Below are 576,716 nucleotides of genomic sequence, written 5' to 3'. Positions count from 1 at the left end.
AACTTCAAACCAATTTAAAACATGCAAGAGTGTCAGAAAAATGAAAGACTACTATAAACACCATGAACTTGTTTGAGGTCAATGGCAAACTACAGCTTGGCATTGCTGTGCCATGGATGTTGCTGGAGAATAAGGGAAGAGGAGGGCTGCATGGACTGTAAGGAAAAGACTTGTCATGATATATTGACCCTGCTGAAGAGCCAGTCAGACAGCTGTATAGCCTAGCAAAAACAAAGGCAAGTCTGCCCAACTGAGCCCTACAGCTACCTGTTTTCCATCATTAACTACACAATGAGCTAGGTCACTAAATCTACTGGAATGACAAACACTCCTAATAATTCAAGACTCTCAAGCTTCCAGATTTTCCCCCATTCACGCTGAGACAGAATAGAAGCTCCATAGATAGATCCTGGGGCCTTTACAGCAAGGACAAGTCAGTCCCGTCCTACACTGTCTATGGAATAGCATTGCCTCTTCACTAAGAAGATAGGGCTTCAGATCTATTACAGGTAGCGAAGTATTTGCTGGAGCCCTAGGTTTGCCTTCGCAGTGATGTAGAACTGTCCAGCTTGACAGCAACTCTTGCTCTACTTCAAAGCTCTCCAAGGAAGCTGAAGCATATCTGTTAAGCACACAGCAGCTTGTTAAGCATGGGTGATTTTAGCTGAAGTAGATTTTTCCTTGCGTTTTACTAAGATATATTTGTCAGTTGAGAAAAGGAAGGAGACTGCATCTTTCAAAAAGCTCATAAGGAGAAAATACTAAGCAACACAACTCAGAAAGGTTCAGATCTGTACTAACCAATAGTAAATGGTTTGACTGATTTGCCAACACTTTTTACACTCTATGAGCAGGCCCTTCACATGAATTGGTCAATGTAGTCTACACTAGTAGCCCTCACTAATTTTGAGCTAGTTCTCCCCTAAACTTCTACCCAGCCCAGCCTCCTGCACTATCTCGTGGACTTGGTCATATTCAGAAGCCATATGTGAACCCTGACATGATTACTTGCCAAAAATATTGCATAAAATTAGGTTATTTATTTTTATGAGAATCAAATACCTTACATTAGGGAAAGACTTCATATTGAAGAGTGAACAACAAACTGAAAGTCTCAACAATGCTTTACAAGTGGAAAAGTTCAATAATGTACAGGATACATGTATACTTGAACAGCCTGCAGCAGGCCACCCTTCCACGGAAAGGACATGTAACAGGGAAGAGAGGGAGACATGAAAAGTAAGGGCTGAGAAACAATCAGTAATCTGGAGATGATGATGAAAAGCTCCTCAAGCATGTTCTCTTGTGCTAGCAAAAAGTCTTTAATCAAGAGAGAAGACAAAGTATTGAGTAGGATCAAGTTCGCTAGTGGCATTAGTCCCAGTTCCGCAAGCGAAAGAGACTGAGATTTAACACAAATATCTTTCTAAGATGATATTGCAATAAGTAAACATATTATTTCTATTCCGTTTTTTGGTTTTTTTTTTTTCTTTTTTTCTTTTTTTTTTTTCCTCACCTTAGTCATTATTAACATCATTTACTTTGTCTACTTTGCATTTCATTAATATCTTTAACTTGACCTCAGGTAACATGACCTAACGTAGACTTGATATGAGTTAAAACTACCTAACAACATAGCACTCTAGCTTTCTGTGCTGACAGATCTTCAAATCAAATCAAATTCCAGTGAAAGCTATACATTAGGAAAGCTCTGGCAGAGTGGGGTGGCAGGCTGAAAACCTGAAAAGACCTGAGGGTGCACAGGTAACACCCCAAAATCATGAATTTGTTTTCAGCCTAAAGGGAGAAAACAATACCTTCACTACAAAAATGAATTCTCTCAACCCTAGACAGATACCTGAGCTTTAAAAGGCTGGCAAAGCAATCTACAGTTTTCACAATTGTTAGCTGTGAAGGTAAATTGTTCATTTTTAACTCACCCTCCTAATACGTGAGAAAATTAAAAACTGCTCTGCCATGACTAAGATTTTAATTGAAGTTCATTAGCTTGAATTAAAGTACATCCTTTCTTCTCTACTGCACCTATCACCACTCTCGGTGGCCGCAATGGAAAGATGCCATTCTATTTTGAGAGCATGTGTAAATCGGCTTCTCAAATTGCTCATCAGCAACATGCCAGGATTGCTAATCCCAACAACTTCAATGACAGGAAAGAAAGCCCAAGGCCAACCACTTCTGAAAATGCTGCCTGGTCCAAATATGAACATAACTGTTCGTTAGAATTAAGGTAAACTGGCACCTTTCACATTGCCCTCACCTCTTAAGAAGTGGCTTCTCATTTCGAACACCTTATGTTTTATTTCCCCCAACATCAGCAGTAATAATAGTGGTGAATCGTACCAAGGCCATCTGAGCTTGCTTTATTTAAACAGCAGCTACACAGAACACATTCACCACATAAAAGTTTTTTAGTTGAAACACATTAAGAATTATAATTGGATTTCAAGAGGAAAAATTTTAAAAACCTACTGATTTTAGAACAGTTTTGGCCTTGGAGTCTCCAGGTGATTATCACTGAACTCGCAGCAAACGAACCTCTCACGACTTTGTTCAATTTCCAATCCTATTTTCTACCTGCAGGTTTTCCCCCAGTGATTACTATGCTCAGAACACTACTGTGCTTCAGTCTAATGGCACTCTAGCTTAACAAAACTCTTCACAGTCATTAAGAGAAAATTATTGAATTAATTCAGGAACCGAAGAGCATACAGCTTAACTGATATAAAACCTCAAAAATACATGAGCCAGTGTCCATTTAGGAAAAAGGGAAGGTAAAAATGCATAACAAGAAATAGGCACAATACAGTTTTAATCGAACCAAAGCATATTAAGATGAAAACACTCTAATGAAGCACTTAATGACTATTTGAAATTATTTTAACAACTGATGACTTCAGAGAGTTTAAAAGATAATTTCCCATCAAAAAGCTTAATATAAAGTCACACCACATACCCATTAAGATTAAGAGCTCAGGTAGAGTAACTCTACATGACTACTTCACAGAAAAGGAAGATGCTTGCTTTCTAAGCAGAGATGGTGATGTTTCACACTGTGTTTGTTTATGCACACAGAATAAACAGAAGCATTCATAAGTGCTACACTGTGTTTGCATTTTCCCCTTACCCCTTTACCATCTGGTATGATTACGCATTTCTTTCCAGAAAGATAGAAAAGGCAAAAAACTAACAAAAGCAAAACAAAATTAAAGAGTGATATGATACCTCCATATAGAAGGCTACAGTATGCTTGAAATAATAATGAATTTTCGCAGATAAACTCATAACCTTTCATTCTGGCCTAAGTACTAGGTAGCAATATCCTATCTAGTACCTCCTCCTATATGTGTCTATTTCCCCCACATTTCTCCAGTAGCTAAAAAAAACTAGAATTAGGAGAGGTCAAAAGTCTGTCCACACTTATGTGGTCCATCAGGTTCTCTCCATAGGCACAATGGCACAAACAGAAAAAATCTGCCCAGCATTACAGTTCATCCTCAAACCCTACCTCAAATTTTCAGCTACTTAATTTACAGTTATATCAACTCCAGGTAGCTTTCAGTAGGAGCAAAGATCAAAGTTTGAGATCCTCAGCAGGAGACACTGCAAGTCCCAGCTATCTCCCAGTTAGCCCAAAAGAAGGACAACTTGTTCCTCAGGCCCAAATCTTGCATTTTTCTTGCACAGCAACCTATTCCCTTTTGTGTTTCCCCTAGAAGTCAGACAATCCTACTGGTATTCAAATATAAAGGCTCTCACTCTTCCTCTGGACTCTTCTGATGTTACAAAGGCTCTAAGCCACCTTCTTAGTCACTGTAAGGCTTGGAATTTTTCTCTCTGCTGTTAACTTTGCTCTGCTTAGGCAGGCATCCAAGAATATGGACTCTAGACATCATAGAGTTGGCCCTCAGCTAATATGTCTGCATTAGAATTGTTATGTTACTTCACAGTATGAGAAATGCTGCTCAACAATTCAGCTTTTCATCTAAACTAATCATGTACTAAAGTGGCAATTCTTATACCTGATTCTCAGCAAGACAATTCTTTTACAGATGTTTTCATAGCAAACTGATTTCCCTCATGTTTCACTGTAGCTACAGCCAGTACTGTTAATTTATTTTTCTTTCTACACAGCAATAAACTGTTGCACATTTTCCCTGAAAGGGAAAGAGATTACCAATTTATACTGCATAACAAAAAAGTCTGATACCAACCATTGATATAAATGAGAAAACATCACTGCAGAATCTTGATGGAGTCAACACAGCCTACTGCAAAATATCACTAGCTTACCAGGTGACAAAGGTATCTTCTATCTCGTCATTTATTTTTGCTATCTTCTAAGCAATATATTTGCACCATATAAATACTTAAACTGTACCTTTGGTTATGATGCTTAATGCTTCAGGCCTGCCAATTGCCTGGAATTCATGTCAAAAATTTCCAGGTTGTAGTAGCTATTCATAGCACAGTTCTATGAGAAGTAGAGTTTGGCACAGTTGCAGCTTGCAGACACCTACAGAGCTTGCACAAAAGAATACCCCTCGCAAGCACCAATACAGAAAGGCAAGGCTTCCAGATCCTGAAAATCAGCAGGAGGAGATGATCTTCCAGAAGACCTTTCACTTCAGGCATGCTTGACTGCTCTGAGGAGAATCGTGGAATGGTTTGGTTTGGAAAGGACTTTAAAGATCATCTAGTTCCAAACCCTCTGTCATGGACAGGGCTGGCACCCATGAGATCACGTTACCCAGGGTCCAATTCAGCCTGGTCTTGAAAAAAAAGTCTAAAAAAGTCTACAGCAACCTCTGTTTCAAGCTTGGATATCTCTAGTATCTCACAGAAGAGACACTGATTTAAACTGCACTTGCCGCTAAGACAGCGTGTCATCTCAACAGATGCTAGGCTATGTACATCCTGTGTGGAACTGCTATGCTAGAACAATACAGAGTGCCAAAGATATTAGGCCAAGTCCATGTATAATGCACGATTCACTTAAATAGTTGTAACGTGATGATGCAGGGTTAGTTCTCTGCATTTACAGGTTCGTTGTAGGCTTACAAGGAAACAGTCAAGCAGATAATGGAATTAACACTTACAGAGAAAGTACCTCCCAACAAGGAGGGCAGAAAGCAAGAAAACAATGCCTGCAGTCAGTTGAAGAGACCTGACTAACTGGTATGGAGACCCAAACTGCATAAACAGGGAGAACGCAACAGGCCGGCAAATTCCTGCTTAGGTCTAAGGGAACACTAATGCTTTCACAAGTTTCTAGGAGATAGTAAGCCTTAGAACAGATGGACGTCTATGTGTAAAATTGTTTTCTTGCAAGTTCCTCTCTGTCATCCTAACCCATTTCTCTAGTTATAGAGGTTTCACAATGCTTTGCTTCAACTATGCTCTCTAGTTTTATCGTCAACAGCAGTTTCAGCTCTCGAGAAAACCTGTGCGTTGTCCACTGGGCAGTCACTGCTGATCCACACAACATATTTCTCTAGGGAAGAACCCGCCACAAGACTTTTATACCCTTTGGTTACCCTCCAGTGTGTACCTCCAGTGTGCCTATACTCAGATAAGAGGCACATGTCACTGCTGTAGCTTGCTTGGTAGATAGCCAGAACACACAGAATAGGAAGGATGTGAGCTAGTTATCATTATTAGACAAGTTACAAATGTTTAAAGTACTTAATTGATAACATGTCAGAAAGACATTTATTTTTTTACAAAAACAAACAAAAAACAACACAATGTTTTGGAATATAATACAACAAAGACTGCTTCTTGCAGACTATCCCTTTTGATTATTTTCAGTAAGAAAGTAATAACAGTAAGAAAATAGCAGAGATGACAGAAGATTGAAGACAAAATATTAATCTGCTTACATTTACAGTTCTGTCAAACTATTTTAAGTGTAACAGAAAAGTCCATTGCCTCACAAATTTAACTTCCTACATAAATGATTTTTCAAATGACGTCTTACAACCAAAAATTTTGCATTCTATATACAATGATGAAATTGAAATTACTTTCACATGGACAAAAAGACAAGTTATTTTGTATAGTTACAAAAAATTCAGTGCCTGAAAGTCAGTAAAGCAAGCAGAGGCCTTAAAGTTGAATCCACCTGTAAAACACACAGCAAATTTGACTGAAATGTGACTCCTTAGGCCTTCCATTCAGTCCACTTTTTGTCAAAGTGATGTCAGCCACAGCCTCACACATACCCTTGGCTTTGTAGAATTAAAGAAATGCACATATCATAAAAAGTGTCCCCTTTGGGAATTAAATTCACTAAAACTGACATACCATGAAAGCAGCATGCAAAAAAAGCCTTTTGTTCTTCTAGTTTTTTAACACTAATGCTTCAAAACTGTTTTGTAAAGTTACTATTTGTATGCACTAAGTCAAAGAAGTTGACTGATCTCATTATAGCATGCTATTTTCTTGCTCCATGTCCCAGGCAGCAATGAAGCATAACTTCACAGTATCTGTTGTCCCAGATAACATCCCAACCCACAAGACAACTTAAACAAGATCTAAGAAAGGTTTTGGAGATGGATTTTCAATGTCTGTGAAGAAAGTGGCACATCTAGAGAAGAGAAAAACAGAACCAGTAGTTGCATGAATTGATGAGGCAGTTATTCATGCCAGGGAATCCACAAAAATGAGAGCAACAAGAAAGTAGGTTCCATTTATTCTGCTACTCAAAGCAAGTGGCCTGTCCCTCAGGAGCTGAGGTGAACTTAACGGGGTGAAGTTTTTGATGTCCATAAATAAAGCACTGCCTTCAAAGCATCATCTTTGCTTCTTTGGGTTTTTTTTTTTTGGGGGGGGGGGGGGGGGGGGGGGGGTGTATTTTGAGCTATTAATACATGTGGATGCAGCTCTTAAAAAAGCGGCTTCCACTTAGATACCTAGAAAACAGATGAAATCCCTTGAAGCTGAACTCCAGGGGAAACAAATATAAAAATTTGGCCCATTATGTCCTCATACAGATTCAGGACTTGGTGTTATCAGCATCACAAAACAGTATTGAATGAAAGAGAGAATCACTGTCTAGTGATTCCCCTGTTAAGGAGGCAAATTAAAGGAGAAAATAACAAGGTGAGCCACACCAGAGATTTAGCTGTAGAAGAAAGCAGAAGTTCCATGTTTCCTACCAGGAAGATGCAGGGATATCCCCGAACTCTATGTCTTTGTCTCCAAGTAGGGACATAGAGATCGTGTACCAGTATGTACCAGATCCATCACTGGATATTGTCATCACTGTGAGAATTGCTAGGGGCAATTAATTGTCCACAGAATACCTTAGAGATGAAAAATTGTATGCAAAAGAAGTAGATGAAATCCTCCAGATGCCTCTGCATTGTAACTAAGGTGAATTCCCATTGCAGTTAACAATTTGCCCAGATAACATCTTTTCTTTGTCAAAACTATGATAATTTACAGTTCACTGAGTTTTTATGATCCCATAGCAGAGTCAGAGGAGAAGTCTTACAGAACAGCGAGAAGCATTCAAGCAGCTACCAACAGCCTGGGAGAAAAGTTAACATGAAATCAAAAAATTCCTTCCTTTTGTTATTCTTCTGATCCATCACCATTTACACCGCCATTTCCCCAGCAGTGTTATTTCCAGTTGTTCAGTAAGCTGCGTAATCCTCCTGCAGTACTTGCCAAGGTCTTACTGCTAAATCTATTTTCTAAGAGTGTTCAGTAAAAATTAACAGGAAAAAAAGGTCCACAAACTTCACTAGAACCCTCTAGGTTTTAGAGAAACTAGACTTTGTTAAAGCTGACTCTACGTAAGGCAACAAGTAGGCTCAATATTAGGTGAAAGAAATAGAACATAACTCCAAAGTAATGCAGTAATCCCTCTAATAATAGATTTTTTTCCTGAAAAGGAGTAAGCTTGAGAACATTGAGTCCTCCTCCTTAGTTCATCAACACTAGTCCAAGAGTATATTGCTCTAGTGAACCCCTCTCTGCTCCTTGTATACTCAAAGTTTGTAGGATAATTGCCTTAATTTGCAGGGAAAAGCCTGAAGACACATTCTAAAGACCGAGAACTCAGATAGGAAATAAATACAAGAACGGTTCAGTGGGGAAAGAACTTCGAGTTGGTTAGCATTTTAGTATTTATGATGCTGAAGAACAGAGAAGAAAGAAATAAAAGGCTTGATGAAAACACCTGAAAGCCCTAATTAATAAATAAAAAAAACACATGCCTCCATAACATACCAAAAAGCCACAGGCATCTCCATCCTGACCCATATCGGTCAGAGATCTCTGTCAAAGCCTGGAGTTTGTCTGAGAGCACTGTCTTGAAGGAATAGTGTATAACAGCCAAATACTGTGTACTAGAGCTAGCAAAAGGTGAAGATGATGAGACTAGCTATGATTTCTATAAAAGAGCAACGTACTATTTTAAAAAAACATCTCACCTCTACTTATTAATCAATGTATGGGGTGTTTTTTTGTTGTTTTGGTGACTGGGTTTGGGGGCTTGTTTTTTTGTGTGTGCATGCTTTAAGGTAAACTGAATTACAGTCCAAGAAACAATTTGGACTGTGCAAGATACTGCCAGTACCTTTACTACCAACTGTTTTTCAGTACTTCTTTAACACTGAAAAAATCTTTAAGGCTACTCAGTGAGCTGGAGTTCATTATTTACTGTCCAGTCATGTTTGGCATTTAATGGATCCATCCTCAGTTCAAGTGCTCTTTTCTGAAGACTGTAGATGTTGTCAGCAGCTGAGATTTCAGAGCCATCTCAACCAGGACAACCCAACCACATTCAGTCTGGCAACTAAAAGGAGGAGTTCACTGTCCCTGAGCTCATTCACCAAATTTATTATTTAAAAAAAAAAAAAAAAAAAAAAAAAAAAACCTGATTTTCAGAAATACTAGCTCCACTGATGTAACTAGATTACATGGATTAGGCTAGTAAAAAAAGAAAAACAAAAAAACCACCTTATATTTCCAGTGTAAAAAACTTCTTTTTACTAAAAAATTAATAAGCTATTATACCATCTATCGCCCCAAGACGATATTTTACAAATCACATAAAATTCAGAAAATTAGGATATTATTGAAAATTTCTGTCCTGATCAACTTTGCTTTTGAAGGGATTCCAGTTTTGCTACAGAACTTTTATATTTTAACCTCAAAACCTGCTCACTAGCACTCAATACCTACCACATATCTATCATCTTGCATCAAAGAAACTCAGAATTCAATTTGGAAAGGACAAGCAAGAGTTAAAAATATGCACCATTTTTTGAGGAAAAAGTGTAAATTTTCTTTAAAGAAAGTGTAATTGCCAGGCATTGATAAATTGTGTAGGGAACACTATTGATGATTCATACCAGCAGAACTTGCTGCTAAATAAACTCTGACCTTGATACTCAAGAGACCCACTTAGAACATCCTGCAAGACAATGATATATTTCTCCCCAGTAACCTTTGTGAGCAGTCTGCCTCTTCAGCTTCTTGAAACAAGCTAGTTCCAATTAAAGAGGAGATGTGGAACTGTTTCATACATTTGTTTTAGTGACAGGATATGCAGGGGTTATGATGTCATTGTGCCAAGAATATTGGGCAAGAAAAAGTGGGTATAGGCTTTCTTCAAACTTCAAACAGGCATTGTTGCAACACCACAATGAGAGAAAGAAAAAAAAAGGAATCAGAAGAAGGGAGAAGGAGAGAAAATGATGTAGAAACGATGTAGCTCAGAGCTGAAAGGAGATAGGTGTGTTAACATTCCTGCTCAGTGCTCACTGTGCAGAAATAGACACATTATTTCATCATTCAACAGTTCCATTTCTCAACTGCAATGTGGAGTACAATATTTCTTCAATTTCCAGCCTTTTAGGTCATACCTTCCTCATGGCACACTCACATACAACTAAATTTGGGTTTAAATTGCCAGGGGGTAACTCTCAGTGAAGGAGTAATCACCAGAGAAGTCAACCATGAGATGGCAGAGCCTTCAAGGACAACTATCTGTATGAGAAGTCTGAAGTCCTTCCTGCTGAAGGGAAGAGAGGCACTGAGGAGAATAACAGAAGTACACCAGTAGATGTCAAAACTTTTCATCTCAGTCTCTTAATGTGAGTGAATCAAAATGTTGAACGGGAGCCATCAGGAAACTGAAGGAAAGATCTCACACTACTCGTCTATTGGTCATGCTTTACTGTTAGTGGCATTCTTTACCACTGAATATTGAAATCACATCCAAATAGCAGGTAGCAAAACTATTTGTGAATTTAATCACCAAACATGTTACTTGACTCATCCATGGCTTTCTATTGTAAACACTGTCAAACATGGCACACGTACCCAGAAAGTGCCTGAAAACCTTACATGTTTAATGTCACAAAATACTTAACTAGCACAAAGAGATCATTAATCATGTTTCTGACACAAGAAATGAAAGAATACCTCAGAGAAGTTCCTAAGAAACAGAGTACAAATAGCAAAGCAACATCCCCCGTGAGAAAAAAAAAAAAAGCATCATTTGTAGGGCTGCATCTCACTTCAACTGTAGACACTACAATTTTCTATTGACTTAGTGGAAGTTAAACTGAGTCTCAGGACTGAAGTGATATTTCCATAGAATACTCTTCATCTAAATAATAAGATTCATATCTAGGATATGTTTTACTCTAAATTATAGCAAATCTGCACAAATTTGCTTTTGTCCCCATGAACATTTTTCCTATTTCCTTCTCCCGTAACATTGCCTAAATTTTCTCTCCTCTTTCTTCTCCCCTACACACATAATCACAGTAGAATTGCAATTGCAGGCAGAAATCTGAGTTCACCTATGGAGCTCCCTCTTTCCCAAACAGAAAAAAAAAGGAAGATTGTGCTAAGACTAAACTAAAAGAAATGCTGTGCAATGAAAGTACATGTTCATAGCACCGAGTGACATGGGTAGGGGGCATAGTAGTGATGGATTGATGCTTGGACTTGATGATCTTTTCCAACCTCGATGACCCTATGATTCTAATATAAAAAAAATCCCAAAATTCTTTAAACAGAACTTCAAAACAAAACATCAATGGCACAGAAAAAAAACCACCTACAGACCTGAAGAACAGAGCAGGAAATGTTCAGAGCAGCACCAATATCCAGAGTCAATTTTCCTTCTCACCTGAAACATTAGTCTAAAAAAGTTGTATTGCATATATTTAAGGCCTTCCGTAAGAAGCACCTAAGAATCCAAGCCATGAAACAAGGTCTTCATCCTAGAGCTTCTGGCAATCTAGGCTTATGACTCAAATTTTAGCTGGGACAGACTTGTTCGATGTTGAGCAGGAATTGCACACAGCAAGTAGAAGACAGGTGCAAATGTAGTCATGGAAAGGAGCAGCCAAGAAAATGTGACAATTTGCTCAGAGGAAGGAAGGGACAAGACAAGAAGTGACAGTGATGGAACTGGATGTCCTGTAGGAGATGTTTCATAAAGGTAATATCAGAGAGAGATTAGTATGTTTGAAAGCAAAGTAAGAAGCCAGTGACTGATGCAGTGCAGCAGTGAAAAGATGAAGAAAGTGAACAGCTAGTGAGGACAGGGAACAAGCTGAGTCAAGGGATTCATTTTCAACCTGGTGTATACTGAAAGGAAGTCTCAAAACATTTATTTTTTTCCTGTGAGGGAAACTATTCTTCAATGAAAAGAAAAATAAGCCTGGTTTTGAACTTCCCCACAGTGGAAGACTTCAAACTTGCTTCTTCTTGTTTTTAAAGCCTGAGTGGCATCTATGTCTATTACCATCAGTTAATGATGACACAAATGAAACCAAAAATTAAAGAAAAAATCCTCTGAATTACAGCATTTCCTCTGAGTCACTGTTGCCTGCAACACTGCCTGCAAGTGGGAAGTTCTTGCCATATCCCCATTCTACATCATTAGTAACTCATTAGCATTTCTGTTTTGCCTCAGTTGCAGACAAATGGAAACAAGAAAAATTCAGCTCCTTCTCAGGGCTTTGGAAGTATATTCTAAGAGATGAAACTAATCAAAAACTTTTCTCCACTTATCAAGTTATTTGCTTTTAGACAGTCCTGCTGTTGCCATTAAAAATAAATAGCAATTTCAGATATTTGTAGTGGATCCCACTGTTACTGTACTTGTTTAAGTTAACTAAGTTAAATTATTTCTCCTATAAGCACTCAGCGATGAAAAGGACCATTTAAAAACACTGATTGCTTGTCTTGTAAGTAGAAATGCAGTATGCATAAACAAGAGCAAGCAGTAAATAAAAATTTATTTCTAACTCCACCCTTACTTTCATAGAAAAAGTAACCTCAGATAGTTGAATTCTGGGATCCTTTTTTAGAAGGATCTCTTCAGAAATGTTGTGCTTGTTAAAGAAAGGCACTGCAGGATGTTTCATTACACAATGAAGCTGGTAAATTCAAGTCCAAGCTATTAGCTTTGCTAGAAGAGGTGCGGTCCCAGTGATCTCTTCACACCTAAAAGCTGTTACTGCAGACACTAATGACAGAATGTTTTCTCCTGCCTTCCAGGTCTAATGCTATCTTTCTCAGAAGATTCAAATAAATTTACCTGATTTGTTACTAACTCTTGCTTTACAACCTGAAGTAGCAAGTATCCAGAGCAACTTTTATATGTTCAAAAGAAGTCCTACACTTAAAGAGGAGTACATATAATGCACAGAAACCTAATATTTGATATAGGTTTTGGGGGTAGATCTCTACGTACTTAAAGAGGTTATGCACTTTCCATTTCTCTTTAGTACAGGCTTCATTTCTTATATACTGAAAGACTTTGAATTCATGTGCATAAATCACAAACACAGAACCAAACCAAAACCAAACTTGAGTCTCTGGTTCTCAGCAGTCCAATTGAACCTTCACGTTTAAGATGCAAAGCTACAAGGCATCACTTTTTTTTCCCCCACTCAGCAAATATTACACTTCTATTTTTATAACAACAATGTTCTCCACTACCTACCATATATATAATCTCATAAAATATTAGTAACTATGCAAAATATTAGCCTGATCCACAGAATTTAATGGCAGTTCTTCTCACTTTGGAAAAGGTGCAGTAAAACCAAAATAATCTACTTTCAAATTAAAAATGCAATGCCAAGTATTTATGAGCAGAACAAACAATTTAATATGAAAATGAAGAAAGATCAAACTAACTGTTGGAAAAGTCACTGTGGCATAGGAAAGGGCACAAAGAAAAAGTGTTGGTAAAGTGAAAAAGGCAAAAAAATTTCTTACTGCAAATACAGCTAAACCTTTACTACACAGCCAAATCTGATAAAAAAAAAAATAGAAGCTTTCTTCAAAGGTAATATCAATGTTTAAATTCTTTAACAGAAAACAAATGAACAAAAAGCCACAAATGCCAATTTCCCATGAGACAGGGATTCCCCAGAGTCCCATCAGAAAACTATGGCAATTTGTGTTGGGTCTGGTTGTACAAGCTAGCTATCTTACACTACACTACTGACAAAAACTGGCTGCTGCTTCTGTTTTTCCTGCTGTTGCTCAGGTAAGCCAGTGCCACCTGTTATGCAGCCTTCTCCCAGGAGAAGGAAGCAGTTAAGACCTATCTTCCAGTACAGATTTCCAGCAACAACGTGATTCTGTAGGTGAGAAATTTGCTATAGGAAAATCATCTGCCTAGGAAAATGTCAAGAGTATGCCTAATGAACGTGGGGCAGAGACTAAAGATACATGTCCTTTAGAAAAACTTCAACCACACTGCAGGTGGACTTCAAAACCATTGCTCCTATGTGCATTAAAACCAAGATGTTTCACTAATTATGTCAGCTGAGTACAGTGATCAAAACACACCACACACCTAAACAAACATCTCAAATTAAATAGTTCAAAAAATAAAATTTACTAAGCTTTCCCCCACCTACAAGTTGAAGGGATCTATAGACCAGAAAATTTGAGTCACTATCTACAACTGTATTTTCAAAAAACTGCTGCAGATCAGCATGAACCAGATCCAGATAATCTGATTCCACAGATTCCAAAATACCTGCCTTGTATTGTTACTGCAGAAGAAATATCTGCAGTACATTCAGTTAAGGAACAAATGCCTCAATGGCAGCTTTAACATACACCCACAATACTCACTTCAGCTGCCTAGTATAAGAAATAAGTATTAAATAAATGTTACATTAATTCGTACGTATATTGTGGGTAAAAGAGTGACATACTGGTGTCTAAAAGTAGAGCTAAAACTATCTTTCAAGTCACATCTGTGTCTTTACAAAAAGCATTCAAGTTTGCTAACCCAGACCCAGCAGGCTGCAGAAGTAAAAATGACTTCAGATAATTGACAAGATACAAAGAAACTTCTACTTCGACAAAAGCTTAATTAGAGTTTCCTATCCAAAAGGATCAGCACAAAGCAGGAGATCTTAGAGCCATTGTGATACCGTGGAAAAACTTCAAAGGGGTGATTTTTATCATACCCTTCCACTGACATAACAGGAAGCATTCCAGTATATAATCTAACACTTCACAATAAAAATGTGACATCTTCAAGGCAGTGAATACCTTAGTATTTTTCAGTGGATGTGGAAGAGGGAATGTAGCAGAGCGCTGGGTCTCTTAATGTAACACAACATAAAATGATTATACTCAAAACAACAGGAATCTATAGAGATAAAAACAAATAGGCATGATGCAGTGAATTGCAGAGATTGCATTAAGAGCGTTGACATTACTGGTTGTAACAGTGAAACGTGTAAATCACGCCCTAGTTTATTTCCACTGAGGAGTCATCTAGTATAAGCAAATCATCTCTCACTGGACCTGAAAGTATTTTTCGTTTCCCAAAGCACTGCCTCAATCCTTCAAATCTCTTTAAGGGAAGATGAAAATTGGTACTGGGAAAGCTGGCCAAAACAGTACTGACAGCCTAGGAAATTTTAGCGGGCTGGGGGAAGTTTAGTGGACTTTAATTTACTTTTTAAATTTGTTTCAGTTGAATCAAACACGAACTTCTTCATTGCTCTCAGAAAAAGCAATTTCAGTTCCATATGAGCACACAGGCTGGACGTGAGGCTCTGCCCTAGCTGTATCAACCTCACAGAAGTCTGATATCAATTCTTAGAATTGACATACCTCCATGGAAGAAGCCTGAAGGCCTGGACGCAGAATTCAACAGCTCATATGAAGCAAGGTCTCTTCTTCTTACAAATTTACTTTCAGCCCAAGTCATAAAATGTAGAGAAGGCAGCATGGATAGCAATGACAAACAAGGACATTTATTTGCAATCTCAGACAGTTCTGAAGTGACTGTGTAGAAAACGGTCAGCCCCTTCTAACACTGGTTTTACATCCATGCTAATGAGGCCATACATACACATTTGGTAATGTTTTGCCCTAGAAAGATGGCAGGCAGTCCATGGAGACTAGTTTTCACTGCAGCTGGAGCTTTACAGTCTCTAGGAGTACTCAACCAGACAGATGCCTTCATTTATAAATTTTTTTCCTTCTGGGAGGGAATGTGGTAACAAAACCAGTGACATGAAAAATATGTAACTATGGAAACGCATCATTCATCAGTAGTCTCTGTAGCAGAAGACAGAATAAGTTCAGAGAAAAGCACCGGCAACTTGATCATAAGAAAAGCTACGTCTGGAGAGAAGGCAAAGTACAGTAAACAGCTGCTATGCTCCAGAGAGCCAACACAGGGAGAACTCAGTAGAGAAAAGTGTACCTACTTGCTGGAAGGAAGGCCAGAAACATAAAGCTTCATCCAAGCATGTCAACAGGGAGTCTTACAATACATAACAAAAATTCTTGGTGACGAGTCAGGTAACACAAGAGAAAACCTCAGGAGTATGGTTCCACTCTTGTATCATGCCAAAAGAGTATAAATACTAAATCAGGTTATGAAGTTAATTTGGAGCAACCTAACTTCTGACCACTTGCCTCATTAGGGAATAAACTTTAAATTCAAATAGTTAGCATCTCTCAAATGAGGGAATAGGAATTGCCTCAAGTGAGGCAATAAGAATTGCAATAATCCTTGTGTTAAAATGAGTCACATTATTCACAAAGCTGGTGGATGGAAATAAATTGCTGTAGTGACTAAAACAACGATAGAAAAAGAAAAGGAAAAAGTACATCTGGAAAAAAGAAGAGAGACGCTGATTTAGAACACTTAGTAGATTTCCTTTGTCAGCCATATTCTGTCCTGCCTAAAAGCATCTATTTTTTCTCATTACAGAAAGAAGAGGCAAGACTTCATAATTATTCATTAGATTCAAACATAAAATAAATTGATCTTTGCACATCTTATCACTTCAACATTAAACACACAGAGACATGCGGTTAAATCAATATTCTCAAAGGAGACAACAGTCTCTAATAGCTAGCTTTAATAATCATAATTTTGCAACCCACTGTGCTTTGAACACAGAAATGAATTAACTATGGCAAAGCCAAGTCCCCCCAGGAAGAAGGTCAACATCAGTATACCAGAGACTTTTTTCAGCTGTGGAAACTGAGGCTAAGGGTTTATTGGCAGCATTTACAAAAGGAGAAGGCACTTAAATCCCATGATCCCACTGGCTTTCAGTCAATACTTACAAGCCTAAATGCCTAATTAACTTCTGAAACAGCATTTATATTTATACATATATTACATGCTTACATATGTTATTTAATGGACCAATGTGAAATTCCTAGATTCAGGTAGTGACCCAGAGGGTAACAGTTTCATTAGCCACATAGTGCTACCAGAGTTGCTTTGCTATGTGTAATTTAGAAGCTTATCTAACTTGAGTTCGCACAAGTTCCTGACAACAGTACTTTTCTTTTGTCTTACTGGTACTGCAGTGTCATGGCCTGACCCCCCCACTATACTGAGCCTAGCCATGTTGGCTTAATAGCCAGGCCCTTCTCAACATCATCAGGAATAATGGTATCCCATTAGGATAATGGTAACAGCTATATAGCACATAAGCACATCTTGTCCCTTAAATATTTCATCAAAGGAAACACACCTTGAGTGAACAGCAACTAATTTCTGGAGATCTGTGTGTACTAAATGAGAACATATTGCAGATGTCTCTCTTGACTGACTGAGCCTCCTCAGGGCAATCAAAAGGAACATGTCTAGGTGTTGGGGAGTGATGAAATAGCTACATGTGGGTCAAGGGCCATCAAAAGTGACTTCAGGGCCCTGGTATGACGGCAGAAAGAATTGAATGCACAGATCATTTTTTCTTCCCTGCCTCCTATATTGGATAAGGATATGGAAACAAATCAAAGGATCTTATCTTTAAATATGTGGCTTCGTGGTTCATGCCACCATCAGAATTTTGCCTTTTTTTTTGACAGTGGAATAGCACTGGGCTTGTGGGCACCGGATGGGGTCCTTAGGGAAAAGCTAGCAGGTTCATTGGGAGGGCTTTAAACTAGGGTCTGAAGGGGGTGGTTGGGATAGCAAGTCTTCCCGATAAGGTGTAGGATAGCATAGCCAGATTAGAGGAACAAGCAGGGGCCCTCAACCTGATGCTCCAAGAGGTGCTGGCAATATTGACACGTATATAAAATCCTGTGACAATGAGGCAGCGGCTGCTGGGGCAACAGGAGAAGTCAGTGATGAAACTGAAAGGAAATACTTAAAAGGAATTAAGGAGACATCCTCTCAGAAAATGACAAGATTAGCTGCCCAGCTGAAGTGCCTCTGCACAAACGCACACAGCTTTGGAAAAAACAGGAGGAGCTGGAAGCCACTGTGATACTAGAAAACCATGATATGGTTGCCATTGCTGAAACCTGGTGGGATGATTTTCACAACTGGAGTACGGCTAGTGATGGCTATAAGCTGTTCAGAAGGGACAGGCAAGGAAGGAGGAAAGGGGACACTGTTATCTAAACCAAGAAAGAAGTAGAATGTGAAGTGACTACTCTTTAAGGACAGCTCAAGTTGAAAGACTACAGGTGGGAGTTAGAGACCAAGGCAACAAAGCGAACCTTGTGACTGGTATCTTCTTCAGCCTTCCTGATCAAGCCAAGCCTCTCAACGAAGTCTTCTACTTCCAGCTACAGGAGGCATTGGAATCACAAGTGCTCATCCTGCTGGGGGATCCACACATTTGCTGGCAAAGTATTGCAGCAATCTGTAGGCAATGCAGGAGAGTCTCAGAATGCACTAAGAATAACTTCTTGACTCATGTAATAGTCATTCCTGACAGGATGAAAGCAATACTGGACCTGTCACTCACCGATGCAAATGAACCTCTTTTTGACACCAGGATTGAAGGCTGCCTATGGTGCATGATCATGCTATGGCGAATTCATGCTCCTGAGGGATATGAGACAGTCAGAGAGTAAAATTAGGGTGCTAAATTTTGGGAAAGCTAATTTCCAATTCTTTGGGAAGCTAATCAACAAAACATCCTAGGAAAGATAGGAATCCCATCCTCATGGGAAGAGCTGGCAGACCTCTGTGAAAGCTCTTCTCAGGGCACAAGAGTTCTCCATCTCCAGGTGAAGGAAGTCAGGAAAGGAAGGCAAGAGACTGGCATGGTTGGCCTGCTGGTCACACTAAAAAGCAAGAAAAAAAAACGCACAGGCAAAGGAAATAGGGACAGGCACCCTAGGGAGAGTATAAGGAAGGTGCTTTGGCAACGTAGGGGTGGGGTCAGGAAAGCCAAGGCTCAACTTCAACTAAACTTGGAAAGCGATGCCAACGAGAACAAGAAAGGACAAAGAACTTCTACAAACACCAAAATAAGGAAAAGGAAAGTCCAGAAAGGTGTATCCCCCTTAACAAGTAACACAAGCAAGCAAGCTGTTAACAACAGAGAGGAAGGTGGCTGAGATACTCCAGAACTTCTGCTTCAGTCTTCTCTGATAACTGCTCATCACACAGTCCTTCAATGATTGGTTTGGAAGGAGGGGACTGAGGAAACAATGTTCCTCCCACTATGAGCAAAAATGAGGTTCATGACCAACTAAGGAATCTGAATATTCACAAGTCCATGGGTACCAATGAGATGCATCACATAGTCCCGAGTGAACTGGCTGATATAGTCGCCAAGCCACTCTTGATCATACTGAAACATCATGGCAATCAGGTGAAGTCTCTGGTGACAGGAAAAAAAGGTAACATCATACCCATTTTTAAAAAGGGTGAGAAGGAAGACTCCAAGGTTTTTCGACCTGTCAATCCCACCTCTGTTTTGGGAAAGATCATGAAGCAGATTGTTTTGGAAGCTACGCTGAGGCATGTAGATTTGTGGCTTTCTATGATTTTACTAACAGACAAGAGAAGAGCCACTGATGTTATCTATCTTGACTTCAGTAAGGCCTTTGACACAGTACCCCATACATCCTTCTCTCCAAATAGGAAACACATGGATTTGATGGGTGGACTGTTTAATGGACAAAGAATTAACTGAAGAATTAAATCCAGACAGTGGTGGTCAATGTCTCTGAGCCTGGATGGAGATTAGTGATGAGTGGTGTCCCATAGTTCTGGGACTGATATCTTCAATATCTTCATCAATGACATCTACAGTGGCATCAAGTGTATTCTCAAGTTTACAGATGACACTAAGCTGTGAGGTGCAGTCCACACATCCAGGGGATAAGATGCTATCCAGAGGGACCAGGACAGGCTTGTACAATAGGCCCAGGAGAAACTCCTAAGATTCAATAAAAACAAGTGAAAGGCCTTGCATCTGGCTCGAGGCACCTCCCATTATCATTGCAAGCTGGGGGATGAAAGGATTGAGAGCAGCCCCACCTAGAAGGACCTAGGTCCTTCTGGACAGTAAGCTGGAAATGAGCCAGCAACGTGTCCTTGCAGCCCAGAAAGCCAACCATATCCTGTGCTACATCAAAAGATGCCAACAGGTCAATACAGGTGATCCTGTCCCTCTACTCTGCACTGGTGAGGCCTCATCTGGAGTACTGTGTTCAGATGTGGAGACCTCAGTAATGGAGATCTGTTAGAGTGTTTCCAAAGGAGGGATGTAAAAAATCATCTAAGGGATGAAGCACTTCCCCTACAAGTATTGGTTCAGAGAGATGGGGCTGTTCAGCATGGAGAAGGCTTTGAGGTGACCTGATAATGTCCTTTCAGTATCTAAAGGATATAGGATAAAGGACACAGTATCTAAAGGAGCTACAGGACCAAAGGGGACCAACTCTTTAGCAAGGTTTGTTGATATAGGACAAGGGGTAATGGATTAAAACTAAAAAACAAACAAACAAACAAAGGTAGATTCAGATTGGATATAAAGCAGAGTCTTTAACAGTGAAATTAAGCAGGACAGGCTGCCTGAGATGTGTTGGAAGCCCTATCCCTGGAGACTTTCAAGACCAGACTAGACCAGGCTCTGAGCAACCTGATCTAGCTGTGTATGTCCCTGCTCTAGCAGGGGAATTGAACTAGACAACCTTTAAAGGTTCCTTTCAGCTCTAAGGATTCTATGACTCTAGGTGAGGTGTCACATTCCTAATCTCACAGTAGTCCCTTGGAGAAAGGTCTTGCTATGCACCTCCATTGATTAATAAACCAATTCCCTCCTATAGTCACACAAAGTAGGAACGCAGACTGTAAACTGAATTTCTTTCATTTTTTTTTTTTTTGTCACATCTCCACTTAAATTTTGCATTCAGGTCTGGAACTTCACTCACAGAGGCTAATCTACTATTGGTTTCTTGCCAGGCAATTCTGGCCTTATCTCCAGTTTTAATAACTACCAGTATGTAACATTTTCAGATCAGGATGTGAACAGATTTAATGATAATGACAATGGAGCAAGGAAATCCAAACAACAATCCCAGGATGGAAACAGCGTTACTGAAATGTTAAGCTTCTTTAAAGCCAACACAAGAAGAAGAAGAACAATAAAGGACAAAAAAGGCTGAGAAGACTGTAGAACTGAGCATTAACCATCTTAATGGAAAAAAAAATTCTACACCATTTTCCATAAAGATACATATATTAGCAAACAGAACACAACCCAAGAAAGTGACATCTGTGAAGATTTTCACTGTAGCAGAGGAAATCAAACTCCCTTGCTGATGAACTGGTGCTCAGTTGAACTCAGGGGACTATTGTATTACAATGCACAGGACCTCATCATTCTTCTCAGCATTATGTTTCTCTTGGGGCTACCTTCTTTCTTTGTCTTCTGTTTCTTTATTATGCCCCTTTGTACTACTCTAAGATGAGCAGGGGGGTTCCAGATGATACTATGCTCAAGTACAGCAGCAGGATACCGAAGAAAACAATTTCTAGGTTTCACAGAAACACAACACCAGAAAAGTAGGCAGAGTCACTCATAGTAGCATCCACAGGGAAAGCAAGCACTTGGCTTCCCTAGGGCTTGGTCCTGTGCTTGACAAGTTAGGACATGCCAGGCCATAGTGGCGGAGAAAGAATTAAAGGTCTGCACACAGTACCACTTTTAAGGTATCAGTACCACAACCAAAGTTTTCTAGGCTACTCTGTAAATGTCTATGTTGGTATAGCTTCTCTGAGATTCTGTACACGCTGAAACAAAATGCATGGAAAACCAGTTCAAAATTCATCTTCAAAAAACAGTGACATTACTACAAGGTAATGACTTACGTACTACAAGCTATTGGCACTGTTTGATACTTAACTCTTTCTGAGATCACATGTACTTGGAGAGAATGTCTTCCCTTATATGAGCATTTGAAGAATTAGACGAAATGCCAGGGTTGGCTGTGCCAAAAAATAGGGAAACTATATGAAGTGGAATATTTTATGGAAATATCTGCCCTGTAAAATCGAAGCTGAACAATATGGCTGCATGAGGAGAGGTTTGTGCTTGCAGAAAAAAGTAGTAGCCAAGAATAAAACAGTACTATCACATTTTCAAGTACAAATTATCAGTCATAATACATATCCTCTAAAATACCCATCTTCTAAGTGCAGGTTGATCCTGCATATGTCTGATTTTGTGATCCTTAATAGTGCTGATGAAGTTTTCCAGTACATCCTAAATATACATATGCATTCCCTTTCAGCTAAAATCACTGGAGATGTTCTGGCGCCTGGTAGCAAATAAAAACAGCAGTGAAAGATCTCACAGAAGGAACCTAATGCAATGCCAGGGACATTTGCAATAATCACATTTATGAAGGGAATGTGACACCACTTGTTCGATGTGACTGAGCTATTGCAGAGATTCATATTAGCTAATTAATCACTGGGATTGCTAAAGGGGAAGAATCCTTTCCAGACACATTAATAGATGTAGCAGGAATATGCCTGAGAAATTGTGCTTTCCTTCTGTGTGCACAAAAAAAAAAAAAGTGAGTTGAGAGGCTGGCACTTGCATTACTGAACAGCAAGTGGACGAACAGTGAAACACTGTTCTGCCAAAGCTGGAAAGCCCACTCTACCCTTAAATAGATAAAGCCTTTCTATGAGTTTCTTCTGCAAAAGCAGAGATCAAAGCTGAAAAATCATAGCAAATATCAGGCTCTGAGCTATAGTGACAGCTGGAATAATCTGTTCAATATTTAAAATATTTTAAAATTCGCTGCTATTTTTGGAGATTCTGATTTTTGTCGTCCTTAAGCAATATGAAAAGAAATATGCAGATCAACTTCCTATCATTAATGCAGATGAGATCTACTTTTATTGTTAATAACAATAAATTTGACAAGTACCTTCCAAAATCTTCCAGAGTACTCTTTTGAGTTTTAAGCCCTCCTCCTATAAAACTATATTCATATGTGAAATAGTAAGCTTACAAACAGCACTGCTGCAAACCGCAGGAACGCTAATGATCCAATTCCCATCACATTCCTATATGGAAAAATACAACCACTTTCTCCAATGACTAGAATTCCAGTAGGCAGGAAATTTGTGATGCAAAAGCAAGTGTACTTTAATGAATGCAGTAAAAAAAGAGCAGGAAAATATCAAAGAGAAAGGGAGAAATAACGCTTTCTAGGAAAGATAAATGCACAAGCAACAAGATGACTCAGTCCTGTATGTTTGTTCAAGCTGCGTAGAGACCCACAGCCTTCAAATAGTCTACACTGATTAGAACTAGTTCCAGAATCTCCCAAATTGAGACAGAAGTCTTTCTACTGTTTTCATTGCCTAATTATTCCATACTCAGATACCAACTGAAGCTGAGTTACTGGAATAAAAAGAAACCCACAACCAGTAAGTGTTGATATAGATGCAAGAAGTAGACCAAACTCAAAAGTGTTCCAATTAGGGTTGTGATAGAAATGTCTTATATCTTGATCCTAGCGGGACAACTCTGCTTAGTCCAACTAAACACAAAGGTTCTCAATATCTCAGTCACTCTCCTCCTTGGCTATTGCTGCCTATATGGACTTCCTTTGAGCTTCCCTTCTGGCAGTTCTTTCAGACCACAGGATTCATACATATTTCCTGAATTAAAATTTCCTCACGACATCCTGAACCAGGACTTCTTTTTCCACATACCCACTACTACTCTAAAACAACCTGTAGAGATTTTGATTAAGGGAACAAGAAATATGGCAATGTTCTTTCAAAATGTCTAAGCCTTGAGAAACAGCAATTGCGATTGCTTGATTACGTGGCAGCACAGTTATCACAATTACATTCTTTTGTTGCTAAATAAACTGACAAATCGGATTTTAAATACATCTCAAATTGGATATGGGGTGGGCAGAGGACTGGGGAGTCCCTATTCTGTTGTTTCTTCCTCCTCCTTCCCCTTCTGTTTGATCATCTTCTAGCAAAAAAAAAAAAAAAAAAAAAAAAAAGTACTATTGCCCATGTAAGGACATTAAACATAGGTTTGCTTATCATGGTTTAAGGCAGAATGAACATGCCAAAAGTATTTTACCTCAAGAGCAATTTGAGGAAGCATTCTGCTTCAGGGAAACACGTAACTATCCGAGAAAAGATCAGTATGTGCTTCAGAGGTTTTCAACAGCAAGGTTTTAAAGATATAATCCAGAAAAAATTTCCTGCCCATATCCAAGCGCTTGTCCTAATTTGCAAAAGATATTTTCTATTTCAGTATGCATTCCAGTCCACAGTAAGTTAAATGTGATCTTTCTGAAAAATTTCTTTGTTATTTCTTCCTCCAAAGAAATGCAGCCTTCCTCCATTCAGGCACACTCATGCACTGATATGGTTACTCAAGTGGAAAGATGTTGTTCAAGTTACTGATTTAACTCAGAGGAAGCAGGATCTCCCAATCTTGCATGAACTGCATCATCAGCTACCGGAAATTGAGTGGGCATCCCCTCCTTGATTTCAATCACAGACTGCTCTCAGAACACGAGGGGATTATTTTTCACAAGAATTAGCTGCAGTGGAAAACTTCACATAAGACTGACCCTTTCAACTGTCTTTATGTAAGAAGTGAATACATAGTAAAAGCCCATGTTTGCTGGAGTAGTCCTCCATCACCTTACTCCAGCAAAAGGCTACTACTTCAAGAACCACCAATTTCTTGGAGGGAAGAAGAGGGCTGTGTGTGTTGAAATGCACAAAGAGACATTTAATGGAGCATTCCATTTGGTTTCGGTCTGAAAAACTGTAAGGTAAGAACATGCATCTCCCCAAGCATAAACAGTGAAAAATTTTAAAGTGTGTTTGGAAATGGTTACAACTATGTTTCTGGTCCTTCTATGGTGGCAGTGATCAGGATAAAATAGCATCAGTGACACAAACAGCATGACGGAATTATGTAACAGATTCTGAAGCATTTTCAAAACAGCTTTGATACAACATTAAGAATCAGCAAGAAAAACTCTGCTTAATATTTCAACAGTTTAAAAGTTAAACATTTTTTTTTTTTCCTCTGATGCAGTACTGAGACAGAAAGAGGAGATGTGTTAAGTCTTTTGCCTATGATGCAGGATTATCACAGATTTGAAAAACATCCTTGCATACTCAAAGTGCCCAACAGCAGCAGAAGACTTGACTTGCAGCTATTTCCAAAACATTTCTTTATGTATTACTTTCCCTGTCATTCTCATAATGTAATTTGAGTGTAGGTTATTGAAGCAATTTTACAGAGCCTGAATGAGACTGAGAACCCATATCTAGCTCTGATATCTTCTGGGACTGGGACAGAACGATGGATAAATTTTTTTCCTTACACGTCTGCTGTTCTAGAGTGAGAAAAGCTTACTCTTTCACTTTGAGAATAATGTCAGAATAGTTAAAAGGGTAAGGCTTAATTTTAATATTCACTGCTCCCTTGGAAGAGGAGACAAGAAAGTTTACTTGAGGGATAATTTAGCCAATTCCCTGCTTAGCGATTGTGAAATTATAAGTTGATACATGCGAACGCGAGAACACTGCGGTTCCTTTAGAAGATGTTGTTTCTCTCTATAGTCACAGTGTCAAAACAGAGTAAACATTTAATTTACTTACGATGTCGCATACTCCTCTGAATATCTTCATACTCCTTTGTAGCTCAAGGCATACTTCCAGTTCACAAGTGATTCCTCCTTTTCTCCTTGTGTTCTATATTTGCAAAATCAAAGCAAAAAACATACTAAGAAAATGCACAGACTTCTAAAGAGATAATTAAGATCAAGTAGAAGATCTACATCAGTTCCTACAAACACCATGGAGATGAGAATAGTTCATTCTGGTTTTAGTATCTGCAGCTTCAACCACTGTGTGAAAGACAGTGAAGAAAGTACTCTGGCAAGTTATCTTTCAAGGAATGTTTTTTGTTTTATTTTGTTTTTTGCCCTCAGAATAGAATACTATAGCTCAGCAACACAGAAAGATCACTGAGTCCAACAGCCTAAAAACTTCACAGCTAATGAAAAGTTAAAGCACTAACTTGTTTTTTTATCTAAATGCCTCCTGAACATCTGACAGGCACAGGTCATCAACTTCCTTACTAGGAAGCTTGTTCCAGTGTTGGACCATCCTCAGAGCAACAAAATTCTTTTTAGCATCTCATCTGAAGCTCCCCTGTTGCAGCTTTGTGCTATTCTCCAGCATTCACTCATCAAATCCCAGGCACAGGAGACTGGTACCTTACCTTCCTCTTCCCCTCCTCACAAAGTTGTAGGGAACAATGACACTGCTTAATCTTCTTTATTCACTGGATTAGATAAACCAAGTCCCATTCCTATAACTACTACTGCTGAGTCAGTTTATCACCATATATATATATATATATATAATATATATATTATATATATATATATATATAAAATATATATAATATATATAATAATAATATATACATATTATATATTATAATAATATATAATATATAATATAATATATATTATAATAATATATATTATTATTATATTATATAATATATATAATATATATATTATATATATTATAATAATATATAATAATATATATAATATATATGTATTAACAGATATGAATGATTCTTTGAGTCCCCATATGGTAGTATGTCTGCTAATATGCTGATAGGGCAGTATGTCTGCTGATAGTGGTGTACTTTCTTTTATTGAATAGCTTTATTGGTTGATTATTACTCAGAATAATAATGGAATATTTAATGTTCATGTCAGTATAACATATATAGATTATATAACATATATAGATTATATAACATATATAGATTATATAACATATATAGATTATATAACATATATAGATTATATAACATATATAGATTATATAACATATATAGATTATATAACATATATAGATTATATAACATATATAGATTATATAACATATATAGATTATATAACATATATAGATTATATAACATATATAGATTATATAACATATAATATATATAAAACATTATATATAAAAATAAATATAAAAAAATAAAACATATAATTATATATAATATTATATATTATATGTTATACTGACATGAACCCCTTTTTCTCACAGTTGGAGAATTTTTCCAGAAGAATAATGTGAGCGACTGGGTCAAAAGCCTTACTGAAGTCCAAAAAGATTACCTCTACCACCTTTCCTTCATTCACTAAGCACACAACCTCATTGTTAAGGAGATCACATTACCAAGGATGGATTTTTCCCTTGATGAATCCAAGTTGCTTATGCCTGCTAAATGTTTTGTTCATTAAATGCCTATCAGTGTCGCTCAGGATAACCTTCTCCATAATTTTTCCAGGCACTGAGGTTTGGACTAACACATCTGTAGCTTCTTGAGTCTTCTCTCATATTTTTCTTGTAGATTGGCATAATGCTGGCAAGCTTCCAGCGAGTCTGAACCTCACTGCACTCCCAAAACTTATTCCCTTATTCCAAAGAATAAGTGCATGTTCATCTGCAATTTCATCTATATGACAGTGTCTACTTCAGAATGGCATTTTAAAGCAATTTGGTAAAATGTATCAAATCTTAAACTATTAAAATTGGCTTCCCATCAAGTCTTTCATGGCAAAGTGAGCTGATTAATGATTTTTTTCCATTATTATTTTGAGTAATAATCAACCAATAAAGCTATTCAATAAAAGAAAGTACACCACTATCAGCAGAACATACTGCCATATGGGGACTCAAAGAATCATTCATATCTGTTAAAAAAAATATCATGGCATCATAAAATTCTTAGAGCTGGAAGGAGCCTTTAAAGGTCATCTAGTCTAACTACTCTGCAAACAGAGACATTCACAGCTAGATTAGGTTGCTCAGAGCACCTTCATCCTAACCTTGAGCGCTTCCAGCAACAGGGCACACATCACACCTCTGGGCAACCTGTTTCAGTGCCTCACCAATCACTGTTAAAGTCTTTTTCCTTATACCCAATCTAAACCTACCCTCTTTAAGTTTGAAGTTTGTTTGTCACACCTGAAAAACTGTTTCTTATATTGGCACATACCTAATGAAGTAAATTAGCACTATTAGTGCAATGCATGCAGAATCCTAGTGAAATCACCATGGAACTGTGAATACTAGAACTGAGACCTAACTGCTGTAGAAAAGGATGCTTCTCTGAGAGTCCAAGTTCTATCAAGTATTAGGGAGCACAATTGTAAACATTTCCTTGCCAATTGCACAGGGCAGCTCAGCCCCATATTTTCAAATGCCTTTGTCACACTTTATTCTTGCACTCTATGAATCAAAATTATCAGTCACAAAATCATTAGATAATTTGGGTAATGACTGCTATATTACTAAGGTATCTTTAATAAAAGAAGTTATGTGAACATAACTTCTGAAAATCTGAAAATTTAATACAGTTTATGCAACTTTTGATGGCGCATTAAATCATCTAGTATTTGACTTTGGCACTAAGACTGATTCAACTGAAATTCAAAACTGAAACAACTGAATGCAGACAAGAGTGTCACCAAAAGCTGAAACATGCATACATTAAGAAATGTTAAGAAATAATTTAAAACATTATTTAGACCCAAAATTTAAAAAATAAGTTATATTCTTCCCATAAAACTGAGCTCTAGTAGAGTAAGAAACATTGCAGATTAAGATACTGGATAACACCAAGAGTTAAGAAGTGCTCCTTTTTTTCTTTTTTCTTCTTCTCATCTGGACATTTTCAAATATCTCCTATTTTCTACAAACTGTATTTCTTCCTTCTCGCCCAGCCTAGGTAATACAAAAGTAACAACAAAATATATAAGTTTTGCATTATTTGGCACCTCCTATAAGTCGTATCAATGCCTTTACCTGCCTGTATCATTTGAGTATTTGGAGGAAGCAAAGACCAGGCATCAGGTGTATTCTCAGCCACTGGCATGAGTACCTGGCACTTCACAAAAAAGAAGCCCACCCTGCACAGAAAGAGCAACATTTGCATAATGTCACCCTGCACGCTGCCTAACTTGGCTGGTGTCAAAGAAAAGACATTGAGTATTTCAGCACAAACTTAACGTGCACTGAGATCACATTGCTCCAGTTCCAGAGCCAGTTCCAGCTGGCTCCTAATAGGACTCATTGCTGGTCAGAGCTGAGCCATGTAATCACAGAATCATAGAATGGCTTAGGTCAGAAGGGACCCCAAGGGTAACCATGTTCCAAGCCCCCTGCTACAGACAGGGCCACCAGCCTCCAGATCTGGCACTAGACCATGTTGCTCAGCACTCCATCCAACCTGGTCTTGAATACTTCCAGGGACAGAGCATCCACATCCTCTCTGGGCAGCCTGTTCCAGCATCTCACCACTCCCTCTTTGAAGAACTTCCCCCAAACATCCAATCTAAGCCTAAAACTTAAGCTCTGAGTTTAAAACTGTTCCCCCTTCTCCTATCACTATCTATCTGAGTAAAAAGTTGATTCCCCTCCTTTTTATAACCTCTTTTTAAATACTGCAAGACTGCAATGAGGTTTCCTCACAGCCTTCTCTTCTTCAGGCTGAACAAGCCCATCTCCAACAGCCTGTCTTCATAGGGGAGGTTCTTCAGCCCTATGATCATCTTTGTAACCTTCCTCTGAACCCGCTGCAACAGCTCCACATCTTTCATGTACTGGGGATCCCAGACCTGGCTGAGTCATCAATCCAGATAAGGCCTCATGAGGGCAGAGTAGAGTGGTACAATCACCTTCCTGTCCCTGCTGGCCACCCCTTTTCTGATGAAGTCCAGGATACCATTTGTCTTCCAAGCTACAAGAACACACTGCCGACTCACATTGTTTTTCATCCACTGGGACCCACAGGTCCTTCTCTGCAGGGCTACTTGCAAGGAGTTCTTCTCCCAGCCTCTATATGCATTCAAGATTACCCTGACCCAAGTGCAAAACCCTACAGTTTGCTATGTCATTAGGTTCATATGAGCACTCTTTCTGAACTTGAGGTCCTGTAAAGAAAGGCCAAGCCCTCCTCAGAACGAAGGATTTCCTTACACTACATGACCCTATGCATTAAATGCCACAATGTTTAATGCAGCCAAATATGATCACCCACTTGAGCAAGGCCCATACCCTGAGAGATATTTTGATGCCAAGCAGTTGCTTATTTATCAGGTGTCTGATTATAAGAAATGCTCACTGTTTAACTAGAGGGGCTACATAGCTAAGAACTCTTCCTGATTTCACTAGGAGCTTCTGAATAATCAAGCTTTCCCTCCCTCAACAACATACTTTGTATTTCCCTCATAGGAAACTTAACTAAAAATGTCAGTGATCTCCTGCTACAAAAAAAAAAAAAAATCTTAGACATTCTAAATGCACTGTGAGAATCTATAATTATTTATTCATTTTCATTTTTTATTTTTAATGCTTTGATTTCTGAGAATCACCACAAGTTTTCTGGCATAATAATTATAAATACTTCATGACAGTGTATGGATATAGAAATTCTATTTGTAGTTTTGATGAGTCTGCAATGAAATGTTCATGCATTGTGTTTTTACTCATATGAGGACTTGGATGTCACAGTAATTTTAAAAAGAGAACTTCTGCTTTTCTCATTATTTATCATTCCCTTTCTCAGTTCAGTGTCATTTCCCAGCAGAAAATTCCACTGTTGGTTTTAATGTGACACATACACTTAAAAACTAGAAGGAAATGAGGAAGGTTCAGCCAGACAAAGGACATATTCGTGGCAAGAATGTGCACATAGGAAAGCTTATTGCAGAACTAGTAGCAGCAAGCAAATGACAAGGTGGAAGCTACCTGTAACCACTGACAAGTAAGGAAGGCTATACAACACAACACTGCGATGTAGTCCACTCTGTACACAATTTAGTTAAAAAAATATATAATTTCCAAGAACCAACTGCCATCACAAAGTCCTATACTTCAGTCTCCTCCACTCTTTTTGCGAGTCTCTAGAGGCTGTGAGACAGGGTTGCTCAATGCATGTCACATGAAACGCAAAACAAAGCACTCATGTTAGATGCAGTGCCTGAAAAAACTACTGTAAAGCTAGCAACATAGCAAGGCAGGTTTCCATTTCTCAATTTTGAGATGAAGCAGCATATGCTACACCTTGAACTGCAGTACATCACCTTTGCACAGCTCCCGCAAAGGGCATCCAACGATACTGAAAACAGAACTCACCTTAAAGTTGCACTAGACTAGAAAAATAGTGCATAACAGTGCAATTTAACAGTGCAATTAACGCAAAAGCAATAGGCAGATAATGTGAAGCAAATAACTTACAGAAAGTGAGAGGAAAAACAATACACAGCATGTAAATTCCTACTGATTTGTCACACGAATGTATACAGCAATTCTACAATGTAAAGCCTATAATTCAAGGCTAACAGAGACTCGGATTTTAACTCTGAACCGTCTCGTAGAGAAGTCACCTAACACAGAACAAGATGTTACTCAGCCAATGGAGCAGCACAGGAAGAAAGAAGCAGCCCTTTTTTTCTTTTTTTTTTAACAGAGATCAGACAGACCATGTTCAGCATGGTCAGAACATATATATACATACCAGTCCGTAAGTACAGCTTATTGTGATCTAGAGAGGTGACTCCCCCATGAACAAGGAAATTCATTTACTGACTTGAACATGTAATCACCCAATTGATTGCAACAGCAGACTCTTTATAGTCCACTGTCAAAGTTTTTAGATGAATTGGGAAGTTTCAGTGCAGTCTCCTTTCATTCCCTTACCACATTCTCATCAACCCATCATGCCACTAAGCAACCTTTGCAGATCATACAAAAGGTTTGAAGCAGGTAATCAGGAAGTATGAGGAAAACAGTCTTCTGAAGTAGAGGTATCAGAGGCATTGACAACAATGAAGTAAAAGGAAATGTTATCTTAAATAAGCACAGTGGTAAGAAGCATTTCAGTAAAAGAAAAAACCTTCAGTTTTATTTCAGCTCCTCGAACATCACATCAGTAATCCTGAAGAAGAGACTAAAGAGTATCTATAACCAGCTTTATCTTCGTACCCAGCTGAAGCGTTTATTACAATTGTGACCTAAACTTAAAAGTTCATACTGATATTTTACACAGCACTTGTGATTTGTTTATGAGGCTGGCATTTTCAATTCAAGTTCCATAAAATATGAAGACAGAAAGAGATAGCGTACCAACTAACTACAGAAATTTTCAAACAGTCCACATCAGCAACATAAATGAAAGGGCTCCTAAAGTTACCAGAGTTCAATTAGTTCAATTGCTCAAAAAAAAAAAAAAAAAACCAAAAACAAAAACAAAACACACCAAACAAACAACCCACAGTAACAAACAGGCTGATGAAATTACATCTCCTTCTTCCCTGAGCAGATCCACTGCTTAGCTTTGCATTTCAGGTTAACTCAGGAAAACACATCAGTCATTTTAAACTAAAATAATAAGAAGAGTTTCTACTTCAAAATCTTCATTAGCATACATTATATCCATTTCTAGCACAGTTGCAGTACTGACATTTTTAGATTTTCATGATTCTGAATGCCAAGCTCAGAAAGGAGTAAAAGCCACAATGAGATGATTCCTTTTGAAAACATTCTTTAAAAGTAAAAGAAATACTGATGAAAATGATGATAAAACAGCCAAATCATGATAAGACTAAGCATTATCATGCAGAATAGCAAAAGGAAAGATATATTTTAAAAGGCCTTTAAAATCACATAGTTCCAAACCAGACTAGTGAATTTCTTATGTGATGACTGCTTTCTGTCTGAGTCAGGAAAACCACACATGCAATCCCACACGCGTAAAAGGATGGAAAAATCAGAGGCACTTTTCCCTACAAAGAATTTGATTCATTGGACCTTTACATAATTCACAGCACTGAAAGTGCAGAGGATATCCAGAGAAATGTCATTCATTTTTCCATTGCCACATTTTTTAAAAGGCTGTTAAACAGGATTATATAAATAGACTCACACACTTATGCACGGACACAAGCCTCTGCAGCTACTGAGGCATATACATCCTTTCACATTTTTTATTTCACAAAAAATATAAAACCAGTACTGCCAAGTTATCAAATCACCACCACTGCCAATGAGCTTTTTCCATTTGATCATTAGTAAAACCAAAAGAAAGTAGTAATGGAGGGTGTGCTATTTTTATCTCTAAATAATACCTTCTACTTGATGCATTGTGTTGTGATACATCTCAGAGGAATTAAGCAGAGACTTGCAACTACACATGGTAATCTGATTAATGACATGTAGTATGATTTATGGGCTTTGCTTGAGTACACTGGGTCAGGCTGATTTTTTAATATACTCCTACAGATGTGAATGAGTACAACATTAAGTTCTGCCTGGGTCAAAAAATTTCCCATTGAGACTGAAATGACCAAACATTTTGTTTAATAAGGATTGTGTAAGAGTTCAGGATTAGATTTTTTTTTTTTTTTTTTTTTTTTTTTTTTTTAATGCAGCCCAAATGCCAACAGAATTTTCAGAAAAGCAGATACCACACATGTCAGATGCTTTAAAGTAACTGATAGCCCTGAAGCATACATGTAGGCAACTGAAGCCTACAGAAGATTCAGACATTTTCAGATCTGGTGGTTATACAGGGTTATTATCAGCCGGCACCAAAGACCACTGACACCAGCTTAATACGGCTGTGTCAAAACCATAGATTTTCACATCTGCATTGAGCAACAGTGCCAAAGAACATGTAAGCCACACAAAGACGCAATTCCCAATCATTCTGCATCAAGATCACCTTTCCAAGATACGTAGACAGAACTGCCATAGCCACAAGTTTCTTACATTTGTTTCACTGTAAAGCAAGTAATAGCAGAAGAAGAAACCACACAATCCAACAAACTTCCCCAATGGTACACCACTTTCAACAACTGCTTATTCAGCACACATAGAAGAACCTGACTGGATTGAAAGAAATGCTTTCTTATACCACAGGTTGTCTCAAATGATGCTAATTAATCAATTAGAAGCCATAACTTGTGCTTGTTGGTTTGTTTTTTGCCTTGAGATCTTGCCTAGATTTTTTTTTTTCTGTTGTTTTATTTTATAGTTCTGCAGAGCTGAATAAGAAGAAACTTTTCTTGTCTTCAAAATAGCTAAAACCGCAATGTTACTTATGAGTTTTCTATTGGCCCTAATACTGCTTCTTTTCATGTCAAACAATGAACAGAACTAGGCCATTACTAAGAACTTTGAAAATCTAGCACTCTAATGACTACTTGAATCATCCAGCTTCTTTCTCTTTAAAGTAGTTTCAGAAATAATACAAGAAAGTAAGCAAAAAAGACAGTACGAACACAGCAGCAAATTATTTGCTGGAATTCTGAAAGTTTACTACCAGACTCTACAATCAGACAGCAGAAGAAAACAAGGTTCTAAGAGGGAACTACAGAATTTAACTTACGTATTTTTTTCAATAAATGTGCTTTGGTCAATTGCAGATATTTCTACATTGAAGAGGCAAAATACTGCAATATCCTTGCATTATCTCTACATAGATAAACTTGCAAAAGGTTTTTATTACATCTCTTCTCCTTACATTTGGGTCTCTCTGATGGTAAAGACAATTCAATTCATTAGGCTTAATTATAAGGGATTGGAGTCAGAGATTAGTTTATTGCTAAGTATACATAGTAATTATTACTGATGTTAAGAAGAATATTTAATTACAGAAAGGCTTCTAGTGCATTGTTGCTTGTGGCACTGTCAACAGATTATCAAAATTGTGTCTTCAGGGTTCAGTGGCATCACAGGCATACAGGATTTTTTTTTAAGTTTGTTTCTGTCTATGCTTTTAGTTTTCCTTTGTTTTGTGGACCAATACAAGAAAGAAGGGAAGAGTCTTGTTTATCTCATTTTGTTGGGGAATATTAGTAGCCACTAAGACTCAAACAAATCTTCAAAACACACAGAGTTTTGTCCCAGGACTTAAGGCTCCAAAACGTCAAAACAGTGAACTCCCAAAGATGCTTAGAATTTTAAGTCAAGACTGATTCAAGGTTCTCCATTTTTTACTGTCAACACAATGCGGAGTTGTGATTTACAGCGTGAGGTAAAACCTCGCTAGGTAGTTTCATGTTCACATTGTAAATTACGGTTGTTCAGCCAACGGTCAGGCTGCATTTTTGTCTTTGCACCAATTCTGGATGCTTCTGTCTAGTTCTATTACAGGTGATCAGTTTAGTGCAGAAAATAACATCAGAGGAGTATGCAGGCTAGGAGACTAGGTAATCACATTATTGTATCATTGGTCACTTCTCACCCTTGAAAACAGGCCACATGACACCGGAACAACTGTATTTTTAGTTCCTTGCTGGTGAAATGCCACTGATCATCATTAAAAACAAACAAACAAACAAAAAAAAAAACCACCAAAACATTCCCCTCTCCTTCTTCCTTAACTTTTCAAATTGCAGTTAAGCTCTTTTTCCAGTTTATTCCCTATCATTAGTACAATTCATTGCTAAACTTATTTGGACTTTCTCCACTATCTTTCTGTCAAAAACCCAAGATACTAGATAATCAAAACAATCTCTCTATAAGCCCTGTCTTTTTTGGCTGACTGGTAAGAGCTATGATCTATTGCTGGCTGGAAGCACCTAGTTTAATTGAAGGATCAAGACACAGGGACAACTGAAAATTACGCCAGATACAAAAAGCAAGATCTGAAATATGTCAGCAAGATCAAAAACTTGAAGAGTTGGACAAACAGGAAGGTACTACGATGTCAGTGTTTTGCAGAGTAGCAACCCAAAATAAGACTTTCCATGCTGCTGAGCTACTGGAATGCTTCCAGTTTCAACAAATCCATTATGATATTTCCTATAATTCCTTTAGAACAAATGTGTCAGCACAAAGCTAACATGCCCTTATCTGACTGTAAGCAAAGTTGTTGGACTTTTCCTCTCCTTACATATACTAGATACATGAACTCAGGTGAATAGGGTCATTGTTATAACTTTCTAAAAAGAAATCCCTATCAATTCTGACAGGATTTATATATGTTAATATTCTGATACAAAACCAGAAGCGCATCGTTATTATATACTCACATGGGAATACAATTGCAAAATTGAGCACAAGGTTATTGATGTGTGTGTTCTCACAGCAGGTAATGCTGCAGCTCACTGCTCTGTAATATACTGCAGGAATCACTCAAAAACAAGAATGATACTTCAACTGTTCATCATAAACTCATTTGGCTGGTAATAAAATATTTGTCTGGAATGCATTACAACAAATGACAATCAGCTACTTGATGGCAAAAGCATTATATAGTTCTTACAGATAGCTTTCTCTATGAATAACTAAGAGATTGACTAATAAAGATTTCCAAATATGGAGAAGGAAAAGAACTTGTAATCAAATAGTTTTTAATATTTATGAAACATTAAAAGACAAGTTTCCATTTCGATCTTCCAAAAGACTTCAACGCTAAACAAAATCTCATTTTCTTTAAGATTCTTTAACTGCTTCTGGAAGTTGTGTTCTTGGTAGACCATTTGTTAAATAGCAACAACAAAAAAAAATATTGTTTGATGCAAGCATTTGAGGTATTTTATTTCTAAACTCTTCCCTCCCACTTACTGCTATCAACTACCTCAAAAATCTCTCTCTCCTGACAGGGGAGAAGAAACACTACAAACTACTGCATTCAGAAGTAGATGATATAAGAGAAAAACCCTAAATACCAGTAGCCACGGTCTATTTCCCATTCCCCGATGCCAAGGACATGAGTCTATTGAACTGTTTTTTACTGTAAATTAAACTACTTGGGAGCCTATGAAATGACCGAAATAATTCCTCTTGCCATTCACAGGAGACTGGCCTGTTCTTGCCACAGAAAGCTGAAATGGAAACTCAGAACAGCTACTCGACATTGGTTATAGTCAGCAACTGCTGTGGATGTTATAGTTATCATCTCTTAAATAGTTCTGCTTTTTTTTTTTTTTTTTTTAATTTTAAATTCATCCTTATCAAATATCTGCCAAATCAACAGCAGTATTACTCCAGGGCAAAGAAAACTGATTATAAAATGGCTTCCCGCAAGAAAGAAGAAGAAACAGGATTTTGGAGAGCAGATCCTTTCTGTATTTTATGGGAAGCTCAAAAGGAAGTAAGAGCCATACTTCTCACAGCTGTATCAAGGAATTCTCTCTGTATTTTATCACAAACCTACCCAAGCTTTGGAACCAGTATGCCTAGAGAGGAGAGCTTACAACCTTGTGGCATTCCAGTACAAGCTGGCATGCCTCAAAGACTGCAGAGGTACATTACAAACCACAGTTCTGTACATCTGTGTTTTCTAACACAGCTGGTATTAATAAAAGAACTAATAGATAACAACCATCTGTGAGAAGAGTAACACAATTCTATTACTGGTCTGTGATTCAAGGAAGGCCAAGTGGTCTAAGTACTTGGTTTTGATCAGGGTATTTCTTTTTGTGGACTACACAGCTAGTCTGCAAGTTAAGAATGATTTTTTTGGGGAGGGCATGCTCACATGACAGAGCAAGACAGCTCTACCAGATCTCTTTCCAGAATGCACTCTTTCTTCTAGCTCATCTACAATCACTGAAGTGAAGGCTTCCGTATCTGCTAACTTGTTTAACATGGCAAGTGCCATGGTAACAGTTTTAACAACTCTTTTTTCACTAGACCCGGAAACTACCTTAAAACATTTAAAGGGAAAACACTAAGCAGTTTTGAAGCTTCCTAATGACAGTAATGCCTTGCATTACCACGGTTACACTGAAGAAGGAAGCTGCATCCTACTATAAATTACAGTTTGTTCCATCATTAACAGCAGATCTGTGACTTTCAAATGCACACTATTCGCAGCCAACAAAACACAGTGCACCTAAGATGAGGAAGCCAGGTGGGATGATTACCATCTCCTTCATGTGATCTTTTTTCAAGTCACCATGCATGGCCCCACCTCTTAATTACCAAATCAAGCTCATGATATCTGTCAGAACCTTAGTAGCTATTTAACAAAGTTCAGAGAGTTCATCCACACGATAATGAAATTGTAGTATTGCTTAATTACCCTCCCCGCCAAAACAATGCGCCCTACCCTCAGCTTGTTTTTAGTTTTTATTTAGCAGAAGCAACTGTACATTTTGAATTAAGTTTTTTGCTATTGCTAAGATTTCTTTCCTTCTGCCAATGAATGAATAAAACTGATCAATTAAACTGGCAAAACAACTTGTACAGAGACAGCAGTCATCAAGACAGCCAGTATTTAACCTGCAGTTCCAGCACAGAGCAGAACACTCCATCTGAGTACATACACCAGAAGAAGAAAAAAAAAAAAGAAAAAAAAATGCAAAGAGGTGGGGAGGTCAAAATGTTTCCCAAAGAGGAAATGATATTTCAAGCCTTTGGATAGCCACTTACAAATGGGCAAGTACTCTCACATCCTGGCAACTTACACGTGGAAATATGCCTAATTACCTTACAGTACTTAGAGAGTGTAAATTGCATGCGTAGAGCATGCAGACTTTATGCAAATGCACATTCTCTGCTATAAAAATGCTCACTTTGTTCGTTGCTTATGTATAAAGGCGATAGCATCGCCCAATCAAAGGAAAAAAAGTGAGAGCAGTTCAAGGGGAGAATTATTTTTACTGTAAATTTCCAGAGGGAATTAACCAATTTTCTACATTATGATAGAATCAGCGTATTGTAGATTGAACCTGTAGATAATGTCAGAGCAGTAGAGGTGCTTTGCCGACTTGTATGTCGGCTGAATTTCAAATATAAAAGGCTGCCTCACTTCTGTTTGCTCTGCATTTTATTTTCCATTGGTATACGCATTATTAGAAGGCACTGTAGTTGCAATAAGCACTTCAGCCCAGCTGATGACAGAAGTGAAAATATCCCTCAAATCTCGTATGATTCAGTACTTGGCAACAGCTGACCTCCCTCCCATCAGCGCACAAGTGACAACGAATCATCAGGAAGGACATGAGATCACGGCCATATTCAAAGAACTTTCTGAGCATGGGTACATACTTCACTGCTTAAAATAATAATTCTGTTATTTCTATCCTACAACTTAGTCTTGAATATGATTAGTTTATACAGTAAAAAAAGTCGTCAGGAAACCAACAGGAAAATAAGGGTAAATAGAGAATATCTAGGAAAGTGTTCTAACTCCAAATCCCACTTTCCTACATTCAGTTCCTATATATATTTAATGCCTGCTGCAGTTTTCAGAAAAATGACATAATGCCCTCTCTGAATGTTATTTTTTGAAACGAGTAGATTTAGTGAAATAAGTATTAAAAACAGTTATCTAAGAGCAAGCATAAGTGAATAGAAGATATTATGGTACTGAGCTACTCCAGTAGGAAGCTATGACTTCAGTCTAGTAGATAAGTAAGCTTAACTGCAAAAATGGGATGCAAATTTCCCACACTTCTTACTGTTCTCAGTGGTACAGACCATTGCAGCTTCTTGCCTTGAAAACAAGAAATAGCACACTTTGCAGTTTCGTAGAACTGCAAATAACACGTTGCATCTAAGTCTTAAGAGGCTTCAAATAATAATAATCCCAAACTTAGGGTTAAATTCTATATAGAAGATACAGCCATTTAAAGAACACTTGGAACTTGTAGCCACAACTCCAGTATGAAACACACTAGGACTGATTTTTCCTTTAATCTTCTTGTACAAAACAGGTCCAAAAAAAGCCTTGAGAATTTGTCATTGACTACCCTGATCATTCAAATGGAAGCTATGCTTTCAACTTGTAATCACTGTATTTCAGTGCATTCATTAAGCCAGATATCTATGACCATATTTTTCAAAATTCTTGACTGGTATTGTTAGACCATGAACAAACTCATTTACTTTTCCTTGAAAAAAATAGAATACATCATCAAGTGCACTTATAAGAAATAGTTCAATTTTCAAGATCTCAATTAGCCTCCTTGCAGTTCTCCTCAATTTTCTCACTCCTACTTCAACTACAGACATGAAAATTAAAGACACATCCCATTAGCAGTCATGCCAGCAATAAACCACAGATTATATAAATACTGTACTACTACTGTGAATTGGTCTTTATGCATTCAGCATTCACATACATCTCTCTATTCATAATCACAATAGAAGATCCATCATTCAGAGTCATATCCACAGTCCATCACAGAGCTTAGCTCCCTTCCAGTAATAGCACCCTAGGATTGCGGTCACCTGGTCACCAACCACATTAATGCACAGAGCATCGTTTGACTTTTCACTGATCATTTCAGAGCACATAGTATTTGCACTTTTTAATAAACAGCATGGAGACTACACTGATTTTGACCTTCTTAAAAGTTTATTCACTACTTCTCTAGTCTTAATGATGTCTATCAACTTTATCAGTAGTGTTTCAAAGTGCCACAGTCAAAGCTAAGTCAAAGCTAACCATCCAGGTCCCCTGCCATACAAATTGATACTTCTGCTATGATCCTTAATTCACTGTTTTAGGTCAAAAGAGAGATGAGAAGCAGCCAGTGCAGGATTATTTAAGTCAGGTCTTCACATGATCAATCTGATCTTCTACTATGAAAAGATGATCCACATAATAGACAAGGGAAGGGCTATGGACATTTTATATAAAGAAAGCATTTGACCCCATTTCCCAAAATGATTTGGAGAAATGGCTGCTCACAATTGCTGTATACAGCCATGCTGCTGTAACCAACTATTCATTCTGAATAGAATTAAATCCAGTTGTCAGCTGGTCAGCAGTGGCATTTTCCAGAGCACGATATTGGAGACAGACTTGATTTATTTTTATCAGTGATCTGGATTAGGGAATCGCATGCACTCTCAGTGATTCCAGGCATCACAGCAAGTCAAGTAGGACTGTTGATCTGCATGATGGTAGGAAGGCTCTGCAGAGGGAGCTGGACAGGCCAGATCAATGGTCTGTACCCAATCACATGGTATTCAAGAAGTCTACACACCAATTGCTGTACTTCAGTCACAACAACCCCATATAGCAGTACAGGCTCAGAGAAAAGTGGCTGAAAAGTTATCCAGCAGAAAGGGACCAGGCAGTGCTGGTTGACAGCTGGGTGAACATAAGCCAGCAGTGTCCAAGTTGTCCAAGAAGGCCAATGGCGTACTGGTTTCCATCAGAAATGATGTAGCCAGAATTAGTCAGGAAGTGGTCACCCCTTTGTACACAGCCTCAGTGAAATCACATTTCAAATACTGTGCTTTGGGCCCCTAAATGCGAGGATCATAGCAGCTCAAGCACACGCAGAGAAGAGCAACAAATGTAGTGAATGGAGTAGAAAACACATACACGAGGAGCAACCTAGGGAATTTGGGATGTTTAGTTCCCGGTCCTGTTAAAGAGAAGTGAATGCCAACACTAAGGTAGAAAATTGAACAGGTACAGAATTGAGGCTTAAAAACACGAGTGAACAGAGCAGACCTATACTAGGCAGCAGTGAACGGAAAATATTCAGGAAAAAAAAATTCCAAGCCTGGAATCTTGGAAACATGTACTTTCCAGTGCACCATGGCACACCAAACTGTGGGAAAAAAAGCACTTGGTGGTATTGCCCAATGAAACCACATCTTTCAATTGGAACTTTCAGAGAGAATCCTTAACAAGACACCCTGTTTATTGCTGTACAGATCAAGTTCCAAACATGCTCGTCACCTCGCAGCTCCCTTGGTCCCCAAAGAGGAAGCTTTTTTCCCCACTGTTCTTAGCAGAAGCATCTACAAGCATTTTCAAAAACCTAACCCGTAATCTCAAAAACCCTTCAATTTGCAGGATCAAAAATAACTTTCACAATGAATACCTTTGCAGTCAAGAGAAGTGTAATTCACACCAGTGCTAGATAAATCATTTACTTGCGTACTTATTTTAAGCCTTAATGCCTCTAATAAGAGAGATCCTTATTGCTTTGCTATCAATGTTGGTGTGCAGTTTTAGTATCCAGAAGTAAATCAAAACAGTACACGTGCCAGTAAAAAAATGGAAAACAATTTTCTGCAAAACTGTACACCAATTGTTGACCAAGAGCTCACCATTGAAAAACAGGAGCAATTCTAATATTTCAGGGATTTGTGAAGTGCCCTGTCCTTGTAACAGGCATAGCAGAAGGTTCTTATAGCCTCACTGATCAGTAGGTATGATTAACAGGTAAGTAGTAAAAACTGGAAGAAAACAAATTATTCTGTATTCCCTTCAGTGTTCCACACACTAACAATAAACAAATCAACAGTGAACAGTGACAACAAAAAAGTTTCAGAAGGCATATTATTGCACAGCCAAGGTAATTAACATGTACACCCTCCATTATACAGGCAGATCCTCTCAGAACAGCTGTATTTCCAGAGCAGAAGTTCAAAATGCTGTAACAAAGCTCTCTAGATTGAGCATTCTGTAAGCTACATTACCTGCTTTATTTGCTAGCAGCAATGGACTCCGTGATTTCAAACTAAAAAAGAAGGCATGAATAGCCCCCTGATATGAGTCAAGTCCAAGAAGGAAGTCACGGTTTGCATGTGAGTAAAAACCTCCACAGCTGGTGGTCACGATAACAAATAATTCAGGAGATGTTAATGCCTATGTGTGCCAGAGGACACAAAGGTAAAAGACTATACTAGTAAAGATGCAATTGTTTTTCCTTCCTGGGGATACAACTGATTTTTCCCTTCTTTACATCAATTTCCTTCTAACTAGCCTTGAGTAACAGAGGATTGTTTTTTAGGACTATGCACAGCCTCACAGAGTCACAGTACTGAAAATCATCTTGAAAGATTGCCTAAGCCATTCCTGTCCTCTGCAGAAGCACGTCCAGGCTTTTTCTATTGAGTCTCTGCTACCTGACTGAGTCACCATACCAGGCATTCCAAGACTCTTAATACTCTTACTACTATGAAGTTTCACGTAACTCATCTAAATTTGACGATCCTTAGTGTTTCTTCCAACCCAAGCCATACTATGATTCTATGATTATCTAAACCATCTTTTTTGAAGTTTAGGCATATCACTATTAGTTCCTATCAGTAGAGCAGCCTTTTGTATACCTGCAAAGAGTCAGGGGTCTCCTTTGATTTTCCCTTTGCAGGAAAAACCTTTCCATTTACCAACAGCAGAACATTACTTCTTTACAGTAAGACAAACAAAACAGCACAAGTTCCACTAGCTAATATGTTCCAAGACAAACTGACAACATAAAAATAGACTGCAAGGGAAAGAACTTGGCAATTGAAGACATTCAAGTTGAGTAACCCATCAGGAATATTAGAGTTCTTATAAACAACATATAAGGAAGGGCTCAATCAAGCAAGCAAGTTCTCAGAATATTGGTTTTCACTTTCCCTTTCTAAGGGTCTTATTCACATAAGTCTAATGTTAAATGTACTTTCTCTATGTACTCAAGAACCTTATCACAGATTAGATATCAAATTGTCATTTCAGTAAGAATGCAAATTGTAAACTGATATTTGATCCCAGTCAGTATCAACTGCTTGTCTTTGAGCATCCTGATTATCCTCAAACACCTAGAAATATTATCTCAGATATGATCCGCATGTCCTAGTTTACAGAGCACTTCAAAAAATCCCAAGCCAATATTTACTCAGTAAGCTGTCTTTGTTTCTACTCATTTCCTTCTACAAATTCCAATATAGCTACTTTAAAAGCAAGTTTATATTTAAATTTTTCAAGCTGGAAAATATACAATGAAGGGGCAGCAATGGGGGGAGACAACAGATTGTTATTTCAAGAATCTAGTGCACAACATGCTGGGACCATGAATAAGCACGCTCATCCTTTCCTGCTTTTATTGTAAAAGGTCTCAGCGTTACTCTATGCAAATAAACTATAATTATTCTTGTAACCTACAGTGACCTCAGATGTCAGTATCTGGTGGAAAATCCACAGAGCAAATAGTTGTGATTTTTCTAACTTGACATATTCCTGTTTGCTAAGGATTTTTTTTTAATTGGAAACTTCTCTGGTGTGAGAGAGATGTTTTAATCAGGTATCAATCTCCAATTTAAAGATGTAAAGCAGAAAAAAAATGAATGGTGAAACTAAAATACTTCTACATGATAAATTCTCAACTATTACCGTTCAGGGAGAATTATGAGGAAAGATTTAGACACTTAGCTACCTTTTTTAAAATTAAGTAATACATCTTCTGAACATCTTGCTTTTTGTTATGACCTAGCAAAATTATCTATGGAATATGGTCTGCACATTGTTTCTTATCTTGTTATGTGAATAAGCAGAGCTATGATTTTAGACTGTCAGTTGGGCTTCCAAGAAAAATAAAATCATTACCTTCACAATTAACTCCGTAAAAAAACGGGTACATAGATTTTTGCCATGTTGCATAAGACAATCTTTCTTTGGTCAAGAAATCAATGTGTGACATTCTCAGCTCCTTTCCTACATCACTTTAAAATCACTCGGCAAAACTGTCTTCCCAGAGCAATTTGCAGCAAGAGTGTCACAGTCAATCCTAGAAGCTTGGGAAAATTCCACCAGCAGGGCCCTTGTCTTCATCAATCATGAAGCAGCATTCAGGATCTACTGTTCTCCTTGCTTGTTCTACATCGCCTCTGCCATCAGTAACTAAGCTTTGTTTTGCTGTTGGTGGTGAGACTTAACTTGATGTCTTCACATGGTATTTGAGCTTACGAAGCACCAAGATGGGTGAAGATAGACATCCACTCAGAGAGACAAGACAGCTCCTGCAGTCCTGTTTTCCAATTAAATTGTAAGACCATATTTTACTTGTTTGAAAAGTAGAACAGCGAAAACGTTAAATATGCTCCAACACGTATTCTGGAACAAAAAGAATCTGATTACTATAAAAACAAAGGGGCTGTAGAGCTCCCTGAGGATGTCATTCTGATAACACAGCTGTTGCTTTAAGGAAGCCAGACTTCCGTCATAAACTGAGATTCTCTAGGATTTTTTTTAATTCATTTTCTGTCTCACACAACAAGACTTCATGGGAGCGACCTGGAACTGACCAACAATAAAGCAAACAAAAACTAGTAGTCCTTGGTCAACAAAAGACCAAAGAAACCAAGAAAAATGCAGAAGCTTCAACTGGGCTGTTATTGTCCTGTCATACTCTTTTTGCATCTTTACACATTTCCCACAGCAGATGAACAAAGCTGGACCTTATATAAAGAAGAAACCATCCCAACTAATGAAGGCATGGTCGTACCACTCTCACTTAGGCTAAAACCAAGATAGATTAAATATAGTGTGACTGTACTTCAGTGCAGGTCCTTCCAAATCCTTTTGCCTTTCTCTCCTTCTACCTTTAATCCTTTTTATAGCACTTGTGTGGCAACAAGCTCAATGAGAGATGTAAGCATGGCTGAAGCATGCAAGTACCAATATGATACATAGTATGATAACATAAATAAGGAAAGCAGCAAGGAGAAAGCAAAGCACATCAGAAGAAATATTGCAACATGTTAAGAAGTCTGCTGGGTTTACAGCCACTGCAGATCTGCAAACCAGCCCTTTTCAATCGGACTGGGGACTCTGATAAAAGAAAGACATGGAGTTGTTGGAGCAAGTCCAGAGGATGGCTGCAAAGATGATCAGAAGGCTGGAGTGTATTTTCTATGAATACAGGCTGGGAGAGCTGGGCTTGTTCAACCTGAAGGCTCTTTGGAGACCTCACTGTGGCTTTCCAGTACTTAAAAGGAAGCTTATAAACAGGAGGGATAACAGACCTTTTGGATGGTCTGGTAGCAATAGGATAAGAGGAAGTGGCTTAAAAAATAAAAAAAAAAAATAAAAAAAAAAAAACCACAGGGAGAAGATTTAGGCTAGGTGTTAGGAGGAAATTCTTTACTCAGAGGATGGAGAGGCATTGGTACATGTTGCCCAGAAACATGTGTCTCATCACTCGAGATGTTCAAGGCGAGGCTGGATGGGGCCCTGGGCAGTCTGATCTAGCATTTGGCAACCCCACCCACAGCAGAAGAGGGTTGGAATCTTTAAGGTCTCTTCCTACTTGAGCCATTCTATGTTAATGATTATCTATATAAAAAATGAATTAAGTCTAGGTCTATGACTCCTCTCTCAAGCTCCCTTTCAGAGGCAGTATTTCCAAAACATCTAAATTAGGAACTTGGACAACTTAAAGTACACAGACTTTGGTAGAGTTAGGAAGCTTAAAAAGCTTAGATCCTTCTGAAAATCACACCGTATGTTTTGATCACTATGAACAATTTTCTGTGGTTAAATTGCCTCATCAAAAGTAGGACACTAACTGGCACTGTGGACAAAGCATTGCATGTATCAATCATTTCAAATTGCTGTGCTTATGTTTCTATTCAGTATGTGCAACTCTTCTCAGAGCAGAAGCCTCTGTTGATATGAACAAGGTAGTGCCAGGTAATCATAAATTTTTGTGAAAGAAGATAAACAGCTATCTAGGGATTTATGTTAATCCTGGTGAGATTCAGACATTGACACAACAGTGATCAGAGAATATTCTCCTGTCATTTGACTATTTGTTCCTAAGAAACATAGCAGCAACTCTGTTTGCAGATGTTTGCTTGATTTACTTAGATTTTGTCACCTGTGACGCACACTTACAGAAAGTTCTTATTTGGAATAATGAGCAGACGAAATAATTCAGTATGGAATAAACTGTAAATAGAGCTAGATTCTCAGGGTGACATATGAAAGCAAAAGGATAGAGAGAACAAGTTCCCATGAAACTAAGCAAATGCATTATTCAGTTACCTGTTATTTATTTTATCCACTGCCTTTCCTGCCTTTCCCCAGCAACTGCTGGGACAATCATTTCCTTTTGACACACACATCTGCTTCAAAGGACTTCAACCACCTGACTGCATTATACTACTGCAATCCCTCCTGCTTTGTACAGAAGAGGTAAACATTTCAGAAGCTCATGAACTGCTAAAGAACCCGAGTTACCAGATGGAAGTTGCCAGGATTTATGGACCCAAATGCCTTGAAAGATTTAGGTGGTTAGGCTTTTCTGCATCACTCAGAGTAACTACAGTTTACACATGCATAAAAGCCTTTCAAAATCAGATTAAGCATTTATCTTCAAACAACACTTGCAAACTAGGTCCATGCTCTGAACAAAAGTCTGAGCAGAGTATTTTTCCAACATTATTCTAATTGTTCTTCCTCGGTTGGATACTCACCGGAAAACTCAAGTAAGAATCTATTAGTTATAGCTTTCAAAATTATATCTTGTCAGAGGGCAAGCAAGAGAACCAAGGCACAACAAAGCATGACCTTATTATTCTCTGCAGTAGATATGTCCTTAAATTATCTAGAAAGCACACGACCAGAGCACCACTGACTACTTTTACTTGGTGCCAAATTTTAGGGACGAATTTCTCAATTTTCATTACTTAGCTTAATCCAGATACTACAGAAGATGATAAAACAAAGCCTCTCTCAAATATTATGTCTACAGTAAATACTTCAATTCTTCCTTTTGGACACTTACATTGTATTTTGACTCAGTGAATGGAATAAAACAATGTAACTCATTCTAGACGTAATATATCAGAAGTTCTGTCAGGCCTTGAAAGCATACCATAGTTCAGGTTACTGAGAGAATTTCTACCAATTGTAGTTGAAGGTGGAGACAAACTTAACTGAAATGTAAACTACTACATTTGTATTAGGTGATGGCATTAGAAGATTGAACCAGCTTGCCAAGACTTTCTCCAGGATTTTCTCTTCCTTATCTCACTATATACCCCTGCATTCTCATTTCAGTACAGGGGCTGGGGTCTTACTAAGTGATAAAATGCAGATCTACTTTGCAAGAACATCATACCTGTCTGTACTAGCAGAAAGATCCAGCCTGTTCTCCAGGATGTCAAGTCTGGGCACAGGTGAGGTAGTCAAAAAGTTTGCACTCAAGAAATAAGTCTTGTAATCTGGCAGGGATTATCTCACCTAACTTCAGTCAGCTATCCAGACTATGTCAGCTAAATAAGCCTGCCATTAGGAACTAAGGGAAGTATCACCAAAAGACAACTAATTTCATCCACTTTAGATGCATTTTGCTTTAGGACAGATCTTAATCAGTCCAGATAATTTGCTCAGATGATGTGCCTAACACATCAGAGATCAGAATCCCTCTTGGTGACTGAAAACTATTTCTGAAGTTCCCAAGGCATCAATTGGGACCATCCAGATTATTCTGCTTTCACCATGAAAGAAAACTCACAGATCTCTTCTCAGGGTAAAGAAGAAAGAAGCATCTTGTCACCTGTACTACACCTCTTTCCAATTTGTTCTTCAACAGCTGTAATACTAGACTGGGAGCAAAGCACACTCTTGAAGTGCTCTTATCCTGAAAACTGTTAAAATTCCCCACTTTGAAACCGTGTTGGAAATCAGCAGTTCCACTTACATTAATAGTATTTTTTCCATATACTTTCACGTGCAGTGGAATAGTCATCTCAGTACAAACATGGCGTGAGTTCTGTACCCTATTCTCTTCACCAAGATCCCAGCACGTCAGAGTATCATCACACCTAATTGTCTAGCCCTTCTTCCAACCTAAAACTTAGTGCACTTGGAAAACTAAACTCTTTGCTAGTAGCCTTCCCACATGCCAGAAGGCTGAGATGCATGCCTCCAGTTACCCACGCAGACTTCTCACCCATTCAAACCAAAGAAAGAGCCTTGGCAGAAGACCTCCTGAAAAGTGCATGCACGCTTCAGTGAGTATGCCTATTATGAATGATGCCTTTAGGAATTCCACATCCAATCAAAACTTCAGGGACTTTACAAAAAAAAAAAAAAAAAAAAATGTAAGAAGGAAACAAATACATGACCCAATAATAGGAGCTGTTCAGGCAGATTTCCACGTATCTGAGTTATTATTACACGTTAATGACTATTTATTACCCATTCAAAGTTGCAGTGCATTATTTGCACTTGTAATAATTTGCTTATAAAACATGGTGTACAAGCAAAAATTACATCCCACCAAGATCAATTCTGCTGTGTTTCAGGGCATCAGACTGAACCTGTGAAAAGGTTGCTGTAAAATAAACCTGACAACGCAAGAACAGGTCTTCCACATAAGGACAAATATACATTACAGAACAAATCAGTTCCATTCACACTTGAACGTGACAGCAAAATCATACACTGGTTTTGGTCTCTCCTTCCATTGTTTTAATACAGGTAATCATAGTAACAAAGCATTAACTGCTTTTCAAAGGTGTACACTGACACTACATACACTGCTGAAAGGCAGGAGAAGTGAACCTCAGGGGAAAAGGCAGTTTCAGCTGGACCAAGAGTTCAATGACATATTGAACAAGTTGCACCCCAGAATTCAAACCTTGTCATAAACACCTTCCACACTTACAGCTGGGTACCTCAGCAACATCCCCTCTACTGAGAGGTAACTGAAATAACTACACAATGTCTATAAAGCTATGTATAACACTGGAATATTAACCAGGCACATCACTTAAATGACAGTTCAGAAAGTTCAGCTTACTGTTCACTGATTTAGAGTTAAGAAACATGCTCCAATGACATCAGCCAACAGATGTCCAAATTTTGTAGTATTTAAACACAGTCATGTGGAGAGCTATAAGAATCTCACCGAGTCAGGAAGACAATGAAAGTAATTCTATTTTGACCCAGAAAGAAAAGATGATTTTACTAAAACAGCATTCAGACTAAGCTAATCTTGTGTCCTAGGTGCATGTCCTAACTGACAAGCCTAGCACTTCCATCATTTTAACTTCTCTCTGGGCCAGTAATGTAGTTGCTTTGTGTTTTTTTTTCACTGGACAGGTAGATGAGAAACTCAGACTGTATGGTCTTGGAAACACATTTGCAAGAGGATGGAGAAGAAAAAAAAAAAAAATCTAGCATTGGCACTGAAGCATGTAAACCAGAGCCCTAAGACCTAATTCCAACAGGGCAGAGAAACAGCCCAACTCATGAGCCAACTTGATGTTCAAGAATGAAAGAAGAGAATTTCCATCATGATCTGGGGCATAGTACCAAATTCCCAAAGAGTGAATTTAACCATTCTGAAAAAAAAAAAAAAAAAAAAAAAAAAAAAAAAAAAAATCAACATTTTTAATTGAACTTAATATTTGCAGCAATCATAAAAATAAAATGAAAGTCATTAATAGCAGCTAGATGCAATTCTGCATCAAGTCTGATCTCTTCTGAGCAATTACACTTATTCTGATAGGGTCAATTCTGTGGCAAGGGGCAAGATATTTTATGTTCTTTATTGTTAAGTAAACCACCAATCAAGTCAGAAAATGCAGAACACCTACATATATGAAAGGAATTGAGACACCCTCTGTATTTTTAAGTCTTTAACATAAACTGTAGAGAAAACTCATTGTTTTCTATGCATCTGAATCTTGTCAGTGAAGCTGTCTAAGAGCCAACAGAAAGATATGATGCTTATGGATGCCCTTCAAAAAGCCTTATGAAGGGCTAAAACACAGCAGGGAGAACCACCAGAAATGATCAAACAAATATTTAGTATCTGCTGCTGAGACAAGAAAAATACCCTTACTGAGATGGCAGTAGGACTTTGGGGCTCAACCATAAGTGTCAGGAAGCCACAACATCATTAGGAATAAACTTGAAAGAAATACGGTTTTCCTTCTGCACTGACACAATGAGCTTTTCACCTCCCTGTTTCTATCCGCATAGGTACACAGTCGCAGGTGGTTTTCCTTCCTAATCATTCTTGCAAAACACTTTTGCAGGATGATTTCCTTGGTATTGTCTGGCATTTGAACAGCACTTTTTCAGTTCCTTTTCACACGTTCAGTCTGTGTTATTAGATTAGGTAAGCACCTTTATGGAGAATTCTCTCAAGCCAATTTTTCCCTGGCTTTCCTCAGCACTTACAGGCATAACCTGTAACAAGGTAAAGGGTAAGGGAGTTACTGATTATAGCACTATCACCACAAATATCACCTTCATAACTAAGAGATGTTAGTATAAGCTGGTCAAAGGACAAAATTGACAGGATTGGTTCTAATATGCCCCAACATGCATGTGCATACAAGGACTGTTGAGTAAAAAGCATTTATCTGCAGAATTACCAGCTGTGCTGGAAACTAATAAAAATTGTTAGGCAACAGTCAAAAGAAGGATAAAGGAATCAGATCAAGACAATGAAGAAAATGAGACACCCAAAAAATAGGTGTTACATGCCTGCCCCTCTTTGCCTTTTGTTCCAACATTCTTTCGCAGGAAGCTGAGCATATACTGTCATTAGTCATCTGAAAACGCTCCTAAAACCTGAAGAAATACAGGTATCTTGGATTAAGAAGGAAGTTTGGAAATGACAGGCTCCTTAACCTGCTGACTTAGTTTACTTGGGTAAACACAAGTAAGTTACTGTTAAGTAAGCTACTATTCCACCTGCTTTCCCAGACTTCCTTCACTGAACACTTTCTGAACTCATTTAAAGCAGCACTTCTTTCTTGAGGAGCCTCTCACAACAAGGGATTGTGGCATCTCTCTAACCAATACACATAAAATTGGTATCATGACCATTACACAGATGAAGAGCTGTGGAAGCTAATCTAAGGTGGGAGGCCCATCATAATTACTACCACCTAAACTCAAACACAAATGACTTTTGATTTTACTCTTCAGAGCATGCAAGATCTTGCAACTCTTTATACACCCAAAGCACAGCTATTTTAACATCAAGTGTAAAAACTACTGATAACTAAGCCACTGTAATCCAGCTACTATACATGCTGAATTAATTTAAAAAAATCTATTGAATAATACTATGCTGCAGCTTTTTAATTACTGGGCAGAATCCAGACGCACGAAAAACATTGGTTGCAACATCCCTAAAACCAGAAGTAGTGCATCAGCTAAGCTCTGCTTTGAGTAAGGCCTATTTACTGTATTACCAGCAAATAAATGGGAGCCCAGTTTTCCATATACACACTGATACTAGATAAGGTTAATGCTTGCTCAATAGGCAGCTAACAGGTATGAAGGCTGTTTTTGTCTTAAGGGTCAGCCAGATCATCCAGAAACATTTGGTTACCTTTGCTTACCTTTCCACTCACAAACATTAACTCTGCAGCTATGTCAGTGTGTGAACCTACCAAGAGGTGGCACTGGAAGGACACCTTTTAGAAGAAGCCAAGCAAACTTCTGCCCCAGACAAAGGTGATGAGAATCACCTTGCACGTAGAAAATCCCAGAAAACACCTGTGATTCATCTGTTTCAACATGCAACTGAAGGCAGAACTTCCATGTCATTTGCAAGATCATCACATCAAAATTAGTTACACAAGAAAACCACAAACACATAAACTAAGGGATTAAGTGGTCTTTCACTATTATTTCGTTTTAGACACAAACACTAAGAAAATCTAGTTTCACACACACTCTAGTTTCAATCACATTCATTTCACTGATATATATATATATATATATATATGTGTGTGTGTGCTTGTGTATCATAAGATTGTTCTGCTATTTTTAAACACTGCTGATAATAAATTTAAAACAGCCAATAACAGGATACACAAACTCAGTTTAAAGCTGTTCTGACCTTGGAACTCCTGACAAATCAATTTGAGGCCACCAGTTTGCTTTCAGTGAATTTAAATCTACTACATGAAGTTCCACATCTCCCACAGGAAAAAAAAAAATATGTATATTAAAAAAAAAAAAAAAAAAAAAAACACAGAAAAAAGGATTACAAATCGTGGTTTTAGAAGGGTACCTGAACACTGCATATGGCAGGGCATTCATCCTTGCAGCACACACAAATTATCAACACGATGACTAAATTGAATTTTAGATACTTTATAATTTTTCAATGGTCTCTAGAGAAATACCTATCAACAATTCTGAATCAATTTATTAGAAATTTGTATTCTATGGGAAGTTTCAGAGCCAACTTTCTCCTGGCTGGTAAAGAACAAGTTTTCCACCAAAGGAAAGCAGCATTTCACACTCAGATTTTCTTTCCTTGCTTATACTCATTCCAATAAAACAATTTACCACAACAAGTTTATGCCCCAATCCTGAAAGAATTTATACACACTTTTTAGTTCCTTGTAAACAAGCTTCTGCAGATAATGACTCTACTCTTAAGTAAATCTAAGCGTATACAATTTGCATGACTGGAATCTAAAACCAGGTTACTCAAAAAATTGGCCATATACAGTTTAATCACATATAATATCAGATCCACATATGCAATATCTGATGCAATTTGAATAGCTCATTTTAAACAGTTTATTTCCGTATTAAGGTTGTGCATGCTGACTTGTGTGCAGTAGCCCAGTTGGACTTCTTCCCATATTACAAAATTGAAATAAAAATATGCATTTTAGCTGACATCCAATGCAAGGTTGGTCACTTGTTTGCAGTTTTTCCTTGTGATGCAACTATCTCTATGAATGCTTATTGAATATTGGGAGAAGTTTATTAAGTGACTGCAGAGTTTTGCAGCTCATCAGAAGAAATAATTACTACATAAAGTAATTTTAATACTAGCACATTAAAACTGCAATGGCAGATTCTGGACTCGATATAAATTCTTTATAATTTACACCTAAATTATACTTCCATGTGTGCCAAAGTGTGCTTAAGACTGTTTAATTCTCATTAGACAGTAACAGATTTGTTGCTGGGTTAATTTGTTAATTCTGTTTGGTTGGGTTTTGCTTGATTTTATTTAGCTTCCAATGGACATCCCAATAGTAAGACAAAAAAAATTAAAATGCAGTGTAAAAAAATTGTTTCCTAAGTATTTATACTTACTGCAAAAGCAGATGGAAACTCATTTCTTTTGCCTGCAGGAAAATAACAACAACAACGAAAGCAACAACTGAGAAACAAGTTCAACTCACCAATTTGTTCCAACAAAGCGTTATCTGAACCTGACACATTTCAATTGCTTACGTAATCAAATCATAAATGAATATCATACAGCATTCAAAATACCTCTAATGTTCCAAAAGAAAATGTATTCTTTATAGAGAAGGCTAACTCCCATCACTATGGTTCAAACTGATTACCACAAACTGTTTCTATAATTAGATACAACTAGTGTAATTCAAGGAAGAGAAAACTAATCTTTGAAACTTAGCACTAAGTAATCTTGTTGCCTTGCAGTCAGTTACCATGAAGGAAATGCACTGCCCTGATAATTTATTATTGTTTGAAACATCACACTCTTTAATTCTGAGGATGCATTTTTAATGTAGTGCCTCCCAAACAGATTTCAAAATAACAAACCTGCTGAGTTTTTGCTTAAGTAAAAAGTGCACAACTCCTCCATTATTACCACAAAAGAATGAACAAGAGGCAGACTAGCAGCCAGTTAAAGACTGCTGTGACAGTATAACCAATCAACATTACAGAGCTCTTATTCAAAATATGTATGTATAGATTGAAATGACAGGTGCTATGTATCTGAAATAATATTTGCTACCATTACAGCTAGCACATCTTTCTTAGGACCCTCAAGTTTGTTGCAAAATGTAGGTGACAGGATGCAAAATGTGTAGTAGTTCTACGAGAGCTACTTCCACCAACCTTCTAGATTCTTCTCTTGCGCTCATGGGATCATTTACATGATTAGACCTTAATTCACAAATAGCTCTTCCTTTCTACAGCAGGGTTCCACTACCTTCACACTAACCTCATGCTATGATCTCACTCACCCAACTGTTTAACAGGATACTACGAGCACATTTTAACTGCTGAGATTCTCACCACAGTCTCCTTTGCTCCATCCATAACAGCTCCCAGAAGAATACATGCCTTCTAGCCTCCAACAGATGAAGTATCAGGCACAGATATTTCTCATCAACTACTCAAGTTAAAGAAGTGGTGACCTCCTGTTAGTGGTATGGTAACAGCACCTGGGCCCTCTGAAAAACTGAAGGAGAATGTTTCGTCTTCCTCTAATCCCCCTTACAAACTTCTCAGAATTCTCTCCTCATACACTTAGCAATCCCAGAGCGATGTCAGGGGAAAAAAAAACAGCACAGAATGGCTGTTCCGCAGTGAGCGGCAGCTATTGCTGCTCTTTACTGCCTTCTAGGGGTCCTTATCTGATTACAGAACATAACCAAAAATGATGAAGATAATAGAAATACCTTAAATCACAGTTCTCTGAAGCAGCAGCAACTGAAATTTCTGCAGAATATCCATAGTAGTAGTACAGTTTATGCACCAAGCTCTGCATAAGCGTATGTCCTAAAGTGCAATTTAGTTTCAATCACTTTTAAGAGTTAAACTCACACATTAGCAACGTACCTTTTATCACGTGCATTACTAGAGGATAGTAAGAAACTGCTCCTTCCCACAAGCTAGGACTTAAGAGCACCTCTGTCTAATTGCTCACAATCAGAGGAAGGAAATAAAAATACTAGATAGCACTTGTTACTAGGTTAAGAACAGTCAACAAGGAGGCAGAAATAATGGGGAGAGGGCCTGTACTGTAGACCACCCTGGAGAATCCTAAGCAGGATCAGTCTAGAACTGCTAGCACTAATAGATTCAGAAAACTCAAAAAGCATAGCAATAAGTTATGACAGAATAAGAAAAATCTTGCTATGTAGTACAAGAAAAGCTTTGGTCTCTAAAACTAAGCTCTCCAGCTCAGGAACACTGCAAGCTTCAGTTACAATCTTCCAGACAACCTGCAGTGTGGTTGAACTCCCTACTAACCAATGAGCCCAAGGCACTACAGTTTCTGAAGGTGATCTGTGAGCTGAAGGCCTCACATGAACAAAGGCAGGCACACTAAACATTTAAACTTAGTTGATCTCAGCTTTCAAGCCATGAAATACAAGCCCAATATACAGCAACACTTCATACTGAGCATGACTCACCCACATATGAGTAAATAGTCAGACCACCCACTTGTATGAAAACCACCAAGTAGCATTATTAGCTAGAAAATTTGACAGCATAACTAATTTTAAACTCTTGATATCACACTGAAGTACTTCAGTGCCTGCTTTTAATCACTATTTACAAGAGAAGCAGCACTCTGAGGGGTGAGTTTGCAACCCTCATCTTAGTATAAGTACTGCATGCAGACCCCTCCCTCCCACACAAAGAAAAATGGAAGAGAAAGTCTTTTGTTACAAAGAAGATCATCACACAAACAATCTGAGTTCTTGTAAAGGCATGGTGCTCATGTTAAAAGGCAGTGCTATGGCACTGAGATAAACAGTTTCTTATTTCTACACAACTACACTCATTCTAATGGAATAGGAAAGAAACCCACCAAATTGATTTCTAATTTCCTCCTAAATGCCAAGTGCCAAAAAGTCAATTACTTTAAGGTGATCTCAGTTTGGCATTGGGTAAACCATACGATTACAATTCTTTCACCCACACGACCCAGTTCAAGGTTTAGGACATGATACTTTCTAACAGAGATAGCATTCCCTTTTTACCTTGAAAGTGTGAACACATGACTATTCAAAAAGTCACTGGGGTGGGTAGCAGCAATACTGTAATATTTTATGCAATCTTGGCCTTCAGCAGGTTTCCTCAACTGACTCGCAATTTTGTATGTTGTAGGCAAAAGCTCTGAGCAAACACCCCTGTCTGCTGTCAGGCCCAAATCTAAAGCCTGCTAGTTCAAGCATGAACCTCTGTTATGCTAAGCTTTAATCCAAGAGAGACCGACAAAAAAAGAAGGTGGGTGGGTCTGTGTGAGAACCACAGGAGAGAAATAAAGACTCAGCCTCCGGGGTGTACATTACTACTGGCAAAATGGACGTGAAAATCACGCATGCAGAAATCAACTACAAAGCTCAAAAACATACCCTTGGCCTTCTCCAATTTCTATGTATTTGAAAGTAGTTGTTCCTATTAATATATCAAGTATGTATTTTCAAAATATTTTCAAAAGAGAGCAGATAAATACAACACATTTCTGATTAAGATTTTTGTATCCATAAGGACAGAAGCATAACATTAAGCATCTCAGTACAACAGATCCAAGTACTGCTCCCCTGCAGTGGGAAGTCAGTCATTGCTGTCAGGACAAAGCTCTACTAGGGACACAGCCAGTATCTCCTGGAAGCCAAGATTTGGTTGCTCAACCTTTGTCAGCAGTTTTCGTCAGTGACCAAATTAATGATAACAAAGTAAGAAATATATGAACCTGCTACCACACAGGTAAATATGTAAGCAGTTAAATGGATACAAAATCCCAGTTGTCTTCCGTCACAGAAGAAAGACAACAACAGTTAGGCACAGAACAACACTGATCATGTATGTATCATTAGAAGAGATTACCACAAAGTCCATGCTAACACATTACTGCTAGTTTGTTGCATGAGTCAACTTGTGAAAAGATGCTTGCTCAGCTCCACGAGTCACAAAAAACAAGCTCTTTGAAGAACTCTACCTCAGTTTCAACTGTTTTGAGGGTAGTGCTGCCTTTCCCCCCAAAAAACCTCTCGATTCTGCTGCAAGAATAAGTTGGCATCACACACTGGTACATGGAATATAATCAGAACACTGTGCAATAAGAAAATATAATTAGAGCAGGGCATGGAAGAGAAACAGAGCTGTCCTCTGGGAGAAAGAAAGCAAACAGGCATCAAAGGAGAAAACGCTTTCAGTAAACTGAGTATTGTTATTGTTCCAATATTTCATTTGGTGATGTTACTGTCGAAATTCTTAGGAACTGCCACTTGTCAAATTTTAATGCACTTTACCAACAGTGTCAGTACATTAACCTTAATGTAACTGAAGGTCATCACACACAAAAAAAAACCTATCAAAAAAACAGATATTGCAATTAGCAATTAAATGCAAAGAAGAAAAGACAGATGTAGAGAAATTAGTATTACGCTTTTATTGCTCCCATGTTGATATTCAATAGTTAATGTTGAGTTTTAGTGGACACATCATTGGTTTGTTAATAGCAGCAGTTATAAAAGTCTTAATGAAGCTCCATGTGCACCCTGACCACGTGAAATAAAATCCCATAATCTTGTTTCAGCATCCTGAAAAAAAACAAAGCGTATTATATGCTGTTACTTTTAATTATTACTTGACTGTGGGATCATGTTCATGTTTTGTTTACTACTTCCCATCACTAGCTTTCCCTTCCAGTGTTTGGGCATCCTGAACTGATAAAAGCGAATGCATAACAGCTCTCAAATTTGGTGGTCAGAATTCTGCAACAATTCCCTTGCGTTCACCTTCTTTGTCTTCTGATAGTTTGCAATAAAAACTGCTCCCTAATTCAGTGCTTGTGTTTATGAGGTTGTAGCATTAGCTATATAGGCTCAGAGTACAATTCTGGTGATAACAACATATTAGGAAGCTAGCACCAAAGAAATCCAGAGCTTTCCATAGCCAACTTTTTACTATGTAACTCAGGAACAAACATTTTTTTTCCTGTCAGTCCCTCTCCGAGAGACAGTTCATTAAAAAAGCATCAGAAATTGCTTGCTCTTCTTGTGATGGATTTTGTGCTCATAAGAAGTGACAGATAATGTTGGTAGCTGCTGTTCAGTCTTTGGGATGCTCATCTGCCCAAGAAGCCATCCCAATTCCCAGTTCACCAGTCAGGTTTATAAATCGTAAAGCAGCAAGTTGTGTTAAATGGAAACACTACAGCATTCATTGCCACAAAACACCATCTCCAAGCCTTTGACACTGGTGATTTAATAGGTTCTTCTCCATGCTGTTATCACAGGGTTTTAAATAGGCCTACCTTACAGACTACCATCAAACAAAACACGGGGCACTTAACTGCCTGCTGTATGAAAACTGCCAGCATTCAAAGCACTTGTCATAATGCCATACAACAGTGACAAGCCAACATGCTGCCGTTAAGAAAAAGGCAATGCCTTCATCTCATTCCATTGGAAGAGCTGGCAATTGTACACAACCATCCAGTTACAGCATCAGCTATAGGAAGTAAAGATCACAGCTGAACTTTACAGGGCAGTCCATGGAATCTGATGGCACAGTAAAAGTAATCATATATTCACGCTGGAATAATTAATAGCAGAATATAAATGCCCTTATACCTAAATTCTTCCTTCTAAATCACCACTGACCTAACATCCTGTATCTTCCTCCTCTCACAAGTCTAACTAGTTTCAGAATATGTAACATGGCTGCATACTTTTCAAGAAGACAACTGCACATAGCCCACCTCAAAGTCATCTTGACAAAGCCTGACCCAGTTTTTACCAGTTTTGAGAAAAATTTCATTATTCTGCATACATAAACACCTATTTCCAAGGAAGAAATAATGCGGAAAACAGAGTGTCTCAGTTTCAAAAGTCTCTCCAATGGACTAATTCGGAGTCAAGGTAACCTCAAGAAACCTGAGATCCAGCAAACAGATTTCAGGGTCCTGTGTAGATTATGAAAGGAACCAAGAGCATAGTCAGTGTTTTCTTCATTCCTTTCCTGTAACAAAGAGTGAAAGGGAAAGAACCAGTTGAGTCCAGGCCATCAATGCCGGCTCCGAGATTGGAATTATGGATTTATCATCATGGAAGAGTCTTCAAGATGAGAGGTATGCTGGGGTCTGGCCTGCCTCAATGAGGGAAAAGTTTCTTGGCTCATACCCTGGCAAAAACTGATTGACAGGGGAGGGAAACAAGGATCAATGAGGGCACATTTCATGACACTGAGGTTAAGCCAAGAGGTGGTACACAGCACCATCTGAGCGTGGCAAGGCTAATGGGAGCATCCTCATTGTTCTGGGTGACAGTTTCAAGAGCACATCCGAAATGCTTATATACTGTCACACAGAGTATGAAGAACAAGCAGAATGAACTTTGGTCACTTTCCAGAGCTGTGATATTATTGTCAGTATTAGTAAGACTTGGTGGGAAGAGTCCCACAGCTGGAGTGCTGGGATGGAGGGCTATTGGCTACTCAGGAGGGAAAGCAGGGCCTGCGAGGTGGAGATGCTGAACTGTGTGCACAGAACAGATGCATATTTTGAGAAGTCTCGTGTTAAACTTGCCCTAGAGTTCGATGTCTGAACAAAGAGGAGCGTTCAGACCCACTCAAGAGAAAAGCTGCACCTTTGTTTGCACATCAGAATTGAAGTCTAGCAATGGATACACAAATACAGGATGTGTTAGCACCAGAAAGATATATCAGAACATGGGTAGTTATAAGTTAGGTCTTCACAGCAGTAGCTTATGGCCTCTATTAGTAAACCATTGTTACTCTCAGTTTATTTCTCAGGAAGCCAGGCACAAGATATAAAAGCTAGCTACTCTCCTTCAACCTCACCTGAGAATGCCACATAATAAGGTCTGGGTTTTTTTTTAATCTCTCAAAACTGAAGAGGAATTATGAAATGCTGTTGTTTTTTTTTGTTTGTTTGTTTGTTTTTTCCCCTCCTTTGCAGCTCGAACACTAGAATGCCAGCACCCACAAATTACTCTTCATTTATCCATTTAACAGCACAGCAAAATTTTGAGCTGATGCCACAAAGACTAGAAGCTGTAATCCAGTCTACTCCATAAAACCTAAAAGGTTTATCTTCAAAGTAGGCACTCAATTTATACAGAAATATGGAGTGTACTACTTCACACATCTACCCATCTGTCAGCCAGCCTAAAAGCTATACATAGCAGTATACTGCTGTGTTTTCTGAACTAAGATTATTTTGATGAACACAGTACTACTGAATGGCAGAATTGCCCACGAGCTCAAACAGGATGCATAACACTAAATCATATCTCATCCGTAGCACGAATCACGGAACTGGAAGGGAACTCATCAAGACACTGTACCTACCTCATAAACAGCAAATAGAAGTGTTTCATTTACTTGCTCAGAGTTTACTGCATTGTTGAAAACAAAAAGCAGTTTTTAGAAAGATTACACAGCTGAATATTGAAGAGGGTGCATTTCTGCCATGTTCCAGAATTGTCCTCTGCATGTAATGTAACTTTTTAGAAAAAGGAGGAACTGTTCCTTCCCTAAGGGTGCCTTAAAGTGCTATGTAGAGTGAGACTGATGAGAGACCAGAAGATCAAGCCTAGAGCTTGAATATGGTGCACAGTACAATTTCTCTTAAATCATAGAAATGATGAAAAGCAATTTGATTTTGTAAGAGGCTGTACCAGGTCTGTCTGGGATGGAGTTCATTTTCCCCACAGGAGCCCATATAGTGCTGTGCTTTGCACCTGTAGCTAGAGCAGCACTGATACTACACTGATGCTGATGCTATTGCTGAGCAGTGCTGGCACATCACTGCTTTCTCTCCAACTCCCCCGCTCCACCTCCTCTGAAAACCAGTAGGCTAGGGGTAGGCAAGAAGTAGGGAGTGATGCAGTCAGGAAACTGACTTACACTATATGGCATTATCCTCAGCCATAAACAAATTTATCTAAAAATAAATAAAGTAATATAAGATTCGAGTTCCACCAACTTTGAGTGTTTACAGTAAAGAAGCTTTTCCTAGTATCAAGCATAGATATTTATTGCTTCCATTTAGGTTAAATATGTCTTGGCTTAACCTCAAAAGGCGAAAAAAAATTTCATTGCCCTTTACTTGAAAGCACTTTGCACACTGGAGACTGAGCAAGCAGTTTCTTTTCTTAAAGGTAAAATTCAGTAACATTTGCAGCTTATCAGTCTTGTTAAAAATGGTAAACAGTCACTATGAGACTCTCAGATCAACCTACACCTTCTTGGAACACTTAGGATGCCTAAATCAGTAATCTAACTGGACCCCTACTTCTGCAAATAGAAAAATAAGCACCTCACTTGACTATTAATGTATCTCAGAACATTAACAATTATCTTTTCTGCAACAGCATTGCCTTGTTGCCTTTGCTACATACTCCACTACAACAGAAAAATAGTTCCCCTACAGCTACCTGAGATTCCAAGGGGTTGCTTGTGTCCAAACTGACACCAAATAACAGAACGCCTTTAGGGTCAGACCGTCTTTGAGGCCTTGAGTAACTGCTTTACCACTCACCATTTTGGAAGGCAAAAAACTAAACCAGAACACTCCAAAGAGAATTAAAAAAAAAACAACATGACAAATATTTACGCATTGCAACTGAAGGCAACATCCAGCAAGCAGTCCCTTAACTAATGATTAACACAACACCATTTCTTACTACTTGTCAACTCCAGTCTCCAGCAGATAGAATGCAGGGCTACCAGATAAGTTCACCCAACTGCCTCCTACATCTGCTATATGTCCAAGAAATTCATGGAAGCAGATCTCAGGAAACATGTTCAGTAATACAGAAATCTCTAAATACAGACCACTTAACAGTATGAGATGAAACTATGGCTTCATGACCTCCCTTGTTTACTATTTAAAGACTCCCTACACCTTAAGTCCCTTCTTCAATGTTGCAACAATTTTCTATGGGCTCAATTTGAGAACAGTCAGGTTAGTGTGACTGTTAGCTATTTCACACAGCTAGCTTCATTTATTCTGCTGAAAGCTAGTAAATTGGTCAGGAAGATGTCAAGTGTTGAAGAATTATCCACAACAGTTTCTCCTTATTTTGAAGAATGTATTACTCATTTGATCTAGGTTTTCAAGCCAATGAGATTTTTTCAAAATATCAACAAGAAACATCTACACTCCTCACTTTAAAAGATAAACACAAAACATGTAATACAAGTATTTGAACAAAATGGTGGCAGCTCTCAGAGAAAAAGTAGATTCATTAATCCTAAAATCTCTGCCCCATCACCCTTCTGAGCTAGACAGAATACTAGAAAACAGCTTCAATCCAAGTCCAGTCCAAACTCAGTCCAAACAGACTATTCCACTGAGAACATAGCAACTTGGAGCCTCCTCAAAGCAGGGACCAAAGGGATTCCGGTACTCTCAGAATCTCAGTTTCATCGCAGCCCAAAAGCCAGGATGCTCTGGAAAGACAGGCCGCTACAGATTGAAAGACCACCTTTCCTGCGCACTTGATGAAGTTGTGAACATCGCACAGCAGAAACACTGAAGAGAGAACAGGGGTCCACCTCTACAGCAAACCTTGGCCAAGATGCTGAAAAATAAGAGAACATCCTCAGTCAAAATTCACTCTCATCTTGCTGAACCAGTTAGCATGCACAAACAATATACTTTGGTGCATCTGTCCTGGGGAGCTGGAAAGGCGAAGAACTAATTCAAAAGGAAAAATTGACAGGGTCAAGCAGGTATGAAAACTGTAGTTTTCATAGTGACCAGTACCTTTAAAAACTTATGTGGAATAGCAGGTGACATAAGAAGTAAAGGTCTTCATATGCAGTCACTTTTCTACAAGAAAATATACAGTTGTTCACTCTTCAGCTACTCACTCATCACTCACTGAGTTACTCATGCAAAGCCCAAATAACATGCCTATAGAATCCTAAGAAATCCATGGCAAACTCATCCTTAAAGGCAGCTCAATTGCATGCCAATTTACTCAAACAGTATATGGAAGGTTCACATCCTGGAAGTCTTTTTATAAATCACTTCCAAGAGCAAAGCTGACTCTTGACCAGAATATTCTCTGCATGCTGCACCAGGAAGTGAATGTAGCTGAAGTGACAGCAGTCTCCTCTTCTGAAGCTACTGTAAATAAAATGCTTTCAGACAATTTCTTGTAGGTACAGATTGATTTAGAAGGTCTGATTTATACTGACAGAAATAGAAAGATCAGGCTGTAAGTACTGTGCATACCCTTCAAAATGGAAAACTAAATAGAGTTTTAGATTCAATGTGGTAGTTCTGGTGTGGATTTGGACACAATTCCCTTTTTAAATGAAAAAGATTACGTCAATATTTATCAGCATAAATCTGAATGTCACTCTGGCTTCCCGCAACTGATTAAATAGCAAAGATAGGGAAGAACAACTATAATGCACTATGACTCCTCATTATTATAATGTAGAGCATTTAAAGTCTAATTTGCCTCACAAAGGTAAGGCCTCCTCAACCCTATAGTATGGAAAATTAAGATGTAAAGCAGCAATCTGAGCAGAATAGGAAACATTGTCATAACGTGCAAGAGACTGTACCTGAGAGGAGTGGCCCTCTCCTGCTACACAAAGCAAATGGAAGCCTATTCTTGTGCGGATTAGTTACAAGGGAGGGATTAATTAGCTGATGGATTACTACATGTGAGCTCTAAGTACCATAGTGTATGACTTGCTAATGCCTACTACTGGTAGCAAGATTAAGAGAACTGGATCTGAAAGACCAGACAAGTTACTTAAAGCCTCACAGGTCTGTTTCTGTTGCTAGTTCTTTCCTGGATTCATGCATTCTGTCAGGTTGCAGGTGTCAGGTAAGAGACAGACTGCTGCAGGAGCTCCTAGACAGTAATAGTTGGAAGACAAGCAGATCTATCTCCATATGGAACAGACCTTCTTTCTGTGGTGATATCTAACAGGAGGCAAGTTACTATTTTCAACACTTGCTCAGGTCAGCAGGCAGTGGAATACAAGATCAGTTTATTTTACAACCTTTTATCTACTGAACATCTAACTGATAACGATTTTTAGGTCATTTCATCCCTGTATTGGTCTTAGGGAAATTAAGACTGAATGAAAGGTATTTTTTTATTCAGAAACTCACTGCCCTGCACCGCTGTCACGCAGAAGAGAAACATAACTGAGGGAAGAATAATTACCATCATAAAGAATCCTGTCCAAAATTTCCTGACACATTATAACTGGGTAAAAAGTTCATAAACTTTAACAGTGATAATTGCAACTAATGGAGAACTTCAAAACAGAAGCATTCCTTGAACTAACAAGAACAATCAAATCACTGCTATTAACAGGACATGAACACAGAGAAAAATGAAGACATTTCAACTGTTCATCATACGGTGCATGAATTCTTCAGTCCACAGGAGATGCAGAATATCAATCCTTATTTTATCCATAATTCCTTTATCAGAAGAGGTTTAATTAGTACTTGTGGCTGACTCCCAGGTAGGAGTGTCAGTCCCATTCCCTTAAAAATCCTAGTTTTACTTACTCAGAACCAAGAGCATCTTATGGATCACACAGATGTTTGCACACCTGAGCAGCATGATCTCACTCCAAGCTATGGAGTGTGACAAGATTCTGACTTGCAACAGAGCTTAACCAGAAATTTCTTTCAGGCTTAAAATAATCAGAAACTGGAACGCATGAACCGAAGCAGAAACATGCATCTCCACCTATGACCTGGAAATGCATTTCTTAGAGCTGTGGACGGTTGTACACGTAGGTAGAAGCTGCCAGCATCCTCCTACTCTTCACAATGCAAATTCTCCATTTTAGACACTATAATCTGCATTTTATGCACAGTGTTCTCAGTTTTCTTTCAGCTCATACAAGAGACATTTCATTTTTCCTGTCCATCTTCCTCTGTCACAAATGCCTACAGTTTCCACTTCCAGGGGTTCAATTAAATCCAATTCTGTGCCACAGTCTCTACAATGCATAAAGCAATTGAATACCATAAGAAAAAAGTTACTCTGAACCTACTCACATTATCAAAGGCCAGCTGACTGCCATTTGAAACTTTTTTTTTCCTCTCCCTCTAAAACTGATCACCAGCACAGACAAATGTCCTTCAGAATTCTTTCTTTTGTCATTAAAAGGCCATTATCAAAGGAGATCTAAACATGTTCTTTCTGCAGTTATGCTACAGACACTCAACTAACCCAAGAAATAGAAAACAGCACTCAAAACCTCTCAGGAAAATAAAAAAACAGAACACCAAGAACAACCCCATACACACCCTACAGCACCCACCACATCTGTATTCTTTGGCCATTCCAAACAAAATAGCTTATTTCCAACCTGTGAAGCCAGTCATGTGGAAAAAAAATTCAACTCTTTTACCATGAACTGGATTCCTCTCCTCCTTTTTAATAAAATGAATCAGAAACTAGGAGAAATCTATCTCTATGGAAATAGGTGTTCCTTCCCATCACTGCTATATACCAAACATTTCCCAGAGTTCTCATCAGTCTCAGAGCAGAGCCAATTCCCAGTGGACCCTGTTAGAAAGGAGGAGCTAGCAATTTCTTCTCTACTCCTCAGTTCAGAGTCAATACAAGAGACTCTATAATGTCTCCTAACTCCTTTTAACCCTCTGAGCACACACTTGGGCAAGATGACTGTTAACATCAGCAGTTTCACTAGAGAATCATAGAATGGCTTGGGCTGGAAGGAATGCAAACCCCCTCCCCCTCCCCTCCCCTCCCCTCCCTCCCCCTCCCTACCCCCCCCCCCCCCCCCCCCCCCCCCCCCCCCCCCCCCCCCCGTCGTTGAGGGCAGAGCTGCGAAACAGCAGACCAGTCTGTCTAGGGCCCCATCCAGCACTGAATGCTTCCAGGAATGGGGCATTCACAACTACACTGGACAACATATTCAGGCACCTCACCACTATCCAAGTAAAGAATTTCTACCTAACACATAACCCAAATTTCTCCTCTCTTAGATGAGAAGCCATTCCTCCTTGTCCTATCTGCTCCATCCTGCTCAGCGTCCTTCTGCATCCACTTCCCTTCCACTCAAAAACTCCCCTCAAATACTGGATGGATGCAATGAAGTCTCCAAAGAGTCTTTCTCCTCCAAGCTGAACAAGTCCAGCACCTTCAACTTTTCTTCATAAGAGAGGCACCCTCCAGTTCTCTAATCAGCCCCTTGGTCTTCCTTTCAACCCAAGAGTTCTTACATACTCTTAGAAACTCTAGAATGGACAGCCCTGTTGCCAATGCAATTTACAAAGAAAGATACATTATTTTTATTTAAATTCAAGGAAAAATTAGGGTTCTGGTTTTTACAGAATAAAACTTCGTGGAACTCCCACTACTAAGTTCATGTGCATTTTGAACATCCTCCCTGCTTAAAAACAAGCTGCCAAAAAATACAGCTTAGTGATTTCGAGTAGAGAAAAAGTCAGCATTTGTATAGATAGAAAAGAATAACAACAAAAGGTAGATGAGGAGCAAAGTTGAAAATCCAGTATTAACTAGTCACATAATGCCATTTTCAGAAGCTACATGAAAGTACACTAGAATGCTCCAGTCCTGCTTCCAACCGAAGAAATACGCTGAGAAAGGCACTAGTAAACAAATTAAGTAAGCCCAGTTAAGACAAGGAGTCAGAAATAGGCTTTTTGTTCTTTTTTTTTCCTCCCAGATAATTGAAAGAATTCAGTAAAGAATATATAGTCAGGGTGGATAGGACCAAATCCAGTGTAACAATGTAGGTCTCTTTCCAGCAAATTAGAGCAGTCACAACGTTCAAATGGACCTTTGGAAACAAATAGGAACTTTCAAACCATCTGCTATGTGACTCAACATGTTTTCTCACTCTGTATTAATACAGGCCACAGAACAGTCACATACACGTGCATCAGGCAGAATTCTCATTGCCTATTGAAATCCTCATCAACTAGAACTATGAAGACTAGGCATTACCTGCTCCTGTTTCTGTCAGATGCAAGTCATGATGATTCACCTACAACTGTGGATTAGTCACGGACATATAGGAGGACTCCAATGGATAACCAGAAGATCTGCACTGGAGGTTTCTGCCCTGTGTTTTTGATACTGTTTTCCCAGTTGCTCCATTCAAGTTATGGTTGACAGTGCAGCTCACAGCTGAATTAAGGTGAGATATCTAGAAATCAGGAGGAAGAATACGCCTGGATCATCATACACCTGCCCCATTTCAAGGACTCCTCAATAGCAGATATTAAATCTCCAGAAAGCCATTTACAAATGCTGCAAAGTGTTACACAATTCTCTCTTTCAACAGGAACAAAAGATGCTATTTTTTTGGCTCCTGCCTAGAACACTGCACTCTCACCCCCATTTTCAGAGAAATTCGAAAGGATGCATATTTCTCACATAAGACAAAAAAAAAAAAAAAAAAACCCACAGTCTTTGGGGACCCTCCCAGCAGCAACTGCTGAAATAACTCTGCATAAGAAGGACTCAAAGGGGCAAAGTGGCAGTTTAGCTTCAGTCCTCCAGTGGTGACTTCACAGTTAAAAATGTAAAACAATTACCAACATACCCAGGAATGCCTTAATATCATGTCCAAGCTTACCAGCTTGGACCAGACCTGAATCTCCTAAAACAAACAAATGCCAAACTCATCTGCATTTACTTCTGACTACCCAAGGTATGTACTTCAGTCTGAATTTGACATATCCCCAAGACTTTTCCTCTTAACGATTGCTTACTTATCTTTACCTTTAAAACAAATCCCTCCATCTCATTGTTTTTTGGTTGTCAAGTAGATATAACTGCCGGCATTACTTCGCTGCCTCCAGATGTGACCAGTAGAGTTGACAGAGCTGACACATAGCAATGACATACCTCTTCTGCATGAATCCAAGGAGAGCGTTTTAAACTACTGTTTTCATAATAGCTAAAGAATGCAGGCCATCTCCTTTCCAGGCTTACCGCTCAGATGCTCAAAATAAAGTCATTCTCCAATATAATTTCAATACAGACACCTTTGAATCTACCCCTTAGGAATTTCCTGTAGCAATCAAAGACCATAAATGAATCCACGTACACTGCTGAGCAAAATTCTTCTTGCCATTCCTATTAAGAACTATAGCTCAAAGTTGTAACAATGACATCATTAATTAGACATTCTGCACCTCAGCATAAAGGGATTCTCTTTGAACTGATATGTTCTGCCAAATATCTAGAAGGCTGGGCTTCTTTTTAACTTGAAGAATATCAGTCACTATCCAAGACTAGCTAGCATTAAGATCAGCCACCAGAAAAACTGAGAAAGATGACTACAAAGCTCCCTGGGCTTTCCATTCAGCATAATAATCCTTGTCCATTCTTCGTCACTTGTTCTTCGATTGTTTAAAACAGTTTCAAGCAGGGCTTCAGGTATCTACTGGATAAATAGATAAATTGGAGTTGGAGAGAACATAACACTAGATACAGAAATACAACTCAAATTAGCTGGGCTAGTATGATAAATTGTCTACGTGTGTCTTGTCAGAACACTTATTTTCAACACAGCAATTTATTTTCTCTTTAAGATATGCAACTCATATCATTTACATTTGAAATGCAAAATGGCATATGCTTTATATTCACTTGTAAATTGTTTCAGAAAAAAACATCCCAACTTCTAAACTAAACCCATGAGTTTTGTGAGGGGTTACACAGAATCACAGAATGGTTTGGGTTGCAAGAGACTCAAAGAACAAGTTCCAACCCCCTTCTACAGACAGATTTGCCAACCACTAGGATCAAGTACTACATAAAGTTGCCCATGGCCTCATCCAACCCACCTCCAGAGGTGGAGAAGACCTTGAGATGGATATCCACAGTCTCTTTGGGCAACCTGTTCCAGTACTTTACCACCCTCTCCGTGGAAAACCTCCCCCTGGTATCTAATATAAACCTTCCCTCCTTTATCTTAATATCATTCTCCCTTGTCCTATCACTATCTGACCATGTGAAGTTAATTTCTCTACTGTTTATGATTTCCCTTTAAGCACTGGAAGGCCACAATGGGGTCTCCCCAGATCCTTCTCTTCTGCAGACTGAGCAAGACCAGCTCCTACAGCCTGTCTTCTCATGAGAGGTACTCCAGCCTTTAGATCAGTTTCATTACTCCTCTCTGGACTCTTTCCAAAAGGTGTGTTGAGAGTCCCAGACCTGAACATACTATTCCAGATGGGGCCTTGAAAAGGCAGAGTAAAGAGAGACAATCACCTCCCTGTCCCTGTTGGCCATTCTCTTCCAATACAGCCCAGAATATTATCAGCCTTCTGGGCTGCAAACACACACTGCTGGCCCACATTAAGTATTTCATTTATCAAGATCCTTAAGTCCTTCTCAACAGAGCTATTCTCAATGAGTTCTTCTCCCAGCCTGTATAGATAGCTCCAATTGCCCCTACTCAAGTACAAAACATTACACTCTGCTTTGTTGAACCTCATTAGTTTCACATGGGCCCACCTCTCAAGTTTATCAAGGTCCTCTAGGTGGCATCCTTTCCTCTGTTGTATCAACTGCATGAATCAGATTGATGTCATTAGCAAACTTGCTGAGGATGCATTCAATCCCATCATCTATGTCACTAATAAAAGTGTTAAAGAGTACTGGTCCCAAGGACGCACCTCTTGGAGACACCGCTCATCACCAGTCTCTATCTGGCCATAGAGCCACTGACCACTAACCTCCCACTGCAACCTTCCAACCAATTCCTTATCCACCAAACAGCCCACCCTTCAAATCCTTATCTCTCTGATTCAGAGATGAAGGCGTGGTAGGAAACCACGTCAAAGCCCTTGGATTACAAAAAGCAAAAAATTAATCTACCCTGTATTTTAAGAGCTAGAAATTACAATTTCAACACAGATAACATTAGCTATCCACTGACATCTGCACATCACTCTAACAGGCTGGCAAGGTACCTGCAAAGAATCAAGAAAGCAGATCTCTGGAAATATCTGTTTTAATTTATGAAAATTACACTGTTGTTTTCACTAAGCTGTGGTCATGGCAAAATAGAAACAAGTGATTATCTAGTTGTCAAAAAAAAGATACAATAGATTTTTGTGCACAGGAGTTTTCCAAAGAAGCACTAATCCAATCATAAGCAGAAGAGAACAAAACAAGAAGAGGGAATGTAGTTAAACAGCATCAGCTAGCACCAGATCCACATTCCTTGAACTACAAAGACTTCACAGCTACATCTAAAACTTAAGCAGCAGGCAGCCAGCAGCTGCCAAAGAAAAGACTGAGTACTTGAGAGTAACACAAAAACATCTTCTACATTTGAAATACCAAAATAACTATGGGATCTTAATGATCTGCATCACTGGCAAGTGTATCACAATGAACTATGATCGAGATCCATATTGAGACACCACTGAAGTCCCTCTTGATAATACTTGAGAGAATGCTTTATCAAGAACTTCATCAAGCTTTATCAATAGCCACATGCAATTGCAAATTCAAAACTCTGGGGAAAAAAGAGAGAAGTCACATTAAAAGTAAAGAGACCAAGGTAAGAGGTGGTAGCCGCTCTAGTTCAGTTGGCTAGCTTGGACTTCAGGGGGCACCAGACAGTTACTGACTTCTTAAGCACTACTTAAGCCACTAAATCAAGAAGAGATAAGCCATTAACTTCATTGAGCCCAAGCATTACTCTAGACTGTTTTTAAACTGAATTGTTCTACATACTTAGTGGTTACTATGAACCTTTGACTTTCCTTGAAAAATACAGACACGTATATAATTTCCAATTCACTTGTTTATTTCCAAATCACTTTCCTTCCACCTGTTTCAGGGGGTTACGTTTGCAGGCCCTATGCCAAGTTCATCACTTTGCACATACTATGTATGTGAGGATATTTTACTTGAGTTTAGGGATAGAAACTGTCTCTTGCCTATGGATTTCATAACTAAGTTTTACTTCTGAAAAATGTACATTTTCCTTCCCATTTGGAAAGCTAAAGCCATATCATAGTCAAAATATAAACACGTTATAGTATCAGGTACACACAACTATAAATTGCAGAAGAACTGTGCTTCAGTAGCTTTCAGTCCACATTTCATTTAGTGTAAAATATCCAGTCTTTATGTTCTTTTTATATCTGACATGCCATGACACTGCTTGCTTAGGTGCCCAAAGAAATGTAAATAAAGCCATGAAACACACACTTCAATAATTACTGTGCTTGACCTTTGGCAAAGGATTCTCCTAAATTAAAACCTGCTTGAATAAGCAGATCTTGTATGAAGGCATCCAGTAGAACTAAAGATGTCTGTTATCAGAGACTCAAACACAGCCTTTATAGAGCTGCATTTGTTACCTCATAGTAGGGTTCTCATCCCTTCGGTCTATTTGAAAGTCCTCACACAATCTTACAGACAGCTTCAATGCTTGGCCTTTTCATTCTAGTCTGCCACAGTGAGTCAGTGCAGCTCACAATATGACTGCATGCTGACCCATCCTGATTCCACTTCAGGAAGACACTAAACAACACTCTGAGCCTTATTTCCAAGCCTGACTACACAGAGTCACTGCTACCTTAATCTCTGGAGACTAGGGGTCTGATCAGGACATTTATGAAAACCAAAAAATTAATCTTTTAGCTGGAACTGTAACAGATTCCTATCCACTGTCAACCAAGAAGAATCAAGTTCTAATCTTACCAACAGATCACATGGGCACTTGAGGAGCTCTGGAAGCCATGCTTTTCAGGTCTGCTAGAAAAGGGATGGAGACGCTGTATCTGATGTTGATTCACTGAACTCAGGAAGACTCTCCTGATTTCCACACATCAAACAGCAGCTTTGGGTATATGGACACTTTTCATCTGTCAGCAGGATCTTGGAAAAAAATAGCATTGTAGGCATCTACTACAGCATGCTACAATTGTTTCTTGTGAGCTGAAGAGTTGCTAAGCATTTTAAGTAGATAGCAATTACAATCCCATGACACCAGCAGTCCCTACTCAACTGTGAGGATGTAGAGATCTATTCTATGTGAGCAGAGTAGTTTCTTCCTCATAGGGAGAAAGAAGCTTGCTATACACATCAGGGGCACTAGCTCTCCTTGTGACCCTCAGAGCAATTGAATGTTCAGTCTTTGTGCCCAGCCAAGGCCAAAGAAGAAAACATGCATGCCCAACGACACAAGAAGAAAGAAGGGGAAGGGAAAGAAAAACATATAAGCTTCACAGAAGGCAAGACTTGGTTACAGACTGCTAATCGAGGATCACATCTTCATTTACTATCTTCCCCTCCTCAGGAAACACTTCATCTTTTTCTGCCTTCTACCTAGCTCTCATTTTCCCCTCACCTTGAAAAAATTAACACACTCATTCCCAAATCTTACTTCCATTCTGGTCTTGAAATCTCCTCTACAGAGCTGCAAAGATAAATAATAATAATATAAATATATATATTACAATTTGTATTGCATTATGCTGTGCTTTTGAATGAATGAAAATACAGGTAAACGCAATGCCACTTTTAACACTAATATTTCAATCAATACAGTAAAAAAAAAAAAAAAAAAAAAAATCAATCCTCCTGAAAAGAAAAAATAAGGACCTCCCCATGAATAAATGATCCTCTATGATGTCTAAAGAAATTAGAGACCAAATCAGCAGATCTAGCTTCAGGACAAATCTCAGCTCAACAGCCTTCACAGACAGAAAGGGACTTCACTAACTCAGACTCAGCTGCAAAGCACCTATTTGTATCTACAAGCTATCAATCATCCTGATGTTTTTGTTTCTACCATCAGTTAAGCCCGACCAGTACAATAAAAAGCTTGCTTTTTCTTTAGGCAGAAAGAAAGGAAAACGATCTCTGAAGGCCTGCAAGTCAGAAAACCACAGAGCATCTATGGTGAAGCCCCAGTGCACTGATGAATGGTCATTGCCCAGTAGAAAAGGAATGGATTTAAGTATGTGTATTAAATATGTTGTTAAACTTCAGCCCGACTGGTTGAAAACTACAAACGGAGAGTTGAATCCTTTTCAAACATGTTTGACACCTTCAGCACTGTTACCCCCGATCTTCAGTTACAACAATTACTTCAAGTGACTGAGCTTAGGATCCCACATACACAAAATTGTCTCTGGAAAGAGAGAGTACACTGGGGAAGACTTACTGAACAAGAGAGTGGAGCAACAAAGGGAAGATCTGGGGCATTAAAAAGCAATAGCACAGATGTTGTTACACACAATCCTGCCACCACCCAGCTGATTGTTACACAAAAATTTTATGTGCTCTACAATGGGTTTACTTTATAACCTTCTCTTTCTCCAAGTATTCTCATAGAGCAATCACAATCCCGTTAACATACCAGAACAGAACCCAGTTTCTTTCACAGAAGCCGCAGTCCAGAGAAGGATTTACTTTCTGTTTTCTGTTACCTCTTAGACTACTCTTTGTATTTCTTCAGAAATTTTAATTGGGACTATAATTAGCTCATACCTCCCTGCCTTCACATGCCTTTTCCCAGCTTCCTTTATGAAGTGCTAGATCCTAACAATATTAACATTCTCTTCTGGAACCTCTTGAGATCCTAGCAGTAATTTCATGCATCAATAATGTTTTACTGAAAATAAACAGACATAAAACATGGGTAACTTGGGAATAATCAAGAAATCGCACATGTCCTGACGTTCAGCCAAACTGCCTAGTGACCTCTGTAATTACGTCATTCATTTACATATCCCTATCCAGCCCAATTTCCTTCTTCGTGATGGAAAGCATACCTGTCTAGCTAAGCAGACTGAAAAGGTGTGACCGACAAAAGCAATGAAACCTAATGAGACAGAACCCAGATGCCATAAAGGTTTAGACTCATTGGATTGTTTTCTTGTAAGGGCTGACGATCAAATTCCAGATCTACAGCAGGAAACTGTTATTTATTCTGGCACAGCTCTCACATATACTTCTTAAAGAATTCATACCACCTCTTACATTTTCACCGTTACAGGCCAACATCTACCAGATCATTCTACACAGAACTACTGTCCAAAATAAGGGAACTACACGCTTTCAAAGCTCTGACATTCCCATACCCACAACCCTCCTTCGCAGCAGGCAAAATGGGAACCTTGGTCACATGCTAATGAATTGGCAAATGCCAGAAGAAGGATATATTAAAAACAATTAAAATAAAATCAGAGCTTAATCCTTTGAACACCAAGATACAATTAAAAGAAAAAGGCAATTTCAATCTGCATTACAGACAGCAATCTTTCCATCAGCAAAACATTCCTGCAGTCCCTTACAGTATAAACACCTGGTGCTTATTCTCAAGTTATGACATATCTGCACATGGAAAAGATAACTTTTTAGCCTCAAGAGCATCTGGCATTCCAAATTATATTCTTTATTCCAACAGGAACTAGAGGGTTTCAAACAACTAAAGGAGTGAAAGAGATTTCACAGGGAACCATAGAATCTCTGCTATTACTGAGTTTTCGGAACCTCATCTCGAGTACTGTGCACAGTTTGGAGCACCACAATATGAGGAGGACATCATAGGACTATTAGAGAACATCTAAATAAGGGTTTTGAAGATGGTAAAAGGTTCTTGACCTTGTTCTTACCAAAAAGGAACATCTGGTTGGGAGCAGCTTAGGATATAGCAATTGTGAGATGGTGAAGTTCAAGACCTTGCATGGAAAAAGCAAAGCAACAAGTAGGATTGCTACCCTAGACTTCAGGAAACCTAACTTTGACCTCTTCAAAGACTTCTGGAGTTATCTCATGGAACAGACCATTAAAAGGTAAGTGGGTCCATAAGATCTTAAGTTGATACTTAAGCATCACTTCCTCCAAGCTCACTGAATGCCTTCTCTTCTTTGCTCTTTATATAGGAATCCCAGACCATGGAGGTAAGAGTCTGGGCAAAGGAAGACTTCCTGTTGCTCAGAGGAGATTTAGTCGGAGAGCATCCAGCCAAAAATCAATGGACGCAAATCCATGAGCCCCAGTGGGATGCACCAGCATGTGCTGAGGGAGCTGGCAGAAGTGATCACTGAACTGCTCTCTTTCATCTTTGAAAGGTCTTGAGAAACATGAAAAGTACCTGAAGGCTGGAGGATAAACAGTGTCACTTGAGCCTTCAAAAAGGGCAAAAAGGATGATCCAGGAGGACAACGGGTTGGCCATAAGCCCTTAGTGTGCCCTTGTGGCCAAGAAGGCCACTGGTATCCTGGGGTGCACTAAAAAAAAGCAGGTCAAGGGAGGTGATTCTCTCACTCTACTCTGCCCTCATGAGGCCACATTTAGAATATTATGTCCAGTTCTGGGCTCCCAGGTTCAAAAAAAAAAAAAAAAAAAAAAAAGACATATGAGTTTCACTGCAGCTAAGGTTCATTGGTTTGTTTGACCCAGACAAGAGGAGACAGAGAGATCTTACCACACCCAGCAGCTTTCTCACAAGGGGGAGCAAAGGGAAGAACACAGAACTGGGTCAGGTGGATGATAGGAAGATTATTCATCAGGAGTTAGTTGGGCACAGGAACAGGCTCCCCTGGGCAGTGATCATGGCACCAAGCCTGCCAATTTAATTCTTGAGTAGACCTGCATAGAGTGAGGAGTTGGGCTCAACCTTTGTAGGCCCCTTGCAACTTGGGATATTCAATGAAACACGCACCAAAAAAACAAAAACAAAAAAAAATACACAAGTGTATCTTTCTCAGGTCATGGAAATAGAGTGCTTGGCCTTTGAGCTTCATTCTCAAAATGCTTTTTTTTGGTGCGATTTCAATTCAGGAGAAATTTTGAAAACAACTAGGAGGTGAATTGAATTTTAGAGTACACTTCTTTCTTCACTGAACTATCTCAGACGAGAAAGTTAAAAGGTTAATTTCCCAAGTATTAAGTGAAGTGTCTTGTGCTTACATTTTAGATGGTGTGTTTCAGCAGTGGCAACAGCAGGTCACCTCCACTGATGCAGATTTTTTTAATTTATTTTTAGAAGCACAGCCCCAAGGCCTTGATAACTTCTGGTGAAAAATGCATAGCTAATGGTAGTGACTATATTGAAAAATAGTGTATTGTAGCAGAGAATTCGCTCTATCAAACAGCATTAGCAAGCTCTTTGCATCTGCTGTAGTTTCCATGGAAATGAATAGGAAACATTACTTTCAGAGCAACCTATGCAAAAGGGAAGATAAATACTTCCCTTACTCCGGTTCAGCCAACAGGCAACTGGAAACAGTTTTTAATACTAATAGGCAGAGAACAGTAAAATGTTCTGAATTTCCAAGTTACAGTACTCTTAAAACAATTATTTTTTTTATTATTTTTTTTTTGCCTTAAACACCAGACTTGCAAATTTTCATTTTAGTGAACAGCACCTTTTTTGAATTAGTCATTAAACTAAAATGGATAAAGCAGTTCTGTGGTTTTCAGTTTTTAATAGTACACTGAAATCCACAGAATGATCACTTGTTCTCATTACATTTCAGTCTTCGATTACAGTACTACTGAGGGACAATCTTATTTTGAAATTACTTCTTAATGGGAATAAATCAATCTCATAGTTTATTGAATTCTCAAATTCCAATTGCACACATTGTACGTAAGCTGCGTTGAGATAACAAATTATAGTAAGTAAAATAAAACCTTAGAAACGTAATTATACAGTTTCAATAGTTGTTCTTGTTAGGGCTGTGGGAAATCCCTACGTGAATCTGAAATTTCACTCCGTTGTGTCACATTCAGCCCAAGAACCACTTGCCATGCCAAAGCTCTTTGATCCCAGATTCAGGGTGAAGTCCTGCCAGAGGCTAAGTGCTTCAGGAGGAAGTGTTAAAATATCCTCACCTTCACAGATTCATGCTCATTCTCATTTGCAAGATACTCTATTTCTCTTTTTAGACCTACCTGTATCATTAAATACTATCATTCTTGGTATTAAAGACAAATCTCTAATCCATCATTCCAGTGCCAAGACTGAGACACATCTGAGCTCCCATTCCTTGCTGAGCAGCAGATGTGAATGAAGCAGAAGCAGATAACTGATGGCTTATGTCACATCACATGTGAAGAGAGCCAAAGTGTACATCAGTAGCTAGATAACTGTGGCCCAACAGACAATGGGTTAAAGACAGACTCCAAAAGATGACAGTTCTCCCTGTCAGACTTTGCAATGACCCTGATCCAACTGTTTATCTTCTTTCCCCTTTCTATCATAACAGCTTAGACTGAAGCTTCTTTAGCAATGAAAAACATCTATTTACTTGGCATGAAGAGTAAGAGACCCTCATCTTAATTTGATCCTCTTGGCACCACTGTAATTACAAACAACAATAATCAGGGGAAATGATCAAATAACTAGCATGAAAAAACACTGAGATGCATCTTATAAATTATTCAAGCTGTCACAGTTATTAACAGCTTCCTAGATTATTGAAACTAAGCCAACAATAATGTTTTGTTTTAAATAATTTCCATCCATTACCATCATTCTTTAAGACAAAACTGCACTGATGTATTTAACCTCAATGAGGATTTCACCACTGCTAAGTGTTGCCCTTGGACAGAAAGCCTTGCGGGGAAATTCTTCCCTTGCAAGGATTTGCAGAGCCATAATAATATTTCTGTGTCCATATTAAATTTTATAGCTTTTTTTTTTATTACCCAATATAAATTCGGGGTTTCTGTTACTTCCATACAATCTTAAAATAATTCCAAGGTTGTGCTATCATCCCCAAACCATGGAAATTTGTAACCTTAATTCAAACACCGGAAATGTAACAATGTGCAACAAAAGAAACAATGTAATGCCAAGCGCAATTTTCTACTACAGTAAGCTGGAGAGTGGCTGAGCAGAAAATTCATCTTTTGTGTTTTGTTACGTATCAGCTGTGTGATGCATCAGTAGTCCATAAGCAGAGATCAGACCTCTATCAAATGCTTGAATGATAATTTCTCTCGTGAAGCCATTTCTGAAGAGTCAAAAGACAACAGTAATGGCTTTCTGAAGTCAATTGTTGAAGTTGAAGCAATTGTTGAAGAAGTAGAGGCAAAAAGGAAACTAGTTTCACTCGCATTCATTTTGTACTAAATATATCTAGACTCGGCTCCAGATTCTCTACGCTCCATTTTACTTAAGTGTTTCTAGAAGATGTCACTTCTGCACTGACAGAGAATGGTAAGAGAAAGCATCCATAATTCTCCTTAGCCAGAAACTAGGAGTGGAGAACTTACGTGTCCTTCTCATTATTAAGACTTTTCAAAAAGGCCAGGACACCACACAACATGCTTCATAATGACACTGTCTGGCAGCCTGCTTGTTAGATCTTAATTTTGTCACACCGTGTCTCATGACTTAATTCAGCAGACAGCTAAGCACCACCCCGCCATTTGCTCACTACCCCTCAGTAGGATGGGGGGGACAGAAACCAAAAACAGATTAAGACAGTAAATACAGGGATATTAGTAATAATATGTATACAAGACAAAAATGATGCAGACTTCCCTTGTAAAGCAGTTTAGAACACACTGATTAAAAAAAAATGGTACACGTTAAGTCACTGTATCATATCAGACTGTAACTCCACTTCACAGAAAAACAGCAGGGCTTACAGAGATAGGAGAGAATCTGCTATCAAGCACCAAGCCAGTAACACATAGCAGAGTAGTCCTGGTCTACAAAGATCAGTGAAGCTGCATACCCAAGTTACACATCTGACACAATTTTACAAAGTTACATACTCAAATTCGTTAGTTGCTACACTAAGGATGCCTCCGCAGTTCCAAGCAGCGTAGGTTTAGCTGACAGTAAAACATACTTGAGAAGGATCTCAGAGAATGCTTTCTCTGCCTCCATCCCAACACTGGAAAAATGCAATTATGTTGTTCTTCATTACCAAGAAAGAACTTAAGGAAAGCACCAAACCCTGACCATCCATCAACAGACAACATAAAAAGAGAAGAACAAACCAATGGCTTGTGGAAAAGATCTGCTCAAGGAAACAGCTGAGCAGAGCAGCCACAGTAGGAAAGGAGTCTGCAGTCTTGCATCAGAAAGGGTACTGCCTCATGAATTGTACAAGACAAGGCTCTGTGCTAATACTACTTCCTGTATAGCGAAACACAGTATAAACAACAAAACACAAAAACAAAACACCCTTGGCTTGTCAGCAAGTATGTTATTACCAGTACTGAAAATTATCAAAGCTTCAGAGCTGGCAACATTACTGTACTGACACTTGCACTACAGATATCCACCCAAGAAGTAGTACGTAATAACACTACCTTTTCACACTCAATAACAAAGCCGTATTTCAGAAACGCAACAGAATTACAGATCTTTTTTTTTTTCAGCCTTAGAACAGTTATCACTTTATGACATGAAAAGGCTAGCATCAAATCAGTAGCTCCAGACATTAAGTTTTCGTCTTTATCAAGTTTGGAAACCAGCAAGTTCTGCTGGATCTTCAACAATACGGCTCTCATTTTCTGAATACACAGGTAGGAATATCCAGTCAAGAAGGAGCATGTTCTGCTCCTGCGTGACTGCTGCTGCTGTCTAGAGACTGCAGTTCCACACTACAGAAGAAAACAAAGTTTTACACAGACAAATAATCAAGAAAATAAACAGTTTTACCGATTCTAGCCTGACTCCCTTTATGACAGAATCTCAGCTGCAGAATGAAGCTAATGCAATTAGAGCTAAGTGTTCCTCTAAGAAACCACTGAATGTAATGGCTGGAAAATTAACGCCTTACCTTCAGTTCAAGATCAAGACAGTGCACAGTTGAAGATGTATAGGAACTGATCCTGAGAAGCACAGTCAATAGGAAACTGCTATCAGATCTGCAAATGCTCCCTCTGCTAAGGCCAAGACAGGGATTCTCTGGCAAAAAAAAAAAAAAAAAAAAAAGCCACAAAACATTATCATGAAATCATGCCCAATAAGAACACATAGAAAGCAAGACATGATCAAGGCAAATTCATCCATAATCAGTAAGCTTTATAACTATTCATCATTTGATTAGGAAAGCATACCTGTACTTCTTTTTCTAATGGTTCCTCAGTTTATATAACACATACCTTATTCAGGAAGAAAAACATATATAGAATGAAAAGGAACAAGTGGCAGGAAAGAAAACATATATAGTAAATATAATAATTATACATTCATGATGGAAGGGTCTCTAGGAAGTTATTAAGCCAACTCCCACCTCAAGGAAAGCTCAGTCTTTCCTGATCAATATTGGCCTGACCTGCTATTAGTGACCAGCCACAGAGACTTCAAACCAGAAAGACTAATCCACTGTCTTTTCCTGTCAGGAAATGTTTTCCTGATGTTTAGCTTTTTCTGTCAAAAATGTAGTTATGTAAATTACCACAACATGCACGACAGATGTAGAGTGTTGTTGTTTGTTTTTTTTTTCCCCCTCCCCTTTAAAAAGGAAGCTTGTTTCAAATTTGTTATATTCTGAAAATCACCACTAATTTTAAGATGGGGAAATGATACATAGACCCATAAATACATCTCCTTGTCATTTCAGTGTAACAAAGCAGTCACCAAAATATTATTATTTTAGGGGGAAAACAAACCCTTTTATGAGTATGGTATTTTCTATGCTATTAATAGACATTAGTACATCCTGGTTTTTCCTCTTAAATCTCTTACAATAAATAGCACTATTTACTTTCCGGCCAGTGTAAGTTCAGTTACAAAATCTAATTTCATTAAACACAGATTTGTACAAGAATAAAAATGGAGCCATTTTATAAGTGTCCCACAAAGGAAGATTGCCGTTGTGCTTTTGACAACAAACACTCCAAAAAGATATATTTCAAGTAGAGAAAAAAAAAGAAAAAAAGAAAAAACACCACACTAAAAGACCATCCAGCATTTCACTGCTAATCAAAACTCCTCGACTCCTCTGCTAGTCAAAGAATTCTCAAAAAGTTTCTGAAGGGAAAACTCAAAATAATCCTGCTTGCACTTCCTTTACATGTCTTCTGTGCAGGACTTAAGCTATACCTCCTATGCTTTCCAGGTCACTGCAAACTCCGCATGAGCCCTGCGGTCCCTACAATGACACATGCCCATCTGACACAGCAGAAGCCGAATTTCACCGTCAGTCCCTGCGCTCTGCTGAGCCCTCTCTTTTCAACAACCCAAAGCTTTCTATCCTTCTCTGAAAATATCAACTCTCTTTGAAGAAACTAAGTCACGCATGCAAGAAAATATACATATGCATTTGTGTAAGTGAGCTCTGACTCAAGGGAAAGGAAATTAAGAATGGGGATTTTCTAGGAGGTTTACCATAGATCCGAACAGAAAAAGAGTTTTAAGCCAGTGCCCTTGTATTACACATATCACCAGAAATAATTGTAAAGTCTAGCAGTGCTAAAGTCAAAATAGCTCAGTAATGATCAAAAAAATAAGTTTAAAATAAACTACAGAAAAATCAGCTGTTCATGCTGTAAATTCTTCAGAGAGACTACTAAACCTGAAGGCAAGTATGCATTCCAAAGCCTCCTTAAAAAAAGTTAGAGCAGCAGATTCTGGGAATTTCTCACATGTTATCAAACGGCTAGCAGCATGTCTCAGAGTTAACTCATGACTACAAGGAAATGACAGCAAATCTCACACAGAAGCTTTTGCTCTTGCATCATCATCAAATCTATTCTGGTTCAAGTGCCAAGTCTGAGCCCAGGAGCTTTCATCGTTCAGATGAGGTCCTTCCTCCAAAAAGTAGATGCCTCGCCTATTTAACACAACCACAGAAGTGCTTAACACTAGAGCAATTCAGACCCCCAGCTTTCTGTTCTAACACGGCTTTTTACAAATCTCTCACCTGCATTTTAAATTGATAAAGCCCTTCCTTCTCTATGATACTCCACTGTGGCTCATGGGCATTCAAGATTAGTTTACAGTAAGTGGAAATTAAAGATAAGCTCTCAGTCAAAAATAGTGGTTCACAGTTCCACACACAGCTTGCAAACATACTCTGGAAATGGAAGACCCTAAATAACAGATGATATTGCAAAACGAGTGGATGCCACATGGTGAGATACAAAGCCGTCAAGGAAAGGCAACATTTCGTAAAAAGTAAATAAAAATGTAGTACCAAAAAGTGACTGTATTTATTTCATACCCCCATAGGATTTGGTTTCATTCCCAAATGTTGCTATACCAATAAATCCTCCTTCCCTTCGTAGTTACAGCAACACAAAGGATAGAGGAAATGACACATAAACAATCTGTGTGTTGACAAGAAGGCAATTCTGTAATATGTTTTTATTTATGGGCAACATTTAAGCAGATGGAAGACGCGTCAAAATGAGTTTCATCTACAACATGCAGACCATGAAGAAGTCTCTGCAGGAGTGGTGCATCTTCATGACTAGAACTGCATTACTACATCTAAAAGAAAAAAAAAAATACAGCACAGAAAAGGTCTCTGAAGTAAAAGGAGTACGGAGTGAGGCCTTTTCCAGAAGTGCACCTAACTGAAAAGCCTTCTCACTTTCTAAAGAAGAAACTGGCAGTTTGGGTGATCAGTAACACTGGAACCCTCACCAGTATCAAGCCCACAGCCTGGCTTTTAGAGACGGGCATCCTTCCCTCTTCCTCCCCCCTGTACACATAACAACTTTCACTTTTCCAACTGCAGGCCCTGCATCACAGCCACAATAGCAAATGTGGCCTTTACTATATGCACTAGCAGACTGCGGTTGTATTCATTACTCTGCTTTGTTTGTGAGATTCCAGAGCCTACAAGAGGGGGAAAGAACAGACTGACCTAACAAGCCAATGAGAAATTTCCACCCAAACTCTGACAACACAGTGCAAAGCTCCCCATGAATGCACTCACTTTTGTTGCATCGCTCTCCACCGCATTAGCTCATGCATGAAAAGGGGAAATAAATTAGCAAGGGAAAAAATATTTATGCCTCCTCCTCTCCCTCCCCACTATTTCATTTGATTCTAAATCAATTTGGAAGCCCTGCTGGCATCAGAGCCCTGAAGTGCTGACAGCCACAGGGAACTTATAATAACCAAGAGTCCAGCTCTCTATTTTCCTCTCTATTGGCAAGGCCCCTTAGTCATACCATGGGACACAAAAAGGAGCAAAGCAGTTTCAGAATCCCAGTCTTCTAATAACCAATTTCATTTCCTGATCAATGCTGAATTTTAAGAGTTTCCCACACATTAATGAGGCATCCCCACACAGTGCTTGGATAATAATCATCTCACCCCTGTATGGGAACTGCTGAGTCACGGCCTGAACCTCTGATTAATCACCTGAGGCGAGCCATGAGTCAGCCAGAGGAGCACAGGTGAAGGCAATTCACCTGTGCTGCCGGAAGGGGTGGAGCCAGGCTCCACCCCTCCTAGACCTATTTAAGAGCTGGCTACCAGAGGGGAAGGATCTCTTCTGGAGATCCCTTCTCTTGGTGTCTTCTGGTGAGCTCAGCCGAAGGGTAAGCTCTTCCGCTTATTCTCTTTGTGATCATTGTCTACCTTGCTTGATTCTCTCGATTATATTGTGATTACAACATCTTGATATCTGTTGATTAAACAACTATATTGCAATTATAGCATCTTGATTATACACACCCCCCTCCTCCCACACTCTCTGGCAATCTACCACCTTACCTCATCTGATCACATTTACCAAAGGTTTGGTTTGTAGCTTTATATTCCAGTTATATGTTGTGAATGTGCTTTTCTGTCTCCTTTTGCTAGTTATGGGCTCATTAGACTATCTTGATTGCATTTGGCGAGATGGAGGGGGCCTCAAAAAAGTCTACTCTTTCTGCAGGAATCAGCTGCAAAGAGAGTTTGGGACCCTGACTTAAGAAAAGGCTGTACCACATGCGCACCACCTGACTAGGTCTCAGAGAACCCACACAGGTATATCTCAAGAAACAAACCCATAAGAAACAAATGTTCATTAGCTCTGCCTCTAAGCCATTCCTTCTTTTTCTAGTCTTCCTTCAGTTTCATCCAAGTTCTGTGATACTAAGCACAAACTTAGCCTGCAATATTTTGCAATATTCCCCATCTGGCAAAGCAATTCATGCAGTGTTAGGAGGGTGTGGAAAGCAATGGCAGGAAGCCAATAGCATCATGCCTGCAACATGCAGCATCACAGAAGGACCTTGAATTCAAGTCAGGCTCCTCCTACCTCATGCAACAAACATCAGAACGTGCAATACAGCATTGCCAATAAAGTAAAGAAGCCTGTGGTGCACTCCTGCCCCAGCAACTCACTCTTGTTCCTGAAGCATGCTGCTATAAGCACGCTGCTATAAGCACCCACTTTCCCACAAGGCTGCTTGTAACAGGAAACAACGGGGCAAAAGAACAGGCCTGCCCATTGTGAATGAAACATTCACAGTAAACAGGATGGGGAACAAGCCACAATGAGCCATGATGGTTCTTGTAGCAATACAGGTGGCTCGAATGCAGAGCAAGTTTCAGTTTCACAATGTATTTCTGGAGGTGCTGTTTGCTGGAGGTGCATATTGCTGGAGCTCTGTTATGCCAGACAACACTATCCATGTGACTACAAAATCAACTACCAAGAAATACAGGCTTAAAATACAGCGTTTGTCAGTACTTGCGAGTTCAAGTTAAATCCAGCTGATAGATACAGCTGGGGGTTAAAAGCCAGTAGAAACGAAAACAGACTATTGCAGTAATTTAAAACGAACTATTTTGACCCTTCTTCTCAAAGTACTTTTCTCTCACCCGGAGTCTCCTTACTTCGCAAAATTCATTATTTTCTTTCACCTTCCACCAACTGAAACATTGTTTCACCTATTCTATAGGTTCCGATAGACAGGAGTGCCTAAAGTTTCAGCTTCACAAAAACAAAGAAACGCGCACACACAGCACCAGAAGAAGAGTTCTCCCCTTCAGATCAATAGCAAAAAGGGTAAGTTTCTGGGGAAAAAAAAAAAAAGAAATCTGAAACTCCCCGAGAGTTTCTTTTCTACGGCTCTTCACAGCTTTGCATAGTTAAACTGCAGATCAGGCTTGAAAGTTATGACCTATGCTTCATAAAAATGCAAGTTGCAGACTTTTGGATCTGAAGCCCGTGAAAGCTTTCTGTGGCTGAACAGAGCCGGCTGAGCACAGTACTGAGACTACAGATATGTACGTACCTATGTATTCATTCCGGTTGTTCTAACCTGTGTGTCTAAGATTAAAGAAAAAAACTGACTTACTTCTTCCATAGTTTTGCTCGCCCAAAGAAAGGAGAGCACAACTGACATCGCCGTGGTGAGAATACCGTAAAATATACCGCCTGCATTGGAAAAGGCGGATCGGTCCTCCCTCCCCCGGCTTCTGGAAGCACGCGCAACGACCGTTAGGAGCACGCGAGGCACCGACCTGCCCTTCACAAAGGGCCGGCAACTGCCGCGGGCTGGGAGGGGCCGGGAAGCTTCAAGAAGCAAGTTGCGTTTCTCTTCCCCAGTGTGAATGCCTACACAAGCCATCCAGATGCAAAAATTAAAGGGAGAAGAGGAGCTCTTGGCTCTTCCCAGCCACTCGTCCACGAGCCTAGCTGTTTCCTTCCTTTGTTTCAGATGCCATTGAGTGCCTTTCTGGCTAGTTACGCTAGAGCAGCTGCCTTAGCCTCCAAAATACATACACAGCTGTAACACAATGGAAAGTGCAGCATTGCCAGCAGAATAGCAAGGTCCCAGGCTGCAGCAAGAGAGGACTTGCTCAAATGCAGCAGACAGAGAAACAAAGGAAATAATCTGCTTACCTTCAGAAGGACTCGAGTACGCTTCCACTGCCAACCCTTAAATGAGGTCTGGGAAGGGGTGGATCCTGGCTCAATCCCTTCTGGTCACTCAGCTGCACTGCATGCACCTGTGCTCCCTTTGGGTTGGCCCTGCCTTCCCACCAGGTGCTCAATCACTCCTTCAAGCCATGACTCTGCATTTCTGCTGCAACAGCTCACTGGAAGCATTTGTGCCTTTGTTATACGTTAAGTCCTTGTTGGTCCATTTCTACTGCCTTCCTTATCCATGTCAATGTGGGTAACAGAACATTACACGTTTGCTGGGTCTTGCTATGCACGTGCTCATTTTACTACCAAGCACCAAAGCAAAACACCAAAAGGGTCCACACAAGTGACTTGCAGCACAGTTTCAACCACTGTCACCATGGATGGTAACAGCGAATTCAGTAGGTTCGCTGACCCTCAGCTGATTGCCCTGAGATCTGAGATCACAGGGCCAGAAGAGGCATCTGCATTTCTATAGGGTCATCCTAGGTCTTTCACAGATCCTCAGTCATCCTCTAAATCTTTCTCTTCTTACACTGACCTAGCCTGTGCTTCCTGACCCAATCTTACCTACAAAAACGAAACATAAATGTAATGAAAGAAAACTCACTAGAAGAGCTCCGGAAGCAGAAGAGAAAATAAAGATTTAAAGAACTAGAAATTCAAGGATGTAAAGAGAAAAAAAAAAAAAGATTGGTAAGAAATGGTGCAAGGAAAACAAAGCTGGGACGATCATGTATGGTTTTGTAATGAAATGGAAGAAGGAGATGAAAGGTGGATTGCCAGAAGCTCTGAACTGGTCTGCCTCTGCTGTTTATCTTAGTGATAACACTCTAACTGGTATCAACACTTAGGTCAGCGCTAAATAGATTAGGAACTCAGCACAGGGAGTGTGCAACACAGACGCGTGCAGAAATTGAGGGAAAGGGGCTCAGGATGAGAATAAAAAAGAGGAAGAATAGGATCCCACCTTGTTAGGAGTCATGTGTTCCTTTGTGACTATACATGCTCAGTAAAGTGCTGTTAGCTTTCTTCTTGGCCTTGGAGAGTGGGAAAGTCCATACGTATGCAACCATGACAACAGCACACAAATACAGATTGTTTGCACAGTCAAATATGCACCTTAATAACCAACAAAAGGCCAAAAAATAAAAGATAAAATAATCCTGTAAGTTTACAGCATGCAACTCTTCAGTCACTGGATCACCAGTATGAAGCTGGCCACCACTATCGATTTGGGAAAACCTCAGAGGTTAGTACACATTTTTAAGAACATCTTTGCCAATTTTGGTGCATCTAAAAAAAGTAAACAACACAGTAAGACTAAGCAGTAATTTCCCTCTGAGCTTTAAAACTATCAATGTTTTTTTGTATTAGCATTGTAGCTTCGGACTGAGTAACCCTTAACATCTGAAATACCTGCATTTATCCATTCACAACTATCTGCTGCCAGAAGAAGAGTGACAAATAACAGCCACTAATGCCACTCAGCTTCATTTGAATGCTGTTGGAAAACTAAGAGCCACCTTTCCAAGGTAGCGACACCACACTGACTGCATCCCCTCAGGCTATTAAAGAGCATCTGTGAAGCCTCGGACTCATAGTCCCAGTACTAATGTCTGCTCAAATCCAGCAGAACCCAGTGCATCAGGCTGTGAAAACAGTTTGGCATTAGGGAGAGGTCTATAAACCTGGTCAAATACGTATCAGAAAGAATTTCATGTGCAGTTCTGTTGGAACAACTTTGCTGTTCTGTCTGTAATGACTAATTATTACAAATATTTCTATTGTGTTAGCATCTAGAAGCTGCAGGCAAAATCAGTCCACAGTAAAATTTTATCACACTGAGACAGAATCCCTCCTACAAATCTCTCTAGTGGAAAGCCTGGCCTGTTTCAGCAGAGCCAGGATAAAATCCTGAGCCAAGCAGGTGGCAGAAAGCCACACAACACAGTCTCCAGGGGAGCTCAGAGCTGGACTCCAGATTTGCACTCTGATGCACCCCCTGGCAGACCACCTTCCTCTACAAGACATAGTTTGTATGTCAGTAGGCTGATGTTCAGCTTTACAGAAGGGAAGCACTGTGGCAATATAGGTAATTCTCATGGGCACATGCAGAGAGGTAGCTAATGCCATATACCTGAACAGTCTTTCACATCACAAGAGCTTCTCAGCAGGGCAGCTCCAGTGTCACTGTACATATCCTCCATTCTCTTGGTTTGTCTGAAAGCTGATGGACTAACAGAGCCCTGCGAGAGGACACTTACAGCTTGGAAGTGAGGAAAAGAAATAATCTTCAGGTCACCAGCTGCAAGAGATGCATCAAGCCTACCACTTCCCCACTTCTCAGAGAGCTGCAATCTGTGGCCACTGTGGCCACTTTAGATGTGTAACCTTCTGCTCCTGTTCTAAGCGGGGCTTGCCTTTACTGGGCCACACGCAAAGGCTGATGCATTGGCTTGTGTAACAGAACAATCATTTCAGCTGAAGCTGAAATTTAACTTTTACAGATCAAGACCTGTTGTCAGCTATCCACCACAAGATGCCTTAGTTTATAGCGTCTCTGAACAGTAAGGGTTACCAGGGCTTCCAGCCTTCTATATTATTACTATTAAAAATCGGTGCCCACTAAAAATCTACCATCAGTTTCTGTGCTTCTCAAGGGATTGGAAATTCATTCTCTATGGCAGTAATTACGTTTTTTTTTTTTCCTACCATTTTTATAATATGCAAACCAGAAAAGAGACTATGCACAAAATAGTTTGCACTTATAGTTTTTCAAGTCACAATGATTCATTCTCATGCTTTGTAATCCTTCTAGATAAAAAAAAAATGTGACATCCTTTTCTGTAAAGTAAAGTTAAGCACTTAGCGATCATTACTGACTACATGAAGGGCAGATTGCTGTTACTATGACAATACAGTGAAAAAATGAAAGGGTGACTCCTCAATCTGTTCATCCCCACTTCACATTTGAGGCACAAGCTTACTCAAAAGGATTGCATCTTTTGAAGAAAGAGAAGGGTTGAAGGGATATACAAGGCATTACTTGCAAGACCAGGAGATTAAAGTTCAGGAGCTCAAGGAGGGATTTTCAAAACAGCTTAGCTTTGGCATAACTATGCTTTTAACACATCAGTGATAAAACTTCCATTGTCTACAAAGTATGAAATGCTGCCATTTTCCTTGGTGAAAGAGAATAGGAGCACTGGATTTTAAAAATGCCAAGCAGCTTTGAAGTTGTTTGGTACAAAAAAATCCATGTTTTAGCACTTCTTACACATTTTAATCACAAAAGCTTGGAGTCTAACTATCACCTGTCTTAAGAAGACAGGACAGTGACTGCTATATATGTATAATAGCCTTTGACTGAGACCTCAAAACCCTGGGAGCCAGTGACCCTAAGTGGGGACTGTAGCAGTTCTCAGCAGCTTATCTTCTTCCTTTTCCCTCAGCTTCTCAAGGCTAGTGCCTGTTTCCACACTTCAGAAGAAATCTCTGAATGAGAACAAAATGTGATGCTACCCAAGTAGATGGCAAAAGACAAAACAGAGGCAGGTTAAGTGAACAACTTGGAAACAAATTTCTTATCTTCAGTGTCCCTGTGGAGTGTTTCTGCTTGCTTTCCAATTCCAGGGCTGAACAAACTGTACCCAGTGCTGAGTCTTTGGGAAAAAAATGGAGATCTTCAAGATGCAAAAAATACCACCAAAAAACAGTAAACCAAACCAATCATACAAACCAAAAATACTACACAACTGGGAAAAAAACAGCAAAGCACTGTCAGCAGCAAGTAGCCAACTGAATGGTTGGTAAAAGTCTTTTAATGGCCATGTGGTAGAGAGAAGATCAAATACAAATTGATTGGAACAAGACTCTTCTGTTCCCAGCTCTATGTTCTACTACACCAAGATGGGAAAAATCAACCAGAATAAAAAGATACAGCAACTGGGAATTTTCTGCTCCTGGAATACCGAGACATTTCTGCCACTTGCAAATAACTCTATGCTCAAGCAGCTCTAGCAGCTGCAGCAAGGCTTCTTTACTTGCACTCAGGTTCACACACACGGGTAGATTTCAAAAAGCACAGCCTAAGCAGATGGCTTTGATGCTCTGCAGCCTCAAAAACAGAGGCCACTACTGAAGATGATCCATAAGCTTGGGTCAAGCAATACCTGTGATCTGTTGTTGCCTAAAAGATTGCTTTTGCACAGCACAAAATCCTTAAGCAGAGGCCTCCTTTTCTTCCTCTCTGCAGTTTTTCCTCATGCCATTTCCAGCTTCAGCTCTTACTGTTTTTTATTTGTTTGTTTAAAATGAAATGAGCCTAAGGCTGTGCTTGGTTTCTGCATATTTCATTTGATCATGCTGTACTTCAAGTATTACAGCCCTTCAGTGATGTCAGGTCTCTGCAGCTCTGCTGGAGCTGTAACACACAGAGAGTATAGATTCATCACTTCATGTGTTTTCAAAGGAATTTTTCTCTTCTTTCACCAACAATTATGCAAGAAGCTCAAGCAGAACCTTCATATATTCTGCGGAGACCTTTAATTATAAGTTTCTAGGATGTATCTGGCTACTATATTGTACCATCCGAAGTCAAAGTAAGAGAACTTGGTGCCCCCTTAGCTCTGCCACTTATACAGTAAATTAACATTGGATGCCTACTCTACAGGAATGCACCATCTTTAACCATGAAGTATGCATGTTTCCAGACTTATTCACACAGGTCTCTTGTTCTCCTTATCCACAGCCTTGCTTAGATTTTCCAATTAATTAGACCTCATCTACATGTGATATGAGATCCTTTTAACTTTACCCTGGTGGGAAGAAAGAAGTTTACCTCACACTGCACAAACTCAGAGGACAAATTTGGCTTTGATACTTTCCTGTACAGAAAAAAAAAAGAAAGAGCCATTCCTGACATTAGTCGTCGTGAATCTACTGCTCAGGCTAAATCCTAATCCTGCCTTGCAGAGCATATGAACAAAAAGAACACAGCAAACCCTTGCTCTGGTGGTCCTCAGCTCTAGGTCTGGCTGGCAATGCCACATCCACTTTGCACATAAACTCCAGCAGCAAGCTGAAAATCCATCTACTTTAGAGAAGGGGAACTGAAGAAGGGCTTTAACGTTCAGGCCCAAGGGGATCAAGCAAAGTCTCACTTGTTTATTGCTACCTGAACACAGTTTTCAACCAAAAACAATCCTCGTATGGGTGCACTGTTACAAAATTTCAGACCATTACATTTGTGCTTCCCTGATATACTACAGAACATAGAATACAGGTATAGATTAATTGACTATGCTGGTTTAGGGAGCATCCAACATATAGCTGAAAATATCCTATGACAAAGCCAATTTCAAGAAACACAAGACAAAGGAAAGGCAAAGTGATGTGTTCAAGCAGTTCAACCCCAAAAGCAAAACTAGACTTGAATTCTCAAATCTCATAGTGGTGTCTTCCTACTGCATATTGTCATCTCCCCATATAAGCTCTGCTCCAGAAGTGATAACAACTTTGCCTCTTTCCTGGTGTTCAGAGCTTTCCTAGTATGATGCCCCATCTGAGGTGAGATTCTAACATAAGCAGAGGTCAGAAATACCTTCTTCCCATTCAGATAGTATTGGTAAGTTCAGGTAGTGCTTACAAACAGAACTGTCACAATAACAGATCAGGAAAAAAGCAAGTTCTGAATGAAGTTAATCTCAGGCTGCAGGCACATTTATCTCCTTTTAAGCTCAATAGCCCATACCTTTCACTCTGTAAAACATACAGAGCTAAAGCCTACAGCTGTTTCCTTCACTTAATCACTAGATCATACAGCTTGTGAAGAGGAATGAGTCAGCAAATCACAGACACAGCCAGCACCAAGAAACAAAAGTAGTTTTAACTGTCAAGGCAAACTTCCGTCGAGTTTCTGGTAGTTGCGATGAAGAAAGCTGCAGGGCTGGGAGGAGGGATGCAGCACCTGCAGTTTTCTAGCAAAACAATGGGACATTCAAAATACAGTGAAAACTGAGGAAAGACATAAAGAACTTTTTTTTTTTTTTTTTTTGGGGGGGGGGGGGGGGGGTGGAGAGGATCTGGGAACAAAACAAAACAAAGAGAAAAGCTGTTCTTCACCGTTAGAAAGTTTCAGCTCCAGTGAGAAGCTGCTTCAGCTTTGGAGGCAGCAGCAGTTAGTTCAACAGCAAGCTGTAGACAGGCTAATATTAAAGCACCACAGGTTAAGCTAAACTTCCAGGAGTTCTTCACAAGAGCATGAAAATACCTAGTATTGCCCTAGATGCCTATACCTAGCATGAAAATAACTAGTACCCACATACACTAAAGAAATCAAGGAAGGGTCTTCAAGTAATGACTGTAGGCTACAGAGATGAACTTAGGAAAGGCAAAACACCAAGAAACTACAGAAGAAACTTAAGAAAAACAAAAAACAACAACAATAACAAAAAAACAACAAAAGAAAATGCCCAGACACTGCAGGATACAGAAATGATACTATTACCCAACCTATCATTCAAACACACCTACATTTGTATCAAAAACAAATCTACATATGTATTTCAGTTACCTAGTGGCATCAGTTGAAAAGAAGAAAGCTTTGTTCATTATGATCATCTGAATCTACACAGGAAGCACAGAGATACTTAGGAAGCTGAATCTCATATTTTAGAGACCAAAGAGCTTTTTCCTTTTGAAAACTTTGGCCTCAGCTTTAGAACATATCATGTGCTTGGTGTGAGGTGGTGGGCATTCAATATTTTCTCCTGCTATTAGGATAACAAACACTTATTTGTGTGCTTTCAAACTAGCAACGCTTCTGAAACCACGCAATCCATCTCACCCAGTTCTATTGCTGAATTTCTAAAAGGATAGAGGGAAGGACAGCATGAGGTAAGCCCAGCGTTCCTAGATTTCACTAGAAATAGCAGCTGTATGGTGCTCTCTCTGAAGAGAGGAACATTCAGCTGTTTTGCATCATGCTTGACATCAGTTGACCACCAGTAAGATGACATGAAGTAATTAGTACAGTCAATGTTCTAGCTACATCATAAACTTTGCCATTTCTAGCATCACTTGGCAGTAAAAAGTCTGGAAGGAAACTTAACTTGTTTATATTGCAGGATAGCCTGAGAAGAGGTTAAAAAAACAGAACAGAACCAAACAGCATAGGAAATAGATTTTCATCACTTCTGCTATTTACAAAACTGTTTATTCCAAGTTGCACATCCACAAATAAGATTTCAGTGAAAGATTTGATGAGCTGTTTTATTTGGATAATTCTAGGCAAATAGTGTACTGCTAGAAGTACCCAATTCCTTACAGGCTCAATTCATTTGGTTGTGAGTTGAAATGACCTGAAATTAATTTCCTTTTTACATTATTGAAAATTTTTGTTTTGTATTTTAAGAGGAAATACTGCCAATATAGGGATGAGATTCTGCATCTTACAGGCATAACAAAAAGATGAGCTGTAGCCTCTGGGAACTGAGCACATCTGCAAACGTAGCATTCACAGTATTCCCCCCATCCACTCACCCACACTTTGCTCACAGCTCCACTGAGAAGCTTCCTGCATCCTCACAACCACCTCAAATAAAAACTTTTCTTCCGCCTTACACTCTTAATTCATTAATTTGTCTTATTTTGCTTCATGTGGTTTCTTCATTTCACTTCTGCCTCTACTTGTAAGGTGAGTTTCTTCCAAAAGTTTAGTATTAGGAGTGTTTCCTCAGGAATGGGAAATTTAATCTGCTCTTGCATAGGTTCCCAGAGCCTACTGCTCAAAACCTAGAAGCATTATTAAGAAAAACAAAACTCAGTTGGAAAGTTAGCTGTTTCATTAATAGGAATAAAAATAACATGGGTTTTGGCAGTATTAGAAGTGAACTGGGTCTAGAAAGCTTATCTATATAAAGAGTGGGAATGTTATGGAATTACATTGTTGCCATTGCTGAATCAAATTTCACACAATGTTGGCTGCTGCATCCAGAGATTAACTATTTTCTCATTTTATGTATTTTATGGAGACTCAAGCTGTACCTCTTAGGGGTTTTACTATGAAATACAAGAAACTTTTATTTCCAGTTTATTAGAAAACGTGAATAAATCTAGTTGCAACAATAAGCACAGGGAGAAATAATACTGGTTGGTGAGAGCTAGACATGGCTGAATTTCTGGATAAGAAGTAAAATATAAGTTATTCTTGATACCTGAGATAAAACTAAATTTCAGCACGATACCCTGTAGGTTAATCTGCAAGAACTGCCAGACTAAGCTTTCTCTGATTCAGTTACTGATGCTCATATGTAAAGTGGCATCTCATCGCATCTAGCTGTGGTTGAACAATATAAAATCCTGGGCTGGATCTGAACTTAGCCCCATAGACTTGAAATTCCTTTGGGAGTCCAAAACTACCTGATAAAGTCTCTAACTTTCCCTCAGGTCCAATTGTAGCCATCCGAACATACAGAAATTCAATTCCAGTGCAAGTCTATGTTACCTGAAGGCAGTGAAAGCAACTTTTTTTGTTTGGTTGATTGCAGCTTTTAGCACTCCAGAGATTTTGTGTTTGTCTGCATCTACGAGGTACACTTTAGCATACCTACTTCAGAGATGATAAATAGGGAAATAATTACTACTTACAAATTAAGATTGAATGATTTTGATTTTCTTCAGGGAGAAAAATACGACTATAAGAGAAAACCTGGTTACAAATGCTGTGATGTAAAAATAATCTCAGAGGGCACAATGTCCTTTCCCAGAGTAATTACCTCCCATTCTCATCTGGAGGGAAAAATAATTTATTTATGGTGCTTGATTAATAGGCTTCTACCATACATGCTATTTTGTATTATGAATACTTAGCAAAACTTTATGACAACTCTATTCTCAATGGTAAAACTCTCTTTGCCCATCCATGAAAAAACAGCCCCATTAGCTACCAGGTAAAGCATGGGAGACGTTATTAGTTTTTATGATAGAAAAACCCCTTCTCTCCACGAGTACATTTGATTTTTCAATTAAGATTTGAAATTTCTCATTGGAAACCATTGCTGCCAGTACTTTTTTAATTAAGCAGTATCCAGAATCCCATAATTTCTGTGCTCTGCACATTAAATCAACTGTGCACTTATGTATTTTGTTTATTTCATATTTTCACTTTATGGGCTGGTGCTTCAGAAGAATTAAAATGTGTGGAACACCACCATAAGAAAAGGCAGATGATGCTTTAAGGTTGGTACTCTAAACCAGAGCATGGAATTAATTTGATATCAACTCTGTCAAAAGAGGTCTGCATTTTATCTGTATGTATGAGATGGATGTATGCTATTTTATTACTAGATGAGACTACTGATTTTATTAGGATCATCCTGCAGGTTTTCAGAGAGGATTGCTCTTTTTCCAGGATTATTGTTCAGTGCCTTCTGGAAGCTGGTAGGGGGAGCTATTATCACAAAATGTCAAATGTCAATAATGCAGAGACGTATTTTTCAGACACATGTTGCAGGACAGAAGTAGACTCAACAAATTTGCTGCCCAGTCAGTACTGGGACATTCTGACATCCATTGCAGAGAAGGCAGTAGTGAGATTGCAATGATGAGAGGGAAGTTTTCCAGTGAAGTGGAGCAGGCTGAATTGATGTTCGGAAATCCTGACAAGTATTACATCTAATTAGTGTAGCTGTGCAAATGATGTAATGAGGCATTTGAAAATGAAACTAATAGCAGCTGGATAAAAGATTATTAATCAGCATGTCTGCCATCTATCAGAGACCCAAAAGAGGGATGCACAAGACACTTCTCTTGTAGTACACATCAGAAATATCCAGATATAGAAACACACACAGAGATAAGTTGGTACAAATAGATGTCAGAACAACCAGTTAAAAGGAGTAGATGAGCAGCTGCAGAGTGGAAAGCTGAAAACAGATAAGTCCTTATATCTCTGCTTTGCTTTGGACCATGCTGCTTGTGGCTAGGAAAGCCAGCTGCCACTTTGGCATCAGCCTGCCTGGTGTCCATCTTTACTTACTTTGGCTTGAGTATAATCTCTTATTTGCCTAAATAAATATTACCACAGGAGGTGATAAGGAAAACGCCTTGTCCTCTCTTTGTCCTTCTCCAACATATCACCATTGTCTTTTTGAAACGCTATTAAAAACACAGAGGGAGATTTTCACTTTCAGAGTTATGGTTTCAGGTTGTCTGCAATTTTGGGAAGAAATCTTAGACATAGCACATATTGATTTTTTTTTTGTTTTTAGGCTTCCATCACAGATTTGGGAGCTATACCACTTCTAGGTGGTACAGAAACGGTAGCATAATCTCATAACTCCCGAAGCTGAAATCAAACTTGAGCCTGACCACTGGGATGTAAGCATGTCTAAGGATTCATTTTTCAAGTATTATTTTACAGCAATTATTTTCACAATTAAAGACAGCAGAAAATAAAGGATGAACTTTGCTCATGAGTCAGCTCAGTGAGGGAAGTGTAATCTGCTGTTTTGTCAGAAATTTCAAAGCAGCAACAGTGTCTGTATTTACTCACTAACAGCAGGAGATGGCCAAAAGCTCAAACAACATCTCATTGCTCCATGAGTCCAAACAGATCCTAAGTTATTTGGTGAGGGAGGAAATATCTCTAGTCATATTAAAGAAATTAGACTAACTTCTATCAGAATTTGCTCAGTGGGCAATGACCAGACCGAGCAACAGTTATTTAAGGACTTCATTCGTACCTAATGATCACAGAGAATAACAGCCTTATTGTAAGAGGCAATCAGACACTTGTCTTATCTTTTCTGCACGTTTGTAGTTACCAAGAAAGGACCTGCTTTTGATCATTTTTCCTGTGCTGCCCTTTAAGTCATTTCATTAAAAGACCAGAGAGTTTCCTGGATTAATGGCCATTTGTCATTTCCCCAAATCAATTTTGCCTCCAGTCTGTTGAGACTTCACAAACAATTCCATAAATACTTTTCAGAATTACAGTAGTTAGGAAGGCTTGCTCAGAAGAGGCTTTGTCTTTAAAACAACAACAATAAAATACCAGAACATCTGCTGCTGCTTTTTTTTTTTTTTTTTAAAGTTGTATCTTAATTGAATTTTTCATTTTAAAAATGAAAGAAAAATATTGATTGACTTTAGATCTGTCTGCATCTCTGAGAAATCTTCATTAGTTTAACTTTTCTACTTGAATATTTCTGTTGAATCGTCTCCAGAGCCCGGGCTCAGCCCATCTGGTACTGTTGAGCTCTTTACTAGCTCTGTTTCATTTATCCGTCTCCAACAGCTGCTTTTCAGGTTCAATCCTGACCTGTGGACTTTTTTGGAAAAAGCACTGTATTTCAATAAAATCACTAAACTACTACCACACTAAAAAATCCTTCTTCGTAGGGAAGACTTTGCTACCTGTAGTTGTCTCAAAGAAGCACAGCCATTCTAGATGTACATGAACTAAATTCTTTCCTTCGTATTACCAAAGGGCTGAAGTTTAGCAGCCACGCCTTTCTTCAGCATTAGCAGTTATCTAGAGATGGTATTAAAGCCACCCTAGGAATTAGCATGAACTTCAGTATTCAACAGGGATATCTTCTTTTTTTTTTTTTTTTCAAACAAGAAATATTTTAGTTCTTCAGTGGCGCAAGATAAGGGAACCCCATTCCCATTCTATGCCAAGGCTGCTTCTTGCAACTCCAGAACAATTACTAAGAGGTACAAAAAATTTAACACAAACCTTTACACAGAGATTTCATACCATTTTAAACCAAGCAATACCTCCTCATCCAGTGGGTGTAATTTACTTCACTTTTACAGTGCTGGTACAGAGATAGAGACACTAAACATCCACTAACGGTCATTACGGTAATTAGGGTAACACAAGAAACCTCTCTGAGACTTCTATATGTTAATGCTACTTCTAACAAGTTGTAGTGGGACATCACAAGTTGCCTCACTAGTAGCCCTTTTTAGTGAGTCCATGCTACAGCTGAACGTACACATTCATCACATTCTATATGAATTGGCCCTGTTGAAAAATGAGGCTGTCAGACATTTGCACAGGGTCAGTCCCAGCAGTTTATAAGCCACAATACTGCGTTCTGGTCATCTCATTAGATACCTCCATCCAATACAACCCAATTTGTAAATGTTGTTGAATTGCTTTGATTTTTTAATCTTTTTTAATAGTAATTCACCTAAGTGACTCCCATCCAATTGACAGGTGGACGCAGGTCTCACTTCATTCAACTCAGGCACTTCTGTTCAATCAGCATTCCATTCTTTTCAATGAAACCTTCCAGAAATGGGCTGCCCAGGACCTTTGTGATGAAATTGTGGTAATAAATGACAGTCTTTTTGAAAGAAGTCTGAAATGCCTGAATGGCAAGACAGAAGACAGCAAAGAGGTGCCTTCATAAGAGCCCTCCTCAGACCCAAAGTTGTCAAGCTACCAAACTTCTCAATGAAACAATAAATACTACTTTACACAGATCCAAAAAAATAAGCGATTCAATGAAATGTTCCTCTCAGCTGAATGGGCATTTCCCAGGACTTGTTGATTTTATGACCTCATCTGTGCCCTTAGCTCTCAGCAAAACAGTGCTGAAAGCTCCTCATTTAAAGCAGGCCATAGCAAACAGAGATTTACCATCTATCCAAAGCTTGTATAAATTTACTGCGGGCAAAAGCTCAACAAAAGCTTATAAAAGTGGGACCTGTGGCTTCCAAATTAAGCCCATTTTCTCTAATTAGCCTCCTTTTTCACAGCTTTCCTTTTTCCTCCACTCAAAAAAAAAAAAAAAAAAAAAAAGAAAAAGAGCAATAGCAATACTATGGAGGCCATAAAAGCATAAAAGCCATCTGCTTTTACTGAGCAGGGACCTGACGAATTAAAATCTTGCTGGAAGAGAAGTAGAAACTTCTAGCTCAATTACAAAGCAGACAAGGGAAAGAAAGGGAAAGAAAGCACTCTGGTTGACTTGGAATGTAGTTGTCAGAAACCTTATACGTTTGCCTAGCATTAATTTCCATCTGGTTATATTCTGATAGAATCTATCCTCTCCTTGGACATTAATTCATTGTTTACAAGCCAGTTTCTCTGTTACTTCTTCCAACTTACATAGCAAAACTTAATTTCTTCAGATAGAAGTGGATGGTTCTAGTCATTAGCAACAGACTACAGAACAAAGAGTAAGTGCTCAAGCATTCTTCACTGGACTCAGCTTGAAATCTTGGCTCTGCAAAAGCTCAGTTCATCTAACCTAGTTTTAACTTCTGCCAGAGGCACAGGAAGAGGCACATACAGAGAACACAAGGTGAAAACCCACTGTTAACTTTGGCACTCCAGTTGAGTGCATCTGGTTGCAAGAGTACCTTATCTCACCCAACTTTACTGTTCATCATACAAGACAAAGGATACCTGCAGCAGCTTTCCATGGTAGCATGAAGAAAGCCAGAAAGCCATAGCCTGTGCCAAGCAACAGAACTAGCCCTCCCTCATTTTCAGCAACTTCACATTTCAACCAGTTCTGCCTTGCACTGTTTTTTTTACCTCAATAGACAGGTAAACGTGACTCAGAGCAGCAGTGTTTGATTGCATGTCTCTTCCCAGCAGCAGCTCTACTATCTGAAGAGATTCCGACCCTCACCTACCCTCTGGCTCTCCATCAGAGTGGCCACTTCTGCTCCCTGCTGTGGACTACCCACCTCCAGATCTTCCCACTCATGTAAGTACTCCACAACATTTTTCAGCCAGAGTAAAAAGTGTAGTTAAGCTCAGTTTGAATAACTGCTCTTTGCTAACCATGTTTCTCTTGGCTGAAGCAGAACTGAGGAAACAGGGGCATCCAGATGGGAGAAGGCAGTGTACAGGGTGGACAGTGGTCTCTGCAGCATTTGCAGCCCGAGGATGCTATCTAAACATGCCCTCATTTAACTTACATTTATCTGTCTCCACAAAGCAGTGAAAAATGACTGTGCATCCAAGCAGTTCTTTACCCTGACTTAATTGCAAGAAGAGAAAAATAAGTTGAACCACCAGGACTGGTAGCTGAATCACTCACAACTTAGCCTGCAGGAATGAGGCTGGGTAAGCAGAGAGGCTCTTTCTGCTCCTAATACACATTGATCTATTCACTGCCTGCTGAAAACCTTCAGGCTTTCATTCTGTACCAACAAACAGTGCAGTCATTTAGTTGTACCAGATATTTACCCCCTCCCTTCTCTCCTCACAGACATGAATACTGTTAGGAATGCAAAGAAAGTACATGTGAAAAATAAAGAGTCTCACAATCAGTGAAACCCAAACTGAGTTTAATAGAGCAGGCCTGGAAAATCTTCAATAACAAGTTATTCGTAAATGTATCATGTGGAGGCAATGTGCATGTAATACAAAACGTTGAGTTGGCTTGCTTGTTTGTTTTAGCAAAGCAAGTTGTTATCAAACTACTTTAAAATGTTTACACTGAAGATCAAATTTTCTCTGTTCATTGACTACAAAATATAGTTATCTTTTCACACAGAGAACTGGGTTTGTACTTGTATCCAAAGCTAGTCATGATCACCCAAAAATAATTCAGTGAAGCTGACTAACAGAACAGTAACAATCATTTCCTTCAGAAAAGGTGGAGAAATTAAGGGCTAATAAACTAAAGAAATTATAGATCAGAGAGGGCTTGAACAATCAACTAGTAGTTGCTAAGCCTAATTTAAATACTGGAAGAATATCACATTTCATCATCTTCGATCTTCAGATTTAAGAGCTTCTCAAGTTCCTCATTTATACCTGAAGTGTCACCAGCACATACATTAATGCTGACAAAATCAATTTACTACAGGGAAGGTGTTCATCTCCCTGTTTTCCCCAATTACATTAATTTTCCTCAGTGTTCTTTGTTTTTAGTAAAGAAATAAACAAGCACTTTGTGTTCATTAGTCTGAAGTTGTTCCACAATCATTTATGTGCATTTCGAAACTGTACTTATAAGCATCTCTTGCACTTAGTCTAAATGTGTTTTGAAATCCCTAGTATGCTTTTGCCTTTGTATGTTGCTCCTTCATATCTCACTACAATAAAATATAAAATGACCTAGCCTACATAAACATTTCCTAAGAGGGTGCTCAAATCTTCCAAAATATGAAGCCATCCAAATTTTAAATAATAATTAAAATTAAAAATAATTGAAAACTTTGTTAGAGGCTCCCAGGTATTAATGTTCAAGGAATGCCAACATCCTTTCCCATGCTCCCTCAGCCATGAAAAGAAACTCTGGGAAAGATTATTCACCATTTTTCCATCGTTCTAATGACTTTCTTCCACTTGTGTCTGGTGAGGAGAAACAGGAGGAATTTACTTTACAGCATGATTCTTTAGTATTTGACAGGGCACGTGCTCCAAAGAAAGCTCTGCCTGGGCCATAAGTCTCATGGAACCAAGATCATAAGGCATCCGGCACCTCACTCACCTGTATCTGAAATTGACTATTTGGCCAGATATTCTTGAAGAAGGACAGGAAGGAGTCAGTAATTTCACAGCAGGCTCATATCCTTAATGAACAGGCTTAAATAATAATTTTAAAAAGTATTTTTACAGATTGCTTCTCTTTAGGGAAAGATTTTTTCCTCTCCCCGCATAGGCATAGCCTCTTGATATGCAGCAATTAACTCTTCAGAGAACCTGTTAGATGGATCACACAAGTCCATCTCAACAGAACTTGTAAGAAAGGCAAAGAAAAATAAAAAATAGTGTCAATTCATCTCCAAGTTTCAACCTCTCTGACTAGAACTACTGTAGCACCTTAGAACAGCTGAAAAACTGAACTAAGTCCTTCACTGGTGTTAATTAGTTGCTCTCAGTTGATTTATACTTGCTGTCATCTGCCCCATTCTAGCTGTATTTTCAGTGCTGCTAAGAACATACATACCACTAGTAAAAAAAAACCTTTGGACATTTCCTCCTTTGTTTGGCTAGTGTATCTGCAGATACAAACTCCAATGTTTCTGTACCTGCACTCATCCCTGTCAGGCCAGAACTTCAGTCTCATTCCAGGAGGTAGAGGGAGGATTTCTACTGGTTCCTGCTCCCTTGTACCTCACAACTTTTGCCCAAACTGACTTTACCTCAGCAGGTGTTTCAAAACCTACAGGGGACTTCAAGAATGGGCACCTCTTCTACCCATGCCTCACACCAAGCAGCACTTTGAGCACAGCGCTGATAATAAAGCTTTAAGCTAGATGTCCTGTCCTGTTAGTCATGCCCATAAGTTGCTCTGGTTCAAAGCCTTGGTGCATTCTTATCTTCTCCAGGACTTCTTCACTGCTCCTTCTTTTCCATTGTAAAACACAGTTCTCTAAAATATTAATTCCTTGCTCAAGGCAGAGCTCAACTTGCTCCTTCCCTTCGTTGTGCAAGAGTTGTTAGGACCTTCCTTGATCACATAGATAGTCAGACGACAGCATACAGGGACATACCTGCACAGCTCCATGCAGATGGGCTGCCTGTGACTTCTGGACAAGTCCCAAGGAAGTGAGAGAATGCATAGGACACAGCTTTTTGCAATTTTTTAGTGACAGTAACAGTAGAAGCCAATTAAACAGGAAAAAAAATAATAGGATATTTTTGCTCTTAGTGGTTTGGAGCTTTGTTTTGTTGGGGTTTTTTTTGTTTGTTTTTTTTCAAACTGTAATACTCCTGCTTCCTTCTCCATTTTTATCTGTTTAGCCTTTATCCAAAGTTGTTTTACTCCTGCTGTTACAGGAACTGAAGCAAATTGTCTTCAGTGGATCTATCTACATGTCTGAAGATAGGCACAAAAAGAACTGCTCATAAAATCAGCACCCTAAAGAGATGAGATCATTTCACACATGCTGTTTGTTTCCTGTTATACTGGAGAATTTATAGTGGCTGCTGGCCACTATAAATACTGAACTGGTATGAGGTGTTTCTCGTATATTTTATCACAATGTTCACTGCTGCATTTTTGTCCTAAGAGTCATTTGCTTTGTCGTAATTGATTTTGGTGGCTTTTCATTTCTAATTAACTGTTGTTATGATGGAATGATGCAATCTTTGTTCACAAACCAGAGCTCAGAAATGAAATTTGGAACAGAGTAATAGCAGGGGGTTGGAGAAGAGCCCTACCTACCAAGAAAGCCTAACGGTGGACTGGAAATCCAGTTAGCCACAGTGCTGTTTGATGCGGTTCCCATTAGTGGTGTGAGTGAACACATTCAGTTTTCCCATGCTTGTGGTCAGAACCCCGCAAAAAAAATTTCTTCTTAAGACTTGCTAAAAAGCACATACCTCATGAAGAGCTCCTGAGTAATATGGCATAACTTGCATTTTTGCTGGTGGTTGCCCATCACCTGCTCTGCTACATGAAGGGTGAGGCCATGGATCTCTGCAGAAGCATGCTCTGTCATGGTCCCTCCGTCTGCACACAGGCACAAGCACAACAGAAAGAAAGATCAGACCAGGCTTGTAGAGAGAAAGAACATCCTGACTGCACCCTCAACAGTCTTGATTAACTTTTGGTTACTGAAGTCCAGGAACATATGCAAAAACACAGGTAGAAGTGAAAGCATTTGTCACCATTTATATGTCAGGCCAATGCACTCAGTTTCGCTTAACTGGAATGCCTGCTCTCATTTCTATGATTGCTTTTTTTCACCAGACAGCTGAGAACACTAATGATTTCTAAGATGGAATTCTTTTCAGTTAACTTCGATTCTGGGGGGGACTGAAAGTAGAACTCACAGAAATTATTCAAGAAAACATGAATCTTGACTCTTATTTTGCAGATACTTTTGAGAAAACTGTCATACAAGTCAGAAGATCTCTGTCAGCACAGGCTCGAGATGAAAAGACTATTATCTCAGCACTGAAATTCTCCCTTGCTTTTGCAGTACTGCTGTAGCTGCTACAGCACTGATACAAGGCATATTCTGTTTCTTTGCTTTGGTATTTCCACCTCGATCGGATAACATGAGATGTAAAAGCACCAATGTGTATCATTTGAAGAAGTAAAGTGAACATTATCACTCACAAATATTAGCTTGTTCTGCCCAGATTTTTCGTTTTCTTCATAGAGATGCCAAGCAGTGAAAACTTTTTTTTTTTCTTTTAATGAAACCATAAAATATCTGTATTTGACAATGATTTTGGTATGCTTTTGGCACTCCAGGACTCAGAAACTCCAGAAACTCCAGAAACTCCAGAAAAGAATCTAGTCTAGGTTTCACAAAATACCAAGGTCAGAATTCACACGGTGTCCCTGTCCTTCCAGGAGTCATTAAGGACAGTCTATGAAGATCAAAACAGGTTACTTGGGTACCTGATTTTTCTATCAAGAACATGATTACAACGTCCATTAAACAAAACAGAAAAAAGAGGCATTTATAAATTAAGTCTTTCTGGTTATAGGCAAAAAAACCCAAACAAACAGAAGAACAAAAAACCCAACTGTTTTCCAATAGAATATTCTAATACTTAAATTTCCACAGGGGAGAAAATATTCTCTGATGCGAAAACAAAATTTACTTTTTCAATCAGTCCTAGCAAGTATTTCTGGGCACAGCTATCATTTACTTCGAATGAAAGACATTACCAAAGTTCATATTCATTTAGTTTTAAAGATGTAAAGAAAGATAAGATAAAGGCAAACCTTCCTCAAATCACAGCTTCTATATCATTATTCATTTGTTCCTTCTATAGAATTGTCCAAGTGAAAGACAAAAAAAGCTTGGTTGTCTTTATCTGAAACAATAATGGAGTTACGAGGAAGAAGTAACATTAACAAACTGTTATAGCAATGTTTAGTGAGCTGTGTAAATGATATCTCTTCTAGTCCTGGGTTTAAAGAAGTGGCATACTTGTGGAGGAGGCACATCATAAATGCAGATACACGTTTTGTTTCGGACCTGAAAAAATGTTGCTTAATTAAGTAACATAACACAATTTTATCTTCGCTAAGAAGTTGATCCTCATTCTGTTCTGCTCTTTCCCATTTACTTTTGCCTTTTCAGTTCCTTAATAACAGATGGATGCACTGGTGTTAACAATATGCCCAGCAAGACCAATACTGAAGAGATCTATATGCTGCTATTAACATTAATAAGCAACATTGCCCCTGATGGACAAGCTATTATCTTTCTAAGCTTTAGTTGTCCCAGTCTGAATACTTATCTTTATCCAACTGGTAAAGTCAAGGTCCCACTCTATTGTTTTCTCCCACAGAGGGTGATTTATTTGATAATACGGTTTCAAACACAATTTCTTCCTAAATTATACTATCCATTCCATTATTTCTTTTCTATTATCTTGAAACTCTGAAAGACTAGGTAAAAAAATTAGGTGCCAAATTCACTGGAAGTTTAGAAACTCAGAATGACATCTCTAAATCCCTTTGATGAGATTCTGTGATGGCCTTCTGTCTTTCCAATTAGCTTGGAGTGGCGCAGTAGCGATAAAAAAGATGTGGTCAGTATTTGTCTTCTAGATATGTAAATAAAACTATCTGTATTTCATCTACACTTAATCATTGTTACAGTAGCAATGTAGGCTTTTTTATTTGATAAAGGTCATACATACTACCTTTCCATGCCACAGACACATTCTGCTTGTGCACAGTGTCATGATTAAACAAAAACTAAAATAGATGAGAACAGGTACTATTCAAAGATGCTCTTGGGAAAAGCGGTGACGTTTATCTTATTAGGACAGCCGAGTCTTTAATGCTGTGATACTGTCATAGCAACTCAAGGCTAAACCACTCTATAAATGTTAAATTTCTCAGAAAATGGAAATTCACGGTGTACTAGTTTCAGAATGTTACTTCTACCTGTCACTTAGATCCTGAACGTGTAGTCTCTGTACAGCAAAGGACATTTCCAATATGAAGATGTAGGTGTCAAGATTTTTCTTGTAGATATTTTTTAGATTTGTATGAAAAGCTCCCTTTCTCTCGCTCTGTGCTTTTGTTTTTTTTTCCTGAAAATTATGTAAACTACTTTCTTCACAGTATTGCCTTCAGTTCACTAGCAGAGATTTGGGGTCCAGTTCTGCTAATGCATACCTTAATTAACAACTATACCCACGTGGTGCTAGACAAAAAGAAACAAGAAACATCTCCCTGTTTCCCAAGGGAATAGCTATTTGAAGCCAACACTGTCTGTTGACCAAAACTCATCATCTGACAACAAGACCAAATGGCAAATTAATTTTGTCAGGCTGACACAGTAGCAAAGCACAGGCTGAAGCACCGGTCCAGACACTCAGCCTCCTTGGCCCCATTCACTCGACTTTGCTCAAGACAAGCAATTACAGAACAGGCACAAAACTAGTAAATTGGCTGCTCAGGACCTCTGCAAAAATACCTAAGGCACTATCTCAGAAACGGGAAAAAAGAGTAGTTCTACAGAAAATTCCATTTAGCCTTCATATGCACAGTTTCTCATAAGTGATCTCTGACTTTCTGACCTGTGCAAAAGCACCTGCCCAAAAGGCAGATCTTAAAAGACTTACAGCGGACGCATTTTTCACTAACACAACCCCTGGGTGTAGCTAGTTTGCTCATATTCACCCTGAAGCACCACGTCTATTTAGCTAGGTAGGGCTGAGCGGAATTCAGTTTCTTTGTTACCACCTTAAAAGCTCCGTAATAATGCCTTAGCATTTCTTCTACCACAGGGTGAGAGCCCTTCTCAACTTTCAGGCAACATCTTGCAGAAAGCCAAGAAGAGATCCCTGAGTTCTGCTTCTTGTAATAACTTGAAATCTTTGCTTTGCTTCAAACTCACAGCTTTCTCAAGAGCAGGGTCATTGTACTGAAACAGAAGAGAGCAAAGCTCCAAGCTATCAAGCAGAGTACAAGCAGATTATGAAGAAATGAAATTCATCAATACAGTGCCCTCTTGGTCAAAAGTTCACTAAGAAAGAAGGGAGCTGTGGGATGCACCCATCTCCTTTTAATTGGCTTGGAGCTGTTTCCTGACACGCTCAAGCAGGCATGGTGTCAATAGAAGTCATGCAAAAGCAGAAACTTTTAATTATTTTAAAATAGCCTGCTTTATCTTGGGGAACTGTGCTTAAGACTTGAACAGGAGAGAGAAAAAAAATGAAAAAAAGAGAATGAACTAATATTTGCTGGACTCATTTGCTGGATCTCAGAATTTACTTCAAAAACATTGGTGCCCAGAGTTTATTAATGCAAGAGTTGAACTGTTCAGCAACACAAAAGAAAAAATAAAAAAACATTTTTGCAAACATGAGTATTTGTAGCAGAAGCACTGTGCAAATATGTGGGATTTATTTAAATCCTTTTCTTAACTCAAAAAATTAAATCAGCCTGGGGAAGGAAGAAAAGCATCATGTGCAACCTACTGCAAAGCACAAAGCAGCTAGCTGTGTACTAAATATCTGGAACATCATGTAGAAGAACAAAATTAGATAGAAATACCTTAACCACAGTACAGGAAAAACGATGTTTGAAATATGGCCACAATGAAACTGACCACAACTTCATGACAAGGTTGTATAGCAAGTATGAAACCTTGTGTATGATGAGTTCATGTAAAGATGAGCATCTGTGGAGGAATATCCCCAAGCACCAGTAGAGGTTAGGGGCTGACCTACTGGTAAGCAGCCCTGAGGAGAAGGACCTGGATATCCCAGTGGCTATGAGTCAGAAGTGCCCTCGTGGCCAAGAAAGCCAATGGGATCCTAGGGTGCATTAAAAAGCGTGGCAGCAAATCGAAGTCAAAGGAAGAGATCTCCCCCCTCTACTCTGCCCTGGTGAGGGCACATCTAGAGTACTGTATCCAGTTCTGAGCTCCTCAGTTCAAGAAAGACAGGGATCCCCTGGAAAGAATCCAGCGAAGGGCCACAAAGAAGATAAGAAGCCTGGAGCATCTCCTGTATGAGGAAAAGCTGAGTGACTTGCGTTTGCTCAGTCTGCAGAAGAAAAGGCTGAGTGGAGTTCTTACTAACATATCTTAAGGGAGAGTAGCAGCAGGAGGGGCCCAGGTTCTTTTCTGTAGTGCCTAACAACAGGACAAGGAGCAACAGGTACAAACAGAAACACAGGAAATTCCATCTGCACGTGAGAACAGACTTCATTGTGAGCACAGGAAGAGGTTGCCTGGAGAGAAGGGAGTTGCAGAGCCTCCTCCTCTGAAGATATTCAGAACCTGCCTGGATGTGACCCTGGACAATGTGCTAGGTCACCCAGCTAAGAGCAGGTGAGTTAGACAAGGTGATCCCAAGTGGTGCCTTCCAACCTCAACCTGTAATCTCTAGGTCTTATCATGGACAAAAACGCACCACAAATACATAATGAAATGTTATAAAAAGCGAAAAACAACTTCAACTCTACTAAATTATTAGAAGTTCTTTCTAATGCTGGTTTAGCACTTCTCACAAATATTTTATCAATCCATCTTTCTTGGAATTGTGAAATAAAGCAACAACTGAAAACTTCCAGCTAAATCTAGCTACCGAGTTCCAACTCCTACAAATGCCCTAGTACCTCTAACCAGTGGAAGTTTAAAATGTGCCTACTGTTGACATAACTTATTTCCCACTGGTGTTACACGGCACTTTACTACCAAGTTCAAAAAGAGATTAATGATACTACGGCATGCTTTGAAAAATCCCAACCTACCTTTGTTTTCTGTCTTATGAAGCAAAAGGAAGATCAGAGGAAATATTTGTTGCTGATCTAATGTTGATTCATTACAATAAAAACTCTGACCACTTATGATTATCTGCCTGCCACGTTTTTGCAGGGCTGCTCTTGGTACCTGTATCCCCCGGGACTCAGTTTAGCACATCAAAGTGTCTGTCAGCACCAGTATTCCTTCATGGCACTAACAGGATCAGTTCAACAGTAACTCCCCTTGAACATGAATATACAGAGCTGCTGAAAATCATCCTAGCAAAAAAAAAAAAAAAGAAATTTATACAGAAGATGACAGTAACACAAGAAGAAAACAGGAAAAAAAAATTCCATGCTGGTGGTTATAACCTAACTAACACGGCAGAATCAACGAGCACTTGCTATGAAGTCCTTATATTTTTTTGTGTGACAAATATCCTCTTTCTAAAAATCAGAAGTTACCTGTAACGTTTTGCTTTTTGACAGCGCAACGTAGCCACAGTGAGGTCTCATTTCTGCCAGTGTTCCTGCATGGAGACATTCTGGCAACATAGGCAGTCCTGCAGTCCATGGGCAGCCTTATAATCCCAGAAATGTAGGTGGTGCTCTCCTCTCCTTATGGATTCTCTAGCCTGGCAATATACAGGGTTGTGATTTGTGCTGAGGCACCCAGATGTGTCTGGAGGTAAGTTCAGCAATGGACAAGCCCATGCTTACAGGTCACATGTCTGTTCCGAGTACAAGTGTGCTTTTAAAGATGACCTTGATGCCATGCACCCCTCACCTGATGTGTCAAGTGCAGGGCACACTTATGTGCTTGCAGAATTAGAGCCCTACTTGATTCAAAACATAACCATCCTGAAAGCTTAACTGCTTCATGCTATAAATAATTGCTTTTCTTTTTTCCCGGTGACTGTTTTTTTTGCATTTCTTTAAGCTTCTCATTTTAGAATAAACACAGACAGAAAAAATGCTTTAGAAGATGCCAAACTGTACATAAGGGAAAGGCATGTGGAAGGGTGCAAGCTATTTTTGAAAGGCTGACAGACTCATGCGATGTTTTTCTTCGTTTAATAATAAATAATCATAACATTCAAAGCACATATATAGAATTAACAAGCACACAATGGCACAAAGAAACGCTCAGGTTTTTGGCTGGTGAAACTCACTTGCACAAACCGTTTGGCAGAACTGACAGTTAGAAGGGAGGTGGGGATAAATATCCTTGGATCATATGAGCCTTTCATCTAACTCCTAATTACTGTAGATGCCTCTCATGATTCTCTTCTCTTGTTTTGACCCATTTCAGTCGATCCACTGCTGGAGTTTTGCAATAGGGATCATTGTCAGCAAGTCATCGTGAAAAAAGACCACTGACCGCAGCTAAGTGAGGACTTCCTAACCCAAGGGGGAACCCAGTACCTTCATCAAAGTGCGTCTGAGGCCAGGAGTCTGAGCAAGGAAGACAACCCAAAGATAGTCCAATGGTCAGTCACACCCAACACCCGTCAGAAGAGGGACGAGGCAAACAGACACTCAGAGGCAAGTCTAGATAAAAAGAAATCGTGGAGACCATGTAGATCAGAACACAAGCAGATGGCTTCTGGTCATTATCTGTAGCAGCAAAAGAACCTAGCCAGCAGGGCCAGACTGTGCTGCTCTGATTGAATTTTGACCCACAAAATTATGCTGCTGTTCCTCACAGTTTTGACTGAAGGCAAACATGCCACAACATACTCTTATGCTGGTCTCACATCTTCTCACAGCCTTTCCCATCTGGAAGAGCTTGACAGCAGCCAGGCTGCTGCTGCTCCCAGCTCACCTTCCTTCTTTTCTTCTCTTGGCTTTTTTCTTCCAACTCTGGAAATCAGTGAGGCCACTTGCTTCACTCCACACATACAGCCTCGCATTTTCCTGGGCAGCAAAACATGCTGGCATTCAAGTTGAGTTTGTTTTATTCAGCTGTTTCCCAGCCACACATGTATAAAAGCTGTTTTAATCTCTCACCTTTCATTCAGATGTCATACACGCCTCCACGTTTCTGGGTTGTACTTGCTTTATAACCTGCTGCTCAGTCAGAAAGCTGGCAGGTGTTTGCTGCATTCACATGGGAAATATTTCTCTTATCTTCAGCAAAATCATCTTGGAGATTTTTGTTTAGGTCACATCTTTTGTATGTTTTTAGATGTTATCTGGGCCTAGCCAAGAAACCCAGATTATTAGCATGTAGCTCACATTATGTAGGAGTAGAGTCAAAAAAGTGTGGGATACCTATGGGTGTGTCTCATCCTCACGAATACAAGAAGTGCAGCCTTCTGGGCTGGGTTTTTCAGTGAGGTGGAGGAGATGACAGCTAATGATAGCACTTACCTCAAACAACAAAGACCATTGGGTGTGGAAGGACAAGCTTTGGAGAGGCAACAAAATTCTGTCTCCAGAAATAAACGCTCAGAGTGATGTCATACTCTGACAGTATGGTGACTGCAGCTGGAAAGCATCGTGCTGCTCTTTAAATGTGAAAGACATTGTATAGTTGTATTTCATAATCATGCACACCTTACATCTTTAATATTGCCGGGAAGACTGTTTAAATATCTCAGTGTGAAGGGAGTATTTGCAATAATCCTGTCTCCTGAAGAGGCACAGCCCATAGAACTAAGGATGGTCTTTGCTGCCAATTCTCCTTTTAGCAAATGAATTCCCATCTGTGGGGGGCGGAGGCTGCACTGCAGAAATTTCAGAAAGGGATAATAAGACATTTCTCCACCAGAATTAGAATTAAATACAATTTGGCTTAAGCTCAGTCTAGTCTAACCTAACAAATACCAGCTCCTCAGATTTGTTAACTAGTTTGTCATAGTTTACACACACACCTCTATATATGCAGATAGTTCTTAGTCGTACTTTCCTTTTTTAAACATTTAAAATTACCGAGTACAGAAATAGTACACTGAAGTCCAGATTGTGCAATCAGTACCCTTTCCAGTAATGTTTTCCTCCTTGATTACCCATACTGATTTCATACTGTTAGCACTCACTGGTGTCTTCCATCAGTTTATGAAAAAATGTACGTGCATGATTGTACACTAGATTTAGATAACACATTGAATATAAAGCTGATCAGACAGCAAACCCATTTCTGTTTCATGGTAGCTTTGAAAGTTTTGAACCACAGTGCATAGAGAAACCAAACCCTATTTAGATGCTTTTTGTAAAAACTGAATCTCATGGTATCCCCCTCTGGCCCCATTCTGCTGACCACGGATCAGAAGCTAAACCTTTCCTGCCATAGCCTTATAGGCTACAGCATTCATCTAAACTGCACAAAGTGCTCTTTCTATTCCTCAGTCTGAACGAAGGCATGATTTTTCACCCTGTATGACTGCAGCACATAGAGTGCAAGAGTCTGAACTCAGCTTTTGAAAAATAAAAATAAAAAATAGAAAATAAATTAAAAAAAGAAAAATTTGAGGCTAGCGTGCTAAACTCCAGGAGTTTACAAAAACAGAAAGATGTAGGAATATCACTGAAAGCAACACACAGGCCAAAAGTGCTATGGTGTGACATGACATCACACGCTGATTGAGACTGGCTTTATGAGAAGTGTTCCTTCTGGTCTCTGTATGGTTTAGCTGAAGGCACCTCCTGTAAGTATCAAAGACTGTTCTTGAATTGCAGACCATATTTTGCCTTGCTACTAGTGAAATGAAATCATTTCTAGGACAGAGTGCAGACGCCATCTTTTCAGCTGCTGTAATTCAGCATAATACCATGCATTTAGACCAATCAAGTGTCCTACCTATGTTGTCCACCTGTTTTGCCTATTTACCTGTTTAGCCTGTTTTAGCCACAAGAAGAAAGGCATTTTGAAGATAAGGGTATACATCCTATATCAAATGTCAACACCCCACATATTGTTTGTGTCCCTTATGCGTTCATTTGGTGGTAGATGTGCAATGTATATATGGGACCAGACCCAAATTTGCCTGGACTCTTTGGTTCAGCATTTCAGTCAAAAGAAACTACACACCAAAACCTGCTGAAATTTGTTGAAGGAAAAGATTCTACATACTACAGGTGGAAAAACACAGTTTTCAGAATTTGTTCACCTTCTATGGATGAGAGTCCTTAGCATGCTGGAACAGGGAAGAGAGCTTGGAGGGACACGGTTTTACAAAGTCAGAGTAAATTATAAAGAAAATAGATCAAATCCCCTCACAGTTCACTGTTAAAGAAGAACCATACAGCATCTGCGTTGATGTCTGTAGCTGCATTACAATGAAGGACACAGGCTCTCAAACGTATTGCTGGCATGGCTTATCATCTCCTACCTCTCACCCTGATCCTTCTGCGTCAGTTAAGCAGTTTTCCATTGACTTTTTCTGTTCATTTTCAATGCTGTATGAGCTTTTGATGACATTGGCTGTTATGAGACTTCTAAAACTCAGATTTTCTTTAACACAAGGACAATTCGATTTTTTTCTATCTTTTCTTTTGCGCTTACCCTGAAATTGTGCAGCCTGCTTGAAAGGACTCAGGCCCCTAAAATGGAGAAGGATTTCTTTAGAGTTCTTTTTTCCTGTAGAACTCAGACAGCATGGGCAGGGGGGAAGAGGAATGCATTCCTGAATATGCACTGCTTCTGAAATTCATCTTCTCATTTACTTACACTGAAATGAGGATTTACTGCTAAAATCTTTTTATAATCTCGCTGATTGAAAAGTTTACACTTTAATCTCATTTTAATGGACTCTTCTGCCTGTGAAGAAACAGTAACCTTTCCTCCTAATTTAACCTTCATTTTACCTCCTTTACTTATCTTTTTCTTCTTTATTTCTTTCTTTTTTCCTCTTTACATTTAGCTAGTAGCTGGTTTCTTTTAAATGTCACCTGTTACGAGGAAGGTTGTTAACCTGTTACAGATCTCAGCTGGATCATTACATGCCCCCATCTGCTCTTGGTAATAGTGCAACTCTGGAATTGGTAATAAGTCATTACAGACTTCCCTTCCCTGATATTTGCTTCTTTCATGGTGCTGTTACAAAGCTTCTTTGAAGCTTTCAAGCAGTCCTGGTTTATACAGATGTGTTGAGCCACAAAAACAAAAGACAGTTTCCATAGAAATGTCCTGCAGCTCCTATATGTGACCAAGCCTACACTGAGTGGCGAAGAAAATCATCTCTTTCTAGCATTTGTGCAAAGCTGATTTAGTCAGAAAGAACAGACTGACTGCTCCATGAACATGAATATATATATATGTATAGACCTATGTATACATCTATCAAGAGCTACCTCACTCCTTCTCTTTAGGTTCATGCTAGCACAAAAGAAAAAAGAAAAAAGAAAACAACAACAACAAAAACTAAGGGATTCTGCAAGGCAGTTTTGCTTATGAGTGCAGAAGCTTGTACAGAGGTGACATTAGCAGTGAGAGTTAGCTGGTGCCCAGGGAGGGCAAGCAAGCACAGATCAGAGCTTGCATACTAGCTGCTCTGAAGGGCCACACCATTAAATCCCCCAGGTCATGGCATTTGCTGCCTTGTGAGATGCTTTCCCCTACAGTGCTTTAAGGTCACTGTCAGCAGACAGCAGGAATCACAGCTCCTTTAGCCCCAGGAATGATTCCCTTCCTATACATGATCTTGATGCATAACGTGATTTAAGGCCACTGCCTGCTTCTTCGCTGATTGCAGCATTTGACAAAAGTCTTAAAATTTTGTGTAATATCACCAGGATAAGTTTAGATGGTATTGCAGAGCAAATAAATACAATGGCAGAAAGCGTGATGAATAAATCTTACACATTTTTGTACCTGCCATCACTAAATATTTAAATTGTTGACAAGGAGAAATCAAAAGGCTTTGATTCAGAGATGTGAGGCAGCCATTAAGAACATGCTTAAATGGAAACACAGTCACACAATCACAGAGGTTGGAAGAATCTCTGGAGATCTCCCAGCCCAACCTCATACTAAAGCAGTTCCCTATGGCAGGTCACACAGAAAAGTGTTCAGGAGCGTCCTGCATATCTCCAGAGATGGAGACTCCACAGCTTCTGGGCAGCCTGTGCTAGAGCTCAGTCACCCTCACAGTAACGAATTTCTCCTCAGGCTCTTATGGAATTTGCTATACTCCAGCTTGTGCCCCTTGCCACTCATCCTGTCACTGTACATCACCAAAAAGAGCCTGGCCTCATTCACTTGACTCTCACCCACTAGATACTGATAAGCATTGATCAGATCCTCTTTCAGTCATCTTTTCCCCAGGATGAACAGCCCCAGCTCTCTCAGACTTTCTTCATACAGGAGATGCTCCAGGCTCTGGACACCTTTGTCTCCCTCTGTTGGACTCTCTCCTGCAGTTCTCTCTTCTTCTTGAACCTGGGAGCAGAGCTGGATACTGTGCTCCAGATGCAGGCTTAACAGCCAGGGCACAGTAGAGGGTGAGAATCACCTTAGTCGACCTGCTGGTCATGCTCATTTCAGTGCACCCCAGGACACCATTAGCTTTCTTGGCCACAAGGGCTCACTGCTGCCTCACAGCCAACCTGTTGCTCACCAGGACCCTCAGATCCTTCTCCGCAGGGCTGCTTCCTAGTAGGTCTGCCCTAATCTGTATTGATTCATGCATGCTTAATTGCCCTCCTGAACTTGGGCCTAAGTTTTTGCAGATTGAATCCAAGCTGATTAGTATTGACAACTATGCTAAATTTTCACTGGGACAGTAATAGCATGGTAAGGGAGTAGCATACACTCAACCCTTATTCAAACACTTCAGAAATTATTTTGATTCCAGAACTAATTAACTGGACTGTATCTTAATCATTCCTACTAGTATCATACAGAGTGTAAGCAAGATATCATATGGTTCCCTACCAGCCTAATATATTTCAATTTAGATGTAACTTAATAATTGCAGTACCAATTAGTTAAAATGTAAGTACAAAAAAAAAAAAAAACAAAAAAAAAAACACATTGGATGGAGACATCTTAATTTAAATATAATCCATTAAGTAAAAACTGCTATGCTAATTAGTGATAATGTTGCACAATTAGGAAATAAAATTTGATTGGTACACTGGAATTTAAACTCAATTACTAACTGCTATTCTAATTAGTAAATGCAATACGTTTCTTGCAGGGTTTTGTCAGGGGGAAGTGCACTTACAGTAGAGATGACAGCAGGGGGGAAACATACAAGGACAGTTGAGGCAAGCATTGCAGAGCAGAGGAGTTCAGCCAAACTCAAGCTCAATGCCCAGTTTCCGAACCAGCACTGACCTTGCAGGAGGAGTTCAGTTTCATCCAAAAAACTCAATGTGGAGGAGAATTTGCCATCACTTTCAGCTGGTCTGCTCCCATGGTTTAACATTTTCAGCATCTTGATTGTTTCCCTTTGGCTTCTACAGTTTTCTGTTCCCAGATATGGATTGGCAGGGCAAATTTCGATAAATCAGGGAAAAATAATTGTGGAAATCAGCTGCATTGGAGAGTTCCAGTTTGAATTAGGAAGTGTTTAGGACAGTTTTACATTGGACACTCTGTAACTAAGACAGATCTGCTCTCTTAGGAAGGGGAGAAAATTGGAGAAAGGAATTTGAAACCTAGCTAGATCAATAGCCTTCTCAAGAAAGATATTTCAAACATTTTTTTTTCAACATGGAAGGGGAGGGGGGAAAAAGAAAGGCATTGCCTGCTTCTTTTTCATGGGCTAACCACAATAGTCGCAGCACCTCTTTTCTGGAAAACAGTTCATTTAAACCCTCATTAGGCATGCATATTTAGCACGGTTCTTTATTGCATTACTTTGCACTAGTGACACTGAATTTTGCCTGCTATTTTTCCAGCCAGTCACTTACTGGCTTCAATGCTTTGCTGGCAATTTTAAATTTCTGTTTCTGAGACAGCATACTACTGCTGGGAAAATCCACTGCTTCGTAATTACTCTTTTTCAAATCACCTATGAGTGATCACCTATAACAAACCAGATGCTGATACTGATCACTAAAGGATATCCCTTTACTCTTCCTTTCATTGCTTACATTTTAACAGAGGAGAAACACTGTATAGGAATAATTCATTACAAATAATTAATATATAGGAATGGAACACATAAATTAACGAACCTTTTCCCTTATTGCTGATAGCTTTAAGAGACAGTGATTTGTCAAACAACTTTCAATATCCAGTGTTTTGTATTGATGGGATTCTCATTAATATTTTTGATGCTAAAAAGAGCTTTAATAATTTGTATGGTAATAATTTCCCTTCCTAAAAATCTACATAGACTTTTTTTTCCCACTGTATCAGATTTATCCAAATGTCTACTCGTTCCATTCTTAATTACAGTTTATACCAGATGCTCTCAGACTTCACTTCAAAAACATATGTTATATTTCCCATCTTCCACTCTCCTGGTATCACAGGCTATTTAAAGAGCACATGAAAGACACAGCTGGTAGGTCAGCACTTTCATACTCTAATTCCTTTACATCTCTTGTGAGAATTAGTTAGCCTTCACAACTTGTTAGTGCTCATTTTTTAATTTACTTGGAAACCTTTTCTATCAGTAATTTAATTTCAGATAGTTCATCACAAAAGCACCCCAGAAAGAGATGTTGCAATGTGGAAAAACTCCCTTGGTTCCATCAGAATTAATTTTTTTATGACTTTTTATTATATGGTCTGATCTTTCTTAGTGTCCCCAATTGTACCTCCATCATTTATTATCCCCACAAACTAGATGGCAGTATCCCTACTGCTGATATGTTTGTGAAGTGAAAAATATTACCTTGCATTTAGCAAGCAGCATCTTTTGGGACTCTTATTAGAACCTAATATTTAACTCTCCAGAATTTGCACAGATTTTTGTGGGTTTTTTTGGTGTTGAAAAGAATTTGTTTCCTTAAGTACTCTGCTTAACAAGAATCCCTTTAGTTTATTTTTTCCTGATGAATAACATGTTTACTCTGGATTTCTACTGTGCCGTTCTCAAAGTATTTATGCTGTAATCCAAGAATTTCACCCTTTCAGTGCTCCTTTTAAGTATTTACTCCTCTTTGCATTAGCTAGATGGCTGGAAAGTAAGCTTTCTCATTCAATTTTTGTTTTGTTTTGTTTTGTTTTCCCTTTGAAAGTTAAAAATCAGGAAATGCATTTTTTGTTCCTGGACATAGAAGTGGAGAAGTAAAACACCAGCATGCATCCCCCATGTGCGGTGTGGGGTTTCCACTGCCTTCATGAATGGAATATATACAATGAAATACACATGAATGGAGTACACAAATTCCAATCAGGAGCTTCATGGGAATGTCTGTGTTGGCTTTGAGGCAAGGACAGGGACTAGATAACCATAAATGGCTCCCTGCAATGCTTTTTTACTCTGCAATTTTATAGAACATAAGAGCGTTACAAACAACAGTAAGAAAAAAGGGCCACCTCCTAAGCTGAGGGATAAAGCTATTAGAAGACAAATGTATTTAAATAATTTGCAAATAAATTAAGGCTGACATTTAGAAAATGGTTCATAGCTATCAACAACAGATTTCCAGCCTGAATACAAGGTTAGAAAAACATTAATAATTTTCAACATGAGGATTCCTGCACCTGTAGGAAAGATTACAACACTTGCTTTCACCCATGGCAAGTCTCAATGTGCTGAGTAGACCTTCCCCAGGTCCTTCAGGATGCCTGTGCTCTTTTCTGTTGGATTAGAGAATCCTCCCTATGAATAACCTTCTGTGCTTGCTCCCCACCTTGAAAAGTGATTCAAGATGATATTCTCCCTAAGATTACCCAGCAAGGAGCTTAAGTTCCTCACCTAAAACTTGCTTGTCCAATTTTCCACTATGTGTTTTAAATAGGAGAATACATGAGTCCTTCAGTGGCAATGTTTCATACCCCAGTTAGGAAGCCTACCTGCATTTTGGCAAGGCAGTGTCAGATGGCTATACTGTCAGAGGTGGTCTATTAAATCCAGTGCTATATGAATTCAAGTAAACAAAGAACACAGTCCTTGGCTGTATATAGATCTACTTCCTTAGTATAAGGGATTGCTTGAGCCAGAAGAGGTACAATCACATGAAACTGTCCTTGATGGGGTTTTGCCCCGAAGAACTTGCCTAACCTCTTTTTGAAGTCAGGTATGTTTCCAGGTGAGGCCACAGTTTTGCCAATGGCTTTGGCAGCATAATTCTCCACTGTGAGGGGAAAAAGGGTTGCCTTTGTACCCAATCTGTTGCTTGATAATTCAAACTTATATTCCTAGCTTCCAAACTATAAATGTGATCAGCCTTCCCCCTCTTCACCACACTCACATTTCTTTAAGTTTCTCTTATTCATACCCCAGGCATCTCTTTTCTAAACCAAAGAGCCTTAGGCCACTTAGTCACCCTTTATATAAAGCCATTCCATACGTATGATAATCCTTATTGCCTTGTTTTGGACTTTGCCCAGCTCTACTAGATCATTTTTGAGCTAGACAAACTGGAATCGCACAAAGTGTTGCACAGTCAAGATGTAAAAACACCATGCATTTAAACAGTGGCCTGAGGGTATTTTCTGTTCTCTTTCCTTAATAATTTTTAGCATAACTACTAACAAGGACTGAGCAGATGTTGGAGCTCCAAGACCTCCTTCCTTACTGGCAGCACTCACTTCAGAGCCCATAACTACATGAGGAAAGATTAGAAGGTTTTTTACCCCATGCAGGGCTGTTGTTTCTAATGCTTTTTTCACATCTTGCAGAAAAAAAAAGGCTTTGAGTCACTCCAGTTGGCAAAATGTCACCTCCAGCACATAATTCCTGCACTGATATGTACCAGAAGCCATTCACAAATAAACAGCTACATCCATGCAGTGCCCCAGACATTACGCAAACCTGGATTCTAGATGTTTCCCTCTTGCAATACCCTCTCCAGTCTCCATTAAGAAGCTCACTTAAACATCTGCTTAATACTACTGTGGTTTAAGCACATAGTTACCATTACACACCTAGCAAATCCTTTCATCTTCAAGAACATTTCAGTATTCGCTTGAATTTAAGTATATACTTTGGTACTTTCTGAATTGAGATGCTACTTTGAACAAAAAATCTTTTTCAACAAATTAACTAAACAAATCTACGCTTCCTAAATCCTTTTACTTTGCTGGAAACGCATAGAGTGTGCACAACTTAAGAAACTAATTCATTGCTGAAATTATCCATCAGAATTATTTTAGAGTAGCAAGTGTAGATGCTACCTGATTTGTCCTGCACCTTCTTAAGAAATGAGAGCCACATGCAAGCCAGATTTTGAAAAACAAGAGGGGAAACTTTTGAAGATAAAGGCAACAGAGACTGACCACCAGACATATACACTGCCATTGCCAGATTTGAGTCAAGATAAACCAAGCTGAAAAACTTCTCTGACCTTGGTTTAATGCCACAGTAGCCCCTTGATGAGCATGCACATCAGATTAACAGCACTCACTATTTAAAAAAAAAATATGAAGAAGAAATTGTTGAGCGTTAGACTTACTAGACTGTAAGTTAGTATTAAAGTCACGATGCTGCCCTGCTGTTCTACCTGCCTTTTGTTCAGAGAAGCAAGAGACATTCAATTTGACCTTCTGTGCTCACTGGGGAAATATTTCTTTCCAGTTCTCTTCCACTGCCTAAGACTTAGAAAGCCATACTACATCTGGGGGAAAGCAGTGGGCACAAAGAGAATAAAAACCTCATGAAAGTGAAAGATATTGCTATGACTGCCAACCCACATGGAGTTACAGGGCTGTATGTAGACCTGCTTTACAAATTTTGCAAAATGCCTTCATTTCCAAGGCTTCAAAAGCCTTCTCCAGCTTTTTAGAACAGCCTCTACCATTTTACTGCATGTTTCTACAGACTCTAACAAAACGGGCTCTGGGTCCGTGACCTGAGCTCTGGGGTAAAAGCATGATCCCATGATCTGATCAGTAATCAACAGGTCCTCGCCAAGCTAGTGAAGGTTCTTGAGCTATGGAAAATAAGGAGGTAAGGGAACTCAGAGTCACATTGTGAATTAGTGTTTGAGAGAAGAACATTATCTTCCTGTTCTGTACAAATTATATTTAACCTCCATCCGTGAGCTGAAATTACAGCTTACCTCACACAATAAGCACTGTGTTCAAACTGAAGGGCTTGTACCATTAGGCCTCAGTGCAGAAGCAATGTTTATTCCTAGAAAACGATGGCAATATCCTCTAAGTTCCCTCTTGAGGTGACACACAAGGGCTGCTCTGAAAGCAGTACTTCCTATTTTATGATATGGCCCGACAACATCAGAGGCAGATGGTGGTGCAGCAGTACATATTGAACTTTCCCACCAATATTCCATTATATGGTGCTGCCATGTGACAGATGACAGCAGAGGGACAGTCTAACAGAATGGCATCTGATGTGGAAGCACAGACAAAGCAATGATGTGTCACTGAATTCCTCCATGTGGAAAAAACTGTACCCACTGATATTCACTGATGTTTGCCAGATGTTGATGGGAACCAAACAGTGGATGTGAGCACAGTGAGGCAGTGGGTGGTGTGTTGCAGCAGTGATGACAGTGACATGAAAGACAAGACACATTTCAGGTGGCCATGCAGGTATTTACAAGCACAGCATTTGTTCATCGTGGTGAAAATGCCTAACTACTGACGGTGACAGTTGAAAAACAGTGTTTTGCAGCAGAGAATTTGCTTTATCAATAGCATTATTGTGCTCTTCGTTTTTTCCATGGAAATAAACAGGAGGCATTACTTTCAGAGCAACATACATATTTTGATTAAGCATCCTAACAAGCCCCAGAGAAGAATCAGTCAATGTGCACTCACACCATGCACAAAGCACTACAAGAACATCTCAGCTAGTTTCAGCTGTCTAAAGTCTAACAGCTTTGCCACATCAGTCACCTGGACATGTTGCATCTAGGGGAGGCTCCTGGTTCCAGAAGGCCCCACTGTCCCTAGAGCCACCTGCTTCTCTGTGGGAGAAGCCAATTCATCCTGCACTAATATAGGCACATAAGCCAGGGACTTACATCACCTTTTGCTCATGCTTCTCTCAGCCCTTGATGACTCTCAAGGGTGCCCAGATACCCAGGACCAAGCCCAGGGCTAGGTGGCTAAAATAATTTAAGGTTAAAAACCTTGCAGGAAGCCTCTCCCGGCCCTGAGCAGCAAGCTGCCTAAATTGGGCAGATCCTCAGCAGTAAGCTGAGGCTGTCAAGCTTGCTCCTCTGTGCAAGACAAATGCCATTCTTGCTTAAAAACAGAGCTGGCACATAACTGCATTTCAGAGGAGATTTCTATCCTCATCCCCGCCGAGCTGCACAGGGGTGTTCTCATTTCAACATATGAGTGAGCTTGGCTTTGGCGTGTTCCGTGAAGAATACATTTGACATTTTAATTGATGTCATTTGTTAATTAAGAAGGATAAATGATGACAGGGAGAAGGGAGGAGATCTTATAAAGAATGAATAATAACCTCATTCAAAAGCAGGTAATGAGGTACTGAGTTAAAAATATGTAAGAGCTTGCAAAACTGTCTAAATGTTTTTCAGAAATCCAGTGCTGCCTGTCTTGTCTTTTCCTTATCGCAGAAATGTCAGGGAGACAGATTCATCAGCCACTCATGACGCATGCTCTTTGCTCAAGGATTTGCTGTTAGGGAAGGCACACAGCCCTTAGTAGAGCTCTTCAGCCTTGCTGTGATTAACTTCTTGCCCTTGCCTTTCTCTCTCCTGGCTATTACTCCAATGGCCACCATACAGAGGAACTGGGGACTGCATGAGAAGAAGGAGGGAAGTGGAGTCAGTGGCATGATGCTGAACACTGATCCCTTTTCAGATGCAGCAGCAGCTGTGTTCGGGGCCCCTTAACAGTGTCGAACAGAGCAGTTTCTGTTAGCTAGGATGGCGGCTCTGCAGAAAAACAGCCAGAAATGCCTCACGTCTCAATCCTGTGCAAACTCACAAGAGATAGGAGGAAAGGCTAGGCAGAGACTGAAGAGGAGAAAGAGGCAATTTGTGCCAGCTGCCATGGGAATAAAGATTGTCTCATCCAAACCCCCATAAAACCCCCAAACACTGCCTTCGCACCCATAAAGAGTCAGACTGCCCTTCCTCTCTAGCTTTACCGACTCTTTCCCACCCAGTTAAAACTGGCACTTCTGCCTCTCCCCCTTTCCCTCACATATCCAGGCTTGGCCCAGGGGTGCTCCCAAGCCATGAAGCATCAATCTCAGCTTCCTATCTTGCCCTCTTTCCTTTCTGCTCCTTGCACGCATCTGGAAAACCACAGATAACTATTTATCTCTCTGCACTGGTATAGCACTATAAGTTCTTGAATCTACCATGGGTTAGAAAGGCTACACTTGTGTGGGACCTATCGACCACAATCCACCACAAACATACAACTCATGCCTCTGAGGATAAAGGGTGAGTTTACAGGCCATCTCCACATCCAGACGCACAGGAGCGATGGTGTATTTTTGGATGAAAAAGGAATGCACCAAGAAGATTCCAAACCTGTGTTATAGCTCTTTTCAGCAGCCTGGATGACCACCAACAAGCCTCCTGCTTTCATCAAGCCTAAAGTTTCCCAGAGTACAAGATGAAAAGCAAGGATGAGCATTGCTGTGACCCTGCCTGGAGCTGGGTAGACAGTCCCAGTGCTTTGAAAGTAGCAGGGATTTCCACACACAGGTATACTGCAAAATTGCCAGAACAATTCATGTGAACTTCCATTTTAAATGAAAAAAAAAAAAAAAAAAAAAAAAAAAAAAAGTTTGAGGAAGGTATTAATCTCATCTCCAGACTAGCAGGCTGACTTTTTGTTTGTTTGTTTGTTTAAGTATTCATTTTAGGTTGTTTACTCAAAGTATTCATTTGTTTACCTTGTTGTTTTTCCACTCCCTGCATCTGTTCATTTGTTTAAGCATGAGTCTCCTCATTTTCCACTTCTGCTTCCTCTCATTACAGTGGAGCATCTGCTTAGCACTTAAAAAAATCAATCAAAAATAATCTTATACCGTGGAGCAGAAAGTTTTCACGAAGTACAACTGAAGAATGATTATTGTCTGCATAATCCCTTTGATTATTACTATTTGTTCAGATTCCAGCTTGACAACAACTCTAGATAACTTTGACAAACATTTTGTGAGGGGAGAATAAAAAGCTCAGGGAGAGGATGATCTAAAAGAATATCAATGAAGAATATCAAAGAATCAAAACTATTACTTTTCTCTTCCTCCCATAACTAACTTCAACATCCATCTTAAAAGCGGGATAGCTTGCAAACGTCTAGGTTCTTCTCCACTAGCTGGAAATCCTAAGGATGAGACTGGCTGCAACCTGACTGCAGGAACTCACCTGACCAGGTGACATTTTGAGGAAACTGTTCTGTTTATTAGAAGAAACACATAGGATCCCTGGGAAAAGATGCTGGAAGAGCATAACATAACTTGAGGCCAAGTGTCCTCTTGCTGACTGCAGGTGAGAGTGATTCATTAATGTAATCAGGTCACATTAAATTTATGTGAATATTGGGGAGTTTGGGATTAGCGAGCGACAGGCAGATGAACCTCTGTCAATAAGGACTTGTGCTTTTCTAGTAAGAGCCCAGCCTGCCTCCAGGTTCAGCTTACATCTGAGAGCTGATCCCATTGCCAGCACTAAATCACAGTAACTCACCCCATCCATGGCTCAGCTCAACCCTCCAGCTTATTCACTTTATTCTGCAGACACTGCTTTCAAGGAGTTCAGAGCAGTGACTCATTAGATATATCCCCAGGCAGGTTAGTTATTGTTATTCTAAAGTAACAAAAACATAATACTGTATTTGCTCCCTAAGATACAGTTACAGACTCCACTAAAACCTTATTTCCAAATGGCACTGACAGGTCATCTTCACAAATCATCCACATTTTTTTGTATTTTAGTGGCCTGTTTTGGGCCTTGGATGGCTCTGAGTAGGTCAGCATCTCCAGCAGGACTGCTTTCCTCCAGTGCAAGTCAAAGCAGGACAAACAAAAAAGAGCTTTAGGGCTGGGTTCAGGCACATGCGTGTTGGTGTCCCCTCTGCCACAGAGGGAAAAGTTTGCTGTGGACATGGGCATGAATCCTCATATTGCCAATGTGGAGATGGCATCACAAGCTCACATCTCCCATAGCGATTCACAGAAGGCTGTAGGGAGGTTTAGAAGACTTTGCTCTGAATTTATGATTGTCTCTCAAAAGATGTCTGCCCTAAGATGTGCCCAGTGGGCTTACAACAACAGAGCCTCACTAGGGCATACAACTGCACTGCTATGGCCCCCCAGCCCTTTGGGTCACCACAAGCACATCTCTGGGCCTGGCAGCTTCTGAGAGTTGCAACATACTCGTGTGGGCTTCAGCAAGGCCTCGACACACTTTAACATCAGTGCAAGGCATCATCAGGCAACACTGGTCTTAGCCTTATTTCTGCATCTGCATGCTTTCTTTTTTTTGTACCAAAGGGGACAGAAAAAGCAAAACTCCTTCAGTTTTGGCATACAGCCCAACACTACTTGGACACTGCGTTATTGGGAATCCCCAGTACCTACAGATACTCAGAGATTGACTATCAGGTGGAGAGAAAGGATAGATCTACTCCATGTGAACAGAGAGAAACTCTATTCCTACTCCTTGGATGTTTACTCAAACACTTTTTTTTCCTCTCACCAGACACAAAACAGGGAAAGAGTTTCTACAATACAAGATAATACCTACTACATAAAAGTACTCCCTCTAATTAGCAGAGATATTCAAGGGAGTGAGCAGAGATATTCAAGGGAGTGAGCAGAGGACAGCTTTTTTCTCCTGCCTTATTCTACTGTAAAGATATGCTATCATTTAGAGCAGCACTTAATTAAATACTAGAAATGAGGACACTTTGGAATTGAATAATTCTTTTCTCTAGTAATTCTTCCTAGTTTTCAAATACTGGTCAGGAAAAAAAATTCAGCCTTGTCATAGTCATCTGGTACTTAATTGGTTTTTTATTTTGCTCTATATTAAAGCATGAACTTTGAGGAAAAAATTAATTCATTGCTCTCCAGCGTGAACAGCTCACAATGAGTAATTGTGCAGAAAGAAAGAAAACAACTCAAAGTCTTTATACAGCCCAACATCTGATCTCAGCATCATCTATCATCCTTTACAAAACTCCAACTGACACAGGATGTACATCTTTTCTATGATAGCATTATAAGGCAAACTGAAGATAGGTTTTTCAAAGGCACTTGCTTCCCACTGTTCTCTTTCTTGATTCCCATTGAAGCCACTGCTAAAGTCTTTACTTCCTTCCCAGAGACCAGGGCAAGCCAAACACATTCACATACATGAAAATCAATAAATACTTGTTCATATCATCCTGATTGTGTTAGGCTCATGGTCTGGAGACCTAAAGGTCATTTGGACCAACCCAATTCACTGGGCTTACTCCTCCCTTCAAGTTGTCTCTTTAGCCTACAGCAAACCTTTTCTCATGGTGCTGTTCGCTGCCTTTCACTCCTTTTGGATTTGCCTCAGTGTAGAGGACTATAGAAAGGCAGCTAGGGCCTCCAACAGCGGGAGAAAAAAGCAATGGGACTGCTTTGGGCCGCACAGGGTACTGCCAGCTTCCTACAGTGAGGGCTTGTCAACCCGTGGGGCAATTCCTGCACTTTCTTTAACATCATGAACCAGATTCGGCAAAAAGCTATAACAGAACTTGTAACAGAACAGTGGGAGCTACAGCAGGGCTTAATACATTCCTGGTACATCAGGAAAATGTGCAGTAGGGGATGAAGAACAAGGAAAGGAGAAGGGAGAACAGGGCTCAGAAGGAAACTACAGAATCAGTGGAGACAAAACACACAAGGAGACTGCAGTCTTTTCATTAGCACTGAATAAGAGCAGTTTCAAACACATGAAACCCTTGCAGAGCCTTTTGCTGCACCATCTGTTTTGTCCAGCTAAATTCTCATATTAATCATCTCTACTCCTTGTGAGTAATTCCCTTAGGAAATATCTACAGAGAATGTTTAAATTTATTAGAACAACCACAGTTTATTAAGAGTCCATACCCAGTGTCTTCTGCCTTATACACCTGATAGTGCAAACAGAGAAATGGTGCTAAGTTGCAGAACAGTTTCCTCTCATCTCTATAAATCCCACCATCATTAGCAGCAGAAGTGGGTATTGCATTTGCTGTAACATCACAGCACATCCACTGCAATGTATCAAACCTGTCACATCTCTCCGGAGACCTTACATCAGAAGATTAAGGAAAAGAGCAGACATAGTTACAACCAGTCTAAGGAAAGTAAGTATGTAAATGAACAGGAGGTGTCTATGAAAGGGCTCAGCTGCTCTCCCATTAGCTACAGCAACATGTATGGGCCCGTACACTAAGAAAGAGTTACCAGTCAGCCTGGAGAAGCATCAGCCAGTTGATGATCCAGAGCTGACATCTCCTGAGAAGAGATGTTTGCAAACCCCTGCCAAAGCCTATCTAATCTGTACAAGTTGTCAGAAGAGCAGCTGTACTAGCCCATTAACTATTTCATTTACATAAATGTACCTTACTGGGATGTTGGCTACTGCATCAGACCCTGGAGCAAGGACAATGCAGGAATGTTGTCCATTGTACCCACTGTGCTCCAAGGGTGGTAACTTCTGGGGGCTGCTACGTCCCAAAGCCACCAGGGTCTGATGGACAGGGTCTTGCCCACTACATAACAAAGGCAAGAAGAACTGTTTCAACTCACACATGCCTTATCAGAGCTATGCCAGGCCTGGTTTACACAGGAAAGTTTACACATATGAAAGTTAAGAACAGCTGAATTTTCTATCTGAAACCAAAACAGATAATTACCACTGCAAAACTACTTTTTGCAAGCGTAACACACTCCATCCAGGCAACTGCTTTAATCTGTACTGACCAGTGACTCCTCAGTGAATTAGCTTACTTCTTGAAATGGACACCAGCCTTACTTGACTCATGCCTGCACTGGCAACCCAATGAAGCGTAAATAGGCCATCTAGGGTTTGCAGAAACTCGTGCCTGTGCAATTGGTTTCCATAATGACTCACACACACAGTCACCAAATATGGGAAAGCTTCCCAGTTGGATTTGCTTAGAGTACATACAGTTTTTCACCTGTAATGAATAACAACAAAAAAAAGCTTACCCTCCCCTTCTCCCCTCCCCCAGCATTCTCCCTCTCTGTTTTTTTCCTGAATTAACCATGCAGGGAAAAAGGGAAATCTGGCTAAGTGCCATGGCTAAAGGATAGAAATTGCACATGGAAAGAGCAGGGACATGCCAAAATGCCATATGGAGAGTAAACAAGCTGTAGTGACCTTCTCAGGATCTGACAAATATTCATGGGAAGAAAGCTCATGGAGATACAGCACTACTAATAATGAATCCACTATCATCTTGGCAAACTCCAGTGCTGCCTGCCTCTCACGCACCAGATGCCTGCCAGCTCACCAGTTTGGACCAGACCTAAACTTAGCTGCCTGGTGGGTTGCAGCCCCTTGCTAGTGCCTAGGACTAACGGCAAAAAGAGAGGGGGCAATGTTGTGGGAGATTTCTTTACCTCTAGGACTTTTATATAGAAGAAAGTGCCTTCAAAAATGATTCCAAAGGTGGAGGAAGAGAGTGGAGACATTTAGGGACACCTGGCAACCTGTGACTACACTACATTACAAGATTGAAGGGAATGTCTTGCAACAGCAGTGGAAAATCTTTTACACTGTACCTTAAAAAAAAAGATGACCTTGTTTTTTTCTTTTTAAGCCTGCAAAGCATGTTTGATGAGTACTTTCTAGGGATCAGGGAAGGCATGTGTTACCAAATTATTGACCTTGAACATGAAAGAAGTCATCTTATTAGAAACCAGCTATTCAGTCGTAGCAAGTTCCACTCGTTGAAGGATGACAGCCTTGAGTTTTCACTGTGCAATACATTTCAAAGGAAAAATGGGATCTCCACACAAAACACATAACTGAAAGACTAAACTACAGAAGATGAGATGATTCTTCCAAAGGACAATGATCTATTTAAAAGTAACAAGGATGTGGTGAATGGAAATGAATCAAATTAGATTGACATGAATACTTAGGAAAGTTAAACACGCATAAGCCTTAGCATCAGTGTCTTCAGCTTTAATCTCTTAAGAAGAAAGGCAAAAATGACAATGTTGTCATTGTTTGAAAGACAGCAACAATATCTTCATTTCAGTATTCTCTGCTTCTCTTTGAACTGTTTTCCTTTCTCCTACACACTTCAAATTTAACAGGTGTTTTAAAGTGTTTTAAAGATATTACTGCCTGGAGGTGAGATGGAAAACAGAAGAAAAGAAGACTTGTATAGCGACAGAGGGCAAAAACTGGACAACATATATAAAAACCATCCGATCCTCAATAAAAACAGATTTAGAAGCTCTAAAAGAAGAGAAATGAGCTTAAATGTTACAGAAAGCAGCTTCGATTGTTTACAGTAAGTATCTGAAGATGAACATTAAAGCTATTTAAAATACATCCCTTTATTTATCTTTACTTAGTATAGCTATAATTTTAACCACCTGCCTTATGCTTAATGCATTCATTCGGCATACACGGACCTACTTCTAATATCCCAAACCTTCAAACAAAATCCAGCTACTAAAAAATAAACAAACAAAAACAAACAATGAAACAACTCTACCACTCATGCACACAGAAAAAAAAAAATAACAAACAAAAAGCAACAGAGAAAGACATAAAAGCAGAAAAGATATTTTCATTACTCTCCTGCAAAGTTGATCCAACAAAATTGTATTTGTGAGTGATTTATGTGCGGAGAAAGTGGCATTAATGTGTGGGGAAACAATGATGAAGACTAAAGAGAATTAAAAGCAAAAATCTGTTCTAAACTACCAGGGAAGGAAGGCTGGAGGTGGGAGCAAAAAGATGTCAAGAAGATGATAGGAATGGATTGGGATGCATGATGTACCAGGAATGAACAGAAAGATGAGAGCAAGTAACTGTACAAAAAGGCAGTGTGATAACACAGTATTGTTGACCATGATGCTATTTTAACCCTCTCTCATAATCCAGGCAGTTTTCCTTTCGCAAGCAAGCACATGCACTGAGCCCCTGCAAGCATGCATCCATCCCACACATCTTAGCTGAGAGGCAATATCCACATCAGCAGTGGTCTTTCTCTTTGGGCCAGGACATCTGCAATTCTGGAGGGAGTGTCTTTCTCTATTTCCTTATTTTGTTCTACCCTCACATACCAATGGATCCTGAGTGCAGCGCTGTACACCATCTGGCCTCTGGGAATCAGGCTCACTTTGGTTTCAAGTACAATCCATCCTTCCATTCACTTTGGTATTCTTTGCTCAATGTCACAGCAAGAACAGCTTCCTGATTACCTTGCTACATGTTTATAATTAATTTCTCTCAGGAGGATTACAGCCAATATTGTTACCGAATGCATTTCCTAAGTATTGAATCAGCATTGGTTCCAAAAAATACATACAATTTATTTTCTCCCTAGGGAGTAGGTATTTGTAAGCAGCAGATTACTGGCATGCTGCAACCAGAAAGCAAAACATATTAGCAATTAATACAACATAGTGAATGAAAGCCTGCTCACTGCAGAAATCTCTCAATGGCAGAAACTCAGCAGTGCCCTTGTCATGAAACCTGCCTCAGGACCCAAAATACCAACCACAATTAAGATTAAGAACAGGGGATTTAAATTCTCTGTGGCAAAGTCTATCCTTTTATTTTGTCTCTGAGTGGCACTTAGCAGACAGCGGTTCTGCCCTGCAACACAGTCATCTCTCCGAAAGGAGTAGAGGAGTATTAAATACTCAGCTGCCCACAAACCCACTTCACTGATGCTTGCTAAAAGCACCTTTGCCAGCACAGGGCAAGTCTTAATGTCACAGCAAAACTTCCTCTCCCCTTATGTCTCAACACTGAGCTCTCCTTCACCTGTAGCACCCACACAAGAGCAAACCCCTACTCACAGATGATTTGAAAATCACTTTCTAATTGCCAGTGCAGGTGTACCTCAATTGCTATTCTAACAAAAAAAAACTGAGAAACCATCAGTGAGGGCTTTCAGCCCTTTCCAGTCACACCTGGTTAGTAGGGCTGAAAAGATCCATTCCTCTACCTTATTTACTCATCTGTAAAACCAGCACCAAAATAATTTGCAAGTGTTGGTAAAAGATTTTGCAAGTCACAGGAGAGAGAGAGCGAGAGAGAGAAAGGAAGAAAGGAAGGAAGGAAGGAAGAAAGGAAGGAAAGTTTGAAAAGTGTGATTTTCTTTCTCCTGCTGTAGCTTTTACAGTTGTTCTAAAGGGCAGGGCCAGTGGTAATTGGTGCCTGGGGGAAGCCTGAGCATTGCTGAGATCTCCCCCCCAGGTACCCTAGTTGATACAGCATCCCAGCTTTCATTTAAGGAAAGCATTTATACCTAGAAAGATCACTCAAATAATGTAAACTGCTGACCTGGAGTCCACAGGGGGCTGAAATAACTGTAGTAAGTGAGATAGGAACATTTTATCTCCCTCCAAAATAATGACAAGTTTTTAAAATTTAATTAATAACTTTGAAGTGTCACAGCCTTAATATTTTCACTACCATTTGCTTAAGTAAAACATCCAACTCCCACGCCCGCAATCTATGCTTGCCCCATTACCCTCAATGCACCATGCATTTGAAAGGGTGGCATGTTACAATTAAGTTTGCAAGTCCAGACCACAAAAAGAAAGTGCTTAGATGACATGGATAAGCGAGCTATTCTCCTCCAAATTAGACCAGCAGGGCTGATGACAGAAATGCCAATTAAAAAAAGCAACACTGAAACCCTTCCGTGACCCCAAAGTCCACATTGCTACATGCTTTCTTTCTCTTGATAGGTATGAACTTGGAATCTGGCACTCAGCAGAATCTGAGTCTTTTGGTCTTAATTGTGAGTGTACTTGCTGGAAGACACCACTGCATGCAAGACTTCAACTTCCTTGCTCATCTCCTTTGAGTTATTGGCCAGATGGACCCGCGGTCTGTCTCAAAAGGGCTATTCTTACACTGTTCCAGATATGCATGACAAAAATCACTAGGCTGCTGATGTTACTTGAAGTATTTTGCCAAAATGCTTCAAAGAAGGTTTTTTTGTTGCTGTTTTTGTTTTTTCCCCTTGCTTTAGTGAGCAGAACCAATTTTCCAATTCATGACGTCTTGGGTTACAGCACATGCATACACTTTGTAATAACTGGTAATGCCTGCAGCTCAGCAGAAATGTACAAATGTGTTTTTCATAGTATAACCTCCAAAGCAGAAGGAACTAGGAAGTCTGAAGAAAAATTTAAACAGAAACAGATTCGTTAATAAACAATTTGGCAGCTTGATTGAAAGTCTTAGCAAGATGAAATTCTGGGTTGTTTGTTAAGGCACAGCAAGAAGATCTTGTTTGTTTTTACCCATAACTGTAGCTCTGAATACATCCCTGCAGCACAGCACATTTAGAACTTGGATGTGATGCCGTAAACTGCTGGTGTCTGAAATGGTGAGCTGGTCCTCAGGGAATCGAGAGAACAGGACAAGAATGACACAATTACAAAAATAATGTTTTGGGTTCTCTGCATCTTTAGTCTTTGATGTTAACAGTTTGGAGTGATGTATTTTACTTTTCTTTCTGCACTGTAAAAGCAAATTCATGTCTGGGAATACCAGCCAAGAATCAAATCATGATTCTTCCAAGCTCCTGATTATGCTTGTTGCATACCTGGTTGAATACCTAGTTGCATACCTAGTAGAAATGTGGAGGGGAATCCCTAGGCAGAATGCAGGTTTTCAAAGGTTAACTCTGATCTCTGCTTCCCAAGTGATATGCTTTTTCTGCATCAGGTTCCTCTGACTTGGATGGATTATAATTTTTGTTTGTTTGTTTCTTCCCCCTCTAGCAAGCAGTTATGAGGCCAGGAGAATTAGTTATTTTTCAGGTATCTCAGGGAGAGGGAACATGTTCATTCTTGCTGTGACAAAGTCCAACCTCATTAACGTTCAGGTTGTAACACTCAGTTGATTCACACTCTCATGAGATCACATTTCTCCATACATCACTGGGGGAGGCACTGTATTGTATGAATTTGTAGATTATTCCATATACCAGCATCTAAAACGTGTTCTAATTAGTCTCTGCTTTAACAAGCAAATGAGTAAAAATTCAGCATACTAAAGATAGAGGGACCTTGGCCAGTTACAACCTATGTAACGAGCATGTAAATTTCCCCACATAGCCCTATCACATAGTCATAACTGCATAATCTGATTGCTAGAATCCAATTATTTTAGATACTTCCAGCAATCAATAGAGATTCATCCCCGTAAACCTGCATGACCTCTTTTCTCATTGAGGCATGATTACACACAAAATAGTCCTCCATTAACCTTTGACTTTGATAGAAATTTGTGATGGGATCAGACATGCAGATGGAAAGTTGCCAAGCAGCCTCAAAAAATCCGCTGGTGGAATGAACCCAACACTGTGGCCCTTTTAAGGAGCAGAAATTCACCTGACAAGGTGGATATTAAAAGATAAAAGAGGCTTTATTGATCTTTCATTTCTTACTACCATACTATTGTTAATTGCAAATGTCATGAGAAAAAGTATTCAGAGTAAGCAAAGTTTTTCAATATTAACCTCAGTAAGTGAATTAAGCAGCAATACTTTGCATAAAATTGGAGATAACGAATGGGTCAAAAAATGCCATTCATTATTGCTCTGGGCAATCAAGACTCTCAAATTATAAACCTCTGAAACTTACTGCAAGCCTGCTAATTGCTACCCATTACTGTGATAATCAGACTGACCCCCAGGGATAAGCAATACCAAAATCCTATTGGATTTCAGTGGCACTGGGGCAGCAGTGTCAACCAACAGGCCCATGCTTTGGAAAGCCCAGACAGCAACTCATCCTACATGCTTGAACAGTGCAATGCAATTTAAACCACTTCCAGAAGAGCAAGGGGTTAAAGCCATCCTGAGGCTATCCTACTAGAATCATGATAAATCTGGAGCAGTGTTAATTAACAACCACAAGAGAGTCTTTTCCTATTAGCAGTAAAAACATCCATGACCATTCACAGGCTGCATTTCACAACTAAACGAGTAACTGATATTGAGAGTTTCCAAGTTAACCTCTGAATAATTCCTTAGCATTGCAATGCTCGGACAAAACTCAGAATAATTCTCTTCCTACAAAGACAGGCATCAAGAGCAGCTGCACAGGAGACTGTGAAATAAAACTGAGAAGATGGGGAAGATATGAAGTCTGGAATAGCACATATAATCTTTACCCCTACTTTAGTAGGACTTGCTTTTACATCATGCAGAATTTGTCGTGCCTGGTTCAAAGATCCAGCAACCCCAGGAGACAGTCTCAACAAAAACCAGCAACAAAAGCTTTGAAAGAAGGCAGAAACACCCAGAATCTATGAAAGCATAAATAAATAGCTGTAATTCCCAGAATAAAGAGGAAAGTCACAGAATCAGAATCGTAGGGGTTGGAAGGGACCTCCAGAGATCATCGAGTCCAACCCCCCTGCCACAGCAGGTTCCCTACAGCAGGTCGCACAGGTAGGCATCCAGGCAGGTCTTGAACATCTCCAGAGAAGGAGACTCCACCACCTCCCTGGGCAGCCTGTTCCAGTGCTCCATCACCCTCACTGTAAAGTCAAATCTGCTACAATATATTGCAATACAAAAAGTTACCTGTTCATCATCCTACTAGTTCCTGGGTTAACAGTGCTAAACACCAACTTGCCTGTACTCTCTGAGGAGTACTGCAGAGCCTAGGGCTATCTGCAGCACAAGCGTGCTACCTCACCTTAGCAGAAGATAAACTCTGATCGATAATTACTGAAAGCAAATGATGTTGCTACAGCAGTGCTTGTAATGGTTGAAGTTCTTTCTCAGAGCTTTTGTCTTTACGGCCGTGAAGGAGGTGAAGGAAAAACAAGTGGATTTTATAATTAGCTTAGTGGTGACATCTGGAAAAGAACTTATGTGGCACACCTGGGGTGAGTCTGGATTGATTTTGTGCTTGGCTTGTCTATCAGAGATAGATGAAAACTGGCAATGTGTGTTCCAGTGAGTTTCAAATTTTGAAGATACCTACAAACAGTGACGTATTATGACATAAAATTAATAACAGACAGCTGTATGAAGGTAAACCATATGAAAAATGCTAACCTGTAAATTAATATATAGAGAGAGAGAACAGCAGGCACCTCATATTCGAGCACATATCTTACATTTTGGTTTGAGCTACAAACAAAATTATTTTCTTCATCTTGAACACGGACAGAATCCGTAAACTTCTGCTCCAAAATCAGCTTGACAGCTCACAGATATGCCATGAGCTTGCTTTGTCCTTTTCTCAGCATCCTGCCTGAGCATCACCCCTGTGCTGGGAAGCAATTGAGATCTATCATTCCCTCATTGCACAGATGGACATGAACTAGTCATCTGCTGTCAGGAAGCAATTCCTTCCACTGTACTTCACTTCCAGAGATTCAAAAGCCTGCCCATCTCCTTACTTCACCTTTTCATCTTAGCAACTTGTGAACTTGGAGTCAATTTGCACCTTAAGTCCTAAGAGCCAACACCTGACTACTTCCATCTGCTACTTGCAGCAGTGAGCCTACAAAGAGCATGTTGCTATGTTCTAACCAATGATTCTAAGCTCCTAAAATAATGGTCTGAGACCACTGGAGGTCTGGGATGTCCTGGAATAATTCATACCATCTCCAAGAGGACAGGAAAGAGGAAGATAATAAATCTCTGCCAGATCAGGAACACACTAAGCTTTTTCTCTGTGTCCTTTTAATTCAGCAGATATGTTGCTTCCTCAAAGCTCTTGGTTAAAGCATGCAATTGTATGCTTAAAACACACATATCCATGTTGTACTTGCAGCCTTTCTTAATAAAATTAGTGATGCTACTGACCTCAAAAATCACATCTAAAATTTCCTTTCTAGCAGAATTTTCAAAAGACAGTGGGATAATAATACTGGAATTCTGCTGTGAAATAACTGTACATTTTATATCCTTTATCTTCCTCTGGCCTGATCTTGTAGCTTCAATATATCGAAGTTCTCCGCAATTTGATGACATGAATGGATAAGCACCATTTCTATCCAGCTCCAGCCAGCTTGATCATTCAGCTTGTGAGCCAACGGCAACCTACATTTGTGACAGCCATTGGTGGGCTTTGGTTATGGAGTTATTCTTGCTGACGTTCAGAAAAGGTTTTGTTCCTTACAGGCATTTCAGTGAGCCATCTGGGAAATCAAAGAGCTGCTTTACATCTCTCAGTGCTGTTTTGGGTATGTGACTAACTCCCCTATTAATTTCTTATCTCCAGTGTCCCAGTTTCATCTCCCACTATTAAGTTGTTTCCCTGTCAGTCACTTGTGATTTAAAGAAAAAAAAAAACACTTTCAAAGTAGTATTTGCTCTTTTGAGATCAACCCTTTTACAATGGATCAAGTGGGGAAAGCAAGCACACAACGGCAGGAAGTATCAAGGGAAGAAGAGCTAAAAGAGCATGTTAAAAAGAAGTTGCTTATGTCATTCATTCACTTCTTCTTTTCCAGCAGGCAATCACACCGTGCTAGAGATTGGCAAAATTCTCATTAGGTAGCATAGCTCCTCAAAACAAACCCTGTGCAGGGTGGACATGACTCACAGAGGACTGCAAGGCAGTGCGAAACGTGTTGTTGCAACAGGATGCTTCATAATACAAGTAGAAGCACAAGTAGAAACTACGACAAAAGCACATACTGAAACCTTTACCGAGTTATCTATTCCTTCCCCCCAAAATTGCTGAGAAGTATGATAAATCCCTTCTGTGATAAATTCCTTCTGTGAAATCTGTGTTCCTTCCTCCCCACCTGCAGTGTCTGCAACGGTCTCTCTCCTATGCTCCCAATTCCTTGCTGCTTCTCTTGGAAAGGATAGCAGTTCATCCCATGCGGGCAAGAACAAAGATGCCTTAGAAATCTGTTCTTTCACACATACTTGTGATATTTTATTTCTCCCAGTTCTGCATGTTTGTTTGCATTTTGCAGCTTTCAACAATTTCAGAGGGCTGCATTCATAGTTTATTTTTATCTTGTTTCCATGGCTCATAAAGAAAGGCACAGTATCTCATCCTCCCAGGTAACACAGAAACAATTTTTTAATGTATTTTGCTTTAAAAAAATGCTTTGTTCTTTCCTTGCCCTTCATCCCACAGCCCAGCAGAAGTGCGTAGGCAATCAGACACAAGGATGGGGCAGCATGCCCAAGATTTACACTTACTCTGAGCTCTCTGCAGCCTCTGTTGCTGCGCAAAGGTGATGAACAGACCCAACTTAGCTATGTTATGTCACGCACAATTTGGCTTCATACCCATCTTTATTGACTTGCCTCCTTCCAGTCTCCATCAGCGTGGCTATACATGGGCACTGACTGAAGGGGTCATTTCCAATTTGCATCACTGTAAGGGAAAAGAGAATCAGACTCAAAATCCAAAAGGTGCCATGCTCTCTTCCAGAATGTATTAAGTGCAAAGCAATTTTATTAGCAAGTCAGTCACAAGAGTCTAACTGGTTTCCCTTTAAGTAGTTGTTTTAGTATGTTTTGGCCCACCTAAATATGTCACATAATTAGGAGAGTTGATCAACTGAAGTGCAGGCACAGGTGTTTCTGCTTGTTATTATCTGTGCTGCATGACATTTAGATCAGAAACAGCAAATACCTGTGCAGTGCAGCTTGCAACTGATCCAGCCTCACCATGGAGGAAAACATTCATCTCAAAAATAATGCACAAGAGCTGTGCCACCCTCTGCAGCATCCACTGCTGCCATAGGGACTCTCAGCACCTGGACAAAACCAGGTGCAACTGTTTATTTTTGTATGTTAGAAATTTGTTTCTTGGGTCCTTTCCCTGTAAACCTTCAGGGGAATCAATCCATTCCTTGCTGTAATTACCTCCTGATCCACCTCATTTGGGAGTAACTGACTGCACTTTTGCTCATGAGGTTGCAGAAATGCCACTGCTGTGCCTTCCCACCACTTCCAGAAGGTTGCATCCCAGACAACTTGGCCCCACCAGTTCCTTCTGCTTTCTTCTCAGCCTCTTGTGCTACAAACAAACAGGGCTTCCCTTGAGAACAGAGACAGAATTGCCCTTTATACTGCATTGTAAAAGTGATCCCGAAATTAAAAAGCAGAATCTATTTACATTTTAATCCCAACAGAGTGGAATGTCACATAGTTTTCCCTGACTTGGTGTTTTTTTAAATCCCCAAAGAAATTCCATTTAATCTTATGAAGTAATACTAAGTCATGTCTCATGACCTCTGACTCAAAGATATAAACTAAGGTCCCTTAAACCTGCTAATAGGGAAAAGCAGGTGCAGGAAGTGAGACCACTGTTGGAAATATTTTCCAATAATTCAATTTACTTGTTTACTTGATGACTCCCATTCATGCCCATGAGTTAATTCCCACTTGCTGATGCCCTTTTCTGGAGTGGAAAAACTCAGGTTCCAAAATTTTGTTTTATTTGTATAAATGCAGAGAATATTCCAAGTAGCACTCGAGGTCTCCAGTAACTGCATGTAACCCTTTTAGTGGGGTTTGCATTAGTTCCACAGAGGTTACATTACACTGTAGTACTAAATAGTTCAAATCACATCTGTGAAAAAGATCACAATCACCAAAAAAAGCCGTTGAGTGGATTGCAGGAGAACACTTGCTCAGGAAAGAATAGACTAAACCTTTGAAAACCGAGCCCTGATATTTTCTATTGGCATTGCAAATGTGACTGTAATTGGAAGCTGTCAGCTCTTGGATAGCAGTAGCAAATTAAGGTGATGAGCCAAGGTAAGCGAGGGAGAAGATAAAATAGAGACACACTTCACTGTCTGCTGATATACACAATCAGTCATATGTAAAAGCTGTACCACAGAGCACTATTTACAACAACACTAATTTATAAAAAGCTGCTAAAACTGTTCTAGGTAGCTATACGTTTGAAAAAAGTAAAAGAAGTATATAATAATAAAAAGGGTGGAAGTAGTGCAGAGCTTCAGAGTTTTCAAGTTCCTTTCTCCCCAGATTTAACAGTGCTGGATTTTCCCTGTGTCTCTGCACAGAGTGCACCAAAACTGTTTGTTCAATGCATTGTGCAGGCCCTACATTTTCTCTTTGCAATGTCAGCAAGAACTGCAAATGAAGTTACTACTCATTTTCCTTCATAACCTGTTTTAACTACAATCTCACATGTGTACAGAGGCATGTGGCTCTACACTAGCATATATCACACCAAGATCCTGGTTTTCTGGAGCATGTTTTGATGAGCCACAGCTCTGTAGAAATAAAACACCTGCTCATCCTGCTTCAAACATTTTCTCTCAGTACTTGGCCCAAAGGAAGTGTGTCCATTGCAATGGTAACTCCTATGGATAGATAATCTCCAATTTCTGCTGCAAGGGCAACATGAGTTGGTGACCTGAGTGGGCCAGTCACATTAGGAGAGATGGTTCCAGCTGTTTTGGCCAGGTCCAAGTGCTCCTGAAGCCAAATGCTCTGCTGGCAGTTTGGGCACAAACATGAACGCGATCATGTTAGTTCAGCACAGGTTTGCATTGTGGCAAGTGTTTATGGGAGGAATGAAGCAAGAAATCAGGCTTTAACAGGGGAATTTGACAGCCTGGGCATAAATGCTCTCCTCCTTGTACGATGGGACCTAATGTCTCACATGGTGTGATTTTTTTATGTCTGGAAAAGCCTCTGAACATGGTAAGGCTATAATACCTATGTAGAAAAGCTAGTCACAGATTTCATAACACAATAGAGCACAATTACAGCGTATATTTTACCAGTGACAGTAATTACTAATCACCTCATTTGCTGTTTCATAGTATAAGACCTGTATTCACCATCTTCTGTCCTCTCCTCCCTAAGACTGGCACAGGCCAGGGATGCAACTCTCACTTTACATACTGATACTCTGGTACACTTCTCCCTGCTCAAGTGGATTATGGCTAATTAAACATTTATATTACAGAAAGACCAGATAAAAAGCACTTAAAGGCTATTCCAGAGCTTGTATCAGCAATAAAATAAATACCTTTCTTCCAGGCCATATTTTAAACTCAGAGTGAAGAGTATTTCCTGCTCTATATTTTACTACGCTGCATGTATTTTCAGGCTTCCTTGTTTTAAAGAAATTTATTAAGTTCAGGAAGATGTCTAGCACCAAGTCAGCTTTGCCAGGGTGGTAATACACAGCTAATGATGCAAAGTTGTTTGCAGAAGCACGTGTCAGTGAAGGAGCTGTGCTTGCTTTCTCGCTGTGTTGTAATGCGTCAGCCAAAGATTTCTACCAGCCATGGCTTGGAGTGCCCCACTGTTCTACATGCTCTTAATTTGAGGAAGCAAATCTCCACTCTCCTCATTTGGAGGCTTCTTATCTCCTGCCCTCTAGGCCAGATGTACTGCAGGAAGGTTTCCACAAGATGTTTTGGCTGTGTGATGTATGTATATAAAGCCATGGGCTGAAAGCAACTCATCTCAAACACCTGCTGTTACTGCTTTTTATCACTATATGCCGATTTCCTGTTTAATATAAACTATATATTCCTTACCATGTTTAACTTTGAAGATGACAGTCTTCCCATTATAGCGTGTGCTGACAGTGAATTAAATCAATAAGTAAAATAAAGGAAAAACATCCTTTCAAATGCATAAAACTGCAGTAACTTCCACCAAAACTTACTCTTAAAATTCACAGTTTTAGACATCAAAAGTTACACCTATTTCTGACAGCTTTCCTTGATTTACTGACAGTATTTAAGAAGTCTGTATTTCATAGCATGAGATGCTGCTGAGCTGCATTTCAAAGCATTGTATGGGATCTTCCTGCTACCCATCCACAGAGACTCTAAAACTCTCAAGTTTTACCTAACATGGGACTGGGATGTCCACCCTGTTGGCTGTTGATCTGAAGATCACTGGGAAGTTTCATGGCATCTTCAGCAACAGCTCTTACAAACTACAATGCAGGACAGGAACTTACTAAGTAAAACAACAACAAAAAGAGCAATTCAAGCTACATAGTCCCTACAGCTTCTATATCCTTATGATTCTATGATCCCGCACCCAGGAGATCTGCCATGTGGATTCTGTAGCTAGGAATAACCAGTGATGTGGGTGTTTTTTCTTGTTGTGATTTTTGTTTCTTTAAACAATAAGGATCTTTGTATTCCCCTTGTGCTTCAGTAGTTTGGTGGAGCAAGGCTCATGTGCATCACTTCCCTGAAGCCATGCACTACTGCTACAGCAAAGGCTGTCAGGTTAGTGGGAATGACACAAAGTGGTGGAAATAGGTGCCTCTATTTACAGCGAAGAGAGAGTAGCTACAGCTTCTGAAATGCCTTTTTTTCTGGGTATAATTGCAACACTTGCCAGAGACTGCCTGCCTTGGTATGCGAGATGGTAGCTGCAATAGCAGGTAGGAGCATGCCATCTCTCCGGTGTTTCTCACAGCAAAAAGCAATTGCTCTATCCCTCCTTTGTGACCTCCTGTGGAGCTTCCTGCTGGGAAATATCATTAATGGAGCAGCTCTGCTGAGAGAGAAGCCAGCCCCTGTTTGCCTCCCTGGAACCTCAGGGCCAGACACTTCTGTCACTGCCTGCAACCACCCCACCCTGCCCTGTTTTCCCACCCAAACATCTTTACCTAAAGACAACAGACAGATCTCTTGCAGGCATTTAGATCCTATGCATGTCTGATGAAGTTGGGCTGTATGCTGGGAAAAATTCCTCTCTCTCCTTAGCCTCTAGGGAAATATCTAATCAGGTTTATTAAGCATTAACATATCTGCAAAGGAGAGAGGCAGTGGAAATCAGGCATCACCCCTTCACTGTCTCAAAGAAGCCTCGTTTAAAACACTGCAATGTCTAGCTGAGCCAGCATTAGCTGTGCATTAGGGGCCCATGAGGAATTATGAGAATGCTCTCCCTTGAGGCATTGGAGATCCCTGATTTTTTGATGCCTTCATTTTCTTCATTCAAAACCAAGTGTCTGGGATTTACAGTCTAATGACAACGAAGAAATCCCTAATGCAACACACAACTTGTGTTTGTTTGTCCTGAGCCAGCAAAGGGCTTTACCTGGATAAAAGACTGATTGGGACAGATAGACCATCTGTGTAGTCTATCTAAATACAAATATGAATCCATGGTGGTTGTTCTGTACACAGGAAATGTCTGAGCACACTGAAACCCCCATGCTGCCTGCATTGGTACCATGTCTATGACTCCAGAAGATTAGACTGCTTGTCATACACAGGATATCCAAACACTGGGACATGACAATGGCTGGAGTGCAAGGCTGGGTTTATTAGAAGCCTATCATGGGCAGATGCTCAGCAGACTTCAACAAATACTTTGCATTTCAGTTCTTTTCAAATGGAGCTCTGTAAACAGTGAATAGTCCCACTGTTAATGACTGGTTTGCTGTATTTATAGAAAGCCAGATGTTATTTAGCTATAGTGGGATTTAACAAGCAGCCTAAGAACTGAGGACTTTTTTCCCCTTTTTTCTTCTCTCTTTTTAGTCTTATTTATTATATTTTAGTTTTGATTTTCAGCAAGTGAACCATTAAAGTTTTGTTGCATCAACAGCCCCTAATAAAAGGGCATCTACTCAAGGCTTAGCAGCACAAGCACAAGGCAGGACAAGGGTGTGATATTTTTTTTCTAGAAAAGGTTACGTAATTTGGAAAAGACACCTGAGTCCAAATGGAAAGAAACACTCCAGCACTGCAGCAACTCTTTGTCCATCCATCTCTTGCCTCCTTTGAGCACAGACTGAATAGAGGGAGAGTTCCTGCAACACATAACTAACAACACTGAGCTCTCTTGTTGGCAAGGGCATTTTTTGACATTGCTAACATACTGATAATAATCAAAGAACTCTTCTTATCAATTTTAAATCTTTTTTTTTTGGTAAAAAATGTTGGTCCCCATAAGTTTTAGGTGCCTACTGCCTATGTCAGACTGTTTTCTTCCAAGCAGCTCAGGCCCAGATTAGAAGCAGAAGCCAGGAATGGACAAGAGAGTAGGGAAAAAGTGTATGGAAAAAGAATTGCTAAACAATTTGAAGGTCTGCTGCACTAGATTTCTTTGTCCCTTATATACAGACCTGAAAAACAGGTATTGCTTCTTTTTATGTCAGCATCTGGCTGAGTGCATGCAGAAATAAAGACTCCTTTCACAAACCCAGACTGATTTTTCTATTCCACCTGAGGAACGCTCTAGAAGATAACAGAATGAGGCTGACAAGGACACCTTTCTTTTGGGGTTGTGCTGAGTAAGGCTATGACCTGTACCTCAGCTCTGTGATACATGTGGCTTGCATTATCTACCTGTCAGTCTGGATTTAAAGAAAATACATGATCACATCTCTGATGGGACCTAGAAGCAAAAGCCATCATAGGCCATCTGTCCCCAGATAAGGGAAAAGGTTGACAACAGGAGCAGAGTTTGCCCTGCTTCCTTCAGTGCCTCAGTCTTTCTCCTATAATCTTTCAGGCTGTGGCATTGGGCCTTTGTTTTTCAGTACGTAGAGATCATTAGGATCTCCTCACACACCCCACAGAAGAAGAGGGTATCAGGCAGTGGCAGCCTCTTTAGGTTCAAAAGGTGCCACACCACTAAATGACATGCTTGGTCTGCAGGTGAAGGTGCTGGAAAACAGCTCAGAAATCAATAGAAGCCAAAGGAGGGCAATGGTATAAAATGGGAGTTGAGGAGCCTGCTGCCCAATTCAGCAGAACAGCATTTTCCTTGTCAGGCAGCAAGCCATCGTCTGACAGACTTATGTAGCAGAGATTAGCTGGTGCGTGCTCCCATTTGTGCAGTGCAGAGGAGCCACAAGCAGATGAACCTGTTGTTGTTAAGAGCCTGGTTTCCAATCTCAAAACCCTCTGTGCAAGCACCTACAGCTGCACTTAGACCTAAAATTGGCACTTGATACCCGCTGATAAAGGTGGAGCACCGACAGGCTTTCTAAATCACTAATCAATGAGCAGGTGTTTAATTACTGAATTAAGAACTTGATTTTGAAAATTGAACTCTAAGTGTCTGCATTTCTGTACCAGTTTTAATACCACCTTTGCAGTTATTCTAGAGGAAAAGAAGTGCATCTGCTTACACAGGACAGCTCCCACACTTTTTTTTTTTTTTTTTTATACACACCAATGCCCTTGCTGTGTCTCTGCCTCTCATCAGCTTCCCACCCCATTTTCCCCAGGCAAAGAACACAGTAAAGAGCAAATTAAGCCTGTCGTAGATTTAGTTCCTGAATCTCCCTAAACGTTCCTGAGCTTCCCAAACTTGAAAGTAGGGGGAGATGTGAGAAGGCTTGCTGTGGCTTACTATTTCAATGTGTCTTTGAGCAGCTCATTTTTGTTGAGACACTGAACAATTTTATTTTATTTTCTAATAATTCAAAGACAGGGTATTAGAAATGCTCATAGTTGAAATAAAAGCTAGAAGAGAAACAAGGCGCAAGATCACTAACAGCAAGAACCAGTAAGATCCAAAACACCAGAAAATACTGCAACTTCTTTCAAATTCTTATTATCAAGTCTCCAGCTTATCATGAAGATCAGGATATAGGTAAAGAAGATTGCCAGGTTCCCTGTAAGAGTAGCTGGATGAAATATTCTGCTCCTCTTCCTGTTGTGAAAGAGGGTCAGTGGAGAATACTAACTCCACTCTGGCTTTCAGATTCAACAGTTCAGCAGTCCCTTATGAAGGACAAAGGAGAATTGCCCAGACATGGTTAACAAGGAGCAAAGCCTATTTCACTAGCAAATAGCACAAAGCCTCTGACAATGCTCTGGAACAAAATTTGATGACACATCTATGGATATAGGTTTGCCCAGAAATAAACTGAAGATACACTGTTAATAGGAAGCTTTGAGAGGCACCTTCATTCAATTCATGTAACCCCATATCGAATATGTATGAAGCAGGAGAAGGCAGAGAAGTTTTAGAGAAGAAGGTGGTGATGTAGATGTGAGTTAGCATGCTACATAAACTACACATCTGAACATTATCTTGGGCAACAGAAAGATTTTTATAAATATATATTCTTATATTTCCTGTAAAAAGAACCAGGACAGCTCTGCTGCCAGAATAATCACATTCTAGGGGAAAACTAAAAGACTGAACGCTAGATATAAGAGTTCAAAAATTCCTGAGCATCTTCTCTGCACGCTCCCACACCAGCAGTTTTGTGCTTTGGATTTCAATCAGTACCCTAAGTGTTCAAGTTTTTGTTGTGTTTTGCATTCTAAGTACTGATATTGACTATCACTGTCCCATAATACCAACATCAACTGCTGAAAAACAGTACTATTCTATCTAATCATTTGCCTTTCCTCCCATGCACATAAGCCCAGTTTTGAAGTAAAGAGACAGACTTCAAAGGTTGTAGATTTGTTACCTCCACAGGCAGCTTAGTCCAGTGCACTTCAGGCCAGCAGTTAGAAAGATTCTCTTTGTGACTAACCTGAATTTTGCTTGTGGCATAATTCCTTCATTCTATGTCCACCATACAGTAGATCTCCAGGCTCTAATCTCCCTCAGTTCCTTAGGCAAGGTAGCTCATACCTTCAGAGAACTACTTCAGATTAATTGTGAGTAGTAACAGTTGGTCTGTGCTCTGAACTCACACGTATGGTACCACCAATAGCAGAGAGTCTTTTCCCACCAACCCACTGCTCTGACGGAGCACTTTGGGTTCTGTATTTTTCTATACTGCGACTTTTATTTGCCCTTTTAAAACAAAGATTTTAAGAGTATCTTTCCAGTGCCATTCTATCATGCTTTACTGTTTTGTACAATTGCTTTCTTAAGGAACTGTCAGTAAATCAACACCCTTCTTACAGGCAATTCTTTCCTCCATCAATAGATCTTCCACCAAGCCCCAAAGGAGATGCTTGCCCCTACAGTTCAGCTTATCCTTTCAGCACACCACTGCTCTCTTTTATTTTGAGACCGTATCCCTTTTTTCTGGAATGACTTCCTGAGATCTCATGAATGGAACAGCTCCCCCCCCCCCCCAACATACACACACACATTTCTTCATTCTCTTTTTCCTCAAAAGTATTGGCTGCATTGTTTCTGCACTGCTGCATGCTCTTGGCAGTAGCTCAACTCCCCAAGACAGACTTAAGAAAATGTTTGCCCCTTTGCTTTAAAGGTACCCAAAGACCGTAATAGCAATGGCAGTAGAGTGTAGTTTTTATATCATGGCTCCTTCCTACTTTAGCACTGTTATTTACAAATAGAAAGCATGTTGCATTTAGTAACATATTTCCATTTGTTAGAATAATTTCAGTATATATTTCAAGTTATTCTAGATCTTTATTGCTATTTATTTTCCAGCATTTTTTTCTATAAACTATAGATCTTCTCACTATTGTATCTCACTTTCTGTGCAGTATTTCTTGTTCAAATTTAGTTCAGTGTTACCATTTAACTTTTCTGAAAGTTTCAGAGCAGAGATATCATCTATTCTCTTTATTCCTTATACAGATACATCTCTTGCAGAGCAGCTTGGTGAAGACTCAGACAGTGGCTAATTCAGCCTTTTGGGCCTTCTGGAGCTTTGACGTGCCATCAGAGCAACGAGAAAACCCATGGATAATCGGTATTTGGTAAGGGATTTAATATCAAACTCAGATGGAATAAATGAAATCAAAAAAAAGATTGCATCAAACAGACAAATTGGAGAGATCATAGGGGGTTAATTGGCAACCTTTTCCTTTGATCGTGGTCCAAGCATCTCTAAGCCTAAAAGCCTGACATTTGGTTTGCTACCTTGTAAGGGCAAAGGGTATACTTGTTCATTAAAAAAATAGGTAAGGCACTATTTTTTAAAACACTGCTTGTATGCATGAACTTCTAAAACTTTTTTTTGTAGAAGTCTACTCAAAGGACTTTGAATTCAAGAAGGTTGGCCACAGATAAGGACCATTTAACAAATGATTGGGGTTGAATGTGACTTTCTTACATCAAAGTTCGTTAGATAGTAAAATATTAGCCAGTTTCATTTTCTTTGGTTCTTATTTTTAAACTTAACTGCTATAACACCATTGACAATAGGAATTTCTAAGCACAGTTGTGGCAGCACACACCTACACTCTGAGGACAGACTTCTAGAAAGAAAATCTGTATTCTGGCCCATCAGCAGCATTTCTGTGCTGCACTCTATGCAGTGTGATGGACTCTCTTTTAAATAACTATTGCACTGCTTAGTTCTCTTATGCTGCTTTTTACACTTGACAAACTACTCAATCAGTAGCACAGTTTCTTGCTATAGGAAAAATAGGATGTTTATGACAGTAGGACAGAATCTGACACACTGCTGCACATATCATCAGATCTAGGCCAGTGAATGAGATGTAAAGGAGCAGTGCAGAAGTATATTAGACATCCTACTATAGCTGCTTCAATTTGGAGATGCTTGGAAAAAGCAAATACACCTGTCAGGCTAAATAAAGGCAGATGCACACAATTTAATCCTCAGGTTTTAGAAATACGATGTTAGCCTGTGGCAGATCACATATTACAGGTTCCAGCAGTTCCCTAAGCCCAGCAGCTGGAGATAGCAAACTGGCAATCAGTGTATCTTGTTCCAGCAGTGTCTCCAATGTTTTACTCTGAGAACATTTTACTCTGTTACTCCTTAACAGAAGATGGGGTGAAGCCAGGCCAGACTTGCAACCAAAGCATCATTTTAATTATTATTTTATTTTTAATAGATAAGAAAAAAACCCACAAAAATAAGTGATATGTGCTTGTTTTTCCTGGACATTTTAGTTATGAATGTTTATCTGAACCACTGGAAGAAATGAAATTATATACTCAACAATAGTTACAGGAAATATATGAGCTAATTCTGTCCTCAGAGTACGAAATAGAGGAATTGAAGCACTGGCTTAGATGGTAAGTTCAACTAAGCCCTACTTTTGTATTACTGCTAACCTCCTCCCCTTTCCTTTTGCCTGTTCCAGAGATCACTTCGAAAAAAAATTCAATCACTACCTAGAAAATTCAGAGCAAGCTTCCAACTTTGATAACCGATTGTAAATAAACTTGTGCAGCGCATTTCCAAAATTGAACAATTCTAAATCTTTTCATCAAATATTTACAAAACAGCTCATATTAGGCTGAAGACAAATGCTCATTTTTTCTGTGAAAAACTCTCTCAGCACTTCCTAGGGGCCTGAACACATCTAACTCAGAGCAGAAGCCTTCTCATGATTTGCAGCACCCAAAGGCTAGCTGTACGGTACAGCCAGACAGCTAGACGAGCCTGGGGAACAGACTGAGCTTCTGCTGCTCATTTGAACTGAAGCACCCAAACCCTTTGACATTTTCTCATCATTAATTATTTTAGCATCAGTGTTAATTGCCTACACAACGCATGGAACTGACAGTACATCGAGGACTCAGCCTGTCTGCTCTGTAGCCAACTAGCTGGGGACACAACTCTTTGCTGTTCTCATTACTATTCTCATCAAGCCAGACATGAAATAAAAGCAGTGACTATTTTTCCTCCAACACAGTCTGTTGAGGGTGCGAGTCAGATCACATAGCTACCAACGAGAGAGAAAATGGGCTTAGCTGGCGTCACGATAGAAGTCCCCAGACAGCATTTTTCTCCTTTTAATTATTAGCTTCAAAAGATACATGCAGAGAAATTAAGGCAGGTTTAGAAGAGGCGGCATAATACCTTTATACACGCTCTTACCATGGGGAACAATTTGCAAAAATTAATACAAACTGGAGACAAAATACTCAACAGATGTAAAGCAAAACCATACTGAAATGAAACAACAACAAAAAAGAAAAAAAAAGAAAAGAAAAAGAAAGAAAGGAAAGGACAAAAGGTTTCTTCCTATTTCTGCTGCAAAAGTGCATCATTAACATCATGAATCACACCAAAGTTAGTTCAGGCTCAAACAGCTGGGGCTGCTCAGCAGTAACCCAGTGTGCCCCATTCCTGTAATTACAGCCCAAGCTGCTCCCCCCGTTCAGATGTGCATAACACACGTGCTCTGCTCAGAGAGATGATGGCATTTCAACTCCCAGCATGCGGAGGTAATCTCATGTTTTATGTCCCTCATGTGTCTCCCCTCTGATCCCAATTCACCTGTTTTTGTTTTGCTAAACTGGACAGGGTACAATTACATTTTGGTTATGTTGGCTGTATGAAAATGATGATGGCCAGGAGCAAGAGGTAGACAGAGGCACGGGGGAGAGTGGCATCCTTCATGATGCAGCTGGAGCAGGATGCACAAGCACAGCCTGCAAACCCTGTGCCAAGCCCTTCCCAACACAGTGCAGAAGATTAAGAAAGCGATACTTAAACTGCTCCCTTCAGCCAGGATTGCAGGAGGCAGCTCAGCTCTATCCAAACAACCAGCTCAATATTTTGCAGTGAACGCAAGGTTTCACTAAACTCCTTGGGATCTAGGAGGCCAAAACCTCACTAACATGCATGTATCCCAGAGACAGGGGAATAGAGTCCACAGAGGTAATCTTTACATGTCCCTTGGACTCACAAGAGGAATGCAGAGAAGCCTTATAGTGTCATCAGCTCCCTGCCACTAGGAGCAGGACATGCTGGTCCATGACACTTAGAAGTCACCAAAAGGACAAGCTTCACAGCCAGAGAAGTCAGCAAGCAGTCCTTCTGGACTCTGCTTAAACATAGTCCAACAAGCTATAGCAGCTAGTGCAGGAGCCTCTCAAAGGCTCATTTCCCTGCAGAAAGGCAATGACTCATTTAATCAGCTAGCAAACCACCAGCATGGATCCCATGCTCCACAGCACTTGAAGGAAATGTTTGTTTGTACCCGCAGCACACACCAAATATCCATAAACCACCTCTGCACCAGCCCTCTCCCAGTTTGAGTTTATTTTTGAGTCTTCATGATAGGATCACCTTGTTTCAGCCCTCATGTCCTCCTTAACACAGATGACAAAAAGCAAATGCAGATGCCACAAGGGCTGTCTTCCACCACACAGTGCTTTCATGAGCCAGATTCAGACTGCTGCAAGCTGGAAAAGCAAATACCAGACAGCTGCTACTCGTAGCATGAGGATGTAACTGAGGGACCACAAGGATCTAGCATACATGTGGTCTGAGTACACTGACACAAACATCTTGTGGCCATACAAATAAAGTTTTGGGATGACTTTGTGTCACTTGACCTATGTTACTAAATCAGGTTTCCTCAAAGTTTCCAGGTCATGGTGGCAGCTTCTATTAAATGGCCACCATTTACCCATGGTTTATCTTACTTGCTGCAGTTTGAGAGCAAGCTGGCAACAAAGTGTAGAGCCCCGATGCTTGAATTTCTTTGATCTCCCAACTATGAAGGTTCAACAAGGGGAAACCATCTCCCTTCTACCCAGGCTGGGATAGCTCTCCGTTCCAGCTCCCTATGTATTACTAGCAGAAGTTTTAGGCATACCTCTTGTCTTACCTTGGTTCTGAGTGTTTAGCACCACAATGTCACTTAGTTCTTCTGCCAACTGACTTGTGTCTTTTTGACAGCGAACAAAGAAGGTGATAATTTGAGATGTTTGCACCTAATTCGGCGCCTGTAACAGTGTTTATGTCACCGGGAGCCTGTGTCAGTGTGGTTCCTGTTCCTTCCCCTACAGTTGACAAAGGCTCCTTTGTTACATGCACACCTTCCCTAACAGCTCGCTCTTGGCAAATCTGAGCAACACTTTCATTGGAAAGAATATTTATGAGTTTTAGCAGAAAATGGTATCAGTGCTTCGCTCAGTCTTTAAGTTTTGCAGCACCTTCCAACCTAACACACACCAAAGGCAAACAAGAAGACTTTGCCCAACCAGCAGGACGGTCTGCCTCAATCTTAGGTAGGAAAAAAGTATAAAACATGCAAATTTTGTGTCTTACATAGAAGCCTCCTTTTCTCCCCCAGAAAAAGCAGGAAAACAACCCACAAACTCATACATGGACAGATCTGAACTAAGCAACTATTTTCTGCATGAGAATCATAGAATCATTACGGTTGGAAGAGAACACTAAGATCATCAAGTTCAACTATCAACCCATCGCCACCATGCCCACTGACCATGTCCTTCAGCACCACATCTCCCCATTTCTTGAACATCTCCAGGGACAGTGACTGCACTACCTCCTCAGACAGCATGTGCCAATACCTTGCCAGCTGTCCGCGTAAAAACAGCATTTACATGGTGTCATGTTCCCCAGCTGATTTAAAGAAAATGTAACCCTGTGTGTGGCAAGGCGTACACAGAATGTAGTTAGTGGGAATGAGTGGAATCACCACCACACTTTTCTCTGAAGGCTCTTAGTAGTCAAAAAGTGGTGGATGTCTTGGATCTCCAGGAGAATGAATCCACATCCTTGCTTGGTGGCAACCTCATATCAAATACTACATATCAAAAGCCTGCATGCTGTGACTTGTCCCCTTTTGGGAAACGCTGTTCCTGACAAGTAGCTCTCACTGTCTGAGAAAAAAAAAAAAAAAAAAGATATGGGCAGGTGGAGAAGGTGGTACAGAAAGGTAAAATGCCCTCTGAGGCATCCAAGAAACTGGTCATCGTGCCAAGTGATTTGTCGGTCTTCTGTACACCCTCATGCTGCTTGTCAGCAGGAACAAGCCATCTGGCTTTCCCTTTGCTCATGCTTTGCAATGCCAGGAAAGCTATATTTAGAGGGTAGGGACTTCAGCCCTGTCCAGCCAAACAGGTGATGGAAGGGTTTCTGGAGGCATCCCTGCCACATCAGGGGATGGAGGAGGAAAAGCAGACCAGATACACTGCATCTGTGACCTGCAGCCATGCCAGTGCTGCACCTGTGCCATCATGGAAAGGAAAGCAATGTGCCACCTGATGCAAAAGCAAACCACACTGTGAAGCACAGGGGGGAAAAAAAAGTGGCAAAATAGGACATCTGCTGTTGTATGCTCTATGCTCCTGCACCTTCTACACAATAATGGGGTTGCAGCATTACTTCAGGAGCAGTTCTGGGGAAGGATAATGAAGCAGGCTCCTGCCAAGCCAAACACGATGTGAACAAAAGGAGGCACGTATGTGGCAGAGTGCATCTGCAAGCCTCAGAGACTTGACAGTGAAATGCCTTTTCTTCTTCCTTGTTGTCTTCTAGTTACAGGGAAACAGCAACTGGAGAGGATTCTCCTGCAAGTTTTGTGCTGTCTTCACCGACAGCTAGAAAATATGTTGATTTTGAAACCCAAAGCCTACATAAAAAACAAAAACAAAATAAAACCAAAAACCTGAAAGTCTTTTTCTCCCTTTATATGCAGCAATCTCTTTACTTTCAAAAAGATATGCAATCAGAAAGGTCAGCAGGCACCAGTTCAAATGCTGAATTAGGGTCAGTGGCCCAGTACCTGCTGTGTCCACGAATGGAGGGAACACAGGGGACATAACCATGGCTCACCCTCACTACCTCATAGGGCCCAAGGCCATGGTCTCACCTGTGTCTCAACAGAGTAAATTGCTAGGTTTGCAGGCACTAGTGCTGAAACAAGAGTAAAGTGGATGCCCAATCCCCAGAAGCATTGGCCAGGTTGGATGGGGCCCTAGGTAGCCTAGTCTGGTGGGTGGTGATCAGCCCACAGCAGGGAGGGGGAACTGGGTTGGCTTTAAAGTCCCTTCTAATCCAAGCTGTTCTGTGACTCCATGACTTCACAGTATTAAAGGAGAGACAAGGAGCAGCAGCGCTTGCAATTCAACTCCATTATTTGGACCTAGGATTACCACAAACTGTTCCCCATACTATCCCTCTATCTTCCTGTTCTTCCTGTGGTGGTTTTCCTCTATCTACTTGGACTGTAACAGCTATGGGACAGGCTAATAGCCTCTGTACCGTCTCCTCGCCCAAGCATACTGACAGAAGACCGTCAAAATGGGCAAGCAGTATCCAGTCCACCAGACCCTGGGAGCAAGAGCGGCCATGTCTCAATGAGAGGAGCAATAAAATAAAACAATCTCCCTGGCTCTCATTATTTTTCATGCCGGCTCTGGCCATTAAAACCTATTAATGTAAAGCACATTAGCTTCAGAAGCCCAAACAACGCAGATGGCCAGCGGTCTCCCCACACTAATTCAGCCTTGTCTAATGCTTGCCAAAGAATTGTCATGTTCCCTTTTCTTTAATGCAAGAAAAAAAAAAAAAAAAAAAAAAAAAAAAAGAGAGAGAGAAAAGCAAAATGCAAACACATACCAAAATAATGAGTGCAAAGGGTTATTTATCTTTTTTAAGCACGTGAACCATCTTTTTGTCTCCCCTTTTAATCTCTCAAACTCATCTGACTGCAAAATTCTAAAGGCTACATTAGCCTCAACTGAGTAACTTTTATTATCGCTTCCCCTCCTCCCTTCAATCAGCAGATGTAACTTTCCTCTGGAGCAGCGAAGCTTTAAAAGCTTTCAAAGATAATTCCAAATAAGTGAACAGTCTGCCTTTTCATTTCCCTCTAGAGCCTCCCAGGGCAGCTCCTGAGAGCACCCAAAGTGTGACTGCAGAGTGCACCGAGCACCCCAGTGTACATATCTCATCTCTAATCCACAAGGGCTCACCCCAAGTTCTTGTTGTCCACAGACTCTGCCTAATGAGGGTTGCTGGCTTCCTAAAACACTTATTACTTTAATTACTTAATACATTAAGGCAGTTTATAGGATTTTCCTATTGAAAAATAAGGCTTTTTTTTTTTTTTTTTTTTTAAATAAAGGGATATTTAGATGATGAATGGATTATTATTATTATTATTTTTTAGAACAAGGTACCCATTATCACAAAATACCATTACAAATCTTAAGGTCAAAGGGCTTTTGAAATCTAACTAACAAACCTGCACCTCAGTGGCCCTTCTCACTGGGCCGCAAGCTAGCAGTTGCATTGTTCATTGCACACTTGGAAGTGCCTTTCTTCCAGAAAAGAGAAGCAAGTACAAAGAGGTCTCTGCTGATTTTTCTCCCCAAGCTATTTTCCTCCCCAAAAGTCCATTGCATCCAAAAAGTTGCACACACAAAAGAGAAGTAAAATACTACTTTTGCTGACATCTCTGGAAAGGTTCAAACTGTGATTATAGAGCTGAAATATTGCTAGCCCAAAAGTAGTTGGGAAAAATACATATAAATTGCAGTTCAGTGTTTTACAACAATTATATTTTAGCTTTTAAACCGACCTGAAATCCTGACAGATTTACTGCGGATTCAAATTAACATACCATGGCTGAATCTTACTGTTGCCTTAAGGTTTTATTCTAAGTCATATTTCCAACAGCAGCAACTAGACTTTTACTGTTGAATAATTATCACTAAGTAAAATAAACACCCTCTGAGGGTCAGACTTTAGCCTGAGGACACTGCCACTCAGCACCCATGGCTCCTACTACAGGGTAAAGGCAAAACGCATCACGTTGCACATGAGCTATAAAAGAACAAGCCCAAGGTGCTGGTAGTGCGGTGCACTGCTATTCATTTATTGTGTTCAAACGTTTGTCCATTCCCTTTTGTTTTCCTCTAAGCACCTTAATATCTCACCCAGCTGCAATAAGTGCTGCTTGTTTTCTTTTCCTCCATGTCCCTGTTTCTGACAAGAAAGTTTGGTTTAAGGATTTAGGTGCTTCTTTAGAATACAGACTAATACTTGGAGTTGGAGATAATCCCCCTGATAAAGACTTGCTGTAAGTGGTATTGAGATGTGATTCTATGACAACACTACTTACTTTCAAAAGGAAAAACAAACTGAAAACATCACAACTCTCATGCTAGAATTTGAAAGTCTGAGCTTATTCAGCACCTAGAGCAATTGGAAAGATCCAGATTTATGTTAATTTGAATAAACTCTCCTTCTCGATAGGGATCGAGACAGGTAGCAGATTGTACAGCCACGAGCTCAGCAGTACTCTGTGCATGCGACGTTTGGGTAGGCAGTGCCCCTGGCTGTGCTGCTCCTTGCAGGCAGGGGGTGACCATGCTTGGTGCCACAGCAGCTAACTCACCACAGCATGGCACCTTTCCCAAGGGAAAAAAATATCCTCTATGTAATTGAACACACAAGATGAATGGCACACTCATGGTTGCAGTTAATGTCACCAACAGGAGCCCTCACCCAGCATAGACACAGTGTAGGATAGCAAAATGCATTACACAAAGGCTGGCAGTCAGACACAAGATGCACTGAAGTTCTGGTTTGCACAGAAACTCTTGGCAAATTAGCTCATTTACTCCTCACAATATTTACACTCCCACAAACCCAAACTGAAATTGGCCGTTTTCAGGTCTCACTGCACACTCAAACCAAAATTCTCAGAAATCAGCTGTTATTCATTGTGATGGGTATGTTATGAATGAAGTGCGTTGGCTTTGATTTTGGGAAGGCAGGTTCAAATGCATTCAATTTATTAATACAACATTGCTACTGAAATTTGACAGATAGTAGTTCAAGCCTGCAATTAAAATAGGACTTTTTTCAGCTGTGAAGTCTTCCTCTGCCTTCACTGTTAAGATGCTTTACATCGTTACCTTGGGCCACTGCTGACAAAGAGAAATTTTTGAGTTAATTCAAGATGATTTCATTATAACCTTCTAGGGCTGTTGGTAGTTTATATGAAAGCTACCATACACATACATCAGCCAATTGTTACCATTTGTCAATTGGTACGTCCCAATATATCAGTATAGATGGGAGAAAAAAGTTATTATGTCCAATGTCCCTTGCTTACACAAGAAGTTCATGCTGAATTTGATGTTTCAAATCACACACTTGACAATTTTATTGTTGTCAGTGATAAGAGAAAAAGCTCAAATGAAACCAACGTCCTTTGCTGTCAAAGACAAGGGTATCTCATGTCTTGAATGCCATCACAGGCAGGAAATTGCCTGCACTGGTTTCAAAGAGATTTCTGGAAGAAGAAGGGAACAACTTCTTGACAAACCACACTCTTTTTGAAAATTGCCTGTCAATCAAGGAAACCAAATCTGTGATTAGATGTTAACTCTTTCAAGGGGCTCATTGACCTAACATTGCCCGTAGGGCATCCTCGGCTACATACTTCAGGGCAGTATTATTTGGAAGAGAACAGCTTACTCTGATTATCCAGGTTGTTGGAGCAATGCTATTGATTTGCAAAAAAAAAAAAAAAAAAAAAAAAAAAAAAAAAAAAAAAAAAAAATTAAAATAAATCTGTTTTAGCCACCACCTATTTATCATTCCTCAAACTGTATGTGTATATTGTCTTGAGCAGTGGCTCTGCAAATGCTAAAACAACACTGTTTGATTCATAAGCCTGGACAGAGGCAACCATGTTGGCCAGAGCTTGCAAGAGATGTGTGGAAATAGGGGATGAAGAAGTAAAGTAGAGAAGGCAAAACTTAATAGCACAAGTCTGGACAACAGGAGTGCTTATCTGGGAGGCTGAGTACTGGTATCTTCTCATAAGAAAAGAAGCAGAGAAAACAAAGACAACAAGAAGGATCCCAGCATGGGAGAATCAGCAGATGTGTGTCATGTTTGTGATTTGGAGAAGTACACATCAGCAACACCAACACCATCAGCACAGCCTTTCTGAAGATCTGCCTCTCCTCTTTAGGAACCCCACAAATCTTATCCCCACAGACATTGGTTTTGCTACTTTGTGCCTATGCAGTTCCTGCAATGACACTGAGAATTTGATAGGGGATGTCTCTGAGTACAACTGCAAAATGAACATAAGCACTAAAGCTGAAAGCTCTGGAATTACAGAAAAAAAAAAAGTAAAAAATGGACGTTCACAACAGCCCATCCCTTCCATCCATTGGCAAACAAGACTAACAAAACTTTGCATTAGGGAAGTATCGAGAAAGAAATTTTCCAAAATTGCACAGAATTAGAATAAAAAAATGCTATAATTAAAAGCCATGCAAGAAAACACCACACTGTACAAAGCAAAATGTGGAGATATTGGTGATGGTAGGATGTTAACAACGTCAAATGCCTGCATTAGAAATAGTGTGGCCAGCAGGAGCAGGGAGGTGATCATTCCCCTGTACTCAGCACTGGTGAGGCCGCACCTCGAGTATTGTGCTCAGTTTTGGGCCCCTCACTACAAGAAAGACATTGAGGCCCTGGAGCGTGTCCAGAGAAGGACAACGAAACTGGTGAGGGGTCTGGAGCACAAGTCTTATGAGGAGCAGCTGAGGGAGCTGGGATTGTTCAGTCTGGAGAAGAGGAGGCTCAGGGGAGACCTCATTGCACTCTACAACTTCCTGAAGGGAGGTGTGGTGTAAAAGGGTCTGGCCTCTTCTCCCAGGCAAATAGTAGGACCCGAGGAAATGGCAAGAAGTTATACCAGAGAAGGTTTAGGTTGGATATTAGGAGAAACTTTTTCTCTCAAAGGGTGGTCAGGCACTGGAATGGCTGCCCAGGGAGGTGGTGGAGTCGCCATCCCTGGCATTGTTCAAGAGGCGCCTGGATGAGGAGCTACGAGAGATGGTTTAGTGCTTGTGGCACTGATAGGAATGGGAGGGTGGTTGGACTGGATGATCTTGCAGGTCGTTTCCAACCTTGTGATTCTGTGTGTGTGATTCTGTATGTGAAATCAAAATCAGTGAGTCCTAGGATCAGACACTTAGAGATGCCCTCCAGAGATGCAACAATAACTACTGCAGGGTTATATAATCCCTTCCTACAGGATTTAAAATAATCCCTAACTATGAAATAAAATTAATATGAAGATCAGATTATTCACGTTCTGCCCACTCTTCTCTCTCCCAGGGCAGCTGGGTAAACTGTTCAGGAGACTTCAAATTGCTGGGAGGAAGCCCACTAAATCTTTCCCCAGCATGCTCTGGGGCTGATTGGAAATGGGATTTCAGCCCATGCATCATTTAGCTGCTTTTGCAATTTTTATCTCACTTGCTCTCCACTCCGAGACCACATCTGGCAATATCTACAGCCATTCTCCACACATGAAAATGTGATGAATACCAGGGATTGCCCAGGAGATCCATATTAAATCTAACAGCTTTATAATAGTCAATAACTTACCTGTCAGGTCAGGCTATTTTATTAAAGACCATACTAAAGGCTTTTCACTGTTATTACATTATTGAATATATAGGTGGCCCACACAACAGAAGAGGAAAATGTCACCTCTTTCAGATTATTAGCTAAATAAATACACATATTTATGGAGAAAATTTGCCTTAGTTAGCTGCTCATTTTCAAAACACCAAGACCTTCCTGACATCCACTTAAGCATATTTCCTCCCTTTCCCTTAGGGCAGGATTACTCTTGGCTAACTGTTGGCTGTGTGTTCCTCTGCAGCACCTCTGCCTGGTTGCAGTGGGAGAGGTGGGGATATGATCCAGCCCCAGTAGAGCAACATTAGGAGTCACAAGGGGACTTACATAACCAAGCTTCGCTACCAGGGGCTTTAATTTCTCTTTGCAGTAGTCATGTCAGCCCTCACCCTCAGGCATGAGCAAACCATGAGCCCCCCTGCTCCATTACTGTGAGAACCACCGGAGATGTTTCTCTCCACTGGGCTTTTGAAACAGAAGTGCTCTGTTGCGTTGGAGAGAAAACCTGAGCTCTGCGGGGCTCAAGTTTCCTCTGGCAAGTACACCCAAGCACTGGACAAACATCTGCAAACAATTCATGGGTCACATAAACACCGTGATATGCCACATTGTGTTCAAAAACAAAAGAACTTCTCACCACAAACACAGGATGAAGAAGCAGCGTCTTAAACCTCAGCTGATTTTGCAGTCAGAGAGCTTGGGCACCAGTCAGGTAGCACTGACGTACATGCTCCAGCTTCACCACAAGCAGGAGCAGATACTGCAACTTTTTAAGCCCATTTAGCAACATTTAGGCCCACTTACCTGTATAATATTCAGGGGAAATGAGAACCATCCCATAGTTCTCTTTGCTGTTAGTGCTCTTGACAGCATAAGCTGCTTCCCAGCGCTCACCAAAGAAGGACAAAACTTTACTTAGGGCTGGGGCTGAATGGCTGCTGTGGGCAGAGGCCCAAGTGGGGCCAGTATGGGCAATTAGGGGAGCTCTCCTGTGCACTTTGCAGAAATTTTGATGGCTAGGACTGGGAGAAAGATGGGATGGCTTTATTGCAAGCTGCAGCTGGGTTCTGTTAAATAATGCAAGCAATGGCACCAAATCATCTCCCTGCCTGTGACCTCAAAATGATAGTTCTTCCGGTCCATGTAATACTGAGCACAAAGCGGCACAGGTCTCATTTGGAAATGCAGGTGTTGAAACCAGGCAGGAATGCAAAAGGCAGTGGTACCCAAGCCAATAAAGAAAAGAGAAAGTACCCCTGACAGAGCTCCTCATGATGCTGCCACCTGCACACCCCATTGACTCATTGATGGTGAATGCACATTTTACCCTCCCTCATTCCTCTGGCAATGGCCCATGTGAAATTTCTTACTAATCAGCAAAAAGCCACAGGGAACTGATAAAGAACAGGGACCAGATATTAGTACTAGCAGAAGAAAGCCTGCAAGTCTTCTGTAGGCATACACATAAATTATTCCAAAAGTGACGCTTCCTACTTTTTTCCATGGAAGTCACAGCAGATACAAAGGGCACAATAATACTATTTGATAGAGCAAAGTATTCAGATACAAAATACTCTTTTTCAGCATGGCCGCCATTATTATCTGTGCATTTTTGCCAGTGATGAACAAGAGCCTGCATGCAGCGCTCATAAAAATCTATACCAGCGAAGGTGACCCACCATCAATGTCGCCTCTGTTGAAAAGTGCCACCCAGAGCCTCACTATGCATGCACCCACTGTTTGGCCTCCATTAGTGTTCATCACAGTCAACAGAAGTCAATGGGTGCAATTATTCCCATGTAGAGGAATTCAGTGACACACCTTTGCTCCACACACACTTCCGCATCAGACGCCATTTTATCAGACTGCTCCTCTGCTGCTGTCTGTTGCATGGCAACAAAATGGCGGGAAGGTTCAACCTCTACTGCTGTACCACCAACGCCTGCCTTTGAGATTGTGGGCCAACAACATCAGGCATTGCTTTTGGAGAAGCTCTCATACATCATTACAGAAGGTCATTTAGAGGACATAGCCATCATTTTTAGGCACAAGCACTACTTCTCCTCCGAGGCTTACCTCACACAACCAGAGCAGCGCTGCCCAGCTGCTTCTCCTGAGGACTGCTGGCTGCTACACTGCATAGGTGTGTGCCACAGAGGATAGGGTCAGTGCAGGATAAGGAGATAGCCTGGGCTGGGGAGGTGCAGGGGTCTGTAGGTAATTGCTGTTCTTACCTTACTTCAGAGAGTGTAGGACAGAGCTGACCTCTGGGCAGCAGTCCTAGCTGCTGCTGGGCCTGCCCCGCACCTGGGGAGCAGCGTGCTGGATCCTGCAGCAGGCCCAGAGAGGGAGAAGCGGTAAGATTTGATTTCCTCATTTGTATTCCTGCTCAGAAGCAAGAAGCAAATCTGTTCTTCTGCATTCACATCATGTCTCTAGCCAAGCCGCCGCATGCCCTTTGGATGGATTAATCTACCTGCTCGCAGCTTCGCTCTCCAATTCCCTCTGCCTCAGCTGCTACACAGTATTTGTCATAATGCCACAGGAGCTCTTGTCCAAACTCTTTCCAAGCACCGCTGGACGCAAGACACGAGTGCAAGGAGCTGTATGGCTGCTTTCCCCTTTTTGCCACCCAGACACGCTCCCTGCTTGCCCTAGGACAACCAGCACAGTCTGTTCATTCCTCCTCCAGCTTCAAGCCTCCAGCCAGCAATGCCAGACGAGCCACAGGAGCTTATGGGAAAATTACTATTTCAGTTCACCAGCAACTTCATTTCTCCTTGTTACAACAGTGTAATGGAGAGTAATTATTTCTGGAAAGCCTTTTCATACTCCATGGAGTATTAAATAGGCAATGCCGGATTCCTTTCGTTTAAATAGCTTCTTCTGTCAAGGTAAATCCTGTGCTTGGCCTCTCTTTGTCTCTTGCTCACTTTGCTGGCTTTAGCAGCTCAAGTCTCCCTAATTGACCAATTATGACCACTGTAACTAAATCAACCATCCTTCTAGAGATGGTTGCCTGCATTTATTTGTCTGGATTGGGAATACTGTAGATAACAGATTATTGAAACTACACTTTCCATACCACAGATATCATCAGACCTACTGGCAAAGAATGAGCTTTCAGATAAGTAGGAATGCTTAAGAGGGTCAATGAGGTTACAATTGACTTGGATCACTGCCCTCTCATACACCAGCTTTATTAAAACCCTATAGCGGAAACAGCAGCTTATCTTTTCTTCATCACAATTATTTTTAAAGCAGGGCTGCATAGTTTGTGGGTTGCAGCACCCAATATCCGTTACTAACAAGTCTGAGATTATCAAATGCTTGGGGCAATCAGACTGTGAAGTCAAAGGTCATGCTGGGAAAAAGATGGGGAGGACAGAAGTGCTCTTCTTCTGAAGTCTTTGCAAAGCACAATTGACACCCGAAATAGATCATTACTGGTCTGAAAGGAGCCAGCCTGTCCCAAGTCACAGAGCCCCGCAGCTGAGCCATTCCTCTTGGTGCTCAGACAGGGTTTCCACAGCCTGGAAGTATCTCCAGGAATAGCACAAAGCAATCCCCCGTTATGAGCATTTGCTACAGGAAAGGAGAGAGAAACTCTTTGACGTCTTCCTCGAGCTTAATTTTTGCTTACAACTCGCCTGGGAAATGGTGAAGCTATTTCACAGCTCCCCTAATGGCAGTGGAGCTTGTGTGGGGTCGGCCCTTAGGCATTTCAGATAACAGGAAACCAGATTGCTGAGAAGGAAGCATCCGGAATAACACCAGAATGAGCAAACAGCACCTGGTGATCATCATCAGGGTTCTTTAGTGCTGCACTGCTGCTCTCACACCTCATCTTTGCATGACAGGACTCTATGTGAAAGGCATGGGAACTGAGAGCTCTGGAATCCCAGCCTCATTTCTGCTCCTTGCTTGCCATTTGGCTTGGAGCAAGATATGCGTAACCTTACACATCCACTTTGGAAGGTATCATGAGGACTAATCAGGCCCAGATTTATAAATAATGGCTTCTGCATGCAGTATTATGAGGCTTACAGTCAGCACAATACTGGGCCTACAGAGCAAAGGCGAAACAGGTGTCCTGAGGACTGTTACGGCACAGGCTTCTAAGAAGACTGACAACTACCACACCTTCCAAATTAGCCTTCCACATAGAAATACATTCTAAGGATGGACCTGAAGAGTTCCCTGTGTTGCTTTACCCATAAACTTCCTTCGTATCCTCCATTTTTTTTTCTGGCTGGAGTCTCCTTCAAACAGTAGGGAAAAGGAGAAAAAGGTTGCAAATACTTATAACTTACTAATCCCCAGAAAGTGCAAAAATACATTTAGATCTTGTCCCAGTTTCATTCACCCTGAAAACCTACATTTGTCTTAACAATCAGAGTGGTGACAAAAGAATTTCCCCCTTTATAGGGCAAGCAGCATATTTTGATTAAGCACGCATTCATAGAATAAAATTTCTGTAATAAGCGTCTTCCTTTTTGACCACATATTATAAAAACTGTCACTTATAACTTACATGCATGTGCAATAGCTACATATTTAAAAAGAGAAAAAAAGCATTCATTTTTTACCCACATTTAGCCTGAAGAGGCTTCATAATTTATGACCTCAGTTTGTTGCTGCTGTGACTGAGTGCTGGAGAACGGGAAGCCTCCTAGCAGGGATCATGGGAATACAAAGGGAATTGGCACTTGCAAGGAGATGAGAAAGTCTTGGGCTTGTGGCCTCATTTTGACTGCTATCAATGCCAAGTGTAAAATAATAGCCTGATTCAGAGCTAAATGCCATCTAGATTTCCCGCTGAGTCCATTAATTCTCTTCTTTTATTGTGCTGGGAAATATTAAATACCTCATGCTAAAATCAGGGTTTCATGCAGGATATGTATTCCAATTAAGCAGCATCCTTTCCCAATTCAAGACACTGTATTGATTTCTTTGGGGGGATAGGGCGGAATTCTTCCCCCTACCTAAAAAAAAAAATAATTTATTCATTCTTTATCCAGTATTTCAAATCACAGATTCTTGGTCAAGCTGCTTCCCATCAGAGCCAGCGCATTAGCGAGGAGAATTGCTGCTCACAAAAAAATAAGTGAATATTGAACTTCCTTTGTCTGGTCAGATCCCCTTTCTACAATCTTCAAGGATTATCATCAACTATGAATTCCAAAGTGACACCTGCTAGAGACAGTCCAGCTAATTATTTGCAAGCTTCCCTGCTTCTGCTGAAGCTTTGGCAACTGGCCCATAAAGAATGACTCTGAGCTGTGTTTCTACAATAAAGTGCCTCTAGGAAAGGCACAAACTGTTTTTCCCAGCCAATGCAAAAGGCATTTGCCTCCCTATCACCACAAAAACAATATTAAGCAGCTGCTCAGCAATCTTTCTGAAGGCATTTCTGTCACTGGTCAGAAGAATTTAATAATGTCTAGATTTAATCCCAGAATGGAGACAGGGTGTACAGAGGCTGGGTATGAAGTCAAAGTTTTTTCAATACAAGGGAGCAGCTGGATGTATTCTGCCTAGAAGCATTTAGCGAGGGCCAAATGAGCAGACTGGACAGGACTCTGGCAAATTATACTTTAGAGTTCATTTTTTCATTTCTTGCTGGAATCACTCTCTCAAGGAACCTGGTAAAGAGTTCTCTATGCACCCTTTCATTTTTTTTTTTTTTTTTTTTTTTTTTTCTTTTTTTTTTTAAATTTGGAAAACACTCTTGAGAAATGCAATGAAAAGGAATAATTTGGCTGGAATTACAAGCAGCCCACCTGACACCCAGGAAGTTAAGCAAAAACACCTTTGTGGTACATACTATCAGCTCCTATAATGTTGGGCAGTGGAACAAGGGTCTGGAGTGTCAGTGGACTTCCTAGTAGACAGAATCTGGGCTGTGAAAGAGAGCAGCCTCACCACTCCAGGCTTTGTGGCCCTTACACAGAGGCAATACCCTCTGAAGGTCAGTGCACGTGGTGTTGTCTCCTACTTCTAAGCTGGATGCTTCCAGTGACTGGGATTTAGACAGCAACAACCCTTCATTTCTCTGCTCTTCCACCTCACCCTTCTCTGTTCATCTACGAAATGGTCATCTTTAGACCAAGATGGCAATCTTGGCTCTATTCTTCAGAAAATGTTTTTTGGCTAGTGGTGAAGGGTGCTTGGCGAGGCCTGCAGAAGCAAGTTGTCACAGTGAATGAAGCATTTGTAGTCGTTTGCATAAAGCTCAATCTCAGTAGTACCAGATGTTTATCCTGTGAAACATATATTCTCCCTGTTCCTATTTTATTATTTTGCCCTGTAAGTCTAGAGGAAAGATCGAGTTAAAGATCACAAAGCCTGCATAGAAAAGAGGTAAAAAGTCCCAAAAGTCCAATTGGAGGGAGCAGGCTGTAGAGAAACACTGAGTATTTAGATAAGGAAATAAAGTCAGAATTGCTGAACACTTGACCAAGATTCTTTTCACCACACCCCATACCCAGAGCACCCCCCCTCCAGACTCATGATGAGGCTGTCTGTGACCTTCAGTAGTGGAAGTACTTTCAGTCTGTACCTGTTGGCAAATAACAAAGCTCCTGCAAATACTAATCACTCCCAGCATTTGCCATCACCTCCCAGTTAACTGTCCTCACTCAAATAACTTTCCATCTCTCCAGCTTTTCCAACAACCCTGTCATGTCACCTTCCAGCAAGACGCAGCTTATCTTCCGCACAGAAAAGAAGCATCTACCAAGTTTGGTGGAACATCACTGTATGCTGTGAAGGTAATACTGGAAAAACATCTTTTCACTTAAATGAATATATGAATACACATTCCAGTGAGTTTCTATTTCTGAGTTTACTAACAAAATTTTACTAACAAAACAGTTGGCAAAACTGTCATTTTCAGCCTAGAAAGTGTTTGCTTCCTTCCACCCCTTATGCTGTAATAAATCCCCAGCTGGAAGCAACCCCAAACCTCATCCAGTCCAGTACAGCATTTCATACCCTTCTTCCCTGCAGCTGAAGTTTGTTGGCCAGACCGAACTTTCCTTTTGGCTCAGAAAAAGGCACCCTGCAATGGTTGCCCACACCTCCCATAGGCTACTTTAATGGGAAGGAGATGTGGTGCTGGGAAAGAACAAGGCACAAAAACCCACCGGTGGTACCACCAGAGGAAGACGCATCTTAATCCTCCCCAAAACTGCAGATCAATTCTAACAGCCACTATTTTATACCTTTTTCCTTGTTTTGAGGCTCTTAAAGCCTATCTTTGGTACCTTGACTTGACAGCAAGTGGAAAAGCTGTGTCAGAATCCAATCAGCCCTTGCACCAGAGATGCTGAGATCCAGCCTCAGCTGTCCTTAACATTCCTAATTAAAGAAATTACTTATTCTTGGAAGATTGACATAGCCTCCCCATCACCAAGAAATAAGCAAGATTATGGGTTGACTGTTAAAACTTTTTTTTCCCCTTTTTCTCTAAAATGAAAAAGTAATTTTCCATACTTTGCCTGGAAGTTCTGGCCAGAAGTTCAGCTCACAGAAGGTAACATAACTTTTCAATATTCATTGTAAGTGGGACATCCCACCAACTATTAAATGAATTGCTATAAACGAGTGATAAGGATAACACTTATTTTCATTAATGTGGGATTACAAATGAGGAATCTATACTTGTATTTTTTCCTTCTGATTTCAGCCATCTAAGTGCAGGGAGATTTATCAGAGATCACTGAGCTTTTGCAACAGTTCCTCTCCTCCCCCCAACCTTCACCCTATATAAGCCTGTGTTCAAGCCCATCCACAGATGATGGGCTCTAAAATCGCCCCGGCTCACCCTAATAATAAATTCAGTTTTCAAACTTATCTGAGCAGTAGGTGGCAGTGCTAGGACTGAAACCTGAAAGGGATAAGCTAGATGTAAATTTCATTCTCAGAAAGGACTGTTGGGATTATAATTGCTATAAGATATCCCATACATGTATTTTGCCCTAATAACCACGTATTGATTATAAATTGTTTCCATAATTGCATTTTTAATGCATGGAGCTTCTAAAAGGGATGTTGCGTGGCCGCAAGCAAACAGGCAGGCTGGTAGCAATTACATTTTGATTTGTGTATCACAACATACACCTTACAGTTAAGTTTTTTTTGGAGTGTGGTTGATTGTTTACCAGGTTACAGGGTAATGAAGAAGTTTCCTATTGTGGGAAGCATTTGATATATAGCCTGAGAGATATCCTTGCTGTTATTTAACAGGATTATGCAGAGTTCTTTTCTAGGTCTAATGTCTATTAGATATTGTTATAAAATGTGGTCACACATCATTTGAGTCATGAACATGCATACTACTCAGATGGACTGAAGTTGTTAAGTGAATGTACTTCATTTCTTAGAGAAAAATCTGTGGGAATGTACAAGTCCCACAATCATTGCCAGCAGAAAATGAGATGTCCAACTGGACTCCTTCCCAATTCTATCTTTCGTTCCAGTGAAACATCATCCCTCATGACTTAGATCTAGAATCATAGAATCATTAAGGCAGGAAAAGATAACCAAGATCACCAAGTCCAACCACCAGCTTACCCCCACCATGCCCTTCAGTGCCACAACTCCATGCTTCCTGAACACCTGCAGGGATGGTGACTCCACTGCCTCCCTGGGTAGCCTGTGTCACTGCATCACCACTCTTTCTCAAGAAATTCTTCTTAATACCCAACCTGACCCTCCCCGGTGCAGCTTAAGGCTGTTACCTCTCATTAGTAGCTCAGCTCTAAGCCTACAGGGAGGCATTTTCATCAATACAGGCAATTCTGGGGCAATCCCATCCATATCCATGTCCTTACTGATAGGCTCTACATCCCACAAGAACACCTCCTGCCTCAGCACAGCCTGAAGCAGAGAGCAAAGAGCTGGATTCAGAGATTTCACACCACAAATGCCCAGACCTGAGGACCCCAAAGGTAAATTTCTACATTCTTATGGCTGAGGAAGTTTGGAAACCACAGCTGTTGTTAAGGAAATCACTCTGGCATGTCTCACTTTAAGGATGCTCTTCCATTCCTTTGATTTCTGTGGGATTTGGGGCTGTGGGTCAGTCAACCAAGACCTCTGTTTGCACATAAAAACCTCAAAGCCCACATAGGAACATGCATCTGCTTTGACAAAACCTGCGTCAAAGCAGGAGACAGTACAACTGGCTTTTCCTGTGGCAGCTTTCTATATGAATATCAGTTTGTGCAAGTTCTTGGTAAACAACCATTTACTTGAAAGGATGGTTGAAATAAAAAAATTGAAGAAGCTGAGAGAGTATTTCCTTAGATTAAAAAAAAAAAAAAAAAAAAATGCAGAAACTTCTCTTCTCCAGCACAGTTCTGCCTGCATTCACAGCTGCAATTGACACGTGAAAGCAAGTAGTACAATTTAGGGCAAGCATTTCCAAAATAAGATATGCTCTTATAAACCTCATAAATTTTACACTGAACAAAAGGAATTAAAAGCAGTGCACTCACAGAAGCAGCGCATTCCAGCAGTTCTTCAGATGCTGCTTGCAGAGATCACTGGACAAGAAACCAAGAAGTGCTGTGACTGGGATTCATCCTGAGTGGATCAAGGTTTTAGATGGATATCCTATACTCACATCTTCATGGCAAGTACAGCTCTAAGTTTTGGGGCTGCAGGTCTCATACGTGCACCAATATTGTGACACAACTTCTGCTGCTCAAGGAAGCTAGGCATCCAAAACATACTTTATTTTTCCAGTCTGTGACCTTCGGAATTAGAAAATAGGCTTTTTTTTTTTTTTGTTATTCCCAGACCTGCTCAGAATAATAATTCTGCAGATATCATTCTAAGTACCTGCTTCTGTTGCCATGCCAGTGCATTATTAAAAATACCCACAGAAATGACTTTTGAAAGTAACTTACCATTTCCCCCCTTTTTTCCTTCAATCTCTTTTCACTTTGTTTTGGTTGAAAAGCAACAGTAGGAAGCCAGAGGTGGGAGGAAAGACATTTTTGTGACAAGACTGCAGAATATGCAGTAGCTCAGAGAAAAACACTTCTTGCCACTTGTTTCTATTCAATATATATATATATTTTAAAATGCTTTAAAGATAAACAAACATATAGACACTGCCAGAATAATTCACCTTTGTTGTCACTGTTGTTTTTAAGCAATAAAAATTGTCCCAGAATTTCATTTGAGAATCAGTTTGTGCTCTGACAGTACCTCATTTCCTGTGATCTTAAAAATCAAGATCTAAGTGCTCTGCTCTCCAATGGTATTTTTTGGGCTCTGAATTCCTCCTGCTTAAAGTAATAAAGAAACCAACACATTAAAGGGGCTGAGCATCACAGAAGGTGCAGATGTTGTTGTTTGTAAATAACAAAGCCTTACTTAAGAAAGACTTCAATGTAGACTAATCACTTCATTCAGCCTTTCTCTCTCCTACTCCTCTGGCAGTCCCAACATTTCCGTGGTATTTTAGGCAGAAAGTTTCCCTAAATGGTGCTTACTTAGTTCAGAGGGGATAAAACTACTTCTGGATCAACATTTGGGGTTGTTACGTGTGGAAATTGAACTGCATCTTCCGTGGCCATTTATCAGACTAAAAGTCAAACTCAGGACCAGTTTAGTTCAAGCTGAGATTCTCTCTACAAATGACTCCAGGTTCCTCTCCGTGCTTCAGAAGGCCATTTGAAACATAACACTACCCTAATGCCTGGGTCCACAGCCCCCAGGCACAAAAGGGTCCACTTTCACCAATTTCAGTGGGTTCGGATTAGCAGTCTGAGGAAAGGTGAATTTTTTAAACAAGATTTCCAGCGCTTGGTAGCTCCTACTGCAACTTGATAGAGGCCTCTGGAGACCCCAGCTGGCTCAGTCATTTATAAGTCATGACACTGAACTGGCTTCTAAAACATGAATTTGGGAGTCTATGTGTGTATGTATATCTCTGTGTAAACATACACTGAATACTAGACACAGCTTTAAGGTTAGCAGCATTTTAAATTCAAGGTGCCCATTTCATGGTGCTTCAGACACAAGAGAATGAGAGTTGGCCACTTTTCACTCAGTGTTTTACACTGTTGTGCCTCTCTTAGTTATAGCAGAGCAATTTCTGGTTTGTTTCTGGGAGGGAAGCAAAATGCTGGTTTGTCACCTCAGCTGGTATTTTCCTTACTGCCCCTAACATGATCTTGTAGAGCAATAAGAAGAGAGTGAACTGCTGAACATCTGGGGAAACAAATACAGCTATGGACTTGCAGTGTGATGGTACGCATTGGGATCTCATCTCTAGTTCTGATGAGCCCCTCAGGCACCCCCCTTCTCACCAGTCATTGTGACGCAGTGACTTCAACACACCTGCAGCATGGCTGGGGAAGCCCAGAAATGAGGAACCAGATGTTTCTGTATGTATGAGACTGATGGCTGTGAAATCTCTCAGTCTACCTGTCTAATCGCACAGGAACAACAGGAAAGCTTACATATTGCACTCTTGGCATGAGCACTAGGAAACTCAGACCGAAAGAGACATTATTCAACATCGCTCTGTCCCTAAGGCTCATCTTTTACCCCCTCCACCCTCCCAATGTTAGCTATTCAAAAGGAGCCAAGACACATGAACAGGATCTAACTCTTCAAAACAGATGTGCAAACACCTACTAGCAGTGCTAAGTACTTCTCTGAGAGGCTCTTTTAGGTCCTACTTGAACAGTTACAACAGTGGAGGGAGGCAAGGTTAAGGACCAGCATAGAGCAGCCAGGCCACAACCTGCTACTGGAAAATCAAGTTTTGAGACTGGAACACTCAAAGGTGCAAACCTCACTCACACAGATCTTGGGCACAAACCCTTTCTGCTTTACTTATACAAGCACTGAGAAGTGCTCATTTGAGCACTTTTTTTTTTTTTTTTTTTTTTTTTTTTTCTCCTACATAACAGCAATTTAAGAGCCTCACCACCACATTCGTGTAAGAGTGAAGATGCAGTTTGGTAGAAGATGAATAAGAAAATATGGAGGCCTTGTCTTATCAGTCTGCGTTGTTTCCTCCAATCCCTTCATCCATAATCCATAAGGCAACAATGCACCACCCTGCATCCATCACCTGCCAGCTCTCACAGCTCCTGCCCAGCCCACCTCATGATCCTGGCACCAGCCTCCCGTTCACAACAGTGGCCTCTTTTGTCACTTGTCAACTAATTAGGCCTTGCAGTCACATTACCAGCACGTACAGGCTGAAAACAATTATAGTTTTAAAACAAAAGAGGTACCAGATGTTGACTGCATCTTATCCAAAGGAATTTTATGGCAGCTTCAGCGCAATCCCAACAGAAGAGCATCTGTGAGTCTCCAAACTGAGAGATTTCACTAACTCCTCAGTAATCTTACATTTCCACTGAGGGCTGGATTTTTCTCATTTTCCCCCTAAGTGTGCAGCAGATCTCAGCCGAGCAGAATCACCGCCTGTGCCACATAGCAGCATCTCCTGGCAAACAGGACAATATGAAAAGTGTTGGTGTGTCCCTAATCCTCAGTACCAGCACATAAGCAAAGGACACTAATGAATTTTAGGACTGGCAAAGCACTGCATTTCTATGAATTGCATCTACATGCCCCAGTTCCTCTTGGATCTTACCTATGCAGTTTCCAGTATTTCATAGGCCACAGGAGACCACAAATATTTTTTTCAACATTGTTGTAGACACAGTCTTTGCAAGTAAAGGAAAGACAACATAGCTGCTGGGATTTGGCATGGTGCTGCTATGCATGCTGTGCTCTATTTCCAAAGAGGAAAAAAAAAAAAAACAGATGATCCTACAGAGGTGAGTTCCTGGAATGCACTGTACTATCCACTTAAGTTGGAATCTACACTGTGAAAAAACCTGGGCTGTGCCCACCCCTTGCCAGGGCCACACCACAGGTGGAGAACAACTGGCACCAAAGGCAACTTTTTTCTCAGCAAATGGCACTGTGGCAGATTCAGGCAGTACCCAGCTGTCTCCTGGAAAAAGCTTAGGTATAGCTTGGGGGCTGGCTTTCAGCACCTCATTTCACTTAAAAGATTCTTAGGTGCTGCAAGCTCGCCTCCTTTCCTTCTGAAGAGGGGGACAGCAGGGGAGCACCTTGCAGAACCCAAATTGCCTAGCAAAGGAAACACAAAGCAATACTTCCTTTCTTGGTTCCTGGCTCTATACATTCTCATTTCTTTTTTTCCTTTAAGTGACCTAGCACTGGACACATTTGCTACATCTTAAAAGATCACAGTTCTTACAACCATTTCTCTTCAGCTCTCAACACAATCTCTTCAGCTGGTAGAATTAGGGTGAGAAGAATTTGAGTTGCTGGTAAATGCACACCTGCTCCCTTGGAGACACTGAGATGTTTAAGGAGCCCTCATACATATCTTCTTTTACTGACAATAGAGAGAATTGAACTTGTGGGACAGGAGAGCAGTGGGCAGAGGTCCAGTAGATTAGCTCCAGTAGCTACTGCTCGTCAGGTGAGCCTCTCTATGATAAGTTAACGGAGAGAAAGCAAAGAACTGAAAACTGAGATCTAAATCCCACTCTCAGCTCAAGCCTCCAGATACTAGTTTTCCTGCTCTTCTCTCAAGTCTGCATGGGAGGTTATCCGATGTCCTCAGCTGAGCTCAGGTCCCCCTGCATGGACTCCAGCATGGAAGGCCACCATGCTGCAATCCCACTCACACTGTCAGATATATTTTTGAAGTCCATAAAAAGCCTAAGGACCATCCATTCCCCTCACACCACAGTCTCTGAGGTGGCACATGGGCTAATGGAGTTTACCTGTTTAAGAGGACAGGGATGGGCAGTCAGTGCTTCTGTCAGAGGCATTTTAAAAGGCACTTGGGCGGGGACAAATAGCTCACAGTTGTGATATGGTGTGGGGTGCTGCTAGATCTTACACCTCACTCACCTGCAGAAGCAGGCAAGCTGAAAGCTTCACTCTTCAGGGTAAAGCAAGAAAACGCATAGTAAAATTGACAGCAATAGTAATTTTAGTGGAATTGTGCATTACCAGCAGTGTTATTGCATCCACCGCCTTTATTAGGGTGTGTGCACAGTATGCAATAATGTAATTAGATTTCACAATGTGTAATAATTACTTTCATGCAACACAACAACTGCACATTAGGGAAGGAAATTGGTTCCCATTATGGAGCCAGAACAAACCTTGTGCTATCAGGTGTGTAGTATCAGCCCATCTGTCAGCTGCAGGCCCAGGCTGTGATGAGGACAGCCTGAAGGAAGGATTTCACCCTCTGCAGCTCCAGTGGTGCCTGACCACCTCCTGCCCCACAGCACTGCCACAGCCCTCACCAAACCACAAGGGATGATGGTGCACAGCACCAACAGAGAGCAAATGGTGACTACAAACACATCATGATGCCAGGATAAATCATTTCAGTGCCTCTCCAACAGGGCTCCTTTCAAAGGCCGCTTGCCCTGCCACCATTGCTAATGAGCACAAGCTGGCCCATTTATTTGCTAATGCACTTTCTGCAGCAAATCACAGCCTTGCTGCAAAGGTACAGAATACGAGAACCACAATTTTATCAGCAAGATTTTTGCTTGCAAACCCATTAGTATCTTCACTGAACAGCTCCTCCCCCCACACCTCATCCCTCAACCTTGCTAGGCCAGAGAATTGCTCTTTCACAGGTCTGCTCTTGTTGTTATTCCCTTAGCTTCAGTGAAATATATATGAGATGACTCAGAGTTTGAACTCCCGCTCCATGTTCCTAACACAAAGCTTCCATGTGTCTGGGGACCTCAGACAAGTATTTAATTTTAGATGAGATGTACCAGTGACATCACGCTTTTGATTCCTGTGCTGGGTGCATGCAGCAAGCACATGGAGCAGTAGCTTGGCCTCACCTCATTGAAAAAGCCACTTGGTATTCAGTGTAGGCAGAGCCATAGGCAACACTGGTGCAGATCAACAGGAGCACAGCACAGCACTTAACCCCATGCAGCCACAGTGACATGCTCTGGAGGATAAAAGAGCTCAGAAGGAGAAGGAGTTTTTCCAGGGCCATTTGACACAGCTGCTGCAGCCCCGGACACAAAGCTCTAATCAGAGCACATCAGCAGGTAGTTCACCTACCCCTACCCCACACTTCACAATGCAAGTAAGGATTTATACCTCTCACACATTGAGGATGTTGCATTGAGCCTCATTACTGGTGACTCTAGAACTCCATAGCAGCAGACATCAGCAAGCACGTCCAGTCTGAAGGGAACACACCACAACTTCATTTTTAGCTTTTCAGCTAAAGAAAGAGATATGCCTTCTTTTGATTTTGAAACATGACTAACTAAAAGCTCAGATGCATGGAGAGAAGATTGCAAAAAAAATACAGGCTCCTGCAGCACCACTTTTTAGATAAGACCATTTTAGGAACATTACACTGACAAATTTGCAGCCCTTCCTACAATTATATATCTCTCTGCACAGCAGGCATTATCCAGAAAGAACTGGAAGATATATTAGCATAGATAAACAGAGCACAAGGCAAAAAGTAAAATTGAGTTGCTCAAACAAGAGGCAAACTGCAGAACTTGCACATCAGCAGAGGGGTAACTTACCGAGGGGTCCAGCAGGTTCCTCCTCCCTTAAAAGCTGCAGTCACCTGAAGCATCATCCTACAGGATAGTCTGTAGCTCAGCTAAGGGTGGCACATGGTGCCAGCACCATCAGCTTAATTCCTTGGATCTGCACAGAGCGTCAATACACCCTGGGCTTGTTCCCAACCTGCTGCTGCTACAAGGTAAGGACAGAGCTACCAACAAGAAAGACGCAGAGCTGATGAAAACAGCCTTCAGCAAATACTTCTACCAGGTGGCAAAAGTCATCTTTATACAGAAGAATCCTAGGACATGCTGGGATTTTTTTTTTTCTTTTCTTTTTTTTTAAAGCCATTGCCAGCTGCATCTCCTAATTGCCTTCAATTGATGACTAACAAACCAGCTGCAAAGCCTGTCACAGCTGCAGTGCTATTGGTACGTTCCACAGCCCCAGGAACAAATCAGGCCCCGTGCAAATGAAGATACCAGTGGGTTTCATATTCATTCTAAAGCATAAAAGTCACAAAATCAGTTAATTTCTCACTCCTAATGCTAAAAGGCCAAGAGCTGCCTTCCATACAAGCATGAAGTAACCCTAATGTTTCAGTTTGTACTGATGGATTTTGATCAGTTTTGCATCACTCATGCTTACAGGTTGTCCAAGAATAGCAATTAAAAACTTAGTTTATGCTCCCAAAAGTTGTCCACTAGTCATCGGTGAAATGAGTTTCCTGGAGTTCCTGCTGTGTTTGCCCATTGCTGTATTTTCCAGGCACTTAGAGCCCCTCTGGTTTGCAGACTGCAGAACATGGGGAGGCACAGGGGTCCCATCATTACGGGAGTATAAACTGTGCTGTTTATGGGCAGCATCTGCCGAGTTGAACGCTGCCAAATAAAATGTACTGAAGTTCCTTGTCCATCACCTTTCTGGTATAATAGGTTAGGGAGTCCATGGGCCAACATGTGCTGGGTAATGAAGCAGTGCCTTTAAATACACCTGAGGCTCCCCCTCTTCAATTCTGCATATTGCCACCTGCTGCATTACCCGAAGTTAATTGGGTTACTCAGTTCTGGAATTAGGGTCTTCTCACAGAAGAAGTGTGCAGTGAATGCCTCATGCCCTAAGGGCAGCCAAACTGGCAGTGGGGCACCACAGCAATCATAGAATCACGAAGGTTGGAAAAGACCATCAAGACCATCCAGACCAACTCCACCATGCCTGCTAACCACATCCCTCAGTGCCCATCTCCACGGTTCTTGAACACCTCCAGGGAGGGTGACTGCACCACCTCCCTGGGAAGTCTGTGCCAGTGCCTTACTGCTTTGAGAATTTCTTCCTAATATCCAACCTGAATCTCCTCCGGCACAACTTAAGGCCATTCCTTCTTGTCCTATCAATGTCTCTAAGCTGTGGTGCACGATGATCACTTAGGCACAGTGCCACTCAAATCTCCTGTACGAGGGTCAAATGGGTTTTATGCAAAGTACTGCAGTTGCTAATTGCAATTACCAGAAAGCAAATACAAGAGAGCGTGTTGACTGCCGTTAAACAAAGGCACTTTGGAAATCTTGGATTTTCACTATAGATGGAAGTCTATAAATTTAAAAATAGACACCATGTTATCGTTTACAATTTCCATTTGCTAACAAATTCTGCTAAACAAAATCAGTGGCTAAGTAAACATTTATACATAAATAAAACAGTGAAGATCTCTTCAGTTACTGAGATGCTGCCGGCTCAGTCTCTTGAAAATAATACAGCAATGAATTCTGTTCTTGTAGTGCATGTCAATCCTACCTTGCCTCCAAGTCTTCGCCACTCATCCATGAACCCATCAACTCATTTTGGTCACAATGGCAATACAGACACATCACTAAAATAAGAGTTTGAAAGAGTTCCCAGGTTAACCCCTCTTGGTGCTCTCCATCCAACAGGAATGCAAAGCTGCAGCGCAAGCAGCTTGGATGAGGCATTTTAATAGTAAACACAAGGGCAGCTGTAATGAACTGGTGTAGATGGTAAAACCAGGTGCACTACTCATTTTAGACGGTACCCAATTCTTTTTCATAATGTACATTTTATTAATGCTCTCCGTGATAGTTTTTCATACTGTGTCATCAACAGGAGTACAGTAATTACAATGTATTAAGATTCATTCCATGCCTGAGGAGTAAGGAAGTCCACTGAAGTTATGCAAAGCAAGTGAAACGTAAATCACTGTTGACTTGGGGCTGGCTTGAACCAAATCTCTGCCTGGGGAGCAATATGACTTGGGGGTGCTAATGGGATGCACTGGCTTTGTCAATTAAATCTTGGATCCCTCCAGCTGTGGCTGGTTGCATTATCCCATGTCATGGTGGTTCATGTCTGCAGCTGCCAATCTGCATGCCATCAGGGTGGAGGGGCTGGATGGGATTTGTCATTTTTGTTAGAACTTGGGCTGGGCTCTGAGCTGTCACCATCAGTGACAAAGTATCAAAGTGCGCCCATTGGCACTGCTGGTTGTAGAATAACTCCTCTAGACATCACACTGGAAGCTTTGGGTGCAGGAGGACAAAGTTATCTGAGGAGAAAAACTCATAGGAAGGGCTGCAATGAGAAAAAAAGCAACCCAGCTGCTTTCTAGTGATCCACTGGGAAAAAAAAAAAAAACAAACCAAAACCAAACGAACAAACAAACAAACAAAAAACACTGAAAAAAAAACCCAGGGGATTTCTGCTTTCAATCACAGCCAGCTTTCATCCTATGCAGCACCCCCATATTTCCCCAGGCCAGGATTCAACTCTAAACTTTTGGGCTGTAGAATGCATAGGGTCATCTTCTTGTGCTGAAATCTTTCATAACTCTTGGGAGGTTTTTTTCTTTTCTTCTTAATTTACTGGCTAGTTCCCAGAACCTTTCTGGCACAAAGCAAGGGGTTGTTTTTCCTGATTTTCATAGAATCCTAGAACCATAGAATCATTAAGGTTGGAAAAGACCTCTAGGATCACCAAGTCCAACCACAAGTCCATTCCCATCATGCCCACTGACCACATCCCTCCGTGGTCATCTCCACATCTCCTGAACACCTCCAGGGATGGTGATTCCACCGCTACCCTGGGCAGCCTGTGCCAACATCTCATCACTCTTTCTGAGAAGAAACCTTTCCTATTTTTCTCTCTGGGGAAAAAAAAAAAAAGAAAAACAAAAAAAAAGTGACAGCCTCTTAGGGCTAGAGGAAGTTATTCTGGGTCATTTTTTCAGAATTTTTTTTTTTTTTTTTTTTTTTTTTTTTTTTTTTTTTCAGTCTGGTAAGCATTTTCCATCTGCTGCATGAATCTCTGCAGTTGGACTCAGAGTAAATAAGGAAGAAGAAGCCTTTGAGTTGTGCAGGGTGAAGATGAAACCTCATGGCTCCTCCACTTTTGCCATACTCTTCAAAACCCTGTGCTGAAGCACAGCCCTGCTTGCTGACTGGCACTGCAGGACTGAGCTGAAGAATTGGCCCAATGCCATTCACGATCTGGTGTATTTTTTTCTTTCTTTTTTTTTTTTTTTTTTCTTCTTAATTAACATTAAAAGACTCACGGGAACCACACCAACACGGCTTGTATCCCTCATGATGATGTTGCCCATCCCACCCACACCTGCACCAAGTTACCCAAGCCCTCAGTGGGTATAGCTCCATGGGGAGAACAAAGGCCAGAAAGTCCTCCCTGTTGGTAGGAGCGAAGGAGAAACTCCTACTGAGTCCTCTGCCCTCATCCTCCGGCTGCCTCCCATGCTGCCACAGTATGGCTGGGCTGCAGGACTCTTGCCAGGCTCTCCAGTCCATCTATCCCCAGCTGAGCTGAGGGAGAATCATGATCCGCGAGAAACTAAGGCTTATTTTTACAAAAAATATCTCTATTTACACATGACAATAAAATCCAAGCGACATTCCCCAGAAGCCTTTGCTAGGTACGTGTGCTGGTCGATCCCTATTTACAAGTGATGGCAATTCACCTTCTTCTGGCACCAAGGTCATTTCTTTGTATATTTTTTCCTTCCCTCTTTGACTCCCTGTATTTACAGCAGGGATTTGGTTGCAGTGGAGCGGGGTCCAGGAATTGAGGCAAGCACGCTCATGTCTGTGTTTTCCAGTCAAGAAGCCAACATTAGGAGCAGACAGAATTGCAAAATAATATTTTTTTTTGCCAGTTCTGCTCATCTTAAAAAAAGCAACAAACCAGCCAAGCAAGAAGGTATGGTCCTCAGTGCAGCAGAAAGCCTGGCCAGGCTGGTTTCTCTGTGAGGATGAGAGGGTTTGCTGAGGATTCTCTCGAGGCTGGTGGCTGGGCCTCTCCTGTTGGGCCCTCCCGTGGCAGGATGGGCAAACCGAGGCAGTGAGGAGCCAGGGTGGTGTGGTACAGATGCTAGATGACGCTGTCTTCCATGGTGACCCTCCTGAAGACTGGCTCCTGCTTGGGCATCCGGCCACTCTCTGTGGAGAACAAGGGGAGAGAGGTAAAGCCCAGAGCAACACCTCACAGCCAGCCAGGGGACAAGCCAGGTGGTAACCTCTGTGGTCACAGAATCATAGAATAGTTTGGGTTGGAAGGGACCACAAAGATCACTTGGTTCCAGGCTCCCGGCCGTGGGCTGGTTGCATCACCACCAGATCAGGCTGCCCAAGCCCCATCCAAAGTGGCCTTGAGCGCCTCCAAGGATCATCCACAGGGGGCATCCACAGCCTGTTTGGGCAGCTGTGCCAGTGCCTCACTGCCCTCTCAGTGAAAAATGCATGCTGCTTTTAGGAGCATCTGAAACCAACCAAAGGGTCTGGAGGATCAGCTGTGCCCAGGTGCAAGTTGCTCCCATGGTGAGCACAGCTCCAGAGCCACAGCTCTGAACTTGTACAAAGCTATGGGGCTTGCTGGACCAAATGGCAATTTTTAAGGGTTCCCCACTTTTCAATCAGTAGGAATCGCTGCAGAGTAAACAGATTTGTTTTGATATCAGACATTATCTGAAGGGCACTTCACAGGCTGTCTCTGAGAGCTCTACCGTACAGCTGTCTCTGCAATAATTGCAGCTCCAGGAGGAAAATGCCTGCTTGCAGGGGCACGGGTCAGGAAGGCAGCCACATGCTGCTTGAGGTGAAGCGGACACGTGCAAGAACACTAGGAATGATTCAGGTAACAGACTCCCTTAATGCCCAGGGAGAGGCTAAGGCAGGCCAGACATACTCTGGAAGAGAATTACAGCCTTTTTTTCAGGATAAATCACTCCATATCCTGTCCATCCAACGGCCAGCAAATCCCTGCTGCAGCAAAACTCATACAGAAAGTGCTACCAGGAAAGTGCCGGGGGTAGAAACAGAAACTATTCACATTAATCCCTCAGCTTGTCTATTTTTGCTGCTCCTTGAAAAGGACAAAATTTCTTCCTTTCCTTGTAGCTCATCACTTTGTTCCAGGCAGTGGGTTGCACTTTCTCCTTTCATTTCTACGTTGCTTTGTATCATAAACAGCTAAAAATGCTTGGGTGCATACTGTACTCTGGGGGGAAAGAATCCAAAATCCCACCTATTGGATATGAAGCACTCTTTAAAACCATACTATCCTTTCACCTGCATGTATGAATGACAGCAATCAGGAATCTGCCAAAATGGAGGCTGTGGGAAGGCAGAGCCCAGGTGCGTGCAGGACTGGGAAGGCACAGCATCAATGTACTACATCATTTATCTATCATGGAGAGCCTTGCTAACAGGACTGCCAACCTTGAAAAACATACAGCCCTTCCTTTCCAGACAGAAAACCAGAGGGAAAGCTCATTTTAACCTCCATAAACTTGGCCCAGCTAATGAAGTTGTTGACCCCTCATCCCCCAAAACCCATTTATTAGTGGAGGTTAACAGAGACTTGTGTCTGCTGAACGGCAAAGCCTTTGCTGCAACTAGGGCACAAAGCCTCTAAAGCACAGGCTTTTTGCATTGAGCTTTCCTGCCATAGGGACCTAAATTCTGCACGAGATGCCTTGGGGGGAGGTGGGACAAGACAGTATGAAAACAGCTTTATTATAACCATAATGTACCCATGGAGCATCAAGCTGCTGGAAATAACCTTTCTGAACTCGTAACAGTACATACACTTGGCTGTAAGCAGCAATGGAAGATACTGGGTTATCTGTATGTGTTCAGAGCAACGCAGCATTGCTTTTCTGCACCAGAACTCTATGTTTAATGTGCAGTCCTGCCAGCGTGAGTGAGCTATGCACGGCATCGAGGGAAGCCATAAATATTCAATGCTTTAAGACCAAAAAGAAAGAAAAAAGTAAAAGACAGCTGTAGGCTCTCACTGTATTCATTCTTGTCACCAGGACGCAACAATTTGCTCATTAAACAAAAGTGGATGCTTCTTCTCTTTGGGCATAAGATTACTTTTATGGGACAAGGGATTCAGGCCTCATCCATAAAGTGGCCATGCACACCAGCTGGGAGGCCGTGCAGCTCTGCTCCTGCATTTCAGTTGTTGCTTTGGGTTTAAGCAGCACTATCAAAAAGCAAGTGTTTGCTTCCAGCACATAATAACTGCTCTGGGTTTACCAATATATATATATTTTATTATCGAGGTTTTAGTTTGGGTTTTTACATGTGTACAGAGTATTTAAGGAGTAGAAACATAAGAAAAAAAGTGAGGGAGGGGGGAAATCAAAAAGACAGCAAATAGTTAGGAAGCTGAGTTGTTTTGTTGGCATTGTGCTGGAGGAGACTATCACCATCTGGAGTACCAAATACAACAAACAGTAACCACCTGTTAAGAGCTATTCTGGTGTAGAAGGGGAAGATTTCCAAGTTCTGGCTATGCTGAATAGTCTCAATATTTCAGCGTTAATCAGACCATCTCCCCTGAACTGGGAAAACATGCTACCAGCTGTATGACCCCACACATCCCCAAGACATGCTGACCCACTGAGTGCTCATACAGCCCTGGCTCAACGCCCAGCAGCAAAAACTGACTGCAAAAGCCATCCTGGGCCCGCAGCCCCACTTGCTTTTGCTTTTATCCCTGCTCAGAATGCTCACTGACAATGTGGCTGCTGCCTTCTCTGGGAGCATTAATCACTGATTTTATCTGTTTCCAGCTTTGTGCTGCAGGATGTTCTCAGCTCTGTTACCAGAGAACCTGTGCTGACACGATGCTTAGAGAATGTTCATGAGCTCAGACTATTTAAACCCTAAAATATTCATTGAACAAAATTTGCATAGAGTCTAGCTGAATGCTAGCAGGTAGCTAAAAATAAAGATCTTTTCAAACAGAGGGAGAAAATCAGAGTGAGACAGATGACCAAGACACTGCTCTTAGGCTCTCCTGAGACAGCTTTTAATAAGACGAGCTATGCTTTCATTCCTGTTGTGCAGGCAAGTCTGCAGGGTATTATATTCTTTATGAACTTTATGTCAAGATCAAGAGTGTGTGAGGGCAACAGGGACACGGGCAGGGACACAAGGACCATCATCACTCAGATTTCAGGGAATTAAATGCAATCACTACGAGGAAAAGAGTAGCACCATAGTAAGCAATATGTGGTATTTACGAAGCTGTAATGAACATCCTAAACTTCTAGCCTACATAGTCTTGTAGTCTTTCTTGTCATGTCTTGTCTCTCTTTCAGAAGCTTTGGGGAGATCTTTACAGTCTCATGCAGCTTCTCCCTTATGGCTTTTGCAGAAAATGAGCAGCACTGTCCTTCGGAGCCTAAGTGTCCTTAAGCAGTAGGAAACTTAGTGGTAGCCCAGCAAACTGGTGCATCATCCAGTAGCTATGGGCAATCTGGCATCTGATATGAGATTACACAAAGAAAGTAACCTTGCTTATGTGCAGGTTAGAAGGAGCATGGGAAAAAGAGATTTGCTACTTGCAAAATGTCCCAGGATGACGGGACATGGCATGCAACGCTCAGTCTTGTACTTCTCTGTTCCCCCTTCCAACATGCAAGCAAGACTTTTAGAAGAAAGGATGACTCAAGCTATGCACTGTCATTGCAAATTCTCACTCCATACTTGCCCAGCAACCAACATGTCCTTAAAGTAGTCCCATGTTTCCAACAGGGAAGGTCTGTAAATAAGATCAATTGTTCTGCAGGACCAAGCATTGCTTTTTTCCTCTATTCTGTTTTCCATGGAAAGTCGGATGCTTACTGCAGTCAAATGATGAAGCTTTAATATTCTAACTCTAAAGATATATTTTTTTTTCTTCTCCCTTTCTTTCTTTTAACAAATCTCTGAAAAAAAAGATCCCTCTGATACAGGGCTGTTTATCCACTTCAAACCATCCGGCAAAGTTGTGTGCCCCAATCATAGGTACGGATTTAATACCATAATTATTACTGCCTCTTCATCAAGCCATCATTTGTACCACACGCTATTCTCTTGCATCCCCCTGCCTTTGCTCAGCATTAAGAAATGCCTCAGTGGTTCTGCAGTTCTACCTCCCACTCCGACAGCATTTTAGGCTTCAAGGGCTTTAGCTGAGTTTCACGTGCTGCAGTCTGCACAAAAGACACCGCTATGTTGTCAGTCACATAACACATCTACTGAGTTACTTATCAATAAGCAGAAATCTTCACCATGCCAATAATCAACTATCTGATATGATAAACTGTTTCAAAGAGGAAAAAATGAAAAAAATTACCTCCATTTTGCTCCCTCCTTCCCCAAACCAAATGATAGTCTTAAAACATATTTAGCTTGATGTAATTAATGATATCTATTTCCCCTCTGTTTTGTGATTCAGCTGTTTCCAAATCTGTAAGAAGCACCAACAGTGAACCCTGTGGTGCCAGCTCAGTCTGGGGACGGAAATAATCAGCTTGAAAATAAACAGTGTTTTTTTGCAATCAAAGTGCTAATAGACATGGTAACTGGAGGACAGTAGCTCTTGCGAGAAGGGATGGAGAAGGGGGAAAAAGCCTGTTTCTTGCTGAATCAGAAATACATGGGAAGGGGCCAGGTGAGAATGGCCATTTAGATTGAAGAAAGCCAAAGATATTTAGTATCATACAGTCATCTCATACCAAATCCACTACTGGTTTGTTCTTGCAGTTTCAGGCACACTGCACTGATCACCTGCCTCCCATTTTATCATAGCAATATTGGCTACAGTGGATCTCACCCTTTGCAGGAGTTTAATCCCACCAAATCCTTGGAAAATCACTTTTTGGAGACTAATATGGTAGAAGAGCTTTAACTTTCTCCAAAACAGAGATACTTCAAGGCCTCACAGTCTCAATTGGACTGTGGCAATAATTGGTTTGGTGATGGGATCTAAACAGTTGTGTGCATGTATCTACCACTTGCCTCCCAGCTCAGTCCCTGCTGGCACAGAAAATAAAACCACACAAGGAGGCAGCGAGTTAGAAGCCAGTGGGGCAGCACTATCAAGAGCAAGGGCACAGCTGGTGGCTGTTTTGCTGTAATTCCCAAACTCCTGGTGGGAAAGGCCAAAATCTAGACCTGGCAAGAGGCACAGCCTGGTCAGAAATGAGATTTCCTTCCCAAGGCATTTTGGCCTGAGCTGTTGGCTGCAGCAACACCTCAGGTGGTTCAGGACAGCCATTGCAGAGACTCAGTTGCTCTGGAGGGACCTGAAGAGGGGCTGGGCCACTGGGAAGTACAGCGGGGTTTCTAGCACAGTGTTGCCCGGGCTGGCAATTGAACTTTTGGCGAAGGATAGCTCTGCATACACCTGGAGCAAGAAAATAAAAAGACAGCAAACAACAACTGAGGCCTAACGGGAATTTGTTTTACTCTTTGACATGCTACCAGTGGTATTTATCTCAGAAGAATCAGACTTAAAAAATAAAAAATAATTAAAAAATCATTACAATGATTAAAAAGACACACGAAATACTATGCTCAAATCATCTGCATGTCATTGTCTGGTTTATACAGTAGGCACAAAACAGACCTAGGATAACCTGCAAGAAACGTGGGCCAGCTTTGTTCTCAGCCAGATACAAGTGCTGCTAGCCTGATACTTCCACTTAGCTGTAGCTGGGTAATGTTTGTGCTTAAATTGCTCAGCCAGGCCTCCTCTCTTTGGCATTGCTCACCCATGCCCTAAAGGAGTTGGAAACTCATACTGAAGACAGAAATGGAGAAAGGAACAACAGAGAAGAGCGATTAATTGTACAGTACATACATACAGTGTCTTCTAAATTGTGATCAGTTGTTTATTGGTTGGCAAACAAGCTTCACTTTTACAACAAATATTAGTAATGAGGTCATTCAACTGCTGAGACCATACAAAATGATCATAAATTAAAAATAAAAATAAAAATAAAAGAAAAAAGAAAAAAAAGAAGAAATTATACTCCGTGCTGCTAATTTACCTCTGGAAAGCCTATGTTACTTGAAATCATGTCAAATAAATAAATTTCCTGTTAGGCAAAAGAATGAACAGAAGACTTTTTTTTTTTCTTTAAAAATCACTGCAAAAGTACTTTTTAGATCACTACGCATCAATCAAATTTCTTCTTAACCACTGCATTACAAGTGCCTAAACGGGGACCGGACGGGGCCGTGAAGGCCCTTAGCTCCTATGGGGAAATCACCGTCTCATGCAGAAGCCCCGCTACGACTACAAAAACCTCTTGGCTTCTAGATGCGAACCTACGGCCTGGGTGAGGGGCTGCTTGCCAAAGATGCTTCACAGGATTCTTGTTACGATCGGTTGTGCACTGTAAACATAAAGTTTGCCCTGCTCTATTCTGCAAAAAGTCTGCCGGCCATATGGCGGCTTGAGAAAGATACACGATGAGGAAAGAAAAGACTCTCTTGGTTGGAAAGAAACTGCCATCGCGTTTCTAAAAATGGTCCTTAGAAAGTGGTGATTGTTTTTCTGCCCAGTGAGACTTTTTACCAGGATGGGAGGGATGGAGGGGAGAGTCAAAAGGAAAGAAAAGAAAAACAGGAGTTATGAAAAACCTTGCTCCTACTGGTAGACAAACTTACAAGACCAGCACAACAGAAAAAGTTCTTATTTTTTTTCCACTACATTAACAGGGACGCAAGTTCTGGAGGAACAGAAAGCAGACTATATGTGCAATGCTAGTATCTGTACATTACATAGAAATTGTTTGATTCTCTTTTTCTGCCATTAGTTTTGATCGTCAGTTAATACAGCAAAACATAAAATATGCCTTTAGCATATAATTCTAGGATTCCCTTCCGTATCATTAATTTTTGTTTCGGTTGCTCCCACAGCGAAGGGCGCTGCGATCAAACCGAGTTGTGAGCGACCAAACCCCGCTGCAAGATCCGGATTTGTAACAGACAGTTTGCTAGCTTGTTTGTTTTGTGCAGCACTCCCACCTAGATGCGTCATCGCTACTAGTTTCAAATGCACATTTTTGGCCTTTTTTTTTTTTTCTTTGCATTTTTTTTTTCTTTCTTAAATCAGGTCCTCAGTATTAAGAGCAACACAGCATCAAGGATCGTTTAAACAAATACAGCATAACTTGAGAAGGCCACGAAGTGTGCCGTTATATGTCCTATCTCTTTCATTAACATAATGAAGTCTGTCTGAAGGGAGGGAGGATGGGAAGGAACTGGGGGGAGGGAGGGGGCAGCAGTTCCTGTTCTCTCCGGGCTGGCCTAAAAATTCCAGTAAAAAAAGTCTGAGAGTTTCATTTCGCTTAGAACAGCATGAAGATTTAGGAGTACACACAATATTACCACTGCTTGTATTAACTCAGAACAGTAAACCGAGCGTTACGGAGGGGCTGTGGGTGTCCGTTTGCTTCATTTTTGCTTAACCTTCTATAGACTAGTGACCAAATGAGCGGGTCCTTTCGCACTGCCGTCCGGGGAGGTTCCCTCTTTGTTCGGTGGGACTATAAAGCCGTCGCTGCTGCCTCGGCCTAGCTGGTAGTACGTGTGTAGCTGATGGACGTGGTTCCTGGAGCCGAGGTTGGGCATGCTCTTGTAGTAAACATCATCCGCGTCACCGCTTTTTGCCGGCGGGGGGTCGGTCTGGGTGCTGGCGGCAACGCTTTCCGCCACGGGCATGCCGGCCAGCGTGGGCATACTGGTGTACAGAGAATCCCTGTTGGGTGACTGGAGGTCGTCTGTGTGCTCGTTGGTCAGCAAGGGGAAAAAGCTCTCGCTGTTGTCCTGTGGGATGCGCCGCCGGCTGTAGAGATGGGGCTGGGGGCCGTCAGCCGAGTACACACGGGGGGGCAGCAGCGGGGCATCTGACTCCTCGTGGATGAGCTCCAGGCCCAGGCTCTCCTCGTGGGTGAAGGAGGTGGCGTCGTCCAGCACGATGGCGTCGTCCTCGCTCCCGCCGCCCACGCTGTTGACGAGTTTGTTCATCAGGTTTCGGCTCTGCTCGCTGGAGCGCTCGTGGTTGTTCAGGTAGGAGGGGATGTAGTTGGAGGTGAGTTCCTTCAGGATCTTCTTCTCGAGGGCGTTCTCAGTGTGGTTGTACCCGCGGTCGAGGATTTGCACGCAGTTGCTGAGGTACTCGCCGCTGGCGATGCTGTAGCTGTTGCCGTGATTACCATTCAGTGGTAGAGTATCCGTGACACTTGTATCCCTGGCATTGTTCAGAAGCCCCTCTGAAAAACATTACACAAGAGAGGGTGACTTGTACAAACAGGACACTCACGCGGGACGTGCACACTCACACCCTTCCTAGGCTGCCACAGGGCCAGGGAAAAGCGAGTGGCATGCCTTCTCACACTAGGGAGACTGCTTCATCCCAGGTGTGAGGGTGCAGCTCCACTTCGCTGCCTTAAGGCCTTGCCGCTGATTTAGGGTCTCGCTGCTGGAAAATGGAGGGCAACAGCTAGCAGGAGGGAATAACCTCTCCCTGCCAATATTTCCTCTCGCTGTTGTGCACTGCTGCTTCCAGAGGGTCTGGGATTTGCTCTGCATGTTCCCTGGGAGCTGAGCGATACATGAGCCTTAACTGGGCCAAAGTGCCCTTGCTGCAAGGCTTTGGCAATTCACCCCAGCTGAGGAGAAGTATTTGCTGTGCAGGTTAATCATCAGCTGAACTTCACTTGGGACTGCATCCTTACTAGCTTCGGAGGGGGGAAATAAATCTGCACTCCCTATCAGAGGAAAGGCATGAGTGCTCTGCTAAAGGCAAGATTTGTGATTAGCTCATGTGGCCAGCACAGGGCCACAAAGTGCTCCTGTCCAAAGCATTTTTGGAAGAAGACTAAGTATCCTACCCCTCATGGCACAAGGGCACAGCCAAAATGATTTACTTGATCTTGGTCAGGTGGGAGTTTCCTAATGCAATTGGTACAGGGGACAGCTGTAACAGGGTCTTGCACAGCCTTTAAAAATACTTTCCATCTCCCTTTCCAAGTGAAAGCAGAGATGGAAGGTAGAGCAAGTACCATCACTGCCACAGTATGGCAGACATGGTGGGACACACACTCGGGTTGTTGGGACATTCCTGAGCCTTTCCTGCCAACCTTCTTCACTGCCTGCTGTATTTGAACAGGCAGCCCAGGGAAATATATATGCCTGGCTTGCACAAAGAATGCACAGACAGCTGCATAAATGAGACCTCTGAATTTCAGCAATGAACTGTCCTGCTTGCTACTGTAGCACTGACTGCTGTCTCATTTTTACTGGCCTGTCAACACAGCCAGCACAAGGCTGGGGCTTGATGCCATCCTTACTGACTCTATGGGTTATGGTGGAGGAGGTAGGCAAGGGAGAAGTAACCCAGGCCACAGGCAGGTTAAGCTGTCACACACTGTTTTTTGTTTTTGTTTTGTTTTGTTTTGTTTTGTTTTTTTATCATGGCCAGCAAAGACAGACATGGGAAAGCACAAAATCCCATATCGACCTTTCAGCTAAGGGCTACGGGTGTTGCCGAAAAATCATAAGCAACTCCCAGCAAGCAGCAGTGGATTAGAGGAGCCATTAGCCGACAATTTAACAGTTGCTCTTACCATGCTTGGTACATGGCATGTGTACCTTCTGAAAATACAGGATTCGGTCTATATCTGCGATGTCGTAGTTGTTTGCATGACAACAGCTGGAAAGTGCTAGTGCAGGCTTTTTTCTGTCTTTTGAGTAAAATGCCCAAATGTATCTGTCGTCTTTTAGGTTTCTAAAGCTTGGAAGGTGATGCCGTATCCTGGGTTTCCAAACAAACAAGGGGGCTATGCAAAAAGTCAACTAGCTATCACAGACATAGAGCAAAGCCGCTTATTTTCATGTTGGAAGCTCTCCAAATGAGCCATGATGTTTGGGAAGAAATGGGAAGTGAGCATTTCAGGGGGAGGATCGTTTGCAATGGGTGACGGACACGACAGCATCTGTCTGATAGCTGAGTGCCGTATGCATTTAGGCACCAAGCAATGCTTCCGCTGCCAATGCATAGAGCCAGAGGCTGGGAGGGTTCAGAGGGAATTAAATGAAGGCATCACATGTGAAAACAGAGTGAGGTCTGCAATGAAACGAGCTGTATAAAAATACCATGACCTCGCAAATCAAAAGGTGAAGTTTAAAAGAATTGCACGCACAGCTAAATGAGAAACTAGTTTGGGTAAATGATATCACAAAAACGGGAAATAAAAAAGGAAAGCATCATCTAATCTTCACTATATATATATGTACACACACACATATATATATACACACACACATACGCACGCATACACAGATAAATACATATGTATATTCATATGCTTTAGATTCTTTTGATTTCAAAACTGTGAGATGAATTTCCTTTATTAACTACATCATCTATATGTGATGCAATAAAAGTGAACTAAAAAAAATTACATTTGATATGCAATGTTTAGCTTTACTCCCATACTTGTCTCTCTGTAGGGCTCTAAACGACAGCATGAAGAAAAGGAAAGAAAAAACAACAAGTAAGCTTACAGCGACAGTAGGAGAAACATGAGTAAAAAGCAAATTGATGATGTGCAGAAAAGAGAGTTAACGGAAATAATTTTCACTGCCCAGAGTACATGAATTTGTTACATGGTTTATTTCAGGTTAAAAATATTGACATTTTAGACAGAAAAGTATTTTACCCGCAATATCAATGCACTACAGTTTTATTGAAAATATAATCACATTTAAAACTTTATCCAATGCCATTATAAATGTTCAGCGTGCAATACATCAAGAAATAATCCCTGGAAATGTTAAGAGAAGTCTAAAGCTGGCAATGGTCATGCTTGAAAAGACAGGCACTGTCAATGTCATTTCCAGAGTCTTAAAATGAATGGCTTTACTTACTGTTAGTTCTAATAACCCCTGGCAGTTGAAACTGAAATCCATTTCCTTGCTAAACTGTTTTGCTGTCCATCCTTTGCAACAGCGCTTTGCAAGAGTATGACTTAGCTCATCATGGGGCTGTTGGCATTTAAAAAACTTTCGCAAGGAAGCGTTTCCTTTCTGTTCTTTTTATAACCAAACACATGGAAAATTACATGGAATTTGCAAGCAAATGTGAGAGAAATAGTAGTTCGAATAATGGCATCTCTAAATGAAGCTGTTGAGAAGGGTTAAAAAAAAAAGCAGAGCCAGAGATGAAGATGAAGAGCCATTGTTAAGTGTCAGCTTCTCACTTTGCATTGGTCTGTGGGACACTGTGATTTAAGCAGAGCTTGTTACGTGATTTCCTTCTTCTCTTAAACTTATCAATCACAAAAGCAGTTAGGCCATTTTGACACGCTTATGTATCCAAGAGACTGAGTGAGTACATATCCATCAGATGCAAAGGGTAGTGAGTGCTTCGCATGTGCCACGGGGTGCCAGGCTCCTCACCTACCATCTCCTCCTCCTTTTACACTCTGTCCTGTGAAGGAATTGGTTTTGTCACTAGTACATGGCCTCTGGCCTGTTGGGTTCTCATTCCCAGCTTCTTTGCAATGCTTTTTAGGGCTCCCAGCCCCTGCTGAGACAGGGCAGCTTCAGCTTGAACAGAGAAGGTATTTTAAAGCACGGAACTGGAGAGGAGGAAGGGGAGACCACCCCAGACTCCACATTTGTCGTCTTTATAGAGTCCTGTCTCTGTCAACGGCCAACAACAGATGTGGCAGATGAAGGTGCAAGAAAATCATGTGGAATGAGTTAGTAGGCCAATGTTAGCTAGCATGCCTTCCCTGCACTCCAATCCCAGCCCTTGTAGATGGTGACAGCATCTACTTTTACAATGTGTTATCATTACTTTAGCCAGGTTGCTGGTGCAGCGCCCTTAAAGTGCAGAGAATCCAAATGGGTTTTGCTAAGTTTCCTTTCCACTGCTGGTTCTCCTAATACGCACACTTTGTAATGGAATGCTTTGTCCTAAGATAATAGCCAGTTTGAAAAGCAAAAGCTATACCACTTTCTTTGATCATTAATTAACTTGCAGCCTCCTGAACATAATGGGTCGCATTCTTCTGCCTCTGAAGTCAAAAGCAAAGCTCCAGTGGCTCAAGTGGGATCAGTAATGGTCACACTTTCTTTAATATACTAGGGATGTAGGCTGGGCAACTTTCTCTGTCATCCATCTGGCTGTGTTGCCCTGAATAGCATGTTCAAATCAATAACACTATTTGTGGAATAATGTACTGTTAACTCCGGTAATTGTATCAGAATGCAGTCTCATTAACTAGAAGAACATAAGATTATCAAAATGCATGTAAAACCTTTTGTCACATTTCCGCTCAAATCACTTTTGTCCATTTGAGGCCCCCAGACCTGAACCTCAGGACTTGCCTTAAGTTAGATACTGACCCAGCGTTACCTGCTGCCACTTGATTTAAAAGTCCCTCAAATCTCAATATTATCACGCAAGAAGACATACAGAATATGAAAGCTTGTTTTGACATTTGTGATACACTAAAGATCTTAAAATTCAGAGCATTTCATGCTTAACAGTAGCCCCTTTTTAGAAGACATTAGTGGAAGCAAATTTATTGCACAATGTTAGCATAGCTTAAGAAATTTATGAACAACAGAAAGGTCAAACACATGTGCTTCCTTGTGGACTGAATGAAAATACCCTAGTGATATAGTTCAATATCTATGTCTGTTATAAACAATACACTGCTATTTAGCACAATGGGGGTTTTACTGCTTCCATTATAACCATCATTATTCTCCCTTCCTTAGGGATCCTTTATGGGAAATGGGCTCCTTCATTAAAGGGGAGAGGTGAAAGAGCGCTACCCCCCAAAAGAAATGGTAAAGCAGGATGGAGCTGGAAAGCTCCACACCTCAGCTGCTTTTCCATCCTGGTCAAACACCTCAGCCTGGCCTGGGCAGCAGCATCAGGACAGCAGCCTACAAATACTGCCCTGTCCCCACAGCTGGAGCAGAGACACACACACTGGTGACAAGAGAATGACCTCAGAGAGGGAGCCTCAGCTGAATACGACTGACTCTACCTGCTCACTTCTCGTGCACAGAACAATGTGTCAAGAGCTCTGAGCTTCCCTACGCCTTTTTCCATTCCTTCTTTCTTTTTACTTTGTAATAGAATATACAAAATGTATTAATGCAAAGAGCAAAACATTTTCTCCAACGTCTAAACTCTGCTCTTTGGAGCTGACCTATGCTCCTCTCTTCAGCTGTCATTTTTTCCTACAAATCAAGGGCATTTTTGCTTTGTTTGGCATTTTTTTCTTGTGCAACCTCCAGCAGACATACTGGTGTGCTGCTGACCACATTTCTCTCTGCCATTTCAAACAACAGCAGCTTTGGTGTCAAAGGCCATTTTAGCTTCACTTACCTTCAGAGGTGTTCCTGCTTCTGAAATGAATGGTTTAACAAGGAAATGTGCAGACAACAGAGAAATGGATACATCTGACAATACACACACACAAGACCAAAACAATACAAAAGCAAGGGGATTAAAAAAAAAAAAAATCAAAATCAAAACCACTGTGAAAGTTTTGAGTAGAAGTGATGAGTGTCTCTTAAAGTGAACTTGATTGCTCATGGAAAAAAGCCTACACAAAATGGAAAAATGCACTGAAATGAAAGAAAAGGGAGGATCGTTTCTGTGCCCAGTTCCAAAAAAACAAAGTGTTTGGGGGGGGGGAAGAGGGGAAGAAGAAAAAAAGAAAGAAATGGGCAAAAATAAGCCACAGAAAATGGAATTCTCACTAGAAAAATTAGAGAGAAACTCCAGCACACCTTGTGCGTTGTACATGCTGACAGAAGGGTTGTTATAGACCGCCGATTCCCCGAGCAATGTATTATAAGGGTTGTTAGTGCCATGAGGACGAAGCAGAGCATTGGTTATAAGATGATTAGCCATGGCTCCTGGAGCAGCCCGATAGGAAGACAGAGAAAAAACAAAAAAGGTCAATCAGGCAAATGTGGCATAAAAAAAAAGGAAAAAGAACATTCAGAATGACAACAGTTGAATTAGTCCTGATTAAAAGCAGCCAGCTAATTAGACTTGAGAACTGTAGGCCACTAAAGCAGCACAGATGTTACTGACAATGCACAAATCCAAACTGATGCAAAAGAAAATGGATCAGAAAGCAGATAAGCTACATTTATGGTGGTTCCCCAGTTGCTCGGAGTGTAAGCAAGGCTATGCCCACATGCTTGCTACAAATAAACAAAGAAAGATGGCAGCCTACACAATGGCGGGGAGGTGGGGGGAACTCTCCAAAAAGTGCCAAATGAAGAAGAAAAAACAAAAAAGACTAACATAAAACAGCACATTCAGTTCCCACTGTGGCCTAGGATCTCTCTTACTGGTCCCTTGAAATGTATTTGAAACTGAAATAGTATAATTAAAAAGAAACGACGGAAAATGCAACCTCTTCAAAGCCTCTCAGCACTTATTGGAGAGCTCTGCTCTGGCCACCAGTTTCTTGTATCTAAGAGTATGAGTTTACTGCAGCTCCTGCTCTCAGGGGCTGTCCAGTGCCTCCTGGCAGGCAGGTAATGAGAGCACCTCGGCCTGGCAGGTGTTGCACTTGGGACTGAAAGCAGACCATGGGGACATATGTTTGGAGAGTCCCTGTTTTCCAAGCAAACATCTTTTTGCCTTCCTTCCTGTCATTTCTGAGTACGCAGCCAGCAGTCAGCCTTCCCCTTAGGTTTGCCCCTTGGAGCTGCAGATTCTGGACTTCTGCTTTTCAGGATCATCACAGCTTAGCAGGTGGATGCCAAGACCCACCCTATTTCCCACCACAAGCATCAATCCCTGAAGCAAAGCCTCCCCCCTCCTCTTGTTGACCTGCGGGACTAAAAAACCATTAAACCCTTGTCCTGTTAAGTCTCCCCTGGGATCCAGAGAGGCAGCTGACTCAAAAACTCACCCCAAGACAATTCCCACTCTCATTGCAGGAATACTCAAGGGCATAAAGTAATTTTCATTTACTTCCTGGGCTAGAACACTAGAACAAATCCTTCCTACTAGGAAAACAATTCTTAAATGGGGCAATTCGAAGGCTATCAGCAGGCAAAGAGAAAGGGAAGGAGCACAAAAAACAGACCACCATCTTTTCCCCAGCCCAATCCTCTTCCAGGGCACCAGAACCTCCATCCCAGACCCCCACATCCCAGCTTGGCCCCTAGCTGGAGTGGTAGGGTTAACTGGCTTCACCAACACCTGCTGCCCAAACCCAAACAAGTGATTGGAAAGCAAATTCCTCAACACCAGCCACTCTTTTGGGGTCATCTATGTCACCTATGGGTTGCAGAGTCCACCATCTGCCTCTCTTGGGAGTAAAGAGTAAAGGTGGCCCTGTGGCGTGGTAGAGGCGGGCTTTGCAAGACGCTGATGTTCTGGGGTGCAAACTCTTCTCTGCAACTAATAACCTGGCTTCCTCCTTTTTTTTTTTTTTTTTTTTTTTTTTTATGCCATTGCTGATAATATACAAGCCCCAGGTCAGTTTCTCAGAAGCAAGCTCTGTGAAAGCTCACGCCAACAGAGCATTTCAAGAAAGCAAAATCTGTCCTGCCTCTCCTTTATGTTTCCCCAGCCCTTCCCGTACTGAGGCGAATGGCACTAGCGGGTCACTTGGCCTTTTGAGCACAGAACAAGGTAGAAGGTGGCGCTGTATGAGGGCTGCATGCCAGGGAGGCTCCTGCATGGATACATGCAGCTGCAAAAAATACTGGTTTCTCTCACCTGATGTTTTGGCTATACTGATGTAAAGCAAGATGAACTGTTGTGTTTGGAAATAAGGAAACAAAGCTGTCTCCTGTAAAAAAACATTATATGAACACTTAACTAAGCAACCTTGAATATAACTCATTGTCAAATGAGTCAGTCCTTTTGTTCTGGTGACGCGTTTATCCATTACTATCACATACTGGATGAAGACTGTAGGAACAACTTCTCTTCTTGCACTTGTTTTATACCAGTGTGACTACTAAGGACATTAAAGTAGCCTCCGCTTTTATACCACTTCCAAACAAGCTGGGCCGCAAAAGATTCAAAGAGAGACTCACGTTTATACAAGTAACAGGAAAGTCCAGAGTTAATGGCAGTCACAAATTCCGAAGTGATGTAATCCTTCCATTTGAGATTTACCCCAATTTCCAAGTTGGTTGCCATGAGATTTGATATGGAGAACAAGGCTGTACCTGCCCCATGGCTTTGAATGCTTTTGCTCAAGGTGTCTTTCAATGGCAACTACAGAAAGAAGCATCTCACGTGATGTGTTGCTGGCCTGATCTTGTCTAACACATCAGGTTCCCACAACAAAGACAGTGATGCTTTTCCCAGGTTTGTACCCCACCTGTTGCCATGCATGAGCTGATCCCGCTGCAGCTTGAGCTTGGAGCAGTGCACGGCAAGAGACAAAAAAGGACACATCTGTGTCAGTACACAGCACCTGGCTTGCCTACATGCACCACAGGGGCCCTCTGCTGCCCGGTGGGCTCTGAAACAAGCTAAATTCACATCAACCTGGTCCTTCTGGACTGTATGAACTAGATCGTTCCTGGAAACTTTTAAAGCAGATCAGTGATTCTGACTACAAACACTACAAAAAGTGGAAAACTCAGAATAAGTCAGTCATTTTCAATTGCAAATCTGTGTACAAGAGGCGGCTTTGTGTAACAAAACAGCCACCCATTTCTATATGCAGACACGAAACAAAAATACCACATCTTCTGCTTTCCTTTCCCTTTATTTGTGAGGGCGTTAAGATTTTTTAATTTACTGATCTAAATGTCACTTTTGAAGTCAGTTTTGAGTAATTCTCCTGGTGCAAAGCCAAAGTAAATCCACTGATATCTCTTTCTGATACCTTTCAATATTTTGGGCACTGAGCAGCAGGCTCCCATCAGGGTGGGCTGCCCACAGCAAACTTCACTCTTTGTGTGTGTCATGGAAAATACAACCTCTGGCATCTCAAAAAGAAAATTATATATGCCTTGTGTTCATTAATCTGGGGTCTTGTTTCTCCTTAGCTGCTTTAAAGCTGCAACATTCCCTGCCTCAAAGGATTGAGGGAGAAAAACTGCATTCAGGCTCCAGAGAGCTTGAAGTTAAAGCTTAAGATAAAACAATAATACAACAGCCGAATCCCCATTATTGAGTTTCTCCTTCCCAGGAGGGAGAAAGAAAAAGGTATCGCAAGCCATACATTTAAGTATCATCCTGCCATTTTCATAACACTTTATTATTGCTATAGCAACCACCAGGACTACTGGGAAAAGCAGATTAAGTCTGCAGATGAGGTATGAGAAGAAGAAGCAGGTGGGCTACCCATGAAAATGGCTATGGTAATAAACAGCTAGTGAAGTCCAACAAAGAAAGCCTGGGATCAAAACACATGCCTTCTGAAAATGCTAAGAGAAGATGCAAATAGGCCTATTTGGCACAACCTGTCATAGCCTTCCATGTCATGACACCAATTACTCCCAGCAAATCATGCAGCCCAGCATCATCCTTGCTCTGCAGCAGTTCAGTGGTAACATCCCCTAAACAAATTCCTCCTCTGCCATTTCCTGAAGTACCCAAGCCCAGCACACAGTCACCAAGCATGCTTTTCACTTTTTTATTTGCTTAGTTATGCTGCCTGGCTTCAGTTCAGCTGCGCTGCAACACCTTCAGTTCTGCTAGCCAAAGGTAATCTACTGAAAGCAAACTCACCTCATTCCCAAACCCACCTTGTGTTGTGTGCATATGGGCATACCTGCTCTTGGGAGTGGGAAAAAGATGAGGCTTCAAGGCCAAAGGCTCACATGGGAATTTCCTTTTTCACAGGGATGAGAAGTTCACAAACAGAGCCTGCGTTTAACAGCAGGAATTTGGTGCGTGAGCACAACAGAAAGCTGCACCTTGTTAAACAGGTACAATTTAAACACTCAACTAAAAGCAAAGGGCAAAAAGAAATATGACAAGCGTATGCCACTAGACTCTAGGTTGTATCATTCAGGAACAAAATTCAACTAATTTCTTGTAGGCAGCTGGCTGACAAAGCCATTTAAAGGCATTTAAACTAACTTGAATCATCTGCGTGGTCTGCTTAACAGAAGGGGAAACGTATCCAAGTACTCCTCCAGCCTTTCTGAAAATTAATGTCATGCAGCGTGGCCTAAGCAGGTTGCCAATGGCTTGGGCAGCACTGCTTTTTCAGGGTCATCTGCCCACATAGGTAAGGATACCCTCACATGTCTCTTCTGGCTTTGTATCTTTTCAGAGACTTGCCAAAACCAGCTCTTGCCTTGCTACATGCATTTTAGCAGGTTGGAAGCACACTGGGGAAGGGAAGATTTCCCCACTGCTGAGAAGGCATGCCAAGAGTGCAGTTTTGCAGAGAAAGTAGACTAAAGCATTTAATAAATGTAAGCTGGTGAACTAGCGAATCAATCAATTGAACATTTCAAAAATGCCCAGAGAAGCCCAGTATTTTCCAAATGAAATGTTTTTCTTTTTTGTTTCTCAAGACTGGTTTGTATGAAAGCTGACTTTGACTCTCTTATGATGTCATCTTTTCATTAGAGTAAAAACTAAAATAAATAGTTCAGAAAAGGCACATCTGAGTTGTAACAAAATATTTCATTGCCTCTGACCCGAGAGTCCAAAAATGTAATTGTTCTTGTTACTTTTTTGGTTGTTTCCTGAAAGGATGTAATGGTGTGCTTCTGGTCAACCTTAATCTTTATCTTCTTTTCCCCATTTGCCGTCCACACAACTCTCGCTGCTCCCATCCCACAGGATAGAGCAGGGAGCTGTGCCCCTGCCCACTTTGCCTCCTGAAAGCAGCCAACTTATCCTTCTGTCCAAAGACCGCATAAATCAAGACCGCTAGCTTCTCACACTTCATATATTGGACTTCAGACCACCCTGCAGAGAGAGTAAGGCCCAGTCCCCAGAGTTACTGCAGTGCCTTGGCTACCAGCGAGACTAGTTTATCCAGGGCACCAATGATGTGGTTAGAGATGAATCTTTTCCTAAGTGTCCATTTAAAAACAAAGAAACAAATAAAAACACACTGCCTTACTCTAATCATAGGAAGTAACTCACCTCCTTAACTTGAACATTACTGAAATAACCTTGCTGCACAGATCTGTTTGTAAATTCTTGCTAGCTCTGTACATCATTGAACATTAACTTATTCCATTTTACTCCCAGGCCAAGAAAATACATTCAAAGCAGGTTTGCATGAGTCAAAGCTCCAGTCATCTCTGTGACTTTTCTTATCAGCATTCAGTACTGCTCTTTACTGTGTTGCGGACAGATTTTTGAAGTATTTTAAAAAATCCTGGTCTTCTGCATGTTCTCTTGTAAGTTATTCAATTAATATAACTATGAAAAGTGAAATCACACACATTTGCTGAAGGACAACAGCTATCTTCAGCATTCTTCCTCGTTCCCTTCAACAAACGCTCTGACGTTCAGATTTATTGACCTGTGTTCTTATAATAGCCAACAGGATTTAGTTAATAAACTTCAATAAACCTCCCTATTAAATTTCTCTCAAATAGGTTTGTTGTCACTTGCAGCATCTAATCTATTCATTGAGAAGCTATTAATACTGACTGCAGTGAAATGGAATTTCAGCAAATGAGATTGTTAAGCTCTGGGCCATCTTCTGTGAAATGAAACATTCCATGCTTTTATGCAGACACAGGGCAGGGAAAATAGCTCTTTTTCCCTTTTTCCCTCCTTTCTCATGGAATGATTTCAGATGATAAGATTATAATCTGCAGGCCATGTTCAAAACATACTGCTAGTCCACATCAACTTATAAATGTTTGCCGTGGGACAGAGGCCATCGTTCCACTGATTCCTTCTCAGCTGCTTGAAGCAGAAGCACATTCCCCAGATGGGACATTTCTTTTTGCCACTGCTGCTCCTTCAAAGAGTTTATAGTTCTCTACACCTTGACTGCACAAAGGTGCATTATGGCTCTTTATACTTACTGCTCACCAGATGCAACTTCTTAATCAAGACATTTGGAATGCCATGCCTATGGTGGAAACTGGCCTGTACTTGCAAGAGTATAAGCAGTCATGCTTTCTTCCTTCCTCCACAGTCATCATGCTAAGACTGCTCTGCAGCAATACTCTGCTGGATCTGATAGTCCCCAAAGCCTGCTCTGATTTCAGAAATTGCTTTGCCCTTACTTTTCCTCTTTAAATCTGATCCACCTAATGACTGAACTTCCAATTATATGGCTGTCAATCCTAAAATCAAAGCCAGTTCATAATATCTCCCAAAGGAAGAATGCCACGTCACTCACTGAAATCACTGCTACAAATCTCAGCTAACTCTGTCCCAGGCAGCAGAGAGGCAAAATAAACCAGAAGACAATCAGCAATGGGATTCATTTCACACGTAGGCAGAAATAAATTTTTTAAGTTTTGATCCCTGATGCAGAAAATCATATTTTTCCTGGCATATGTAAGGCTGATTGAAAAAAAAAACAATCACAAACCATGAACAACTGAAAAAAGAAGTTGAGGCACTTGCTAGTCCAAAAGAATACTGCATTTTCCTTACAAATAGAAAATATTCATTTGCTTACAGCTACCCGGAATTCATCTCTACTTCATATAAGATTATCAGGATGATTCATTTTGAGGCCAGATGCTGACATTTAGTTAAACCAACAGCCACGTAGTAGGGCTGCAGAGATTTATGTCTTGCAAACAGAAATTCCTCCAGGTTGTCTCAGTGCATGTGGACAACTCCATCCAAATTTGTGATCTGTCTGGGAGTGGGACCCAGGCAGTGGTACTCGTGGGGTCAGGGAGAATCAGGGGTTGATATATATGCTCTGTAATGGTTGCAAAGAAGGAACATAGAAGCAGGGGACAAAACTAAAGACTTAAAACTAAGGCAGTTTCATCAGAAAAATGCCAGCGGCAGTGAGGTGGTAAAGAAACAGCCACAAACACTGGGCAAAATGGAAATTTTAGAGTCCTGACATAAATTAACCTTCTGAAATTCCTGTGCTATTCCCCTTGTTGTGAGCACTGGCACACACAGTATTTGCAGTACTGGAACGGTAAGTGCTCTTGAGCATCACCATCCCCAGAGAGAGAGCAGAAGCCACAGCACTTGAGAAACTGTGGCTAGATGAAATGCTAGAACAGAGCCTGCAGGCTTGCTCTGGATTAGTGGAGAGATGCCTCAAGGGACTCTCAACCTGCTTCTTGCCCTCTGACTTCCACCAAACATCCAAGGGGCACATAAGCACCTCAGAAAAACACTACTCTGCTCTCAAGAGGCAGCCTCAACTGAAAAGAAACAGAAATGGAACTGCTAATCATACCGCCAAGGCCGAAGGAGAGCGGGTTCACATTCTTGTTGCTGTTTGTGGCTAAATCGGCTGCCTCCAGGCTCCAGGACTGCTGCCTGAATCCCCTGCAACAAAGCCTAACCTTCCCAAGGCTGGGAGCTTTGCTAGTCGCTGGGAAGGGAAATGCTCAAAAATAGTCTGCTGGAGTCCCTTGGGCTGGTACAGCGGAACACACCTGCTGGCTCAGCAGTGGTGAGCAAGGCCAGTATCAAGCACAGACTGCAGAAATGCTAGGCGCTGGGGGAAAAGTGCCATGCCTTTGGTTTAAAGCAGTGATGATGATAAAGTGAGATTTGCACATTGGCAGATGATGGTCTCCAAGTGGTCACTGAGGCTGCAGCTTCTACCAGAGTCATCACAGGCTCAGCTTTGAAAAGTCCTCTACATTTCCCTCCAGAAGACCCTGCCAACCACTAAATATGTAGTGCAAAAAAAGAAAACAAATGGAAAGAAAGCAGTATTTATTCTCTAATACCTTTAAGCCTGAACAAGAGTCACTGGTATTGCTCAGAGCAAGCAAGAGCTGTTTAGCCAGACTGTGACATATCAGTGGATGGCGCCCTTTGAATATCCGATTGAGATGAGTAGAGGCATTCCTACCTCTCCCAGAGTTTAAGTGCTTTCTATTTGTTTTATACTCAATATAAATTCAACAGAAATCTGTCTGTCATGCCAGTCACACAAATCCATCAAGGAGAGAACAAGCATCTTGAGATAGACTGACACATGACAAGAAGAACGATCCTGCAATCCAAATTTCTACCCACCCTCTGCTTTCCCTAGGCACTGACAGCAAAGGGTCAGCTTTGCAAATGTGCTCAGATGAGCAAGTCATTCTTTAAAGTGTATGGAGAAATTTATCTTTATTTAAGCTCCTGAACAGGGGCTGACACAGCTCCGAAGCCAGAACTAGAAAAATGCTGAACTGGGTTAAGCCATTCCTGAGCAGTTTGTGTTGATTTTCCATTTTGCTCTTTCTTTCCCTCTGCTGGTCTCTTCTTTTAACCACACCATAAGTCAGACTGTTTTCACTGCTGTATTTCCAAATTATGCCCTAGCTACTACATGCCAATCCTACGCAGACAGCTAAACAGAAACATCTTCATCTCACCATACAGAAGGGGAAAATCTGGGGACAGTAACCCAAACTAGTTTCACTTCAGTGCCCCAGTGCAAACCTGCAGCTACCACCTTTTGGAGTGACAGACTCTGACCAAGGCAGAATGTCACCTTCTATTGTGTTTTATAAGGAAAAGCTTCCTAAAAATGCAGGCTGATATGGCCACCTGAAGATAATTTAAAACTTCCCCCCCCTAAAACACACACAGTCATCCCTGCTGAGTTAACAGTGCAGATATGGTTTCAGCATGGAAATCACAGCTTAATTATATTTTTGAGTGGGTGGTAGGAATTTGATGGGAGATTTCATTTAGGAAACAATCACGTCTTGGGTTAGAAATCAGGATATTAATGTTCTTCATTTTAATTTTCCTCTCTGACTCAGATTCCCACTGTTTGAATTTGAGCTCAATTTGTTCTGTTCATTATGAAGAAATCCACATGAATTTGACATTAAACTGATTATCTCTGAAAACAGTAGCAATAATTTCCCTTTTTCCTGTGTATGTTTCAGATTATGTCTTTGTGGTTGATATAAAAACGCAGGGGAGAAATAATAAAGCAAAGAGAAATCAAGTACTTATGCTGGAGCACTACTTACAATCTGAAACACACAATGACACTTAGGCATTTGGGAGGAAAAGGCAAGGGACGGGGACAAAAGAATACCCTAATTTCCATTTCCCATTTCAGAGCATTTGCATGGGAAAAAGAGGAGTGAGTATGGCTTTCCTAGCCAGGAAAAATAACAAGTGCACTAATATTGGGGATCCTGGAGCTTCACAATGACTTTTTCATGCTTGTTTTTCTTTTTCTTTTCTGGCCTTCATATACCCATCCAGAATCTAAGGTTTAGTAGAGGCTGCAAGTGTGCATCCACTCTAATAAACAGACTCCTAAGGCCAAAAGGAATAATTAAATATTTAAGACTTGCCACCTTGCAGCAGGAGTTGCCAGAGGTCCTGGATTCCGATCTTGCACCAGCTTATGGGATCTTGATGGCACTGACTCAACTTAGTGGCCTCCATAAGTCTCACGTGTGTTCCATATCCCCTGCTCGGCACTGGACTACAGTCCTTTCCTTCTGTCTATCTCCTACAATCTTGGACTGTGGTTGTAGCCCAACTTCCAGCCTTGTCTTTACGCCCATCCCCTGCTGCTCTGTGCTAGCCCCTGGACTTGGTTCATCCTCCCACCTTCTCGAGGGCTGTGGACAGACCCTGTTACCAGCATCCATTTCTGCCTAATGGGTTCAGGCTTTAGTGGACGGTGCCCTATGCCTTTTAGTTGGGTTCCTCTTGTTTCCCAGCTCTTCTCCCTCATGCAGCAGCTCTGTTCCATCTGCTTGCAGAGCTGCATTTCCCTGATGTTCCTGCAATCAGGGAAAATTGGAGCAACGTAGGCCACTAATAAAGCTCTCCTGGAGACCTCTGTGGATGGGGTTAGCAGGGGCTGTGAGCACTGCCTTCGGGATGAGAGAGCATAGAGCCAAAAGACAAGGGGTGCACATACTCATGTTTCTACAGGAAGATTGGCATTGGAGCATTAAGCTTTATTTTAAACTATTAAACCTGCTCCTTAGGTGCAACTTGCTGTTTAGTTTGAAAGCCAAGATTGAGGGCATTACAGTGAATGCAGAGCATTACAGTGGGGCCCAGCACAACAATAGTTTCTATTTACAAAGAAATGTGGTGGCTCTGTCTCTAGTCCATTTATTTTCCCAGAGGGAAAAGCCACCAAGATATTGTAAGTGCTTGCCACCAGTGAAGATACAGTTCCTCTTATCTGCTAACTTCAATGGATACATGCGGCTCCAACAGTACGTTTTCCTGTATGAAAACACTACCTCATACCATCAACAACGCTTTCCTTTTTCTCTGCTGTTCTCAAGCCTCACCTAAACAAGAAACACTCGTTCCTTTAACAGATAACTCATTTTTCCTCTAGAAGAAAATATCAAATCTCCAACTTGAAAACCTGAAGGGTAACAAAGTACCATAGGGTTCATGATGGTTTTTTTCTCTCTCAGCTGTCTCATATCCAGAGAGAGACAGTAATTATTGTTTTACCTCTCACCTAAGACATATATAAAAACAGGCTCGAGTTGCATTGCTGTTTTGCACTACAACTGCTTGTTTGCAAGGCTGTCTGAACTACTTGAATGCTTTTTGACAGTAATGCTCCCCAGGTGCAAACAGACCTGTTCCTCATGCTTAGAAGGAGGCCACTTAGATGTCCCCAGAGCTTGGGTCTATGCCATACCAGCAGTGTTCAAACAGTGTATTTGCAGTGGTCCCTTGCAATCTGTTCCTCTTTCCATCAGCACAGTGCTGAGTGACATTCCCTTTCCACCTGTGTGGACTGCACAGGTACATGACTAGATTTCAGAAGTACAAGTGTAACAGAACTGAAACAACAGTAATGACATTAATTGCTTTTAATCTCTGCTCTTTTTAGCAACTGTCTTTATCCCAACCACCAAAGAATCTCCTGTTACAACCAAGCAATTATCTACTGTCTTCTCCTGATGAACTTGCTGCTTTCTCTACCTTCTACTTTTCAGCCTTCAAGGAAACAATTCCACCCTACAGGTATCTCAATATAGCTTTTTGGTCCAGTTTTTCAGCATTTTGTCTGAGTGTCTGAATCAAGACCTCCTAAACCTCCCAAATGCTGTTTAGGCAAAGGAAGATATTTTTTTTTTCCATTCACAAAGTCATCAGCTTGGTTCAGGTTTTACCTCACTCACCTTTTGTAGCTCACTCCGAAACAGCTTGCAGTTATAAGTTCAACAGTACTACTATGCTCAACTCTTGCACTGTTTCTGACTTGGGCAGGCTGTCACCCAGATGTTCAGCAAACCACATCTGGGCTGCTAATTCAACACTTCTCTATAGCTCCAGCATTACTTTGCCATGTGGTACTTGTCTGAGCTGAGTACAGCTCTACAGACTTGGCTCAGGTGTAGCAAAGTTTAAATAACTCTGCATCAGACTTAGACTTGGGAGACCGAAGTCAGCTGGAAGCCATGGCATTCATACCACAGCTGCATCAATTCCTAGTCAGGCAAAGAGGATAACAGAACACAGACTTGGGGACTTTGCAAACACACTATTCCACAGTGAATTACAGTCTAGTCATGCCTAACGTAAATAAAGGCCAGTCCATGCTGTGTCACACATGAGACATAGCAGAAGAGAAATGCAGAGAAAAGCAGACAACACTGAAAGGATCACAAGCACAGGGAGATGAAGAAACTCCCAAAGTAATGTCTGCATTTTTTATCCTGCAGAGACTGGAGTCACAGATAAGCTGGAGAACCACTGAGATGAAGACACTGAAGCAGTAAGTCCGTCCCAAATTTTCAGTGCTGAGAGAAGCACAAGATGGATGTAAAATAGATGGAAGGAATACTCAGCCAGATCCATGGTGGGAAAAATGGCAAAGTTGCAGAGTTGGAGTGTGAGGACCAGGAAACCCCCTACATCTTGAAGCAGAGTAATTGTCTACAGGGCAGACTAGCATGTTCTTCTTCTGACAGTAGAAGTGGTAGAGTGATATAACCCCAAACACACAAAGCCATGATGAGCAGAAAGGGGGAATGGAACCTAAAACAGTTTGGACTAGTCTGTAACTGAAAGTTGCCTTCAGTAGATACTTGAAATGATCGTGTATGTCTTGACAGTCAAGAGTAAGTATTGGTTTCATTACAGAATGTGTTACATCAGTTGAGTTTGGGAATGTGCTGGAAATTCCCAGTAGGATGAATGAGAATAATATCATGCAAAACAATATCACGGCACATGGCATTTGCAGGGGAAGAAGGTAGCAGACGAAAGAGGCGCTGGAGCTGAAAAAAAGCTGCAAGGAATGTGACATCTGCTAAATCAGATAAAGATACTGCTATGTGTCTAAAGGAAGGACGTGCCGTACAAGCACAGTATTCCAGACTGACACCCATGATGTTCATGGAAGAAGGAGGCATATGAAGTGGGACAGCAAATGCTAATCATAATACAGGAAAAAGGACAGCAAGGGCAGACTTATCTGGGACATCAACAAGCAGTAGGGGGTTGTTAGTATTGTGAGTGTGACCAGGGAAAAAAGGTTTAGATGAAAAAGTACCCCAGTTAGAGGATGTGACACTGCTGTCTGCTTTCACAACAGGAGCACGAAAAGTCAGCACCAGCCTAGGAAATGCAGGAGTGAGGCAGGCCAGGAGTTGGAGGACAGGATGATTCTCAGGAGAAAGGATCATTTTCTCTCTGCTTTAGAAACTGGACTGTTGACTGAAGGTTCTGGGAAAAATACCTGTGCACAAAGAATGTATAATTTGGGATAATACAGTTTCATGTAGAAGGTATCTAGGCTGGGAGGGCTGGAGAGAGACTTCTGAAAGGGTATACAAGCCTGCTTTATCAACTTCAGGCCAGGAAAGATACCAACCATATAATTCAAGACTTGTACTTGATTCCTCTGAGGTTTAATTGCACACTTGTAAATAAAACATTAATGAAATGTCTCCTTTAAAGCTTGATATATATTAAAATATTAAGAGGAAGACAAGAACTGTGAAAACCACATTGCCCTACTGGTTTGTTCAGGCTTCAGCTCTCCTGAGGGAGAGACTGAAGAAACAATTTATACTTTATGCAAAGCCCTAGGACCATGAACACTTCTTTCCAGGCAGAATAAAAAGGATAAAGTGTGAAATATCTGGGGCACGCTGCAGCAGGATTTCTGTTGATGTCAGGTGTATTTTCCTAGCATAACTGACCACCTGCTGCTTCAGAGACACTGACTCCCAAATAAATGTTTTAACCTCCATTTTGCAGATCTACCAAAAAAACCCAAACCAACCCAATAAACAAAAACAATAAATTGCATGCCTGCTTGTGTGAAAAAGAGGAAGGGTGCCCCAGTGTAATTGCACAACTTATTCAGGATGCTTAAGCATCCCACCACAAAGCATCCCTTTGAAGACAGTTACCAGGCTATTTCTGCAGTCTGTGGAGATATGCAGGCCCTTTGGATGATTCATCTCATGTGATGGCACACAACAGAAATAGCTGGATGAAATCCACTTTGAAAATGCCTCCCCCAGCAGTTCATTTCCCAACTGACCTTTAAATAACAGGTACATCTACCAGTGGGCTCTTGCCACACAGGGATGGAGACTACACACTTAAAACTTCTTCACAGCTTTCCCAATTTACAGCCATACTCCCATCTTTGCACAAAAAGAGCCAAAACTGAAAAAGGAGACACCTTTTTTCTGCCAACAAGCCCAAGATGCTGTTTGCTAATGCATTTCCCTTTGTAGCCTCAGCTGCACTGGAAAACAAGGAAAATTCTGTGCTAACTAAAGGAGTGAACAGTTCATGTGTAACACATTCTGGACTGCTGCTGAGATGGATGGCAGAGGGAAATGGTGGTTCTCTCTGTAACCTTTGTACAACTGATCCCCCACTAAATTAGCCCCAAAGAAGCCTGCTTGTAGCAAAGATGGAGAGAGATCCAAGGGCAATGCACACAGTTAAATCAATATGAACAGAGGCATTTGCAGTAATGGCATCTTATGGCCATCTTTATCAACAAATCTCCAGTGCAAAATGAAACTACACTAGCAAAACACCTTTGTAGTGGGTCGAGAGATGAAAGTACACCTCCATGTTAACTATGCTGCCTTCCCCTTTGCACTGATTTGGGAATACATATATAATGTTAAGAAAATTGAATCATACACACTTAGCACCCCTGCACTCTGCAGTCAACACTACTAACAGCACAGTCAAAATTCTCAAAGCCTATCCTTACACTGTTACATAGGCAAAACTCATCCTAAAATCAGTGGGAAAAACGGGTGAATAAAGACTGGAAAAGAACCAAAGTCCCAATTCAACTCTCAGCTGATCTGTTCAGCGTGACCATCAGCAATGGAAACACTTCCCATTTTCACCATCATGATTACAGTTGGGCTCAATAATCCAAGTTTTGCCTCTTCTTAATTCCAGCATAAACTGGGTAGAGATGCAAAACAGAATTTAGCATCTAATTTCTCAAGGTTAAGCCATAAGGTAATCGTAGCAAACTGGAAACAAATCAGTCTCTGAGGTTTTTTTCCCTCCTCTTACTGCCATTTTCCCATAACTGACTGAAAGGACTTTTTTTTTAACTAAAGTTCTTATTTCCTCTAGTGCCAGGCACCACATTGTGTTTGGCATGCCTCTATTTCTGTATGTCTCTGATAGCCTTTCCTCCACAGATGTCTATATAAAGTTCACATTAGTCAGTTCTTCCAACTAGGTATGAACATCAATGCAGACGATTTTGTTCCAAGCACACAGCTTTTCTTACGTATGTGCTCTGCTGTTCATTTTTGCTTCCACAGAGACCACAGAATTGCTACGTACCCAGAGCAATCACAATGTCTGCGATGCTTAACACAGGCAGTATGCTCTCATAACGGCACATTTTCACTGTCAGCAATGAGGCCTGACACCACAGCAGCTTATGGCAGTTTGCTGGGGGAACATGGAGGTTTCTTTTTGACGACGGGGTTGGTTTTTTTTTTTTTTTTACCTTTTCCTAATTCCCTTCCAGAAATGACATTCCTTGAAAATGCATGTGTAAAAATAAATGAAGAAAAGAAAACAGGAAACAACCAGCACAAAACCTCCTCACAGTTAATACCGTAACATTTCTTGTGTAAATGATTAGGGTCTCGCACCATCTGAAGTGAGGAGAAAAAGGGGCAATATATTTGACTCATTACATCCATTACAAGAGTTAGAGATACAAAAAAGAAAAAAAAAAGGTTATAGTTACCTCTGTTGAGTGAAGCTGAACTGTTTATATCTCCAGTAATGAAGGAAGACTCGGACTGCTTTCGAACTGTGTCATTCCACATCCTACGAATCCGGCTCTGAAGAGGGATTGAACCACAGCAGGTAATGAATTTTTAGCAGCCGCAGATAGGTTTCTTTCTGCCTCACTAAAGATGGGCTACTGGGGTGCCTAGCTCAGGATGAGACTTGTTTCTATCCAGCTGTAAGCAAGCAGTTGCTGTTTGGTTATAACCATCTTGTGCATACCAAACACTGCCTGCCTAACTTTATAACACAAACGCCTCTCTCAAATAAGAAGTGCATAATAGGATTGCTCATTTTGCTTACCTCTTAATTAAAAAAAAGCAATAGAAATCACTTGTGAGAGGAACCCAAACCCATGCAAGCTCAAGATTTACCAATATTGCACCAAATAACTGAAAAATAACTTACACACAGAAGCATGCACATTTCCCATATTACCTAGGATAGTCTGTGTCAATTTTCTGCAAAGCATTGAACAGTTGCTTTGTTTCTTGGTGTCCCTGAATGCGTGGAAGTTTTTGTAGCTACTATCCATATTGGGGAATGTAGGCAAAAAAAAAAAAACAAAAAACAACAAAAAACACAGCAAATGAGTAATTTCTATTTTTCCCTACTGAAAAATCCGTAATGATTTTGCTATCAGTGTTATGGCTTCTGCTGGTGGGGAAACAATGTCCCAGACATGTTGGTCTTCTGTTTTGCTTCTCAGACATGAAGCAGAGCATTTACTTTTGTGGCTTTTACACCACTGCCTTGCTCTTTCCCCACTAGACCTTTCAAAAAAATCAAAAAGTCAGCTGTGCACGTCTTGTGAACATCCTGCTGCAGACCCACACCTCATCTCACACAGTATGTTGAATGTATTCCACAGCTACATGAAAGGACTGCTAGGCCATCTTGGAGATCCAGAATGCTGTTTGCCACTGTGGCAGACTATGTTTCTCCTAGTCAGTGAAAAGCCAGTGCTCCCCATAGCGGGGTCTTAGCCATGTGAGATCTTCCAGGGCTCACTTGGTCACAGCTTCTTCTCCAGTCATTAACCACGTACAAATGGCATCTCCTAAGCATGTATTAGTCCTCTACAAATTGAACCAGAACATAACATGCAGCCCATGGACTTATATAGCGGTTCTTTTTCACCTGGGCATTTAATCTATTGCATTCCTCTGACATGATCCATATGGATTAACTATTCTGTACCCTAAGTGCTTTTCAGAGGAAAAAACAAAAGAGATCTAATGAGTTGTGCTCCTCTTGGACTTTTCATAAGTCAGGAGTGAGATATATTCTACAGCGCAGATCTCCATCTACTCTCTTTCTCCCACAAGAGGTTTCTCCTGCCTCTGATAGGGCTCAAACACTTCCACTCTTTCCAAGAACAAGCTTGTAACAGAAAATAACCAACCACAGTACCTCAAGCACTCCCTGTGACAAGGGGACTGTCCTCAGGAGTCAGTGCAGTGCTGAGGCTGCCAAGGAGGAGGCCCACATAAATGTTACTGGATACAGTATCTTTGTATGCTATTGATTACTGTGGGATTTGATGGCCTACTGGGGAGAAGCTCCATATTCTATTGCTGTTATTTGCCCTGTATTACATTCACACCTAAGTAAATGCCAAAGTGGAGTTCTTGGATGACATTTTGGAAGACATTCAAAATAAATAACAATTTGCTCCAAGACATAAATCACAAACTGTGTTTTCCTGGGAGGTTGTAAACTGGTATTCGCTGCATGTGTTTCATAGTTTAATAGCTGAACTGTCACATATAATTACTTCCATTAGTAATACTGAATAAATTTGTATTTGGTTTCTATTGATTAAGAAGTAAGCTTCTTCATTCTCCATCCTTCCATAAATCTGTTCCTGTACATACAAGTTAGCTTGAAAATGACTAAAAGTACAAGCTACACAAAATATGAAACTTAGGTGACCAAAACATAACAAATCCTGTGACTAAATGAGATAATATGGCCCCAGTGGGTTACTTTAAGAGATAAGCAGAGGTAAATCAAGTGAGATAATGGAACTGATCAAACCACTGAATGTCAGAAACTAAGCCTTTTCACTATGAAGGCTATTGCAGCACTCTTGTAGTCTTTCTTTCTTTCTTTCTTTCTTTCTTTCTCTCCTTCTTTCTTTCTTTCTTTCTTTCTTTCTCTCCTTCTTTCTTTCTTTCTTTCTTTCTTTCTTTCTTTCTTTCTTTCTTTCTTTCTTTCTTTCTTTCTTTCTTTCTTTCTTTCTTTCTTTCTTTCTTTCTTTCTTTCGCAAGAAAAACAGTTATTTTATGATTTCTGTACGTGGTGATAGCAGTGAGATGGCAATTAAAGGACATGCTGGGTTGCAGTACAGCCAATAAAATGCTCCCAAGCTCCTGATCTCCATGGAGAGCAGGTAGGATAGCTCAGGTTATGAGCACTCACCTGCCTCTGAGTGGCAAATGTGGACTTTTTGTGCCCACTGCAATTATTCAGGAGGTTCTTGGAGAGGTACTAATTGCAAACAAATCCCAAGAGAAGCAACCATGTTGAATTCAGGTCTGGGAAATGGGGAAATCTCTGCAGCTGCAATGTAGGTAGCTTTATGGCAGCTTCTTGGACTCCTACCAAACTTGCTGGAGGGTGAGACACAGAGGAGAGCTTCTCACCCAACATGGAAATTGATGCAGAAGTGCCAAGTCTTGGGGCAAGGACAAGAAGCATGGGTTACCTGTGAGCCTGTGGAATATCTTCCAGGTGTCCGTGACCCCGAGGTTTTTCCTGAGCCAATAGAGCTCTCTGTACTTTTCCCACTACAGCAATGTGTGCGCAGGCATTTTCCGTACTCTTTACGTACCTAGCCAAGGAAACAGTAATGGTGGTTAGTGGGCAGCTCCTCCTCCAACCCACAGCCTTAGAATTGTCAACATGGCTGCTGATTTTTCCTTGGTGGTTCATTAAAATGATAGCTATTGTGGGAAATGAGCCTATTTTACACCTTGCAGCTGACTGCTCCTGCAGTGTTAGCTCACCATTTACGAGGGCGTAAGGGACTGCTTTTATCTGGCAAAGCTGCTCATTGACACCAGTCAGTTGTAGCTACCTCTGAGGCACATCAAAGGAGCACTGCAGAAACTACAGATACACTATTTATGACTGAAAATTAATATCCTCATAGATTTGATGTAAACTGGCATATTGGCTCATCAAGGTACTAAAAGTTATTGCTTCTGGCAGGGGACTAAAAAGAAAGATTCCAAAAGAAACATATAAGAGCTACTGATTTTTTTCAAAAAAAAAAAAAATATATATATATATATATATATTTCTTGCAGTTAAACTGAAATTTGAGGAAACTGTACAGCCAGTAGCCCTAGAGACTGTATTGTCAGTCTGTAGGGGCAGCTAGAGCCTGCTTCTCCATAGCACTGTGCCGGGCATGTTTTAAATGGGCACTGCAGGCAAACCTGGACACCTCTTCACCTGCAGGAAAGCAATGTCACCTTCATGGGAACTGTGCTAAGCTGTGCCAGGGCAGGAGCTGGGCTTTGGCTGAGCTTCATGTCTGCGTATGTGTGATTTTAATAGGCAACAACACCCGGAAAGTAAATGGGGCTAGGCTGAAAACGAACACGTTGCAGTGAAAAACCAAACGCAGGTCATGTTGCCCATTGATGAAAAAAAATAATAATAATACACACATGAACTAAAACACCAGTTGTGATTACTTGGAGCACACAGCTGCAAAATGTCTCTAGACCATCTACGAGCATTTGAAAACTCTGCAGAACAACTGTTTAAACAGCAAATTACAGCTTTTTCATTAGGCTTTTCCTTAAGAGCCTGAGACAAACACAATACCACGAGTGCCCAGTACGCTCGAGTGCCTAATCAATCCTTTGCTGAGGGAAAATAATTCAATTGCTTTAATTAGCCACCCACTGCTTGCCTCTCTGCAGCTTTCTGCTGATTTTCTAGCCCATGATAGATAGGATTTTTTTTTCCCCCTCTCAAACCATTCCTCTTTCAGCTCTCAGATCAGAGAGATGCACCCCCCCACAGCCAGCTACTGGTTGCACTCTCCTCTCCTCTATGCAGTTGTAAATCAGGAGCAACCCCAAAGGTATCAGTGGTGGTTTAAGAGCATAGACTGACTTGAGGCAGAATGGCAGAAGGGATTTGAATGCCTACTGAACACCCTAGGAGAGTACAGTGCCATGATGGGATGCTGTGCTGGAGAACCTGAGGCAGCTTAGTTACATTGACAGATTGGGACTCAGATGTATCCACATGTAAACTCTTCTATATGCTTATCTTGGATATAGAGTTTGGCCTGTGAAACCAAGATGTACATCAACAATTATCAGTAGGTTTGCACAGACCGAGAGAGATGTGCACTACTGAGTTCCAGTGGAGAATAAAATGGTTCTTAAAAATATTTATTACTGACTGTCAAAGTTTGTAAATTTGATCTACATATGCATGAGGAGATTTTTATTTCTCTTTTTCCAACTGGGGTTTACCTAAGTTATTCCACTGTTACCTCGCAATGTTAATTGGGGCATATTTCAAGTTCCACCAAGAAGTACTTACTGTGCATGGAAGATTTTCAAAAACCCACATTACAACCAAGCTATGCAAAAGCTAGCGAACTGTTGCAGAGCGTGGCTCCTTCTGCTCTTAAAAAAGTGGGAGAAGCAGCCCGTTACATACTTTCTCCAATATACACTACTACAAAAGGGGCTGTTTCCTGCAAGGACTGCAAATGAAGATGTATAGCCCCATTTTGCTGTGACACACAAGGACCCTCTGGATGCTTGTGGTGCTACTTACGCCTCACACTGGTGTAAGGAAAAGGAGAATCTGGCCAACAGCAGGCAGAGCCCTTTTGCAGGTTTGCTATCGCAAAGCCCTGCAAAGCACGAGTTGCCTTGTGCGCTGCCTCCAATGTGCTCACCGCTAGCACCCTGGCTGCTGAAATGCCATTGCCACATATCTTCGTTATCGCCTCACTCCCCTGCCAGTTTCCAATCTAAATACCACCCCTATTAGGCACACCGACACAAATCTGCTCGATCTGAATTCAGGGCACATGCGCCAACACTATGCTGTGGTTGTTAGGCAACAAAACACACTGTTACCACCGCTTGTGCCGCTGAGAACCGTCTGTCTTACCTTTTTCTGGAGGACACAATGGAAAATGAATATAAACATTCCCTGCAGAGAATTGAATATGGTGAAGAGATACGCCATGATGACTGTGCTTTCATTAATATACATGAGTCCAAATGCCCAGGTCAGTCCTAATAGGCAGAGCAGGGCTATCGCACCTATCACCCAGGACCTGTTAGAAGAAACAAAACAAAAAAAAAAAAGAAAAGGATTGGTCTTTCATCTATAAAATATGGCACATGTCTGCAAACAGGGAGAGCTTTCACCATGGTTTTAGCAAAAAGAAAACAGCACATCAAAGTGAGCTGTAGGGATTTTTGTCTTCAGTTGGATGCAGTTTACAAGTCTTGGAGCTTGAGTAAATATACGAAAATGGAAATGTTATGAGAATGGAAATTCATCATAACCAAAGCGTCTGCAGTGTTTCTGGCTTTTTTTCCCCATTTGTTTAATGTAAAAGCAGTGTTTATGTATATGACACAATGTAGATGCCATTTCTGTAAATGGCAGGAAAAAAAGAAAATAAACCAACCAAAACAACTATGAATGTCACTTTTTTAATGGCCACTGGTTTGCCTGGGGCAGGAGTGCTAGCTGGATTAGCTTCTTTACAACTACCACCAAGACACATTTACTGCTGCCCTTTAGCTGGTCTCCCATAAGACAGCCAGCCAAACTACAACAAGCAGGTACTTGCCAGATCAGCTCCTTGCAAGGACGCTCTCTGACACTGCTTCACACTGCTCCATGGTGAAGGAAAATACAGACATGCATATATGTGCCCACACACCATGTGTGCTCCAACAGCAAACTCTGTCCCAGCAAGCTTCTGCAAGGACAGACAGCATCTAACTGTCTTTCCACTGAGAGAAATGGTGCCTCTCTACTCCTCGGAGAGGCCAAGGACAACCAGAGGACCTGGGCCATGGGATTGCTGTTGCATATCATTTTTTCAGTTGGATTTTAGGCAGGCTGGGAGGGCAGGGGAAACATTCCACATTTCCCCGCTAAATAAAGTTAATCATGTGCTAAATTGACTTCTCAGAGGCTGATCTTCCAATATCAGAAAAAGAGGTAGTGTGGAAAGCAGCATGGGGGCAGACTGGGGACCGGCTCCTGCTCCTAACCACCAACCTCAGTTTCCAAGTTCTTATTTATCTTGACTTTATGAGAATGGCTGCCGCATAGGGGAGAGAACCAGCTACCAGCTGGGAGACACAGCTGCACAGCAAGCAGCACTGTGAGCATCCCTTTGACCTTTCCTTCACGATTCTTTCCTCTTCCCTAGAAACAAGCAGGTACTGCATCATAAAAATGAATGAAATAATACCAATCAGTGATGCCTACTTCTGCACCCCTTCCTCACCATTAACCCGTTGGTTCTCCAGAGCAGATAAGTCTGCAGCCAGCCAATATCTCTGTTTCTTTGACTGCCTGAAGCAGCTCTAGCTGCTACCAAAGGCTCATGGAACAATCTGCCTATGTTTTGGTTAACTGAGATGCTCCAGCCCCGCAGAAACATGAATGGGGTCTGGGAGTATCTGGGTTGCTCTCTCCTAGGCAGGGCATGGGGTAGGAGAGAGAAAGATGAAGCAGCAATAGCTCAGAGGAAAAAGCCCAGTGCAGGGCAGACTGACAGTCTCCCCTGTTAAGACTCCACAGCACCTGCAGCTGTGAATCCCCTTGCTTTTAGCAGGGCTTGTTGCAAACAGAAGCACACTGCTGTTCTATTAATGTTTACTGTTGTTTTTCTTTAGGTATTAGAATGAAAATACAGCAATATTCCTTCCACTGGAGTTTATAAAATATGTATTTTCTGAGCACATGACCAGAAGAGCTCCCCAAGGTAACTGCTTACTTAAGCAGTTCTTTAAAAATCACTATCATGTATCTATCAGACCAGAACAGTTCCTTTGAAGCATTTCCAGCCAATCCCGCTAATAAATATTTAGCATGATGCAAATTGAAAAGGCATTCTCAAAATCCTTTGGTAAGGTAGACACTAGATAACATTTACAGCATTCACCACTTGGTATATTTTTCTCCCTGAGATTCCACCATCAGTGAGAGCACATTATAATTGTAATGGTAAGCCAATTTTAAAAATACAAATCTTTTTATGTTATTAATTAAAAAAAAACCACACAAAAAAAAACCACAAAACAAAAAAACACCAAAAACAAATGAAGTGAAAAATACTGTTTTTTTTTTCCCTCTCCCTTCTCTTTCTCACCATGATCAAAAGGTTCCTCCAATTACAAAGACTTCTAAAAACAATCCACAGAATATCAGGAAACTATACTGCCCTGCACTGCAGCCAACTCTTGAACCCGATTAAAGAGCCTTAGGCTGCAGATGTGTGAAACAGTTATTGAGCAATGAGAGTGGAAATATGCTACCTTTAGTGATGGAAAGGAATCTTTGGGTTAGAAGACCCTCAACAGTGCAAACTGTACGAGATACAGGATTGTGCTTCAGAAAACAGACCTGGAGATAAAGAGGGCATGGAGATTACTTTGAATGGCTCCATCCCGTGCCCGCAGAAAAAAAGGAATCAAGAAATGAAAGAGGATATGGGAATGATGCTGCAGGAATGAACACAAAGGACTCTTCACCAGAAGAACAAACTGAAAGTCTACTGCAAAGTTGGTCAGCTTTTATTCTGTGTTACTGTGCTTTGCTTTTTGGTTGCAAGAGAGAAAGCACGGATGCCCTAAGGCATGTAATTTCTGAGCTTTTTTGGCTTGCTTTGCAGGATTTTTTTTTGGTGTGGCTCATTTGTGGTTTTTGTTTTTCTTTGTACAGACTTGCTGTTGGTTTTCCACAATTTCTCTTTTCCATAGTGCAATTTTGTAACAATAAAGAAACAAACATATAATGTTTTGGTATAATTGAAAATTAGCGACAATTGGGTACTCCACTGTGGAAGGAGATTATCCGCTGAATACAGATTAGTTTGCACTGCACCCATCAGCCAGAATGGGAATCACATGGGTTATCACTCATGCTCTTTTCTGAAAATTTTCTTCTGTATTTACATTACCACAAAGCACCCTCAGTGCTGGAGCACAGTGGACCAGAAGGTTGCTATTGGTATAACAAGTCTGTATTAAACACCATTTCTTCAGAATATTGAATATACTTGAATTCAAGTAACGCCCAATCAAAGAATATACAGCCAATATAGTAGCAATCGGTTGGCAATACATATGCAGAACATTAACTCTGCATGTTAGCTGTATGCCTGGCCATTTTTCTGCACAGTTTGCTCTTCTGCCTCAAATGTGAATGACAGAAGCTTTAATGATTTTTCAATATTGATCTGACAGCTGGTTCATGGGACCACACTGATAAATGAAATTTATCAGCCATTCAGGTCATTCTTACTTGATGAAGGGTCTGTTATCCTCATAGCTAAAGAATGCATAGACATAAAGACAAGAACACCAACATTAGAAATATAATGACATATAGAGAATATAGCTTGCTGCTCATCCCCCCTCCCTTCTCCCATCAGCCACCACCAAAACAAAAGCAAAGAGCATCAAGTGTCATTAGGTATGCTTGCTACATGTGAGCCAGTCTGACTCGCTGCCCTGTGACCGAGTAAGGCTTTGCACATGGAAGCAAGCATGACCAGCTGTGAGCTGCAGCCAGCCCCTCCTTGACTTGGCTCTGACACTGGTCATGCAACTGTCAATTGATTGAAATCTCTGATAAAAAGCCTGGCTCTCACTGAAAAAGACTGCCTTTGGAATTCCAGTATAGCTACACAGAAAGCTTGCACACATCCTTGAAGATAAAATCTCACTGCACTTTCAGTACTCTCCACCTGATACGTTGTAGTGTGTTACTGGAACCTCCTTACTGCTCTTTTTCATAAGCATAATTCCCAACATACTAGTCAGACTACAGCATTATCTTACTTTTGAGAGAATGGTTTCAAGATCTGCCAGTCCCAGCCTCAACCTGGCATGGTCACCCACAGTTTTTTTTGCCCCATTTTTGCCTCACCAAGTCTCTTCAGTGAACTGCAATAGCTTTTCTTCAAGGCTCTGTTTTATCTTCGTACAGGGGAGAAATGTGAAGTTGGTAAACTCAGGTTGCTTTTTAGCTTGAGGTTAACGCTGGGGAGAACTGTCAAAAACACCCAAGCAGTTTGAGCACCATTTCCAACCCATCTGGATGTGGTTGTGCCTAGGAAAGTGCCCAAAGCAAGTGGATGCTTGAACAAGTGAGATATTCAAACACCCAACTCCCAAGCACTTCAAATCCCTACATGCATGGCCTGTAAGACTTAGTCTCTTACATCTCTTACGAAATACACATCTTTCCTTTTCATTTTACCAACTGAAGTGTTGTAAGAAGCTTAACTCTTGTGTTAGCAACAATTCCAGTCTCAAAAAATTACTCCAGAGTGTTTTTTTCCAGGTAAAGTCTGTGAAATCTATCAGTGCTGCATTAATACTGTGTCATTATCTGCAGTACATAAAAACCATCTCTTAGACAAGAAAAAAGCCTTGGAACAGTCTTAGCTCAGAGGAAAATGTAGCTGCTTATTGAAAAACTGAGATTATATTTACAAACAGTGCACGCAAATAATAGCTGAAGCATAAATCCTTGGAAAACCTAAGCTAATGCAGTCAGAGAGGCTGGAGCTACCATGGGTTCTCCAGAACTGATTTGCATGAATTCTTCCCAATTCCTGGAAGTAACCAAGGGATTCAACCCAATTAATTTGAACTAAGCAGCTCTGATTCCTGGAAGCTGGCACCCACAAAAAGCAATTTGTCTCATATAAGAACTGGTACTTATAGCAGGTGAATCTTTGTCGCTCCCTGAAGAAACACATTTCTCTAATAATTACGGAGGAAATCTGAAGGATTGCTTAGGCGAGGGCTTTACTTTCAAATGCCTGAAATTAAAAAGCTGATCTTTAGTGACTGTATTATTTCTGTAACCCTGAAAATCCTACTTTACCCCCTTGTGTTTCTTTGCAATCTAGATGATGGATAGTGGATGGTCTACCAAACCATATCAATACAGAATCCATTTTCTAATCTTAAAAAAGCCCTGGCTTTACCTTGGGGAAAAGACTTCTTAGTGTTAATTACACATCATGTGAAATTCTTTCAAAATCTTATTTAAGTTAGATGTCTTTCAATTTCTGAAAGTACTTTCTGCTTTAATTATGAGAAAGGATTGTTTGTATTTTCTATTTTCTTTCTTTCTTTCTTTTTTTTTTTTTTTTTTAAGTTGCTCAGATTATCTACTTATATCCTTGTTTAGATGCTTAAGGAATTTAAAAGCTAATGCATCCTAAGCTGCTTCCAACAAACTAAAAAGACAGAAGCTTGGAAATCTGTTTCATTGCCTACCTTTAAAAACACAACATGTACCTTTTTGACACAAGGTGACCGAATTGCCAGAATATGTACAGGGGCAGAGAAAATCTGTGAATTATATTTTACAGTGCAACCCACTTCCATGTATGTAAATTAGCATTATCCTGGTTTATCAAGGCCTTTTTTTTCTTTTTTTTTTTTTTTTTTTCTTTTCCAGCAGGAACAGTAAGGCAAGAATTTACACACAGTCATCTTAAAATGCTTCTGAATCAACGATGACTACTATCAGAAAGCAGCTATCCAACTCTCCTTTAAAAAGAACATATGTTAATAAGAACAATATGTTCTTATTTTCAAAAGAGCTTTTTTAAATTTAACGAAGAATGGTATTTGAGCCAGATTTAAACAGCGCATTTAATAAAGACCAATGTAACTATTCAGACTTTCATACGCTACCATTTTACTCAACTCTTTATGATTTAACAAACTCTAATTTATCACTCTTTTGAGAAGTTGAAGTATTTTCCCATATCTGTTACCAGGAAAAGGCCAGAATGGAGTAAGCATGTGGACTTAGAGCTCAGGCCACAAAATACATGCTTTGGCTAGTGAGTAAAACATGCCAAAGTGATGGCATGGCACACAGAACCTTTAGTAGGTGTTATGAGTGATGAAACTCAAATAAAAATAGATGGATGATGTGCACCATCCGATGCATTCAGAAATGCCCACAGAATTCATTTAAGTATGGCACAAATAAAGTACAGACACAGATGTTTCCTGAAGGCAAGCACCAGTGTGACACAAAATAAAGCATACTATTGTCTCCCCTCTGTCTACCAATATGAGGCAATAGGGATGTTTGTTTTCTTTGCCTTTTTTTTTAAGTTTCAAGGATTAGAAAACATCGATTTATTGAACTCCTGAAAATCTACAGGAAGTAGCTGGAAAGTCCAGAACTCCCCTCATAAAGCAGACGGGTTCACTGCTAATTAGTGAAGGAGCGTCTTCATGTGGAGAAAAATCAATAGCAAGCAGTAGAAGAGTGCTTAAAGGATTTGTCTTCACATTTTGTGACAAAGTTACCACATAAGTGGCACAAAGCCAAATCTTTTTCTAATCACCCTCCTCAGGCCACTGATGTTCAGCACAACAACATTCAAGCAATAACTCCCAGGTCTTGTCTTCTAGCTGCTTTGCTTTGATGGCAGGCCCCCATTTCTCCCCAGCCCACTGGTGCTCATTTGTGGGTTCTTGTTTTGAACGCAGATTGGCTTGGCCATGTGCAAGGGGCTGTGTGCCTTTCCGCTTCCTTTGCAGAAGAAACCCCTAGCTTCACACCCTCCCTCAGCCCTGCATGATGCCCCAGCCCAGGTGGGGTAGCCTACGTCTGTCTTCACTCATCAAAGGCAGAAGTACCATTCTTATCCCTCTAAACTTGCCCAGGGAAGTAATGGCTCGCTTTCTGAGATTTGCTCTTAATTATTGCAATTGGAAAGAGCAATTCTGTTGAGCTCATCTAATTTTCTCCAAGTAATTAATTACCCTCTGAATTGCTTACCCTGTTTATTTCCTTTCTCCTAACTTTGCAAAGGTATGCCATGATTATTCAAAACATACTAATGTGTAACCACATATCTGATTGTTTCCACACCATACAGATTCTGCAAAGCCTTTAGACACATTTGTATTTCACAATCAGCACAGGCAGGGCTTGCTGACAAAATATTTAAAATGTATGGCCTTTTAAAACAATAATCATGATTTATGGGTTCACAGAAAGACCTGAGGTATTTAATATCTTCCAGAACACTCTCTCAAATCAATAACCACTGATGGATTTTTTTCTCAACTTCTTAAAGGATGACACCTGTCAGTGGAAAGATTAGTGCTTTACAATCACCATCCGACATTAACACAGCCATCACAAAAGCCATAGATAAAGAGGCAAAACCCAAAGCTAAAACAGTCAGATATTAACCAAACAGTGCTGCAAAAAACACTCATGGAGCACTGGAGAGCAACAAACAGAATCTGATGCTGCAATCAACATCAGTGGGCAAGAAAGGCACACAGATAGAAGTGCCATCTCTGATGTTTTTACAGCACAAGCAGGGTTTCTGTCTCTGGGGTGCACACAAACCCCACACCCTGACTAAATACAAATGTGCTATATCTTCGCTTGGCAGGAAGCTTGTAAGTACTTCATTCTGTGCAGTGTGCAGCATCTCCAAGTGGTTCTGCTGGGTTTGCTTTAGGCTGCCTGCTAAAAGTTTGCTCATGCAGAGATGTAGATGAAGATTACATAGAAGCAGCACTGTGCTAACCATGGGGACTATGAAGCACAGCACTTTCTGGACAAGGTCCAGGAAGTTGTGAAGCCAACCACTGGGCTGATGAATGCATCATACTAATGGACTGCAGCTCTTGCAGCTCTCAAAGCCATATGGGACACAAAGATCATAGCTTGAGCTCCTGAACTTTGTGTAGTGGGAGATTTCCCAAGGGAGAGAAAAACCTATGCCTCATTTTCAGAAGTATCCAGATCATTTGGCCATACTTACAAAAACCAAAAACAAAAAAACAACAACAAAAACTAGTCAAGTCTTGCAGTGACAGAGAACGCTGTGCTGTGCAGTGACAGAGAATGCTAGGCCCAAGCAGTGGCTCAGGATCTCTGGTTTTACCCTACTAACAGGTTTTTCTTTCCTGGACTGGAAATAAAAGGATGGTTCCTTTCTGAAAGGCATCTATGGTGTTGCTGTTTTCTCAGTCTGCTGTCCCAGAAGTTAAAGGAGTCCAAAACTGCGGCATGCAGCACAGCTGGCTGGGAAGGAAAAGTTTTCAACGTGTCATTCTTCGTAGCCCAGTCAAGATGTCTTGCTACTTTGTCAGCAGGGCCATATGAGAATTTTAGAAGAAAGTCTGCTCTTTACAGGCACTGCAATTTTATTTAATACTGAGTTACAGGTAATGCACCAGTCGGGATTTCAGGTCATGGGCTCACTGTGGATCCTGTAACCGTTTGCACTCACTAACTTGTGTTTCAAACTCTGTGCACCTTTCTACCACTCAAGTCAACATATGTACCCCATCACACCTGCACAGAGGTCAGCATGAGTGCACATCAGCCCCTCTCCCTGCTTACTGCCCAATCTGCTGCTTTGCAGAAGGAAGGGACCCCATCCCACTAGGTAACACAGACCTTCAGCTCTTACTTCAGTGGCAACTGAGGATGCTGAAGGTACAGGATTGGCCTTCTACATCCACTGTCATACCCAGGCTCTGGGCTGGGCAGGTTTCTAAGAGCTGGACCCGTATACTATGCTGCATACTCTGCGTGCTCCTAAGAAGCTACAAAGCCAGAAGTAAAGAAGGATTAAAGTGCTTCTGCTCTGCAAGTCCAGTCCCCCATGTGAATCTAATGCGATTAGATTCCAAACCCTTCAGCATCACAAACTATTTCCAAGTTGCAGTGTCTGAAAATCAAAGATCCAGAAGCCAGCAGATGAGTTGACCAAATCTCAGTACAAAAATACGAAATAATCCTTGCTGTCCCCCTACATTTATTTATTTATTTATTTTTAACATCTAAAAGCACAAAAGAAGCTCCTTTTAGCAAAAAGATATTAACACAGTAAATTATTTGTCTATATCAGTAAAGTGAGCACTTCCTGCTGCAGGAGAAGGCATCTTGCATTTTCAAAACCTAACTCATTCCTCACTGCACCAAATCCGGGATGTTTACTTTTTCTGCATTTCAATCAGCTGAGTAAATAAAATGAGATTGGTAACCCTCTGTTCCTGCCAGCACAATACTGCTGTGTTAAATCAAGGATTTCATTTAAACAGTTCAGCAGATGATTTTTGGAAGTTCTATTTAACCTTTATTTTAAATTTCATACCTAACTCCTCATGAATAGTTTTTTATGACTTAAGAAAGCCCACAGGATTTAAGAAACAAGCTAATCTGGAGGATGGAATTAGTCATGTCTCTTTAAATAAAATACATATGTTGAGAAGCAAGAAAATGAGCAGATAATCACACCCATACAACATATGGGGAGAGAAGGATATGGAAATGTTTGTGAAGCTGAAAAGGAGGCACATCATGAAACGGGCTTCTCATCTTTGTGCCTGATGCTGTAGTACGACTGACCCTACTTCCCAGAATGACAGACTTTGTCTACGGCACGTAATTTCCCTTGTCTCTCCCTGCCTGGGCCAGACTCCCTGAAAAAGCCCAGATTCGGCTCCGTAAAGTTTTATACAGCAATAACGAACGTTGAGCTTTTTCATTTGGCTCCTGCCTTTTGCTTTTAGATTGCACATTCTCATGTTTGTTTCTGTAAGCCTGTGACCAAGAGACTCCTATGGAAAAAGAAAGAGGAGTATGGTGCAAGTCTTGTTTAATTTGGGAGCTGAGGCTCCAAGAAATAAAAAAAGAAAGGTTTACCAACGCAAGGCTTGCTGTAAACTCCAAGTGGCATTGAAAGTGAAGTTCTTCATTGCTATTAGCTCTCCTTAGAACTCCATGATCTGAAAATCAGACCTGAATTGGATGCAAAGGGGTGCCCTTTGGGAAGACAAATGGCTGCTTAAGACACACTGCAATGCCTACAAGAAACATTGGTATCTTGCTGTCTGAACAAGCATCCTCAACCAGGATAGCACTGCAGGTTAACCTGCTTCCCGGTGCTTGAGGACACAGACAAATGGTATTTCCCCTCTCCTAGCACCTCTTCTTGAGCTTGGGTTTCAGTGATGGAGTCTATGATGGCCCCCAGAACTACTGTATTTCTTAGAGGGAAAATTATCAGATGAGAAATGCAGCTATTCGCTGTGGAATAAATCCAAGTGAGAGAAAATAATTACTGAAGTCAGCTGAGTCAAATTGGCTTTCTGCAATTCAAAAACTGAAGAGAACATACACTTTTTTATTTATCCATTAAATCAGCGCTGTGTGCCTTGAGCCTCAGCCCACGTGAAGCTCCCGTGCAGCCAGTGAGCCCAGGGGGGCTCATTTTGGTCATCTGGGGACTAAGGAGTGGAATTGATTTTCTGAAGTGCAGGACATTTCTGCATCATCCACGTTAATGGGATTTCAGCATGTGTTCCTGTGAATCCAGCCACAGTACCAAAAAACATTCCTTCCTGCGTGTTTGGAATAAAAATGTTTTGAAGGGAATCTTACATTTTTGCTGGAGTACATATCCTTTTGTTGAGGAAGAAGGGATGGGAGCATGTTTATACAAGAATGAAGAAAGCTGCAATAAAACCACAATGATCAGTGCCAGGATTAAACCCCTGCAAGGTGCCCCTAATTAATACCGCCTCTTCAGAAACAAAAGGAGCTCCCAGCTAAGAGCCTGATTATCCATGTCTGCAAGAAAGAGAACTGAATTTCTTGGATGACTTTTGGGTAGGTTTCAATTGCGCTGGATGAACCTTTCCAGCAAACCCAGGACTACAGCCTGACACACTTCTTTTTGAAAGGGTCCCACGAGCTGTGCTTTTCAAAGAGCACCCAGGTGGCCTTGGCATAAGCCAAGCTATGCCCTGGCTAAAGCAATAATGCACCTACATGGGACAAAAGAGGAATGAAAAAGCCCTCCAACTGACAAAGCCCTCCACTGCCTGCCTTCTTTTTAGTGGGTATGTAGCTTAGCAGCTAAAGCTTCCATGTCACTCTTCCAAAGCAAATAAAATCAAATCTCCCTGCCCACATAACTACAGTACAGAAGAATGTCAGCTGCGGGAAACATCAACACATCTCAGCACTGCAAGGTACACCACACAGCAATGAGAAGACAACAGATTTCAGTAGATCTGGTGAAGACCATGGCTGGATTACCATCAGTACAGCCCCTTCTTTCTTGTTCCTTTACTAATGCCCTGAGGTTTCTAATGAGAAAATAGCTGCAGATTGAGGCTGTCACCCAAGTGCTGTGCACTGTCACACAACACAAAGGTGTTTTAGGAGGTGGTTCATCTGAAATCCTACATTTTGCACAGAGATTGAGGCTTAAGCACTAGGCAACACCTGGGTGATTTGTCATGCTGGAGCATCTGACACAGGTCGGATGAAAGCCTGTTGTGTGGTGACTCTGTCCAGCAAGCAGCCAGTCTACATGCCTGACCACCCGGGAAGGGTTTGATGGATGGAAAACTTCAGAACCACGCTGGACTAACTCACATATAGATGTATTTTCCTTTGTCACATAAGATTTCTTACAGGAATGTGAATATAAAAAAGATGCAGTGTACTCCTGTCTCCGACAGTGTGAGACATTTCACACATCTAACATCCACCCGGCACGATAGAAAAGCATGAATCAGAGGCTCAGAGCTGCTCAATTCCAGAAATCCTTCTACACAGCAGCAATCTCCGGTAAAACAGCCTCACAGCTGCTCTAAAAGTATTCCAGCTGGTGTCATGCCTTCCTAAGGAACCATCTGCTAGCAAGAGTGCATCAATACCATACCGATATGCTGACAGTTTCCACCTTCTAGGCTAGAGATGCAAGTGGCATAGCGCTTGCCATCCAGAAGCTGGCATTGTCCCTGGCTTAGAAGAACCACTTTCCTTCAGCAGCATGCCTTCCCAGTAGGTTCAGAGGAACTGCAGCAATTAATCCTTCAATACAAAGCCTTGCTGGGTCCATTTGTTGACAGCTGATCAGTTTGTGCTCATGAGCAACCTCCTGCACCATTCCAGCAATACCCCATTTACGCTCTCAGATAGGCAGCGAGTGAGATACAAAAGATGCTGGCCAAGCTGCCAAAGACAAAATGATCTTTCCTGCCACACATCTCAGCTCACTTGTCCCTGCTGACGAGTCCTGATGAGATGAGAGCCACACTGGACCACCGTGACATCACTGTGTGGGCTGAAGGAAGAATCTCCCAGCCTAAAAATGGCCATTGGAAAAGGCGGGAATAAAAAAATCCTCTCCCACCCAGAATTTGGGGATGCAGGGTCAAATGCTACACATATCACCCATGCAAGCAGAATTCTGGCATCCTTCTCTGCACTGCTTCATACTGAAGTGATCTTTAAAAGGCAGTAAAGATCCTCAGCCAGGGCAAGCTCTTAACATTTCTGTTTAAATGTACTGAAGAGGAAATCAAACTCACCTTTTTCAAAAGATCCTGTTGACAGTACCTGTCATTAAATGGCAGCTATTCTGCCCTTCTGTTGTCAGCAGCTGGCACAGAAACTCTCGCAGCTCTGAACAGCATATACCCACGTACACAAGCTCACATCTTTTCCTCACCATGCAGGAATATTTGATGTGGAAATACAAGCCAAAGAAAGCTTCTCTCTCAGAAAGTGCAACCCCATTGTGAAAAACCACACACCTCAACAGCAGGACTAGGGCACAAACCTCACTCTTTCAGTGGGTGCAGCCTACTGAACTGGCTCAATACCAACCAGCCACACAGGGAGGATGCTCTCAGCATGGCAAAGGACCCACATACCAGCTGCAGCTCCTCAATGGATTTGCCCTTCTCCAAAGTGCTGGGTTAAGTTGGAAAAGATAATGTGGGTAAAAAGTAAACCAGCTATTTACTCTTTGAATCTCTCGCTGTGTAACTCTTGGGTACCCAGTGCTCCACTGAAGGAATGTCAGATTCTCCCATGCTGGCACAATAATACACAGATTGTTTCTGAAGGTTATGGAAGTTTATTTTTACAACTTTGCTCAGTGACTACAAATCTTTCAGCTATACAGCATCTGGTTCAGGCACTGCCCTTTGAATGGCTTTTCTGTTGGTGCAGTAATTAAAGGCATCCCAGGTGACACCTGATCCCTTATCAAGTTCATTAATTTAAGTGGAGTTATTTGGCTCTCTATTTTCTATACTTCATAATGTATTTCTAACCTTTAAAGTGACACAGGCAAGCACCAGATTGCAGGAGTGCTTATTAACAGCCTATTAAAATATTTTATGGCCTTTATTTTTACGTTGCCATAGGGAATCAAGTATTTTGCTGTTGTTGAACTGGTTTGGGATTTATGTTGCAACAGCTTCACCACAGCCTAACACAGAACAGCGCTAGGAAATGAACTGGGAGAACAAACTCCCATTCAGGTCCTCATGTGCCATAAAGCTGTCAAATGCACATCACAGCAAGGGGCCCTCCAATCCACGTCTTTGATTCTGTTTGTTTTTTAAATACAAGCTGACAAGACAAGATCCAGTGCTCTGGAACCATGCTGAGAGCCACCAAAGGCAGTATTCTTGTAGAGAAACATATTTGGGTATCTTTTTTTTTACCAACCCTGTAAACCCACAGAGGTAAGCTCAGAAAGGATCTCAGTGGTCACCTCTAAAACAACATTACTTGTTGTTTTTTATTCTAGAGCTGCTGTACCACATCCACATTTTGCAACAGCATTAGCACAGATTTAGGAAGATCACGATCTTACCTAGAAGACCATGATTGCACCTAAAGGACTTCTGGAGATGATGAGTCCCTTGCAACCCTAGAAAAGCTTTCATAAAGTGAATTTTCCCCTCTGTTAAAACTCAAGTATGTCTGATACAGAGAAAGCAGGTACCTTTGATTTAGAAACTTAACTCTTTTCTGCATAGGTACACATTGCAAATCAAATCACTTCTGAAAATCTTGTTTTGATAAACTTATTGGAGTGAGCCTCAGGATCCTCCTGAGTTTGCATAATGTTTCTCTCTCTTTTTTAAAAAACACAACAAGTTTCTTGTAACAAAGAAACATATTTGGAAGGGTATCAGCAACATACTTAGAGTACTTTAATTGCTTGTGTTTTCAAAACGTTTTAATGAAGTCAAATCACGAATAGACACTCCTCTGCCAAAGAGCCCATAAAATATTTTACAATGACATGATAATTGACATAACTGGTTGTATAAATTCCTGGCATTTTAAACAAAGATATTACAGATTAGCACAAACAAGAATACTCAGTAGGCAATTATTATCTCTGCTTTAATTATAAAGGCTTTGGAGGTTTTTTGTTGTTGTTTTGTTTTTTTCCCAATTTTTAATTTAAATGTCATTCTGAAAGGTTTTCTAGACAGATTTTGTGTGGGTAACCTTAGAAAGACTGTCTCGGCAAGCAATTCCATATCACTAATGCATGACGCGTAGTCAGTCATATAGCAAGTCTCTAGTGCTACTAAATGTACCATTCCTTTAACACCTCAACCAAGACCGTATGAAATGAATGAAAGACTACCATGCTGAGATTGGACCAGACATCCAGGAGGGCCTGCTCCTCCAATTTCACCTTACAGCTAAACGACGGCAGGAGAAACAGTGACACATCACAAAGCAGTCTGTCCCTAACCCTGGCAAGGACAAACACAGCAGATGAATACCCTGCAGGTCCCTGAGCTCACAAAATCACGGTCTTTCTCAGCTTTGCCTGCATGCATGCAAGGTTGAGCCTAAGAAACAAAAACTTCACCCTGTAGACTACTGCCATGGCATGCCAGTGGCACTGCAAGTTTTCGCTTTGTTTGGAAGTTTGCTTTTTGGGAAGTTTTCAAAGAGGGACTGACCTACTTTAAATCAAAGGGAATCTGCAATTGCAGCTCAACATTATCAACAATAACCTTGCTGAGAACCATCTTGCAATGCTACCATTCAGCCATTCCTAACAAGCTCCTTTCTTGCCTCTTCCCCACCTCCTGCCACAGAAGAGAATGGATACTAGCTTGCAGTGGTGTCACACAACACTGTGCTTTCTTAGGTGTGCAGTAAAGCGCTGACACCAACAGTTTCCTTCTGAAATTCATTAGATTGTTTTATTAATTAGCAGGCTCCCCATCTTATCACATGCTGCACCTGAAATCCCACTTGTATTTCTGAACCAAGTAATTAAAGGCAGAGGTACTTGAATAAACAAGCAGTGATGGAGAATAATATTCCATCAATGTAATGAGGCAGCTTGCTAGACAGTGAGATGCCCTGGCTCAGACATTATTATCTAAGTCCAAGGGTAAGCACACCTTGGTTGGCGATTGTGTCCTCTGCTATAGGCATCCCCAGGTAAACCCCAGTAACTTGGATGAAACTAATCAGATTCTGGGGAGAATTTGGGTCATTAAATCTGTCAGCGGCCAAAATAAACAGAAAAGAAGAAAGACTGCTGTACTCTGAGCATGGAGAAATAGTAATGATCAACAGTTTCAACACCTTCCCTGTAGAGACGGCAGTAATTACGTGGTAATTATCGGGTGCAATTTCCTCTTATGTAAAGGGACTAGGTTGCCTTCTTCAAGGATAGCAAATGTAACTTTGCTTCCTTCGTGCAAAATTGAATGGAAAATGCACTGACTGAACACTAACATGAGTTGAATCACTTTAAAGACAGTCTTTCAACAATAGCCACTTGTTGGTATCCATTAGAAACCGTTCTGCAGTGCTGTAATCCAGTACCTTATTATCACTGCTGTCAGCAGAGTTGGTTTCCTTGCATGCCATCATAGAGGAACAGGGGCATAAACAGCAAAGGAAGAAAGAAGCAGAGAGAAAGAAAAAAACCACAACCACTTACTTGATATTGTCAAGACATCCAGATTCAGGTTTCAGTATGGCAGTATGATGAAACATTTTATAGAGAGCAATCCCAAGGAAGATTACATTAAGCTGCAAAAAGAGGGAGGAAAGAAAAAGGCAACATGACATGGCAGAATGTGATAGGGAGAAATCAGACTTTTCTCTGTAACAGTTTCAGTTTCTGTAACAGATGAGTTGCTCTAGAAAATTAGCTCTCCCTACAGTTTAATACAGACTGAATAACAGAAAATTGCCAAGTATTTTATAAGGTGAGCCAGCCTGCAGGCTATGGAGCAGGGATGTCACAGCATTACAAAGCTGTGGAGCAGTGTATGTTACTGATATAGGGCTGGTTCCAACATCAACTGTAGTGCTTCAAATGACGTTACGGAAAATTAAAAACAATTCTCTAATGGCTCATCCATGTCTGAGAGGTACACGCTCGTGAAAAGTCTCTAAGTTTCTTGCTTAACCAGCCTCATTGAAAGCAAATCAAAAAGCAACTTCTTCTGTGAATTTACCATTTAAATAAGGTGTAGTGGAGGAGATGGGCAGGGAAATTATTCTTGTTGAAGATGCTTAGCACAGTACAAAGCAAAGCAAAAAGAGTCTGAGGTATTCAGTAAAAGACATGATGGTGTTTCAACACTTCAGTGTTAGCAGGGTCACCAGTTCCTGGAAAGGAGTTCCCAAAAGCCCAAGCCAGGGTTTTAGACATAATGAAAAAAGGAAGATATCTTTTTGTGAATGCATTGTTTGAGAGGAAAAACAAACACAACAGATTTGGCTGGTGGTGCAGCTCCCAGCTGGAGCTGGTGTGGAAGGCTGCTGAAATACTCTCCAGCAGCAGAAGAACCGGAGACAATGTCTGTATTGACATGAGCTCCTGGTTTGCTGTGTTAGCCAAACTCCAGTCTATTCAAAACAAAGGATGGTTTATTGAAGCCATATTGTAGTGATTAAAGTATCAGAAAACTCCAGCTGTCTCTAAAGTTGTGTTCTTTACCTTGTTGCTGTGGTAGCTGATATGATAGCAACATGCTAAGTGTAAAGTCACAGGAATTTCAACTTCTGCAGGGGAGGAGACCCTCTCCATAAAGCCTCTCTTCCAGTTTTGACTTTATTACATCCCCTTAACCTCAGATCTCCTTTTCTGCATGATCCATGCAAAGGTTTGCACGAGTTCCAAAGCAGGGACAGTAGGTGGCATCCATATACATACAATAGGTTGGTACTTCTGAGCATCTAACAGCACAAACCAAGCTGTCCACGCACCTGCTCCAAGGCAGTGCCCAGAGTATGTACTACATGCCCTCCCCTCCCTGATTTGATCGAGTATTTCACCACATAAAGAGCCTCCTGTAACGAGCCTCTAATTGCTTGTGCCAGGTGGGGTCACAGAAGAACATGCCTTTCTCAAACTAATCTGTGTAAATTAAAGATACAGACTAAAGGGACAGCAAAAGTTTTATTTCTTGACCTGAGAGATGGAGTAGTTAATTAGGAGTTCTTACCATAATTATCAAGGTCGCTGGTCCTATAAAGCTCCAAATGAAGTAGGTGTCAAGTCGGAGCCAACATCTGTAATGAAACACAGGGGAGAGAAGGCATTCAAGGACTGCACCCAGGATATACATCAAGAGTGAGCAAGTGACAGAGAAGAATGTGAGCTGCAAAATACGCCAGTGGGAGACAGGAAATATTACATTGCTTGTTCATTTAAATGCTGAATTATGTGCCCGATTTCTGACAGTGCTATTGATGGAATAAGATAATTACCTTTGGAGGAAGCAGGGGGAAAATGGCACAAGGCCTATCTGCTAGGGCTTTCTGTGTCCATCAAAAAATACCTTAAAACATTTTATTTTAAGGAAGGGCTCCGATGAGTAGCTATGGAGCCTCTTTTGCTTTAACCTCAGCTTTCCTCTCCAGATCTGATGCAACACAAGCTGTCTGTCAACAGCCAAGTGAGATGACATTTTTCCATCAAGCTGATCAGAGCAAATTTGTTGCAAACAGGAAGCATGATTTTGATAACAGAAGGCTGTGGTTTAATTAGGTTCAGCTTCCCCTTTAGAGCGTTTTATTTCCCTGATCCTCCAGAGTGTTTTGTTTCTACTAATGTTTCGAGCATTGCATATGGTCTGCGTGATCCCATGAAGTTGATTCATGGCCTAAAACTAAATTATTAATCGCTTAATTTCAACTGCGTTTAATACTCCCCCCATTTTTTTCAGGCCCCCGGGAAATTATATTTCCATTCCTAGTTCATTCCAGGCGACAGGAAGATAAAATGGAAGTGACTGGGTACAAGACAGATGAATATAAATTCTAAGAAAGTTTCACATGATGTTTAAAATAATAATATCTTGTCGTGTTTGCAACGCTGCAAATCACAGCTCCATTTATACACAGAGGACTAAGAAAGCGTAAAAACAGTCTTATAGTAAATGTCCGATGAAATTTCATAATTAGATAAGTGACAGGAACTGTATATATGAATTTATCATGGAGGAAAAGATGTCTCTCAAATGACAGCTCTATGCACTCATTGAATTCTTCCCCTTCCAATGGAATTTAAATAGGCAGAAAGGTCTGTGCCAGAAGCCCCACAGCAGAGATCAGCACAGTCTTCTGCTGAGAGAATAAAACATACCCTGAACCTCGGTGACCGAGAAAAGTCAAGATATGAATAAATTCAAGGCTGTAGATAAAGCTTCCCACTTCCCTCCCTGACTGTATAAATTTCAGGTCTCCACAGTCTCAAAGATGTACCAATATTTATGGTCATGCCAGTATTCATCACAAATTAAAATACAGGCAATTCTGTGACTGTCAATCTTGAATAAGCTCTGCAGCTTTTTACCAAAAAACTCAATGAGACTGCATCAATCATAAATATGCAAGGCAAACTGAGAGATCTTCAGAGTGACTGCACAGAAATCTTGTTTCTTCTACATCAGCGGAAGTTCAAGGTGATTTAGACACAGCTCATGATGGAGCAACATGAGTGACTTCAAACTATTGAAGCCTGATTTCCTATAGGAAAGATTTTATGTGATCATGACATGTGTGTATCACTCATAACAACACCTGAAATGTCAGCCAATTGCAAGTAGATTTGACAGAGGAATAGAAGTTTCAGAATAATGAAGTACCTGTAAAGAGTCCCTTGCCATCAAAAAGGGTATCTGCATAGCAGCAGCTCACACCTTTCAGGGCATGTAAGTATTAATACTTACCCCATCCTACCTGAAAAAAAAAAAAAAAAAAAAAAAAAAAAAAGCAACCAGTGCTTATGCCTCAGCTGCCTCAGTACAGATCAGGAGGCAAGCAGTCCCACAGTTTTTTCTCACTGAGATGCATGCTGAGTAGACTCTGTATGGCAGATGACTCTGAGGAGGTATGTTTTTCTTTTTAAATTACAATATTTTGAACTTTTTTTCAAGTTCATCATCCAAAACATCTCCCAGCCCCTGCTGCACAGGCATTGGGAATGTGGTGAACTGCAATTACCAAGCAACTTGGTTTTCTTTCAGCATGAAGTGCAAGCTGGTTTTCAGAAAGCCAAGGCAAGCAGAAAGGCATAAAGTGCCTCTCTTCATTCCTTAGAATTGAAGAATTGTAAAGGTTGGAAGAGACCACTAAGATCATCTACTCCAGCTGTCAGACATCACCACCATGCCCACTAACCATGACCATAAAGCATCATATTTTTAAGTCACGCTGGCCAGCCATGTGGTCGCATTTGATGTAGTTGGCTCTTATCATGCATAGATTGAGACATGGGTAAAATCTGCTTCTATTTGCTTAAATCTGAGTACTTTGGGAGAGACCCCAGAGCTCTGGGTTTCCCCACGGCTCCTAGGCTTGTCAACTCCTGGCAACAACAAGGAGATCAAAGATGATCCACTGAACTTCTGGCAGGGAGGTTGCTTTTGCACCTTTGCTTCCTTGCTATGTGAGTGACGACAGCTTCCTTATGTAGAGGTCTCCCACACCTCCAAGATTATTTTGTTCATCTGTCCCCATCATCCTGCTCATTAAGATATTGTCATATAGCTTGCTGAAAGCTGAAATACAGCAAGACAAGGGAAAAGCTGGGCCAGCCTGAGCAAAGCAGTACAAAGCAACTAGTTTTTCCTCAGTGAGCCAAATGAAGTTTCTTGCTTTCCCCTAAAAATTGGTCTCTTTGGTTGTAGCACACAATGCAGTGATGATGAAGGTGCCTGTGGATGGGGAGCAGTGCAGAAGCCAGGACCTTGATTTGTTCTGCAGGCAGGCAGAGGTCCTGCCCTCCAGCTATGTGGTGCAGATGCTAAGCAGAGCAGTTCCCTTCCCATGAGAGATGGTCTCATCTAAGCAAGAGCAAGACACAGCTTGCAAAAACCAGAAAAGGCTTTCTTGCCTCTTTGCATGCTTCAAATAAGGTGGTGTAATTTTTTATTTTAATATAAAAAATTGCCTTGTAATGAAACTTCACATGACACTCAGGCAGCTGAACTGAAAGCTGTAGGGTTACAGCTAACCTACATGAGGATTCTAGAAAGCCAGTCTTTTTGTGGTCATCGGCAAGCAATGCGGCTTCGAGCCCATTTAAGTCATACCTCATTAAAAATGCAAATTAAGAACGAAACATCCAAACACAGGCATCCCGCCAATTCTGTCGCAGAGATGTAAATTGCTAATCAAACAAGTACCACACTGAGCTTTTCTTTCCTTAAAGACAAAACCACGCACACAATGAGCCGCATAAATGAGCTCCTTGAAACAAGGAAGCAATCAGCCAACTCACTTCCAAAAGTTGCTAATCTTGGGCTGCCGGGTTACTTCTGACCCCCCATGCACAGCTGCACTGTGAACACGGACTTGCTTATTACAAGTTTATACTCTGCTGTCATTAAGCAAACAAGCTGCTTCAGGGCTCAGCACAATGCAGAGCAGATTATCCACACATCCATGGATGTGGGAAATGCTCAAAACCCCATTACTGTCTTGAAGAGTCACACCAGCATGTTCAGTGCTGTGCTTGTAATGAGCTCCGTGCCATCGCTTTTCTTTACTTTTTAATTTCCTTCCTTTCCACAATGACAAGTCACTATATCCACCTAAAGCTTTTCCCAAGTAATAAAGACTACAAAGAGTTTACTCTGTTTTCTGCATGAAGAGAAATCAAATACTAAACTATCCCTGGTGTGTATTAAATATAACCAATAAACAATCATTAGCTGCCATTGGACCATAAAATTTGAAGAGCCCTAACATACCATGTTGTTCATGGGAGTTCAGTAGTTCGTTTCACATGGCCATGCAGCCTCCTTGTCTGTGTGCGGTAATGGGATATGTATGCGCAGGACGTGCCTTCCAAGGGTGCAATATATGTTCTGCTTAATGCAGTCCAGCATCCACATTGCTCACACTTCCTCTACCAAATACCCAGAGCAAACATTGAAAATAAAACAAGTTCACAGAGCCATCCAAGACGTACTGTATTGTTAGAAGCTATTTTCCGGCAACATTAACATGCAAATAATGTTGGTGGCTGGCTGATGGAATTGGAGGCTGTGTACATATCCCAGGCTTTCATTTTGCTTTATGACAGCTGGATTGCTTGCCATGTATATCCTGCTTTATAGCATACCAAACTGTGTGGAGGGAGAGAAACTATAGAGACATTCCTGGCACAATGAATTTGATCACCAGTGGATGAATATACCTACAAGTACGTTTTACAGAATATATTGAGCCATTCAAAGCATAGCTGCTCTCCTCTGAGATTCGTAATAGGCATTGATATAAAACCCAGGATAGTATGGGAATATGGAATAGGTTCTGACAGTCAATTTGGGATGGCCTGCTACTTGAGCAAGTCTTCTCAAAGGGATGTTGCTAAAGTCCATTACTGAATTTTTAACACAAGTAATTTTTGCACACTAACAACTGCAAATGCCATTTTTCCTCTGCATTTCGCAGCGCTGCCCACCACAGTGCTTGACATCAGATCCAGGCAGGAGATGGATGGATTTGGTTAACACACAGGACAAGGCAAATGGTGTAGCTTTATAAAACTGTAATCCTAGTATCTTATTTTCTGTAGCAAAACTGGAGACACGGACATTTAAGACTCAGCAGCTGATTTGTTATAGCCATTAGACTGTGATGTTTGCTTTCAGTTATTTTTAAGACCTCAGATTTTCTTGCACTGCTGAAAATAACTGGCCAGTGTAAGAAATGTCTACTTAGAAGTTAACATAAGCATTGCTGGAATTGCTTGCGATCCCCCAACCACAGTGTTCGCAGTGGAGCTTCCTTCTTTGCACCTTTACTTTAGTCAGAAAGTCAGAATGACATGAGATGTAACACTGCAGTAATTTGGGCAAAAGGGACCATGGCTCAGCTTGCTCACAGAAACAGTCCAACCGGCCTGAATGGGATGGTCTTTTAATGCAATCACTGTGCCACTGCCTAGTTATAGCATCAAACTAATTAGCCCTAAATCCCTAATATGGATCATTTGAACTGCTCTTACACAAACAAAAACAAACAAATAAAAAAAGAACCAAGAAAAAAAGAAAAGAAAAGGAAAGGAAAAAAGACAATGCCAATTCTTGGCATAATTAAGTGTAAGACTGTAAATTCAGAGGGCAGCTACTCCAAAGCGTCAATATAAACACCAGGGCAGAAAATCACAAGCACCAACTGATAAAAAGAACCAGAGAGAGGAATAATTGCCTGCTTCTGGCTGCATAATCTGGGCACAATGGCTGGGTTTAGAAAGGAAAATCAAATCAAGAAATCCTACACGGGGTGTCTAAGCAAATCTTTCCGAGATGTATGAAGGGTGGCACCAAATGCCAGGTGAAAAACAAATAACACTAACAGCTCCATAAGTCCTGCTTAAACAAATGCAATAAATAATGGAGGAAGGCAAGTAATATATTCCAGAGGATGTTTTACAAAACCCGGCTAAACCAAGCAACTTCTTGCAATCAAATTATGTATGCCTGGCATATAGTTCACTACAAATTCTAATCAGTTCTACCCTTCTAATAACATTACACAGAAAAATACATCATCATCCATCAGCCAGATGGAGCATGATAGTTATACAAAACATATTGTATATTTTTTATTTTCCACTATGAGAATGTGATAAAATTGTGCACACTAGAATTAGAGATTAAAAATAAATATTTTAGGCTCTATAAATCTCTGTAAATATTTATTTGCAAAATATTGTATACATGTTTAATCATTAAAAATGCTACTTCATGCTATGGGGAGGGAAAGAGATTTTACTGGCACAGGCTTTTGACTGCTGCATTGTCAACACACAAAGAAGGTAAAGCTCTGTAGCTCATCTCCAGCAAATTTCAGCTTAACTTTCTGCTTGTACTACCTAAGTATAGAAATATTTGGGCTAGAGAAAGGCAGCATGTTCTACGGAGGCTGTTTATTCTTCTGTGCTACAAAAAGGAAAATTTGCACATGTAATGGGAGTGGAAATGTTTCAGCAATGCAATGCTGCTCTGGTGCTTTATAGGAGCTGTGGTTAGGTGCGACATGTGTTCCCATGCTACAGACAGGCTGCTGTATGCAGGTAACTGCCACTCATTTGTATGTGGTTTGTTCCTGCAGAGCATCAAGAGAGACTCTGCATAAATGGGGAGAGATGCAAATCAATCAAACGCCAAAGCAGCGCTACTGCCTCATGTCCAAAGGGATACCCTGGATTTGGGCAAATTCTTTTACTATAAGAAATTTTCAACAATGTGTTTGGTGCTAGTTTTCATCTCAAACCACCTTGAGAATTGCTCTGCTGCTACAAGTCCTGCAACAGTAACGCTGCAGAAGACACAGGCAAACAGCATTTTAAGGCAGCTGGGCAAGCAAACCTGTGCTTCATCTCCTCAGACACAATCTGAAAGTGCTGAACAACTAGGCTGCAAACCAGACTGGTGGAGAAAGCGGATGCAAGGGAGCATCTCAGCTGACCTTCTAGGGATCTGGACTCTCAGCCTAAAGTGGGCCCATAGGGGCCACTGTGAAGAGATGGGTCTCGGTCAAAACACTACAGCAAAAATAAATTTGCCTTCTGCCTCAGCAGAATGTTTCAACACCTGATTTAGTGGAGGATTATATATCATTCAAGACAGGATGTGAATAGCAGAGTTGATTGGGGCAAAAAACAGGAGGTGACTGATGGAAATACATCTACTACAGGAATTCCAGAAACTGTAATTGGATCTTCTGCTACCTTTTCTTTAACCCCTAGGCCTGTTAAGGTAGGTCACACTGCTGGGATAAATTGATAAAGTTCCTTGAAAATTTACTCCCCCTTGCCCTTATCTTCATGGACTATTTCCTTTCCACAAAGTATGATGCATATAAATTCAGGTTGCTATTTTCCCACTTTGTGGAAGGAGAATGATGCAAATATGCACCTGAGATGAAGCCTACCTGCTGGCACAGTAATAGATCATGAGCTGTCCCACTGCACTACAGACTTGTTTCTGCGAAGACTCAGGTTAGTGTATGCCAATAAGATTTTCAGGAGAACATTTTGCAGTTGGTTTTAACAAAGTATCAACTACTGCCACACTCTGACCCAAGCTATGCTAAAAACTATTTTAGAAACGCTTTAGAAACGCTTTTTGCTACGTGTGCCTTCAAACTGAACATTTTAAAATGATAATGGAAAGGCAGCCTGACAAGGCTTAATTTTAAGAAATTAAAAAAAAAAAAAAAAATCAATAAAAATGCACTGTGCTATTGTAACAAAGCTGGCAAAGAGAATCAAAGGTTGAATTTTCCCTGTTTTTTTATTAGATGGTGCTGTACGAACATCTAAATCGTGCTTTGATTCCAGTTTCAGCAACATTGAAAACATTTAAGAATATTCATAATGGTAAATGATGTAGCTGCTCTGATTCACCAAGAGCATAATGCACTCTACAGACACCATCTAGCTGAGCTTCCAAGCAAAATAATTTGATAGAACACTTAATAAAGAAGAAAAAAAGCAATGTTTCATCGTGCAAATGAGAAATACCCTTTGGTTAGAGAAGAAGGGTGACCTTGTTGATACAAAGCTGAGACTTGAAAGAGCTACCTCTGCTGATGTTATAAACGATGCGATGAAACTTTCCGCAACAGAATTTTCCAGGAAAACACCTTAGCAAATCTCAACATGGTGGGGAATTTCTGCTGTATGATCATGCGCTGCACTGGGACAGAGAGCCGTGCCTTTCAGCTGACAGCTGCCTGCACAGCATCCTTCACCTGCTGTGTCCCAGCCTCCTCACTTCCCTCCATCCTCCCCTCTCCCACCCTCCTGCCCAGGTCCAAGTAGAGCCAAGCCCCACTCACACTTTGTCTGTGCCATAGCTCCGGTAGTCCACCGCTGCTGACACAGCCACGATCAGTGCAGGCATGCCATAACCAACCAAATAGAAGTACTTCCTCCGGGAGTGTTCACTCTCAAAAACCTCCACCAGCATGATGTAGAGCTGCACACCTTCCAAGAACATCCAGGTGAAAGCCGCCAGGAAGAAGAAGTGCAGGAGGGCAGCAAAAACAGCACAAGCAATCTGCAGACAGATTTCAAGAGAGCCAGAGAAAGTGTTTCAACCACACAAACTTAATGTAACACTCAAGTTTACACAAAAACATGTTCTCACTGGGAGGTTTGATAAGAATGAAGGAGTTCTTGTTTCACCATCTCCAGTGTAACAACATTTTTTTCACTTTGGAAACATATATATGAACAATTTTTAAACACACAACTGTACATACAAATTATATTCAAAGATACAAAAGCAGGTATGTACATACTTTGGTAAACAAACACATACAGATGTATATAGTATAAGCAGCATAAGCACACTTGTACTACCTGCTGATTAAACATATGCACGCATACTATTTACAAACAACACCCCAACAGTCACTAAAATGAGAGCAGGCTTTTTCCATGTCTCCCATGATTTTCAAGTCAGACCCTCAATTTCAGTGTGACTCTCTGGCTGTTAACTCCAGGGTATGTGTGTTTGCGTGCACACAGATTTCTGTTTCTGACTGGTGCTGCGTTGACAGACAGTTATGCAGGCATACATGCACACAAGTGTGCAGGATGGATGACTTCAGTGCTCCAGTGCACTGCAGTTTATCCATAGATTCACAAAGGCTGTGTTTCTACTCCCAAAGTCTCTCCATAAACATTTTTGCCTAGGCGACTTTCCAAATGTCAACATGCCCTGTGAATATCCTTGGGTGCTGTGCACAGTCTGACATGCATCAGGGGCTTTCCAACACAGCAGTTATAGGCAGAGTATTATGGGAAGGGATATGAAAAACAGGAAATACCATGAGAATGCAGAATCCATCCCAGTGCTATGAAGAAGGCTTTTTCTTTTTTAAAGCAGAATACCAACATGCAATCTAGAATTAAATAAATGTGGAAAGGCATTGCTTAGGGAGTAGTTTTTTCCATCTGTCCAGAGATCTCAAGGCAGCTAATACAAGCAAGTATCTTGACCTCCTTTCAGTAACCAGAATCTGACTTCCAGTTGATAACTTCACCCTGCAACAGCTCAATAGGGCTTAAATAGCACTGGAATATATCCCACCCCATGGCAACATCCTGTATGCTGTGAGGTGAGAGCCCGCAGTGGGAACAGAAAGCGTTTTGCCTCTTACCGGCTGGTCAGTCCGGTTGATGCCAATGAGGAAGAGAAGCTCTGCTACAAAAAGGCTGATGCACAAGTTCTTGTGAATTGTGTTGCGGTCACTCTGTAGCCCACGGAAGAAGCAGAAGGTGAAGATGCAGATCAGGAGGCAGACAAGTGACAGCAGGATGCCCACCCAGGTGATAAAATCCAGAAGCAGGTCATGCACTGCATCGCTGTGCTGGAGATAAAACAATAAAAAGATCATCAGCCACATACTGCATAACTTCTAATCTATCCCAGGTAAACAGTGAGATTATCTGAGACCCTCAGACTCACCAAGTCGTGGCACAATTAACTAGTAACTAATGAAGGATATTAAGACTAAATGGACCTAGACTTGAATCCAGCAGCCTGAAACTCATACTGCAAAGTATCTGGCAAATTATGAGTGCCAAGACAAATTCAGACCTCAGAATATCCTAGAAATAATGATGCTGTTGCTGAAAACATTGAGACATCATAGCTAGTCTTGAGTGCAGCTCCACTTTTCACAAACATGGCAAAGAAGAGGATGTACTGTATAAAGAACCATCAAACATTGTGATTCAGGTGTAAAAATGTTTCATACACTACATTGTGGAGTTGACAACCACAAGTCTGTTAAAACCATTTAGCAGTGAAAAAAGACTCTTTACTCATCCACAGACATATATGAGCTTGAAGGTTTTGGACAGAAAGAGAACACTTAAATGTCTTGTCTTTCTTTTCAACGGGGAACAAGAAAGAACATTTTTTTTTTCAAGACCTGGAGCCATATGTTAAAACTCCAGGGAAGTCAAACTGAGCCCTGGAACACTCCTCAGGAGAAGAAAAAAAAAAAAGGAAAAAAGACATCTCTTTTCACATGACTTTTGTTTTAAATTCTAACAAAACAATGGTGTTAAGAAAGCGGGGCAAGTGAGTGTTTCCCTAGCTTGTAACACACCACAAACCATGCAAGCCTGGCCATTGCAGTTAATCCAGCAACAATGTTTTGCAAAGTGCAGCACAGGTGTGCTTTGGCTTGGCTGATAAACATCTCTGCTCCTGAACTGCTCCTGAACTTGCATTGCATTTGCTTAGCAGAAAAAAGAGGGCAGAGTTCTGAAACTCTAAGACTCTAATAGTGAGGGCATTCCACCACCTTACCAAGATTGTAAAACTCACCAGTAACTCCACAGGTTTCCACCAGATGTGGTGAAATTAGAGATATCACTACTTAGTAAAATGTAAATAAGAAACGAGAAATACATGGCAAGCCACAAAGTGGCTGCTCAGGACTAAGCAGTTAGAGTCAAAGAGCTGAGTAAAAGACTGCCTGGAAGTCTCCAGGGCCTTTTCACATTTCCCTCCACTTCTGGCATTTTGATGACTTAGGCATTATTTAGACTGGCAAATACAATAGTGTCACACTTCAAAAAGCCAGGACAAACTGGAAACATTTTCCTCCCTGTGGGATAAAAACCTATGACAGATGGAGGGAAAAAGGTGATAAATTTATCCATTTTCTTTGCCTGCCTGCCAATGATAAAGCCACATCAAATGTCAGGCCTTTCCTGATATACACTCTGCTATGTCAGCACCCGTGAGAAACAACTCAAATCTTTCAGCTCTTTGGCTTTATTAGCATGAGTGATAGGCATCAAATGATAATGAAAGATGGGGAGTGGATTTCCCCTCCATCTCTTCCATGCTGGAGGTTTTCTTTCGAAGGAGACTCTCTGAAGGAGGCAGAGAGATGAAGTCTCCTTTCCCCAAATGCTCCTTCAGAACTGTTTGAGCATTTCTGATATCACAGGAGCTAGGTGTATCAAGTACAGGACTGAGGCATGAAATCCTTGTGCGCTTAGTGCGCTTGACCATGATAGAAATGCCTGTTCCATGCAGCTCCTCTAGCACCCAGCAAACCAAGAAGACTAAGTGCACATTGTTTTCCTGGTGGCCACACATTCCTCTATCTGTGTCATTTCGGTTCATCCATTCCTCTAAATTCAGTACAAAAACATGCTAATGCAAACCTTGAGCCTTTCAAATCATTCTCTTTTTCATCTGAGTCTGCAGAGGAGCAGCAGATAAGGTCTCTCTGAACAGCCCTGCCAGCTCACCTAAGCAAAGGGACCTGCCAGGCAAAAGTGACAGAAGGCTCTGGGACTGGGAGAGCAGGACAATGCTGCTAACGCAGGTATATATGTAAGGAGACAACAACCATGAGGGCTTTGGAAGAGTGGGTGACATGAGCCCAGGGGCACAGACTCAAAAATTCCAAGGCACAGCTAGCCTAGCAAAAGGAACACTCAGGGTTTCTTCCCATATATGAGACTAAGTTTAGAGAAAGGCCGCTTTCCAGCCTCTTGTCCTCCAATTTGTACACATAACCAAACTTGCCCCCGCCCTGCTGCAGAATCTAGCACTTGGTCTTGTTCATGTGGCCCAGCCCCCTAGTTTGTCAGGATCTCTCTGCAAGGCCTCTCTATCCTCCAGGGAGTCAAAAGTTCCTCTCGGATAAGTGTCATCTACAAATATACTCAGTATACCTTCAAGTCCAGTATCCCAGTCAATGAGGAAAACATTATAGAGAACTGGCCTTAAAATTAATACTCTTCTTTCTAAGAAGAGACCAATCCCTGCCACTAGCCATAGAGAGTGTGCTAGTTGCAGGAATAATGTAGAAAGAGGAGGAATTGAGGTAATCACTCCTCAACACTCCGAGATTATCCTTGCTGTCACCTGTGACGGTGCATGACGTACATGGCAGCAATGTTTGGTTTCCCAATTGGCACGAGACTTTGCAGGGGTAAGTATAATAAATAGTACTCTGACATTTTGTGCCTGGGTTGCAATATCTAAGCTCATTCCCTCAACCACTGAGACACACAAAATAAGCACATCTTCTCTTTACCCTGCTCCTCCCCAGCACAGTTCAAGCACTCCCTGACCAAGGACAAAATAGCTTTGACATATACACTAATGATATCCTTGTAGAACCCAGCAAGCCCTAAGGTCCCTTAAGCATGTGAAACACATTCAAAACCACCAGAGTGCTGATAACAGTCAACTTGTTCTTCTCAATAATCTCCTGAAGATGCTGGCAACCAGAACCCATGGGATATCCCAGATGTCATGACAAGTATCAATTTCCTGACAGTATCAAACACCAACTTGCCCAAATGCATCATGACTGCCAAGACCTGTATATCAAGACTTTCATGGTCCCTTATGCAAACCACTGAGTGTTGTTACAGCTAAAGCCATGCTAGCTTTAAAGGTAAGTTGACACATGGATTATTTTCAGGATAGGAACAATTATGAAGCGAACTACACAATAACATCCAGGTGGATGTATTCCTTTGCATTCCAAAACTGCATTGCAGGCTTAAAAGCAGAAAAGTTTGCACTAACATTGTAAAAATGTACACGTAAAAATATTCTTTGTTACGTAAGTTTTACATCTGTAACTTAGGGAAGAACCCGACCCCAAATTCAGTGAAGGAAACGCTCCTTCACTCCTTGGCTTTGGAGTAAAGCCTTTCTTTTGCTCAGGTGGGCCAAGAGCTGGTGGAAAACAGTGCTGTCAGAAACCTGTGCAGGAGGAGCTGCAGGAACCCCAACAGCCACCACAGTGGATGAACAGGCAACCAAGCCATTATCCAGGCTGTGAAATCAATGAGCAGCTCTGGCAGCGCCGGCACAGCAGAACTGAGCTAATAAAAACAAATCCCAGGGAATGTCAGCTTATGACAGAATGGCTCTCCCCAAGATGAACAGCCATTTCCTCCCTTATTAAAAACATCAGTAGAAGAAAACAGCAGCCAAACCAAGCTGCCAGCAGCAAAGGACACATTCTTTTGCCTAATCTGTCCCTTCAGGAAAGGAAAGAGTAATATATTTGGAGATGAAGGAATAAACAAGCAGTAAATAACACAGTGTCATCGATTCACTCAGATATGACCACTCGGTGCCTGGTGAGAGCTGGCAGTGCAGGGCTGGGCAGAGACCCAATGGGACAGATCTGAACTCCTGCACACTGCTGCTTCTGCAACTTCTCAGATTTGCAGCTCTCCAAAGCTGTTTAGGCTCTCTCTGCCCTCTTCTCCCATCACTGGTGTCAAGAGAGGATTACTGCTATAGCCTAGCTGTAATGCTTCATGGCAAAGCACAAAGGACTTAACTTTACAAGCAAATGGTTTTGTAGGTATGCCAAAAGTGTCAGCTGGGCTTCCTGGACTGGGAGGAAACCCCAAGGTCTCCTGGACTTCTTAACAACACTGCTTGCTGTAGTTATGCAGGCACATTCCAATGGGGCTTTCCTTCCTCTGTGGCCAAGTGGGACATGTGCTGGGAAGGGGAGCCCACTGCTCTAGAAACCATCCTGTCCTTCCTTTCCAAAGATGCACCAAGGGAGGCAGCCAGTCCTGTTCTGCTGGAAAACAGTAACCACCTAGGTGTGCATCCCCTTTGTGCTCTGCAAAGGCAGCACAGCTCTGCCCTGCTTTCATGGGCACTGTCAGAACCTAATCCAGGAATAGAGCCTGATGCCCCTCAAAGCCTATGTGCAATGTCACTGGCTCCTCACTACTATCTTTTAAATAAGGCTCCAAATTCTAAGCGTTCATGCAAAGTGGTTTAGCTGCCAGAATAATGTGACACGGGCATACACAAAGGGAAATGGGTACAGATCTCATCTCACCATGCACTTTAAACCATGCTGTGGATACGGTGGGTGGGAAGAGCCCAGGTTTCCATCTCAGTGCTGACAGTGCTGCAGCTTTCCTGCGGCAAATCACACTGTGTTATGCAGGTGAGGAGAAGTGGTTTGGATCTGTAATAGCAACATCCTGGCCCTCTCCTGCTGGCTGGAGTTGGTAAAGTGGCACAGTTCTGCTTACTTATAAGGCATCTCTCCAGAAACAAGCCATAGTGGTGGTGCCAAGCTCACAGTGTAGATGTCTACACAGCCAAGCGGCTGGCTCGTTAACTTGATTTCCCAGAAAACCTGGTCACAGCATCATCAGCTCCTTCTGTCACACTGATGGCCTTACCCAGCCCAGTTCCAGGAGAGCAGGGATAGGGCTACACCATACCATAACCTTCCCTTCAGTCCTCATACATACAGCTACCTTCCAAGATAAGGAACAGCACAAGCTATGAGGCATCTCATTCCCCTTTGCCCCTGCTTATTCTTTAAAGAGCCAAAGCATAACCTTTTCCTCTCTTTCTTTATTCTATTCATCTCTTTCAAAAATGAGATTTAAACTGGATGTCAAAGAGGCAATCCAAATGGTTAAGATACACAGCAACTCTGAAAAAATATGATCAAGGCAACTACAGTCTCCCCAGTTTAAGGACTTTATTTAGGGGAGGTAGGACAAAATGGGCACAGAGACATAAGGACCAAATAGATGTCCACGTAGTCAGAAATGAATAATGTGTTTAAAAGTTGAAAATCCAACCAAGGAGGAGCTTGCTTTAAACACTACTCTTAGCGAGAAAGGAAGGGGATGGCAATAAACAGGACAAGGCACAGTGTTGGTGAATGAGAACTATTTCCATCCTAAATTTTAGGATAGAGGATCAACTAATCCTGCAGGGTGATGCTGTTCCTAATCTGTGGCAGCGTTTCTTACCATGGATCTAGTCACAGCTCATGGACCAAAGAACCAAGAAGGATGATATTAAGTAAATAAATACCCACTGAACTGGGAATGGAAAAGAAGCTATGGCTAATGAGTTGCTGTTGATATTAAGTAAATAAATACCCACTGAACTGGGAGGGGAAAAAGAAGCTATGGCTAATGAGTTGCTGTGCTTTCAAATTTCTGGCATCTGTAAGCAAAGAACTAAGAAACAAAACTAAATATGCTGCAGCTTCCAGCATTCAGTCTCAATCTTTTTGAAGGCAGGCTCTAATTTTTTTTCAGGCTGAACACTCTGAAGTTGTTACCTGAGCATATCTGGGCCAGCAGTTCAGGGAATGCACAGATGCAGACCAGCAAGAAGTGATGGCAGAACAAGGAATATTAAGACTGAGCTACAGCTCACTTCAAAATGGTGTGTGTCAAACCAAGAGTTGGGAACTCAAGGAACTTGTTGCAGTGATTTACAGTCCACCTAGACAAAAAGCTCAAGGATTACTGCCAGATATACCGCTCTGAATTGACCCTGTAGGCACAGATTACTTGACCTAATAGGCTTCCTATAGGTAATTTCTGTGATTCATAATAGGTCAGTCAGAGACTATGATAGATTCTCTTACCAACAGGGCTTGTGTAGTTTTCTAGGGGAGGCTACACGAATGTTAACAGCATTTTGCAGGTAAGACATTCATAACAGCAGAAGCATGCAATATATAACCAGATGTGCATTTTACATCCCCTTATTCTTGAAGTTCATTAGTATCACAGATTCCATTTCATAACACAAGCTCAAATACAGCTGTATTTTGAATTTTAAAATCCCACTGAAGACAAGTAGATTCAATAACTTTTCTGTTTAATTAAAACAGTTCTTATTTAATAACATTACAATAAGTTACCTTTTGCAATGTGTAATGTACTTCTTTTTGAGAATTCTTATAATGGTACAGAATGATTTGTCTTGCAAAATTCATCACATATTAGTTCCAGTAATTTAATTCTGTAGTTAAGTGTTTTTGAGATCCTGCACCCACTTCTGCTTTCATTCATTGCTGCTTAATCCCACAAGTGCTAATATACAGTTAAGCCAGCACTGCAATAACTTCAGCTTGCTCTTTATATCTGAAATGGCTGCATTGCTTTAGGCAATAGACCACTGTATTCTATTTAGATTTCATATATTTTTATTCCTTTCTCTCCTTGTCTTGCTTTATAGTTTTATTCCCCAAATAATTAGCATGATGTAATGTGTCATATAGAATAACATCTGAAAGCTACAGACTAATTGCTACTGTTAAAACACCTTTATTTTTTGCCCTTTTCCTTCCTCTTCAGTTATTTATATACTTAAAGAAGAGTAAGCTCTGGCACTCACTACACACTGATAAGCAACATTTATCTACCCTGAGGTACCCTTGCTTATTCTGTTTTGGGTGGTTTTTTTTGATTGCATTTTTCCACTAGCACTGAACTTGTTTTCTGGCTGCATATTTTCCCGTGGTACATTAAAGATGCAACTGCTATAATTATTATGATGCAAAACACAAGCTTATATGAAAAACATTTTGAAGAAAAAACATGCAGCAATTACATAGGAAGAATGACTTATTTAACTACTGGCTCTCCTCTCCTGGCATGAGCACTACAATGTTTTTATAGAATTTAAGGGCCGTAACGATCATTTCACTGATACAAACAATAGATAGACATTTAACACAGACCTCATCTACATTAAACGTACTTCATGATTTAACAAAATATCCACAAGACTGCAATAACAAAGGCCAAATGTACTTCCCAGCTGATGAAAAGAGTGATTTGCTTCCAAGTCTTAAATTTTCTATTCAACGAGAGGTTCTCATTTTCCCTGAAAAATTGTCCGGAAGGGTAATTTGGACCACTGTGGGTACTGAAGGTCAACCCTCACTGGGAGGATGCACCAACAGGTACACGCACATGGCTCTTCCCAGCAGTTCCAAGTCCTCCCTGCATGCATTGCAAGCTCTTGGGTTTGGGCACTGCTGTTTACCATACTTAAATACATTTGTCCCAGCCCTGGAAAAGAATATCTAGGGCAGGATTTTTCTAGACATGCCTTCTTCCACAGCCACCATGCACTGTAGCCCAAAGTCACTTCCAGGGAAGCTTCCAAGTATGCCCAAATCCCTATGTAAATAAAGGCAGGCTTTCAGTTTAGGCACATAAACAACTCTGGGCCCAACTAATTTTAACAGTCAGAAGGTATCTTCAAAGTAAAGTCTCCTCTTCTTAATTGGGAGTTCTATTAAGACTGGAACTGATCCCAGCAACTCCTTCTCTTGAAGCACACCAATAAATCCCTGACGCCCGTGGTCAGTCAATGACATTTTCTGCTCCTTTGGACAAAGACATATTGCTGTTTCGAGTTGAGAGCCACATGGCCATCAATCATTTGCTCAGGGGTGCTACCTCCGAGCTCCGCCTTGCCACATACGCTCTGCTAATAATTAAATCCCAGTCCATAACTCCCAGAGCAGCCACCAAGGTCTCCTCTGCAGAACACGCTCTTTTGCCATGCAACCAGGGAAGGAGATCATTCATGAGCAGAAGTGACACTTGTCAGATTGGTGCTGGCTTTTGATTAAGGAGCAGGACTCAGATGTCCATTTTCCATGACACGCAGTGTTCAGTCTCATTAGGTAGGGTGTTGAGGATACTCATTACAGCAAAGGAAGCTCCTCATGCTTCCAAAAATACACCAACCTTAACTCAGTAAATCACAGATACTAATTACAGAAGAAAACTGTTAATGTGGCAAAAATGTCAGAATATCATTAATAGTGCTTAGAACAGTTCAATTTAGGGATGCTAGTCCATTGTCCCCAACACCACTGTGAGAGATCCTGCATAAGCACACAGCATCCTTTCCCCAGGGATTGCCCTAGCTCAAAGACAACTAAAAGAATTCAGATGCACAAACTGCCTTTTTGTACAAGATGCAAGACAACAAAAAGATAATAGAGCATATCTGCAAGAGATGGCTGTAAGTGAATGGATGCAAACAATTCCCATTTATTTTTAAACCACTACCTCTCCAAAGCAGCAGGTTTTCAGCTAGAAAGTTTTTAAAACTCATTGCAGCAGGATAAGAAATGTGACACATTTTCCTACATTTGCACTGAGATAGCCAGATGGTCAGTTCCACCAGCAGACCAGAGGAATACGATAGGACAAGGAAGAGCAAGGTGACAAGCAGATTGAGAGAAGAGTTACAGATGTTTGCAGGGTACCCACTTGCCCTCACCCTCAGACTGGCATGATCACTAAAACAAACATGCCAGGAAGCTGTTCAGTTGCATCAGAATCAGCAAAGTGAAGCCAATTTTGATGTTAGAGCACTGACACTTTGGCTGCAGCCAAGCTATAAAACATGACCCAAAAGTCTTGAGAGCAAACATCCGGAAGCATCCACAGGCAGATAGCACACTGCCTTTGAACTCAGGAAGCTTCCAGCTGCAGGTCTTTCCAACCTGTTGGTTGAGCATGGGCAAGCAAGGGTCTTGCCTTCTTTTTCTGCAAGATGAGATAACACCAGTGCTAACAGTCTAATGAGGTTTATGTGAAATGCCATGCAGACAAGGCTGACCTAGCTGCAGTTTGAGAAGAGGCTTGTTCAGTGCTAACCTGTATCTGCACCATGCAGATCATGCTCATTCACATCAGTGGAGTGGAAAGCTATCTGCATTTCCCAGGTGCAGCCTCTGACTTCAGTGACTCAGGTATATCTGTTAACTCCAGGCAGGTGATAAGCAGCCAAAAGTACATTTCTTGTGAATATTCAAGCAATTATGAGAAACTGGCAAAAACATTCTAAGACTGCAGAATACTGTTAACCTGTAAACACACTCTCTGAATTGACCATTTATTTGGACAACTCCTATGATAATGCCATAGCCATTTAATGACACAGCTCCTTGACTGGTAGTGATTCCTACAGAATACAAAAGATACATAATCCTGCAGCAGCAAATCTATCCTGTTCCTCTCAGCTGGACCCAGCTGTTGTGGCAAATGAGCTGCCAGGTTCTCATTTCTTTTTTGTTGAGCATTGGTCATGCATGACAGTGCTTTAATATATACTTTATTTTAGCTCTTCAAATTCCTCTTCAGATTACTAAGTGAAACAAATGTATACAAAGGAATGATAGCCGCAGACTATTTAAGAAAAGGTATTTTATAACCATAACAGCTTTTGTGGTAATGCAGCCATAGAATTGACTGAAATGGTCTGCCCAAACAGAAGGATCTAGCTCAGAATGGTCAATTTAGCTGCAGTGCAAGGCACACAAAATGGAGACAGTGCAACAGAGAAAATCACAAGGCCAAAGTCCTTCAGGAATCAGGGCCTCCTTTCTACAGCAAGTGGAACTGTTTTCAACTAAAGACAGAAAAGACAGCTCAGGAAATGAAAGATAACTCAAACATTGTCTCATTCTTGAAAAATATCCCAAATGTGCACTCCTCTCCACACTACCACCATGAGGAATGTTTACTTTCAGGAACAAATTCATTAGCTACAATGGGGTTACTCATACGAGAAAGCAGTATTACACCAAAAAGGTGGTGCAAAGGAACTAACTGGTATGTACCAACCTTAGGGGATGCAAAATCAAGACAGGATGATATAATGAGTTTTGTTGTTTTTTTTTATGTGCAGCTTGATGTCACATTGTGAGACACAAATAATGTATCTTTCTCCCATAGTTGGTGGCTGGAAAAGAGTTCTGATTCTACACATACACCTCACAGATATGTGCAATGTATTTCCAGCTGCTGCAAGCAAGGCACTCAACTCACACCCAACAAGGCAGTCTTTGCTTGCTCCTGTTCCACCCTGCAGGTGCTTGCTGCTCCCTGCTGGTACAGCTAGGACCCTGAGAGCAAGGATCGAGCCAGGATATGTTATGGACCAGTTATGCAAAGGATGTGTGGAAGCAATGGCCAGTTTTGTCCACCAGTCATCTGCAGTTCTGAACTGCCCATGCCAGGAGATCAGTGCAGTCTTTGCACAGGTGTGACTGTCTACTTTTTCACTCCATAGCAGAAAGAAGATTTACATGAGATAGTTTCTACCATTAGAGTTACTGTGACACAGCAATTTCCCTGTTCAGCTGCCTTTTGCAGTAACAACGTATTGTAATATTGGCAACTGTTCAGTGCATTGGCAGCCTGTGAATCTGCAAAGCTTACCTTAACTTCCACATGTGCCATCAGGACTGCAAAGTTGGTTAGGTGATTGCAGGAGCATGTGGTGTGCGTCTTGTTAGTTGTCAGGAGGCGACATCCTTGGGTGGACCAATACCCTGTCATGGTACGCTTAGTATAGCTCCAGAATGAACAGTTTGGATTGAAATTTTCTTCTGACTGCTGCAGGGAAGCAATGAGCAAATGCAGTAAAATGATAGGGTTTCAGAGATATCTAAACACATTACCTTTCCTTTTTTTTTTCCCCCCAGAGGCACTTTGTAACTCTTACTCTTTAATTTTAGATAAACAATCAACAATGACTTCGAAGTCGAGTATTACTTGTCAGCATCAGAGAAAGTTAGGTTGTTGCTGCTCTCATTGCTAATACAAACCTAGTTCTTTGTTCTTGATTAATTTCAGACATAGACTAAATTCAGCTCTTCAAAACCAGATTGCTTCATTTGCATTGCAGAGCGGAGAAATTAATTGCTTTAAGCAATCAACTTTAGCAATGACTGTGCTTGGCTAACAGGAGTGCTAGCTGTCCTTTTTCACTGTAATTCCACTTCCCTCTAATATCCCCTGCCACCATGATAAAATAATATTATGGCCCATTCTAATATATTGTTAGTTTTTAATTACAGAATGACGTATGTCAGCAACTGAGCAATGGACATCAGCTCAAAGGAGACTTTCTTTACTTTTATTAATGCAATACAAAAGAGATATTCCCCATAAACAACTCAAAGCGCAGAGGAACAAATGTGTAATTCAAAATCTAATCAAGGACTGCTGGGGGCCTCAGATCACCAAACTTTTGTGGCACTTTATAATAGAGACAGAATTAAAAAAAAAAAAAAAATGGTTTTCAAACTTGCTCACCTTAATATGCTTGACAGTAAAGACCACGGGATCAGCTAGGTAAACCTTATTGCTGAACTCTTTGTTTATTGCTGCCGTGATGACAGGGGAGTTGACGATGACGGAGTGATTAGTAGACATCGCTTCAGTTCCTAATTTCATGCTAGCATTCTCCGTGGAGAGATAGGTGCCCAAGTTGTTGTACAGCACGAAAGCTACCCTGATTTCACCTAGGAGAGCAGTGTGAAGTTAGACATCTAGTTCAGTGCACTGGCTTTCATCTTTGATGACAAATTTCTTCTCTGAATGAACTTAAATTTTTTGGGGGGGAGAAAGCATGAATGAATCAAGATGTGGTGTATGAAAAATTCACCTTCTCCTGCCTATACCAGTGAGCATCATGAAATACACTGACTGGTCCAAGGATGAAAAGGCAAGAGCTGCCACTGCAAAACAAACTCTTTTAAGCAAACACACTGAAGTAGACGGACAGCAAAGGTGAGCTTATTTTTGGAATCAGTAGAAAAACTGACTACAGAGAAAAGAGGCCAGGCGACACATTTCCCACCTGACTTAACACTATTCTCCAGGCAACGCTTGGGAAACATTTCATTCTGGCCTGCCATAGAGTTGCAGTGTAAAACTATAATTTAGTCCAACACAACCCCCATTAATAAATCAGGACTACCTCAGAGAAATGTGAGGTCAATTCTGGGAGAGGAAATCCAAAACTTTCCAATACAATTCCAATCTCATATGAAGAGCAAAACAAAAACAGCAGAAATTTGTCAATCATATAACCCTCTTTCCATAAATACCCACCACTAGGGAACCTGCAACACACTACCAGTCAACTTTTTTTTTTTGTTTTGTTTTGTTTTGTTTTTTTAGCTGAGATCATCCTGTTCGCTTTCTGTTTTAATTCACAGACTTCAAATAAGAACCAAATGTGATTAGTTTGTCTTATAAATATTAGTTGTGGGGAATATTTTTTGTTTCACTTCAGCTTCTGCAGAAGGTGAAGCACTGATGACTCCAAAGGTCCCTTCCAAGCTTAATTTTTCTACGATCATTTCTTTCATAGCTGTTTGGAAACCTCTAGGTGAATGCCAAGCTGATAAAAATTGATGGGGCTCTCTCAATTTGACCAGAACTCAAGTGATATGCTTAGAAATAAAGACTTTTCCTTCCTTCTGCCAACACAATTCTCTTTCTCCACAAATCTTCTCCAAAGCTCACTGGTGAAATGCCTATCCCACTGGAATTTTGCTGCTCATCTTGGGTTTTACACCAACTCTAAAAGAAACACTGTTCTTTAAACCCTGCATTTAAAAGTATCAAAACCCATCAAGGAAGCCAATGGCAAAGCTCTCTTTCTGAGCCACTGAATCAAATTTTTGTCTCAGCAATTGTCTGAAATTTTGGCAGTTTTAATGCATCTAGTTCGGCTGTAATGCTGTCCTATTACTCTGTGTAGTGATCAAACTCTGCAATAGAGTGCTTTTCCCCTACATACAGCTTAATCTTGAAAAAACAGCCATTGCAAAATACACACTCCTTCCTTGCAGAGCAGTAAAGTGACTGAATGAAGTATAATCTTTAAAGGAACTCATAAACAGGACCATGTCAGTCCCATCAGTAGAAAGCATGGCAGTTTAAAGTTGGCCTATAGCGAGGCTGGAGAGATCAACAAATGTATCTGCTCAAATTTCTGATCTGGAAATAAATAACCAGACAGCTTGAAGACTATTCACACTCAGTATCATCTTAAATTTATGGTATATTAGTAGGTTCAAAACCTTCAGAGAGGAAGGCACTAAAGATGCAAACAGTTAATCAAGATTTTCTGCCATGTTGACACATTATTAAGATTTGCTGCTATTGTTTCTTTCCTTTCCTTTCAGAAACCTGCACAGTGCCCAAGTGTGAAGCAGGTTACTCACACAAGGCTCTTATTCCATGGGAAGGAAGGCTTCCACGGCAAATAACAGCAGTTAAAAGTACTTCTCTGGATGCAGCACTGTGCCCCAACAAACACGTCGTGTAGGGATCTGGTGTATTTCTACCACTATATGATGCTTTTGAAGGCTGTCAGTCACTTGGTAACATAATACATTCCTTGTGAACCAATGTAGCCTTCAGTCAAGGGCTTGGGCAACTAACATTAACATTAATGTAAATAGTAACAGTGATTAATACTAAACTTATAACTGGTTAAAATCAAAACAATAATTGCAAGCCATTCACAAACAATGCCTGAAGCACAACTGATTTAGAAGGCCAGCATGGCCAGAGGTGCTGTACCTACCATTCCGACCATTTTGTTTCAAGGTATTTGCCGAAAGTTGAATGGCACTCCCATGGCCCGTGTTCTGGGGAAACTTCAGATCTTCCAGATTGCCATCTGTGCTTAGTCTTGCAACTTCCAGCTCTGTTTGCAAGAGAGACCAACAGAAAGAAAAGTCACTACTGAAAATAATCACCTACACAATACTTGAAATTTAAAAAATGGTGTTCCAGACCATCTGAAAGTAGAGGAATCAAGTTACAAGGTTTCACACTAGACTCTTTCTTTTTAAATCTTTGCCCTGAAGAAGTTTCAGATTTAATTAAAAAATAAAAAATAAAAAATAAAATAAATCCAGTTCTCTGTGGAAGACAAAAGACAACTAGTTCTTGTAAAGAAGAACCTCAGGATATTAAGGGCAATGGTTAAAATGAAAATCTGAAAATGCTAGTTCTTTGCCACTGGCGATTGGTACTTTCTGTAAATGTTATCAGTTCTTGGGATCTGTATTCAAAGAAAAAGAAAGAAGAGTTGTTCTCATTTTACATATGCACAGTTGGGAGTTCTGCGCTTTCCATCATGCTTGTTTTTTAATTAAAATCAACAATCAGCCAAATAAAGACACAAATTTGTATGAAATGAAACACAATTGCATTTTGATGAACCATCTCCCTGTGAAACAATACTCTCAGTGTGCTAGCACAGATTTTGCACTTGAAGCCAGGAGTAATAAAGGCAGCTTAGGTTCTCTTTTCCCATGGGATTTCAAGGACAGGGAGCTATCTTATTCCCTTAGGCTCTTTTGGAAAGACTTCTAAGTTTTTCACACCAATGGCCAAGACACATCCAACACTGCTCTCCAGTTAACGTAGAGCCAAGACTGAAGTCAGGTTTCACAACCCTTACTCTCCCTCTGGTGCTCCCAGTATCTATGGGCTCATTCTCTTACGGATATTGTCGGTGTTTTCACGGACAATGTCAGTCTTCAGCAGGTTATCAGCCAGCACGAAGGCACTGTCCTCCACAGTGTCAAGCAATTTGGTGGCTGCACGTTGCTGTTCACTTGCATTCAGGTCCCTCCAGGCATTCAGAGCCTGCGGCTGCAGGAGGTTGTTCACCGTTTCCACCATGGCCTGCAAAGGAGAGGAACTGAGTAAGAAAGGGCTTGAGCAAACCTAGTGCACCTCTGAAACCTCTGACATACGCCCAGTTTTCTTCTCAACACACATAGGGACAGGACAGCATGTCATTCCCCACCCACTGGTGCAGCCTACAATGAAGCTAGTCATCATTTACTGCATTAGATGAGAGTGGGAGGAAATCTTGATTTCACTTGATTTTCAGCTTCCATGACCATCAGCTCAGATTAAGAAGGAATTAAGAGTCAGGGACGGTGGAAGGGGGATGTGGAAATCCCTAAAGAAACATGCAGGAAAATATACTTCAAAAGCTATCTGTGAAGTAAGTTGCTGCTATCTGTGCAATAAGATTCAGAAGCCAGGCTGGGACACTCACGGAAGTTCTCTAGTATCCATTTGCAATGGCTACGCTCTTTCCAGAGCGTTTCCCACCACATAATCTCTAACAGGCACTGAGACACAGAAACAGTTAAGTTACATCCCTTCATCCAGAGAACAAACAGGTGCCCATAGAGATGTAGATAAGACAATCCATTTCAAATGTCTCAATTTGGGAAAGAGTCAGCCATCCGGCAGGCCTGTCCCACAAAGAAACATTTCCACTGTCAGCTATCACTGACTGCAAAAACCAACCTTCCCTTTAAGATGAAGCTGCCACTCTTAATTTTCTGCATGCTGAAAGCATCAGGCATCAAGCATAGGCATCAAACCCATAGTACTGTTTTTCGAGACAGACAGTCCTGTGGGCTTTCTACATGATGCAAGCATCAAGGTCACTTTCATGGAAACACTTCAGTTTTTACTCCTGACTGTCTCTAAACCCACCCTCAAGATGATGTATGAATAGAGAGAGGATGCAGCATGGCTTGCTCTCTAGCAGAACCCTAAGGAAGAGAGTAACAATGGCAATACAAGGCACTGTGAATTTAGGGCATCCTGACTCCCCTTCACCAGTCATGGTCAGATACAAATGTGCAGAGGAAGAATAAAATCACACTGAACCAGAATAAAATTTTATTGTTGTATGCAGGTGACCTTCAGGAAGATTCAGCTACTGCAATGTTCACAGAAAAGTGAAGGCAGCTGAGCCTGCCACTCCTGGTGCTTTTGATTCCAGAAAAGACAAGTAACAGAGACAATGTCATGAGCATCTTCATCCTCAACGTCCTTCAGGTTTAAAAGTTTCTCATACCACTGCAGCTCCTATTGGAAGACTGAGCCAGAATTGGGCTGCTCTGACACTAAAAAGCCCATACTTTCCAATTTAATTCACGACAAAATAATTCATTTGTTCTTATGCCAAATCCCTCCTTTACCTTAAGTAAATCTTCCCCTACCTGGAGCTACTGCCTTGGTTAAGAGGCATTTTTCCTGAGCCTCATAGCTTGGTTTTCAAAGGGTAGAGCAGCCAATGCTTCCACCACTGAAGCAAACTGAAATGGCTGAAAATCTCTTCCTCTATCGCTACTGCAAAAAAATTTTTGCTGTGAAGCCTTTACAGTGCAAGACTGGGATCCCTTCCCCATTTGCTATTAAGTACAACTTATTAGCCATAAATCAATTTCTTAAATTGACTATTAAACACATACTCTTGAATAGTCTAAAAATCATCTTAACAAATGTGGTATGTATACAGGAAAAGATGGTTAACTTTAATTTAAAGAAATACTAAAAATCCATAGCAATTCAGCATGCTTTTCTGGTGTTTTAAAATCTTGAAGCCTGATTGCTGCAGCTCTTCATAAAATTCTGTGGTTTACTAAAGTAGCTTATCTCTTTGCAGACAGAAAGAAGGTGTTACTCTTTCACAGTGAGCAAAAACCTTGGCCATTTTGCTGCGCAGGTTCTACACAACATGGTCTTTTCTTGCAAAGATCTTACATTCCTGGAAAGCAGAATATTAGGATTTTTCTCCCCTTTCAATGTAACCATGCAGGCTACAATTTACCTTACATCCATTCAGCTCAGCTACTAATGTTGTTTTTAAATCTCTATTAAAACAACATGCTAGATACTTTTATCAATATCTGAATGGTGGAAATAGTCATTGCAGCAGATCTAGCTTCTGGCTCTGGATGGAAAGGTTATGTCTATTTGTCTAAACATGAAACAGATGCCAAGATATTTCTGTTATAGTGAAACACATGCTGCAAAGATTTTTCCTCAGAAAAGTAATATATATATAATTTTTTTTTAACAAATTATGTGTGCATACAAAGCCTGACAGAGAACCTCACGTAGGCCTTATGTGCCACCTTCTCACTTATGTGCACAGTGTTTTGTGCTCTCCATCCAAGTAGCATCTTCAAGTGACAAGCCTGAAAATAGCCACTTCATGTCACCCTGGATCCAGGGCCTGACTCTAAACCTCCAGAAGGATTTCCAAGGACTTCAGTTCAGGTCCCTAACACATATCTGAGCAAGTTGGTAGACTGTCATCATTGGCAATACATCCAAGATGAATTTAGTCCATTGCTTTTCCCAGAGGGTCAATCCCCTCACCTGCCTCAGTGCATTAATCAAGTGTTCCCCACATTATATTTCTGAGTGCAGCACTTCATTATGGCTGAGTGCTGTGGGCTGAAGCCAAGGAGATGAGGTGCTAATGAAATGTTTGCATTTTGGACAGGAGCTGAGGTAGGTGTTTAAATGAAACAAAACAGCTGTTAAAGCAACAGTGTCTCTTGAGAAACAGATGCCAACTGGGAAAAGTTGAATAGGAGAAAGGGAACTGCGGGAAAACAGGCACATGAGACACAGACTGGCCTGCGTCTTTGCATTTTGCTGAGATTTAGGTTGATTTGCCACCAGATTCAACGACTTTGTGAACTGATGAAGCTCTAGCAAAGAAGCAACAGTGCCAGTCTCCCAGTAAAGCCTCTCAGATACAAGCAGGATTAGCCCTGACAAAGGACCTTTGAAATAAAGAAGGCATGAGATAGGTGCTCCTGGGAGCAGATGACTTGATGAGTGTTACCTGAGATCCTTGGTGACCTTGATGAAGGCGGGGATTTTCAAAGGGAGCTAAGGAAGTTCTGATCTAGTTCTGCACATCTACCTCACTGAAGACCTTGCCTCTTTCCCATTCTAAAGCTTTTCTGCTGCTCTGGTTTTCTTCTTTTCCAAACACAGCTCAACAGGGTGAACAACTTTTGAGGGAACCATGGCATACTTGTGAGCTTCAGGTAAAACAAAAGTATGGGCTGCAGTATATGTCAGTTTCCCCTACAATACAGAAAAAAAGGGAAAAAAAACCTCACAAAACCCAATGCCAAGGTTGCTGGGGTTTAAAGAATGAAGAGCACAAGTATGCACACACGCAGGGAGAAGTATAAAAGCAACAGAAATTACACTGAGGGAGACCTTGAGAAGTGTGGAACAAATGAAGGAAGAAGAGCACTGCAGAATGGAGACAGGAAAGAAGACTTTTCATCTGTCTTTTTATCCTGGGATGTGTGGGTGTGGCTCTATGCTAAGATTTCAGGCTACCTATATATTAAATACTAAACTCCTTAAACACAAACTTGTGAAGAACAAGCATCCTGGGTCAGATGAAAGGTCGAATGTGTCTAATACACTATCTCCAACGTGACTGAAATTGGACAAATCAAGTATAGAAGACAAAATCCATGGTGGAGAACTTTTTTATTATTAGTTATATAGCACCAAAGAGTGTAATTTCAACATAAATAAATGTTATAAACAGCAGAGGGAATTTTTTTCCCCCCAAATAAGCACTTATAGCTCATGATTTTTCAATTTTGTCCTGAGGTGACAAAACAGAAACAAAATGTAAAACTTCCTTCTCAAACACTTATAAAACAGCATTAAAAGAAGTACTGTCGAAAGGTAAATAAGAGTCTTCAGTAACTATGCATTCCTAAAGGGGATCACGTATATCCCACTCATTTCCTTTGTGACAGCTGCTTCATCCTGTAAAACTAAAGTTTGCTTTTCCACCTTTTTTTATGTCCTGCCCCTCTAGAAATACTTGGCCAAAATACATGACTATGTGACACACAATTTAAACCTAGGAGGGACGATATACTCAGTGATACCACACCCACTGGCTTATCTCTCATCATATCAAACCCCAAAGCATTACCCTTTGACAAAAATAGATTCTGTAATGTAAAATCTGTCTTTACATGGGAATTGAACCTGGAAATCACCTAAAGATGGTAGTCCTACTAATCTTGTTGTCAAATTTAGGACTGGAGTTCATTGTGCCATGTTGTTTAAGCACAGCAACCCTAACCTTAGAAGAACAGCAGCCCTCTTCCAGTCAAGTCCTAAGAGTGCTCTGTTCTAAACCTTTATAGTTCACTTTGTCCTCTTGCTGAGCAGCCAACAGAGGAAAAAAAAAAAACAAGACACCAATGAACTGGTTGTTAGAGCACGTTTTCAAAGGTATGTGAGAAAATACCTCTTTATGCCAAATGAATACCAGCAGGCACCTCAGGGAACACTGGTTGAGTCCCTCTGCAGAGTAATTTTCAAATTCACAGTTCATCCTTCTTTGCAATACAGCACCTCCTTAAGAACAGGCTGAAAATGAACTATAAATTATTTTGCACGTAACTTATATCAAGGCCTCAGCTCCTATAGCAGCTCTGGCATTAAAGCACCACTTTTGCAAAGACATCTCTAATTAAAAGAAATGCATTTTATAACTTTTAAAGCCCAATCTCACACTGCTAACACTTGTCTTCCTTGACCTGAAGGGAATGTTTGATGCAGTGCACTTTCAAAAATTAGTACAGAAGGAGCTACGTCAACAAAGCCGTGCTTTGCACTGGTATACTAAAGTCAGAACTGATGTGTGAAACAAACACTGTTTGTAAAATTACCCCTGTGCAAAAGCTGCTTGTTGGCATAGTTTGCTGAGAAAAGCCTTCTCATGCTTTCTTAGAACAGTGGTGCTAAGGCCACAGGGAGCAACCACAAAGTTACAGCCTTAGACTGTGGTGCTTTGTCTGAAGTTCCGGTCTGATGCCTCTGGGTGCTACTCCAAAACAAGTGCATCACCATCTTTATTCAAAGCATGCACAAAACATTATTATCCCACTTTTTAATAGCAGCCTGAGGTTTTATGGTGAATTGGTGGAGGAAAAAAAGTATGAAACCCTTTCAGGTCTAAGGTGCACAGTGAATATGAAAAATACTTCAGACAGCAGATGTACTGAAATGTAGGCATGGTTCAATGATCACAATATTACACTCTTCTTTTTCCCTTTCTCTACTAGAAACCAGGAGTGCTTTAAAAGAGCTTACCTGCCTTCAAGAACAGCTAATTTTTCTCTGTATTCAAATGAAACACACAGTGCTAAAACAAACCCCCTTTTAAGATATCAATATTTGCAAACCTCCAAAGTAATTGAGTTAAAGGCACAATCGATGCCGCTGATGACAAATTCTGCTGGAATTTTGCAACTGTTGCCTCTGGCCAGAAAAAGCTCCAGTAAAAGAGGAACTCCCATTAACTCCGAATATACCTGGTGCAGCCTAAATGGACAGCCAGGTAAGAAGACCTGGATGAAAGCAGGTATTTGGGCACACAAGGAGAGCCAGCCTTGGCAAGGTTATCACACTGAAAAGGACCAGCTCAAGAAACGTTTGGCCTCAAAGTGACAAATAAATGGCACCCTGATCCCTCTGCAGCAAGAAATGCACATGCTGAAGCAGTCATCTGTTATGTGGGGAAAAGTAAGCGCACATGTTACTTCTTCAGCTCCCAAAACAAAGAAAATGTTGTCTTGGCTAAACAATAATATTACATCTTGTTTCTTAGCTGAAATGTGTATTCAAATATGTCTGACAAGGCTCTTTGCTCTCCAATGGTTCTTCTTCCTGTCATTTGTTCTTATAATTCCAAATTAAAATTAGTATCTAGTCAAAGAACAAGACCACAGCTTACAGGGAAGCCCAGCCAGTCTAAGGCTTTTTCCAAAACAATTTGGTCATCGTAAAACATCTGTTATTCACTGAAATGGATAAGCACATGTTTAAATTGAATCTAGCTTAACCATAACAAGAAGTTGAAAAAGAAACTAGTTTATTAGCATACATACTGCTGATCTTCACTTCTGCCTTCGGAAGTAACCCAGAGGCACCAGTCTACACCAACTACCAAAGTAGGTGACTGACAACCGATGGCATCAGTTTCAGTGAACTGAACCAAAACCCACAGTTACTACTCATGGTGAAGGCAAATGGAGATCTTCCTCTGACACTAAGGAGGAATTTCTAAAGTGATTCCATAGATTCAGGGGAAAAGCTGTTTCTGCTGCCAATGTAAGAACTATAGGAAATAGCCTCAATTTCAATGGTACTGGGAACTCAATGCACTGAGAATAAAGGTACTGACCTTTATTAAAATCAGGTCATCTACAAAACGCTTAAGTATGGAATTAATGGTCTTGCACGAGGCATGCAAGGTTTGCAATCTTGGCCTTGAACTACTAATAATCTCCTAATGAGAGCATAGAAGAAAAAAAAAGAAAAAAAAAAGGACATCTGAGAAATAAAAGAAGGTTACAAATTACAGGTTATGGCTTTGCTTTGCTTAGTATACGAGGAAGAATATTTTAAGGTCAGAAGGCCTTAAGTAGGACTGAAATAAAAGGAATTGATTGCCAAGAAGGAAATAACATACGATCTATTTCATCTAATGAGATCTTCCCTACAGAATAAGCTGAGAACTGCATTTATAAATCATCTGTATTTGCTGCCCTACTGTTTGGGATGTGGGACCATACTAGCAACTGCTAGGATAATCACACAGGAGAAGTGAGCAAAGATGTAGAAAGAAAGGAAAATGACTTGCAAACGATAAATGCTTGTTTGATGAAATATCCATAGCCTTCAAGGGAACTCCTAGGGCGTCTGCGAGATTCATCTTTTCTCCCACTGGTCCAAATCAAAGGGACATCTCCCACTGGTCTCTACAGCAATTCACACTGAGACTTTTTTCTGTGCCTCCAGGCTTAAGGGCTGACTCAGCCTTAAGCAGAAAGTGAGTATACAGTAACACAAAAACTATTAGATTTTTTTCCAGTTTTGCTGTTACATGTGAGAGCATTACTGCACATGAAGCTTAGTTGTAGGTAGAGGAATATATGGTCACATTCCAATATCCACATGAAAAATTTTGGACTCCAGTGACAAACCAAAGGCCGCTGCTTTGAACCTCCTCTCCCCTAACAGGCTCAATGCAGCAGAAACACACAGGGTGGGGATTTATATTTTTCCTCTTACTGACATAAATCAAGTGTGGGTCTATCAAGCTGTGAAGTATATTAAGTTCACAGGGTTTTTACAAAGGGCTGCCCAAGCGCTGAACCCTGCTGTGTGTCACACTTCTTTCAGATGTCCTTTTAATTACATTAAATGAAAGTCCGGAGCACTTTGATGCTTATAGCCAAACATCTAGATACCTTGAAAAAGCTGCTAAAAGTACTCCCCATAGCTATAGTTAATATACTACATTGTATGCACACTGCTAGCCAATTTATTCCAGCCACTTCAACAACGATACCTCTCCTGACAGGCTGTGCAGAATAGCATCAGGAGTCGAGTGAGGCACAAATCATTAGAGGACTCTGAAAGTTGTTTGACACGCACCGCAGAGCTCTTTGTCATACAGCCAATTAAGTGACCAAACAAGGAACTTGAAAATCCTCATTAATTTGCCCCTTTCTTTATAAATGGAGGTTAGAGTCTTTCTTGTTGCAGGCACAACAAGAACACAACTAAATGTGGCATAATTCAATTTATTCTCTGTCTCAAGAGCTTCTTTCGTTTAGTCTTCACAGAAGTTGAGGCCAGCTGGGCAAGCAAGCAAGCAAGAAGTGGGAAAAACAGAATTAATCCACTTTAAATACTACTGGCAAATTCCCAGACACACCTTTTATCTGCTAAGAGCTACTAAGTTTGTAAAGAAAAAAAAAATCTCCTCTTTTCCTCAGCTCGAAACTTAATGCCTTTGAACTTTTTAGGGGAAAGCCTTTCATTTTTGCTTAGTACAGCAATTCAAACAGCCTGTGTTAGAAGTATGAAGCATACAGAAAACTTCCAAGAGAACAAGCACAATTCTGATGGTAGCCACCTGCCATCTGCCACCTTGACTCTGCCAGGAGCTCAGTGCTGGCCTGGTTGTGGCTCTGATGATATCTGTACCCAGAAGTTTGTGGTCTTCCTGGTACCTCCACCAAAAAGAAGAAGAATGGGAACCTCCTGGGAAGTTTTTGATTTCTGCAATGTCTCTCAAATGCAGCACACAGTTATGTACAGGAAGGGGTTGCTGGTTGGCACTGCAGAGAAAGACATCAGTTTTGTGACGTCCCTAAGCTCCAGCCCAAATATCCAAGAAAACCAAGTAGGTGAGCTCAGACTGTAATCAAGTGCACATCTGTGCTTGAGAGGACTCCAGGTGGTTGGTCTCTGTGGTATGAGCCTTCATTAAGTTCTTGTTTCCACCTACTAAATCCTACAGCAAACTTCTATTTTTTTCCCATGTTAATAGGGCCTCATTTACTGTACTAAGTGTTCTTATTTTTCTTTTCTTTACTATCCTTCCTGTGTATCCAGAAGCCAGGGGAATTGATTTGATCTGGGAAACTACAGGCTAGGCAGCCTCACATCTGTCCCTGGAAAGGTGATGGAACAGCTTGTTCTAGTTGCCTTCTCTAAGCAAATGGAAGAGAAGAAGGTCATCAGTAATAGTCAGCATGGATTCACTAAGGGAAAATTGCACTTGACCAACCTCACAGCCTTCTATGATGGCATCACCAGATGTGTAGATGGGGGGAGAGCAGTGGATGTCATCTACCTTGACCTCAGCAAGGCTTTTGATACTGTCTCCCATTACATCCTGAAAATGAAGCTGAGAAAGTGTCAGACAGATGACTGGACAGTGAGGTCTGTTGAGAACTGGCTGACTGGCTGAGTTCAGAGGGTTGTGATCAGTGGGGCAGAGTCTGGGGGGTTGGACTCGATGATCTCTGGAGGTCCCTTCCAACCCCTACAATTCTGTGATTCTGTGATTCTGTGGTTGGAGACCTGTAACCAGTGGTGCTCCCCAGGGGTTGCTGCTGGGTCCAGTCTTGTTCAATATCTTCATCAATGACCTTGATGAGGAGATAGTGTCTACCCTCAGTAAGAATGCTGATGATACAAAGCTGGGAGGATTGGCTGACACACCTGAAGGCTGTGCTGCCATTCAGCAAGACCTGGACAAGCTGGAGAGATGAGCAGCAATAAATCAGATGAAGTTTAACAAGAGCAAGTGTAGAGTCTTGCACTTGGGAAGGAATAACCATGAGTATAGGTTGGGGTATGACCTGCTGGAGAGGAGCTCTGTGGAGAAGGACCCAGGGGATCTTAGTAGATGACAGGTTGACCATGAGCCAGCAGTGTTTCCTGGTAGCCAAGAAGACCAATGGGATCCTGGGGTACTTTAAAAGGAGCATGGCCAGCAGGCCAAGGAAGGTGATCCTCCTCCTTTACTCTGCCCTGGTTTGGCCTCACCTGGAGTACTGTATCCAGTTCTGGGCTCCCCAGTACAAAAAAGATAGGGAGAGAGTCCAGCAGAGGGCCACAAAGATGATAAAGGGTCTGGAACATCTCCCCTGTGAGGAAAGGCTGAGTGAACTGTTCAGCCCTGAGAAAAGAAGACTGAGAGGGGATCTTATTAATGTTTATAAATATCTTAAGTGTGGGAGTCAATTGGACATGGCCAACCTCTTTTCATCTGTTTGTAGGGACGGGACAAAGAGAAACAGCCATTAACTTGAGCACAGGAAGTTCTGCACCAATATGTGAAGGAACTTTTTCATGGTAAGGGTAACAGAGCACTAGAACAGACTGCCCAGGGAGGTTGACTGACCCCATGGAGTGTGGATTCTCCTTCTCTGGAGATATTCAAGACCCACCTGGATGCCAACCTATGCAACCTGCTGTAGGGAGCCTGCTTTGCAGGGAGACTGGACTTGATGACCTCTGCAGGTCCCTTCCAGCCCTTACAATTCTGTAATTCTGCGAATGTGCCCACAGCTTTGTAGGATGAGAAACTGAGAAACAGCACATTTGTGTCACTTGCTGATGAGCGTGGAAGAAATCTCTGACACCAATTCCAATTTCACAGTCCTCGAAAGACAAACGCTGAGTGTTTTCTACTACTCCAAAGCCTCAATGTAAGGAGAAAGATCTTTGTAAAAATGAACAAACACCAACTCTGAAAGAAATTCAGAGTTTATGTCACACACCAGTCATCAAATGAGGATACAGCCATCAAATGTGTCATCTGTTGTGACTCACTCTCTTGCACAATGATTTTGTCATTCCTTTCCCAAAATAGAGTGCCAAGGACAGTGTGCTGCATAAAGGTGGGCTTGATCATGCAGGGAGACACAGTTTCAAGAGGAATCTGTGCACAGATCATTCTCAGCCACCGAAAAGTCAGACACCTGGCCTAACGCTCCTTAGCCAACAGAACACCTTTCCAAGCTCGCTCCATGCATACTGGACATCCACCTCAGCAATATCACCTTCTCTAGAAGTCTCTTACTATTGCAAGTTAAAGCTCCTCTGGAAGTTTTTTAAATGTCACTGAGATGGGCAAATCCCCAGTCGGCTGTCCTGTCATTCTATTAACATGCATTATTACATCACCCATTAGTTTTTAGTTTAGATTGGTAGATTAGATTTAGTTTAGATTGGGTATTATTTTTTTGAGAGAAAAAACAGCATTTACCACATTTTCCACTGAAGGAAAGGCTTCTGTAAGCTCTGTCTTCAGTAAAAAAAAAAAAAATTCCTGAGCTTACAACTCAAGAAATATTGAAGCACTGTACAGACAAATCTAATTGATTATTTGTTTAAAATATGGTATTACCAAGAAAGATAAGGTGACAATCTGATACTGCATTCTCACAGTCTAATCTTTGACTAAATCACAAGATTACCAGTTTATTTAAATTATTAATTTACTATGGGCTCAAGAGGGCTTTACAACTCAACTGCCACAAGTTTGTCAGTCCCAATAAACCATTAAGACAGATACTAGTAATTATTATCTTCTCAAGTTACCCTCTCTTTTCTCAAATCCACCTTTTTTCAGTTGTACTTCTGATTTTTACAGTTAGTGGGCATCTCTCATATAAACTTTGCACTGTGTTTTCCTTTGTCTAATGAGGACTGAAGCTACACTTCAACACATACAACAGCCCCGTGTGTTGGTTTCAGTCATCGACACTCTTCATGACAAAGGGATTAGCACAAGGAGATCACGGCAAAAAGGCTGAAAACTCAATCTCTATGTCACTGGTGACATATTTCTAGGGACTTCCCACCTCCCATTAACTTCAAAAAGTCCAGGACTTCTCCATTTAAATTATTTTGACAGTTCAGACATTTCACTGCCTGTGAAGCATAAGTGGCATGTAACAGGAATATGTGCAGTCACAATCAGTTGTTATTACAGACGAACTCTCTCCCACAAGTTTTTTTTGTGACTTTAGCTACATGGTTTGCAAATGGAAACATACTGTATGAAAATATGTCTAGATACATTATTTTACCCCCATATAATACAAGGTAGAGTCGAAAGGTTCAATTAGATCATCCAATTCATTCTTCAAGTCCTCCATTACTAGACTGTCCTTTTCAATACATTTACCAGCTTTGTCCATATTTATACTAAACAGCTCAGGCAATGAGCTTTCATCAGCTTTTGTCTACTAAAGTGGTAGGCAAATGATTAATGTTTAAACACACCAGTAGCCTTTCCAAGTGAAAGGCAAGGAGTCCTTGAAATTAAGGGTAAGTTTAAGTTTGTGCACATATCAATGCCAAACTTTTGCGGAGTATATTATGTTCATTATACACTACTGTTTGAAAGAAGACAAAAAGACCAGGAACATGCATTAAGTCTGTAGAATGTTCCCGTGCAGCCAGGGAAAGGACAACTACAGATTGAGCAGTACCCAAGATCCCCGACAGGGTTGTATGAACCACAGTCAAGCCAGCCTAATCACATTTACACTCTCACCAGTGGACAAGACAGCTAGCTGGAGAGTAAGTAATGCATTGCAAACATTCCATAAAATTCTAGTTGCCTTCTCTGGGATCTTAAGAAAGGCCAGACCAGCCACAAATGTATCATTCCACAAGTCATCTTTATCCATTAATGTATAAGGAAGGAAATAGATGAGAGATGGCTTTCTGGCACAACCATATCCAAAGGAAATACAGACAGGCTAACAGCACAGAGGTGCACTGTTATATTTAATGCCCTAGAAATCTAAACCACCTAATCCCACATGCCAAATGAAGCATGTACTCACAAAATAAAGTCAATATGGCTAGGAAGCTTGACTTTGCAGAAATAGAGCAGGCATAGGCAGTCCCTTCCAGAAATGTGGGTTTCACTTTCACACTTGTTTTGCACACACATATGAATAATGACCAACCATCCATAAGTACAACACTGAAGTCCATAAGCACAAGACAGAAATTAGGGGGTAAAACATTCACATTTCTTAAAGCAGTATTAACTCACCTGTAGTATACAAACAGCTTTATATAAAAGTCACTGGAGCAAATGCTATAAAAGCCTAGGTGACAGGATAAATAATGTCATAAGCCAAGACCTCACTCTTGTAAAGACTAGAAGCAGTCTTTCCAAGACACTGGGTCTTGACTTTGTTCATGTAAAACACAATGCAAGCCTGCAAAATTCAGGCTGCAGCTGGGTGAACTTTATGGGACGTTATGTTCCTAATCCTATATTTAGTTTTCAGCACTCTCCTCCTTCTTACATCTCTCTGTAAGGACACTGAATTTCATTATGATTCTACCTCCTCCCTTATGCCAAGAGCCGCAATTTTGAATTGTTTCTAAATTTGCAAGTGCAAGAGGAGAAGAAGGAAAAGCAAGAATATGCATACAGCCATTATTTGAGTAACATGTTGCAAGTGAAACCCAACTGGTTTGGAAACATCTTTGCGAGCAGGACTTCAGCATTCTTTATGCATCCATATAGTTCTGCTTACTGCAATGGCTGAACGGGTCTTATCAGAGTTGTTTTTATTTTCTCCCACTTTTTTTTTTTTTTTTTCCTCCCAAGATTTTTGTTAAGTCTGTGGAACTGGGCAAGTGTGGAGGGAAAATGAATAACTGAAAGTCATATTATCCTGTAACCTTAACCTTAAAGCTTGCTGCCACAAAGACAGTAAAAATCAGATTGACAGACAAGAACCACTTCACAGTCATTCAGTCAAACAACTGGACGTGTATTAAAAACACAAGAAATACCTGGACATAGGCCCTGCAAGAGCGCTCCCTTTTCTGAAGCTGAGTCCATAAAGACAGCAGATTAAAGACGGAATAGAAAAAACAAGTTAGTGACAGAACAAGGGGAAAAATTGAAGAAAATGCCTACGTAAAAACCTTGTTTCTCTTTTAAACACCTCCTGAAACCAAACCAAACCAAAGGAAATATGTGAGTTAGGCAGCAGTGAAAGGCAGGAAGGATGGGATCCAGAAATACAGGTTAGTCCTTTTTCAGTAAAGCCCACACATGCAACTTTGCAAGAGCAGCTGTTAGACGGTGGGAGAAGTAAGGTGGAAGTACTTGAGAGACCACCTTTCCTTGGAAAGCACATGATATTCCCATGTCAAACAAGGCTTGAAAAGATGAGCTAACTGTTATTTATACGAGAGAGGTGTGGGCTCTGTGCATTTGGAGAGTGCTGATGGCATGTTGAGCTGCAGCAGGCTTTGGACAAGCACGGAGCAAGCTGTATGCAGGATAGTGGTGGGGACTCATCCTGACATGCCTGCACAATTCTCTGGTTCCAGGCAGAGCCTCTCATGGCCCAGCTTTGTGGTCGTGCCTAGAACTGCAGGAGAGTGCATTGCCCAGAGATTCTGAATGCATAAAGGGCCACCTAAGAGGTTGCAAAAGAATGAAATGTGGATCAGATTTAATATTCCCAGTTGAGGCCATTTTCTCCTCTTTAGATTAAATTGTTTCTTAAGGGCTAACCTTTCCAACTCTCTTTCACATTGAGTTGTCCTTTCCTTTGTAAGCACTGGGCCTAAACACTTCATATGCTGAATAGCTTTTCCATAAAGAATCCCACCTTTATAATAAGAGCCACATTTAAGACTATACTTTGATATGTACTTGCATGCCTCCTACCAGATAACTGCACTTCAGTGTGTTGTGAAATTCAAACAGGCACTTATTTATCTCAATGGAACTTAGCAGGCTGTCTGCAACAATGAGCAAACATGAGACTGCTCTGCAACAGTGCAACTAAAGTCTGGCTGCTCAAAGCCACTGTTTTTGCTGGGTTGTGTTTTGCAGATCTGCCTGGGTTGAAAATGGAGATGGAGAATCTCCAGGGAGATTAGGGGGTGACTTGTGCTCTCAACTCATGGCAGTGCCATCCCATTAGAACAGCTGAGAGCCAGATTTGTCCCTGAGAGTTCTGAGGCTCCGAAACAAACAAAATACACCGAGGTATTGTGCAATGCCTAATTTCAATTTCTAATTCATCAATTTGTAACAGTAGAAATCTTCCCCTGGGTAAACGTGGCCCTATGAAGACTTTACAGACAAATGGAGATCAAAGAAAGCCACGCTGGAAATTACAGAGCTATCCACTTGGGGGTCTCACCAGTCTGCAATACAACAATTATTACCTTAATTAAGCCTGATCCAGTGGAAAGCATGAAGCTTTTAGTGACAAGAAAGTGACTCCTGAAAGATGATGGCTTTTAAAAACTCTGATTATGCAAGTTTATTTCAATTCATTGTACATCAGCTTGTACAAAAAAAAAAAAAAAAAAAAAAAGACAAAAGCAAAAGAGCACAGGTGACTACTTTCAGATGGAGCATGAAGGCAAATCCCCAGCACATTTCCTTTAATGATTGAAAGAATATTTAATGGCTAGTGCTCACTTTATTTCTCCTTTCTGACCAAACAACACTAACTAAAACTCCTTGCAAATGTCTTTTTCCCCTTTTTTTTTTTTTTTTTGGAAATAGTCTTGATCAGCGAAGGGGAAAAAGGAGCAGTAACTCTGCTGCCTTTTGTTTGCCCAATACTACTTCCAAGCCAAATTCATGCATTCTTAAATGAACACAGAACAGTTGCTCTTCTAAAGAATTAAGTGGGGAATGAGAGCAAGTAAATTACCGAACCTGTCATTTGGATCACTGATTCGCGTCGCTGTTTTGCAGGACTCCACACGGCCCAGAATTTTAATGTGGAGTGCAATTGATTTGTATAAGCTGCTTGTGCAAAGCTGATGGTGGATGAAAAACCTGCAAAGGGAACCACAGGAGTGACAGCAGAGCTGAGTGGCTCTGCCTCACCGAACCTGTCAGTCCCCTTGGTTACTCCCACCCGTCACCAAGACACAGCCCCATTTTGTATCATCGGAGTGAACAGCAGGAGGTGGGATTTAAAAGATGAAAAATATGTGCTTGCAAAGCTGAAGTGACAAAATGTTGGGTGTGGCTAGGGCATATTCAGAAGAGCAAGCAGACTACAATCATGAAACCTGTTAGTATGTGACATTAATTGCTGGTTTTACCTCATATTGTCAGATATCACAATAATTTCAAACAAAACCATGGTTTGATTATAACAGAAATGTTATGCTGATGTAACAGTTAATACAATTATTTCTGACACGGTTATAAAATAGCCGGAAGCAGCATTAATTACAAGCATCAGGATAACCCAATTCACAGCACATGCAAAGCACATGATATGCAGGACGTCTTCAGTTCCCACGCAGCTGTAATCTTAAACAATCCTGAAGCCCTTCACACTTAAAAGAGAATATGTCAACAGTAATATCTTACAACAAAAAGACAATGTTACTTCTCTGAAAAATATGTCTCTTCTGAAGACACGGAAGAAATTTCAAGCTTAGCTGGGATTGTTTTTTCCCTGTATAACCTCACAATCAAATTCTCTTTACACTTACATGGATGCCAGGACTGTCAGAGCCAGCTACATTGCTAACAGCAAAATTTGGGATCTTTTTTTAAGTAGGTGGCCAATAGAGCCGTATGCTGGTAGCCACAAGGTTCAGTTGGTCGCTGTTCTGATGACAGGCCTGCACAGTGCACTGCCTGAATTTCAAGTAAGTCTTATCCCATGTGTTTACATGAGATTCTGCGATGAAGAGGGCCCTGGACCAAGGAAACCCTACATTTAAATATATTCCTGCAGACTCCACAGCCTGTATTTTCTCCCACGACTGGCAACTTCTAGTGCCTTTAATATGTAGCAAGTACACTTAACTCTGGCAGAGGGCAAAGAAACCACAGAGTCATCATGTAGAAAAGTATTTCTGGGCTACATGATAGGCAGTCATTTCAAAGGCCCTCTAATACCAAGTTGTCTTCAGCACCTCAGATGTAAATATGCTGACATCCTATGTTTCTTTGATAAATGTATCTCAAATGTAAATAAATTTTTGCTTGCTTTTATTTGTTTATGTTTATGCATAGTAGTGCCCATTTGAACTTCACATTCAGCATTTTTTGATGTTAAACAATGAAAAATCAAAAATCAGACTCTGCATTTTGAGTATTAAAAATTCAGATTTTCTGTTTTGTATTACTCAGACAGATTCAGTATTGGAAACGCTACACAAAATGCTGGTTTCAGTCACACTGGCACAAATCCACATTAATTGCCATGGTATCGCTTGACTTATTCTCATACTGAGCTATGAGCGCTGAGACCATGACAAAGTACCTGGAATTTATCCATCTACACATCTAAGGGTATACATTTCCCAGCACCAACAGAACACTCGGCATTTACAACTGTTTCATTTTTCAACAGAAAAAAATACACTGTAAACAAAAACTGCCAGGTACTTTTGTCTACTAAGAAAGAAATCACTGCCTTCAAATGGCACCTGTTCAGAAAGAGATTTCTAATAGCTCTCCAGGATCAGCCAAATCTTTCTCCAGCCTCTCGTCCCTTCCCCAGGACCTTTGTTCTTACCTTATTCAAGCTGCGTGCAGCACTGTCCTTCCCACCTGGCGTCAGGTTTCGGAGCTGCACATCAAGCAGGTTCACCAGCTGAACCATGGCAGACACGGAGTACGTGATGTCACCAGCATACAAGTGGTTTCTGGTGTGCTCTGCAAGCTCTCGGGCAATATTGGCAGCCATCTCTCCTGACTTCATCTGCAATGGAGAAAGCAGGATAGAAGGTTGACCCTTAGCACTTAGTCTGACATTAATCTAGTCTTCTCAGCCTCACAGGTGTAACTGAGTCAGTTCCGTGCAAAGCAATGCTCTCAGGAAGGAAACATGTATATAGACTCTCCTGTCAAGAAAGAGCTGATTCTGATCCCAGAAGATTATTTGATAGGGAATAGGTAATTTCTGTTACAACTCCCACACAAAAAAAGTTTGTTGCAAAAGGAACAAAAATAGATGACACAGCGCAGATGAACAGGAGAAAAAATACTGTCAATTCCCATTACATGGATTTATTAATTAGGCACTAGCTTAACACTTACCACTTGCACACAGGAGATGTACTCCTCACCACAATGGCTGCTACTTCTGTAATAAGCCTAGTGATTCTTAGCTTAAAAGCATATTAACTCAGGAACAAAAGGCTTAAGGCTTCAAACAAAGGCCTGTAGGAAGGGAAAATCAAGTATGCTGTTTGGCTGTATTTCCTACTAAAAGATTTTTATTGCCTAATTGAGTCATAAAATTAATGAATCACCTGTAGTGGAATTCACTGCATAATTATTTGGGAAGTTCTTTTTTTTCTTTTTTCTTTTTTTTTTTTTTAATTCAAGGTTTATCACTTTTTTACTGGCTCTGTATTGCTCTCCTATCCTTCTGCACCTTTCTTGTGCCACAAGGACTTGGGGTAGGGCAACTGGTCCTATGGCCTTTCTATAAGCAATTCACCACAGAAGTACTATTGCAACTTTCTGATCCTCTTCATTATATACTACTCTGATCTGGAATGCATATCCATGGGGAATATGTCAGGCATAAAGAGAAGTTACACAGGATGACATTTAAATGAAGCTCCCACTTCTTTGTCAGGCTCAATGACCAACTCTACTGTGTTCTTCACATGAAATTTCCAATTGTTTCATCTTCTAACAGTCAGAAATCAGATATCTATCTTCCTCTCTCAATTTCTGGTGCTTATTATAAAAACAGGATTCTAGGGAAATACTGCAGGCAGAGCTTCTACCTCTCAGTAAATCAATTAGCTCAGTTATAAATGAATAACTTACTTCCATCAATTTGACAGCAACAGCCCATCTGATTTAATGAGATCTAACTGAAGATGTTCATATGCTCATCTTCGGAGAATTAAACCATATGATGACATAGATAAGACAAATAGAGGAGATAATGTGGTGTTCTTCCCAATAGAGCAATGATAACATATATTCAAAAACTGAATTATTTCTTCCTTATTACACACAAAGCAAATACCATAGAAACCAGATCGTATCCTTATAGCTGCCTGTTTTCCTAAGCAGCTGAAGAAAGCCACGTGTCAGCATAGAGGCTAATTTTTTACCTCCTCTGTTGGTACCCAGCACATTAAAGAATAGCTCCATCAAATTCCCTTATGTAAAGAAATCAACTTCAAGATTTTCCTGCAATTTGTCCCTGAAGCTTAACGTGTATCATGACAAACAATGTTTTTGTAAACCTTACAGAAAATTGCAGAAGTGCAAGTGCTTTTACTCAAAAAAACCTGCTACTCACATTTGATGTTTACCTTTTCTCTTGGATGCATCTTTGCAGACTGGCCTATTCAAAAATAATTGCTCAGCTGCTACAAAGGCAAGCCCAAGAGCGTTCTTTTTCTTGGAACAAGGCTCTTCTACTGAACAGCAAGTTATCACTGCTCCTACCTGTCTGCAAAAACAACGTGGGCTGATCATTAATAGACTCCTTTCCTTTTATCTTACACTGATCACCAGTTCTAAAAACAACGTTGAAGAATTCTTGTTTGACCAAATAAAAACCCCAAAATTGAAGAAAGACCTGAGAAAAGGCACATTAATACTCAACATTTATCAAGACTTGGGTCACAAACTCATTTCAAGCACTCAAATTTTCTGACGCATCTTTGGAGAGTGTGTCTGGTTGAGTAACTAATGACCTATATCCTGGCACCACCACTTATTTCCAGACTTCTTTCTCAGTGTCACTCAGAAGCAGCAGCTACAAGCCCCCACAACAGAGCTGAGACATTTTTTCCATCTTGCCTGTGAGTATATTGCAAAGAGTACACAATATGATGGCCATATGACATGGTAATGCCAGCTTCCCTCATTCTTTTGGGAGCTTCATGTGGAAGCTCTCTGTGCAGTGTTCTCCATGCAGTTTTGACACAGTCACCACCATCCACAGGAAGTGGCAACAATCCTACAAGGTTCTTAGAGGGTGAAGTTGCCACTGTGAGGCAGGCATGAAGTAAAGAAAAATGCACAAGTAACTGAGTTTTCTGCTGCAAGACTGAAGAAAAATAAATGAAGTAAAAATACTGCATCTCTTTCTGACTTGAATCTTTTTTTTTTTTTCCCTGCATAGACTGTTAAAAAATTGAAAAAAAAATAAAAACAAGCAGCAAAAAGTGGATTGTGGGATAAAAGAAAGCATTCTGTTCAAATCAAATCTAATTTCTGGTTGTTCTGGGTGATTTTTAGCTTTTTTGCAAACTGCTTAAATCTTGTCTTGGAATGCTAATTTGAAGGAAAGAATGCTTTTCCTGTCAAAATCCAAACACACAAAACAGATTCCTCTGTCTCTGTTGTAAATTGCTCCCCCTCCTTCATTTGAGCATGCTGGCAGGTTTCCATCCAGACTTACAAATGAACATCGACACACCTGAAACTGCACTGCGCAACACTTGCTAACATTTTCCTAGTTTGCATTACTATCTCTCTTATTCTTACAACTGAAATGACTGTGAAGTAATAGTTGTTAGATAGGGCATAAATTCTTGCCTGCTTCATATACTCAAAGAAGAGAATTTGTAATAGTAGCCGTAAAGCAGTGGAATAGGTTGCCCAGAGATGTGGTGGAGACACTCAAAGTCAGGCTGGATGGGGCTCTGAGCACCCTGATGTAGCTGTAGGCGTCCCTGTTTCCCAGATGGCCTTTTAAGAGTCCCTTGCAACTGAAATGATTCTACGAATTATAGAGTTTTGTTTGGAAAGACTAACAACTCTCCTGTAGCATGTTTGCTGCTTCATTCCTACCTTTCTCAGAGGCAATCAACTGTAGAAGAGGTCAATAGAATAAAAATGGGGGAAATGACAAAGAACAATTTATGAAAGAAAATTCAGAGGAAATAAAAGATGCTGGGGAAGACAGCAAGTGTGACGAAACTTCAGTGCCAAAAATATTTTCCTGCAGCCTGGGGCTAACAGTGATATAAAGGGATGGTATGAAAGTCTGAATGAGGATTTTTAAACCAGTGGCTCACAGCTCCAACGACCACAGAGCTGATGTCATTTTCTGAAGGGACAAACATCTGACAGGTTTCATCGGGCACCACCAGCTGCTAGCATGGGGCTATAGGACAGCTTTCAATACTGCAAAGACTTCGTGGCCATTTTGTTTCCCTAGCAGAGATTTCAACATGCACATGATCATTCATGCAATACAGTCAGAGCACATCTACCACCTTTCTTCTGAAAAAGAAAATGCCGTTCCACTCAACTTTGCTTTTTTCCTTTTCTTGGATGATACCTAAGGATATAACTGACACGTTACAAATGCTGGCTGTCCAACAAAGAGGTGTATGGCTGTTCTCTCCAGAGCACAACAGATCTAGAGAACAGTGAAAAACTGTATTTGAAACTATATTCAAACAACTTTCAGGAATCTGCATTTAACATCCCATTACTAATTTGCCAGCTGCAGCATCTGCTGCTTCAAGTACACTATAATGCACTGAACACAAACTGGCAGAAGCAATCTGGATGTAGAATTGCACTGCGGTATCGTTAGGACTTTGCCTTCACCTGGATACTCCTGGAGGATGTAACACTTTTTATTCTACTGGAGAGGTTATTCTCTCTTTCAGAGCGTCAAAATTGAGCCTAGTGGGGCCTCTCTCCCACACGAATCACCCTCAACTGAAAGCTGCAGCAAGGAAAAGACATTTTCAGGCATATCACATACTGCGCAAAGGCCAGTACTGATGAAAGCAAGAGGTAAAACAAACAGGCTAAGGCTGAACGTATGACCTCATGATTAGAACGATGCAATGTATCCAAAGCTGACCTTTTTGCTTCCTTTTACTGCTTCAGTCTAGAAATAACCCACACAGCAGTGCATAATTCAATAGCGCTGGCAAGTTTATTCTCCTGCTACGTTACGAGGGCATGGTAGGCACCAACAATAAAGTTAAAGTAAATGTCAAGGGGGCAATGAATTGCTGAAGCGGACATTTGTTCTGATCTTCCATCAAGCACAATAACTCTAATGGAAGCTAACAGAGAGTTGTAAAACCTAATACTATGATGCAAGCAGGCAAAAACCCAATGTACAGTCTGAGCACAGCAGGAAAAAGAAAAGAAGCAAGTAACAATCCTTACTTTACTATAGATACATGAAAGCAAGTATGGCATTCCCCTGCCATTCATTCCGGTTTGGCTGAAAGTGAATCCCATCATCCTTCTTCCTGAGCAGTTTGGACCCAGCAGGTTGCAGTAAGAATTTCTGAGGCATACAGCAGACAAGAATGAAGACACAGTGGGTACGTATAAATCTTGACTGCCTAAGTGTTTCTACTCATTTTGTATGTAGTGCTATGATTACAGAGGCAGTGGGATGGGTGACCAGGGAGGATCTGAGAGCTGGGGACAAAGGAGAGCTCAGCTGCAGGTGACAGACATACCCTACCTCCATTGCATGGCTGGCTTACTGCTTCCTCCAGCTGGCCTCACAGGATCCAGAAGGGGAGCTGGCTTTGCCCTGGAGGAAGAAGGCTCCTTTATCAGCTTTAGAGAACCAAAGGAGCACGTTCAGGGCAGTGGTATCCTGCCCATAGTGGGGAAGTGTGAAACCTGACTCTAAGCACAACTGTGATTTAAAGCTCCTCACTCGCGCAGGGATACGCGTGGCCATTGGCTATTTCACAAGTAATTTGAAATCCAGCTTTCCATAGTGGTTAGGCCACATGGTCTCAAGATCCCAGCCACTCAGGCACAAAAAGGTTAGATGCAGAGCAGTCTGTCAGACACCCCTTGTCTTCCCACCAACTTGTGAAAGGTTTCCAAAGTTGAACATAGCTAAATTCCTCCGGAAAAAAAATACTTTCTTCCTCCTCCACCCTACACCCCCGCAAAAAAAACAACAACAACAAAAAAACCAGTCCCAAGTTGTGGCCTGCTGGGCTGGGCATCTCTGAAAACCTGGCTCTTCAATTTTAGCCTGCTTTGAAAGAGCATAACAAATTAAATGGGGCTCATTTGTTACGCAAATGATAGCTGTGGTTTCAAATAAAGTAAGCCTAACCTTGATGGAAATTTCATCAGTGCAGGCTATTATTTCCCTCTGCTAATGGCTAATGGCCTAGCCATCTTCACTGAGCAGCAAGAGGTCTCCCAGCCGCCAGGGTGAATTATGACTGGAGTAAGCAATATTAACCCCTCCAGGATAAGTACGTGGGTCATAAAACAAGAACTGCACAGCTGCTAATGGCAGCAAAGGCAGTCTTTATTAATCAGCTAGCCTGAGCATGTGGCAGGAGAGCTGCCCACTCTCCTGTGCGGGACAAAAGCACCAGGAAGTACCAGGGGCTTCCTAACAGCTGTTCTGTGTCACTGTAGCTTTGCCTTAATTTATGTCTTTCCCTCATTTTGGGGAGGCACGGGTATAAATACAGACGAAGTGGGATGGGATTGACTGGGGGTGTCAATGCTAGTTATTCACAGGTTGTTGAGCCTCAGCTAAGATAGGAGATGGGGAGGAGAAAGACAAACGGGCTCATCTGTAAGGTCACCTGTTCACCAGTGAGCACAAGTGCTCCTGGAGTGCAGTGCTGCTACTGTGCTGCAGCGCAGCTAGCCTGCAACACTGGGACTTTCTTGCTCCTGCTAAAGGAGCAAATAAATCTACACAAATTGCTATAATAAGGATTCAGCCCACAGACTCTGTGGCGTAAACACACATCTGGTCTCTGTTTGTAATGAAATCAGCTGAAAGCACCACTGTGCATTAATAACAAAAATGTTCAACATATTGCTACCAAATAAGCTCTGCTTGTCTTGAACTTCCATTGTCACATGTTAATGCACTTTTAACAGTGATAAATGATGAAGTGCTACAAAACATTCATCAAGGGACTTAGGAGTAAAAAGTAACACATTACTGCAGTGTTATTTTCTATTCTACTAGTCCTTTTACAATTGGGAGAAAAGTTAAGAACAAAAAGTCAGTAGCACAATGCAAACATTTCATACTGAGCTTGCCTTTCTTCAGTACAGATTTCTCAGCTACAGGATTTATCCTGCACTGCATGGAAGGAGAAAATCCTTGGGGATGCCTGCAGAGGAAAGTTTCCTTTTGCAATAAATTGGCATTTTCATATGCCCACCCACCACCTCCTCCTCCCTCTTCTCGCCACAAACAAGAACTGCACACAGACTCAGTTGGGGAAGGTTTTACCTTCTGAGTGATGTGGTTGATCCAGGGAGAAGAGCAGTTGCTGAGATCTGGTCCCTGGGGCTCCCAGATTCCATCTGGTGCAAGACACCGGAAAGTTGCAACACCTGGAAAAGGAAAGCCACTGTGTTCAGTGTTACTGATCACATACTCGACTTCATCAGATAAAGACTATGGACAGAGGGCTTTGCTTCAGGTCAGGCGGGATAAGTTCCCAGGCAGTAAGAAAGTGAAGCTGGATCTCAATCACTGAGCCAGCATCCCAAGTGCTGGCCAAGCCATTTTGCCTGCCCTGCCCCACCACTAATGTCTCAGGATCAGATCACAAGCTTCTACTTCCTTGTCCCCTGATGTTTTATGAATATTTTACTGCTCTGGATCTTCATTAAACCATTTGGGTGGAAAAAATAAAAAACTTTAAGTGCTATAAATGCTAAGATTAATGCTGAGTTTTATCATCCATCCCTGACCATCAAGATAGACATCAGAGGAGAGTTTTGTCTGGCATGAGCCTCCCAGATCCCAGCTGCAAAAGACAGTAAAGAGTTTCGGGACAAAGAGAAACACATCCAAAATGGTGCAGTTAAAGACTTCTAAAAAACAAGAAAGCAGAAAGCCAGTACACAGATGAAAGACTCTGCATCCTGTAAAGCGTTCTGCCCTGCAGAGCCAAACTTTTCAACAGGGGAGTGAATTACATTCTAGGTCTGATGGCAGTGCCGATTAAAACCAGCGAGGGTTTGCTGATGCCTTCAAAGGGAGTGGGAAGAGGCCCACTGCTAACGTACCACAGCTTTTAACAAATGACATGAATCACTGAAAACAGAGATCAGAAAGGCTTATTGCCTACTCCAAACCGTCAACAAGCTGGGTCTGTTCTTTTTTATTTTCTTAGCTATTTTCGTGCAGTCCTTTGCTCTTCTACTCAGAAAATAGCTCTCTGCATCCAACCTTCATTTTCCCTTTCTATCATTTTCCCTTCTTGCAGTTTCAGTTCAGACTACCTCTTCCTCTCTCTGGGAACCACACGATACCTTTTTACCAAGCAGGGCTGAGTAAAAACATTCTTTACGTACTCTCACCACTGACGTCTTTCTATGCCTCTTATATTTGAGGTACATTTTATCACCCTGATCTCACTGAATTCAAGAGAGAGTCAGAATTTGAATACACAGGTGTGAATGGCTCTCCAGGGCAGTGGAGTGGAGAATTAATAGTCTCCTCTGCAAGCCAGATCCCTCCAGCCCTTATTTTCAGGCAATTTCCTCCATCTTCCGATTTCTTCCTGGCAAGCAAGTTTTCAGGGCATGACATCAAGACTAGCTTGAAAAATAAGTTCTTTTTGAAAACAGCATTTGTTAAAATAGGGTAAACTAAAACCATATGCCAAAGCCCATTGTTCAGTCAACTGTGCTCTGATGTCCCCTTAACCCTTCACTCACCTATCGAGCCCATGGGACATGGTTGCTTTGCCATTTGGCCCTGCCGGGTCCGAGACCACATAATATCACGGGCTTCCATAGGGTCGCAGCTCTCGGCACCAGCTGGGGGCAGCTGGGAGGAGGCGGGTGGGAGGTGCGTGGTCATCTCATCAGGAACATCAGCCATGGGTGAGGGCATGCTGGTGCTCCTGTTCCTTCTACCCAAAGCTGAGGTGGTGGTGGGGCGGCCAGTGCTGCTGGTGGCCATTCGTGGTGTGGTGCTGGCAGTGGTGCTCACCGGGCCCAGTGCCCCTGATGTTGATACCCCTGAAACAGAGCCAGAGCAAATTAAAGACAGGGAGGAGAAAAGGGAGACAGTGTGCACCCAAGCTTTGACCCATCCAGAGTGGCCTGCTGGCTATAGAAGGAGCTACAATTAGAGCAGTGCTTGCTGCCTTTAAGAGGGACACAGCTAGGGAAGTATATAGGGGAGTACTGACTCCCAGTGCAAAAATGATTTTTCAAAAGCACTAGCATCTGATAAAAATAAAGCAGAATTTCATGCCCTCTCCATTTTTCTTTCTGACATTTTAATGTAAAAATCTTATTTTCTGTCTTTTAGGGAGCATTTAGCACAGAAGCGCTTTTAATTTTCTATTTTTGTTGTTGAAAGCCCAGCTGGTTTGATCAGGAAAATACAATAAAAAAGCTCTGCACCACAAACCCATCTCCTAAAATATGAAGAATGGCAGCAGAAGGAAGGATGAACACAGGACACTCTCTGGAGTAAGTTGCTCATTTTCTCCCTCATGCCTTGCTGCCCAGTCCTGACACCGTGCTCAGCCCCTCAAGCAGCAGGCTGTGTGGCAGCACAAAGGCACACAGTAACCCAGCTACATCCTCAGGGGTGTAATCCTCAGAGGCTATTTCATTTAAACAGGCTGGGCATCTGGCAGCAAGAGGTGGAAAACTTGCTTTTGAAATGTCTTTTGAAACTTGTCCTGCACCCTGCCACAGCTGTGCTAAGTGTGGTAAACGCTGAAGATTTTGTCTCCTAATTAGACCAAGGTCTTGACACTGGTTGCAGATTTGCGTGGACTTCTTTATCTCTTGCCCTGAAACTTCAGGTGGGAAAAAGAAGTCAGGCTCCCTCCAATTGTCCTACCATGTGCCCCCATACCCAGCTCATATAGGATGCTGCTTCTCCCATCTCCCAGAGATAAGTGTCCTCCTGCTTCCCTTAACATAACACTTCTACTCCCACCAAATACTAGACTTTCACAACTGTCCCACCAATCTCCCCAGCAGTATAGGCACAGCAAGCCAAAGGAGAACCTATGGATAGCAATCCTCCTTGTCTGATACCAGTCCCCCTCAAATTTCCATGCCACAACAGCTCCTTAATATCCCATCTCTCCCTGCAGCCAAAAGTCTCTCAGTGACACAAGCCGTTTCACATCCAGCAAAAGGAATCTGAGTTTTTATATTAAAGACAGCCATGTGTGAATGCCAGCCTAGCCAGAAATTAAAATTAAATGTGAGAATCACCCTGTTGCCCTGAGCACCAACCCTCCAGCTACTCAGCTGTGTGAGCAGGCTCAGTGTGCGAGCTCCCGAGAGCCGAGACCTTTTCTTTTAGCTCTGATGAAGCAGACCATGCTCACTATTAATGCCATATTAGTTATTAATGTATAATGATATTGCTGTCACTGGAGTTCAGGTAAATGTTCGTTCAAGTCAACCTATTTAAAGCACAGAGATGCTTGCCTCTAGTGTAGAACAGGAATTTTTCCATGTGAAAGTATTTCTTTTTCTGTGTGATTTAAGTAATTTGCCTGTGCAAAGACCAGTTCTTCTGCCCCAGGAGAATCAATAATGTGGCAGCTGAAGCACACGCTTGCTCTGGTTGTAGTTTCAGTCCAACTCCAAGAAATTCTTTACACAGACTCTAAGTCAGAAGCATAATAAAAGTAATTTTCTGATGGACCAGTATTGTTGCTCAAGAAAGCATTCAAATTAAAAATTCCAGCTCTGTGATTGTTTTGGAAAATGAGATTATCTTCTTGCCCAGCCTCCAAAAAGGCAACTGGTAGTGCTGTAGGCACTAAGTCAGCTGAAGATGGGGACACACGTTAAGGAGCCCAATCCAATTCCTGGACTCCCATGCCATGGGCTTTAGTGCTGCTCTTTTTGTGCTGCCATAGCAGCACATCAGATGCCTGCACACCAATTCCTTGTTCTTCACTTTCAGGTTAGCTGTGGTCATGTGGGATTGGCCTGACTTGGGTTACGGGCCCTGGCAGTAGACTTGTGCCTGTCAGCACAGGAGGCTGCGGTTTGTGCACATGCGTGCATATACGTGCACACGGCTTGCTCAAGGTTTTGGGAAATGTTGACATTTCAGCAGTCACAAAGCTCGTTCATCAAAATTTTCAGCTTTCTCCTACCACCTCCTTTCTACCGGGTTTGAATCAATTCCAAAAAACACAAAGTAAAACCCTGCAGACATTGACAGATTTCTTCTAGTTTCTGCTCAAAGCTGTGCAGGATCACCAAGCAGCACACAATTTCCATCTGACATTACAGGGAGGATCAAAATTTGTAGAGAACTTCAGCAAAAACTTATCTGGTTTTATTACAGCAGTCCTTGCCAGGAGTATATACTTTATTTCTTCATAACAATGATTAGTTTGATAAATCACAACGTGCAGCAATTCAGCCATTTAGTCACATAATAACAAGGTATTTTCCATTTGCAAAACGAGCTACATCATGTGCTACAGGTGCAGAAGTATCAAATAGAAACAGCAGATGCTGTAAATCAGCCTTAAAATAATTTCTACAGCCATTTGAAAGCCGATGGAAACTTGATATGGAAGCATATAGGCATATGGAAGCCTATGGATCTTGAGTGGGCAACGCAAAAGAAAGATTAGTTGAAGCTTAAGAAACAACAGAAGTCCCAAAAATGAACTGTACGGAGTTCAGTTCAGACCACAAAGAGGCAGCACAGGGCAAGAGGTAATGGCCTTAATCTGTGTGAGGGGAGGCTCAGGTTGGATATTAAGAAACATTTCTTGTCAGAAAGAGTGGTGATCCACTGGAACAAACTGCCCAGGAAGGTGGTGCACTCACCATCCCTGAAGGTATTCAAGAAACGTGGAGATGGAGCATTGAGGGACACAGTTTAGTGGTATTGTGGCGATGGATTGATGGTTGGACTAGATGATCTTAGAGGTCTTTCCACCCTTAATGATTCTACGAGCACGATGAGTGAGCACCCAGAAGCTCCCCTCAACCTGCTTGCAGGGGTACTGCATTTTTGAATTTCCACTGACAATCACGGAGCATGTTGCAGCAGGATGGCTTTGGAATAGCTCTGCCAAGCTTCTTGTATCAGTTACACGTGAAGGACTTACTAGTGTTTTCCTTTCAATAAATAAATAAGTAAAATATTTTGTCCTTCAAAACCCCTTAGCATTGCTGCCAAAATTTCTTGGAGGGCTTGTTCTTCTGTCTTTTTTCTTGTAATCCTGGGCTTTTTCGCTGGTCTTAAAAATCACAGCTCTGCCATTTATGTAGCATAAATTATAAGAAGGCATAAAAGAGCTGACCTGACATGGCCTAAAGTGAGAGACAAAGACGGCACTGAGTTCAGCTCAAAGTTCTGATCATTCAGTTGCTCAATTTGGAAATGAGCCCCAGTGAATATGACCACCATCACCACCAAGCTGCAGAAGCCCTGCCAGTTGCTCATTTTGCTCACAGAACTGTGTGCTTTAAAACCAAGTTAATTGGTTAGAAGGGGCAGAACAAGAGATCAGCATCATTTACATATAAATGATTCTCAGATCCAAGCAAAACTGCAAATAGACTGCAACCTGTGCACAATTACCTAAGTTCTACAGCACAGAACAGAGATCAAAACTCCAAATTATCTAAGGCTGCCAATATACTGCAAACCTTTAACTCAGAGAAAAGCAGCTTTGGTTTAGAACACATTAATAGAAGGATTCTTCAGATAATATTTCATAATACAATTCTTGTTCACAGACAGGCAGTGACCTTTAAAAATCAACAAAACTATTACAACCTGGAACATATAATCTTGAATATTTTACTTTACTTAAAGCTTTCTTTAACCATGTTGTGCCATATGAAGACTTTAAAAATAAGTTTCAGGTAAGAAATCAGTTTTTACTTCTTAACTTCCAATCCCAAATATTCACAAGATTTTACCAACTTCAGTTCCATGAAACATGGCCACAGCACGGCGCTGGGATGAATATTTCCAGTATTCCTAAGGTACCAAGCTGCAGCCATGGAAACATCTCTTTCCTAGAAGAAACCCAAAGCAAAACTTCATCTTTTTTTTTCTCTGCTGCACTATTTATAGAGAAGGCACTACTGGCAGAAAACTAAGTTTTGCCATCAGTCAGACCAGAGCTGCATTTCCAACGTCCACGGGGAGTAATTGCAACTCCCAGAGGAACCTCTCTCTGTTCCCAGAGCATTTACTAGCAAGAAAAAAGAAACGGTCAATTTTTCCCTTCTTTCTTTTATTTCCCAACCCTTACACAGAGGCCCATTCCCCTGGAGGGGAAATTATGCATGACCAATGGAAAATCATGGGAGGAATTTATTAACACATACATAACAGCCTATAACCCACCTCACTAAATAATGAGCATGCTTTTTAAAAGACACAATGATTTTTCTGTCCCATGCATGCAGATAGATAGATAAGTAGCTTTCTCAAAGCAATCCTGCCCTTGGAGCAGAACTCAAGGTACAACTAATCCAAGGGGTTCAGCTTCTGCAGGACTACAGCATTCCATTTTTATTTTTTTATTTTTTTTCATTTTTTCTTCTACTGAACAATAGTGGAAGTTGTATTTATATAGCAATGAGAAAAAGTAGGCAACTTTTGAAAGAAGCAGCAAAAAATCCAAAACTCTTCTTCCCTATCACATAAATGCATCTTCTGGGAATTATTTTTCTACTGGCATTTTCAAATGCACTTGAGAATATCTTCTGGAAAAAAAAATATTATTTGAAAAAAAAAACATATTCCTGTTTTCTTTTGCCTATTTTTGTTGCGGGGGGGGGGGGGGGGGGGGGGGAGAGGAAGCTTTTCTCCGAACTCTCTTTGAAGTCAGAGCAAAGGATGACTGAAGTCAAGAAGCACCAACGTTGAATCTTGCACATACACTGCCATCCATAAGAGCTCCAGGAGCAGGCATCCAGTAACTCAGCTCAGAACACTGGCACTCCACAACGTTACATCAAGTAGAAAACGCTCCCCTGTAAAACCATCTCATACTGAAAGTCCACTGGAAGACCAAAGGCCACACTCCAGTGCCACCCAGGAGTTGCAGCACAGAGAATCAACAAGGAGAGCTTAAGCCCTAAATTACATGCAGCTCCTTTCACGTGTTTAGAGAAACCATGGTTTATTTTTATTGCAGGAGAAGGCCAAGAAGGCTTCACATCAAACATCTCAACAGCTCTCGCCTGTACTCACACATGCAGTTATTTGTGGAAGCTGAGCCAGAATCCTATGTGAACATAACAGTTCACATGCTGTTTTTGAAGGGGTTTGGTTTGGGGTTCTTTTGGTCATTGGGAGCTTTGTTGAAGGAGACTGACAAAATGCTCAGAAAAACCTTCTGTAGGAACAAAGAACAGGTATGTGATTGCCCCAAAGTGTTCAGTGCTGCATATTGTCTTGAACAATGTGACTGTGTGCAGACCTGGGCTCCAGAAGGGTCATATGAAGTATTAATGCATACTTACAGATGGGCAGCTTCCCCACTGTCTGAGACAGCGGAGGAGAACACTGAGAGACAAAAGGTCCATTCTCTCATGGATGGCTGCAGAGTGGAAACACCCTTTCAGGATTTTTTTTGTTTTTCTTCTCTTCCAGCATGAGATTGTGAATCGTGCCCAATGCTACTCTACCCACACATAACTATTCTACAGAGCCTGGATGGATGCTGCAGTGCATATAGGGCAGATGTTGACTACGTTCCCAGTACTAGGGAAAAACATTCAGCTGTGGTCCAAGATCTGGTGCAAACTCAGCTGTTTCACTGCACTTCAAGCTGGGTTAACAAAACACTTTTCCCCCCCCCCGAATCTTAGTTAAAGCATTTAAAATTAACCCAAAAGATGAAGAGTGAGAGCAAAATCATCTCAACAGGCTCAAATCTGATCAATGTGCCCAAATTCATCCTTTCACACTGCACTACAAATCTGAGCAGCACAATTAATTCATTCAAAGCAACCACCACATGGGTCCAATTTCCAACAGGCAGAAATTATGTCTACTAAAGCCCATTTAAAATATAGAATTCTGGTTATGACCATACATTTCTGATGATGATCAATTGTTCGTTATGCATGCTGCATTGATACGGAATAGTCAAGCTTTGTGAAAAATATTCTAGCTATTATTGCAAACTTCCATACTGCCTGATAAAACTAAGAACCCAAAATCCAATTTATTTTTTTTTTAATACTTATTTTGGTGGGGATAATGCACCAACTTTAATGCTCTTGTAAGGTTTTTTTTGTGCACGCACGAGCGCTTAACATCTTTCTGGCTCCCAGCAGCTCTTGGTGTCAGGCTCCAACTTAGTCATCATTTCTTTTTTTAAATTTTCTCTCTCTTACTCAAGAAATTATGGGATCCTGCTTGAAATGTGTTGCTTCAGAGACATTACACAACATTTAACCTATTATTAGTATAGGGATAAAACACACCAGCATACCTAGCAATGTCAGAAATTAAATTCTACAGCATATGGGCATCAGCTATTGCCTTTACCATGGTCTTCTTAATACCAAACTGCAGTGGCCAAAAACAGTACTGGTAGCCTTTGCTCTGTTTTTCTATCCACAATCTCCATCAAATCCACCACTGTGTACCTCTTAAATCCTTCTGTGCCCATCCAATGAAGGTATTATCACCATATTGCTGCTTCCAGTCTTTGCAACTCATCCTGAACATTCAGGAAGAAATATAACTGGACAATCATGTGCAAGACAACAAATTAGCATTTTTTTTTAACATAATGCTGTAATGCTGTTAGAAATGCAGATAAACTATGCCCATAGGATGCCTGGTAAACAGGAAAAGATTACAGAAGAGCTGATCTAATAGACAGTACATCAGGATTTATTATAAATGGACTAATCTAATAGGTTTGAGAGTTCAGTTCAAGAGCTATTTTTAGGCAATCTAGCTTTAAATCGCTCTAGTTTTCAAAAACACTGTCAGATGTAGCTGCATTTACTTTGAATTTATAGACTTTAACATATAAAATCTGACGAATACTTTTTTAATCCACATATTATTTCACACAAGGGGGGAAAAAAAACATTCAATCCACTTTAAGGGCATACCAGCTGCATATTATTACTGAACGTATGGAGTGAACTTCTAACCTCCTAAACAATCTCTGTCCCCTGGCATGATTCACAACCATCAGAGCCAGTGGTGCAGATCTTATGCACTGTCTTCCAACCTGAATCCTTCAAACTCTATTAAAGAGAAATCCAGTAGGAATTCCTCACTATCTCATTGTTAGAGAAATCACTTTTGATTTCAATAACAGGTGCTGTCAGATTTTCATTCAGACCATGCTAGAATAGACACATGAGCACTATGCTTACAGATGCTAAAGATTTACTGGAGGCTAAGCTTTCTGGGTTTGTTTTTTTTTCCTTTTAATTAAACTATGTGTACATTTTATCCATGCAAGCTGAAACCTTTAGCTTCTATGCAAAAGAAACATGTATGTAGCGATTAAGAGGGGAAAAGCAGTTTTTCCCATCCATTTAGCAACAGATGTAGCTTCATCTAATGTGTATTTCCTGCCCTTTACCTACACTCCTGTATCTTGAATCGAACAACTTTCATGTACTCTGCAGAGGCAGTGCCAGATGGAGCTGGTCCTTCTCCAGCAGTTCTCCACCTCTGCACTTGTGCTGAATGGAAAAAAGAGCAGAAGTCACAAAGCGACTGTTTACGTCCCGGCATTTTCTGACCTACCCAATCAATATGATGAGTGCTTCCAGGTGCCAAAGGCACTCAGCTTATAAGGCTAGTTGAGATGTTTCTGTAGTGCAAGCTACAAACATAACTTTAATACGAGAAAACTATCATCTTCAAGTAGTTTCTGTTCATCTGTGTGTGTAATAACTCCAATCTAGATGTTAGTTAGCGAGATGGCCAAATGCATTCAGATAAATGCCTTGGACTCTTTTAAACATATCAATCTGCCTGCGAAATGGCTGGATAGTTACTTTCCAATTTGTGAGATAGTTCAAAGGCCGTAAATAAAAAAGAAATTGGACAGCTTTCAAAAGTTCAGATTAGAGTTTTCAATTCTCAATGATTCGGAGCTTCCAAGCTACACTGCTGTGATCTGCATATGAATATTTAAAACCTGATTGTGCAGTGCTCTTATCTTGAAGAAGAAAGTAGAGTACAACCAAACCTGAGCAGACAACGTTGCCATAGCTTCAAGATGGTGAGTCCCCAGCCCCGCAGCACACATGGGTGCAGGACATGAGTGAGCAGCTTCTGACTCTGCTGCCTCCCATTTCATCTGGCAGATTACAGTGACAAAGGCTGCTTTGTGCATTTGCTCTGCATCTCGTCTTACACCATTACATTGTCCTTCAATCCTGGCTGCACCAAGGCTCAGGATTTGAGGCCTCTCTCAGTTCTGCATATCACTGTTAGGCTTACAAGTCAGCCCCAAAGCCCAGCATTTTAAATGCAAACACAGTCCACAGGCGCACTGGTCAATTGAATTGAAAAAAAGAAATGAAAGGAGCCCCAAAATATAAAAGGTGGAATTGGGGGATTCTTATACCCATCCTTTCCCAGCCCCTTTCAGGACTGACTTCTTTAACATGTATGTCATGCTGCATTTCCAGACATGAACTGGATATCTAGAAGCTAGACCTACTAGTTATACAGAAGATGTTAAACCCATACTGTACTTTAAGCATCCTTTGGAGCAGCAAAAGCAGCCTGACAGCAAAAGATCACCTTTTGTCTTCCACCACAACTGCCTATTTTATTCTCTTGCTATACAACCCCATTGGTTATTTCAAACCTCATTCAGAAAACTAAATCCTTCTCCAAAGCTGCCAAGTGATTTTTTCCCCCCTCTGCAGTGCATTTGCTCTGCAGAGTCTTTGACTGCATTGGCTTCTATATTATTTATTTATTCAATGTACCCTCGCAAGAAAAACAGCCTGAACTATGAGAAGAGCTGATAATTCAAACCAGCAGAAATAGGGAAATGCTGAGAAAGGCTGACTTGTCTTGTCCTGCAAAGATGCTCTCTTACATCTTGGTTACCGTGTTAAGACCTCTCCCATAAATGAGTGCTCCTGAAGAGAGAGCTGCTACAGACTCATTCTCTCAGCGAGGTCTCATCTTGCATCCTGTCATTCGCATTCAGCTAATGCTCTCACCCAACTTGCCAGTGGTTGCCTGTGGCATAATGGATGGAAGGAAGAGAGGGAACAAGCCTGTGCTAAACAGAAAAAGTCTGTCATGAAAGCAAATTCTAAGAAGCTGACAAAACTCCATTGTAAGAATATCAATATTCAGCTACATTAAGAAATAAAGCAGTTTCCCTGACAAAACATAAAACACTGTTTAGCTTCCTTCCAAAACTCTTTAGTACTTGTGTAGAAATGTCAATATTTTGTAAAGCTCAATTCTAATAGCTGTATTCATGTTGGCTCAGGGATCTGCCTAAACAATGCTTAACTAGGGAACTAGCGTCTGAATTTGCTTTATAGCTATCTGATGTTATGCAGAGGGCTTTCACAACAAGAGAGACATTAATATTGTGAAAAACACATTTGCCTTAGCAAAGCAGATTTATAACAAACAAACTGTATAACCTACAAGTAATTTTAAGTTGAAGCAAAGTGGGTAATGGTTTCAATCAAGAATTTGATGCTTGTGGACACAGGCAACTTGGTACACTGTGAAATCCATACTGATGCCCTAGTAAGCCTGCTACACAAGCACTGCTCACCTGCATCCTGGGGGAAGAGAGGACCTGGGGGTACGAGCAGCGATGCTGAATGTGCATTCATGTGTCCCATTATCTCAGGGAGATGCAAAGTTTCCAGCCTGAAGGTTCCAGCACTGGAGTCACTGCCTGGGCTTGTTGTCTCTATTGGAAAGTCACAGCGCAAGGCTGAGAGGAGCAAGGAACAGCAACCAGAACCAGAGATAGAGGTTTAGCCCAACTTGTTTGACTTGGCATTGCTAAGGGCTACCAGCACTCAAACAGTCAGATCTGGCCAAGGTTCAATCTGAAACTCTAATTCATAACAAGATGACAACGCATTAGAACTAAGTGGAAAAGCCTTCAATGTGGATTCCGAGCTTTGCATCTGTCAGCTCTCAAAGCATTCCTGTTGATAGCTAGTTCAGACCAGCACATTGAAATGTAAGTTTAACATTCTTGCAAAGATGAGAAATACACCCATTGACCTTCTGGCACCTTGAACCAGTCCCAAAGAAAAGACAGACATAAAAAAATCTACAAGTGAATGGTGGTGCTGAAATGCAGTTTATTTTAGGATGAAGCCTCATGACTGTCTCCTTGGATTTGGCCTCTGGTTTTGCACACAGGCAAGTGCTTAAGTTTAGGCGGTCAGAGGAATTATTGATCAAAACTGGAGCATCAAAAACACCACAGAGGAACGTTCTGACGCTGTTGTGCCAGAATAGGGATTTTCCATAATGTCCTTCTGGCCTGGAAGCCTAAAATGCACCTGATCCACTTGGACTACCGAAAAGGAAAGACGCTGTGGATCCCTCCAAGCCACAGTAGAAAGAGAAGTTGGAACTGGTAAAGAAAAGCAGATAAGATGACACAAATGAAGAAAAAAAAAAAAAAGTTATATCCTTTAGAGACTTTTAAAATGTGTAAACTCCTTGCCATTGTGTAATATATATGCTAGTAGAATTAAGTACCTGGCATCACTACAGAGCAGAAATGTGATCGTTTGTGCAAAAGAACCAAAGGGAAGAAATCGAGGCATATATATTCAACATGCAAAAAAAGAGGAGAGAAGAGAAAGAAAAAGAAGTCTGATCTGGTCCAGTGCATCTTAAAAATACATCGAGCACCTAGCTCAATGTGCCTTCATTTTTATCTGACCGGAAGACTCAAAAGCATTACAGAAAACCAGGAAAAAAAAAAAAAAGAAAAAAAAATAAAATCAAACTAGTCCAGCAATTTGTATCAGATTCTGAAATACAGCAGAGATGCTTTGTTCAGATATTACTATAAGCATAGGATAAAACTAATGGTACAGTACAGGACTAGAGAGCTTCTGCATGCTTCTAGCAACAAAGCCTCAGCCTCATTTATAGCTCTCACAGGTAATATAAAATTGGTAAATGCACCAATCTACAGCATGATTATTATTTTCACCCCCTCTTCGGTGTCATATATATTGACATGTTTTTGTTTAGTAAATATTTTAAATCAAACCATTTAGTGCACGTGTTGGTACCTGTAATGCTATTAGCCCTGAGCCTTTTGCATTCCATGCATGCATTGAGAAGTCCTGTCAATTTACAGGGAAGTATATTAGCTTTTCTAGTCACTGTAGTGCTTTACAGGTACTAAAACCTCAAAATCCCTAATATTTCACATTATCCAGGCAGAACTCTCATTTTATAACAATGCTAACCCAAAATCTAGCTCACTTATGTCATCAAAAGCAACTCTTCTTCCATTATCTTAAATGTAAATGAGAAAAAGCAGGCAGCTGGAGCAGACAGAATAATTCATAACAAAGAGGAAAACTGTCAGGCTAGGAATGCTAAAAACAGAGCATAAAACTGAACTTCTTTGGAAATGAATGAAATAACTGAATTCATGGCAATCAGGCATACATGAGGCGCTCTTTGGAGGTGTCTCACTGCACTGATGGTAATGGGAGCCTACAACATATGGTTCCTTCAATACCATGACTTTCACTGTATATTAAAATCTCCATATCTGAGCCTAGGCTGGAAAGCAGTGCCACACAACACAACAGCAAGCAACTTATGACTCCATCACCTAAAAAGCACCATGTCATCTACAGCAGATCTCTGGGGCACAAAAGAAATGGCAAGTGTCTCAACTATTTTATCAGGTTGCTTTAGTTGGCACTGGTTTAGTAAATCAAGGGTGATTACAAAATCCAGAATTGCAGTGTGGATGATGAGAACAGACTCATGGTGGGGAGAAGCAGGGCAAAACTTGTCCCAGAACAGACAATCCAATGGCTTCACTTCCTTCTCCTGCAGAGATCGTCATTCACAATTATCCACAACTTGCTCCTGGGAGGTGCTGAGATGTGCCAAGGATTATACAAAAGCAAGGAGGACAAGGGATGCTTTTGTCCCCCTCGTTATAGCACGAGCAAATTACTAGCGAATGCAATATAGGAACCCCCCTTATCGATTCCAGTTATTGCCCGAGCAATTTCCCTGTAAAAAGTCCATAGCTCATTCAAAATATTAGACTGGAGGGACCACTCTTCCCATTTGCACCAAGCTCAGCATGTCCATATTTCTGAGTCCAGCATACAACTCTCTAACTCTCTTGGCAGCAGTCATTTGTTCAAGGTCAGACTCTCTGGCCTACAAGATGCCTTTCCAAATTAAGCTGTTATTTTCCCTTATTAAACTTCATATTTGAGATAAAACAGCAACGCTGATTCAGTTAAACCAGTGCTGTCTCCAGCTCCTGTCAAGAGCAGAGGGCGTAGAAATCTCATAGACTCTAAGATGCTTGGTCAAACAGGCTCCAGTGAACAGCGGGCTGTCACTAAGGGAGATGCAACTTTATTCCAGCAACATGCATCACTTCCAGCTCCAGGGGCAGCAACGAGAAATTACGCTTCCCAGCTGATATTTTGTCTTCTGTAATAGCAGTGTATATCCTGTACTGAAGAGATTCAAGAGCACGCCTAAGAGCAGCTTGCTAAGCATGCCACAAGTTACCTGTACTTCTCAGGGAATGCTGATCCAATGTTAATTTGTCACACATGGCTTTCAGCCCTGCAGCACTGCTGCTCTTGATGGAGACAGCAATGTTTGTCCCTGCAAGGAGCTGGTATTCCCTGCTGGTCACCACCACAGAGGGAAAGGGGTGGATATAAGGAGAAAAATTAGCCAGCTTTCAGACATTAATGAGTATTCGGTGAACAACAAATCTGACCAAGCAACTTTGGCTGAAGATGCTCTGATATAAAGGAAATCTTAAGTGTGTGTGAATGAAAGCAAATAAAACACATAAGGAAGGAGCTGAATCTAAAAGCATGTATTAGATTTCTTTCCTCTGTTGCTCTCTGAGCAAATATTGTCCAAGAATATTTGACAATCTGTTTGCCAGCTGAAGTGTGCAGGTCTCCGATAACAATATAACAAAAAATTACACGTCAATTTTTGTCAAGCTGAGGCAAGTCTAAGCTGTATTGTTTGCCTAAATGAAAAACAAAACCATGAAAAATTGACCTGGGACAGCACGAGATTGCGGTAGATGAGTGCTGGAAAGAGGGAGCAAAGGATGTAAAATGAGAATGAAGTGCAAGGACCCTCTCAGCTTAACAATTCTTTTCTCCTGCAATTAATATGAAGTTGATCCTTTTGGGGTTGCTTATTTTCCTTTTTTCTTAAACCTTAACGCCCAGCCTGGCTGGATGAAAGCAGTATGAGCTAGCCAGTATCACTGAACTTTTTTTTTTTTTCCTGAGACAATTTCCTTGCAGGGATCCTCCAAGTGGGAAATTCGGTGTTAGATTGCCTTCATCAGCCAAAAGAAACATGGGCTCAGCAAGGCTCAGCCCTTGCAGATGATAGGATTCCTGCTGAAAGTTTAGTCTGAAGTTCAGAAATTCCCCAGTCTCCCTTTTACCCAGATTTCTCTTTCTGCATGTTGAATAAAATTTCATTCATGAAGAACCTGCATTACAGCTCTCTGGGCACATTACTGGCTCACTTCCACTACAAGAGATCTTAAATCACTATTTTTAGCTCTTATCCTCATTCCGGGTCAGTTCCAAAACTTACCACCGCATGTCTCACCTGTCATTGCCTCCAAACCATTTCTCCATCTGCCTCTAGAGTAAAGAGTTGTGCTTTCCAATTTTATTTCTCCATTGTTTTCCAACTGCTTCTCTGTCTCAGAAGAGCCTCTATTGGCAGACATCCTGTCCTAGTCCAGTCCTCAATTCCCTGTTTCCTTAACTCCAAAATCGAAGGTGCTCCTAATGCCAACAAGTTTGGCTTTGATGCCAAATCTTCATGTCTGATCTCTCAAAAAAGTTCAGAAAACAGTTTATGGTTCTGTGTCCAGGTGGATGCTGGTAATGAGCGGTGTTCCCCAGGGGTCTGTGGAACCAGCGTTCTTTAACACCTTCATCAGTGACATCGATGATGGAATTGAGTGCACCCTCAGCAAGTCTGCTAATGAAACCAAGCTGAGTGGTGCAGCTGACACAACGGAAGGAAGGGATGCCATTCAGAGGGACCTCAACAGACTTGAAAAGTGGGCCTGGGTGAATCTAATGACATTCAACTCAGCAAAGTGCCTGTGGTGGGGAGGTTGGAGATTCATGATCCTTGAGGCCCCTTCCAACCCAGGCCACTCTGTGACTCCGTGATTCTGCAAATTTATAGCCCAGTACAGGGCAGTGCCTTCAGTTCTCATTTATGCATTATCGTAAGGATTACCTTGGGTACTCTAAAAAAACAAAATATTACCATTTACAATTATCTTATCAGAAAGAAGAAAAACAAGTCCTGAGAAGGGTAGAAGATGACTCCTCAGTGACCCCACAGCGACTGTGTCCAGAGGACATGACAGTGATGGAGTACTGTTTTGCCCCATCATGGCAGGAGCTCACTGTCACTTGCCCACCAACTCAGCCCAGCACTGCAGCCCTGGAAACTGTGGCATCCATCATCTTCTTTTCAGTAAAGCCCTTGCTTTGCTTTAGTAGTATTTGTGTCCTAATTGTTAGCCAGATCTCCTCCTTGCCTCTTTGCAGACCCCTAGGGAATGCTGAGGCTCAGCTGCTCTGATAGAGCCACAGAGTTTGAAAAATTGCATTGCTTTTCCCTAAGTGCTCCTGCACAGAACAGAAATGCACAGGGCCCTTCTGCCCAGGGCTTCAGATCCCCAGTGCATGCCTCAAATTCTCCTGACAAACCGTTTCATATTCCAGGTAGGAGGCTAATGGACCAAAGGAAGCACACCCGAGAACTGAGGGCAAATTAAACTTCCCAGGCATTTGCTAACATTTATCAACATCTTTCCTTCAGCAAAACCCAGCACAGCAGGATACTGCAAAGGGAAAGAAAAAGCCTTCTTACTAGCTGATGTTCTATGTCCCAGTGGTAATAGTTGCTGAATTACCACTTTCTCCACCTTTGGTGAGCCATAACCAGCAGGGTAGAGCTAAAGTCTGATTCCAAGATGGAAACACCATTAAATCCCCCCACCCCTGGAACCAGATGAACAGTGAGACGAACTATCTATGTTTGCTTGTATGTTCATATATTTCTATATACTCTGACCACAAAACAAATTACAATTAGAGTTAACTGCATGTGATGAAATGGCACATAAAAAAGGATGTGGCAGAAGATTTGTACTCGCAACACCTGTCTAATTGGCATCCTTCAAAAGTGTTCTATTTTTGTTTGTTTGCATGTTTTTTGTTTTTTAGAAAGACAAGCTAGACTACATATGATATCCATAAGAACTTTTGTGATTTGAGCTTCCTCAGGGTAGGTGTGCTCTATGAGAACTGTAGACAAAGGCCAATTTTGGCCAACGATACCTGAGCTTACTGAAAAAAAGTAAATGAAAAGTAAATTATAAGATACTTGATCCTCTAACAACTAAGTGTGAAGCCAAAGACATCTTTCAAAGACCAGAATATATTTTGCAGAACCAAACTTTCCAATATAACAGATGTGTCAGCCAAGTCTTCCACACTGTATGTCTCTGCCTGCCATACTGCCATGGGAGCACATTGAAGCCCTGTTTATACCCTCCTTCTTGCAAGGCATCCCCATTTTTGCCTTTGGAATACTCCCATAACACCGTCCTTGGCGGGCAGGTTGAGGTGAAAGGCTTCCCTTACCCTTAATTTATGCTCACACTATTGTTTCTGTATGAAAAAAAAAAACAACAAAACACAGACAACGAATAAGACATTTAGGTCGAGGCTTTCATAAACAGTATCCTAATGGTAGTCTCTGAGCAAGTGGCCCAATTTAAAAATACTAAGAGAACATTATCTCTCACTGACTTCAGAAAGTATTGCTCTGTGCCCAGCTTTTTCATGTATCAGGTTGTTTAGAGCTCTCGGTTTTACTTGCCCTTTGAATTTCATCTAAGCATATCACAGGTTCAGTACTGGCTTTTGTGTTCAAACTGACGAACTTGTACACATGAGGCTAGAGCTAAGAAAGCCCTAAAAAAGAAAATAGGCATGCTTTTCACTCAGCCAAACAGGGAAACTGTGGCTACACTTCGCAATGCTTTCATTACACCTGAAATTCCTGTAAGTTACTGGGAGGAAACCACAAACAAGCACTTCAACTTTGGCACACGCACTCCAAAATCTGAATCTAGAGGTATCTCTCTCCCTCAGTGACAAAGGAAACCCAATGAGTAGTCCAGGCCAGCTCAAGGTGGTTGAACACCTCCTATGGTTTGCTACCACTGCACGTCATATCTTTGCATTCATAAGGCCAAAGTCCATTATGGGCAGATAAGATTAGTGCTTGTAGCTAGAGCAGCATCTCAGTGCTGAGAAGCTCAGATCCACTTTGCAGAGCCTGAAGAGAGACTGTTTCTCTCCACTCACTGGCAAAGAGCCCTTTGACAGCCTACATGTACCTTCTGCCTCCTACTACACTGGTAGAGAACCACATCAATTGCCTTTGGCAGTTGAAAAAAAATCTCTTTTCTTATCAGCTTTTTAAGAAGTTCCACTGCTGGAAATAGCATTTCTATCCATGTATTCTGGAATTACATTGCACAAGTACTCTAGAGCTCTTCAGAAAGTACAATGAAAAATGGTGCACATTGCATCAGAAGTGAAAGAGATTGATAGCTTTGAAAAGCATTTATATTTTTTAAAAACAAAAATTGAAATTATTAATAATAATGAGACATAGCTTAAATAAAAACTATAGTATGCTAACTCTGTTAACACGGTAGTGCAGAGCACGGCAACATACAGGCCCCAGTTCAGCATAAACCTTAAGCCTAGGCTGAAGGTTATTTAAGCCTACACTTCAGAGTTATAGGACAAGCTGAACTCCTTTCCTCCCATTCACTCCCACACTCTCTGGAAGACGAAAACAAAAGGCAGATCAGCACCAAAGACAGGACAGAATTAACATGGCATCCAGAATCCCTTCCAAGCAGCATCCACCTGGCAACTGAGATCTGCTGAGCCCAGGGCAGATTATAAGAGAAGAAGAGCATATAAAATGCATTTTGCTAAAGACTAGAGAACAAATGAAATCATATATAAGGGATCAAATGCTTCAACAGCACAAGGCAGGCACCGTTCTATCTGCTCTGCCCATCAGCCCAGTCCCAACAACGGGTGAATCAGACTTAATCTTTCTCACAAACTCCACCAAACGCTGTTTCAATTGAAAAAGGCTTAAGGTGAGATTTACTTTTTTCCTCACAAACTCCTGCCACGAGCACTGTCAAGATACTTGCATGCATTAAAAGATGACAGACACGAAATCACAGACTGTGTTATATTTAAACACAACCAGGCATTTCTTTGAAAAAGACCTGCACTGTTCCAAATTTTAATTCAGCTCCCGTTTGTCTAAAACAAGTCTCCTTATCCTCTGCAGCCTCCCTGAGCTTCTGGGCTGCACCAGTGAGGCTGCCACAGCACTACACACCCACAGGGAAAGTGCCTTGTTGTCATTACTCTAAATATACCTATAAAAAAATGGATGAAGGCTTCTCCAGCCTTGTTTGCTGCTTGCGTTTGTCCTCTCCTTGCACCAGGAGCACACACTGGTATCAAAGAGCAAGGCAGTGCTGGAGTTACAGTGCCATAGGCAGAGCTTGAGAGAAAAGGAACATGTAACAGAAATAAATTAGTCTCTTACTGAACAAGGACTTCGTTTCTGAATAAATGTCCTCAAGAGGATGAAAAATCCATGATGAAAACTTAAGATTTATAAAACATAGCTAATTTGCTAAATTGCCTCAGAACAGAATGTTGGGGTTCTTTGCGTTTTTTTTTTTTTTTTTTTTTTTTTTTTTTTTTTTTTTTTTTTTTTTTTTTTTTTTTTTTTTTTTTTTTTTTTTTTTTTTAAGATTTCCAGGGAGATATCACTGCTCCTTACACAGAGCGCTCTAAAAGCCAATAAAACAGTATCTGCTCCTTTGACACTTCACAGAGACACCCAAATGCTCAGTGCTCTGTTGACCTGCGCTGGTGCACCAGGTGCTGGAGGTGATGATCCAACATTCTGGCTATTTGATTAGAAGAGATCTCTGTCCAGTCATTGCTAGTTCCAGGTTTTCAATTTTCCTTTCAGCTGCCAACAAATTTTCAAACACATTATATGCTGCAGATCTTGTGGTTTGGATTTCCTCCAGCACTCCACTAACATCTGCCAAATTCCTGTTAAATCCAACACTAGTTGATGAGCACTTTCCGATGGTGTGAAACCTAATGCAAGAAACTAGTGGAAGCTTGGGAGCAATTAAATTTTAATCAGAGATAAGTTTAGTTTTCAGCATTGTGAGTTATCTCTGGTGTCTAAATACCTAATATATATAATAATCCTCCTCTCCCCTTGTAATCAGCAGTGTCGAGCCACAAAAAGAGAGAAGAGTAACAGCTTAAGAAGTTCCACTCCCAAGAAAGTCACCCACCGTATTAACAATCTATACAGCCTTCCTCTCTCTGACATGCCATCTGCAGCCCAAACACTCAGCTGTGTTTTCCAGGCAGATTCAAGCATCTGCCTCTCTCCTTGCTCTTCTGCCTGAGATTGCCCCTTATCCCCACTGCCTGGCTCTGCTGGCAGAGCTGCTCATCTTGCTGCTCCCCAGTGCATATTAGGCAAAGGAAGCAAGACTAATGCTTCCTTTTGAAATAACAGTTTCATAGAATGACACAACAGCTTGGATTGGAAGGCACCTTAATGCTCACCCAGCCCCAACCTGCTGACGTGGGTTTATTGCCCCCCACCAGCTTAGCCTGCCCAGGATCCCCATCCTGCTAGCCTTGAGCACCTCCAGGGACAGGGCATCCACAGCCTCCCTAAGCAGAAGTGGCAGGGCCTCACTGCCCTCTGAATAAAGAATTTCTTCCTCCTTTCTTCCAGCATGCAGCAGGTCTCTGGGCACAAGTTTGCTTTTACGTAAGATCTTGACTTTTTTCTCCAGCTGCGCTTTGTGTGGAAGGACATCCTAGACCTCCTCCAAATTCCTTCTTCCCATGGACTATAAATTTATGTTTGCCTCCTCTAGATCTCTTGCCGACCCCCTGCCAAACCCCCATCCTCACAGAAACACACAACAAGAGCGATAGCTTATAAATAATAAAATAAATCAAACTTTTCTACTTCTCAGTGAGTGGCAGATAGAAGTCACAATCCCTTTACTACAATGCCATCGCAGGCTCAAATCTTTCCCACTGCACTTCCAAGTTCAAAAATCTCCTGTTGTCAACCTAGAGACTATTTTTACGTGTGCTTCAGCAAGGCCAATGCAGCAAGTGGAGCTCAGCAACTCCCAGGCTGTTTTTAATGGAAAATGAACCCCTATATAAAATAGTTGGTGGCTGAGGACTGGGAACCATTTGGAGAGGAAGTGGAAAGATGCCTGCAAAAGCTGCTCTTTGGAATGAAATCTTTGTTAGAAGGAGGCCCCAGAATCAGAGCTGAGCTTTGGGGAAGCTCAGAACACAGCAGCGTTCTTTTGCCTCAGCAGAGTACATAGGAAGTGGAAAGAGATAACAGAAACTGGATATTTTTTACTTCTTTGCAAGGGAAAAAATCCTAAACACCCACAGCATGTGCAGCTTGGGGAAGTTAGACTAACAGCTGCCTGGATCGCAGTACTAATTCATCCATTTTGGTTTCTGTTAATGAATACAGACAATGGAAAATCAGTAGATGCAGAAAACCCATGATCTTTATGGATTTACAGGCTGATTTCCTGTACCTCATCTAGTCATTTTAGGCCTGTGCAAAGTGACAGCACAGTTGGTGTAAAATACTACCAAATCATCACAGAGATATTTTTACCTTCTGTTTCCACTGGTGCAGCTACAGGTGTCAAAAGCAAAGAAAATGCCTTTAGCATGAAGAAGGACTATTTAGCAAAGCTAGAACTGAAATGATTTTTGTTATCCCCACTGTTACCTCCTGTTCAGATAATGTTCAAGGACATGTAAGATACTGTCTCCAGTAAACCATGTTTCCCACATTTTTGCTACAGACAGTGGTTTGCAACCACCAAGATCTCTTCAAGAAAGGCATGAAGAGCATCAGTCCAAGCTGCAGATCTGTGCTGGAACAGCCTATTTCTCTCACATTTTTTTACCTAGTAAGAATCATACTCCACTATACATTTCTCTTGGTATATTACAGCTTTCAGCTCAAATCCAGCTGGATTAGTGACAGACTGTGCTGGGCTCAAGGGGAGATGGAATGTGGAGTGAACAAACTCTACTGTGACTTGCACAGCCTCTCCTGGATCCTAGCTGTAAGGTTTTTGTGCTTATTTTTTTCCCAAAACACAGTGTAGGGTGAAAGAATAGTTTTCATAAGATGCGTGTGCAGCTATGAGACGATCTTTTTTTTAGTTAATGGCAAATTTTAAGGTCACATTCATTATGACAAGACAGCTATTCCCATGCGCAAATGCAAAATCCCTTTGATGTTGAATATATCAAGAGTTTAAAAATGCACCACTGAGCAGAGAAAAGGGGAAATTTCATTTCCAACCAACAGCAAGGATGGTACAGCCTAGCACAAGGCGATTACAGGATGCACATTTTAATAAACCACTGCTCTTCCAAAATACAAATTGATACTCTACTTCTCGCACTTCTCTGCAGACTTTAAGCAAGAAATCACCACAGCATCAGCCTGGGTACCTCTGTCCCAAATTCAGGCTCTGGCATTTGTGTCATTATCAGAGTAGTCTCGCTGTGCAGTGTTGGATCTGCCTGCTGAGATAGTAATGGCTGTTAGCCAAAACTCTGTTGCCAGCCTTTATTTGTGATAAGGCATTAATGGCAACAAGTTACTACAGAGCTAAACCCTAGCTCAGCAAGCAGAGCCCAAACAACTCACTATTGGTCTCATCAATGTTATTTTTGTGCACACACACAGACATGCACACAAAAACTTATATTAAACAGAAAAGCAAACCTCCCTGAAACAGACAACATCTCCACTGTAAACAACGGAGAAAATCCCATCACATTTTTCCAGATGACATTAGCTATGTCTGTATTTGGTATCTAAAATGCAGTGAATACTATAGTCTCCAAAAAACAGGCAATCAAAAAATTTGAACAAAGCAATTATTTTTTCCAATAGTTCTTCTGAGACTCCTGCTTTGGTTTTTCAGATAAACCTGCAGTGGCTGGGAGCCTCCAACCTGCGGTGTATCCGCTGGACATGCTGTGCAGCATTTCTGGGCTTTGTGAGATTGTGCTCCTTGTTTCTGCAGCTTTTTGCAGAATCACAGAATGGCCAGGGTTGGAAGGGACCTCAAGGATCATGAATCTCCAGCCCCTCTGCCACATGCAGGGCCACCAACCTCCCCATTTAATACCAGACCAGGCTGCCCAGGGCCCCATCCAGTCTGGCCTTGAACACCTTCAGGGACGGGGCATCATAGAATGGTAGAACAGAATCACAGAATGGTTTGGGTTGGAAGGGACCTTTAAGACCATCCAGTTCCAACCCCCTGCTATAGGCAGCGACGCCTCCCTTTTTCCACTCAACCACATTCAAGCAAAGACTTGAGCTCTCTCTCAACTCTCTGTGTACATCCATCTTAGGAAGATTTTCTATCCAAGAAATGGTTATATTCAAAAGGTACAACAACGAGGTATTTTTACAGAGACTCTTTCTTTTTTCACAATGCTATATGATGTCCTTTTCCCTTTAATTTTTTCCTTTTGTCCCTTAAAAAAAGTGAAATGCTACCAAACAAAAGCAGAGCAACAACTTGTGTTAAGGCTTCCTCCCAGCCAACAGAATAACAATTTACAGCTCTCTGCCTGCAGCAAGGGTAGAGATTACTGCCATTTAAACCCACTTCCACCTTGCAATTTCCACCATTTCCTGCTACTTTGCAGCCTGGCCTATTAAAACCAAGATACCAGAGCCAGATCTGAGTTGAAGAGAAGCCCTTCTGCTCAGGAATTACATCATATTTCAAGGCAAAACACATCTTTCTGTGGACAAAATTAAGTCCAATAAAACCAATTTCCGCTCTGACATTATTCAAACATGCCCACAATCAAATAGAGTAGAAAGCCAAATGAAAAACCCAAGCACTAAAGTGATTTCATAGATGCAGGCTGAAAAGCTCCACAGCTTTGAGCCCTTCCTCCCAATGAAGGATGTTCTGCAGTGTATTACGATCCATGCACTGCAAAATTTTGAAGTCTTTTAGCTAGACTTATCATTTTAAATGGATCATGCACTATGCTCTCTTCTTCAACAGCTTAAATCCCATGACATGATTATCTTTTCCTGTAATACATCCCTTTTCAGAATACCAGCTCATCAGTGCCAAGAACAACGCCTAGTAAAAGAAATACAAGGACAAAACAAGACCTCGAGTGATACAGACCGTGATCACTCTCAGTAACTATGCTGTGGATGGCTGCAGTCACCTCGTGTGCGGTTGAAACGACGAGCAGTACCTTTGTCTTCTGAAAATTGCTGGACAGAAAGCTCTCAGCTTTTCAGTTTCAATATTAGCTTCTTCAAGAATTTACAATAGATGCAGCTATCTTTAAGTAGTGTGAGAGAGAAAGTCTTCCTCTCTCCAGATACAACAAGATCCCTGTGTTTTTTTTTTCCTTTAGCTCATCATTTCTTCACCTGTACAGCTTTTTGCCAGCTGCCCACAGAAGTCCTACCCTGTTCCTGAGGCTGCAAGAGTGGCAGAAGAGATTTTCTCTACATCTGTGTTGATATGACAGTGCCTGCAGTCCCCCAGCTCAAACTCTCTCATCTAGCGTGTTATCACAAAAATGCCTGTTAGCAATTTGCCCCAGCACCCCTGACACAGCTTCAGGAAACAAAGCACAGGAGCATATGTATCTGTGTCATTTAAATACAGGAGCGCAGGTTAAAACAAACCTCTAAGCAGCTAATTCAATGTACAATGTGCCTTCCCCTCTGCGCCAGCTGGCAAGGCAGGGAGAAGCAATAGCTGCACTACCACCCTGAGGACACAAAGAGCAGAGCCAAGGCTGCATCCCAGCCCTGCCTGCACGTTGCAGCCCTTGTTTCCAATCTTCTTCTTTTTTTTTTTTCTTTTCTTCTCTATTTCCTTTTTTTGTGCATGTCTTTTTTGTTTTGTCTCTGTTTTCATAAGCACATAACTCTGAGATAACCAGAGAACAAAAGGAAGATCAAAGATTGCAGGTAGCTAGATCATTATGTATCCCAGCTGAGACAAGAGCATAAACCTCCAGAACTTACTTGCCAAGTTATTTTTCAGTTATGCCAAGAGAACTGTGCCCTTTGAAGCTTTCTGGCATAAGAACTGTTGTGAGGTAAAGCAATGAGGTTTCCAGTGCTGCAGGAGTGCTGTCAGGCTGTAGGAGCCACCAACCACCCAGGCATCTAGTTAATTCAAGTGAAATTACAGTCAATAAAAGCTGCTTGTTACTTACATCTCTCCAGTGCAGGACTTGAAGAGATGCTGGTTTATGTTCTGGAGTCCTCCCTCAGAGTGGAGATTTGAGAGCAGAGGCAGGTATGCTACACATCCAAGCCCCCAGTGGGATTGGCTCAGAGGCAAAACTCAGGCCTGTACCCATAGCTCTGGTTCTACACTCACAGCCCTTAGGTTCTGCAGTTTCCAGCAAGCTGTAGATGGATGCTTGGTCAGCTCAGAAAAGCTTAAGGACATGCCTTGTCTGGATGGAAGAATGAGAGCCCACATTGCTCAGTGCTCACCTCCGTTCTTCCATCCCTATCATCTCAGCACCTCTTGCACAGCTGAATGCAATCTATACTAATTAGCTGTTTTATACAGCTCTTTGTTTTCTTCTGTTTTGCCTTCCCTCCCACATTTTTCTTCTTTTCCATTTCTATTGAATTTTTTGCAAGACTTGTAGCTTGGAGCCAGCAGTACAGGCTACGAATGGGGCTAAAACACTTTGTACTAATACATTTACCCCTACTCATGCCAATGTTCTCTTACAAAACACAAACATACCTCTAGGGGCATATTTTCTTGATCTAATTTGTAATTGCCTGTGCAAACAAAATAGAAAGAATATGCTAATTTCACTAGCTACTGATTGCAAAAGTCAGTGCTCCGTGGGCTCCTTTTGCCATTTCTCATTGCGCCAAATCTTCCAAATAACAAATTGTCAGAAAGTGCAAAATATTTTATCCATGTGTGCAGCTCACAACCAACATTGCTCAGAGAACACAAAAAAGAGAAATGTGTTCAAAAGTTCTGTTGTTTTTTTTTCTTTTTCAAGCATGTAGAAGAGATCATGCAATTCTGTCATTACCTGCTCATTTAGGAAATATTAGCAACTTAATTGTGCTATGTCAGCAGTAACTGGCCAGCTCTATAATTGCCTTTTTCTTTTCTCCTACACCAAAAAAGATCATAGGACATGAAATAAGTATTCACAGGGCAATAAAGTGCCACAGTGAAAAACCCCTCCACACAGCAACTAGACTTATTTGTGGAAGCATGAAATGACTAATCCCACAATGAGACCACAGAAACAGAATAAAATCTGGTCTATGTATAACAAGCAATGGCTTCTTGTTTATGCCCAGCCTTTTCTGTTGTCATGATGAAGTGGTTAGGAGCAAAAATTCAACACCACTACCACATTTCCCAGTGCCAGTTCAGGGTCTGCACGAGAATGAAGGGCTCCAACCGCATTTAGTGAGCGCTGACAGTGTAGCACTGATGCAGCACTATAAAAGCATAGAATGTCCTGAGTTGGAAGTAACCCACAAGGATCATCATGTCCAAGTGCTGCTTCCTCACAGGACCATTGAAAATCAACCCATATTTCAGGCTTACTGCTATGACTGTTGCCCAGGAGAGCCTTCTGTGCTCACCATCCTCTGGTGAAGAGCCATTCCCCAACTCCTTCATACCTCCCCTGACACAGCTACGTGCCATTCCCTCAGGCCCTGTCACTGTCACGGAGAGCAGAGCTCAGCACTGCCCCTCTGCTCCCTATCAGGAGCTGTAGCCACCATGAGGCTTCGCCTCAGCCTCTTCTGCTCTGGGCTGAGCAAACCCAAGGACCTAAGCTGTTCCTCATACATCTTGCCCTCTTTCATCAGCTGCATAGTCCTCTTTTGGACACTCTTTAATAGTTTCATGTCTTTCTTATATTGCGGTGCACAAGCCTAAACACAATGCTTAAGGAGAGATTGCACCAGCACAGAGCAGAGTGGGACAATCCCTTCCCTTGTCTGAGTAGAATATAAATTCCTCAAGAGAAGCCACGTCAATTGTGGGAATACAAGAAAAACTGTTCAGAGTAGCAGTTGTGGAGCAAGATAAACAGCATGAGAACCAAGGACTCCTCTAGAAGAAGAAAGAATGTCTCACGGCTCTGACTGGAGAAGCACCTGCATGAACGGTTGAAGAGTGTTTCGTAGAATGCTCTGTAACATGTGAAGGTGGATGGGAAAGTTGTAGGGGTGGATGGGAAAGCTAGAAAAAGAAAACTTGTGACGGTATATAAGTGATATGAGAACGGTATACAAGTGATATGATAATAAATGGTTGGGATCGTTCACATCTGAGTCCGTGCATCAGATGCTGCAGTCAATGAAACCAGAAAGCTAGGATAAGGAGCTGTCTGTGTGACCATGCAGAGGCCCTACTTCTAAAAGCAAGGCCTGGAGGTGGCACTATGAGCAGAAAGCCCCTACTGCTAATGGAGGCTCAGCTCCTGCCATTCTCTAGTCTCAGGCATTCATTTGCTCCAGTAATGAAAACCTCTGCTAAAAAATAGCTGTAGATTAGAAAAGGAATTAACCTCCAAGCAAAGGAGAAGCTTAATTAAGCATTGCTCTAACAGAAAACAGAGGGGAAATACAGGTTAAAAAAAAAAAAAAAAAAGACAAGAAAAGACAAGAGAAGACAAGACAGCTGCATAGACTTGATTCCAATTTCCCCTCTTGTAGGTCATTTTACCCAATGTAATTTCCTTTCTATATTTGGGCAGGTTCGTTACTGAGGAACTGCCCATTAACAGAAGGGGTTTTGTTGCTTTCCATTCACTCATACGTTTTTTTTAATGATCTGCATTATGAGTCCTCCATCAAAAAAGCAAAACAGATTTAAATTAGACTTTGGGAATATGCCATTTCATAAACTTCTCCCTAAAGAGCTTCAGCTAATTAAACAAATGATTGCAAAATACTCACAGTGTCAACCCTGTCAGCTTATATGCAAAATATCTACTCCAAGATACAGTTATTTAATCAAACACAATGTGGAGGAGCAATGTGCTTTAAAGATAAGCACAAGCCACTGGCCATAAGGGGGCATACACTTTGTAAAACCATGGGTGGATGATGGGGCCAAGGACTTTGGACATTCCAGTCCACAGCCTTGGGAGTCAGCATGCACAGCTGCCTCAATCTGTCTAAAAGGGACAGGAGCAGAAGATACAAGGGGTCAGCTTGACAAGGAGACTTTGACAGACTGAGAAACATTAGTGATCTGTTCTCTCTCAATATTTGGGCTGAGTTCTGTATCTCTGCCAAGAAAGCAGGCAAGGAGCAGTTAAGGATTCTCAAGGAGAAGTAAAGATTTTTGCTGTTAAATTGAAGCGACTTGGTGCGAAAGCTGGGAAGAAGAGAGTCAGTAGGAATGGCTGCTGAGGGTGGGAAAGCAGGAGGGTAAGTGTTGTGTTATTACCATGTGCTTAGTTGCTGGAGGTAGCAGTCCAGCAGCTGAAATTCCCAACTGTCCTAAGCTAAAGGGTTGGAGGAGGGCTATTTTAAACCTCTATATGTGTTATGTATAACGCAACACAGCCATTTAATCCTTCCCTTTCCAGCTCATCTAGCTTTCCACCACTCCCAGCTGCATGGCTTGCTCAACAAGCCCTTTGCTCTCACCCTCTCCCAAACCTTGCAGTCTGCTGTTACCCTCTCATAGCTCTCCCACTGGCCCCATCTCTAGTCCACACCCCGGTAACATGTCACCCCAGACAGATCAGCTTTCCCTACATCTGTGTGTCTCAGAGTTCCTGCTATTTTCAGCACATGCTGCCTTTCCCTGAGAGCTTCTGCAGGGTCTTTTTCTCTTATCCAAATCTTTCCTCCTCACCTGAAGTGATGTTCCAGCTTCTGCTTCCCCTCCCAAATACTCTCTGAATGCAAAGTAATCTCTTCATCCATTCCATTTCCTTCTTTACAACACATGTTTCCAGCATGAAGTACCCACTGCCTCTTAGTACTGACTTCTACTTGCCTTCCCACCTCTCTATCTACTCTCTTCTCCTGTATTTAATTTCTAAGTGAGTGAAACTTTCCAAGTCAGGCACCTTACTTTCTATGCTCGGGTGCGCACAATGAGGTATAACGTGAATTATAATGGCTTTACTAGCAATATGCAATGTTAACTTTACTGAAGCCCTGTTATGGGTCATAGAATCCACTGTACAAGATTGGAGCAAAAAGCACTGTGTCCGTGGTCACCCAAGATGCTTCCAAGGACACTGTTCTTGTTGCATCAGCTACGTGCATGCTCATGCTGCAGGGTATGTGAGCACTCGGACAGGCTTCTAACCATCCAGCCCTCTGTCTGGCTGTTTCATGCCTTGGCAGCATTATTAATGAGAAAGCAGTTTGGAAAGCAGAAACTTGGTTCAGAGCGTTTCCTTAGGGAGAATGCCAAGATCCTTCCTTGTTTATTTTACTTGTTTTGTAAACATTTTTATAATACTCATCAATACAGTCTGTATAGCATATTTTTTAAAATACCCAGCATGGACATTATTATCTTCCTTGTGACTCTGGCCTTTTCTTTCACACACTGAAGTGAATGCATTATGTTGCCATTTTACTTTACGTATTGTGCTGTGTACTGCTTGATTGTAGGCTCCTAGTGAATCAACCTAACATTAAATGAATCAGAAGGTACCTAAATCACATAAAAGACACCAGCACTGGAAATGGCCAGGAAACAGGGATTAAGGATGAATGTTCTGTTTACATGATCAGAACACATTAAGGCATGAAAAATGCTGAGAAATTCTTCACTGAACATGTCTGGTAAAAGCATTTAGTTCGCTTCTGCCAAGTTTTCTCTTAGCCAGGCTGGTTCCAGATCCCTATTGCTAAGCAAATTAGAAGTTCAGTAAATAAATTCTGTCAATTGTTTGATTTTTTCACATTTTCTCTTGAATTCTCAAATTCAAGCTTAATTTATGTCTTTAAATGTGACCTACAATCTATGGAGTCTCTAATCGAAACAGTGCATTAACCTCATTTTTTTTTCTCCTTAACTTTATCAACCTACAGAACCTAGCTTGCATAGTTATTATCACAAGATATTAACATAACGTACCCTTTCCTTAGCAACAGCTATAGTATCTGGGGAATGCAGCCCATAATAATACAGCTTGATCCAGAAGTACAATAAAATATAAATAAGCTTGTTACACTTCAGTGGCACACAGGATTCCACTGCAAAGGGCCTTCATGAATTTAGAAACCTCATCTTTCTACTCCCAAACACAGATTTTGTAAAGGAAGATTTATGAACACACATTTCCTTTTATTCCAGAAAATGAAATGTAATTGTTTACTCAGTATTATTTTGCTGCATGTCTACTGCTAAATTTGTGGGCATAATAGAGGCACATGCACACATATCTGCGCAAAGCAGCACTCTTAATGAAATAAAGATGAAACCAGGATGTAGAGGAAATACAGCAAATCTAAAGGAGAGACTACCAGGATAGCATCCATAATTGCGGTCATTTTTTTTATGAAGAAAGCACTACCGATTTTCTCCAGGAAAAATAAAGCTGCAATGAAGCAAAGGATAAACTTGCTACAGATTAGCATACTTAATCTAGAGCTGTCCATTCTTAAGAGTCCCAGTGTACCACATCTACAAAAGGAAAAAGGTAAGAGCTTGTGTGTCCCTTAGACCACACCCATATGAGAGGAGAATTTCATGCAAACTCATATGAGCTGGAGGCTGATACGTTTGGCTGCACTAAGAGTATAGCCTAAACACAGAGCTAACATGTACAGGTGATCTCATCTGGGTGTGGGCAAAGTCTTCTCCTTGTCCCATGTCCATTTAGTTCTCCCCACCCATGGCAGCTCCTTGCCAACAGCCCCATGGGCTGGATTGTGCCCTCACGTCCCTTGGACCTCTAACTCTTATAACTAATTTTACCAAACCAAATCTCTCTTTCTCAAAGGCAGTTGAGATATTTTAAATACTGCTTCCTGAATGTTTTCAGGGAGAATGAACTCTACTGAGCCAATGCGAAGGCAGTAATAAACCATTAGGATCTAGAAGATAGCAGTTCTTGTCTTCTGTGCAAATATCATAGTTATCCTAATATCATGCCAAATTTACTTGGCTGAAAAGCTTAAATAACAAAACCTCTTAAGAGAGAGCCAAGACAATCTTAACAACAAGGCTTCGTAATGCTTATCTGTTAATCAGTATTTAGCATGCATTTACTAAGACTGAGATTTCCAAAAGACCTTTTCAGGAGCTGGGTACCCAATTTATTGGAATACGTCTCTTTCTGAACAGATTGTAACACATCACTAGAATTCTGCTATACAGAACAATATAAAAAGGGAAGAATAAAAATTCAGCAATTCATTTTCAGGAAATTCAAGGGCTGAACTGGACTCTAAAACCAAGCACATTAGAAGGAACTGGAAAACTGACCGCTTGCTGGAAGTATCTTTTTTTCCAACAGTTTCTGATTCAACTCCAAATAACTCCAAGTGCCAAATGCTGTAGAAAAGCACTACTGTTTAGCAACAGAAAATCCCACTGCATAGCTCCCTGAAGAGCCACCATATGAACACAAGAACTCATCTTTTGACTCAATGCTGTCAACAGCATGTGTGAATCTAACATGATTTGCTCGTATGGGAAATTGGTTGACTTTCTAGAAACACCCAGCATGAGTCCGATGAACTTCAGTGAGATTACACCAAACTTGATAATGACTATTAAGACACTTCTATGCTTTATTGGAAGGCAGCCAGTCTCCATTAGAACAGCCCAAGTCTTTACCAGCTGACTTTCCTAACTTATCTCATACTTGCATCTAGGTGGCACAGCAACAGGGTCGCTTTGGATCACTTTTGTCAACTAATTTGCTACCAACGAATGCAGTGGGACATAATTTATTGAAAGGATTGAACACGTTTTTCCTGACCTAACTCCATACCACAGATTTTATTGAAACTAACCCCAAACTTACATTTCTTACATTACTTTTGCAAAGGAGAAAAGATCTTCCAAGGGACACTGAATTTTCTAGAAGTTCTTTTTGGTGATTAAAAGCTCTAATATAACAGCAACATTAAATAAAAAGTAGAAAAAAAAAAAAAATTGCCAGTAGAAAATGCTATAGATGTAACACAACATTCCACCACTTCAAATATTTTAGCATATGTGCCATTCAGAAATCCAAGTTACAAGTCCAGGAAGCATTAATATTTTGTTAGGTAAACATAGCATTTATTATCTAGTCTAAAAATAATTTCATTCTGGCAATGGAAAACTCTACCAGACACTAAGAAGTCATCTGCTACTATAAATAGTATTAACTGGGTAATTTTTCATCCAGTGAAAAATTTTTCATCTCAGTGAAGAATAAAACACTACCTCTTGTAGCTGCAATGGAATAAAATCTGTTTTCTAACTCAGTAACTGCACCAAAGTACTGCCACATTAGGAGTGGCTTCCTAACTGTACTGCTAACAAACTGTCTTGTAGATTCAGAGTATCAATTTGTTCACTCCTGGAATTCTCTGCCACTCAAACAAGGCTGCATATTAAAAAAATATTTAAAAAAAAAAAGTCCTATAAATGTATAAAAAACCTTTCGTAATGAGATTCGCATCTCTCTGATCCTTGGAATTTTAAATTCTTGTTAATATCCACAAGTCCTGTCCAGAACAATCCCCGTTACCCCCTATACCCCTTTTCAGGTGATGATGACACACTTCATCATGGAGTGCTTTTACAAGTAGGCATCACATGATGTAAGAAGCAGGACCTGGCAAACGACACAAACAGCATGGCGGATATAACCTTTCCTGGGCTACACTCTTCAGTGATGGCAGCAAGTTCCTGTAGGAAACGTTATCTCAGATTGTGCACCTTTTAGCATCTCTGAATGGGCAAAATGAAGACCAGTTATGCCTTCTAATCAAATTGCTACAGACTGATATCATTCTCTTCTAAATAGACACGTGGTTTTGGAATTTGGTGGACCTGAAATTTGATCTCTTGTATGATTTATTTGCTATCTTCTCCCATTACACAAATATAAATATAACAGGCATTTTTTTCTGCAGCCCTGAAGTGATTCAGAATTAATACCAGATGACAAAATGGACTGTGTACCAGGAGGGGAAAAGTTACAGTAAAAGCTCCTTCCCATTAATGGGGCCATTCATTCATAAGGCCACTATTCCACAGGGAAGCTGGACATAAATTATGGATCTGACATCTAGTTATAGACGATTATATCTGACATAATGAAGTTATAATGGAAGGAGTTTGCACATTGTTTGGTTATTAAGTGCCCATTTCTTGTCCCTGCACCAGGTGCAATGGTGATAGGCCGTACAAATCATCCAGAAGAAATGCCAAAATGGGCTCCCTTACTGATAAAGCACCACACATGTTTATTAATTTAACAGCTTGTCTTATGTCTCCCCCATCTGCTCATTTAAAACAGTTATTTGCCCTATAAATATTTCAGAAAAAGAAGTGTAGCCAAAAATTAGTCTGGCAGAAAATGGAAAAAAAAAAAAAAGTTTGAGAAGAGTCTCATGCTGTATGCAGTGTTGCATTCATTTTCCACATTGAATTAGTTCAACAGCTTTTTCTCAAGCTGGTAATAGGACATTCACTTTGGATTAGTGATGCTTGAGGGTGTACTGCCATGGCTGGCTCTGCTTTCCAGCTGTTACCACTGCTGGGCAGGTGAGAACCTCCCCCACTGATAGTGAGTGGCACGACTCAGTACACTGGAAAATGAAACCCATTGTCAAAACAATCTCCTGGGTAGGCATCTCTGTCCACTTTGCACATATCAGATCATACTGTATCTTGAAAAAGCCTAAAAATCATAACAATTCAAGGCACTTTAAATCACATTTTATGCTAATCTCCATAGAGAAGCTCCCATGCAAGGAGGCAGCTAGTTGGTTAAAAAAAAAAAAAGCAAGTTAAAATGTTTTGTTTTTTTTTAAGACTTGTAGGAATAACGTAAAAGGTGTTAAACATCACTCAGACTCCTTCTTCCCTTCAATTCCTTAAATATTTTCAAGTGTAAATACTTTGAACAGTTCCCACCAGCATACGCGATTTAGCACTCCTCCTTGAGAGACTTTGTTAGCTCCGGCTTTCTGCTGGAGAGAACGCTGTTATCTTATAAATAAACAGCAATGCCCTGAGGTCCTCCTTTGCTATGAAAACACACATTCCAAAGAAATAAGAGCAACAGTTCAACACCAGAGTAAAAAGAAATCGGTGAACAGCATGCAATTAACTTTCTCTGACTATGGATTAGCTATAGGACAGAAAGAGGGCCTTGCTGATCATAACAAGCCAACAGGAGGACTCTTGGCTTGCTGCAGGATTTCCAGGAGCTCTGACCACTCTGGACATGATGCCAGTTATCATCACTCACAATACCTAGATGAGGAATTTATGAATACTGAGCATGGCCTATGTTCAAAGCATCTGCCTGCTTCAGGGAAATCAGAATACCCAGGAAGATGGACGTTTCAGAACAAATCTGAACTGTGACAACAGATTTTTGAAGAGCTGTGGATAAGACTGGGAAAAGCATCATATACTTTTATCAGAGCTTACTCTCCATTATCTTCACAGCTCTCTATCATTACACTGAGCTGTTTAAAGACTCATCTCCAGTGCAGAAACTGAAGCCTTTAAATGAGTTGCCCATCATGACAAAAAGTTGAGTTCAAGTGAAAAATAAATAATCCAGCAAATGATTCTATACATATGCCTTCAAAGTAAGACAGCTCAAAATTCACTGCACATGTAATGGCTCACAGTCATGGAGAAACCTTTCCAACGACAGTAGCTTTACAGTGAGCTTACTGTGAATGGTCACCTCCAAATAACTGGTGAAACACCAGTTCTCAGATGAGAAAATTCTGCATATGTTTCTCTTGCTTGTTGCAATCAATGAGTGTTTATTCCCCAGCTCAGGAGGAATGAGATCCTGCGGTGGTGTGCACACAGTGGTTGTAAAAGAAAAGCCCCAAGAGCAGTCATTGTTGGAGAAAAGGCTGAGCAAAAGCAAAGAAAACAACAGGAGACAGATGAAGGGTGAGACATCATATAGCAACCCAGCATTGGATGGGGACAAGGGAATAAGCTGCCAAGCATGGGAGACCCTAACCACCATCCAGTGCATGGTCTCATCATGGCTCTAAAGTGGTGAAATAGCCTCTCACTTGGACACCACCTCCTGAAATATGGCAGGAAAGTAATTTTGCCTTAAGAATCAGAAAAATGTGTTGCTGTAACTAACCCTAAAGGGAAGGAGCAAGGTTAAGTACAATTGGGATCTGGAAGAAAAGCAGAGGGACACTGTAAAGGACTCCCAGGCTGAGTAAATTAAGGAGGCTTGAGCAAAAACGGAAAAATCCTGGAAGGAATTAGGAGGTATCTGGCCACCATCAGCTCTGAGCAGAAACATCCAAACAGCACATCTCTCTCGTAGCCTTGAAAACGGGAGAGGAAAGCAGGACAGTGGGTGTTTCAGGGCCTGGCGAGCATGAGACATGTGGCTCTGTGCGTCGGCTTCAATTATCACAGGAAGCGCCACAGGGCCACATTGCGCTGTGTCCCCCTTTCTGGGTCTGGGAAGGAAGGAGTGCTGGGCTCTGCAACCAGCCCTGCTGGTAACCGGCTGTCACATCCTCCCACATCATCTGCAAAACCAGCGACCTTTTGAGGGACCTTTGGGAGGAGGAAAAAAAAGGCCCAGAATGTGTGCATCCCAAAACCTGATCTATTTTTGGTAATAAGATTTTGCAGTGCTTCTGATGGTCAGGAGCGGTTGACTATTCCTCAGACTTTGCAAATGTAAAGAGGAAGAAAAATGATAACGTGGGCCCAGCTTTTGAGGGAAAGATGCATACAGGGGCACACCGCTGAGCTGGAGAGAAAGGAAGAAAAACAGCAAAACCTCTGCTTGTCTCCCTGAAAGCAAATCCAACAGGATTTCCTATAAAAGAGATTCTGTGCCTAAGGAAGCTGAACCATGTAACTGAGATTTACGGGAAAACAGTCCTGATACCTGAGCTGGGACCAGAACAACCTGCTCGCTTGAGAAATACACATGGAAGGGTGAGAAACCTCCCATCTCTCCTTTATTTGCTATATATTAGCAGAGCTGGGGAGCAATAAATGGTGTTGCTAATAATTTCTTGTTTTGGAAACACACTGACTTTAAGTGTATTAATCTCCAAGACAACTACTCCCCTTGAGCTTTGATTTTGAAGGAAACCTTTGCAAAATGCTAGCTCAATGGGGGGAGGAGAGCTTCTTGGACTGCCTAGTTCTAAAAGCCAGACATATATTTCATGTTTAATATGACTCCACATATACACCCAAATCTGCTTCAATAAAGCTTTATAAATAGTTTTAGTGTGTGGATTCAGTAAGTTTAATTCATTCTATCTACTGTATTTTAGTACCTGGTGGAAACTCAGTCCAAATGTTAAATTTAATTTATTGCTATATATGATAATTCCATCGAATTTCTTTCTAAGGCAGTGTATCAGAATCACCCTTATCTGTGAAATTCCTTGCTATTATCAGTAACCAATGATCCATTTTTAAACATAGGTTTAATTCTCAGCCTATGAGATCACAAGTATGACTACAAGAAAGGGTTTGGTGCCATAGTACAATGATTGACAGCTACAGCTCAGTAAAACAGGACTGCCCAAGTGAAAGAAAGGTTCTTGGAACACTGTTGGCTACCCACGGAAGACAGGGAACAGAGCTCACCAAGGTAAGTAGATTCTCTTTATACACTAGCCTCAAAATGGGAGGCTTAAGAGATTGGAGAACAGCCCTCCGGAAAAGGGATTTGGGCATTCTTGTTGATGATGTTGGATCTGAGACAGCAGTGTACCCTGTAGACAAATGACTAACCATATCCTGGGGTGCTCCAGACCCAGCACTGTCACCAAGCGAGGATAGGGGTTGTTTCACTCTGCCCTGCACTGTGCAGCTTCACCTCCAGCACTGGGTGCAGTTTTGGGTGCCACGATACAAGAAGGACAAAAAAAAACTATTAGGGATCATCCAAAGGAGGCCTACGAAGATGATTCTGTGATTTCAAAATCTAGCCACCAGTTCCTAGCTTGCATCATCATCGGGACCATGCATGATGAAGACACAACTTTGTGACCGCTTTGCAACCCCACGGCATTTTACTTATATTCAGTGGTCCAAGAACTGATCTATCCCTGGAATCATTCTGCATATGGACAGTGTAAACAGGTGAGTATAAGTAATGCACCTGAATCATCAGACTGAGAGGAAGTATAAAAATAATGGTTAACAATGCTTCACATATGGAACTAATTTGAAAATACTTTCAAATTAAAAAGGGGGTGGGTAAAAATCAGCGTCTTGTTTCAAATGCTGATACAGCACCTTATTTCTATTAAGTGATTTACGGTGTCATTACTGCATTACTATACAGAGCAGTGGCTCAGAGTAATTACCCTGTAATGTATGATGACACTAATGTACTAGTAAACTACTGGAGTTTATACTCTATTCAGCACGAGCATCAGGACTCTGAAAGGCAGGTAAAAATGCACTGCATGCATAAACAATGTGGGTAAATGTCACCAGCGATAAAATTTTTAAAAAGGAGAAGGAAGAAGCAGTTACCAATAAATCTGCCAGCTGAGAATTGCAACTGCATAGACCTACAACAGCGCTAAATCTGTACAGTTTTTAATACAGGAAGGAAAGATGTTTTTATATCCTTAACCTGGCTCAATTTTCATTTATTACAATTAAAACTGTAAGGTGGCTATCACCTATGTTCTTTTTGTCACTTTAAGTGCAACACTAACCAGTAACTGGTGTTCAGCTCAGTGCTAGGGAGAACACGGAAAGGAAATGAAGGGCATCAAAGCAACTAAAACATTTAGTGGTTTATGTTCACTGCTGTAAACTGGTACTCTATATTTAAAGTTCCAGTTATTGAAATTGTGGAGAATCAACAATTGCTTCATGATAAAGGTTGTTTCGTCCTCCTTTTTTTTTTAAATACACCTTGTGGCAATGGGATAAAGCTTGAAACATAATCTGAGTGTGTCCCATAGTCTCAGAAAATGTAGCCCAAAAAAGAGCCACTTTATAACTGCTACATGCTTAGAAAAAAAACAAACAAAAAATCACACCAGGATTTTTAGAATGTCCTAATGGATTTTGGGCACTGAGGCTGGAAATGAGGCAGCATATGCATAGCTAGATGTACATGTCCCAGGGCCAAAGGAAAGCCTTGCTCTTCCTCAGGAGACAGTACCAATTACTATATTTTTAACACCCCCCCAGACACCAGCTAATGGATTGGCTGCCTCCCTGGTTCTCTCCCATTAAATTACAAAAGGGATTCAAGTCCTTCTATCAGCATGTGGCACCAGCAACATAATTCCTTCCACACTAAGCAGTCCTTTCTTTAAAATGTCTCAGTCGGGGGGTGGATGGCCCAATGGAAGCAGTTAATGCAGCAGTTTATGTTGAACAACTCTATTTTACCTTCTCTGCAAGTGCTGCAACTGTTCTGCGTGATAGACATCGCCCTGCTCCTGTTGGCAGTGGCATTCATCTTGCAGAGGTACCTATGCCCTCCCAAACGGCAGATTACTGAAGGTTTTTGATAATCCTTAGCTCTTTTACCTTGGAGAAAGTAAGGCACAGCATCATCTTTGCTGCTGTTTCATTCTCCTTGCTGTTTCATTCCATATAGGCTGCTTCAGACCCCATGACAAAGATGCACACTGACCTATTCTAATTAAGTTCTGAATCATTACACTCAACATCAAAGTAGGATTTGAGTGAGAAGGTCCTGAAATTCCTGTCTGTTTCTGCTTTATTGGAGTGCTTTGCTAAAAAATCTGCTTTTGGCTGGCAAGTTTTATTATAAACCTTGAGGTTTTCACGTAGCTTAGAATAAGTTGACAATTTCATATGTGTCAAATCTCATCTTTGGGTGTACCTCACCCAAAAATGAATGGAAGCTGTAGACTGCCAGGAGACTGTATGTGATCGATCTGACTCACAACAAGACTAACTTTGGAGACAGCACCGTGAATCCAGCATCATCTGCCCTCCAGAACATAGTTCTACCTCATAGAGATGCAAGAGGAGCTAGCAATGAATAATTGTGCTGAGGCTGGTTTTGTATAGCAAGAGTCAATTCCTTCCTTTTCATTACTTCATCAGCTGAGAAAACACATCCACACTTACAAAGGGAAACAAACATTTACTTGATTGAATTATGGCTCAAGACGCATGGATGGTGATGGAAAAGCTCACTTGAACTTAAGACAGCCTTTCATACCAAGTGCATTAACGGTATGCTTTCATTTAGACTACAAAGTCCTTTGGCTATTGGAGGTGTAGGGATATGTTTGCAGTTGCAGCTGCAATTCACTGATACAAAGGTTGTTCTGTCTCTGAGAATATTAGAAATGCACAAAGAAGTGAAATTTAGAGGACAGATTTTTTCATATAATGTAATGACAGTGAACCTATCCAGATTAATCTTTCATTAACATATTTTTCAAGCACATATTTTAGAGAAACATATACCCATACAAACATGCTCTCAGCCTTACAGTACTTAGGCAGAACGGCAAAATCACTACAAAGGACAAGCCCGTACCTTTTCTGCCACCGCGACATGTTTTGAAGGGCAGGAGAAGGGAACAAAACAAAACAAAACAAAACAAAAAACCCTAATCTATAGTGTTATCTACCTGCTAGCACGCTTTGGCTGCCATATTTCCTCCCATTCCTTTCTTCCATAACACTCCTTGTGTTTGTTGTTCCTACACATTCCTGAAGCTGATCAAGAAATCTCTTCATATGCTGCTTGATTTGTAGCAGTGAATGCATACTCTGGGTCTGAGCCCATTTCCACAGGCCACGGGGAATCCTCCAGTGAGGATTCATCACAATGTAGCTAGGTGAAGATCCTCTAAATCAGGCTGAGAAATCAAAGGCTCACTTTCATATCACCTTATTTTCACAATTCAACAGAGGCACATATCTTAGCAGAGCTACTCTGGGTTCAGTCCACACATATTAGCTACTAATTAGGTAGCCTAAAACTGGAGTCATCCTCTAGAGTTACCATGTCTCTCTACCAATTTTGAAAAAATCCTTGATAATGGTAACATGGATGGAATCCAGGACTGAACTGCTGCAAAATACCTATATACCTTCACTCACCTGAAGGCAGCTGAAATATGCTCTTTTGTATACTGCTACAAGTCCCCTTTGCCTGTGCACTACAATTAGAAAGGAAATGCAGCATGCAGAGGGTAAGAGCTGAAGTTAACATATCCCAGAAGTGAGCTAGTGGAGAAAGCAATGTGACTTGTGAACAAAATGGTGTACTCAAAGCTACATAATATGGCACATGGGACACAGTTCTCTCTCATACAATACTTCCACAGGAAATTATTTGCTCCTGAGCACTTGCATGAAGCATGCTAACTGCAGCTACTCAATGAACAAATGAATGACATACACTCATGTAGTTGGCCCTTTCACAATGCACATGCATGGAGACTGCACCTCTGACTCACCCTTAGATGGTGGTCGCTCCAGATCCGAATCGAGGTGGATTGGTGGGGCAATATAGGAAACCTGCCCATGGTGAGCCTGCCCTGTGGACAAATAAGTGTTTTAGTTGTGCTGTTTTCTACAGAAATCTATTAGGGTATAATTGAACATACAACATTTTTGTGGCCCAGGACTCAGAACAGGTTTGTTTTTTTCTGAAGCACATTTTTCACATACACTAATGTTCAAAAGGAAGATGAACTTCCATTTTGTAGAGGCATCTACTCAGAACTTATACCTGTTTTACCATGTACATTTTGCACAATGTTCTCTTAAGGGGCCATATGCCACAGAAGTCAACCAGTTTCACAGAAACCCATTCAATGTGTCAATTTCACTCTAAGAGGCAAACTAGTAGTTCTGTGTCACAAAAATTTCTGAAGGAAGTATGGTATGAAGTACAACTGCATCTGTTTGTCCCATCTGCAGAAGATACAGATACTGCTTTGTGGAGCTTAGCGTTGCTTTCACCTGAATGGAAGCTTTTCTGTTCTCAACACTGCCATGCAGCTTCCCAGTAGGTAGAGACTCAATTCTTCTCCAGTAATTTGGAAGCAACTATATCAAGAAACTTTTATTTATAATAAAAAACATGTTGTTATAATTCATCTATTTACTGTAACAATTTACAGGGTTGTTAATCTCTTTTTCTAAACACGGAAAGTTAATGACACATAGATTACGATAACAGCTAGAGTAACCTTCCTGTTTCAAGTAATATTCGTGCTGCAATAAAAGCAGTTGATTCCTCTTATGAGGCACATTCCAAATAATTAATATGGCTCCCTGTTGACACTTGCTGTTGTTGCTCCAAGCAATTTCCAAGCTAGCATCACAAGCAGCAGAACAGTGGTACACTCTTCAGGCTTCTTTGTAATGAAATCCAGGAATACCATGAGAACAGTATGCTAGTGTACATAATATGTTGAGAACATCTCTTCAGGGGTATAAAATATTAATGGAAAAGAGGGAGGAGGGGTAAAGCATGTTTAAGTGGACAGTACATATTTACTGCTTTACACTGAAGCTGACTTATAATTTGCATTATCAGCCATACAACAACTGGACTTATTTAGGTTTAAAATCTAATGACACACCATAAATTCTATATTTGCTTTTAAGTGTTTTAACACGGGAAATTTGCTTCAGGCAAACCCATAGCTAATAATGAGTTACCCTGCTTTCCTCTTCTTGTTTCCATGTTAAAAATCCATTTAATGTCATTAATGAATACAAGTCATCATCTAATAGCTGATTGGTTCTGCAGTGGAAATAGGAAGCCTGCTCTACTCCATGCTGCTCAAAGTGCAGATCAGTGTCCTAATAACTATGCAACAGGCTCCTCGTTTGCTGCATCCCAGACACTACCAAAATGCAAAATAACTGAGGTTGGAAGAGATTGTGGAAATTGCTAGTCCAATCCAAGGACAGCAAAAGTTAATTGCTCAGAACTGCATCCATTTCGGGTTTGAAGATTTCCAATATGAGGGAATCCGCAATCTCTCTGGGCAACCTGTGCCAGTGCTCAGTTACTTGCACAGGAAAAAAAAAAGAAATAAAGAAAAAAAAAAAAAGCAGCTTATTCTTATAGAATCACAAAGTTTGGAAAAGACTTCCAAAGATCATCTAGTCCAAATGTCAATCATTATGTTCAAATGGAATTTCTTGTTTTTCAGTCTGCACCCATTGTCTCTTGCCCTATCACTGGATGCATCTGAAAAGAGTTTGGTTTTGTACTCTTTATTCTCCACTTCTGCACTCCAATCAGGAAGCTAGGCACATCAATAAGTTGCCTCTGGACTACGCCTGCTCCAAGTGGAACAATTCCAACTCTCTCATAGAGAGATGCTTCAATCCTTTTATCATCTTACTGGATTGATTCCAGTAAGTCCTTGTCTCTCTTGTACTGAGAAACCCAGAACCAGGCCCATAATCCAGGTGCATCCCCATCAGTGCTGAGCAGAGGGGCAGGATCACTTCCCTCAATCTGCTGGCAATGCACTGCCTAATGCAATCCAGCATTCTGGTGGCCTTTTCTGTCCCATGGGCACATTGCTAGCACATCTTTTTTTTCCCCCTCATCAAGTCCCTTCTTGGGACCAAGTGATCCCTAATACAAAGAATGAATAATTCTCCCATTTTGAAGGGTTAGGTTGGAGTAAAGAAGACGTGCACAGTATAAAAGATTGCTAAATATCTGCAAGTTTGCTTAGACATTCATTATGATTCAGTAGTAACTATAGAATTTATGAACATTTATGAATGTTTTATAAAAGCTTTTACCTAATATGGAGGAAGCACTAGCATCAAATGCTCACTTGTGACAAATGAAACAAGTTGCTGAAAGCTTTTGTCTACTTGCTGCTGATACAAAACATACCTCTTCCAAAAAATATCAAACTTGACTCCTGTCAGACAGTATGCTTTTCAAAATGCTAAAAAAATCAAATTTTAAGTGTTAATACTTTATATAAAAGCAATGCATACAACACCTGTGCTACATTTTCTGGGCACGAATACCAACTTAGTCTTGAGACTCATCAGTCTTTCCATACGAGAAACAAAATCTCTCCAGCTCTCCACTGCTATCTGTGGCCCACATTATGCGTTCATGATCAAGATCCCTTGCAAACCTTCTTGTTAATCAACAGAATCACATTTTTTCATTGATTTTACTACTACTGGCAATGGTGACATCTGAGGGGGCTGAGGGAAGAGAGCCAAGGGGCAGTGGCTGAAGAAGGCCTCAGCAGTAATAATGTTGCACAAGTACACAGAGGAAACTTACGTCAGGGGACAAAACTTGATTACCAAAGTAATGAGTCCTTCCAGATTTAACAGTATTAAACGTCTTCCCAATGACTCATAGCATCATAGGACTACAGAATATCCCAAGTTGGAAGGGACCCATTAGAATCACGGAGTCCAACTCTTGGCTCCACACAGGACCACCCAAAATTAAATAACACATTAAATAACACTACTCCATTGAATAACATAATTTTGCCTAATGAAACAATGTAAGATCTTGAGGATGATGTCACTGGCACAGCTCAAGTCAGTCACAAAGACTGACAGAACAAGTTTTTTCCAAATTATACCAATTCCTGTCCATTTTATATGAGTTTAGCAGTTCTGGATGCTTACCTCAAGCCTCAGCTCTAGGACTGAGCATCCCCAGGCAATCCCCCCTCTCCAGGTCCAGCTATAGCAAAGAAACACTTGGAAAGGAGAATGTGTAAATCTTATAAAAAGAGGGTAGAACCTTCTCAAGGTAGAACTCAACCTTTCCCTCTTCAAGTCCCCTGGTTCTTTAGCCGTCTTCTGTACATGCTGGGTTTGCACAGCAGACCTTGTAGCACCATAAAGTGGGACATGGGCCTCCCGTGCTCACATGACCGTCTCTCCGTCTATTAAGCTTTGATGCACAACTGCACATCTACTACTTCAGAAGTCTATTTGATCTCCCTCAAAAGCCTGAAGAGCTGCCCACAGGCTAGCCACTTCCGAGCTGTTGCTCGGGTATCTGTGCCTATGGGAGAGGAAACAGATCATTTCAGGCCCTTCCCAAATTTTATGGAACACTCCAAAAATAACTGCACCTCTTCAAATTAGTGGGCCAATTTTAATAATTAAAAAAAAAGAAAAAGAAGAAGAAGAAAAAAAGTCTATTTCTAAAAAAATACCAAAGGTCAAGATGCCTCTCTTGCTGATGGAAAGTTGGGCTTGCCTTGTATTACAACAGCTTGCACGGCCCTCTCCAAATCCCACTCTGACTATAACCATCTGGTGTTTCAGCAGCCGGCTCTCAGGTAAAAAAGTAAACAGCAATCAAATGTAATCATCAAAGTAACACGTGATGAAGTTGCCAATTTTGTATCTAATTGCTTCAGTCAGGCTCCATTTCCTTTACTCTTCTTGCCTGTGAGGAGCAGCCGCCATCATGGCTGGTTCAGTAGGGCGGACAGGAATGGCTGACAGCACACAGCCATCCTGTAAGCAGCAGGAAAGGGGCAGAGAGGCCCTTGTGCCATGTGATTGGCTGAAAAAAAGAAGGGTTAATGCTGGAGTGCCACCGCAGTTTGCTCCCTCTCCCTCTCTGCTGCTTTTTTGCGTAGCGCGCTGCAAGGATTCAGGCCTGGCCAACACTGCATAAACATCAACAATGCTGTTTTTGCCGGCTTTCATGCTCTCACTGGCACGTCCAGTCAGCCAGCACAGCTCGGCTCTGCTCCTTCCTGCTGCAGCACAAACTCTCAGGTGAGGCAGAGTGAGCGCCGAGCTCGGCGTGGGCACCCCAAAGGCCCTGCCTTCTGAGCTCGAGGTCTCTCTCTCCACTCAGTAGCCGCCATTTTGGCAGTGAAGCACAGAGGTGGCCGGGTAAGTCCATCTGGTGACATGGCCTCCCTCAGGAGGAGGAAACCAAAGAGATGTCTGCAGATTGAAGGAGCGCCTCACTCGCCATTACATGTTCAGGTCTGACACATGAGAGATGCAGCATCTTGGAAAGCTGCTAAGTTACAAGAACAAAGATAGTGTTTGTGAAGAATGCAGGAAATGTAACGGCATGGCCCGAGGGATAACTTTGTTAAGGGATCTGGATGCTTACAAACACAAAATAAACATTCACACATCTTCAGAAATCTGCCCTTAAGTTATTTGAGTCATCTACAGATTCCATGATAATGAAACCACAGGAAAAAAAACACATGCACTAACAAGAAACTAGCAATACAGTAGTCTTATCTGTTTACACATAGAAACGCTTCCCCTGTTTCTTTTTGGAAACATACATAGCACTTGTGCATATGACAGTGCAGACCTCCCTCCTGACCCTGTTCCAAGCATCCAGTGCCTGGTTTTCTCTGGAGGTGAAAGTTCCCTTTCTCAACTGTCCCCATCCATGGCAGATCACTACAACACATTCTTTTTCTGTCATGTTAGATTGCATCACTCGCTCTGTTTTCTACCCATTTTCCAGCCTCCTTCAGTATGTTTTCACCTTCCACTGGCTCCCTTCTATTTTTGAGATCCTTCTAAGACTGCCTAGCTAGCATTTCACACAGAATATTTCATTTAATTCTGTGCCTGCAGCTCTCACGACCCAGAGTTCCCTTACACTGCCTCTGTCTCCTACATGCTTTCAGCACCTTCGAATACAGCCACCTCTGTGGACTGAATTCCTCATTCTGTTTATCCGTTCACTTGGATTACTAATGAGTAAGTTAATAACCGTGAAACCGCAAATTAATTCCTGAGACTTTGATTTCAGTTCCTCACCTCATTTTTTCTTAATAACAATGGACTGGACACACACCAGTTAATTTGAATACGCACGTTCTAAGAGAAAGTCTCAGAAAACTTATCAATGGTTTTACCAAAATAATTACACATAAAATTTCATTTCTACACTGCAGCTCTCCCCTCCCAGCTGAACAACTCAATTTTTAAAAGCAATCTAGTCTGTCTGGTATGAGCTGATCTGTAAAAGACAACATTACTTTTTTGACCAAATTTATGTAATCCTTCATTAACAGAATTTTAAAAAAATATCTGATTTATTATCTAGCTGAAGACTGCACCCACTTTGTTGGATTGCAATTTCCAAGAACATCACTCTTATCCTCTTTAATTTCAGAAATTACTACATTTTTCTTGCCCTTTTTTCCTCTCCTCACAGGTCTTTTTGAACAACATAGCATATAGGAATATATAAAAACATATGGAAAGAGAAATTAAAAGCTGCAGGCTTGCTAACAAACTCTACTTACATGCCATTAAACAAATTTCATTTAGACCTATTACTCTGCATATATGCCAACTTCTCCCAGCAGCCTTTTTACTGCCTTTTATCGATGATTATCTTTGCTAAACATCATTTCCTCGCTGCCCACCCTTTTCCATTTTGCATTAAAAGCTTTCTTTTTAAATAAAGCTTTTATAAAGCCATTCCCTACCTCAGACATGTTAGAGTTAGCACTGATTCTGTCCACTGCTTCATTTACTCACAGACTTCATTGGAGTTTCTTTCTTTCATCTGTACATCACTCTTTCATCTTTCACTGTCCTTTTAACTCCTTAGGGTTACTGTAACTCATCCACTCTCTCTTCTCTCCCCCTCAGGCTTAATTCCTTGTCCTTCCCTCAAAGCCTCACACACTTCTGAATACAAGAAAGCTGCCTTTTCCAAATGATGCTCTCTGAGTACATCAGCTCTGCACTTTTGCCATTTTGCCTCTTGTATTTCATACCTGAAATGACTATGAGCTTAAAGCAACTGGAGAGGGAAAAGTATGGTACCTGTGAGCAAAGCTGCACAATGTCTGTGGGCAGGGCAGGAATGCTAGGAGCAGCTCTAAAACAAGGAGGATGGGGTCCCTGGCACCACGACCATAGGGTGGCCAGGTGGTGGCTGCATGCATACAGCTTCCTGATCACAGCTACTTTATGCACTTAGGGGTTACCAAAACCAGAATATTTTGGACAACCTACAAACTGTGCTAAAGAGGGTGCTCCTGCAGTCAGCACAATAAGCAAATGTTTCTTCTCCCATTCTTGCTTGACAGGAGTAAAGTTACAGCACTGCTACTTCAATCATTGCTTCTGAAACTGTTTCAGAACGTACATAATTGCAGCTCTCTAAAATGTCTATATTGTGTAGATATATCGTAAGATACACGTGTATCATGTATCTTAGCTTCCACATATAATACAAAGTCTGAGTGTAGAAGATTCAGAACTGCACTTTTTATTTTTCTTTTGTTTTGTTGCTTTTTCTTGTTGGTTTTTTTTTCTGTTATCTCTCTCTCTCTCTCTTTTTTTTTTTTTTTTTTTTTTTTTTTTTGTTAAATGAGAAATCTACTTTGATGCATGAATTACACTACTATGCCTTCCAATGATTTCCATGAGGAATCAATTTGCAGGAAAGAAGAAGGTGGGTTCTCACCTCCTTATAGCAAGATGCAGCTAATTTTCCCACTACCTACCAAAACAACACAGGGCTGTCAAATGCAAACCCTGAAGCTGGGGAAGAAACATCTCTAAAGGAAGCAGGGAGAGAGGTGAGTTGGGTGAATGTTTAGCTAAGACCCTGTCATGCATGCATCTCATGTTTTAAAGTAAATGCAAATCCACAAACAACGCCTGGCAGCATATGTGTGAGCAGAAAGCATGATAAAATAGGCTAATCTTTTCTGAGGATGTACTATTCTTGCTTTGAATCTGTCACAACAAACAGCAGCCTTAACCACGAGAGAAAGGAAATCAAAATGGCCTTTTTGGCCATTTGACAGTCATTACTTGGGTGGCTCTAGGCTAGCTGAGTTTTTAGGAGCATTCTGCAACTGAGATTGGAATTACATACCAAAATATTGGCAAGAACAATGCCAGAAGAATGGGTTAAAGACTGATTATTACAGCAGCTGAAGCAATTGGAGACTTTTAACTACTGGCAGTTGCATACTTTCAAGAGAGCTTTTAGGAGTCAGAAACTCAAGACACAGTCGAAGTCAGGGGCAAGGAAGCTTCTTCAAGCCACAGTGAGATTCTTCCCTTTGCTGTGCAAATGTTGTAGTTTGAGTTCTGTGTTTATATGAACCTTAGCCCTCTGTTAAAGACTTAAAACATTTGTTTTAGGAGGGTTTGAGCTCTGCAGACTCCAGTACGTGTCCTAGAATTTATCCTGCCTGGTATACAAGGGGGGAAAGAAGAAGAAAAAGAGTGAGGAAATACTCCACACATGCTGTTATAATTAAAAAATGTTAAATACCTCCTATCTTCCCCACAGACAGCAGCAGGTGAGGGAAGGCCCCCTCCAGGTCTAACTTTCTCCAGAGCCTGAGGCAGGGAGCTGACCTGCATTTTCTAAGATCTGCTCCCCAAAAGCTTGCCAGCAGGCTGTAAGAAAGACAGCACATCATATTACTCTTCTCTTGCCAGATGTGTTCATCATGTTATGAAATATGATTTACCTATCACCTGCACTGGAAACTGGGGAGGGGAGAGTGATTTTGGTGCAGATGAAACCAAGGGGTTTGGAGCAAATATAGTACTCAGAGCCCTGGTGGAGATGATAAATATCCATAAGCAAGAACTGCCCAGAGCAGGTTTAGAAATGGCAAATACAGCTGCGCCTCAGAGGGTTTTCTTGGCCACCTCTCAAAGATTTAATCTGATACGAGGAGTGCTGTGCCAGCTCTTACTGTCCTTACTCTGTTCTTTTCCCAAAAGTCAACCAGGAAGTTTTCATCTGCCTTAATGTGCTGTGGATCAAGTCCAGCAAAATCTGCCTTGTATGGGGCTGAAAAGACTTGATACAGAAAAATTTGGAAGAGTTTTTTGGGAGAAACCTAGCCAAAGCCATCCAGTCCATCTCCTGCAGAGGTAAAATAGTTCCTTATGTTGTTTTGAAAGGTATCTCCTCAAGGCTGCCCACTGCTTCCTCCAAGGTACTAATCAACAGATCTTGCTGTCAAGATTTCAACTTTGTTTTCCCTTTCTTAGAGGAGGAATGCCTTTCTGCCTGAGATGTCTCTGCCTTATTTTTTTTCCTCTTGCTTGTTCTTTTTTCAACACTTCACTTTTTAGGGCCCTGTCCTTTGCAGTGCTCTCAATAGCACTTGTATTTACTCTCCCCGCTCCTACTATCAGCATTTATTGAAAAGGACGCAACTTCACATTATAGCTAACTAATTTAACAGTGGTCTTCACAAGGCTACGGATTTCTATACCCTCCCTTGCAGCAGATCTCGCAATTAATGCAAGTACAGATCAAGCTAGAGCTGATCTGATGAACAATGACCCACCGAAAACAGTAGCAATTAGTCTTCTGCTGGCTCAAGGAGCACATCCAACTCATCCTGCCATAGGAGCAGTGCCAGAGTCAATACAAAGGCAAGGGTAAGAACGAAAGAGCCAAGGTGAGAGTGGAATGGGGACAGCTAGTCTCAGTGTAACATAAAACCACACCTGTGAACAGTAGGAACACTGTATCTAGATGCTCCCTCTGTTCTCACACAAGACTCCTTGCCCCAGAGACTCCCACCAGTTGCTTCCTTTCTTTGCCACCTTTCAGACAGCTTTTAAACTACCTGCCAGTATAATTTAGAGTGCTATATCTCACTGCTCCAGGTCAAAGGTTTTATTGAAAGCCATACATGTGACAGCATGCTTACTCCTCGCATATAAAGCCTACAACACAGCCCTATCTTTGTTATTTAGGCTGCTGTTGTTAACACAGGAAGAGGAGCAGTGGGGAAGAGGAGAAATCAGGCAGTAGTTCTTGCTAAGCTGAGCTTCAAGTTCAGCGGCAAAGCATCCAGGCAGGTTGTCAGAGAAATCAGTGGAGATGCTGGACTATATGGCAGGAGACACGTTTCAAGCAGACAGGTAGATGTGTGAGTCACCAGCACAGAGAGGGTAATTGAAGTGTCTTGTAGTTTCAAATATTGTGAGATGTGGTCCAAGAATTTGTCACTCTCACTTTCTTCCATTTGTGACAGCCTATAGCAGATGTCCACTTCAATATGCTTTTACTTTCCAGTCTATGTTTTTGCATGCTTAGCATGGTGTCCATCCCCACATCATACCTCCCTAGTACTACCTATATCTCCGCTGTGATCTTTTTTCTTGCACCATTCCCTGAGCAGGTAAGATCTCACTCTCACTCATGTTCTGTGCCAGACACACCTTTCCCCAAGCATCCATGATGGCAAGCCTCCAAGAAACAGTTTCAGCATGCAGGGCTGCTTCTCCAGCCCCTCACATGCATCCACTCATCTTGCTTGATGACCTCCATCACCACACAACCACATACCACACTAACTTTAACTCTGCACTTTCTGTGATTCAAGAGTGACCACAGCCCAAATGGGACTGCCAGACAATAAAGAGTTACAGGAATCTTCTTCATTACAGGTATTTTTATCCGCTGTTGTCATTAAGAAAGCGCAAGAAGATGAGTAATTTGTTTTCAAGGAGGGTCATCACACCCTAACTTCATTAATCACTTCTTTTGATCTACCACAGAAGCTTTGAGACAAGCAGTACAGCCTGCCTGCCTCTGCTTCCAACTTATTACCAAGTTTGAGCTAAACTAAGGTGCAGAGATGCTGCAAGAGGGATACACTTAATCCTACAGCAAGTGATCGAGCAGGAAAAGGGATTAACACTAAAGAAATTAAATGAGAATGGCTATTTCTTCCATTAACTTAAAACAAAACAAAACAAAAACGAATGACAACAACAATGAACAACAATAATCTAAGCCACCTCTTTTTTTTTTTTTTTTCTTTACTTTTATCTTTTTCTTTCTTTTTGGGATAATATAAGTTATGTCTCAGCGTGAAGGACATGGCTGCCTGTAGAGAGATTTTGACAACTCCCCTCTGAGTGCTAAAATGCTGTCAGCTGAAAAACCGAGCTGTTTGGGCAAATTGATCCAACTCTGACAGACTTCCTCTCTGTTTTCATGTTTTCTCTCTCAATCAAAAACCTTCTAAAGAAGTCAAGTTCGCAGATCCATTTGGAGAAGGGGAAAAGGGGGGGAGATCACCTACCTTTGCAGCACAGCTCTTTAACCTAGATGTCAGGACAGACTTGCCACATGGAGGGGAAGGTCTCAAAAACTCACTCAGCCTCCCAATTGATGTGCTGTACACAGAAAGATGATTTCTCTAACTTGTGTATAGCAACCATATATGGCCTTTCTAAACACAGGGCAGAATCTATACATTCTGCAGTTAGACAGTAACAGCACAGGGAGCTGAGATATTAGGCCAGGGTTTATTTCTAATGCCAGTAACAGGCAAGCAGCTAGAGCAGGTGCCCAAGACAGCTTGAGATTTCTTCAATAATCATTAGGAATCATCTCCCCGTTCCTCAGCCCTAAGAAAACGAAATCTGAGCATTTTTAAGCCTTGTCCCTAGCTGTGAATATATCTGTAACCTTTCCGCATCAGTGACAATTTTGAATACAATTTTTGATGGTCAAATCCTGGGAGTACTCTTACCACTTTATAGCAAAGATTAAGCATACTGCTGTCACAGTCAGTAAAAGAACATCTTTTCATATTGCCTCAATTGGGTACTCCAGAAATCCCTAGTCCAGCACGGTGAAGCAGTGCCAAGTAACTTAAAAGTGTTTCACAAAGCCAACTTGGGGCATTGTTTTTGCTTTCTTTTCACCTTTGCAATAACAGCTTTACAACTTGACTGCTGTCCTGCTCACTGGGTGCTTCTCCACAGTTTTCCTAGCAAAGTCTCACAGAACAGTGATTTTTATTTTTCTTTCCTCTTCACCCACTTGTTGTCAGCTAGGGGAACCCATGCTCAATGTGACCAACTTTCAAAGACTACTTCTGAAGATTTGTGCACTAAAGTTGCTTATTTACAAATTCAAATAAATCTAAAATCTGTAGTGTTAACAATGACAGTTTCAGTGAAGCTCACTACTGACTTCATAAACATAATTATGTCCCCTTCTATTGCCTCACAAAGCCAGAAACAACATGAGAGGCTTCGCCATCTGTCTCTTTCATTCTGCCATCCTGCACCTGCTTCCTTACAATGACAGGGACTGAGAAGTTTGCAGTGGATCAAAAACAGCACAAGCCCACCAACTGCTATGCACAGAGCATAGGTCCATATATCAAATATTGTTCTACAGAGATGATGCTTGTTTCATACAAGGTCAAATACCTTTTCTTTTTTTTTTTTTAAATTATTATCAGATTTTTTTATATTTGGAATTTAAGCTTCTTCAACCATGTGTCTAGATTATTCTTATCTTAGTTCCCACGATGTTATTGTAAGGCTTTTGGATGACAGTTTTGATTACAAGTCTGCATACTTCCTAGAAAAGCACAATCCTGATTGGTACTTGTTGAATAATGCATACTAATTCCAGCCTGAGCCTCCTTCGCATTGAATGAGTCACGGTGAATGTCTATCCTCTGCAGAAGGCAGCAGCAGGCTCTACAAGGGCACTGCTCTGTGGTTCCAGCACTGGGACAAGGTACTTCAGGTTCCCAAATTTCCTGATACATCAGTCTGTCTGCATACACACAAGGGGAAGAGACATGCTACACTACAGTTTGCTGCATCTGTCTGGCTCAAAGAAGGATTACAGGAGGCATATAGCATGACTGGAAATCAAGTAATAGAGTCTGAAAAATACATCAGAAAATGGCATTTAACCCAACCAGAAACTCTTTCAGCTCCTTCTGCATTAGGTTCCTCGTCTTTTCAGTGAAAGATGATGCTATGAAATTAATAGAAAGCTTCAGTTCTGAATATTTACCTTTGCAACAGACGATATTCAATTTGTACTCAGATGTATATTCCACCACTTCCAAAACAGAATGACTGAACAGCTCAGTGCAAGAAAAAAGGATTTTGTTTTTCATTTAGAGGCTAAACTCTTCAATTGCTTTAATGAATGTACATTTTTATATGCTTGCATGCTTGTCATCCTAGTCCTGACCACTATCTCAAAGCTCAAGCTAAGCTTCCTTATACAGGCTAACCTTTAACCTCGCATTTGAGTCTCTTAAGTAGTCTTTTGATCAAATAACTGGCAAATGCAAGCTTCAGTTCTCTGGCTGAACTGACAGCTGTCAGTGATGTGATGCTCTTCATTCACCCTCTCATGAACTGAGCAAAGAAGAAACACCAGTATTTCTGAATATTTGTGAAAACGATGTGGGATTCAAAACTTGCAGTGAATTAGTTTCACATTGAGCAATGATTATGACTTCCTCACTGCTGAGTATGGATACGTGCTTGTCTTCCCTGGATCAGGGAAAAAAAAAAAAAAAAGCAACTGTATTCAGTCGTTGTTGTATCTCATAGCATTTGAGGTTATTCCAAATAACATTTAGATGGTTTGATGCTACTCAAAGGAAGGAATGATTTCTGGGTTTGCTCCTTGGGACCGAATTCCCACTCTCAGTAATAATGGCCATCACAATTCTGATTGCTATAATAGTTTCAACTGAAGTAGCAGCGACTACTGAAGCAATGGCCCCTGCAGGTGCAGGGAAGTGTCACTTAGGAAGGTGGCTTTGCAACTCCCTGTGTCAGTCTATCATTTCAAAGTGAGTTTAAGCTCATTCTCACAGGCGACCTTTTTGTGTAGGAGCTCAATCTTTCACTGTCCTTCCCAGCAGGGACAACTTAATTAGATATAGGGTTTCCTTCTCAAGTTACTGGATTTGTGGATTCACACTGTTGTTACTTTCAGGCAATTCAAACAGAGGCAAAAATGGACAACAAATAGGAGGGGGGAGGGAAATCCTTAAAAAAAAAACAAAAAACAAAACAAAACAAAACAAAACAAAAAAAAACAAAGATAAAACCTGACACATCTCTGAGCAGCACAAGAGTTGCCTTCACAGTAGGATGGAGCCCTGGTATTCAATCCCATAGTGCAACATCGAGGGAGCAAGTCCTCTGAAAGTATTTTCCTTTTCAAGAAGCCAGTCAAAAATTTCCAGTTACTTTCATGTGGATGAGAAGCCAGATTGCAAACTGCCCTTTACTTGAGACAAAGGTGGCTTTTTGCAAGGTTTAAACTACTGGGATATTTTATTAAGGGGTGAGAACAGGAGAAGAGATCAATTACAGGAAAAAGTGGAATGGAACAAAATATCTTTACTACTGATTGAAGGTAGATTCTACACTTTTTGCTTAACAAGCTGGATGAGCAGGGAAGCAGATTTTCCCCCAGGTACCTCAATCACACTGATTGCAAAGGTTACAAATGACCGGAACAAGCTTAGAGAGCTCCCAGAACAAATGGGGAAGAAAAAAAAAAAGAAAGAAAGAAAAAAAAAGAAAGAAAGAAGAAAAGAAAAACAAAATACTATGAAAAAGCCTTGGTTTGTAAGGAGCTTGAAATGATATTGCTCCAAAGTTGGTGCTGGAAAGACAATCCACAATCAATCTCAAGGCACCCCCCAAATTCTCAGATTACATCCCAGTTCTTTTAATCCAAAAGCAAATAAAACCCACCAAAATAATTGCTATTATGGATTTAGGCATTCCTTTATTATGTCCCAGATCTTCACAAATTATATTTTAAAGCTTTTCTTTCCATTTAGAAATGCAAGAATACCTTTGTACTTTTAAACAAAACTGAATATGCCATAATCATACAGATGAGCTCAATAGTGCTGTGAGTAGAATTGACAGCCCCGAAATTTAACTTTAGAACAAAAATGCAGAGCTCGTTCTCACAAAAATATGTGCATTTCTGTGAGGCACTGAGGAAATGAAGGGAGCAGAGCATAGTGCCAGATTCCCAGCATCTTGGTGCTCTGATAGCAAAGCCAAGCTGCTGAGCTCTGCACGGGAACTCACATGCCTTGTTCTGCCAGATCCAGTGGGACAAACCATCACAGGGAGATGAGTTGGGAACTGGAATATCTTTAAACAACCAAAATGTCTGGGCAGCCCAAGTCTGCTCACATCCATAACATGAATTAGGGGATATGGGATGAGTTTCAGCTACTCCAGAAACATGCACAGAAACACTGAGACAGCTAGAATTGTTAAGGGGAGAATGGGAAGTGCTGGAGCAGGTCCAGACAAGGGCAACAAGGCTTGTGAAGGGCTTGGAGAATATGCCCTATGAGGAGCGACTGAAGGAACTGGGGTTGTTTAGTCCAGGGAAGAGGAGGCTGAGGGGAGACCTTATTGCTCTCTCCCAATACCTGAAAAGTGATTGCAGAGAGAGTGGGATTGGTCTCCTCTCTCTGGTGACAGGACGAGGGGAAACAGCCTCAAGTTGTGCCAGGGGAGGTTTAGGTTGGATATCAGGAAAATTTTCTTTACAGAAAGGGTTGTTAAGCACTGGAATAGGCTCCCCGGGGAGGTGGTTGAGTCACCATTCCTGAATGTGTTTAGAAACTGGATGTGGTGCTCAGGGACATGATTTAGTGGAGGGTTGTTAGGGTAGTATGGCTAGGTTGTGGCTGGACTTGATGATCTTGAAGGTCTTTTCCAGTGTGAGCAATTCTGTGATTCTAAATCATCTTTGAAATAGCGAGTCAGGTTTTGATTAAACTGGCAACTAGACAAGCAAGGAGCTACATGCCCTGAGGTTGCAGAAATGGTAGGCCTCTTTCAAGTCAAACAGCCACATCTTCAGGTGGTGCAAACAGCTGCACTGTGATAAGCAGGGCTGCATCCTCCCACAGAAGCTGCAGATCCAGCCACTCTAGCTGAAGGATCTGTGGACAGGACCAGTAAAACAAACAGCAACCAACTGCATTCAACTGGGAAGAAGCTACTGTTAAGGAAAGCAAAAACGGAGACTTTTACAGTGATTTCTAATACAACACAGGACCTTATGATATGGAGACTGGCTGCCAACAAGAACCTTCATCTGTGTTGACCTCCTCTCTCAGTAGTCAGCAGGTTTCTTTACAAAGGGCAGGTGGGAAAAATAAAGTGATGGAGTGAGGTGGAGCAGATATCTGGCTTTACCCTCTGACCATCAGAAGCTGGTACGGATGTTCAATCCCATTTATAAAGGTCTGCACCATTCAACAAACTGGGGCATCTTACATTTTCAAGTGACAGAAGACAAAGGAAAACAGTCATTCTATCATAATCACCGTAAGTTAATGATAATCTACTAACATTTCACCAGTTTCATCTATAATGATCTCCTAATGAGTAGAAGGTTTCCCACATGAAGAAACTAGGGCCATCTGAGGTCAGCAGTCCTACCCCTCATATTTAAGCAAAGACAATTCTTGTAGGCAAATGAAGGCATAGGAAACTTCAGAACTGATCAGTATGTATAACAAGAGGACAGGCTGCTGTCAGGTAGAGATTGTGTAGACACACTTTGATGTCAGCAAACACTTTTTGATCTGGTTTGCGTCTCCTGGTTTCAGACCAAAGGTCCAGGATTCAATTTTAACTACCATCAATACAGCTCTAACGTGGACAGAAAAGATTACAAGATAAGTGCAGTATGGGATGCAATGAAATGAGAAAATGCAACCATCTGAGCATGCAAAATATGACTCAGCTAGAATTACAATGAACCTCCAAGTATTCAGGAAATGCTATTGATGAAGGAGAGCCCTAGAACATCAAGAGGAAGACTATGCCTGCACTACTAGCAGAAAGACTGTGCACCTTTCATATCAGTGAAACTTTCATTCGGGAACCCTGGAAAGGCACTGAGGCTAATTTTTAACCAAAGTCATCTGTGCTTAGCTCTGCAACAACTGATGGCCTCATAAAAAAGACCATATTCACAGCTAGCTCTGCTGGCCAATTCTTACTCGCGTCTCTACTTCTGGCATTCCACATTTTCAGCCACATTATGCACATCTCAACTCCCCTTGCTGGTTTGTTGTTAGCACGAGGCACCCAACCATCACAAACTCTGGCACATGCTGCAGCCCCTGCAAAATGCCAATTCCTCTATATGAGCCTGAAGCTGAATCTCAGCCTTTGCATCTAGCAATAGAGATGCAATATGCAGATTTGTCTTAGTATGTAATTAAACACAGCACAATCCCGGTTAACTTGAAATTCCAAATGCAGGGTGAAACATGAAGGTTTGCTCTCTGTGCAGAGTTAAGGCGCTGATTTCTATATAGACAAATGTCACCATTGGATGTAGTTAGAATATCTTCCTAACATGAGATTTATGAAGATAAAAGATTCCATCCCAGAATTTCCAATAAATAAATCACCCAGTAATTCACTTGCTATGCTTGCTCCATTTGCTCCAAAGCAAAATACAGGGTACATGATTGATCTTAATCAGTGATCAACAAAATTCAAGCAAATGAAATACCATGGTCAGTCTAGCAAGGAGTGCTGGGATTTTCCAACATTTGCCACCAGCACGGGAAAGTTACAAGCTACAGAAGAAGGCAGAGTAAGAAGGAGTCACAAAATAGCCATAGGGTCAGATAGAAAGGTCAGGAAATATTCCTTGGTAGATCCTCTCTAGGCAGCTACAGCACATAGGTTCTCTGCTTGGACAAAAAATGAAACGAGCCCAGGATATAAGACTCAAGACAACAACAAGCACTTTACATCACTCCAACAGGGCTGAAGGGCCAGCAGTCCAAACCAGTGCTGAGCAGAGAAACTTGCCCTCTGAAAAAAAAATCTGACATGCAGCATCGTTATTTTGTTATTACCTTGAATATAAAGCTAAAATTCCTGGAGCAGTGTGATTTTCAGAGAAGATAACCAAACCTCTTTTGTTTCCCAGGACTTGACTTTTTTTTTTTTTTTTCCCTTGGATAATATTAAAACAGTCCATGCTAAATGTAACATCAAAATTTAATGGTAACAATATTTTAACATTACTGATGGCAACAGTAGCATCCAAATTACTTGTTTTGATACTTTCTGCCAAAAAAGCGCAACTTCCTGCAAAATCTTTTGATTTTATACCACCGGGACGTTTTCCAACATTAAAAAACAAAAAAATCATTCTGATGACAATGCATTACTGTGCTGTGGTTTAAATGTACAATTTCCTACATCTAAGGTCCAGGCCAGCATAAAAAACCTTTAACCTTACTAGAGGAAGAGGCTGCAAGCAGTGATGTCCCAACTGTCTCCATTTGCCAACTGGATGACTCCTTTCCTGCCTGAAAAATTTTGCTTCTGAATTTCCACCAAGCTTAGGAACCTGTGCTGTCCTGCATGATGCAAGACAGCATTATGGTGTCAGAACTTGGACTGCATCTTCACTTCACTAACTGTAGGGTGGTTCAGGAAATCTGCCCATCCCTTCGCAACTGCAGTACCAAGCCTTCCTTTACCACTGTCTAGGCCTTTTCCCAGATCATTTAATCTTGATTCACCATCTTATATTATCCAACAGAGCCCACGACTGCTTTTACTTTGCCCCAGGTCTACTTCACACTAGTCTCGCGTAAAAGACTCTACAGACTGGAATGTAAGTAAAGTGATAGAAATGTATCTTTACATTGCATTTGGAGTGATGTGGGGAATCAAACAATTTGTTCTGCATAGCATCTTGATGTCTGACTAAAGTCAGGAAATCCTACCAAATGCTTGTATCTAGCAGAGCACATTCATTGCTTATAAAAGATTCCATCAAGAAGAAAAAAAACCACACACACACAAAATACAAAAATCTTCTGTCTGTAAAGCAGCAAGTATGTCCCTGCCTTCTGTGAGAACAAAAGTATATTTAGTTAAATCACCTTGGCAACTGAGCCAGCTTGCAAACTCCACTTTTTCAAACATATCTAATCAACGCACAAATCTCTCTCTCTATACAGACACACACACACACATATATATTTATATAAAATGTGTACAACTTACTGTTGATAGTACTTCCTCCAGCATTAGCTGCAGAGCAGTCTAAGCTCCATGTCTGATTTCAGCTGCCAAAAGATGAAGTCTCAATACCAAACAGACCTAAATTAAAATCTCAAAGATGTGGATACGGCTTCTTCCAAACAAGTCAAAGGGCCCTGCAGATGTCCCTCCAAGAGGCATCTGCACCACCCAACAGATGCAGGATGACATCTTTCTGGAGAAGAGCTGCTTCCATGGCACAGCCATGGACTTCAAGGCAGGTTTTTCAGCTGCTATTTAGAAATGAAGATAACTCTGACCTTGAAACACTGTCCATAAAGAAAAAAGCACAGTGTATATCAGTAGATAATGAATCAAGCTATATAGAAATCCGGAAAGATGAATTTTTTTCCCTAATGCTTTGAAATTGCCTGAAAAATTTCTTCTTTAATAACTGGATCTATTTTTCAGGCATTCAGTAGAATGATCTTTATGTTGTTAATAAACACGTTTGTCTAATGAATATCTTTTAGTAATCTTGCCTCTAATTCAGGAAACCCAAGTGCAGCCGAGACAAAAATATGCACATACTAAAAGCTCAAATTGAAGAAAAAAAAAATCAATTCCAAGTTAAATTACCCATCTTAAATTTCAGTATAAAGCCTACTAGAAATACTGAGTTCTTGAACTTCAATTAATCTTTAGCTCTTAAGCCAGAAGGGAAAAGGATTCTTCAGAGTATCAGAAGGGAAGCTGCAAAGAGCTCAGGCCAGCTTGCCAATGGACGTCACTATCGCTTAAACTTTCATCCGTGGCTCCGCTGGGCTACTTAACTCGTGCTCATCTCAGACTCCTTTGGGTTTCTTTTTCCAGGCATCTGTGTGTGACTGCCTGCATGCGTGTGGCATACATTTTCCAGTTCCACTTCTCAGGGATTAATTGGCAGAAGTGCTTGTCATGGTTAAATAATTTTATTTAATTTGCACCGTGTGAAGATATTTGGGCAAAAGGGAAAAATAATTAAAATTTAATTACTTTTTTTTCCCCCTTTATAATGAGAAACAGTTGCATCCCTTGGAGACTCAGCTAGGAATAGATCATCATTCATTTTTATTGTTAAATATGCAATTCAAGGAAAAAAAAAAAAAAACCTTAAAAAAAAAAACAAAGATCAATCTCTTGTAGTAGAAGAGTGACATGCAGCCAAGTCTAGAATAGGTAAAAACAGATCTCTAGAATCAATGACATCTGAACCTTATTAGGATGCTAAGAGGTCAAGATAACATCAGCATCCCCAACAGAAATATCCAGAGGACCTTCTCACAGGTTTCTACATAAATAGATACGTGCACGCAAGTGTACTTTTACTGAAAGTCTCAGAGATGTCTCCTCCATGAGTCCTGCCAGCTCTGGGAAGCATCATCTTCAGAGGCTTCACCACACGCATTAAAGAGTTACATAAAACTAAAAACCTCCCATCTCCATTTTTTTCTAGCTTTGGTCCCATCTCAAGCTGAAATATCAGTTTGCTTTCTGAAATTTTCAAGTGGGAAAGAAGACTGCCTAAACCATCCTCTTCTGATGTTCCCTTCTTTTATATACGACATCAGAAAAAGATTTCCCTTCATGCAAAACACATGGAGATGGGCAGAGGAGGCAAATGGAGGACAGAGATTTATAACTGTCACAGATAGTCTTATGATACACAGAAAGAAGCTTTTACCATAACTTCCTCCCATGTTCCCCCAGTCTAGAAGTAACTAGGAAGGCAAATTTATGGACATGCATAAGCCCATGAGCAAGGTGATGGAGCTTTCTGCCTTCAACATACAGATCAGTTTGCATGGAGATCAGCAGCACAAAACTCCCATTGTCATTACCCTGTACACCAGTTAGCGCCCACACCATTTCAGCATCATTTGGGCTTCTTCTCATTGGCTACAATTGATGCTTCTACTGACAAATACATTGAAGTGATGATGTCCAAATGCACTATGGTAACAAATTTCACTGGCAAAGGAAGACAGGACTTCCACATTATAATAATTTGAATTAAGACTTTTTTTAGTGCCCCCAGTACGTATTTGCGTATTAAGAAAACGGTAACCTCTTTCCACAAGAACACATGGATATATCTTGTTGTGAAAAACCTAGTATGACCATGCCCTCGATACAATTTAATGACTGTTTCCCAAAGTGCTTCTTCTATTCTCTATGGTTCACTTCCTTGCGTCACCATCGTTTACTCAGTGTAAATACAGACTGCCAAAAAAAAAAAAGAAAAGTGAAAAACAAAAGGCAATAAAATCAAACCAACAATAAGAAAAAAAAACATTTGGAAGTAAATCTTCCATTACCTTATGGAAAAACTGCTGGAACAAGCTTTTGCCCTTTCCAATGGACAGATGTTCTCATCAACGAGAAAATTAGAACTTGATGACAAACTCCAAGGTTTAAATGTCATTCCCTACCAACTCTGGTTCAAATGAAAATGGAAGTGGCATTAAGAGAGCAGTATGCGAGCGCTGCAGACTGGTAATTTCCTCTAATTAAAAAACAGAGTTTACAGAAGCATTTAGCAATGTTCACCATAAAGTACAAATCTGAAAGGAAGGAGGCTCTTTCCCTGTTTTCAGTGCCCAGCAAGCTACTTTTCTGCTGCCAGTGAATTGTTTGTTTCCTCAGACTGTTCAGGAATTTCTCACTCTACGTAACAATTTTCTAACATCCTTAAAAAAAAATACCTCAGACCTACCAGTAACTCCTGTAGAAAGCACCCTCCTGAGACTGGGTGAGTGAGGTATAAGTGTAACTCAAGCAGATGTGTGACTTTTTTTTTTGTTACATACAATATAAAGAGGCACAATAGGACTCAAAAGGCTGGGCATACAACCTAGCATTTCCAATGCAAATATTATTTTACCTCAGCAACCTGGGAGAGAATTCCTATACAAGAAATGCATCATGAGAAGTGACACACTGATTGTCTCCTGGAGGCTGGGTGCCCTTCTGGAAGACACACTTTAGTTAACGTCAAGTCATTAGGCTCACTACAAGAGGAAGCGGATGAAATCCAATCGAATGCATTACAGAGGTCAGACTAAATGAGCTAATGGTCCCTTCTGGTCTTAAAAAATCTATTAATCTAATTTAATTCTCTGTTCTACTCTTCATACCAGAGTCAATTTAAACTCATTTATATGAAAAGAACACATTACAGCAGCCTTGCACAACACACCACGTTCTGACTATCCAGTTTTAGGCTATCCGAAAGCTTCATTTAGGAGCTCAGGAGGAGGTTTTTGTCATTTATCTGCAAAGAAAGCTTTTGTTTACAAGCAAGGCACCGAGTAGAGGCACCTCTCCTAACTCAATATTGGATGAATCTGCATCTTAAACAGTGTGAATACATCAGGAACTTTCCCGAGCACTTTCCACCTTGGCTTGTATTTCAGTTGCTGGCATTCCTCATTTGTCCAGATCCTTGCTGCGCTGAGGACAACAGCACTTTTACCAATAAAGCCTTTCCAGGTGCTCCAAGGATATTCCTTGTGAATAGCTAGTAAAATAATACTGCAGTAATAAAATACTTGGCAGTCACTGTCCAGTGAGAAAATCATATGCTTAGATGGAGAGAGTCAAAAATATTCATTGCTGTCAGCGAGGGTCCCTGTACTGTGTACATATGCCACAGTTAAGCAAATACTATTTTACTACTTTTTTACTATTTAAAAAAAAATCCCCTCATTTTCTTTTTCATGCTGCCCTCCGTGCTGGAGCCTCAGCACTCACACCACCATTACTGGTCCTTTGCTTAATTCAGCAGTACAAGAGCTCCAAACACCATGTGAGTTCAAGCTGATCCATCCTGGCTATCCTCAGCATCCTTCATGCGTGCTTGAGAGAGATGAAATAAGTTAATGCGGTCAGGGAGACAAATGAATGTGAGGCCAATACATGGAAGCTCACAAAAGTTCTTCACACAGAATGTTGGGAAGGTGCTGCAAACTCACAAAGAAGTTCCTCATCCCTGTTGGCACATCTATACTTGTTGTCTTCTTTATATTTTCTCTTTCTCAGCACAATACTCCCTTGACCCCTTCCCTATGTCCATCTTAAACACCAACAGATGCAAAGCATTGCAGAGCTGCCTGATGCTTGGTATCTCCAGGGGCTGTGCTAATTCATTCCAGCTATTTGAAGCAAGCATGAATGGCACCCCATTAAGTGTGCTCAGACTGGGATAAAGGCAGCTGATTTTCCCATCTCCTCTCATGGCCAGTGTATAAATTCTGCAGTTTTCAGTTCTGATGTTTCTTTTCTTCCTTTCCTCCAACCTTTTCTCAGTCTGAAGCAGCCAGTACTGTGTGAGAATACAGAACCTAGCAGGTTTGTAACATGAAACATCCAGTTTGCTTATTCAGTGTCAGTCCTTTTAAACTGAATCCTATCTTTCAGTGAAATTTGCCTTAAGACCTGTTTCCTCTCAGCGCATTTTAATCAAGCAAAAATCCCGTTACAGTGAAGAAATCCTGTTATGGAGAACAATTGCTATGTTGTTTTAATGGACACATCTCTTTCAGCTAAGCCTTCATCATCTGCTTTGCCCCCCAATCATAAGCATATTCTTGAAAAAAACCTTTTCAATGTAAAAATGTAGGACAGATACTGTGACTTCAATGTATACGGACAGTCACTGTTTGTTCCAGCTTACAATTTATATTATCCTCTTCTGGTGCTTTCAACACAAATCAGGAGGCTAAAAAGCCTTTCACTGACAAAGTGCAATTCCTTCTCGCTCCTGAAGCCCAAGCCCAGACTCACACCAGCTTCAGAGGATTTAGCTGAATAATGGCACCGCAAGAGCTTAGGGATTTTGTTCCAGAAACTTTTTTTTTTTTTTTTGTATTAACCTTTGCCCACACTTGCCTGGCAGACTGCTCACCCAAAACAAATGGGCACTGTTTTACTCTTCCTTTCTTCGTTATGAAGTCTCTTGACTTTACGTAGTCACTATGCCAAAATGCACTTCAAGAAGGTGCGTTTCAAAATGTATGTTATCTCTTTTTTCTAGGCTTTGCCAATCTTCCCATGCCAGGCTGTTGACAGCATCGCTGACTAGCATTTCACAGCCCTTCATGGCTGGTCCCATTTCTCGAAAAATGCAGAGATCTACAAACTACCTCACAAACTACCTCACTTTTTCTGCGCGTTCAAACTAAATCCAAGAATTTTTCTACAATCAAGCCATCAATCCAACTCCACCATGAGAGTTCAGCCAGATTTCTGAGGGTAAGGCTGACCCCTTTCCACTCCTAGTATACACTTTGGGTACTTTTTGTACCTATAATTGTGCTTTAAGAGTTTGGAAAATTACTTGCTGTCACATCAGAAGGATGAGGAGTTGCACAGCTTCCTGGAGTCAAGGGACTCTGTAAAGACCCTCGTAAAAGCTCAGTAATTTTGTGGTTTACCCCTCTTTGAGTGCCAAGACAAGCAGTCTGAAGAGCATCCAGTGCATTCTCTATTTGCTTCGATTCCGAACAGAAAAGATCAGGACATTCATGAATAACGGGCACGTGGTGATGGCTTGATGGCTAGACTAGATGATTTTAGTAGCCTTTTCCAACTTTAATGATTCTATGATCCCCTCCTCAGTCTGCTTAGTGAAGAAGAGGAAAGAAAAGCTGGCATGGCAGCACTGCAGAGCACTGGCAGCATCGAAGAAGTTAATTAGAAATGTTGAACGAGGCTTCAAGAGACGAGTCTTAATAAGTGGCGCTAAAAATATTACAGTATTCATTTTCAGAACAAACACAATCAGTGGCAGACATGCAAGGAGAGCCATGGTGGAGGTATTTTCAGTGGGGAGCACGAAAATGGCTGATCATGGAAAAAAAAACAGTAGCAAAACCCCAAGGTGCCACATAGAATCACAGAATCATTAAGGTCGGAAAAGTTCACTAAAATAATCTAATCCAACCATGAAATAAGGGGCCACGTCCCCACGCCCTGAGCCAGGTTAGTGGCTCTGTAGCCACACAAGAGCAGAGCTGCAGGGAGCACAGACTGTTTGCATGCCATGGTGAAAGCCACGAGGAATTAGGTGCAAAAATATCATGTAGGTTGAGAGGGTATTACCTTGAGAAGAAGCCTGGCAGATTATAATCCTCTTTCAGAGTGAGAGGAGAGGAGATGGCAAATGTGGCAGCTCAAGAATGGATCTCCTGGAATCTGAACCCTCGAACCATATACAGATCTCCTTCCTCACAGACAAACCAGAGAAACCTGCTGGCCAAGTGTTACATCACGCATTTGTTGATAAAAAGCCAATGTAAATCTCTAATACTCCCAAAGTTTCTCCGGTTCATGATGCAGTCCCTCATTTGTTTGCTCCATGTCACTTCTTTCACACAGCTCCAACCAACACTTGCCTCTGACATAACTGGGTTTGGTGCAGAGGATTTTCATCAGACAGAGAAGCTGTGGTGGATGGCAATGCAATAACCTGGTGGTCTCAAACTTAATGAAAGGACAATTAATTTCAGCTCCAGGCTGAGTCCTGAAGCAGAACAGCTCACCACAGAAGAGGAAAGCTGCTATCCTTCATCCACAGTTAATGTCTCTTTCTCTCTGCTATCACCCCACTATCTGCCACAGTACATCCTATGCTTCCTGCCACAACAGCTGCTTCGGCTTCTCAGACATGTTCTTGGCAACATGCTTTTCCCCTCCTGGTGTTTGACAGGATTATGAAGTGCAAAAATCACCAGCCTCCTTTTGTTTTGAAGCTTGAAAGTGAAGTTTCGCTTCATCATTTGTCTCTCGCTGCCCTTTCCCAACATCAAGCCATCAGCCCAGCCACAAAGCCCAGCTTGCATTCCTGTGTTTCCTGGCCTGTGGGGACTCAGAGGTGTGACTTGCCTGCAGATTTCATGAAAAATTCACATTTGGTTTGCAACAGGGACGGCTGATCTCCAAAGAGGCACATCAGCAGCCCAGAACTGTTCCCTGATGGGTTAAAGCCTGCTGTACCGTCTTTCCAGGCTGGCTTATATAGGAATACAAGGGCTGTTCTGGATGGCCAGGCTCTCTCCTGTTCCACACCCACTGAGAGGAGTATAGCATTTATTTAGGAGGAGGGAGCAACCACATATCTATCTCTACTGGAGAGGCACTGAAGATACTCTCATTGTGCTAAACAAACAGCATTAATATTTATGAAATTTTTCCAGAAAGAGAGGGTTTTGAAGCTGAGAAATCTTGCTTTTTAGTGTGCCTATTTATTTATTTATTTATTGTAAGAAGGTAAAGAACTCAGATTTTCTGGCCACGGGCAAACATTGCTTTTTGAAAAGCATCCAGTGGTTTGATACTTTGCTATTTTTTAATCAAGTACTGCTTTATAAAGGGGAAAAAATTAAACAGGACAAAAATGAACAGATAGCTCAGGCCTCAAACTGGTGAACAAATGTCATTCATGCCCTTCTGGATCCCCCAGTGTACCCTGGTCAGGTGAAACACCCTCCTCTCCTTCTAAGCCTAGGGTACTGGCTGGCCAACTAACATAGGCTGAGATGCCAGCTTTGTTAGAAAAGATGTAGTGTCCCCACGCTGCTTTCCTTCACCTCCATACTCAGCCACATCTTTCTATCACGAATAGCAAAAAGGAGACTGAAATATTTATAGAAAAAGTGTGACAGGCATATATGGGCAAATATTGGAAGATAAAAGCCAGGACTCCAGTTCACAATGTGAGTTTGCAAAAGCTGCTGAAAGCAAGGGCTGATCTCTGCAAACTTCCAGCAACACTGTGCAGCCAGCAGCTGTCACTGTAAGCAACCAAGAGGAACAGGAGTGAGAGAGCTGGGGGATGCTCCTAGGTGGGAAGAAAGCAACTGGAAAATAAAAACACAGGAGAAGCTGCAATTAAACACTCAGCAGCTCCCCAAAACCGTCCCCTGTCTGCCAGGAGAAGCCGCTCATCAAAAAGGCTCAGCTGGCCTTTTAAAATGCAGCCCGAATCTTCCGAGATGCTAAGCATATCTTATCGCAATGGGATCACAGAGCAATAGCAATTCATATCCTGTGCACAAGTGGGATTTAAGATTGGGCAGCCCTTCTGATGCATTTCCCAGGCAGGGCTGAGCGGCATTAAAGGCAAGCAGCGCAGGAAGCCTCTTCCAGCTACCTATTAGCACGTGACAGCTTTGAAACGTTCAAGATCCTCTGCCCACTATCCACATTACTCAGCTGTCAAAGTAAAGGCCTCAGATTTATGATGTGAAAATTACATTTTAACGAGGTGTCATATGTGTTTAAAGTTCTTATTCATCACCATCCCGCCACATCTTTTACCCAAGACACAAATGCACTTAATTAGCATATTATAAGGACAGAGGGTTCACCTTATCTGCATTGTAAAACTGCTTTAGGAGAAGAAACCACCACCCTTACTGAATAAAACGGATGCAGTCACATGTCAAGAGAGCATCCTGAGATACTGAAGGCAAAAGTGAAGGATGAAAGTTTGATGGGCACTCTCTGAGGTTTTTAAAGTATCGCAGATACGGATGGAAGCTTCGTATCACATTTCATCATCAGGCTGGCAGTTTGCAGGGTTAATTTACAGTATACGAAAGCCACTTCAGTGCAAAGAGGCTGCATTACAAGTCGTATATCAAGTCACTATCTTCCTTACAGATAGGGCACATTTATTTATTAACATCATACATCCATTAGCAGCCAATAACGCATTTCCAGGGTCTCCTGAACAGAACTTACATGGGAAAAACAGAACATCTCTTCAAAAGCAGGATGTCTGCATTTTCCATCCTGCCACAGGGAACAGCCAGTAGCCTAAGCAGAGCTTAACCAGCAACAAACAGCCATGGCCTTGCAGCACTTTTGTCCCCAAGGTTCCATCTCTGCTACCTGCATGCCTGCAAAGAGCTCTGTGGCACTGCGTGTTACTGCCAGGACGTGCAAGTTGTGTCCTCATCCTGGTGCCAATTTAGGAAGAGATGTTACTGCAGCTGCCCAGGGAATGGAATGCGTGTGCCCTGCTGAGGGGGCTGATACCAAAGCTAAGCACAGAAACTCCAGATTTTGACACTCATTTACAGTGAGATATAAAAGCCCAATTTTTGCAAACAATGGCCTGGGAAAGCTCTGTGACAGTGAAGATCTCAAGTGTGTACCAAACCTACCTGCACAAATAGGCCTTTAATTAAAACGCACAGAAAATGTTTAATCGCCGTGAAGAGTGAGAGGATATGATTCCTGCCTTTCCTATAAGAAAAAAGACTCCTGCTGCCTTTTTTCCCTGGATGGTCTGGGAAAAGACTGAAAATGTTTGAGTCTAAGTGATCTGGAGCCTCTAGCACCTGTTTTTTATTTCCCATATCCTCGAAATGTACGATACCAGAGATTTCAAATATGTTTCAAACACGTTAACTGGCTATTTAGGCTGCTAAATATATTACTTTGCCTGTAACAATCAATTTTTGGCTTTAAGAGCTCTGTTTTTAAAACTTCACCCTTAACTGCTTTTTAACAACCAATTTCCTTGACCCATCAATTTTACAATCTTTTATTTTCTAATTAAGCAAATATTGTTTACATATTTTGCTACTCAAGCTGTAATGCTATAGAAAATAGCTGCAAAATGCATTCTCTCTTTGAATGTCACCCTTTCTAAAGGAACTGAGAAGCTATAGCAATTTTAAAAGAGAAGGGAAAAATGTATCAACAATCTGCTGTTTGTGAAAATAAGTTAAAAGAGGAATCTAAAAATACTTCCTAGGTTTTCACTGCTTTCCCAGTGTTACACAGGCTCCTGTCCCGCTCTTTGTTGGAGGACTCATGGTGGGTTTAATCCAGCCACATAGTTACAAGTATATTGCTTATATATAAAGAAATTCAGCATGAAATTTCACATTAGCCAAAAAATGTGTTTCATTGGATCCTTAAGGGGACATTCAGGCTGGATATTAGGAAAAAAATCTTCACAGAAAGAGTGTTGATGCATTGACAGAGGCTGCCCAGGGAGGTGGTGAAGTCACCAACCCTGGAGGTGTTGAGGAAACGTGGAGATGTGCGCATGGTGGGGATGGATTGGTGTTTCTTGTCCAACCTTAATGATTCTATGAGAAAGAGTCACACAGATCTTGTCTACCAGCTTCTCTCTTTTGAAAAGAATTAAATGGTGAACAAGTATTTGCTCCCCTATCCAACTCAAAACCAGTGGTTTCATTTGACTAACTAGTAAAATAATGTTCCCCCTAATCAGACTGTGCAGGTAATGGAGCACTGAACTCCCTCTGCAAATGCATTCTCCTTTGCTTTGAAGTGCCTCAACCCCATTCGACCTGTCAAATCAAGGATTTCACTTTCTGTCAGTGCAGCCTTCTTACAAAAGTCCTGCAAATCTATATAGCAGTGAGGTAAAGGCACACCAATGCAGTTCTGCCAAACAATTTCAGCAATTTTTAGAGAAAAGAAACGCATGTAAAATTCAGCTTTGTGTCCACGTTGCAAAGCTATAAAAAGCGTACAAAAGGAACAAGAAGGCTTACCAGATTCCCTGACATCAACTTAACCCTCTTTTTCCAACATCCAAAGCCAAAACCTACTTCAGCTTTTCATTTTAGAGGATGGTGGGTTTTAAATTCCCACCCAAACACTGGTGAAATCAAAGGGAATTGAAATCCCAGCCAAACAGCATGACATGGAAATAACTCAAAGTCTTATGCTGACATTCCCAGCCCCCCACAAGATTTTCATCTGCTCTCCCATCTCATTAGCTTAGACTCTGCTAGGAAAACGGGATGGGAAGGTACCTAATTTTTTTACAAAAAAAAAAAAAAAAAAAAAAAGTGCAAAATTTGAGTTTTTCATTAAAAATGGCTTTTTTAAAAGATTTAAAAATTTTTTTTTAAAGATTCTATTACTGAAAACAGTCAGTACTTGAAAAAGAGGCAGTAGAGAGTCCACTGTAATACCTGCAAATGAATCATTGAAAAAGAGAGAAATCCTGTGAAATAGGAGGGATGGAATTGATTTTCACTCCTTGGGGATAACCAATAACTCACAAATTGCTCTGCTTCACTCCACTACTCAGAAAGTACATGCTCATCATTAAGTTGGGATAATGAAAAGTGTTAGTTCATTTCTTGTTCATTTTAGATCTTGCAGAGGTCAAAATCATTGAAAGGATCCCCGCTCTTCCCTTAACCCAGGCTCATTCATTTAGTTCTTCCAGAAATCCTTCTTGTCTTCCTTACGTTTTTGTATCAAAATTGGAAATTCATTGCTCAATTACTACCTCTATTCCACCTATCCCCAGATTTTCATATCCTCAGTTTCTTTCAGCATCTTTTTAAAGTGTGGATGACAGTATGTATGTAGGAAAAGAAAAGCTCATCTCTACTCCTCTTCTGGCAATTTGAATCCACTCTTAGTCTTTCTCATCATCCAAAAAGAATAGTTTGGAAATAACAATGCTACTAATCATCTAGTTTACTATCTAAATTATGTTACTTCCATCTCTCTCACTCCTTTTTCAGCATCTCTACAGACATGGTCCTTCACAGGAAATACCTGGTAACTCTGACTAAAATAAGTTTATGTACAGCAATAACCATTTGTAAAAGGCTTAGCACAGTTTGGAAATTCTTGCACCATCAAACAAGTATGACCACAGTAAGTCTAAGTCATGTTACTAGCCAAGTGGCAATTGTGAATGCAATACTTGCAAAAAGACGAGGATGGTAATCTTAAGTGACTGTAACTCAAATGAGTAATTAACAGTGTAATTTCTGACACTAAAAGACGTAGAAAAGCTGGACATCCTCTGAGGTAGGGTGGGTGTTCCTCTATTAGATAAAGTATTCTACAACATAGACCTGAATTAAATGCTTTGAAAAAAGAGCAACTTAAAGGAAATGAAAAAAAGCAACAGTTTGGAAGATTTTGTTATCAGTTTCTCTCCTGATTCTAGACATGCACTTGTGGGTGCTCACATTCAAAATAATTAGTGGCTTCTGTAAAAGGATGACGCTCCCTCATGTTAATGGAATTAGCTCATCTAAACTGGCCTGCAATTTGTGCCATGCTGTTTGCAGCAACAGCATCTTCCATGCTTTGTTTTGGCAAAATTCCTGCAAAAGGGGTGATGATCTTATTTATGGAGCAAACTTCAATTAAGAAGAAAATAGTGTTGCTTTTCCTGTGATGTAAGAAAGAACATGGGCATCTGGAGACTGTTTCAGGTTAGTTACAGGTAGCTTACCTGTTTCTCTGTTTCATTATGGACTAAGATATCAAAAAAAAAATTCTGCATTTATTAATGTCTGAACATCCATCATAGGTATTGCAGTAGGGCTTAATTTACAAACACAGGCAGATCATTACCACAGGATCATATTTCAATTTCACACCCAATTTGTGAGAAAAATAGAAATCCCAGTTGAAATTTTGTTTCAGTATTAAAACCCTTACCTGTTCTGCTGTCCAGCGGGCCAAAATCCAAGGAATACTTCACTACGTGATAGTTGTTCCATACGTAGAGAAGGTTGTCCCGGGGATTATAATCCACAGCAGCAATGTACTGATAGGAGTTTGGAAAGGGTACATCCACCATGCTATCCTTGCTTTGGTCAGTGTTATATATGTAGTCTATTTTATTCCCTGTGGCTTCATTGTCATCATCTTCATACACAGACTTGACCACATATAAAATCCCACAGATCATAAAAGCGTTAGAAGCTGACCTCTTGTCATAGGCAGTATCCCATGTCCCTTCAATCCTTAATGTATAAGGGTTTAACTGGCTAATGACTATTTTGCCATTATTTTGTTCTGTTGCATAGATTACCCATAGCCCATTCTCATCCACGGCCAGGTCTATATCAGACTTGCCTCCCCAGCGGTAGGGAGAGGTGTCATGGTAATTTGCATTAGCTATGATAGCCTCCCCGCTTTTTATCCTTGTCCGCAAGTCAAACTTGACTATATTTCGGGTTCGCTCCTTGTTGAAGAACAAAGCCCCATCGTACACCACAAACCCTGTGCCGTCCACTCTGTGCGGGAGTTTGTAGGTCGTGGTTGGCCTCCCAGCGATGAAGTCATCCTTGGAGGAGTACTCCGTCAGTGTGTCTGTTCGATAGGGCGTCCAGGGCATGTAGTAGATCTTGTCAGATGCCTGCAGCGGGTCTTTGCACCAGGCACCAGACTGGTGGTCGGATTCAAACAGGTGTTCGCTCTGGTATACTCCTTTTAGCAGTCCAGGGCAAAGGAAAACTGTTGGAGGGGGAGAGAATTTAAAACAAAAAACACAGTTAATGAGACTCTGGAGGTGGTTGGACCAAACTTCGAAATAGTCTGCAGTTCTGCAGCAGAGGACACTCGAGGTCAAAGCAATGCCCTGTAACTGGAGACCAGCCATCCTGCTGGCCAAGCCTCTAGAACAAGACTTGCTCCACCAAATTTATTGTTTTTCTGCTTTTTCTATCAACTTTGGCTCATTTTCTTATTACTTTTCAAATCTATTTTTACAGGTGTACTTACTTGGACCGCTCGCCTTTGTAAACTCTGAAATGAGTATGTGCCCCCAAAGGATTTCTGGGTTTCTATTTCCAGATTACATTGCAGTGAATCTGTACCTACTAGGTGAAGGGTTAAACTCCGGGGGAATTGTTCCACATAGTTATTTTGAACAGCCCACTGCAGAGTGGCCTACAAATGGAAATAAGAGAAAGAAATTCCCATCCTTACGGCCCAAGTGATATTAAATATTTAAAGGGTACCAATAGCAAAGCAAAGGAGAATCCCTTAGCAACTCAGAAAACCATTTAAAGCAAAGGGAGCAGGAGAGGGAATACCCAGCTACAGACCAGTAGTGGAACTAGAAATGAGACTTCTGAAGCTGCTACAGGACACACGAAACATGCAGTCCACACAATTAAAAATGAATGATGTATGAAGGCTGAAAGGAAAAGGAAGGAAGGAAGAAAGAAAGGAGAGAAGGAAGGATAAGAACTGGAGAGTTCCACTGGAAAGGAACCCGAGGTTCTTGATTTTAATCAGTTAAAAAATGTCCTGTTAAATATAGTAGTAACTCGTAACTTAAAAACATATACCTTCTATTGTTACATGAGAGGAGCACAGAGGAGCGGTTTGACTAACTGGGGTGCTTTGCTGCTCAGACTTCTGGGGGGGGGGAGAGGGGCCGGCTCGTGGCTGGGGCATGCCCAGGGCTCGGGAAGAGGTCAGTACTGCCCGGCTGATGCTGGCATCCCAGGAATGCCAACGCCGAGAGTCTGGCCGGCTGCATGGGGAGACAAAAGGGGCACAGGAGGGATGTGCAGAGAGAATCAGGCTTGTCGGCCTTCAGCCTTCGTTGTGCACCTCAGCATTCTCTGACCCGGAGGGCTGCACAGGCTTCAGGGGGAGAATATTTGCTGGTTATTTGCAATAGCGATCTTCAGGAACTCGAATAACCACCAGGATGAGAGATGAAGTGGGGAGCTGCAAAGAGGCGTCCCACCCAAGTTTCTGGTAGCACAGAGCTGGCAGATGGGATCCTGCATTTGTGCTCCCCGCTTGGAGTGTAACCAATTATTTTCTAAAATTCAGAAATCGGCAATATCCTCTGGAGAGGGAAACAGGAGGAAAATCAGATTTAGCAGCTGGTGTAAAAGCATATTGCCTTACTGGAATCTCAGAAACCACCGCAAGTAGCTGACAAAGGGGTGCCATTTCTAAAAGGCTTCTGCAGCATAATTAGATATACTTATGCACATACATACGTATGCGTGCTTTCCAAATTCTTTGGGGCAGGAGAAAAGTGAATTATCTAAACCGTTGAAAAGAAATTTAATGAAAGAAAGTGGTACCGGTAAAACTTTTCAGCAAAAATGAGTTATCTCATGAAGTTGAGCAGCAGAGAGACTAAATAAACTTTAACAAAAAAGTAGTGAGAATTAATGACAAAGTATTTCAACTAAAACGTTAAACTGTTAAATAACTTAGCCTACACATAAGTAATATATATATAATTTGAAAGGTATTTAATTACCTTTTTGCTCCACTTCTATTGTAGAGAGAGAAGTAAAGAGAGAAAGGAGAAAAGAGAATAGATTAATGGTACTGTATTGGCCAGGTACTTTTCTTTACCTCTTTCATACGAAAAGGAAGAATTTATAATTTACTTTAGATACTGCTATAGTATGTGAACATATTTTATATATAGATATATTTAAAGCCTTCCCTCTCATATACACTGGATAACATGCAGACAAGCTGAAAAAAATACAGACATAATTTCACTTTATAAAAGCCTTTAAAAGGAAGAAAACCAACACCTTGAGACATACCAAGTTCCCTAAGCACTCTGAGATACCTCAGTAGCAGCAGCCTTGGACTAAGTTCATGGAACAAAATGAAATACCCGTACTCTGAAATACGACTGATCCAGATTTATGTAATAGAATGAACTCTTCCAGGGAGAAATTCTATGAAATATACATCATCATATATTTTGCCAAAATCCTGTAAGTTAGAGATGCCTACTTTATTGAGCAGGAGAACATTTCCTTACGAGACTTATAGAGAGCTTAGGTAGTGAAATGGAACACATTCATAGACATTTGCAGAATCTTGTCTTATGTCTCAGAAAAACATACTTCAGTACGAGTCAGAGAAAAAAAAAACCACAACATTTTAAATATTGCAATACTTACATGATTGTCAATGAGAGTCCAAAAACTTATAAGGCTAATGAGTTAAAAATATCTAAGCATTCTTTAAAATGTCCAACCCCACAACCTGCAGGATGTTTTTATGTGAATTATTAACCACTCATAACAAAGCTGCTGAAGAGGCTGTGTCCCTTTGGAGAAAGCCCCTTGCAGACAGAATAAATAAATACAGTACATGTATTAATCACTAAATGCTCAGTTATAGCTTCTATAGCTAACAAGGAGGCTCTGGGGGCCCTCATCCACAGGCCTCCTGTGGTTGTGGCACCAATCCCTTCTTTTCACAGCCCACTGTGGCTGCAGCAGCAGCTGAGCACAGCTATTCAAGAAGAACTGGGGTCCTGCCTGCCTCTGCTCAGTGTTTGGCTGATCCACTCAGGGCAGGATGCTGCTATAGGGTCAGCATGGAGCTGGTGCACCAGTTGGATCCCTGTAGCACGAGCCTGTCCTGTGCTAGCTCACGAGCCAGCTGCCAATACGAACCATGCAGCTCTCTTTTCCGAGTGCCTGCCTCTCTTTCAAAGGACACACGGAAAACCAAGTGCCAACATACTGAAACATCCAGATAGAGCTCCAGTTGCTGACTGTGATGCGTTTTGTGCAGAAAAGCTCAGGGCTTCTCTGAAAAGTCAGAATATGGCAGTAGGAAAGCAGGCCTCAAACACCTCCTGCACTTCCCACCCTCAGGTTTGCTGGTTCTGCAGGGCGTCTTCCCAGAAGGAATAGGAGCAGACAGGACCCATGAAATATCACCAAGGGAGAAGCGAGAACTTGCCAGTAAAATAGTATGGTTTTGACAGCTGAGAGATCTCTGTTCAGAGAAGCGAGACAGGAATGTAAAGGTATGCACACGTGCTTTGCTTTTGCTTGCCCAGAGCTCACTCCATCCCTTTCCAGACTGAGACACTTGCCAAATGACTGTCCTCCAGTGCTGTGACTGCAAATCCCTCGTGTTCAAAAGTCTCATTCATTTGGATGGGAAACTGCAGTCTAAATGGAAGATCAACAGGCTGAATGATTCCAGGGTGAGACTGCAAATGCATTGGCTAGACACACAGGTCTGTACTTCTCCACGTGCAGAGATGCATGTCCAGAGCCAGCTATGTAACAGCAGCTCCCAGAATGAACATTTCCAAGCTTCAACAGCCTTTTCACCTGGGCTTTGATTCAGGCTCTTTTCTATCTTACAGCAGGTTGAGGTTAAAGGTAAATGTTTTCACCATGTGGCTGCCAGGACTTTAGCAAGCAGAGACAACACTTCAGTGCAAGCACCTGATTTTGCAAGGGATAAAGCCAGCAGGACTAAAAGGCACCAGACCAAGCAACTGGAGAAACTCACACAGAAATTGCTCTCCACGTCCCAAGCTGTGGCTATAAGGTGTTAATAAAAACATTAAATTTCTCTTGCAAAAGCAAGAAAGTAACATGACAGCTCTTCCAATATATGCCTTCACACAAGAACACCGATTCTTCTGGTCTGATGTCCTACTGTACCTCTGGCAGCGCAGAAGGCAGTAATTCAGGTTTCAAGATGAGCAAAAACTTTTGTAATGCACTCCAACAATTACGCAGTGTTGTAAAGCAGGAAGAGGGAAGCTTTTGCAGGAGATAATGTATTCATGACCAGCTGAGCTGAGTGACCCGAAGCACTGATTCCCCTTATCCTGAATAGCTTGCACATGTTATTAGTGGCCAGTGCCATAGCCAGTTCTGTTATAATTCCAGACATTGTACATGTTCTGGTGAGTTCCTGCACGGTGCTCTTGATGCTTTCCATTGTATGCATTCCAAATATATACTTTCCTCCTGCTGACTGAAGACTTAATGCTTTTGAATTTCACTAATTCCACCACTTATACTGGGGACAACTCTGTATTATTCAAACAGGTTGCGAGAGAAGCTTGAAGGGTTTAACTTGTTGAATTGAATCAAAAGAAAAGGCAGAATTGGGGTCCAATAATCACATCAATTATGCAAAACATCACCGCAAATCTATCTTCACGCAGCAGTGACTGAATTTTTCTAGATTCCAGTTAATTTTACATCTCAACAGTGACCAAATACCATAAAAGTGCCAGTTTTCAGCATTTAAAAGCTCCTTATAGCACAGGAGGCTATTTACCTTCCTAAAAGGATCTAAGATAAAACCATCTACATACAGTTCTTTCTTTTACAATGAGATCTTCTGCTCCTACTATTGATACAATATTCATGTGAACAGAACAAGGATATTTCACCTTGATTTCCTATGTTGCTTGCAGGCTGGTGCCATTGGCTTCCAAAAAATGAAAGGCTGGAAGGAAATCAAGAGCCCCTCGGTGAATCTGTAGGAAGTTACAAGACTTTCCACGCACCCTCACTATCTCCCATTTCTTCTGATGGAAGAAAACCCAGGTCCAACACGTGACTATTGACCACTAGAGCCTGCTGTGCCAGAGCTGAGTGATCCAACAGGTTCCCTGCCACTCGTTTGGAGAAATCACAATAACAAATTAATTAAATGCTCTCAACACCACTGGGTAGAGGCTCTGAAAACATACTCCTAATTTCCAGCACAATTAACACTTGAACAACATTAACTGCTCATTTTCTTACTACCACGTGGAGTTGCACTCAACTATTTAAAGCACAAGCATACCATGACAGTGGCAAGTCCTGTAGAGAGCCTTCTCTCTGGCACCACTTCAAACCCACAATATGAGCAGAAAACTCCTGGATAAAAATGATCTAAGCAGGGGGGAAGTTCAAATACAATTGCAAAAATAAATAAAAAGTTGTGCCCTGTGTTTTACCAGCTGTTGTTTTTCAGGACAGATGTTTAATAGCAGAGTAAGTGAAATCCAATCCCTGTTGCTGTCCTTCCCTGATCAATCTTAATGTACAGAGACTCAGCATTAAATTCATAGTTAACAATGAAATTGAAGGACTTTGAAAGCAGGTTTCTGAGGCTGACCTTAGTATAAAATGCAGTGTTTCAGTCATGCTGAAAGTGTTTCTTGCCAGATGTAACTAACTACTGCATCCTTCATCTACCAACCATCTTGACCAGCTGCATGTGGAGGTCAAGTCAAAAAGTCTAATAGTAGGGAAGAAACAGGGGAAAATCATCTCCAGAAGGCACAGTGCCTTGTCCCAAAACACTACCCATCATGCAAGATAGTAACTTTCCCATCATTTGTACCTGAGCCCTAATGAACAAGGCTCAAGCACTGAGCTCATTCTAATGTGAAAAAATGAAGTCTGGAAGCTCCCTCATGCCAGTGCTCCTCATGACAATGGTCTTGGGTTTCTCTTCTCGGTCTCTAGAATTAATAAGAGTGTTGAGGGAATGCAGCAGTCAACAGGCCAGATCAACATGTGAGGGACACACAGACTACCACAGGGCCATTAGCTTCTTGCATGTTCCTCTGGTCCCTCACTCCGCACCCAGCCAGAAGCTGAAGAGAAAGGTACCAGTAGGTGTTTCTAGCAGGAGTTCCAGTGGGAAAAGCTATTACATAGATTCCAACTGGGTATCAGAGTTACAGCAAAGTTGAACTTTGCAGCAGCTGCTCTAAAATAAATACATCTAAATCCAGAGAATGAAAACAGGTACTTTTATTCATTCATACTTAAGAATACACAACTCCCCACTCATTTTGTTTGTGAGAACAGGCAGACAGCTAGCTCAGATTGTACATGACATAAGCCATTTTGGCAACCTGAAGTTCAAAATGCTGTAGAAGGATAAGTCTCTGCTTTGTTTTCTTCTCACAACACATAATTAAAAGGGCAAAAGGAACCACATAGCCAAGCTCACGACTCTGTGAAGCACACCTGTCTCACCCAGCCACTCCTTTAAGAAAAAGCCTAGCTGTGTGGCCCCTGCACCTTGATCTCCCTAATAATGGGCAGTATTAAAGCAGCAAGTTGGAACTAGCAGAGGGTTCGATGACATTCTGATTTTCGAAAGCAATACAGTGCATGGCAGGTTGGTCTTTGGTCTCTGTCCCTTTAGAGTTTCGTTCCACAGCTACAGAAGACACAAGCCTTCATTCTCATCAAGTTGTCCTCAATACTGTACTTAGCTCCTATCCTGTTTGCCCCAGTGAAGTACTTATTATACGAGCTTTTAATGTGAAAAGTTTTGATGTGCAACAGGAGAAACTCTCATGTGTCTTGGCTCAGGAGCAATCAGAGAATGGAAGAAGTAGGTTTTCTATTTTGCAAATATAATTGCTGTTATTATCTTCCCATTTTTTGCCACTATTTTACCACTTTTTTTCTTCTTTTACTTTGCCCTCAACATGACAAATTTACTAGAAACCATTTCCCTTACTTTTCAGAGCAAGAACAATGTCAGTTTCCATTGGCAAGGTACAAAAATTTAATACATAACAGATTGTGCTTTGTGCCCTGCCACTGCGTTACCTGGGGGATCTTCCCTTGGGGAGTAAGCCCTATTAATGTTACCTGGCTTAGCAGTCCAAGAGCAACTTGACACTTGAATATAAAGCACACAGACTTCCATTCTCTAGCCAGGGCAATGAATAGATTATTCTTATCAATTATTGCTGTTAATTAACTTTCTCACAGCTGCCAATTTCTGTTAAGAAAGAACCCCACACAACTTCCAGCCTTCCTACTGTAGTTCTCCTCCAGACCAAAGCTGTTTTGCAAGCTAAGTATTTAATTTTGTTTACGTTTAGGTAAAGGTAATGGTTGGTCCCACTTAGCCTATAACATTATCTATATTTCCAAGAAAATTTAAGGTTTCAGAAACAGGCAACTTCCCTCTTCTTCAGTGTATGCAGCTGTGTTTGCACATTACACAATCGCAGAATCATTAAGGTTGGAAAAGACCCTTAAGACCACCAAGTCCAACCATTCACCTATCCATTACAAAGTTCACCACCAAAGCACATGTCCAAGCGCAACATCAACACAGCTTTTAAACAGCCCCAGGCATGGTGACTCCACCAGTGCCCTGGACAGCCTGTTCCAATGTCTCACCAGCTTTTCTATGAAGAAATTCTCCCAGATATCCAACCCGACCCTCCCCTGGAATAACTTGAGGCAGTTTCCTTGTGTCCTATTACTTGTCATCTGAGAAAAGAAACTGATACCCACCTCCCTGCAGACTGTCTTCAGGCAGTTATAGTGTGATGAAGTTTTCCTTCAGCCTCTTCTCCACTCTAAGCAAGCTCAGTTCCCTCAGTTGATATCCATCTATCTTGTTCTCTCAACCCTTCTCTGGACATGCTCCAGCACCTTGTTGTCTTTCTCATAGTGAAGGGCCCAAAACTGAAAACAATATTCAAGGAGCAGCCTCACCAGAGCCAAGAAGGAAAAGCTTTACTAGAGTCTAGGCATACAACATCCACAGCTTTTTCCTCATCAAACAAACGAGTCCCCTCATCACAGAAAGAGATCAGATTAGTCAGGTAGGACTTGCCTTTTATAAACCCATGCTGGCTGGGCCTGATCACCTGATCGTCCTATATATATGTGACTTCCAATAAGGCTGTGAAAAAATCATTATTTGTTGCACACCAGAAATTCTTGCAGTTTACAGCAAATGAAGTGCTAATCCTTTATATAATAAAAGGAGGGAATGCTTGCTTCACTTCCAAATTATGTTTTTGATATAATACCCAGGCATCAATGAAGTAAAGTGCTCTGTGGGCACCTTGTGTTACAAAGGCTTCATGTAACATGTTCCCAAAAATACTACTTCCTAATTATTTTCACTGTGAAGTACAGAGATTGGAAATGTCAATAATCCATAAACGCTTTCACAAACCACAACCTAAATTAGATCCTTAAATATGGTATCTATAGATTTACAGAAATCAAAGCTGTCGTTTTTCATAAATGAATATATGTATTTTTTCTTAGACTTTCATCTGATAAATTTGTGAAACCTTTCAAACCATTAATTTGGGCTTCCTTAAAATGTCAGTGCTTTCAGTCTGCTTTTTAATACGCAATAACCAAATTTAATGAATTTTCATTGAAATAATACTAAAAATTATTAATGTTAAAACACACGTCAGCATAACTAACAGTCTTCAGGACCCAGGAAACCAGTTAATGTACATTAACTCTTGTCCATCAGAAGTTTCCTTGAGATGAAAGAAGCTATGGTTTCCTACAAAACAGCTTTGTGTATTATAGATCAAATTTTCAACTTCTGGGTAGAAGCCACCTTTTTGTTAGATGTTTGTATAATGAATGAAAGGCACTAGAGGACCTACTGCTCATATGGACTCTCCCCAAAACCCAAGAAATAACAAGTGCTTTTTCATGGCACTAGCCCCTCAAGGCCAATCTTCTAGAAATTCAAATGTTGTGTCTTCATTCCCTCATTTTAGGAGTCAAAACACACAAAAGGTTACGCCTTTAATATTTTTAAGCAAAAAAAAAAAAAAAAAAAGAAAAAAAGAAAAGAAAAAAAGGTATCAGTCTTGCAGAAAGCCAAAGAAGCTTCTGGATTCTGAGCCTTAGGGTTAAACACTAAAGCCACTGCTATGCATCCAGCCCTGCAGGTGCCTATGCTCTTTGGTAGAGCAGAGATCAGTAAGGTTCTCAATGGTATTGAAACATTCAGATTTGGTGAAGTTCTTTGAGTAATTTCTGCTCTTTCCTTGACTCTCTCCTCTCGTTATTATTCTAGGTGGAAGTCACAGTGACTGGCTCCCCTGAAGAAGCAGGCACTTCATCAGCTTTAGCAGATACTGAATGTGATTGCGCTGCACTTCTAAATGTATTATCCAAGAGGTAAATATTTTTTGCTCAAGGAAAGATAATTCACTTAAGGTATAATGAGTCCTGAAATATACTGCACTGAAGAAAAAAAATGCAGCAAGTATTGCTGTATTCATGGTTCATCTTCGGAAGAAATATCTGATTTTTTAATGTGCATAAATCACTTCTGTGAATGAGATTTTATGGCTGGAGTGCCATTCTAGAGATAAAGCAATCTCAAAAACCAATTCATCCCTGCTAAGGCATTCAGGAAACAAAAAGGTTGCTTGTGTTAGTCAATGTCTTCATCAGAGGTGAATCATTTAATTTTATCTGTGCTGTCTGAAGACATAACAGGGGCAGGCTGCCCAGGGGAGTGGTGCAGTCACTGTCCCTGGAGGCATTCAAGAACCATGAAGAAGTGGCACTGAGGGACATGGTTAGTGGGCATGGTGGGGGTAGGCTGATGGATGGACTAGATAACCCTAGTGCTCGTTTCCAATCTTACCGATTCTGTAACCGGGCAAAATGGGTCAGGGCTGCACCACAAGCACTGGCCACTGCACATCATCAGAGGCAGAAAAGCCAGACTCATAATGTGACCCTCTGGCTGACTGCAGAACCCGCCATTGCCACCGGCTTGTACAATAATGGGTAGTAACTTCTTAATTTACTGCAACTCTCTCAACTTGTTTTACACAAGGATTTTACTTTTAAATTCAGTAATTAAAAAGAAACAGCAAGATGAGGTTAGTACAAGAGAAAGAAAGGACTGTACAAATCCCATGTGAAATTCAATTACAGCTACGTGTCTTTCAGCCAAACTTCCATTGGCAGTTGGCCTCTTATTGTTTCCAGCATGACAGCAGATGAGTGAGTGGCCATTAAATTGCAGCAGAATCAGCCACCTGGACATCATTCTCCCATAATCATAGTATCATACAATCGTAGACTCATTAAGGTTGGAAAAGACCTCTAGAATCATCTAGCTCAACTGTCCACCTACCACCAATATACATTAAAAAAAAAAAAAAAAAAAAAGGAAAGGGGAAAGGAAAAGTGGTGAAAGCCCAGATCAAGAAAGGGATGTAAGCACTGCAAGGTGGACCCTCTGCAGCACTTTGCAGCAGCTGGCTGCTGCTATTGATTAAAAGCCTGATGCTAAGCACCCACCAGCCCCCTGCAATAACAGAAAAGGAAGAGGTGGAGATTAGGCCCCCGCAACAGAGCGTGAGTTAAACCACATTCAGGCTGTGAGCTCATTTGTAAAAGGCATTACTGTGCATTACTTCCAGCTCCATGTTAAAAAATAAAAATAAAAAATAAAAATAGCTGAGCATTTTCCAAGAGTGTTTTGTGTTCTAAAAAAAATGTCAGAGCACAAAATGAGTACCAAAATGTTGCTCCCTTCCATCAAACTTCCAAATGTTTCCACCTTCCTGCACACAAGGTGGAAAAAGAACTGCTGGTAGCCCAGTTTTATCCTCCAAGGTTGCTGAATGCAACTTTTCAGGACAAGACCACACATTGTACCTCATTCTTGGTGCTGCCAGCTCAGCCCAGTGGAACTAAGAAATGGGGCACAGAGAGACTGACCGACAGAATGGTTAAAAACGCCACAGCAAAACAGTTTTCCCAAAAAATAATCTTGCCTGATAAAATCTAACCTCTGGGAGCTCTTGTAAGAAATTTGGAGACCAGGTCTTACTCCCCTTGGTCATCCAATCCACCTGCAATTGAGTTGGATGAACAGAGCCAGATAATCATCCCATTTCTTCCTCCTCCTGCGATGTCAAAAGCACTGAAACATCACTTGGCAACGGGGCAAATGTAGCTAATTCAGAATAATTATTATTTGCATAGCTATTTATATCTTCTCTTTGCCAGATTAATTGTAAACCCTCCTCATCTGACTTTAAAAGGAACAAAAGCCTGAAGTTCATTAAAGATCTGTTCTCATCCAGGAACGAGATAAATTTGGGATGTCAAGAGCCTGACAGAACCATCAAGGCAAACATTAGGTATCTTGCCTTAAGCAATGAGCGAGAAGAGAAAATGTCTTAGGTAGGGGAATGCTGAATTAAAGCTCTGTGTCTTTTGGTCAGATTTCTCTCCAAAGAGGAATAAACTGTTTGTCATACTGCCAGCTCCGAGACTAGCTATAAAATAATGGATTCCACAGGCCCAAATGAGGCTAATCATGATTGCCAAGGCATGTCTGTGCTGTGAGAAGTGAGTGAAATCTGATGCTCTTCAGAGAAAACATTTTTTGAAAAGCTCTTTGCTCTGCAATAAGCCTTGGCAGTTATCTCATGTCTTTGAGTATCTACCATATTTCTTGTTTGATTGTGAAGCATATTACTGACACCGGCTGCTATGGCTGAGTTTCCTTTAATAATGCTTGGTAGGTAAAACACCACTTCTTTCTAGCTATCGAGAAAACTGTAAGGACGGATTTTGCATCAACTGCCTCTCTCAATACTACTTATTCTTAAGTGTCTCCAACTGGATGCTGTAATAAAATGCCCATCAAAATCAGAACAGGATATCCACCAAGTGAAGCAATAAACCAACACATTTGTTTTCTCCTGTCTGAAGTGGGGAACACCTATGAAGTAGCTGGAGAGGTGGGATTCTGCCACAGTTGCTTTGAACAGTGAGTGAAGAGCTGAGAAAGGAGACACAGAACTTCCATGAGAATTGGTCCCATAGAAGAACAAGGATTTATAATCTGTCCAGCAAATTTTAACAACTTGTGCCGTTCAAAGAAAGAAAGAACCGGCAGAAAAAGAATGAAGCATGACTTCTAGCATTTTCAAGTGGAGGAAATTAATCCAGGTTACACACATACACACTCCAGCTCGTATGTGACTTCCAACATTTTAAAATTTAAATAATTAGCCAAAGCATGCCACATGCACATATACTCACTAAGGTGCTGGCATGGATTACACTTCAAGGCATGCTCCCAGAACGCTGAAGAAACAATCCTGAGAGCTGTGAATAGTCTGACACCCACATCCCAGTACAAATTGCTAAGGCAAGTACTGCTGCCTAGGAGTCTTCATTTCATTTTCTTTTTAGCTGCAGCTCTTGGTACACAGAGTCAACAAAACTGAAGCCAGGATATAGATGTTTTAGAGGAGATGATGTCCTGGTGAAAGGCCAGGCTCCCATGGCTTTTCCCCAGCTCCCATTCCAGATGTTCTGGGGAGATGGGGGAAGGCGTGTGTGTGCCTACATACATGCAAGACAGACAGCCATAACTGTGTCATCCAGAGATGCTGGCTAGAAGGTAACACTACATGCGCTACTTCAGAGCAACTCCTCCACTGAATTTCTGGGTGTCCTAAAACCCCAGCTGAGCAAAACTCACTCCTTCTGTTGTGCACAAGCATATTCCCCTCCTCTGCTTCGCTCATCTCCCTGCCACGCCAAGGACTCATTAATCACTACCTACCGACCCGTGCAGAAAGCCCTCACATACTTGCAGAGCTGACGAAGGAGGAGAAACTAAGCCAAAGGCCAGTGGGGTCCCCGTGGTGCTCTCGGGAAGGCTGCAGCAGCCAGACCGCCCCTGGCGAAGCTGCCACACAAGCAGACCTTTGACAGGCTGGCGTTTCAGTGTGTTATTTAACGAAGCACGCAGGTAAATGCATTAATGGAGAGGAGTTTGTAACAAATGTGTAACAAACAAATGTGTTCTGAGCCCTAGCATGGAGAGAAAGCACTTTATGTGTTTCAGGATTTGGCTCCCTACTCTATGAACCTAGGACTAAGAAGGATGACATTATATTTTATACTTATTTTTTAATGAATAAGTACGGATATAAAGCAGGGACCTAGCTGGAATGAACTGTCACTTTAAAGGAATACATCTGAGACCTTTAACTTGCACTGGTATATTCAGTGAAGTAAAAATATTAGTCTGCATGGGAGAACCACAAATTACAGCAATAAAATATATGCAGTGAATACATAGAAATTTGGTACTATATGCAATGAACTGAATATTAGGCACCACTAAGACCTATCATTTTCCCCATTAATGAAAAAAGACTATTTTATTCCTAATTTAAAGCATACAAATTTATGAAGGTTCAGAAAAGTCTTTTGTGTGCTTTTGCAACAGCTTAACTTCTAATATATTATACATTCGAAAATTAGGATCCTTGAGTTCTTGCACAATATTTACTGGTGTACATTATTAGAGCGGTCAGTGTGTGGTGCCCTGTCTCTATTTCATAGCCAATGCAGTATTTTCACCGTGGCAACAATAGATTAAAAAAATGTCTCGCTAGGGTAAAAAAAAAATTATGTGACAATGAAACATGCTCATTTTGCTATGAGGTAATTCAATAAATCTGTCCACTTTGCAAAGGCTTAGTTTTTATGTAAAACAACACTTACTTATCTTGCTAACTTCAAAATGGAAAAAGAATTAAGGGCGAGGTTCAGTTTTCAGCCCAGCTTTCAGTAATCTGAAAATAGGAAACAGGGCTAAGAGAGACCCTGAGAGGTCAAGGGGACGCTGCCAGATTCCAAGGCTATGCATGTTTTAGGTAAATGCTCCCTCTCTTGAAATCTCTCTTTGGATAATTTAGATGAGGAAAAACTGAAGAATCAAATAGTCACAGTGCCAGACGTTCCCAAAGGAACACTGACAGGGCCATGCTGATACGATAGCAATGAGGACGTAGCCCTGTCCTCTCATAGACATCTCTCTTTTCTTTGTTGGCAGGTGGCCTCATCTAACAGATCATGTTATAGCCCAAACCCTTGAACAGCATAAGCTGGTCTCCTGGGTGAAGCTTTTGAAGACGCACTTTCCTATCAAAACACAAATTACACTTGGAGGTGGGAGGGAAAGAGCCAGGTTTTGGTCAAGCTCAAATGGTTCTGGCAACACTGTCCATTGCAGCGAGGTGGAACGAGGTGATCTTTGAGTCCCTTCCAACCTAAGCCATTCTATAATTCCATGAAAACTGAGCACAATAAGGTGACCCATGGCTGGTGAAAAGATGCCGCACCAGGCTACAATTGGAAGTGAAACAGCTTAAGACACATCACTACTAAGACTAGTAAGAAACACAACTTAGAGACCATGCAACAACACGAATCTCAATCAGGAGCCAACACAGTTTGTTGCTAACCCCACCTGTTTTTTCCATCCCTCAGAAAGACACAGCAGTTTCTGATGACCAGAAAAACAACAAAATGATAATGACACTTCAGACTAAAAAAGTGTATATCCCAGCAATTACTGTGCATTGTGAAATTCAAGTCATACGTAAGCAGAACACAAAACAAGTTTAGTCAACTGTTTGGCGTCAACAAGCTTATGAAAGCCTAAGATACTGTGCATCTCCATTACAAACTGAAGGAAAGAGAAATACCTTGAGGTAGGGGTTGTGGGTAGCCTACCCTACTAGAAGAAGCTCACATGGCTTGGTATTTCATAAACACCTACTTTTATAAAAAACGTTAAGAAATTTCAGCATGTTACCACATTCTCTTTGAGATTAATGCACTGGATGGAAGAAACAAATAAGTCTTTGGCCAACAAAGTCCAAGATGTCAGCTTTGGGGAGTCAAAAGGCCAGAAAAGAAGTGTTGGCTCAGCACTTCTCCTTCAGTGGCTGACCTTGGCGATTTTTATCTGATGTACTGGATGCTCAAAGACTCTTCATAATACCAGACTGTGTGACCTGAGACATAGAGAAAGGATGAAGGCATGTGTGTAACTTAGAAAGGTTGAGAGACTGTCCTTCGCTAAAACCAAAACGAGTGAGTGATGGGAAGCAGGGAGGGGGCTCTTGGCAGCTGGTGCTGCCTGTTCTGGTGTCAAACTCCAAAATGGGAAGGAAAACAGGAAGATGAATGCTAGCTGCATTCAGCAAGCAGCTGGGAGACACAGCTGATACAGGAGGAGGAGAAAGACACAGCAGAGCCATCCTGACCTTCTGCACACAGGTCAGCAATGCAAAGCACTGAGTTTTCAATAACCCTGGGCCAGGCTCCCAGCAAAGGAGTCCATCACTGCTGCAGTGTTCAGGCCAGCTCATAGTCTAGGATCTTTCTCAGATTTATGAACTTACGATTCATTTTCTCATGCTTTCTTTAGGCATTCTCAGTTACTTCACACAGCATTTCAGGGTGCAGTGGAACAAAGAAAAGACATTCAAACTCCAGCAGAAATCCCCAAATCCCTCTTGCAAGATAGCACACCCAGAAGAGCCTGAACCAACAGTTTCTTGCCCCCTGCTCAGGTAACCACCCATCCATCCCTTCCAGCCAACGTATTTGCTGCTCTCACCGCCACAGCTGTGCAGCAAACACAGAGTTTCCCACAACAGCTGCGAGATGTATAGGTAAAGAGAGAACTGATCAACTTACAGGAATCCCCACTGCTAAGCAGTTCATAACCCCAGCAGATGCCTCTGCTTTTAAGCCCTGGAAAAACTTCTGGGCAAGGCAGTGGCACCTCTCTCATCATGGCCTACAGGCAAGAAAGGCAAACTGGAAACAGCTCACTTCTCTGGCTTGCAGCTCTTCCAGAAGACCTCTCTGGAAGTTTGCAAAATACATACCTTCAAAACTGATGGCTTCTGGACTAGACTAGAATGCCACATACAATGCAAAGTGTAGATATTTTACAGTCACCCCCTCCAAACTGAACCTGAATAAGCACTACCCCCATTTTACAGATCAGGAAGCAAACACAAATGCCAGCACCCCAAAATAATGGTAGAGCAAGGATCGGTGACCTGGCACAGCTGGGCATTTGTCAGGTATCTAATCCACTGCTTACAGCAATTTGCTGTTCACAGATACTCTACTGCCGTTTTCAGCACAGCAAAAGAGAAAACAAACAAATGAACAACAAAAAAAAAAAAACCATGAAATTTACAGTTTGCTCCAAATCATGCAACAAAGTCAGAGGAAAACTGGACCAGGTGCTTGCGGCACAATCTGTAGTGAATTAAATGAAGTGAAACTATGTTTGACATATTAGAGCCGCGCATGAACGCAAGGACAGGAGAAGTATATTCAGTGAAAAACTGAGATGACAAGTCCAGTAGATCAGAGGACTTCAGAGATTGAGATGTTCCACAGAAAACCTTCATTTACTAAACGTGCATCGCTCCTTCCTGAATCGCAAGTGGAGCCAGGAGAAGGCATTCACAGGATAAACAGCAGGAACATGTTACAATCTCACCTTATTCTTTCTCTTTATGGAGGGAATGGGGGCTGTGGGAAAACTGCATGTAAGTTAAAAAGACACACATCTAAATACTTATGTTAAAAAACACGTGTAATTTACTTCCAAAGCCACGTGTCACTTCTTCTGGGGCTGCAATTTTAACACCTTCTCAGAAAACTTATTTCACTACTTACAATTCTGGTCGTCTCTGACTGCACCACAACCAAACACAGAGAGAAAGCACCAGCCAAAAAGAACAAGGCTTATTTTCTTAAAGAAAAGGAACGAAACAATAGCTTCATACTTACACGTACGGGAAAAGAAATGCTGGTTTTATAACTACATACATATTCTCAGCTTGTCATGCTGATTCCTTTACGCAAAGGCTTTCAGAGATAAAAGGTATTTTTTTTTCACTTGGTAAATTTAGGAAAATAATACGAAAAGTAAAAATCCCTGAAACATTGGGTTATGCTGTGAAGATAGATGGCTATTTCATGGATGTAGTTTGTTTTGTTCCTCTTAATCCTATTTTAAACGCAAGCCTCACAGATGTTGCAAAACTGCTTCTCTGAACATTCCTATTATGTATGCTGGGATTAAAAAATTCAGAGCTGTCGATCAACAAGCCAGTGACCGTGGGTGTGACAGCCACAACTGCAAAGGTAACAGGCAAGGAAATGTACTGTTAATTCTGATAGTACTTATACTGTAGCAATACCCCAGGGCCAGAGAAGAAATAGGCAGTGGTCCACTTCTAATGTGAGAAAAGACTGCTCTCCCAACAGCTTGCAAGCAAACAAATAAAATAGGCAGGGTTAATTAAAGATTGATTAAGATACTCATCTGGGAACAGCAGCAGGAAAACATTTCCTGCTTTGCCCAAGGAAGCCATGACACAGATAGAAAATAGTGTAATATCTGGATTCCAAGGCTTTAATCACAGTCATAAATCGAATAAAAAATACTGCAAGGGTAAGGAGTGACCATGGATGCGTTCCTCAAGAGATGACAACTATAAATGCAACTATTGGCACCCTTCCAGCGTGCTGTACACAAACTAGCAAGGACACCTTGCCAGGGTCCTTTTAAGTCTGGTTATGGGATCACAGCAAAGTAAATTTCTTTTAAGAGATAATAAACACGTGTAACAAATAATTCTTCCGTTCCTCTATTATTGCAGGTTGCGAATTCTCATGGATCATTTATCCTTAGGGGGAGCATGGACTGGCCAGCTTTGGATGCAGTCATTCAGGCCTTTGATGCCTTTTCCCTGAACTGAGATATCTTCTTTCGTGACCTGCCTGGATTTCTCCTGGTTGCCATCAGCAAAGCCTAGGTGAGACAGGAGAATGACTGTGCATGGGAGAATCTGCTTTAGAACTAAACTGAAAACATTTGTTACCTTATAGCATCGTTTTCAGCTATTGGCTTACCAAATGCCCATGCACTTACAGTAACAGCCTTGTAGCACATTCAGCTGTGAAGGCTGTATTCTTTGAGCAGCAGGAGGAAGAATAGCCTGCAGGGAATGTTCCTCTGTCTTCTTCAGCTTGTTGAAAGCCTGTTTCTCTCCATCTGAGAGCTGGGCCTGGGCTCAGTCATTACAAGGTTAAATTCCCAGAGTAGGCTGCTTTTTGGAAAATCACCAGGAGATTAGAGCTGGTGCTCAACACAGCTGCTCCCCTTTTCCACAAGCCAGATCCCAAGAGGAAGGCCATGGCCTGTGCTCTGGACAAAATGCCAATTGCCTTTTGGATACACTTCAAGCCACCACAATGCTTGGCAAGAACATAGAAGCAGCTCCCCCTGGCACCCTGTTGTTGGGGCAGCTGTATGCGCACAAATCAGCTGGCGGTACCATCCCAGCAGCAGGGATGGCCAAGGAGATGGCAGCCTTCATCTCCAGCAGGGACAGCATGGTGACTGGTAGTGATGAATTGTGAAGACCGCTTGAGACAGCTGGGGCTGGGAAAGGGGATATTGCTCAATGGAGTTGGAGCCATGACCCAACTGCAAACTGGTCCAATTATGCCACCGTCCTTCCCATCTCTAGCCTCAGGACATGTGTCTGTACTAGTTTTATGCTGGTACTCCTTCTCCCTCCTTTCTGATGTCTACACAGTGACACCCATTTCATTCTGGAAAAAGTTATGTGCTTAATATTCACCTTCAATTTGACACAAACAGAGCTGCTCCAGTTTGCAGTAGTTTCCTGGTGATGGTAGGGGAGGTGAAGGGTCACCAACAAGATGCAACCTATAGTCTATATTACACCAAAATTATATTATATTACACCAAAAATTATATTCTATTACACCAAAAATCTATATTACACCAAAAGTCATTTAGAGTATGTGAGAACAGAAAATAAACACCCAAAAAAGACCAGTATGACATACAGTTCTTTTGTGAAAGGGTTAAGTGGCTCTACAAAGCACATATTGCTCACACCAAAGATAAATGAAGAACACTAAGTGTCCAGAGGACCTCAACTCCGAGCGGTGAAGTCCTTGGGAAGGAACCTTGGGAGTGGCTCAGCATGCTTTTTGTTATTTCTTTGTTAATAAATCTAAAGGCGACTTTGGGCTTTGCACATAACATGGGCTTTATTTGTAGAGCAGATCAGGGAAGACTCCAGCTCACCAAGCCGACAGAGGAAAATGGCACTGCTGTACACAATATCATCACACCAGGGACTGGAGAGTGCAGAATGTTGAGCTTGTAATCAGAATGTCTGCTTTGTTTTTCAACCTGTAGTCACATAATGACTACATTTCACAAGTGGAAAACTGGAATGGAAAATAGTAACCAACAGGTTAGGGCATAACTAGGTTTCCTTTTGGACCATCAGAATTCATACAAGTCACATCCAGTCAACACACCATTTACAACCATGACCTTCTCTGGCAATTACAGCTTCACTTTCCTTTTACATTTTTTTTTATCCAGCAATGATTTTGCAGCTCCATGAAGCATTCCTGATTAGATTTTCAACACTGTTACACATGAGGTCTCTTGTACAGAACAGTTTTCACGCAGAGAACGTAAGAATCACTGTTCAGCAGTTTTCAGTGCATGTTTGGAAGGAAAATATAAAGAAAAAAAACACATTTTATGTTTCTTTTTTTTAAAAAGCAATTTTAAAATGTTTGAAAATTCTTTAAAAACAACACTTTTTTTTTCCCCACAGGTGCATTTATACAAGCACCTATATATAAATGAAGGTGTATTCAGAGCAAAATTTAACAACACACGTTCAGAAATTGCCAAAATTAAAACCATCAATAGCATTATTATAGGCTACTGCACTGCAGTTTCAGGGCAAACAAAGGAGGAACAGAGAGTTCATAGCTTTTCCAAGATTAATTCTATACATTGTGATTTGGAGATGGGAAGTATGGGTGGGATACCCAACAGTCAGTAAGAAACCTTCAGTTCATATCATACAAAGTACACAGTGGATATTTTAAAGCGAAAAAGAAAAAGAGGAAGGAGATTTGTTATGACCAAAACAGTTTGCAGTTACGAAGGAAGAACAGCGAGTACATTACTAGTGTCTGTTTCTTCAGTTATAAGTAATATCAGAAGAAAGGATGGGGTGGAAGATCTTGCACCTATTAGAAATGAAGCCAGTAGCACCAACATGATGCTGTGAAGCCAAAATCCTGTTTCCTATCTGGCATCGCAAGAGAGTCAGGACATTAAGCAAGAGCAGAATAGGAACAACAGAAATCAAGAATCCCCTGCACATCTTATCCTCCTTACATCTTACAGCACAATACTTCTGACCAAAGTATAAAACATGTAAGTGCAATTAATCCAAAGGATCTTCATCACCACAGATAACTTTCCTTTCCCCAGCATGCTATGTGGCAAGCCAGAGCATCCCTTGAAGCACACACTTCAAACAGCTTGCGTTTTGCAGCCTCATTCTGCCACTAGAAGCCAGAAGAACAGAGTGAACAAGCTGTAATTTTGGCTCTGCAGGGACATTCATGTGTTAAAATAATAGTTTCACTTCAGGAAAAGAGGTATCAATGAGAAACGGAGGAGCTAGTGTTTTGTTCACATCAATATTGGCAACTTCAATGTTTCGCAAAGAGCCCAAAAGGAAGCAGAAGAAATGATGGGATGCAGACAAACAGCAATCAGATGGCATTTGGTTACTCTATTTCTATGTATTTCAGCTAGTATAATTCCAGCTCTCTACACTTATGTCAAGGATGCACAGATCTCGGGGACAGACCTCTTATACTTTATTTTGTCAATCTGCTTAAGCACCGCTGAAATCTTTTCATCGATATATCTAGTAAAGTTCCACCCAAAGTAACTAGACACAAGAGTTTTAAATGCTGCTCCATCAGCAGTGAAAGACTCAAGAATTTGTTTCTCTGGACAAAAAGAGAAAGAACGTCCAAAAATTCTAAATAGTGATGATTTCACACTAAATGGAAGAAGATTATATTTTCTATTATTTCACTTTAAGCGTTCACCTGCCAAGCTTGCTATTTTTCTCACTCATCCTTTTAAAATTACTCACTCACTTGAGCAGCCAGGAATAGCTCAGGCAGTCTGGAATGTCCACTGCAAAGCACCTTTAGCAGGACAACCATCAATCAAAGCCGCATTCATCACCTCCTGCAGACTAAACTTTACAGAGACACGATCAGTTTCTAAAAACACTTTTTTTCTGTGTGCCTGTTACAAACATTCAGAGCTCTGAGTTAAAATGCATGCTGCAGAGACACCCAACTGAGTATTTACATTTTGGAAAGCCTCTTCCACTCAATTCTAGACTAGTAAAGAAGCTTTGCCTTGGTACAAGCTTGACTGATCAAGTATCTCCCTGAGAAACTAGAACAATTGGTGTATGGATTTAGGGTAAGAAGATGGCTTGAAAGTTTAAGAAGCAAAGCTGAAATTCTCTTCCCTGTTTAAAACCATCCCAAGTTAGGCTAAAGCCTGCCCAAAAGGCCCTGTCCCTTCCAATTACAACGATAAGTAAAGCTCAAGTTTTTCTTGCTTGCTACCCAGAGCAGCCAGCTTTGCTGAGGGTGTTTACAGAGATGCCGTGTACCACCACAAAAATGTCTCTGCTACAGGAGTGAGTGAAAAGAGACACTGGGACACCGCTAGATTTTAATTAACATGTGAAAGGAATTCTGGCTTTTCAAACAAAATGTGTTTTAGAGCAAGAGATATTTGCATATTTATTTTTTTAATGGAACTAACAAGCCACATAATAAAACCTAAAATCAAAGGGACAAAAACACTATAACTATAATTAATTTTCTCTTAGGTGTCTCCAATTCACTACTTTCTGTAGCACACCATTCTCTGGAGCTTTAATGTCAATGCCTTTATAGACCTAAAACAATTCTTACTGTTTTGTTTAAAAGAAAACCTGCAGGCCGTGAAAAGGAGGCTCTAACTGACTTGTTTATGAACAACTGTTGCCCCAATTCTTTACACAGTAAATTAAATTTTCAACTTCTGTTTATCACATGCACAATGAATTTTTAAAACAGTGAGACTGGACAGGCAACTAGGGTAAAAAGCTTGCCTGACATTTTTGAAACTAATGGTCGCAGTAAAAACACCAGTCTGAAGAGGAAGTAGCAATTTTGGCATCTACTGCTAATTTTGTAGGTTTCAAATATGTATTTTGAAAGGACGCTCGTTTATTGCCATTGTTAATCAGAAGACATATAGCTGTAGGTCAGCACAGCTACATGCACTTTATAAGCAAGCTGACCATTTTAGCATACAATTTTTCTTTGTAGGTTAAGAATAGTTTTACGATGAGTATATTCCGCTAGTCTTCAATAAAGCATATTCCTCCTTATTTTTAGATCCGTTACACATACACAGCTCATCCTGGGAACTTCTGAAATTCAGAACAACGAGCTGTATTTAGAACAGAAGTTGTTCTCAGTTTGAGGTTTTCTTTCTGATCGTTAACTACCATGCAGCTTGGCAATGAAATCAACCTCACAATTGTCTTTTGAATGCGATAAACACATAACTGGGTCATATTATTGCCATGAATCATCTGTAGCCACTTCTACATCGTGTAATTTAATATCCATTTGCAGAAGAGCTGACACTATCACTCTATTCTTGTTCAATATTGGAAAATTTAATTGGCTACCTATTCAACTTCAAGCAAACAGTGATATAAACCAGACAAACTCTCACCTCTTGACCCTATTGATTGACCAAAGTAAAACACACTACTGATACCACAAAACCCATGTGAGCATGAAGTTAGGCTAATCCTGCATTCCTATGACTGAATTGACTTTTAGAACTCTGCCGGCACAGTAAGTTATTAACATAAGTTTGAGTTGAGTGATTAGTAGTAAATTCAGTGCTCTACAAGCTGACATCTTCCTGCAGTCCAGTCTTCCAAAAGACCCTCTGCTCCTGAAAGGCAAGGTCAACTAAGAAGAACACTGGATTTAAAAGGCTGAATCTTGTAAAGCCACAGTCACAGCCATGCTGGTATATTTATGGTAGAGTAAGAATCTGAGAAATGAATTGGAAAGAGCACAGAAGGGGGAGAGGAAGGGTGAATTTTCAATAAAACCTCCCTGAATTCAGGCAGAGAGAAAGAAAAGTGATAAATAATCTCTCTTCAGATAGATTGCATCTCCACACTGTTTAATGGTATTCATACACTCAATTTCCATGGACTCTGATATTGTAAGAAAAACAGCAAATCTTGGCTACCTGGGGCTCCTTCTGACACATCCTGCTTTGCGATGAGCCTGGCAGCCTGCTCAGATTTACTGTGCCTGCAGTCTGCACAACGCAACTAACTGGCTTCAGATTAAACAGAGGAACTCATTGTTGGAATGAAAGCACCACAGGGAGGATGATCACGAGAGAGGGAAGAAGAAGGAAGCATGCACGTTTTATGCAGTTTCAAGCAGCCAGATTCGGCTGGTGGCAGGAGATGCAAGCTGATGTACTCTGGCTGAAATGGGAACCCACGTCTAAGTCTGCCTCTTCTCTCTCTCAAGACCAGGGAACACAAACCATTTGGGCCTCACACAGTTTCTACCATGCTCCTGCAGAGGATGAGGAAGACTCATAGAGCATCAAATCCCACCACAAAAAGACTAAATAGGCTTTTTCACTGGAAACCCTCCATGTGCAGATCTGACAGACAGCGTGACACAAGTTTGTCCCATGGTTAGCAAAAAGCACTGCAGAATTCCTCCAATTTTGTCTGATAAAAGTGAAATAAAATGTTTTTTTTTTCCAGTTAAAATGAATACCAAATACAGTACTTGAGAAACTTCTTGGTTAACTTCCGAGCTTTATTTTGATTTATTTTCTTTGCCTGAAGAGAGAGCTGCATAAATGCTGCACTGTTAAGGGAAAGAAGTTCGAACTTTATGTAAGGGCTTTTTGCCCAGTGTCTCTTGGCATGCTTCCTTGGGTTTTAGATTGCTTTGTATGGTGAAGCATTACAGAATAAGATAACACTGTGTTATCTAGGCACTAAGGAAGGGCTTTGCGCTAAAGAAATTGAGCCAGAATTTCTTTTCAAGGAGAGCAGAGAGTGCATTTGAATAAGCACTAAATTCAGCAGGGGAATAACTAATATGATTGGTTTTAAAGATGCAGAAATGAATATTTTGCTGTATTATGAATGTTGTGTGAATTTTAAAAAGCCAGGGGTAGAACATACACGCTTTCTACTCCCATTTTCAGTCAACACGCTGTAGCAATTTTATAAATCAGAAAGTAAGCAAATGCTTGTGATTTTATTTTTGAAAGGCTGCTATCACAAAATACCTTTGGCTCATTTGTTCTGGCAATGTGTGCCTTAATGATCTATTTCGTATCATAGCAGGCAAAGGTTTTTGCAGTGTATTTTGCAGAAGTGATGAAGATTTTTAACAGCCTGTTCTCCACCAAATTAAGCACTGATCCTGTAAATGCTTACACGGTTTAATTCAGTTACACAGTTTCCAGATGAGGCATGTGCACAGATATTTGTGTCAGTAGTAAAAATAGGCACATACTTAGAGAATGTAGTCTCCAAGATGTTAGTCCAGCTTCTGAGGACTGCTGAGCTGCAATCATCTGAATGCAAATGAGTTACAGCATTGCCATCAGCTCGATTGCGTTTTGAGAGCCGTGCTTTTATCTTGTAACAATCTTTCATGTGCTGTATTTAGAGAAATCATTTTATTTTTAAAACAAAGCTGTGCAACACAGATAAAGAATGAAAGTGAAATTGGCTTAATGAAGGAAAACGCAGATTTTCTGCAAAACCACACACCTGACACAGTACTCATCAATGTCATGCATTGGTCTTTGATTACCAGATGGCCCCCTGCTGTGGCAGTGCACCAACTTCTTGAAACTTCAGGTAAGAAGTTATGCAGGACACTCATTAACCAAGGCCCCCTGGGAAAGGCTGAACGATACTTGCGCTGCAAACACAGATTTCACCCTTGCCAAGACAGGTGCAGCTCCCAGCAAACTGAGAAAGAGCAGGATCCTCTTACACCGGAATTGATGTTTGCTCACAGTTTTTTCATCATGCACTATTTCATGGTCTCCATTTTCGGGTTATTAAAATAGGATATTATCCAACAAGTGGAGGCGAAGAAGGGGTCAGGGAGTTGGTTCCTGTCTCAGGAGTGGCAGCTAAAGCTGCTGAGCAACATGTGTTCCTCATTTGAAATGTATCACTCATTCTTAAAAACAATAATATGTGCCATCTGTTGCAGCCATTCATAATTGATAAGATTTGGGCTGACTTTGACTGTGAAAACCCATTTTAACATGAGTATCAACGTGCATATGAAGAAGCGTTGCAAAGCAATTCGTTGTTCCTTTCCATACATTATGGGCAACGATGACCAACTGTCCCTGGGCACACACATGCTTGTCTGAAAGCCTGATTTCTCAAGGAATTGCAAGTTGCAAGGAATCAGCATCTGCCCCAAGCAAAAACAGGCTAATAATTTGGCACCTTTGCTTCCAACAGTTAATAAACAAATTGCTCAACGTTTATATGACTGGATAGAGGGGTTGACCCTGTGTCAACAGAGCTATTAAAATGCAAGGGTACACAAAGGAAAGTATTATTTTTCTCAGATAAAGTGAAAAACTGAATTGTTGCCTTGTACATGTTAGGCCTGGTTTGAGATTTTGATAGTCATTTAATTTTTGTCTCTGCAAGGAGAAGGGAGGACGGAATAGTCCCTTTTGAGAAAGAAAAATCTTTCCTTCACACTGGAAATGTCTCTCCCTGTTAACATCACTGCAGCTCAAATTTCTCAGCTCACAAATCTGAAGCCCCAGACTCATCCAGTTTATTAACCAAGGCTACGTGGATCCTAATACTGCCCTATTTCACTCCATATATCCAAATTACCTTCCAAGTCAACAAGAAAACTTCCAGGTGTTTCTGTGGGCTCTCATCAAAAGCATGTGCTCAAGGACAACTATAACTTAATATATCTTAAGTCCACTCTTTGATTATTTTTAAACTTCAGAAATTAATTTAACTTAAGCATTACAATTGAACCAGGATGTATTTTTAATAGGTTGAGTTTGAAACACTGACTTTTTGTTTTCAAAGCACCAGAACGCAGATTTGTCACTTTATGAAAATCACTGTGTCCCCCCCACCACAGTCATCTGGAACATATTTAATTATTGACTTCATTTAAAATGTACACAGCATGTGTTCACTCTTCTGAGTAAATCTTTAAATGGACAAAGGCCGACTTGTTCATTCTTCAAAAAGCCAGCCTTAAATATAAAGTCACCTCTAAATTACGTTTGTGCTATTTGTATATAGCATGCATAAAATGTAAACACGCAGGCTGACACTGGTCAAGCATTTAAGCTTGGTCTCCAAAGGAAAAGCCCTATTGAAACCAGTGCTACCACTGTGGCTAGCACACACATTTGCCTGGCAAATTGACTCCTGCATTATCACTTGTGCCTCTGCATCCCATCGCCCTGCCCATATCCAAGCCAGCCCAGGTGTGCCCATACAGCCTACAGACTTCCCAGACGTAACACATCCCACGCAGCACAAACACACCATGAGAAACGTGCTGGCAGTGCTCAGATACCACAGCATTTTCACTGCTGCATTTTAATATGGGATGCCTCTATATTAGCTCCATACTGAGTATCAACTAATAGTCTTTCTTTTTCCAGGTGCTGCCAACCTAAGTATAATACCTGGAGCAGCAACAGGATACAAATGCAATTATACTTGAAGCAGGACTAATTTCAGCGTATGATAAGAGAAAGACCACCAGTAGTGATATAGTGTAATTTTACACCAGTGAGAGCCACAAGCGACTCTCTTCTGCTCCCCTAAGCGAGGCTAGAGTATCAGCCATTTGTCTCACAATTTCAGTGCTTTCCACCAAACCTTACCAATAATGAAAAAAAAATCTCCAACATCACTTACGTATCATTTCCTGAATTTTCAGCTCCTCAGGGTCATATTTTCAAGTCTGAGTCTGCATTTACACGCATACACAGCCCCTTTTTCATTCTGTTGCAGAAACATGGGACTGTCTGCTCAGGCTGCTTCAGAGAGTGGCACTTAAACGCACCTTTTGTTGCTTCAAATAGTAACAAGGGCAGAGTAACTCTGAGCGTTTTATACACAGACATTCAAGGCAGATTTCAAGGGAAACTTAGCTTTCATTAGGGCACTGAAATGCAACAGTCTCATTTTCAAAATCCCACAGAGTGCAATATCTGCCGTCCTGTTCAGCAGAACCATTACTTTGCAGAAAGGAACATCCAAGGCTCCTGAAGTTTTCAGGTGTGTGCGTGTCTGTGTGGTCCCACAAGCCTTAGCAAGGAGCTTAAATTGAAGAATGTGCAATTATTAAATTTTAAAGCGAAAGGACAAAGGCCTGACACTGCTTGTGCTGTGATAAAAGAGAAGAGATGGGTGGATTATACAGGAATGTGCGAGCTCCAGCCTCTGCAGAACTAGCCTGTGCTCTAAGGGAAGGAAAAAACAATAGTTTAACTGTGACAGACCATTCACCATGTGAAAGAGAAAAAGCAGAGAGTTAATGAGGCACTGCTGAATAATACCTTCAGAGAAGCAGAGAGAGAAACCAGGTAGATGTCATCTGCTGCAAGGTAAATTAAAATTATATATCTCTGAGGATTATCAGTGAAATTTGAGGTCTGGAAGGGAATTTGCTTTTGATATTGGAAGGGATAAATACTCCATGTAAATCCTTTTATGTGGGCCTGTAGAGCGGAACAGAGAAATTAAAGATAAATGAGATTAAGGCGTTTTTTAAAACTACATTAGACATATTTAAGTTACCCATGGAGGGGAAAAGTCTTCGGGGGAGGAGATTACTTTAGACCCTCAGCAGTACATTCATCTGGGAAAGTAATTGGAACAAATCTAATCTGAATTGCTTGTTGTCCCCCCAACCCCAAAAGCCAGACACACCTCAGAGAAATCCCTTCATGAGCAACCTGTAACAATCATTCTAAAGCCAGGCGGTGTCTGGCTCTAGAGCTGAGGTCTTCATCCCACTTCTGAGAACAGGCCAGGAAGCTGGCATGAGCCCATCTGTAAGTCAACATTTCGGTATTGCCCTGCCATCAGCTCATGTCTATGACAAGCTATATGGTTTGGGTGGCTTTTTTTTTTTTGCTTTTTTTTTTTTTTGTTACTTTGAGAAAAGAAAACTCATGGGGATAAGTTGCTTTGTTTCTTTTTTTGCAAAAGGATGCCTTGAGGAGAGCACCTTTGCCTTAGACTCCCACAAATCCCAGCATTTAATTACTCTTGAAAAGAGAGAGAGAAGCTAACCAAAATCAAACACCGTGCAGTCCATGTTTCTGTTTCCTTTGCCAGAGTTTGAGGTATAGCGAGTACTACAGTTTTATGCAGACCTATATTGTTATTAAAAGTTGACTGGAAATGTTGTTAGCAAGGAAAGCAGAGGAAATGAGTAAAAAAAGTAATACGTTCAGCTCCATTTGGCTCTCTTCCTGGGAGCCTTTTCAATATAAAGAAACTCAACAAAGTTGTATTTTTAGATCCGGAAAGATGCGTTTCAGTATTTTGCACACTGAAGGGATTTACCTTAATACACTCAACATTCTCGCCCTCTCCTCCCTCATGTGCTAAAAGAAATGAACTTCAATCCTAAAACTAACCACTGGATAGAAATATTCTGTTCTCCCCATTGGCTAGAATAAAAACCAATAAATGTATTTCATTTCTTTTGTGGATTTTTAATAGCACCTGGCAAGGATGGTCTTAATCTCCTTACACTACTTGCATCAATGAAAGACGCCTTTGCAGTATTTATTGAGAGGGAGATGAAAGGATAATAGGAATAAAATCTGGAAATATAAGTATTATCTCCGTGAAGATCTGTTATAAAATGTATGAAATCTATATCAGCGTCTCTGGAGGGTGCTTGGCATAATAGCGCAATTTAGACAATAGGTTATTAAAGATGGAAAGAAATATATTCCTCTTAAGGACAACAGCATTCTTTAGAGAAAATTGGGAGGTACTGGGTTATGTTTAGACAGCAAATTGGTGGCAAATATCTAGTGGCATACTTGTCAGAAATAGAAGAGAAGCACTGGGTGGTACAAATGATCTAAAGCCAGTGGTTTCTTCTACAGATAAGCCTGATCGCATGGGTCAAACTGCTATGTTTTCTCACCAGCTTTGCTAACCAAATACAAATATATTTCAAAAATTAGAAAGATGTTCCACTATTTGGATATGAAATTGTACGTCACTTAGGTGGGGGAGAGAATGGATTATTAGTATATTGAGGAATTCAACCGGAATTTCATTCCTCTTTCTGCTCAGCATGGTTACAATTTCCATTATTAGCTGAGATAGTATCAGGTATTCACTATGCTGGAAATGGGTGCGACAAAGATGAATTTCATGAAAAAAATAATGACTTCAGAAAGCCTCAGGTTACTAGAAACCTGACCCAAAGATTGCTGATGTTGAAAGAAAGTTTCCCAGTGATTTAATGACCTTTGATTCAGGCCCAAAGGCAAAAGGCATTCAGACAATAGATTTAAAGATTTAAAGCAAATTTCAGTTTAAATGGCTAAACCCAGAGCAACAGTATACACTTTCTCACCAAAAATCAGCTGCTATGGGACAAGATTGGAAGGAATAAACAGTGCACTGAAGTCACATTAGGAATTAAGTTACTCCCTTAGATTAATAATCTTCATAAAATTAGATAAATCACACTATTCATCACAGTCTTCCATCTCCAGCTTCCATCATGGAAACCAAACACAGAGGCCTTAGGGAGAACTGACAACATTCTGCATCAAGAACAACACTCAGTGTGAGAAACATGACATATCCATGATGAAGTCTTCAACTTGTTTCAGGTCTCGGCCTCTGCAATGCAAATTTCGTGAGCATTACATATTGGTGGGGATACGGACACGAATGCACTCTCTCTTCCTCTACCACAGAAACCTTTTCAGATTCTCCAAAAAAAGAAAGAAACCTTCTCCCAGGTGCATTTGCTAAAAACTGTAATCAATATTAAACTAGTGTCATGCTTTCCATGCTCCCCCGTATTCCCTTCAATCTGCTCATGAATTTCTTTCTTGCAAACTTGTCACTGGTATCCATTTCACTTTACACCTACTTAGGTATTAATTGGAAAGGAAAAACCTAATTTCTTCTTAATTAAATCTGTCACTAGGATACTCACACTTTCACAGCACAAGAAAGAAAAGATCCTCTGTATTTTCCAAACAAATGGAAAAAGAGATCTGAATTTCTCTCAAAAAATAACTAAGCAGAAAGCCACTTTTCTTGCTTGAAGTCTGCTTTCATACTGTGGGTTTGGAATGTGTATGGCACGTAGCCCCACACATCGCAGAGCCTGCTGCAGGCTGCTCCTCTCATAGCTCATCATGGAACAGGCTAGTTCAGCCTTGAGTTAGAAAAGCCATTTCATAATGCTGCTGCAAACAAATATTTTTTTCTTTGGATTGAAAAACGAAAAGCCTGGAAGTAACAAAATTCTTATACTAAGACTGACAAAAAGAGTATACAGAGGTCTGTGGCATCCTTCTATTTATCAGTGGTTCAATTAAACTCTTCCCTCCTACCTTCTCTAATATTTTAGGTCTTCGGTGGGCTTGAGTGCAAAACCTTCAACAGCTACAGCTTGTAGGTGTTCAGCTCCAATATCAGACCTCATTTCAAGGCTTACCTCATTTCCATGATTAATTCGGAGTGCAATTTCAAAATAGGATGGCCAGAGAAGTGAGTCTCAAATATTCATGTGACTGAACGTGCACTTACTCACTGCTGTGACTATTCCCTAACAATCTGTTCATCTGGTAAGCTCTAGAGCTATTTTTCTAAGCGGCATTAATACATGTCCATCAAATGATGGCCCTACCAACTTTCACAGCAAATGTGCAATACAACACCCGCAGTCAGCTGACAAGCTCATGGGTGCCCAAGCTATAACAGAGTCCAACATTTTTCCCCTGCAGCAATATAGATCTAATCCAGCTAAGAGTGGCAGAAGCACCACGGTGACTTTTCAAATAAGTAAGCTTGAACGACTCAAAGATAAAGGGGAACACACCCTGTTGGGCATGTGAAAATACAGAACCAACACGTGCAGTAAAGACAAAACACTTCAGGGAATGGAGGCTCTTTCAACACTCTCAGCCTAGTGGGTGAGAGAAAAATGACTTTTCACAAAAGTACACACTTTCTGGCACAAGAGGAGGACATGAAGTAGCATTCCTCCACCCAGAGAAAAGGACAGAGATGACCAGAGCCAGCAGGAGGTGGCCTTTCACAGAAGCATGGGGAACCATAAGAAAGAAGGGGCCAGTCTCTTAAGGAGGCTCTGTTGTGACAGGACAAGGTGAAATGGTTTCAAACTAAAAAAGAGAAGATTCAGATTGGATGCAAGGAAAAAAAAATAATTACGATTAGGGTGGTGAGGCACTGGAAAACTTTGCATTCACCTATGCAGATAGCTCAGTCTCCAGGCTAACAGACTCCAGGTTCCCAAAGCCCCATAATATCAGGTTATTTTAATTAAGGGCGCTTTCCAAGCAGCCATTGTATGTGTGCAGTCTCCCCATAAGCCAGCAGTGAAAGGAGGCTGATAGGGGAAGCAGCAGGTCCTTTGTTTCTGCTTCCTCTGACAAAGAAGAGACAAGCAGAGCTGAGAATTTCAGCAAATTCAAAAAAGGGGTTTTGGCTGCAATGCCCGTGAAATTGTATGCCTTGGAAGAAAGGCAATTTGTCAGCGGGATACAAAGTAAAGATTCTTTGCCCTGAAATATTCATAATGGGTGCTTAGTTATTTTTTTATTATTGTTATTGTTACTAACCCACGCATGCAAATCAATTATTTAACTCCCTAAAACAAAGGACGCCTGGCTTTAGAGGGGGGAATTCGCTCTTCACTGACCAAAGTGCCAGGGGCTGTTCTTAACCTCCCAGCATTTTCTCCCACAGGCTCTGGGAGAAGTTCTTTTGGGAAAAGCAAGAACGAAAATACAGCAAAATAAAACTGGAGAAGCCGCAAACCAGTTTGCTTAACAAAACAAGGCAATGTAGGCAAACACTGCTTCTCAACAACGGGGAAAGTGTCAATAAAATGCAAAAGGGAAAGCCTAGAGGCTGCCTAAGGGTCTTACAGCACCCCAGAAATAATTAAGAACAGTGTTCTTTGAAAAAAGTGGTCTCATTACATTGATTTCAGACTGTAATTTTCTCCACCCCTTTCCCTTTTCACCAGCAACATTGTAGCAATGAAAATATCAGTTTGCTTTCTACTGTTTGTATTCTCTTAAAAATGTCATTATTCAATTATCTGTCTATTCACTGGCCCTAAGGTCCAGCAGAGCAGATATTGTGAGCCTTCATTTAATGTTTTTAAATGCACTTCAGCCCACTTGTGATACAATAAAAGTTTATTGAATTCTGTTCCCACATCACACCATCCCTCACTTTTATTGATATGTGAGTCCATCTACTCTTCCGTCTGCAATAAAAGGAATATTTCTAGCAAAGAAATGACCTTTCCTTCTATCAATACAGCAATTGGGAAATGTGATTTCAGCTTCCATATTTAAAAAAAAAAAAAAAAAAGTCTTAAGAAAAAAAGAGGTGAACAACGCTCCAGAGTTGTGTTCCTTCTCCTTGTTAGCACTAAGAAACTAGGAAACTGTCTGTAAGCCCCAAAGAAACTCAATCCTTCCCTAACATTTATTAGCCTGTTTACCCAGAGGAATGAAAAGGAAGGACAATTTATCCTTTCTAAGATGCCACAAACATTTTTCCCTTGCAGGAAATAGTCCTTGGAATAGATCTTTCCAATATTAAAACCCATCAGTAGACTTGTTGCCTGGAAGAGAGGTAAGTTATCAGCATGATATGATAGGTGAGCCCCTGCCATGCCCAGGGCATGACTCACGCTCCCTCCTTTCGATCACTGCAGCAAACAGGCTTGTCCCTGTGGAGCTCCCTCCTTTCTTCCACTTTGTCCTGTTCTGTGCATCAAAATCGCCAGTCCCCTGCATGCTTTCCTACTCTTTAGTAAAACAGCTCAGTTTTAAAGGACAATAGTGCACAAGTTTCTCTGTTTAACTCCAGAACCTACAACCTAGGAGACTTAGGAATACAGGAAAAACCGAAGTTTCTCCTAGCAAACAAAATTTCCTTTTCAACAACAACATTGGGAGCCTGTGTGGTTGTCTATAGGCAAAAATGAACAGATAAAATACTTCAACACTTCCAACTAACACCGTATTACAAGCATAAATAGAATCCAAGTGCTGACCATCCCCAGTTTCAGCCAAAGCCAGTAGGAAACAACCATCCACAAATCAGAAAATCTCCCCAGTCTGAATTTAGGTTTGACCAACCCAGAACAGTATTTTGGCCATGGCCCAAGCTCTTTTAAATAATGTCACCACAGTAAGTAGCATGGGTGCTCCAGAGAATGAGGGAAGGAGCTCAGTGAGCTTGAGGTGTGCGTCTTCCATCTCAGAGATACAAACAGGACTACTGAGACACAGATGGCTTGAGCTGACAAGTATACAATACGAAAGCTATATTTGCATAGGCAAAGCCAGCACACTAGATTTATCAGATTATAAATAAAAAATGTGGCTACTTGCAATGACAACTGGCTCAGCAGCTCTCCTATCAGCGCTGATCGTGCAAGACTGGCGTCTCTTGCTTGTCACCAGTCCCATGCATAGCAGTGGATAAACTTCTCATCTGTTTCCTGCACTGGCTCACGAGCAAAATGGGAAGTCCCTTAGAATATTACAAAGATGAAATAAGGAAAATTATACTCCTAGATGTACTGTAGTGATGACAACAGGGCTTAAAAGCACCAGAAGAAGATACACACAAAGTATTCCTAGTGAGAGTAAGACCCAGCTTCACAAAATCACCTCCATCATGTTTCACATTTAACAGTTGTAGGAAAAGGGGAGAGGGATATGCTGAGAAATAACAGCAGAACATGGGGTCACAGGAACCCTTACAAAGTGGGCTTCTCATACACACACACATTGTAATGTAGTCAAATGTGCAGTTTCAGACATCCTTCTGCAGCTTGCCACGTCTCCGCAACTTGGCAATGGTGTCTACAATACCACATATTTAATGGAAGACCATGGAGAAGCTGCCCTGGTCGATAACCGTTACAATAGAACTCAATTGGAAGAAAACTGGATTTAGGATTTTGGTATTTCAGAAGAAAAGGAGTGGTACTTAAAAAAAAAATTCATAACTGTTTCTGATACCAGAAAAATACTCATGCCACTCAAGTCTATCAACATAAAACTGACCGGTGGTTCTTGCTGTGACATCCATTTTTGTAGGCAGCATCTGTCATCACATAAACTTACTGCAGGACCAGGAAAATGAGGAGAGGATGGAACTGTCTCTGTAGTCATCTCTATCTTCCCCATGTGCTGAGAGTAACTGCAGCCTCACAAAACTCTCCTTGTCAGGGGCATCTGTAGTGAGCACACCGGGATGCCATAGGGAGGGTAAAAAGGGCATTTTAAAATAGTTACTGAAGGTAAGAAAGGTCTTTCTCTCCTGAGAGGAAAAGGGATGTTTTATTCTTGAAAATGATCCATGTTAGTGGAAGAACTAAGAAATAAATTAAAAATAAACACATAAAACCACAAGAGAAATGAGTGACCCAAGCCAGAGTTTAAAGTTCCATCATTTTCTCCAAGGCAGCACTTCATTGAGGTAAGCATCTATGGTCAGTGCTAACATCTGCTAAAGATGACTCTTAAATGCTGCTCTGTCGAGAAGCATGCAAGCTCCCCTCTGCTTCTAAGCCAGCACTTGGCTAAACTGCATCTCACCATTGACTAAAACCTTAAGGAGTAAAGCATTCAACCTGATGGAGCAAGCTGAAATTGCACACAAATTTAAGTGCCTGCTGAAATATTAATTCCTTTATTATGCAGCTGCTGTGTTTCTTTAGGAGATGGCCATATGGCTGGTGCTGCTACTCACCAAGGGCTTGGTGCATAGAGCTGCGGAGCCAACGCCAGTGGCTGAGGAAGGGAGACAACAGTCTGCTCCTCTCCCACAGCCACGCACCAAAGTGTGGCTTGGTGCAGGCAGCAGTGCCAAGGAAACTGGGTATGCAAGGACTTGGGTTGCGACCAAAACTGGGCTACAGGAGGCTGAAGTGCCTGGGCTCAGTGATAAGAACCCAATTGGTTTCCAGCACCCAGCTGAACCATGGCAAATGGGAGAGGCCTCACCAAGGGGGAAATAGATTTCATTCACCAGGAACAGCTTTGGTCCAGATACAGAGTTGCCAATCCCCTGTGCCAGGCCTCACCCTTCCCCATAAGAAGTGGAAGGCAGTAACAAAGTCAGGAAGAGCCAAGGCTATGAGAACATTTCACATTTCCCACGACATTGCTGCAGATGAACATGCACAGCTGCCATGAATGCAGTCCCACCAGCCAACTTCCATGGTGCTACTCCGAGTAACAATTCATTAAGATTTGACTCAAAGTTTCCTAGGCAATGAAAGGTACAGAACAACAAACTCAAGAGATGAGAATCCCTATTTACAGCATGTTTGTCCCTTATTTTCCACCCTAACTTCTCTCGTAGGCAGTACCTTGGACTCATAAACAAAGCAAGTGGTCATCAAAGCCACTAACTTAATTGTAGAGGTAGTTCAGCTTGCTGGTCTTGTTTTCCTCATTTCATCCAGATCATTAAAACACATTCAGTCCCTGCTGTACGTTTTGTACTGAGCAACTTCTCTCAAGAGTTATTTTACATCTTGTACACAAGGCCGATTAACACCTCAGGGCACAATATCCACATATTACCTTTCTCACAAGACACCACTATTCCTCTTTGTTTATATGCAACAAAGGCTACAGAGGGGTACTACGTAATGCCTATTGCTTTACCAGTCCAGACTCGGGAGGGAACAGCATGCCTCATGCAAATCACAAATCATAAGAAAATACAACCTGCTACGATAAGCAGAAACCTATCCCCCCTTCCACCCTCCCCATACACACTGCTGTTTGTACAATGAAAGGCCTCATTTAGAGCAGAATACCTCCAAATGGTCTACCTGAGCTAGCTCACTTGGTATGAGCTTGCTGAGGCAGACTTTAAGCCCTTGATGTCACACTTTCCATGAGTTTAATAGCCCACCCCGTAAAAAAAAAATCCCTTGCCACATTTAGAAACTCCACATTTTTGTGTAGAAAAACACAATACAGACAAGTTGTGCCCCCATCCCTCAAAGGATGTGGACCCCTCTGCTCAGAGATGAGGGTTCAACTCTCTAGGACCATAACTGGATCTAAGAATTTGGTTCTCACAGAAAGCAAGTTCTGAGATACACCTCACTTTTTCCAACTCTGACATTTCCCATTCAGCACATATTGCTGTAAACTTACATATCTGTCTTTTTACACTCCAAAATTCAGACTAAATGGCAAGTATGCAATTTGCCTTCATATCTTTGGAAGCTTATAAATTAGCTGTTTCTACCATCAAAAAACAATTTTCCCCAAAACATTATCTTTCTGTCTCCTTAGTGATACAATACTGTATTTAAGGCACTTATCAAATGTCATCTGTTAAAAAGACATAGGTCAGTCCAAAGTGCACTGCCATTCAAGTGCAAGTATAAAAGTCTGGAAAGCAGAGTTATAAGCTATCAATAATGCTTCATTCTTACTGTATGCTTTCACTAATGGGGCTTTTCCAGAAGGTGACTTGTAACTCTAACACTGCGCAGCTAGGCAAACATGGGGCATTATTAGGATGTTTTTAACGTAAGCACAAACTTTGCACAGAAGGCAATTTTTCATATCTTATCAGCTCTGTCTCATATGATGCACATAGTTTGTCATCGAGTGTTCATTTGCCCCCAAGGCAACACCAGACAAGCTCAAGGCTGGATCATTCTCAACATTAAATCAATTCTCTGTTAAAGAAACAAATGCAAATATATCAAGATACATACTGTAAGGGACACATTCATACTGAACCTCCAGGTATTTGTACGTCCCAGGGCAAGGGTCTGGAAACACATCAGGGCCGGCCACAACGGCACATTGGGTCCGATTACTGCATCTGAAAAGCAAAAAAAGAAAGAAAAAAAAAGAGTTCAGAAGACAAGTCTGGCACGACTTCTGGCACAGCATCAACAGGAGAGAAGATACAGGAACTGAGTCTTCACCATCAGCTCAGGAAGCTCCCCAGGGGAGAGCACACAGGCTGATGGCGAACACTGATGCATCACATCAGCTTATTGCCACTGCTTTTTAGGCTGCCATTTTCTTGCATGCTAACTCAATTTCAGCTAATCCATACCCCTAGGATAACTCTTTTTCCTGTGCACAAAATGTGCTCTGATTTCAGAAGTGACAATAAAGAAGCAGCTCTTTCGAAAGGGAAGAGATATGGTGGCAGAACCCCTTCCCCTCCAAGTAGTTCTTACAGCACCAGGAGGCATTTCTGTAAAAGCAAACCAAAGATTTACACAAAAATGAGTGTGTGGTCCTTTACTTCTTGAAACCCCAAACCCCATCACACTGACCCCAACTAACCTCAAATATCAGCATCTCAATCAAATGAAATGCAAAACCTAAAGCAACAACATTTGTGGCAAAGTAATCATTGTATGTTTTATGGCACACATAAATAGCTTTTACAAAATATTTATAAAACATTCCCACAAAAACAGTCATCTTGAATAACGCTGTTTAGAGCTAAGCAGAGGCTGGAAACAGTAATGCTGAGAGGAAAAGGAACTGCTCACCAAATATGCTGTCTAGAAAACAAAATAGTAGTTTTTCATACATAGTCAACATGCTTGCATTAGTTATAAATGACTCAATGGCAAAAAAAATTCCTTCACTTTTTTTTTTTTTTTTTAAACAATCAAGGGAGAGAAAGAAATATAATTAGTCTTTGATATTTATCCTTCCTCATGCCAGAAGCAGATCTCCTGGGGGCTGGACCACCGCATTTACTTTCTCCAAGCTGCTGCCTCCTGCGACAAGACAAAGGACCTCTGACCCTGCTGCTCTTCTGGCAGAAGCCACAACATCCAGCACAGAGCTCATTTAGCTCCACAGTGGAAATGCTTTGTGTTTACCTGAGGCTACAGTTTGTCAGGCTTAATGAGGATTTTATTTGAGCCCATAAATTAAAATTGATTCATTAGTCACTGCCTTAAGCTTCATAATTTCTTTAATTTCATGGAAAGATTAATAAGAGCTGATACATTTGCTCATCAGATTCGTTTGCTGGATAACAGATAATCCAGAGGGCTGGGACATTTTCATGTTTTCTTGTTGAAAGAAGACAGTTATCACAGCAAGCAACTAGTTTTATCAGATACACAGAAAAATAATTTTTTTAACAGAAAAAAAATGGCTTTGTTGTCCTCAGCCTCACTGCTGGCAGGCAGGTGGCTTGGCGGGGACATCACAGGTAGCTAGGGCTGTGAGAGCAGGCAGCCTTCCAGGAGAGGCATTGAACAGCATCCAATTCCTCACTTTCAACAAAAAGCCTTCACCAGGCTCAACGTGCCTTTCAACAAGCAGTCACACTGGCCTAATCAATAGTTTCTCCAGGTCTGGGGACAATCCTGGCCATGCTACATAGAGTAAGAGCAACGGCACAAAGAGGCATTTCAAAATTGAGTCAGGATCCAAAACAATTAGGATGTTTGAAACCAATGTTTGAAAATTCGGGTTAGAAGCCCAACTGCTTCAGGCTGCTAACAGCAACTTCATTTTAGTGTAGTGCATTTTGGGATATCATCAAAGATACAAGCACCATGAGGTAACAGGTGAGGGGGGAACGCAGCAGAAAACATACATTAGCACCCTAACTCCAGTAAGTGCCACAGTCTCCTTAAACATTTGCAGTGCCCTGGATGGGGGATAGCAAAACACATGATTACCCAGCATAGAAACTTCAAAAGAAGGTGAGAACAAATTGACAGTGCCACCTGGGGAAAGGCAAGAATAAACAAAATGAGAAACTCTACCCAAAATCTGAAATACAAAGTGGTGGCAGCAGCCCATGTAATTTGCCAAGAAAAAAAATAAAAAGGGCTCAAAAAAAAAAATATCTTTCCCACATATATTTCAGCATATTTCATAGTGACAGCAAAACCATACTCTGTACTTGGCATTTTGAGTTTCTTTTTAAGGTCTCAAGATGAAATATGCTGGTTCTCATTCCGGTACACTTTAAAGGAAGAAGGCAATTTGGACTAAAAAGGTTAGAAACACTAACACCCATTCAACCATCTATTACTGTCAGATATCAGCCTACAAAAATTTTCAGGGGAGGAAAGGGTAAGAAACACTCATCAATACAACCCTGATTGCCATGGTTTTGTTCTTTTTCTTTTTTTTTTTCCACTTTTGTAACAGCTTCTCAGTCTCTTTGGCTTTATCATATTTCATTCCAGAAAGATTAAAGGCCCAGTTGACACTAAGTGACACACAAGAAGTGACAGAGAAGAGGAGATTCATAAAAGAAGATGCATCCAAAGCCTTGGAAAGGGAGGGAAAAACACGTAATCATGCCTTACTCCCTTCCCAGCAAACCAGCCCGCGAGCAGCATCGCTCTTCTTTCCAAATCAAGGGTTTTACACTGAATCTTGTGATTTCTTGGCATAATGGCAAAGCGGGCTCTTCTAATATGTTCAGACAAATTAGGGCAACCACAGGCCAGGAAGAGACAACTGAGGGATATGGCAATTTTCACCTCTACCTCCAAATCCTGCCCAAGGCTCTAATTCCCTAAAGTCATTTCTGTGGGAAGGGTGCTTGGCATTCTGTGCCTGATGAGCTGGGCTCCATCCAGTTCCTAGCAGGCATACGTCTATAACTTTTCTTATTTGCAAAATTACTTCTTCTCTGGGGCACAGAAGGTCACCAAGAAATCAGAAAATGAAGCATCATTGGAGATCTCCCTTTTTTGTCCAAATTGAGAGACAGAAGGCTGTATGCTCAAGGAAGGAAAACACCCCAAATCCTCTCAAAAATCAGTGGGAGGTACTCAGCGGCCTTTAAGCACCCAGCATCCTAGAAACAGATCATTCACATACATGCTTTAGAGAAAAAAACTCTGTAAAGCATGTAAGTTGTCCCACTCACTAGAAAAAAAAAGGTGGTTATGTTGTCTTCCTAACTCCATTTAATCCCACTTAGCAAGGTGCCTGTTTTATCTTTCAAATATGGAAAAATGTTTATCTTAGAAGTGAGGTGTCAATTCAGTGTAACACATAGACTGTAATAGAAAACAAGCATTATTTTTACAGAATTTCTCCCTGCTCCAGTGAAAAATGAATTTCAAGAGTTTAATGTGAGAGAATAATAAGTCAGCAGTATTTGTTTTCCACTTGCAGCAGTGGCAATGAAGGAAACATTTGAGTTCAGTACCAGCTGCAGGGCTCAACTCTGTTTGCAACTCTAAACTCAGATTTAAAACAACAACAGCAGAAAAAAAAACCAAAAAAGCAAAAAACAAACTTCATTTCCCTTCAGTGCACTTCCATTCCTTCTCCCCAGCAACATTTTTATGATTTTTAAGTGACAAGGTCATCTCGTGCTAGCGAGGGAGAAGCACTTTCAGATATAAACAGCTGCTTATTCCTCCTCTGACATCTTTGATTTTTTCCAATGCTGACATTGTTGATACATTTACCCAAAAGAGAAAGAAAGGAAGAAATAATAGTTTGGCAGGTGATGTTTATTTTAGGCCTTTCCAGAAACTTTAATAGCACAGACATGTCAGCAGCATCAGACTAGACATGTCTGGGGTGTTATGTTTGCCAGAACAGAAACGCCAAGGCAGCAGAAAATAAAAGATCGATCCCAAACAAAAGCCCTTCAGCATGAATCATTGCAGGCACAAGCCCAGGTCCCCCCACCCAGGTGGAGACCATCTGCCCCAGACAAGCAGAACGGGTGCCAGAAATCACAGGGGCAGCAATGATCATGCTGGGGAGAGCAACCAGAAAACATTGAGCGGGGATGCAGAAAGCCCAGAGATCCAAATACCCTTCTCACATCTCTCCGTGCTGCTACTGAGCCCTGATCACAGCTTGTGCTAACCCACACAAGGGGGTTTTTCATGCCCAGCAGATAAAAGAGATGCTCAACTGAGACATCTATTTTGCATGGGCTGTATTATTTTTGCAAAGGCAAGGCAGTCATCACATGAATGGACACGCTAATATAGCCAAGACATCAATATCCAAGACTGTTTCTCAAGGTCTATTATACTTTTCTAATGGTTTTACAGTAAGAGACAGATTTAATTCATTATCCTTCATGGCAACGCTGCAAGACATTCCTTTTCTTTTTTAAAACACGGAAATCTCCTCTCTGGATGACTGCTTTAAGAAAAAGCTTGTCGTGGTGAATAAGTCATCCAGAAGTGTCTTCTTTCCTGTCAATATGTGGTATTTCCAAGTCAACTCTTTAGGAAGGGCCAAGATTAAAAAAAAAAACAAAAAAAAAACAAAAAAACAAAAAAAAAAACCAAAAAAAACCCGGAGAAAACAGACAGGAATTAAAGCAAAACTTTACTTTTAAGAGGAGTTTTCTGATGGATTGCAAATAAAGGGAAAAAGTAATGAGATAAGAGAAGAAAGGAAGAGGGGAAAGGAAGAGGGAAGGGAAGTAGCAAGTAGCAGAGGGTGGAGGGAGAGAACAGAACCACAAGTTTCGAGTAAAACCTCTGGTTTACCACATTTGCTTTCAATAAAACACTGCACGAAAGCAAAGCTAAATCCTCAGCATGTTTGCCATTCAAAACCAAAGAATTCCTCAACAGAATCTTTTTTCTGCCTTTGCAAAACATTAAAAGCGAAGGATCTAATGATAGGGAGATGAAAATCCAGTTCCTGGACTATTTTCTTCATTACGAATTGGTCTGTTTTATTGATCTTCTGGAGCAGGGAGAAGCTGCCTTTCCAACCTCTGCTGCGATATAATTATCTGCAGTGTTTAATGCTATTGCAGGAGAGTCCCTCTCCACGCTGCATTTCGTTGTTTTATTGACGGATTTTAATTATCTATCCAGGTGCCAGAGCTGTCAGTGAGGCTGCTTCTTCCCTGGTCGAACTAAGAGAGAGAGAGAGGCACAGAACACTCTAATTGTAGTCTCACCGAGCAGCTTGGTGGCAATATGCCAGCAAGATACATTTAAACCGCTACGACTATTATAAAAGCTTATGATGTTTTATTTGAAAAAGATTCCTCTTTCTATCACTTCAAGCCGTTTCATTCCTCTGATTATTATTTTTATATTAAGTGAGGCACAACTGAAGAAAAGCAAACCACCAAAAGCCACACCAAAACCCAGACCAGCCAAAGAGCAGAAAAATCCGACCGAGCCCAACTGGAGCTGCAAAGGTCACCAACGGGACTGCCTGCGTATGTCATGGAGAGCCTGTTAGAAGATGGAAAACAGGTCCTGGAAAGAATTTAAATACCAGTTTTACATAGGGAAAAAGTTTAAGAAGGGAATTAAGCTCTTGCAACTCATTGATAAGGCCCTTAAACTTTAACAAGAAGTATTTAACAGCAAATTGGCAAGATGTAATGGATTTAAGGGCAATTTGGGGCACCCTTCTGCACTGTGCCAGGGAGCCCTCAGCTTGGGGAGCTGAGCACTGACCAGCACCAGCAGTGGGACCATGGTTTTGTCATCCTCCGAGGACAAACAGGAGGATGAGCTGCCCAAGCTACTGGCTGTCTTTGGGCAAAAGATTTAGGCTGCTCCAGCTTCAAGAAGCTGAGGGCATGTGCAAGGACACATTTGCAGTGTGAGCCCTCACCTTCTCTTGGATGCCAATCTGTATGGCTGAAAACAAAACCAGGCAAGCCTTCAGGCTGTAAAAGCTCATCTTTTAAAGGACTGCATCTCCCTTTTACAGGTACTTTACTTCTTCCAACTCCATAAACTTCTGTAGCACCCTAATAAAAATCCACTTTACGAAACACTGGCAGGATATCTGGAGACGAGAGTAAACACCTAAAGCAAACGAAGCAATAAAGGGCTTGGTGGTTTAGCCAGAGTTAACACTAGTTAAAATAACTGTGAACAGAAAACAGTCTGGCTTTTAATTTGGGTTAGGAGGTCAAATTAAAGGCTCAAGGAGGTCTGGGCTGAATTTCAGCTGGCATTCCACCTTACTTTGTTTTCCTAGCTTTTTCAGCACAAGTCAGTGCAAGCTGAAGCCCATTCTTTTGGCTTCTTCAGCGCTGCCACTGGGAGCTGCGGTAGGCAGAGGAAACAGCTATCATTTTCTGATGGCTCTGAAGTGTGCTAAGAGGGCTGGAGGGTTGGCACAGCAAGACCCGTCAGAGATCACACATTTCAGGGTGGACAGAAATGGCAGCTCACATGAGGTGGGGGCTTCTCTTTCCCAGGCAATAAGGAAGAGACCTCATCTTCCCCTTCTGTCATTCTCAAAAACTGTGGCTACATTCCACCTTCTCTCCTCAGAGTCACTTACCCTTAAAGCAAACCTGAATGCAAACATTCAGACATCTTCTAAAGATAATATTAATAAAAGTAAACACAAAAGATACTCTGCCCTGCTGTTAAAAAGAGAAAAGAGAATCCTGTATTGCTTTCACTGCATCCCCACTCAATAACTGTCACGTTTCCTTCGAGTAAAAGGAATTGCACAGCTCATAACAGCAGCAGTGCTGCTGCTTACTGTCTCTCCCAGCCAGAAATAGGTCCCTATGAAAGGAAAAAGTGAGATTAGAGAATGCTGTCTCCAAATGAGTTCAAATAATCTGTATTCATGGTCTGGTGGGTTTAATGTAGTAGCCTTTCACCTCTGCCAATGGGGCTAAAGAAAGGTTTTGGGCCCAAATCATTTGTACTGCCCTTCATCTCAAATTTGACATAATAATTGAATGTTTGAATGAAACAAAAATGAACACGTCCAAACAGCACGAGAGGTCAGCGCCGGGCACTTCCCCAATGAACTCAGGAGTGAACTGAAAGCACTGAGGCAGTACTGCTTCCAAAGCCCAGAGCAGCCCTCTCCTCGCTGCTCCTGCCAATGGCCCAACACTGAGGGGATCTTTAAGTGAAGGTCCATAGCATTCAGTTATGGAAGTAATGCCCCTCAGCCTTAGGCCAGCCAAACGAGCTGTAGGATCAACACATGGCAGGTTATGCCTTTAGCGTCATGGCTAAATCTGTTCAGACAAAATAATTGTAATAATAATAGTATAATGAATGAAGCAAATGGCCTGCCAGGGGCATGTGCCATTAACGCAGCATTGGTAACAGAGCCTGAGTTTGTACGGTACCTTGGGCAAGGGAGCCTTGGCCTGCCTATGGCGGTCTGGAGGTAAAAATAATAATGAGAAACAAACCAAACTTTCTCACAAGAGTCCTGAAATGAACCAAATATGTTTTTGATATTCAAAAGGGATTTTTTTTTTATTCCAGTGTAGCCAACTCTGTCTCTTTGATCTTCAGCCCAAAGCTTGAAGAAAGGCAGCCTACACTTTGATTCTAAGCTCAAGAGAAAGCACAGCGTCACAAAACCTTCGCGCGCTTTCCAACCCAGCACTGCCTCGCCAAAGTATATACGAAAGGAAATGTTGAAAGAAAAAATATAGCCTAATCTTAGATGTATTTTTCGAGACTGCCATTGTCAAGTTCCTCACATTGTCAAAAGATAGCACCAAGCCTTCTGTGGGTGCATGCAGCCACGTGGCATGGATGGAGGGATGATGTTTTGAGCACATCTGTCTAGCAGATCCAGTGAGGCATTCTTACACTGCGCTCAATAGAAAGCCATGACAAGTCAAGGATCACACATCCCTGCTCTTCCCATCCTGTCCCACCACTCCCTCCCACTTCTCCATCCTTCATTGGGAAGTTTTCAGCACACCAGCTCCTCACCCTGTCCCACTCTCACTGGTCATCCTCTACTACTTGCACATTACATACCTTACTTGCCCTTCATTACGTTGTCAGAAAGCATACAGATTTAGATAAACTACTAGGAAGAGAATAATAGGGCTCCTGTAAAACCTCCAGTCTTTGTAAAGATGAGGAAAATGCTGTATTAGTGGGGCACTACCTATTTCACTGTACAAAGACTGCAAAACTACTCTCATGGGATTAAACCTGCTGTATTTAAGAAATCTTCTTTGGAGGAAGATAAACTCAAAGGCCAAGACTTCCAGAAAAGCTCTGCCTCTCACCACCAGTGATTTTTTCTGAAGAACTTCATTCTTGGAGCAGCTACAAAAGGGCCTAGCTGCTTGAAAATGGCCCGAGACTCCTCAGTTCTCACGGAGAATGCAAAGCTGCTGGCTATTATGCTCTATTCAGACAATGGGTATGTAATGGAGCATATAACCACTGGGTAATCCAACCCAGATAGCTCTGTGGAAGCAAAAAAGCCCTGCCTGGGATTTCAGGGCAGCATTAGGTGGGGCAGAAACTGGGAAAACCACATTCCAGAGTACAGAACATGTCTCTCCCAAGTCAACTTCAGAAGAATGTGACTGATGCAGCTCAGACATACTAGCTGAAGTTCAGGGAGACGGATGAAAGGGTAAAGATGCAGGATAAATTCATCAGATGTCTCCATAAATCATTCTTATAGTTCACATTTGTTCTCTGCCTGTCATTACTTACATTTCTAAAGCCACTGGGTGCCTTGGTACACTGGATCTAATAAAAAGGAAGATAAATTTTAACATCCCTTTTTGAAACATCTTAAAATGATCTAACTTTCTTCTGAATGCTAATGGCAAGTATTACGAGAAAGTGCGCTGTCTCAAACCAATTCACCAGAGCTAAATGGAGCCCTGCAGGAACCCAAAGTTTCACAGTCCTGGTTCATCCTCCTGATGCTTCCCTCGACTGGTATAAAAGATTTTATTGCTGGCCCTAATGTTCTGGCAGCCTTAACTTTGTCACTGAATCCCACCGCTGCTTCTCCCAAAACCTCTGACTCAGGGGCGAAATTCCATACTTGAGAGAAGGAGGAAATAGTTTGGCCATTGGTAGTTTGGAAAAGAATCTGAGCTGCCTGACAGCTGCTCAGAGACACGAGATGCCAGAGGGGTCCCAGTGGAGCACTCACTACTATACAAGCGCACACAAAATCATTCAAGTTTCCCTCTCTGAAGATTCACATTTAATAAAAGAGAGCAAGCAGGATATGCAGAGAATTCTTGGGTTGTATCAGCAGCTAATGACCTTCACGGTGCCCTGATAATCCAGCAACAACAGGGAACTGCATACACAGGGACAGCCATCCCCCTGCTCCTGCAGCAGGTGAGGAGCATGCTGCTGTATCGCTGGAGCTGCTCCACCACAGAAGCAAAGGCCTCCGTCAGAGAGCTTAATCCGTCGCAGGTTATACAAAACAAATGACTGCACAAGTGAGCAATTAAGAGAGCATTCCACAGCCGGCCCTGGGACAGCCTGGCCTTGCCTTGATTAATTAGGTTCAAAGGGGCAAGGCTAACCTTCCAGTCCCCTGAGAAGGAGACCACTTAGCCCCTTTAAAAAATAAATAAATAAAAATCCAGCGTTCTAATTTAACACTTGAGCATCAGTTAAACAGCTGCTAAAACACTGAAACAATTACTCGAGACTGACCTACATTCAATTGTATCACTTTATTACATTCAGAAAAAAAAAAACCCAACAAAACTTAATTAAGCTTCTGTTACTTAATAAAAGCAAATAAAATCCTACATTTTATGACAAGGAGCTGCACTGTTGCAGCCACGTGAAGCTTTTGGATCTTGCAGTGGGATTTCCTAAGAGAACACACCTACCTCCATCACACCTCTCCCTCCTGCACTCAAGGGCTAAGAAGATATAGGATATTTTGATGCTTTCTCCCTTCTCGCCTGATCCGCATCCCAGTGGGTGAGCACCATTTACAGGCCCTATGGAACAGCAGCAGCGTAATACGAGCTGGGAAGCAGGAGTGCACAACCAGGCATATGCCTCTATTGAAAATTGCACACAAGAAGAGTTTCATTAGTCCGCAAACCATCCACCTAGGACCTCTCTTGAATTGAAACATTTTTACCTCTCTGTAATAAAAGGACCGTCCTGTGCATGTGAGCCATAGGGTTCTGCAGTTTGGAGCTCCTCCCGTCCACAGGCTGATCAGAAACACCTGACTGCCAACACACCCATTTGCTTGGCACTGTTGTTCTTGTTAGCTAACATGATTCATCTCAACAGCTCACCCAAATTAACCATGCTGCAGCACCCTGCAGGCTTACAAATCACAGAAAGCTCTGAAACCCCATAGGGACCATAAAGCTGAGCATACTGCTCTGACCTCACCTTGTCCCTCACACCTACTTTGTTCCTACTCTTCAGCAGTTTCACAGATGCGTATTTCATTAAGGATCTGAAAGTAGGATTTAATTCTATATATGGTCATTAGCCCTTTGTTTATATCTTCAGAAGAACACCGTTATGGGGTAGGGTCTGGTTTCTTCCCTTTGCAACAGGTTCTACTTTTTCTTGGTAATGGAGGAAGCACTTGGACAGGGGCTGAAAATGGCATCCTATCTTCCTAGTGAATGCTAGACTGCTAGAGTTAAGAACCAGGCAGACTCCGTTGTTATCTGGCTTGGAGATTTGACCCCATTTATGTATAGGTGAGAGCTGCAATGGAAAAAAAATGAGACATTCAGTTCCATGTAATGCCATTAAAATTGTCATGACTTCAAATCCTGAAGCACTTCAGCAGTCCATTTTGCAGCCTGGTTCTTTGAACTATTTTGACAGTAAAATAGAAGAACAGTGGTGAATGGTATCTCAGGTGCTGCAATAAGCAGTCAAGGTGAGGATGTGTCAGCTTCAGGGTTAAAGAAACAATCCTTATACTCACTACTGCTAACCCTGACAAACTAAATATAATAGATGACAGTCAACATTTTATTTTCTTCAACTGACCAATTAAGAAATCTCCTTTGTCCCTACCAAGCCTCCTATCTGTCAGTTCCTGGAAGCACACAGCCCAGGAAGGAGATGCTTCAGCTCTGCAGCTAACAACTACCTCCCCTGCAAGTGCCAGGGGCTCGGGCATTGACACTGCGGCCTCTGGCTTTACAAATACTCTGAAACCTCACTCAAAAATCCAGGATCATTTCACATATTCCAACATGATTGAGTAAATAAATAATGCTATGAATGCACTGCACACCATTTCTCAAACCATTTGTCATTTCCGATCTTTCACTGCTCATGCAGTAAAACTATGCAGGATTTTATTCCAACCCCCCTTGCAGGTGTGATGAATGCTTTATTTATCCAGCAGCATTTCATCATGCAAAACTGTTACCATGCAAATATAGGCCTTTAGGTCCCTGCGTGGTGTAAGCAGAAGGTGTAAAGAGAGGTGAAGACTAGAGGCAGTGCCATAATTAAAGTCAATGGGGGAATACAGTTCAGCTAAAATTGGGAAAAGTATGCCAGAGAGAACATACTTCTCCAAAAAACAGGTCCACTCCCCATCATAATGCAAGTTAGAAAACATGGACCTGATCTCTAACACCATTTCAGAGGTCAGTGTGACACTGTCGGTCCATGCTTAGCTTATCAATGCACTCATCACATTGGTACTCGGTACTCAATGTTTCTAGCGGGTGGATTATTCCCAGGTAGATCACCTCCTGTTGACTCTTCCCAGTAAAAATTTTGACTCAGGAATGAAAAACCCAGAAGTAGGTGCTGTTCAAAATCACCATAGCTGAATGAGCGAGGTAGCAATTCCCTTGAGCAGCCTCTTCTAGAGGCTGGAAGACCAGGCAGGGAGCAGCAATGGGGCTCTCCTATGAGTTCTGCTATGAGGCATTAAGCATCACTCTTATTTCTCCATCTGGAAAATGGGAAGCATTATGCTGACCTCCCTCAAAACCTTTTGAGATCCTTAGATGAAAAAACACTGTTATTGACTGAAGTAAATCTACTGCCTAATGCTGCTGAGAGACCTGCAAGGACTCCTCTGGAAGCAAAACACTACTGAGATTAAGAGCATCAGAATATGCCCTCAGTTTCTACTTTGCATCACAGTCACCACAGCAAGGCTCGGAGTGCACAGAATGTATGGAGTGCACCAAATGCATCCCTGTATTACAGGAGCTTCACATTCGTTTGAAACAAGCCAGTATGTAGTAAAGGCACAAAAGAACATCCCTGCACAAACTGCCCTAAGTCTCTGAAGAGTGCAGGAGCACAGGAGCAAAATCTCGTTGACATAATTTTCCTGGCAACTTCTGCTTGCCTTAGATGACCTGCAGCAAAGGCTCCCACCAGGTTTCATATATTTGAGCTAGTGGGAGAAAACAAAGGTGAGTGAAACAGCTATGGGTTGATTTTGGATACCTCCATATCAAGTCACTGATTCCACCACTTCTTTTAATTTCAAGGGGGGGGGGGGGGGGGGAAGGGGGTGTTCAGAAAGAACTGTGTAAAGACATCAGAATCGTGTTTATTGCCTAAGCAATAAAAGATTAAAATTGACAAATGGAGAGGTTTTTGGAGACACAGATGCTACAATCATTTTAATATAATTTGGATTTCCAAATCAGTAATTACTCTATCACATATTTATAATTTTGTAGATGCTACTAGAAATGCTGATGTCTTTTTCTATGCATAGTAATGAGCAACAACAAGGGCTGTTAATATAAAGCCTGTGATGTTTGTATTCATATGTAAATAGGTTATGTAAACGTTTTAGACATTTCTCACTAAAACGCTGAGTTCTACTCAAAGTAGCTCTATTCCTAAGCTAGAAAATCGCACTCTGTACAGAAATTGTTTGCTGGTCTGCCAGCAGAACTGCCAAAGCAGCGTGCTGCATTTATAGGAGGATTTACACCTCTCCATTAGTGATGATATCAAAGCCATTGGCGACCTATCAGTAACCAGACAGGTATAAGTCAGGATGATACGCAGAAATTTGCTTGCATGTTGTTGCACACACATTCAGCATGCACACATCTGAGTACACACGCACGAGCAACAGACATCTATTCTGGGAGACTACTTGAAGAATGCAGTAGTTTTAACTTGTTTAATTAAGCCAATACAAACTGCTGGTTAAGAGTAAAACAATGTTTAGTTTCTGTTTCCAACTGACTTATGATAAAACTGAATAAAGCATATTAGAACAGCAACATTTCTCCACTTTATGCAATTCCAAACGCTTTAGGCAGAAGAAAAAAAAAATGGTGGGGTAAAATGCCCTAGGGCACCCTTTTACCATGGGATTTCTCAGTTTTTAATATCATATACGAGTAACTCCCATGAACTTTGGTGAGACTGGTTCTTACCTATGAGATACAGAGAACTGTATCAGCAGACTTTTTCTTTGGCTTAACAAATTACATCCAGCTTCATCACTTTCTCTTTGTCTTGAAGGTATTAGCAAATACTTTGGAAAAAAACCTTGGAGAGTTCTCGGCTCTGCTACAGCACACAAGTAACTCCCATTTGTATAAAAGAATAGATGGCTTCTCTTCATCAGCAAAAACAAAATGGAACTGACAAGGAAGGAAATATCCTGCAGTTGCTCCAGCACTTTTCAGCATCTTCAACCATCTAGGAATACCTAAAGAGTACTTTCAAGATCTATTCAGTCCTTCACTTTTGAAGAGGCTGCCAAAAGCTGCTGGAGTAGCTTCTGGCATTTTGACCTTGCTCTCCCTGCTCCTCCTTCCTCCTCAGTTTCTTCCTGTTCCAATTGGACGATCTCCTGCTCGCTCCTAGAACTGCATTAACACACGAAGGTGCAGCACTGCTCATTCTGCCCTCCTACCTGCTGCCTTGCACAACACAGCAGCATAGTGCCATAAAAGAACAGGTAGATCACTTACTGCCATTTCACTGGTGGGATGCACTGATGCGGGATGACCTATGACATATACAAGGCAATTTCCACTGGAAATAGAAGAAGGAATCAAGAAAGAAAGAAGAAACAAAACAACACAAGCAAACTAGGAAGATAGCCCTGCAGGAAAAGCATAATAAATTTCTCCATTCAAGAGTGTGGACTCTACTGTGTCCCTGCCAAGAGCTCGTACAAGTAAAATTAAGAGGACTACTGACTAGGCGAGTAAATCCATGCCTGCTTTTTTTTTCTTTTTTTTTTTTTTGGAAGGAAACAAGCTCACCCTGGCAAGATTCTAGTTGTACTCTGGTATAGCAAACAGAGATTTCAGCAGAGTTATTGCAGGCCCTCAGCACAGAAGCACTGCAGTGAATCAAACCCATGGTGGTTTTGTACCTACAATTAAGTTTGGAGCACCATGATGCCAACTGCTAGATTTTGTCCCTTTTGAAGGGACACTTGTGAGATGTGATAAATGACCAGCACTTTCTCATGATGATATAGGTGTTATAACTTGGTTGCATTTAGGAAAAAACAACAACAGAGACGTGAAAGTCATTTCCCCTGTTCACCTGGAACTTGTTACATCAAGTGAAATAACAGACAAGCATTCACAGCAAAATGAAAGCTTTTTGCTCCAGTTTGGTGAACCTTCACCTATAAATTTTAAGAGGAAAAGGTAAATAATGGGACATCAGTCACATCTGTGCACCAGCTCTGGTGATCTGACATCACTATGCTTCTTCATTACAGCTGTACACTTAACAAATCTGATCAGATTTATCATTGCTTGTTTCCAACGAGAACAATTATTTTTACTGCAACAGTCTAATGAGAGATTCCCATTAGGGGACCGAAGATCCATCTGATTTTGTAATCTGATGAGCTTGCACTATAGCCTGCAGGTGTAACCATATTAAAACTAAACCAACTCAACACCATCATGCATAAATGAGAGTGATAAAAGAGGGCTTTTTCTGGTGGAGCTTTCCTCATTCTCTCTGCAACACTGCCTATCCTGGCAGAATAAATTATTTGCTAATAGAGCTGTCCTCAATTTATGAGCCCTAGAGATGTAGCACAACTTCCCCCTATGTTAAAGACCAGCATAACTGCAATGCAGAACTGCCTAACACAGGCCACAGATAGATGTTCTGTGATTGCTAAACACTTCCCCATATGTCAGGAAAATCCCACTCAGCTTGTGGCTCCTCTGATGACAATGTACAGTTAAACATCCGCTCTTAAGACAATCCCTCCGTACTACTTTGGAGCATAATTACAAAGGCAGAAAGCTGGAATCAGCCTCTTCACCCACACCAAATCCTCTCCTACACTGCCTGCCCTTCCTGTACTGCCCTCCACTTCAGGCAGATGCAAACCTATTCCTATCTCACCAATAAAAAAATTACAATAGTCTGTGGAAAAGCTAAGAAATTACTTTCTCCCTTTCTTTCAGTTATAGCTGCTATGTTTTCTTGTAAAAGAGATAACATAAGAAAAGATATTTAAGTCCCAATTGATTCATCCTAAATCCACTTGGCTGTAGGTGACATAGAAAGCAGGAAGGAAAGCTAAAGCAGGAGAAAGCTCATCATTTTGTACCACGCTTCAGAGGGCTGCAAGGAACATCCGTCTTGTCAATTCATCTATTTAATCAAAGAAGTTTAATCAAAGTGCAGTTCTAGAAACCAAAGGCTAACGTGGACAAATGATAATAATAATTAAACCGCTCAAATAATCTGTAGCTTGTCTGTCATCTGCTCCTAAGTATGCTGGGGGTTTGAGATAGTTTTATCCATTTTTTCTTGCATATTTAGCCAGTTGGATCCTTAGAGATCCCTTTCAGCTGCCGCTGATTCCCAATGAGTGCAGAGCTGTTCCCTACCACTGCACTGCTCCAGCCTCCACTCCCCTCTGGGCACTCATTTACATCCACACCAACTGATGGCTGTGCTGTTCCTTATCAACACAGGTGGATCAAAATTGTTGGCACAGTCCAAGATTTTTGATGGACTATTTTCCCATGGAAAATGATGAACTACTGAACCAAAGCAGCGCAAAGGAACCTAACAGTTGCATACTGTCGTTTATGAAAGCATTTTTCAGTTTAAAATGTATCTTATGTCGTCCTATTAAAATTAGTAATGTAGCTTTGAAAAGCAAAACATTCTGATTCAACAGACATATTTCTTTCAGTGGGAAACTAGTTTTATGGAAAATTTATAAATGTTTGATCTTGAGCCAATTGAAATTTGTTGGACATTGTCATGCAATGGCAGAAATTCCTGCAGCACAGAACACTCAGTCTCCAGGCTATTCCAAGGATCGTTTCACTTTCTTCACATCTTTTAACTCAATATACAGTTGCTCTCCAGCAGCTGAGTGTTTTTGCAGCAAAATGTCAAATAATGCAGCCCTCTTTCATAGCACATGGATACCTCAAACTGACCTGAGACTACCACAGGTTCTCTAAATATATACATAATACCTATTTTTGAGAGTAACAGTAGAGTCACTCATCCCTAGTACTTTGCTGACCAGTCATAAACCCTCCCTTGGTTCCCAATTTTTTTTTTTTTTAATCAGATTTCAAACACTTGGCTGAATAGATCTGCAGGCATTAAAATACAAAGAGAAAAACAGTTATGATCATGAGAGCATCACAGTCTTGGAGGAACGAGGCACAGTGACTCACAGTGTGAGTCTTCTGCAGGAAGCAGGCTCAGAAAGAGGAAAATAAACTTGGATTGGCCCTACTACATCACATCACCTTTTAACATGTATACCTCTGAGTATTCAGCTTTCATAACAGCACCTCATTTTGAAACAAGGAGTTGTATGGTTTTAAGTCACATCAGGGTAGGTTTAGGTTTGATACTTGAAAAAATTTCTTCTCAGGAAGAGTGGTGAAGCAGTGACACAGGATGCCCAGGAAGGCGGTGCAGTCATCGTCCCTGGAGGTGTTCAGGAGACATAGAGATGTGGAACTGAGGGACACGGTCAGTGGGTACGGTGGGGATGGGCTGGGGGTTGGACTGGATGATCTTTGTCATCTTTTTCAACCTTAATGATTCTATGATATTATTATTTCTCCTCCCCCCAAAACTCTGCACTCCTCAGCTGCAGAAACACAAGGGCACAACCTGCCACCACCACACAATCGGCACTGCTGCTATGATTACCACCTCTGAGGATAACTCTGTTCCTGCCACAGCCTTAGAGTGTGGCTGACACTTGCTGGGCTTGTTTTGGAGGGAGGCCTCATCAGCAGGACATAGCTCTGGAGCTCTGTGGGGCCAAGGGGAGCTGGACACTTGTCAGAGAGCAGAACAAGAAAACTGGGCAGAGAAGGGATTCCTTTGGTGCTTCCAAATACCAACACTGAGAATTCCAGATGGGAAATCAAAGCACAGCCATAAGCCAGCCATGGTCTTTTTAAGAGCATTTTCATACTATTTTGTTGAAACCTGGTTTGTTCACGTTTTCTTCCAGATCCATACATTTTTTTTATTCTAAACACTACAACCTTGGTCACACTGGTAGACATTTTTGCATTTTTTTGCCTCCTGTTTATCCTTCAGTCATCCTTGTGAATTGGAAACGTGCTGGCAAGAGCATACAATCTAGCATGTTGCAATGACAACTGCTAGTTATTATGAGCTGCTACAGCACCACTTACTCAAACATCCAAGAAGAATGATTTCACTTCCCACCTTACATTGCTTCTTAGGGTACACACTGATATCAATGCTTTGCAATATCCAGTTAAAATCACACATTAGAAATGTAAGCTTCTACCTGCTTGACCGCTGGTTTTATCACTGATGAGCAGATAAATCAAAGTAATTATTATCATTATTATTTTTTAATATCTGCTTCTAAACACATCCTACTGAATGTTGTTTTCACTTGGCTAGGGAGATGGCTATAAAATACATGAGATATTTGCTTTTGCAGACTTGGAAAGGGATTTAATCAGTACATGAATGAGGCTTAAAGAAACAGAAAGCTTCCTAATGCAAATGCAGCTGTGACTGATAAGAAGGACAATGGACAGAAATCCTTGACTTGATTAACTTATTGACCTAGAAAGAGGGATGTGTCTCATTCCAGCAGCGCAGAACAGAGAAACACTCATTAACTGTTCCATTCAGCTGAAAGGAGCCCCGCGCTCACTTCCGCACCCAAAGGAGCCATTCACCAGAAACTTGGACACACTAGGGAAGCCTTTCTTTCAGTTTCTGGCTGCACAATATCAAACAGGGGGACAGACCTCACATAAATAAGTGTCTTTCTCTCCCCCCCCAGCTCTGCTTTGGCTTTTCAGAGGATTCAGCTGGTCCTAAACCACATACAGTAAGAAAGATTATTTCAAAAGGGCTTAATTCACTTTGATGTGTTGTTTTGTTTTAATGGGATGCCTTTTCTGAAGGCACATGAGGTCTGTTAACTATTTCCACTCTGCACACATGCTGTATATGTATATATTGTCATTATCGGACAAGAAAAAGAAGAATTCAGCAAGCTAATCTTAGCAATGCTTTTAAAAATATTTCATACGTACCTTACACCTTCAAAGCCATGTGGACAGCAGCTGATTAAATCTCTCAACTCTGTTCTCATACAGGTAGGTTAAGTGCAGTTTTCTCCATTTTGCAGATGGAAGGCGAGAAACAACACGGCATGTGCCAGAATTTGTAGAGGCTGCAGGCAGCTGGTTCACCAGCTCCTGGCTCAGAGCACCCACCCAATACCACGCAAAGCTGAGTGCGCAGAGGGGTCACAGCTTGTAACAGGGGGTCAGGCACTGGGATTGGGACAACGACCCAGAGGCAGAACATTGACCTCAAGGAGACCCCCACAGAGCAATGCTGTATGACTGCACGGTTTTATGCAGAAAGAAAAGCATGGAGTTCATCAATTAGATAGTACAAGAGAATGCAAAATAAAAGGGGGAAAAGGGGACAGACTATTGCATGGAGAGCCCTAATGTGGGAGTATTTTCTCCGGAGTGCTCAAGGGCTGGCTCACATCCCTGCCCTAGCTACTATGGGGCTGATTGGCATGCAAGAGGCCGGGAAACCAGAAGTATAACGGATCTGGAAGAGAGGCTGATCTTCCTTATCTCGTCACTGTGGTCCCATTCCTCCAAATAACAGGGGTTTTGAAAATTAATTAACATTCTGAAAGGAGAACTTGACTGTAAGAGCAGGTTTCTAATTAGCTACAGCTTGCGCTGGCAGGCTGCTTAAGAGTCAAGGCTGATTCTGCTGACCGCACAGGGTGCGGGCCCTGGCCGAGCATAAAGCAAACAAACCTGAGACTTCCTGCTTGTGATTCCTGGAGCACTCTAACATTAGCTGCTTCAGTTGCAGTGCATCTCCAAGGATACTAGCAGCGCTTCCTACAAATTGACATGAACATTTCTGAATACCTATATGAGCCTAACTCTTTGTCTCATCTCATAACAGAAGTGTAAAAAAAAAAAAAAAAGCATAAACAGTCATAAGGCTTTACCTGAGTTTCAGCTCCGTTTGGAGGACATCACTAAGCACAACTCATGCTGTGCTAAGGATGTAGGAGGGATGGGATAAAGATGTGGGAAGGCAGTGGCAATGCCAGGACTCTTCAATGGATGGAGCTCTTCTGCAACCCTAGGCTGGTAGAGTATGAGTTCAGTATCTTTGATGGTCAAAGGAGCAACAGAGACCTTCAGGGGCTCGTACAGTGGTGACAACCTCTTTTGGAGGGGTCCAAATATAGCCTTACCTGAGTCAGAATTACATTCAGGAAAAGCTGGAGCACAAGAGAGAGCTTATGGAGAACTAGAGCTGGTACTAGGAGCTAAGCAATACATAGGGAAAGGCACTGAGAAACAGGGAAGCCGAAGAGCACCTCAATGTAGCTCAAAAAGCATGACTGGCTGCAGAGCATGACAGGACCACAAAGGCAGAATGAGGTGTGGGGGGAGCGGGGCAGCTTGAGAGCGTGCAGCATTCAGAGGGCAGCAGTCAAGTTTCTGGCATGAGGAAAGCAGCGGTCACACAGTGGGAACCTTTGTGGCAAAGAGCAACGTGTGCTGGCTGCCCCTGCCATTTACCCAGATCAGCACAAGGGGTTGGATGGGTGAGAACATGTGAGGTGTAGAGAGAAAAGGAACTATGGCTTGGGCTAGGTGGGAAGACACTGGGCAAAAAGATTGTGGAGATGGAGATGGCAAGGAGAAACACACCATGTATCTAAAATAAACCCAAAAACCTGAAAAAAGGTGTAAGAAGAAAGGAGGTAATCAAGGCGACATGACCTAGAAAAGGAATGGAGGACCTGACACAAATCCAAAAGGATAAGCTAGTTGGGGGCAAAGGAAAGGGAGAGGAGAGATTTATAAGCTTGGAACAAATCACTTAATTACAGATGGAAAAAATAAAGCTTTCACCTAAACCCCACTTCTTACCACAGCTGCAGATAGTTTGGTGTGATAATGACTCCATGGGGCTCACCCAGCAAATGTGACTGCAGCCAGCAAACCAAAACCACAGACTGTTAAGAGCCAGCAGAGGCAGGTTTGAACCCCAGGAGCAGCAGGGCTCAGTGAAACAGTCACTCTATGAGTACCTGGAGGCAAACACCCAAACAAGCTGACCCTAAATGAAGGGCACAGATATAGCGAGAGAGTCTGTAACTACAGTCTAAAAAGAAGGAGGGAAAATAAATAAATAAATAAATCACTATCACCCCCTAAAGAAAGCTTGAATGTTGTTTAATTCAAAGCAAAATGATTGAAAAATTGCAGGAACCTCTCTAATCCTATCACTGACACCTTATTTTCCAGCCACCTTATCTAATCTTTTTTCAGCAGAGAGAGAAAAAAAGGTTTTATTAATTGAATTAATAAAATCCCTTGTTGACTCCAGTCCATCCTTGGTGATAATAAATCCTTTCCAGATGGATTGTAATTTCCATTTAATCTTTTATTCCTCTGCCAATCAGTAACCCACCCGGCATGAGAACTCCTTTCTGGCTATCACTGGCATGGTGTTAGATGCTCTTCAAAGGGCCTAAGAACCCTTAAGGGGGCACTTGGGGAAGATAACGCTAATTTAATAAAGGTGGGAATTTAAAGGTGATGAGTTAATACTGCATTAAGACAACACATGGATTCTCCCAGTCAGAATTAAAGAGGCCTTAATTGGGTTTAGAACGTTTTGGAAAGGAAGTGCTTGACATAAATTCTCCTCTTTACTGAGAAAATGAAACAAGCCACAAAGATTCAGAGGCGTTTCTCCATACTGATGGAGGCAGCCATAACAGCCCTTTAAGTTACTTTAATTAATCCACTTAACAACACATTCAAATCAGTTGCATTTAACATCCTCACATAGATTACGCAGTGGATTGGGCCCCATGCCTCAGCAGTATCTGAAAACTTCTCTTCCTAAAATTTATCCAAACACAGCACAGTCTGCTAACATAAGCTTGATTCAAAGCCTGGAGGCTTAAATTTCAAAACATGTTCCGTGTTCACATTCAATCCCCATCTCTTTACTATTACAAATCATGCTTATTGGGGTTGCTAGTATTGTCACAAGCATGTGTCTGCATTGCTGAATTACTTACTAAGGCTGCTTTTGAACATTCTTTAGAAAGCTGTATTAATAGCACGATCGAAGTTTGCAGGAAGCAAGTAAGAAATGCCATTCTTCTTATAATTTAAAAAGGAGAGAGACTGTGGACAATCAAGAGCAGAAAATCCTATTTCAGAGCTGCAGCTCTGGGTACGCAGATCATTAATGAAGCCCATGTATGGCACAAGGTTCAGTCCTCCAGTTGTGCCAGTAGCTGAGCTCCATCAAGGATAGGATGCCAGCAGCTCCCTGCCCTCTTCCTCCCCCCTACCTCACAGAGCAGCCCCATGAAGACCCACACATTCAGGGAGAGAGTGAAAACAATTTTTTTTATCATTCTGTCATCGCTAACACTTCCCTGTGCCAACTCAAAAGAACAAGCTCCTTCCCTGTTCAAGGACAGTTAAGGGATTAACAAAAGGATTACCGCGCTGTGACTGTACTGCACAATACCAACTCCTGAACCCAAAGCACACCCAGAGAAAACATTTCTTTAAAACCAAAGGAGGGACAGAGAGAGCGGGAGATGCCAAAAAATTCCTGAAAAAAAAACAAACCAAACTCAAAGCCACTTGCTTGTTGGGAAAAACATAAATAAATGTAATTTATTATTTTCGGAAGGGAACACACTGTTACATTTTGACTCTTGTTGTCCCTCAGATGGGCTACTTTAGAGAAACAGCAGCAATGGGGTCTTCAGGGTTGATGTAAGCTGGCTGTGTAGCTGTAAGCTTTTCACAAGGTCTCTATGGCAGAGGGGGCTGCAAAACTCAAAGGAACAGCAGGAACCAGGGGGTATCAGCAGTAAGCTGGGCTTGGTTATAGACCAAAGGTTTAGATTTCCATCCTGAAGAGAAAAAACTCAGTTCATGCAATTTGGGATAGAAATCATCTCTTTCTTTCTGGCTTAACAGTTTCAAAGCAACTCCAGTTCCATTAATTTACCTATGCTTAACTGTCGGAGTCACAAAAAAGCAAGAAAAGGCAGCACTGAAAGCCATAATGAACTAACATGCTAAATGAGATCTGACTCCTCTCTTTAGTGGTCACTTAACTCTGCATTGAGCCAATGAAAATAATGTTTATTTAAAGGACTAATAAAGAACAGCCTTAATAAAATAAATCATGTTTATTTTGCCTAATTATTTTTCCCATTTCCTTGAATGATTTGCCTATGCTTACTGAAATGCCATTACAGATTACCTGTAGGTAGACAGCTAATGATTTTAATAGGGACAGTGTTTTAAGCGTTATGTTCAGACGTTAATCACATCTGTACAAAATCAAATTCCTAATATTAGAATTTAATACTGTACATATTTGTACAGAGCAGTTACATACAGGGCTATGCTAATACCAGCTACCTAGTTTGAAAAACAGCTTTATTTATCCTGGAGGTGTATGCGTACAAAGACACACATTTCTGTTTCTCAAAGCATATATATAAAATACATACACATGTAATACAAAGGTATGACATTTTCAGGAAGATGCCACTCAACAAACTAAAGAAGTGAGGATTCAGAGTATGACTGGCTATAATACCAGCACGTGTAAGGCTGCTGCCTATACAGATTTCCTAGAAATTCTGTCTTGACGACTCTGAGGGCTGCCTGTGCATCCACAATCTGAATGTGGGGATGTCTGGGCAGCTGGTGGCCCAGCTGGAGCAAGCGCGTGTCCAGTAATCTCAGCTGTGCACACTGTACAGCACCAATGAAACCACACAGCACATGCACAACAGGTCTGCTTGTTTAGAGAAATAGTGGGCTAAAGGCACATGCATGAGGAAAACTCAAGTACATCCAAATGTACACTTACAGGTAGCATTCAGTTGACTTTCTGAGAAGGAGAGAACAAGCAGAAAGCCATGGACACAAAGCTGAGAGCTTCCTGTACTGCATCACCAAATCACAACTTCACAGACACCTGGACAGTGTTACAGTATCTCTAAGAGTCAGAGCAAGGAAATCCTCCATGCTGCAGACACTAACATTTTTCTTCATTTCCATTCAATTAAGAAAACACATACCTGGTTAAATGCAAACCCCCGATTCTAGCACACTATTTCCATTTAAAAAATTTGAAATAAAAACCAATGATTTATTAAGCTAAATTAGAATCAAACACAGTACACTAGGATGCTTCTGATTTAAAGCATCTGAGGGGACAGTATGACGACAAAAATCTATCACATATTTCTCAAGTGCAGAAAAAGACAGCTGAGAAAATCTGACACACTTGCCATATTGGGAGTTCTGTGCAAAATAGTTCTCATTTCCCTCTCTTCCTCTAGCTGTCAGAATGAAAAACTGGGAAGCATTTACCCAAAGACTGGCAGAGTCTGTCAAAGATTTAGCAGTATAATTGATGGGAAATCTAGTGTGTTTAGACAGCAGTGCCTGAAATTAGCCTCTACACCACAGCATGCCAAAATTCTTATGCCATTACAAAACATGTCCAAGGAAAGTGGTCCAAGTTCTGGCAGCTTGCAATGCAGCTTGTTTGGATATGACCAAAGCAGCTTCATCCAGATACAGAACACAGATTCACTCCGCAAATGATTAAAACCGGGTGTGTGGCCAGTGACATGTAAATGATATGCCATTAAACAAGAGGCATAAGGCAGGTGATATCATTCAATAATAAATTTGTGTATATTATGATGCTGTTCATGTGAAAGAAAACCAACAAGGACTTTGAATAAACAACAAAGCTACCTAAGAAGCCTTCCAACCACTATGGATATTAAGACCATTAACATTCTTGACTTTATATTTGATGGCAGCGAGAAGTCTGGAAGCTGAATGCAGTGCCAGGAGCAGTGGAAGGGGATCAGCCTCAACACGCAAGGTGAGCCTCAGTGTCATCTTACCCCAGCAAAAGTTTGGCCAAGTAATACCAAATGCATCTGAAATAGTTAGCAAAGAGCTTGTAACTCACCACAAAGCCACCTGCATGCTGCTCTTCTGCATCGTATTAATAACTTGAGCTACTCAAAATGCTGTTACTTACTCCATCAACAAGTCCATGCAGACACTGCTCAATCCTCAGCGGATCTACCAAAATACAGCAGTTTAATAACAAGCATGGATTATCACTAGCACAAACTAGTATGAAGGCTTTGGAATAAAGACACTATTCGTTAAGATAAGAGGTTCCTGCCATGGAAGATCTCAATATATCAAATGCGCTCTCAACAAATGTTTGTGATTTAACTGTCTGAAAATTTTCACATTACATTTCCTGCAAGGCACATTTTGTGTGATACATGCAGGTTTATTTAACATGACCGTTCAACTTTTGTATACTAAACTATATTACATCTTTGTGGGGTGTTTTTTAACTTTATTTCTTTTGAAGACATCTGTAAGCAGACAGAAAATACACTACTCTTAGAATACCTATTGGGAGAAAAGCTTTCAAAGATCAAAGAAATGTCTTTGCCTGAAAAACAGAAATGATCACGGTCACCTGAATGGTATTAATTTTTTTTTTTTGGTGTTTCCTTAAAAAACACAATTGCAACCAAATTCCTCTGTCTGTCTGTCAGCTTGTTGCCCAGAACCAAAGCTGTGTCATGCCAATGCAAGCTTCTTGTGCAATAATACCCTAAGATGTAATGGTTTATGGATATAAAGCAAGGCAAGGTTTCTTATTACATATCCCAAGCTACATTAGGCTAGCTTCTCAAACATATTTTTATATATAAAGAGAGGATGTGTGCTTAAAAGTTAACAGAGTCTAAAAAGTACAAAAGGAAACTGCAACGGTATTTGAAATATTGGTCTCAAAGACATGAAAGTACACACTTACTAAAATTAGTACTGTGATGTGATAAACAACCTCAGATTAACATGTGAGAAAATTATTTTTTTTCCATATTCTCCCATGCCTTAAAGGAGTCTCTGGTATGAAAGCAAACTCTGCATTAACATCCAAGCTTTACAGTATTTGTATTTAAGACACATTTCCTGCTATTCAATTTTGAATTATTTTCACAGTAACAAACGATACAAATCAACCAAAAATAGAGAATTCTAAAGTGGGAAATGGGGCATGCCCTTATTCCTACTTAACACTAAGGTGACAACATTTTCTTTATACACAATTTTTGCTGGGCTATTTATTCATTGTAATAATAATAGTTTCTTCGTTACGTAACACAACAAATAAACACAGGGAAGACAGGAAGTATTTTGGATGAAGAGTACAGGCAGTGGCTCTCTATTTCAGCATTCCGACAGAAACTCCTTTTATGAAATGGAAACAAGATTCACCTGAATTATGTTTTCATTAGGAAGAACCTGTGCCAATTGCTAACTGAGCAGTACTGCCAGACGCAAGTGCTCAAACATCATGAGTTAATCCCCTTAAAATTACAAAATTGATTTAAGAAAAAAACTCTGAACAAGCAAAGATATTTGCCTTATATCTTGGAGCACAAACCCTTCTCTCAAAGAAAGTACTTCTGAATAGCTGAAGTGTAAAAATATTGTTTTAAAAATCAAAATGCTCAGATACTACACGCCTTCACCAGATTGAGGAGCAAAAAACATTCGGTTTGTCAAAGGTGAAGACAAAATCACTAGCACTGGTATTTCACAAGACTGTTTCTTGTTTTCTTCCCTCCTTGCAAAGCTGAGATATTATTTAAGTTGGGAAGGGCCAGTTTCTTTTACAGAAGCAATGAAGGTGCTGAATCTGCAAAGAGACTGCAAGTGTTTCCAGGACCAGAGCGAAGGAACTAAAATCAATGCCTTTTTACAGCCTGCAAGAGCAGGATCATCTGTATTCTCTACAGAAGAGAACCCATTGCAGGCAGACGAGCAAATTAGATATTCTTTGGGTTTGCAAGCTGAGCCTGTTATTCATCATTAACAACTGCAGTAATTATGCTGCAAATAGCCACCTGTTTGAATTACTCAGGTATTTGTACTGCAGTCAGACCGCTGGCAAATCTGGGCACTTGGGGTTTCAAGGAAGGAAGTCCATAGCTCAGTAATTGAGAGAAATCTTACCAAAAACAGAGGGATCCTCAGAGAAACTGTAAACACGTGCAGATTGGGGAGCGACTGCGCGCACACACTGCTACCACACACACAGCTTTGTAGAGCAAGGAAGCAAGGATGCAGCCTACCTTCTTGGTTGAGTGACTTCATTCCTGATTTTCCCTCTGCCCTGAGTCCCCAAGCCCGATGCAACCACCTTAATGCTAAAACCACCTCAGAGCTGCTCCTTGACATGCTCTGGCTTTCTAGCCTAAATTTAAACGTTTCCATTTTGCTCCACGTTTCCTTATCGCAACACATTTGGTGTTTTCCCATCCCAAACACTGTTCCCGAAAAGACACCGTCAAATTCTGTGCAGAAGAAATCTGCACACAAGTTATTCAGACCATGCATCATCTCTGCCCAGAGAGCACAGCTCTGGAAGGGGATTACACGGCCCTTGCAGAAGGCTGATAGAAAGCAACTCAAAGGGTTTAATTGCACTCTTTTTAAATGGCTATTTTGAAAACTTCAGCTTTTTTTGGATGAATGTAACTTGTAGCTTATACTTTGGGTGTTGTGATCAAAATACTGCAATGATTTCAAAGCCTTCATGTGCATGTGACAGTGTCAGTACTCGACAGGAGTTTGATCATTAAATGAACTACTAGAATTACATTCACTATGCAACTCAGGGAAGGAAAGTAGGAAGCCAAACTTGCAAAAAGAGAGGCAAGGATAGCTGTTGGCACCAAACACATCCTGATAGACTACTAATAAGAAATGCCTTTAACAAATATTTATGGGTTCCAAAAAAGATGTGAAGAGCTTCTTGGCATCATAGTAACAACTTCCATTTTCTTAAGATAACGCCGTGGTACACCCAAACAAGTTCTTGGATACAGAACAGAAATGCTAAGCCTTAGCTCCAGCTACCACTAGCCAGTTTTCCTAGACAAAAGCTTTCGGGCTCCTTCCCATTGCTGGAAAATACCCATGTTTTACTCAAAGGGTTAGCGATTTTATGGTGTGTATTTGTTGCCAACTCTCCATCAATTTATTTTCCAACTAATTTAACACATCTTGACTCTGAAGTGTTTTTTATTTTCTCCCCTGCTGATATCACAATGTCAGAGATCAAAGGCTGCTTCCTATCTTCCAGCTTGTGCTACATTGAAGCAAATTACCAGATACGTTACAGAAAATTCGCAGCGCTCACCTAAACATGGTCACAAGCAACCCAACAAAGCTTTGAAGACATGGCAAAGGCAGGGGCACTGACAGGCTGGAGCTGGCCAAGCAGGCCAACGAACTAAGAAAATGTGTCTCCTGTACCAAACAGGCTCTTACACATGTGAGGGCTGGAAAGAAAAACCTAAAATCCTACTGAGGAAAAAATAATAGAAGAGAAAAAGATACATCAGGTTTCTTTTAGCTTGTTTTAGTATAGCTAGTAAAGAGATTTGTAAAGCTTCGGCAGGTCTACACATGCTGTTTTGTGGGGGGTTTTTTTGTCTTTTTTTTTTTTATCCTGTTCTTGCCATATGTGTAAAGACAGACTTGCAGAATGCTCTAAGGAAAATAATGAGTAAACGTCTATTAAAGACCAGGTCAAGCGTTTCTAGCTCACCTCTCCCCCTTTCAGCACAAGCTAATCCTCCTTTGGCACTGAAATAAAGAAATACAAACAGAAATCCCTTCTGCGTTGGCTGCCTGCCTGAACTATAGTGTCTGTAAACTTTCATTGAAAGTCATGTTGGAGTGAAAATGAATTCAATGAAGACAATTCATCGCTACAATAAGTGGCCCTTTCATAACAAAACATACCTGACAGTTTGGTTTTATGACCTACATCGGAGGGAAAGACATATGTATACACAACACATGGCAAGCAGGCACAGAAAATCATGAATAGACGGGTTCTGGCTAAGTTTGGAAAAACACTTCAAAGTAAAAGACCTCTCTCTGATAGCAGTGATATTGCACATGGAAAAGGAAAGTGGGGAGAATCTTTCTCACTTCTATTTTAAGCACTCACTTGCTCACAGCAACCCCTCCCAACCTGCCAGAGAAGTAATTATCTCTGATACTCCCAAAACAGTAACTAAAAGACAAATTAACTGAGCAAAGGGATTAAATCAAGCCAACGCCACTGGCTGCATCAGAGCCGCTGGCTGCATCCCAGCTTCTTCTGCATGGAAGCAACCTAACCAGCACTTTGCAACATGTATCTAAAAAACCCTACCATCAACAAAAAAAACTTAGCAGAAAAAGCACATGCTACCAGTTACAAGTATCAGAAAACAGAGTGAATCCACCCACAGGAAAAGCTTCAACATCAGTTTATTCTAATTTAAAACAATACAGAAGTGAAAATGTTGCTAGCTTGAGATTTCTCTCATTTTAAGTGCATAAGGAAAGCCATTCAGGACCTTCCATGACTTTTTTTTTTTTCCCATTAGTGCCTCAAAACAATTTCAGTAACACTTGCATAAGTTCAAACTGGCTGATAAACAAGAAGGAAAGAAGCATTCCAAAATTACCCTTCAAACCTAAGTGGATTACACCCCCCTCCAAAAAAAAACAAACACCAACCCTGGCTGGCAAACCTTTAATGACATTTTTTACCATGCCCCAATGGGTTTTATGTCACAGACCTTCAAGCTATTCAGCTACATTACAGATCAGGTAGAATGCCTGGGATGAATGATGGATCATGAGAGTCAGAAATTCCTGGTTAGATGCTGAAACTCCCAAGGCAAGAAAGAGGAAAAAGAAGCAGGACTGAAACAGCATGAATAATAAAGGGTGATTAATAATTCATTACAAAAGGACTTCTCCTGCTTTGTTGGGATGGGGCAGTTACAAGACCAGCAACAAGAGAAACAAGACAACCTCAACAGATTCTGGGGCTACAAAGGCAACAGCTTCCACAGGGAGAAAGCCGGCAGGTACAGCAGCCAAGCACAGAAGAAATGAAAATATTTAAATTAGATAGTTATGCAGTAATCTTTTTTCCTTCTCTCTCAACCAACCAACCTTCCAGAGTTGTAATCTTTTTCCTACTTGTCCCCAGTGAAAAAAGCTGAATTTGACTGAAATTTCCCAAGCAACTGTGAGATATGCAGTTTTAACAGCCAGTAACTTCCCTGATCAGCGGATATCAAAACCACAAACTCTCAAGCTCACAGCTCCCTGTGTGTTGACACAGCACTGACAGCATACCCCAAATGAACCCTGCCCAAACTGCTCTTGAGCGTGTTGTCTGCAGCAAGCTCTCAGAAATCGACTGTCAGGTCAAAATTGAAGGCCTCTGGACTTTCCACTGAAGATTTTACATTACATGATCCAGTGCAAGGTACAATGTTGTTCCAGTTTTAAATGAAACGTGCAGTGCCAAAGATGCCAAGTGAAGTGCCTTGATTCACATGTATCAGTGAAGTGGTAACCAGCAGGCCCAGCCAACAGGGAATGGCTTTCAAAACAGGTCATTTACAGAGATTTCCTCTATAAAACATCCCACGTTTATTTTTCCACTGTTACTGGCATAACTCTTCTAACATCACTAACTATCCAACCCTCCAGTTACAAGGCAGCGGACAGATCTACCATTTACATGGAAATAGAAATGGTGACCAGAGGACATATGTTTTCAATTATGTTTATATGATTTTTTTTCAGTCCTCTTTTCCAGTAAATGGTAATTGCATGCATCTTGCCCCTGTAAACATGAAATATCCAGCACCAGGTTTTATAAATGACCATCACATTTACTCAACCAGATTCTCCAAAGCGCTCAGCTCCTGTTTAGGCTTTTAAATGAACCAGCCCATATTTAAAGGGCTTGGCAGTCAGCAAAATAACCAATCTCACTGCTATTCCTCAACAAAACTACTTTCCAAAAGTAAAGCCTTACCCCATTCAGCTGTCAAAACAGAGCATACAGCCGTATCACCATGCTTTGTCTGGAGCAGAGATTGTACAGACAGTAAAAGCCAAATCCCTCCAAACACGGGATCTTCACACACATTCTCACTAGAAGCATATAGTTCATAAGGTTGTTTTCAGTTGGATTATTCATGTATTCGGTGTCAATTAAAAAACAAACAAGCCTGTCTTCCAGCCGTGTTATTGAGCATGCATTTAATTCTAAGTGAGGATCCATCCTACAGCTAAATGCAACTCTAATTGCTTCTGGATTTTCCTAAGTCAGGTCATTCTGATACCGAGTCTACACAAGCAGGGAATTAGCACTACTTGTATTAAAAGAAGAGTCAGAATTAACCTCAGGAGGATGAAGGAAATACAAATACAGTTCTTCTTAATGGTGAAGGGAGCTCGCTCACATGGCACACTGACTCAGGCTACAAACGCACCCGCAATTCTGCCCTCTGTGAAGCAGGGGGGTTATTTTAACTCAGGTTGATGCTGCCTGTCCAGTTGTAATCGCCTTTTTTCTTTCATCTATTTTACTCCCTTGATATTCCTTATTCTTTTAAATCCACATACAATCCTTCCACAGCTTCTAGCTCAGACACTTCAAAGCGTCCTCCCCGAGCAGTTTACCACATGCCCTGGCTGGCTCCGTACATTTCAGCACGGAACACTGATGCAATGAGAAAGGTTGTTTTACCCACAGCTCCTTGAGCACGCGAGGGAGCGATCCTGCACTGTGAACACTCTGTTGTCACCTTGGCTGTAATCCTCCATTAAAGGCACTTGGAGATGGTGCCAGGCCACAGCCCCTGTGCTGCAACTGCTTTTCTCCAGAGAATCAGGAGCTCGCCGTCTCGATAAAATGACACGGAATATCTTCCTCAAGAATGAAAGTGATTTTCTAGCCTTTGATTGCTGAAAGCACACTTGATAAATTGAATGGGAAGGCATAAAAAAAAGGGGGTGACTGAGAACAAGAGATGATAACAATGAAGCTCTTACGTGAAGAGGATTCAGGTCATCAATTTTCCTTCAGTATGAATCAAATGCTGTTAGCAACATGGAAGCGGCTCCACGATAAGACACACAGAAGCGCTCAAGAAATTTAATGCTTCGTCCCTCACCACAGAATTTACAGCATTTAATCGACCAAATGGAAAGGCAGAGGCTCTTATCAACTGGAAAGTGGAAGGTATGACAAGAGAGCGGGCTGGGATAACGAATGCTCAGTGAAGTCATAGGACTGCTTGTAAAGCCACTCGGTGTCTCAGCCACGCTGAGGTTCTCACAGATAATTAAATTACATCTCCCCCATGGGCACAATCTAATTTGGGACGTGATGGAAGTAAGGGACAGCCTCTGTTCTCTTCCATGCCCCAGAGGACACAGAGGATTACCGAGTTAGAGGCCTGATGATCCACATCAGGGTTTGCATCCCCATCAGCCAGCTCTTCTGCCTTCACCCCTTGTTCCCCTCAGCTCTTCTCCAGAAAACTTCCCTTGAAAATTCTCTCAACCATTACGCAGATTTCCACCCCTGCTATCATCCCACTTACATTTAGTAGTGACTACATTTGCCTGCCTCTCAGTTGTGCCCACTGCACGCCTTGCTCTCTTGCCATTCTCTAGATTCCGCTCCCTAGTACACAGCACATCACACAAAACAGCAGCAAAAAAAAAAAAACCAAAAAAAAAAAACAAACCCACAACAACAAAGCCAGTACAACCTCAATACAGCAACAAAGCCCAAACTATCCAGCACTGTACAAGATCATGCAGTCCTTCATCAGACCTTCATGTACATCTCTTTTCCCCCCAGAGGTGTTTACAGTAGCTTGGAGGCTTGTTTTGACCTAATATCCTCTAAGAGGCAGAAACACCTGTCAAGTGAAAAAAACTGCTTGATATGGAGGCAAATGTTTGTGTGCAGAGCAATCTTTATTAAACAATGTAAAGGATGTAATGTTCCATTAGAATTAGAAGTTTGTTAGTAAAGACATTATTGTCCTTCCCTGTTACGTTTTTAATGGTAACTGAAAGAATACCATGTGAGCTTTACAGATCATCCAATATATTTTTGGCATCTATTGATGTAACCATGCGTTTTAATTTAAAAAAATGTCACAGACACCAAATTTTCTAACATTTCTTGGAAAAAGAACTTTAATTACTGTTTACAAGTTATCTGTCCCATATAAATTAATGTTAAAATTAATATGTAGCACCCATTTCCATATCAAACAACCCAAAGGCAGAAAATTGAATAGAAACGGAAAGTTATGGGCAGCAATAGTTGCAAGTGGCTATCCAGGAGAGTTCTCCTTGCTCACAACACTCATCTAAACATTGATCCAGTACACAAAAGTCATCTTCAGCAATTTGAATGGGATCTGCTAGTGCTTTTTTGTTGTTGTTGTTGTTGTTAGTTGAACGAAGTGGTCTTTCTGCTTCTGAAAAGCCAGGAGACAAATACATTCCTCCAATAACTAGGGCATTGGTCTTCCCAGCACATTCTTCCCAGAACTTCTGTGTTGACAAGTGTTTTGTTCTTTCTATTGATTCAAAGCATGCTTTAAAATTGCTTGCAAAGGAGAATTGCTCTTTTCTTACTTTGTTCAACATTGTCATTCCATAGTGTCCAAAATCTAGTGCCATTAAATTGAAAAGAGTATACAAGTTTCAATTCTATGTAAGCTGTGACAGATCCCTGTTACAGCCACCTTTCCCATCCAGTCTGGTCTCAGTGCAGCAGGGCTCAGAAACCTTTCGTTCCATGAAGATATCAAACCTCCGATACCACCTTGATGCAGCCACAGGGACCTGCCACACATCTGGGAGAGGCTCCACACGAGCTGTGCCATTTGTGAGCAGTGGCAGTTAACACTGCTTGTGCACCTCTCCTTGTAAACACCCAGTGCTGAGCCATCATTTCAGTATGGGAAGGACCCAGGCTTCTCCTGGATGCACAAAATTCACTTACAGACAAAGGACAACCGTGACAAAATCTCAGCAAGTGCTTTCTAACCTTCATAGGTGCCACAGCAGTCACCGTAAAAGAAATACAGCTTTCTCATGGGAAGTACCCACAGGGCTGCAAACTCAACAAAGCCTTTGTCTACTGATAAGCAACACGGAGGCAGAAAGAGCATTTTCCATCTAACAGTAACAGTCACGCAAAGCATGATTATTAAAGAATTCTCATGCTGCATTCTCATTTCAATTGATTCTCTATATCTAAGCATAGATGTGGACACACAAACAATCATTTCAGCACAGGAAAGACTATTTGAATAGTGCTGGTGCTTGTTTCAGAAAACAGAAACGACTGCAAACCTCAACTGAGAAGTCTCTTTTCTTCAAGCTGTTTCTAAGAAAGTACAGAAGGGATAAAATTACATGAACCTCTAGAAATGCCAGAAGCTTTGACCATGCAACTCAGCACCCACTGCCCTGCTGAAATTCTCACTTGTCTGTCACTAACACAGGCAACACAGGTGCATACAGCAATGAAATGCTGCTACTGCACTTCAGTTTTTGACGTGAGCAGGTATATGCCTTCCTTTTTAGAACAAAAGGGAATGGGCTGTATCGCAGTGATCCATGTACTGCATATTTCTGGGTAGAATCAGGATGAGAAGAGGAGAGTTTAGGAACGAGCCCTTTTTCCTCTGTGTTGAACATGCTAGTCACCAGAATTTCTCACCCTAGCATTATTTTGGATTGTATCTAGCAAACCATGCACGTGCTCCATTTTACTGTGCAAGAGCAATTTAGGAAAACAGAAAATGAGGAAAACAGAAAATGAAGATGCTCAGTTTTGAATTCTCTGCAAGCGTGACACAACATATCTGCAAGCAAACCACATGTTTTATGATTTTCATGACTGAAGTGACCGTATTATTGTGGGTGTCATAGAGACAATTAAGTGATCACCCAGAGATGCAGACATCACACAATCTCCCTGTCAACAGCAATCAGGCATCAAGCACATCTGCAACAAAATGGATTGGCAGAAGCAGAAGGATCAGCAGCATCAATTCATTCTAAGCAACTTACAGAAAACTAAATGCCACAGATGGGCAGAAAAACAGAGATCTCTCTACATTAAACCAGCATATAAGCATTAAAAGACCTAGAAGGTATGTGCACCAAGAAAAACAAAAGCACCGTGCAGGACAACAGAAGCCTCTGCTACTTGCCCCAAAGGGTGCTCAAGAGCTGTAACACAATATTAGGATGCCAGAAAAGAGAGAACAGAGAATAACATGACATGTAATATTATATCTGGTGAAATCCACTAACTCAGTGAGAGCAGGGATCAGACAGGAGAGGAGGGAAGAATTTGCCCCTAAGGCAAATTACACCACAACTGCCTGCTTTAGAACTATTCTTGTCTTAAGCACTGCTCTAGTTAACTCCCCATGAAATCAGTAGAGGATGCCGAATATTCTGTGTTTCCAAAATCATGATGAGGATTAAAATTTATAGTGATAGCATGTATTTGCAAATACTGTAAGTGGAAAAGTCATTAGCAAATAGTACATGAGTTCTGACAAGACAGAAGAAATGACTCCTTCCTTCACTGCATAAATACTTGATCCACAGCATGCTAGACACTGGCAAAGCACTAACTATATGGTTTTAACCAGAGGATCTGCCATACCCCAGCCAACTTGAAGACCTTCTCTGGAAACGGCTCACTTCCCAGACTCATTCCCCCACCACTGTAAATTAATACTTTTTTGGCAGAGATTTTGACTTTGTAGCAATGTTCCTGTGACTTTAAGTAGAAAGCTTTGTCATGCCTACAGCTTCGGCCTCCTTGAAGGTCTGAGTAATGAAAAATAGTCTCTGAGATACAGCCATTCAGGGTAAATTCATCCTCTCAGCAGAACCAAGTTAGAGAAGCCAGGAGTGTTTGCTTCCTTATATTATTAACTCAATTAAGCACGCAATAAAGATTGCTGGGTAAAACACAGCGTGTCTGTGTGCATGTAGAATGCAGACTGAAGAGTCTTAACATTATAAAGCCCTTATAAATACAGCAAAAAATAGACCAATAACGTATTTTGTAATGACTATTTATGTGTTTATAACAACTCATTACTTCAATTCTCTGCATCAGGGATTTCTTGCTTCTTTCCTCTATCCCTTAAATAAATCTAAATAAATTATACATTTAAAAACAGTCTATGCATCTGTAACAACAGAAACAAATTTCATTTAACATCCAGCTGTCAAAGCCAACCCTTCTGTCACTCTTCATTCAAGTCTGCTTTACATAATTCATGTCGTCTTAATTATTTCCTTCTCTTTCTGGTTAGGATGGCACTTAAGGACGAGTCACTTACAGCGCAGTCATTTCCTTCAGAGATGACATGACTGGGTGACATGGGTGGGGGAATTATGTGTACACAGGGACACCGGTAGATCTGCATACTACAGTAATAACAATATAGTGCGTACGCATAATACTGCGTTTTAATGCGGACGTTCTGCACCATTAATAGGACCCCTTTCTCCTCCTTTATTTCCCTTACGAACAGAAGTTGATAAGAGTTTATGGGAAACAAAGGAACAAGATACTAGCTCAAATCAGATGGATCTTTTTTTCCCCCAAGAAATCTCCCAGATTAGAATTCTTACATCAGAGCCGAGGTCCTTTCTCAACCCTCCACCACTTCATGCCACTAGTCAGCTGGTAGAAATTACAAACAGAGCCTTAATCACTTGTATACTAAACAATATTTACAGTAATACACACAACACTCCACAAATATTCTATTTCTACTGGATAAATAATTAAATTATTTTAAGTGGTCTAATCTATTGATGGTTGGAGAGGTCTTCATTTCTGCTACTACATTTCAAGAAGATATGTTCATCAGCTCAATACAGTTAACAATCATAAATCAACTTCCTTGCTGTATATGATGAATGAGTTTACTATATCATGAAAAGAGCCAATTTCTCAAATGAAGGTTTTACTCTGAGATGTTCCTCATTTCTCTCTCCATTTTCATCCTCCCTTCTCTCCACAGGCCCCCAAAATCTGCAGAAAGAGATCTTCCAAAGCAATAGGCTGGATCCTGCAAGTATTTGCTTACAATACTAACCATTGCCACTCAGGCAATATTCTTGGTTAAACTGAACCACTGATGAAAAAAAGTTCTTTAAAGTATTCCAGACCTGTCAGAATTGGAATTGGGCTCTTGATGCTCTAAAAGCATGGTTAGAAATTTTAGTGACCGCTGCAAACACTTCCCAGGCTATATGCTCAAGTGCTTTTCCTCCCTGTACATACACTCCAGTGCTTTCCATCCTGCTCTGCTGCCCTGATTACTTTTCATGCCATCTCAAATTATTCAGAGCCTCAATGAAGCATGACCACTTACTCAAAGCTGAACTGAAGCGACAGCAATGGCCCCCACCTCAAGCCTTTCAGTACTTCATAGTGCAGCCCAACACCACGACTACAAAGGTAGATTTATCTACTGCTGCTGGCCATATATGGCCACATGTATGATCCAGCAAAACTCAATGCTCCTGCCTCCCTAGGTGCTGGAAAGATCAAAGGGAGCAAATGCTGTCACAAAACAAAAGCCTTGTAAAATATTCATGCGATTGTGCACCAGCTGGTCATGCAACTAATACCCCTCTTCTCCAGCTGTATGTCATACCCACCAAGATAGAGATTGCCTGTATCATGCCAAATCTGGACGCAAAGATAGCCTACCTGTCCAATTTTCATTATAAGATTGGTAACAGGAAATTGCTGAAAATGGAAACTGACCTCCCTGGCACGTACAGAGCTAAACCTGCAGAATGCATTTGCTGTTGCAGCAGTACAAGGGCTGTATTGAACAGTGTAGCTCCTCAGTGTTATCAAATCAAAGTGCTCTAACTACAGCTGGCAAAGTGCAGCTCACCTGAAGCAGTTCAGGAGAAGCTTCCACATTGTCTAATGAAACTCCCTGCAACCACATTAAAAATATATAAGGATTAATCAGAAATTTGCAACACTTTCAAAGGAAACATGATCATCACCCGGGAGCAAAAGGACTCTCAGAAGCTCCTAGCAAGAAAGAAGGAATCTAGCAGATGTAAAGACTGGAGAACATCGAAAACATTAAAGAAAGAGTTACAGTTTTCTCCAAGCCTGATAATAAGATAATAACAAAAAGCTTGGATAAGATTAAAAACTTTAAGCTGTTTAAACCCAAAGGGTAAATTCTTGAGTACGTTATGAAGCCAACTCCTGTGAACCCCACTTGCAAACCACAGTCTTGTACACATAGGCAAAACAAGGATATATGGTCACCGTATCAATTTGTAGATTATTAGTCAGAAAAGTTTGGAGGCGGTGAGCTGAAAGTCATGACACCTGTGTGTGATGTTACGACAGCAGTTTTTCAGCATTGCATGTGATGAAGCAGCACAAGTTTCACAGACTTCTAGGGCACCTTTCTTGTTTCACGGTTTGGACAAAAAACAGATGACCAGCAAATCACTGAAAGGTATCCAATATAGAACAATCTGGATTTGCCAGCATGCTGCAGCACCCTGAGGGTCTTCTGAATGTTGACACCAGTTTTAATTCTCCTCTAAAAAGACACATGCTGCTTCTGCTTTCCTTCCTGACTTCTAAACAGTTCTACTCTTTGTAGAAGGGAAAGGCTGTCATTTGCTATTTTTCTGTGCAAACGCTGCTGTATTTTTTAATATGTACATTCCTTTATACATATATGCAGTCATACTGGAAGTCTTTATATAAATATATTTAAAACATCATATTGTATACAATCTATTTTGGCAACAGCCATCTGGAAAAGAAAAAAGCAGAGAAGAAATAATTTAATGCAACCAAACTAGATTTTGTATACTTTTGTCATCCCAGAGAAAGAAAAATGACTCCCTACGCCGTAAGAAAATTTGCCACTTCTGCACCAACAGTTTTATCCATATTGAGACATCTAGGATACACTGTATGGCAGGAAACTTCAGCAGAAGACCAGCTTATATATAGGTATGCTTCTAACTGCGACTGAGGGGAGGACTAAACTTTAATCACTGGGACAAAGGACATAATTCTGCTCCTCCTTATAATTTTGAGAGAGATTTCAGTCACTCAAAATCTTTTATTTTGCTGTGTGGTCAAAGCCCCTCAGCATCATTTTGCTTTGCTTAAGTCCTCCCCTGAACCAGTTCAGGGTAACCAACAGCACACAATGGCTACCCCCACATGCAGATATCTCAAAGATTACTCAGCATTTACCTGAGGACCTTATGCTCAGGATTAAACACTCCAGATATTTTTGTTGCCAATGTTAAGCATGCCTTTAAATTAGCACTGCAGCTATTGCTGCTTTGTTCCACTTCTAGCTGGGCAACACAGCTGTGACCAAAGCCCTACCTCAGATCCTACAGATTGCCTCCTTCCTATAACACCCCTAATAAAATTTGTGATATTCTAAAAGCGACAGGCTCTTGATTTCACATTCTTCTTACACAGTTGCCTTATTCCTGCTGAAACAGTCGAATGAAATTATGCATAGAAACTCTGCTGAGAATTTTCTTCTTCATGAGAGAATAAAAAAACGGCCTGCATGCTCAGAATTTAAATCAGGACCAGAAGGGCCCTAATTTCATGTAGGTGTTATCAATATGGTACACATTTGACAGACACGCAGCACTTGCCAAACTTGACGGTATCCCCCTGGGAGAAGGGAATTAAGATGCAGCCTTGGATCAAAATGGACTACGCAGTCAGGACTTCCCAAACCAACACTGAGGAAATGAAATTCATGGTGGAAAGGTTCAGTTCCTAAAATGCAAGGAGACACTGGAAGAAACTAACGTGATTAAGAAACACGAATTAATTCTTTTATGCAGAAGAGCCCCAAAACCCAGACTTGGCAGGAATGCTCCACAGAATCACTTATTTATTCATTCACTTTAGTGGCTATGCTCTACTTTGTGAATTATTCCTGATAATTCAAGCGGACACATAAAAATGAACTCACTTTGCACATATTTTAATACATACTCTTGAGTCTCAAAAGTAAAGCCTTTTCACTACATAATGGTTTCCAAGTGTGCATATCTGTGTACATCTCTGAAGATGACAGCTGAAAAAGAGTGCATTTGTTTTTAATCACTTAATTATACTTTTTCCCCTCAGTGCATTAATTTAGCAATTAAAGGATGCTGCTCTCACCGAAGGGTGAGAAGACAGAGCCTCTCGGAGCCCTGATTTTTGGCACCACCTCACTCCCGCTTCATGCTTGAGGCTGCTTCTCCTCTGACTGATTCTTAATTTGAATGAGATTTCACCGAAGACTGTATCAGAACTGCAGCAAGCTAATCTTATTAAACCATATGAGTTTAACAACTCAGAGCTTGACGTCAGGCAGGCTGTTTCCAAATTGGTGTACTTAAGATCCAAATTAGATCATGAGTGAAATATTAAAAGGCAGTAGAGCCACTTAAGAGTGAACTTCCATTTCCAAAAGAAATTTCTGGACAGCGAGAAGCCGGGACTCATGCCAGTTCAGTGGGAGTCAGGCTCCTGGCTGCAATGGGTGCTTTAAAACAGTTTAACTCTTAGAATGGAAGCTACTGAGAAACACTGTTAAGACATAAAGGAGTTCACTTCCTATTCCTAACACCAGCACAAACACACACATCCTTCCAAATGTTGTCTTACTACAAGGCTCCTGAGAAAATACACCTTAGGGGCACATCACGGGCAAGAACTTCAGTTTCACTTCAGCCATTGCTGGGTATAGAAGACTGAAGAGACTGAAAAAGAGGAAAGTGCCAACAGCAGGATGCAGCCCACCCAGGGCCTGCAAAGCCGCTCACAAGGTTCGTGAAGAAATGAGTGGCTGCCTGGTCACCCCTAGGTCTCCTCAGCTTTCAGGTACTCAGACAGCTGACCCATCAGATACCATTGCTGCTTGGATGCCACTAGACAATGAAAATTAAGTTTGTAGAGCTTGCAGGGAACTCTTATACCTCTGCACTGACTTCGGGCAGCTCCTCATACACACAGCTTTACACAAGCACCCAACTGTTTGCTGGATTCCAGTCCGACACAACCAGCATTAGTTTTCAATGTTAGGTGCCTGGCTTTAACTCTTTACATCTGGCTCCAAGTGCAGCTAATCAACTGAAATCGATTTTCCAGAGCTCAGTCTAATCCACTGCGTTGAAGGTGACCTATACTCTTTGCGTATACATAGTTGGAGTTTGTGGGTATTTTTGTTGAGGTGAATATTAGATGCCTGTGTTCAGCTATCTGCAACCTTGTCAGTAATTGAGAAAGGTGGCAAGGAGAACTTGTGACACAGACACATTTTGGAGGGATCTCAGAATATTTCTTCCCTGCTCCTGCAAATACTAGCAGAGAGAAGTCCAGCACTTGCTTTTGTACAACCACCCATGGGAAGATTGCTCCTTGGATTAGCTTGAGTGTGCCTCCCAGTCCACCAACATCCCTGCCAGCAGCACAGTGCTTTTATATGAATATCTCAGACTCCGGACACCTGCAGCAAGCACTGGTTTCCCTGTACTAACCAATCTAATGGTTGCTTTTATATTTTACTCCAGTATTTGAACTGAGGTCTAGAGGTGTTTGTTTTGTTTCAGTTAGTTGGTTCCCCTTCTCACTTATCAATGCTAGCTTGGCACCACTGTCATGGCTTAATTGAAACAATCTGTTCCAAGCGACCAAAGAGCTAACCATTTGCCATGGCCAGAACAAGTATTTTGGAGAGAGACATAATTTTATTTCTGGGATTTGTAATATGGAGTCAAATGGGACATTCTGTGTAATTCAAAGCCACCTCGGGAAAGGGAGGGAGGAAGCAGACTTTCCAAAGAGGCCCCTCCCTCTGTCCTTTAAGTTGCAATTAAAATAAAGAAAACCATCATCATTTGAGTACGTATCACAGGGGACAATAAGTAAAAAGAGCGCAGATAATAAAAATAACATTTTGCCTTTAGATAGGTGGATGATGCAGCCTGAACTGGAACGCTGTGTACAGTACAGCTCATCTTGTCTCACACTTGGCATTGCAGACTTAAAGGGCATTCAGAGATAAACAACGGCAACCTTCACACACTCATAACAAAACCCCGAACAATTCCTGTAAGGAGAAGGATGTGAGAGATCACAACTTTCTCCTTTGGAAAACTGATACATTAGAAGCAGTGTGACACATACATAGAAGCTAATGAATGGAAAATAAAAAGTTGGTTTGGATCCCTCTGCCTTCACAGGCATGAGGACATGACATGAGGGGGACGATGATGATATTAAAATCTGACAAAAAGCAATCTTTTTTTCACACAATCAGTTGTTATCCTGCTGGACTTCAAGCTCCTGGAAGTTAAGACCAAAGATTTAATGAGATTCAGAAAAGGTCTGGACATTTATACAGACATCAAGAATATCCAGCAATTACAGTTAATGCTAACAAAGAAAACCTAGACAGAAGATGAAAAGGTCTTGGGCACTGAGGTTAGAGCTCTAGTCTAATGACAAGGGATCGGGATGAAAGCAGTGGGTGGCAAAGACCTGCCCTGCCCACAGAGCAATACAGCATCCTGCCCCAAGAAAGCAGAACTTGGCCTTGCAGGATAGGGCAGCAGGGCAGAGCAGCAACCGCAGGGGAAAACTTTCCGTTCTGGCATATTTGCTTCCAGCCAGCTCTAAATCCCCCCCTTCTACCCTCGCATTAGTTTTATAGCTCTGTACATTTCTCTAGCCCATAACTCCATCTTCCATTCCTCACCGTGTCTCCGCAATAAAGTTCTTCCTTCTTTGTCACCAGTCCTACCCTGAGTAAAAGCACATAATATACTGCCAACTACCAACTGCAACACTTGGTAACAGACTGAATGCTGTGGCCGTAATTCAGTCCGGAGGCTCTACTACTACCCATAAACTACGTGCTGTCTCCCAGTTTACGATGTCAGCAGGACTCCAGCTGAATTAAGGCTTCTACTGTATATAACTGACACCAATGCATTATCTTATGCATAATGCATCGAAGATGGCTCCAATCATAAATCCCACAGCCTGCTCTTCTTTTCCATCACAGATGCGGCGTGGCACCTCATATGCTCTGCTTACTGATACATAAAAATCCTTCTCCTGAATCATAAAGGCAGCGAAACCTTTTCTTGGGTCACTGCTTCCAATAAAAGCCTTTCATTCCCTCTTTTCCCCAAAGAGATTGAAATAAACTTCAGTTCATCCCACTAGCAAAACTCACACTTAAATTTCAGAACCATGCTGAACTGGTGATTTAGGGACCAGACCATATTTCTGACACCAGCAAGTGAGGGATCCCTTCTTAACACCCATCTTTTGCCTGTGTGGTTTCTCATCATCATGCAGCATCTGGAAGCCCAGGTAAACACACTGAAGCTGCAAAAGCATTTGGGATCAGCAGAGTGATCATAGAAGATGTAAAGCCACGTGGTGGCTGCCAAACTGCTGTTGTGTGAAGATGAGAGTGAGGTCTGCAGAAAGCATCTGTAGTCCTGCAGAAGTCAAGAAATCCCAGGCATACACATACAGGGGGTAAGGTATTACTTGTTTCACATATCTGAGAATGGGATAGAGAATTAAAGCTCCCAACAGTCAATATACAACGCAGTCAAAACATCATCAAATAAAAGCTGAATCCTAAACTGGCAATCTGTTCTGTATAAACTCAATTTTGACCTCAGGAATAAGCTAAATGAGCTCTTTTGTACCAAAATAATAATAATAATAAAACACAACCCCCTCTTTACTCCCCAACACACACAGCCCCCCTTCACCACCAAAAAAAGAAACCAAACCATCAAAACCAAAACAACATATATCACCAAGCAAATCAAAATCTGATATTGATATAGGTGCATTACTTGAAAGTCATCTTACCTCACAGCCATTTAGCCATTATTTCTAGCCAGAAGACTAAATGGAAAAGGAACACTCATACATTTTTCTACTAAAAATCATTTATTTGCTATTTTAAGAAAGCGTAAGTTCATTTTGCCTGAATAAACCTTACACAATGTTGTGCAATGCTCTAAATCTGTTTAATCTTTCTGACAAAAAGATCAAGCATTTGAACACCAATCCCTGTGACAGCTTCATAAGGCCATCACATTGAGGAAGGCTGAACAGAAAGCTGAGCAGAGCATCTCTATGCTCATCATCTCAGTGACTTAGGGAACGTGCAGCAGGTGCCACAGTCAGGATGCAAACATCTGAATTCAGATTTTGCATTCTGGGCATTTCAGATAATGATACAAAATCTATTTCACGGAATACAAAATTTGTTTTAGCAATAGCAGAGAAAAGTATGTGAGGGCCTAAAGCAGCAGCACATTGCATCACCCTTCTTGCAGGGACAAAAAGGTTTTTTGTGTGCTCGTACCCACCTCCTGCAACGTGGTAATGAATGCAATACACGTTTCAACTGGCAGACTCCACTGTCAGCAACATCTCCATCTCTGCTCAACAGTTCCTCCTTGGGTGCAAATTAGTAGCTGTTCTCAACAAGCCTCAAATGTTTAGAAAAAATAGATGACAGGAGTACATTTCACATAGGTCTTCTCCCACTGGCAAAAGGTACCTGCAGATACCAGGAGTTAGCCAATCCTCCTTTCTGACAGGCTGGAGCTGGCCATTTTCAAACCAGCAAGGTAACGGATGGAATAACTACCGTGGATTTCCTTGCATGGCTTCCAGCACCTCATGCACATAGCAGTTCTGAGGCCACTTCACAACATGACTTATCCAAGAGATCATCCCATGTCTGCTACTTGTTGCTAAGAACAGTGGAAGGTGGGGGGAACAATCAGAAAATAAAAAAGATGGCAAACTGAAACAGCCTTACAAGACAGCAATAACAAATTCTTCCAGCTTCCAGAAGGAAGCAACTGATAAGTTTCTTCAGACAAAAGTGGCTTCTGGCCAGCGCTGCCAGAAATAGGTATACGCAGAACCTTTTTTGAAGAGACTGCAGAGGGAGAACAGCTACAGCCCACCACCCACTCTACACGCATGCCCAGGGCTTGGGGATGGCTGGGTCAGGGGAGAGACAGCAAGCTGAGTTCTACACAGAGTAAACCACAGAATGACAGCAGGAGGAGGAAGCAAAGCCAATTCAGAGCTTTCCCTCCAGCTTGCACACCTCAAAGAGACCTTTTTTTGGCCACAGAGACTGCCAGCCACCTGCTGCTTTCTCAGCCTGAGCCTAGATTTCCCCAAATGGAAGCACATTTGGTTTTAACAGTGACCAAAACTCAGCAGCCGCTGCGGAACACAACCACCTACTTATTTATTTATTTTTAAAGTGGGGTGTTTTATAGCTGGCCACAGCTACTGATTGGTATCTGGGGAAGCCAAGAGCATTACTTTTGGTCTACAGAGCCTTCCACAGTTTGGAACCTTATTACCTTCAGAAACTACTACCTTCTCCTCATCTGTTTCCATGGCAGCTGTAATCAGCCGAGAGATGCTGGGGCTGACAAACCCTGATTTAATGGGGTACCAGGGCAATTCCAGGGGGCTGTCGTTTTCAGAATTTACTCCTGCTTGGTCTGACAGCATTTTCAGGAAAGGAAGAGGTAGGATAAATTAAGACTGTACAGGCTGGGAAGTAGCGATCTTTTTTAGAGTGATTCAACAGTTCAGTGCACACTGTTCCACTAGCACTTGATTTTTTTTTTTTTCCTCTTAGTAATGGTGTACGTGCCCTTGTCCCAGGGTCATGGTGCAGATGAGATTAGTAGACTTTGCTTCGTTTTAATCTATCTTTCTGCACAGCAAGAAAATAGATTGCTTAACCAAGGTTTGTTTTCTAGGATTTAAAGCAGAATCATCCGGGGAATGTGAGCTCCAGTATTCCCTGCTCATTTCTGCTGGTTACAGGAGCCACTGTTTAACCGAAACATTAATATTTCTCCATACTGATGCTTTTCATATCGTGATCTCAAAGCGCCAGACTTGTGTTTCCCAGAAAGAAAAGCCTAGCTTCCTACTGCAGTATCTCAGTTCTTCAGAAATGCACTTCCCAAGCCATCTGCACGATACCAAATTTAGAAAAATGAGTAGTATCTTGGCAGTCTTCACAAAATATACTCAGGATGCAGGGGAAAGCGGAGGGGTTCCTATCAAATGGGGCGCCTGGTATCTGAATCAGAGGTGACGACAATGTCTAAGCAGGGTGCTGTTTTCTGAGAAATATGCCATTAATTTTTTAGGGCATGACACAAGTGTGCTACAATTCAAGTGAAGGCTGCTTGCTCAGTCCTACCTATGGCCTTATGATTACAGCACAAGGCAGAACCTCCAGGTCTGAGGCTCTCCTCATTTCACATGTCTTCTCCACATTCAACAGAACAAGCTACTTTACATAAAAGATTCCAGGAGAACAACCCCAAATTGGTATGATCAAAACCAGCAGACACTTTAAGAATGATTAACGTGAATTACCCTATCTGTAAAATACAGATAACCCAGCCTCTTTATTTCCTGACACAAGAGCAGATCTCACTAGCATTTGAGATGTCTTGGAAATCACAGGTGCTGATAGCATCAATAACAGCATGCAATATTATTACAATAATAATGACACTCATTTCAGACTCCTGCATTTTTCAGGTCATCAACCAAAAACATTAACAAAACACAGCCCTTCAGGATGAAAAATCTTTGCAATGTGATACAAGCTGTTTCATACAGTTTCCTTTCTCTGCTCCACCCTGTACAAAAGGCCTGCCAGCATTCTTCCAGCTATCAGGGAAATTATACATGTCCCTCCTTACATACAAGATTACATTCAGGAATCAGGCCATTGGATAGAGCCTAACAACACTCTTATGTTCTTAATATAACTGATTATTATTTTTTTTTTTTTTAAGGTCTTGACTTACAGGCTTCTTCAACGATGCCAACACCAAAACCCCAGGGACCAACCACACAGATCAGACCTGAACCTAAAAGAAACTAGTTCGAGTACCCAACAGCATGCCCAGCTACAAGAAATTCTCTCTTCTGCTCAGCCACCGAAATGAACGAGGAAATGAACAAAATGCAATCCCAAGATCCTGTTCCACATCAAAGTACATTGGTGGAAGGCAAAATGAGCCCAGTGCTTCCTTCAGGAGAGAAGAGGGGAGAGGAGACAAACAGTTTTCAGTCAGCATCTCTAAGCATGAAGTGCCAGCATTGGCATGGAAGAGTTCTGCAGCAGCACTCTGCTTGGACAAAAGGCAGGACCTGTGCAAATTGGGCAAAGACTTGGGCAAACAATCCCCTTTGCATACAGAACTCTCTGAGTTTCCGAGAGATACAAGAGAGCTTCCCAGCAAGAGCTTTCCATATTTTCTACCTTCACAATTTTGAAAAGTCAGAAGGAATTTTGCTTTGATTTTGAGTACAGATGTTAAGACCTGTGAACATTTCTCCCCTGGCTGTTCCGTTCCGCCTGCTGGTTTTGTCTCATTATTCCCTCTTTCCTCTCCTTCCTCCAACTTAAGACCAACAGATAATTGCCGGGGTAGAGAAGGATTCTTTTGCTCCTTGTAACTGGAAAGCAAAAGAAAGCCTTTATCTTGTCTTTAAGGCAAAAACTGCCGTTGTTTTGTGTGCATATACGTCTGCATGTATACTCAGACTTTCTTCTTCATTCCAACATTCAAGGCTAAAACCTACAGGAAAGGATAATAAGCTCAGTAAAATGGTCTGTTTCAAATTATAAAGTTACAAACAAAGGTGGTATCAACAGTGTGTGCTTCTGAGAACATACACGCAAGCCTGATCCATCCATCATCTTTGGTCCATCAGCTTTAACCCAGCAAGTACACGGGCAGATCTTTGTTCAACAAAACACTCTAGCATGTGCCTAAAAAGAAGCACCTGCTGGCATACATGTCTGAATCAAGGAGGCAAATGAATGCTTAAATTCCTTGCCTTGAATTGATACCTTCTACTTGTATGCTAGCAGATGATCACCTCCACCAACTGCAGTGAAACCACCAGCATGCACAAAGAGACACAGCATTTGTGTGTTGTTTTGTTGTTGTTGTTGTTTGTTTTTTAACAGAGCAAATAGCAGTGTTAACATTTATAAACACAAAGACAATTCTCATGGGAATGGGAGTTTGCTTTTCCCAATTGTTTGAGGAGAACTCAGGCTGCTTAAATGGATGGTATGTTAATTTTGTGGCACAGTTGCTCAAGGGCAGACATGGTGAAGTCTCCCACAGCACAGTACGTTCAGCTTACAGTGGGTAGGGTTAAAATTTAATTGTTTGTTGCAGCCCTCAAAAAGACATTTCTCCAAAGTAAACGTGCTATGAAGTACATTTCTCCCTAATTATATTTAAAAAATCTTCAATCCATAAAGCACTCTTTCTGAGCTTTTATGGGCAGCTGCTGCTCTAATGCTGCAAGGAAGAGCCAGCAAGTTTGAAAACAAAACAGGCCACAAAGATTTAATTTCCTATAAAACAAGCTGTTTAAACTTTCTTTACTTACAGCAGTGCTCTGAAGATTTTAGAGATTTTTCAGGGCAACACTTGCAGTGAAAACTCCTTGTGTCCTAACCATTCAGGGGGCTCCACAAACACACCATCAGATTTATGCCTTTCCCTTTCAAAATAACCCCATGTACTCGTCTGCAAAATTAATTTAAATAAACATACAGAAGAAAGGAGCATGCCAGCTCAATTTTGGGAGGAGGGGGTGGTCCTTGGGGGAGCAGTCACTAATATCTGCCATAAATCTGCCCATTCGCAGCCTCGGCTCACATACTAACATCTCTGTCTCTCTGACATGCTTCTCTCCCCACCTTTCAGTCTCCCCCTCGCCGCAGCCATGCCATAATGCATATAAGTTGGCTGTACAGCGTTGCTGATCAAAAACTGCTAGCAGTTAGACAACTTATTACAAAGACTACAAGGGAACTGTATTTATGAACGTGAAAATTAATCAATGCATAATAAGCAAGCACTGTGCATACAGTCTTTCTTTCCATATGCAGACAGCTCCGATTACCATGCAGGTTACACTGCCACGAGCAGCTGCTTCCACCACTCCATGGCACTAGCAAAGAGACAAGCTTATTGTAGTAAAACCTGCATTCATCTGCAAAACCGCCCAAATACTGCTGAACTGATTAATTGTGCAGGTAGAGGCTTTCAGAAGAAAATGCCATTGTTAGTGCCACAATGCCTCCGCTGTCAGGATTTTCCTTTTACGCTGCTGTTTTCAGATGCTCAGCTATAAGGAGGCATCTGAGCTGTGAACCGGCAGGCTGGTTGGCTGGTTTGCATCTTAAGAAAGCATTTCATTTTAATAGTTTTATTTTTAATTTTTACTCAACTCTTTGAATTGAGGGAGATTAAAAGAGAAAGGAGAAATGGCATAAGAATGCAAAGTGGAGTATTTTCTCCCTTCTTAACCTGCCTTTTAACCAGAATCAGGTCATATTTACTTTCAAGAAACTCAGAAGTACCCAATTAATAACATGATTGCACACTTCATGAAAATTGATCATCAAATAGCTTAAGCAAAAAGAGGTATCACCCTTTCCTGAGGCTCCTCGCTGACACACAGAATCAAGCATGGATTTTAATATTCAGTCAGTAGGGATTCCCATTTCCCTGACAAGAAACCTCCCCCTTAGTGACCATCCTCCATAGTAATCCCTCTCTGCTCAGATGGGAAAAGAGATGCTTTGCCCTAGAGAAGTGCTTCCCTGCTAACTCTCTGCAAAGCAGTTCAAGCCTGCAGTGACAGCATGAGAAGCTGAGTAACCAACGTGAATTTTCATCACACAACATGATTACGTGCCCTCTCTGACCAAGAGGCTAATGTTTATTGCAGTCTTGCTACACCTGGGAACTGACCAGGAGATTGCAGAGCTCTGCAGATGGCTAGGAAGGTAGCGTCTGGAGGATGCTACCACATATATAAAAAAATATTAATACATTGTAATGGCCCACAAAGGGGATGACATGGTTTTATTCTGCCGATGTGGAGAGGATTAAGGGTTTCTGCTTGAAGCCACTTAAAACTCAAACAGGAGAATTACAGTAATTCCACTAAAACCATGCTGAATCCAAGGGACTGGATGATGTCACGTTGTTACCCTCACACTTATTTTGAAAAAGCAACCAGCATAACCCCACAAAAATGACTTCAAGCAGCTAGGCAGGCAGGTCTGAGTTATAGAAGTGCCAAGGGGAGCGAGCTTATACAAGCCTTTTTCAGCAACTCAGAATCTAAACTTTTGACATGGAACAATTCTGAAGGGACCTCAAAAATATCCATTAGCATGTCAAATACAAATGAAATCTACACTTTCTTTTCTGTTGCTTACACTACTCCATTTTTAGGGCAAAGAGTCTTACAGCAAACAATAGCAACATACTCCATTAAAATCCTATACAGCTTTAGCCATTAGGTCACCATGCAAACACTGTTGCCATGTCTTCAAATAGCAATGTTTTGCCTATGTAGATACTATTATTAATATCCTAAAACACTCATTTATATTACTATTTAATTAATAGTAAAATGTACCAAGTAATTATTCATGTATAGTTATATTAAGAGAAACATACTGAATGTGATTAAATGTCAAGAGCTGTGACTTACAAATCCTTCCCACATCAATTCTTATGCCAAAAAATATCTGGAAAAATTCAGCAACAGTTAAAAGTTGTTCCAGAACAAGAATACCTATAGGTTGGAATAATTTGTTTGGCCCTGGCTCTGCAGTACAAGAACGTGCCCACGTGCAATGCACCTCAGCTGCCATTTCCATATGCAGTGTTAGCACTTAACAGCAATGGTAACTGTACAGAAAGTTAACAAGTCATCTGCAAAAGCAACAATCCTGGATGAGTACCTGACTATGAATTAAGATCCTGTCCAACACTAAGCCTGGCAACGTGAAGAATGATAGAAACTTTTCTTTGTACTTTGAAAAATAAAAATGTTATTGAGAAAACACAATATTTATCATTAAAGGGAGATTACTGGTTTTCTGTATAAGCAGAGCATCAAAGAAAAAAAGTGCATTTTGAGAAAGGCTTCATTTATATATTCACATAAAGAACAGTGATATTTAGATATTTCAGAGGTAAAACTGAGACTCAGTGGGTATCAAGACAGCTGATTAGCAGAACTTATTGCAAATGTTATTTATATTGTGTGATCCTAGCCCACTCTGGTAAATCACAGTTTATCAATGACAGCTGTAATTCCGTGCACATACATAGAGACTAAGTACCTACATTTTCTCATGCAGAATACAAACAAACTGATGTGTACATACCAGATTAAAAAAAAAACAACAACAAACAACAGCTAGCAAACAAAGAATATTAAATACTATACCTTTGAGTCATAATCTTATAGGCATCTGGCAGATAACAGCGGATATTCTCCATCTGAGCAGGATCAGAGTCACAGATTTTATCATCAGTCCTCCCATAGTTGGCACTTTCAATCATGATAACATCTGTTCCCGGGCAGCGAAGCTCTATGGGGTAACTCTCACAGGACAGTTCCCTTCGGACCACAGCCATGGGGACCGGGGCACGGCTGAAAGCTGCAAGGATTAACACAGAAACATAGTAAACATTTACTATTCCACAATGAGACAAGGATTAAAAGCAGAATGATTTTAGCAGCAGTTTTTATCCATGTGCCACATACTGAGATCTACTTCAGTATCCTTCAGATAGGGCCTGCTGAAAAAAAGCCTGGAGAAACTGCTTCTCTACTCAGCTGCTTGATTTTCTCATCACTAAAACAGCAAATGATCCCTTTTGTAAAGGGCTGTAGAAATCCCCTATCGATAGAGGTAAATAGCAACTACAGTGTTATTATTTCTGCTCTCCATGTTAAAAGGTAGGTGACTATGATCTATAAAATTATAGCCCTGTATTGTAGCTGATCAGCCAGGAGAAACTTTCCACCAGTGAGGCATCCAAGCACCGGGATCCCACCTGCTCAGTGTGACTGCATGTAATGACATATGCATTGCCCCTAGTCCTTAGGAAACACATGCCTAATGCCTTTCACCACAGTCTGCAGTGTGCCAGTGGCGGACCTGTGTGTTCTGGCAACCATCCTGAAGTTTGGGCCCTGAAGTGATATTTTTCATGGAAATGCCAGTACGTGTGAAACTCAGTGATTAAAGTTTCAGTCTCGGCTTTGCTTTGGATCTGTCTGAATGTTTGAGACTGCCACACACTTGTGAAGTTCATTCAAACAGCCTTCAGAAATCTTACTTGTTTTAAAAGAAATGTTGGCTACAGGTTGCTAATTAGAGAAGAAATATGCTTTGAGGTACCTTGAAAACAAAGCCCAAAGAATTAGCAAGCAAACTCTCATGACAAGAAGAAATAACACTTCCCATCTCCGCAGTCTCTTTGATCTGAGGATCACCAACATCCTAACATGAATACAAGAACCCACCAAATACCTATTGTGGAGTAGCTACATGTTGTTGCTCTTGTTTGAGCCATAGAAGGGTTATGTGGCTTCAGAAGATCTCACAGGAAACCCACAGTGACACTAGGAGCCAACTATTTGTTTTCCAGCCGAGTGCATTGGTCACAAACTGAAACAAAAGCCAACTATGCTTCCTAATTCCTTGAGGATAAAAAACCCACAAAGGTTTCCAGCTGCAGGGACAATATGCTATTTTGGCTTGATACTGTACTGTGCTTCTTCCAATCACAAAACTCTGCATCACATATAAGCCTGTATTTAATGGCCACAGAACAGTCAAGAGGAAGGCATAACCCTGACTGTAACAGACCCAGGTGCCATCCAACACTAAACATCCTCAAACAACTCAACTGCACCTCAACCCTATTACAAAAACTGCACAACACACTCCCAAAAGAAAAAATCCTTCCCATGCACAGCTGTCTTTTTCCATCAAACTTCCACATGGTGCACACACTCCACATTTCCTCATGGAAAAAGTGCACACTGATGTTCCTCTGTATACCCCTTAGCAGTATCAAGGCTGCCTCTGTCTGTCTGTCTGCAGGCAGCGATCCAACACATCACATTAACTTCTGTACAGCATTCTATTATTGTCAATTGTCTCATTTAGATACGCATTACAGGACAGAGAAACATTTCCATTTCTGTAAATTTGCAGGGATAACCCAGTGATGTGCTAGGGTTGTGGACTAACTGCCAAACTCCTGAGACAGACATGCATTTATTCTTCAATAATAGCTTCTCCAATTACCATAGCTTTAGGGTTTGTATCACGTAAGATCTGCTTCTTCCCTGCGATTAGACTAACAGTTTTGCCCTAGTCTGCTATTGCACCATACATCTGTTCAACGCAGTAAACTCTTCATGCAACCAGACTCTCTTGTTTCAGAAAGAGGGCAAGAGAACAAGCACAAGCCCTCAGGATGCAATACCTCATCTTTGCCCTTATGTTCCCAAATAGCTACGAGATGCTCAGAAAAAGAATAGGACATGGAGGTATAGACAAGATTTGAACAAAGAAAAAAGCCCGACAAAAAGTCAGAGTTGGCAAAGCCCAGGAATTTTAGTCAGACATTCAAATAACACAATGAAGTTTCAGGTCTGCTGGAAAGGATCTGTTTGTAAAAACCTTTAGCAGCCCCTTGCTATGTAAAACATCGGGCTTGATGGCAGCGGGGAAAAGTTTTATTTTCCTCTATTAGCTTCAGTGTTCACAGGCCCATCGCTGACCAGAAAATTTCAGATGTGATGTTGGTTTTGGAAAGGGCTGAAGAGAGCTCATTTTTCGAGAGTCTTCTGTACTAAACCTGGCAGATTGGCAGTATAGGAGACAGGTGGTTTCTAGCAGTTTTTGGCAGAATGCTGAAGCCAAGTGCACTCCCTCCTACTGCCATGTGCTTAGATGACTCTCATCAATTGCCAAAAAAATGGCAAAATGAGGTCTATACAGTAAAGATTAGCTGTCTGGGGCTATGCTCTGGTCAGTTTCTTGGGTAATTTGGATACTTTTCTCCAGTAGAACAACTGTCATTTATACTTTATGCAAAAGAAAAGGTTGGAAAACAGCCGCTTGCTTCAATGTTTGGATTGTGGATGTGTCTACAGACTACAGTAACTGCAAAGATAGATGCTAAAAATGTTTTACTTTTGCAGTTGTTGCTGTACAAAACAAAACTCAAACCTCTGACCCATATGCTTCAGAAAATACATTTTTGCTGCGAATTCCTATGCATTTTTTCTATAACTGTTCTATATTATCAAGGCAGGTAAACACTGAATATGATGTCTGAGGAAAACCCCACTTAAAAGTCACAGAAATTAACTGTCTGGGAATTAACTTGTCCAAACCTGGCGTATTTGTCAACAGAAATCCCGTAAATACACAGCTAATCTTAATTCTCATGTTTTGTGGAAATAGGATATTACAAGCTGCAACTAGAAATATGGTTTTATTAAAATAGAAGTTTATCTGAGAATGAAGACAACATCCTAATCACACAACAAGTCTATCAATAATGAAGATGCAGTACTTCAGGCTTCCAGTGGAGGATATTACAGTTAATATGAAAATACAGAGGTTAATAAATGCTGTTACATATGTTTCTGCACCAGATGTGAGAGGACATTTTACATATTCTATATGTACTTGAGACTCTATGGCATTGATCTACTGAAAAAGCACGAATAACAATCCCAAGTGAAGTATCTCACAGAATCACAGAGTGGCCCAGGTTGGGAGGGACTTCAAGGATCATGAATCTCCAATCCCCCTGCCACAGGCAGAGCCACGAATCTCCACATTTAATACCAGACCAGGCTGCCCAGCGCCCCATCAACCTGGCCTTGTGACAAAAACAAAACAAAACAAAACAAAACAAACCCTCTTGCATTCTATTTCCCATTACAGAATGCCTGAACTGATGAAAACATTTCTGGATGTGATTCACTCTGTACTAGAATTCACCCTTTTGGTTCTCACAGTCATTCAGTCACTTGCCATCAGAAGGACAGCTTTCACTTACAGACACTTCACTGTGGTATCATGGAGTCAACAGTTATTTCTTGGACCTATGGCATAAAATAAGTGTGACACCCCGGACAAACTGTTTGGATCAAAAATTAGAAATAACTGAAGAGTATACAACATTATAATAGGAGAAAGCAATGGCGTGTGTTTTCCATCCTGCCACCCTCCATCAGTCGAGCTGCTCTACATGGCTTTTTCCTATCCTAATACCTGCAATAAACACTCCCAAAAGACATTAGAGGTTGGCTGTTTATCTCCTTCATGAACACATTTCGACACTGTACCCCTATACGATAATCTCACTTTATCATTTTTACTGGTTTTCCTGTGAGGAGTAAATTATTATTATTTTTTGCTTCTTGCTAAGAAATAAGATAGAGAAAAGCCCATCTGTGAAATACACAGCACAACTGTATTAGTTCATTAATACACTTCTCTCTCCTTTGAGCAGCTCCCTATCTTTGCAGTCTCTCACTGAGCTCCTTATTTAATCTCCTAAATAAGTGACCTAATTGTTGGCTGGAAATCAAGAAGAGCTGACGGCTGCCCACTACTTTGGAAAGCAGGTGCCTTTCTGCAGTATCCTATGTGCAGATATATATCTAAATAAGGACAGCTGAACCTAAAAATTTTGAAAAACACTCTTTTTAACATTTAACATGTGCCAACTCAATCTTTGCAAGCGTGGCCATTCACTGGAAAACTCCACTCCAGAGCTTATAAAAGGTAAAGTCAGATCAGAAGAAGAAACAGCCACAGAGAGCCACAGGATTTTGTCTGGGCAATTTAGAACTTCTTTGTCTTTACTAATTTCATGAGCTTGAGAATTAAGTCATCAAAATCTTGTGCTTCTTTCACTCTTGCTTTTGACCTCAGAACATAATTGCCTCTTGTCATGCCTGCAGGGCATGGGCTTGCAGTTATCACTGTATGCTTAATCAAAATGCTGAAATAGCCTTTAAATTACCAGTCCCCTTGGCTGCCAGAGACTTGTTGAGCTTTGTTACATTTGGAAACACGATGGTAGTAGGTGCACATTTAAAAGAAAACTTAGGTATTATATGCATTTTTCCCAAAGAAATGTTTTTCTGGCTCAGAATTTTCAGAGTGAAATTTAAGTGCATATTTAAGTGCTGCAAAACAAAAAGCTGAAAATGTAGAGATAATTATTTTTACAAGCACTGTGCAGGATTTGGTCTGCCTAGCAAAACACCTGACTTACTGCTCCCAAAGGCAAACACAGCATGCCAGGGGAAAAGGTTTCCTACTGGTTTGGAGGAATGCCTCTGTGTCTGTAATTTCACAGTACTTAATATTCCCACCATTCATCTTGATTCTGCAGAAATAAATACATATAAAACTACCTCTGGAATGGGTACAGACTGAACTCATTCAAGTCAATAGGCCTTATATGACTGTCACCCCCTAAAGAGAAGCACACTCTTAAGTGTTCTTCTAAATCAGGGTGCCATTTTTCCTATTAAGACATAAAGCAGCATTACTGCATTCATTTGCAGCATGCAAACACAGCTCACTATTTCTTCTCTTCCTTAATCCAAATTACATCTGGCCTCTGATCTCAAGAACAACATTAGTAGCAAACAAAAACTCAGGTTGAGATAGTGACAACAAACATTTCTCCCATTAATACTGTGTTCATTCCTCTAATCTTTTCATGCTCACAAATATTAGTTTAATTCTGACAAGCTTAAAAATACTGGTTGGTCTAAAGTTCTTGGAAAACTTGTGCTTGGAATACAAACACAGAAATACTGTTCTCTTTCTCTCACTTTTTCTATGTCCAGTGACAACAAATTCAACAGCAAAGAGCTCTGCATCTTTTCTACAGGGATATGGTAAGACAGCCTTTCTTCCACTCCCAGCCTGCAGGGGGGTTAAAGGTGCATCCTACAGACAAAGGCTGGTGCCAACTCATCGCTGCAAATGCTTCCAACATCCATTTCCAGCTTCTCTAGGGAGGAAAGGAAGACTGAGTGCAGACAATGTGGCCAAATGGTTGGAGACATTGACTGTGCAAGGCTGGAGCCTGACAGCGCTGATCTCCACTCTTAGCCCCCCACTCTTTGTTGATTGCTGTCCAGTTTCTAAAAATGGGAAAACTACCTGAAATCCTCCATTAAGTACTTCAGTACCAGCTAGAAAAATGAAGGGGAGAACTGGATATAATCCCCAGAAGGTGAAGAATGTAGCTTCAGTCTGTGTTTCCATATACATATCAAATATCCCCAGGCTATTTGGGCCTTTCTTATTTCATAGAAGATATCAAGAGCAGTTTATGACTTTCCTTTTGTATTTCTTTACCAGAAGTAGTGCCAACCCACCACCCAGCAAACAGTCCTTGCAAGCTGCAAAAGCAAACCCTCGGCAGTGGAATGCAGTATACTAAATTAACAAAAGGAAAATGCAGTATTGTAGAACAATCCAGCAAAGACAGGCAAATAAAAATAAAAAAACAAAAACAAAAAAAAACCCATGCAAAAAACAACTCCTTCCCCATATATTCTATGTGTCATTTCAGGTCAAATATCTCATGGTTCCATAATTTATTTAATCTACCTTTACTGTAACATTCACATGGCATCACTAGAGATTTGCTCCCAGGTTATACGAGTGAAATTACAGCAGGTGTTTGGCAGCAAGTTTACATTTGGCATGCTCCCCCATGATGCAGAGGGGACACAGGAGAAAGGTGTAGTAAACATTTCTACATGGGCTGCCAAAAACAAAGAGTGCAACTTCCAGAGCAATGCAGCCAAGGATACTGACAGAAGCACGATGAAAACTTGGCTAAGCCCAAACGGCCTTTGTCCCCAGGCACCAGTAGGTGCCCTTCATTTTCACAGGAGCCCTGCCTGTATTTCTAGGTGCCCCAAGAGTCAGAATAGCCAGGACAGGCAGAATTTCTACTACCCATGGGATGCCCATGGACAGCAGCCTGAGAGCTAAGCACCAGACAAGATATATCCTGGGTTACTCCTGCTCATACTTCATGTCACTGACTGTCCTCATCTCCTCTCTCTACTGGGCTCAACTGGTAAATACTCTGCTTCTCCCCCTGACTTTCCCACACCTTAGTTCAGGCAGAAGCTGTTCTAAAAATGAAAAATTTGCACACATTGGGCAAAGAGGAATGGCGGAAGATCAGCACAAAGAGAAAAGAACTGTGAAGTGGATGAACTTGCAAAGTGGGTGACATCTCAATAGTAGGCTAGGAATGAGGAGACAACAAAGGATGGATGTTCAAAAAGGAAAATTGCTGGCAATGCTGTGCATCATTACGAAGCATGATGAGGAAATGAGGTTAGGTGATGGAAAGCAAGATCACAGTCACCACTTGGCAACTACGATGTGCTTCAGCTGACGATCCTTTGCCCAAACTGGTGTTCACTGGGCCTCTTCATGAGGCAGGTCAGCTCAGCATCATCAAGATATTAAACCAGCATTTAAATTAAAAAAAAAAAAAAAAAAAAAAAAAAAAAAAGTTTCCTGTCAGGCTATAGAATGTATCAGCTCACCGAAGGTTAGCTAAGGTCATAGAAAGGAATCAAAACATTTCAGGAGGAAGGAAGCAAGGTTGAATTTAATGTGCTGTTCAAAAAAAGTGACAACCTACCTTCAAATCAGAGGTCAGAAGCACAGACCCAGCCTGAGTTAAATGCCACTTAACTGAATTTAATTAAAGTAGAAACAACAAGTTGAGAACAGACAAAAGACATTCTGCCTTCAAGAGGATGGCCCAATGCAAGTATATTAATATTCCGGCCCCATAATGGGAAAAATCTATACCCAAGTACCTCCTCCCTTGCAGTGGATCATCTCATTTGTATTAAAAGACACATACAGGAAGGCACTCCAATAAAATTGCTCTTTAAATGCACAGTCTTCCTTAGAGTTAATTAACTTTCAAGTTTAAGAAAACCGTGCAATGGTAGGTTAAGAATTTGTGCCTAAAGTCCAGCACTGAAGTACAGAAGATGTATAAACAACTCTCATGCTACTTTCACCCTCCAGCCTAACAGGGACATTGGTTAAATATCAGGTTTCCACATCCTGCTAAAAATTCAGACACTAAAGAACTCAATAATTTATATTATAATAAAAGAAGTTCTCAGTTCTGTGCAGCAGTAACCAGGCTCTTTTTTTGAAAGAAAAAAAATACCAAATCCACATATCATAACCCACATTAGGGCCATCTACTCCTTACTCAGTTCACAATTACTGCTGTTACAATAGACGCTTAACTGTCTCCAAAAAAGAGGGAAGCTTTGACTTTGACATTGCCAAACAACCTTGAAGTCTCTAAATTTAATGCAGCACAAATTAATGCGGTGAAGCCAGTAGAATTTGAGTAATAACAAAATTCACTTCATTTTAAATTACTCCACTGTAGCTTTTTATTATAGCCATTAGTAAGGTTAATTTTTTAATCTGAGATAAAAACTTTTATAAACCACCATGGCAGGTATCTCAAGGCAGTGAGATAAATGAGCACCAAGGGCTTACCCCCTCAAGAAAAATGGATATGTTTATCATTTTCAGGCTTCCTATTAAATCCAAAGTTCATTTGACACCATATTTTATTATTGTTTCTATTTAAAATACCAGCTGAAATTCTCACCCTTGCTAAAATAATCTAAATTTGGATTAACTTCCACGAGCAAATAACTTTCTGTGATCAGGATAGAGATAAGGAGAAGGAGGCTCTCAAAACTGTCCTGGAAGTTGGCTGCGTGCAAAAGAACTTACTTTTCATTTATATCCCATAGCAACGACAGAAAAAAAAAAACAACAAAAAAAACAAAAAAACAACAAAAAAAAACAAGTCCCATATTCAGGAACAGATCCAGTAAAGTCATCAGGCAGAAATCCTTTTAAGGCAGAGGCAAATCAGATGGATTGGATGTATTTGGGGTTTTGCTGAAACAGTCTGACCTGCAAATAATATACTCCTACCAAGTAACATCTCAAAGTTAAAGTTTAATTTTGATTTACAGTTCCCTGAATAGTCTCTGAAGGGGAACGTTAAGGCTCTTGTAGAAATATCTGCATTATTAAAGAAACGATGAACAGCAGAGTGAGGATTACTTTGTGCTGTTTATGGACTTACTTACCAGTGCAGTAAATCTATTTGTAAGTTTGTATTGCCCAGAAAGGAGAGCTTTGTGAAATCTGAAGAGCTGTCTGGAGAGAAGGGATGGTATCTAAAGGGAAGAATTTCTCTGCGAGTATAGAGACTGTCATTCAAATACCCATAAATTTGGGGTTTCAAACACTGAACAGTTAAACAATTACTTCACATCACAGAAGGCCATGAATGACTCCTGTAGAGTTAATTTTACAAGAAATTATCAAGAACTTGAAGGCTAGCCACCTCCAGCAAGTAATATGGATAAACTGTAGATTGTTAAATAAATGACATTTTTCTTCATGCTTTAGACTTCACAGCTCCTTAGAGCCTCTGCCATAAATAGCAACAGAGAATTCTTTTCCACTAGCCATAACTCTGTAAAAGTTTTATAAAGTCTAAGACTGTTTCGAGATCTTGCCTTCTCCCAGAATCATAGTTCATCATAGGTTTCATATGTTATGTATATAAAATATGCTTGCATATAGAAATACATAAGCACACTCCTATAAACAGGTGATTTATATACAATAGGCAAACTATGAAGCATAAATGGCAAGATGCAATTTGGGGTCCCCTATTCAGCACACCATAAAGGTCGCTGGCTTTTAGAAACTATTGGATACTTGTCAGCAAGTGCTGTGACTAATCTACAAAGGCAACCTGTCCTCAGCTGCTGGATGGGGATTTCCAAAGTATGACATCCATTAGCTCCTCCCAGAAAGTAAGAGAGGCAGGAGATCCAAGATCCTTTTTACTGGCACACTAACAAGAATTAACAAGCGGGCTTTTTCAAGACATTCTCCATGGCCCTCTCAATCTCGAAGTCTCACTTAATCAAGTCTGCAGCATAACTTCCTTCTGACTTTCAAAGACCAAGGGTTTCACCCAAATATTCTAGCATCTAAAAAAAAACTTTGCAGAAATGTACGTATTTGTCTGAATAGTGGCCATCTTTATCTGCTTCCATCAGTCTTACAAACACGGAACAACAGCAGAACTGAATCTGGGGAAACAGCTGAAACATACACACTTGCTCCTGGTGGAAATATATTCCAAGTAAAAACAGATTTTCAGGGAAATCACATATTTTTACCCACAGATACACATTTTCCTCAATGGAAGATAGCAAAACATTAAAACTAATGAATTAAATGATCTCCACAAAATAGTTCACTTGCTAGGAAGCAAAACCAAACCCTAAGTTAATAGGGTTTCCTACTGCACCCACCTGCTCACAGCAAATACCGTGGTTAAACACTTTTTCCCTAATGTATCCTGTGTGGATACTGCTCTGTAAACACTGCATAAATACATATGTGTATGTACAGTACCTGTACACACAGTGTGCTCACCTCAAGATGAGCCAGAGAAAACTGAAATAATGCCCACCTGTAGACTCCCAAACTGCTCTGAACAGATTAACCGCTCCCAAAAGAGCCAGATGAACAGCTCTACAAAAGATCCAAGAGCCCCTAGGCAAAGAGGTGATGCGTGTCCTGCAGTACTGCCATGACTGCCAAGCATGAATCAAGTCAGAGGCACTATGCTCAGTAAGAAGCAATGCAGCGCCAGTTAGAACCTGTGGAGTTTGTGAGACCCTATTTTATGAAAGCCCCCACAGCTCTGGATGTAATGATTTATAGCTCATCCTGTGGGAAAGCACGGGGCTCTGCCACAAGCCAAGACACTCGCACATAACTGAACCGTAGCAGGACTGCATTACAAAAGGCATTTAATCTAAAATAAGAGAGGAGGAAATACATACAGATTAGAGACAGGAGCTATGGTAGCACAGAAAGGGATGACCATGCAGCAGATACAACGAACAGATGCAGATATTACACTTGAAGGCACAATGCTTACAGGTTCAATGAAAATATGGTTGAAGAAAATCTAACTTGGTTCAGGAAAAACACACTGCAACCGGCTGCGATGGATGGAAGACTTTTTCTCTAAACATATTCACTAATTGTACTTCAAATTCTCATCCTTCAAGAGCTCTATTTTTAGGTATATCTATTTCTAGGTAGATGAAAGAATTAAATTTTTTGCTGATCTCTCTCTCAATGAAAGAGTAAAGTAACTACCCAACAAAACCAGACAGATATCAGGGCTAGTGGCAAAGGATAGTTTTCAACAAGATAGCCAACGAATTATTCCATCCCTACAAATGAGTCCATGCCCCTGCAAACACTGTGTCAGAAGAAACCGGGCTTTTTCAACCCCCGTGATAAGATGAAGCCACTGGGACAGAAGAGGGGATGCAAGTGAGACTGGGATGCGGTCATCTATAGGGTGAGAGTTCCCAGGACTCCAGCCCAGGGTCAGAGGACACTCCAGGAAATTGGGGTGCAGGCATCCTCCAGGCACAACGATCATCCCGGAGCTGAGCTATCAAATATTTATGTATTGTACATGTCAAGACTTTCCGGAAGGACCCCTCTGAGCCGAAAATACACCATGGAAAAGTTTTCATCAAATTGTTTCTGGGAGATTATTAGTTAATTTACAATGTAATTATGTTACAGTACATTTAAGAACACTTTCTAAATAGAAGAGGATTTTTATCTAACAAAGGATCCATTTCAAGCACTTTTTCCTGTACCTTTAATATCTATTTCCTTCTGTGCCTATTTCAAGCATTGTTGTTCTGGAGTTATTTATACTTAACATCCAGAAATTTCTTCCTCTTCTCTGAATAAAATTGTTGCATATTTCCATCATCTTCTTGTGGCAATCTTATTCAAGAAAAGCATTCTGCTATCACTGCCCTCTAAGTATACTGGTGGAGTACGAGGAAAATGGAACCAGACCTTTTATTTTTGGTTTCTCTGTGCCCCCTATTATTCCATAATAAAGCAACTTACAAACCCTCCAGCAGCAATGCCCTGCAGAGGTATGGTTACAAAAATGTTTTGCAGGAGATACAGGAAACTACCTGGGCAAAAAACCACAGAGTCACAGAGGAAGTCTGCCACAGAGCTCATTCTTTCTGAAAAACAGTTCTCCAAGCAGTGGAACGTGTGCTCTATTTGCTTTTGGGTGAAGGTGCTAGCACAGAGGATGTTGTGCTGCTCATAACCCCAGCTCAAATGAGGAGTGGAGAAAAGCACCTCCTAAACCTCTCCCTAATTTTTTCATTACATTACTATCAGATAAGTATATGCTGGAAGTTTCGTATCATGACTGACAAAGCTAATAAGGTATTGATGTCTATTTTTGTGCTAAGAATGATCAGAAAATTTTATAGAGAGACTGTCTCAGGCTAATTTCATACAGGATCCTGTTCCTATATTTAATGTTAGTTGAACATGAAAAAAAAACCAAATGAGAACTAAAAAAAAAAAAAAAAAAAAATAAAAAATTAAGATGCCTATGACCAAATAACCATGAACCAATTTAACCAGGAATGCAAGATGACCACAGTTCTGAGTGGTAACATCTATACTTGGGGGGTTTATCCAGAACAGTATTCTGTAGATGAAAATATTTCAAGCAAAAATGAAGAAAAATAAAAATTTAACCATTCATACAGTGAACAGTAAATTGAGAAGTCCGTTTCCAGGTGACTAAGTCCCCCACCCTACAATTATGAGAAAAGAACAACAACAAAAAAAACAACTCTCCCCAAACCTATGGACAATCAGATTAGAAGCAGCAGCAGTATTTTTAAAATAATAAGGTGCATGTGTCAAACACAGCCAGTTATCAAGCATGAAATCAACCCTCTAGAACTGTCCCATAACTCACTCAAATCTATGTTTGGAAGGAAGCAAATAGGTATATTCATAACTCAAGAGTGATAAAGAAGTGCTTTTCGTTCTGATATTAGGAAAGCTACAACAGCGAGTACTAAAACCCAATATTTTTTTCATTTTGCAGAATTAGATACCTTATATCAAAGAGTTTGTAGGAAAAAAAATAACACGCACACTTTTAGGAACCCCATGCTGGTTTTTTAACTTGATCTGGGAGACTGGCACATTGCTGCTGGCAACCCTTAAAGAAATCAAGGTTATGAAAGCAGAAGATAGCTCTCACCACACATAGAAAAAAATGCATTAGCTCTTGCTTCTGAAAAGGTAATATGAACACAGAATCGTCATCCCAACTAAAGCTTTTCTGGAAGTTCAATAAGAACCTCATCACTCCAATATCATTCAACACACTTCTTGATGATCTGAAAGAAAATAAACTCCAAGCTTGCCAAATTTGCAGTCAGCGCAAAAATTGATGAAATGCTAAGTAATGACATGGACCTTGTCGGTGGTGCAGATTGATCTGTATACTGTTTGAGCACACCGTGCTTTAACACAGACAAACACAAGCCCGTGTAGGAATACAAAAAGTGCTCATTATGTCAGACCACAGCCTAGCAAGCAGCCACTCTGAAACAAGACTGTTCTCATGATTGATAAGCATTTGAACACGCAGCGGCTCCAAAGGGCAAACATGATCTCTGCAAGTATTAGGAGGTGAATAACAAGGAGAAGTGGGAAGATGAAATTGCCCTGCATGCAGTAGTAAGGAGGCCAGTACTGGAACGTGTACCTTGTGGTGTCTGTACTTCAAAAAGATTGTCAGAAAGTTTGACAGGGCTTGCAAAAAAACCTTAAAATATATATATATATATTTAAGAGTAGCGTCTAGAAAACAAGTTTTACAGTGAGACACCAAAGCAGCTCAGTCTGTTTGACTTGTCCACAAAAGAATCCTTATAGCAGTAAGTCCTTCAGCAGAAAAAGGCAAGCAAGACGCAATAGATGGAAGCTGATGCTAGATAAGTTCTGGTTAAAATTAATATTTTTAACAGTGTAATTTAGCATGGAAGAGTTTACTTTGGTATTCAATGTATTTCTTATCAGCTAAACTCCCTATAAACTGAGCATTTTTCTGAAAGATACGTTACAGCTCAAGCAGAAGATGGGGGAGCCTGATTCACAAATCACTGGGTGAGATCTCTACTGTGCCAACAGCCCGGCTTGTTAATCATAATAGTCTCTTTGTATTTCAAAGATTTATGAAGATTTAAGAGAAAGAAAACAGGAAGAGAAAGGGACATGTGGCAGCATGGAACTCACTGAATTTATTATCTCAGTTTAAAAAAAATTAAAAATATCTCAGTCAGCTTTTATGCAGATACCTGCTGCGCTTATCCATGCAAAGAAGGTTTGTATCTTGCCTTTTTCTAAGGGTGGTGAATGGACGAAAACGTTCCAGGACAGCTTCTTTGAATTCCTAGGAATGAGAGACGCCAAGGAGGAGGAAGGGAATTGCTTAATGCAAACCAACAGATGGGATTTCAGTTAGAGGCTTCCTTTGTTTTCATAATGAACCATAATCTGTGTAATCTAAAACAGTTTTGATTTGTTGCAGTGAGACATAAAGACTGTAGCTATGGCACATGAATCCTTCTCTCAAACATTTGTTTCCAAAGGTACCTCTTTTCTGCTGAAAGCATACTGGACCCCAGACCAGGCAGCCAGAGTAAGCTCAAGATAGATGAAAGCATAGGTGAGGCACTAGTGCTTTCCATAAGTCTGCCTGTGTTTGTTTTATAAGATAACCATACTGGAAGGCTAATTTAAATGTTATAGTATTGCAAAGCCCTCGAGCTGGTCTCTAGGTTCTATAACTAGATTAAATCTTTGAGGTGAACATCATACAATATCAAATCAATGGCAGAGGAGGTTATGGTCTTGGTGTGATGTTACTGGGATGGGCGTTAATTCCAAAGTCCTACTGCCCAGGTCCCTTAAGTCCTCTCTGATGCAAAGGTGAGCAATTCAATGCTAAGGTAACAAAGCCAAGAAAAACTTCAGCTACCTGAGACCTGGAGATGCAGTGAGTGCTACATACATTGCTTGCTATGTTGCCACGGAGCAATACTTAGGTCTCAGCGATGTCAGACATCTACTTATATCCCTGTAATGCTTAGCAATTTAAAACAGACTCCTATTCATACGTATTTCCCCATGTTATTTAAGTTTATCTTCATATTGAAAATAAATGGATTTAAAATGTAGGCAGCCATGCATATAAGCACTCTGCTTGAAAGACATACTTCATCTTTAAATAGCAGCAATCAATACACACAGTATATAACCTAAACAAATTCCTATTATGAATGCTTAATGGATATATGCTTTGGTCATTTTTATTACTAATATAGTATTGATTTACAGAATACATTACCACCTTAGACACCGAGATCTGCTGGAGTCCTTGGACCCTGTATACCATTTTAGTCAAAACAGGAGCTGAAAGTCAATAACCCATTTACCACCAGTGCAGACCCTGTATGGCGTTAGATATTTTAATGACAGTCTGACTCTCACAGAGCAATCGTTTGTCTTACAGCGGGATTTATAAGTCATCATTATTAATGTAAAGTTATCCATGAAGTCTGTCTGCTTATCTTTCATACTTCTTCATTGCCAAAATGCTTTAGGAGTCGCAACAAGGAGGAGCACTTGCAGCCTAACCTTGGGGAACCCTCACTGGGCAGGGATGCTGTGAAATCAAAGCATCTACTTGGACTCTTTCACTCTGAATCAATGAGCAGTTTCTCTGCCTTTGTTGCCGTTCACATCAGGGAGTGGTGACTGACTCCTGAAGCTGCCCAGGGGAAAGGGAACCAAGAAGCTTTCTTTGATATGAATGCTAATGACACCGGGCAGGGAAAAGATGATGTGCCACCACAAACAGACTGCAGAGAACTCACTGTTGCTGCTTGGTTCATCTTCAGAGGTCTGTAATGAGATGGGGACATGGTAAAATTGCCACACAAAATCTAACGTCTGTTTACTGCTTCAGGCAGAAAAGGGGGCAAGGAGGTGGTTACAGTTACTGTGGAGAAGCAATCCTATATTGTCAACTCACTGATATATGTAATAAAAGGTGCAACAGCATCTCTGCATTCCTGGGATATTGTGCCCTGGGCAAATCAGGCTTTGTGCCAAAAGCCCAGCACTGAAATGGCAGAGATGCGGCATCACGAACACGGTGTGTCCTGTTGCTGTTCAGTGAGATTACTTCACAATCTGAAAATCAGCTGCTTCCAGAATAAATCATAAGTAGTATATTGCTTTTCTGCTTTTTATATGTATTAAGAGAGAGCTGAGAAACCTGCTGTTTGCAGAAAAAGGTCTGTGAGTGGAGACCCCACCCTGCTTCTCCCTGTTTCTTTTTCTTTTTTTTTTTTTTTTTTTAAATGGATGCATAAGAGGACAAATTAATTAAATATATACAGAACAGGAATGCTTTGTCCCCCTTTTGGAGAAGAACAAACAACTGCCACAGAGACAAAGTAATCAGAAACACGCCTGAGAAAATAACAGCCGCAAAAGCAAAAGTCATATCAATTGCTTAGGCCTCTCTGCACACAGAAGTTAAGTGAGGTGAAGCGAAAAAGTTTAATTCACCGAACTGACTAAAATTAAACAAGCCATCAAAAAAGTGGGAGATGAGCTCCTAAAAACCCAGTCATAACGCACAGTGAATATAGATTTCTCTCATGCTCTCTCCCTTTCCCTGCCTGTTGCGAGGTGCTCGCTCCACTCCTTGCCAAGCAGTGATGGTTCCCAAAAAGTGCCTTGCAGAAGCAGCCTCATCTGGTAGCTGGCTCTTGCTGGCCTTTGCTCTAACAATGAGGCAACAGCAGATCTCCAGTAGCCCACTGGGTGTCCCTGAGCACAACAGGAGCTTGAAGGCAAAACCCCGCGTTAGCAGCCGTTTCTGCTTTTACCTTTGTTCGTCAGTGACAAGAAAAGAGGATAAAAAAGGCCAAATACTAAATTGTTTTGACAGACACCCATTAATGGATCTGCCACATGAAGTGGCAGCCTCCCCATGGCATGATTTGAGTCCAGAACACTTATGCTGGACAGTCACTCCCATTTTTGTGAACATGTTTACCAAACCACCATCCTTTCTCAGCACAAGCAGAGCACAGCAAATCTGGTAAACTCAAAGTTTATTTCCATCTACCTTGTGCTGGGCAAGGATATGACAAAAAAAACACGTTTCTAAAATTACAATCTCTCTATTAGTAGAATTATACAAAGAGCTGCCATAACTCCAGGAAACTTCAAAGCCAGAGGAAGAAGGTGCAGCGGTCGCTTTTATCAAATGTGTGATTCACCCAGATTCACACTGAACAACGCAATCTGCAAGGCACACCAGAGCTGGAAAGTAATATTCAAGCCATATGTCCCGCTCTCATTTTTAAGCGCGCAGACAACTCTGCTCCACTATAGCATCTCCCAAACAAAACAAATACCTTGCAAAGATATTTCTGATATTTCCCCAAATGCACTTTAAAACAACTAAACAAAATAAACAAACAAACAGAACCTACAGGAGACATTTCCTTCTGGCCCAAATGAAAAGCTTAGTTGAATCCCAAACAGCAGCTTAAAGGGCTTTTGTTTTTTGTTTCCTTCTCCTCAGTTGCTTTGGCAAGATAACCAGGCAGAGAGATGCTGCGTAGAAATGAGGAGGGTGTAAGCTGTCAGTGGTCAGGCAAGCTCAGCAAAGAGAACCAAGCCTGAGATTTGCATCATCCTTCTCTATACGTGCTCACAGACCTCTGCATTGCAATTCCTAGTGACCATCATCTGTGGCATCCTTGGGCTCCTGCCATGCAAATGCCTTCAACAAGAATCTCCTTCCTTGCCTGGAAGGCATTCCACCATAGGCAAGTGCGTTCAGAAGCGCTGCAGTAACTTCCCGAGGTCAGAAAGCTGAGCAACTCATCCAAGTCAGCTTGTCATAACCCAGAGCAACAGCTGGTTTTATCACCATTAAGGAAGCAGTGAATCTTTTCCCCTTGGCAACAACTTCTTTTTTGCATCCTCATTAGTCTTAGACTGGACCAACTCTTCAGTGTGCCAAAGGACTCTTGATGCTCTCCGGCACCCACTGAAGATGAGGTGGTTTCAAGAGATGCGATGGTCTTCTCTAGCACTGGCATCACAAAAGTCACAGGAGCATAGCAAGGATGGACAAGATGAGGCTGAGAGAAGAGGCTTATTTTTATCTTTATCATCTTCACCTTACCCTGTAGACATTCATTTCCTTCAGCTGCATCCTCACGTTACTTTCAAATGCTGGACAGGGCCCAGATATCTGCTCTGCCTCCTTGCTGCAGGGTATCCTCCAGCGTTGTCCTACAATTCCATCCATGCCCCGCCACAAATGGTATAGCTGTACGTCAGCTGCACGAACCTTCAGGCAAAAACCTTTCCTCTTGCATGGGCTTGTTATCACAACATGTTTGCATTGCCTGCTCACCACGGAGTGACTGCACTCTATCTCACCCAACGCTAGGTCAAATTTCCCTGAGCTTATATTTTCCACTTAAATGTGTGGCTGGGATTACATAGCAGCTGGCTTGGCCACCCAGAACAAACTGAATGCGTTGCTGACTCACAGCATAGCTGCAAATATGGCAGTCAGATGTTTGGTAATCTCTTCTAGCCCTGTGCATACACAGGGTAGATCTGTATCTCCTATGTTCCGAGTTCCTGTAGTCCGCCTTTGCTTGTACCTTAGTCCTTCCCTGGGTCTTTTCTGTTCTGATTCTGATCCACAGTCTTCCCATTAACATACATGTAACATGTAGATTCCCTGCTAGAGGGTTTGCACCATCTCCAGAAATCCTGTGCCAGAGCTGAAGGGTTGACAGCTCTAACAGAATCAGCTCTGCCTTCTCACTTAGTTCTGGGGTAAAAGAACTGCATAGCTCTGACTGGCATGAGGACACTTGTAAACCCCATCCAGCCTTGGGCAGTGTTCACAACAACAGCTTCCCTGTCATACACAAGAACAGAAACCCCAGGGCAGGTTGGGAAGCAAATTTTATGGTTGCTTTCTTATCTTTACTCTCCAGAGAGTTCTGTGTACAGACTCACGTCTTCCTTTCCCTACTATTCCTTCCCCTGCAATGGACTTTAGTTCAACAAAAAAGTTTTGCTGTGTGTTTGAAACTGTGCATAGAATTCTTTCATTTATTGCGATGGTGATAGCAGTTTTCCTTTTAATCATACTCCCACGTCAATGCATGGTTGGCAAGCGTCCTACTTTGAGCGGGAAGTTGGACTACAGATCTCCAGAAGTCCTCTCCAACCAGCACTGCTGTAATTCTTGCCTGTTGTGACTCTCATTTGGCACCACCATATTTTACACTTCATATTCCAGAAAGTACCCCAAGCTGAACTGTTGTTTTAAGAACGCAATTAACAAAGGTAGTTACAATACAGTGCATCCCTAGCCATGTTCACAGGCTTCTCCAGCATGGTTTCCTTCCTCCCCACACCAAGGAGGTTACTATGGAGATTTCTTCAGTAACAGTGAGAAAAACAGATACAAGAAATACAAAGCACTGAGGAGGATATGGAAGAAACAACTGTAAGGGCACAATATACGTTGCATCGATAAATGTATTTTCCCTAAATCTTCACCTAGCAATCTGCTGATAGAGAGCAGGTCCTTCAAACTCTCCTGCCCTGCAAGGCCTGCCTTTGCTGTGTGATGGCATCAGCGACTGAACTGCACTTCCACATGCTGCTAAAAGCCAGACAGAACACCATCCTGTCTGCACAGGCTGGGCAGAGCAGCCAGGCAGTGCATCCGTGCACAGCTCCATGCTGTATAACGGAGATTGCTCCATTTAGTATAGTCACATCAAGCTGGGGAAGCAGCCAGTGGCTAGGCAAACGTGTGGGTGGCACTACGCATGCCAGGCTGTTCTCTGTTAGGGCTTCTTCTACATGGTAGCAAGTGTGTGATCACGTTCTAAGGGCGCGAGCGCTCCTATGTACTTACAGGAGGTGCCGTATGAATATGGCAAGTACCCCTGTCAGAAGAGGCTGTAACACATCGTCCACAAATGTATGTGCTAGCTGGTTAATGGCTCTGGGTAGGCGTTCTTGTCATTTCGGTTTTAGATCTGTTTTGCCTCCAGCAAAGAGCTCCTGAAACCAACTGGTCACAACAATTAGACAGAAAAGGTCATAAGACCTTTTTTCCCCTTAAAGCAGTTGCAAATGCCTTAAGTCATCACTACTGGCTTTCAACACTTTCTCTGAGATGTCTATACGGCTCTCAAATAAAAAGAAACCTATGGGCAAGAGGGAAAGAGCAAAGCAAGAAAACAGAAGGAATAATGCAGAAAAAAACAACTTGGAACAAAATTTAATGACAAATTACAACAGCAGGCTCTGTTCTCAGCAGTACTGAGGGCTGCTAAATGATCCTGCAGTCATCTATCTCCAATACACTAAAAGGATGGAGAGAAACAAGGTCTAAAAAGAAATTAGAAAAAAAAGTAAATGTACTTGTAACTACACAGACTGCTCCAGTTTTCCAGGTTATGCCTTATTTTAGCTCCTTAAAACAAATGACAGCACCTGATGACTGTTCAGTGTTTTCAATTTCTCTTGATATTGACCTTGTTATCCTCACTTATTCTCAGTATATTTGTTTATAGAGCAACATAAGGACTTTAACCAGAGTCTGAAGATGAATGCAATCCCCTGTCAAGGCTATTTTACACACTTGTGTAGGCACAGTTTCCACACCGTTTGAGTGCATTTCTCAATTTCTTGCCTGTCATGTAATGGGAGGCAGAGTACTGCTCTTGTCCTCACTTTATACATAAGGGCTGGAAGGGTACATAGGCCAGAATCATAAAGGAACAGTTGGAAGGACCAATACAAGCCAATGTACGACCAGTACGATGTTCACTCCCATCTTGCGCTTTACATACTAGCCTTAGCTTTATGGTTCTATCAGCATCTCTGGTGGCTTCACTCTTACCAGAGCAGCATGCAAGCTGCTACTCATTCCTACTCATCAACCACCCCATCAAGCTTCTCAATACATGGTAACAAGTCCTCGTAAAGAAAGCCTGTGCAAGAGCAGGATCCTCAGCTAAATTGGTTTCACAAGATTTCACTAGTTTGGGCAAGAAAAGATAAAGCTGTGCCTTTCCCTTGCCTCAAGACTGGTCAGAGCAAGGTCGCACTCTGCAGCAAGGTATGCTGACAAGGAGCCAGCACTCATATGCTCCAAAGTGCAAACCCTGTTACTAAGTACTATCTCTCCCAAGCTTTCTCACACCAAGGATTTTCCTTGTTTTATGAAGCCTTATGGCTTTAACCCAGATCAGCTACTGACATGTAGAAAGAGGTGAGGCAATGCAGCTCTGCAGAGGACACACAAGGCATGAAACCTCCCTTGTTGCAGGAACAGCTGTGTCCTGAGCTGAAGGTATAACAGCACACTTCATGCCTTCCTCAGTTGCAATAGGCCCATCCAAAAAGTATTCTCATTTAGACTTCACTCGAAGGCTGCCTACTACAGAACACTCATTGGTGATAAGGATCGATGGAGAAGCTAAAGCCCTCCTTGTAATACACTGTGAAACACTGAAGCAGCTTCTTCATCTTGAAAATGAGACAGATATGTTTGAAATGTAAAATACCAGCAATGGTGCAAAGAAGGCAGATAGGAAATGGTTGTTTGGTACTTCTCATACTACCATGCACAGGAGGCTCAAAATAAGGCTCAAATAAGCACAATGATGGTTTTCTGCATGTAATAACCTTGGCAACTCACTGTACCACAAGGTAATGCAGAAGTCAAAGACGTTTAAGAAGAACTGGACAAACTCATGTAGCATAAGGTATGTCAGTGTCTTTAACACTGCAATCCATATGTTATCTCTGGATTAAGAAGTTTTAAAATCAGAAACAAGGACTGTATGCCACCACATATGTGCCTATATTCTGCTTTTCCTTTCACCTCCATCTACTGCTAACAACTGATGGAGCCAGCATCCAACCGAGCCACCGAGTTGAGAGGGCTTCACCCTGACCCAGTATGGCTTTATTTTGGTTCTCGCTGCAGGGAAAAAAGGAAGAGTAAGGTACGGGGATACCAGAAATCATGCTAACGTTTGTAAACAAAATCAAGTGTGACTGTGAGAAAGAGGGAGAAATTAGAACTAATTAATGTAAGTCAAATTCCAGCCAGCTATTCAGAAGAGAAAAAACCTTATGTGTTCCCTTCCTCTTCTCTGCACCCTTGCTCTATTAAACAAAGTATCAAAGTTATTTCCTACAGAAAAGATTTTCCAAGATTCTGCTGGGTTAACACTGCTTTCCCTGAACTCTGTGTTAAAACTCCCGTTGAGTTCAATGATCGCACTGAAGGGAGGTAGCAATGGCAGCAGAGAAGAACACATCTTACATGCTAATGCCCCAACTAAAGCTAAAAAACACTAAGGAAAACATTCATCAGGAGCTCAACACACATTTTCTGTCTATATCACCTAAAATGTAAGCACTGAAAGAAGACACAAAGTTCTCAGATACCAATGCAGCAAAGCCAAGTGTGATCACAGGAGCATGGCTTGGCTTACCACTTGCACAAAAGCAGTAGAAACAAGGACAGACTGAAGACCTCAACTCTTAGCCTTTTACTCTGTGTAGTAATCTTTTAGTAACTTGAGTGTAACTTTATAGTCTGCTTGGGCTAACTGCTAATCTGTTTCAGATGGGAACAAAAACCACAGAATTTTGCTATGTACAGATCTGTATTTTTGCATCCCACCAAGCCACTGACATCTCAGTCAAGGAAAAGAGATTTCGCTCATGATTGACTTGTTATCTGTTTGATAGGACTGAGAAGCTAAGCAGATGAGATGAACCCTACTACCACAGGAAAAGCTTTGTTTGAGCTCAGGTCATGCAACACAGAGAAAATCCAGTATTTTCTGTACTGCCCTAACTGTCACCTGTCACTCACCAGGTAGAAGCATACAGCAGTGAGCAGTGCCCTGCTGACCTGAAGTCCACATTCAGGTCTCAGGGAATCCCACGCCAACTGAGGAGCCTTTCCACATCAGAATTTGGTATTGCTCTGCCTCTCAGGTATCAAAACACCTTTCCCAGTTCAGCCCCCTGCTTCCAATTGTGGAAATTGATCTCCAAATCCATTTCTCCTGGGTGGGGGAGCAGCAACCTAGGAGTTAACTATAAAATAAATATTGATCAAATCCAGTCTGTCCCACACCCAACAGATGGTGCAGCTGTCAAACAGCTTTGTCAGTGTGTAAGAAGAATTAATTGTGCCCTACCAGTCCTACCTTAAGCTCCCAGCACAGTTACATTTTAACAGCCAAATTAATTTCAAGATTTCACTTTGTTCTTGCCTTTTAAAATCACCATAAAAAAAAGGTACAATATTTCTGGAACATAATAAAACACTTTCCCGTGATCTCCGGCATGGTTCTATTAATATACATCACTCAGCTTTTACAGTTTCTCCCAGTAAGCCTCACGTGACAGCCATGCAATAATTCAGGAGAGGTTTGCATTTGCCCTCATACATACCTGAGACACTTCTCTGCTGCATTTTAATCAAATCTATAGGCTGCATAAAACTAACAAGGTATTACTTTACACAGTACACTGCTGCTCAAAATTCACCTACCGAAAAATTTTAAAAAAAAGAAAGCTTACCAAGTAATGTGTTTATAGTGCCATTCTATAAGTGTTTAAAATATTCGTATAAAAATATGTAGTACATTGAAAGTAAAGAGGTACTGTAAAATGCAGTAACAGCCTGGACAGGCAAAATCACCAGGCTGCTTCAGAAAACTGCTGCCAATGTCCTCAAATAACAAACCAATGGAGAACCATCACAGGAAGGAAGCTGCTGAAACAATAAATTGTTGGACTACAAAGACACCACGGCAGTAAGGAAATAAAGCCAAGGAAACCTCAGAACACTCACTTTACTTAGCAGAACTCATGTTACACATGACAGCATGCAGTTGAAAAATCCTATCTAGACCTGAGCAACCAGCTACCATATTATTCTGCGTCACTCTTTTCTGTCACAAAGAACCATGAGGACTGCAGTTTTCAGGCTGCCTGAAGCATCTGCACCACTGTATGCTAGAGCTTTGAAGGACAGACACTTTGTGAACAATAACAGAGATGCTTTCTCTGAAAGTTAGCAGCGTGGGTGGATGAGGAATAAAAATAGAAAAAAAAAAATTGAAAGAAAAAAGCGAGAGAACCACTGCCTTCTAGCCTGGGTCAGGATAGTGTTCAGAGCACCAAGCAGGCCCCTCACATCAGGTAGGAAGGTTCAATGAATAACTCTTGTTATCTGTAGGGCATGCACGCAGGAGCCTTGTTTGTTACATGGAGCAAGGGCAAAATTAACATCTGGGCTAAAAACCCAATCTACAAGAAGTCAACTGAAGCTTTAGCAGCTAACCCACAGCTGTTCCAAGCCAGTAAATTGCTGATCTGCAGCCCAACAAGACTTGGAGCGTACAAAAGGGCTGCATAACAAAACAGCACAGATTGTCAGGGCAGGGTTACGGCCTGATCAGATAAAATAGAAGCAACACGTGTCTGAAGAAATAAATGTTTCTTCTTTCTTCTGTTTTCTGCTCACAGAACTCAGTTATATCAGTGTACCAGAGACCTATGGGTTGCTGCACATGGCTGGATGTCTGCTATCACCATCTGTACACAGTCATCCCATTTGTGAAGCCTTTTCACTTTATTTAAAAGAATCATAAAAGAGTATTTACTAGGAAACATTTATATATCTATTTCTGCAGGGGAAAAGAAAAAAAAAAAACAAAAAAAAACAACTGGACTATAAAGCCAGATTTTTAAATACTCTTCTCAAATCAGAGACAGTTCATTTTCACCCTAATGCAAGAACTGACTTCAAAAACAAGTAGGAAACCTTCAGACTGTATCACTGATATTTCAGTTTCCAGGACATTGGCTTTTCTGCAAGAAACGTGAGCATGCATCCTACAAGGCCTGCCATGTATGCCAACACCATCCCAACTTACTCATTTGCAAGCTACTCAATATAGCCTGCATATGTTCTGTGACAGAACAGCACAACTCACAAGTCTGCTACTACTTCAGTTTTCTACTACATCACCTGATTTCATAGTTCTTTTTACCCCACTACAGAAATTACACAGCAGTACTTATACAGTTTCTATAGAAAGTTCTATAAGCCACCACAGGTTTATATCTAACTTACAATGATACTTGGTAATGCCAACATGTTTGAAGAAACAACAGAATCTGAATTTCATTCTGGCATTATGTCCACCTGTTGTTATGCTTTGCTTGACGCACACGTGGATTAAGAAAGCACACTTGTCAGGCTGATGTTGTTCAGTACGTGTAGCACTCAGAAGAGCTGGCTGAGTATTTCCTGACAAAGTTTCTTTTTCTATCACAGAATGATGATCTGTCAAAACTAAATCTGTCCATCTGAACAGGGGAAATTCTAACAAGTCTTATTTTGGGGAAAAAAAGACATATAAAAAGAAAACTTCACAGTTGTCAAAGTGTCCAACAAACATCTAAATAAAACGACTGATCTTGAATGCTTATGCATTTCCAAATTCATATTTCTTTTTACTCAAATCTTTAAAAGTTGAAATTAAAACACAGTGCTTCCAAATACTGTAAGCGCAATGTTTTCTCTAATGAATTCTCACGCCCCCTACCCTGATCCCAAGTGACCCACTGATTGATTGCATTTGATAGACTGCATTCCAGTTAGGATGAGAAAATGTTCCTTTCTTTCCCCTCAAAGTCTGGGCCATTTCGGCATGATCAAAAAAAGCCTTTCTTCCATTAGGTCTCCTCAGTAGATAGGGGGCTTTGTACGTCACAGTCATGCACACAGCCACACTCCACTGAGTCCTTTTAGTATGAGAATTTTAGGATACATATTGTATCTGATGAATGTTAAATATAGAAATAGAAGACACCGTGAGAAAACAACCATGTTTATCATAAAACTCCATTTCCTAGCAGAGAAGTCTCCCTTAATTGCAACAAAATCTTGCTGGAGATCATGCACTTTAGAACAGAGCTGTGTAGGAAGAGGTCTATGATTCCTCCTCTACTTTCTGGTACAAGTAACCTGCCTGACAACAACTGCAACATAAATCCAAATTCAGGTGAAGTAGTTATGGCAGCAAATCCATCAAAACCTTTTTTCCTCAGAGCTAAAATTACCATTGCCATTTTCCTCCACACTTCTGACATCCAAGACGTCTGAAAAACCTTTCCTTTTCCAACTCCTGTCAAAGTCTGACTGTTGGGAAGATTGGAAACAGGAACATCTACTTTGTGACTTGTCTGGTCAGGTGCATGGGGAGAAAAGACTGTGTTCACAGAGGTCCTTGCAGAATTTTGTTTTCTGACGTGAAACATGGCTTTGGTTTGGTTTTGGCTGATGCCAAAATAGTGCAGGATCAGTTCCCCACCCTGCTGGCAGCTCCAGAAGGGCACAGCTGCTTTGGGACCTGAAAACCCGTGGCCTCAGTTATTCTGCGGATGAGAAGTAACAACCTTAAGTTACACCAGGGGAGGTTTACATTGGACATTAGGAAAAATTTATTATGCCAAAAAGCAGTGACGCAGCGGCACAGGCTGCCCAGGGAGGTGGTGGAGTCACTGTCCCTGGAGATGTTAAAAAAATGTGGAGATATGGCACTGAGGGACACGGTCACTGGGCATGGTGGGGATGGTTAGACTGGATGATCTGAGTGGTCTCTTCCAATCCTAATGATTCTGTGAGTCATGTTACTGCTGATCAGCTCACCTCTGTGTTTCCTGCATAGCCGTCACCTGTTCTGTCATGTTCCCAAAAGTATGCTCAGTGCTATTTATATGAGTGCTCTTAAAGGTGCCTGGCTCAATATTCTTATATTCTGGCTCAATATTCTCCCTTAGGGCTCAGCCATGTCCCTCCAACTCTGGGTCCACTGTGAGCCTACAGTGCCAGCTGTATCACAAGCTAGCTTTTGGTTGGACCTATCTTCTCTGTGCAAGCTATCCCCCTGCCTTCTATGAGGAAGGAAGACCAAACCTATATCTCACCAGGGAAATGACGTCACCATTACTTCAAGCTTCACCTTGTACATCAGCAGTGCTCATGCTGGCTTGCACAGAGCCTGCAGTCAAGTCAAGATGCTTTCTGCTAGACCCGCACAGTGCAGAACCAAAAACTCGTGTTTATTGATAGTGACCTGTTAACTAATAGTTACCACAAAATAAACAGATTTTAAACTCAATTCAAGGCCTCTTCAGCATGTAAAATCATCCGAAGCACAAATGTTAATTAAAATGAATACATCCTGCCTGTCACTTTTGGAAAATTAAATAGGCCATAAATGTCATTCACCTCCAAAAACTTGCATGTCTCCAGGAATTGCCCGCTGCCACTTCAGCTCTTTTCCAATTTCATTCCCTGACTGCAAGCAAAAAAAGCTGCAAGCATGATTCAGTCCTGATGAGCAGTATGCTTAGCAAATAAATTAAGAGCGGCACGGTGGCATGGCTCTGATTTTGTTGTTTCTCTGATTTCCATATTAAATGCGAGCAACATACACACAAAGACTGCAGGTTTTCTGGGGTCTTTCAAACATGAAAACAGCACAGTGATGCCTCGCTGCCAGTGCCAACACAAACTGAGCTTGGAATGTGAACAACAGTCTAGGATACTTTTTTTTTTTTTTTTCCCCTCCGCACATTATCATAAGTAATAAAAGTTCTTCAGGCAAATTAAACCACAGTTGTCGCTGTGCAATTTGATGGAATTTACTGGAGCCGCACAAGTGTAACTAATTATCCATGAAGAAGAAATTTAGTAAGCCATGCTTTCTCCAGCAAGGCAAAGGAAGAATAACTACATTCCTTTGCTCTAGTTTGCTAGGAGTCTTTAAAATACATATATGCAGCAATATCGTTGGCTACTGTGGCAAGCAGCAAAGTTGAGGCAGAAAGGTAACATTACAGCACAGTAACTTTGACAAAGTGGGCAATCTCTTTACTATTAAAAAGTACATTTCCATTCAACAACTGCCTGAGCAAACAAATGCTGCAGCCTGTAAGAACCAGGCAGCTGATGCAACACGCGCAGTTTTGTCCTCTCTTCACTTTAGCATCGTGATTTAAGTTTGTGCTCTGATGAGCATTGAATGCAGCTTAAGTGCTTAACTACTTTTCTGAATCCAACCGTAGCTCCCTTAAATCTCCCAAACCTCCCAGCCTGAGCAGAAGCTGATCAGCAGGCAGTTCATACTGCCTGGGTACAGCTCCCCTCGTGCTAAGGGACTGCAGCTGAAAAAAACCAATATAGCAGAGAGCCTATCTCCTTCCAAGCTATGTGCACAGCATCTTAACTCCCTCTCCAGTAATGCAAGCTGTACAGAAAGAGCAGTGCTTGTGCTATAAGCATACTTAGCAATGAATATGAGAACGCAGTAACTGTCCGTCACTTTTTCCCCCTCTTGCCCCAAGTGCACCTATAAAAACATTAAACTCTATTTGAGCCCAAATGCCTACCCAGTGAATGCAGGTGTCATTTATCTTGGCGCTATTGACATAAATCTTGTACTCCAGCATCCTGCCAGTGATATCATGCCAACAGAATCAGACCATGTTAGGTAGGAATGTTTTCTGATTTATTTTTTTTAAACGACCTTCGGTTTTCCCTCCCAGCCCAGACTGCTTCATCTGAAGTACATAGGAAAAAAAGAAAAATAAAAAAGACAAAGTTTCAGCAAGGGAAAGTCCAGGCACTCCCCCGTTCTTCCCCCGTTACCATCACAACAACTGCAGTGCTGTAAATGTCCATGGCACCTTCCCAAGCAAATAAAGATGACACAAATGACACACTGCGTGCCCCAGAGAACTTAATTTCTGACACATCTTGAGACGAAGAGCAGCAGTTCAAGCATGAGAGGGCAAGAGGTCACTCTGCAGACGAGGGAAGAGACTGACAGTAGAGCAAAGAGGTAGAGAGAAAAAAGTCATCCTTTTCTTTTTTTTTTCCCCACACAAAAGGCAGCTGGAAAGAGGAGGGGAGTAGGTAAGGGAAAAGAAAGATTCAGTGAGTATAAAGCAGAAGAAAATACGAATCTCTACCAAGAGGCAGGAAGAAAAGCAGAGAGAAGATTGATGGGAAGAAGCAAGTGTTGTGGACAGTGAGAGCATCCTCGTGCATCTCACTCAAAATGTCAAGGCAGTCTCAGAGCATCCATGGCACATTTAACTCCTGGCACAAAGGGTTTGCAGTGACCTTGAGAGCGGGGATCTGCTGAAAGGACCACCAGCTTCAAACATTTACGAAAAAGGTCTTTTGGCAAAACAGTGCTCCCTTCTGCTGTCACCACCTCCCTGCCTCATTCCCGCAGCTCTTTCTTTACCAAAGTATTTACTAAGTGCATTAACATAAATGGAACCAGAAGATTTATTTTTAATTAAAACAAGAGAGAAAGAGACCTAAGTACACTGTTAATATTGCCTATGCCTTTCACGACTTCATTAAAAAATAAATTTTAAGATTCACCTTTAGTAGCTATTGTAATAGAGCTATTTTTCTTCAACTCGGTGAAATTCCTTCCGCGTTCCTTTTATTGTGAGAATGAAATGTAAAAACAGATCTCTTTTTTTCTAAAGCAGAGACTTCCTCCAATAAGGAAGAAAAACAACTAAATGATTTAACTGCCATGTATGGGAACAGTGAAAGGAAAATTAGGAAAATTAAATCATTAGCTTTCTTCAAAACAGGAAAAGAAAGCAATCTCTCATCAGGTACTTGCTTCTTCTGCTATGAATGTTGCACTAATTATATTCAGAAACGCACAGCAAGATTATTAGGAGAAGAGGAGGCATTTTCTAGCACTTTCAAAACTGAACTTGTTTGATGCCTTCCTGCACTCCCAACAGCCAGCAACCCTCCTGCCCCTTGAAGGGCAGCTCCCATCCCTACCCGTGGCCAAAAGAAGGAGGCACTACCATAGGGATACACATGGGATGCCCAGCTAACATAACAACAGCTCTAGCACAAAGCCTGAATCAACTGCAACTTCCAGAAGTCCTTTTCCAGAAATCCAGGCTTTCCACTTTTCCACTTGCTGTGCATATAAACTGCTCTTTACAACTATTCAAAGCGTGTCCCAGTGTCCTGAAGTGCCAAAGTGCTCAGAGCCGAAAGCTCTGAGCTAATCCAACATTTGCTGTACCAAGGACAGCTAAAATATAAGCAACTGCAAAAATCCAAGCACAATTAATACTCTTCCTCCCCACAAACGTAGAGCGAGTAGCAGAAACAAAGGGCTCATACACTAGATAAACATGTGTGGGATTACGATCTCCTTCTAGATATCAAACAGAACAAAAACAATTTGTTTAAAGGACAAAAATTCAAATAAGCAAAATTAGAGATTCTGTTTCCTTTGATGTTCCTGTCTACATTTCACTGCAATCCATTAAGAGTGGAGTGGTAAAACCTTCTATTTTTCAAGGAAATGAAGCGTGAAAACACGCAGTTACATCTCTATACAAACATTCCCCTGTTAGCACTTTTATTCCTCTTATCCTATCACCTGCTCCATACTCCCCCACAGCCGCACCACGGAACAACACCAGCTTTTTAAACAGCAACCTGAGATTTTCAAAGAAGCCCTCAGTAAATTCATCTGCACACCCAGGTGTGCCAACGCGGAAGGCAGCAGGAGCTATGCTGCACAAACAGTTTTGCTGCTAACCCCAAATGGGACAGAGCCTTGCCAGAGGGTGACCCTTGGAAGAAGGGATGCCATGGCATTTGTAGCTCTGTAGGAGACATGACCTGGGAGACCAGCTGCTCTCTGGATCACATTTCCTTATCTCCTTCAGGGGTTTTGGTTCAGTGCCACAGGATGCAGTCATCTGTCCCCAAGGCCCTGGAGCAGCTGCAGGGCACAGCTTCTGGATAGTGCTGCTCACATGGGGAGTGGGTATTGCTCTGTATGGTGGAACGAGCTGTGAGATTCACCTGTACCCAGGCCCTCCAGTCACCACAGTGCATTTGGTGGGGAGCAAGAAAAGCACACAGGGCCCCTGCAACATCACTAAGTGTCAGAATGCTGCCTTTGCCAGGGTAGCCTGCCTGAGCCACATAGAATGGGTTGGTATAACTTACTCTTGGTTGCCTTAAAGAAAGGCGAGATCCAGTCATGCTGCTTGAGAAGTAAGCTATTCCAGCAAGTAAAGGATCTGTGAGACACACTGGTCTGGCTGAACACACTTCCCACTCAGGAACAGTAAAGCAGCCTCAAGATCATAGCAGCATTTATATGTTGTTTACACATGAGAATCATTTTCAGCAGATCCCATTATTTAAAATCTTTCAAACACCCCCACATATAAAGCAGATAGAAAGCTTAAGGTTTCATTCCCCTGCTGAACTCTCCACAAAATCTGATGTGGGTAAAACACTAGTTTTGTTGACCTGGTTCAATACAGCTCCCAGCACATCACTGGAGGTGCTGGGTGCACCAAGCTCTCCACCAGCCCACTGCACACACCCTGGCATGAGCTGGCTTAATGCACACGTAGGAGATGATTTGCAAAAGCTTTTATGAAATGCTAACAGAGTTTGTCTCTGTGTCCTAAAGCACAAACTATACCCATGTCCCCCATCGCAAGTAGGTAATGTGACCCAGAGCAATGCCTCAAAAATTTGGAATAATGGCTGTAATCCTCACATCCTGATCTTGTGAGACTTCCGCTGCCCAGAGCTCCCATCCCACATAAGCCATGCAGCAATGAGATTACTCTGTTTCTGGCAAAGGATGCTTTATAGCACCTCACAGGCCTGAGCTCTGCCTAGTCTCTTGAATCCACAGGCCACATGATACAGCTTGTCTAAATCACTAACCAAAATCAAATCAGATCAAATCATGCACCGTAAGTGTGACAACCAAACAGAGCCCTTAATCTCACATAATATGACAGCAGCACATGAAAGGCAGGAGTGCTAGTGCAGCCTTCAAATACATTTTTTCACTGTACAACAGTCCCAGGTTGGGAACCTATCACTGAGAGCTGAATCCTAAGATTTCTGCAGTATGCCATGCTGCCAGCAAGGAGGAAAGCACACAATTCAGCTTGCCTGCTTCCTGGCAACCTACACATGCATCTCCACAGACGCAAAGTAACACAGAAGAAAGGTCAGAATTTGGGCAGTCCCCTTCATCCTGAGGTTTCATCTTCTCTTGCCAAATCTTTGCTCTTAATTGTCTGGAAAAACAAAGGCAGAGAGACAACAGCAAAAGTTTTCAAAAGGCAACAGCAAAAAGTCAGTGTCTGTAAAAGGACAGGTGCAACAGAAACACTGCTTGGAACGTGCCATGCCTCAAACAGCATGTAAGGACAGCTGCAATCCAGCCAGCAGAGGTACAGTGACCAAAAGCGTGAAGAAGCACAAGGCCTGGTCACCAAATCCCCAAGATACTACACCAGACATCTACCACTGCAGTTCCTTCCTTTCTGTCACTAATCTGACTCAGGAAGATGGGAACCAGAGCTTTGTGCTGTGTGCAAAATGCTTGGCAGGAACACGGACAGGTCTGACCAGTTCCTGTCTTTACTTGATATCAGAGATACTTATCTGTCACTTGATATCAGAGATTCAAGGCCTAAGGATGTGCCTTTCTGAACATTCACTCATACGTGGTTCTAGTAACTGTGTAATCTTTCACAGTGAAGCAACATCCACAATCAATGGTGGTGTTGATGTTAATGACTCATGTTTAAATACAAAACATAATGAGATGCTGTGATTCCATTTTCAGACAGTTTTAGCCTGAACGTTAAACAGAATTCCATTTATAAAAAAAAATTCACTTTCACACAGTCATCTTAAGGGACTTGCATGTTTTAATCATCACTTTTAATTAGGCTAAAAGTGGAGTAAAAATCAAGGCCTTTTTTGAGGCACTCTCAAAAGACACAAAAAAGGTTCCATTCTTTATTTGACTGAAGTGTGCATTATGCTAAAGTGTTAATGAGAGCAAATGAGTGTAACTGAAATCAGTCTCCTGTTAATTTTCATAATTTGTAGTGGAACACTTTTTCTAATTAATAGTAGACTTCCAGAGACATCTATGTTGACAAACATACATACAAACATCACTTCTCTACCTTTCTAGTATCTCCCCTCAGAGGCGATGTACATATGAAGGTGATATTCTTCCTACAAATGAGTTAATATTGAGAACTTGCATTTCATAGAATCATAGAATGGCTTGGGTTGCAAGGGATCCCAAGGATCATGAAGTTCCAACTTCCCTGCTGCAGGCAGGGCTGCCATCCAACCCAGCCTTAAAACACCTGCAGTCAAGCCCTTTGATAGCGCTACTCTGCCCCACTCTTTGGGAGTCTATTTTAGAGCATAACGATGTTTTGCATGACTGAGGAACCTAGTCACAGCAACACAACTCTGCATCCACAGGCACTAAAAAAAGTGCTTTACAGCCACATCATCCAATAGAATTTGTAAGAAATTTAAAAAAAAAAATATCTAAAAAAGATATTATTACTTAGGTTTGGATTTCTCTCTTTATGTCTACAGTTAAATAACATTGCCTATATACCAGCAGCTGGCCGGTGACACACACTAGTCCAAGTTATCCCAACCTATCAAGTGCACCACGGAACAATGTAGCTGCATGCCACTGGGACTCATAGATACTGGAGACTGTTACTTGGACACCACAGGCTGTGAAAGCCTTTGAGGCTTTTTACTGCTTCCCATTCATTCTCCTGGCTCAGTTATTCTAACCAGTTTGTCCTATAAGAGTGTTAAGAAAATAACAGCAAATCACTTTAGAAAATACAAACTCCTCAAAGATGAGATGCTACCTGTTACTTACACATCTGCATGCCTTTGCTCCCAAAAACTTCTAGACACTGAGAACAACAAATGGTGTCAAACACTACAGAAGGCAGTCCTTGCTTCCCAACAGTACACATCTCTGATTGCTTTCTTCAAGCATTGCCCTCATTAGCACTGCATTCAAGACCAAATTTGAAAGCATTTGCCTTGCTCTCTTAAGACAGGCAACTTCATTTCAATCTCATGTGGTTTAAAACACTAATCTCTCACCAAGTTCACCATTTGCCCAGTCCCCTGCCTCCATGCGTACCAGCAGCACTTCTGCACTGAGGATAAGGAAAAGGCGGAGGTTCTGAATGCCTTCTTTACGTCTGTCTTTAAAAGTCAGACCAGTTATCCTCAGGATACTCCTCTCTCTGACCTGGTAATCTCGGCTGGGGAGCACACTAACCCCCCTGTGATTCTGAAAGAAACAGTCAGAGACCTACTGCTCCAACTGGACTGTCACAAGTCGATGGGACCAGATGAGATCCACCCGAGAGTGCTGAGGGAACTGGCGGAGGTGACAGCCGAGCTGCTTTCCACCATCTGTCAGCGCTCCTTGTTGACTGGTGAGGTCCCAGAAGACTGGAGGCTTGCCAATGTGACTCCCATTTACAAGAAAGGTCGTAAGGAGGATCCGGGGAACTACAGGCCTGTCAGCCTGACCTCAGTGCCAGGGAAGGTTATGGAGCAGATCGTCTTGAGGGAGATCATGCGGCATGTGCGGGATGAGCGGGGGATCAGGCCTAGCCAGCATGGGTTCGTGAAGGGCAGGTCCTGCTTGACCAACCTGATCTCCTTCTATGATCCAGTGACCCATCTGGTGGATGAGGGAAAGGCTGTTGATGTGGCCTACCTAGACTTCAGCAAAGCCTTTGACACTGTCTCCCACAGCATTCTCCTGCAGAAGCTGGCAGTCAGAGGCTTGGATGGGTACACTCTTGGCTGGGTGAGGAGCTGGCTGGAGGGCCGGGCACAGAGAGTGGTGGTGAATGGAGTCAAATCCAGCTGGCGACCGGTCGCGAGTGGTGTTCCCCAGGCCTGTCCTCTTCAATATCTTTATTGATGACCTCGATGAGGGCATCGAGTGCACCCTCAGTAAATTCGCAGATGACACCAAATTGGCTGGAAGCGTGGATCTGCCTGGGGGTAGCGAGGCCCTACAGAGGGATCTGGACAGGCTGGAGAGCTGGGCTGAAGCCAATGGGATGAGTTTCAACAAGGCCAAATGCCGGGTCCTGCACTTCGGCTACAACAACCCCAGGCGACGCTACAGGCTTGGGGCGGTGTGGCTGGAGGACTGCGTAGAGGAAACAGACCTGGGGGTATTGATTGATGCTCGGCTGAACATGAGCCGACAGTGTGCCCAGGTGGCCAAGAAGGCCAATGGCATCCTGGCTTGCATCAGAAACAGTGTTGCAAGCAGGAGCAGAGAGGTGATTGTTCCCCTATATTCAGCACTGGTCAGGCCGCACCTCGAGTACTGTGTCCAGTTTTGGGCCCCTCACTGCAAGAAAGATATTGAGGCCCTGGAACGTGTTCAAAGGAGGGCAACAAAGCTGGTGAGGGGTCTGGAACACAGGCCATATGAGGAGAGGCTGAAGGAGCTGGGAATGTTCAGCCTGGAGAAGAGGAGGCTCAGGGGAGACCTCATTGCTCTCTATAACTTCCTGAAGGGAGGTTGTAGTGAGCTGGGGGTCGGCCTCTTCTCTCGTGTCATTAGTGATAGGACCAGAGGGAATGGCTTCAAGCTGCGGCAGGGGAGATTCAGGCTGGACGTTAGGAAGTATTACTTTTCAGAAAGGGTGGTCAGGCACTGGAATGGACTGCCCAGGGAGGTGGTGGAGTCACCGAGCCTGGGGGTGTTCAAGGAAAGGCTGGATGTTGTGCTGAGGGACATGATTTAGTGGGAGCTATTGGGAATAGGTGAACGGTTGGACTGGATGATCTTTTAGGTCTTTTCCAACCTTGGTGATTCTATTCTATGATTCTGAAAGGCAAAGCAGAAAGCAGCTCAGAACTTGGGTCAGGAACTGTGCAAGCAGCATCTCCTTTGTGATGCTCCACCTCCACCAAGCAGAGCACAAAGTCCAGCTTAGCACACAATCCTAACTTTTACCATGTTACCAAGAGTCAGATAAGGCTTCGCACAAAGCAAGCAGGAAAACATAATCAAACTTCATGCAAGAGACAGCTTCATACACATACTTTACTGTTTTGGGTCAAACTTTTCTAGACAGCAACTTTACATAAGGTTTTTAAAAGGCTCACATCACTGCATTGAAGGTGATCACAGAAGCATACAGTGGGTTGGGTTGGGAGGGACCTTAATGCTCAGAAGATGAGCTTTCTCTGCCTAACAAGTGATGAAAGATTTTCACTTAAATAGTCTGGTCACCACAAAGCATTTCTAAAGTTAAGTACCTCCTTTAAGTTTATTTTTGAAATAACATAAGAGAACATTATTAAAAAAAAAAAAAAAATCTAGAAAGGATCTAAAATCTAAAAAGCACATTTTGTTTGCACTCATGATGGTGGTTTTGGTCAACAGGTTTCCTCTTGGTTAGAAGTTTCACCTTAGGAAATTGATCCCCCACCCCGAAGGATATATAAGGAGAACTATTTTTCTTATTCTATTGCTCCATATTTTTCGTGTGTGTTTGTTTTTCTCAATCCAATGAGAGCAAATGAAGTGTACGAGGTTTCCAAGAGGTTCACAATGGTACAGAGTTTTCTTAACAAGCACGTACTGAATATGCTCCACCAAAACTCACCAGCTGGCTCTGGTGGGAAAAAATCATGCTGCAATAGGAGAAATGTCAAACCTCAAAATAGGATTTATTTATTTACTTATTTTAATCGTGAGTTGAGTGAATTATTCCCCCTTTGTGAAAGTTTCCAATTTTGTAGAGTGCCTTTAATGTCAAGAGTTTCAGAAATTGTTTGCATCTTTGCAGGGATCTACGTGCATACACTGTTTCTTATGACAACCCTGCTTGTTATTAAAATAAGTGGTCCAAAATTAGGGAAATATAGTTAATAAGAGCGATTAAGGATAGAATTCACATAAAGCAAATATTTTTCCTGGATGTTTTTTCTGGACTTACCCAAAGCTCATTTTCCACAGAAGTGGGAGAGAAGCAGCTGTTAGCTTTGACTTCAGCAAGCACTGGGGTGCAGTGAACAACAAGGCGAGATTTGGTGGTTTTACCTCAGCTCCCAGGGGGAAGCATATCCCCAGTGCTACACAGCTTTCCCATCTCTACTGAGGTACACAAAGACCAGCTGGTGCTCTTCTTTACATACCACTCTATAACTCTGTTGTTGGCACAGCACAGCACCCATTGGTGGTGCTGCTGCTGCTCAGCATCCCCAAAGGCAAGATTTAAATTATCACTGCAGCAATTCCTCGGTTCCTTCTTACAGCAGTCTAAGCTAAGTGACCTTTGGGAGAGATTGCAGTTGAAGGCACAGTTGTGAAAATTACCCAGTGCTACGAGTGTTAAGACACACAGATGTCTGTATCCTCTTCAAATTCTTTACCCTGACTGCTGCTTTTTTTCTTACTGAAATACTACCTGACTCACCTCAGAGATTTCAATGCACACCTTGTAAGAATACTACACTGTTTCCAAAAAAGAAGAGCTACCCGTATTTCAGATGCAATCACACAGAAGCCTCATGTGAAGCCATCAAGTGGGAACCAGAGCATCCAGAAAACCTAACAAAGCAGTGTTTGCAGGGAAGACAAAATAGTGATTACACCACCAGCATAAAGCAGATGGAAATAGTAACAAATGACAGATAGGAATAGATGTTGGCATAAGGAGATGAAACAAAATGAAAAATAGAATGTACTAAGACACTCCCTGGCTTGCAAAGACATCATGCTAGATGGTCTACAGTTATTGAGCCAACAAACTATGGCTCCTAAGACTTAACACTTGTAGCAGCCCAGCAATTCCCTACACCAAGGAACACTTGCATTTTACCATTTCCAAATTTTTCACCATTATCTTTATGAGTATAAACTTGCATTAGTAGCAGAAATAAAGTCAAAGCAGTAGGATAAAAGCACATAATATGAATACAAGCAGCACCAAGTGTATCTGCAAGGCACAGAGTACACAGAACCTCTTCATTGGAAATCAACATCGATATGTTCTACGTGCTGAAATTTCAGGGACTGAAATTATGTTGTGTGAAGTACACAAAGCACTCTCAAAAAACATTATTCTGCTTCTCGGTTATGAGATTTTATTGAATTTTGTCAATTAGTCTGCGAAAGTTTCCATGTGATTTCTTGGCAAGAAAGTAGGATTTCACTCAGGAAAAAATGCTTTGTATAAACACATTATGGTATTTAAAAGAAAAATAAATTCAATGCCTGAAATAAATTAATTTTTGCAAAACACAAGAAATAAAGTATCTGTTTATTGCTAATTTGCTGTGCCACAAACATCCACCCAAACGCAAATAAACTCTGTGTCCTTTAGGTCAGGTAAACGAAAATAGTCTTTACAATCTACAACCAGCAAAAGGCATCTGTCAAATTTGCAATACAGAGATGAAAAGCATTTGAAAGTTAAATCTGAAACCCCAGACTGAAACAACACTGAAACAACACTAAGCTTTAATTTAAACACATTACAGTGCATGGTTATTATTAAGCTCTTCACTCGGAGTGTAATTTAAGTGCCATTTTGATATTCTGTTTGAACAAAGAGGTGTCAAATTAAGGAAACTGGTGTCAAGTCCAGAAGCTTTGGGAAAATGAAGCCCTATCTGTAATAGCATCCTATAGGGTTTCATTTCAACAGCACCGTCACGTAATTCCACCAGTGCCATAGCATTTAGCTCCTGTAGGCCCCCACCTTTAAAAAGAGGCTTCCACAGCATCCTCATTCTGCTCAGCCCTGAGTGCTGCTGACAGATTATATACAAGCAGCAAGCAGTTCACTGTACACAAAGACTGTTATTTTCATGCAAAGCATGTGACTGCGTACAGTGTCTGTACTGCTTGAATGAGAGTGCACAGCTACACCAACAGCCCATGTTGCCCTCCAGGCTTACTTCTGACATTCAGAGCTACAGAGAACTGTGACCCCCTACAGGGCTCTTCAGACTTCCAGTGCAGACAGGATGAAGGTGCAGGGCTAACAGGTGCTGTCCACACAAGGAAGGCAGTGATCAACTGAAGGGAATGAGGGTTCAACTTTTGCTGTTGTTGTTGTTTAAACTTGTTTTGGCTCATTCTACAAGGATACTGAAGCTAACGTGAGCCTGCAGATCACATCTGTCAGTCAGCGTACCCCTAATCATTTTCAGCTTGCTGTCCATTTGAAATCCAATCTGGCAAAAGGGACAGAGGGCATACATAATTTGATTTCTGCAAGTTTCATGGACGTGAGCAAACAGTGCAGACAGACCCTCTTCGGTTATCCAGCAAAGGAAAGAATTCAAAGTAAGAAACCAAGTTCTATTAATTCCTCCGCCCAAGAAGCAGGATGCTTTCAGAATAACAGATTGTTGAAATTGCACCTCCCCCCTAAGGGCCACCACGGAAACCTTTCCAGGTGTCCTCCCAGAAATACAGGGAAAGAAAAGTTATCTGACATTTTAGGTATTTCTGGACTGGACAGAGTTACATGAAGGAAAGAGTTTCCCAATACCGATGTATGACCTGCATTAAAGTTGCAAGAATAGAAAACAATGCTTTCTTCCCTTTCTTCTTGCTAAAGGAATGGATTGCTTGTGTTATGCCAATAATTTCAGCCAGGGCTGCTGGTGTAATAAATTATTTACCGCAGCTCTGAATTTGAAAGGGAGTCAATTAGTTTAACTGGTCATCAATTAATACTCAGCAAGGAACAACGTGAAGGGTGAGAACATTTTGAAGAGCAGTTTTTGAAACAAAGAGCATGCATTTAAACCAGATACTTCTGCATTCAAGGCAATAGCTCGCTTCACTGAACATCTCTCTATTTTAACAGATAAGCGGTCACATTTACTAGACATCCCGTTAACACCTATTCAATCCTGCCCCACTTTGGCATGACAGTTTCCTGCATTCTGCAGGGTTCAAGTGAGTCCTCAGATATATCCAAAGCATTATAATGCAATGTATTTGAGGGCAAAAAGGCAAAGCTTTGTTTCTCAGAACAAAGCCTGAAGGGCAGCATCCCTCTGGGACCTCACAAACAAAGTTACCCTGGAGACCGTCTCTGAGGAACGGTCACAGTTCCCAGCAGACCAAATGATCTTCTGGGTTTAGCATTTTAAGGGGGTGGTTCCTCTCTCCTTGTCTCAGAAGCAGGAAGGGAATGAAAGTAAGGGAGAGAAAAGGAAAGTTGATTATAATTTCTGTAAGTTGTTTAAGGATCTTTATAATGAGAAAAGTTCTTCCCTCCCTCTAACTACACAAAAGAACCATTTCACTGGCATGAAGCACATAGCATTCATAGTTGATTCACTTTCTTCACATGTTTTTGTCCTGAACGTTCCTTTGAACTCTTATCATCTCTATTAAAAGCAGAACTTGATCAAAATCTCGGCTGAGGAATGCGTACTGCCTGCATACACAACCTTCATATCCATAGCTTATTGAAAGGATCAAGTCCAGAAGATTAGCCACAGACATGGAGATCATGTTTAAGCTTTCAGCAAAACCTTTGATTTGCACAACACCTCGTACTTAATTTTGAGGTCTCACATAGAGAGCACAGTACTGTAACTGCTATAATATCTTCCAAATCAATCCACTCCACGTATTGGCTGCATCCCACTCCACACCTCCTCTCTGGACCCGCAGAGGGAAGGTAGTCACCTCGGGAAACACATTTCAAACAAGGACCCCGACCAGGAGAAGGAAACACCCACAGAAAGCTGTGGGATCTGTGACTCACCAGAGACACCACAGCAAACTCCGCATCTAAATACATTCTGTATGTTGTCAAAGCCACCTATTCAGCTTTCTAAACAAATATTCCCTCCCCCACGCTTCCTGAGAAAGAATACATTTGCTGTAACATTTCTGCAGGGCACTAGATAGCATTAACAACCTTCCCCACTGAGGTATCTGGCTACTATTCATCTCTGAGCATTTTGCCTCACATATAGTGCTGCATTAGCGTTAGTACTGTATAACCGCCAATGAATATATTTAGAAAAACTAAGGAACATTTGACAGCTCTGCAGTTACCACCTTGGTGAGATTTTTAGATTGCCATACCCCAGTGCAAACCATCAAAATCACAAGCTGTGGTGAAGTGTACTAGAACAGGCTTGGCATCTAACGTAGCTACAAGTCTTACTTTCACAGAGGTCTGTACCTCCCTGCTCTCACCAGCTTCAAAGTTTACAATTTTTAATGCACTGAATTTTTATGAGTGCTAGCTAGACTGATCCCATCTCCTTGTATCAACATTTTTGTGCCCTAAGCTTGTTTTTCTTTGAACTTTTCATGCAATAGTGTTCCAGAGTGATATTGGATACAACAGCTCTCCTCAAAAGTTATTCTTGATTGCATTTTGCCAGCTGGACAATGAGGGATAATGAAGTCCACCATCTCAGCACCCTCCCAAGAGCTGAAGAATTTCACATCTGTCACATATTTACTACCCCAAAAGAAAGAGTCTGTATTTCAACAAGGGATAGGGCCCCAAGAAACAAGGCTGTCACCAGATGTTCCAGGGCTGAAAGTCTGCATAGCCTCAAGATGCAAGGCTAATCGGTACAGACCCCCAATAATTAAGTTATTGTGCTTTGTGAGATCTGCTGGCTGGCTAGAGGAGAAAGACCACAATTAAACACCATAGTGAGAGATGGGCAGGAAGAACTCAGATGTTATATATGTGAATGGGGACACCCAGCACTATTGGGGCAGACAGAGCACAGAACATCAATCTACATCCAGCCAGGCAACAGAATAGACTAGCCCTGCCTCCAGAAGTCTGCTAGGGAGCTTTTGGCACTGCTACAAATCACGGCACATAGCAAGACAGCCTAAATCACTCGGGTTTCTTCTAAATGAGATCCCTGCCTCCATTTTTGATTCCATTCCCCAAGGATGTCAAACAACAAATGAGTTCATCCATTTTGCTTCTCACCGCCTCCATCTTACTCCTCTCCTCCCCTTTAATCCGAGACTCCTGTGAATTCAGGCATTCCCTGACACAAGGACTGTAGCTATCGGAAAGTACAGACATGCTTCCAGCTCCTCATGATGACTGCTGTTTTCAGAGGCAGAAGTTAGGCAAGAACATTATTTTTGATGGCTGTCTGATACTGTAATGCATGGCTTCCAAGCACTCTCATCAGCATGGCTTGCAGACTCACAGGTGTCTGCTGATGATACAAAGTCATTATGTATTTGGCTTCTGATCAACAGGCCCATTTATTTATTTCTTTTTCCCAATCAAATTAAGCAAAACAACCGAACATTATTAGATTTCTTAGATGTTACTCCGGGGGAATTCTGAGGACTAATAGTAAGATTTTTAAGTACACATGACTATAAAATTACAAACTTCAGTGTTAGTGAAGGACCAGATTTCAAGTCATGTAAGCAAAATGAAGGTTTGCTAAGAGTGCCTTGTTTAATCCAAGTTTAGATGGATCACCCCTTTATAGGTCTATTTGTATACATAGTATGAAAAAAATATATAAAAGCAAAAATACCCACAGTACACAAAAGTAAGTTATAAGACCTGGATTTTATTGCAGCTACTCCAAGTAGGCATTCTTCCCTAATGCATGCTACAGATTATATATGCACAGAAGATACAGTTTTAAGCAATAAGTAAGATTTGGCCATGGATCTGTCTCTCAAAGAAGGGCCATGCTATCACCAGAAGAGTAAAGCGTGTCCTTGATAACTTCCACGGGATTTGAATCAAGCCTTAAAAACTCAACATTAATATGCCATTTATTTACAGCTTTGTGTTCTGGAAATCTCAGAATAAGGGACAATTTGACAGCGCTTCTGCAGTCAGTCAGGCACTCCAATTTCTACAGATTAGGGCATGTGAGGGAGTGACAGTACTCAAACTATGTACATCTATCCCATCCTTCTTATTCTGCCCAACCACTCTAATGCACAGACTGACCTGAGAGGATTTTTAGCATCATCTGAGCATCAATCTTAAAATCTGAAACTCGCAGCTCAAGATACATAACAAGGCACCCAACATTTAACCATTTCAGAATGCAGCACAACATGGCAAAGCTCAAGGAAGTAAAAAAATGAAGGATACTGCACTACAACTACAAACCCTTGAGTTTAAGGTCTGAATTTGATATTGCGCTACGACTACAAGCTTCTCAATCCAGTCCTACACACTTCATGATAGGCAGACTACAACAGCTGTGTGGTGCTGGCTGACAACCCACTGAGCCTCCCTCAGCTTGGAGTAGGTCCATGAAGGAAAGAGATGGTTCTGCCAGCACCAAGAGTTTCCTGGAAACTGAGGAAATTCCAAGTGGGGAAAAGCTTCTGAACTTTGACATGCTTTTCATTTCTTCCCAGAGTGTCTCTCCCAAATGAGTTGCTCACTGAGCAGCAGGAAACCTCTTCCAAATTCAAATGAAACCACATTACCAACCAACATAACCAATTCAAAAAATCATGATTACTAAAGGAACCAACTGAACACCAGCGAATGTGCCCTAGGGTAATAAGCATCAGACGTCTCTAGAATTCACAGGACTGCAGAGCAGATAAAATGGATGTTAAAGATTTCTTCTAGGGAATAGGCAGTTTCAGTTGCAATAAAGAGCTTCTGCTTGCTATTCGTGCTGGGCCAAAGGTGTTTTTTCTAGAAGAGGAAAACAGCAGATTGGTCCAGATCTCATGGGAGCAGGTTAGCAGCAACTGAGGAAGTGTGAGAATGAAGGTGCCTATAATTCATTCCCCATTCTCACTCTTTTCTCATTTCAGCTTCAAGTACTTCACCATGCCCAGCTTATATGGATGAGAGAACTAAGGGCACATCACCCTGACAAGTAATATTTTTTCCCCTCTCCAGCTCTAGCAGTTTAAGCTTAGCTGTAGTTATTAGAGAAAGAAACATGAGTGACATCCCAATTGTGGTAGTATTCACATCCAGAAAAAGATGTGGCACAGCTGCAAGCTTCTGTTCATTCAAATCCTATGCAATGCAAGTTCTAGCACTGTTGGAAAGAATGGCTCTGCCCCAGCACTGCACAGCTACAATAACTGTGAAACTGTGATCAGGTCCTGCACTTCTCCAAGCACCAAGGCTAGGATCCTTTTGACACAGCCTCACCCATCAAAACCCCGCACACAGCCCAGAATAGCAAGCTCTCTCTATCCCCTGATAGTTTCCTGTCATCCTTGCCACAGGAAAGCTTTATCAAGAAGTTTAGCAGTAGTGAAGTATTAGCTAGAACTAGCAATTAGCCAGATAGACTTCCATAATCCTATTTAGGTAAAAATGCAATAGATGGAAGCCAACAAGGAAAGGGAGAAGCTGCCCATTCCTACTTCTCTTTCTCCACCACTCCACTGTCCCGCAGGCAGCCCATCCTCCATTCGCTCAGTACTTGCTGGGATCAAAACGAAGTGTGCCAGCAGGAACAGGAGCTTCTGACGTGCACATTAGCACAGCCCAAACTGGAAAGGGATTAAATGGCTTAAGAGACTGATTGTGAGTTAAGGTTTCCAGATCAAATCAAGATGAAGTCAGAAATGAATTAACGTAGCCATCCTGCATAGCAACTGCTTGGTAGCTAATACAAAATGAGTGGTCAGCATTAGGTCAGTTTTTAAGACAGCAGACCTCTGCAGCACAACACCCATTTATTACCTAGGCCTAATAACTGCATAAATATGTCTAAACACCTACAGATGCCAGGATTCAACAAAATTCCTTCCCACATTGCCCAAAGCTCCTCATCGTGCTTGGTGACAAGAACTGTGCTGAACTTTTCAATATCGTGTTTTGAAAGAGAACTTTTCTTAACGAAGCTCACTAACAAAAACAGCTTTCATAATCCCAATAAAATATAATGGGAATTAAATTATGGTACAATAATTCACCCTTAGCTGCACAGAGGCCATTTGGCCTTCATCTTAGTGCCTGAATGTGCTGGGCGTGAATTACTGCACTGTATTTCACATGCTGTCACATCTTATGGCTTAATTAACGTGACAAAAATCAGAGTACAAAGAGTTATCATTAACAATCAGAAGGCAGCCTTGTCAGGAAACAGTTAAAGCAACAGAGGTAACAGGCCTGCAGGACAATACCAATCTCCACTTTTGCGGGAGCAAAAGCATTTCCTGCTGCTGCCCACAAAGAAACACACAGGTACTGCTCCATGCCATGCATATTCAGAAGGTTACAGGAAAGGGTAACTTCTAAGCATTAAGTTGGGTCCTGGCACCTAGCCCTTTTCTAGAGTTCCAATCCTGTAGCTCCAGCTTCATGCAGACAGATTGATTTGGTGTGTGCGTAATGAGCACCGCAAATGGCAGCTGAGAGCAAGAAAAGATCTTGTTTCCTTCCCTAGGGCAGGAAGATGCTACAAGCAGTCACATCTGTCAAATATCGAAGAAAAAAATAGAAAAAAAAAACATTATCAGAAAATCCCCTTAAAATCTCTTTCCTTATTCAGTGTGAAATTCAGACACGGGTGAAGTGGGTCTGCACACAGACCTCTGCACCACTTAATGGCTTAAGTGGGAATTAAGTGGTGTACAGAGTCTTTGCAAGGTTGAATTTCAGCCTCTATCAGCTTATAGATTGGTCAGTCATCAGATGGAGAACTTAAGTCCTGACTTTACTACACTGCTGCTAATGAAAGCATGCCAGTACACACACAGAAAAGCCACCTCCTTTTATCAGGAAAAGCCTTCCCCAACCACTTGTTCCAATACAGAAAAGGTGGCACTGCTGCAGGTAATACAAATTGCCAGGAATAGCAAATATTATAAATATTTCAAGGATGATTAATCTTTTAAAACAATGAAGTTAGGCAGAAGCTTGGAAGTCAGCTTGGCTATTTCACAACTAATAAAACATGTCTCTTGTATTTCATTCTGACTAAATAGAGAGTATTGTAGTAAAAGGCAATTACCCACCATTCACTAGCTAACATAACACTTGTACAAGTATAAAAGATACACAGTATGTATTTTAAGTAGTGACAGTATTTTCACCGTATTAAAATAGTAGTGAAGCAAATGTTCAGCTCACATTAAACAGCACTCTGTCACAAGGACCAGCTTGCTAGCATCATATATTCCCCCAAGAAAGATAATGCTGCTTGCTTTAACAGAATCATTGTCACCAAGCAACAACAAGTGCTGCTCAGTAATAAATATTTTCACTGTTCCCACAGAAACCAGCTCAGCATCTCAACCTGCTTGTGCCTAGAGAGATCAGTTTGACCTTCCAGAGCCATTTCCTTGCAAAGACACAGCCATTCCTCACCATGAGCATCTCCAAGAAATATTGGGACAGTGCTGCACGAACACCGAGGGTCACAAAAGTACAGCAGACAAAGCCCTCTTCCTTTCAGCTACAATGGCTTGAGAAGATGCAAAGTAAAAAATGAATTTTTGAAAACAAATTATTTCAGTCCCATGTGAAACAATTCTCCTGTGGAGAGACAAGATGGCATCTATCCTAGATGCAGGAAGGTCACTTCAAAGCTATGCTACAACTCTGCATAAAGAAGGTCTCAGAGGCAACTTGTTTTTTGGAAATTCAGAGTTGGACCAGCAGCAACTGTAGGCAAGCCAGTTGGGTGCTGTCAAGGGTTAGTGGTAGGCCTGAGGTTTCCTAACAATACAGGCTCTGAGACTTATCACACTTTGTCCAAATTGAAAATACTTCAACTTGAATTTAACTCCATCTCCACAGTCACCTAAAAAACCTCAGCTACACCTGCATCTTATTCACAATCAGGAGACCGCTGCAGTGGTTATTCAGGCTGTAACAGCAGAACCACACCAGTGTCAGAGATGTATTGGTCATTCTGCAAAAACATACTTGCTTTTGGTTAGATTATCACCCAACTTTTCTCATTTCAGTCTCGTCTAGCTTTGGACAAGTGTATGGTTCTATTCCTTCCCCCAAACCTAAGTTTTATGTGGAGAAAGAGATTAATAACTAATTCTCTTTGAAGAGAAAAGCACGTAACTTGTTAACAAAGTGTTAAAAAAGCTGGAATCCCCACCACTGACATTGGGTTTTGCCTATGCAGGAAACTGGAGGCTGATGGCTCTCTCTCATAAAGCACTGGCAGAGAAAGAGCTTAGCAACAGAGGAAGTGGGCAGATAGTTGTGCCCATTGATTTTACTGCATTTGTAATGACCCTCAAGAGAAACCAAGTAATTTGAGTTATTTCTTCAATTGGAGTAATAAGCGATAGTTCTATTTCAGATTAGACAGCTAAAGCATTAGAGTGATCCCAAAAGCCATCCTTTGATCCTTACATACAGCATCTTGCACCTGTTCATCAAGAAACCACACACAATATAATCCCTAAAACTAACAAAAAAAAAATAAAACAATCCAATGAGAAAAGACCTCTGGACACAACAGGCCTTCAGTACTCTTTTAAATCCTGAACTAAGTTACTTGCTGGAAAACAAAACATTTCACCAAAGCTGTACCACTATAGTAACTTTTCTTTGTCCAGCAGCCTGGAAGTTCTAAATCCCAGCTCTCAGTCACACGAGCATGAAAGCAATGTGACAGAGCAGGTGTATGTCTCCCAAAGCTCTCAAGCTGAGCTGTTGCATATCACGTCTATCTCATTTCAGGTGAACTTTGACAACTCACATTTGTGGGTTAAGGAGAAACCTGCCCTGTTTGGGGTCAAAGGGAGGAAGGCTAAAGGAGATGAGAATAGCTGCTCATTCCAGAAAATGCCTGTGGGAAATCTACACATGGCAAGCAAAGAGGATGAGCGTGCTCAGGTGCGCATGAGGGGGATGCAAGCCAAGCAGAACTCTTGTGAGAGCCCAGGTTTTTGGATGCTTTAGAAGCAGCCTTCAATTGGGCAGAAGGGAATTAGGGAGTGCAAAAGTTCAGCATGCTGCAGAGCCTTTTCTACTTGTTGGTTGTTTTTTTGTGTTTTTGTTGTTGTTGCTTCTGGTGCCTGTGGGCTTATTTTTATTTTTATTCCTGGCTTTGTTGTTTTTAATCTTAGCTAATTGTCTAGTTCTTTTTAATAACAGGTTTAGTTTTATCCAACAGATGAGTTGACAGGCTTTGATGGAGCTTAAAAGATGGATTCCTGGGGCCTTTGCAGTGGCCCATCTACAAAAAGCTATTTTCAGCCAAAATGCACAGCAACAGTAAGGGGAGCTACCGATCTTAAGAACACATGGACTCAGCTGTTTATGAACTATGATTCAGAGTAAAGCTGGGCACATCACAGCACCCACGCTTTTCAGATTAACACCATCACCAAGAAACTACAAAAATTCAAGGCTTGTTCCTCTTTCATTACCTCTGCAGAACAAGACAAGAGTGAAGCAGGGCAGTATGCTGAAAAACTGCTTATCCTCCTGATGGCTTAAGTCAAATAGTCATTAATTCCATACTTTTCACCGTAACCCAAGTCACAGTATGCTCCCAAAAAACTGTTGGCTAAAAAAGACACACAAACTCCCAAACAAAACAAAGCCCTAAATCAACAAATGTATGGAATCATCAGACTAAGAGATTGAGCGCATAACTACCTTTACAGATGAACAGGCTGCACTGGGAAACTCAAACAGCCCAAGAGATGTAGCAAGCAATGAACTACAAAAGCAGTTTGTATCTACTCTGGCAATCACTTCAGGAAAAGAACAGTTACAGTTCCTGTTAGAATCCTGTTAAACAAAATACAAAATCTTTCTATGTATAAGAAGAGTGGATCATTAGAAGGGAAAAATTAAGCAATTAAAATTAATTAAAATTAAGCAATCTTTATATGCAAGGTAAGTTGTGGCATGTGTTTAAACCCATGCATACTGCCTTAAGGCTGCAGCAGGAGAAACTGCACTGATACTGCATTGCCATCCACTTCAGGCAGCATTTTGTGAGCATTTACAGGACGAGAGGCAGCAAGCAAGAGTACCTTAAAACCATCATACACTTTGTGTCTATTCAAAGCCTTGGAAGTGCTGCCAGCCTATGTTTTCCAACCTCTAGTACCACTCTCACTGTAACATGCATGCTCCTCATCCCTCACAGGAGACTGAATGTTCAGTCTGTTCAGTGAAGCCGATACCAAACATAATCTTCCTACATGACACAACTACACTGCAGCTTTCTCCCTTTGTTTAGCATCAGAAGTGTACCATACCTGAATAATCAGATAGTCTACTCACTTCCTCCAAGAAAAGCAGCACAAAAAAGTTTAGGGATGGTAACCACATCTTGGTCAATAAAAGAAGGAGAGACAGATTCGATTCCGAGAGCAAAGGTCTTCACTCTCGACTGCTCAAAAATTGCTGGAAGCCTCTGCTACACTCTTATTAGTGATTTACAGGGATGAGATAACATAAGGGTCAGATTTACCATCACTGACTAAGAACACACATAGCAGCCACCCCAGGCACCTACTCTGTAAAAAAGCATAAAGGGTACCGCTGCCGACATTTTTTCAGGCATCTAGTTTCTACATCTGTAATGTTTGCTTGCCTTTAGCACCATGTGACTCTTAAGATATTTGTGACATTTTTATACATTCTTATTTACAGAGACTATCACGCAGGATTTTCCAGCTGCAGTGGCACCGTGAATTAAAAACAGAACTGCCAGAGGCATATTCAAATTGTCAACTGTTCAACTGTTAATATTCTTTCATTATAAAGATTCACAAAACATTCACCAGTTAACTTTCCAAAAGAAGAATGGAGAGCACCTTTTCCTAATAGCTCTTTCCATTCCACCCCAATTGGTTTGCTCAGTTTAATTATTCATTCTAATTTTCAAGTTAGTGAGGAGCTTTGCTTAAGGAACGATAGTAGAGATAACCTTTGTGCACAGAAGTGTTATAAGTGATATAAGCAGACAGGCCACGCTCCAGAAATACATTCATACATGCAATTTTTTTCTTTTTTTTTTTCCCTCTGCTGTAAAATTTCACTTGAGTCTTAGCACACACACACTGGATGCTAAGCGCAAAAAGACTGGAGTATTTTCAAAGCAGAGGTGCACAAGATCCACGAAGGGAGTCGTCTCATTTACAAACAGGCTCCCACAGACCTGCAATTAAAATAGGATTCTCAAAGCTCATGTTTCATTGGGGCATCAGGGAGCAGCCAAATCTTTCAGAGCTCGGCCCTCATAATTTAGCAACCATTACTGAGAACAGGAGCTCCTGAACCCTTCTGGCTCTTCAGAAATCTAGCAATTTACTTCTTGAAGTCTTATCCCTAAGAATTAAATGTGTCAGATTTCAATTTTCATGGCTAATAAAAAGACCAAATTTTTCCATTTAAGAAAACATAATGGACACTGTAGGCGATAGTGTGCTGCACACAGACTCTGAAGCTAATACATCCCCACAGCACGGCAGTGATGTCTGATAACATTAGCTCATCTCTCACATACTGCCTACTTGCATCAGCATGGTGCTACAGCTGATGACCTCTTGTTGCCAGGTGGGTTACGCAGTGTGCCAAGCTAAAGACAAATATACTGGTTTAGGTTCTTCCAGACTCAGGGTCACATTGGGTATAGGAGTGCATGAAAATGTGCACTGTGGTGCTTGAAATCATGATATATCATGACAGTGAGTAAGAACCTATGTTCTATGGAGCTGTGGCTGAAGGGGGATAAACAAAATTCTACTGAATAGCATTCACAAAAGAAGTCATCTTCACAGAGAGGCCAGGAACGACAATTCCAGTGATATACAGCCAACAGCATAGCCAACAGAGTAGGCTCGGGCATTAGGATGAAAGTCAGCCTTAACACAGTAACTAAACTTTGTAAGAGAAATAGTTATGTGACCAAAGTTCTTTGTTTCATGACTTAATTAGTCACACAGTAACACAAGAACTCAAAGACCTGGGTGGGAAGTGGGGAAAGAAATCAAGACCCTGGAAAAAAACCACAAGCATTAGGCAGAAGAGACAACGTCTTGGCAATTTTCCATTCTCCTTCCCTTCCCACAATCACATTCCCCCATCCCTCACTCACCATGGGCTAACGGTGTTAAGAGCATTGTGAAGAACAGCAGCTGTGATGACCACATGACTGTGAAGGAGGGCTTGAAAGTATCCCAGCAAACAAGGGTTCAAACAAAACAAGGTGAGTGTCCTTCTGCACTGGTTTTCAACACTTCAGCTGTTGGCCTTCAACTCACATCCAAGAAGGGAGAAAAAGCCAATCAAAAAAAATAAAAATAATAATAAAAAAATCCCACAGCCAGTATCCAGAATCTGTGACCTAGAAACAAGAATGGAAAAAAAAGAAATGCAGTTAGTAAAACACTAAGATAGGTGTTTTCAATCAAGTCTTGCTGCATTTCTCTGCTGCCAACAGCTGCAAAGGCAAACATATCTACCCCCCCGCCCTTCAGATGTTTTTTATGTACAACAGGAATTAAAACTTGTCTCCGTGCAGAGTCAGTTTGTGCGTCGCTAATGCTCCACTTCCTCTCTCAAAACAGGGATTAAGATAGAAGTCTTGAACACAATGCCCATGGGCCCAGGGAGTCCACAGACTTGAAAGGTGACTGGAAAAAGCAAGTCCATATGCTTTGCACTAAAATCTACATACACAGGAGTTCTAAAACAGCCTGTAACTCCCTTGGAAACATTTGGGTATTTATACATCAGAAGATGACAGAAATTCCATTGCTGAAATAGATTTAACCAGTGCCTAGGTTCTATGCTGATCTCTTGCACAGAAATAAATTTCTATTCCAGATACCTCTTTTCCACCCCAAACCCTCAGACTCAGGGCCTGTTAGTAGAAGTTAGCTCCTGAAAGAGCATATTGGCCAGCGTGATGACAAATCAACAAACTGCAGGTGTAAGTTCACTGTTTGGTCTACGCCATATGTGCAAGAAAGCCTGGAAAGTGCAGTGCTTCCACTCATGCAACCACAGAATCACCTACGTTGAAATGGACCATCAAGGTCATTCAGTTCCAACCACCAAGATGACTACCAAGTCCCATCACTTAACCATGTCCTCAGATGTCACGTCCATGTGTATCTTAAATACCTCCAGGGATGGTGAATCTAACACTTCCCCGGGCAGCGCATTTCAGTACCTGATAACGCTCTTAGCATCAAATCAGGACCAGGCTTCGAACCCAAGCAGAGACTAGTCCAAGCAAGTCCCCCTTACCATGTAGCTCCCACCTGTGGTGACTGCCTGAGACTCAGTCACTTACGTCTACTCAAGCTCCACAGCTATACATTGTGGAATTAAAAAAATGGTCTATCCATCCCACACTCTTACAGGGAAACACAGGGAAATTGAAGCCCATGCTCAAATAGAAACATTCACTCATATAATTGCAGAAATGATTCCATCTTTCCGTCATTTTAATCTCTTATGAAGGGGCTAGGTGGCCACAGTGACTCAAGCTTGGCAGGAATAAAACAACAACTATACAGAGTTAAGCCATAGCATCATTTTAAGGCTTAGCTCCCTGCTGACTTTGAAATGATGATAAAATATGAGGAACTGTAAAGTACTTTACATATCTGTTTTGAACTCCCTTGGCTCTGCAGCCTTCACAGCATTGGTCTAATTAAAAATCTCTCCAAAAAATCTCTGATCAACAGAAGTTATTCTTCTCTGAGCAAGGAAGCTGTTTTTGCCAACTTGTGTTCCTATCCCAAAACCCAGTTTCAGCCAAAAAAACATATGAAAAACTGCACTGCATGCCATTGTGATGTGGATATATTTCTGAAATTCAGGCATGACAAAGTGGCCTTTGTTTGGCCTCGTCTCTTTGCTGATCAACTAAATCAAACCTCACATTGTTCAGAACCAAAGCCTATAAGGAAGCTGCATTTTTTTCTGATAAGTATAGCTGCTTGCTCTGCCAAGATTTTGTTCTCTCGCTCTTCTCTCTCACCAGTCTACCCCTGCAATTTGTTCGCTTAAATAAAGCATTTAGGGTCTGAAGATTTCTCGGCTCTAACTGTGGTGATTAAAAAGTCCAAGGGCAAGAGGAAGGCAAATGGCTTCTTCACATGCGAGCAAGAAATTAAATCATGGCTCAAGCTAGGATGCTAGCCACTAATAACATTTAAAGCCTGCTTTCGAAAAGGCTCACAAATATTTTAAATTATATTTTTGAAATACCGATCAAGTTTCCCATTTGAATTTTAGAAAGCTACCAGTACACACCAAACTACCCTGCTGGCCTTATGTGTGTCTTCTCTACAGCATCATAAAGAGTTTATAAAAGAAAAAACTTTTTGTGCTACAAAAATTGAAAAGGTACACACAAAAACAGAGGAAGCAACCAGGTACGCTGCCATGAAGGAAAAAGCTCAGTCAGGGAGTGAAGGGGTGGGGTTTGCTTTCTAATTTTTATTTGTTTAAGCCGATTCAAGTTCTGGAGAATCTAAACCTGTCAGAAAGAGATAACATGACAGTGCACTAAAAACTTTTTGGGTATAAACTCCAGAAGTCACAAATGATTTATGACACCTATCGCAGAGAAAGGATAATTGTCAATAAATATTTACACAGTAGCCTTTCAAATACTTTTTATCTGTCTGCCTGTACTCCCCTACACGATAGGATTATTTTTTTTTCTGTGGCCTCATGGGCTGAGACTCGAGAAGCAAAACAATTCCCGCATCAGTGGTGGGCACAACCTTGCCCTTAAGTCTGCTCCTGCAGAGACTTCTTCAAACTCTTCAGATTCTTGCATGATGCGGAGCCTAATGAACCCTCAGCATGCACAGAGAAGTGCTGAAGTTGTTTAATAACATAGAAAACACAAACCAAACGCGTAGCGCTACCCAGCTCTGGCTGGTTTCGTACTTCGTTTGTATGTTCAAATAATCGTACTGTGTCTGTGAGCTGGATGCTTGAAGAACAGTGAGATAAGAAATGAGTGGAGCAATCCTTTTCTTAATGGTCACACAACCCTCTCAAGCAGCATTTATGAGATGCAGGAAGAGGCCCGCAAAACAAAATTCACTTCATCTTTGGATTACCTCCAGGTAAAAGTACAGCCAAAGAGAGAAACTAGAGCATACAGATGTTAACTTTTGAGTGCTGTTACATTTATTGATGCAAAAAGGGGATATACTATCACAGCAAGAAAGCTAAGGGTTACACTTGGCCTAAGGGATTTGGATTTGAATGATGAAGATGACATGGCATGCATTAATTTACAAGGAAGTTCCTCTACTCGGTGACCTTCCTGCCCATAGGGCTGCCCCTGATAGCCTCATGGCCTGGACTGCTGCCAAGCATCACCCAAACCTGATCTGCATGCTGGCAGTTCTTAAAATCCAACTTAAAGTAGTACCGACAAGATAGAAGAGAGCCAAAGAAAACTGCAGCCTTGCAGTGTAGATGTGCAATGAGGTATTTATGAAGGCATGCCTTCCTGAAAGGATATTATGTATACGCTAACTCAACATCTACTCAAAAGTCTCTGCTTTAACAGTTGATGTGAATCAGCACAGGGAGCATTTTCTGAGCCCATCTCCTGATGGCGTGCAGACAGGGTGAAAAAGATAAGGAAACCAGTTCATCTCCTCTGTGAACAAACAGCATGAAGTAGAATTTAGAGTGGCACAAGCCAAACCTGTCACAAGTCCACCTCATTTCTGCCTTTAACCAAATGTGATCATTTGCGCCCATACCAAGCAAGATGCTCCCCTTCTTACCGGGCAAAGCCTGCCTGCCCTCCTCTGACACCTGGCATTTTCTAACCCACCATGGTGTGAATATTGGACAGGCACAAGTGTTTCCAATGACATTCAGTAGCAAATGCCAGGCAGAAACATCCTGCTTTTCTTGCCTGGTTATGCTTCTCCACTATTTTCTCTCCTCCCCTGAAAATGCGTATAGTAAAACTAACTTGAAATTACAAGTCAGCAATACAAGGATTGCTTTATATTCCTTAATAGAAAAGATTCCTACGCGTATCTCCTTATTTAACATAAGTTGCTTACTACGTAAAAAATAAGTATGATGTTTCAAACAAATATTGATTAAAACCACAAGAACAAAAGCTTGGAAGTAATAAACTCTTCGAAGCCAATGGGCCAAATTGGAACCAAAGATGCAATTCTCCCATTTCAGCATCTACTTCTTGCACAGCAATTTGTATGAGAAATCATTTTCAGAATGAAAATATGCAATCTCTTCAAAAGTGAATGCATTAAATGGAATTTAAGGGTAAAAAAAAAAAGCAACAACAAACAAGTGAAAGAATGTCCTGCATTGCTGTTCCCATTATGAATGACTGAACTAAAGAATTGCTGCAACACATTTAGCCATGAGTTATCAGAAAGCACCTCTTGAATTATTTTTTTATTATTATTATTTACTTTTTTTGCATCACTACAAAAAAGAAAAGTTTTGCCCTGCCCATCTCTTCCCATTTTCAACCCTTCTCTCAACTCAGCACAGGGCTCCATGGTCACTCTGCAGTGACAGCAACACAGCCTATGAGGCAATGGTCATACAAGCACTGGGGATGGTACAAAGCCTTGGAAGCAGGGCAGCAGAAAGCTGCGTTGTGGCATTTCAGTGGAACCACTCCTTCTCTAGATAGCCTGATCTAGTGGTTGGAGACCCTGCACATAGCTGGGCGGTTGAAACCAGATGATCATTGTGGTCCTTTTCAACCCAGGCCATTCTAAGGTTCTTTGATTCCTAGCCACTCCAAATTGTCTATAAACCCCCATGCGTTTGTATTTGGCCAAAGAAGGAAAAAAAAAACCCACAAAACAAAACAAACAAACAACAACAAAAAGCAGGAAAAAGAAAACCTAAAGGCATTCTGCCCTTTGCACCTCTGTTATACCTTACGTAGCACTTTGAGAACTTACTTTAAAAACCTTAAAAGCAAGAATAACACCATGTACTAACAGTTCCCATTCATTCCAGATTCTCAAATATCACTGAAGCACTACTCACACACCCCAACAAGAACTGCTACCAGCTCATACTCAGCCTTATTGACCACCTGTTGAGGCTATAATTCAAAGTCACAAAGAACTCTTTAGAAGTACTATGGGATGCACTGCAAAATAACTCAAGCATTAAGTGAGTTAACAAATTTTAGATTTATCTTGCCTTTGGTAAGAGCACACCCAATTACAGACCAGCTAAATCTAGCAGTGGTGTGTCGTTGCTTTATTCCCCTCACATGTGGATGAAATGGAGGCGTTTGTTCTCTTCCAAAGGTCAAAGGGGGATTTTCGGCTATCAGCTGCTTGTTAGTTTTCCCACTTGATTCAGCACTGAAGCAGTTTCGGAAGAAAATGGTAATCATACTAAAGTGAAGCTTCTCACCTGCCCTGTCACATTGCAGTAAAAAATATGGGGGAAGGAACAGAGAGAAAAGTAAGCGTCTTGGAAACATGAAGCGTATAAAATTGTACGTCCAAACTGCACAACTGCCGAGTACTTTCCCTATGTGCCTGCTGGCTATCCTCTGCAACATCCTTCATTGAAAACTTAGGAGAGGAAGGTACAATACTCACAGCATTCCCTCATGTTTGCAAATACACAACATCACTTGCAAAATTCAGAAGGTATTGAGCATCATTTGCGCAGGTGATAAAATATGCAAGTATTTGTATTGCTTTACTGCCCCCAGAGCAGCAGGTATTCCAAAAACTGACAGAAGAAAAAGCTTTATAACTCTCCCTGGTTAAGCACTGCCTGCAACAGCAGCTCATGGCTCGCAAGAAGCACATCCACCCATCTGCAACTCCATCAGCAAGGAACAAAAAAACATATCAGCTTTGAGAACAACTATGAACTTTTTAGCACAGGCTGCCCAGTATCATCAGCTTATGACCACCTGAAAAAACTCAATTACATTGAGTTATTTATACTTAATTGATATACTTAATTGAAATACTTGAGTTATTTATACTCAATTACGTTGAGTTATTACATTACCACCAGTATGACCCAAAAATGCTTCCTTTTCTCTACAGAAAGGAGGGGGGAATTAAGATCCTTCTCAAAAATGTATCATAACTACGTAATTTGCCATCTTAAACCTACAAGGTTGTAGTACATCTTTTGAGAGAGGAAGCAATGCGCAGCCAAGGACTCCTTACAGAGTGCCAAAAGGTACCGACTGGAAAGACTAACACAGTGGAAGGGCAATAGAGGAGTATAACAGCAAAGGGACTAGCACAAATGAAACTGTATCACAAAGGAAAAGTGCTCACCTGTCTCCAGAGGTCTAGGCTCGCAGGAAAAACTCCACAAGGGAGAGATCTCCAACCAGAAATCTTTCCCCCGTGGCAGTCAGCCCTTAAATGAGGTCTAAGAGAGGTGCAGCCAGGCTGCACCCCTTCCAGTCACACAGCTGAATTCCCTTTACCTGTGCTCCCAGGATCCTTTCCCCAGGTGCTCAATCAGTGGTTCAGGCCATGACTCAACAGTTACCATACACACTGCATGACTGTACGTGAAAACTCCTTGGAACAAAGTTTCAGCTCTTTTCAAGTAAGTTTTTCATTATAGAGAAAAGCTAAAAAAGAGGACTCAAGTGTAGCTAAGAGGTTCAGTAAACCAGACGAAAAAGAAAACGGCTCAACATTATTGTCGGATTTAAAATTCATACAACTTTTAATAATCAAATCTCATTTCTTTTTTTACCTATGAATGATTCATGACATTGAAAGTTCTGATAAGACAACAACTCTCAGTGTTGATCTGTACATCACAGAACTTCTGGCAATTCTTCTGTGACAAATAAAATATGCGTTGGGCATGCAATGCAAACAGACAAGCTTGCCTCCTGGGTCAGTGCAACTTTATCTTCCATTTGTTACCATCATCAGAGCTCTTTTTTTGAGGCAACACCCCTCCCATACATACCAGCCTGTTTTATTCAAGCATCTTATCATCACTAGAATTGTGATGGCACAGATTCTGCATAAAGTCTGCTTTAGCAGACTTTAACTACTGTTTGCTGTCTTGCTTTAGGCCGAGAAACTGATAGCCTCCCAGGAATAAATTAGCCAAAAAGAATTAGGGAAGACTACATAAGAGTTTAAATAACACATCTTTAAGTGAAGAGCTATACCGAGGCCGGAGAAAGTATACATCCCAATGCCCCTGGATGTAACCTTTAAAATAATTTTCAATATCCTCTTCTCCGCTCTGTTGCAGATACCCCTCTACCTCCATCATCTTACCTTTAACATTCTCTTGTCCTCTTACTGAGGACAAGGGATCTCCCTAACTTGCACTGACCAAAACCACCCAGCAATTGCAACTATAAAGAAAGAAAAAAAGGGTTCAGTGCCACTCGCCACCACAGCTCTGAAGCTCCAAGATGACAGGGATTTTGGAGTGGGTTTTCATATCAGGAAAAGGATGGGCAAGTGGGGGCCATTTCTCATTTTCCAGAGCAACACAAAGGCTGGGGGCGTAGATGGGTATCTACATCAGCTAGGATCCACAAGACAGTGCACACATATCATAGAATGGCCTGGACTGAAAAGGACCACAAGATCATCTAGTTTCAACCCTCCTGCTATATGCATGGTCACAAACCACTACACCAGGCTTCCCAGAGCCACATCCAGCCTGGTCTTCAATGCCTCCAGCGATGGGGCAAAGAAAGTGGCAAATAATAAAGACAGCTTCTTACTTGAAATGACAGCAGCTGAACTTTTCTGTGGGACATACAATCTGGAAAAGACGGAAAGAGCCTTGTGTCTACCTCTTGGTGGTCTCCTTCACAGTCCAGCTGGCCCCCTAACTCTCTTCTGGGGCATGAAGGTTAAACAGCAAAGTAAAGGCACTAACAACTATAGAGAACTGAAGAAAGCAGAGCTGCAGCAGGCAGCCTGGCCCCTGCAACGGCTTAGTGCATAGGGTCCACAGTAGCAAGGGCCAGCCAAGCCAGAACATGAACCAAAAGTATCAGGGTTAAAACTGCATTTGTCACAGGAAGCAAAACTTCTGACAGTGCTGCATTTACTGCGACTGACCCCGGCTCTGGTTACTACTTGCATTGTACAATTTCATTCAGTAACCAAATGGGAAGAGTAGCACTTGCCTGAGCAGCTGCTCTGAAAACAGCACCAAAGCTGTGATCCATCTCCTACATGTAATGCACATTTACTGTGCCTTCACGTTCTGCTCCGGCTTACTATTCCTTTCTCAAATGGATGGCAACAGATATTTCCTGTTTAGCACACAGAAAATGTAATTTTCTTCACTTTTGTGCTGATTAGGAAATTAACAGGTGGTATTACCAAGGTTAATTGCTTTTCCCATTTAAAATGATACTGTTGTTGAAAGAATCAGAGCAACAATGAGATCACCTATATGCACAATTGTGTGCATGTGCACCTTACCAAATTAAAGGAAAAATCACTGACGAATTAACGGCAAAAGCCAGATGAATAACACATTTTTTTAGGAGAAAGTTATCTAGGAAAAAGTTAAGTTTAATTGTCTTTCAGATCTGTTATGATGTAATAAATGTCTATTAATGTTTAGCAGCAAATTGGGTTTTAATGATCATTGCTATTTTTGGCTGGTGGGTGACACGTAGTTTAAATATAAAACAGATTTATGTTTTACACCGGGATGACTTTCTCGGACGACTCTCCTTGACTTAACCTCTTCACACCCCACAAGACATTTAATATAATTTTATTTCTAATAGACTGTAAGCCAATAGGATCATATTTGCTAGTACTGATGTTTCCAATGAGAAATAAAATCAATGAGCTTTATGTTGAAGGTAAGTGATTACTTAAGTGTAAGTGGCTTGGAAAATATTAGGAGGGTTGTATTATTCAGGTAAATGATGAAAATTAAGGAACAGCTTGGATAGGAGCAAGATCTACAAAATCTCCTGACCTTACCACACAGAAGAAGCCTCAGTTAGATTTTACTTCTCTGTTCCTTATTGGGGGGCACTCTCAAACACAGATATCAGGGAGAAACAATACTCGAAACAGATGATCAGCCTTAAGCATTCATACTTCCTGGTAGAAAAAATAATAAAACAAAACTCTCTTCTTAGACCCCAAGACAATAGAGCAGTCTGGTTGCTAGGAGAAAAACAAACAGCACTTGCTGCAGTAGAGGACAGACACGCAAGGCAAAGGCAGCCCTTAGACCGATAGGGAGCAAGGCAGTAAGGCAGAAGAGCTCTGTGTCAGAAATAGTAAGGGAAAGAGATGTGTGCAGCAGAATAAACGTTGCATCTACATTTCCAGACGTGATATTTTGCAGTGAGCTACATACACTGGAATAATAGAAGGGCAAATAGGCCAAGTATCAGGACTACAGGCATCTACAACTCCCTAAAGCAAAAATTTGTGTAGTAATAACAAAGATGTTTTACCGCGTTAATGACTTCTGTTACACATTAATCAACAGTCTAGCCCCTTTGATCTATGAAAGTAAGAAAGAAAAGAAAAAGGTTCAATCATTGTACTCATTTGCCACGCAGACACTTTTTAATTATTATTTGTATTTTGCTAACAGAGGTCACCATCTAACCCAAAGTCTAGTTTTGAAAGGTCCTGGGCATTCTCACAGCAAAACACAGCTTTCGTCTCCCTTCTCCTTTCCTCCCTCGCATTATCCAATCAACAAAGGGTGGGAGAAACATATCACGCTGCCAATTTAGCAGAAAACAGAGGCGTAGAGGTAAAGGCTGTGGTTGCCATATGTGTCATTCTATAACTCTGAAGCCAAGCTAAGCAGACTATTTCAAGCAGACCTGGATAACACGTGGTAAATATTTAGCATTTTTTTTAGCTCCCGAAGAAATAGCTCTTCCCAGTGACAGGCTACCAAACCCAAACATACCTTCGATTAAAATATTTATTGCCAACGCTGTACCAAATGTCGCTAACCTCATCTGATGAAAGAGCAAGGGCTCAGCTGTGTGCTAAGGTCTTCCAGTGACACCCTAAGCCAGCAGTCCAGTCTCCACACCAGACTCACAGACTGCACCTTCTATGGTCCCTCTGTAACAGAGAGCATCACCTATCATCCTATGAAGACGGTGATTTACAGTCACAAGGGGCCACTGTGCTACAGCTGAAAGCCCAAGTTTCTCTTGGTACTACAAAGGAAACATTTTATACCAGGAACTCTCAATGGATGAAGTATTTATATAATATGGATCACATACACTTCTCTTTCCCCTTTTGAAGTAAAACAAAGGCCAGATATTTCCAGCTGAAATTACAAGAGGGATCTTAACTAAACAGAACTTTTAAACATGGTTGGAACTTCACCAGAAACTTCCAGCTGAAGTCTCGGCTCTCTCATGTGCCTTTCAGTTATGAGGAAGCATGTGGCGGCCAGTCCTGCTGCCGAAGGGGCAGCCCTCCCATTCCCACAAAAAGTATTTTTAGAGCCAACGCAGTTTCTTTCCTTTGCAAGAAAGTAACTCCGGCATGCAGACAACCTTTTTAAAGGCTACTATAAAGTGTCCAAACAATTAAACGTTTGGGTGGGTGAAAGGCTAAAATTAATTAATTCCTTGAGTGCTTTCTTGCAGAAATTAACTGCTAGGACAATCAGGACGAACGTGCTTTTTCAGAGAACTGTCCTGGGCAACAGTGTAAGGAATGTGAAACATTTGCCCTATTTTCATGCCTCATAGCTGAAGATCAGCAGGAACTGACCAAAAAGAGAAAATACACCTGTTGGGAAATTGGTCGATCTGAAAATCTGCCTGCCTCAATAAACCTCAAATGACACATATTTCTTTATGGCCTATTACAGAGTATCAGCCTCTAAGAGATTCAGGAGGGAACTGAAGGTGGTTCTGACTACAGAAGGTTGGGTTCCAATCTCACCTTTTGTTGTTGTTTTTGCGTTGTGGTGGTGGTGGGTTTTTTTGTTTGTTTTGTTTTCTAATTGGTTTTTGTTTTTCAGAAAATGATGTAATATAAGATTAAAAAAAAAAAAAAAAGGACAAGAAACTCACTAGTATACTTAGTATACTTTTGTTCCACAATACTTAGATTTACAGCACTACGTATATGAACAGAGCTATAAAACTTACCATGTGATCCACAAACTATGTTTCCTTAAACTTCTACTGTTCGTGTTCTTAGTTTTTAGAGGAATACTTTTAACTGCAACTCTCTCCTTGCCTTTTTCCCCAGCAAATTCCAACTTGACTGCCCCTGAAATCCAGGTACTGAAATTAATCTTTTAGATGAATTATTGCAGAACTGGAGCGATTATATTCAACAACATTGGTCTCATTTGCAGGTCACCAAACTGAGGCAAGAATCTTCTACACCACTCCCTCTGTTTAAATATATGTTGAACTTAAAATCATCAAGAAAATGTAAGTGGGTAACTCCAAGGCATTTAGCAAAATCAAACACCATCAGATACAATCAGACTGAAATGAAATGGCAGCACCACTGGGACTCAGCAATGAAGTTAATTACACAGTTTCTATTATTTCCAAGAAAACAGTAAGCAGTAACATTTCCAGATACTCTAAATATAACAGTTGTACAATTTACACTAATGCCTTTATTTATTGAATAGAACTAAGAAAGTCCAATTCTGATTTTACTCTTAATGTAGCGTTTCTACCCAGAAAAAAAAGTAACGTGTCCCAGTCATCCAGGAAAAACATTTAATTGTAGATATCACATTTGATTCCAACGAGGAAATTAAATATCTATGGCAACTATAAGGGAAGATAATTTATCTCAAGTATGGGTCTGTCTCTTGTGATATTTTGTAAGGGACTCTATAAAGAACAAAACATAGCTATATAGCTATATTTGGTATGCAAGATGGGTTGGTGGCTGGGGGAGGATAATTCTGGTGCTTCCTGAAATGCTCCCCATGCAAAGAAGCCCACATTCCTGATTCATTGCAGGAGATGTTTTCAAAAGCACTGCTCTGATACTAGAGCATCTGGGATCACCAGGAAAATCACACTGGTTACTGTAGGAAGCATCACAACCAAAAGAGGGCCTTTGAAAATGTCACCCTAAGCAGAGCAAGCAGCAAGTAAAATCTTTGTTATTTAAGGTCATGGCTGGAAGAGGAACTGCAATAAAGTGTTTCATTCAATTATCCAAAAAGCCATTCACAGTAAACAACAAACAATTTCTTTTTACTACATCTTTACTTTGACTTATTTTACTGTAAGAGGAGTAAGTACTCTAGTTTATAAAAACAAAGGGAAAACCGACAAAAAAATAATAAAATCAGCTCTAAACATTTTGCTAAAGCAATCACTCCTTTGTTCATTTTGTTCTCCCTATAAGGGAGATTCACAAGGGCAAAGCAGGAACACCAGGCTTCAAAAGTAACCAAAATTGGCAAATTGTGCAGAAAGATATATAGTGTCATTGTTTAGCACTTGGCACCAGTGCAGATCTGAGCAAGCAAGAACACAGATCGCCTGTGATGAGAAATCTATCAGATGTAACAGAGCCAACTCATGGCAAAAAATCTAACATTAAGATCCTTTCATCCACTGCTTACCTTATATTTACATAAGATTAACTTCCAAAGGAAAAAGACCCCAATGATACATCTAAACCGAAAGAAAAGATCTTCTGTGATCCTAACTGACCATTAAAAAAATAAAAATAAAAAAAAATAAAAAAAGGAATACCTAAAAGAAAACAATGTCTGACAAAGAGAACTCCACTGAAGGCAGAGGTTGAATCTTCATCCATGACAAACCTATGCTGAGGGGCCAGTCCCACATCAGTAGCTGGCAACAAAATGCCTTTTACAGCAATCATGTGGGGAAACCTCTATGAATTCCTTTCCCTGTTAAACTGCAGATTGCTATGACATGCAGGCTTCTTGTTCATTGCTGGCAAAAATGTACAGCTAACGGTCAACACAGTCACACACTGAAAAAGAGTGTTTTGTAGCTGAGAGTTTGCTCCATTAAATAGTATTACTGTGCTCTCTGTACCTGTTGTAGTTCCCACGGAAATAATTAGGAAGCATTACTTCTAGAACAACCTCTGCAGATGGAGCCACAAACAATTCCTCTTCACTCAGCGCAACTGAGGGAAGCCAAAAGGCTGGACATTCATGCACCAATACATAATTTTCAAATAACTACAGTGTGAAACTTGTGTTTTCTTACACTGATCTCTCTCTGATCTAATTTGGTTCCGGCTATTCTCATCTACAAAAGATTGGTACTGGAGAGAAACAGTGTTAGATTATTCCTCCATCATGCACAGCAGCATCGCCCGAGTGAACAGTAAAGATCTGTGCATGAAGTGCACATCAGAAAGAACTGAAATTAAAGTTTGTACCTCAGGGTTGTTTGTCAGAAAAAAAAAAGAAAAAAAAAAGGAAAAAAAAAAAGAAAAAAAAGGAGAAAAGAAAGAAGGGTGAATCCTGAGTTGGCATAGTACTTTTGATCCATAAGACTTCCTTGTGCCTTGCTCCCCACAGCACTACTTACCTCTGCTTGCAAAAACAGCTAGCACTTTTGATTTGCTTCCAAATACAAATCTTTCAATCAGCAGCAGGATTTTATTCAGTTTAAGCGAGAATGTGAAACAGGCTGATTCACCTTACCTAATGAAGCCCTCATCACATACATATTTTCAGGAAAAACCTGCAGTCCATGCTCCAAGACTGTACAAGGACTAAACCTTCCCTACAGCCCTTCAACATCTGTATATCTCACTGCTGTAAATTAAATTGGAGACATTCCTGTGAAACGCAGCAAGCTCCAACTGTTAAAACATGTCCCTCTGTCTTAACCAAATAACACCTGAAATAGGAATACCAGAAACACTGCAGTGTGCTTATCAGAGGCAGAAATGAAATGACTGCAAGGATAACCAACAAAGTGAGAGCTCATCTTCACAAAACCAATAATTCCATCCATGAGACTGACAATTCCAAGGGGAGTCTGTATGAAAATCACTGCAAACTGGAAACATGCAACTTTTATCTCTGTGATACAAAGCAAAGCTATTTTGTAGTGATAGTGTAAAAAACAAATCAATACTGTTCAGGGCCAATACTGGTAAGCCACTAACCAAAGAACAGTGATATGAACCTATCGATTCTGTAGAGGTATACTTCTACATTATTTTCTTCTCAGTTTGAAATATCTCTATCACTTTACAAAATGGAAAACAAGATACTAAAACCTCTAATTAATACTTCCAAAAAAACTGAAGTTGCACTTAGATAATTACAAAATCCTTGGCAGTATGTTCTACTTTATACATTTGTCAGAATGCCTTACACTGAGAGCAAAAATGTTATGGGGTTTTTAACATTTATTTTTTAACGATTCAGCTGCAGATTTATCAGGCTGAACACTTAGTTATGACAATCTCAGATAGCTTAGAATAGCTGCTTGGATTGGTTCATGACACACTACAGCTGACTGACAAACGCTGAGACTGTAAGAGTGTGGACAAAGCAAATGCACAATACAGCTTAATATTTAAATAAAGGCATCAGTAGATCTTCAAACAGTAGTAATTAGGGTGCAGCCTGATGAATTATGGTTAACTATTGTACTAATTGCTAATGGATATTTACATGTCTCTGAAAAAATTTATTCCCAGATGTCTCCAGAACATGTTTTTACTGTTAAATAGAGAAAAGGTTAGGTCAAAAAACTGATACGCCTTAACTCAATGTCACCATAAGACCCACTCAGGAAAGACAGATGACCAAAGCTGTACACATTGCTCTGTGGGGACAAAAATGGGTAAGAGTAATGCATGGGCTTTTTCAATATACATCCATGGAGAGAAAAGCACATCAACCACCAGAAAGACTTGGCTGGGAGCTTGCACATCCATGTCTTTCTTCCCACCCAGGTGAAAGACATGGAGATGCCCTTACCTTCCTGTCCCTCACCTCCTCTGTGCTGCTCCCCCCTGTTCCAGGGTGAAAATCAGGGCACGATTAGAAAAGAGCTCTGGGATAAACACATCGCTGAAACAATAAATACCAGCTAGACAGCTATGAAGGTCAAGAGATGTTTAAGGAGATTACAAGTTCAAAGACCACAGTCGCAGCATGTACTGACAGATAAAGCATACTTCTGCTTCTCAAAAAATACATGCAAGTTGCATACAGCTAAGATTTTTATTATAGTTGTTTAAATTAAAATAATGGTAACAAAAATTAAATGTAAGGCTGGTACACGAGGGGCTACTTACCACTGCTTTCCTATATCAGGTCATATCTCCACAGAGGGCTGTGTGAGGAGGAAAGCCTTCAACAAGGTATCAACAGCCTCCAAAGGGATTTCTTCAACAAGTCAGAGGTTGGGGTGTGTTTTGAAGTCAGCAGTGAAGACAAAAAGCAGCTGCATGGGTCCTGTGCACCTTCTAAGCTACTTTCTCAGGGAAGGTGCTGCCCAGCCACCATGGCTGTCACTGCCAGCACTGTTCCCTCCCCTTATCAAGGAAAGGCCTGCACCATCTTGGAGTACTCAGCCTCACTCTGTGCAGCTCTTCTAGCACCAGGTGATATGCCTGCCCTAAAGCCTCCTATCTGGGGCTGACTATCACAAGGCCTATGCCCCACAGCTCCCCCAGGCAACCCTGACAGAGTTCCCAGGGCTGAAAGCAAACCTCAGGCTCCACTTTGGTGGCCTCTGAACAACTCCCCTCCTTCTCACACCTCATAGCAATCCCTTGGACCCAGAGCTCTATGCCTCTCACAGAGCTGCCTCTAGAGCCTGCTGTGAGCCCTGGTGACCACAGCCCCAGAATGGCCCTGTGGTGGCACTGAGCTGCTCCGGTGTGGGGACAGTCTGCTGTGATGCAGGAGGCCCTGAGGCCCTAGGCCCCACACTTCTCCTCTTCCTCAGTCCACACTCACGCTGCTAACACTCATCTCCACTGATGTCCCTCAGTAAAAATAAGGGCTGCTGGGGGGCCCCAGCCATCCAGGAGAGGAGACTCAGTCACTGCAATGTTTCTTTCAGATCTCGCTTCAGGAGTTATCTGATATACCAAGAGGCTGTTCAATTGACAACATGGCTCTCAGGCTAATCATGTGTGTGCGCATAAGCAAAGAGGAATAATGGTTTGGGGAAGATTCATCATTAAAGTTGAGTATCTTGAAGCCATCAGGGGACCATAGAGTGGCCCAGCAAGCCAAAAAGTGTGGCAAGAACTTGGTTGCCACCATTCACCAAATAAAGAAAACATAAGTAATGAGCTAGCAGCAACAAAAGTCCTCTAAAAACAATTAATCGTTTGCAAAAGGTAGCCTAAGATCTATAACATTTCCCTGCCCCTCTCTCCTCCACAATAATCAAATTTTAAACATATCCTTTACAGAAATGGTCTGGCCATTAACAGTAACTGTTTCTGATGTGCATCAGTAAAAGATGTAGTGCTACAAAGACTAAATGAGACTTATAGAAAAGAAGCCATAAATCTTTGTCAGCCTCTCAGAAATGAACACTTAATACAACTAGCTTGGAGTACTTCACTTCTCCCTCAGCCGAGGTACCAATTATAGTACCGCTATGATAAATTTTAATCATTGTTGTTAATGGCTCCCCCAATTTATTTTATCCCCTCTCTGCACTAATGAGCTGTACTTGAAATCTCATGATTCAAATACTATTCCCTCCCCACACATAAGTAGAATAAAGCAATCTTTTGGATTCTGAACTGTAATAATGCTGACCTATTCACTGACATATGAAAGGACTTCCAACGTTTGGGAACACAAAGTTTGGTCATAAAGTATAGTTACAACACAGCCAGAAGCCATTCATTTCCACTTTCTCTCCCCTGTTTCTACTCCCATGATTCCCTACTTCCCCCTATTATCCCTAGTGCTTTAATTTCCTCACCAGCAGGTAAATACTTTCTTTTCAAACTGTAAAAGTAAGTATATAACCAACACATTGTTTAGGGCCACAAACAGAGTTGCCTACTAAATCTCCACCACCCCTTTAGTTACTAGTTGGCACTAATTTAACAAGCAGTTTTACAGCCTCAAAAGGGGATGCGTGCTACAAGCTAGGGAGAAAGAAGCCTTACTGGTTTTATGAAAAGCAGCACAACTCCAATATTTTGTGCAACTCCCAGTGGCGCAAAGGAAACCAGTAATTCAGGCATGACAAAGCAGTGCCAACCACAGATACTCCGTGTGCATATATTCTGTGTACGATGGAAGCACACCGCTTAAGGCACACATCACTTTCAAAGCAATGTTGAAGAAACATTGTTACAACAGAGTGATTCAAGCAGCCCAGGCTCTGCTGCTCACCTTGCTAAAATATAACGGGATCAAGAGTCATGCAGTAACATTAAAAAGCAGCACATCAAAATGGCCCGAAGAAATTCCCCTCATCCCACCTAAGCCAGGGAATTCATTGCCACAAGAGGGTGATGAAGCCAATCCACAAAGCAGCAGATGTTTAAATCCCAGCCCCTAATCCCCAAGAGCTCACAAAATCCTTGTGACCAGGTTATCCTGGAACCATTTATCAGACATTATTTCTACAAAGTGGAAAGTTCAATGTTGTTAACTACATTGTTAACAGAGGGGATGAGAGGGAGCTGGCACTTTCTGTGCTGCTCACGATCTAAGGAAACAAAAGAGAAAAACCAGTCATAAAAACTTTCAGATTTGTTGCAATAGCAAGTGGGTAACTTGGATGTTCTGACTAGTTTCTGACATCACCCCCAAGGAATTCATGGACAAAAGTCATCCAAGCAAGAGCACATCAAAAACAAGATCTCTTCTATATTAATGGTTTAAAATAAATAAATAAATAAGCAAACTTTTTTTTTTTAAATACATATTTCTCTCCTCCCTCCACTCCAACCTATCCACTATGGTCTTTTCAAGCTAGTTCTAAATTTTTAAACATCCTTACTGCTGTGTACCAAGAAAATGTGAATTTAAAGTAAAAGCCATTTTAAGAATTGTGTTTTTTTTTTTTTTTTTTTTTTTTTGTTTGTTTTTTGTTTTTTTCCTTTCTTTCCTGAAAATGCAGTGGGTTCAAGGTACAGTCTATCAGTCCTTGGACTACCTGGCTGCCTAAGCTCAGAACTACAAGGAAAATACATTGCTAAATAACCCCATGGCCCTCTCTGCATGACGACAGCTCTCTCTGCACCCAGATGATCCTAGCAGTCCCCCAGAACACGCTGTCCCCTTCTCCATGGGTGGTAAAATCCTCTTTACAACAAGATTTAGCTCATGAGCAGTTTTACCTTCTGCAGAGTTGTGGATGCTGTAGGTGCCTTCTGGGCACAGACGACCCTCAGTATTTCTATCCCCTCCTCATGTATGTAAGGGGTCAAAATCAGGGTTTGATCATGGTGGTTGCTGGGTAGGGAATGATCCCACAAAACCAGCAACACATTTCATGGGGGACTTCCTTTTTGCTCTCAGCCTACAAACTACACGCCATATGGAGAGCTGGCAAAAGGAAGAGGACAGATGTCTGGAGACATTATAGTTACTATGTTAACTGCCTGCGAGTTTATTCATCAAAAGGTGATCACCCTTTGTTCTGGTAAGAATTTATTTTAACTTCCTCTGCAGCTTCGAAAGGTTGACAGCAAATCACTATTATACAGTTCTCAAAAAGTACCAATGATTTGCAGCCTGATTAAAAGGCACATATCTTGGCCTGCAACACCAAACACATTAAGCTAAGCCTACAAATGCAGAAAACAATGAAGAGTTGACAGCAGCAGAAAAGAAGGCAAATGGGAACCCTCACTATAGCTGGGCAGGCTGTCTAGAGGTTCACATGCCCATGTACAACACTGGCCAGGTTGGATTCATTGGGATGCAAAGCTATACCAGCATAAAAGCATTGCTACACCAAAGATAAGTTTCCTTCTCTGAAGGCAGAGAAGAGAAAGTTTGGAGCACTGGAAAAAACAAACAAAAAACACTCTTCTTGAAAAAGGGACTTGGATGTGCATGCTTATAACAAGATGACAAAACCCACCACAAAAGCTGTTCACTTTCCAGCAGCGTTTCACAGACATCTCTCATGAGACATCCTTTGATTCAACCTGGAGTTCATTTCCTGTGGACTAGGGAGAGCATTAAATGCCCATGTGGTACTTGGATATAAAAAGCAAAATTGAAAGACTTGCTCATTTTGAAACACTCTTTCAACAGTACATCTGCTTTTGGAGTTTGCGCCCCTTAAGCAACATTTCCTGCAGAGCAGTAGCCGTTGGCCATACAAGTCTGCAGTCTCATGTGATGAAGGAAGCTCGAGTGAAAAGTCAGCTCACAGATGAGCACAAAGTGCCAAACTTCTCAAGCTGTTTGTACTAGAAGAGCAGAGATGCGCAATGAATTAGTTTCATCCAATTCCAACTGGTAAGAAGCTAAGAAGAGGCCACCTAGGCATCACCTTCACCTGAGCACTGAATGGATTGCGATGATGAAATCACAGGTGTTCAGTCAGAAACAAGGCAGCAGGTAACTATTACTTCCTACTAAGAAGTCACATTTTGGAAAGAAACTCACAACACTGCTTGCAACAGATATCTCAGTAAACAGGTGATGAAGTAATAAAGAAAAAGGTATGGGAGTTGGAGGCATTTCCCTCAAGTTTGCTACCATGATCTATGCTGCTCCTGCATAGCATGACTATCCTAATCTTCACCCAGTTTCAGGTAAAAGGTTATAAAATTTTACCCTGCCCAAGCATGTCTGTAGAAGAGCATGCAATAAAAAGGATGCCTCTATACAAAGCAGTCTTCATTAAGCCAGGGGAATTTTTTTTTTTTAAAAAAAAGGAAGAAAATAGAATGAGGTATCCACTTTTTCCTTAAGTACCATTGTATTCTGGCACTTTCCTCAACACAAAAAATGGTTATGCTCCTCCTTGAAAGAGTTTATCTTATACAATGGGAAGGGGGAAATGGCTGGAAACCACGCTAGCTGTTCAGAGATGAAGAGCTGTGCAGTTCTCTTGATATAACATTATTTGCCAGTCTATCATCTATTTCTTCTGGCACTTGATGAGACTGCCTGCCTGTTTTTTCCACCAAAATTCAGGTCAGTCACTGTCCCTTATTCACAGCCGCTCTGAAAATATACATCAGAGCATTAGCAGAAATTGAAGTGCCAAGCACCACTGCAATGCAGGTCAAGCACACGAACATTCTTTCCTTCTTGAGCAAAAGGCCATGCTTTTACCTCCCAGAACGCAAACCCCAGCCACCAGCAAGGAGGCAGATGTAATGGCTAAGCCAACACTGCCGTCCCTTTGCCCCACATTGTGATGCTTGTGGTTTAGCACTGCAGTGCTAGCAAGTAGGAAATAAGACATCACCTCCTGCAGACCTCACCTCAACGAGTGAAGTGCTGGGCAACCACACACACAGGGCACACCCTGCCCACTCCTCTGACTGACAGCCCACACAGCCCAAAAACAAGCAAGGATCTTCCCAAGGACCTTGACAACAGAGGGTTTTTTTAATAGGTGCTTCTCCAAAGGAAAGAACTTAAGAGCAGAACAGAAGCTTTGATAATTAACTGTTCACAAGGGCTTTATCTCTGCAGGGGACAGATTTGTTGGCTTTAAATTCTCAGGCAGCAGATGATGAAACTCTTCTCCCTGGAGTTTACTGACCGACAGTAATGTGCTTGTATGCACACAATTTTTTAAAGCTCCTATTTCCTATAGCATAAGTTTAAAAGAACCATATAGCATCTAGGCAGCAACAATTGCATAACAAGCACAAGACCCAATTTCACGAGTTGCCTCTTGTTTTTTCACCTGCTGCAAAGCCTCCATTGACTGGCTGGGAGCAAATCAGCACGGAGAAATCAGCACAAGCACAGGACAGGAACAGAAAGCATTTGCAGTATCAAAGGACTAGATGAGGTTCAGGAAACTGGAAACTGGGCCAAAATAAGAAAAGAAAAAAAAAAAAAACAACAATCAGATAAAGAAAATTAAAAGATATGAATTGTTCTCAGACATTGCTTTGCCTTGAAGATTGTAAATTAATTTTTAAAGGTGGAAAAATACACATACACACAAGTACCTTAAGGACTGATTGGATTATTTTACCTTTTAGGCTTTTCAGTCATGGGGGGGGGGGGGGGAAATCTCACTCTGCCTTACCAGAGAGCTACCTGATCTTTTTGGGTTCTTTCTACAGTTCAGAGATCAAACTTGAAGCTACAATTCTGCTGCAATAACAGGACTGAAGAAGCTGAGGCTTTACGAAGTACACCAAATACAGAAAGTTTCCCAACGAAACTGCTCGAAGAGACAGTTCTGAACAGTCATTCTCACCAGGCTGTGCTGACAGAAGACAAAGCACAGCTCCCTTTCCCCAGCTGAGGTCCTCTCTTCTGAGAGCATGACAAAGGGAGCCCCTGTGCTTCCATTACGAAGGTAGAGGAACCCCATGCTCATAAGAAGCAGCTCATTAAACCATACTCAAAGCCAAAACATCGCATACAACAAAGTAACATAAAACTGCACAGACAGGTGAGGATTTAGCCTGAGCAGACATTCTTTCATCATTTCTGAATGCTGTGTTATGGCCTCATCCAAACCACACTGCAACAATACAGAAGTACTGATGGATATGAACAAGCAGGAGATTGATGCCTCGCTGAAAATATGAAACATTAACTTATCTTGGCCATCACTGTTTTTTCAATTAAAATAATAAATTTAAACGATAAAAAATCCTATTTCCCAGAGAACCAATTGCTTCTACCATAATTAAAGGAAGATTGTGGGAATTGGGCCAAAGTAACACTATAAATGTCTTGCAAGCAAAGGGACAGTTCTGCCAGTGAAAGCAACACACCTATATACCCAGTTTTAGCAATGCACCATCCTAAACATTATGCTCTGAAACAAGTTATGATAGATCACTTTCCATAGTAAACTAGCATGCACACTTAATTCCACGGCAAGTGTGAGGTAGCTCTCACAGGAGAGGAAGCTATCTCAAATTTTTTCATATTTACTGCAGGACAGCAGCAGATGTGTGCCCCTGGACCATGAAATGCCAGCACAGTTTCTCACAGTCATCTGCTCATGAATGAGGTATTTAGCTGTGGGTACAACCTTCATGAGGAAGCACATCTTATATCAAGAATTGCACTCGACACGAGTGTTGCCAAATCCAAGATCAGCTTCTTCTCTGCTCTGCAATACTACTACCTCCCCCACCTTGTGCTTATTTTGTTCCTTAGATGAGAAGCAGACAGCATTCACATATCTGGCAATCAGTCAGCTGCCGCCTAAGTGTATATTGGTGACACTAAAAAACTTACAAAAATACTGTAGATTAACAATGCAAAAGTAAGCAGAGTTCTAAGTAGCAGCACCTTACCCATCTTTTGCTTTATTCTAAAATCAGAATATTATCACATTTACAAATCATCTGGAGAGAAAATATATACTCAAAGTGGGCAGGTACTGCTGCCCTACATCCCACACACCCAAAATTCTGCATTTTCTTTAAGTACCTATAACCAGAAGTACCCTGAAGCAACTCTAGGACAAAGCACCTCAAATAAAGCATTGCTGGAGTGACACCAAAGATGAAGAGCAAAGGGAAAACAATGATAAAAAACAATAAAATACTGCTCTATTGAGTTTACTTGTGAGAAAGTTCAAGCCTAATGGCCAGAGAAGCGAGAGCCTGACACTGTCTATACTGACATAGGGCTTCCAAAAGTAGAAGGTAAAAGGTAAGCAGAAAAGGAGGCCAGACACAGCTTTGCCCAGAGATCTAACAGCATGTTCTTGAGTACAAGCAAGAGTATGAATAACAGCACTACTTAACACCCACTAAAATTCTGGCTACAGGGACCTAGAGAGGAGTACCTTGAAAAAAAAATCTCACTTCTGACATGTCAGAGGTTAGAAATGGATAGTCTAATGGTCTATTCCAGTAGTACAAACCTGTAATAGCTAAATCCAAAATGTCAAGCAAATACCTATCCATTAATTACGTATTATGAAACACTCCAGCAAGGCACACAATGGTTTTGTAGATGAAAACATGGGAAAAGTTCAGGGACTTGTTGCAAGTAACAGAGGAAATCGCTGGCCTCCAAGAAACCCAGAAGATTACAGATCCCCACATTCTATAAGCATCCTTCACTTGCTTGACTCCTTGTTCAGGTTGCCTAATAGTAATTCTGCTTTGTTTTTAAGCCACACAACATACGTATTGCCAAGATCTTATGAACTAAAAAAAAAACCCCAGCAAGTGAAGCAAGAAAGGCAGGTAGATGCTGCTGGACTCCTGATCTTGGGAACCTTCCAGGGGGAAGCACAGCTACACAGATTTCTTCCTACTTGCATTGGTAGGGCTGCTAAAGAATTGGCTGTGTTTGTGCCATGTTCTAAGGTCCCTCTGAGAGGGGGAAAGACAGGTCAATGGTATCATTTAATTTGGACTCAATAGGTATGAAAGAGAGCGACCCTAGTTGGAACTGATTCATTCGTGGGGGCTGAGTTACGGTCACCATTATTTCAGCCCCCTGGAGAGCTCAGCAGGCCAGAATACAAATTAAAAGAATATAAATAGCACTGAGTGAGGTTTTGTTACCATCTCTGTGGCAGCCCTACACTGACCTGCATTCAGGTTTCGCCACAAATCTGAAACTCAGCCCAAGCCTCCAGCAAAGTTCATGGCAGTGTCAGCACAACCTCAGCAAAGGCTGTGAGTCGGGATAACCCCTCGTTTTCTCTCACGGTGCCAGAGAAGTATTTACGACTTCAGCTCAAAGCCAGAAGTAAATGGATGATTTTGCTTAGCCTTAGCCTAAGGCCTGACGCCCTCTCCAAGTATTCAGAGCAGCAATTCAGCGTGCCCCAGGAGAAGAGAGACAGTGTGCAGACCAGGACCAGCAAGCAAACACAAACTCCAAGCTTTCTCTTCAAGTCTTCTTCAATGAAAACAAAACATTCCTCTTCTCTTGCCTTGCTTAGTGATAAGCAGGAGCATGGTCCACCAGGCAAGAATTTTTTTTTTTTTTTCTTCTGTTTGGGCTTCCAGTTGCAAATCAAAATGTTATTGTGGAGTAATTTCAGCAGAATGAAGATGTCAGTCCTGGCTCACAGCCCCACTGCCCTGAGTGGTATAAATTCAAGTAGGCAGCACGACACTCACTCACAAAATCCCACAGTTTCCATATAAAACAAGTGACATCTGAGAGAAAGATACCAAATAAGCTATAATGACCAGGTCCACCCTTTGCATAAGAATCATTTTTCAGGACAGGGTTCTTCACATTCCCATCTCATTTCAATCATGGCAGTATAGCAGCCACAAATTCATCGTAATGAATCCACCAATTTCTAGCAAAGAAGAGAGAAAAAGCAATGTTTGGATCTCTTTAAACTCTCTAAGGCAACAGCCAAACCTACATAGCTTTGAAGAAAGACAAATGCCAAACCAACATCTCAATGTGATGCTTTCCATACAAAGAGAATATTTCTTGTTCTCAATCCTCCCCTTCAAAGTTTTTCAGAAGTGCTGTGAAAAGTGACTGGTCCAAACAAAGGAATCCTTCACAACTATCAGGAAGCCTTTAGAACAGGCTGATGTTAAATGTCATGTCATACGCTGCTATCTCATGGGCCACAAGGAAGAATGGAGCTCATGTCAGAATCAGTACTTCTTTTTCCTTCTGTGGAGATACACACTTCAGCTTGAACGCTTCTCTCAAAAAGACACATTAGTTAAGAATGATAGCGATATGAAGAATGCTTTGAGAATCCCTCCTCCCCCCTTTAATTACAGAGTTTTAATATAACACTTGTGGTAATAAGAACAGATTATTCCACCAATGTTTGCCTTGAGCAAGGCTTAGCATACAAAAGCTCTCCTCAAACACAGGGGGTTCATAAAACCAACCTGCTGTGAGCAAGCAGAATTGGCAAGACCTGGCTCCGAGAGAAATTGCAGGAATAACAGCCTCTCATCTCTACAGAGGTCCTTTAATCACAACACAATCACCATGCAGCTGCAAGATGACCCATCTCTGCTCAATACCATGGGTGCTATGGGAGGCATCAGAATCCCCTGCCACTAGTTGCCTTGATCCCCACCAGCTCCTAAGAGCCCTGTGTCTGCATGCTCCATCTTTGCCTTTCCCCTGGGCAGGAAGGCCCGGTGACTAACAGAGCGGTTTGCAAACACATCCAGACTTGCGGCTCTGCCTGCAAGCATTCACCAGCACATTTTAGGAGACAGTTCGCACAGATGGCAGCAGGTTGCTGGAAAACTGTTTAATCCTCCTCCATGTGCTTTGAAGACAGCATTATGCTCAGACCAGGCAGCACTGCCTTGACCCACTGTACCAAACCATGGGTTTAACAGCATTGGTCTGATCAGACACCAGCAGCTTGTCCTGAAAAATCAGTGCCAAGGCACTTTTCCTGCACACTGGTCAGTACTAAACACTAAAAACAAACAAAAAAAACCCCATGGATTTCTTCCAGGCAGATCCTCCAGTTGCTTCACCTGGCCACAAACACCTGCAAACAGTCTGCCACAAAAAGATGAGAGTACTGGAAAGCAGCAGCATGAGGAAGCAGTTAGGACAGAACAAAGTACTGTGACATGAACCCTGGACATCTCCTAATGGCCATCTGGAAAAAGCTCAGCTCAATTCATTTTTTTTATTATTTAACAAAACATCCTTCCTGCCCTAAAAGTCAATGGACCCAGCTTAGACAAAAACATGCACTAGGCACACAGATGACTCAGACCAGATAAGCTAGCTTAAGGACATGTGTATAGGAGTGCATATGGCTGAATTCCCTCCTAGAAACTGCACCCAAAAACCCTTTGTTCTGCTCAGCACAATTACTGAACAAAAATGACAAAGGAGAAAACAGAGCAAAGGCTAAACTAAAAGCACTTCTTTAGAAGAAAGCCATTTCCTGTCTAGAGTCAGACTCGATCCTGCCACCAGCTGTTCTTAGTGAAACATCCACACAGAATTTAGAATTGGGCACATAGATTGAAATAATTTTGTCAATTTGTAAAGGGGAAAAAGATGCACGCAACTTGTTTCAATTTCAAGGCTTAAAATAAATTGCAAACCTCCAAAAATGCGGAAGCCTGAGGACACATTCGTATTTCTGCCAAAAGTGTGATCAACCTATGTCAACATACCTGACTCAAGGGCCAGAAGGAGTGACAAGAGAGCCTGTCCCATCATGGCTTCGCTGCTGCTGGTATTACAGCAAGCCTGGTCAAAACTAGGTCTTGTGCTGCCATTATAATTATAGTTACAGTACTAGCATTTTGCACTTCATGGACTTCCAGAACAATTTTAGCTGCTACATGGACGAGTTGTTTTTTTTTTTTTAACTAATTCTACCTTTAAAGGTGCTCACATGATTGAAAAGCCTAAATTTCAAACATTTCTGGTGGAGCTACTGGTCCTGACCAGCATGGGGCTGCAAACTGAAGGTCTGAAGGGCTTCACTAACACCAAAGGCCTCCCGTGAATCGTCAGCAGGCATTGTAGCTTGCTGCTCCGGGCTCCTAGATCACCTAGACCGTATGTAGGAAGCTGGCTCAATTACCATGGAGATGTATCTTTGATGGCTAAGTATCCTCTCCAACTTATTGTTTCTTTAGTTAAAAGTGCTTTGGTTTGGGCTAAGGATGTGGCATTGGCATTGATATTTATACTGAGATCTTCCTGTCTTGTAGGCAGCAGTGACAAATTTTAACACTACCACCCAGTACTTCTGCTCACATATAGCACCTGCAGCTCATCTCTTCTGCTACAACATCCATTCTTTATTGGAACCTTCTAGCATTTTTCTGTTGATGGTCTGGGGCACAGCCAGACCACAGAGATTAATTTAATCATTTGATTTTCATGATTAATTATTTTCTGATAAACAGCTTCCCCCCCACACACACCTTTTGCAAGAGTAGTTACCGCCCAGCCCTGCTCGCAATTCATCACATCAAATCTTATTTCTCATATCACGCTCTGATGAGCTGAGGACAAAGTCAGGAATGAGAATTGCCCAGCTGTGAATTACCTAAGCTTGTTGACAGCCATTGAGATGGAAAACTGACAACCTGGCCTGAAATCAGCTCCAGAATCAGCCTACTGCCCCAGAAAGGCATCTCATGCCACAAGGAGACATTCACATGCAACTCACTGTCACATGAGCTGGTTGTCCTGGTCCCCTCATCTGGTAGTCACTTGTGAAAGGGCAATAAAAACAACATTCTTGTGTTCTCTAAGTGAAGTCCTTTCCTTTCTCTTTCCATCACTGCGCTTCAGGGCCGATTCACAGGGACCCCCATGCTACTTCACCCATCTCACAGTGCTGTGCCTTCAGACTGCCATGGAACCCTTGCTCTGGTGACAAAAGAAGTACCAGCATGGATTATCAAGCAGGCAATGGTGGCCACAAACAACCTAATTTTCCCCAGAGGCGGGCCGTGTATGCTTTTTGTTGTTCAGAGCCATCTGCAAGGAACTGGATATTTGCAAATAAAAGGAGATTAGGACAAGGCATTAATCCAGCGTCTGCTGCTCATTCATGCTGTCCCCTGAAAGAGAGCCCAGATAGAACATTTAAGTCGTAACATTCGGTTCTGAGCTGCTGGTAAATTAAAAGAAGAAGAAGATAATTAAGAGACACCAAGTTGGGCTGTTACTTTTAATACCAGCTAAGCCCCAGGAGGGTAGTAAGAGGTGGAGCTGCAAGGAAAGTAATGAGACAGCCTTTGGGGACAGGCAGCTCCCGTTGGCTATGCTCATGTGCGGACCCAACAGAGAAGCAACACGGCCAGGAGGAAGGTGGGAGCAGAAATGGAAAAAGCTTGTGGAGATACTGCAACCCCAGAAAGGTCCAGCTTCTTGAAGCCTATCGAAATTACAGACCAGGGCTACCACTCCTGGAGCTCTTACCATTGGCAATCATTCCTGCAGTTATCTCACTGTGCTATGGGGCTGGAAGGACGAGGCAGAAAACAGCATCCCTGCCTTTTACAAAGAGCTAGGATCTGTAAACCACAATCTGAGACAGCAAAGGCATTAAAGTTCATTTTTACATTTTATTTGTGTTTCCTTCAGATCCACAGTAAATGTCAATATCGTCAGAGCTGCTTTTCCCAAATTAATTAATGATAAACTAAGCTTGGGGAAAGCATCCAGTTCAGAAACACAGATGAAGAGCATCCATCTCTGCATCTTGCCTGTTTTTCCACCAGCAGCCATTTTCACAAAGAATTATGCCTGACAGAGCTGATGGGAGATTCTCATTGCTGAGGTTTGGAGTTTTCTACCTTTCAAGTGAAGCCAGCATGCTCAGCGTTCAGAGCTGATGGTTTGCGCTCATGGTACCCCCTGTGTCCCTCACCACGGGAATAGGGAGCACATTTTGCATTACAAACAGTGACTTTTGGCCACTGGTGTCTGACGCTTTCTGCTCAATGTTTTTTCGGCTTCATTGTTTAGTTCAAGATGAAAAAGGGCACTTCATTAAAGACTCTTCTCACACCCTGCTAATAGAATAGATGAGCCAACATACATTTTCATCTACCCCTGTCTCATTGCTGTACCTTGAGTAGCATGTCTTTAGCAGATACTAATAAATCAGCCCAGTAAACGCTACCTTACAATGTCTTCTGGATCATTATTCACTCTAACCTGTGGTAATTCTACCTTAGTAATGCAGAAATATCCAGAGCACAGCAAAATAAACTTTCCTCCACATCACAGAAAAACAGCAGTAGCGATAGGACAAAAAGAAATGGCATAAATGGAAGGAGGGGAGATTTAGGTTAAATACTAGAAGGAAATTCTTTACTCAGAAAGTGGTGAAACCCCAGCATAGGCTGCCCAGAGCAGCTGTGAAAACCCCATCCCTGAAGACACTCAAGACCAGGCTGGATAGGGCCCTGGGCAGCATGAGCTGGTGGGGACAACCCACCCATGGCAAGGCACTGGAGCTGGGTGGGCTTTAAGGACCATTCCAACCCAATCCAACCTGTGATTTTATGAAGTGAACATTTAGGACCAATGAATGAGAATAGCCTAACTGTTTTATGAGCTGAAATGGGGTGCTATGTATCAAGAGTAAAAGAAAAAATAAATATTTATAATAAATAATATATTTTTACTATATTAATAATATATTTAAATATTTATAATAAATAATATTTACAACCAAGTACATCTTCTAGATGCAAAAGCTGTATGGTGATGAACTTATTGCAGCTCAACACGGCCACATTCTCCAAGGCAGACACTGGATTTGCAGCTCCTGAAGAAGTAGTACACAGAACACAGTGCATTTCTCACCTTCCTCCTCTCCAATTGTTTCTGAAACCAGTCCAGGCATCACTCGACACAAAACAGTGTTTTGGTATCCATATGGCATTCAACCCCTGCACTGTCATGCCATTAGTTTAAAACCTTTTTACAGTCAGTTCCCCGATCAATAAAATGCAGAAACATGACTGGAGAAAGGAATTAGCATCTGTAATCCCACGATTACATAAATCCCTCTGGTCAATCAGTTATTAATGGTTGTTATATTTATTGGGGTTTATAGCAGGCCTACAAACCTGAGCCTTCAGAAGTAGACGCTGAAGGAGACACTGTAAAAAAGCTATTTGATTACTGACTCCTCGCAGCATGTGCTGACAGAATACAAATTTGGCTCGCTCTCCCTCCTCTTAGCAAGCCTGCTAATGAGCTTGCCAATTAAGAGCCAATCTGAAGACCTTGGAGGGGAAGTTGTTAAGAACATGAACTCCCAAGCCTCCAAGGAGCAGCTGCGGGACCAGTGATGAGGGCCACCTCCACCCTTCATCTCACACAGCTCACTCCTCTCACCCAGGAAACACAAACTCCTTTCACATATGCATCACATGGCTTATAAGGCATGGCCCTTGAAATTAAACACATGCCAAGGCACAGCAAAACCTCCCGAGTCTTGACATTGCAGAGTGCTTACTAGGTCAAATGCTGGAAATACTGGAAAAGTGAACAAGCTTTAAAATGATAATAAAATCATCACTAATTACACATCATCACATCTATCTAATTATTTTGGGATAAGTTTTGCATTTTTGGATGTGTGTTTCTATTTAAGGAAACGAGGACAGTCTGGGCAAGGGAATTTGTACTCCTAACTCCCTTTGGGTACTTCTGTGCACGTAGCCCCCCTCACATCAGCAATTAACTTCATGAAGTTTATGAAATGAAAGACAAAAGTATAAATATTGTGGCAGTTCCAAGGACTGCAACCAGCACACTTTGCCCTTGACGTCCCCCCAGCAACTGCACAGAGAGGCTGAACGCTCCTGGGAAACTTACATTGTCCAATAGATGTCAAGAACAGAATGGGAGCATAACTCCAGCTCTAGCTTCTCTTCCAGATTTATCAGTCCCCCATTTATTTCATCACACCACACAATGTGTAACCCTCTGGAAATAACCTTTAGCAGAAAGCTCTGTTACCAAAATAAAGAAATGCCATAGTTTTTGTGAAACCGCATCCTTCTGCTGAAACTAATTATGAGAAAGCTGTTGCTTAATGAAAGTTTGCTTTAATATGACTTATGCTATTCATAAGTTTGCTTTGGACAGCATCCAGGTTTTTAAAATTAAATATTAGCAGTCTGTTAGCCTATCAAACAAACCTAAGCATGTCAGGTTAGTATTTTAATAGTGTTTTTTTCTTTTCTTCTCTTCCCAGTCCAGGTTTGGCTTTCTAATTGACTTGTTGCTTTAAAGTCAGTAAACTCAGAAGTCTGAGGAGATGTCACACCTTCATGGTTTAGGAGTTCACACTTTGTCTCAGTGATTGATGGATCAAACGTGTGCCGTGGAACGCTGCAAAGTTTTCTTCCATCATTTCAGCTTCTCGTGGGGATGAGAGCTGGACTATCTCTAAACCTCTTTGCTGCTAGCAACAATAATCAAATTATCTCATTCATTATAAATGTAAAACACATCTTACTGTCCTGAAGCAATGTTATTGAACTGACATTACTGCATGAGCACAGACAAAGGTATACGTGTGAATTTATCACCTATGATGCTGCTGAATCTATGTGCTGGATCTAGTGCTCAGGCATGCTGGGCTCTCTCTGGCTCATTACACTCCTCTCTGGTTATTGCCAGCCCCAACCTGTTTGGCAAATGAGATGTGGAAGAGCTGCTCTGACACCGTGGTGACAGATCTTTCAGAAATGCGTGCAGTAAGTGGGGTAACATTCATAGCTGAATGATAAGGGGAGGCCGACACGTTAATCAAGGGCTGCACATCTGACAAGAGACACAAATGTAGACAGAGAGCCCTTATTAAAGCAATATTTAAAATTTTCAGAGTTCTTTTCTACTGTAATTATTTACATTCAGTGCTGCCCAACAGAATGAAGGACTGCAGCATTTCTGATCTGGAGATGAGGGCTGAAAGGCAGAAAAGGTTTTAAAATAATATGTATGCTCTCCAAAGTGACTACTATAGGCTACACACAGATTTGCCTGCTTGCATCAGATTTGCTGGGCTTCTAACTGCAAGCTTTGCCAGTGGGATGTGAAAGTCAGGCAAGTTCCTCAAAGCGCTGACATCCCATTTATTAAAGGTTTTACATATAAAGCTTAGTTAACAAATCCGCTGACAGTGCACAAGCTGGAATAAAAAAGCCTGCTCTTTCTCAGGAGCAGGGATGTGCTCCCAAATTAAATATGAACGAAAATGGCATTGCAGCTCACTGGAGTCAGGTAAGGAGGCTGGCGCAAATATAAGCATAACTAGGGTAAATTTGCTGAATGAGTCCCAGGAAGAGAGGACTGCAACAAATCCCCTGGGACATGGAGTCCAATCCACCCAAGCGTAAGCAATCAGAGGAAGAATGAGGCACAAGGGATCAAGAGTACTGCCAATACCCTTGGGCCCTGAAATAGTAGAGGATTTGTTAAATCCTGGGGAGCGGCCCTGGCTCTGTTCGGTAAAGGAGGATAAAGCAAAGCCCCCGTGGCGATGGCAAGTCTGGAGGGGTGGGAGCAGCCCTTCTGATCCCAGACCTGGGAAGTGCAGCTCAAGTCGGTGAGCAGGACTCAACAGCCAGGCACCCGAAACATAGCCAAACAGCTGCCAGGGTCTGCCATGCACCATGGCACACAGTTTTCAGCAGGACTCAACTCACGTTTCAGTCCCAGCACAAAGTGGCCTTTATTGAAGTTGATCTGGCATTTGGCTTCACTTGTCAGCCTTACAGCTCTTTCTGAGGCTCAATTCATACGCCTGTGAGCCTAAAGGACGATGCCAGATGCTTTACCCTACCAAATTTTCCCCATCTTCCCTCATATGGCTCCATTACAGTGCTTAGCTATGACTCCTGCCTGCCTAGGTTCTCCATCTCTTCTTCTAACCGTCCTGGTGCTTCCTCCTTCCTCCTCATGCTCTGGCAGGGATGCTGAATGCTGATGAGACAATACTTGATCCATCTTCAAGCACTTATTTTCGGGCAATTAACTTGGCATCATAGAAGCACTTAAGAAACCTGGCTTTCCGGAGTGGGAGACAACTGACTAAAAAGCTAGGCAAGGTAGTAAATTACTGTCAAATGGCTAAAAAAGAACAGGAAAGGGGGAAAAAAAAAAAAAAAAGAAGCTAACACTTCGATAGAAGACATTTGCGGATCAAGACTGAGATGTGACAAAAAATCCAATCTAACCCTTTGAGCAGCCACTTGCAGGAGTCAAATACCAACCACTATCAATTGTGCCTATAATAATTATGCTTTGCCATTCAAGGGTGGATGCTTCTTTTCTGACATCTCCTGATTGTGCATCATCAATTCATTCTTGCAGTAGTTAGCTAAGGCAAAAAAAATCTATCTAGATAACTCCCATTATTCTAATGTTCATAGGCCTACCAATCACTAGTGGACTTCACCATTAACTATCTCTGCCACAAAACTTCTTGCCTTCTTCCAGTGGTGATAATTCACACATTATCAACAATGTACTTATTGACCGGGTCTTAATTTCAATTTAGGGAAGCAGAACCAGAAATAAATAATTCCATGAAGCAAATGCCCAAATGTTTCCCACAGTGTTAATTTCCTTTCCCTAAAATGACTCTTACAAGATGCATTTGCTTTTCACACCCTGGATGCCAACCTCAGGGCTGTCTGTGGCACCTGGGAGCAGCACATGAGCAAAGCCAACCTGGGAGTCACCGAGCAGCCTGTCCCCACTGTACACCAGGCTGTTCCCTCCTGTCCCACTGATAAAGATGTTGAGGAGCACCTTTATCAATGACATAGAGGGATGTAGTTCTTCAGCAAGTTTATTGATGACATCAAACTGAGTGGTGCACTTGACACAATAGAAGGAAGGGATGCCGCTTAAAGGGACCTGGACAAGCTAGAAAAGTGGGCACACGAGAACCTAATGAGGTTCAACAAGGCCAAGTGCAAAGCCTATAGGTCAAGGCAACCTCAAGTATGTGTAAAGACTGAGAGAAAATTCATTGAGAGCAGCCTTACAGAGAAAGACCTGGGGGTTATGGTAGATGAAAAATATAACGCGAGCCAGCAGTGTGCACTTGCAGCCCAGAAGGCCAACGGTATCCTGGGCTGCGTCAAAACAGGGGTGGCTAGCAGGGAGAGGAAGGTGATTGTCCCCGTCTACTCTGCTCCCATTGGGCCCCACCTTGTATTCCAGAGAGGTTGCGGATGCCCTATCCCTGGAAGTGTTCAAGGCCAGGTTGGATGGGACTCTGGGCAGATTGATCCAGGGCATGATCTAGCAGTCAGCAACCCTGCCTGTGGCACAAAGGTTGGAACTAGATGATCTTTGAGGTCTCTTCCAATCCAAGTCATTTGGAAATGAAAATCCCCTGATCCTCTCCATGGCTTTGGCAGCAGTGGCAATGATCTGGAGATCAGAAGCAAGTCCATTTTGCAGGTAGAGCTTCAAAACTGAACTGAATGAATTTCAGCTACCTTCCACTGTCTTATATGAGTCACTTTGCAGACACCTACAGCCACAAGAAGCCTACACGTATATGCATTATAAAGTGTCTTTAAGAAAAACAGAAGTTCTTCAGCTCAAGAAGTACTTTGCTCTGTGCTGCAGATTGCTTGCATGCAATTTCTCCTGTCAGCCTTTCCAGCTCCCTCCTCATCCTATCAGTGAATGATGTCAGAGATGGAGCTCCAGTGCAGCACTGTGTAGACGAGCATCAAGGCTGCCTTCAGAAACAAAAAGGTAGGAAAAGGCAGACAGACATGGAAAGAAATTCCCATTCTCTTCCTGGTTAGCAAAACTGACAAACTTGAAGCGTTTCCTTTTGTCTGACTGAATTGACATGATGTAAAACCAATGTATGAAAATCCACAAAGTGCACAAGAAATACAAACTTGCCATCCTCCTATGCACCTATTTACACAAACAAACAGGGATTTCAAACATCCAGTAAGCCTTATGCTACAATTTATGACTTATTCCCACCAACTATTCAGTGTTATAAATCAAGCCCTCTATGTTCTGATAATTTATTTAAATAAATCATGGCTCTTGCACAATAGCATCCTACTCGTGTACATTTGCATCATTTGCATTATTCCCTCAAAATAAATGTATATAGAAAAAACTGTTTATTTCATGTAATACTGTCCACGCAGTCATTTTCTAAGGGAGTTTAAAGAGAACAAAACCTAAAAATGAAGGCAGGCAGTACCTTTTAGAGGAAAAATCTTCAGGATAGAATGACCAAGTAGGGTGAACAGCCATTCCAGAGCACAGTGGATAACTCAAAATCACAACAGTTTAGGCACTTGCACTCAGGTTGTGCAAGAGAGTGAGTAAAAAAACCCCTTCTTTCCCTATCTGGTTCTCTTCACTCTACAGATACCCTACTGTTAACTGGGAGGAGCTCGCATTGCTCCAGAGATACAACAGGGATGACCTGAGAAAGAGAATTTGGCTTACTGTTTCCACAAACAATAAAATAAAAAAACCAAAACAAAACAGGGTAAGTATGGACACTCCCATTAAGGTGAAATTGTCAGTTGCACACTAAGCAGCTGAACTGCATTCAGGAGGGTTTGTTGCATCCCATGTCCCTCCCTCCCACCTCCAGCTCCACCACACAGACCTGCATGCACTGGGCGTCAGGGCAGCAAAGCATGACGTGGAAGCTGCCCCAGTTCTGCTTCCCAGGACCAGCAGTTCTGCTGCCATAAGCCCTTTCATGATCATGGAAACATGGTCAGTGTTGATCCTTCAGTTCTTCTTGTGTTCTCACCCTCTTGGGCACATACTCATCCTTTCAGCTAGCTTAGAATGCTGAACACTCCAACCACAAGAGAAACAAGATCTGCTTCCAACCAAAAATCTTCTTAGTCAAACAGCCATCCTGGTCTAGACCAAAGGCCTAGATGTGCTGTTATCTTCAAACATCATTCACAGAGGATGACAAACCCAGAGCATTGAGACGGGGCAACCATTTAGCCACAGCCTCCATTGTAGTCTCCCAGCCTTGAGGAATTCAGGACCTGAAACGAGGCAATGCTCAGCGCTGCACACAGGTCCTTCCCAACCAACGGTTTTCATTAGCGTTAAACCAGCTGCAAAAATATTTGTCATTGCTTCATTAATGCCAAATGAGCCCTGCAAGTATGCACGTTTCGTTAAGAGATCATGAAGTACTTGAAATGTAGAAGTTTTTGTTGTTGTTAGTTTGCCTTCTTTCCTTCCCTATTTTAGGGGGGTTTTTTTGTTTGTTTTGGTTGGGTTTTTTTTGGTCTTATTTTCCCTCCTATGAAGTTCAAAAGCTGGCAGCAATTTACAAAATTTACAATTTAAAAGGTATGCACATACATATGTGCCTGTGCACGCAAACAAGCCAGAAAAGTCGGCAAGTCTCTTTTAGGGAATGAAATTCCATTGCAGGATTCTGGACTCTGTCCTCAAAAGTCAAAAAAAGTTATTTACTGGCTTATCCTAATGACAGCCTCAGGCTAAATTATATCATGCAGGCAATGTTTTTTTCAGAAAGATCACAGCAATCATTATATCCCACTATTACTAAAAGCTATTACCAAAACTGGAAATGCAGAAGCCTCCCCGCCCCAGGGTCTCAGATTGCACCTGCCTATGGACTAAATGTCCTCATTCATCAACTCTACCTTACTGCTACCCCAGATGGTCTTCATGATCCTGAACAAGATGGAAATCACAACACAAACTGTAATAGAATATCGAAAGAAAGAGCATGCCACACATGGCTCTACGATCTTCTGGTTTACCAAACTCTTTTACACAGATCCGTGGAGTTTATAATGAACATCCACAGTTAGTTTGGGATTTGCAAGTCTCTGGACCTGAAAAAACAGACTCATGGGCTGTATGAGTACTGTCGATTGGCCTGCCTAGCTTTTAAATTTCATGAGCCCTGAAATGAACAACTAACTCATAGAGATTGTAAAATGTATCATTTTGCTACAGCACTTTGTCGGCTCGATAAAACCTGAAACAAAGGGCTCACGGAGTATTGTAATTTCCACTGGAGGTGTCATTTGCAGACAACAAACTTGGACTCCAGCACATTGTACAGTCTGTGAATCGGCATGCACTGGGAAGAGCCCACCATAACCAGTGAAGAGTTTACAGTCTGTAAACGCTTGCAAAATCAGCAGGAAAAAAAAAACACCAAAAAATAACATTATGTTTGTGTATTTCTTGCATAATGCTAAGCAACCTCACAAGCTCACCTAAGTGCATGCTGAGATGACACAGAGCCAGATGATAAGGCTTTTGTCTTCTCCTGAAATGCTGATGCTAACAGGAAAAAAAACACAGCCCAGCACCTTGGGAAGTCTGGCACCCAAGCCCTATGAGTGGTTTCACTTATTCTTGCTCAGTGAGTAAAATGGAGATATTTAAGCGATGTACACTTAAACTGACTCAAGGCCTTTGTGAATTTTAAAACACCTTTTACATATCAATGAATCCATTCTGAAAAGACTTCAAATCCTCTACCATAGTTCTCCTTTTTCCAAGCTATTTCCTCAATCAAGAGAGAAACAGGTCAAAACTCCAAAGGAAAAATAATCTATTCCCCTGTCCTTCCCCCAGGAACTGCTCTGGGAAATTGAAAATAATAATTTATATTTCAATTGTTTCATGTCTTCTTAATAGCTTCCTCCAGGTTCTCTACTCAGTGCATAATATTCAGAGCTGCACACATAAAATTCCCAAGAGTTCAGCAAGACTTCTAATTGCATCACTTAAACCAGCTCCCTACCAAAGACCCATGCCAAAAGCAGGTTTGAGGCTTTCAGAGCAAGGATATTTTGATGGGTAGTGGAAAAGCCATAAGAAAAAGGCAACACAAGAAAGCATACAATGTTTCTATACAATATGACAAGCTAGTGTCTAAACAAGCACCCAGGTACAATATAGAGCTTTGTTTTTAACATCCCCGCTTTCATGCTTCTTGGAAGTTTGCAAAATATTGCTTATTTTACATTTTTGCAGAACAGGCAGACTGGGGTTGTTCACATCTCTGTAAACACACACATTTTAACAGATCATGAGTCTACATAGCTCAGAGGTGTCAAACAAAGAAAAAAATAGACTGCATCACAATGACGCTCAAGTAAGGAAAGAATTTAATTATGCCGTCCTTTGGACACTGCTTTTAAAGGAGACAGTGTCATAACACAGAGGTATTTAATATCTAATGAAAAACTACAATTGTTCATACTGTTTCCAATATATTCCAATAAAAGAAGATGGTTTGAGGTTTTTTCCTTCAAGAAGAAAGCTCAGGAAATTACATCCCATACAATCCTCTCCACATCTTTTTGTCAGCAAATCCTATAAACCTACAAAATGCCAGGAATTAAATGCTAAGGTTGGCAATCTGTCACTGACATATGCTCTTACCATTTTTTTTTCCCCCACTGAGTCCTGAGACAGGGCTGCAGTTGCAGCCTTAGCATAGAATTTCTTAATATCAGTTAGTCTTTGCTGATTTTCATCCTCCTTCCTTTTTCCCTTTCCTTTCTCTAATCAATGTGATTTACTTTGCTGTTCCACAAGCCAATTTTTCAGGAGTTTTTCAGAAATATAAACCACTGAAACTTGCAGGGACTCAGGACTCTCAATGCCCGTGTAGCAGCATTCTCCAAAGAAGGATCATCAGCTTCCAGCACGACATGAGATGGCCCTGTAATACACTGCCATGACAAAATAATTTCTTCCCTTTGGGAAACCCTCACCACAAGCTGTCCAAACATTATTTATGGTTTTGAGTGTTGCTTTATTTATTGCTGAAATTCTCCTGTTCAGAAGAGATTGAACTTGACTAACTTACTAGGAATGTTTCTGGGGAATGGGAGAAAGGGGGAAATGAGATCATTCACAATCCAGAAACATTTACAGCTTTTATGCAAAATTTAGAATTGAAGTACTATCAACAAAAAAAAAAAGAATAATAATAACCACAACCTCAAACTGGTAGTCTGCCAAGCTACAGGTGGGATTAGTAAGAGGGAAAGGATTCCAGATTTCTTGTTTGGAGCAAAGAAGCAAGCATGACTTCTGGGACGATGCAATACTTGAAGTAGATATATTTACACAATATGTGGGAAGTGTGAACAGATGCTACCTAGGAGGCCTCCCTCATGACAGCATCACCAGAACACGAGGCTTGGTTTCTAACAAAAATAATTAAAGGAAAAGTGTTTTGCTATTGGAAACATGGGTTTCTATGGACTTTCAGATGCCTCTATTAATAGCTTTTCCAGTAATTAATAGAAATTATTATCATTGCAGCCTTCTTAACTGTGTCAGCACTTCTCTGGCGTAGAGGTGATGTTGCCAACACAAATGGACTTCCTTTGAGTGCTGAATGACACTAAATGCAGTTTCTACAGCAGTAGGTACTGCCGCTTCTATTGAAATCTCCACCCGTTCTGGATGCTCCCCTATGGCTGCAAACTCAGCCCAGACACTTCACTTCCCAAACCACTGATCAGCAGTTTTTTGCTTCAATGTAGACTTGCAAACTTATGGTAGGGAAGCCTTTACTTTCTAAGACAGCCCAGGATACGAGAGGCATGATGAGGCTCACCTAACAGCACACAGGCAGAGATAGCAATGGGAGGGTTAGGAAAAGCAAGCAACATGCCACCACCAGAACTTCTGTTTAGTTCATTATGAAGCAAGGCCTGCACTGCTAATGATGAAGAAACGGTATCATGATTTGTTTGGTTACAGCTACAGACGTCATCATTTTGCGGAGAACTGGCAGCTCCCAAATACTTGTCTTCCAGAGAGTTCAGTTAAATATAACCCTCTCTGCCTGAGCCAGGAATAAAATCTATCCCATTTAATGTGATATCAGCTAAATCTGATGAGTTAACAGTCAAAGAGTTACATATTGATTATGCCACTTGCATTCCAATGAAAATGACTTAGAAATAGCACCCAGATCCCAATATTTCCCTGATGCCATTATGCTCTCTTAGCAAGTTTTCTAATAGCCTGTTTATTTTATTTGTAACGTGGAATAATCATAGGCGTACTTCCAGACCCCACTCAGACATCTATCAACCAATACAACAAGTACATGCACACAACTGTATTCTCACATATACACACACTCATTCTTACACACTCATTTCCCTTTGGTAATCTTAGAGTAGAGAAAACAAGGAGACTGAGTTTGTCTCAGTGGTTCAAACCAGCAATGAAATTGAGTATGCAGTGTTGTTTTCAGGCTGTCAGCTAGACAAGAGCTACTCAATGCTGCTGATGGGAATACAGTCACTCAAGCTGTTTTGCACAAAAATAAATAAATAAAAAAGTGTGATCTGCACATACACAAATACCATATACCACTAAAATGGCTGGTTAGACAACCTGCCAAGTCTCTTCTATTGCTTCACAGTGATTTAGCTTCCTACCCCGAGGGCTTGGAGGTAGATAGACAGGCAGTCTGAAGACTTTCCCCTAGCTCATTAAAAATATCAATCAGGGGAGCTCTCTTCCAAAGCTGAGTGAGCAGCAGCCATGTTAAAGGAATCAAAAGGACTTCACATCAGCGTCCATGTGGCATCTGTCCTGTGCGATGCCAATGCAAATGCTTCTTCCTCATAACTAACTTCATATTGGAAAGATATTTTCCTCCATCTTATGTCATCATGGAAAAACTATGGGGAAAAAAGTAGTATGCCAGGATGGTCACAAATCAGGCTTTTACTTGCTACAGACACTTCCTTAACTGAGCTTTATCCAAAAAATAACCCAAAGTAGCATGTTGCTTTTCCAGATACTTTTAAAATGACTGTAGATACAGAGTGTGTTGGGCTGGGCTATGTAGAAGGAGAAAAAGGAGAAGAAAGAAACACACAATTAAGGTCTATGGTTTAATTTCTCAACTGCAAAGGAGCAGTTTTTGGAAGCTGAAGTTTGTTGTATGTGGTACAACTCCTTGGACTAATAAAAAAAAAAAAAAAAAAAAAAAGACAAAAAAAAACAACAGGAAAACCAAACCAAAAACCTCAAAGAAACCTTTTAATAGGTTCATGAAAACACACCTCAGGAGTGAGGGACAGTAAATACTCCCGCCCATCCTTTTCACCAGACTGTCAGTCATGAGATGCCCTAAGCTTTTGCTCACTGCTCATTCCACAAATGGCTCTACCAAATTTAGACCAAGAATCATGCTCGTAACAAAGTAATACAACCATAAACAAACAAACAAAACAACCCAAAAACAATCTAGAAATCCCTGTTAGGACCATCAGAGCACCTAGACAGCTGCAGACAAGGAATCCAGTGATTTCAGCTCTGTACAAAGATAAACAACTCTTTCCCAGGAAAGGGCTTCAGCTCAGTAGGTGGATAAACCTCCTTTAGTTCTGATCCTATTTCTCTGCAGTGCCTGGTCATCTTCCAAGCAACAAGAAAAAGCAGCTCTGCTAACATTTACTACCTTTTTAATCTTGTTTCAGTATCAAAAGAAATTCAAGTGCAACATAACTCCTCACAATCACCTTTGTCAGGCACACTACCAGAGCATTATTTCACCTCCTGCAAGGAGGTTCAGAATTTCTAATGCAAATCTTAGTAGCACATTTTAAATTTTCCCCTACAGAAAGCCATTTGGTCCATTACCAGGATGAAGTGGATCTGCATTTCCTGCTCATTTGGCTACATTTTCCCATTCGCCTGTCCATTTTTAGAAAAGAAAGCTAGAGGGAGGGGAGAAACCAGTGAATTTCATAATTTTTAACCAGTTTAGCAGCCTGATTGTAAAATGCACAAGTAGGGTGGCTCAAATCTGTGGCATTTAGTTAAAAAAAAGAAGTCAACACTTTCTAGAATTAGCATCAATTAGTCTGCAAAAAAATCAGTATGACTAAGGCTGGTCTCAAGTGTAATTCTTCTGTCTTCACTAGTCCCATAAGCAGCCTTTACCCTTCTATACTGAAAACTGTCAGGTGAGAGACCATCAACACAGAGTGTGTCAACCCTGCGCAGACATATTATAGGGAAAAAATGAGCTGCAAAGAAAACAGTGTATAAGAACATCATATGTTAACCATTCAAAAGAGGTATTAAACTCCAGTAACTATGTGTTTGCTGAAAAGGCTGATTTCAAGATGTACCTAATGACCAGCAAGAGCTTTACTGGGGTCAGATGTCCTATGACTACAGCAACACAAGCCTGCCCCCATGGTCTGCTCTCTTTCTTTGCAAAAAGAAAAAAAAAAGAGAGAATTAAAGTCTTATCTTTGGAGAATAAAAAAGTGTGGCATTCTTCCACATTCAGCTTCCTCCTCTGCTCTGCACAGAAAGCTTCCCCTCCCATGGCCTACCACATCACTGGTCAGAAATCAAGCAAGCTCAGTGCAGTTTTTAATTTATCTCTTACTTTCTCTCTGTACAACGTTATGGATATGGAAAAGCACCTATGTTCTTAATGCAACATTCTAACTTATTTCAGCCAGAGCTCCAAGAAAAACTGTGAAAAAGCCAGAGGAGAAACTGATACAAGAATTTTTTTCCTCACATTTTTTACCCTGAGCCAAAGTATGGCAACATAACGTGTTCCAGAAACACTCCAATTCTGCATTTCAAGACATCAAGATTGTAGAATTCTTTGTTGAGCACACTCATGCAATGTTAGAACTCACAGGCACTGCACAAGTCAAAGCAGAATGCACAAACAGCACAGTAAAAGCACTAAGTTTTCAACCACTGAATTCAGTTTACTCCTAAATGCTATTTGAAAAAAAAAAAAAAAAAAGTTTAGAGACCCACGTGGATTTTGACTTTGGTTTGGCACAGGGATAGCAGCCTAATTTCTGGTTGTTTGAGCAATACGTTCCCAAGACTCAGGCTCATTCCAAACACCACACTGCCTCAGTTTTTTAGCTTATACAACTTTGACTCAGTACACAGCTCCAACTCTCAGCAAACAGATGCTGGGGGCTGGAGATTGATCTCAGCTTGCAACCAGCCCCACAGCCCCTTTGGGAAACACCATGAGGAAAGCTGAGTGGGTGTTAGGGAACAGCACACCTGAATGACTGCAGCTGACATCTGGCTCGTAACGCCACGCAAAAGCTCCTTGCTGCTTTGATTTAAAAAGCTCCTTTTTAGGGATCCTTAAAAGAATTAAAAGCATGGGGAGAGGAATGAAACATTATTTGTAGGGTTTTAAGAACTAATGTGTTTCCTCTATAATCATTTTCAGCTCTCTCTTGACTTCAATGGGAGCAGAGTTTAAAGACAAACAACTTATTCATAATTCACTGGGAAAGCCGCAAAGAGGAGTGATTTTAAACATGTGCATTAACTATGAAATAAAACATTAATTTGCTCTTCTTGGGAAACCCAGTGGACATGGATGCAGGAGAGGATCCATGGAGAAGACAGCATGAAAGCTACTGCTCTGCAAAGACAGGATGAGGAGAAATTCAGTCTTTTAAGAGTAATTAGGTGTTTAAAACAACTGCTTGTTCACTTTGAGTATAATATTGTAATTAGTGATAGCTTCCACCAAAGGCTATCAACCAGATTTTCTCCCACCTTGGAAACTGAGCACAGCTTGGTCTGGTCACTGCTTGAATGGTAGAATAAATATATGGACCCCGAGCACTAAACGGAAGGACTACTGAATCACTGTTGGATAACTGATGCTTTTTCAACCATGGAAATGTTGAGCATAGTTTCACAGTGAGGTTTCCACAGCAGCCAGAGATTAGAAGAGAAATGCTCAATAGCAAGTACACGCTGAGTCCCTAAGTCAGTCTCCTGTTCGCTAAATCACACAGACTCATATGGAGGCAACTGCTCATTTCAGAACATAAAACAAGATACTGACTTGCTTAAAGTGCAAAAAATTAAGCTGCTCCAAAATTAATTATAAACATTCACCTCACTTAGCTAAGATCTATTTGGCACAAACAGTCAAGAGTCAGATTAAACTTCCAATCTGTCCAGCTCACTTCTCTGACTTGATAAGTTAATACCTTTTCATACTACAGGTGACGTGCTCTCCTCATTGTACTTTGCGTAACATTAACTGCTGATTTTCTTCAGTGCCTTGGTTGGGAGCAAACTGATCTGCATATGTGTTTGCTAGTGTACAGTCAGCACAGAAATCAAAGCCAAGTCTCCTCACATAGAATAAGCATGCAAAGTTGGGGTAAGATTTTGCTTTTCAATGTCTCCTTTTTCTCTTCTCCCTTTACCCTTGTTAAACAAGGATAACTCTCCTTACACCTTTGGTCTATCTTGTATATTTAAGAGATGCACATTTTTCAAGATGAGGATGGTGTTTAACTGTATGCCTAAAACAATGATGCTCTCACCTTCATCCTCACAAAGAAATAAATACTAGCTGTTCCACTTGGACATCACTTTCATTAAGAAAAAATATGTAATACACCACTAAAACCTGTATATCACATGTTGAAGTCAAATAAAGGGAAGGGAAATTGCAAAAGATGGCTTGCCTACATTGAGAAATAACATTGTATTAGTTCATGACAACATCTGAGATCAGCTTTTCAGACCTGGCACTACTACCCAAATTTTTTCATGAGATTTGCACAAATTTACATCAGACATAGACCTCCTTCTCAGTGTTTAAGGGCTGAAGTAACAATCACTTTCTGAGGGTACAGTACATTGGGACATCTGGGAGAGTCCAAACAGAACTGACCTACTACCCCTCCTCCCCCTAGAAAAACATATTAAATAATTTTACATACTTTTCAAGACATAAACTTTATGTGAAGTACATAAACCAACACAACAAAAAGAGGAACTCCTACAATGCTGATAAGAGTGTTGCGTCTCCAAAGAAGAAAACGCTGTGGAAAATCTTCTTTTGGTGCTACAGGACAACAATCAAGCTGACACAGGTTTTGTGGTCACTGACCAACATACACAGCATGTAGGGTGGCTGCTGCTGGCAGGCACCATCTAGAAAACATCCTCTTCTAATAGACCCAGCAAAACCCCATTTGGTGGAATCAAATGCTGACTTTAGGTGTACTATTTGCATCTCTTTGTCATTCACAAGCATGCACACCCTTTCCTATTTCCTTCCAAACATGATGAATGCAAGATGGGGGGGCAGGGGAGTAGGGAGAGGAGAGGGAGGGAATGTCATAGTCACCATCTTTGTGATTCCTGTTTAATTAGAGAAAACACACTTGACTCTCTCCTTTGAGAAAGAAAATGTTGTAGACAACAGAATTTTTCCTCAAATAAATGAGTAGGAGTCCTATTGGAGAAATTTTGAAGCAAAAAAAAAAATGTTGTCAATATCCCCTACTTTCAAAAATATGTTTATGCACTCCTTGCAAGCAGAGAATCCAGCCTGAGGGTCAAAATCAATGTCAAGGAAGGTCTGACATGCACTGTTCTGAGGCAGAGAGCTACAGGATTTCCCTCCTCCATTTCAGGGCAGCTTGATCAAGTGGTTGGCAACACCATCCATGGGTAGGGTGGTTGGATCCCCTCCAACCCACGCCATTCTATGATTCTATGATTTCCCCACGGTTTCCAAGTCATAATGGCTTTCCACAGGCAGTGAGAGAACTCTCCCCAAAGCCAGGAAAGGCCTGCCCTGTGTGGAACAACAGTCATTGGCGTGGATGTTCATGTTACTTAACATAGCCACGTTTTCTTTTCCCTTTGGCAAAATTGCTTAAATGCTTGTGGAATCGTACACTTTGAATCATGCGAGATTGATAGTCACAGGAAAAAAAATATGATGCCTTTTTCTTTCCTTGCGCTAACTTAGAAGTCATAAAAAATAATAAATTCAGACTTACGTCCTGATAAACAAAACCGCAGCAGAGCACAGCATAATTCCCCCTCTTCTGCTGCCGTCTCCCTCAGCTTTCTTAATTCATGCCATATTTAATCTACGTGTAGGAAGTCTACATTTGTTTCTAATAACAGAAGGAAAGTAATGAGTTGCCAAAGAACAGTTTCCTTAGGCCAGAGACTTCAAAGGTGAGTCTGGCAGCTTGTCCCACATTTATTGTTTGCATCAACCTTCAGATTTTCTAAAGAGCAACCTCCCATTTAAAATAATTATAAGCCACAACTTAACCCTGATCAGCACATGAATATATGATAAAACACACCAGCATCCAAGTCTCAGTGTCAGCTTGTATCAAAGAACACGTAGCTCCAGATGCTGGATTAAAACAATAAGTACAAGTTGAAAATGAGCAAATAATTCTTTCAGCTAATGCACAATGGCCATGCTAGTTAATGCAACAGCAACGTTAAATGAAAGTATGGACTACATTATCTCAACACATGAGCTGCAACAACAGCTACTTCTGCTGTGCCTATCGGCTGTATCTATCCTGGAGAAAGAGACAGAGACTCCAATAAAAAGGTAATTTCACCAAAGAATTATTTCTCTCCAACTATTCTTTTAGTCAAACTTCTGAATTACAGCAGAGGTGGGAAGAACTGGGACTACACAGAGGAAGATAAAAGAAAAAGGGAAAAAATGCTGCCCTCCTTATCTTCCAGCAAGCTGTTGCTGCAGGGCCCTTCAGCACCCTTCAGAAGCGTTGCTGCTTCTGAAGCCAGCCCAAGGGCTTGTGTGGGGTGCTGCAGAAGGCAGCATTGCCCTGTCCCTTGTATGGCAGTGCTGCACAATGCTGGGCCATGCTATTCCTCTGCTTAAATGGCATCTCTACTGCATGGTCCCTGCTGGATTTGGAAACGCATTTCCATTTGCATGTTTCTGTTCCCATCAAGAACAAGAGGTTGGCAATTAGCAGAATGAGAACAACAGCAAGTATTTTTGTAGGGCTCTTCAACCCTAAACATTTATCTCGCATACAGGAAACATGCAACTATTCCAGCACAGCACGCTAACCTCCAAACACAAGCGAACTGCCACTTCTCTACAGAAAAAAACACCTTTGCCTACCATCGCCAGCGTTGTTGATGCCAGTTGATACCAAGAAGGAAGGAGAAGCCCTTAAAAAAGGACCAGGAGAGCAGATAATAAACATTAGCATTCAGGTTCAATACTAAAATCAAAGCACAAAGAAGGTAATACCCCAGCATCAACAAGCAGAATACAAAACCTGTAAGCTCCAGATTGTGCAAATGGTGAGACAGTTCTAGTTGTTAACCAGGCAGACCATTTGTGTACCAGCGGCACCATTACTAAGCCAGTAATGTACCTCCTAATTAATACCATCCTTTATGCGTGCGTGTGTGCATGTATTTATAAACACACACACACTTTACAGTTTATCATCTTTCAGCACACACTCTGAGTCAGCAGATAGAGGGAAATATGTTTAAGCAGTGTTTAAAATGACACCCTTTACAAATGAAACCATCTAAATCCGATGTTGGAGAATTAATGAGCTTCTCATGTAAATCACGCATAATTTACAGTGGAATTTGTCCTTGTGCCAGCAGCCACTTGCACTGCATAGTAATGAAGGCAGGGCTTTGGAGACATGGAGCTACCCGCGGCCCACTTGTGCCTTTTCCTCTGCTTTTCCCTGAGTAACCAAAACACTGTGAACCCTTTCAAAGAGCAATAATATGAGGCAGCAAGTAACACAGCCTTCATCTCTCGTTTCTCATTTCCACCCCTGGTTGAGGAACATTACAAACATCCCTAGTTCTCATTCACTTTAAAAACCTATCTGTTCCAGCACTGGGTTGCATAGCTGAAGGTTAGGACTCACTATCCTGCATTGAGAGCCCCTGACAAGCTGTTGCATGCCACCCAGCCTCCTGGCAGGATGGAAAGGGGCTGGATGTCTCCTCCTGCATAGCTGGGCCACAGCTGAGAGCCGTAATACCCCAACACCTCCCCCTCAGAGCACGGTGCAGGGCTGGGACTGGACCCAGCACTTGCTCCTGGTCACTGAGCTTTCCCTTCTCCCCAGGGGGCTGCAGCCCACATGTGCTGCACGGCTGCTGGGATGGACGCACTGGGGCAGCGGCCTGGGGCATGCACAGAGACAAGCTAGCTACCCTTCCCTCCTAAAGCCATGGCTATAAACTTCTCTATCACCTCCACAGCCTCTTCTAAACATATTTACAAGGGCTCCCCTGTCTGTCCCTTTCTGTTATTACAAAGCATTAGTATTTGATGCCTGAGTGATACAAAAAGGCATTCACCTATCATTTCCTACTGCTCTCCTTAGTAACCTCATTAATAAACCCCCTGAAAGCCCAGGCAAAGGAAGCCCACACTATAAAACCTGTGGGATCACACTGTCGCATTGTGTGAGGCAGTGAGACTGTGCAGGAGGAAGCAATAAAAACCAGAGTTTGAGTTTTTCAAACAAAGGGCACATTCTGTACAAGCACGCTCCCTGCTCCCAGCAGCACTGACTGTAGGTCAAGGCAGCAGCAGGTGGAGGTGTACACCATTAGCAAAAGGACAAAAAAACACAGTACGATGCATGTCCCCAGGGACATTAATGTACCCAGAGGTTCAAGTGGTAGTGAATTCTGCTCCCATAGGAGTGAAGGGGGCATGATCTGCACCTCATTCTCACAGCAGACTTGGCATTAACTGATGTACACTTGAGAGATATCCAATCTATCATTATCATCAATCAGGTGTCATTAAAACCGTAAGGACCTTGCTCAGGTGGTAAGGGAGCCGAGGTCCCAGGCTCAGCATCCCCAGAGCTCCCTCGTGGTCCCTTTTCTGAGATCACCAACAAGAGCACAACAAGGAACAGAAACCTGAAAGTCCTATGATGAGCACTGCTGAAGGCAACAAGGTCAAGACCAGCACTAATTCATCCTGCATCACAAGTCTATTCTAACCACCATCAAAACCAAGGATTTCCTTAGTTACACTATTTTTTAAAAGGTATCTTGCAGACTGGAAGCAAGATGTTCAGGCAATCCCTCTGGGTATGGAGTCCTGTGCTTGTCTGAAATATTCATTAAATAAAACAAGTATAGAAATAATGGCTTCTTTGTCTGTGGGTGGTCAGGAAATAAAGATTTAAAGTTCTAAGCAGCCTTGACTTCTTGTTACCTTATCTCGGTTGTCATTAAATGGTCATTACTGGTGGAGATAGAGGCCCCTAATGCTTCCCTATAATGCAGCATTGCCTGCACATCTCCACACTAGTGCTATAAGGGATTCACAACAGATAACAGCATTATCATGTGCCATCTCTTACGCAGGCATTCCCCTGTAAAACAAAGCCAAAAGGCAGCAGATCCTGGTGAGATAGCATAGCACCTGCCTCCCTCCTTCACTTCACAGCCTTTCCTCTGGACCTGGCAGCTCGTCTCTACACATAAGCAAAATTAATTCCCACTCTTGTATTCCTCCTAATGAAGCTTCTCAGAGCAGCCCAGAATTACAAACATTTACATAATGACTTAATTTTTAGAATTAATTAGGACTTTCTAAGAAGTCTTTCCACCACTGAAGCTCTGCACCAAGCCAAGTGCTTTGCGCTTCTCCCTAACAATGGCGAGAGAGCTTCCTTTCCCTTTCACAAAGCGGAAAACACTCCACTGGTGTGAAACACCATCAAATTACAAGCGCTGCAAACTGCAAAAGAAAATTAATTACCTTGAAGTTAAGGTTTGGCAGAAGTTCCACCACATTTAAATCAAATAAAAATAAATATAAGTCCCCACCACTTAGCAACAATTACATTTGTTTAAGACAAAAAACAATCCTTCTCCAGCACTCCCCTCCTAGTCTAGGGGGTAAATTTTCTGCTCATTTCCTAAGGTAATGAGAGCAATATAACTATCCTTTTTTTGGCCTCTCTATTTCTCTTCCCGCCCTATACCTCTGAACCCACTGGTTGCTTCCAATCATGTTTGAAGGAAGGGCAGAAAGACAAATTGATTTTTCATGATTTGTGAATGCAGGCAGCTGGAGAGAGGCAGCAATGCCAATCAGCCCACTGCCTGGGGAGAGGCAGGTAACGTTCAGCTGCTGGATGCAACTTAGAAGTAGATGGGTGACTAATTAGTAGACACAAGCTAAAAATTAAAAGCAAACATTTAGTTCAAAATTGAAAACAGTTTAACAAATCATGAGTTACGCTACGCTGCACATGAGATCTCAGGATGAAACCATCTTTGGTGACATCATGCAACCCAGAAACCAAACTCAGAGATGGAAAACAATGCCCACAGCTCTCTAAAAATCAGATCTCTTCCCCTCTATGCACTCATGGTTTGTTCCTCTTTCTGGGGCCTCAGTGAGAGCCATCCTGCTGCATTTGTTTTCATTCAGTGCATTGCCCTGAAGATAGCCTTTCTGCACCTTGTTGCTCTGACCACATCCCACTTCCATGTTTTTCTTTCGCGGTCACTTCTACTTCACACATCCAGAATAAACGTTGTGTTTTTTTTCATGGCTTCTCTCCAACTTGAGCATCGCCTCTCACACACTATGAAGACTTATTTCTATTCTGCCACTAATAACAACTTTTTCCTCTAAATTACCTTATTTGAAAAACAAACATGATTTCTTCTTGGCTGGCATGCTCTGAAGAGCCAAACGCTGCTGAAAACCTCTGTGGCCCTTCCCTAAAGCCCTGTCTTGCTGCAATGCACATCTAACTTTCAGGTTCCACAGACGTATCCACATGCTGAGAGGGGCATAAAAAACCACCCCTGGCAATTATACGTGCCACTCCGACCATCACATACCAGGCTGCCCTACCTGCAGCTGGAGTCTGTACACAGCTGTACAGCATTCAGTACATCCAGCCCCACAGCACAGCTGGGGCTTCACAATGTTATGGAAATGGATGACATTGGGATAATGAGAGCAACACACTCTGCTGTTTGCATGGCAGCACCTTACATCAGCAAGCTTTACACCCTCCTTCAGCTTGTCCTTTGCAATCTCTACGCAGCAACTTCGGAGGAGCCTCAGAAAGCCTGATTTCCCTAAAAATCACTGAGGATGCAGAAGCAGAAAGGGAACTCCAGAGGAAAGACATATGGAGCTGGCTGGTATCCCCTACGCCTCTCAGCCCTCATCCTCCTCTCCAACACACTTACACATACATGCCCCATTCCAGCTGGGCTATCTCCTGCCACCTTCAGCTGAAGGCAGGAGGAGCCCAAATTAACCCAACTTCATTACAGTTTTCTTCATTATGTCTTCTGCCATATCTTCTATATATGTTTAAGGGCAGGGATGAAACACACTGAGAAGTTCTGACAAATTTTGTGTCAATTTCGAAGGAGTTACAAGAAATGTAAAAAGAAACATTGAGTTCAATGTACTTCTAAGTTCCTTAGGCTCCTTTGAAAGCAATGCAAGGAAGTAGTTTTAAAAGAAATAAATAAATAACCAGGCAGTTAGACATTAACATTATTTTCTCTGTGCACACTTGACTGGCTGTTTGGCATTCCAAACCTCATGTCTGCACAGAGAATAAAGCAAGACAAAAGGTTCTGCAAATGCAAATATACAGCTCTACATTAAGCTGAGTATCTCCTGATATCTCTATACAAAATGAAAGCGGTGCTTAAATTCTAGTTCTGAAGTACCTGAACTCCATAGAGGAAAAGCAGTTCTTAAAAAGATCTATTATTGAAGAGTCTGCAGGATGACACATCTGCTTGTTAATATATAGTAGGCTGGGAAGGCTGTGGCTGTGAGTGATGGATCCTGAAGCATTGCTATGTACATCAAACCAGACTGCTTTTTGTCAAAAGAAAAACAGAGGCTTTGGAAATGGAGAGCAAAAGAGAGAAGTTTTAACAACAAAAAAATAACGGTAATAATTATTAGCTCCCATTGTCTCCGCAGACAAAAGGGCAATCACTTTAATTCTTCTACTTCATGCAAAGCCTCTTATTTCTGAACTCCAACAATTAGCATGCCAAATGAATATGAACCAGGATACAATTGCTGAAGTGCCATGAAGGGGAGGGGAAGGCAAAGGGAGAACGACTTCATGCTCAAATTATTCCCTCTTAAGGAATGTCTCAGTGAAAACTGCTCACGCACACTATTAGCTGAGGTAAAATGAGATGAAAAACGTGGAAGAGCAGATGAGAAACCAGAGCCCTGCATCTCCATCTTACAGGGGCTGTGTGTGGGAGGGAACCGCTCCTATGTCCTGAGCAAAGACCCCCGATCTGTCACTGCTGCACGCACATCTCCTCAATGCAGTTCTGATGTGAATTGATAAAAACAAAATGTTTCTTCTTCTTTCCTCTCAGATGATGTTTATTTAAAGCAGATGAATACCTCATATTACCGGTATCCTGAAATCTCAGCAACCCATTTCAACAGCTTTTCTGTTTTAAAACCAAAATTAGGTACCTGCAAACTCTGTATTATCTCACAGCTGCATAAACCTTGCCCCCAAAGCAAGTAAGTTTTTCACACAAATCAAGAAATTGTTCTTTTAGCTGGTTAATATTGATACCTTTTTTAAAAGCATTAATGGAAAAATAAAGAATCTATTATCAGAAACCAAAATGAAATACATAAACACAGTGGTTTTTACTGTATTTTCAATAACCTTTTCTCAGTATTAACATTTCCCATGTGAACCCTTCCCATTGGACCTAACTGGCATTTGAAGGTAAGGGCCAGCAGCAGGGCATTCATGCCAGCATGTGGCTTCATGAGCTGGAGGAAAACCTAGAGGAAGAATCCAAAGGGCTGCAGGATGAATACAGGTACAGGTTTAGGTGCTGTATGCCTGCAGCTCTCCCTCTGCATACAGCTTAGCCTTTGCAGTGTGCAGCGCATTCACTCTGCACAGTTTCTCCACAGCCCAGTGAATTTTAACCTTTTTCAGCCAGAGGACAGCCCAGACCTCCAGCTCAGAGTGAGAGGGGATTTTTGCACTGACTTCCCTCTCCTGGCATAGCACATACATATACATTACCCACATACACATGTGCATGGTTATATAAACCTTCCAAACCAAAACACTCAACTCCACAGCCTTCTTTCCCTGGGGAGCAGATGAAAGAGCACATACAGATGTGCACTGCTGGAAGCCATTTGGTAACTGCAGTGATAAGAACCATATCAAGAAACGACAGAGCAGAGAAAACAGAAACACACAAAATCAAGGTGAAGTGGCACGCCCACCTGACCCAGTCAGGCTGATCAAACAGATTGGCTTTCAGTTAAAAATGATGGTAGATGGAGTGTTGGCAGGCCATATATGTGAATACATAATGCGTATTTTGTGGTAAAAACGTGTAAGAAAGAAAAAACCTGACAGAACCTTCAGGAAGCCCGTGAACTTCCTGACAGAGCTGCAGCTAAGTCTCTGACTTAATAATGCATGTGTTATGCATTATTTTTTATTGACTTCTCAAACTCATAAAAGGAGAAATTAAAACAAAATCTCAATGACTAGTCGCACAACAGATCTATCCGGGCTCATAATCCCACAAACCTTTACAACCCAGCCTTATTTTAAACAGCAGGGTAATCCTATTGAAGTCGGTGAGATTACTCTTGTCCCCGAGGCCCAAGACGTGAAGCTCAGTGCGTCCTTGCTGGCAGGAAAGGCACGGCTCCCACCGAGACCCTCAGAAATGCAGAGCGAACACCAGCCACAGCGGTGAGTGCCTGGAATTCTTTTCACATGTTTCAAGGGGAAAGCTAAAATAAGAAGTGATGTAAGCATGAGACATGTCGGTCTCTAGTCTCAAGTCTCTGGAAAATCAGAAATAACTGAACTCAGGAGCTGGGAGTGAGATGAAATGTTAATGCAACCCCTGCTTGACCCACAGTTGCAACATAACTGCTAAAGCCACAGCGGATTCTAGCAAGAATGAATACAACCTGAAGCGTCTTTACGGAGACTTGGCAAAACACAGGAAGGTCACCAACTAAGCAAGCATCAAACGAGAGATTAGCCTTCTTTATAAGGAACCCACTGCAGGAGGAAAGCGGACCAAGCAACTTCCTTCTCCAGCAGAATCACATATTCTACCTACTTGAGCTGATGGCAATCTACTCCATCAACAAAAACATGTCTAGGAAGAAATACATTCTACAGATAAATCTTTTTTTTTTCTCCTTTTATCCACCATTTCCAGCCCTGATTCTCATTTAAAGTCACACAAACCCAGGTACAATGTATCAAGAATCTGGGTTTGGGTTGTCTAATTGCAACTTTCTTTGACTTCATGATTTATTCATAGCGGGATGCACTCGAAAGTCTAGTGTATCACTGTGATCCCTGCACAGCATACTGTTAGCTTTAAAATTTCATAAACCACCACGTACTTGACAAGTTGAAAAGTTAACAAGGGTGATAAGGCAGCAAAAAAAACAAAACCAAAAAAAAAAAAAAAAAAAACAAAAAAAAACACCAAAAAAAACCAAACCCAACACACTGAGCTCTGATCAGTTCAGCCCACAGAACTCCTAGCTTTTCAGAAGCGCAGCACATGGTTTACTGTTAAAAGGAGAGACTCTATTACAATATTGGCTTTATTGCCCATATTCCCCCATTCCTCAGTCGAGATAAAATACATGTCTCCTTTTTAATGAAAACCATACCTGCTTCATGCATACTGGCTGTAAACTATCAAATAGGATCTCTGTCTACGGAATAAATGAAGTCTCACCAGCCACTTTTTCTAAAGAACCTTTGAAAAGAGCATACTCTTTTGTGCTTGCTCCTGCACATACACATGAAGAGTCAGGAGCAATACAAACCTGCTCCAAGCCCCAGGCACAGAAATGCCTGTCTCCACACTGGACGCTACGCACTCTGGAGCAGCCCTGCACGTGCCTGCCATCACCCTCCACAAGGGCTCTCTTATTACATCACAAACAAAGTTTGGTACTTCAGCAGTAACTACATACTGAGCCTTGAAATGAAGGCTGACCTGTATCTGTTTTATTCCTCCACCAGGTTGCTCAGCCTGATCCAAAGGAAACAGCGGACGAGTTCCAGCCTGCCCCAACCACCAATTTAGTTAGCTGAGGTTCCTTTGGCCCCAGGCAACAGAGAAGAAGAGTGGAGAAACCTTGTAAATTTGGAAATGAAGGATGAAGCCTCCCATTTCCCCAGCCCTCGGCTGTGAACCATTAACAGGCTTAGATGCAGTTATATCCTCTCCAGAATTCTTAATGGCAAATCTTGGCTTGTACTGAAATCCATGGAAACCTCATTAATGACTCTGTAAGCATCAGGACTTCAAATCTCTCCTCTCTCACCTCTTGCTGTATTGTCACATTGTGTTATGTCCATCCAGATGCAACAGCGAGAAGATGCTGTCCCCCATCCCTTAGTCAAAATGACTATTCATAACACTGGAGTAAGAAGTCCCTTTATAGGAAATAATTACCCAGAAGTTCTGCCCAGGAAGGCTTTGGCCATAAGAAGAGAGAATTGCCCAAAGCACCTGCAACATCCCAGTGCTCCTCCAGCCACACTTTTTATGTCTTAAAGAAATGGCCAAAAATGTTTTGTCTCAAGGCAGACCATTTGGCAGTTGTGATGCAAAGCATAAAAACAAGGCCCTGGAAAACTACGAGTATCTTGCAGGACCCAGCAGTGCTGGTGCTGGGATGGAGAGCGAGAGACAGGCACCCTGAGCACATCAGATCAGCAAAGGAAGTATCAGAACATGATAAAAGTGCTTTCAGCTGCTCTTCCAATCAATAAGCACTTTCAGAGCAGCTAGCCATTCTGGTGGTCCTGTGAATGGACTTCTTCAATGTGCAAACAACAACAATAACTAACTGTCATACCAAGAAGCTAAACAAAAAGAGCACAGCTCAACCAGAAACAGTAACTGAATATTTGATTACCACTTCTGGCAATACCAACATGGCATGGAAATCCCCCAGCGGACCACAGTGTGCCACGTTTTTATTTTCCAAATCCAAATAGAATTTGAGTGGCATTTCAAAACCTGCTTTGTTAACAAAATTAGTGAATGGTGCCCTGCCTTGTTTTTGTCTACATTAGCAAGGATGGCATCAAATTTGCGGGGCAGGGCAAGGAACACATGGGCATGCATCAATTTGCATTCTGCACTAGGCTCAGAAATCAGCCAGGCCACTGAGAAATTTCAAGCTCACCTGGCAAACACTGAGCTTATGAGAAAATACAAGTTAATAAACACCGGGCTGCAGTGGCTCTCCTTGAAGTAGTAAAACTGCAAACTCAAACAGAGACATAATTTAATAAAATGCAGTGGGATTCAGGCTAATCATAAAGCTTGCCATGATGAGAAGACTGAACAAAATTGCTTCATCTCAACAACTATGCCTTTATTTTTTATTATGGAACCAAAGGCCGGGAATCAAAATGCCAGGCTTTTTCATCCCTGATGGGTTCCTATGGATACTGGAAAGCAAAAAAAGCTCTGTATTTCTTGTAGAGATAATTAACAGACTTTCAGAGTGAAAAAAGGGTAGGGGAGAGCCATTAGTAATGGTCAGACAGCTCCTGCTTGGATGTCTGTAACATCTGTATGTTCAGTCTCCAAACACAGGTACCATCACCAGCAGCTCCAGCCCCAGTCCAAGTGCTTTCCCAGGCCTGCCTTCATTAACAGCCAAAAGCTGCCTCTGCTGCAGGAGCTCTCCTCCTTGCACGTATTTCCTCATGATCAGGGCACCCTTTTGCAAATCCAAAAAGCAAGTTGGGGTATCTGCACTTCACTATATCTGAGCGAGATGGGATAGCTTAATACTTGAGACTCAAGTAGTGCCTGAATAGAGACCTAAAAAGCACTAATAGATCTTAATGTTAATACTGCAGTAGTATCACATATACACATTCAACATATTTTCTGCTAAATCCATCTGCTTTAGCATACCAGTTATGCAAAAGTAGTTCTCGAAAGGCTCTTTAATAAAAAGCCAAATCTTATCACTACATTGATTTCTAAAATGAGTACATAAAAATACATTTATTTCATGCACTTGCCATGACATTTCATTACTTTCCAGAATACAATATGCACTGGCTCTTGTTTCTTACACATTAAAACGTACAATTCACTGCAGTTTGAAGTATGAAGTAAAAAACTCCTCAGGCAGAGAGTAAATGAAATGGATGACTCAGTACAAAGCTTAATAAAGCTAACTGGCATCAGATGCAAAATCATCTCCATGCTACTCCCCCCAAACTCTTATCCTCTTTTGTGGCTCTTCAAGTTGTTAAGTTGGGTTTCTTTTAATTTCTATCCCCATGGTTCCCAACCAAGGAAGAAAAGACTGACTAAAAATCTGTGATCCTTCCCAAAATGATACGCAGTCACATCTGCCCGAACATTTCAGCAGCAAGCCTGCTGCCACCAATATAATAAATTTGTCATCACTGGTTTACTCCCTCCAAGCACTATTTGCAAGCAGAAATAAAATAGCGTCACTTGATTATTTTTTTAATTAGCCTTACTTATGAATGTCAGTGACATCCAGACGTCCAGGAGGTAAAAAACCTACTTTGTTCCAGAAAGAGAGATTTCAATGGTCATCCATGCACCAGGTTTGCGAGAGCACTACAGCCTGACTTCCAAGTCAAACTGTGAACTGCATTGGTGTTGGTGTTGTCTAAGGACAAACCATGCAGTGAGATCACTCTCTGTCAGCGCAACTGTCTTTCACTACCACAGCCTATATGGTTAAGATGATTAATCACTTCAACTCTACCAGTCATTATTTCTAATTAAAAACTATCCCACAAATACGTATTTTATTGCTGGGTCTGCGTGGTAAATAAATTCAAGCGGTCAGTAAAACACTCACAAAGGAAATTACCTTTAAAAAATGACTTTTCATTTCCAAGCGTATCTTCCTAATTAAAATGGCTGTTTCCCATACATCCCAGCAGTACAGTCTGCAATAATTTAAGAGTCTTTGAAAGCACAATTCTCAACAAAACCATTAAAATAACTTCTTGCCATCATCTGTTCAATGGAAACTATACAATTTTAATATTATACTACACTTCTCAATGTTGACAACTTTACAGCTTTTCTATCTCCCAGCCAGGCAGCAAAGAATTTGAGCACAAGCAAAAAGAAAACATGCAAAATGTGCAGCTTACTAAACAGGCAATTTTATGAGTGTAGATTAAATTCCCCCCACCAAGTCCTGATGACAGACACAAGGCTCCATGTATAATTTTATCAGACTTCCTTTCCAGGCAAATTGCTAAACTAAGAGCTATGTGGGGTACCCTGGGACTTCCCTTGTGGAAAAGAATTCCTTTTTGCCACAGTGCAGAGGAGAAAAGAAACTGCTTTGAAGCAAACCCCAAGATGGGAACACCGTGCCAATACACCGTGTGTATTTGGCACAAAAATGCAAACGTTGTCACCCTTCTAATTATCACTTTGCATCTAGAATAGTAGTAACTTATGTTCTGTATGCAAGGAGCCCTTAAACAAACTGCTCTGACTTAGGAGTCCCAAAGGGCACACATCACAGGGAGCAAAGCAAACTCCTCTGCTCCTCTCCTGCTAGAGTACACGGCAAAGAAATACAGCCCTGCTCCTTGGCATGGCTTCAGTGACTGCAGCACAAAGTGGGAACCTAGGACCTGAGATGTGCTTCGCTGTTGAAGCACCAAGAGGAGGAAGCAGAAGGATGGTGCTGGGCATAAGCAATGCTTTCAGTGCAAAGAAAGGAAGGAAGAATGTCTCAACTGAGACTTAAAAACAAAAGACAAATGCTGCAAGCAAAGCAGCAGCGGAACTACCAACTATAAATATTTGAATTATTCTATGCAACATTTCAGAACATAACAAACAGACAGCACTGGGATTTATATTAAAATTATCTCTCTGTGTTGGTTCCTGTATGTGCATATGAATCATACACATTCTTCTTCAGATGCAGTGCACATAAAATTATAGATCATATAAAAGCTAAGGACCAGAATTTCAAAAGCGCTCAGCACCCGTTTAGATGCTAACTAGCAGCAGAGACTGCTAGAAAAAAAATCAGCTGATTTTTTTTTTTTTGAGGACATGAAGAATGGCTGATACTACCACCATTCTCTTGAGTTTTGCTGAAGCACAGCATGGGCATTAAGACTCCCAAAAACAGACTGCATTACTTCCACACTAAACTGTGTGCTAAATGCACTTTAAAAAAAAACAACAAAAAAACAATAAAACAACAGATTCTAAATGGCCAATATTACCTGTGTCGACTCTGTTCAAAACCACAACAAAGCTATAGCTTAACATCTAGCACAACCACAGTGCACTTGAAACATTTAAAATCTGCCATATGCATTACTGGTTATTTATTCTTTAGTCTAAACACTTAAAAAATTAATTACACGCTCTGTCAGAGCTGTCTAATATATAGGCAATCTCAACTATAAAACACTGCTGTGCTCTTATCTCTAACCTCCCCCACCCTTTGAAATTACCTTCGGATATTCGTTAAGGGACATTAATGCCTCTGAAATCTATCAACAGCAAGAGGTAAAGCATTGCAACTCAGTTCAGTGCCATGTATTTTAATTCCTGCATCATTAACTAGTGGCTACTAATTCTATCCTTAAATGACGATACAATTTTATGGACTTTTCCAGAGATCAATTGTTGTAACTCTTACCACTTTGGGAGGACCAAAAAAATAAAATAAAAATAAATAAATAAAAACAAGTCTATCCTAAATTGCAATCCTCCAGCTCAAGTCGTTTTATAAGGCTGTAAATGGTGGGTTGAGATGCTACTACAGAATTTTACAGCATAATTCTCCATTTGCCTAGATGGACACACAGCAAGAGCACTTCAGCAGAACTGCCTTCAGCATCACTTCCATTTGAGCTGCAAAGATTCCTCAGAGGTAACCAGCAGTAAAACTCTGGAGCATACACACAAAGCTACCTTGGGCAACAGGACATCAGAAAACATGCTTGGAGATACATTTTTTAACTGAGGAAGGAAACAGAAACATGACTGTATCCATGAGCATGAATAAAATTTAACAGATGACCTTTCTATCATGAGCATTGGAAGAAATGATCTCTATATACCTTGGAAATCATGCAGGAGAAAATGAAGACAATGCATTTAGCAAGAGGTATTTTCCTTATTTCATTAACTGCAGGGTGATTACCAATCAGTTGTGAAAGTTATTAAAGCAATTTGTAACTTTAGGCATCTAATGGCGTTTATGCAGGAGGAAACTGGCAATCAGCACCACATAATGCAGCTTGCAGTGTTTGTTTTTAAATATATATCATAAGTGAATTACAGCTGTGCCTCTAACTATATACCATGTCTGACTCCTGCTCTTTGTCGGTGCTATTAATTTGCACCTTTTTAAACTGACTGGAGATCAAAATCAAAACAAACCAAGCACATTCCCTCAGTTCTGAACCCAATAACTAACCAAGCAAAATGTCCAGGAAGCACTAAATGACGATGGCATCAGACTCGCTTTCGTTACTCCCTTTTTTGACATATACCTGAAGAAAAGAAACACCTGCATTTAAAAGCCTTTTTTGCTCTGAAATAAATGAAATTCTTCACGAACATAAAGAATTCATTTTAATAAAGTAGAAAACAATTTACAAAAATATCTTACTCCAACCCAGATATGTGGGACTCCTTTCTTCTCTCACTTGGAATGAGGTACAGTAGACACAAGACCCACACTGAAGCCAGATGAAGGGTTGCTATAATAAATGCACCTGCTTGAATCCACAACCACGTTAGTGAGTCCATATCACATTCCCCTAAATATTTCTTACCCCCTTTCAGGCAGATGTTTCCTCTTCTTTTTCCTGACCTGAACACCACTGAAAGTATGGGCACAACCTGCTGACAGACTTGCCTTCAATTCCGAACACTTCTATCAACCCCTTAATGATTTCAGAAGAAAATTGTAACAACTCCAAATCCTGCTATGTACAACACTTCACAGCATCGTGTCAGTTTCTTAGGACAAAATGTTGGCAGTGGCTTCAAACTTACAATGCAGGGAAACAAAAAGCAAAGTCACAGCAAACATGGTCAGAACCAGTAAGCGCACTTCAACATACAGCATCTTAAAAGATCACAACTCATCAACAAAGCAAACACAGAATGCTTATAGAAATCAATTACTCATTAAGAGGATTTTATTTTTTTTTAGTGTTGAATAATTCTGAATAAACAAAGATACTGAAGAGCAGAGAAGCAAAATTAATTTATTGGCTCCTGCTGCTCTTATTGATATACTGCTCTGATCCCCAGGCATTGCAGCCCTTGGGCAACAGCAGCTTCTATCGGCAGAATTGTGATTTTGTTGGTAGGCTTCCTTCTAACCTCCCCAAATGAAAGAAAGCACTCACAATTTAAACTCATCACGGCAGTATGAATTATAACTGCCCTGGTGCTGCTACACTAATCACAAGTCACAGCTCATCAAAACTTCTTAATGCAGGTATAACAGCAAAAAGTCAGCACATAACCCTATCCTAAATTACCTACTACAGTCTATTCCACATATGAGACTACAGGCCAGTGTGTTCTCAGTTGGAGCCCATTGCTGAGAAGTAACTGAAATCTCAATTGCCTGACATTTGAATATAATATTGACTTTTGAATTGCTATTTTAATGGCAAGGTTAAGCTGTATGACTACAAATCAGTTATCCAGAAATAAACTGATATGCTTCCGTCACTGAAATAAAAAAATTAAAAAGCCTCATGGTATTATTTTGACTGCAGTAAGCCTACTACTGTTTCCTCTGCTTTCCAAGAATGTTTCCTTCCTTTTAGGTGTGATAGTAAACCTGTTTTCATCTCTTCATTTTACAGACTCCAGCCCACGGGCATTTGCTAAGGCACGTGCCTTAATTTCTGACACCAAGCACTGCTGCATTTCTGAAGAACTTATTGGGAAAGTATCAATTGGTTCCGTAAGCCTCTGCATTCTCCCAGATGTGCCTTAGGTCCTCAAATGAACTGAAGCAGTCATAAAAACAGTCAGGCTTTTTAAGCAGCTCTCCATCAAGCAGATCTTGCAATGAACAAGGCGATCTGCTGACTTCAGATTCCTTTGTAAAATACCTCCCTGCCATCTCCCTACAATCCTCCTTCTACCATCAAGCAAAAGCCTGTTATTTTGGGGAAAGAATGAGCAAAAAGAGATCAAACAGCTAGGGCAGAAACTGGGGAGAAAATAAGTACCTCATTTCTGAATCTGTTAAAGTCCAGATGCACCACTTCCCACGTTAAAAATCTCCAACCGCCTGAAATTCAGCTTTGCAGCCTGCTCCAGGAATGCTTCAATAGTTCAGCTGATGATGCTTAATCCATGAAGTGCTTGGAGAAGGGACTAATATTTGTGTTTCCCCCATCCAAAAAAGCAGCTGTGGAGATGCTTGAGAGTTGCATTGTACCTGTTCCTCCAGCTATGGGATACAATAATTTCTTTACACTTGCCCATAGTGCCCATTGGAGAAATTAAAAGGAGTAATATTTACTTTCTTACTGTTGCTTTTGGGAAGGATGTGGAAATGACCAGAATAATGTCAACAGACTGTTAATGGCTGCAAATAATATAGAGGAAAATATTCTTAGTTAATACTTTGATAGTTGACAGCCACGCTCTGAAGTCTACACTAAATCTTATCTCTGAATTTCCTCTGCGTAATCTTATGACTTGCCATTTGGAGAGTAGTTTCTGTGATTTAAGTCTCAAAACCTTCAACTTTCCCTTCTCTATATCCAGAAGGTTTAGTTGCCTAATCTAAAAGTGAAGTGCAATTAGAGTCTGCAGAATGCTGGTTAAGATCAGGGTGGACAAGAGCAATTCTGCACACTGAAGGCTCGAATAAATCCTCTGTGTGTTCTGGCATTTTCTGTACTTAGTTGCCTCTCCATACTCAGGAAGGATGAGCAAGATTTTTCTTTTCAAGGGTCTTCATTCCACATTCACCAAAGAACAGTTTTACTTTAGGAAGGGGAGAGGAGGGTATGGTGAAGCAGAGCAAATTCATTTGAAGATGACTGCGAGAGGCTTCTTTTTTTAAAAACAAACAAACAAACAAACTTATAACTCAAGACTTAGTGAAGTTTAAAATTTGAAACGTTCAGGTTGGTTAATCCCCTCCATGGCTTTGCATTACTGGTAAAAGTTATGACAGCAAAAAGACCTGGATTAGAAGTTGTTACAAACTCCATTTTGTCTGTAGGATAAAATTGATGGGAAATCACCAAGGGGAAAAAAAATTCTGGAAAAGTCCAGTTATTACATAGGTAAAGCTGCAAATCCACTCCATTTTGGTCTCTTTTTTTGTAGTTTAAATATGTATTTTAATGTGCACCTGAAACAGTGCATGGGTATAAACACATAGGTAAAAAATAGCCAGAAAGTAGAAAGAGGAATCGTGTTAGGAAACATGTCTGAGACTTTGATGGGTTTGTTTGCACATACGTCACACCACAGCCACACACAAAAAAGCATGTGGACAGGTTGCAGTTCTCTACAAACAGTTCTGGTTCCCCCAGTGTCCATCAAGCCTAGGAACTGGCTCAGGATCCCACCAGCTAGCAAACATACAATTTTTATACAGCCTTTTGTCTTTGAATCACACATATAAATGTAGTCTTTTAAATAATTTCTTATATGCATAGACACCAAGCTGCCTTTTTCAGACCACAGTGCAGATGCTGTGGATGTTAAAGAATCTGAAGTATCAGTGGTCAGGCCCATGCAGGCAGAGGGATTGCTGCACCACAGGAGAAAGAACATGGCAAGCAACCTCGCTGCTGATTTAACACCAATGAACCAGAAAACAACTGAATGAAAAAAAAAAAGTTCAATAAGGAGTTTGTTTTTTATCTGCTGTGGCACATCACAAGCCTGGTCTATAACCCACCAATGCATACTGCCTCTCTCCCCCTACTTGGGATTTCTTCCCATCATGAAAATCACTGAACCAAGCTCACAGGCTAACACACACAGTTCCAGTTATCTAGCGAGTCTTTCCTCTGGGAAGGGAGGGGGGAAAAAAAAAATAAATGAGAGAGACAGGCAAAAAAAAAATGTTGCAAAAACAAGGATTAGTTAGCTTTTACAGAGCTATACATATAGGATTTATACAGGTATTCTAGGAAAAAAAAAAGATACACAAATCATAACACTCATTTCGGTGTATTTTCTGAAGTGCCTCTTACTGTGTTATACAGCAGTGTTTCTGTCCATACACTGTGTTGATTTACAACCTGCCCTTCTACAAATGAAGCAAACTACTATTCTCTGCAAAAAGGGTTAAATGTTTATACTTGTCATTTTTTCAGAAAAATTACAGAGCAGGCTATGAAGCCAGCGAAAAATGAAAGGAGAAAAAAAGTCTTAAATGGATAAGTAATTCTAGCAAGCTCTGACTGCTGTATTGAAAGTACTATCTCTTTTTTACATTACATTAAAAAATCTAATTAAGTGCCTCAAAGCGGAAAAGCAAAGTAGTTCTCAGGCAGAATATATTTGACCTTTCTTCCTTCAAGGTGACAAACAAACAAGATGTTAATTGTCTCAGCTTGAATTTGCACTGAAAAAAAAAAATAATCAAGGTTCACTTAGGTAAGATTGAAGGGAAAGCCATAAACTCTCAAAATGATATAGCTTGGCTTTATTTTGTCAAAGAAGCACCCACTCAGAACTCTTTCGCCAAGTATATGGTTTGAGCTGAGCTGTGAGCATGGACATCAAACTTGAGTCAGCTCCATTCTGACCTGTCAAGCTAGAAAGCACTTGGTACAAAATTCAACACTATGAAAAATAAGGATATATGGAGAACAGCCTGATCAAAGATCCCTTGGATCACGTCACAAAACCGGGCTTCTGTCATCACAAAAGGAAACCACGTGCTCTGGTTAGAAGCCTCCTGCAAAGTCCCACCTGTTGTACCTTCTGCACCCCTGCAGAGGGCTGTGTGGGGACCAGGGCAATGAAGAACCCCCACAAAGCCCCACGCGTGGTTGAGGTGTACAAGCCATAACGTGGCCTTCATCCCTCACTCTGGCTCATATGCCTCTACCAGCCTCACACTGCACTCTCGGAAGCAACTTGTTGAAGCATCTCAACAGAGAGCCTTTGACTTTTTCACCCAGAATGCCATGCATTTTCTCAGCCCCTACCTCTGCTGTGGGCCAGCATCACAAAATAGAAGGAATTTTATTTAATCAGTGATATGGTACTAAACAGTTATGAGAGTCGCTAAATGTACCATTTACATAGAAAAATAAAGCCAAACTGCTTTCTTATCCAAATGTCTATCTTCAGACTTCTGGTTTTATAAAGCCTAAGTTTTGAGAAGATACCATATGACTTAAACTTTTTATTTCTTGTATTACTGTTGTTAACTTGGAAACATTGAGAATGTGAAAAAGGTAGCTGATAGTGCGAAATAGGTGCCTAACAACAACTTTGGTCCAAAGAGAAAGAGCATCACTGTGGGTTAGTCTCTGCTGCCCAGAGCAGTGCCTCGATGAGAGGCATGCTGGCATGAAGCCAGAGGGCCTGGAGAGAAACAGGATAAATCTGTGCCAGCATTAAGCCCTTGGGACACTGCTATCTTGCTTCCTAAGCAGGAGCTGGCTCCTTGTGGTGCAAGTAGCATGAAAATTTGCTGAGGCAGGAAACTTGAAGCAAAGAAAGAAAAGCGTTTCCTTAATAGCTATTGATGTCTATATGGCATAAGTCATTGGTCACTGTCATGAAGCATTTCTCATATTAGCTGTACGATCAGAAAGAGAAAAGGCAGGCGACAATTCTTCATCCTATTTAATGCCAACAGTATGGATACATCTACCTGTTTGCCTTCCAGCTGCAAACAATACTTGCCTTTTACAAGCCACATTATGGGCTCTGAAGAAGGACATACCACTGGAAAGAGCTCAGAAAATCAGCCCAATCCTGGGCTACTTGAGCATTGGCAGAAAAGTGACTTATGGACAAAAAGTCAATGCACAGTGAGAAACACGTGGGAGAAAATGCAAACAAAAAGCTATTAAATAATTAAAAACCAATGCCACAAACGCTAGTGAAATTACCAGTGTTTCTCAGCAGTGACACCAGTGGATTGCTCATGCTATAAAAGCTCACTATCCATTTTGCATGGTAAGCCAGGATTCAGAGGAGTTTAAAAAAAAAAAAAAAAAAAGTCAAGGCCGGGGTCAGGAAATAGCTCCTCAGAATAAAATCCATTATATGCAGTCAAGAAAATGCTTTTAGAAGAACAAAAAAAGACTTACGTTACAGGTTCTTTATGACACATTGGGAAAGAGCTTTTGTTCAGTGAGACTGATTAAAGTATTTTTTCTCCTTCTTGATCTACGTGCCAGTGCTTAAGCTACAATGAAAAACAATCTCATGCACCTTTAAATATTTTATTGTTTGAATCAAAATGGCTCTTCTATGCCTAAAATGGACAGCGGTTTATTTTTATAAGGAAGTACTGCAACAAATCTTTCAGAAATCTTTTATCAATGTTCCACTTTGCAACATCCTCGCTGTAAATTTCACAGTGAGGAATTCATTACATAATTGGATGAGTCTCTACCCAATTTATTTCGGCTTCCTGAGAAACTAAACGTAATTCATAATTCATGTATAAATTATACACAGGAGCAAGTGATCTGAGAGCAAACCGCATATTGCAGTAAAGAATACTGTGCTGTTGAGCTCTGGCGTACAACAATTCCATTTTGAAATGAGGAATAGGTATGTAAAAGATTCTTGAGCTATCCTCAAAATGTAAGAAACTGCCAAACACAGCAAGTCTAGAGGGTAAAGTCTCTGTCAATCCAAAACAATGCCAAAGAAAAATGCACATTTTTGTAGTTGTGTAATTTAAACACAAACTTCAGTGATAGCAATCCAGTAATTAAGTTAATCAAGACAACCAGCCGACAGGAGCTGGAAAACGAGAGAGTTATATATCAGGGCAAAAAGAAAGCTTTTTTTCTAATTTATTCTTTTTTAACTCTCTCTCAGCAGGTTAGTGTAGGATCCAAGAAATAAGTTCAGACTTCTAAAATAGGTAGAATAATTCAGGGATAAGTTTTAAAAGTTCTAAGCCTCTTCAGTCAAGGCCAATTTTTTACTTTTTTATTTTTTTTTTTTTCAAATGTGCCCTATATAGCAGCTACCAGCCAGAATAACAGGAGCTTCTGAGTGCTAAGCTTCTCTGGAAAAGTTTTACCCTTAATCTTCTAGGCAGAAAAGATTCCCCCAGCCAGCAGAAAGGAAGAAGAGCTGTGACTGCCTTTAATTTGGCACAGGTATTTCAAGAAGGGCAAAAACTGAGCTGGCTGAAGTTTCAGAAATGCTGACATTTCATCAACAGCCAAGAAGAAAAAGCACTGAGGAAGAAAATAATTCCCACCAGGAAAACCAAACGGATTATTTCAAAGAGACTCAATTTAGTTGAAAAAAGCCAAAACTATTTTGGAAGATGGTTTCCTACCAGTTTGCCCACTAAGGTGCCTTCTGCAGCATAGCATTCCATTGCTCCTTTAGTCCTTGCTTCCCCTGCAGTAGTTGGTGAACACTGTTCTGACAGGGATTTTAAGCACCTATGCCCACACAAGCATTTGGAAGAAGCTCATGTGTGTGCCGTAAGTATTATTCTTGCACAGTTATCTTGCTTATTTTCAGAAGAGCAAAGCTTATCTTACTGGTCTGACTGGGGACTTCCTGATGTAGTATTTCATACAATCACAGAATAGTTTGGGGTGAAAAGGACCTTAAAGCCCACCCATTTCCAATCCTCCTGATGTAGCCAGGGGCACCTCCCGCTGCTTCAGGCTGCCCAGGGACCCATCCAGCCTGCCCTCGAACACCTCTAGGGATGGGACCAATCACAGCCTCTCTGGGTAGTCAGTACCAGAACCTCACTACCCCGAGTAAAGAATTTCCACCTAATATCTAACCTAAATCTCCCATTTTACTTTAAAACCATTCCCCCTTGTCCTATCACTATCTACCAATAGAAGAAGTTGCTCCCCCTCCTGATTATAAGCTCCCTTTAAGTACTGGAAGGCTGCAATGAGTTTTCCTCACAGCCTTCTTTTCTGAAGGTTGAACAAGCCCAGCTCCTTCAGCCTCACATGAGAGGCACTCCAGCCCTTTGATTATCTTTGCGGCCCTCCTCCAGAACTGCTGTTTCCAGAAGAAGGAAAGATGCTTTGTACAGTCCCAATATTTTTACCTTTCAAGACCCAGCATTAAAATCCACTAAGGTTCTGACAGTGAGAAAAGAACCTAAAACCCACATGGATGTGTGATATTTTCATCACACTTAGACTAGCAGGACTGAATTTGCAGAGTCATTAAAATGCCAATAATTGGCCTTAAAATGCTAATAGCATCTGCACAACTAACAAGAGCACAGTGTTGTTATTGTTCAAGTAAAATACAGGAGTGTTTTGAGAGAGAAGTCAGGGACTACTGAAATACTGAAGACTGGTCGAGGGAAAAAAAAAAACATGACGTTATAGCCATGAGCTGACTGCAAGGTCTTCTGCTCACTGCAAACCAAAACAGAACTGTGCTGAGATAAAGGAGGAAATAGAAACCTCCTCTCATCTTCGCAAGATTTTTCAAAAAACAATAACTGTTGATAAGAGCCACTCCTTCACACTTCGTGAGTGGAAAATTATCTGGTTTAATATACACACACACTTCTAATTTCTTATTTACAAGCACTGGGCATAATTTCTAATATGAATTAGGTCTTTATAAATAAATGCAGAATTACAGAGGCCTGCTAGGAACATCAGCAAACAGCTTGACTTACAGCATTTCAAATGAACCAAATCATGGCCCTCGAACCATATTAAAGTAATTTTTCTACAGAAAATTGGGTTTGCAATTCTCAGGCTCTGCTATAATAAAATACCCTATTAGTGTATCTGTATGGCAGCTGATCCCATGGAATGACTTGTGCTATATGTTTGCAACTATTAAGGATATACCAATGGCATAACTATGACTACACAAGCTACACTCACCTCTTACAGAACAGTGCTCAAATTGTTTTTGTATTAATCCTCCACATACTCTAAGTAATTTACAGTTACCTGAAGTTTTAAAACCCTAGAAATTCTTTGTAGACTGAACCAAATGCTAATCTTCATTTTTTAAAAATGTTCTTCAGCCCAACAGAGAGATAGTTTCGTTGATTAATAACCAAATTTTCCATCATGTCATCTTTGAAGGATAGTTAAGGAAAACTCCCCTGTGAAATGTACATTTGAAACATTACTGATGTCTGAATTTCTTTGATTTTTCTTGCTCTTTCAGTGATTCCACCCCATAAAAAGATTTCTTGAAACCTTAAGAAATTATCAGAAAGTTCACCGCTATAAGAAGAAATGCTTATTAAAAAATTACATATATATATATATATATATATATATATATATATATATATATATATTTCATCAAGCCACCAAGCAAGTCTGGTCTTTTGCCTAGAATTACCATTAACAGGTTATGGGACTGAAATCAATCTCCCAAGCAGACTCATGATCCCAGTGAAATAAACAGAAATAGCTACCTCATCTGGGCCAGTATTTAGCCCACTGCAATTTTTACAGGAACTATTTACTAGACACCTACCCAGTAATCAAGCACAATATTTGAGGTTTACTCTAGCCATATCTTAAGCACGGGCTTTACCTTGATAATATGAGAACCAACATTAGCCCTTATGAGACTGAATTCGTATGGCCTTGATAGCATCACCTTATGCAAACCAAAATGTATGATGGCCAACTATTACCAAGAGAACATTAATTATTTAGACAGGCTTGCAAAATAATCCAGAATTAACACATTGGAGTACTGCATCCCAATATGATATTCTAAATGCCCCTATACGTAGCACTTACTCTACAGCTGGTATGCAAGCGAGTCTTGCCTTTGGTTTGGTGAGAGATTTCCCAAAGCTTAGAATGAAGAGTCTGGGCCACTGACACATGAATTTACGTTCTGGAACTGACACTCACTCTTGAATTACTCAAGTGTTTATCCTTCTCTTTGTCGTCTTTCCTAAATCTTGGTAGACACAGAGCATCTGCCACGGGGTTATGCTGAAACCAGCAGGCAGGTCCTATGGAGGAGCTAGCTCTGCTCTGCAACCACTCCAGCAATAAAATGTAATCAGCGCCTTCCCAAGATTGCTCGCTACGCAGCAGCCAAATAAGAAAATACTGGCTGATTAGAGGCTGCATTCTAATCAAGCGCAAAAATAAAACTTTCTCCTTCCAGAGGGACACAGATTATTAGTGATTATTTCTCTTGAAAAATCTCTGTTCCAGTAAATCATCTTTTCTCTCTTCACTTCAGAAAGTTTACACATAGCTTTCTAGGACATCACTAAAGTGCAAGCAAACTATTTACATTCCTGCCATATGTCTACTGATATCCTGCAGCTGTCTGTCTAATTTACAATTACATATCAAACTTCTGCTTGTGTTACAATTTGCATACTTCCCTAATTGTGTGTTTTTAACATCAGTTAAGTAGATTTATACATATATATATATATATATATAAATATATATATACACACACACACACACATACATACACACACACATATATATTCATTAGATTTTTTACTTTTTTTTTTTTTAACCCCCACAACTGATTCAGGTCTATGCATTTCCTTCAGCATTTAGTGCCCTGGCACAGGACATCAGAGAGATGCTAACATCTCCACCAGTGGAGCTTTTTATAGCCAGACAAAGCCAGCTGAGCTGATCTCACACTGACAGTCCTGCCACAACTGTTAGGCTGCATTAGTGAGCACGGCTCCCATTCCAAGAGCTCCTGTACACCACTCCCATCCCAGCACAGGAAGCATAATTCCGTACAAAGCCAGACATCAAGAAACAGCTCTCATCTATAACAGACAAGACAACTGTACTGTCAGAGGTATATAGTGTTAAGACACAAATTCTGCAGGCATCCATATGCACATTTCTTACATTTAAGCATGTGTAATGATCTGCTTCACAGTCTGACCAATGCTGCTGAATGCAGCATCTCTCCTGAAAGACAGCTCAGTACAACCTAACATACGACATAAGAGATCCTTGCTGCTTCAGAGCCTGTACCTCCTCCATCTCCATGGTACTTCTCAGGTGCAGACTGAACACAGAGCTTCCACGTGCCCCTCAAAAAAACCTTATGTAGTTGAAGATGCAACTGAGCCAAGATGTAAACTCTAAGGCTGTGATTATTCAAGGACACCTCATGCAAATTTCTTACTCACTGCAATGATCTTTCAGTGACCATGTGCAGAATTTCCATCTTTTACCAGCTCCACATTTGACTGCCAAATAAGCCATCAGCAAAACCCAACCCTTTTGTTTTGTGAGAGGCTGCGATAAAGGATAAGTAACTTTTTATTTCATGTGGTACCCTCTCAGCATAGCCTTGTGATTGGCATGCAAAGAGGATGGGATCTCTGCAAGGCCTGGGAGAAACCTCAGCATGTTTGCCTCTGAGGTGAACCAACAGCTAACAGGTATTTTTACTGGACTCCAAGAGGCAGAGCAGAAAGACTAATTTTCTAATCCAAAGAAAAGATCCTCAGATTCTCTTTTTTTTTTTTTTTTTTTTCCCCTAAACCAAAATTAAAAATATAGAGAGATATCAGAAAAAGCTAATCAAGTTTTCCCTTTTGGTGAAACAACATTCTAAAAAGAAAGTCATTTTAAGCTAATTAAAATAAGTTGCATTAGATGAAAAGAAAAAGCCTCATATTTCTCTTTTCCCATTAAAACAAAGTAAGTCAAAACTCTGAAGAAAGCCATTCCATACTAAAATTATTATCAATTCTGCAAGTATCAAGAAGACGATATTCGAACATTTTAAAAATTATTTTTGTCTTATTTCCACTTAGAAGAAACTGCCATTAAAGCTGATGAGCTTTAACAACCAATTTTGTTTTGAAGAGACAGTCTTTTCTAGGAGAAAATTGTTTCAATGGAATTTCTTCTGTTTTGATCACTAGCTAATTATTCGAAGACACTGGAGTTCTCTGATCCTGGACATATGACATGGATTATAGCGAAACCAGCTGGAGATTAAATTTCTCACTCACATATGGAGCTCATGACCCTCTTTATGAATCATCACACCGTTTGTTTAATATTTAATGCAACTCTTAGTTACTCTGAAGAAAATGTTGAACAACAGGGGCCCATAAAATTAAAATCACGCAGCTACTTGCAAATCCTCTCTCTTCTCTGGGACTTCATCACAAATCTGTCTGATCTAGGTTCATTAAGTTTATTTTTTCACTCTCAAGATAACAAAATAAGATAGAACGCTAAAATTTCATATAAACATATCTTGCAAGCCTTAAGAGATCCAGTCTGGCCTTTCATGCAAACCTAGTCATGGTAGTATCTCGAGGTTCAGAAGAAAATATTTTTGAGTGCATTAATCTACTGAACTCACAGAAAGTATAGGAAGTCAAAACTGTACAACACGACTATGCTACCACTGCTCTGCATATAATTTTCCTATCTTAAATGAATAGACAATTCAAGCTGGCAATGTTACTGCCTCAGTCATGCTCTCACTTTCCTCTGCTTCTGAAATAAACAACTTGATACATAAATTCAGAAAACTATCAGTAGGCAACTACATATCACACTGAAAGCACATCTGCATGTAGTCCGGAATTTTTTATCTACCTATTTCCTCAAACCTGAAAGAAATGTGTATTTTTCTAAACCCATTTGCACAGCTTCTAAGCATTGCCATCACTTTATTAAATTAGCTGTTCAAGAAGTTTAAAGCTTCCCCAGCCCTCACCATCCAAGCAAGGTCAGCGAAGTCAAGTCAAAACCCAGTTCCCATTATGTCAACCTGAATCTGCCTTTTGTTCAAAGACCTGTTTTCACTCAATATTAAGACGGGTCTAGCCTCCAGCTTTTAGACCAGAGCACAGATTTGCATTCAGTCTGCAGCAGACATCCAAAAATCAAGATTTCTTTACAGCTATGCTACTTTCTAACATCACACTTCCCTCTGACTTCCTTTTTGGTCCCCATCAGAGCTTGCACACTTACCACTTTAGTAACAACTAATTGCAGGCCGGGAAGGAAGGAAACATGGAGGCAATTCCAACAAAATTCATGCACATCTCTTTTTCCCTTTGTGGTTGAATAATCTAAAGGCCAACCCTTGGCAGTTTCGTTGCGAGGGCTTACAAGTGCTTCTCAGGATAGCACCTCTTTCAAATAATTCCTGGCAGCTGGAAACCTGTGTGCAAAGGGCTATCTTTGCATCACAACCGTATCATGACCCCTTACTCCCAAAGGCTGTGAGTTAACCACACAACTCAGCAAGGAAAATCACTCAAAAAGACCTTCTCCAAAAAAATAAGCAGCTCTCAGGAAAGGGTAGAAACACGCTTGCTGCTGGTCATGAATCAACACATCCCAGCTGGGCAGCAGATCTGCCTGCATGAGTCTATACGGGTCTCCCGCAGCTTCTTGCCCTTTTTGCCCCCCATGTTTGCCAACAAATTTCCTCATGTCAAGAGCTGGGGTATGGCCAAGACTCAGAGAGCTCCAAGTGCAGCTTGTTGATGCATTGCCCACCTCCCCCTCCTCACCCCTACCCTCAGGCTGTCTCTGAAACACCAGCTCAGTCCCCCTCAAGCAAACCCTATCAGCTCTCCCATGGCCCTTGAAAGACTTGAAAAGAAAAAAAAAAAACAAACAAAAACAACTTATGAACAAAACATCCATTTTGACCTGGAACTGAGTGACAAAGCATAAGTCAAATGACATAATATTTCTGTGGTTCACTGTTAGCTACCTGGCATCAGTACCTGTCATTATTAAAATGTCCCTTTTAAGGATATAATGACTGCTTGAGTAGGTTTCAGTGTTACACCCCAATAAAAACACTGAATAATGCTCTGGGCACTATATGGACAGTATGAATTGACCCATGCTACACGTGGTGTGGGCTGTTACTGCTCTACCTGTGCAGAACTGGTGGCCAAGGATGCTAAGGCATCCTCATCTTCTCCCGTCAGGTTTGCGTGCCCCATACAAAAGGCTGTTTACACAGCTATGATAAACAGCAAATTACAGGTTTCAGCACGGTCCTTTCTGCCAGCCAAGGCCTGAAAGAAGCAACTTTATGCAGTAACATTGCCAACTGACCCTGCTTCTTCTTCACTCTTACCAAAGCCAGTGTCTGCACAAGCAAAATTATTTTTGAATATGCAAAAAGCATAGCATCTGTGAAAATCCCAAATCTGCATGTACTGCAAGCAATTAATATATTCATGAGATTTTTTCCCCTGTGAAAAGCATGCAACAGCACCCCTGGCTTCTACACAGCCTTTGTCTCAGCACCTAGCATCTGCACAGCACTCATCTGGCCCCTGAGGTGCCTGTCTGCAGCCTGAACCTACCTGATTCCCAGAGAAACCCCAGGGTAGGGCTGCAGATGCAGGGTATCAATCTTCCTTTTGGAGTATTGAGCACCCATGTGGTACTAAAAACAGCATCTAGAAGAAGCTTTGCTGCCATTAAACCACTTGCTGTGGAGCCCTTAGTAGAATTATGCAAGTGTATATATATACATACATACATATACACACACACACCTGAAGCCCAAAAATACTGTCTGTCTCATCTCTCCCTGCTTCACAGCCTGCATAGCTATTCCAACATCACTTTCCTGCAAGCACCCCAGCAGAATTAATTAATGTTTGCACAGTACTTTGAAGATGAAAGTACCAAGTGAGTGCTAAACATCAGGCCAGATTCTCAGCTGGTTTAAAAACTGGCATTTGACGCACAACATTGAGGCTCACCATCATCCAGCCTCATTAGAAAGGTTCTGAGAAGAAAAAAGAACAGGACAAAAAGAAAGAAAAAATACATATAAAAATATATGTAATAAAAATACAAAAATAAGTAGAAGAACACCATGGTAGCAGTAACCTTCACACTTTTTCAGAATCATTCTTTCTGCAGGTAAAAACTACAAATCTGCAGAGTCACAACAACGCTCTCCTTCATATCTCCTTAAAACTCACTTCTGCTTTAATACCTACAAATCATTCAAAAATGATTAGCCAGCTGGCATTCTGTGACTTCTATACATTACACTCAGCAGAACCATCTTGCTCTTACATTGGCCCACCCTAACTGTTTAGTCCATGTGCTGCTTCCTTCCCAGCCTTTACTTGTATATGGTTGGGCTTGTGCAGGGATGGGGCACACAGGCACCAGGCCCAGCCCCCAGACACATACATGCTGTCAGGCTCCACACAGTACTACAAACATGCAAATGGAAAAAATTCCATAGGCGTAGATCCACTTACTGAGATGTGTGTGCTCCTCTATACAATCACTGACACAGCAATGAAGCCAGGAGGTTCAACTCACACAGTTTTGTGCAGAAAGCAGCTATGTGCTGTTTCAAAAAGCCTCACACTGCTGCATTTTAAGGGCTAAAGTTATTGCTTATACCTGAAAGTTTCATCAGCAAATCAGACTGTCACTTGAATAAAACACAACAGTTAAAAGGAGAGACAAAGCAACTCTCTAAATATTATGGAGCTTGGCAAGGCTGCCTTCCTCTGGGGGTCTGAAATCCCACAACTGCTGCTGAGTAGTGAGAAGGCACCAGCAGCCCGCACACACACACACCTTGTATCACATCCACATAATTTAGGAGGCAAATTCAGATCCTGGAGGACACTTCAAAGTATCACAATCGCATTTATTTCAGAAAGAAGCCACACATACAAAGAATGCTGACCCTCTTTCCACAGCTTTCACTAGACCTCATGTTCCCAAATCCTTGGCTAATCCAGCTATATGTGCTACTCAGAGACAATAGAACATCCCTCAAGTTTTTCTCCATGTTCAATGGGAAGACTCTACTCAGGCATATAGCTAAGATAGTAATGTGCTTTAAGAAATAATATGAAAAAAAATTGCACTGGAAAGGAGTTACCATACGATATTTCACTGTGTGTTACAAATCCCAAGGACATGGACTTTGAAACAACCTTCCTTCTGCCAGAAGACAAAACCAAAGAGGTAAACCTGCAGCTGGCAGCCCAAAGCCTCTGATCTGTATTCCCTTCCCTGTACAGCTGCACACATCACAGGCAAAGGCAATGCCTTACCCACCCAAAACTAGGAATTCCACTCATACACACACCACAGGTAGCACCAAATTATAGATGCAAACAAATGGCTTAACTTTGAAGCCCCAGCAACTCATGCCTGAGGCAAAGCTGGATATTTTCCTATTTGACTGTAGCTCTTTCCTACCCCTCAGGTCTGTTTTGAGCTCTTGCTTTCCTACCGAAGCCTCTCTCCACTAAGAAACATCCCTTCTGCCTCTTCAGCATGACTTAGGCTGATGTTCTGCACTTGTAGCCTCAATCTCTAGAGAGCCTGGATGAGATTTTCAAAAGCACTTAGTGTTGACCTACCTCTGCTCCAAATCAGTCTGATCATATTAGGTTAAATATATTTAAGTTTGGCCATGTATATTTTGTCATAATAAACTTACCCCAAAGGAATGCAGCTGCTTTAAAACAAGATTACTAAATCCATGACTATTTATGCATCTCAATAAGGAATTTGATTTTCCACTTCCAGTTCTGCGGATTTTTTGGAGCATGTTGAATATTTAGTAGTGGAGAAACAGAGGTCAACACAATTATATCCTACATCTTAAAAAGAAACAGTACCCTTTAAATTCAGTGCTAAAGAAGGGCTGCACCAGAGACCCAAAGGCTCAAAACTTAAAACTGTTGATTAAAATTAACACCCATCTCAACTCAGACAGAATGCTTATGCTTCAGTATCTGTGAAAAGTTCCACAAAGCCACGGTCCAAATACCAACTTAAGACCTAATCTTTCACCTCCTCCCAGTTCATATTTCCAAACCATCAGTCAATGACTGGTTCTAAATGGTAGAGCAAGCGACTGTCAGTTGTCACCAGCTTTCTTCTAACACAAAAACACTCAAGAGCCAAGTCAGGTCTTCATGATCACCAGAGTAATAGTTGGAAAGTATGGGCCATGAATCTCTAAGTGTGGCACTAAATATGCCCTTCGCAGATCTAATTTTTGTTGTTGGTTTTTTGTTTTTTGTTTTTTATTTAGTATGTTGAACCTTTTCCAGCTGCATTTTCCCTTTTAATATACATATTTTTAACAGAATCCATAATTAGTCTACCTAAATGATTGACAGCAAAGGTGAAGGAACAGTCTGTTAGTCTTGACTGCTGGGGTAATGAATAGAGAAGGTGACACATTAAATTTCTTCATCTCCACTTGGAATTATAAATTATAGACTTCTTTTGCATTATCATAATACTAAGTTCATCTTATAAATAGAATGATTCCTTGGGGGTGTATTTCTAGTGAAGAAATACATATCTAATGCTTCTGTACTTTGCATACCTTTATATTCTAATATAATTGGATTGATTCTTACCATTTTGTTCTTATTTTTGGAAATTAAGAATAATAATCAGATCCCTTTAAAAATGCTCCATTTTGCTTCAGCAGGACATTCTGAAATTTTGAAAAGCCATCAGTGATTTAACTTATCTTCCAACAGCTACTTAAACAGGTTTCCTCACACATGTGCCAAGGGCCACTTTATCTGAGTTTCTACAAACTTTGCAGGATGCAGAACCATGATCTGAAGAAGTCTATAGGAACTGAAGTTTCCACCCCATAAAAAGCCTTAATTTGGCCTTCATCCCTGTGCAAACTACTTCTGTGAAACAAATCATCAAGTTCAAATTAATCAGTTTGTGTGAGAGCAAACACGGCCTATCAATAAAAGCGAAGTAATAAACCACAGGGAAATGCCTCCAAGCCAGACACAGTGCATTTAAACTCTCCAATTTATTTCGCATGGGAAGGAGGGGGGAGACAGCTCTTAAAACTTTGGTCTAAATTAGACTTAATTCAAATCACACTAGTAAGAAAACCTCAAGGCCTAGATTTTAATAGCAGTGCAACTGCCTGTGGAAGTGCAGAAGAGATGAAGATTATATGCAATGTGGAATGCCAGAAGGGGTGGGAAGACACCTCCCTTCCTAGTGCCAGGAGAGGAAGGAGTGGGAAGGAAGAAGGGCACGAGAGAGGGGAGATGAAAGGACAGGAAAGCACAATATACTTCAAACTTTATTGGCCACCGTTCAGGATTTCTTCTATTACCTCAGCAAAAACCCACCTATGACACAAATATATGTATCTTATTAAAGTAGCAGGATCTTCTCCTAACAGGACAGTTAGCTTTCATAGGAGACAGACCCATGCAGAGTCTTGAGAATAGACTCCCAGGCATATGTAAGTGCATAATACTGGGAACAGTTCTCACAAATTAAAGACAGCATTTGTCGGCTCCAGTATTTACACTGAAAAAGCAGTGTTTTAATGCTGCATTAGCATTAGATCCCAGGAGACACCCGAGCAGCCTCTAGCAAGAAGCACTCGCCCAAGCAGAGAAGGTCTGGCTGTGCCTCCTTGGGTTAGCATTACCAGCAGAAGTTGAAAACCTGGTGCCAGTACAGCAAATTCCTGCATACAGTTCTGACTGACTGCTGCAGGCAGTTAGGGCAACCATCTTGCAAAATGTCCCTGCCTTGCTCCAGCCTGGCTTCCCTACTCTGCTCTTGGGAGAGAAGGAGACATTACTGCAACAGGACCAGTGGGATCCACGCTAACTACACAGAGATGGTCCTCTTTGGTTTAACAGCAAAGGATTTTTAGGGCTTGGTGTCCTCCCAAGACCCACACACCATGATCACCTTCCAGACACGCCGCTAAACACCCGTGTGTCGCCTGCTGCTCTGCAGATTAGGCAAAAAGCAGCTTTGTTTTATTTCAATTACTCTGGGGTTGGTAAATTGTCACCCTTATCCATCAATAGGATGGTCTTCATTAGTCTGTTCCCCATCATTTAACATGCCTATAAGCCATCGCCGAACAGATTACACTGACTATTCCATTAATATCCTGTATTCAGCAAATGGGAAGGAAATTGTATTATTCTGGTAACTGTTTAATGTTTGCCACCAGACACATGAGGCAAATGTGTCCAGGAAATGCTTACATGCCCAATGTCACCTGATGAACAAGTCCAGACACCCTATTTATCAGAAAGGAAGCCACAAGAAATAACTGCAAAGAAAGTAGAGCTCCATAGCATGAAGTAAATGAGCTAATAAATATTGCAGCATTTCATCCTAGCGTGCAAAGTAATGCTTTATTACATCCTTTAAAATTAATACGTGCTATTTTGTTGGTATCAACACATGCTCGGAACATCTGATCTTTACACGCCACAAACCCTGTGCAGCAACAAATCAAACCCACCAGTGGTAGTTCATCACCTAGGCACAGGCACAGAATGAAGAGCCTGAGCACTCGCTCTCCCTTCCCTTCATGCATAACCAATATTAAAAGTGGCGTGAGCCATTTTATTCTTGTCAGGATCAGTTTTCTCATCTGGCTCCCACAAGCCATGTTTACATTTTCTTATAATAGTTTTCTCATGTCTGTTCCTTCACCAAAATATGACCTTTTAACTATGTTATCAGCCTGAATTTAGTGTAAAAATAAATAATCATCATAATCATTAATAATAATAAAAGCAACTCTCTTATTCCTTCTGTAACCAGAGGAGAAGTTGCATTTTTGACTGACTATAGCAGATGAGCTAAATTACATTCCAAGGCTGCCCAAGATTCTCAGCCAACAAGAGGGAAGGTGGCAAAGCTCTTCATGCCAGTACCTTCAGAAAGACACATCCTGACTCAGCTGGAGTTTATCTGTTATTTCCCTGGTTTAGGGTTCACATGAGGGATGGGGGCAGACTGACAACAATACTCAGTGCTATACAATTTCCAGCTTTTTTTTAGTCTACCATTTAATAACTAGAACATCTCATAGCTATTAGACTACTGACTGCAACAAATAACTGCAAAATACACTGGGGGAATGTACAAATAAATTCTGGCACACCAGCAGCTCCATAACAAGTTGTACAAGAGATTGGCAATTGGTATGCTAGGATGTCAATCACCACAGAAATAGAAGCGAGGAATGAAGCCAAAGCCTCTTGTGAAGAGGCTTCCCAGGCCCGAGGGCTCTTGTAGGTGTCTGGGAGAGGTACATCACTGAAGCACCTGCTCACAGAGCTGATGCTCTTCAGCTTTGTCCACATTTAGCCAATCCATCATGTATGTGCTGCAGCCGAGCTTTACAAAGACTGCAAGCCCTGGCAACAAGCACAACCCAAGAAATGGAAGCAACAATCTGAGTAGATACTCCCCAGGAATTAGATTTTGTAAACAAACATTTCAGCTAATTGCATTCTTGTTCTCAGTGCACTGAAGGCCCCATTTAGCCAGAGCGTTCGTCTGCGGAGTTTAGTTTCTTCCATTTAATGAATGCTGATCCTGTCTTAGCCTCGGCTGGTATATCATCAGGATCAACATGAAATGCTAATGGAGAAAGATGCTTAATATCATTTCAAGTGTTTAAGTTACAACCACAGCTATTAAAGCAAATCCATTTTACCTGTTCCTCCTCAGGCTCCCCAGTGAGACAGATTTAAAAGTTTCCGTGGGGAGAAGTGATTCATAAATGGCTGCACAGATCAGAGAATAAAGCCTTTCACTGTTAATTACAGCCAGCGCTTTCCAAACTGAAGCCGGTCATTTCACCATCACAACACATAATTAGCAAGGCTCATTTTCTATCGTCGCCTTCACAAATCAGTTCACTTTCTAGAAAGCAAGGTGGATGCCTCGAGCAGCAGGCACAGACAGGCCAGCCAGCAAAACAAGGCTTTGTGCTTGCTCTGCCTGGAGCCCACGGCAGAAAATCCAATGGAGCCCCTAGTCCTTATTTTCAAACCACTAAGTTAAAGCTCTGAATGTGAAATAGCCATGACAGGGAGGAAGAGGAGATGGAGGAAGGACCACCTTCGGCTAGGAGGCTTCTTTGCTTTCTGAGATTTGTACACACAGTGCAAGTACACTGGGTCCATCCAGCCCAAGAGCCACCTGGGACATCTTTGCATGGGGATTTCACAGAAATAGCAGGAAAGAAAGATATGTTAGAGACGTTGCTCTTCTCTGGCTCAGAGAGAGGGCTCTCAGCCATGATCTGCATTTTAAACCAAGACTGTTTCTTTCTTCCCATGGCTCAGACTGCCCCTCACCTTTCTGAGGAACAACTCTGCCCCAAAGGCTTCCGGCAGATGCACTGCCAAGATCCCCATTCTTAACAAGGCACCCAAAATACCGGACGGGGCCCTGAGCATTTGCCAGACAGAGCACACTTTCCTTGCTGTGCTGGCAGCCATCATTCGAAAGGCTGAAGTTATCCTCACACAGATTTTAAAAGGCCACTGTTTATGCATGTAAATTCTGAAGGGCATTAGCGGCATAGCTGACACACACTGACAGCCAGCACAGCTCCGGGAAGGGAATAAGCAGCAGTGACTGCCTGAATAATTGATGTGCTTTTACTCTGCCCCATGGCCCAGTTATTACATTGCTCACTCTCTTCAACTGCCTGTGGTTTCTAAATTAATTAGAAATCTTAATGTCATGGCCAGCCATTTAAAAAAGAGAAAAAGGCATCGAGTACAAAAGAAAAGAGTGCTACAGATGCCCTTGAGCCTTGGGATCTCTTACTTTGGCCTGGGTATGCAGAGAATGAAAATAAACTCTCAATTTCTAAAAGTTCAGGCTGACGCTAACAGCCGAAACAAGATGATGGCAGACCCTCACATGGTGCAAAATCCATCCTTGCCAGCAAAAAATCCCCAATTCCTATTCCACAAGGATGGATACCCACATAGATGTCACCTCTCCCTGACTATGGGGCAACACCTTTTCCAAAGTATAGCACACACAGAGAAGCTGGTATCTATTCAATATAATGAAAACAGCACAAGCATCTGACAAGTATCTGCCTGGCCACTGCAACACACTGCACCAGATGGAAGGACACTGCTGAACCACGTCTGGAAGAATCACAGAGCTCACAGCTGCCTGCTCATTCAGATGACAGAGCTAAATGGCTCTGTGGGATCCCTTTCGCAGGCTGAAAGAAACTGTGTGTGGCCACCTGACCACAGAGAACACGAGCGGTTGATAAAAATAACACCTTGATCAAACATAACAATGTAAGCAGCCATTACTTTGCAATAGCCTTACCTACTTATGATATTGCTTATGTTTAGACGTTAAAACAATGTCTATAGCTCTTAAGAAACCCTCTGGGAATAATTCCCGTGTTTGAGCCACGTGGAATTGAAGTACAGGGAGTTTCATTGCAAGTCCTTGGAAAGCACTTAGCCATGATGAATCTGGGAGTATATTTAGTTTCTTTTTTGCTTGAGAAATACAGATTTCTCAGAATTCTCCTTAAAATTGTACCAAAAGCAAAAATAAACACTGAGGATTGGATTTGCTGAGATTTAAAATTGCTCAAATAACTTGGAGTCTGATCTTACACTTTTTTTGTGGAAGAAAACCAAGCAATCAAAGTAACAGTGAACTGCACAGTGCTGCACAGTCCTTCTCTTTGCCAACACACAGCATTTTGCTGTAATCTGCAGGATACCTAGGCAGCAAAATGTAAAAAAATTTAAAAGTCTTATTACTTCCTTTTTGAAATTAATGATTTTTAAAAAATTGCATTTTTGAATTTGTTTTTGACATGGATAAAATAATGTTATGGTTAGAGCAATGAATTGTTTGAGCCCCTATTACATTTATCCTACAGTTTCCACACACATTAAATGCCCACACATAACAGTCCCAGGACAGACAAGCAAGCTGGCAATGGTAACACAACATATTACAGAGCATTACATGAGACTGTAAATCCCAGTGGAAGTATCCAACAAAAAGAGTCGCATTTATCATCATGTAGAAGGGAATTCAAAACACTATGATGACAATACACCAGGGGAGCATGGTTTATAAAATCTTAGTGTATTTTAATCAAAGGTTTATTTAATCCTAGAGCTTCTCCTTCAGTCTCCTGTTTTTTCTCTCCTGTTATAATTTTGTATTAAACTAAACTGATGCACACAGAGTCCACCACAGAAGATAGGCAAGAATGAGAGCAAGAAGTGGGTATTAGTTGACAACATTTACCCTCAAGCCTTTTAAGAAAAGGGTACATATGGCACTTATTGATGTGTTTTACTGGGCATGGTTGATGGGCTGATGGTTGGAGTAGATGATCTTAGTGATTTTTTCCAACCTTAATAATTCTATGATTCTAGGCCCTTTAATTGTGTTCCTACAACTTCCTGAGAACTGACAGCATTTCCATTTGTTGGGAAGGAAGACAGGCTTCCAAAGCCTGATACATGAAGAAGATGGCATCTATCAACTTCTCTGATTTGTGTTTTCCCTCTTTGTTTACTGCTGCCTCTAAAATGATCACTCTAATTACTGGCAGCAAAGTATTGCAGACAAAGTGAACACAAGATGTCACTCACATGCATTTTTCAGCCCAAAACAATGTTGTGTCTTCTAAGAACATGGTAGCAGTTCATACATAAACGTTCCTGATCCCCCAACATTCCTTGCTTGTGCTCTCCGTGTCACTTCACCTTTGTGTCATTGCATCTCCACATGCTAGCTTTTTAATACTCAGAATTTTAGACCTTCATGCTACATACTTACTTTGTTCTCCATACTGTGGCATCTATGCGTACACATCTCACACTGAAATTACTACAGCTGTACAGCTGGAAGGATGTACCAGCTGTAACATGACTACAATTCTACAACACGGCCATGCCCTCCTTGTTCAACTTGTATGTCATTTGTCTCCAGAAAGGAGCAAAGTGCAAAAGCACACAAGGTCCTGCAGACGTGCTTGTTTCTCAGCCTTGGAAAAAAGATGAAACAAAATACATGAGATGGTAGCAACACAAAGCAGCATTGCTTTCGTCGCTGCTTTCCAGAGCCTCATCTTTCAAGATGCAGCCCCTGGTAAAGTGGCTCATGAAAGTTTGATGAATAGCATTTTGTTTAACACTGGCAACAGAGCAACAGCCCTGTTGAGCTTCAGTGCTCAAGCAAAATGTCACGACCCAAGAGGATCAGGGCCCTTGGCTGCAGGAGGTGGGCTCACAGGTGGAAGCAGGTCTACAACCTCCAGTATAGGATACACCACCCCACAGGTGACTTGGTCACCAGAACATCACACTGCTGCAGTGATGAATGCTGTGCCTCCTGCCATGCTTGCCTGCTGTGCTATAAGGCTGTCTGAGGCAAGCTTGCAAATGCTGAGAGTTCCTAAGCATTTTCCATTAGCACACCTAAACCTTCATTCTCCTCCCCTCTTAGAATTGCTTAACATGTACACATGCTGAAAAATTTCACAGTGTACCATTCTGTATCATTTTACTTCAGTATTTTATGTTTTCCTGCTTTTGTTTCCCTGTTCCCTTCCTATAAAAGAATATTCTCAGGAAACTGTGAGTGTGTAACTGAAAATATACACAATCCACATACAGAGACAGTACTGCAGTGACATGATTGAGTGGTTTAATATTTTAGCATGGCTAACAAATAGTAGTAGAGCATAAGATGAAGTAATTACCTTTTCTTGTTCTTCAGGTGCTGAAAATCCATACGCTATTTTTGCAGAGTACTGAATTCAGCATTTCTGGAAACAAAGAGAAAAAAATAATTAAAAAAACATTTATACTTGCCCTTGAGGATTTATTAGGCACTCATGAACTTTTTGCTGTACAGAAATTTATAAACTTCCTCTGTAGTAGAGGATGAAGCAATGAACAAATGTTTTTGGACAACAGATTTGCTTTTTGAAAACCTGTGTACATTTTTTTTTAATCTCTATGCAGCATATCTCTGAATACGAAAACAATAATAGCATGCAACTACCAAAGGCTACCCTTGCCAACCACTTTAAAAAAAAAAAGAGATATACAGGTAGCAAGCAAATACAGATGCATATATACGAGTATTTCTCCGCTATAACAGACTCCAATGTGATCTCGATAAACTACTGTTACGCTTGAGGATTTATCATACATTTTAGATAGTTTAGATGGCTGTTGCACTTGAAATATCTGGTTTGAAAAGAACATAAATAATAACTGTAAGGATCGCTGTTTTTCAGCAGTTATATGATAAACTTCATCCCCTTATGTTTTCAGTATTTTCTTCTAAGTGTAGTGCTTCACCCTAAATGTGACATTAATTGATAAAATTGATAAAATGAAATGCATGGATCCAGGTCAGCCTCCTGTAGGCACTGGGTTTAGTGCAACTATTTACACATTAAACACTGCTCCTTCATAGCTGGGGTTACCACATATGAAACTTCGGTTTTGCCAGAGTCAAGCTGGATGGCATAGGACCCTGGGATGCCACCCAGTTCCATTTAAGCAATTAAAACATAAAAAATCCATGGAAGTGAAACAGCAATGACTTCTCCTGTCCTGTTTGTTTCCAAGAAAAGTTATATAATTTGGAAGAAGCATATTAAAATGGCAAGAAGGTCAACGTTTGCAGAGCCCATATACAAAAGGATCCAGCGTTGAGTCCAGTTGTTCCCAAGGACTCATGAATAGCAGCTGGTCCCTGAGACTTTCCTTACTGGGACAGCTCTCCCCCTCCTCCTTCCCTTGCTGTCGTCCCTACACCACAGCCAGGCCAGCCCATAACCTAAGAAATCTGTAGGCCAAAAAAGCAGCCCAAAGGCTCTGGTTTTAACACAGCTGACCCAGAATGGTCCTGCTCTAATCTTCAATGCCCCAAAGAGAATTGCTTTTCACCCCAGTACTACACATACTTTGAGAGATAGTCCTGTGGGAGCAGGAAAAAGAAGGAGCTCGTACTGCTGAGGCACCAGTCCCCAGTGCATAATTAATCTTATTTACGTACTAAAGGAGCAATCACTTGCTTTCAGTAACCCTGGAATTCAGACAAGTAAATTAAAACTTAAAACAAGGCCTGAGAGTCCAGCACACATGCCACTTTCTAAATGATTTCTCTATAATAGGCACGAATGGATGCTCTGGAAGAAAGAAAGAGACCTTTTCCAGGTCCATCTGTCAGCAAAACTGCCTCTGTAAGCAATAAACAGGTTTTGTGCCATCTAAGAAATTTACAGACAAACTCAGGGTAGGACTGGCTATTATTTCTCATTGTACAAATGAAAAACTCCCCAGATGTTAGCTGTTTGCAGCCTTGGATTTTGATCAAATATACACAGTTACAGAAAAAAAAACACAACAGTTTCAGAAGCGTAGAGCAGACCAGGCAACACCTCGTGAGGGCATTCATATGCTTTACTTCGAGGAAAAGTCCCATTTGTTTGGACTATTCTGCTTGTATTTTATAGCAAAAAAACTCCACCTTACTCTGAGAAGCTTTTGGAAAATAACTGAATTGATGGCAGCAGTATGGAGCAGAAATGGTGGTTTCCCTAGGCTGACAAAGTTAATGTTTGTTACCCATTACCTTGCAACAGCTTTTTAAATGAAATTAAGATGAGATCTTTGTTTCATTTATGAGACCCTGGATTTAACTTCTGCTTGGAGCATAAAGGGCTAGAGATAGCACAACTTATAGTGGTTTATGGCTCTACTGTGCCATTTTAAGGATGCAGTACATGCTCTCCTCCCAGCTTACCATTATTTTATCATAATGTGAGCGTACTGGCTGGTAAATCTTTCTTGGTTTCCCTCCCCAAATGCCAAATGTATAACCTTGAATTGGCCTCTGCCATATGCTATTTTTATGCAGATTTCAAATGTAATTTGGGGAATTCTTGCTCTTATTTTAATCACAGAAGGGAATAATATATGGATTTCAGCACAGCAAAGATTTTGCAAAATACTTGCTAGAGAGACAGCACTGACTAGCAGTAGGTGCACAGCAGGAACTACTGGAATTTAGTTAGCTGATGCCCTAAAACATAGAATAAAAGTATTAAGGGAGGTATAGCTTCATTTGTGACTCCATATTAAAGTTCACCGTCTCGCAGCACCTGTCCCCTACGCAACAGGAGATCGCTTTAGTTTTCTTCCACTGTGCTCCACACCACTTTGCTAACCTGATTCACCCTGAAACCACCAGCACCGAGTGACGCATCTGCCTGCACAGGCCATGGGCGGTGTGTGCTCAGCCTCACTAGATGCCAAAAGAAGGGCAATTAATCTGCAAGCCAGCGTGCTGCTCAACCTCCGTGCCAAAACAGAAGCTGCTATTAGGGAGAGCAACGATAAACACTGTCTGTTCAGCTACAGCAACGGCTGGGAAGAGAATCCATCGAGAGGGGATGGCTCACCCTTGAGCTGCTGTACTGCTGCAAAGCCAAAGGCCCAGGCAGCCATTAACTCTAATGGCACAGGGACCTGCAGAAAGCCACACCAAGGTTTAGACATCTGACAGGAGGCTGGGGAAGTAGTAGCAAGCACCCCATTTCTGCCTCATTTCAAGTGCAAGAGCAAGCAGCCAGCATGGTGCTTTGGGAGATGGAAATCCCACGTGGAGCAGCACGGCATCAGTCCATCAACATCTTGAATCAGTCCTATGAAACAAAATCAGAAACTTTCACCTATAGTGGCTTAATTAACATATAACCTACAGATCCTTCTAAATCCTGCACACTGCCATCCTCCATTACCAGGCTTTTTTGATGAAAGTGATTAAAGCTAACAATTATAATTTGTGTTAGAGAAGCCCCTAGAGGCAGTAGGTAGGCTCAGACTCCATTGTTTGCAGAACACAGTGCAAAGAAATCTCCCTCCTGGAGAGCTCATCCTCCGAGAAGACAAGACAATCAAGGAACAGCAGAAAGAAAAAGCAGTCGTTCAAGGTCAAAGAGCCACTGGAGGAGCTGGAACAAAACCATCCCCTCAACTGTTCAGCCACAGCCCTGTTCATGCCGACTCTCCAGTATTAAGTCAACCAACTAATACATTTTATTTGTCAAGTATCAAAAGCAGACCAAGTGATTCATAGCGTTCCAACATTCTGTGTTGGAAAAACTAACCATGACAGAAAAAAAATAATATCCAAGTGGATTTCACAAATGTAAGATGGTCAAAAGAGCTCCTTGCTTTGCTAAAATGCTAAGTCTATACAAAAGAACATCTTCTGTCTCCCAGACTCTTTTCCCCCTGCAATATCCTCTTGGGCCTAAGCAGAGATCAGCTGCAAAAAAACAGCCTGTACTGACTGCCCCATGCCT

At 41.1% G+C, this 576,716-nt stretch overlaps 1 protein-coding gene across 17 annotated transcripts; it reads right to left on the bottom strand.

The window, feature by feature from the left end:
• Positions 1-185,382: 185,382 nt before the first annotated feature.
• On the bottom strand, positions 185,383-489,049 carry ADGRL3 (adhesion G protein-coupled receptor L3; the record flags this gene model as incomplete). 17 transcript variants are annotated; one of them, XM_079534782.1, is made up of 24 exons in its annotated part: positions 185,383-186,182; positions 188,411-188,428; positions 207,267-207,363; positions 210,021-210,146; positions 212,465-212,633; positions 215,849-215,875; positions 228,354-228,445; positions 229,870-229,936; positions 237,725-237,945; positions 239,054-239,263; positions 249,927-250,103; positions 250,806-251,014; positions 253,093-253,215; positions 254,021-254,204; positions 267,525-267,563; positions 271,250-271,435; positions 277,922-278,025; positions 279,361-279,666; positions 318,752-318,832; positions 349,602-350,402; positions 352,180-352,194; positions 387,350-387,459; positions 438,245-438,458; positions 488,995-489,049. In XM_079534782.1, the coding sequence occupies 24 exons, from the start codon at positions 489,047-489,049 to the stop codon at positions 185,383-185,385; spliced, it is 4,431 nt and encodes a 1,476-aa protein (XP_079390908.1). The 17 variants fall into 17 exon arrangements, with proteins under 17 accessions (XP_079390908.1, XP_079390898.1, XP_079390907.1 ...); XM_079534772.1 differs by lacking the exon at positions 188,411-188,428 and adding an exon at positions 191,731-191,859 and having other exon boundaries at positions 279,361-279,651; XM_079534781.1 differs by lacking the exon at positions 215,849-215,875 and adding an exon at positions 191,731-191,859 and having other exon boundaries at positions 279,361-279,651.
• Positions 489,050-576,716: the final 87,667 nt, after the last annotated feature.

The sequence above is a fragment of the Tetrao urogallus genome (assembly GCF_951394365.1).
Source record: "Tetrao urogallus genome assembly, chromosome: 4".
In the NCBI taxonomy this organism is placed as follows: domain Eukaryota; kingdom Metazoa; phylum Chordata; class Aves; order Galliformes; family Phasianidae; genus Tetrao; species Tetrao urogallus.
The sequence above is the reverse complement of the archived record's forward strand: the minus strand, read 5'-3'. Positions and strand labels throughout refer to the sequence as shown.